This window comes from Schistocerca serialis, chromosome 3 (assembly GCF_023864345.2).
Source record: "Schistocerca serialis cubense isolate TAMUIC-IGC-003099 chromosome 3, iqSchSeri2.2, whole genome shotgun sequence".
Classification (NCBI taxonomy): Eukaryota; Metazoa; Arthropoda; class Insecta; order Orthoptera; family Acrididae; genus Schistocerca; species Schistocerca serialis.
The window spans coordinates 761487164-761974750 of NC_064640.1; the positions used below are offsets into that span (position 1 = coordinate 761487164).

At 42.6% G+C, this 487587-nt stretch overlaps 1 protein-coding gene across 1 annotated transcript; it reads right to left on the reverse strand.

Annotated features, from left to right (window-relative positions):
* Positions 1–144745: 144745 nt before the first annotated feature.
* LOC126471203 (organic cation transporter protein-like) lies at positions 144746–486875 on the reverse strand. Its single transcript, XM_050099316.1, has 9 exons — positions 486834–486875; positions 454181–454342; positions 369455–369701; positions 320166–320280; positions 319973–320120; positions 259498–259607; positions 246853–246982; positions 237241–237423; positions 144746–145045 (listed from the first exon to the last, which is right to left on the reverse strand). Exons 2-9 carry the CDS (start codon positions 454340–454342, stop codon positions 144746–144748), a joined length of 1395 nt encoding a protein of 464 aa, XP_049955273.1. The 5' UTR covers positions 486834–486875.
* Positions 486876–487587: the final 712 nt, after the last annotated feature.

The window sequence follows — 487587 nt, forward strand, 5'->3', positions numbered from 1 at the left end:
CTAAGCGTCTTAGGATAAATGGGGTCGGCCACATATGACAAATGAATTGCTATATGACGGCTATGGTTTGAGTTGCACATTACTCCACCGGTACTGTTCAATATGCATGACTGCACAAGTTCAGCAGTCAGCAGTTGAGGCACTGTTAGTTAGGTAAGTCCATCCACCACGGAAAAGTCGTACCAACGTTGGATTGGGAAAAATCGGTTTCTAATTGTCCTGAGGCCAAACACCGCATAAAAAGCAAGATGACATCTTTTTTCATTTCCCTAGACCAAAAACAGAACAAAAATCAAAATGACATCGATATCTAACTGTCGTGAGACTGAAGCAAGACATGTTCCAAATCTTTTATGCCACAAGTTGAAATCGAGGAACAATATGTTCCGCTACGGATAGGAGTGTCTCGAGAGCCATGCTCAGAATGCGTTGGGCAATGTGTTCTTTCGAGTCAGCTGCGTTCGTAATTGGGGAACTGAACACGACATCTTTCAGATAACCCCACAGCCAGAAGTCACACGAATTAAGATCAGGTGATCAGAACGACCAGGCTGTAGGGAAATGACGACTGATAATTCTAACATTTCCGAAATGCCCCTGAAGCAGCCGCTTCTCTAGCAGTGCAATGTGCGGGAAAGGTCCATCTCGTATAAAAATGATACCACCCACACATCCACGCTGTTGAAGGACTGGAATGAAATTGGTGGCCAAAAGACGCTCATAGCGTTTACAGGTGACGGTACAGGTAACCTGGGTCACAAGACTCATCTCTTCAAAAAAATGTTGCTCTGCTATAAACGATGCCGTCAAACAGCACCACACAGTCACTTTTCCAGACTGAAGTGGTAGCGGTTGACGTGGCAATTCTGCGTGTTGACATGTCCTTGGAGATGGAAATAGGCTTCATATGTCCACAGAATGCTCCATGGCCATCGATTGTCCTCGTCTGTGCGAGCATGAATTGCCAGAGCGAACGTTTGTCTAGCTGGCAGGTCAGCAGAAAGCAACTCCTGAACATGGTTGATGTTATATGTATAGCAATGCAGAATGTTTCGTAGGATTTTACGCACTGTGCTCGCAGGCATGTCAACGTTCGGGTAATACCCTGTGCACTGCATGTTTGCACACCACCGCTCGACCCCTCTTACAATGCAGTGGCCACATCTTCGACAGACGTCTGATCAACTACTTACCTCCCTCTGCCACATTGCACTTCAAAAGAACGTGTCTTTTCCAATTTTGTAATCATTTTCTTCAGACCCTTAGCAGTCACCATATCAGTGCCTTTTTAAACATCCTTGAGGCTCGGGAACTTCTGCAGGGCTACTGTCGCACAGGCATCATTCTTGTCACAAGACCTTTACTAGCAGCGCTCGATCATTCATGGAGACAGTCATGTTGACCGTATCGGAAGTAAAGTGAAGAACAGCCGTGTACCGTGCGTCTGTTGATGTGCTTACAACACCATCTATTGCACAAAGTTTCGTTAATTTTTTTTGTTCCATGACGTTTCCCCCTGCATCAGTAATATGCTGTTCAAATCAGACATCATTCTGAGCAGTGGTTCTCCTTCTATAGCTTTTTGAGATTGGAACTTCAATTATGGACATCCTACATATACAGGGTGCTTCAAAAATACTTTTTAAAACTTTGAGGAAAGGTTTCTTAGTCCAAAACCAGCAAAAAAAGTCCGAAAATCATTCGTTTTCCAGTTAGTAATGAAAGTTTAAAAAATGGTTCAAATGGCTCTGAGCACTATGGGACTTAACATCTGTGGTCATCAGTCCCCTAGAACTTAGAACTACTTAAACCTAACTAACCTAAGGACATCACACACATCCATGCCCGAGGCAGGATTCGAACCTACGACCGTAGCAGTCCCGCGGTTCCGGACTGAGCGCCTGAACCGCTAGACCACCGCGGCCGGCAATGAAAGTTTATATACAATGGCTTTCCAGGTACACCCCAAGAGCTTCACTTACCTGTGGATCTGTTTGAGTCATTGTATCCTAGATCGCATTGTGCTGCCAGGGAGACTTGCTTACATTCTTCAATCGTCCGTCTTCAAAGTGTCCATTGTGTACACGTAATACAGATAGTGAGTTGACTGGAAGTGCTCCGTTTAAACAAGGGAGGATATTTATTTAGTGAGCAGACAGGTACGATTTTTACGTACGGCCGCGCAGATGATAATGGACACGAGGCTGCACGGCTGTATCAGACGGCGTTTCCAGACCGAAGACAACCGAGTCATCCAACATTTGGTGCTGTGTATCGTCGCGTTGCCGAGACAAGATCCCTAGCACCACACACTGTTGACCAAGGCAGACCACGTGTTGCTCGTACGCCTGACAGGCACATTCTACGGGTTGTTGAAGAAGAGCCACGAATCAGCGCAAGACAAGTGGCCTTGACACGTAGTACATCTCCAAGATCAGCATGGAGGCTACTTCACGAGCAACTCATGTATCCGTATCATCCTCAACGTGTGCAGGACCTCACGCATGCCGATCACCCGCAACGGGAGAACTTTTGCCGATGGTTTATTGCACAGACTGTCAATCCGCTGTTTGTCTCTTCAGTTACAAACGAGGCAACGTTTGGAAGGAATGGAATAAGAAATTTCATATGGACCGTTCGCAGTCCTCATGCTACAATACAGGCTACACGTCAGCATCAATGTAAAATTAATGTGTATGCTGAAATTGCAGGTGACTATCTGGTAGGCCCATACACTATTCCAGCACGTCTTACAGATGCTGTATACAGGGACTTTATTCGGAACTCCCTCTAAGAGTTACTAGAAGATGTGCTCTGAAAATAAGAAGAAATATGTGGTCTACGCACGATGGAGCTCCAGTACATTTCAGTCTCATTGTTCGAGATGCACTGGCTGATATCTACCATAAAAGATAGAGAAGTAGAGGGGGACCAGTTCCACGGCTTGCAGGCTCCGTCGACCTCAGTTCTTTGGATTATTATCTCTGCGTCATTTTAAACAAGCGGTCTATGCAGCAAACCACATACATGCAGGTCACGGAAGCCTGCGAAACCAACTGGAACCATCAGGGAGTATTTGAAAGGGAGGGACAGTCCACGATTCGGCGAGTGAATAGAAGCAAGTGTTAACAAATTGGAAACGAAGGATTTTCGGACATACGTTTATATTTTGGTGCAAGGAACCTGTCTCCATAGTTCGTAAAAGTATTTTTCAAAGCTCCGTGAATCATATTTGGGATATAATTGTAATTTTTCAACCATTACTAATTTTTTATTACCATTATGATGATGTGGTCCCATACTCCTTGAGAGAACGTAGGGGAACGATGCGGGAGACTCGCACCGCCGTACTAGGCAAGGTCCTAGTGGAGGTGGTTTGCCATTGCCTTCCTCCAACCGTAATGAGGATGAATGATGATGATGAAGACGACACAACAACACCCAGTCGTCTCGAAGCAGTTGAAAATCCCTGACCCCGCCGGGAATAGAACCCGGAACCCCGTGATCGAGATGCGAGAACGCTACCGCGAGACCACATACAAAGCTTAATATATAATAAATTGTAACATATCAGTTCTCGGACACGACTGTCGCTTACTGCTGGTTGCTACTTCGAGTGACAACAGAAGGGTCGTTTTTCCCATAAACGACTACAAGAGAGGTGATCTGAGACGACTACACTATTTCCGAGTGCGAGTAAATTCCGCAGGATGGTCGGTGTTTCCTAACATCCTTTGGGAATAAACTTTTGAAAGTGTCCTGAGAGAGCAACACTTCACAGCAGTACTATGGGCGCTAACAGGAAATGGCCTGCCGAAATGCTACATTCTGCTGTTGGAGGCTGATTAGCCGAAAGTTATACATCGCGTAGCTGCCGAGATCGAATAGTCGGCCGGCAGCCCTCGTGGGCTTCACCAGCAACGTTGTAGCCCTCTGGGGCGGAAGTGGCGTTGTGATGTGTGTTTCGGAAATCAGTGGTTTGCGCTGAATAATGCGGAAAGTTTAGAAAGTGTTCAGAAGTGTGTTCCCATGCGCGGGCGTGGGAACCAGCTTTGTCGTTTGCCCGTTTGCAAGGCGGGTGTTGCTGTTTAGTGAGCATATATCGACTCCGTAGGAAGATTCAGCCTAGCAGAGCGTGAAGCTACGTCCTAGCTGTAGGTATCAACTAAGGAAAAAAGCGGTCTTCACAAGGATTAATAGAAGATAATAAATACGATTTTGCTCCAATGGAAATTTGAAGTGTGGAGTGCCTGTGAGTGTTCACCTTTTTAACTTTTAATTGTTATTGCGTATTGTTTTTAGAGGTTACGGCAGATACATAGCGGTGCGCAGAAGTAATCAGGATTCTCCAACAAACGTATCGAAGAAAGACTGCAGAGCAATACGTCGCGTGATATGCCACGCGCACAGTACGGCAGAGAATGGGATTCGCCAGACGCTACGAAAACTCCGTGGACAAGACCAGAAGGAACGCTTCTGAATTTCTAATCATAACACCATAAATACTCATATAATAGCATTATAATATGCGTTTATAAGACCTGTTACAGGCAACCAATGAAAGGGGGATCTGAGCTGATGGCCTCAATAAATGAATAAAAAATATCAGTCGTAGTTGTGCATCCATCATGATTATGGCGAATATCCAAAGATGATTCGGCGCAGGCATTCATATTTATTACCATTGCTTATGATGGTATGGTTCATAGTTTCATGGCAGGTATTCCATATATGTTTGAGCGTGTAATGTTACACATATTCAGGCGAGCTATTCGGCCTTCTAGGATTGGTACTGAGGAGAGGTGAATTCGCTTGCTTGGCTGTGTGCGCGTCGGAGGGGCGAGAAGGCTGCTCGACCGCTCCAGGCCAGCTCAGTTACAAAGACAGTCAGTACATGGCCGCATATGCGTAGTCTCAGAACGGGAAGAATTTGAACGGTGGTTGCGTGCTTGGCCGGAGTGCAGATGTACAGTAAAAGCAGCATTTAAGGCAGTCTGAAATATGGCTGCTTTCAGTTCTTAGAAATTCAAAAATAAATCACAGTTCTATACTAAAGCGACTCCGAATACATGAGTGATCGCAGAAAATTGAGGTGCATCCAATGAAACAATATCTTAAAAACTACAAGAGTTAATAATTCATGGTGACTGAATATCGTTACAACAAACGTTGAAATTAACAACTTTTAAAGGCTTTGTGCAATTCAACGAACAATGTAGCAAATGGTAGCATAACACTATAGCATCATCCCTGATGGTTACGCATCTGTATTTATTTTATTTATAGATTTATTACATTTTGTATCGTTTTCATTTACAAAAGTCTGTCAGAACAGCATGTCCTCCACAATATCACAGCAACTGAATGCAGCGTGAATGCCTCATATCTTGTCATACTTGTGTAGCTGTTTAAGAATATTTTACTGTTCAAATTTGTGTGAAATCTTATGGGACTTAACTGCTAAGGTCATCAGTCCCTAAGCTTACACACTACTTAACCTAAATTATCCTATGGACACACACACACCCATGCCCAAGGGAGGACTCGAACCTCCGCCGGAACTAGCCGCACAGTCCATGACAGCAGCGCCCTAGACCGCTCGGCTAAATATTTTACTATTTTTGCCAGCACCTTTATTTAAAAGTTTATTAAAGTTGATGTTATAAACCATCGTAATTCAGACGTTATCAATAGTAGCAAGGAGACGGTGCTTTGAGCTCATTTTTGATGTCAAATTGATATGCAAATTAATTAAATTGATCAATGAATTACACTCCCTCCCCCACCGTCCCAAGCACCAACCCCCACCCAATCCTTCCCCCTCCAGATGACGTCATGTGTTTCCCTCAGCCTGCATGTGGTTCCCCACCCCCTCACTCCCCTATCCCCCGACTATCCTATTGGTGGCAATTTAGAAATTTGGCGGGAAGTTTGAACTTCGGCAGGAATTTAGGATTTTGTCAGGAATTTCTTTGCCAGGGTCTGTGCTGACGTTGCACTCCACTCCCCCCCCCCCCCCCCCCACACACACACACACCTGGGAAATAGTGGGAAATTAAAAATCGCAGTGCCTTTCCGTGACTCGAACCCTGGTCCTTCTGAATGGAAAGTCCAAGTGCACCCTACAGTATATGGAAACTGCCCAGCTGCAGGAGTGGAAGGTTAGATTAGCGTATTTTATTTATTTTGGCTGGGAAACTGAAGAAAAGATCGGTTCCAATTACGTAATTAATCACAAAGATCGGCCCGAATTACAAAGCTGTGTGCATAAAGCTACACAACGACTGTCTATAATCGCAATACAGTTCAAAAATTGAAGACCCATACAACTGGTGTTGTCCTGATGGGAAAAAGTTCCACAATACCACTCGAAACTAGTAGCAGACATACTGAAATGCTCCCCTTCACCTACAAGCTGGTGGCAAAAAAGGCTGGAGTGGCAAGTGCTATCTTTATTTTTCGGTGGGAAATATATTCAACTGATGAGATGTTGGTGTTGGACAGAGAGGAGTTTCATAAGAATATTACCTGTAAGCACACAGCTGAGGAATCTATCTATCGCTGTTTGACATCAGAGTTTGCTACAGACACCTCACCCTGCAGCTCAGATAATCGTTTGGGATTACTTATAGTTTGTCTCGTTATCTTTGTCACCATAGGCATGAAAGAGGCCCAAAAGCAAGGCCCATATTATTTTAGGGAACGGCACTCACAAGTTACGTCACTGAGCAGAAGTTTACGATTTTCGTATTCGCACTGTATGCTTTGGTGCCGGTTGATTTTCAACTGTTTTCCTGCTCGTAAGTTTAACTTGTTTCTTACTTTTTCTCTCTCTCTGTCTCTCTCTCTCTCTCTCTCTCTCTCTCTCTCTCACTCTCTCTCTCTCTCACACACACACACACACACACACACACACACACATTCATGCTATGTACATGTGTACGCACGTGTGTGTGTGTGTGTTTGAGTGCATGTGTTTTCTAAAGCTGTTTGTGTAGCCTTTTTTTTTTTTGTATGTGCCTTCAGTGTGTTAAACAGTGTGCCACTGATAGTGTTCTTTGATCTCGTATATTCTATTTTCCTTCTGCTAATTGCTAATGCCCTATGTATATTGAAGTTGCTGTCTGTTCACATAATCTATTCTGTAAACACTGCTACTACTAGAGCATGAACTACCTAAGAATGATATACATCTACGACTTAGAAATTGTAGTTTGCAAATTTTAGTAGGTGAAGGCGTGAATACGAGCAATATCCATTTAGTCTGTATAAAAAATTAAAAAAATCAGTCTCTTGCAATCACTGGCGCTTTTTCTCAACTTAGATAGTGATGCATGATCTTTGTCGAACTTCAGCACTCATTTAATTTATTTTTGAGCCGCATAGAATTTCCGTATTTTTTTTTTAATTTGCTTTCATCTCTCGGACGAGGAGTATAAAACGAACTTAGTTCTTTGCGACGATTATCTTGACAAGGCGAAAGCCATCTTCAAGGCCATAGAGAGTATCGAGAAACAATTGTCTACTTCTACCGCACACCGTGTGCGACCGATTCAGTGTCGTCTGTGGTTCAGACCCCTACGTCAATTCAGCTACCGCCTATTAAGCTCAGACCATTCTCTGGAGACAATGCGACCTGGTCCACATTTTGGGAATAGTTTGAAAGCTGTATCGGCAGAAATGATTCCGTCTCTACTATTAATAAACACATGTTCCTAAGAGGAAATCTCGTAGGTGAACTTAAACAATTAGACGATACCATAGCAGTGATTGCTTCTACTTAGGAAGATACTAAGCGAATTGTTCAGATATGAAGACCTTATCTGCACAGTGCAGGCCCACTTAGACCATTTAGAAGAAATCCGACCCATTCAAGTTGAATGTCCTGGAGCTCTTAATACAAAATTCATAGAATGCAATAAACGCATCCAGGCTTTGCAATCCTTGGGTGAGGATGTAAATTCCTATGACAATTTTCTCACTCCAAAAATTTTACGGGCTATCTCCGCAGACATTTGCCGGCCATGGATAATCCACGTCAAGAGGGAGAAACTATCCGAAGGAGACGTACTGCGTTTAATGGAATTTTTGTGGGAGAAGTCGATGGTGTACTCACTGCGCAAAAGATACGTAAGCACACGCCATTCATGCGCACCTTTGGTCCTTCGGACACATTAACTCCTGCCGCAGTCACTCTCAACGTTAACTCCAAGCAAGGTCGTTCGAAACACAAAGACCACATGCACCGTGAAGCCTTACTACATTTTTTTGCGCGAACGTAGCGAGCACTGGACACAAGACTGCAAGACGGTAAAATACATTCCAGAGCGCCTGAAGATACTAAGATCAAGAAATCGGTGTTTTCTTTGTCTTAGTCAAGGCCCCACTCTCGGCGAAAAGAAAAGCTGCTTGCTCTTACTGCAAAGGGAGTCAACACCGATAAATTTTGTTGATTCGAACCAATCTATGCCATCCCACAGACAATCTGATTCTCTCAACGTCCCCGTCAATAGTTCAGTGGCCAATGTCGTCACGGAACACTCAAGCTTCACACAAATTCAGATGACATACAGGTCTGTAATAGGTTCCACAGGCGAAAGCCGACTCACATGTTGTATTTTGGATGCAGGCAGCTAATCCATGTTCATTTGCTGAAATCTGTTCGATATCTAAACCTACAGATTATCGATACTTGGCCTCTGTCTAAGAACGTTCATGTTCGGCTCTGTGATTTCGAGAGTTTACATAGCTTCACGAAACATCCTACTGTGCCCAAAGATGTCAAAATAAATCAAAATACTGAATATTTACAGTTGATGGACCCCACTGAAGAGAAAGGTGACATTCCTGTACAATTACATTTTTGTAGTGGATCACTACTGGGGGGTAGTGGCCGACGCAACGCCAGAACGTACACTCCTGGAAATGGAAAAAAGAACACATTGACACCGGTGTGTCAGACCCACCATACTTGCTCCGGACACTTCGAGAGGGCTGTACAAGCAATGATCACACGCACGGCACAGCGGACACACCAGGAACCGCGGTGTTGGCCGTCGAATGGCGCTAGCTGCGCAGCATTTGTGCACCGCCGCCGTCAGTGTCAGCCAGTTTGCCGTGGCATACGGAGCTCCATCGCAGTCTTTAACACTGGTAGCATGCCGCGACAGCGTGGACGTGAACCGTATGTGCAGTTGACGGACTTTGAGCGAGGGCGTATAGTGGGCATGCGGGAGGCCGGGTGGACGTACCGCCGAATTGCTCAACACGTGGGGCGTGAGGTCTCCACAGTACATCGACGTTGTCGCCAGTGGTCGGCGGAAGGTGCACATGCCCGTCGACCTGGGACCGGACCGCAGCGACGCACGGATGCACGCCAAGACCGTAGGATCCTACGCAGTGCCGTAGGGGACCGCACCGCCACTTCCCAGCAAATTAGGGACACTGTTGCTCCTGGGGTATCGGCGAGGACCATTCGCAACCGTCTCCATGAAGCTGGGCTACGGTCCCGCACACCGTTAGGCCATCTTCCGCTCACGCCCCAACATCGTGCAGCCCGCCTCCAGTGGTGTCGCGACAGGCGTGAATGGAGGGACGAATGGAGACGTGTCGTCTTCAGCGATGAGAGTCGCTTCTGCCTTGGTGCCAATGATGGTCGTATGCGTGTTTGGCGCCGTGCAGGTGAGCGCCACAATCAGGACTGCATACGACCGAGGCACACAGGGCCAACACCCGGCATCGTGGTGTGGGGAGCGATCTCCTACACTGGCCGTACACCACTGGTGATCGTCGAGGGGACACTGAATAGTGCACAGTACATCCAAACCGTCATCGAACCCATCGTTCTACCATTCCTAGACCGGCAAGGGAACTTGCTGTTCCAACAGGACAATGCACGTCCGCATGTATCCCGTGCCACCCAACGTGCTCTAGAAGGTGTAAGTCAACTACCCTGGCCAGCAAGATCTCCGGATCTGTCCCCCATTGAGCATGTTTGGTACTGGATGAAGCGTCGTCTCACGCGGTCTGCACGTCCAGCACGAACGCTGGTCCAACTGAGGCGCCAGGTGGAAATGGCATGGCAAGCCGTTCCACAGGACTACATCCAGCATCTCTACGATCGTCTCCATGGGAGAATAGCAGCCTGCATTGCTGCGAAAGGTGGATATACACTGTACTAGTACCGATATTGTGCATGCTCTGTTGCCTGTGTCTATGTGCCTGTGGTTCTGTCAGTGTGATCATGTGATGTATCTGACCCCAGGAATGTGTCAATAAAGTTTCCCCTTCCTGGGACAATGAATTCACGGTGTTCTTATTTCAATTTCCAGGAGTGTATTTCTCCGTCTCTAGCACCATTATCCTCGAAAGTCGGGAAGATCCTTGGTGGATGTCGCCCGGGTATTTTAGCTAAACACAGCGTTAATTTAATAATTTATCTGTTGAAGAACCGGATGATAACACTATAAGTAGCTTTTGGGACTTAGAATCAATCGAAATCAGTACCGATCAAAAACGACTAACGAGAAAGAAACTGTGAGAGTACTGAAAGAATATCGGACAACGTACATGCTTGCGTACCGTTGGGGACTAGTTCGCTTTCCTCTAAAATCCGCTGTCGTTCTACCCAATAACTTTCACAATGCCGAGAGGCGTTTTGTTGCTTTTCAGAAAAGACTATGCCGAAATGATGATCTAAGACGCATTTGCGTCAACATGATTCTACAATACATTAAAAACGACCCCGTAGAGCTGGCTACTACAAACGAATCTGCAAATTTATTTTATTTGCCTCATCAGTTGGTTAAGCGAGAAAGACAAGAGAGCACAAAATGGTGAATAGTCTTTGATGGTTAATCACAAGAACAAGATACACCCTTTCTTAATGACACCTAAGAAACCGGGCCTGACTTGATGCCTGAAGTGATTGAGGTCCTTTTGAGAATCCGTCTGTGACGTCTTACAGTCGTTGCTGACATTGTCCAAGTTTATCTCCAGATCTCTCTACACGCTTACGATAGGGATCTTACTAGATTCTTATAGTACATGACCAACAATAACAATACTGAAGAACTCATTAATGCAAGACAAAGGACAATTGGTTGATTCTCAGTTCAAGAAAATAAAATAGACACTGTTGAAGTGGGCGACTAATTCGCATCAGCTACCCGCAATTTGGAACGCGGAAGGAATATACATCCAAACGAAAGTCACGATACTAGGGATGACATGGAATTCGGAAAAAGACACGTTCTCAATGGCTCATCGACAAGTCACCGAAAAATGTTCAGACACATTTACAAAAAAAAAAAAAAAAAAAGAAATTTACTAAGGGCAATAGCAGGTCTTTAGGACCTTGTGGAATTAATAACCCAGATATCCATTGTAGGAAAAGTTCTGTCTCAAGACACTTGATTGCCCGGACTAGTTTGGGATGAACCTCTGCCTTAAAAACTATCGGTTAGACGACGCACCTGGGTGTCAGACTTTCCTGAGCTATCTAATATTACTATTCCAACGTGGATCCATTTGTCAGCGAACGATAGCTCCCATATTCACTTTTTCTGTGATGCATCTGAGAGAGTTTATGGCGCCCCTTTATATATAACATCTAGTGTTAACATTTCCAAACTAATGTGTAATAAAAGTAGATTAGCACCAGCGAATAAAGTAACATGTCCTCGGCTTGAACTTCTAGCAGCACTGATAGGTACCAGACTACTCTGCACCATTACTGCACAACCTGTGACCTTGGCAGAGTGACACTTTGGACTGATTCGGTTGTAACCTTTGGATCGATAAAGGGTGATTGCGCCACATGGCAAATGTCTATAAGCAATAGGTGTCAGAAATACACTCACCACAGCAACACGTGGGGACACTGTCCAGCCAAAGACAGATTTAGTTTTAAGAGAATCCACACCTTAGACGTTGCTAATACTGGACACCTGGTGAAGTGGACCACCATCCTAATTTAAGGTCGATCAATCATCACGCATCTATTGCAACTAAAATCTTGTTGGAAGCTAGAAAGTTAGATAAATATCCTCAGACTTTACTCATTTAGCTCCACAATCACTCATAGACGTAAAGAGATTAAACTCTTCCCGGAACTGTTACGTACCACCGCTTACGTCCTCCGCTTCCAAAGAAAACTCCTTTAGATAACGGACACTGCAGAAGAGACAGCGGAAGCTTGTCTTTATTGGATTAAAACTCTACAGCAACAATATTTCTCCTCAGAAATCATCGCTCTAACCAAAGGTCTTCCACTTCCTAACACATCCAAGATAAAATATGATGTGGATTTGCGAAGGATGTTCAATAAGTAATGCAACATATTTCTGCCTGAAAGCAGGTTGCTTTTTTTTTCAGGATTGCAGTACACCGTATTATTCCCCACTCTTTTAAGTACAAAACCCTACTTTTCAACATAATTTCCGTTCAAAGTGACGCTTTACGCCATCTTAATGGGAGGGCAAACCACTGATGGTAGCACTCTACTTGTCGACGTCGGTGCCTACGTCTTGCTCCATCAGTAACCTCCCCATCATCCACGTACTGATTCCCGCGGAATCTTTCATTGGGCCAAACAGACGGAGGGTGCGATATCCATGCTGTAAGATAGATGAGGAAGAAGAGTCCAGTGAAGTTTTGTGAGCTCCTCTCGGGTGCGCAGACTTGTGTGAGGCCTTGGGTTGTCATGGAGAAGGAAGTTGGAAGTAACAACCAAGTTCGTTTGCATTATTGTGGCAATGAACTACGTCGTTTTCTCAATCTCCTGAGGGTAGCGCAATACATTTCAGGGTTGACCGTTGCGCATGAGGAAAGAAATCTAAGATAATAACTCCTTCAGAGTTCCAGAAGACCGTCGCCATAGCTTTACCGGTTGAAGGTGCGGCTTTGAACTTTTTCTTCGGAGGAGAGGTGGTGTGGCGCCAATCCATTGATTGCCGTTTTGTTTCCGTTTCGAAGTAATGAATCCATTTTTCATAGCCTGAGGCGATGTACAGCAAAAAATTGTTAAGATCAGCTTCGTAACGCGCAAGCAATTCCACACTGTTGGTCCTTCGTTGCTCATTATGGTCTTTATGTTAGGCGGCGAGGAGCACAGGTAGCATACATCTTTGAGTACCCCATGGTGTGGACGAGTGTCAGCACTATCAACAGAGATATCCAGTTGAGCAGCAAGGTGTTTCATTCTGATTCGTCGATTGCCTCGAAGGAGAGTGCCTGCACGTTCAAACACTGCAGGAGTCACAGCTATGTACAGCCGGCCGGCACACGAGAGATCCGACAGGTTTGCGTGACCTTGTTGCGATGATGATAGACGCCTAGCCCAACGACTCGCCGTGCTTTTCTTCTCTGCCAGGTCTCCATAGACATTCTGGAAGTGCCTATCAATATCTGCGATGCTCAAGTTTTCCGCCAAAAGTACTCAACGACAGCTCTCTGCTTGAAACGCACCTCCATTATAGACGCCATTTTCAAGGCTACGTATAGCGCCGGCACCTATAGGAATTTCATGAAACTATAGGGGCCGAAGCAGGAATATTCCACGATGTCACACAACAAAGCCCGCATTTATTTTTTTTCAAATTGCCCAAGAAAAAATGTGTTGTATTGCTTATTGAACTTCCCTCCTATAATGTTTAGAGTCGCCTGAAACACGCCGAGGTATCTATCAAAAAAGAACATCCCATTTTTCAAGAAAGATACCAACACTTCACCAAACTTCTGATCGTCTACACGCATATCATTCTACACATTCCTTGAGTGCGAGTGCCGGACGGTGTGGCCGAACGGTTCTAGGCGCTTCAGTCTGGAACCGAGCGCCCGCTACGGTCGCAGGTTCGAATCCTGCCTCGGGCATGGATGTGTGAGATGTCCTTAGGTTAATTAGGTTTAAGTAGTTCTAAGATCTAGGGGACTGATGACCTCAGATGTTAAGTCCCATAGTGCTCAGAGCCATTTGAACCATTCGAACCTTGAGTACGAGAGTTTCTTTTAGAACTAAGAGAATGCTTTTGGATAGTACGTGACCATCATGTGATCTAAACGGTCCTACCTAGTTGTTTTCCCTGTAAAATTGCACACAACATCGCTGGCCAACAGTTAGAAGCGCCACTACCAGCTGATAGAATGAAACCTCACAAGCGGCTTGTAGTTTCTGGGACTAGTTTCGCTGGGCCCCTATATTCACAATCAGGCATCACTATAATTAAGTGTTGCGTCCTATTAATCACCTGTGCTGTATGTAATTAGAGCGGTACATTTGGGAGTAACAACCAACTTGACAATGGACTGCCTCTTATTAACCTTCGAAAGGTTAATACGTCAGTGTGGTATTCCACATACAGTGCATAGTGATAACGCCCAAACTTAGCGTGCAGCTAACCGAGACATAACAGAAATATGGACCGCTATCTCTGCTGACAAGACACCCCGATTCATCGCACAACAGGGCATAACCTGGAAGTTCATAGCGCCACGAACGGCTTGGTTGGGAGGATGGTGGGAGTCGATCATTGTCTCAATTAAACGATACCTGCACTAGGTACTGGGATGCTGCAGCATAGATGAGGAGGCCCTATGAACTATACTTGTGAACATTGAAGCGACCCATCACACACACTGAGGACGAAGCGCTTACCCCAGCTAATTTTCTTGCGGGAGGAAGACTTACCATCTTACCCACTGACTCTATGGCACCAAAACCAACATATTCGGTAAGGCAATCTAAGCTACTGCGGAAGATATCCGATGCATTTTGAAAACGATGGAGCAAAGAGTATTTATTGCTCTTTCGGACCTTCCATCAAGTTAAGAACGCTGGCAAACCACTGATGGTCCGGAACTGAGATTTTGTGCTTTTTCAAGGGGATGTACTTCCCCGCCACGTGCGGAAGAGAGTAAGAGAGGAAGAAGCATGAACTGGTCGAGACGGCTACCTCGAACTGTTGTCCTCGTTACCCCGGGAGGAAGAAATGTTACCAGGCCACTGCAGCTGGCCGTCCCTCTGGAAGTCGACCAGGATAGAGAGGATGTGGAAGATCAGTGACGTTGTATTTCATTGTACTTATGTTCTTAGAATAACGTTGTCTGTCTCGTAGTTAAAGTTACATAAAGAAACACTCTATTAAAGTTATCGGCTTGTACTTGCTTACTTTCTCGACTCAACTGCGACAAGCCCAATAAGTGATGTACAAACACTATAGGAACGCGTCATCCTGACAACGATTCCGTGACCGACCTACGGTTTTTTCAGAGTGCGCGATTCCCTAAGACGTCGGGCAGAAGTACGCCTTGTCATACTGAGCACTTTCTTTAGCGGTGTGTAGGTCGTATGCAACAGCAAACACACTGCATTAGAAGTTATGCTGATTCACAGTAACAGAATAATGTGTTCTCATTTCTTTACTACATTTTGTAGATCGTTCGAAACCATGAGCTTGCCGTAGAAGAGATGTGTTTCGCAGTAACGAAGATGAAAATTGCGCATAGCTTTTAAAAATGTTCGTATGGCTCTAAGCAGTATGGGACTTACCATCTGAGGTCATCAGTCCCCTAGACTTAGAACTACTTAAACCTAACTAACCTAAGGACATCACACACATCCATGTCCGAGGCAGGATTCGAACCTGCGACCGCAGCAGCAGCGCGGTTCTGGACTGAAGCGCCTAGAACCGCTCGGCCACAGTGGCCAGCATAGCTTTTAAGATATGCATTTTAGAGCCCATGTTTACTGGAAATTTTTGTCATGATTTGTTCTATACTACAACCATTCTAAATATGGAATACTTTTTCTTAACATCCTGTGTACTATCGACCCATTCCGTCTTTGTACAGGTAGTACTAACAATAAGTACGACTTTTCTGGCGTAGTGGTAATAAAATTATATGAACAAACCTTCCTCCGAATCAGTCTGTCTATTGGTAGAAACCGTATCAAAATCCCTACCGAAGTTAATGAGATAAGCTTTCACATACAGGCATAGAAATGCGACGGGAAGCTGTAATTTATAATACGTATAAACAAATCAATCAAAGGAAGGAATTTCAGTGACAACGCAAGTTTAGGTCAAGCCTAGTTAGCCTAGTGGTTAAACCAACTCCTCGTGAGAAGCAGTAAATTCTGCTTCAAGTTCCAATCCGGCATAAACTTTTATTTGTCCCCACATATTCATTACATTGCAGGGACAGCATACCTTAATGGTTTGTACTGGCACGATCCCATGTCCACTGGCGTACTAATATGTGACGTCCGCACCGGGTACCAGCTCCGTGGGCGTGACAAAAATTTTTGTGGCACTAGTTGCAAAACAAATTGTTCTGTCGTTTGGTTCCTGACGCTCATGGAAGCGGGCGGGCTACTAGAGACCTTATGGACTGGGCCTGACCCTTTTGTATCTATAGGCGCATTTTAAGCTAAAATAGTTTGTAAACAATACTTAATCTCACTCTGTACTCCAGACAGTGATATCAACTATCTTACAGACGCTGACTTTGCACCAGGAAGTGAGAGGGTCGGTGCCAGACTGCTGCGACTAGTTTCTACAAGAAATCGGTGCGCACTGCAAAACTTTGGAACGTGTATCGTCCGTTTATGTGTTCTAGAGCAGAGCACTCTGGTCAAAACTTCATAAATGGAACTTCCTACGATCGAAAAAACTTTACGATGAGATTTCTGAATGTGGTATTCTTCCAGAAATTCACGCCTGAGTAGATTTCTTTAAGATGCCAGAGTTTGTCATCTTTAAGAATCATACACTTCGTATTCGCATATGTGTTTCACGAATCTGTTCTCAACCTTATTTTGGCGTTTAGATTTTCCTTAGCATTGTGTTTTTCGGATGCATCATATGAGGAGTTTTTCAAAACTCAAGCTAATTAGGAATCATCTTACGTTCACTGTGAGTCAATCACGATTCTCTACTTCGACAATTTCGTCAATCCAAAAAAGTGTAGCTAAAGATATCGATTCTGATGACGCAATTTCAAAATTTTCAGCAGAAAAAGTTTGAAGGAAGAGAGCCTTAGCTACATGTTAAAGTCACCTATCGCTAAGAAAACCTTGGTTATTTGTACTGCTTAATTAATAATCGATTAACGTTGTGTTATTTACAAAACGCTTTACTGATTTGTTTTCATTCATAAAAACTGTTAAAATATTTAACATTATAATTTGGTTACTTTACCATTGTTATAAACAATTATTTGACTCTAGGAGTATGGGGCAGGGGGGTGGGGTGGGGTGGGGGGGGGGGGGGCACAAGTTGAAACTCCGCACTGGGTGCCAAACTACAAACTACCTAGCAACGCCACTGCCTATGTCATTTTATCTTCACTGATTTCATCTGCATCCACCCATTAATTTCATATCCGTGCGTTTAATGCGCTTAATGTAGCCCAAAACGGCATGAGTAGTTGAAACACTAGAACTAGAACGCACTATGAATGCTTGTGTACGTTCATACCAGTGCCTCATCCGAAGTTTTGAATGACAAGTTACGTGACTTCCATACGCTATAAGCAGTAAAGCGACTCCTCGGTACACGTTCCCTTGTACCTTGTAACACGAGGTTTCACTTGTATTCTTTCAAACTCCTCCTCTGCTAATGACCGCCTCAGTAACAAGCTACCGTGCACTGTACGCACAGTTCAGTACCTTGTTACATTTCACAAAATGCTAAAACACTTTCTTTTGTTAGCTTTTTCGTCAACAGTTAACATGTCTCCGATGTTTTACTACAATAGGTATAAACGAAAGGGACGAGTATAGCCAGTAATCCTAATAAATATACAATATGTGATCAAAAGTATACAGACACCCTCAAAAACATACGTTTTTCATATTAGGTGCATTGTGCTGCCACCTACTGCCAGTTACTCCATATCAGCGACCTCGGTAGACATTAGACATCGTGAGAGAGCAGAATGGAGCGCTCCGCGGAACTCACGGACTTCGAACGTTGTCAGGTGTTTGGGTGTCACTTGTGTCATACATCAGCACGTGTGATTTCCACACTCCTAAACATCCCTAGTTCCACTGTTTCCGATGTGATAGTGATGAAGAAACGTGAAGGGACACGTACAGCACAAAAGCGTACAGGCCGACCTCGTCTGTTGATTGACGGAGACCGCCGACAGTTGAACAGGGTCGTAATGTGTAATAGGCAGACATCTATCCAGACCGTCAGACAGGAATTCCAGACTGCATGAGAATCCACTGCAAGTACTATGACAGTTAGGTGGGAGGTGCAAAAACCTGGATTTCACAGTCGAGCGGCTGCTCATAAACCACACATCAAGCCTGTAAATGCCAAACGACGCCTTGCTTGATGTAAGGAGCGTAAACATTGGACTACTGAACAGTGGGAAAACGTTGTGTGGAGTGACGAATCACAATACAGAATGTGGCGATCCGATGGCAGGATGTGGGTATGGCGATTTCCCGGTGAACGACATCTGCCAGCGTGTGTAGTGCCAACAGTAAAATTCGGAGGCAGTGGTGTTATGGTGTGGTCGTGTTTTTCATGGAGGGGCTTTTACCCCTTGTTGTTTTGCGTGGCACTATCACAGCACAGGCCTACATTAACGTTTTAAGCACCTTCTTGCTCCCCACTGTTGAAGAGCAGTTCGGGGATGGCGATTGCATCTTTCAACACGATCGAGCACCTGTTCACAATGCACAGCCTGTGCCGGAGTGGTTACACGACAATAACATCCCTGTAATGGACTGGCCTGCACAGAGTCCTGACCTGAACACTGTAGAACAATTTTGGGATGTTTTGGAACGCCAACTTCGTTCCAGGCCTCACCGACCGACATCGATACCTCTCCTCAGTGCAGCACACCGTGAAGAGTTGGCTGCCATTCCCCAAGAAACCTTCCAGCACCTGATTGAACGTAAGACTGTGAGAGTGGAAGCTGTCATCAAGGCTAAGGGTGGACCAACACCATACTGAATTCCAGCATTACCGATGGAGGGCGCCACGAACTTGTAGGTCATTTTGAGCCAGGTGTCCGGATACTTTTGATCACATAATGTAGGTCACAGATGCGACGTATTACGATTGAGTACATCAGTAGGTCCCAGCCTGGAGGTGAATACTCCCCATAGGAGCGAAATGAAATATTCTTAGAGTTAATAATAAAAGGATTCAATAACGTTTCGGCCACAAAACTAAATTAATTATAAAAGATTATTACCTACACACTGAGAAAAATAGCGACGTGCCAGAAAGAATTATCCGAATGGGGCGGAGATCAGTAGATAATATGTACATGTAGTGAGAAACAAATGAATTACAATTTCAGAAAAATTGGATGATTTATTCAGGAGAAAGAGTTTCACAAATTGAGCAAGTCAATATCGTGGCCGGCCAGGGTGGCCGAGCTGTTCTACGCGCTTCAGTCTGGAACTGCGCGACCGCTAGGTCGCAGGTTCGAATCCTGCCTCTGGCATGGATGTGCGTGATGCCCTTAGGTTAGATAGGTTTAAGTAGTTCTAAGTTCTAGGGGACTGATGACCTCAGATGTTGAGTCCCATAGTGCTCAGAGCCATTTGAACCATTTTTTTTTTTCAATAACATGTTGGGCCACCTGTGGTCCTTATACAAGCAGTTATTCGCTTTGGTATTGATAAAGTTTTTAGATGGGGTTCTGAGGGATAACATGCCACATTCTGTCCAATTGACGCGTTATACCGTCAAAATCCAGAGGTGATTGGAGGGCCCTGCCTGTAATGCGCCAATCGTTCTCAACTGGAGAGAGTTACGGCGACCTTGCTGGCCAAGGTAGGGGTTTGGAAAGCACGAAGACAAGCAGTAGAAACTATCGTCGTGTGCAGACGGACATCATCTCACTGAAATGTAAGCCCAGGATGGCTTGCCGTGATAGTCAGTAAAACGGGGTTTAGGATATCGTCGACGTACCGTTGTGCTGTAAGGGTGCCACGGAGACAACCAAACGGATCCTACTATGAAAATGGCACCCCAGACCACCACTCCTGGTTGTCGGGCCGTTAGGCAGGCGACGGTCAAGTGTCCTATTACTCTAAAGGGGCGTCTCCAGACACCTTACCGGAGCTTAGTTCGAAGCGGGGCTCATCACTGAAGACAATTCCGTCTCACTTAACGAAATTACAGGCCGAAAACGTACCTGAAGACGCCCAAGACAGCTGTTGGATGCCAACTTGATTGTTGCCCACCATGCGGCCCGACAACCAGGAATGATGGTCTGGAGTGCCATTTCGTTTCATAGCAGGACTTCTTTCATTGTCATCCGAGGCACAGCGGTACGTCGACGATACTCTACACCCCGTTTCGTTGCCCTTCTTGGCAAGCCATCTTCGGCTTACATTTCAGCAAGGCAATGCCTGGGCCGGCCGTGGTGGCCGTGCGGTTCTAGGCGCTTCAGTCGGGAACCGCGCGACTCTTACGGTCGCAGGTTCGAATCCTGCCTCGGGCATGGATGTGTCTGATGTCCTTAGGTTAGTTACGTTTAAGTAGTTCTAAGTTCTAGGGGACTGATGAGCTCAGGTGTTAAGTCCCATAGTGCTCAGAGCCATTTGAACCACTTTGAAGAATGCCCGGCCGCACACGGCGGGAGTTTCTACAGCTTGCTTTCGTGCTTCCTAAACCCTACCTTGGCCAGCCAGATAGCCAGATTTCTCCAAGTTGAGAACGTTTGGAGCATTATGGGCAGGGCCCTCCAACCAGCTTGGGATTTTGCCCATATAAAGCCTCAACTGGACAGTATTTGGGACGGTATCCCTCAAGAGGACATCCAGCAACTCTATCAACCAGTGCCAAGCCGAATAACTGTTTGCATAAGGACCAGAGGTGGACCAAAGCGCTATTCACTTGCTCAATTTGCGAAGTTCTTTCTCCTGAATAAGTCATCCAATTTTTCTGAAATTGTAATGATTTGTTTGTCTGCATATGCACATGGCATCTATCGATTTCCGTCCCATTTGGATACTTCCTTCGTGGTGCGTCGTCTTTTTTTTCTTTTGTCTTAGAGAGCATTATCACTATTTCGTTAGACAGTAATACTGATTACATAAGTTACCAATAATTACATTTTTTACTTAAAATACTGGCGTTAACACGTGGCGCAATATGATGGAGTTTGCAGCCTCTGAAATGCATGTGAATTCTCACATAGTCGACGTTGTACACACATACTTTGTACCATGCATCTAAGACAGTATAATTGAGAGATATGGGAGAGTGCTTTACCTGGAGGCTAGTGTACCCAGAATGAGGTTGTGTTTTGTGCAGCGTTTGTAAATATTAGGAGCTCTACATATTTAACTACCGTATGTAAGTGCTACGCTTTACCGTATATTTAAAAGCAATTTACGTAATGTGAGGAGAATTAAGCCACACTTCTTCAGCAGTTCTCATCTTGTCCCTTGAAATGGAACGTCTCTTTACCCATGGCAGACGAGCTATTTGCAAATGAAGTCCGTTTCTTTAACGGCTTAGCAGTTTTCCCTGTCTTGAAAACGGAAATTTGTGTTAGTTGCCAATAGTTTTGTTTCCAAATGTTCTTCAACTTGTAAATTTTTTTGAAAATACTTCTTTTAAATTAGATGTTACTAAATATTGGCATTTACTAGAGTAACGATGTGAGACACACACTGTTAAACACACTATTGACAAGATTTTCTTGATGGTTACACTTTTAAATTTGAATATAATATTTGTTCCAAGATACATGATCTAAATAGACGAACAATTTTTCACATTTGAGAAAACCCTGCGTTTCCAGAGTAATTTTTGTAACTTTAGAAAAGGCTGCTGCACACATAAACTGAATGCTATCAAAATAAGAAAATATATTAAACTTCTTTTACAGGGCTGACTGGAGGCGAAAGTTTGAAAAGTGTTGCAATATGTAATACTCTCTCCTGTATATTATACAGGGTGTTACAAAAAGGTACGGCCAAACTTTCAGGAAACATTCCTCACACACAAATAAAGAAAAGATGTTATGTGGACATGAGTCCGGAAACGCTTAATTTCCATGTTAGAGCTCATTTTAGTTTCTTACACCTACGCTCAATGGAGCACGTTATCATGATTTCATACGGGATACTCTACCTGTGCTGCTAGAACATGTGCCTTTACAAGTACGACACAAGATGTGGTTCATGCATGATGGAGCTCCTGCACATTACAGTCGAAGTGTTCGTACGCTTCTCCAACAACAGATTCGGTGACCGATGGATTGGTAGAGGCGGACCAGTTCCATGGCCTCCACGCTCTCCTGACCTCAACCCTCTTGACTTTCATTTATGGGGGCATTTGAAAGCTTTTGTCTACGCAACCCCGGTACCAAATGTAGAGACTCTTCGTGCTCGTATTGTGGACGGCTGTGATACAATACGCCATACTCCAGGGCTGTATCAGCGCATCAGGGATTCCATGCGACGGAGGGTGGATGCATATATCCTCACTAACGGAGGACATTTTGAACATTTCCTGTAACAAAGTGTTTCAAGTCACACTGGTACGTTCTGTTGCTGTGTGTTTCCATTCCATGATTAATGTGATTTGAAGAGAAGTAATAAAATGAGCTCTAACATGGAAAGTAAGCGTTTCCGGACACATGTCCACATAACATATTTTCTTTCTTTGTGTGTGAGGAATGTTTCCTGAAAGTTTGGCCGTACCTTTTTGTAACACGCTGTATATGATTAAATATCACGAGGAAATACTTTCTCTGCATTGTAGATAGTTCACAACAATAAATAAACTAGTAGGCAGCACAACGCAACAGTAACTATGCCTTGGCTAGTGCACCGACGTAAGGCCTACACAATACGTGGTGAGAGACAAAGCATTAGCTGGTTAGCACCCTGATGTCTGTCCATTTCTGCCATTTCAGAAGTAAGAAATCCAGCAGTCAAGTGACTTATAAACTACAAGTATAGCACACATATTCTAGCTTGGTTGATTTTAAATGCGGGTGCAGGCTATGTGTAGGTAGCGCTCACAATGCACTGACAATTCTTTCATCATTCTGTAATAAAAGGTTGTTCGAAATTTTCTGATTGACTCATTAGTTCGGCTTTAATAAAACATCTACGGATAGATGGGAAGGGTGAGGGGGGGAGGCTGCTACCTATGAGGGCGTGCGCTTGCTGAAAAGTAATGACTCCGAGTTTTTTATGTGAAAACTATGAAAGCTATTAACTTTCCACATCTTTATTCTTCATGTCTACATATTTATTTCTGAAAATAGTCACCCTGTTGACGCACACATTTCGCGCAATGAGAGACCACGTTTGTTGATACTGTCACTATAGAATATTGGCTTTGTTGACGTCTTCGAAGGTGTTCTTTAAGTTTTGGAAACATATGAAAATCAGATGGAACCAAGTCGGGACTGTATTGAGGATGATCGATGACAGTTAACCCAGGATGTCGGATTGTTCCAGACGTGGTCTGGCATTGTCTTGCTGCTCCACGTATGGACGAACTCTCCGAATTCGAAATTCGATAACTGCGCGCTGTTTCTCACGCACCGACGTAGTTACATTAGACACCACCAAGTTACACCATACAATTCGGAGCCTTCTAGCGGAAGAGGGCAGCAAATATGTAGATATGAAGAATAAAGATGTAGAATGTTAAGAACGTTAGTTTTATTTAAAAGGCCATTAGAGTTTTCACATACAAATTCGAAGGTATTACTTCTCAGCACGCCTTCGTAATATCTGATTACACTCAGTTACAATAATCTTAGAAATGTTGTGAAACACTGAAGCACACGAACAAGATCTGACAGAGTCTCCGAGAATCCAAACTACAGATATACAGTTCAATACAAGCACATTACTGTTGTCCCACATGTTTACAGTTAGAGATGGCAGGCTTTAGAACGTCTCCTCATCGATGTTCGTACACGTTCAAAAATCCCAGGTGTGAACTGGACGCATTCACAACCATCCACAGAGCGTTACCATAGTTCATCGACGCTATCAACATGGCTCGAATACACCAAAACTTTTAAATATCACCACACAAAAACATCCAATGATACTAAGTTTGGGGACCATGGAGGTTATGGTATTGGTGAGCCACGATCGTTACACTTGTTGCCGAAACGCTCTTTATCAGTACTTAGGTATCCGGAATGATGATAAAATCAAAGGAGGACAGTTTATCACTTCATAATTTACGCTTTACTTGCGTTGTTTCGAAGTAATCGTAGCCTTAGGCATTAATAGTGTCGTCTTTCCGGGAAAACCATTTGTTTCCGGACCTATGCTTATTAGGATTATTTGCTTGTTTCATTGTCCTCTGTTCGCCTAATGTCGTCCCAAAGTTAAGCTTCTTTCCCTTTTCTTTTCCCAATTAGACACTTGTAACATCATTTCTTGTGTTCAGGACGTTCTTCCCATCTACTCTCCCACTTCCGTTGCTGGCACAGCCCACAGCCTAAACCTCCTTTATCTTTCTTGTTCCATTTTTTACATACAAATATAAACAGTGGACATTTTTCTATTATAGCTGCTGTTGTTATTTGTATCACCGTCGTAACTAATTTGTAGATGAAGATGAAACGGGAGATATGATACTGCGTGAAGAGTTTGACAGAGCACTGAAACATCCTGAGTCGAAACAAGGCCCCGGGAGTAGACAATATTCCATTGGAACTACTGACGGCCGTGGGAGAGCCAGTCCTGACAAAACTCTACCATCTGATGAGCAAGATGTATGAAACAGGCGAAATACCCTCAGACTTCAAGAAGAATATAATAATTCCAATCCCAAAGAAAGCAGGCGTTGACAGATGTGAAAATTACCGAACTATCAGCTTAATAAGTTACAGCTGCAAAATACTAACACGGATTCTTTACAGACGAATGGAAAAACTAGTAGAAGCCAACCTCGGGGAAGATCAGTTTGGATTCCGTAGAAACACTGGAACACGTGAGGCAATACTGACCTTACGACTTATCTTAGAAGAAAGATTAAGGAAAGGCAAACCTACGTTTCTAGCATTTGTAGACTTAGAGAAAGCTTTTGACAATGTTGACTGGAATACTCTCTTTCAAATTCTAAAGGTGGCAGGGGTAAAATACAGGGAGCGAAAGGCTATTTACAATTTGTACAGAAACCAGATGGCAGTTATAAGAGTCGAGGGACATGAAAGGGAAGCAGTGGTTGGGAAGGGAGTAAGACAGGGTTGTAGCCTCTCCCCGATGTTGTTCAATCTGTATATTGAGCAAGCAGTAAAGGAAACAAAAGAAAAATTCGGAGTAGGTATTAAAATTCATGGAGAAGAAATAAAAACTTTGAGGTTCGCCGATGACATTGTAATTCTGTCAGAGACAGCAAAGGACTTGGAAGAGCAGTTGAACGGAATGGACAGTGTCTTGAAAGGAGGATATAAGATGAACATCAACAAAAGCAAAACAAGGATAATGGAATGTAGTCTAATTAAGTCGGGTGATGCTGAGGGAATTAGATTAGGAAATGAGGCACTTAAAGTAGTAAAGGAGTTTTGCTATTTGGGGAGCAAAATAACTGATGATGGTCGAAGTAGAGAGGATATAAAATGTAGGCTGGCAATGGCAAGGAAAGCGTTTCTGAAGAAGAGCAATTTGTTAACATCCAGTATTGATTTAAGTGTCAGGAAGTCATTTCTGAAAGTATTCGTATGGAGTGTAGCCATGTATGGAAGTGAAACATGGACGATAAATAGTTTGGACAAGAAGAGAATAGAAGCTTTCGAAATGTGGTGCTACAGAAGAATGCTGAAGATTAGATGGGTAGATCACATAACTAATGAGGAAGTATTGAATAGGATTGGGGAGAAGAGAAGTTTGTGGCACAACTTGACCAGAAGAAGGGATCGGTTGGTAGGACATGTTCTGAGGCATCAAGGGATCACCAATTTAGTATTGGAGGGCAGCGTGGAGGGTAAAAATCGTAGAGGGAGACCAAGAGATGAATACACTAAGCAGATTCAGGAGGATGTAGGTTGCAGTAGGTACTGGGAGATGAAAAAGCTTGCACAGGATAGAGTAGCATGGAGAGCTGCATCAAACCAGTCTCAGGACTGAAGACAACAACAACAACAACAACTAATTTTAAGTAATAGATCCACACTAGATGTGAGACCTTTTATAAAATGCCATAATAAAGTGTAATATTGGGATGGCTCCTCTGAAAAGGACATGGCTGATACTCGTTCCTATAGTTTTCCCAACAGAACTCGTGTTTCGGCCCTAATGAGTCATCGTCTACAGACCATTACGCCCTCATTTTCCCTTCTTCTGGCATTCGAACGTGTTCAACGAGTGACAGCGCGAATGATTACAGGACTGTTTGCCTCGTGGGACACTTTTACGGAAATTTCAGCTGGAAGGCCCTGGAATAAAGACACATGGAACTCTGAGAACACTGCTTCAGGACGGAACTTTCAAATATCTTTCCGTCGCAAACGCATCGCTCCCATAGATACATTAAAACATCCCACATAAGGACGTATAGGCAATAATTATTTCAACAACATATTCGTGAATGGAATGGAAATAAACGCTAGCACGTCGTACAACAAAAAGTAAAGTTTTCCTTCCTTGTGATTCAGAGTACAGTTGCAGAACGCGTCCAATGGTACTTCCCTGTTTACTTTTGACAGCCAAAATTTATTTGTTTCCACAAAGTGTTTCGGAGGTTTAAATCTCCATCATAGTGTGGATTTATGTTAATTAAAACGACATGTATGTGTTGCGGTATCCTGTGGCACCGTCTTGTAGAAAAGGGCAAAAGCAAAACAGTATTTCACTTTTACGTTTCCGAAACACGTCGTGGAAATAAGTAAATTGTGAATGTGCTGAAATAGTGTCTTGTTTTTGTGCTCTTCGACGGGACGGTACACAGATTACTCCAGAGTCATAACACAACATATACATGCCATGTTAATCAACATAAACCCACCTGCTAATGGAGGTTTAAACATCCGAAGCGCTTGATGGAAAGAAGGAAATAAATTGTGACTGGTAATAGTAACCTTGTTGTTTAATTCAATGTCAATAATATTCATGGCAAAGACTAATTAAAAAAGAGAAAAGTTTGTATTTAAAGTTGTAGATTGCATTAAATAGCCTACCGTAAGTCTCTTTGGCATGAGTCAACCTGCCTAAACATTTACCTCATTCTGAATGTAAAACAAGCACATTGATCATTGCGAGATTAATATACATATTCTCCAAGTATGATATTCGAGATTCGTTGTAACCACATGCACGTGGAGGGAAGGGAGGAAGAATTAAGTTTAACGTCGAGGTCATTAGCGATCGGAGCAAGCTCGGTTTGAGGAAGTATACAGAAGGAAATCGGTCATGTCCTTTTGCAATAAAACACCCTGAATTGACCTTAAGAGATTTAGGGACGTAAAACCTGGATGGCTGAAAGGAGGGTCTAAACCGCGTCTGGGCATAAGCGAGCAACGTCTGTCCCTACTGCGTCACGTCGCTCGGTTTCACCACGTGGCGTTGCTGTTTGGTAACAATGGTATTACTCTGATAAATGACAGCGTCGACAGATAAGGGCAACTTTGGCACCAGTTTGTTCAGGGAAGTGAGTTTCACTGTAGGGCATCATATATTCTGCCACCGATCCACTACTTTGTTTTTGTGGTTTCTGCGTTCTCGGTATAACTCTTTAATAAGTGTATATCTTCCTGTAACTTTCCTGATTTTAAAACCAAACAAATGTGCCAATTATGGAATTTACACAATGCAATGATGTTTTACGTGAATTGAATCCTGAGAGCTTTAGCGCCTGTTTCGATGAAAGGCGTCCTTTGTGGGCCGATGCAGCGGTTTCTAAATTACCGTTACTTAACCTCCAGCGTAACCACGCCGTCGGCACTCGTGCGTAGTGCACATCCGCGCCATCTGTTAGCAGCGATCAGATACTAACTTCACGTAGCGCTGCTTTCTACGTCACTGTCAGCTTCACACAAAAGACACAGCTAGAGTTCTGCATAGCCGTGAAAATATAATAGTATACGGCCGTTTCTACTTTTTAAAATTCTTCCTGCTTACCTTTATCTATGTAAATCATATTTGGCACTTATGATTACGCGACTGTGACAAAGTTTCTTTGTTCAACCGCAAGTTATTACGTTATGGCGTCCTAAAATAGACAACAAATTTCTCCGCTATGTACTGGCCGTCGGGTTTCACTGGTGTATATTTGGATAATTACTTAATAATTGTGGAAGTATACCACATAGACGTTAAAAATGAGACGTCCCATGTTATAACTGTAACCATTACTTATCGTTTCTGAGTAAAATATGTCTCATTAATGTAGTGGTGGTGCTTCAAACAAGCGGTAACTAACGGTGAAATACCGATATCATCTAGCAACGACGCCTTCGGTTAAATAGGATGGGTGCTAGCAAATTTTATCAGACCATTCTCTTACATATAACCAGCACTAATGAGTTACTAGTCTGTGGGATATTACTATCTGTATGAGGCTACTTCCTATTCTCCATATCCTTGATTCTCACTTCTACACCCGCTTTTAATGGCCTATCCATCACTTATCCCTTAAGACATGCAACTTGATTGCATGCATGCGGTTTTGTGGTGTCACTTCACAGACATATTCACACCTTAGGTTTACGACATTAACTGATTTCTGTGATGTGTTCTTATTTTCTTTATTTCTTACGTCATTTGTATCCTGTCTAAAGTGCGCCCAAGACAAAGAAGCAGCGATCAAGACAATCAAATCGCCGTACGGTAATCCACATTTAAATTTTCAGAGTTTTCGCAGCTCACAGTTGGTGAATGCCGAGACATATTTTCCATAACGCCACGGCGGCCTTTGTTTCTCCATTGCGAAAATGCTCAACAACCTCCAGTGGCTGACGCTAAAAGAGAGGCGTTGTGCATCACGAAGTGTCCTCTTGGAGACCGTACGTCCCAAGAAGAGTCGGGAAACATATTACGTCCTCCCAGACACGTTTCACGAAATGACCACGACGAGAAGATGAGAGAGAATAGATTACATATATATTTTGAACCGAGAAAATTACTGAGTAAAATATGTCTCATTAATGTAGTGGTGGTGCATCAAACAAGCGGTAACTAACGGTGAAATACCGATATCATCTAGCAATGACACCTTCGGTTAAATAGGATGGGTGCTAGCAAATTTTATCATACAGACTTTTATGAAAGAGGGAATAGAGATGGCAAAATGTTCTGAAATATCGATATACCGATTTTCTGAAAAATCGTGCTAGTGCTATCGATTCTGCCGGAATATCAGAGGAAAGATATCGATATTTCCGATATATCACAAACAGTAATCCAAATTTGAAGAAAATTGTTGTGTTTGAAACAGGAATCTGTTATTAGTTAAAGTTGTTGTGCAAGAGGGTTCATTTAGCTTTGTTGAAAAATATTTTAATATTGTCATTGCTTTTCTGATAAAGAAAGTTTATGGAAATGGATAATACCACTAAACTTCTTTTGTTGCTTACATCGGTGAAAAAATTGTTTTATGAATTGGAAACAGTATTTTATAATCAGCAACATTAAAATTATATCAGTTTAAAGAAGGTTCACTCTTAAAAACATTGACGATATACCAAAAGCTGTGCAAGACTTATTTTATTGCCATACAGTCTGTTTCCTGTTTCATGATGGTGTTGTCAGACTTTGAAAATAGCCTCTCATCTGGGATAGAAATCGCAGTACAGTCTTACTAAAACTTGGTGTCTGATACACAGGCTTCAAGTTTTCCCTGTCACTAGAGTGTTCGCTCTGTGACAGAGAACTACAGGTGACAGGTGATGACAAGCAGAGGGATATTTCTGTTCAGTCAGTGTTGTCAATACAGAACAAGGGGGCTCCAATTTTCTTGGTTGAATTCAGTACGAGCTACTTACGAGGGGACCATGGATCTATTATTGTATCAATGTCAGTCTCGAATTCCAATGACGACACTTTTTCTGACAATGCTGTAACAAGTTTTATTACACGTTTTGAATCTTCACGACTGTAACTGTAATTGACACTGCACTATTTAAAACATCCACCTACAGTCAAAAAAAAATTTACTACTGCACGCTACACGCAGGGTGACAATTATTGAACTATATGAAAAATACGTAAATTAGTTACAAACTACGGCGCGTGCACACTTTATTCAACATGTAAACATCACTACAGATGAAACTTCCTGGCAGATTAAAACTGTGTGTCCGACCGAGACTCGAACTCGGGACCTTTGCCTTTTCCGGGCAAGTGCTCTACCATCTTTTTTTTTAACTCATTTTGTTCGTTGCATCTGCTCGTGACGGACGTCGTAAGACATCCGTTTAAGTTCGTTGTTGATCGGTTAACTCAGTTCTTTTTATTACAGAGGGCAGCTAACCCACTGACCGAACACGCTGAGCAACCGTGCCGGCACCATCTGAGCTACCGAAGCACGACTTACGCCCGGTCCTCACAGCTGTACTTCTGCCAGTATCTCGTCTCCTACCGTCCACTTGCCCGCGAACGGCTAAGGTCCCGAGTTCGACTCTCGTTCGGGCACACAGTTTTAATTTGCCAGGAAGTTTCATATCAGCCCACACTCCGCTGCAGAGTGAAAATCTCATTCTGATCACTACAGATGTTCGGATTTAGGTTATAACATGTTCGATACTCCTGCCATCATTGGCAATGATGTGGCGCAGACGAATAACGATATCCTGCATGACCCGCTGAAGTGTCGGAAAATCAATGCTGTCGATGACCTCCTGAATGGCTGTTTTCAGCTCAGCAATGTTTTTGGGTTTATTGCTCTACATCTTGTCTTTAAAATAGCCCCACAAAAATGGTGTCGTACGTGTTCAGATCCGGAGAATATGGCGGCCAATCGACGGCCATGCCAGTGGCCTCTAGGAACCCCAGAGTCAGAATGTGGTCTTCAAAGTGCTCCTCCAAGACATCAAACACTCTCCTGCTTCGACGGGGTCGAGCTCCGTCTTGCATGAACCACATCTTGTCGAAAGCAGGGTCACTTTGGATAATGGGGATGACATCATCTTCCAAAACCTTCACGTACCGTTCGGTAGTCACCGTGACATCAAGGAATATCGCACCGATTATTCCGTGACTGGACATTGCACGTCACACTGTCATCCGTTGAGGGTGAAGAGACTTCTCGATCGCGAAATGCGAATTCTCAGTCCCCCAAATGCGCGAATTTTGTTTATTGACGAACCTGTCCAAATGAAAGTGGGCTAAACCAGGCCATACGCATACTTATTCCCATCATGCCCCGTGACCAACCGTGCAGTTTCAAAGTCCTAACGCAAATAGTTCGGAAGTTGTGACGATTTTATTTCATATAGTTCAATAACTGTCGCCCTGTATGAAAGCCTATGGGATTATCCTTAGAAACTTTTCACAGTTCTTACTTCAGTTTTGCATCGTTTCTATGCCTCTTAAAAATAGTCGCAAATTATTACATTTTTCTTCTACCTTTTTACATCAGCTGAAACTGGAGCCACAAAGATATTTTAATGTAGATTTGAAAATACGTTTACTGCGATTATTTACGGGGTCAGTTTTGTTGTATTTTCGCCAGTACTATTCTTGCAGTTAAAATATACAGAGATCTCCTTTTGCGTTAATGACAGTTCTTTAACATGCCACAGTAGACATCAACAATCACGCGACAAAGGAGAAAACGTCTTTATGTTTTAATTGTAAGTGTTGATGAGTAACATAAAAAATTGGTCGCTTTAAATAATCGTAGTAAGTGTACATTCAACTCTACCTTAAAATATCCTTGAGGTCGTTTAAAACGGATTTAAGGAAGTACGAGTGGACTTTCAAAAGTAAGTTACACATCTCCCACACTAAAACCATTGGGCAACAAGACTGCTGCATTGCTAGAAGAGAGTTCATGTCCTGGCTTTCCTGCATGTACAGTTCTGCTGCGGTACAGATAACAAGGGCATCACATTGTGTGAAAGTGTGGAAGTGAAATGGAACGACAAGTGGAAACGTTTTCAAAAGCTGATGTTCGCGGGATAGTATGAGTCTTGGGAACGAAACGTCTACATTGAACATAGATTCCTTTCGAATTTGTGGTGGGATATGGACCAAATGCAATGTCGCTTCCAGTCGTAGTGAAATGGTACCAATAATTTGAGCAAAGCCGCACAGATGTATGTGATGCTGATCGGGAAGTCCAGATATTGCTCCAAGCGATTTCCATCTTTTCGATTATTTCCGGAACAGCTATAGCAATGACAAAAAACTGAAGCAAGAATTGAAAGAGGCACCTGAAGACGGACCTGCAGGAATTTAAATGTATTGTACAGTGACGAACGTTTTGTGACTTAAGGAAGATTTTATTCAACCACGTAGTTGTTGTTGTGGTCTTCAGTCCTGAGACTGGTTTGATGCAGCTCTCCATGCTACTCTATCCTGTGCAAGCTTCTTCATCTCCCAATACGTACTGCAGCCTACATCCTTCTGAATCTGTTTAGTGTATTGATCTCTTGGTCTCCGTCTACGATTTTTACCCTCCACGCTGCCCTCCAATACTAAATTGGTGATCCCTTGATGCCTCAGAACATGTCCTACCAACCGATCCCTTCTTCTGGTCAAGTTGTGCCACAAACTCCTCTTCTCCCCAATCCTATTCAGTACTTCCTCATTAGTTACGTGATCTACCCATCTAATCTTCAGCATTCTTCTGTAGCACCACATTTCGAAAGGCTTCTATTCTCTTCTTGTCCAAACTATTTATCGTCCATGTTTCACTTCCATACATGGCTACACTCCATACAAATACTTTCAGAAACGACCTCCTGACATTTAAATCTATACTCGATGTTAACAAACTTCTCTTCCTCAGAAACGCTTTCCTTGCCATTGCCAGTCTACATTTTATATCCTCTCTACTTCGACCATCATCAGTTACTTTGCTCCCCAAATAGCAAAACTCATTTACTACTTTAAGTGTCTCATTTCCTAATCTAATTCCCTCAGTATCACCCGACTTAATTCGACTACATTCCATTATCCTCGTTTTGCTTTTGTTGATGTTCATCTTATAGCCTCCCTTCAAGACACCATCCATTCCGTTCAACTGCTTTTCCAAGTTCTTTGCTATCTCTGACAGAATTACAATGTCATCGGCAAACCTTAAAGTTTTTATTTCTTCTCCATGGATTTTAATACCTACTCCGAATTTTTCTTTTGTTTCCTTTATTGCTTGCTCAATATACAGATTGAATAACATCGGGGATAGACTACAACCCTGTCTCACTCCCTTCCCAACCACTGCTTCTCTTTCATGTCCCTCGACTCTTATAACTGCCATCTGGTTTCTGTACAAATTGTAAATAGCCTTTCGCTCCATGTATTTTATCCCTGCCACCTTCAGAATTTGAAAGAGAGTATTCCAGTCAACATTGTCTAAAGCTTTCTCTAAGTCTACAAATGCTAGAAACGTAGATTTGCCTTTTCTTAATCTATCTTCTAAGATTAGTCGTAGGGTCAGTATTGCCTCACGTGTTCCCATATTTCTACGGAATCCAAACTGATCTTCCCCGAGGTCGGCTTCTACCAGTTTTTCCATTCGTCTGTACAGAATTCACTTTAGTATTTTACAGCCGTGACTTATTAAACCGACAGTTCGGTAATTTTCCTATCTTTCAACGCCTGCTTTCTTTGGGATTGGAATTATTATATTCTTCTTGAAGCCTGAGGGTATTTCGCCTGTCTCACACATTTTGCTCACCAGATGGTAGAGTTTTGTCTGGAGTGGCTCTCCCAAGGCTGTCAGTAGTTCTAATGGAATGTTGTCTACTCCCGGGGCCTTGTTTCGACTTAGATCTTTCAGTGCTCTATCAAATTCTTCACGCAGTATCATATCTCCCATTTCGTCTTCATCTACATCCTCTTCCATTTCCATAATATTGTCCTCAAGAACATCGCCCTTGTATAGTCCCTCTATATACTCCTTCAACGTTTCTGCTTTCCCTTCTGGGTTTCCATCTGAGCCCTTGATATTCATACAAGTGGCTCTCTTTTCTACAAAGGTCTCTTTAATTTGCGCTCTCTGAATTACACACAATGTCCTTTATTAAGTATCACGTCAATAAGACATCAGAAATACGTAATACTTTGTTAAACTGATACAGATTTGTCAAAAACAGCAACCACTCATATCTAGTACCAAACAAAAGTATGCACTCTATTTGCGAGAGGAACAGGAAGGAAATGATTAGTAGTAGTGCAGACTACCAACATCCATGCATTCAGTGGCCTGCGGACTATCTATGTAGATGTAGATGTAGAACTACGAAATCCCGATGTACGAAGGCTGGAACTTTAATCGTGGCATCTATTTATTTACAGCTCGTACAAAATAGATACGCGTTTCAAAGTTTCACTGACCACTCGTGGACGTAAGTTGTGTTCCAAAAATGAACAGCATAGAGACAGAAGTGATGACACTTTCTGCAGGACCTGACCATCATTTTGCAGGACAATGCTCAAGCCCGTACTGTTACTGATTTGTTTGAATGATGGGGCTGCTAAGTGCTATACCACCTACTGCACTCCCCTGACTTAAGCCCTCGTGAGTTCAACTGGATTTCTAAACTGAAGGAAACACTTCACGGCATTCGCTTCAGAACTGCTACAAATTCGTCGGGCAACAGACCGCGTCGCTCGACCTGTCAACTCAACTGGTACTGCTAAGAGTATCCTGCGACTTCCACATCGCTGGCAACGGGTTATACACAATGCTGGTGACTACTTTGAAGGTCAGTAAAACTTTTGAAACTCGAATCTATTTTGTACGAGCTGTTAATAAATAGTTGCCACTATTAAAGTTCCAACCCTCGTATAAGGGAAATTTACCGTTGGTTTCGATATGTCGACGGTATAATACCTATGTAAAAATTTTGATACTGTGTAAGTACCAGAAGTACCGTCGAAATCATAACGTAAGTTTGCTTGCGAAGAATAGAAGCTTATCTGGGCTGGGGCGCTATCTCTAATAACTTCATCATGTCTGACGCAAGTTGTGCAAAGATCAGCACAATATTTTTGCAGTGTGTTCTTTCAGTTTCTTGAAAGAGACTCCGGTTTTTGGGAGTATCTGAAAATATTCACTCAAAGTGGCAGTATTTTCACTGAATATCATTTGAAATATTCACCACACTGCGAGAGAGGACCTGCATTAGCTAATCGAAATTAGTTCGTGCTAGTGAGCCTGAAATCCTCATCGCAAGTCAAGCGTCCTCTAAATATGTTCGTTCCTATAGCACATCGTCGTCTAATAACCTAGATACGTTCGTACGGAGTATCTACACAGATATCAGATTGACTCCATCAATTTTTGACTAACAGAATACAGTACGTCACATTCTACGGCGAGTGCTAAACAGAATCGAAAATGAGATCGAGTAGCTTAACAGGACTTCTAATGTTTTCAGTTACAGAGAGGTTTTACCAGACAGAGCCAGCGGCAGCGGCAGATTTTTCATTAAGGATGCAGTCGTCTGCGGGGAAAGTATCGGTCGCTAGACGTCCGTAAGGAAATCCCCACTTCGTACAATGAACGACAGCTCTCTTTAAATGCGGATTAATGCAAGACACTCTCCATAAACAGAGAGAATGGGATGGTATGCGGATATGAGATAAGTGCCGAACATCTACATCTATGTCTACTTACGTATGCAGCAAGCCACCGTATGGTGCATGGCGGAGGGTACCTTCTACCACTGCTGGTCACTGTCTCTCGTATGTCACTCGTGAATAGAGCGAGCGAAAAACGACTGTCTATATGCTTCCGTATGAGCCCCGATGTCTCTTAACTGTCTTCGAGCTCCTTGCATGAGACGTACGTCGGTAGTAGTAGAACTGTCCTGCAGTCTGTCGCAAATTCTGGTTCCCTAAGTTTTCTCGGTATTGTTTCACGAAAGTAACGTCTTCTACCCTCCAAGGATTCCCACTTGGTTTTACATAGCATTTACGCAATATTCGTGTGCTTATCGGTAACCGATAACAAAAAAATGAGTAAGTCTCGGAACTGCTTCGACGTCTTCCTTTAATTCGACTAGGTGGTGATTCCGATCACTCGAGCAGTACTCAAGAATGGGTCATGTAAGAGTTTCTGTAAGCAGTCTCCTTTATAGATGAGCTACACTTCCTAGTATTTTCACAATAAGCACAAGCCAACCATTCACGTTCCCTACAAGACACCTTACGTACTCGGTCCATTTCATGTCAATTTGCAACATCACTCATAGATATTTAAAAGACGTGACTGTATCGATTAGCACATCCCTTCGAGGGGCGTAGTAATGCAACACATTTCTGAAAGTAGGTTGGTTGTATTCAGGATTCCAATACACAACATTATTCCCCACTCATTTGGCTACAAAACCGTATTTTTGAACATAATTTCCGTTCAATGCGACGGCCTTCCACCACCTTATTGGGGCCACCTTCATGCTCGCATGGTACCACTCCACTGGTCGACGTCAAAACCAACTTCTTACTGCATCAATAATCTCTTTCGTAACACGTAAGCAATTCCGCACAGATGGTCTTTCGTTGCTCTTTATGGTCTTTAGTTAAGCAGCGAGGAATCCAGCGGGCACACACCTCTGAGTACCCCAACTGGTGGACGAGTGTGTCAGCACTACCAACACGGACGTCCAGTTGAGCAATGAGGTGTTTGATTGTAATCCATCGATCCCCTCGAGTGAGGGTGACCGCACGTTCCAACACTGCCTAAGTCACAACCACGTGCTGCCGACCGCCACGCGGGAGGTCGGAGAGGTTTGCGCGACCTTGTAATGATGATGGATTTCTCGCTGTGGTTTTGTTTACTTCCAGTCTCCGTAGAGATTCTGCGAGCATCTAAAAATATCTGCTATGCTCTGGTTTTCCGCCAAAAGAAACTCAATGACAGCGGCTAACTTCCTACCTCATTCGAGCTTTTCGGCGTCGCTAATGATCTTGTCGTCGACGGGACTTGAAGTCGTAAGTTTCCTTTCTTTATGTGTTCAAGGAATTAAAATGAGAATACTTATGCCGGCAGCTGTGGCCGAGCGATTCTAGGCGCTTCAGTCCGAAGCCGCGCTGCTTCTACGGTCGCAGGTTCGAATCTTGCCTTAGGCAAGCATGTGTGTGATATCCATAGGCTAGTTAGGTTTAGGTAGTTCTAAGTCTAGGGGACTGATGACCTCAGATGTTAAATCCCATAGTGTTTAGAGCCATCTGAACCATTTCTGAGAATACTTGTAGGAAATGCAACATTGTTCCTGCAAAATCATGTTTCACAAATGTAGAGAACTGATTTCGAGGAAAGGTGAAATATAATACTGCTGACACCGCCACGCCACGTGTAGGAATCACGAGAGATATGAGAGATTATATGGTGCATGTAGAGCCTATTGGCAGTCATTTTCGTCTCGCTCATTACGCGAATGGAGTAGAGCAGAAATTTGCCATTATTGGTACAACGTACTTTCCACCCCGTGCTGTACAGTAACTTATAGCGTACAGGGGTGGTCAGAAATATGTAAACACCAAAAACGTTACACATTACCATGCCTAATACGGCATAGGAAAACCGTTGACATTCAAATACCTTTCTGTCGTCTCGGAATGGACAAATATAGGTCCCGCATGGTTTTCAATGGATCTTATACTATTACTAGTGAACCTAGCAATGCTTCGCTATTGCTAAATATGTGTGGGAATTGTATGTTCGTCCTAATCTCCTTCTCCCCTCCCCCCCTCACTCTGTCCATCTCCTCTTCCCCCTCTCTTTGTCCATCTCCTACTCCGCCCCCCTCACTGTCCATGTCGTCGTCCCCTCAGTGTGTCTCCATTTCCTCATTTCCTCTTCATTCCTGTCTCTATCCATCTCCTCCTTCCCCCTCTCTCTTTCCATTTTGTCCCCCTCCACCTCTCTGTCCATCTCCTCTTCCTTCTCTCTCTGACCTCGAGCCTTGTTTATTGTGATTACAAACGAAACCTCTATTGGAAAGTGAACTCACTTAAAATGAATGGGAAATCGGTTGGCATCATTGATATACGGGGTACAGGAGAGACCTCACCAGCTGCTGGATCTGTGAGGATAGTAGCTTCGATGATAGTATTTCTCACAGTTTTAATCTGTGAACAGGTAGGATACAAAACAGCACGCCGTTGGCATACAGTTTTTGTTTAAAAGGGCAAGAATATATATAAGTGCTAGAAACAATTTATCTCATGTTTTAAATACCCTGATATCTAAGTTAAAACTGACTGGGAGAAAGAAAACGAAACCACGCATTTTCACAGCCCAGCACTCTCTTTCTTGCTGTCGCTTTTAACAGAAGATTTGTACCTTGTTGTTCAAAAAATATATAGCCAATGTCCATCTGAATGTAAGTGGAGTATTATGTAACAATTTGAAGTAAAATGATCAAGAACTTTTCGAGATTTTTGTTAACCCACGTTTCCTTTATATGTATTACAGATGTATTTAAAAAATATACAGCCTATGTGTGCTCAAATTTTTAGTAGAGGATCGCTTGAAAATTTCAGAGAAATAAGTCGAGAGCTTTTCGAGATTTTGCTGCCAACGTTTTCCCTTTGTGTTTTATATATATATATATATATATATATATATATATATATATATATATATATATATATCATAGGTATTAAAAATATGTAGCCTATGTCCGTTTGAATGTTGATTGAATAATTGTGTAAAAATTTGAAGTAAATCCATCAAGAACGTTTCGAGATTCTTGCTATCAACATTTCCCCTTAATGTATTAGGTACATATTTATGTACCATATATATTTAAAACTATGAAGGCTATGACCATGTGAACGTTTATTTAGACTATTATGAGAAAATGTTAAGCAAATTGGTCAAGAAATTTTCGAGATTTTTGGAAGCAATGTTAAACGACGACTTATTTTTGTATAGTATATAGATTTAGATTTTTATACATCATATATGTTTAAAAATACATGGTCTTTGACCGTCGAAACATTTATTAGAGCAACGTGTAAATATTTGAAGTAAATCGGCAAAGAACTTTTCGAGTTATTATGGTAACAACGTCTCCCCTTTATATAGTACTAATATATTCGTATACCATGTATATTTTTTTGTAAAACTGTGTAGCCTATGCCTATCCGAAAGTTTATTAGAGTTTCGTGTAAAAAATTGAGGTAAATGGTCAAGAGCTTTCGGAGAATGTTGCTAACACAGTTTCTCTTTTATATATTATGTATATACATTTTTAAAAAGTGGCATATGTCCATCTGTACGTTTTTGAATTTGTCGTGTAAAAATCTGAAATAATTTCGTCAAAAGCTTTTCGAGATTGCTATTAACAACATTTCCCATTTATATAGTGTACGTATAGTTATATACCGTATATATTTCTAAATGTTTAGCCTTGTATCCGCCCGAACGAGTCTAGCGTAAAAATCTGAAGTAAATCAGTCAAGAATTTTTAGTGATTTCTGGTAACTACCTAAAACTACGACTTGTCTTCTTATAGAAGTATAGATTTTATATATACATTTTTATACCGTATGTATTAGAAATGTTGCCTATGTCTATCCGAACATTTATTAGAGTGTCGTGTGAATATCTGAAGTTAGTCGGTCAAGAACTTCCGTCCGAACGCTTATTAGAATATTGTGCAAAAATTTGAAGTAAATCCATCAACAACTTTTCTAGATTTTTGGTAACAACGTTAAAGTATAATTTGTTTTTGTGTAGTACTATAGATTCCTTCAAAGTTCAGATACCGATGACGGAGCAGAGATGAGGGTTACTGCATAAATAACTGGTTTTCGGTTATATCGGTTTTTTCCACGGCAGTTTAACCTAACCGTGAAAACCACTCAGAATTACTGGCTTCTGAAATAACCGATTTTCGGTTCTTTAGTCCTTTTATTTCCTGTAATAAACGTACAAATCGAACAAAGATTTCAAAATTCTCTCTCTCAATTTTAAGATACATAGAATCAAAATATAAAATTAGACAAATAAAAGGAAATTAAGTCTGTCCACCATTCGCTGCTTTTCTCGAAAAGTGATAAGTGGTTGGATACTACAAAAAAATCACCTATCTCCTCTTGATTCTAATTTTTTGAAACACTGCTCAAAAATCATGTAATCAGGGATCATACCACTATTTGGGCATTACGAATAGTCAGTGCTAAAGAGTGAAAGCTGAGTTTGAAGAACTCTGTTTTTCGTGTTAACTTGCCGATTTTCAAGGGTTACAAGCAGATGGCATATGAAGTACACACAGGTAGCAGATCAGCCACTTTCCATTTTTATTGTATAGTATGAATGAATTGTTGCTAAGTTTTAATTTATTACTGTTACCATGATTTCCTTCCCCTTTTTTATGTCATACAAATGGTAGACAAATCTCTAATCTCTTAACACAAATGAAGCGTTGTACATCATTGCTACGTCACTTCGTAGAAATATTTCCAGGCTAAGGATGGTGCCATTCTGCATTACAACTGATGTTCGGCAACGACAGCTAGAAACTACCGTATAGACAGCGAAAAACTGCAGTATAGACTAAGCGGGGGTAAGTCTTTCACACTGCAGAACACACGTGCCGGTACCTTAAAAAGCACCGAATACTCCGTCGGCCCGAACAGGTTTCATCCGGTTTCTATGAGGTACGAACCCGATCCAGGGAACGGAAAGCAATCAAGGCGTTCACACACGCACTCCTCAGTTCCTGCTTTGTCCTGGTAGAGAGTGTATCTCTTTAAAAATTATCTCTTATTATTGTTTTTTGAAAGCCGTGGTCGCAGTTGTTCTGATAAAATGAGTGGTTCACTAGAGGTTGATGTGGATCGGCTGGTTTCCGCAGTGCACTCCAAACCACTGCTGTGGGAAAAAACTTGTGAAAAAAAATGGATCAAATGGCTCTGAGCATTATGCGACTTAACTTCTGAGGTCATCAGTCTCCTCGAACTTAGAACTACTTAAACCTAACTAACCTAAGGACATCACACACATCTATGCCCGAGACAGATTCGAACCTGCGCGGTTCCAGACTGTAGCGCCTAGAACCGCTCGGCAACCCCGGCCGGCTACTTGTGAAAAACATACGGATAAATTTAAGACTAAGGAAGGCAGCATGGAAAGACGTTTGTGTCGAAATTTTCAACGACTTTGATGAATTTGAAAATGCAACTGGGTAAGTGTGGAAAAATTAATTTTTGTCGGATAATACACGTAGTGCATTAGGATAATTGGTAAACTCACTGCGATTTTGATGAAATGTAAAACAAAATGATTTAAAAATTATTAATGTAACCAGTGGCATTTATTTAAAATACATATCAAATTATAATACAGTACACCATTTTTGTGATAAGTAGTCAAGTAAACCGGATTTTATAAACTTGCCCACTCACCGAACCTACTTCAGTTATGAAGTGATCATTCAGTACATGTCTGATATTTTTGCCTTACATAGTTGCCTGGTTTCTCCGTATTTCACCCGAGGGGACATCTTCAGAACCCAAGATGGACAACGTACTTTCCATTTCAGAACCATCTCAGTCTCGTACGAAATTTTGAAAAACTACACAAGCTTTCACTAAATCCGTAGCTTAGTCAGGATCCAAGTTAATTTCGCGATGTTAGATCTTCCGTTTGTTGCTAGGTATTCCAAAAGTACTTTCCAGGTACGTGCGATCTCTGCACACGCGATAGTTGTAGATCCTCTTCTCCACTGTCAAACTATCTCCACTGTATGATGTATGTATGTATGTATGTTTATGTAAGCCAAAAGCACCATCTCCTTTGAGGTAGAAAGACAAAATGGTTCAAATGGCTCTGAGCACTATGGGACTTAACACTGAGGCCATCAGTCCCCTAGTCGCTCGGTCACAACGGCCGGGGTAGAAAGACATTTTGGGGCTGTGTACCTGGAAGGCACTTGTCCTCAGGTAGGTCTATGGTACCATTAATGACACATCTCCACAGGTGACAATTTTTGAAAACGTTAGAATATCAGTCCTCGTACGCTCAAACATTGGCATAAACAAATCGGTACTCTGCATCAGCTATAGCCATCAGAACTATAGACGAGCATCCTTTACAGTTGATATGCATTGAGAGGGTAGTCGATCCTTATGTGTTTCCCATCAACGGCTCCTGAGCAATTCGAGAAATTAGCGATAGCTTCAAATTTCTGGGCGGTTGATTCGCATTTGTTCTTATCTGGAGCAGGAATATATTCCAATCTTATTACCGTCCAGATTACAAAACATACATCTGTGATGATCTTATTTATAGTCGAAATCCCGTGAAGATAATGTAATGCAAATATGAGAAAGTACAGCCACCTACCAATTATCGAAAACAGAAAAGCAAGTTGTCACAAAAAACAACAAATGAGAGGTGGATAGTTCTTGTGATCAATGCAATAAATATTTTATTTCAGGTAAATACATTCTGAAGAAGTGGATGCAAGTGAGAGACTCGTACTGAAAATCAACTGCCAAAACTAAGGCCAAATCGGGAGCAGAAGCGTCAGAAGCAAAAGCCTGCATTTATGCACCTCAGTTGCAGTACCCACACAAAACATTTGAAGAAAGAGAAACAGAGGACACTCTCTCACAAAATATTGATGATAATGATGATGGTGCTACGGATGTAAATGTTGGAAATGATGAGATTCCTATACAGTCAGTTCCAAGCGTACCACGTGATGCTGCAGCAACTGAAAAACCTTCATAAAAACCGGAAAATGGATTCTGTTGAATTAGAAACGATTGCAGCTCTGAAGGAAACGCCAAATCGTCAGCTTTCATTTTTCAAAATATTGCTCTCTTATCTTGAAGATTTCGATGAATTTGACACACTTCGTTTTCAAATGGAGGATCTGGAAGTTGTAAAGAAAATCAGACAGCGGAAACATCCTCTTCCTTCTGCATCCGATACACCATGTGCCTTTCCATCTAGTAGCCTCCGATTGCCCGTCCACCTGGTACTCCACCGATGGTCCTTAATCAACAGATATAGCGCCAGCCAAATGCACAACATTGCTTCAGCCTATCAGAAGCCAATTCAGTCAAGTGACCGCCGTTCAGTTCCACGAACATGCACATGACCCTGGCTTGAACTCTCTTCACAGTTCTTCCTCCGATGAGAGCTCGGAATGTATGTTTCACAATTTGTAAAACATCATTTAACTTCACTTTTCCTTGCATTTATTCTGTCATATTATTTGTACACTCGTATTATTTCAATTTTTTATACTAAAATCTAGATAAAAAAGTGAAACCTTAAAAAATTGTGGTGGTGATATATCTTACCTCAAAGTTACGGCCAACATCTGAATCGGTTGAATTCACTCACTCATAAATGTGTCTTGGCTTTGAAGATGGTCTTTTAGCTTCACGTGTAATTCATAAATGACTTCGTTGGCATCCTGAAGTAATTAAAAAATTTGTCTTCGTGCTCGCGTAGCCTCGGGAAAATGTGTAGAATGCTCCAAATTCCTACCGTAAAGTGATGAGACGGTGCTCCCAATGCATTCTGGTATTCCTTCGTCGTTTTTTCCCCCTTATGTAGAAAAATAATATGACAACAACTTGACTTCTCTCCATAATCATTATTGAGCCCGTGTACGAAAGGAAACAATAAACCTAGTGTAAACCGTGTATGCGTGAAAGGATTTCATTCGTTTTCGGTTACAGACGAAAACGAGCCGAACCGAATGGAATCGCTTATGTGTGAAACAAGTCTAAGCCTGTATCACACGTACGCGGTTTCATTCCGTTCGGTTAGTTTTCGGTTCCTTTTCGGTCGCTATCGACAAGTGTGAAACTGTGCTTCGGTTTCTATTTGGTATCTAAAAGAAACAGTATAGTACCGGATACTCCCTGGACCGAATAGGTTTCCTCAGGTTTTATAAGGTAAGAACTCATGTCCAAGGAACAGAAAGCAATCGAGGCGTTCATACACGTACGGTTCAGTTTGTGTTTTAACCTGATAGCGAGTGGATGTCTTTAAAAATTATCTCTTATTATCACTTTTTTATAGTTGTTGTTTCAGTTTTTCTGATAAAATGAATGATTTACCAGATGTTTATGTGGATCGGCTGATTTCTGCAGTGCAATCTAAACCAGTGCTGTGGGACAAAACTTGTGAAAAATATAAGAATAAATTTAAGATCAGATAGCATGGAAAGGCGTTTGTGTTGAAATTTTTAACGACTTTGATGAATCCGACGTCACTAAAAAATGGAATTGGGTAAGTAATGAAGAATTCATTTTTGTCGAATAAGAGACGTGGCACATTAGGGCAATTGGTAAACTCACGGCGAGTTTGAGGACATTTAAAAAGAAATGATTTGAAAATTAAGAAAATAACCAATACCATTTATTTAAAATACATAGCAAATTATAATACAGTACATAATTTTTGTCGTAAGTATTAAGGTAAAACAGATTTTAGAAAATTGCCAACTCACTGAATCCACTTCAGTCATCAAGTAATCTTTCAACACATCTCTTACATTTTTTGCTAACATTGTTGCCTGAATTCTTCTCATTTCACCCGAGGGGACATCTTCAAAACCCGAGATGGACAACGAGTTTTTCATTTCAAAACCCTCTCTGTCTCGTACGAAAATCTGCAGAAGTACACAAGCTTTCGCTATATCCGTAGCATAGTCATGATCCAAGTTAATTGCGCGATGGAGTATCCTCCATTGGTTGCTGACTATTCCAAAAAAGCATTCGATGTACCCGCGAGCTCTGCACACACGACAGTTGGTTGTGGATTGGCAAGACAGCCAACCCACTATGAGAGGAAGCCGAAAGGCACGCATTTTAGCTCACGCAGGCTGGCGTGAGGACTGGAACAGCTCAAGGAAATGAGACTAACAAAAAACGTACGTAGCTGCTGGAATACTTAACTTTAATCCATAATTGGAGAACATCGCTCTTGACGGTACATGTTTAACAGCATCAATAGTAACTGGTAATGGCGCCTTGCTAGGTCGTAGCAAATGACGTAGCTGAAGGCTATGCTAACTATCGTCTCGGCAAATGAGAGCGTAATTTGTCAGTGAACCATCGCTAGCAAAGTCGGCTGTACAACTGGGGCGAATGCTAGGAAGACTCTCTAGACCTGCCGTGTGGAGGCGCTCGGTCTGCAATCACTGATAGTGGCGACACGCGGGTCCGACGTATACTAACGGACCGCGGCCGATTTAAAGGCTACCACCTAGCAGGTGTGGTGTCTGGCGGTGACACCACAAGTTGTAGATCCTTTTCGCCACCGTCAAACTATTTCCACTATACGTTGTGAGGAGATGCTTATGTAAGCCAAAAGCATCATCTCCAATGGGGTAGTGAGGCATTTTGGGGTTCTGTGTGCCTGGAAGACACTTGGCCTCAGGTAGGTCTATGGTGCCGTTAATAATAGATCGCCACAGCTGACAATTTTGGAAAATGTTAGCGTCACAGGCCTTCCCATACGCTCGAACATCAGCGTAAACAAACCGTTATTCTGCATCAGCTATAGCCATCAGAACTATTGACGAGTATCCTTTATAGTTTATATGCATCGAGTTGAGAGGGTGGACGATCTTTATATGTTCCCCATAAACGGCGCCGAAGTAGTTCCGGAAATTAGCGATAGTTTCAAATTTCTGGGCAACTGATTCCCATTTCTTCTTATCTGGAGCAGGAATACATTTCAGTCGTAATACCGTCCAGATTGCACAACAAACTTCTCTGTCGCTCTTGATTATAATTGAAATGCCGAGGAGATAAGTGTAACGCAAATCTGAGAATGTGCAACCACTTGACAAATACCTAAAACAGAAAGCAAATCCACTAGATTAAAATTAATTAAAATATTGTAACGCAAGTTGTTACAAAAAAGCAAGAACTAGAGATTGACAGTTATTGTGATTAATAATTTTTTTTTCAGGTAAACACTTTCTGAAAAAGTGGACGCAAGCGGGATACTCGTACTGAAAGTCAGTTTCCAAACCATGGAGAAATCGGGAGTAGTGGCGTCAAAAGCAAAAGCCTACAATTATTTATCTCAGTTGCAGTTCCTGTACAAAATAATTAAAGAGAGAGAAACAGAGGACACTCTCTCACAAAATATTGATGATAATGATGGTGATGTTGCGGATGTAACTGTTGAAAATGACGAGAATCCTTTACAGTCCTTTCCAAACGTAGCACGTTATGCTGCAGCAGCTGAAAAATCTGAATCGTCTTTCAAACAACCTGCACAAAAAGAGGGAGAGAGGGAGAGAGAGAGAGAGAGAGAGCGAGAGAAGAAAAGAAAAAAAGGAAAATGGATTCTGTTGAATTATAAATGATTGCAGCCCTGAAGGAAACACCAAATCAGCACCTTTCGTTTTTTAAAGGATCACTCCCGTCTTTTGATGATTTCCATGCATTTGACACACTTGATTTTCGAATGGAGGTGTTGAAAGTAGTACAGAAAATCAGGCAGCGAAAGCATCCCCTTGCTTCTACAGCCGATACACTATATGCCTCTCCATCTAGTACTCCACCAATGGTTTCTTCATGTGCAACACCAGCGATAGTCCCTGATCAATATGTACAGAACTGGCCAAATACGCAGCACATTGCGTCTGCCTACCCAAAGCCAATTCATTCACAAGTGTCAGCTGTTCAGTTATACGAGGACTCACACAACCTTGGTCTGAACTGTCGTCACAGTTCTTCTTCGGACGACAGCTCAGAATATGCGCTTCACAATTTGTAAAACGTCACGTAACTTCGCTTTTCCTTGTATTTACTTTGACCTATTATTTGCAAACGTATGTTATTTCAGTTTTATATTAAAATCTAAATAGAAAAGAGATGTTTTCAAAAAATTTTGTCAATTGTACTGCCTTATCTCAAAGTTACGGCCAACATCTGAATCGATTGAATACATTCCTTCAGTTCCACATGTAATTCATCAAATGATTTCATTGACATCCTGAAGTAAATAAAAAAATTGTCTTCATACTCTCGCAGCTTCAGGAAAATGGTGTAAAATGCTCCAAACTCCTGCCGTTAAGTGATGAGAGGGTGCTCCCAATGAATTCTAGCATTCTTCCTTTGTTTTTTATTCTTCTATAGAGAAACAACACGGCAATAACTTTACTTCTCTCCATAAGCACTACTTAGACTGTGTACGGAAGAAAACACAAAATCTAAAATGAACCGTGTTCGGTGCAACTGAAAACGAATCGAACCGAACCGAACCGACCCGAATGGAACTGCATACGTGTGAAACAGTGTTTCTATTAGGTACCGAACAGACTCCGAAGCACCGTCTAACATTTGTCGGCAGTGACCGATAAAGAACCGAAAACGAACCTATCCAAATGGAACTGCATACATTGAAACAGGTCTTAAGCCATGTCACACGGCAACTGGGACGTTATTGTCTCACCAATGCTGTACCAATTCTTATGTTATGTGTTTGTTGTGCGTTTCTGTTAGAACTGTTATTAAAATCGCACTGATCGTTTTTCCCTTTTTCCATAATGACGCAATATTCCAAAGCGATGCAAATTTTACGAATAAAAATTACTCCTTTTTTTAAAAAAAAGAAAGGTTATTATAAAAATGAAAACATTAGCACTGCTCCTCTGTAAAACTGATAATTTCAGTTTTTTAATCGGTTATTAGTAAAAAATAAGCAACATCTCTTATAACGGAGACCAGGAAAATACCAAAAATACCGGTTATTCACAACTAAAATATTGGTATCGCTTTCAACCGGTTGGGTTATCACATTGCTATGAAGGAGGTGGACAGTGACTACGCCCCTCTTCTCCAAAGTGGACCACAAAGGCTAAATAATATTGAGATCTGCTGATTGTGGTGGTCAGGTGAGATGTGAAAATCTATCCTCGCGCTCAGAAAACCAGTTCTGGACCGTGTGAGCTGTTTGAACAGGAGCGCTGTCCTCTTGGAACCCAGCATCACCATTTGGGGAAAAAACATAGTAGCATGGAATAGATCTGATCAGCAAACATGGTCCCATAATCCTTTGCAGTAATGTGACATTACAGAGCAGCCATGGACCCGTGAAATACCGTGATACGGCATCACCGAACCCCTGCCATGTTTCACTCTTGAGACATAAAGTTGGCCAGAAGTTGGCAACAGTGTGCAACAAGACACCTTCGACCAAATGCCTTTCTCCCACTGCTCCAAAGTCTGCATCTACATCTGTACTCCACAAGCCACCTTTCGGTGCGTGGCTCAGCGTACCTTGCTTACCTGTGTCACTTCCCCACTTCCTGTTCCAGTCGCGAATAGTTCCCGGGAAGAACAATTGTCGGTAAGGGGCCGTCTGGGCTCCAATTGCTCTAATTTAGTCCTCAAAGTCTTTTCGCGAGATATACTTAGGAGGAAACAATATATTTGTTGAGTGTTCTAGCAACTTACACTCTCGGAACCTCACCTGGCCACCACAATCAGCAGATCTCAATATTATTGAGCCTTTGTTGTCCACTTTTGAGAACAGGGGCGTAGTCACTGTCCACCTCCATCACAGGAATGTGATAAATCAACCGGTTAAAAGCGATACCAATATTTTAGTTGACAATAACTGGTATTTTTCGGTATTTGCCTGGTCTTCGTTATAAGAGAGGTTTTTTATTTTTTACTAATAACCGATTAAAAAACTGAAGTTATCATTTTACCATAGGAGCAGTGCTAAATTTTTTCGTTTCTAGATAAAAAAAAAGAGTAATTTCTATTCGTGAAATTTTCCATAGATTTGAAATATTGCGTTATTATAGAAAATGGGAAAAGCGATCAGTGCGATTTTAATAACAGTACTAACAGAAACGAACAACAAGCATATTATGCAGAACGCCTCTCTTGCAGCGTCTGCTGTTGGAGTTAGTTGGTCATCTGTGCTATACTTTCGTGCTTACTAAACGAATCTGTAACGAAACGTTGTGCTCTTCTTTGGATCTTCTCGATTGCCCCTATCAATTCTACATGGAACAGATACCAAATTGACGAGCAGTATTCAGGTATTGGTCGAAGAAGCGTTTTGTTAGCTACCTCCTCTACTGATGGACTGCATTTCCTGGAGACCCTCATGCTGGCATCTGCCATTCCTGCGACTAGTTTTACGTGATTTTTCCACTTTAAATCGCTCCGTACGCATACTCTCAGATATGTTATGGAAATAATTGCTTCCATTTATTGTTCTGCAATTGTCTAACAGTGTAATAATGGAAAAAAATTGGAAATTTGTGATAAGGACTATGGGACAAAACTGCTGAGGTCAAAGGCCCCTAGTCTTACACACTACTCAATCTAACCCAAACTAACTTACGCTAAGGACAATACACACACCCATGCCCGAGGGAGGACTCGAACCTCCGACCGGGGAAGCCGCGCGAACCGTGACAAGGCGCCTAAGGCGGCACGGCTACCTCGCGCGGCTGTAATAATGGCCTTTTCTGTCTGTGTCTACGAAATGCGCCACGTTTATTTAATTTGAGGGTTAAATGCCGCTCTCTGCTCCAAACGTCGATCCTTGCAGGTCTTCCTGCATTTCACTACAATTTCTGGCGTTGCGCCTTCTCTGTGTTCAACAGCATCATCCACGAAAAGCCTCATAAACTTCTGGTGTTGTCTACTGTGTCATATATATACACTGTGAAACATAATGAACATCTAGCACTTCCCTGGGGTATTCCCGAAGTCATTTTTACGACTGAAGCCTTCTTTCCATTGAGAATGACATTCTGTGTTCTGTTTGCTAGAAACTCTACAATCCAATCACATAGTTGGCCTGATATTCTGTACGCTCGTATTTTGTTAATTAGGCGGCAGTGCGGAACAGTATCTGATGCTTTATGAAAGCCAAAGAACACGGCATCTATCTATCTATCATTATTTTTAAAATCATGATTTTCATAACAGCTATATTTCACTTTATTGCACACGTCCAGTTTCAGTCGCACAGCAGACTATCTTCAGATATGAAAGACACGAAATTATCGTGATGCGCGGGACCTCTGAACTACGTGGACTGAGTATAACTTGAGTTTATTATACGCTGACGGAAACAGTCGCAGCACCAACAAATAATTAATGTAGAGTAATGAAATTTCTGGGATACATTTGTCTGGATAACATATTTAAGTGATTAACATAGAAGATCACACGTTAATGTAAGCTCCAGATAAGCCTTTGCAAGTGTGTACTGTCAGTATATTAATAACCTGCGTAACCGTCGCCGCACGGGATTAGCCGGGCGGTCTCAGGCGCTGCAGTCATGGACTGTGCGGCTGGTCCCGGCGGAGGTTCGAGTCCTCCCTTGGGCATGGGTGTGTGTGTTTGTCTTTAGGATAATTTAGGTTAAGTTGTGTGTAAACTTAGGGACTGATAACCTTAGTAGTTAAGTCCCATAAGATTTCACACACATTTGTGTAACCGTCAGAATGTCTAATATAAGCATACAAACGTACATTCATTGTGTTATACGGGTGTCGGATGTAAATTTGTGGGATGGAGTTCCATGCCTCTTGCACTTTGTCCGTCAATGCAGGGACTGTTAATGCTGTTTCGGGATATTTGAGTTGTCGTCCGATGATTTCCAATATGTGCTCGATTGGAGACGTATCTGGTGATTGAGCAGGCCAGCGCAACATGTCGTAACTCTGTAAAGTATATTAGGTTACAACAGCGGTATGTGGGTGAGCTTTATCCCGTCGGAAAACACCCCCTGGAATGCTGTTCGCGAATGACAGCACAATAGGCCGAATCACAAGACTGACGTACAAATTTGCAGTCAGGGTGCGTGGGATAACCAATACAGAGCTCCTGCTGTCATACGAAATCGCACCGCAGACCATAATTCCAGGTGCAGATCCACTGTGTCTAGCTCGCAGATCAGTTGGTTGCAGAACTTCAACTGGCCTCTTTCTAACCAATACGTGGTCAGCACTGGCACCCAGACGGAACCAGCTTTCATCAGAAAACACAACAGACCTCCACACTGTCCTCCAATGAGCTCTCGCTTGTCACCACTGCAGTCGCAAATGTTGGCGGTTTTGGATTAGTGGAATGCACACTACAAGGCGTCTGGCTTGAAGCTAGCCTTGAAGTAACCGATTTGTAACAGTTCGTCATGTCAGACAAGTGCCAACTGCTACTCAAATTGCTACTGCAGGTGCAGTACCATGCACCAGACAATACACCAAACACACGATGGTCTTCCCTCTCGGTAGTGCCACGTGGTCATCCGGAGCCCAGTCTTCTTGAGTTAGAGAGCGTGAAAGTTTCACATGAACACCTACCAACCTGCTGAGATGGCAGAAAAGCAGCAAACCGAAGCCTTGAAAGCCATTCTTGTGAAATAGAGAACGGTGAAGACCGCTGGTGAACCCACAGAACTAGGCCACATTCGGTCATCGTCAGCAGATATAACGTTACTATCTCAAACGTGTACTAATAAATTCTCTCGCTCCAGAGCCTTTGTGTTCATTCTTTATATTGCAGTACACTAGCTACGAAGCCGAGCCTGTGATGCACTGCAACCACTCACCAAGATAAATTCCGCCTGCGAGATTGCTCCCTGTCTGGTCCACCAGACTCTGATGCTGTGAGTTGCCAACCAGGCAACCACTGATGAGAAGACTTTCAAGACTTCTACCTACGCTTTGGTGAGCTGAACTGACGCTGTACAACTAGTAGTTTATATTCTACTCTAGGAATACGTGCCGGCTGTTGTGGCCGAGCGGTTCTAGGCGCTACAGTCTGGAACCGCGCGACCGCTACGGTCACAGGTTCGAATCCTGCCTCGGGCATGGATGTGTGTGATGTCCTTAGGTTAGTTAGGTTTAAGTAGTTCTAAGTTCTAGGGGACTGATGACCTCAGAAGTTAAGTCCCATAGTGCTCAGAGCCACTTGAACCATTTTAGGAATAAATATAAAGCCATGTGGGAAGTTATAGTGGTAAAACACAGTATATCAGCAGTCTATAATTTACCAGAGATTGACATTCTCTAAACTTAATAATAAAGCACCACAGATTAAGAAATAATATGAAGCGTAGATATAGGTGTCGAAATATGACTTGTTACTGAAAAACATTGTGTTTCTTGTAAGTGAGATTTGTAAAACAAGGCATTTATTCTGATAGAGCTGTCACTATATTTGAAATAATATATTTTATTCCATGCTACTGACAAAATTCGCCTGTTTAGTTATCTTCAAGTGAACATTTACGAATGTTTGTAGGTATAGCATTATGATATCTTCCATTACGTCATAAAGTAAACAAGACATCACAGAATACTCCAAGAGCACATGAATTTCGTAAATCTCATTAAAAAGCATAATTCTGCAAGGCGATTAACCCTTAAATGCCATGATCCCCATTTGGGGATTTTTCTTTGTAACGGAAATTTAGACCTTTGTAATGTTTTTGCGTTGTTTGTTAGGCAGTTATTGTTAAACGAGTTCGCTGTGCAGGATTATTTGTGTGGAGAAGTGAAGTTTTTCAGAGTTACAAGAGGTGACGATTTTCAAAACAGCGTAAGCTATATTTTATGCAAATGTCTTCCAGCTTCTGTATACTGGCGTGTAGTGTAACAGTTATAGAAGATGTTTATCGATTATTTGTTTCCAAGACTTATTTTATTTTCTCATGAGGGCTCTGTGAATTTCGATCACGATTTGTGGCTCATTTTGTTTTATTTTCTCTCCATACACAGTGAGTCGCTGTAAAGCAATTACTATAAGAGAAATTGAAGGAATTGTAAAGTACGACAATTCCATAGCTTCTTCCGATGAGGAGGGTGAAGTGAATGAGATAATCGACATTGTCGGTCTCCCACCAGATCGCATAGATGAGATGTCGGAGTGTGGTGATATCGACGAAAATGTTTTGGAAAATAGTCTTCTAGCTGATGTGTCATTTACCTTTTACGTTCATGCTAATGAAGACAGCGAGGGCAAGGAAGAGGCAGACCATCGCTAGAAGAATATGAAAGCTAATATCACTTTTAACTGGGTAACAGAAGATGCAACTTACCCTAATACCTATCCCGATCTAGCAGAAATATTACAGCGCAAATGCAGTTTGGTAGCAGCACTAAAAGGGAAGTCTGCCACTGAGTCTTTTGAAGAATTTTTTGATGAACAAAGACTGATCTTGTTTGCCTGTGAAAGTGTCAGATATGCTACACATATGTACAACCACAGCTTTAATTTATCCAATGAATGCATAAAAAAATTCTCAGCTATACAACAGTATATTAGCCGCAACAGGTATTTGGAAATCAAGCGCCACCTTCATTTCAATGATAACACATCTGGACCGAACCCCAACTCACGAAAGGAATAAACATTTGAAAGGTCATCCCTTGATCTACTTGCTGAATAAGATTTTAATGAAATTTAAAGTTTTTTCTGAGAGCCTCAGCACTAATGAGCAAATAGTTCGATTTGACGGACACCAGTAACTGAAGCAATTCATACGCGCGAAACCAGTGAGATTCGGATTCTAACAATGGGCCATGTGCTGTTCCCGTAAATGTTCCCCACTCAGGTTGTCTCTGTATTTATATACTGTAAATTAAATTAGAACAAAGAAACTGATTGTTCATGTCTGTAGGTAGTAAACAACACAAATAACAAACCTCAAGCAAGGGCTTTGCTTTTGGATTTATTTTTTTTTTTTTTTTTTTTTAAGAAACTTGAAACTGTTGTGCTTCGGGTCGGTACGTCTCTTCAGCTTTGTGGGAGGCTCTGGAACTTCTGCATCTACGTCGTAATGGGGCTCGACTATATAGTGTGCTATCTGCCTACCACTCTTTCGTCATCAAAGCCAAATAAATGAGACTTGAATTAAAGTGTGCCGGGGCTCAGCAGTATAGAATGATGTCTGCCTACCACTCTTACGACATCGACATCAAATAAATGATACTTGATCAAGTCGTTCTGGGGCTCGGCTGTATAGTGTGCTGTCTGCCTACCGTTCTGACGACATCAACATTGAATAACATGATACGTGAGCGAATGCAATGCTCATCACACAATAAATGAACAATTCATTTACAAACTTCAATGGATAGGCACTTGTACTGCAACGGCGACCCCGCCACAGTCAGACTACAACATAGATGTATCTGTATTGACTGTATTTAATACTTAATGGTAGCCTAGTCTGCATCTGTTGTAGGACTATGAAACTGAAAAACTACAGAACAAATGTCCATTTTAAAAATATCATTTTCATTCTAACAATGTTCTAGATGAATTCATCACAAGAAAAGATGACCGTTTTCAGCTATCGCCTTCTAATCTAGCGGGAAGACTGTTTAAGTTACGTGATAGACTTCCTATTCTGTGCAACCCAGAATTAGGCAAGGGGAAATGGATATTAGATCCTTCAACTATAACCCAGTTTACCAAGGCAACACCAGTTGTTTATCAAAGATCCAAAAACGGAACGGATAATAGACTCTGTGACTATAATCCAGTTCACTAAGACAACACCAGCGCCTCAGAAATTGCAACTCTCTCGTCATGTGTGGACGGGCAGCCGGCCGCTGTGGTCTAGCGGTTCTAGGCGCGTCTGTCCGGAACCACCCGACTGCTACGGTCGCAGGTTCGAATCCTGCCTCGGGCATGGATGTGTGTGATGTCCTTAGGTTAGTTAGGTTCAAGTAGCTCTAAGTACAGGGGACTGACGACTTCAGATGTTAAGTCCCATAGTGCTCAGAGCCATTTGAACTATTCGACCTCAGATGATAAGTCCCATAATGCTTAGAGCCATTTTTGTGGACGGGCATTATCTTGCTGAAATATAAGCCTAGATTGGCTTGCCATGAAAGGTAATATAACGGGGCGTAGAATATCGTCGACGTACCGCTGTGCTGCAATGATGCCGCAGTAGACAACCAAAGGGGTCCTGCTATGAAAAAAAAGGCAACTCACTGCATCATTCCTGGTTATTGTGCCATATGGAGGGCGACAGTTAGGTTGGTATCCTACCGCTGCCCGGGGCGCCTCCAGACACGTCTTCAGCCTGGACCTCATAGACTGGAGTAGAACTGCCCTCAGTGATGAGTCCCGCTTCGAACTGAGCCCCGATGCCCGCCGCACATGGCGACAGTTTCTGTTGCTTGTCTTCTTGCTTGTCAAACCCTACCTTAGCCACCAAGGTCGATGGATCTCCCTTCAACTGACAACATTTGGAGCATTATGGGAGAAGCCCTCGAACCATCTCGGGATCTTGACGATCTAAAACAGTAGTGACCGGCCGGAGTCGCCGAGCGGTTCTGGGCGCTACAGTCTGGAACCACGCGACCGGTACGGTCGCAGGTTCGAATCCTGCCTCGGGCATGGATGTGTGTGATGTCCTTAGGTTAGTTACGTTTAAGTAGTTCTAAGTTCTAGGGGACTGATGACCTCAGAAGTTAAGTCCCATAGTGCTCAGAGTCATTTGAACCATTTAGCGCAACAGTTGGTCAGAAAATGGCACAATATCCCTCAGAAGGACATTGAACAACTCTAAAAATCAGTGCCAAGCCGAATAACTGCTTGGATAAGGGTCGGATGTGGACCATCGCGTTACTGACGTGCTCAATTTGTGAAACTATTTCTCTTGAATAAATCATCCATTTTTTCTCTAACTGTAATAATTTGTTTGTCTGCACATGTACATCATATCTACCGATTTCTGTGCCATTCGGATAATTCCTTTAGATTCAAGACTTACAGTGTGTGCCTTTGGCCCTCATGGTCTATCAATTTGGAGACCCTTGTTTAAGCAGCAACATGTTACGAACACAAAATCAGTGTTTCACCGCTGTGTCGTCACAGATCAAAGAAACAGTGTTTCTGGTTTGCTACAGCTAAATGCCCCTTGCAGCGTAAGTGTTTGATTACACTCTGTCCCACTTCACAAGCTACGGGAACTGTATGAGATATGTCTTGAAACAAATATGAATCTGCCGTGATAGGAATCTCCTGTTACCAAAATCCAAAGGGTAACAGCAAATCTTTGTTTCGCAGGAATTGCTTTTCTGAAAATCAACCCCTTCTTTGAAACATCTGGCTCTATAGCATTCATCAGAATTTTAAAATCGGATGTTGAGATCCTAGTGAAGTTTCGAACACCAGAACCGTGACGTAATGTAAGATCTCGTAATATACGACAAAAATTCATAAATGTTCACCTGAAGATGATTAACCAGCGAATTTGATCATGATTATGGAAAGAAACGGTTTGTTTCAAACATATAGACAGCTCCAGCAGAATAAATGCTGTCTTTAACAAATCTGCAGCCGGCCGGTGTGGCCGAGTGGTTCTAGGCGCTTCAGTCTGGAACCGCGCGACCGCTACAGTCGCAGGTTTGAATCCTGCCTCGGGCATGGATGTGTGTGATGTCTCTAGGTTAGTTAGGTTTAAGTAGTTCTAAGTTCTAGGGGACTGATGACATCAGATGTTAAGTCCCATAGTGCTCAGAGCCATTTGAACCATTTGAACAAATCTGCCTTCTGGGAAACAATGTTTTTCAGTCAAGTCACAAGTCATGTTTCGACGCCTGTCTGATACCTTCTCTAGGCTTCACATTATTTCTTAATTTGTTTTGCTTACCGTCGGCCGGGGTGGCCGAGCGGTTCTAGGCGCTACAGTCTGGAACCGCGCGACTGCTACGGTCGCAGGTTCGAATCCTGCCTCGGGCATGGGTGTGTATGATGTCCTTAGGTTAGTTACGTTTAAGTATTTCTAATTTCTAGGGGACTGATGACCTCAGAAGTTAAGTCCCATAGTGCTCAGAGCCATTTGAACCATTTGTATTGCTTACGTATTATATTATAGAATGTCATTCTCTGGTAAATTATAGACTGGCAGTGTACTGTGTTTCACCACTGTAGCTTCACACATGGCTTTATATTTATTCCTAGAGAAGAGTATAAACTGCTGTACTGTGTAGGTGTAAACCTGATTTGAAATACTACATCGTACCTATTACAAGAGTACCCACCAGTTTATCTGCCTTACTGTCATCATCACAGGCATTGCTCAACTTTATGAAGCAAATGCGATGAAAGTTACTATATTGTTCTTGTTGTCCACTGATGCTCATTTTTATATGTGTTGGTATGTTTCTGTCTGTTTATTATCTGTGTTTGGCACAGCTATATTCGATATCAAACAGTAATGATCCGATATACCATCAAAATTTTCGTTAATGTGCGTAATGATTGGTTGGTATTTACAACCAAGATGTCAATAGCAGAGAAACTAGTAGCAGTTATTCTTATTGCTATTTGGCTCATATTTTCCATGTTATAGCATTTTAACACATTCACTAGTTTTTAGCCATCTGAAGATTCAAAAATAAAATGTATGTTAAAGAAGTCACACAGCAAAATATTACGGCACTTTCAGGTGTAGAGTCGTAGCACTATATCTAGTTTTGGAGTGAACATTGGTACGCTGCCACCAGGTGACCAGTAGAAAAATATAACAAAAGGTTTCATGACCTTATTTTCCACTGTTACATGTTCAAAATGTGTTTCGTACTATAGTCATTTGGTTTTAGGTATGATATTACACTCTATAGTCTACACTCTGTATGGCAGCAGTTAGACAGCCATCACCTTGTTGTTAGTTCTGCAGAAATGATTACAACAGTGGCAGCCTGGAAGGGAAAAATAGACAACTTCATCATCTTCGAACCATTGCTCAGCTACGCAAAGCAAATCTACAGTTTCTGAGTATTTTTTCTTTAAGAATATCTGAAGATGTGTACTTTTGTCTGTTATGCTTTACATATGTCAAAAGAAAGCACAAAATTCTGATTTTTGTATGGAACAGGGATTGTTTTGTGCATTTGAGTGTTTAAATCGATCCTCATACGAGGAAAATAATTAGAACGGTAGAAAAAATAAGTGTTACCGCTCTATTACAGTGTGAAACTTTAGAGTGTGTTAGATCAAGATAGCATTACGGAGCAACTTTTAAGGCTACTGTGCTCCATGTAAATACAACTAGTAGGCAGAACTCAATCAAAATAGTGTAGCGTGATGAATTTATTCCAGTGACTGTATTTGAAAAATGAGAATATTTACGGGAACTATTATTTCTACTTGTAGTTCTATTATTGTTGAATCTCCAATTTGGCCTTTTTGGACATTTTAGTGCAATAACAGAGTAAAGTGATGTTTCTGAAAGCAATAAATCGTCTCCTTGGAAAATTTTCATGAAATTTATAAAACATTGACACAAATTCGCATCCTTAGGAAACTGCCAGCAATTAATTAAATTCAGAATAAAGGAGTATTACAGCAGGGCAAGAGTAACATAAAATTCATACATCATATATGATGGAACTAGAGGTAAGTTTTCTGCTTTAACGTGTATGCAACATCTCTTCAGCTATAACTGTCTCATGTTTCACTTTCTTGCAGTGTCCTGAAGTGGTTGTACAAGTACCAGCACAAAGCTGCCAAAACACCTAATTAAAAGAACACTGCCTTTAATAAAATAATTGAACATTTAGTCCTTACAAAATAAATCCAAACACAGCGCAATATGTGAATTGTCTCTAAGGGCTCTGTTTTCAAACTACCTAAAGTATTATATGCCAAGACCTGCTTCCTTATTTTGTATTCTTTATCTGGACAGGATATAATAACTGCCCTGAGTACAATAACTCCATATATACACTCTGAACAACATGCCACAGTGCTGTATATTGTCACACGGCGCCCCAATAAACACGACATTCCAAACAATAATGCGACTACCATCACTTGAGCAGAGCAAACGCCGAAGAACGGGGATCATGCGTCATCGTAGCTGCGCATGCGCAATCTGTTTTATGGTGCTTGGAAGTAGCTCTCTGGCGGTTGCTTAAAAGTGCCTGGTATTCGGTGATGTCTATACCAAGCGGTTCTAGAACTCTGGGCTTTGAGTATAGAACTGCAACATGCATGCAGACTCCAGTGTCTGTATCGTCTTCCGTGATGTTACCGTATTAGACAAAAAGTAGTCACCTCCAATGCTGAGTATCGCCGCCTCTAACCTTCGTAATGACCTCAATTCCAAGACGAGAAATCTACGAGTTTCTTCAGGTATGTCATACCCAAAAAAAAAAAAAAAAAAAAAAATGGTTCAAATGGCTCTGAGCACTATGGAACTTAATATCTGAGGTCATCAGTCCCCTAGAATTTAGAACTACTTAAATCTAACTAACCTAAGGACATCACACACATCCATGCCCGAGGCAGGATTCGAACCTGCGACCGTAGCAGTCGCGCGGTTCCGGACTGCAGCACCTAGAACCGCGTGGCCATATGTCATATCCAGCTAAAGACACTCGTTGACCATTAAATCCCCTAGAGCTACCAAATTTCGGGGATGTTGACTGCTACAGTTCATCCGCTGTTCCACATCGTCCATGATATTTTCCATGGGATTAAGTTCGGGTGATTTAGCGAACCAATTGAGGTGCGATAGAGTGCCTGAACGTTCATCAAACCAGGAACGTATGCGTGCATCCCTGTCAATACGGCTGTTGTCTTGACAGACCGCGGTGATCACAAAGGGCAACACTTGGTCATCGAGAATATTGAACTAAACAGCCTGCTTCGTGTTCAAGATAACCTCAGTGAAGCCGGCCGTGGTGGCCGAGCGGTTCTAGGCGCTTCAGACTGGACCGCGCGACCGCTACGGTCGGAGGTTCGAATCTTGCCTCGGGCATGGATGTGTGTCTTGTCCTTAGGTGAGTTAAGTTTGAGTAATTCTAAGTTCTAGGGAAGTAATGGCCTCAGCTGTTAAGTCCCATAGTGCTCAGAGCCATTTTTTTTAAAATCTCAGTGGGTCGACACATGCCATGGTACAGAAAATGCCTCTAAATATCATAGAAACAACTCTTGTCACACAGCAGTCCTCAGCGAATGGCAGTTAAGGAGTTTGCAAGACAAATGTTCCGCATCGTGAAGACCCTTACAAAGTTCTAAGAGCCCACATTTCAAAATGAGTGTATGTGCCTAGAGACGTTAATTCCTCAAAATTCCGGTAATAGCCACAAGGCTGAAATTAGATACATTCAGTCATATAGAGGGTTCGTGACGATCTTTCTTCCTGCGTACCATCAGCGAATCAAACAGAATTGTGCACCCTCAGCCACAAATTTGCGGAGTACATATGTTTTATTTATTTGTTTTCCTGGCGAGGTTAGCGCCACCAAGTCAGGTATTCTAACTATTTTACATTATGTTCATGATGACACACGTCTTACGAGAAGTCTTACATTTATTGTAAGATACAATACTTAGAAATAACTAGAACTGGACGTGAAGAGGAAGAGAAAATGGGAAGTGATAGAGCACTAAGAAAGCGCGAAAAAAAGTGCTGAAGCTAACTTAGAAGCGAATAAACGAAGCGTAGCTGAGGAAAGGTGGAAGCATTTGCTTTACTGTTCGACTGAGAGAGACTGGCCACATGTGTTACCTTTTCAGCTAAAAGTTATGAGGCTGACTAAAGGAAGTGCCTCAGACTTTACTTGAACGAAAAATGGCACTGAATTACACTGAGGTGGCAAAAGTCATGGGGTACCTCCTAATATCGCGTCAGACCTCCTTTTGCTCGGTGTAGTGCAGCAACTCGACGTGGCACGGAGCCAACAAGTCGTTTGATGTCAACTGCAGAAGTATTGGATTCGTTAACACGAGTTTCTTAAATTTATTTAGCCGAACCACAGCCAATAGATCAAAACTGAAATATGCAAAAATGTATCTCTGCACGCAATTTGTTTTTCCTCTTTCTCGCGTTAATATCTACAACTACATATATGCACTGCAAGCCACTTTACGTGGCAGAGGGTACCCTGTACCACTACTTGTCATTTCCTTTCCTGTTTCACTCGCTAATAGAGCTAAGGAAAAACAACTATTTACTCGTAGATAGCCCAGTATGAGCCCCAATTTCTCGTATCGTATCTTTGTGGTCCTTACCCGAAATGTATGTTGGTGGCAGTTGAGTCGTTCTGCAGTCAACTTCAAAAGCCGATTCTCTAAATTATCTCAATACTGTTTCTCGAAAAGAACACCGCCTTCCCTCACGGGATTCCCATTTGAGTTCCCGAAGCGTCTCCATAATAGTTACCTGCTGTTCGAACCTACCGGTAAGAAATCTAGCTGAATTGCTTCGATGTCTGCCTTCAAGAAGAAATCAGCTAAATTTCGATTACGCGATAAGTCATACAAATCTGAGGGCTGTAAATTCAACTAAATACTTAGGGATTACAATTACAAATAACCTATACTGGAACGATCACATAGGTAATATTGTGGGTAGAGCAAACCAGAGACTGCGATTCATCGGCAGAACACTTAGAAGGTGGAACAGGTCTACCAAAGAGACTGCTTACACCACGCTTGTCCGCCCTATTCTGGAGTACTGCTGTGCGGTGTGGGATCCGCACCAGGTGGGACTGACAGATGACATCGAAAAAGTACAAAGAAGGGCAGCTCGTTTTGTATTATCGCGAAATAGGGAAGATAGTGTCACAGATATGATACGTGAATTGGAGTGGGAATCATTAAAACAAAGGCGTTTTTCGTTGCGACGGGATCTTCTAGTGAAATTTCAATCACCTGTTTTCTACTCCGATTGCGAAAACATTCTGTTGGCACCCACCTACATAGGGAGAAATGATCATCACGATAAAATAAGAGAAATCAGGGCTCGTACAGAAAAATTTAAGTGCTCGTTTTTCCCGCGTGCCGTTCGAGAGTGGAACGGTAGAGACACACCATGAAGGTGGTTCACTGAACCCTCTGCCAGGCACTTTATTGTGAATAGCAGAGTAATGTCGTAGATGTAGATGTAGATGTAATCCGACCTGGTGCGGATCCCAAAAACTCGAGTAGCACTCGAGAATGAGTCGCACTAGCGTCCTAAATGCTGATCATTTAGATATACACTCCTGGAAATGGAAAAAAGAACACATTGACACCGGTGTGTCAGACCCACCATACTTGCACTGCGAGAGGGCTGTACAAGCAATGATCACACGCACGGCACAGCGGACACACCAGGAACCGCGGTGTTGGCCGTCGAATGGCGCTAGCTGCGCAGCATTTGTGCACCGCCGCCGTCAGTGTCAGCCAGTTTGCCGTGGCATACGGAGCTCCATCGCCGTCTTTAACACTGGTAGCATGCCGCGACAGCGTGGACGTGAACTGTATGTGCAGTTGACGGACTTTGAGCGAGGGCGTATAGTGGGCATGCGGGAGGCCGGGTGGACGTACCGCCGAATTGCTCAACACGTGGGGCGTGAGGTCTCCACAGTACATCGATGTTGTCGCCAGTGGTCGGCGGAAGGTGCACGTGCCCGTCGACCTGGGACCGGACCGCAGTGACGCACGGATGCACGCCAAGACCGTAGGATCCTACGCAGTGCCGTAGGGGACCGCACCACCACTTTCCAGCAAATTAGGGACACTGTTGCTCCTGGGGTATCGGCGAGGACCATTCGCAACCGTCTCCATGAAGCTGGGCTACGGTCCCGCACATCGTTAGGCCGTCTTCCGCTCACGCCCCAACATCGTGCAGCCCGCCTCCAGTGGTGTCGCGACAGGCGTGAATGGAGGGACGAATGGAGACGTGTCGTCTTCAGCGATGAGATCGCTTCTGCCTTGGTGCCAATGATGGTCGTATGCGTGTTTGGCGCCGTGCAGGTGAGCGCCACAATCAGGACTGCATACGACCGAGGCACACAGGGCCAACACCCGGCATCATGGTGTGGGGAGCGATCTCCTACACTGGCCGTACACCACTGGTGATCGTCGAGGGGACACTGAATAGTGCACGGTACATCCAAACCGTCATCGAACCCATCGTTCTACCATTCCTAGACCGGCAAGGGAACTTGCTGTTCCAACAGGACAATGCACGTCCGCATGTATCCCGTGCCATCCAACGTGCTCTAGAAGGTGTAAGTCAACTACCCTGGCCAGCAAGATCTCCGGATCTGGGACTGGATCAAGCGTCGTCTCACGCGGTCTGCACGTCCAGCACGAACGCTGGTCCAACTGAGGCGCCAGGTGGAAATGGCATGGCAAGCCGTTCCACAGGGCTACATCCAGCATCTCTACGATCGTCTCCATGGGAGAATAGCAGCCTGCATTGCTGCGAAAGGTGGATATACACTGTACTAGTGCCGACATTGTGCATGCTCTGTTGCCTGTGTCTATGTGCCTGTTGTTCTGTCAGTGTGATCATGTGATGTATCTGACCCCAGGAATGTGTCAATAAAGTTTCCCCTTCCTGGGACAATGAATTCACGGTGTTCTTATTTCAATTTCCAGGAGTGTAGAGAAAATAATAGCAGTCCTATCGCACTTCCCTGGGGCGCTCCTGACGGAACCCCGGTCTCTGTTGAACGCTCGCGTTCCTCGTACACTCGTTAACAGTCTGCAATTGAACACCGTTTAAACACTTTTCGTAAATCTAGAAATATGGAATCTGTCTCTTAATCTTCATCCACAACTGGCAGTATCATTTAAGAAAATGACAAGCTGAATTTCACGTGAGCGATGCTTTCTAAAGGTGTGCTGATTCGTGGACATCAGCTTTCGGCCTCAAGGAAATTTATGACATTCGAAAATTCTGCAGCAAATAAATGTTAAGGATACTGGCCAGTAATTTTGCGGATCCGTTCCTTTACCATTCTTGTACACATGAGTCATCTCCGCTTTTTTCCAGACGCTTTGGACTTCACTCTGGGCGAGTGACTCGCGATAAATGCAGGCTATGTAAGGGACCAATGTCATAGAGTACTCATTGTAAAACCGAACTGAGATGCCGGACCTGGCGACTTAGGCCGGGCCAGACAGAAAGCGGTATGGCGGCGCGGTTCACGCTGCAGCAGTTGGCAGCGCCTTTTAGAGGCGAGGCACAGTCTAATATACACAGTCGCGACACTCACTGCTGTGAAAGTTGTTAGCATTTGACAGTTCAAGTAACACTAGCGCCCCTAGCGGCCAGAAAGCTCGCCTTCCCCTAATGGTAGATGCGACGTAAAAATAATGTTTGTTTTTAATTCCTTTTGTACGTAATTTACAAAATAGTTAGTGTATTTTTGCGTCACAAGTGTTAGGAGAACAGCGAGAGACATAAATGATCGTGAAATATAAGTAAACAGAGCACGAACTATTGAATGAAGTGACATAAGATGCAACATATTCTTGAAGAAATAATTATGAAGTAGCATACAATCACACTTATTCCACTAGAAGTAAGAGAATACACATTGTATATCCCACATATGAAGTATATAAATGCTCTTCCTTGTGTAAAAACGAAGCGACACACCACGTTTCATTACGTTCTGCTTTGCAGGAAGCCTGTTTCCAAAAATACAGTTTCCATCTTATTCTTTGTGGTATCAGGTTATCTCAATAAAAAGCATGACTGTTTTAAAACTTTATTATATCCCATTGATGCATTTAACGGAAATAAAATTAAATGAATGAGTCAGTCCTAACACTTTAGCAACCCAAATGAGCCAGCTTTCTCACTTTTTTATTTATTCTCTTGATACTATAGAGTAAGTCTTGATTCCTGAATTTAGTAATGTAAAAGAGCCTCACTTTCACAAACAGTCTTATTAACAGCAGCTTGGTTTAAGCACAGCACCCAGGTGGAAAATTGGGGATGTCCATCAACATGTTCACAAAGAAAGCACCGCAATTACTTATGTGAGCATATTCATTAAAAGTAGGAGTCATCTTAGTCTCACAATGAGTTAAAAATACTTTGACGTCTTCTGTACAAATAAATAGGCTTCCAAAATTGCCTTCATAACTTTTGAAATGACAATAAACTTTGTCATTTGCATGTAAGTCTTGGCTGCCATCTACAAGTATTGTCCTACATTTATAACAGTCATAAATTGTAAGCAGTTTCTTTAATAAATAACCAAACACGTATCTCATGCTGTTTGCCTCTCTGAGGTCTGTTTGGACTTCCACATTTGGTAGTCTGATTACTGAACTAGTGTCACTGATGTCCAACAGTGGTGAAACAAGTAATTTGGGCGCTGCTTTCATATCCACTATTGTCTGACCCCAGTTAATCCCCTCACAATTGGAGGTAGCTACACTGTGTGTGTTCACTAATTTGTTTAAAGCACAATTACTGAATGCGGCACAAAACCGTCGTGGTGATGGGTTGCTACAAAAACCACCTTTATGCTTTATCACTGAGAAAACGTTTTCCAATTGATCTTGATTAATTTTGCTTGTTAATAAATATAACTTGGTTCCATCCAAAACATCATCAACAAACATGTTCAAAGCACTTATGTTACCCAGAAGTCCTTTAATACACTTAATCCTAGACGAAAAATCTTTCCCATCAACATCTACTAATTTCCGTGACTTTATCCATGGCCTCAGTGTCTTCAATATTTCAAATGTCTTTATGCACTTGTAATGCAGTTCCTTAAGGGTACAGGCCCTTTAACACTATATGCATTAAATATGTCAAAAATATCGTTTACTTTTTGGCAAAAATCTGCAGTAGCAGCAGCAGATGATGATACGATGCCGCAAGTAACAAGTGTCTCAATGCCTGCTGCTACTGTATAACTCAACACACGAACTGCAGTGCTTACCTACATTTTTGAAAATGCTGGCAGTTAGACAGCTCTTTTAGTGAGCTTGGGGGCCAACTTGTACTTCCTTTCACAATCACTCGAGTACAACTGACAAATGTCCTTCCATGAAGCAGTGCCAATCCATCCTTCATCTGTTTCAGAGCGGCTGATAGCGGTACACGAGAAAAATCGGTTTTCCGAATTTTTTGCTGTAAAAAATACTGTATGTAAATAAAGCAAGACTACGACAACTCCTGTAGTCAGTTATTCGGTAGGTATTCTCTTCTTCTTTTAAAAAAAGTTGAGAACCACTTCTTTCGGTTTTATGTGTTTTCTTCACCAAAAAATACTTCTCATTCGAGTTTGAAGAAACTAATTGGTACAAAAAGTTGATATTTGCATATCTTATAGTTTCACATTATAGCTTGATGATAGAGTGTCCATTTTGACGATGTTGCTCATAGTTACTGCCATACCTACTTTCCAAGTACTCTGTAGCATAAATTTTGAAGGGCTTGCAGTGAAAAATGTAGTCGCTGGTTACTTTACGTGTCGTTCGCTTTATATGTTACTGCGAACTAAATGTAGCTGATATACCGATATTGCTTTTAACGTTGGAACGAAAGCCATATTTCGGTACAGTATGGAGAAAATAGAAATACTTTATTTGCGCGCTGGCGCCGAGCGCTCTGCCGTGGCATGCATCTCAGTCGTGGAAATACACATTTTTCAAATTAGTGATCGCCAATTATTATTGTTCTGGTTACTGGAAGAAAATTAAGGGGAAGAAGACATTCTACTGCAACAGTTGTGTAATGGCAAAGTTGAAATATAATCTTTAAGTCAAGGCTTGACAAAACTTTCGTTTACGACACTTACCAGTCGTTATTTATTAAACGGAGACACAGCCCCGTGAGTTTTTCAGGTTAAATATTTCCAGTTTAGCTATTTCGTAGATATGGTCATAGAAGCTTTCGGGAAGAATTCATCAAATAGACATTTGTATCCAACAGCATCTGACGCGAAGTTAGCCGTAAAGCTAAAGCAAGAAAAGTCAAAATACTTTGAAAAGTACAGTAGTTTATTTATCATTTATTTTGTTGTAAATGGAGTTTTTCCATCTGCATGGCAAATACGAACAAAAGCAGAACAGTCGCATTTTCACTTCAGGTAGCACATTCCACCGTTTTCAAGAAAGTAAAGCAAGACTGCATTAACATACGGCGCGTTTTGCACAACTACATAACAAACTATCTTAGCTGAGTCTACACTTGTCAAACTGAGCCTGTCGTAGCCACAAACCTCCTCTCTAATATCTCATAACGCAGTTAACTATAGAGCTAGCAATGTTGCATTTTCAGTAATGAGAGTTTCGTAGACTACTGCAGTAACACATTTGAATAAATGAATGCCTTTAAAGGAAAGAGAACCAAGCAACACCTCTCCGAAACTGTATCCAAGATCTGATTTCTTGTTTTGTTCATCCAGACATAATTCTACATCTACATGTATACTCCGCGAACCGCTGTGAAGTGCGTGGCAATGGACATATTCAGTTCTGCCAGTTGTAAGGGCTCCTTCCCGTTACATTTACGTGTGGAGCGCGGGAAAAATGACTGTTTAAATACCTCTGTGCGTTCTGTAACTAATGTAACCTTGTCCACACGCTCCACATGGGAGCAGTACGACGGGGTTGTAGTACGTACCTAGAGTCATCATTTAATGCCGGTTCTTGAGACTTTTTAAGTAGGTTTTCTCGGGCTAGTTTACGTGCATCCTCAAGTATCTGCCAGCTCAGTTGTGTCAACATCTCAGTGACACTCTTCCGAAGGTCAAAAAAACCTGTGACCATTCGTGCTGCCCGTCTCTGTTTATGTTCAATATCCCCTGTTAGTCTGATATGTGTCCCACTCATTTGAGCAATTTTCTATCATGGATCAGATGAGTGATTTGTAAGCAAACACCTTTGTAGACTAATTGCATTTCCCCAGTATTCTACCAATAAACCGAAGTCTGATACCTGCCCTGCCCTACCCATCACTGGGCCTATGTGATCGTTCCATTTCATATCTGCAAGCAGGTATTTGTATGACATGGCTGACTTCAACTGTGACTCGTATGTTGCAGTCATATGATACTTCGTTTTTTCTTTTTGTCAAGGGCACAGTTTTACATTTATGAACATTTAAAGCAAGTTACCAATGTGTGCACCACACTGAAGTTTTAGCAATATCTCAGTGAATATTTACGCACTTCACGACCGATAATTATATGATCTACAAAAATCTGAGACTACTATTAATATTGTTCGTAGGTCACAAATACAAAACATGAATAGCAAGGGTCTCAACACACTTCCTACCGTACCTCGAATTTACCTCAACATCTCTTGATGACTCTGCATCCAAGATAGCTCGCTGCTTCAAAAACTCCTCAATCCAGCCACAAATTTCACTTGGTACCCTATACTATCGTACTTTTGATAATAAGCATAGGTGTGGTACTAAGTCAAATGCTTTTCGGAAATCGAGAAATACTGCATCTACCTGACTGCTTTTATTTATGGCTCTCAGTATGTCATGGTTTCACATGATCGATGTTTTTGAAATCCGTGCTGTTTGGAATGGAAGTCACTCTCTTCGAGATACCTGGTTATTTTTGAGCTCAGAATGTGTTCCAAGATGCAACAAATTTACATGAAGTATATTGCACGGTAGTTTTGTGGATCAATTCTGCTACCCTTCTTGTAGATGGATATGACCTATGCTTCCTTCCAATTACTGGCACAGTTTTTTGCTAAAGGAATCTGCAACAGATTATAGTTAAAAAGTTAACTCAACCGCAATATAAAATTTTATAGGGATTCCGTCAGGCCATATGTCTTTGTTCAATTTTAACGAGTAAGTAAGCTATTCACTGATTGCAGATGTTAAGCATAAATGTTTTGTAAGAGAGGAGGTGTTGCTTTAAATTGTATTATAGAAAAAGTGTATGGAATAACATCTTCGATTGTTGGTGTTAGAAACAAGCATGGAAATAATTGGTTTTGACATCAGAAATATTATGTGAGGCTAGATAATTAATTTTCGTTTGAACGCGACATGTAATTGCCTTATATGAAGTTCGATTTTCTACGTGTTGCTTTCCGTTTTGATCACATGGTTGCTTACATACTTAATGTAATATCTTTAAGAGGCTTTAATATGTAATGTACACTAACTGATTTCCAATAGTTAACTTTGTACTCTTTTTCATTTTATGTAACTTATTGCATGTGTGAAGTAAAACTTTTTGCAGGTATATTTATCAGTATGAACCTGTTTAGCAGCTATATCCTTCCATGTTTCGGCCTTCGTTAAAGTGTCCTTATAATCTGCATTGCCTGTATCGTACAAGAAGTTGTTCTTCGTCACCTTTTCGATAAGTTTTTCTGTTTGCATGATTTCCACAGAGTGCATTGCACACTCACCGATACGACAGATCTGCCTGCCGCCGCTGCTGGTTCAGCCGGCTGGCTCACCACCGCGGTTGACCGGTCGCTGTGCCGGTCGGGGCGACAAAACCTCCCTGTCGGTGACCGACGCACGCATTTCAACGACGCGGCCTGCCCGCCGCCGTTCAAGATCGCAGAGCGCGTTCTGTGTGGCCAGGCCTTATTAGTTGTTCCCAACTCTTTCACTTGTTTCTCAACACCAGGAATGTTTTTTAATAATTCTACTATTTCAGTGGGCCTGTCATACTAAGTACTGGCGCCTGGAAGTGTGGAGGCCGGGGCTGCGGCATCGGCAGGGAAAACTTGTGACCCCGGGGGCCCGCTGGGGACAGCACGGGAATGTCGCCGCTGCTGGCAGATTTGAGTGAAGGGATTTACAACCGGCAGTCGCCAGTCGTGCCGCCACCCGCGGTGAAGGACGCTTCCAGGTATACGCTACCTGAAACGGCTTCTTACCCGTGGGAAACCGAATGGCTGGCCGAAAGGCCTAAACCTACGGGACATCGCTTCGCCGCTAATGCTTGTCATATACACACTGTTCGATAAGATGCGGCGTGGCGCACTGCACTTTAAATTGCCTTTGGACTTGTCGCAATACGTAATCTAACTACTAAAGAACATTATAGATGAAAGACCTATGAGAGTATACGTCAATGATAAGGCACTAGATATCTCTCATCTAGAAGCAGGCGTGCCACAAAGTGCGTTATTATCACAACTTCTGTATTCGCTCTATACAAATGAAATGAAATGATCGTATGGCATTGTTGGCCGGGAGGCCCCATGCGGGGGAGTGCGGCCGCCGTATTGCAAGTCCTTTTTACCGTCGATATACAGGGTGTTACAAAAAGGTACGGCCAAACTTTCAGGAAACATTCCTCACACACAAAGAAAGAAAATATGTTATGTGGACATGTGTCCGGAAACGCTTACTTTCCATGTTAGAGCTCATTTTATTACTTCTCTTCAAATCACATTAATCATGGAATGGAAACACACAGAAACAGAATGTACCAGCGTGACTTCAAACACTTTGTTACAGGAAATGTTCAAAATGTCCTCCGTTACGGAGGATACATGCATCCACCCTCCGTCGCATGGAATCCCTGATGCGCTGATGCAGCCCTCGAGAATGGCGTATTGTATCACAGCTGTCCACAATACGAGCACGAAGAGTCTCTACATTTGGTACCGGGGTGTCGTAGACAAGAGCTTTCAAATGCCCCCATAAATGAAAGTCAAGAGGGTTGAGGTCAGGAGAGTGGAGGCCATGGAATTGGTCCGCCTGTACCAATCCATCGGTCACCGAATCTGTTATTGAGAAGTGTACGAACACTTCGACTGAAATGTGCAGGAGCTCCATCGTGCATGAACCACATGTTGTGTCGTACTTGTAAAGGCACATGTTCTAGCAGCACAGGTAGAGTATCCCGTATGAAATCATGATAACGTGCTCCATTGAGCGTACATATTGAAGAAACTAAAATGAGCTCTAACATGGAAATTAAGCGTTTCCGGACACATGTCCACATAACATCTTTTCTTTATTTGTGTGTGAGGAATGTTTCCTGAAAGTTTGGCCGTACCTTTTTGTAACACCCTGTATAGTGCCACCATTCGTTCCATATAGTCTGCTGTGGAATGTCGCTCTATACAGTACACATTCCACAGCAGACTATATGAAGCGAAGGGCTGGCACTTATATCGACGGTACGGTATGTAGATACCAAGACCAAACGCCTAATAGTCTGCTGGGGATGAATTTCCAGTTCCTCAACCAATTAGAACCGTGGCTACAGTTGTGATAAATCCAACTAAACGCCATAAAAACCCAGCTAATAGTCTTCCAACACAGAAATAGAACACAGAACCCGAACAACATCGAGCAAGCCTATGAAGTCACCGAAAGAAGCTACGAAATATCTCGTCGTAACGTATGATAAAACCCTATCATGGAGGCATTTCAAAAACGTAACAGTGTAATAAGTGAGATGTGGAATGGGACTGATTAAACTCATAATTGGCAGGACAAATGGCATGAACCCAGCAGCAGTGCTGCACACACTTATAAGCCTCCAACATGCCGGTGCTACAGTAAGTGCACCCAGTCTGAATGGGTCACAACACTCAAACTTAAAGACTGTTCACAGATTGAGAATTGCGGCTGAAAACAGCACTCAACCGGAACACTGAGTCCGCAGCTCGTGGTCGTGCGGTAGCGTTCTCGCTTCCCGCGCCCGGGTTCCCGGATTCGATTCCCGGCGGGGTCAGGGATTTTCTCTGCCTCGTGATGACTAGGTGTTGTGTGCTGTCATTAGGTTAGTTAGGTTTAAGTAGTTCTAAGTTTTAGGGGCTGATGACCATAGATGTTAAGTCCCATAGTGCTCAGAGCCATTTGAACCATTTGAACCGAACACTGAGACAGTATACGAACAGGCATACATAAAAGCAGTAGGCCCAAGGATGCAGTAAAACTAACTTTAAGGACAGGAATGAACAGACTGAACAGCCCAACATTCACCAAAGAAGAAATCGCCAAGCGCTTTCATATCAGCATCTTTCTGGAATACAGACATCTTCAGTAATAAAAACAGGAACAGAAGCCATCCACGCATACTACCAGAATACGAAGGCATCACAAAAACGCACAAATCCCACAGCATTTTTTCAATAAAGAGACAGAAAAAGAAGATACAGAGAAGTAATAAAAGCAGAAAATCTGAAAATAAAGACTACTGTTAAATCAGTAAAGCAATGCAGAACCAGCCAACCTATGCTGTGGTTTAAGTGAGGACTCCCCCAGCAGGAAGGCGAATGTGGGGGTTCGGTGGTCTCTTCCAGTATAAAGAAAAATTCAAAACTACCAAATAAAATTGAGGTTAGGTAATGGAATACAACGCCACCTCAATGAAAAATAGAAAGGGTCCCGACAGAAAAACATAAGCATAAACTAAGGCATCAAAATAATGTTAAGTCATCTGTGTATTCACAGTAGATTAAATAATCTTCATTTCAGCCAAATAAACCAAGGGTAATGCAGAGTAGAAAAATTACGTGAGATGATGTTGAGGGAAGTAGGTTCAAATGGTTCAGATGGCTCTGAGTACTATGGGACTTAACTGCTGAGGTCATCAGTCCCCTAGAACTTAGAACAACTTAAACCTAACTAACCTAAGGACATCACACACATCCATGCCCTAGGCAGGATTCGAACCTGCGACCGCAGCGGTCGCGCGGTTCCAGACTGTAGCGCCTATAACCGCTCGGCCACTCCGGCCGGCTAGGGAAGTAGATTAGGAAATGCGACACTAACAGTAATACCCAAGTTCAGTTACTTGTGAAGCACACTAACTATCGACTGTAAAACATCAGTTACAGAATATATAATGGGAATTGTGACCATACATCTGACAACAATTACGAAAAATAATAAGACCAGGCAACCGAAGCAATGGTGGCATAACCAAGTCACTACAAGTTATGCCCAGGCTTTCCCAACCTTTCATTCCATATCCTACTGTAGAACATATAAAAACTACACCAGGGTAAGAAATTGTCAAGGCTTCTTGCAATGTGTCCTTCTGTGACACAACGATCGTATGGCTGATATAAATTCACAAAACGTAAGTGTATAAAATACAGCAAGCAAGCTTCCATATGGAATGCAGCACATAATTTTACTATGTTCCGAAAAAAAAATCTCAAAACACGCTGTACTCTCATGTATGACTGACACACTACTAACTTGCTAACATAAAATTGCTCCATTTGCCTCGTAACCCATTTGGAATGGGTTACATGAGAGACAGCGTGTTTTGAGATTTTTTTCGGAACATAGTAAAATTATGTGCGGCATTCCATATGGAAACTTGCTATGCTTTATGAATTTACGACTTGTGAATTTATATCAGTCATAAGATCATTGTGTCACAGCAGGACACATTGCAAGAATCCTTGACAATTCTCACCCTGGTGTAGCTTACATCTATTCTACATTAGAACATGGAATGAACGATTGGGAAAGGATGGACAAAACTTGTAGTGGCTTGGTTGTGACACCATTGCCTCAGTTGCCTGGTCTCATTATTTTTCGTAATTGTTGTTAGATGTATGCCCACAGTTCCCATTATATATTCTCCAGCTGATGTTATACATTTGAAAATGATGAAGTAGTTTGTTGAAACCGGTAATGAACCGTTTTTTTTTTTTTTAGGAAAAATTTTATGTACGTACTGTGACTATGGCTTCACTGTTGTAGTGTCAAATAAACATTTAAATTTCTACTAAGTCTTGTTTTCTTACGTATTTGATCCTCTGCTACTATAAGGAAACTAAAGAGACCTTGGGAGTTAAGCGGCAACCCAGTACAAAGCAAAGAAAGGAAAGCTAAAAGATCGAAGGAATATATAGTCTAGATATACTAGGGAAATGGACTTGAAAACAACTTCGTAGAAGGGAAATAGGAAGTAGATGAAGATGACATGGAAGATATGATATTGCGAGGAGAATTTGACAGAGCACTGAAAGGCGTAAGTAGAAACAAGGCCACTGGAATAGGCGACATTCCCTCAGAATGACCAAGGCCCTTGGGAGACCCAGCGATGACAATACTATTCAACCTGTTATATAACATATACGGTGCAGACGAAGCCTCCGTAGCCGAGGTAACTAACGAAGTCAAACCTCTCCGCAGGGTCTCACGAAGTCTCTCCGTCGGATGAGGACTTTAAGTGCATTCGAGAGGAACAGGCCTTGTGCCGCCCTAGGTTCGCCCTCTCTCTTCCTTTCATCCACAACACAAACTCAAGCTACACTGTGCAAGCACTCATCACCATCTTCCACACAACACAATAACACACTTGATAACAGAATGAGATTTTCACTCTGCAGCGGAGTGTGCGCTGATATGAAACTTCCTGGAAGATTAAAACTGTGTGCCCGACCGAGACTCGAACTCGGGACCTTTGCCTTTCGGATACTGGCAGAAGTAACGCTGTGAGGACCTGCCGTGAGTCGTGCTTCGGTAGCTCAGATGGTAGAGCACTTACCCGCGAAAGGCAAAGGTCCCGAGTTCGAGTCTCGGTCGGGCACACAGTTTTAATCCGCCCGGAAGTTTCAACACACTTGATACTTCATAAGAGATCGCACGAAGGTAATGACAATTCATTCCAGCTATTATATTGCCTGGAATGGGGGACACAGGAGGATTCCTGCATCTGCTCTCCTACGCTTATTTCCAAAGTATGGGCCTGCTTTGACTTTAAGTATTCTCAGACTTCGAGATGAATTTCTTGAAAGAAATAAGTTTATCATGGCTGCTGACCCTGCTGCAACTAAAATTACCCAAGACGAATGTAATTATTGAAATTTCAAAGAAGGCGGTGCTGTCGGGTGTGACTATGAGCGAACTATCAGTTTAGTAAGTCGTGCTTGTAAAATAGTAACACAGATTAGAAAGGAACAACAGAAAAATTCATAGAAACTGACCGCAAGGAACATCTGTTTAGGTTGCTCAAAAATGTAGCAAACACACGAAGCAATATTGACCTATCGACTTAAGTTGACTGAAGAAAAGCAAGTCTATGTTTTCTCGTATTTATAAATTTAGAGGAAGCTTTTTGACAATGTAGACTGGAATACGTTGTTTGAGAGCAGATACGTATAAGAATATAGAGAGAGCGAGACGTTATTAAAACTTTTATATAAATGAAAGTGCAGCTGTTTATAAGAGCCGAAGGACATGAATGGGAGGTCATAGCTGAGAAGGAAATGGGACAGGGTTGTAGCCTATCCTCGATGTTATTCAGTCTGTGCATTGAGGAAGCAGTAAAGGGAACCAATAAGAAATGTGGAGAGGGAATTGAAGTTCACGGGGAAGAATTATAAGGTTTACTGATAATATTGTAATTCTGTCCGAGCCAATAAAGGATTTGGAAGAGCAGTTGAATTGAATGGATATTGTTTTGAAAGGGTTTATTAGATGAATATCAACAAAAGAAAACCAAGGCTAATGGAAAGCATTCGAATTAAATTAGGCGACGCCAAAAGACTAAGATTAGGAAATGGGACAATGAAGATACTAGTGGTTTTGGACAGCAGAATAACCGACGATGACCGAAGTAGAGAAGATATAAAATTCAGAATGGTCATAGAGCGAAAATCATTCCTGAACAGTTTGTTAACATTTAATAAACACTGCATTTGGATGTCTTTTCAGGAGGATTTTGTCCATTGTGTAGCCTTGTACTGATCTGAAACGTTCACGATAAGCAGATCAGACAAGAAGAGAAGCTTTTGAAATTTGGAGCTACAGAAGAATTCTGAAGATTTGATGGGTAGATCATGTAACTAATGATGAGGTACTGAATCGCATTGGGGAAAAAAGTAAATTTATTCCACATGTTGACAAAAAAAGGAATTGCTTGATAGGACTCATCCTGAGACATCAAAAAATAGCGAAGTTGGTAATAGAGCGAAGTGTGTGAGGTACAGATGGATGTAGGTTGTGTAGTTATTCGAGGCTGAAGAGGTTTGCACAGAATAGGATAACGTCGAGAGCCGCATCAAACCAGTCGTTGGACTGAAGACCTTAACAACAATAATGTGCAATTTTGGCCATTGCTTACAGGCCTTGACGGGATTCCGGTTCATTTTTACATCGAATGCGCCTCGGAATTAGTTTCTTTCCTAGGTCAAATTTAGCGTAATTTTCATGGCTGTCGAATAGTCCTGCCTGATTGGAAAATAGTGCAACTCACTGTTGTTTGGAAATAACATAAAAGATTGGATGCACAGAATTGCAGGTTATTATCGCCGACGTCCGACTGTTGCAGGATCCTAGAGTTTATTCTAAGCTCAAACATTATGATGTGCATCGAGGAAATGAATTTTCTCAACGAGGATGAGGAAAAATTGCTCTTATGAAACACTTTGCTTTATTCATACGCGACAATTTGCAATCAATAAATGCAGTTGAACAGGTGGCTTCCGTCTTCTAGATCTCCTAACCAAGCTACAATCACACGGAATATCTTCACAAAGATGTGATTGGTGCAAGGAATATTTCATTAACAGAATCCAGTACGTCACTTTCACTGCGCGATATCAATGGAAATGTTAACGGTGACTGTGCCACTAAAGCAGAGTTACTAAACACGGATTTCCGAAATTCCTTCACCAAAGAAAACGACGTAAATATTCCAGAACTGAAATCAAGAACAGTTGCCAACGTTAGTAATTTAGATGTAGATACCTCGGTGAAGCGAAGCAGCTTAAATCAGTTATTAAAGGCAAGCCCTCTGGTCCAGACCGTAAATCAATTAGATTCCTTCGGAGTGAGCTGATACAATAGCTCCGCACTTAGCAATCAAATACAACCGCTCGCTCGACGAAAGATCTGTACCTAAAGACTGGAAAGTGGCACTGGTAAAGCAACACTCCAGACAGGAAATATGAGTAATTCGTTGAATTACAGACCCATATCACTGCCCTCGATTCTCAGTGGGATTTTAGACAATCTATTGTGTTCGAATACTACGAATTACCTGGAAGAAAACGATCTATTGACAAATAGACACCACGGATTTAGAAAATATCTTTCTTGTGAAACACGCGTAGCTCTTCATTCACACGAAGTGAGGAGTCCAATCTACAGAGAACCTCAAATTGATTCCATATTTTTCTGTATTTTCGGATGGCTTTGACACCATTTCTCACGAGAGACTACTGATGATGTCGCGTATCTATGGAGTGTAATCTGGATTCGTGATTTGCTATCAGAAAACTCACACTGAAGGAAAGTCATCGAGTTAAACAGAAGTGATATCTGGCCATCCCCAAGGAAGAGTATTAGGTCCTCTACTGTTCCTAATCTATATAAACGATTTAGGAGATATTCTGAGAAGCCGTCTTAGGTTATTCTCAGATGATATTGTCATTTATCGTTTAGTAAAGTCATCAGAAGATGGAAACCAACTGCAAAATGATTTAGACAAGATACCTCTATGACGCAAAAAGTGGCAGCTGACTCTAAATAATGAAAACTGTGAAGTCATCCACGTGAGTACGAAAGGGAATCAGTCAAATTTCGGTTACGCCATAAATCACACAAATAAAAGGCTGTCAGTTCAACTCTAGGCCTACACCCAGGTGTTACAATTTCGAACGACTTAAATTGGAACGATCACTAAAAAAATGTTGCGGGGAAGGCGAATCAAACTCTACGTTTTATTGGCGGAACCCTTGGAAGATGTCACTGGTCCACTAAAGAGACTGCCTACATTGCGCTTGTCGGTCATCTTCTGGAATACTGCTGCGCGATACGGGATCCGTATCACATAGGACTCACGGAGGAAATCGAAAAAGTTGTCCGTCTTCTTCTGTGTTATTGCTGCGCGATATGCGATCCTTATCAGATATGACTGACGGGAGAAATCGAAAAAGTTCAAAGAAAGGGAGTTCGTTTTATATGATCGCAAATAGGGGAGAGAGTGTCACGAATATGATATTCGAGCTGGGATGGCAGTCACTGAAGCAAAGAGGTTTCTAGTTGCTGCGATATATTTTCACGAGATTTCGATTAATTTTCTCCTCCGAACCAGAAAATCTAAGAAATTGGAGCCGATATACATAGAAAGAAATGATCATCGTAATAAAATAAGAGACGTCAGAGCCCGCACGGAAAGATTTAAGTGTTCCTTCCTCCGGCGCACTGTTCGAGAGTGAAACGGTAGAGAAATAGTTTGAAAGTGGTTCTACGAATCTTCTGCCAGGCACTTAATTGCGAATTACAGGGTAAGCATGTATATTTAGAGACATAGGTGACCTTGAGTGTGCCCCTCTGAAGCGTAGTAAGAACTCTATTGTTGTGATATACTTAAATGATTTATCGAATAGGATCCGCAGCATTATAATATTGGCCGCTGGCAATGCTGTTCTCTACTAGAAAGTACCATCGTTGGATGATCGTAAAGAACTGCAGAAAGGCTCTATGTAGTGAATGGTAGCTTTGCTTTAATATCGATAAATGCAAGACAATGTCTATTACAAAAGACGATAGTGCAACCAACACTTGGGTTTTGTTCCAGCGTTTGGAGTCTTTATCCAAGAAAGCATATCAACAAACACGAATACAGAAATGCGGTGCTACGCTTGTGACATGCCAGTGCAGCCCATACGAAAGTGTTACAGAAATGTTCGGGGGACTTATGTGGGAATCCTTGGAATACAGACGACGTAGTTTTCGTGACATCCTGTTGCATAAATTTAAAGAATCTCTATTCGAAGATGACGGTGCGACCATTGTGCTACCGTCATTTTATATGTCGTACACGGATCGTGAAAATAAAATAAGAGTGATTAGGCCACATAGGAGGCATACTAGTAGTCACTTTTACTTGCTCGGTACACGAAAGAAATTTGATAATGTTGGTTGTATGTAAATTTGTACCTGCGTCACGCATTGCACAGTGGCAAGCAGAATACGTACAGGAATGTACACTACTGGTCATTAAAATTGCTACACCAAGAAGAAATGCAGATGATAAACGGGTATTCATTGAACAGATATATTATACTAGAACAGAAATGTGATTACACTTTCACGCGATTTGGGTGCATAGATCCTGAGAAATCAGTACCCAGAACAACCACCTCTGGCCGTAATAACGGCCTTTATACGCCTGGGCATCGAGTCAAACAGAGCTTGGATGGCGTGTACAGGCACAGCTGCCCATGCAGCTTCAACACGATACCACAGTTCATCAAGAGTAGTGACTGGCGTATTGGGACGAGCCAGTTGCTCGGCCACCATTGACCAGACGTTTTAAGTTGGTGAGAGATCTGGAGAATGTGCTGGGCAGGGCAGCAGTCGAACATTTTATGTATCGAGAAAGGCCCGCACAGGACCTACAACATGCGGTCGTGCATTATCCTGCTGAAATGTAGGGTTTCGCAGGGATCGAATGAAGGGGAGAGCCACGGGTCGTAACGCATCTGAAATGTAACGTCCACTATTCAAAGTGCCGTCAATGCGAACAAGAGGTGACCGAGACGTGTAACCAATGGCCGGGTGATACGCCAGTATGACGATGACGAATACACGCTTCCAATGTGTGTTCACCGCGATGTCGCCAAACATGGATGTGACCATCATGATGCTGTAAACAGAACCTGGATTCATCCGAAAAAATGACGTTTTGCCATTCGTGCACCCAGGTTCGTCGTTGAGTACACCATCGCAGGCGCTCCTGTCTGTGATACAGCGTCAAGGGTAACAGCAGCCATGGTCTCCAAGCTGATAGTCCATGCTGCTGCAAACGTCGTCGAACTGTTCGTGCAGATGGTTGTTGTCTTGCAAATGTCGTCATCTGTTGACTCAGGGATCGAGACGTGGCTGCACGATCCGTTGCAGCCATGCGGATAAGATGCCTGTCATCTCGACTGCTAGTGATACGAGGCCGTTGGGATCCAGCACGGCATTCCGTATTACCCTCCTCAACCCACCGATTCCATATTCTGCTAACAGTCATTGGATCTCGACCAAGGCGAGCAGCAATGTCGCGATACGATAAACCGCAATCGCGATAGGCTAGAGCCCGACCTTTATCAAAGTCGGAAACGTGATGGTACGCACTTCTCCTCCTTACACGGGGCATCACAACAACGTTTCACCAGGCAACTCCGGTCAACTGCTGTTGGTGTATGAGAAATCGGTTGGAAACTTTCCTCATATCAGCACGTTGTAGTTGTCGCCACCGGCGCCAGCCTTGTGTGAATGCTCTGAAAAGCTAATCATTTGCATATCACAGCATCTTCTTCCCGTCGGTTAAATTTCGCGTCTGTGGCACGTCATCTTCGTGGTATAGCAATTTTAATGGCCAGTAGTGTAGATGTTGTTGTTGTTGTTGTTGCTGCTGCTGCTGCTGCGGTCTTCAGTCCGAAGACAAGTTTGATGCAGCTCTCCATGCTGTGCAAGCTTCTTCATCTCCGAATAATTACTGCAACCTTCATCTTTCTGTATCTGCTTACTGTACTGATCTCTTGGTCTCCCTCTATTATTTTTACCCCCCACATTTCCCTCAAATACTAAATTGGTGATCCCTCGATGTCTCTGAATGTGTCCTATCGACCGATCCCTTCTTTTAGTCAAGTTGTGCCACAAATTTCTTGTCTCCCCAGTTGTATTCAGTATTTCCTCATTAGTTACGTGACCTACCCAGCCAGACGTAGATCTACCCTTGTATATGTAGATCCAAAATACTCAAATCAATTGTATTGCCATTATGAACACCACGTACAGATATATGAAGAATTGAAGATTTCGTACATCAGAATCCTCTGCCAGCGCAACTCTGAACATAGTTTTTCCAACGGTCCCTCCGCGCTATCGTGCAGAGCTTTTTCACGGCGGCGTTCCAGGAAGTGCCCCAAGTCCGGCGCCAGTGTCCCCTTGGGACAGGCTGCAGTGTCGGCACTAGAGAGCCGCTTTGAATAGAGAAGCCGCACTGCCCACGCCTGCTTTACCGCCGCTTCCGGCTTAGCAGCCGAACTCTGGGAAGCACACAGGGTGTTTCAAAGTCCTGGCCACAAAAGTGTGTGATACATAACGCCATGGGAACAATTTATGTTAGAGACAAAGTGTGAAGCTTCCCCGCGAATTCGCTGGTCCTGGCACGACGAGGTTCACCGATCCAGCAGGGTCTATTAAACTGGTATGCTTCATCTGCACACTGCCTAGACCAGTAAAGTAATACAGCGATTTTCAAGGAGAAAACCTTTAAGAACGAGTGTCTCTAAGGGGAGGAAGGTATTTTAGAAGTGCGGCCTACTACCTTTCACGCGGAGCAGACGACAGGCATATAGGAACACACAGTGATTACGAAACCCCCAGAATACCTACGCCCTGACGCCTCTCAAGGGCATAATCAGTTAGTAAAGACGCCTAACGTCGCCGGGAAGCGTTTGCGAACGTTTTGTCTCTAACAAAAGTTGTTCCCCAGGACGTGATCTATCACCTCTGGAAGTCTGTCGCAAGGAATTTGAAACACTCTGTACACACACACACACACACACACGCACACACACACGCACTCTGACTTGTCCACTACGTTTGCATGGGGTCCCAAATGCAATTTTCGTAAATATATTTCCCGTTACCGAGTCTTGTTGGTCATGTGAACACCCCAGTGTTTTACACCTACATCTGTACTTCACAGGCCACATTTTGATGTGTTGCAGGTTCTTTTTTTTTTTTTTTAACCATTGTAACTTATCCACATTCCTGTTCCAGTCACGAATGGTCCACGGCAAGAACGATTGTTGATAAGCCGCCATGCGAGCTCGAATATCGCTTAATTTACCTTAATGTTCTTCTCGCAAAATATACATAACCACAAGCAACATAGTAGTTAGCACATTTACGAACGTACGCTCTCGGAACGGTAACAGTAAAGCACACTACGATGCATAACGCCTCTCTTGTAGTGTCTACTACTTCAGTTAGATGACCGTCACAGTGACGATTGCGCGTTTGGCAAAAAACAAAAAACAAAAAAATCTGTGACGAAATGCGCTGCTGTTTGTGTTCTTTGTTTTCTGTATCAATCCTATCTGGTACGGGAGCCAGACTGAGGAGCAATATTCAAGTATCGTTCGAACGATGGTTTTATAAGTTGCTTCCTTCGTGGGGTTACCATATTCCCCTCTTTTTACTTGGGGGCCACCAGTTTCTGAGTCCCTCCCTCGAACCTCCACTCAGATTTTACAAGATGACTCGTTTTTTAGTATATAATAAAAATGTTTATTTATCACTTCAGTTTATTTTGAATCCTGTTCTTGGCAGTAGTCATCCAGGAAATGTATCCCATTTTAGCAGTTGTTTTATAAATGTATTTTACTATGATTTGCTTGCTCTCCAGCGGGTCTTTGCTGAACTCTGATGGAATTTTACAACAATGTGTCTCTTTAAACTTCGTTTGATTTTTATTTTTGTGAAGACCCGATAAACAAGGAGATCTTCACATTAACAAACTGTTCAAATGTGTGTGAAAACTTATGGGACTTAACTGCTTAGGTCATCAGTCCCTAAGCTTACACGCTAAAAGGACAAACACACACACCCACGCCCGAGGGAGGACTCGAACCTCCGCCGGGACCAGCCGCACAGTCCATGACTGCAGCGCCTTAGACCGAGCGAGCGCTATGGGACTTAACATCTGAGGTCTTCAGCCCCTAGAACTTAGAACTACTTAAACCTAACTAACCTAAGGACATCACACACATCCATGCCCGAGGCAGGATTCGAACCTGCGAGCGTAGCAGTCGCGCGATTCCGGGCGGAAGCGCCTAGAACCGCTCGGCCACCGTGGCCGGCGTTAATATTGTTATTGATCATTCTGTCCTTTTCGATTAACATACTACATGATGGACTCCGCAATTTTGGTAGGGAAAAGTGTTGTTGAGGAATGGTACCAGTACATGAGTAGCAGTGTTGATTGCATGGAATTGTTGAAAGTGGCACTGTACTCAGTTTGCTACACTTGCACAAAATGCAGTTGCAGAGAAAATGTTATCTCCGCTAAATGTTCGTTGGACGGATGAGCTGAATAGGCTCTCGGTTGAAGATGTAAAGCTGTTTTTGACTGTACTGTAAAGATGAAAAAACGTAACATCTTTTAAGTATTATGACAGAAGTAACTGTAAAAAATATTTCCTAAAAAAGGTCAAAGGAAATGAAAAATATATGAAATAAATCACATTATCTGAATTAACACAGTCTTTGAACCTTGAAATATGGTAATCCTATTCTCTCGTGTGTGGATATAGTTCCTCATGGTCCTTCCAATGAGGCTCACTCAGTCTGTCTTCTGTCGTTGCTACGATTAGTTTTGTCTAGTCAATCTGCTTCCAGTGTTTCTTCTGCAATCGTGTAATCTAACAATAACGCAACTGTCGGTCGGAGTGGCCGTGCGGTTGTAGGCGCTACAGTCTGGAGCCGAGCGACCGCTACGGTCGCAGGTTCGAATCCTGCCTCGGGCATGGATGTGTGTAATGTCCTTAGGTTAGTTAGGTTTAATTAGTTCTAAGTTCTAGGCGACTGATGACCTCAGAAGTTAAGTCGCGTAGTGCTCAGAGCCATTTGAACCAATAACGCAACTTTCCGCCTATTAATGCGCAGATGCTACATTTGTTTATGTTGAGGATCAATTGCCAAACCTACACTGAGCATCGATCGTATATACATATAATTATTATTATTGACATTTAGGCTCCAACTGTTCTGCTACCTGCAGGTCTCCTTTTTTTTACTGCATAGATACATTTTGTTGTTTCAATTTTAGCTTTACTGGGAGATTCGTGTAATTCGTCAACTCGTCTAATTAATCTGGATGGTTTTATTCTTTTAATAAACATATAGAATTTTAGCCTGCGCTTTTTCATATCCGAATAAATGACGGTATATTTTTTATTTTCTCTTAGTCCATATGTTTCTTGTTCGTTATAATTTCGGTCTGATTTTGTAAGCTGCCTCCTCTGTGGGCTGACTACATTTACGGAGGATTCTCCCAATGAATCTCAGTATGGCGTCTCCGTGACATGCGATTATTTTTATGTGGTCGATCAACTTTCAATCGCTCCATACGTATACTCCCACATATTTTATGAATGGGATGGCTTTCAGTGATTGCTTTGCAATCGTGTAATCTTACAGTAATTGGTTATTTCTGCTTCTTTATGCACAGTACATTATATTTGTTTATGCTGAGGGGCAATTGCTGATCCCTACACCAAACATCGATCTCCTGCAGCTCTTCCCGAATTTAATTTCGCTACAGTTTTCTAGCGTTACGACTTTTCTGTATACAAAAGCACCATACGTGAAAAGCCTAACGGAACCTGCACCATTATCAGCTAGGTCATTTACGTAATTGTGAAAAGTAATGGTCCTATAACATCCCCTGGAATACGCCGTAAGTTTCTTTTAGGTCCGAAGGTTTCTCTCCGTTGAGAACGACATGCTGTGTTCTGTGTGCTAGAAGCTCTTTAGTCCAGTCACACAGCTGGTAACATATTCTGTATTCTCTTTTTTTTTCTCCTTAGACAGTAGTGTGGAAATTTACCGAATACCTTCAAAAAGTCAAGGAACAAGACATCAGCCTGAGGGCCCTTGTCTACTGCTTGTTGGGTGTAGCGGACGAACAGAGTGAGCTGGGAACCACACAACAGTTGTTAGTGGATTACGTGTTAATTCCTACAGAGGAGATTTTCGATCTCTAATAGGTCATAATACGAGAACATGTAACGTGCTTTCCAGTTGTACAACCGACTTGGGAAAGCGGTACAGGCCTATAGTTTTGTGCTTCTGTTCGACGACCCTACTGACAATGGTAATAACCTGTGCATTTTTCCAATCACTAGGAATAACTCTTTACTCCTACAGTAACACACGGTTCTCTGATGCTAGAAGAGGAGCATCTTATTTCGCATACTTTATGTAGAATAGTATATCTATCACAACAGGTCGAGTCGCCATTCTTCTGTCAAACGATTCCAGTTGATTTCCTATCCCGCAGCTCGTGATATAGAGGCGTCGAAGCTGCTCCCACTAGATCCTGGGGTTAGATTCCCGGTCAAATAAGAGATTTCATCCACTCGAGGATTGGATGTTTGTATTGTCCTAATCATCTGAGACGCCGAAGTGGCGTCAAATAGAAAAAATTGCAGTAAACAGGCGAACTGCGACAGACGGCGTCTCACGGCCAACTTTTTTTTTTTTTTCCTGTCCCACGGTCACTTACTTCGATTTGTCATTTTTATGTTCGTGAGACGATTTCAAGGTGAAACTGCTGTACGATATTCGTCAGTGAAGTAGTTCTGAGAAAAGGCATTTCGTATTCGGTGTTTTGTTTGTCATCCTCCGTTTCGCTGCTATAGTGGAGGATTCTGGAAATGTGGCTTTGGCACTTGGATCTTGACCACCACAGCTGACATTCGCTCCGATGTAAACGCACTATTGTGGTTGAAACGTGTGTAAAGTTCCTACTAAGTTTCAAAAATGTTAATTAATGTGGACGAAGCTATTTTATGTGCAGTGAAAGAGAAAAGGAGTCTTAGACTGAGCAGGAAGGTATTTATTTCCTTAATTTTTACTTTTATTAGATGGGAAGAAATACACAAATTATGATATATAAGATGAACTCCACCTCCACCTGCAAAATTTCAGAGGTTGTTCTGAGATATTTTCTGAGAATTTTGATGTAAGGGTCCCTTGGGCTCCTGTGGCTCGTTACAAATTAATTATATTTCGTTTGATCTCTTATCCTCATACATCTTTGTACCTGTATTGTTCTGAAAATGACTGCAGGACAGTGCAAATGTTGATGGTCTGCCCTGTGTGCCTGGTTTGGCAACAAACATGTTCCATTCAGTAACAGTAGCTGCTGTTGAAAACTGTAATGCCTGCTTCACTCTTCGCTTTCATCTTGTATTCGGCACTTACGGCTCTGTCGGGTTTGTTTTTCCGGCAGTATTACTTGTGTGATGACAGCGATACACAACAGTATGGACGGTATTACTGCTTAAGAGTTTGCCGACGAGCACATCGTGTTTACTGAATGCAGTATAAGAGGGACAAAACAACGCTATGCTGAGTTTTTCCCTTCTACCAAAATACCTAGGAAATATCCCTAAATAACTTCGAAATTTTGTTGGTGGTGTCTCGGTTCACTCCACATTTACTGCATTAAAGGAACTGAACTGGTGGTAAAAAACCTACATTGTGTACAGCTGGATAATTTTTTAACCGCTATACCCACTCTCTCTTTTAGTGGCAATACCTCTAGTATTCAACAAATTGTTAGTAACAAAACGTTCGCTAATTCTTTTCGCAGGAATGGGAATGTGCCCTTATTCATTTGTTTGTCTTCTAGCCAACCCAAGTCTCCACTACGCTGTAGCACAATAACGTTCCAACTGCGATCGCTTTGCAGTTTTTCCCACCGTGCATTCTATCTGGGTGAGTGCAATAAAGCAGTTTCGAAATCATTAATTTGTGTGGATAAAGTTGTTAAACATCTTTTCCATTCAAATTTTAGAGGCTTTCGTGAGGACTTGTTGACGTAGTGTATGTTGGCTCTCGTCTCGGGATCTTCGATCGACGGTTCTTTAACGATTTTTCTGCCATTTTGCCCATACGAGTGGCTGGTGGCGGACTGGAGTCGGCCGGAGACTATATACTGAGGTGACAAAGATCGTGGGACAGCGATATGCACATATAAAGATGGAAGTAATATCGCGTACACAAGGTATAAAAGAGCAGTGCATTGGCGGAGCTGTCATTTGTACACAGGTGATTCACTTGAAAAGGTTTGGGACGTGATTTTGGCTGCATGACAGGAATTACAGCTTCTGAACGTGGGATGGTGGTTGGAGCCTGACCCATGGAACATTCCATTTCGGAAATCGTTTGGAAATTCGATATTCCGAGCTCCATAGTGACTAGTGTGTTCTTAGAGTTGTCAGTGCTAACAGACAAGCACCACTGTGTGAAATAACCGCATAAATCAATGTGGGACGTACGACGAACGTGTCCGTTAGCACAGTATGGCGTTGATGGGCTATGGCAGCAGACGACCGACGCGAGTGGCTGTGCTAACAACACGGCATCGCCTGCAGTGGCTCTTATGGGCTCGTGACTATATCGATTGGACCCCAGACGACTGGAAAACCGTGGCCTCGTCAGATGAGTCCCGACCGCAGTTGGTAAGAGCTACTGGTAGGGTTCGAGTGTTTTGCAGACCCGACGAAGACATGTACTCAAGTTGTCGACAAGGCACTGTGCAAGCTGTTGGTGGCTCCATAATGTTGTGGGTTGTGTTTACACGGAATGGACTTGGTCGTCTGGTCCAACTGAACCGATCATTGACTACTGGGAGACCATTTGCAGCCATTTATGGACTTCATGTTGCCAAACAGAGTTGGAACTTTTATAGATGACAATGCGCTATGTCACTGGGCTCCAGTTGTTCGCAATTGGTTTGAAGAACATTCTGGACAATTCGAGCGAACGATCTGGCCACCCGGATCACCCGACATCAAACATTTATGGGACATAATCAAGAGGTCAGTTCGTGCACAAAATCCTGCACTGGCAACACTTCCGCTGTTATGGACGGCTAGAGAGGCAGCATGTCTCAATATCTGTAGGGGACTTCCAGCGTCTTGTTGAATCAATGCCACGTCGAGTTGCTGCACTGCGTTGGGGAAAAGGAGGTCCGACATGATGTTAGGAGGCATCGTACGACTTTGATCACCTCAGTGTAGTCCTTGTTATGTTCCAGTCGCACCAACGTCTGAGGGGTTAGTCCTGGTCATTACCGCTGTAGTTCTTTGTTCGTTACCTGCATTGATAGTTCACTGTAGCAAGGCAATCCAGGATCCGGTTACCTTGAGGCTTTCTTCTTTCCTGTACAGCGTGTTTATTCTCTTCCATACCAGTTCACTGACATCCATAATGAAATATCGCACCCACTTTATTACAAAAGTACAGATAAAATCACTTCATTGCGCTGAATAAATTGTAACAGATGATTGACAGACACTATTAGTGTAAAATAACTGACGCTCGGAAAAACGAAATCTGAACGGGCAAGTAAAATCTTTTCTGGCTGATGGGACAGCGGCGAAAAACAGTTTCTGAAATTTTCATCTTCCAGAAGTTGTGTGGCATATAAGTGGAGTAAATGTAACTGACAAATGATGTCTTCCAAGTATTCGTATTTTATTAAGACGCGTGCGTCATAGTATCTATGTTTATACCCTGTAAATCTGTAGAAGTACAAACCAGAGGGTACTTTCTGTACCCTTTACTAGAAAAGGAAACTGAGGGTCTGTTATATGTCGGTCAATTTCGCTTTAGCAACGATACAGACACCAGAGAGGCAGGACTGGCGTAATATCTGAAACCCGAAGCACGACCTAATAATAAACACTTTCATGAGATTTGCTAACCTATAAAAAACCGTTCGACGACGTAAAAATGGCGCAAAAAGTTTGAAATCCACAGATATAAACAATATCTTGGTCTCGATTCTAAAGCGAAGAATTTTTTCTGTATATCTACAATCCGGTCCATTTCTACATGTCCCACTTACCTGCATTTCATTTTAACTACAGTCATAACCACGTCTTCCACTCCAGTTAGTACCCCTATCCATTTGATTATTTACTTGCCTTACCTAGTAATTCCCTCGATGACCAGCCATCAGCTTATGATTTTGTTTTTATATTAACGGAGTCCATATCCTACTGCAATAAATAAAACCACACACTGATTGTAAACTTTATCTACGTTTTAAAAAATACACTGACGGAAAATAATTGCAACACAAAGAAGAAGCTTTGCGACATAAATGAAAGTTGTTAAGCGTGTTTATACAGCCGAAAATGGTCCAAGTGGCTCTAAGCACTATGCGACTTAAGATCTGAGGTCATCAGTCCCCTAGACTTAGAACTACTTAAACCCAACTAACCTAAGGACATCACACACATCCATGCCCGAGGCAGGATTCGAACCTGCGACCGTAGCAGCAGCGCGGTTCCGGACTGAAGCGCCTAGAACCGCTCGGCCACAGCGGTCGGCATACATCCGAAAGATGATGTCTATTCTAATTTCGCGTCAGTCGCATAAGAGTGGCGTTAGTAGCGCTACTAATAGGACGCAAATCAGGTTTGCTTCAAATACGCGCTGTAACGGTAGTTACGTAATGACCATGAGGAGAAAATTCGAGAAATTAGAGCCAATACACAGGCTTACCGATAATTATTCTTCCCACACGCTATTCACAAGTGAACAAAGTTAGAGGGCTCATTTAGTGGTACAAAAATAACCCTCCGCCACACACTATTGTATGACTTGCGGAGTATGATGTAGATGTAAATGATAGGATCATAAGGCTGCTTTCAGTGTATGAAAGAATATTTTCTGTTAGTGAAAGTCGAGCCAAAGAACAGTTTCATAGATTAGACGCATACAGAGGTTACTAACACAGAAATGGCAACAACCCTTGAGCGGAAAGGTTGGCAACGAATTTCCATTCTTACCTGAAAAAGCCTAGATATTAATGGTTCAATTCACTAGAACTTACATCTCTGAAAGTGCTTTTCGAATATAGTACCAATTGTAGAGTCGCAAGTTGTTGCGAGCGACCGTTTGCTTTAGGATAGCTTACTGTTTGTAACTTCGCGTTCTGACATCTAACGGCCTACCCGGGAGACACTCGTGCATCCGTCACTGCCTGCCGTGGGAAAGCTATTCAGTGTCTCTTACTGAACGCGTACATTCACCACCTATAAGAATCTAACTAAAGGAGAGTAGTTTTTGTGTAATCGCTTTCATAATTTGTATACTGCACTTTGTTTTAATAGAAAAGTGGTATGAAAATCTCAGCTTTCTAGCGGGCATATTTACTCCAAAGTTAGAAAAACCGCACATAAGAAAGGAAATTCACCTGGGAACATTTATAACTTGTTTTTGTTGGTCAATTGAAATACTCACCTGAAGTATCAGGGTATATCGTGAGTGCCGTCATGTTTAGTGTTCAGTGTTCCCGTCATACTCCATCGTTCACCTGTGCCATCGCCATCTTCAGTGTTAGTGCGTCGTGACAACAGTTTGTAGTGAATTATCGTCGAGTGTGAACGGCTCCGTGTTTGTCTTTATGTGTCTACTGTTTTATTACCCACCGTTATGTCACATTTGTGTATTCTTTCTGTTCTTTCTTTATCTCCTCTACGGCTGAAGAGCGGCGTACCATGCTGCTGACAGCCTGCCTGTTTGTACGGGTTTGAAAATAACAATAAAGAAAAAAAAATCAGGGTATATAATTATTTAATTGAAATTTAATTTAAAAATTTCAAATACCTTACAATTTTCGTAGTATGGAATCTAGAATAACTTCAGAAAGAACTATTAAAATCAATATTTATTTTATTACGTGTCATGTGAGCCTGTGAGTAAATGAGAGTGTGTATGTGGGACACTCGTAAAATTTCAATATTGCATTATATACCATCTTAAGTAACGTGCAAGAGTTACACAAGCCTGTCGTGGGAAAATGATCCTAGGGGATTTATCCACTTTGCTGATGACGTATGTCCTGGTGTGATTGCTATTGTAACAGAGCAGCCAGAAAGTCAGCTGGAGTAAAAGATGTATCTAAAGAATATTTCCAGAATTACTGTCTTTTCGTTTTCGTTTATTAAACATTACTATAATATTTGATGTCAGATTTACACAAATGCGTCTGTGTGTACGGATTGGTGCAGACCAATTTTAGCACGAGTATGATCACGAGCGAGTATTCTGATTGGCAGTCAGTATGGTCAACCAATCAGAATTGAGATGGTTCCTACTCGTTACCTGATAGTTATACTGGGAGTGAGGCTGGAAGAAGGGAGTCGCTCACTAGCTCTGAACCCAGACAGTCATGTTACTAGTGCCAGTAAAAATAATATGTAACAGGAAAAATTACTTAGTGTTTGAGTTATTGGTGAGCTAAGTCGATAGCAGTTGTTGTCGAGGACTTGGCTCAAATGGCTCTGAGCACTATGGGACTCAACTTCTGAGGTCATCAGTCCCCTACAACTTAGAACCACTTAAACCTAACTAACCTAAGGACATCACACACATCCATACCCGAGGCAGGATTCGAACCTGCGACCGTAGCGGTCTCGCGGTTGCAGACTGTAGCGCCTAGAACCGCACGACCACTCCCGCCGGCTGTTGAGGACTGCTTGTCGAAATTTCAGAGGTTTTGACCAAATCTATTGGACAGATATTCGCGTGTAAAATATTGGCCTTCATAGAATCTCTGTGGCATGTTTCAGTATTCAACTACTGAGCATTTTTGGCGAGCAGTTTCCTTTTTAGAAATCCACAAGAAGGATCGAGTGTAACAAGTCATATTAGTGGTGAAATTAACGACTGTGGAAACGTTGCTTAATTTGGCTCGGGTTTGGACAGATTTCTGGCTGCTGTGCGTTTAAAATGTGTGTATAACTCGTGAACTGGAAGGAAATAGCCAATAGTTTAAATGTGGAGTGAATAGCACCTTTTCTTTGGTTATCAAGGACAAAATAAACGTTATTGTGTGGAAATTTCGGACATTATTTTCCAGAAGCCAATCCATTTTCTTACTGCCCGATAAAATTGGATGACAGTATTTCTACAGAACTTTATTTCACAACCAGAGTTGCGTAGCCTCATTAATTGTAGATATTAGGTGGTGTTTTTCATCAACGCTGCTTTTACATCATCTTGTAAGTATCTACGTTGCCGAGTGAAGGAGCATTGAGCAGATGCCGTTCTGAGGTAGGTTAATTTTAATTTGCAACCTGCACAGTGACAACGACGAATAGACACGAGAATTTAAACCCCGACCCGCCGCACAATGACGACATAACCGAGGGAACGAATAAAACTGGAACATGGATTAAAATGTATACTGGTTGACGCCATACCGAATATAAAAATATTAGTATGAATAAGGAGTACTAAACGTCTCATTGACTCATTATTTGATAGTGTAATGAAGCATCTGCAAATCAGGTGAGTTTCATTTGTTAGAATGTTCACTGTTATTTATCTTTCGTCGTTTTAAAAGTAAGAGTATTTTTAACTATAGTTTTAGTTAGGTGCTAAACTCTGTACGGCGTATTGGCTGATACGAAATCTCGTTCAGGGGTAATGGAGTCAAAATGGATGCGAGCCACTGCGCTATAGGAAAAGATGGCTAACATACAATATATACAAGAACCAATGGGAAACAATAAGAAAGGAAGGCCAAGAGACAAATACTCGGGTTAAAAATGGCGTACAGCAAGGCACGAAGGCAGACTCTCTTCTCTAATGTTGAAAGTGTATATCGGAGAAATAATGAAGAAAATTAAAAAAAGTTTCAGAAGTGGAATTAAGATTCAGGATGAAAAGATATCAGTGATAAGATTCTCTGAAGGTATTACTTTCCTCAGTGAAATCGAGTAAGAATTACAGCACCTGTTGAATGGAATGAACAGTCTACCGATCACAGAATATCTATTGAGATCATGAAAGAAAAACGAAAATACTGAGAACCAAGGGAAATGAGATTATCGATCAACTTTAAGCAATGAGGGATTTCTGCTACTTTGGATGGTAAACAATTCGTAGTGGACGAAGCAAGGACACAAGAAGCGGAATAGCAAAAGCAAAGAGAGCATTCCTCTCAAAGGAAGTGTACTAATAGAGTGGTTCTTGTATGGCACTTCTTTAAAGAAAATGATAATGTTTCTTGAGCTGCCGTCTCCCCACGGTTTGCTTCCATTCTATGTAAAAATGAGCTATGTGGAAATTTGGGCTGAGTAGAGTAACAGGAATGGGTGCCTCTGGGCTTTCAAAATATGGAAGGCCAGAAATTACAAAAATGTACTTCGGAAAAAGTATTGCTTCTCTATCACTCATTCACGTATTACCTACTGTAGGCAACCTATTTCCTTAACTGAATGCTTTCTTATTTCATATATCACTTTGGTCAGGTGATCACTAAGACAGATAGAGAAAGGGCAGAGGGAACCGAGCTCTTCCTTTTTACGACGCAAACTGGAGTGCTGTCCAGGGAAGGCATCAGTCAAAGCAAATACAGTGTCTTATTCTTCAGTTCAGCCACTGGAGATAATATATTTGCTCACGAATTACTCGTATGAATTATATGGCAGTCAATTGTCATCTGTTAAACAAGTATTAATGGTTCCCTTTCACAATTTGAGGGATTGCAAATTAATTGCGCATCAAAGCGCAGCAAATGACAGTTTATTGGATAAAAGCACGAAATCCAACCTAGAAGGAGAGAAACTACGCACCAAAATTAGAGGCTTGTATCAGCAGCTCAGGCAATTACAAGAGTAAGGTGTAATATGCTCCCAGAATCGTAAGCGATAGGATTTTTTTTTTTTTTCAAAAACGTCTGGACATAGCTCGTGTTAATGGTTTGAAGTTCATTACTATCCGGGAAAATATCAAGTTCATGATCAGTCAATGATTAGTGGAGAACCAAATTTTCTGCATGAATTGATCAGTAATTATCTGAGAAAAAGGCTGCCATGAGGATCTGAGAGTGCAGAGAATATCTACATCTGCATCTACATGGCTACTCTGCAAATCACACTTAAGTGCCTGGCAGAGGGTTCATTGAATACTTCTCTGGTATTCCACTCTCGAATAGCGCACGGAAAAAACGAACACGTATATTTTTCCGTGTGAGCTCTGACTTCCGTTATTTTATTATGACGAGCGTTTCTCCTTGCGTACGTCGGCATCAACAAAATATTTTCACATTCGGAGGAGAAAGTTTGTGATTGAAATTACGTGAGAAGACACTGCCGCAACGAGAAACACCTTTGGTTCAATGATGCTCACCGAAATCGCTTTCTTGAGGAATACTTCGGAATTCGAGTCATTGCTTTGGAATATCCCAAATTTACTGGTGCAGGCATGGATTGGCCTCCATATTCGCCGGGATTTGACTCCCTGTGCCTTTTTTTGTGGGGCACAGTGAAAGACATGGTCTACCCGAAGCATCCCGCCACGCTGGACGAGCGTGAATCGGCGATCTTTGTGGCATGTGAATCCATTTCGGTTGAGACACTACGAAATGTGATGGCGAATTTCATTCTTCGTTTGCGCCACCTCTGTAGTGCCAATGGTGAACATTTTGAAAACATTGTGATGTGATTGTTTGCAAAGATTGTTTTCATACGATTATTTCACTTATGTATGCTGATATGAGCTGTACAGCGTACAGCGCCATCTGTTAGCAGCTTTCGTAACTATTATTTCAAACTGCTGTATAAACTTCTTACAGCTTTCACAATAAACATACCGTTTACTTCATTCCTCTATCGATCTTTGTTTTCGAGATATTTAATTTTGAAATCAGGGAGTCCTTTTCTGGACACCCTGTATCTGGTAAGGATCCACACCGCGCAGCAGTACTCCCGAAGATGACGGACAGGCGTAGTGTAGGCAGTCTCTTTAGTAGATCTGTTGCATCTTCTAAGTGTTCCGCCAATAAAACGCAGTCTTTGGTTCGTCTTCCCACATTTTGTATGTGTTCTTTCCAATTTACCTTGTTTGCAATTGTAATTCCTAGATATTTAGTTGAATTTACGGCCTTTAGATTTGATTGATTTATCTTGTAACCGAAGTTTAACGGATCCCTTTTAGTACTCATGTGGATGAACTCACACTTTTACTATTTAGGGACAACTTTGAATTTTCGCACCATACAGATATCTTATCTAAAGCGTTCTGCAATTGGTTTTTATCTTCTGATGAATTTACTAGACGATAAACGTCAGCATCATCTGTAAACAACCTAAGACGGTTGCTCAGTTTGTCTCCCAAATCGTTTATATAAATAAGGAACAACAGAGAGTCTAGAACACTAGTTTGTAGAACAACAGAAATCATTTCTGTTTTACTCGACGACTTTCCTTCTGTTACTACGAACTGTGACCTCTCTGACAGGAAATCACGAATCCACTCACATAACTGAGACAGTATTCCGTAAGCACGTAATTTGATTACAAGCCGCTTGTGAAGTATGGTGTCAAAAGCCTTCTGGAAATCTAGAAAAACGGAATCAGTTTGAAATACGTTGTCGATAATACACAACACTACGTGTGAGCGAAGAGCTGGTTGTGTTTCACAAGAACGATGTATTCTAAATTCATGTTGACTATGTGTCAATATACTGCTCTCTTCGAGGTAATTCATAATGTTCGAACATTATGTATGTTGCAAAATCCTACTGCATATCGACATTAATGATATGGGTCTGTAATTTAGTGCATTACTCTTATTGCTTTTCTTGAATATTGATGTGAACTGTCCCTCAACGATGGAAAGCTGTCCCTTCGTCACAGATTCATTCGAGAACCGCTGGTTGAACGTCGTTGTATGTGGAAAAGTCCCTTTTCCCCTCAGATGTTTTTTCAGCTTTTCACAAAGATGGAATTCGCATGGTGCAAGATAAAGATTTCCCGATCATCGTATCATCCACGTGTGTGCGGTCTGGGTCAAGTTACTGAAAACAATTCGGTACGGCTGGACGCGACTTTGCATTTGAACCACATGCCGCCAGAATTTTAGGGTGAATCCGCGCGTTTTAGACGGTTTACACATAAGAAAAGTACTGACCCACGTAAAATTAGTTCACATCGTAGTTAATTTTAACTATTAGTTAGATTTTTCTTAATTTTTTGGAGAATGTAACTTTTAATGGAAATGGAACGTGGACGAGAGACAGTATGGATAGGAAGAGAATAGAGGCTTTTCAAAGAAGAGGGATCGAGCAATAGCTAATTTGATAAGGCAGGGAAGTATGGAGTAGAAATTGTAGAGGGGGACCTAGACTTGAATGCCTTAAGCTGGTTCTAACGGATGTAGATTGCAGCTGTTATGCAGAGATGAAAGGGCTTTCACAGGATAGAGTAGCGTGGAAAGCTGCAAGTTACTAAATACCGCGACAACAAGAAGCCGCAACAAAAGCCACTAATGGGAAATTTCATTATCCATCTAATGCAGTTGCATAAAATGTAAATTACTCGATCAATTTCAGAATGCCCCTGACAACGTGACCCCTTGTACCACGAAAATAAAAATATACCGATAATACAGGGTGTGAAGCAGGCAGGAGTGGTCAGCAGTGGCGGAGTTCGATGCAAAAGCTGCTCACCAGTCAGGGAGCACTGGGACCACAGCGAGCAACACGCAAATGACAAAGAAAATGGAGAGCCTTCATTCAAGAAATGACTCTGTTCCAAGTTGTTCTGATTGTAGCATAAGCGACGGGAAACATTCTGTTGGACGGAGAATTCACCTGTGCCACTTTTCCCGTCCATTTTTACAATTTTACTCGCCACTGGCCGTACAAGTGTCTACTTAGCAAAAATTTTATTGTGGGGCCGGTCACGCTTTCGTCTGAGGCCGACGACCAGAGCTCAGGTATACCTGCACATTTCCTTCCAAGAAGAAAGTCCCCTTGGGACGTGCCCCTGGGGCGGTGCGGTGGCAGAGGACAAGCGCCCATCATAAACCTATCAGCTGCTGGTGGGCTATAGCACAGAGTAACATATCTTTGTCTGTGGCTATAGGCACAGTATGAACGAAAGAAATTAATTCAGCTCGCGTTCAGAGGACTATGTTTTATGCAATAGCTTAGGAATATTGCTGTTGAACATCAACATGCTATGGACACTTAACGACCATTCGTTGACCGTAATCAAATTTTTTCAAATTTTCTTTTCCGTACTGACCAACTAGAATCAGGTGACAACTTCAATCCTTCTTTTTTGCTGTTTCCTTGGTTTATCCGTACATCTTTCATCTTCTCCCCATGTTTTCATCTCCTTTTTTTTGGCTCTGTTGTTCCAAATTTATTATTTATTCTGGTTTGCAAACATTCTCAGACTTGTATTTTATTCTTAAAAAGTTTATTTATATGGAAGGATAGAAAAACAGCAATCAGTCGCAATCCCATTGGTTTTTTATTATTCTAGCATGTCCAGATTTCAGCTATAAATAGCTAACTTCAGTGCATTTGAGGGAGTTATACAATCCAATAAACTCGCAGCAGTACAGATCACCATATTACTTTCCTGGTGTACAGGCAGAAGGAAACTGAGGTTGTTGAAAAGTATTTTAAAAAACTAAAAACCCGCCTCGATTGCGAAAAAAGCACCTAGTGTTAAGTGTTAACCCAGGTTTCGGCGTAGATAACTACTCCTTCTTCAGAACAACAATAAAACCCACAAGTGCCTAAGAAGAACTTTGTCAATGATTAAAAGAACACCATAGCTATACATTTACAAACGAAAAAGAAAAGGAAAACACAAACAGTACATATGCACAAAGTCAAAACCACTACTTAACTTAATGGTGTACGCTCCACCTCACACCGGCCTATGTTCGATGTGTTTTCAGTATGAATGAAAAAATTTAAAAATATCGTGAAGATTGGAAACAACACCTCATAAGAATGCCACGTCACAGAAGTCCTCAGAAGATCCTGAACTACAAGCCGAATGGGAAAAGAGATATTGGAAGACCACGAAAAAGATGGGAATGATTTGTTTGTAAGTACGGAACAGACAACAGCCTAATCCTTGAAAGTGACATGATGATGATGGATCCGGACCTTTTTTTAGTTATTCCATTTAATCTTCAGCATTCCTGTACAACATCACATTTCAAAAGCTTTCTTGACTGAAGGGTTATCATCCACGATTCACTTCCATACAAGTTTACACTACATACAACGACCTTTGGAAATGTTTTTATAACACTTAAATTGGTAACGATTAAATGTTAAGAAATTCATATTTTTCAAATATGAGTTTCTTGCTATTGTCAATCTGCATTTTATATCTTCCCTACTTCTACCATCATCAGCTGTTTTTCTGCCCAAATAGTAAAAGTCATCTACTGCTTCTAGTGTCTCATTTTCTGATCTTATTTCCTCAGGATATCCTCATCTAATTCGACTGCATTCCATTACCCTTGACTTACTTTTGTTGATGTTCATCTTATAACTTAATTTCGAGGCACTATCCAGTCCGCTCAACTGCACTTCCGAGCCCTTAATTGTCTTTGGCAGAATGACAGAATCATAGGAAAACCTTAAAGTTTTTATTTTTTATACCTGAACTTTAAATTTCTTTCCAAATTTCTCCTTGGTTTCCATTACTGCTTGGTGAATGCACAGACTGGATAATGTCGGCAATGGGCCATAACGCTGTCTCACACCCATCTCATTCTCTGTTGCCCTTTCTTGTCCTTCGACTCTTGTATACAACTGCACTCTGATTTCTATACACATTGCAAATAACTTCTCACTTTCTTTATTTTAAACTGACCTTTACAGCTTATCGTTCTCATTACATACAGTTTTCAAGTATGAAAAGAACATACCAAAGACGTGCGATGAAACCTGGAGGAAAGACAAAAGAAGGCGCAGGGCCACGGAAAATTCCTGTGGACTGAATCAGTCTACAGAAAAGGAAGAGTCATTTTACTTCCATAGTTGGTGCTTATTTTTAAAGTTGTGCTGCTGAAAATACGTATTGGGAAAACATTATATAGAGAAGAAAGTAATGACTTACTGATTTAACAGAATTTATAGACGTTATTTTCATTTCGCACACATTCGTGGCTTATGGTAATTCGATGTAAACGTGATCACAGTCTTGATTCCCTAATGATAATCCTTCATTAAAATGTACTATGACTGATGCATTTCGTAACGTGTGCGACATAATGGACATGGGCTCTGAGCAGTGTTGCCACTGTTTTCATGTAATATTATAATCTTGACTGGAAACTGTTCGTTTTGGGTTTAAAACTGACGAGTAATCTTGTGAGAATTACTAAAATTAAAATTTCTGTTTTTAGTTCTGGTCAGAGCGCAAAGTTGGCAAACCCGACTCAACAGCCGTTGTTTTCGAGCAGCGAGTCAGAGGTCGATCATAACGGTGTGTAAGTCATTCTCTGCAAGAACAACTAAGTAGTATTGTGCAGTTTGCTTCGTGAAACATTTTTAGAAAATATATGGAGTCGTCTTCAGACAGCGAAACTAATTGTCAGATGCCGAAAAAGAAACAAAAGTTCAAAACTAAGTTCTATAGTGAATGGTGTAAAGTTTGCTCGAGGCTTCGAGAACGTAAAGATGATTATAATGCTCACTGTATCGAGTGCCCCTCATATTTCATTGTTTCTAATGCAGCCGAAATTAAGTTAAAAAACACGCAAACACTACAACACACAGAACTTCCATTCTGTAGTCGACCCGAGAACGCAGATGAAAGTAAGTTCCTTTTTTTTTACCTCTCATAGAAGTGTAGAGCAGAAAAAATAATAGCTGCTGAAGTATCCTCGGTGTTTCACTCGGTTAAACACAGCCATAGTTATGTTTTTGTGTACTACTACGACAATTGTTGTTTCCAGATTGAAAAAATCTGAGAAATTTTCGTATGGAGGCACAAAAGAACGAAAATAATTTCGTCAGTACTGGATCCGCATTCAATACAGCGAAAAATTTGGCAGGTGGACAGCTCTGTTTAATATTCTGTTTCTTGGGATGCATACAACAAAGAACACATTAATACCTTTCCAATGGTAGTACGTTACCTTTCCCGTGAAGAAGAAGTATGTACAAACTTCTCTCACTTTTTAACAGTGATAGTGATACGTCTGACTCACTTGCAGCAGGAATCAAAAGTGAGCTTACCAATGCATCTTTACCACTGAAGAAGATCAGCAGTTTTTCTGCTGACATCGCCTCTGTTGATATTGGAAAGAATAAAAGCGTATACGTCGGGCTACGCAAAGAAATTGAAACTTGATTGCAGTGGCTTGTAACTGTCATGTATTATGAATAAAAAAACACACACACAGCACTGATGTAATATTCTATAATACTGGACTATATATTGCAGAATATTACACCAGCATTGTGTGTGATTTCATTCATTATGTATAAAATAACCTTCCAAGAACTTACAGAACAGTAAATCAACATAACTGTCATCTCTTGAACAACGCCGCAAAGCAAGCAGCAAGTGCACATCGGATTGATGTAGAAGCCAGTGTTTTTAAGATATAGAATGAATTACATCGTTCTACTAAAACGAGTCAGTAAACTAAAGGAATTTTCTGCTTGGATGGATATTGAATGGCAGGAGATTTTAAAGCACATACTAACTACGCTGACTATCTCTCACTCCAGCCATGGAGCAAATAGTGAAAAACTGTGAATGAATCAAATCGTATTCCGTCTCTCAGGAGTACACACCAATGATACGCAGACTTTTTCGAAGACTGAATCATCTTTGGCATATCTGGGCTTTATAATGTATATTGGTCATTATTTTGCATCAATAAATGCAAAATGTCACTCTGACGTTGCGCTTATAACAGACTTGTTTGATCTTATGAACCACTTTAGAACCTCTCTGAAGCATAGAAAGGAATATCACTTACATGACTCTGTGGCCTCCTGGGTTGTTCTGAAGTCAGTAAATGATTACCGTTTCAGTACATTCAAAAGAGAAGTAGTCGATTACTTGCAACGTGTTATATTCTGTCTTGAAAAACGATTTGACTTTGAAGACAGCGTGTACAAAGCTTTCAAACCATTTTCATTAATAGGGAAACAGCCTCAATTTCAGAATTTTTATAAGTGGCTGCTCGATATCAACTTCGTGTGGACGACGACTTGATGTTCGGAGACTGTGTGCAACTGAGCACTTTCTCAAAGAAGAAGAAGAGAACGTTTATAAGTTGAAGTCTGATGATAAGTAGATGAAATTTTTTCGTCGTCATGAAAGCTATTAAAACCTGTTCAAAGTTTTTTGTTTCGTTTTTCTATACCCCTTCCAGTGCTGTTCCAGAAACAAATTTCAGCTTCATGAACACATGGCGAGCTGAGAGAATCCGCGTGTCAACGGTTACATTACAAGCTGAATTAATGGTGAAATACACGTTTAAGAGCCTGACGTATCGTCGTTTTCTCGACGTAGAATAAGGAAAGTTTCTACTAAGGAGGTTGAAAAGCGAGCATAAATATTAATAAGGTAAAATGCAATGCTTTTGTTATAATGCATTTTGAATTTTATGCTCTTGTGTGTTTTGTTCGTGGTTTTGTAAAAAATCCCGCGTTTGTTCAGAAAAAACCTGGCAACCTTCGCTCTGAGTACCATAGTAAATGCTAGGTCGTTCACTCGATTCTCGCACTAGGGCTTGTACTTACAATCACTGCATAGTACTGGAAACATATCAGAATTTCGCCACCAATAATCAATCTAAGAAATGGGAATTAATTAAGAAATATGTTAGAAAATAATGCACTTCACTATCATCACCAGTCAAAATCAGATTTTTATTAAAATGTGACACATTGAAACTCTTGGCGGTATTCCAGGGTCCAAATTTCATTGTCTTCACCGCAAAATAATATTCTAATTACGATACGCGTTTTCATTGCTGAACGGCCATCCTCAGATGTAAAGACGTCAGAAAATGAAAGGCGTGTCGTCATAAATACACAAAATGCACAGAATATAAAATGATTAAAAACGAAAACACCTCTAAAAAACTTAGTTCTTTTATATTGTGTGTGTGTTGTGTGTTTATGACAGATTACATATAGGGCTTATTGGTCTATTTTATGCTTGAAGATGACAGCAGTTGAAACCCGTAGTCAGAACAGTATTTTACGATCAAAATAAATGCAATGGTCGGTATATAGAACAATGAGATCGCGTCAGGTAGATTCTACGATTAGTTTGTCTGTCCTTTTTTCCTTGTTGCAAGTGCTCCAATTGAAATGTCGGTATTGCACGATCACTAGATATTTTGACATTTATATTCTTCAGTTTAGACTGAGGGATGTTAAATCCCTTAGTCTAAACTCGATGTTTATATAATGCATTAAAAAACAATCAATTCGTTATGGTTTTGCTAATTCTTTGTTTTACCTCGATTTCTTCGCCCTGACGTGTTCCAACTTACCTGTACAGTTTGAAATATTTTTCAGTTTACAATTGTGATTTTTTTACATTAACTGTTAGTTAATATGGTTTGTAATATGGGAGATTGTTGTACCTGGAGGATAGTGTATCTGGTTGGTGTTGCACTCTATTGAGCGATTTTAGAATCACATGAAGGACATCACAGTACAGACAGCCGTAAGCAGTTTCCGGCATTTTTTACAGTTTTTGTTATTATGAAACTTAAGGTTATGTTTTGTGCAGCGTTTGTAAATGTTACAAGTTCTACATATTTAAGTGCTGTATCCCCATGAATCATGGACCTTGCCGTTGGTGGGGAGGCTTGCGTGCCTCAGCGATACAGATGGCCGTACCGTAGGTGCAGCCACAACGGAGGAGTATCTGTTAAGAGGTCAGACAAACGTGTGGTTTCTGAAGAGGGGCAGCAGCCTTTTCAGTAGTTGCAGGGGCAACAGTCTGGATGATTGACTGATCTGGCCTAGTAACACTAACCAAAACAGCCTTGCTGTGCTGGTACTGCGAAGTCTATGAACTTCTTTAACTTTGGGTTTTGCTTTTTTAGGTTGACATTTGGCTTTAATTTCTTTTAAAAAGTGGTCCGAATCTATGCCTAATCCTCTTCTGACACGTACGGTCATGATTTCTCTATGGCTTGGGGTTATTACGACATGATCTAGTTGATATGAGCCTAAGTGTGTATTAGGAGAAGACCAGGTTTCTTTCTTCTTTATAATTTTCTGAAAAAGTTTGCATTAGTTTTAAGTCAAATTGTGTGCAGAAGTTGATGAGTCTTTCTCTATTCATACTGGTGCGCTTGGGTGCGGGAACGTCTCCTACTACTGCCTTGTATTTCTCTTTTCTGCTGATCTGTGCACTGAAGTCTCCCTTGAGTAGTTTTATGTGGTGCTTTGGTACAGAATATCATGATAAGTAAAATTCAGCTTATTTTTAAAACTAGTTACTCACCATGTGGACGGTTATGCCATGATTTGTCAGTTGTGCACCGTCTTGTACCTTGAAATAGAAGATTTTTCTTTTTTTTCTTTTTTTACTCCGGAACACTTGTATTTGCAAATGAAAGGAGTGTCTTAAATGTCCCATCAATTTTCCCTGCCTCGAAAATTGAGGTTTGCGTTAGTCCCCAGTAGGTCCTATTTTTGTCTTGAAATTGGTTTTTCATACTACTTCTTAATTTGATTTCACTTACAGGTTATTGGAGTGTAGTAGAGTAATAAGCTAACATATAGACTATTAAATAAATGTTGGCGAGATTTTCTCGCTTGCAACACTTTTAAATATCAATAGCACATTTATTTAGTATTTTATCCATTTCAGCAACTGTATTTCTATTTGTTGAAATAATCAACAGTCAGTCGCACAAAATAAATTTTATTCCTTTACCGGTGTCAGGCACATAGCGCCTTTCTTCAGAAGGTTATAATTATCCCATTATTTGTGAGTGTCGAAAGTAAGACGAAGACAGCATATTTCTGTGGCCAGGTGGTTCACAGTGCTTGTACAAAAATGGTGTAAGGAAACCAAAGAACAATTGCAGACATCATGCTAGAATTGGAGCTAACCACTGCCGCCGCCCCCGATGCCCCTGACACTCCCAAAGGCGACACATCTGGCGTCGGTAGAGGGAGGGAGTGGGGACCACTGCTGGAAGCCAACACATGATAAAGTATAACTGTGCTATGTGTGTTTACAACAGAATAACATCGACACTCTCTCCGCACAGAAATTCATGTGCATGCATATGTGCGTTTTAGCAATGGTTTTAGCAATTAGGTTTGACTTTTTGAGGCATACGTAGGTACCCTGGCTGGGTTGGCTGGTATAAAAAAATTGAAAATCACACCTGGTTATGTAAGCAATAAGAGCGTATATATACTTGTACATTTGGATATGGAAAAATGAGGAGAATATCAAAAACTCATTAAAATGTAGATAACGAGAAGATGCGAGAGAGGCAGTGACAACACACTTGCTTTTAATATTGGAACCATGGTTCATTCTAAAGAGACATGTTGACAAGATGGGCATAGTCATATTCTCACCAGTACTGTGTGTGTGTGTGTGTGTGTGTGTGTGTGTGTGTGTGTGTGTGTGTGTGTGTGTGTGAGGAACTGGTTCAAATGGTTCAAATGGCTCTGAGCACTATGGGACTTAACTTCTGAGGTCATCAGTCCCCTAGAACTTAGAACTACTTCAACCCAACTAACCTAAGGACATGACACACATCCATGCCCGAGGCAGGTTTCGAACCTGAATGCTGTGGTATACTCCAGCCGCAATACATGTAAGTTGCATGTCATATGTATCTGAAAGTGTAAAAATATTTGCATGATGTATAAAGTTGTATGGTTCGTGAATCGAAATAAACGAAACACATTGACTGCATATTGACGTTTCTGTGGATGAAAACATGAAAAGTTTTTGACAGTGGACAAAAAGGAGATCAGTGGGCAACGTAGATAGCGGAATGCTTATCTACGAGACTTAGATTATCTTCTAATACTATAATTTGACGTCTGTCTAATTTTTAAACCCATTTATCGTTCATTTAACCATTTTTTCGGTTGTTCTCTCTGGCGGTGTCAGTTGTGGGAAATTTATTGCTTTTGGCACATATAACATTGACTATTTTGGAGGAGAGTGAATGCAGGTTTGTGATGGATAGTCGAATTTACAGTCAGCGCAATTACTGCTTCACGTCTCATCACAAGGCCCGTTGCAGTAGGTTAATCTGAGCTGAATCGCCAACATCGCCTGATAGTTCTATTGTCATTTTGCGACCTCTTTTCTCTCCATCCTCTAGTGGCCCTGAGCGCTATGGGACTTATTTATAAATGGATAAAGAAGCTCAGAGAGTGTCTCAGACCGGCAAAGGAAAAAAGGGACTCACTTGCAATGTCCGAAATATACAGGATACCGTGCACATGCGGGAAAGTCTATGTTGGAATGACTGGCCTAAAAATTAACACCAAAATAATCAAAGATAAGCATTATTGCAGGGTGGGGCAGGTGGAGATATCGGCCGTGGCAGAGCACGCACTGTGTGAGGCAGACCGCATAGTAAAATTCACCGACACGGAAGTTCTGGCTGTAGAGAAGAGCTACGTACCCGCTTGTTCAGAAAAGCTACAGAAATACACAAATAAGAGAAGAGCTTCACCAAGAAGGGAGAAAGCCTCAAGGTGGACGGATCCTGGATTCCCGTGCTGCAGCAAACGACCGTTGCAGGTAGCAGGAGGAGAACCGCACCGGAAATGACCTCGGAAAAGCCCTCGCACGTTGGTCCGCCATGTACTTATAGTCTGCGGCCGTCTAACACCAGAAATGGAGGGTGAAGCTCTGACAATGCCAGCCACTCGTGCTGGCAAAACGTCAGAAAAATCATCAAACGAACGTAGGCCGAAGATCCCGAACAGAAGCCAACAGGCAGATTGTGAGTGCTACTCCTGTAAACAAAATCCAATTAATGACTAGATTTATTGTAATTGAGGTTCTTTGAGTTCTAACAACAGTACCGTGACCTCACTAGAGAAAGGTCACATGGCGGTCAGGCCTTTGATTTTCAACAATAACCTTCTTCTTTCCTTGTGGCAAATGTAGAAAGTTATCAGTTGTGTATCAGAATCGTTTCCGCGCATATTAAAATGTGTAACTGTAGCTGGAAAGTGGAAGTCTGAAAGGGAAACAGGGTTTAACAAAACCGCAAGTCGGTTATACGTCAACAGGTCATTCAGCGTCTAGTATTGTGTTTCAACATGACAAAAGGTCAGCCGTGTGTAAAGAAAAGAAAGTACAATGATAATTACATTAGACTTGGGTTTTCATATGTAGGTGGCAAGGACTGTCCAAGAGCACAGTGTGTTGTCTGTGGCGAGATTTTTGTTAACAGTAGTCTGAAACGTTGTCTACTTAAACACCATTTAGAAACTAAACACCCCACCCATGTAAACAAATCTGTTGATTTTTTTTACACAAAAACCTAACGAGTGGGAAAATGTTTCATTACTTTTCTATCCGCTGCAAACAGTGACTATGAGAACGCTCTTGAAGCGTCGTATTACGTTGGCTACAGAATTTCTAAAACTGCAGAATCTCATTCAATAGCTGAAGATGTAGGAACGCCACGCATAAACGCTGTAATACAGTGCATGCTTTTACAATCTTTTACAAAAAAAAAGTCAATATGTTACCATTGTCCGACGATCGACCAACCATGGGATTAAAGGTATGTCAAATTATGTCGAAAGTGAAAGTATGGAATGAGTTCGTAACAGTCCTCGTTTTGCGATTCAAGTTTGCGAATCAACTGATGTTGCCAATTTAGTCATTTTGTTACTTTTCGTCCATTATATTAACGGGCATTCTGTAGAAGAGGAGCTAATATTCTGCAGACCCTTAAGAGAGATAGTTACAGGTGGAGATAATTTAAGTTAAGTGATGTATACTTTCAAGAAAATTCAGTATACTGGACTCACTCTGTAGGCATCTGTTCAGATGGTGGAAAATCTATAATAGGGTGTCGTGTTGGGTTTGTTGCCAAGGTGAACAAACTGTTGCAGCCATAGATAGCCTTTTGTTTCTAAACGCATGGTCATTGAATTGAATTCTGTGCTGGGCGATGCAGCGGAAAAAAAAATTAATTTTATTAAGGCACGCTCTGTAAATTCCTGCATCTTTGCAGTGTTTTGTAAGGGAATGGGAAGCATTTATTGTCGTTTATTTTCTCACACTGAAGTTAGGTTACTACCTCGAGGTAGAACTATTTCCAGACTGTATGAGCTTGAAGACGAAGCTCGTTTTTTCTCACCAGCCATGCCTTTCACAAAGCGAAGTGTATACAAGATGAAATCTAGCTTCAGACTGTACCTCATTTGGCAGATATTTTTTAAAAAACTATCAGTTTAAACTTATCTCTCTAGGGCTCAAATATAAACGTTTGTGTTGTGAAAGACCATATCGAATCATTCATTAAAAAGCTTAAATTTTGGGAAACGTGTTTCAATAGGAATAAAACCAAGTGATTTTATACCCTTCTCAACTTCTTGCTAAAAAAATCATTTTCTTTGGGCGAAAATGTCAAGAACATGGCCAAAGGACATTTGAAGGGACTTGGAAAAACCTTCAGAGAATATTTCCCTGCTTTGTCCAATAGTAACAAATGGATTCGCAATCCTTCGAAGAGTGAAGAATTTTAGAATCCACATTAAGCATATATGAAAAGGAGCAGCTTCTAGAAATTTCCAATGATTTTCAATTACAGAAATGTTATAAATCTTTGTCATTAATTGGGTTTTGTTTAAAGGAGTTCCCAATGCCAGCGAATAAAACCATAACGTCTTTATTACCCTTTTCATCCACACATTTGTGCGAAAAGCGCGTTCTTCATATTCCTACTTAAAAAGTAAATACAGAAGAGTACTTACTGCTGAAAATGATTTCAGACTGTATTTCAGACTGTATTTCAGACTGTATTTAAGCTTTGTGCCATAGAAAGCAAAGGTAACTTTCTCACTGAATTCCAAGGAAGAGGTGAGTAATGACAACGAAAACTAGTATTTATTGTTACAACTAGTCCTACACGCAGTGTAGTTCTTAAGTCGTATTTAGGGTAACTTAGGGGTTTCAACAGTTAAGGGTTAAGTCAACTTAAGGTTAATAAGCCTTTGGCTTGGAATTAAATTTCATGCATGTCTACCGTATGTATATTTAAAAGTCAGTGGTTCGCTAGTCGAAAAAGGTTGGGAACCAATGGTATAGAGAATAATATGAGTTGTATCCAAAGATAAAATGAAAATCTAGTACCACGAAGATGACGTGCTACAGACGCGAAATTTAACCGACAGGAAGAAGATGCTGTGATATGCAAATGATTAGCTTTTCAGAGCATTCACACAAGGTTGGCGCCGGTGGCGACACCTACAACGTGCTGACATGAGGAAAGTTTCCAACAGATTTATCATACACAAACAGCAGTTGACCGGCGTTGCCTGGTGAAACGTTGTTGTGATGCCTCATGTAAGGAGGAGAAATGCGTACTATCACGTTCCCGACTTTCATAAAGGTCGGATTGTAGCCTATCGCGATTGCGGTTTATCGTATCGCGACATTGCTGCTCGCGTTGGTCGAGATCCAATGACTGTTAGCAGAATATGGAATCGGTGGGTTCAGGAGGGCAATACGGAACACCGTGCTGGATCCCAACGGCCTCGTATCACTAGCAGTCGACATGACAGGCATCTTATCCGCATGCCTGTAACGGATCGTGCAGCCACGTCGCGAACCCTGAGTCAACAGATGGGGACGTTTGCAAGGCAACATCCATCTGCACGAACAATTCGACGACGTTTGTAGCAGCATGGACTATCAGGTCGGAGACCATGGCTGCAGTTACCCTTGACACTGCATCACAGACAGGAGCGCCTGCGGTGGTGTACTCAGCGACGAACCTGGGAGCACGAATGGCAAAACGTCATTTTTCGGATGAATCCAGGTTCTGTTTACAGCATCATGATGGTCGCATCCGTGTTTGGCGACATCATGGTGAATGCACATTGGAAGCGTGTATTCGTCATCGCCATACTGGCGTATCACCCGGTGTGATGGTATGGGGTGCCATTGGTTATACGTCTCGGTCACCTCTTGTTCACATTAACGGCACTTTGAACAGTGGACGTTACATTTGAGATGTGTTACGACCCGTGACTCTACCCTTCATTCGATCCCTGCAAAACCGTACATTTCAGCAGGATAATGCACGACCGCATGTTGCAGGTCCTGTACGGGCCTTTTTGGATACAGAAAATGTTCGACTGCTGCCCTGGCCAGCACATTCTCCAGATGTCTCACCAATTGAAAACGTCTGGTCAATGGTGGCCGAGCAACTGGCTCGCCACAATACGCCAGTCACTAGCTTGATGAACTGTGGTATCGTGTTGAAGCTGCATGGGCAGCTGTACCTGTACACGCCATCCAAGCTCTGTTTGACTCAATGCCCAGGCGTATAAAGGCCGTTATTACGGCCAGAGGTGGTTGTTCTGGGTACTGATTTCTCAGGATCTATGCACCCAAATTGCGTGAAAATGTAATCACATGTCAGTTGTAGTATAATATATTTGTCCAATGAATACCCGTTTATCATCTGCATTTCTTCTTGGTGTAGCAATTTTAATGGCCATTAGTGTAATTTCAAACAAAATACAACAATCCAAAGTTAATTTCGTGTCCTGAAAACCTCACGAATAACAGGTAACTTGTTGCTAGTCCGAAACACAGTCTTATTTGAATTTAAAATTGCGTGATTGGTCTCGTTCCTCCATAGTTCACACTGCAGTGGCATTTTAGATGCTACCACTAACGCTGGAGATTAGAAACAGTTCTTGTCAGATACCGTCCGCTGTCCGATGCTACCCGACCTTCCGCTACTCTCATTATAAAACTTTATTTCGTTTTCTTTGGGGAAAAGACTTACACTGTATAGCGAACTAATATGACCAGACATTACTGATTATTGATATTCGTGTCAAAGCATCTCCTTCACTCTGTAACGTTCTACAGAAACTGATGACATCACAGAGGAAGATTTAGCTGTTTTGAATAAGGGTGTGGAAAGGAAGAGCCGTGGCCTTGTATTAGATTTGTGCATAAGTTCGAAGCGTTTTTGTTTTGCATGTTGGTATTCCTGTTGGTATGGGTTTGTTTATCGGTTGTCATTTTATATTTGTAGTTCACTGTTGCTATTTCAGTTTATTATCATTTTGTCATTTGGAGATAATGAGTTGAGCTGTGGACGCTATAATGTGAAGTGCCAAGTGTAAAAATCCGAACATCTCCGTCATATTCTTCTGTTTTTGTTTAATAAAGGGCTGACCGCAGCGGAGGCAACAACATTAATTTGCACTGAGTGTGGGGAAAATGCAATAGGACAGACCACGGTAAGAAAACAATTTTCTCGTTTTAAGGAGGATCGTTTTGACATTAGAGACTCTCCACGTTCAGGAAAACCTTCGAGATTTGATGAAGATCCTTTAAACACGTTAATCCACAATGATCCACGTCACTGTGGTCGAGAACTGGCAGATGCCATGAACTGTGATCATTCCACCATCGTGTGACATTTGCATGCAATGCGGAAGGTTCAAAAATAGGGTGTGTGGGTACCGTATACTCTAAGCCAAAACGACAAAAATCAGCGGGTGCCCACATGCGTATCTCTGCTTGGTCGTCATCAATTGGCTCGTGAACAACAGGGACTATTCCTGTCCTGTACCGTTACTGATGATGAGAAATGGTGCCTTCATTCTAACATAATAAAAAGGAAGAAATGGCTGAACCCAAACAAAGCAACAACTACCTGTACAAGGAGCGGCGCGCATGTACAAATGACAATGTTGTGCATCTGGTGGAACAGCGACCGTGTGGTGAACTACGAATTGCTTCCCCGAGGTGTAACCATCAGTGCTGACATTTATTGTCAATAACTGAGAAGTCTTGCAGACTCAATCCAAGTACAACGACGACGAAGCCTGCGTGAAGTGATGTTAATCTAAGATAACACCATCCCGCATTCTGACAGACTGACAAAAAACAGTATACAAGATTTGGGTTGGGAAGTAATTCCGCACCCACCTTATTTACCTGATTTTGCAACTTCAGATTTTTGCCTTTCCACTCTCTATCGAATAACCTTCAAGGAACTTGCTTTCCGGATGAAAATGCGCTTTGAACATGGCTCGACGAGTTCTTCGCTCCAAAGCCTTAACAGTCGCGGAATCGAAAAGCTACCAAAGGGGGTGGCAGACTGTTTTAAATACGTTGTAAGGAGAATACGTTATTGACGAATAAAGTCTCTGTTATGCATATCTGTTTTTTTTTTACTAAATAAAGTTTTGGAAGAACGCTACGAACTTAGGCAGCAACGCAATATATGGGGCTAAAGACACCACACACATATAAAACTGTCCCAGAAAGGATTCATAAGACTGATGCGTAAATGACGCTCGTTAATGAACAGGAGAACTGCTCATCACAGAAAACGCTGGAGCCCGAGCCGGCCGTTCCGACCGAGCGGTTCTAGGCGCTTCAGTCCGAATCCGCGCTGGTGCTACGGTCGCAGGTTCAAATACTCGGGCATGGATGTGTGTGATGTCCTTAGGTTAGTTAGTTTTAAGTAGTTCTATGTCTAGGGGACTTATGACCTCAGATGTTAAGGCCCATAGTGCTTAGAGCCATTTGAACCATTTTTGAGCTGGAATCCGTGATTTCGATGCACCATTCGGCTGCTGTCACACATCTGCGCATGTACATTTACCACGTGCTCTGTCCCGAGTACTTCGCTGTATCATCATGTTCGAGTGAGTGGGAGGAGCAGACGTGTTTAGTGAGCAGTTGAATGCAACACAAAGTGCAGCTCACGATAAAACAGGGCGTGTTCATTATCGGATATTAGGAGAAACACAATTTGCCTATAACTTGCGCAGAACTGTTTGCACAAGACTTCAAGCGAATAAAAACTGCAACCATCTGAAAATAGTTCGAACAGAACTAAATGCTCGAGTGAAGCAAACCTCGGAACAAATCCGGAGGAAATCTCAACGGCGGTTGTCTATTCAAGTAGGAATTAAGAGATCATCGTGTTGAACCATTATCAAGAAGGACCTGCCCTGTCTCCTTAGAAATTTACTGTGAGTTAAAGGGTCCACACGAACTTCCGCCCTGTTGAGTTTCATCAGTGGTTTCTGAGTGAAGTGGAACGCGGACATTTGGATTCTCAGTTTTTCATTTCTTCAGACGAGGCCTGATTCATCCTGTCAGAGTACGTGAACTGACAGAATATGCGCAATTATGCGTCAGAAAATACTCATCAGTACTTTCTAGGGCCATTGCATGATCTCAAGCTTGATGGTTGGTGCGCGATGTCTGGTGTCCGCATCGTAACTCGATTCTTTAACCAAAATGTTAATACGAACCAGTACGTCAAGAAACTGTTGAATACGTGTGTGGATCGCCTTACAGGCGATGAACGACTGTATGGATATTTTTAGCTAGTCCGAGCAACAGCACACACTGCCTTGACACTCTTGTTAAGACTGTATGCGGTTCTCGGTGAGGAGAGAACAATCAGCAGAGGCAGTGCAATCTCCTGACCACCTCGATGGCCGGCCGATGTGGCATAGCGGTTCTAGACGCATCAGTCTGGAACCGCGCGACAGCTACGGTCGCAGGTTCGAATCCTGCCTCGGGCATGGATGTGTGTGATGTCCTTAGCTTAGTTAAGTTTAAGTAGTTCTAAGTTCTAGGGCACTGATGACCTCAGACGTTAAGTCCCTTAGAGCCATTTGAACCATTTGAACCAACTCGATCTCCTGATCTCTCAATTTGCGATTTGTACCTTTGGGCCAATTGAGGGGTCAGGTGTACTCAAATAATTCTCACACAATGGAAGAGCTATAGCCGAACACTGAAAACATTATTGCTGCTCTCCCTCAGGCAGAGCTGCTACGCGTATCACACAGTTTGATAGATCGAGCACAGCATTGCATCGATATCGACGGTGGCCATTGCCAGCATCTTGTGTGATGTTTCTTACTAAAGGTCAGTCCCGCGTCAGTTTTACTGAAATATTTCCCAGCCTAGTTTTCTTTTGCCTACCATGTATATACTGCAGTCTATATATAGGTATCTGTACAAGTCAATTTGATTTGAAATTTAGTTTCGTAGTATTTTAATCTCTGATGATTATTTTGTCGAAACTGGTAATGATACCTATTGAGTGACCTGAGACTGAAGTACTAAATGAGAACATATCCAGTAAGACCGAATTTTTTCTGATGCCATAAATTCAACATAAAACTGTGTGGAGCTGCCGCATGTAGATCTCGGTAATGCAACACCTCCAGAGTGGATCTGTGTACACTGGTCTTATGATTTTTAAGTGGCCTGCACGCGTTCAGTATTTATCATCAATATTAATCTATCAGACTTTCAACACATTGTAGTGACCCTCACACTATCCAATAATACTGTCAGTTGGCGAAGCGACTTCACAAGACAAAGATGTCATACACTCAAACGACAGCGTGTGTCACTATTATATTAACTATAGCTGGCAAGAAACAACAATAAACAACTAAAAAGGGAAAAGAGCTCCTAGAATGAATGTAATAATGGAACGATCCGAAATATTTCATGAACTGTTTTCGGAGGAGTCGTGAATCGAGTGACAAATTATTGATGGTGATACGAAGTAAAACAGAGAATCAAAATACGTTAATGAGAGATGCAATCGTAATCGATGAGCGATTAGAATTAACGTTGAAATTCTTGGTGACAGGCAGGTAACTCGAGTTTTGAAGTTTTTGCTGTAATATCATCAAACACAATTAGCGAAATTGTTGTAGAAACCTGGGAAGCAATTATATCTGTCCAGTAAGGATGTATTCAGGTAATTAACGTAAAACTTTTTTTACGGTTTTTGATTATCTGCTGAGACTCACATTTCGCAAGCCTCTTCCTAGTCACTGCACATGACTTTCTTTACGAAGCAGAAATGTTTTTCGATTGGCCTATAAAACTATTTTGTGTGCACGTTCAGTAATTCCTCATACGCTTCTTTTCCATTTTAGTCCTCATATTTCTTTGAAGACTGTTTGCACAGGGACTGTTTTCTTCCTGTAACACTCCATAAATTCAACCATCATTTCTCCGTTAGTTTTAGAAAGCGGGACGGGGAACCGAGAACATCTAGTAAAATGAAGAGAGACCTGAAAACAAGCCGTGTGATTGGATAGGTTCATGAAAGTCTGCCAACAACCCAAGGGCGAATATTGTCAGACTGTCAGTTATCGACCTTACATGCTCAATACGTATTGACAGTACTGAGAATATTTTGGCGGCCATCGACACAACTCGACACTATTTCTCGTATTGACAATACGTCAATACGCACCTCCAGACGGACAGTGCATTGAAGGTGTGACGTGATTATTGATTGCATGATGGCCCCTTTACTGAATTTTCTAACTTCTGCAGAGCTCGGCTGAAAATGTACAGTAAACCGGAAATGGGTAGAACACAGGACAGGCTTTGTGCCGTGTGCGGCCGTTGCGCGGCGTACCTGCGTGGCCCTGTGGGACACAGGACAGGAATCCCCCGCAGTCGGCCAACGCAAAATTTCCCACCGTCTGTCTCAAAAGTCACCTGCTCTGGCGTAGCTGAAGCACAGCTGCGTCTACGTTGAGCAGCTTGCTTCCCCCTTTCAAAAAGAAATATTGAGTATGATGATCCGCCTTCTACATAAAACAAGCCTTACTTTGAAAAAAGTCTGTTTTATTTCGTGCCACCCCGGCCGGCACCTAGGTCGAAATAAGACCCCTGGAGTAGACATAATTCCCTGAGATTTACTGAGATCCTAAGAAGAATTTGAAGAGATAAACAGTCTTGGCTGCAAAATAGGCTTTATTATTTTATTTTTGCCAATAACACGTTTCGCCTTGTCTGGGGCATCTTCAGATTCGCTGGCACAACAGGTGATAAACACATTTGCTGCCGTCCCTGCCAATGTCTTAAGAACATTGGGTGATGCTCTGATAGAAAGTAGTACTGAATACTCGGAAAGTGACGTTTAAAATACATGAAAGGCATCAGTAGGTAGTTGACCTTGTTGAGTGTCCTTAGCAGAGCCAGCAATAACAGAACTGTTACACCTGATGTGCAAGATATTCGACACAGGCGAAATATCCCTAAACTTCAAGAAGAAAACAATCATTCCGTTCTAGAAGGCATGTGCAGGCAGGTATGAATATTACCGAACTATCGCTTTAATAAGTCACTGTTGCAAGATACTGACATGAAATATTTAAGGAAGACGGAAAAAACTAGTAAAAGCCGACAACGGGAAAGATCAGTTTGGGTTCTGGAGAAATATACGAATACGTGACGCAATACTGGCCCTACTACTTATACTAGAAAACTGGTTGAAGAAAGGAGAACCTACGTTTATAGCATTTGTACATTTAAAGAAAGCTGTTGACAATGTTGACTGGACTACACTCTTTGAAATTCCGCTAGCATGAGGAATAAAATACAGGAGCCGAAACGCTTTCTATAACATGTACAGGAACGACATTGCAGATATAAAGGGGTGGAGGACATGAAAGGGAAGCAATAGTTGAGTGAGACAGGATTTTAGTCTATCCCTGATGTTATTCAACACAAACATTGACCAAACAGTAAATGAAACCAAGAATATATCATTTGAATTCAATTTCTAGGGGAATAAAATAAAACTTTGGGGATTGCCGATGACATAGCATTTCTGTCATAGACTGCAAAGGATTTGGAAGAGCAGTTTAAGGGGACGGACAGTTTCTTGAAAAGGGGTTATCAGATGAAAATCGACAAAACCAAAATAAGGTTAGTAGAATGTAGTTGATGCTGATAGATTTAGATTAAGAAAAGAGGCAGTAGAAGTGGACAGGAATTTTGTTACTTGGGTGGCAAAGTAATTGATACGTGTAGAAGTAGAGACGATACAAAATGCCGACTGGTAATAGTAAGAAAACGGTTCTGAAAAATAGGGATCTGGCAACATCGACTATAAAATTAAGTGTTAGGGAGGAGTGTTTTCTGAATGTAGCAGTTTTTAGTGTAGCTTTTTACGGAAGGGAAGCGAGGTCAATAAACATCTGAGACGAGAAAAGTATGGAAGGTTTTGAAATGTAATGCTAAAGTAGAATTCTGAAGATTAGATGGGTAGATCGAATACTAAGTAAAATTGGACAACGAAGAAATTTATTGTATAATTTTACCAAAAAAGAGAGATCTGTTGATATGCCACACCCTGAGGTATCGAAGGATCGTCAATCTGGTGACGAAGGAAGCGTGGGAAGTAAAATCTGGACAGGAAGACAAAGGCTCGAGTGTAGTAAGTACGTTCAAATGGAATGGATGTAGGTTGCAGTAGTTATTCGGAGATGAAGAGTGTTGCAAAGAATAGACTAGCGTGGAGAGCTGCACCAAGCAGTACTCAAGTTTGGTTGTGCCAGTGTTTTTTATGCAAACTCTTCCCTAGACGTACTATAGTTTCCTAGTATCCTACCAACGAATCATAGTCCGCCCTTTCCTTTACCTACAACTAAAGTTACATCAAAGTTTCGCTTCATATATCTATTATATGCACTGTGATTCTCAAATAATTTTATGACTCGACTCATTCTAGTTGTGACACATGAATTCCGTAGCGATCTGATATCATGCTTTATGCGTTTTGTGAAGTTTACGGCTTTTGATTTCTTTCCATCAAGAGCCATTTGTCAGTCTCTGCTGAGTTAGTTCTAGTTCTAACTGCAAACCACTGCAATTTTTCCGGGGATCATTTCCTCGTAGATAACTTCATTATTTGCGAATGCCCGAGTATGTTTCAAATCTCCGAAACTCGTTAGTATATAATATAAGCAGGAACGTGTCCTATTTAATCGACCAAAGCACATCAGATAATAATTTGGTATCTGTAGATGACTCTCGGTCTAGGATAACGGGCTGTGTGTAGCCTGTCAGGCACTTTTCGATCCAGTCGCAGACCTGATTAGATGTCCCACGGGAATGTAATGTCTTTAAACAATGTCGAAGTGCTGCTCGATCAATAGATTCTCGGAAGTCTACAAACACTGAATCGACTTAGTTTCTTGAAACGATGTATCAGTATCACTGCTTAGAACATGTATTGATTATTACGACAGCTGTTTTGCAAGATTTCCATTCTCAAGTGCCTGCTTATACAAAGTTTGAGAATTACAATATGCTATAGTTCTACAGGAAATTAAGACTTCATTTTTATAAGTGAAGAATTTCGTTAGTTATTGAGGTAATTGCAGTCATAATTTTCATTATCACAAATTACACAAACAACTATGCTGTAATTAATTTTTATATTTCTAAATTCTGTAAGTAAGAGGGAGACTTACGTCTACGTTGTCCTGACCTAAATATAAAATCTAGTGTGACTGTTGAATGTGTGTGAAATCTTATGGGACTTAACTGCTAAGGTCATCAGTCCCTAAGCTTACGCACTACATAACCTAAATTACCCTAAGGACAGACACACAGACCCATGTCTGAGGGTGGACTCGAACCTCCGCCGGGACCAGCCGCACAGTCCATGACTGCAGCGCCTGAGACCGCTCGGCTAATCCCGCGCGGCGGTGTGACTGTATCTGATGACTTTTCACGTTATATTTCACGTGAAATTCTAAAATATCGATTTCATGTACTGTTTTATACCGTGTGGAGTAATATTTTAATATAATATTATAGACGTTTCCCTGCAATTTTTGACAGTTCACACCATAGATGTTTTATATTTACGTAGTAACAGATGTTTTACATTTACATGAGAACAGATTTTGGTCAGAGAGTAGGTACGATGTCTTTAGGCATCTCTGGCACGTGTATCCACTCTTTCGCTCTCAACCTTTATCGAATATGTCAATAAAGTGATCTAAATAATTTTTGTGTTAGAAATCGGCGTGTTCATTAAGAATTTCCTTCGGTTATTTTTTGTGTCAATATATATCTCAAGTTTTTCTAAAATATTCATTTCAAATTCTTTTAGTGTTTTATGTAATATTGCTAGAGCGCTTTCGATATATTGTGGTGAGTGGTTTTTGGTTTTTAGATGTAGACAGAAACTTGATTAGTTGTTTTCGCTGAATCTTACGCCTTCACGGAATCGAGTGATGAAATTACGCCCTGTCTCGCCGATGTAGAAGTTATTGCATGTGATTTTGTAAATTCCTGGCTCTGAAAATGGTTCAAATGGCTCCGAGCACTATGGGACTTAACTTCTGAGGTCACCAGTCCCCTAGAACGTAGAACTACTTAAACCTAACTAACCTAAGGACATCACACATATCCATGCCCGAGGCAGGATTCGAACCTGCGACCGTAGCGGTCGCGCGGTTCCAGACTGTAGCATTTACACAAGTTACGTGGGAAAGGACATTATCTGCTTTAAAGTGTATAGTCTAGGCTTCGTGCACTGTTGTGACAAGAACTCTTAGAAGCATTCATATCCTTGAACATTGAAACATATATTATTAATAACATGGATGATTTAAAACATTGGGGCAAAATTTAAGAAATTGAGGACATTCGTTATCCTCAATCAGTTTTAAAGGACTGAGGACAAAGCGTGAAAACTGAGGACTGTCCCCAGAAAATGAGGACATCTGGTCACCTTACTTTAATTATTAAAAGTATAATAGGAACTTTGAATTGTTGTGCCGTTGGATGCTAGTAGTGTTCGAAGAGGGGGGATAGCGGTGAGACCAACGGTAGTAAAAAAGAGGGAGCTTTATTTTTCAGTTCTCCCCTAGGACGGCGAAACACCTAGCAACGGCTCTGTCCATGTGCCTATTCTGACGCGGTCTATAGAATCGGGCCTGTCTTAGCTACACGATCTAAAATATTTCCATTGTGTGTGAGTTGTCGAACTAGCAGATTTCGGAAAACGCGTCCAAACCTTCTTCACGAGACTGTCCGTACCACTTGCAACGAATACATAGGCGTTCCAGTCTATGCTCGGTAGGTTAACGTCGCCTACAACTAGTATTGCATCATCTGGGTAATTCTAAAACTGTCACGGCGGCATCGGGTGGCCTGTAAATTCGGTAATTAACTTGAGTTCTCCTAGGCCTGTTAGTCGCGTCCAGATAACTTCATAGTTAGACTCGGTTACGACATCGATAGTCACGATATATTTGTCGACTGCAATGAACACTTCCCCTCATGTGGCGTCTAATCTGTGTTTTGGACACACGTTCCATGCCTCGGTAAATATTTCAGAGCTTTCTACTTCGAGTTTCAGGCAGATCTCGCTTCGAAGAATAGTTTGACACTCTTGTTAACAGCATTGGTAGCGTATTAATATTTAAGTGATACGCATGTCTTCATGCATGATGATGAACTGTAGTTTCTCGAAATGCCTCGCTAATAAATGAGTGATATTATTTTAATGGATCTTAATTATTGTGACCGATTGAATTACATTCATATTTGTTTTAATTTTAGATAAAGTCCAGCTTGGAACAGGTTATGATTCATAAAGGATAATATCAGTGATTACCCAATTAAAAGTTATAAATTATTGTCGTTACCTCAGCCTTCGGGAAGCTTCGCTCTGTCGGACGGCAGTGACGCGCACTGTGTATCACGGGCCTTGTGAAGATGGAGGTGCAGGGAGGGGCAGTTTGGGATTTCGCGAGGGTACCTGTCGCCAGCTTTTGGACATCCCGCTGTGCGGACATGAGCCACCAACCCACTTCCCCCTCCCCCCAACCCTCATCGCGTTTGTTACCTGGTGCTGGGAGTCACCCCGCCTCTACCACCTGTTTACCTGGGGGCTGTTGCCCCTCCTCCTTCATCTTACTGCCTGACCATTGGACGACGCGGATTGTTAGTAGCGAAGCGTTAACTGTTGTGATTGGATAGTTGCTTACTGCGTCTGAACGCCGGCAGAGGTGGGCACTAGCACGGTCAGTCTTCCGCGGATGTTCAGCAAGTCGTGTTCTGAACCTTTGACGGGGGTGTTTTCGCTTCGCACACATGTCCCAGCCTGTTGTCCATATAGGTGAGTACAAGCTTTTGTTTTCGTTTTACATGACTCTCATTTTATCTGCGAACTATAGGGTTCTTATAATTGAGCTGCTTTTTAAGTCACATACTAGATGTCGAACTTAAAAGTAATATAATGTGATTACTTTAGTATTTCTTTTGTAAAAAAAAAACCGCCTTTTCTTGCTGCACTGTATTTTATTTCTCCAAGACACGTTTCGCCTTTTTTAAGGCATCTTCAGTGGAAATCAATTGAAGATGCCTTAAAGTAAAAAAGACGAAACACGACTGGGACAAATAAAATACAGTGCAGCAAGAAAAGGTGTTTTTTATTTACAAAACAAATATTTCTATGCTTGCTGCGAAGAATGGCCACGTAAAAAAACTTGATTACTTTTGTTTGCTACTTCACCCAACAGGAGTGGGCAGCGGAAGCCTACGCCTGTAAAAACAATGGTTCTGTTTGCTATGAAATAGTATTGTTGCTGGGAGTCACCTTTTTCGTTTCTTTATTTTCTGCATGTCGCGTTTCGGAACATAATTCCCATTAATCGCTTATTATGTGCTGTTTAGTCGTGATGTTTTCTATGTATGAGGTGCTGCAATGTTCTGGTGCTTTTCTAATAACATAAATTTACGTGATTTTGTAATTACTGATGCAGCTTTCTGTACTATTCATAATGATGTAGTGAGAGATAAATAAGTAATTACAAAACATTAAATAAAAAGCACCAGAATAATGGAACCGTTTACACATCGAAAACGTCAACCTAAAAATTACAAAATACGCAACAACCGCACTTGATCGTGAATATAATTTACGATAACGCGTAGTGCAGAAGATAAAGACAAATCTTGCCTGGCAGCAACAAAAACTTTGTAACAAACAAAATCATTGTGCTTATGACTGCAAATATTTCAATGAAACTATGCAGTCTAGAGTTACCATTAATTTATTTCTTCGTTGAAATCCAACGCGTTTGGTAGCTGCAACAATATTATCGAGAACTGAAATCATGTTTTCGAGATCTGTACCTGTGTTAGGTTTTCACCTACCAGCAAAGGAAATCCGTAGTTATTAATTTTATAAAGCTTAGTGAATTACTGAAACGGATGTAACTCTGTAACACATCAGTATGGTCCTTGAAAATGGAGTTATAACTCGAACTGCAGTGGACTTAAATAATTGAATCTGAAAACACAATATTGTTTTTTGAATTCCTATGAGCCTGCAGCGTTATAGATGTCTTGTAAAGACTTCATGTATATAGCAAGTTAAAATGCTGATATATTCAAAGACATTTTTATAGAAATGTCATATTATGGTGCCATAACCTTATTTCGGTCCCATGACCACTCTCAAGTTATTTCCATAACACATTGTTAACACTGTCGCTGTCTAATACCTTGTATTAATGTGTATCGTAGGTGTAATGCAGACGAATTTGTTATTGTGTAGATATGTAATGTCTCAGCAGTGGAATTTGTTGCTGAGCAATATTTGCTAAGACCTATTTAATATTTTTCGTAAGCCTGACAGCTCTAATACACAGCTATCAAACTTACGGAAAATATTAAATAGGTCTTAGCAAATATTGCTCAGCAACAAATTCCACTGCTGAGACATTACATATCTACAGAATAACAATTTTGTTTGCATTATACCTACGATACGCATTAATACAAGATATTAGACAGCGACAGGGTTAACGATGTGTTTTGGAAATAGCTTGATAATGTTCATGGAGCCGAAATGATAATTACTGCACCAGAAAACAGCGTCCGTATAAAGAATACAGCGGTGCTTTAGCTTACTATACATATAATGCCCTTGCACAATACTGTTACTGAAGAACTTAATTTAACAGCAATAGCCACGGACAGCTAACAAATAAATATTTCATAATAAATCGTTATGAAGTATTTTGGAATTGCAATAATTAAGGTTTCTACTTCGTGTGGTTGCCTTCCTACTGTTGTCATGTTCCTTCATTGCAGTTACGCAATTTTTACTCACTTTGAAAACCAATTCTAGACAATCTCACAGTTGCAATAACTAGAGATATTCGTTCAAATGGAGTGTTTTTTCCTTATTCTAGGTTCCTTAATTTTACTTTTGCTATTAATTTATTTGTAGAAGAGATATTTCTGAACAAAAGTGTTCGATTTTTAAATTAATTTTGTCATTTTACCGTATTAATTATTCGATACTTGTGTCTTGTTTCGAGGTGAATTTTCTTCGTCAACACAAGTTGTTTATTTGCTTCTTTCTTCGCAGTACGTCATGTTTCCCGAATGAATTTTAGGCGTTGAAAGTTCAACGCGTTGCCGCCGTTGCTGATCTTATTTTATTGACGAACATAAGGGCAACCAAATACGTACTTCCAAGGCTGACATGCAAGCATGATCAAACACTATGTGCAAGCACGCTTGCCCATCCGCAGGGTAATTGTACTCAAACTAAGACTGTCCAGTCTGCTTCACGCTTCATCGATATTCAGTCATACACACTTGTGAAAGCATACCAAAGCCCACGTGCTTGAGCATGTGTACCGTCAATGTGCAGGCTTGCATAAGTAAACGTTGTTAGTGAGGCAACGTTCGTAGTGTCACTATGTCGAGCGATACGAAGTAAATCAATCGTAAATTGCTGCAGAAGATTTTCGCGTATTTGAGGGATTGCTTTGATTCAACAGCAATAAATCGAGAGTCTATCACGGTAAGGCAAAAAGGGATGTTGCATTTGCTGTACTCTAAAAAAAAATACAAATCAATTGACCTATCATAGACAAATATGTCATTGAAAGCTAAATTCTCCCACAAGTAGCTACAGTAGCGAAAAAAGTTTAAGATGGTAATTAATTCGGGGCAGAAAAATAGGAAGTACATAAGCAAAGATTAACGTATTACAGATGTTTATCTGGAGTCTTCATATTACTTTTAGCACACAAGAAATCGCCGTATTGCTGTCAGTCTTTCGTGTGGAATGATAGCTCCTTTCATAGTTGTGTTCTACTTTTTAATCGAAGATATGATTAATAGGGATTCACATGTGTTTCCCTGATTATCCTGAAATTATTAAACCTATCCTGTGGATCTTCAGTATAATTTAAACTAAGAACGTTCTTGGTTTCATTAACAGCTCTTTACCCCACATAATACATCTCCTGCTCCACATTTTTATTTTTCATATGACAAATACAAAGCATACCAATATAAGCAAACCATCTTCGCTCGAGTTCCACATATTCGAAACACAAACTGATGCTTGGACTCCGTGAATCTCTGCACAAAAGTTTGATGCTGTAGTTACACATTTAGCTACTTTAGCGGAAGCAGCTGTTTGCTATATTTGACTTCTTGTTGTACCCGTGGCAGTTGCTCAAAGGAAGCTATCAGTGCAAGTGGTAGTTAGCTCCATCTGCAGAAGTACGCAAAAGCTAAATCGGAACACGACCCTCCAGAGCACATGTTAATTGCAACCTCAAAAGTACGAATATGCATTAAATAATACAATTGATAGAAAGATGTGAGAGACCTTAATGATGAAACCTAGATTGAAAGTTAGTGCATACTGCTTCGGATCGTAATTTCCGTTAAGGAATGTCACTCAGTTGCGATACACAAAATATGATTTACATAGCCTCATACGACGTCACAACAGAGCAATTAAATTAAGTTTCATGTTAACTACAGAAGAAGTAAATCCATTATTTTAGTTTTTGTCACTCAGGTCTTATTTAATCGATTTCTTTATAAATTGCTGAAATTTACTGTACAGTAATTTGCTTGATTACTTGTCACGGGGCATTTGATATTGGAAAACATACTAGAGCATTATTAATAATGGCGGTTACAGAAAATTTTTATGTTGCATTTTGTTGCACTAAGCAGTCGTAAATGTGCCAGAAACATATTTTGCAAGCTGTTTTAAGTGACTACAACTGCAAGTGAAACCAGTCACATCTGTGTCATTCTGTTATTTTCCAATTTCCTTCGCAAGCGTTTGTTCATCGGAAACGTCACTGACTGTAAGCAAGTAATTCTTTACGTTCCCATACTACATAAGATGGAAATGTTAATTGCATTCTGAGCGTACTACAATAAAATGTTTTTGGTACGCAAATAATATCAATGCTCTAATAGTAAATATCACTATAATGGTTACTTGGCACCCTCCATATACTTGGAGGTAATATATTTAGCCGCCGACGTTTGGTGATTTTCGTATTCGTACCTGTGTTACCACGAAAATGTCTAGCTTAATTGATGAACTTTATTGAGATCTCGCCAAAGCAAGTCATTTTTACAACGATTTGCTGCATCTTAAATATCAGGTGATGTAATATCGGCATTTAAGCATGTAATATTATTGTAATAGCAGATTTAAATACTCATTTTTATCACTTCCTGAGATCAACATACCCTGTGCGGCGCCTAAGCATTTCCTCGACCACATACCTGATTTGCAAAACATGACAATTACGAAATTTTGTATGTTTTTCAGAAACGTTGAAATTTTTATCAAACATATCAGAGAAATGCGTTAAAATTGAACGGGTAGTTAGCCGGACCTGGCTATTGCTGTGTAGATGCCACCAGGTAGGGTTTTGTTGCCAGGCTTGGGCGTTATCTGTATCAAGAAGATACGCCTATGTTACTGTAAGTTTTTGAAAAACTACTGTTGCAAATGGAATTGTAGTCTGACTTCCAGCATATCAGAAGGGGCTCAGGACAACTACCGGTATTTCAAATGTATGTATGCACTCATCTTTAAGTGAACAGCTTTCGTAGAAACAAGCCTTGCCTTTACTTCAATACACGTCTCCGATATTTTTGCGAAGAGTTTCAACGCTAACATTAATCAGTGCTGTATCGCTCTAGTCGTTTCGAGAGTTTTCACATCCCATTAAGAAAGATACATCGTTCGAGTGAATGAAATTCTTGCTTCAGGATCTTAAAGCGAGAACGATATTACTTGCCCTTCTGCATATACGAGGCAAAAATAGCATTTTTTTAAATATTGAATGGTAACTAAAAGTGAATGGTGGGTGATACGACCATCTTCTTATCATAATAGGATTAGGCAAACGAAAACCACTAGAGTAAAACACTTTTAACAGTAGTTTATTCATCGATAGTCTGTTACGATTGACTGTCTCAGACGACCAAGGACTTAGGATTTTTTTTTTCTTTTTTTTATTGCGCCAACGGCTGTGCAGTTTTATTTATTTTCTACCGATTTCGACACTGACTACTATCTTCACAGAAGATAATAATGTACATCAATTTGTCAAAAATACATCTCTGCCAAATATGGCAACATCAGGTATAGAATGTGACTAATTTTCACAATAATTGTTTCAGTGAATTTCCACTGTAGTAGGTTTACGCAATGAAAGTGTCGTTACATGCAAAAACTTATTTAACATTATTGACATATCTTGTTCTGACCAAGCCTAGGCCGGCCGGAGTGACCGAGCAGTTCTAGGCGCTACAGTCTGGAGCCGCGCGACCGCTACGGTCGCAGGTTCGAATCCTGCCTCGGGCATGGATGTGTGTGATGTCTGTAGGTTAGTTAGGTTTAAGTAGTTCTAAGTTCTAGGGGACTGATGACCTCAAAGTCCCATAGTGCTCAGAGCCATTTGAACCATTTTTCAACTAAGCCTGTATTAGTTATGTGATGTTAAGGCTGTGTGCCTATTACATTTCGTTCGTGATATGCTTTATGCTTCCGTATTTGAGAGAGATGTATTTTTGATCATTTGACGTACATTATTATCTCCTGTGAAGACGGTAGCCAGTACCGAAACTGGCAGAGAATAAATAAAACTGTACAGCTGTTGGCATAAATAATTATTTTTTTTCCAAATATTTATCGTCTGTATGCAACCACTTGGTGAAAGTTTTATGAACAAGTCCTATAGCTGCTTCCTGAAGCGGCGGTATGACTCCCTTCGCTATTGGTATAAGTTTCAAATACGCCGTTACACTGTGTTCGTTAGATCATACTTCATAATATACATCAACTTCGACGTCCATGTAAGATACAGATTGCGTAAAGAAATAAATTATTCCGAGTAAATGTGAGCATACGTGACATTTTTGGCAGCGTGGTTCCAAGCCCATGGTAGCGAGTCAATGCGTGTAGTCTCATAAAGCACACACTCAACTATTTGGACGTGGAGAAACATGGAATAAGCAAACTGAATACGTTACTGTACAGTTTTTACTGTGCTGTGCAGGCAAGTTCGTGCATGCTGAATCCACACATTTTACCACACTTATAAATAGGTCTCGATTGTTGGTTTTAATATCCAAGAAATGTAGTTAGAATTAGGTTTCTCAACTTCCGTTTCAGTTTTAGTAACAACGAGTCGTCAAACATCTTTGCGAGTGTGAGCTGGAAATTTTATCCAATTTCGTGGGTTCATAGTCAGGTTTATCGTATAAAATCAAAACGAAAGAGATCGCTACAAAAAGACCGAGACAAGAGAAGCATAGATACCAAAATGTTGATGCAGTAATCTTCTGATTTGCCCGTGTCGAGTCTCCTGACATTTTTGCACCACAACAAGTACGAAAAATAACTCGCATTTGAGAAATTTCTGATGCAGTTTTGCATCGATACAGCATATTTTCAAAGATCACAAATTTAAATATGAAAAGCACCTTAGCTCCATAGAGATATAATACAGTACAACGTCTTCCCGATTTGCCTCTCTCAGCCAATGACAGATTTCTCAAACACGTCTCGTTTTTGCTACAGTGTGGTACAAAACGCAATGTCAGTATATCCCATCATTACTATTAAAGCATTAACGCCTAGTCAGTCTCCAGCTCCCCTTCGAATTTATTATCATCTGTAACCAAACCGAACTCTCTTATTATGAAAATTGTAACGAAGTAACTGATAACTTCAGTTCAGCGTGCTGACGAAATCGGAGTAGTTTTTTTAGACATCTTCAAGTAAAATAACTGGCACACAGAAAGCGGATAATTGATCAGGCCTAGAACGTAAACACGGCAGCGGATATCGTTTTCCGAAATATGGTTTTCGTTTTTCCTATATTGTGTCCTAGCTAAACGTAGTGATTGTAAGTATTGATGACTTCCAGTTGGTGTCTTAATACTGCGCCAAAACTTGTTAATGATGGTTTTTATTCTTAAGAGAAATTTTAGTTGTTACACTCATCTGGAATTATTTTAGTGGGTGTGGTATACTAAAACTCTCGTGATCCAGGTAGCCTTGCAATGTCCATGGGAATCTCCAGAATTTATAAATATATCTAAATTACTTTGTTCAACACGCAAAACTGTTACAGGGGCAATATTAGCCACCGAAATCGAAAAAGACGTTAAAATGATTATCTCTACTTTTGGAACTGCAGCCAGTACCAGTAATTACGTTTTTTGTGTATAATCAGTTGACAGCAGTGCCTAAACTTGACCTAATTGCTACACCACGGTACCATCACGTTATCGCTTAATGCTCCGTACGTGTTCATCATGTAATCAGCAGCTTTGTGCCCTGATAAGGAGGCTTCAATACTTGTTATTGCAAAGTGGTAATGTTTTAATGGGTATCGAAGTGCTTTCCTGGAATTGTTGTATTCTTCCAGTTGGCAATTTACTTTTAACATACATGTACAAGAATGTGCCGTAAACGTGTTAATGATGCAGATAACTTCCGCTATATTTGCTTGAAGTAGCATCTGCTTTCAATAAAACGATATATATTTTCTCGTATTTTGGCTGTAAGATAAAGAATCAGGACAACAAATTTTTAAGTTCTTGGAAATGTGATCAGTCTGTCCTTCTAAATAAAAGGCCGTTTATTTTTATGCCATACGCATTTCGCTTCGTTTTTATTTACGAAGCATCATAATGTATGGTTTCTGGGATAAAAGGAAGCAACACATATGACAGCCAATAATCATTTATTTGTGTACGTGGAGCACATCCACAATTATAAGATAATGATAATAATAATAATAATAATGCCAATAATAACGATATCATGTTTTAATTCACCATATTATTCAGCTTTTCGAAACTTATGGGACAGTTCTAGATGAGGAAGTGACCTAGTAGTCCAGAAGTCTGCAGTTAGATATTATGTAGATAAATCTGAAGGAGTGGTTTTGAGACTGTTTGGAGCAACTAGAAAACTGGCGCAGTCGTACTAGTGGTGTAGACGGGTTGGAAACCAGTGTCACATTACACACAACCATGCCAAGGTGTAGTCTTCTTGGATGTCAAGACGACTGTCCACTAGCAAGTAACTTCTGGAAGCATCTGTGTGATGTTCACATTAGAAGAAAAATTTGCACAAAATTACTTCTGTAAGTCTCTTGGGCAAGCTAATTTTAAGAAATTGCTGCAATTGTGGAGCTTGAGATAGAGAAGTGAAAGTTAACAATGTCGTTATTTCTTTTTAAAGATCTGCTACGTCTTTGTTGCATTATTATTAACAGGAAAATGGCAACGAAAAACAATAAATTTAGAAAAACTAGGTCTTTGGATAAAGGAATGGATACATAGGCGTACATATTTAGGTTTTCAAAAAACATTTTATTAATTTCTTTTCCATACTGAGCTTACAGTTTGTGAATGTTTTAGCGTATTTCAGCATTTGTTATCAACAAATGCGCCGAAATATCTTCTAGTACATCCTGTTTTATAATCCAATTTTTAAAATAAATGTGTTCATGTCCCACGATTGCGGAAAGCACTTCGCTCGCTCTCTGAATCAGCACTAGTGCTCGTTCACTGATCCACAGGTATTTCTCACTTTTCAACATTCACTTGCCGGTTTTGCAGACACAAAACATACGTAAGTTTAGAAAAAACTTACAGCTCCTGGCAAGTTCGATAAGTAATCGTTGCAAGCTGCAGGGAACTTTTTCCACTAAATTGCGGAAGCTGCTTCCGGAAGTTGACGAAACTGACATAACTCGACTTGCTGTGGGTGTTTCCACATCAAAGGACTTGCAGAAATAGCTTCTATAAGTGACTTGCGGAAGTTTACCTGCTAGTGGGCCACACGCCATTAGGATCAAAGGGGCGGCATCCGGTGGATTTGGGCTTTGTTCAGCCTGGAGCTGACGCTTTGGTCTTTTCCAAATCCGCCAACTAGGCTGCGTTGAACGCTAACGACTCTTCTATAGCGCGAGTCATTTCGAGCGCTTTGCGAGAGGTTCTGGCAGGAAGTGGTACTTTCCAGAGGAAATGATCCGTAAGAATGCTTGCGCTCTACGCCAAAGGCTGATTGATAGAAAGGCTGGTTTATTTAAACATTTTCCGGAAGTCGTTGGTAGCTCGCGGGATTGCGGAGTCTGCCCGCTGCTCTAGGAACCTAGACGGGACTACATGGGACGAAGAAGTTTTTTAAAGATGTGTAATATTTCTGAACTCGAAAGGTACTTACCTTCAGTGATCTATAAAATTATTTTACCGATACGGGAAGCTTGGAAGAAATCATAGGCATGTTTCTGAGTGCGGGTGTGGAATTCTGTTCGGTTATTTTCTGGTTTTCTAGGTGAGCGTTGCGGTTTACTGTAAACGCGCTCGGTATGCATATCATGTAGTCATTAGATAGCTGGAGATGGTATGTAATGAAAGAGACGGATATTGCTGGGTCCTCTTGAAGAAAACAAATTACATAAATTACATTTGTTTCCGCTTCAGTTCGAGGTCTGTTTTTTGTGAACCTTGAACTTTTCTAGTTTGAACAATTATCCTGTTTTGTTTGCGTAGAGATTATCGGCATAAGCTGCTAGGGACTAGCTGAAGGCGGATTATCGACTCCTAACCGTGTACGTTTTATATTCAACCGATGCCTTTTTCTATTCAGGTTCTCTTCTGCACAGTTCTATTCAGTACCTCATTAATTACGTGATGTACCCATCTAATCTTCGGCATTCTGCTGTAGCACCACATTTCAAATGCTTCTATTCTCTTCTTGTCTGAACTATTTATCATCCATGTTTCACTTCCATACATGGCTACAATCCATACAAATACTTTCAGAAAGGAATTCGTTACACTTAAATCTAGATTCGATATTAACAAATTTCTCTTCTTCAGAAACGCTTTTCTTGCCATTTCCAGTTGCCTCCCTACTTCGACCATAATCATCAATTATTTTGCTTCCCAAATAGCAAAACTCATCTACTACTTTAAGTGTCTCAGTTCCTAATATAATTCCCTCCGCGTCCCCTGATTTAATTAGACAACATTCCATTATACTTGTTTTGCTTTCATTGATGTTCATCTTATATCCTCCTTTCAAGACACTGTCCATTCCGTGTAGCTGCTCTTCTAAGACCTTTACTGTCTGACAGAATTATAATTGGCAAACGTAGTTCTTCTCCCTGGATTTTTATTCCTGCTCCAAATTTTTCTTTTGTTTCCTTTACTGCTTGCCCAATATACGAATTGAATAACATCGGGGATAGGCAACAACCCTGTCTCACTCCCTTCTCAACCACAGCTTCCCTTTCGTGACCCTCGACTCTTATGACTGCCATCTGGTTTCTGTACAAATTGTAAGTAGCCTTTCGCTCCCTGTATTTTACCCCTGCCACCTTTAGAATTTGAAAGAGAGTGTTCCAGTTAACATTGCGAAAGGCTTTCTGTAAGTCGACAAATGCTATAAATGTAAGTTCGCCTTTCCTTAACCTATCTTCTATGAGAAGTCGTCGGGTCACTACTGCCTCGCGTGTTCCTCCATTTCTCCGGAATCCAAACTGATCTTCCCCGAGGTCGGCTTCTACAAGTTTTTCCATTTTTCTCTAAAAAATTCCTCTTAGTATTTTGCAGCTGTGACTTAAACTGATAGTTCACCTGTCAGTAGCTGCTTTCTTTGAAACTGGAATTATTATATTCTTCTTGATGTCTGAGGGTATTTCGCCTTGTTTCATACGTCTTGCTCAATAGATGGGTAAGACATGCGAATTGTTAATATAGGTTTTGTTAACTGCAGGGTGTCTGTGGAAAGGTCCAAGAATTTATCTCGCTTATAGATGGTAACAGTGCCCATACTGTACTAGGGACAGATGTTAACAGAAATCCTAAATTATGATTGGAATGTATATCGTAAAGATAAGTTGAAAGCCGGTGGTGGGGGAGCGCTTACAGGAAAAATTTACGATAGTACAGATTCCAATAATTTGGGTGAAGGTAAGTGTTAAAAAGAGGAACCAACATTATCATCGGATGCTTCTACTAAACACATCCCTCTGGAGCAGTAGTGACTGAACATTTGAAGAAAGCTAGGGGAAGATTTCGCGTAAATGTCCTGGTAATATTATAGTATTAAGTGGAGATTTCAACTTACCAGCTGTAGACAGGGAGAGTCAAATGATTTAAGTGAGTGGCAGGGACAAGGTACTGTGTGAAATTGTTCTAAATATCTTATCCAAAAATTACCGTGAGCAGCTAATAAACCGACTCGTAAAGACAACATTTTAGATCACCTGTCATCCAACAGGTCCGAACTTTCCGACTCGGCGTAAAACAGGGGATCAGTAATCATAAGGCTGTTCGATGCGAGCAATAGCGGACTAAGACCACTGCTGTTTTGCTTCCCTGCGCAAATCAAATCAACAAACCAAGCTATGCACCATGTCACAGGGGTAATGATCAATATTCATTGATATGATATGAGAAGAACGATAATTCTAAGCAAAAAGTTTAGCAAACGTGGGCTCCAAGTAAAATCCATGCCTTAAGGGCTGTGAGCACTTCATCGTCAGTACTATGAAACAAATCTGTTCCTCTGGAAAATCTTTGCTTTCCATACTTTGTAAGGAGGTATTATGGACCGAAACAAGAAGAAATTGCCTAGTAAACGTGGGCTCTAAATTGCATACCTTAAGAGATAGGAACACGTCTTCAGTAGAAAAGGTGTGTTTTACAGTAGTGGAGATGAAAAAGTGGTCTTAGCTCTTAAGCTACGCATTTTGGAGCCCACATTTCCTTACCTTTGTGCTTCGAATGATCGTTCATGTCATATTTCTGAGGAGACAATACTAACCCCCCTCCCCCTGTCTTGCCAAAGAACCTAGCCCTGGATCCGCACCTGCAAGTTGTACCACATGCTCACTTGGTGGTATTAGAGGAACGGCGGTGGGAGCTCGTAGTGCCTTGGTGCCTTCTAGACGCGGCGAAGACCGCAGAGGCGTGGCCAACCACGTAGCCGGCGTCTGGCGCTTGGCGCCTATCGATCCCACCCGAAGGCGCATCGCTGTGCACCTATAGTGGCTATGAGATTATCATCGTCACAGGTCGGTCGTACATCCATGTACGTGTACTAGCCTCTTTCGGCAACGGTATCAGCGAGTTGCAAGAATGAGTGAAATTGTCTCTCTGGGCGGTTTTTGTATACAGCAGATTATTTCATATGAATATCTCAAAAACACGTCCATTAGACTGACGATAATTCGAAGTTAGGGTTGAACTCAGAATAGTTCGAGTAATGGAGAGGTCTAACTAATGAGAATTTGACCACGGTGGAACCAAGAAAAAGTCGAAGTACAAAAGTAAAGTTATAAAATTCTATGTGTGCCGTTCGGTTCCGCGCTGTAAATTTTTCGTGAAAAAATCGGGATAAAATCATAGTAAGTGTTTCGTATTAGCGATTCAAATTTGACTATTTTGTCACACGAAAGTTCGACCGACGAGCAAACAAATGTTCTCATCTCAAAGACTGCACTATAGTTTAAACAATATTCGTACATCTTTACAAAGGAAAGCAGAAAGTAGGAATCAAAACTCAGATTAAAAGCGAATTGACCTTTATTGCGAATTTCAATACTTTTTATTTATTTTAACATTTAAAACGAGAGACACAAGCAAATTTTCGAAAATACGCAAGAGTACCTCAGTTTTGTTTGCAATGGAATAAGTGATCTTTTTCCACTCCAGTGACCCCCAGCGTGTTTGTGATCAACTCCGAACGTACATCATCGCTTACTTCCGTTATAGGGATGTACATGCGCAACATTTCCAATGACGACTTCGCTTCGGTTAGAGTCAGAGATGTAATCGGCTCTGATTCTTCTGTATCGTCATGGTCTTCATTATCGTCACTTTGAAAAGCCAAAATTTCAACGGTTGTCGGGGTAACACCATGTGTATATAGGGTGTTAGCCGTATAAGGGCATAAAATTTTAGTGGTGACTGAAGAAAGGGTGCTGAACAACACTACATTAGTATTTACTTCATTTGCGGACTAATAATTATAGCTATTACGAGTATACGTTTACAGGTTGATTACTACCTCCAAATACGCGTGACACAAGTAAGCCATTAATGTTTATTTTCCCTTGGGCAGCAGGTCCGGTATTAAATTGTCGACACATGAACGCAAAATGGGTTATTTATACTGACAGGCGTAGTCTAATCCGTGACGTAGTTATGACTGTGCGGAAAATATCAGGTAGTAAATTTTGTGATGTGTTTGCGAAAAGTTTGTAGGTGCAGGGAAGAAGCAACTAACACAATGAAGTGACCACACATTAAGGTACCGGTGACCAAATATTTGTACATATACTCCTAAAACTCTGTACAAGGAATGATTATCAGCGGATTTCTCGTTCAGAAATCGAATTTGACTGTTAGCTGTCTGTGAGAAAATCGTGTTACGCTTCGTGTACGCAGGAGAAACGTCTACAGACACGTTTCAGAATTTGACAGCAGCAGGATCGTCGTGTATCGAGACTGCCGCTTATAGTTCCCCAATGCTGCTTTTGCCATTGGTCAGTATCGCACGACTGTCATGCGAAAATGAAAACGGAGGATTTCAGAACGGCCATACTCAGCACAACGCAGGATATCAACGACCTCACCTGTGCGCCCCAACACATGTTGTGTTAATCGGTACACAACATGCTCATTTTGATTCACATACCGGTAATCTGGATGGTAGCCGTGACATCTGTGACATGTTACGGCCTCTGGCTGTGCCCTGTCTTTGAGGTCTCCGTGACATTTTTCAACAAAATAATGCAAGACCACATGGTGCCAGTGATGTCCTGGTCGTCCTCGATATAGAGAGCGTTCCACTGTAACGCTATCACAGTCTCCAAATTTCTAATGCACTGAAAACATCTGGTCTGAGGTTGCTGCGAGACTTGCACGTCACCACACGTCAGTCACTGTGGGGCAAAGTTAAAACTGCTTGGAATAACGTACCACTATTGCCTGTCCAAGCTGAATTCGATACGATCCCCAGCCGAATGAGCCCCATTGTTGTTGCCGGATTTGGCACCTCTGTGTACCACGTTTTTCTCCCTCTACATCCCTAAATCACCTACAAATCTGATCACGCGTTCTTTCTAGTGTGCTGTATAAGCAAAGTAAGTAAAATATCGCTATTTTCTATCGTCCCTGGTGTTGCAGTTTTGTTTATAAAAGATAGGTCAGCAACATACAGTCGATTGCAGTGACTAATAACAATTAGACGCAATGATAGATAGATACATGCAGTGTCCTACAAAAAATGTATAGCACGTAGAAAGCAAGTCACGCGGCAATGTAACTTTGTACACAGACATCAGCGGCAGGTATGCAAACGATGGGAGTTGCAATTTTCCGTGACACATAGAACGCCAACCGGAATGCGTCATTGTTGTTCTGCGTTAGTGTTGTTCCGTGTTTAGTATTGTTACCAAGCCTGGTAGGGTATGTAAGGGTCGTGAGCAGCGTCATGTGCTAAGTGATCACTCTTAAGAACGTGGAGATGCCACGTACTGGTGGGAAAGAGCATTATCAGCTCCTGCCGAAATCTGAAAGATCTCATTCTGGTGTTCGCGATGAGGGCTCCCACTTCCGCGTCGCTTAGAATTGTGTCTTTCAGTACTCAGTGAGACTTTGTAGTAGGAGATTCGTGCATCATTACGTTCCGTGTACTTCACGATGTACAATGAAAGTATTCGGAAGAAGGGTATAAGGGAGACACTATAGAGATCTACACCATACATGAATCCCAGTATTTTCATTTGACATTAGTAACCGATAGACCCTTTCAACTTCATGCTTTTTACGAGATACATATTGCCAAAATAATAAAAAAAAGCTATCTTCCGAAACGTATATATGAGGGCGTGCTGAAAAGTAATGCCACCGAATTGTTTATTCTATTCTCAATGTTGTTTGAGGTATCACATGTCGTGCATATCAGTCAGTCGACTTTCCCCGCTTCGTTTACTCAAGTTTTAACCTTCTGCCGCTAGAGGGCTCATTGTAGCGCGTAACAAGCCGATGTGTAAAGTAACTAGGTCGGTGTGTGCTGCAATTGAGTTTCTATTGGCAGAATACATGCCTCCAACTGAAACCTGTAGAAGAATGAAAGCTGTGAACGGTGATGATTGTATCGACTTCAGTAATTGGCGACATCTGCAACAGTCCGACGCCGTAGGTTCACTGTCATCGATCATCCTCCATACAGCCCCGAGTTGGCACCATCCTTTTCACATATGTTTCCAAAACTTGAGGAACCCCCTCGAGGACTTCACTTTGATAGCGATAAAGCTGTGCAACCAGAGGTGAGGTTAGGGCTGTGTCAACAAAGTCAGGCATTCTACAGTGACGGTCAGCAAAAAAAATGGTTCAAATGGCTCTGAGCACAATGGGACTTAACTTCTGAGGTCATGAGTCCCCTAGAATTTAGAACTACTTAAACCTAACTAACCTAAGGACATCACACACCTCCATGCCCGAGGCAGGATTCGAACCTGCGACCGTAGCGGTCACGCGGTTCCAGACTGAAGCGCCTAGAACCGCTCGGCCAACCCGGCCGGCCAGTGTCAACAAACTGGTCCCTCATTGGGAGAAATGTTTTCGTCGCCAGGTTGATTATGTTCAGAAATAAATATGTAGACATGAAGAATAAAGATACAGAAGCTTAATAACGTTTGTTTTATGTAAAAAAGCCAGAAGAATTTTCACATCAAAAATTCTGAGGCATTACTTTTCAGCATGTCATTGTACACCAAACGCAATGCCATAAGCAAATTTAGTAAGATCCTTACCTTGCTGTGTTCTTCAGGTGATTCCTGAAGAATGAGCGTCTTTGCTACATCGCGCGTGGTTTATACTCTTATCGTTTCCATCCCCTTGCCCCACTTGCGGAGCACTGCCTAGTTACAGGGGACTCAATGGGAAATGAACAAACGGAAATGCTAGGTCAGACCTCGTCGTTTTGGGATTGTATTCCAAAGGAGCCTGTTGAAACACGAGTGGCCGACGGCCTGGTCAGTAGAGACGGTGGCTTGGTTCTCAGGAAAGCGTGGGACTTATCGAGCCGACAATTACAGTCACAAAGACAGCCGAGGGCGACTTCCGCGCAGCCGAGGGCGACTTCCGCGCTCGACCGTGTTAACAGAAGCAGTAAGGGATTGGACTTCATGTCCAGCATTCGGTGATCGCGGGCCCCACCGCTCCACACGATGCGGCCTGCGACCGGATGATTAGGAAAGGAGTAGGGACCGATAAGAGTGAACAGGAGCCGCGATGTGGCAAGGGCACGCGAGAGCAGTACAAACAGTTGACTCCGCGGGATACCTTACGTTTGATATCTGCATTACGAAACTCTATCGCGAGATCAGAACGGCTTGCAGGGGCAACAGACATATTATTCTCAATATTTCACATAATTATTGAGCAAATTTAAGAATTGAAAATGCTGTGGTGATCTCATTACAGTAAGAGGTATAATCTCATGTAAAAAGTGTCTAACATAACGAGACAAGTATTACAGTTACAGTTAAGAGGTTTTGCGTTTGTCTGGAGGCAGCGTAAGTGACGTCGTTCAAATACCTGGACTACATTCATCCAGTATTCGCGTACGAGAGCACAGAGCGACTTCCTACGAACTTAACGTTATAGAACGTTTTTCTCACTGACAGCCCGAAAAACTGATGAAAGAAAAACAGCTTGTCGAATACATTTTCGCTATTCGTGCAAACTTTAGGATCGGGCATGAGCTTTCAATTTATTACTACATTACTACCGACTCTATTCGCAGCACAGTTTTCGGACAATCCACATATATCACTGAATGTATTTGCAAAATTGTATCGTTTTACGGCAGATAGTTCCGGCGATATCGCGACGTAAACATTCAGATGAAAACTAACTTCTGCTTAAAACGGAACGCATTAAAACTTCATCATCATGCATTATGTTTCAGTGTATTTACTTCGTTTGCACGAACTATTCGCAACAGACGAAGGGCGTTCAGTAAGTAATGCAACACATTTGTTTCTCGCAAGAAGGTCGCGCAGACCCGTCCATTCTCTTGCGTGTTGGCCGGCTGCACTCAGTTGCCACTCGCGCAGTGTTGGAAAGTGCGGACATTCTCATTTGAGGTGCCATACAAATGCAAACTAACTTCCCCTTCTCCATGATAACGCGAGCCCTCACACAAGTCTGTGCACCTGAGAGGTGCTCACAAAATTTCGTTGGACTGTTTTTTCGCCAAGCGGAGTGGCCGCACGGTTTAAGGTGCCATGTCACGGACTGCGCGGCCGCTACCGCCGGAGGTTTGAGTCCTCCCTCGGGCATGGGTGTGTGTGTTATTCTTAGCACAAGTTAGTTTAAGTAGGGTGTAAGTCTAGGGACCGATGACTCAGCAGTTTGGCCCCTTAGGAATTCACACACATTTGACTTGTGACTGTTCTTCCTTATACACCCTATAGCCCGGCTCTCGCACCTTCTGGCTTCCATCTGTTTGGCCAAATGAAGGACACACTCCTCGAGAAGCAGTACGTGAATGATAGGGAGGTTATTGATGCAGTGAGACGTTGGCTCCGGCGTCGACCAATAGAGTGGTACCATGCGAGCATAAAAGCCCTCCTAGTCAGGTGATGCACGACCGTAACATTGAACAGAGATTATGTTGAACCGTAGCCAAAAGAGTGGGGAATAATATGGTGTATTGGAATCCTGAATAAAACCAACCTGCTTTCAGAAAAAAGCGTTGCATTACTTATTGTGTGCCCCTCGTACATATATCAGTGAATGTAGTACCTACAACATCACATCATTGTACAACTCATAATACAGGAGATAAACATTTAGAGGCGTGGGAAGCTAGCTTGTACTTATAATTGAGTGAACATTATCCACACTACATACATGAAGGGTAGCACTTAGCAACTTCCAGCTAACTTGAAGCCCAATTTCAAACCTTTCCTAAACTTTCTCTGGCTTACATGCGTAAAGTAAAGCATTTAACATGTAACTCATTTGTAAATTAATAAGACGTCTGAAGCTGTCTTACATATTGGCGTTCGATCCTTTAAAGAGTCAGGGATTTGCTGTTCTTTTCCTAGACTAGACAACTTCACCCGTTGTCAAAAAATTAACATAACTGTGTCTCTGATTGTTATTAAAAAGACACTATTGAGATCTACACTAATGAGCCATCTTCTAAATGGCTTAGTTGTCCGTCTTTAGGACGAAATACATCACTGATTCTGCGTATCAAGGATCCGACAGTTTATTGGGAGGTTGGTTGAGGTGTGTGGCATTAGACGTCTACGCGTAGATAACGATCCGCTGATGTGCACAATGTGATAGCGTCCGATTGCGACCCAGATGGGATCCGTAGGATTGACATAAGGCGAATTTGGTTGCCGAGACATCAGCGTGGGTTTACTATAATGCTACTCAAACCACTGTCGCACGGTTCTGGCTCCGAGACACGGACAATTATACTACTGAAAGATGAAATCGCCGTTGGCAAAGAAACGAAGATGAAGGGGTCCACGTGGTTCGCAGCTGTATGCGTGTCTTCGATTACTACCACAGATTCCATGCAAGCGCAGAAGAATGTCTCCCATAGCATGTAATACTGCTCCCACCAGCCTGCGTCCGTGGCGCGCTGCACGTTTCGAGCTGCCGTTCATCTCGATGACTGCGTTTGTGGAGACGACCATCGACCTACGTGTAACAAAAACGTGATTCACCCGAAGAGGCGAGACACTTCCACTGATTGCCGATCGAATCGTGATGGTCCCGTGCCCACTGCATTTGTAATTAACGATGTCGTTGGTGTGGTGTCCAAAGCTACGATGCCACAACGTAGGTGCGCTCTGCTAGGTTGGCACTACGACACAGACACCGACGACAGCGCCCTCCAGCCTGCGCTGTGCAGCTCTACGAGCGCCGCTCCAGATTCTATTCATTTGATTCCGAGTAGACGAGCAAGCAGCATTGTTTCTATTTCATAGTGGGCAAGCTACTACAGATTTTGCCTTTATAACTTCCAGCCGATGTTAGATTTGATGTACAGCTTCGCACGTACGTGCTCGTCCCAGCCAAAATTAAGTTAGTTTATTAATTCAAGTTATTGTGTAGTGAGATAGTAAAGCCATTTCTAAGAGCAGTACCGAGAGACTTTTTTACCTCACCTGCTCCTACTCCCTTCCTACATTCGGCCTGCCCTTCAGTTTACAGGAGCAGACCCACGCGCCGCCTACCAGGCGGGATATAAAAGTTGGGTCAACATGCTATTAGGGTCATTGCAAATTTTTGCGATATAGATCTGAGTAAATTAGCTTACCACGCCAATTTTCATTCTCTACTTTCGTATGGCATTATATTCTGGGGTAACTCATCATTGAGTAAAAGTGTTCATTGCACAAAAGCGTGAAGTCAGAATAATTGCTGGAGCTCATCCAAGTCACCCTGCAGACACTTATTTAAAGAGATAGAGATCTTCACTCTAGCTTCACTATATATATATATATATATATATATATATATATATATATATATATATATATATATATATGTGTGTGTGTGTGTGTGTGTATACGGGGTGTTACAAAAAGGTACGGCCAAACTTTCAGGAAACATTCCTCACACACAAAGAAAGAAAATATGTTATGAGGACATGTGTCCGGAAACGCTTACTTTCCATGTTAGAGCTCATTTTATTACTTCTCTTCAAATCACATTAATCATGGAATGGAAACACACAGCAACAGAACGTACCAGCGTGACTTGAAACACTTTGTTACAGGAAATGTTCAAAATGTCCTCCGTTAGCGAGGATACATGCATCCACCCTCCGTCGCATGGAATCCCTGATGCGTTGATGCAGCCCTGGAGAATGGCGTATTGTATCACAGCCGTCCACAATCCGAGCACGAAGAGTCTCTACATTTGGTAGAGGTTGCGTAGACAAATGAAAGTCAAGAGGGTTGAGGTCAGGAGAGCGTGGAGGATATGGAATTGGTCCGCCTCTACCAATCCATCGGTCACGGAATCTGTTGTTGAGAAGCGTACGAACACTTCGTCTGAAATGTGCAGGACCTCCATCGGGCATGAACCACATGTTGTGTCGTACTTGTAAAGGCACATGTTCTAGCAGCACAGGTAGAGTATCCCGTATGAAATCATGATAACGTGCTCCATTGAGCGTAGGTGGACGAAACTAAAATGAGCTCTAACATGGAAATTAAGCGTTTCCGGACACATGTCCACATAACATATTTTCTATATTTGTGTGTAAGGAATGTTTCCTGAAAGTTTGGCCGTACCTTTTTGTAACATCCTGTGTATATATATATATATATATATATATATATATATATATATATATATATACTCCTGGAAATTGAAATAAGAACACCGTGAATTCATTGTCCCAGGAAGGGGAAACTTTATTGACACATTCCTGGGATCAGATACATCACATGATCACACTGACAGAACCACAGGTACATAGACACAGGCAACAGAGCATGCACAATGTCGGCACTAGTACAGTGTATATCCACCTTTCGCAGCAATGCAGGCTGCTATTCTCCCATGGAGACGATTGTAGAGATGCTGGATGTAGTCCTGTGGAACGGCTTGCCATGCCATTTCCACCTGGCGCCTCAGTTGGACCAGCGTTCGTGCTGGACGTGCAGACCGCGTGAGACGACGCTTCATCCAGTCCCAAACATGCTCAATGGGGGACAGATCCGGAGATCTTGCTGGCCAGGGTAGTTGACTTACACCTTCTAGAGCACGTTGGGTGGCACGGGATACATGCGGATGTGCGTTGTCCTATTGGAACAGCAAGTTCCCTTGCCGGTCTAGGAATGGTAGAACGATGGGTTCGATGACGGTTTGGATGTACCGTGCACTATTCAGTGTCCCCTCGACGATCACCAGTGGTGTACGGCCAGTGTAGGAGATCGCTCCCCACACCATGATGCCGGGTGTTGGCTCTGGGTGCCTCGGTCGTATGCAGTCCTGATTGTGGCGCTCACCTGCACGACGCCAAACACGCATACGACCATCATTGGCACCAAGGCAGAAGCGACTCTCATCGCTGAAGACGACACGTCTCCATTCGTCCCTCCATTCACGCCTGTCGCGACACCACTGGAGGCGGGCTGCACGATGTTGGGGCGTGAGCGGAAGACGGCCTAACGGTGTGCGGGACCGTAGCCCAGCTTCATGGAGACGGTTGCGAATGGTCCTCGCCGATACCCCAGGAGCAACAGTGTCCGTAATTTGCTGGGAAGTGGCGGTGCGGTCCCCTACGGCACTGCGTAGGATCCTACGGTCTTGGCGTGCATCCGTGCGTCGCTGCGGTCCGGTCCCAGGTCGACGGGCACGTGCACCTTCCGCCGACCACTGGCGACAACATCGATGTACTGTGGAGACCTCACGCCCCACGTGTTGAGCAATTCGGCGGTACGTCCACCCGGCCTCCCGCATGCCCACTATACGCCCTCGCTCAAAGTCCGTCAACTGCACATACGGTTCACGTCCCCGCTGTCGCGGCATGCTACCAGTGTTAAAGACTGCGATGGAGCTCCGTATGCCACGGCAAACTGGCTGACACTGACGGCGGCGGTGCACAAATGCTGCGCAGCTAGCGCCATTCGACGGCCAACACCGCGGTTCCTGGTGTGTCCGCTGTGCCGTGCGTGTGATCATTGCTTGTACAGCCCTCTCGCAGTGTCCGGAGCAAGTATGGTGGGTCTGACACACCGGTGTCAATGTGTTCTTTTTTCCATTTCCAGGAGTATATATATATATATATATATATATATATATATTCACTTATGAAATTTGTTATTAAAAATCCAATCGAATTCAAAAGTAATATCAGTGTACATGGCTACAACACTAGGAGAAAGGTTGATCTTCACTACTCAAGGTTAAATCTAACTTTGGCTCAGAAGGGAATAAATTATGCTGCCACAAAAGTCTTTGGTCACTTACCTAATAGCATCAAAACTCTGACAGATAGCCAGATAGCATTTAAAAGGAAATTAAAAGAATTTCTTAATGGCAACTCCTATTCATTAGATGAATTTTTGGATATAGTAAGTGGGTAAGTTCCCCAACCCCACAAAAAAGGAAAAAAAAATAAAAAAGTATTAAGTGTCATGTAATATTTTGTGTAATGTAATATCTTGTATATACACCTTTTATTAATCTGACACGTTCCACATCAATACGTAGTGTCGTATTCATGATCTATGGAACAAGTACTAATCTAATCTAATCTAACGTGAACACGTAGGGCTCGTCTGCTGTGGATCTCAACAATGTACGATGAACGACGTGCTTCGAAACACTTGTGCGTGCACCAACATTGTGCTCTGTCGGCAGAGACGCCACAGATCACCAGTTCTAAGTGATGACCATTGGTATCAATGGAGTGCTGCAATCTTCTTATCATGGATTGAGTGGTATTCCGTATCACATCGTGAGCCGTGCACGTTTATCCCATTTATTGTTTGTCATCTTCTATTACGGTACTTCTTTACAGATCAGACAAGCTTCCGAAACCCACGTTGCGTGAAGAGTCGCGGACGTCCAGCCATTTAGCGTCTAGTGATAGTTTCACTGTCTTCTACTTCTTTCCGTAGCTGCTCACGACAGCAGCACGTGAACATTCTACCAGCTTCACCGTATTCGAGATACTCGTTCACACTCTCTGCTTAATAATGATATGCCCGTTGTAAAAGTCGCTTATCTCATTGGATTTCCCCATTTGCAACCCATATCTTCGCTAGGGTGATCGCCCGTTCGTTTCTGTTTCACTTTCGTTACTGCGTCACGTGCCTGCAACTCCACAAGACGGCATCCAACGTCGCGCTGGGTAGTGGTCGTAATGTTTTGCCTGATCAGTATACAGGGTGTTACAAAAAGGTACGGCCAAACTTTCAGGAATCATTACTCACACACAAAGAAAGAAAATATGTTATGTGGACATGTGTACGGAAACGCTTACTTTCCATGTTAGAGCTCATTTTATTACTTCTCTTCAAATCACATTAATCATGGAATGGAAACACACAGCAACAGAACGTACCAGCGTGACTTCAAACACTTTGTTACAGGAAATGTTCAAAATGTTCTCCGTTAGCGAGGATACATGCATCCACCCTCCGTCGCATGGAATCCCTGATGCACTGATGCAGCCCTGGAGAATGGCGTATTGTATCAGAGCCGTCCACAATACGAGCACTAAGAGTCTCTACATTTGGTACCGGGGTTGCGTAGACAAGACCTTTCAAATGCCCCCATAAATGAAAGTCGAGAGGGTTGAGGCCAGGAGAGCGTGGAGGCCATGGAATTGGTCCGCCTCTACCAATCCATCGGTCACCGAATCTGTTGTTGAGAAGCGTACGAACACTTCGACTGAAATGTGCAGGAACTCCATCGTGCATGAACCACATGTTGTGTCGTACTTGTAAAGGCACATGTTGTAGCAGCACAGGTAGAGTATCCCGTATGAAATCATGATAACGTGCTCCATTGAGCGTAGGTGGAAGAACATGGGGCCCAATCAAGACATCACCAACAATGCCTGCCCAAACGTTCACAGAAAATCTGGTTGATGACTTGATTCCACAATTGCATGCGGATTCTCGTCAGCCCACACATGCTGATTGTAAAAATTTACAATTTGATCATTTTGGAATGAAGCCTCATCCGTAAAGAGAACATTTGCACTGAAATGAGGATTGACACATTGTTGGATGAACCATTCGCAGTAGTGTACCCGTGGAGGCCAATCAGCTGCTGATAGTGCCTGCACACGCTGTACATGGTACGGAAACAACTGGTTCTCCCGTAGCACTCTCCATACAGTGACGTGGTCAACGTTACCTTGTACAGCAGCAACTTCTCTGACGCTGACATTAGGGTTATCGTCAACTGCACGAAGAATTGTCTCGTCCATTGCAGGTGTCCTCGTCGTTCTAGGTCTTCCCCAGTCGCGAGTCATAGGCTGGAATGTTCCGTGCTCCCTAAGACGCCGATCAAATGCTTCGAACGTCTTCCTGTCGGGACACCTTCGTTCTGGAAATCTGTCTCGATACAAACGTACCGCGCCACGGGTATTGACCCGTACTAATCCATACATCAAATAGGCATCTGCCAACTCCGCATTTGTAAACATTGCACTGACTGCAAAACCACGTTCGTGATGAACACTAACCTGTTGATGCTACGTACTGATGTGCTTGATGCTAGTACTGTAGAGCAATGAGTCGCATGTCAGCACAAGCACCCAAGTCAACATTACCTTCCTTCAATTGGGCCAACTGGCGGTGAATCGAGGAAGTACAGTACATACTGACGAAACTAAAATGAGCTCTAACATGGAAATTAAGCGTTTCCGGACGCATGTCCACATAACATGTTTTATTTATTTGTTTGTGACGAATGTTTCCTGAAAGTTTGGCCGTACCTTTTTGTAACAGCCTGTATATCATACGTGAATTTCACATTTCGTGACCGAGCGAGGTGACGCAGTGGTTAGCACAATGGACTCGCATTCCGGAGGACGACGGTTCAATCCCGTCTCCAGCCATCCTGATTCAGGTTTTCCGGTGGTTTCCCTAAATCGTTTCAGGCAAATGCCGGGATGGTTCCTTTGAAAGGGCGCGGCCGATTTCCTTCCCAATCCTTCCCTAACCCGAGCTTGCGCTCCGTCTCTAATGACCTCGTTGTCGACGGGACGTTAAACACTAACCACCACCACCACATTTCGTGCACAATTTTTGTAAAAGATAGAGACTTGAAAGTGATTTTCTGTCGTCGCACGAATGTCGCATTGTTTTCCTTAAAGGTTAGATGCCAACTAATTTAAATCAAACAATATTATACATTTCGATTTTGTTTTATTGATACATCGAAATCACACAAAATAACAGGGTCGGATGCGAGAAAGGGCGGGTAAGAATTAAACGAGAAATGTGTCTTATTTTTGTGGTGTCCCGAAGAAGAGTACTCGCTGCCGTGCGCGGTTCTGTACGTGGAGAAAAGCGCGTGTCACAAGTGGGAGATGTAGTCTTGCGGCTGTGGCTGCGGCGGCGACTGCTGGCGGCGGCGGATGGTCCAGGCGAAGAGGCAGCACGTCTCGTCGGCGCCGAAGGCCTCCGCGTCGCGCAGCGTGCGCGGCAGCTGGCGGTGCAGCGTCTCGGGCAGCAGCAGGCAGAGGGCGGCCCCGGCGGCGCACAGCAGGCTGAGCAGCGCGCCGCGCCACGGCGGGCCCAGCGCCACCACGTGCGCGCTCGCCGCGCCCGCCGCGTAGCCGCACACGTGCACCGCCGACACGCCCTGGCCGCGCACCTGCAACACTCTCCATTAGTTTACTCATCCAGAGTGGTAAGGGCCATCTGTAATACACTACTGGCCACTAAAACTGCTACACCACGAAGATGACGTGCTACAGACGCGAAATTTAACTGACAGGAAGACGATGCTGTGATACGCAAATGATTAGCTTTTCAGAGCATTCACACAAGGCTGGCGCCGGTGGCAACACCTACAACGTGCTGACATGAGGAAAGTTTCCAACCGATTTCTCATACACGAACAGCAGCTGACTTGCGTTGCCTGGTGAAACGTTGTTGTAATGCCTCGTGTAAGGAGGAGAAATGCGTACCCTCACGTTTCCGACTTTGATAAAGGTCGGATTGTAGCCTATCGCGATTGCGGTTTATCGAATCGCGACATTGCTGCTCGCGTTGGTCGAGATCCAATGACTGTTAGCAGAATATGGAATCGGTGGGTTCAGGAGGGTAATACGGAACTCCGTGCTGGATCCCAACGGCTCTCACTAGCAGCCGAGATGACGGGCATCTTATCCGCATGGCTGTAACGGATCGTGCAGCCACGTCTCGATCCCTGAGTCAACAGATGGGGACGTTTGCAAGACAACATCCATCTGCACGAACAATTCGACGACGTTTGTAGCAGCATGGACTATCAGTTCGGAGACCATGGCTGCAGTTACCCTTGACACTGCATCACAGACAGGAGCGCCTGCGATGGTGTACTCAACGACGAACCTGGGAGCACGAATGGCAAAACGTCATTTTTCGGATGAATCCAGGTTCTGTTTACAGAATCATGATGGTCGCATCCGTGTTTGGCGACATCATGGAGAACGCATATTGGAAGCGTGTATTCGTCATCGCCATACTGGCGTATCACCCAGTGTGATGGTATGGGGTGCCATTGGTTACACGTCTCAGTCACGCCTTGTTCGCATTGACGGCACTTTGAACAGTGGACGTTACATTTCAGATGTGTTACGACCCGTGGCTCTACCGTGCATGCTATCCCTGCGAAAACCTACATTTCAGCACGATAATAAACGACCGCATGTTGCAGGCCCTGTACGGGCCTTTCTGGATACAGAAAATGTTCGACTGCTGCCCTGGCCAGCACATCCTCCAGATCTCTCACCAATTGAAAACGTGTGGTCAATAGTGCCCGAGCAACTGGCTCGTCACAATACGCCAGTCACTACTCTTGATGGACTGTGGTATCGTGTTGAAGCTGTATTGGCAACTGTACCTGTACACGCTATCCAAGCTGTTTGACTCAATGCCCAGGCGTATCAAGGCCGTTATTACGGCCAGAGGTGGTTGTTCTGGGTACTGATTTCTCAGGATCTATGCACCCAAATTGCGTGAAAATGTAATCACATGACGTTTCTAGCATAATATATTTGTCCAATGAATACCGGTTTAGCATCTGAATCCTTGGTGTAGCAATTTTAATAGCCAGTAGTGTAGTTCCTCGAGAGAAGGTGAACTTCCATTTGTAAGCAAACTTTATTGCCGATTACCGATTTCTGTAAGCACGGTTGCCATAGCGTAATTTTCATTCTGCAGCGGCAGATTAAAACTGTGCCGGACCGAGATTCGAACTCGTGACCTTTGCCTTATACAATAGTAGGTGCATTTTGAATGCAAAACCGTCTTACGACATACCTTGATAAAATGCCATTGCGTGTCTCCTATGCCAGCTGCGTAAATACTCTTTCTAAAACGTTGTCAGGTGTGTGAGAGACGAGATGTACGATGCATCGGAAACTCGAGGTTAAAACTATAGTATACACAGCAATTCGCTAAATGCTCGTGTCCCATACCACACACTACTGTCCACTTCGTTGCAGCCAGGGCACCGCTAGACTGGTACTGGCCGGAAAACTAACAGTCAGATGTACTCATGTACTTCTGACTTAGAATAACTATTTTACAGTAATTGAAAAAGGGAGTTTAGGAGTCTTTTATCATCACGTAAAAGAAATGATTTAAGTAAGAACACGAATGCTCTAGCAACACCTGTAGGGACCAACTGTCAATTTTCTGGCCACCAGCTGCCAGTCTAGCGGTGCCGCAGCTGCAATGAAGTACAAAATAGTGTGTGGTACGGTTCACGAGCATTTGGCGAATTATTCTCTATATTGCGGTTTTAACCTTATGTTTCCGATGCATAGTTCATCTCGTCCTTCATAGGCCTGGCAATGTTTTAGAGAAAGAGTACTTGTGCAGCTGGCATAGGTTACAAGCAATAAGCTTTTATCCAGGCACGTTGTAACACGGTTTTGCTATCAAACTATAGGTGCATAAATTCACATTCCCTCACCCTCACCTACCTTGGCCTCACCACTCACCGTCACCTCACCTGGATCCCTTATCTCCGCTCTATCCAATCAAAAGCCCACAACCACCTCCGACTCCTCAACCTCCTCTCTGGCTGGACATGGGGGTTGAACCCCTCTACCATTCTCCACACCTATAAATCCTTTATCCGTCCCATCCAGCCTCTGTTATTCGAGACCCGTCTGGATATCTGCCCCCCCCCCCCTTCAAATTCTATAAGTCCCTCCAGATCCTCGAGTGCCATGCACTCCACCTCACCTTCTGTATACGCCTCCTGTCCCCCATGCAAATCCTCTACGACCTGATCCCTTTCCCACCTCTGATCCTTTTCCTCGAAGATATCTGCATAGTCTACACCTCCCACCTCCTTGATTCCCCTCCTCTCCTCCAATCCCCACCCTCTGCTGCGCCTTCACTGTTGTGTACCCCCTACCCTCCATCTCTACACCCTACGTCTTCTTTCCCAAGGTGGCTTCAGTCAACTCCCCCTCGCAGATGATGCCCTCTCTCCCTCCATTTATCCCTTCTATCAACTCTGATCCTCACCCCGCCCTCCTTTCCTCTATCCTTTCCCCGGGCTCCCTCTTCCCCCCCTTCCATCCTGTTTTTTCCCCGCCTACCCTCTCTCTGCCTCCCTTCACTCCCCTGTGTCCTTCCTGCTCTCCCTCCACTGCTTTTCCCACTCCTTCTAGCGTCCGCCCAGTCCCTCCCCTTTTTCTATGTCCCCTCCGTCTGTCGGCTCCACCTTTTTTCTTTTCCTCTCCTCCCCCCTTTTCCCCCACATAGGTCCAGGTCCTCCCCCCCCCCATCTGCTGCCGTGTCACCTGTATAGTGCTGTTACAAGTGAGTGTCCAGTGTTGTGAACAGCTTCCATACTGTCGCTAGTTGTGTTTTTTAACTCGTGCGAACAGAAACCAGACTACCACCGTGTTTTTTAATTGTGCCTGTCTACATCTTGTGTGTCTTCATCCGCATCATCACCGCAGTGTTTTTATATATTAAATTTCAGAACTTACCGCCATTTTAGAGTTTTTTACAATGTCACCATTTTATCGCCTGTTTTTCTTGTTTCTTTCTATTCTCGTTATGTTTTTTAACTTTTCTGTAGGCTGTACAGCAGCATATTACACTGCTGCCAGCCCGCCAACCCTCTGGGGAGGGGGGAATTGAAATCCAATAAAGAAAAATATATTCTCATTGTATGAATGCATTCACAGATCCGAAGATGATAACTGTGCTTATCGAAACCGGTATTCGACGATAAAGGTCGTTTACAGGCGATCTTCGATAAGAACTTCGCCTTCTCTCAATCAAAAAGCTTCTGTCTGACGGCGTTGCTGCAGCGCATGTACAACGTAGTGCGACTCCGATGCGGGTATATAAGCACCGACATGTAGGCAAGGGATTAGCGTCGCATTCGTGTTTCTCCGACGTGCGTGCGGTAAACGCGCAAATGTGAACTTACAGCGACGTAATTACTAAATGCGTTCAAACAGGATCAACGTGCAGTTGTTGGCTGCCAACAACACTGGTAGACATCCAGCGGAGAATGGAAAATGTGTATAGTGCAGCAAGTCTGTGGAAAACCTCGGTTGTGAACTGGTGCACCAAGTTTCGTGCTGATCTCGTTTCGACACTCATATCACAAATGTTGTTACGCAGAAGTAAAACCAACTCAAGTGGGAGACTCTCGAGCACCCGCCCTATTTTCCTGATGTCTCCCCGTGCGATTTCACGCATTCGGTCCCTTAAAAAAGGACTTGAAGGGTCTAGGATTCCTGTCAGACAAGGATGTGTCTTCAACCTGGTGAATCGGTGGTATGATTGCCTCAATGCTCGCGGCGATCTTGCCCGCCTGACATCGATTCTCGACTGTACGACCCCACGAACAGAAACTTTTTGATCGCTCTTTGTAGTTTAACATTATTGGTGAGGTGGGGGATGCACAATCCCAAATTAACTTTTTATTTGCAAATAAAAGAAAAAAGTCTTGTTCCGAATATTCGTGAAAACATTATCGATTATACTGAATAACATGCATCGATTACGGAAAGATTTAATTTTTCCGTAAAAGCATTATTTTCTTAATGTTATGAAATGTTTCCTAATTTTCAACCACTATTCTCACATTGTTAAATAAGAGAAATAATAAGTAAACTTATATTAGCTTAATCTTCGTTGTGATGTATAATTTGCTCATATATTTGGAGCAGATGATATTCATTCAATGTCTTGTTCATTACTGAAACACTTGTCACGCGTTGGAACTATGTGTTGTAAGCACAAAACATTTACCGTACTGATGTTTAGCTTTTCTATCTTTAAATCCAAGACACATCACGTACTAGATTGTTCTTTTTAAGAGTCTGATGCCGGCCGGTGTGGCCGAGCGGTCCTAGGCGCTTCAGTCTGGAACCACGCGACCGCTACGGTCGCAGGTTCGAATCCTGCCTCGGGCATAGATGTGTCTGATGTCCTTAGGTTAGTTAGGTTCAAGTAGTTCTACGTTCTAGGGGACTGATGACCTCAGATGTTAAGTCCCATAGTGCTCAGAGCCTAGCCGGCCGGAGTGGCCGAGCGGTTCTAGGAGCTTCAGTCTAGAACCGCGCGACCGCAACGGTCGCAGGTTCGAATCCTGCCTCGCGCATGGATGTGTCTGATGTCCTTAGGTTAGTTAGGTTTAAGTAGTTCTAAGTTCTAGGGGACTGATGACCTCAGATGTTAAGTCCCATAGTGCTCAGAGCCATTTTAACCATTTGCTCGGAGCCATTTGAGCCATTTTTTAAGAATCTGATGGGTATAAACACAGAAAGTTAATACATGAGTTTGAAAAATTGGTGAAAATCCTAGATGAAAGTTTCTTCCAGCGCAAAAAATTCCCACGCCACAACTTTTCTGAGCTGTAATGGTTGAAAATTACTTACTTACCAATTGAGTTATACGTAACCAAGAACTAGAGTACATATAAAACAATTTATTTTGTAATTTCATCTTAACATATTTGTGCAAGCCGAGACACTCTAGTACTGTGACGGGGTTTCATAAACCCCAGCAACGGAAACCGCTCCTATCTTCCTCCAAAACCGAAGCTAAACTGACGTTGACTACAATAACGCCAACCACAAATTGCAGAAGTAATGTATAGAAGTGTTAGCTCCATGTGATGACAACGTTGAGACCTACAATCGACTAGGGTGTTTGAAACCCGAGCACAGTGAAGAAGGGTTAAATTGTTTCACCTTTTCCGCGTACTGATACTTTCCGGACAATATCGGTCAAATTCTTCATTTCTGTCTCCGTGGTACCATAGCTGCTGTATTGTGTGATTCAAACGTTGTCCACATACTGAAGGACCTGATAACGGAATCGAAATACGTCAACTCTGGAATAGGAAACTGCAGTCTTGGAAGTAATCCTGAGCGAGTGAAAGCATTAAAATGCCACGAACAGAAAGGAAAACCGCGAAAGGTGGCATTAAACTGCACGTGCACATCTTCTGGGCATACTGTTTTGCGATCTCCACCTGAGAAGTTCCAGTAAGGTTCAAATCGCGTAATAACCACGATATACTCACACTATTCTTCATCTTTAAAAACGACCTTTTTTGGTCAAGTGTTCGCTTGTAGTGAACACAATACCCACTATAAATTACATAATATGTTTTGTCCGAAGCTTCATAGTCAAACGAAGAGTGGGAAATGGGCAAGTGGGGTATCAAATTCACCAGTTCGGGGTGTGATTTTACAAAGAAGAGTTTATTTATTGGAGAGTAATTAGGGTGATTAGTAAAAAAATTAATTGGTGATTCGAGGAAAATATCCGTCTGCATTTTTATAGCCAAACGAAGTTATTTAATTGCTTGAAAGTAATCAGAGTAATTAAGAGAAGCTCAACTGGTGTGATTCCTTAGAATCAAGTACTATATACAGGACATTTCAAAAGCAGAAGTTAATCTCAAATGGCAATAAGAGATTAACCAAACTCAGCAAAGGGAAGAATATTTACCCATTTCTTAAAGTTCTTGCATTTTGATCTTAATTTAGTTCCTGATTTGTTACACAATACCGGATATTTAGGCTACCAAAATATTCATATGAGAATTATTCAAGTGTAACTGCTAGAACTGTACTGATCTAAGCAATTTGCACTGAGTATGACTCGGATAGAAACGTTAATTTCACTTTCAGTACATTTCCTGATGACTTACGGAATGACAGTGTGTCCCTGCTACCTAAATTTTACAAAGTTTTGTGGGAGTTGGCAATCAGTGCTGAATCAAGGCATGCACAAAGATCCTCACTGTTCTAGGTGCACGTTCCGCGTACTGTAATTATTAAAATAACATACAACTCATTCGACTGAAAAAGTCCTTAAGCGTACTGTCTGGAAGGAATCACTGTGGTGGTAAGAAGCGCCTACTTCTGAAACGGGTGGGGAGTGGGGTGAAAAAGACCCGTACCTCAGGCCCTCAAAAATGTGTATGTAACACAAACACTACGAAGCAATTATTGTGGCCATTCACGGTGTTGTTCTATAACCCTGAAAGAATTTGGATACTATGAAAAGAAACAGAGTTGTGCAGCACCAAAAGAATTTTGCGAAGCCATCTGTTAGCAAACTGATAATGATTTTTTAAATTTATTCTTTTTCAATAATGACACAAAAACTAAATTTTGGTTGGAGGAGTTTGATTTTCTGTGAGATCTAACCCGTCTTCACGCCAGATAGCTGCAGGAGACACCATATTTAAATGAGATTCCGAATAACGGTCGAACCCGGTGTTCTTCACTTGATTTTGCTAGAGGCAAAGTACGTCTTTTGATGCTTGTTAAAATTTGTGGCTCAGGCGAGAATCGATCACGAAACATTCAAATAATGGGCACGAACTAGTCCACTACACCCCCAAATCCACAAAAACGATGTTGAGAGACACAGACTTGTCGGAGATCGACTTTTATTGAAATTAGTCGCGAGTTTGAGCCTGCTATTTCGTTTGTGTTTTAAACCACATTTGATCTGCTAAAAGTATCACACTGATGGAAACACAAAAATAATTTACTTGTTTTCTAACCGACCCTTAATAGCTAAACAATCCAGAAACAATTACGCATTAGAGCTGCTTCTGTTTGTCCTGATCGAAACAATTGCTGATCGAGAGTTTTCTCTCGATGTAGCAGAAGACGGCCTTAAGCCACCGGTCTCCTGAAGCCAGGCAGCGTCCTCCCAGGTGATCCCGACGAGTGAAGTAACAATAGAGGTACGATCGTTGCTAATGCAGCATATGATGAGAGGAATATTGAACTACGAAATCTATCACTGTCGACAAATTTTACCTAAAAAAATTAAGTTGGTGCACAAGTCCGGTGCATATTGTCGCGGTGGTTGCTATGAGTGTGTTTATTGTCATTTTTTATTTGTCGTCCTAGTATTTTACTGGTTGTGATATATTGTATGTTTCACCTTTGTTGGTTATGAAGAGTATTTTTTAAGCATTAGAAAACTGCGGCAAATGGAGAAAGTATACCATTTGTCATATTATGCTCGCATTGGATATTGATTAGAGCGGTGGATATAACATTCGTACTGTTTCTAGGAACATTGTTTTGATGTGAATTATTCGTCACAGTCAATGGACAAGTTCCAGAAGTCAAGGAAAAGAGGGAGGTAAGGTGCGTAGGGTTTAATGTCCCGTCGACAATGAGGTCATTGGAGATGGGGCACGAAGGATGAGGGAAGTAAGCTGTCCGTGTCTTTCCAAAGGCACCATCCCAGAATTTACCTTAAGCAAATTCCGAAAATCCTGGTAAATCTAAAGCCAAGTGACCATACGTGACTTCAAACACCGGGGTCCACGAACCATACTGTAGGCGTACTGTGTGCTCTCATTCAAATCAGTGGGTTGCAATTCATGCATTTTTGGTTGAATTTTATCAGTTGCCTCTTCGAGCATACCTATCGAACATCTTCACTGGTGAGAAGACGTGGTGCCCTTATGTTAACTACAATGAAAGATACTATTGGTTGAGCCGTAACTGAAATATCTTGACAACCTGCTTGAATCCATGACGATAATGTTATGCATCTCGTGGTAAAAATAAAGTGCTGTGTACTACGAACTGCTTCCTGAGCAAATGTTTACCTATCGCAATTGGCGTTTGTTGTCAATAACTGAGACACCTTGCTATTACTTTTTTGTTTGCTGATCAAGAAGACTGCAAGAAGTGTTGCTACTGAACGTCAAAGCCCGCCAGCACTCTCATTCTTCTGACCTTGCACGCTCAAATGTTTACCTATTACGTTTCTTTTCAATCATCAAGAAACGTGACCGGACGACATCTTTAACTCCAAATTAATGGGTTTCTACAGGTGAGAAATTGAAAACCTATTCGAGCGTAGTCATAGTGATATAAATGATATGGGAGACTATATTTCTGATGATTAATTTATGTCTTACGTTTATTTGTTGTGTTCAGTAAACTGTCGGAAAAATGTTGCAAAGTGTTCACTCTACCAATACAAATGAATCGTGATAACCTTAAGAAAAAAGATTTTTTGAATAAAACAAAGTAATCCTAACACGAGCATACTCAAATTCTCACACTTTTTATCTCGAAACGATCTGTTTCTATGTGCTGTCCACATCCGTACTGAAGTAGAGTTACAGACCTACCAAACCAAATGTGTGTGAGTTGCCAAAGGACCAAACTGCTGAGGCAATGGGTCCCTAGACCTACACACTACTTAAACTAACTTTAACTTATGATAAGAACACCACACACACCCATGCCCGAGGGGGGACTCGAACCTCCGGCGGGAGGGGCCGCGCAGTCCGTGACATGGCGCCTTAAACCGTACGGTCACTCCGCGCGGCAGAGAACTACCACAAGTCTGAAAACGTAGCAGCAAGAGTAGACATATAACGTAGTCCAGTTAACAAATTACTCAGTGCCACAATTAAGTCAATACATTTATGTATTTACAATAAGTTAAAACTTCACAGCAGAGACAGAAAAAGCAGGCTTTAAAAAGTATGCAATTGTGCAAAATTTTCACCTTTACATCTACAGGGTACTGACTCAAGTTGGAGAGAAAATGTGCGAAGGAGAAGTTTTCTTAAGATTTAATTACTGATTATTCATCTACCTGATTGCAGCTCTCTCCCAAAAGAGGCAGACATCTTCGTCAGCGAGACCTGAACTGACAGCTAACGCATTTTTCTTTTCGAAAGGCGAACACGTTCCTGCTGAGCTAGAGGTCAGCTGTAACAAACATCACTCCCTCTTTAGTCCAGTGGTGACTAAAACGGATAAGTTAAAATGTAGAAGTCGGAATTAGTCATAGTGTCTGCTTGGATTCGCTAACTTCATCATTTCTTGAGTGAAAATCATTCAGAATATCTAATTGAACTGACAAGAATGTATCTACTCAATATAGTAGGATAATTTTCAGCCACTCCAGGAAGTAAATTGCCGCTTCCAGTGTTGTCAAACATATTCTGGAATGTGGCTTAATTCCTCCTTAGTACCATGAGGCACAGTGTTTGCACAGCAGAGCTGTTTACTTGAGTGTGTCCTACTTGGCGTCTTGAAGCAGGCAGCGGAATAAAGACTTTTATCATAAATTTATTATGCTAAGCTGTGTAATTCATTTGTATTAGTACTGTGCATACTTTGTAATGTTTTTCTGTCATTTTATTGAAGGAAAACATTTGAACATGTCAGATAAATTAACCATCAGCGATATAGTCTCCCATATTATTTCAATCAATCTGGCAACGCTCAGGTAGGTTTCCCACTTCACGGCAGTAAAAACCTATTAATTTTGTGTTGAATATGCCGTCAAGACAAGTTTGAAGCGCATTTTCTCAATGGTCGTTCGAAAAGGGCTCTAATAGGTAATTATCTGAGCGTGCAAGACAGAAGAATAAGAGAGCGCTGGCGGCTGTCGTCGTGCAGTAGCAACGTTTTATGCAGACGTCTTGATTTTTTTTAAAATATTGTAACAGCAAGGTGTCTCAGATGTTGACATCAAAAGCCAGTTGCAGTAGACTTAACCTAAGGGAGTGGTTCGTAGTACACAACAATTTCTTTGTGCCATGAGATGCATAACATTATCGTTGTGGATTCACGCAGGCTGTTAGGGTGTTTTTGTTAGGGCTCAACCAACAGCTTCTTTTAGTGCAGTTAAGGGCACCATGTCTTTCACCAATAAAGATATCTGATACAATTTCCATCCTTTAATTACAAACACATTCTTCTTAGAGGCGTCTGTTACAATTTGAAAATGACCTCTAATACAGAACAGGACACTTAAATCATTCTGAGAGATTCCTGTTTTATTTGAACGTTCGTGAAAGTGTTGTAGATGCTTAATATACACTTATTCGTCACGTGTTTCTACAGAATTCAGCATGAAATAGATTTGTCTGAAGTTTCCAAACAACGCCGATTCCAATTTTAAAAATAATAATTCTCAGTTTCTTTATGGAAACTTGTCAGAAAGTCACATGGTAACCTGCGCCACACAACTATTTATACCGACCAAATCTATTCTATAGAGGATGCAATCAGAAATATCTGAAGCCCATTAGAGTGCTTAAAACGTATTTAGTTAGGTAAATAAGTGATTTTTGCTGTCGTTTTTTTTCTTATGCCAATGTGACTCGATATAATAATCATTGAAATAACGTCACGTACCCTCTCAACCTGTGAAGTTTCGTTTCGTCTCCTTCCGTTCCGGGTGATCCACTTTTTTGTGATGCAGTAATTCTCCATGGTGAAAAATTCATTTTACGAGTCCGACCGTTCTGCAGATAAGCTGTGCTGCGTACAGATACAAGTTTTGGAAACACAGAAACTGTGACAAATGGGTTGGTGGTTCGCAGTGGATGGAGGTTTGTAGTTCTACGTTAAAATTAATTCGTTGAACACACGCCTCTATCTGTCCGCTGTCCAATCTCTAATCCATCAAGCTCCCTCGCTGCAAATGTCGGCAACACTATTAAGGTTGGTATTAAAGACAGAAGAAAAATCTCTAAATGTCTTAACATCACATATTCTTTAGATGGCTGAACTGATCAGCAAAACTGACAATTAAGAACCAAATTTAATTAATTAGACTGTCTTCCTGCACATTTACTCTACAACTACAGGCCGGTGTGAAACATTTAGCATGCTATTGTTCATTCATTCAATATTTTACTCTGTTCTCTACATCATAGCATAACGTTTCTCATATCAGAAATTAGACATAAAACATTACTCCGTCTCGTGGTATAGAATCCAATAGGCAGGGAGAAGGCAGGGTCGTGAAAATGTCCTAAGTGGATGCTCTGTTGTAGTATAACATGATTTAAAGGACATTAGATTCCTTGCTTATATCCGGTAACGCCTATCGGCTGAGGATGACACGGCGACCATTGGGCCTTTCTTGCTTATTAGCCTATTTTTTTTGTTATTGGACTGTTCAATGAAGGAAAACAATTCAGATCAGTAACATGAAAAGAAACTGACTTTCAACAATTGACAAATGCACTATGTGATCAGAAGTATCCGGACACCTGGCTGAAAATAACTTACAAGTTCGTGGCGACCTCCATCGGTAATGCTGGAATTCAGCATGGTGTTGGACCATCCTTACGCTTGATAACAGCTTCCGCTCTCGCAGGCATACGTTCAATCAGGCGCTGGAACGTTTCTTGGGGAATGGCAGCCCATTCTTCACGGAGTGCTGCACTGAGGAGAAGTATCGATGTCGATCGGTGAGGCCTGCAACGAAGTCGGCGTTCCAAAACATCCCAAAGGTGTTCTATAGGATTCAGGTCAGGACTCTATGCCAGCCAGTCCATTACAGGGATGTTACTGCCGTGTAACCACTCCGCCACAGGCTGTGCATTATGAACAGGTGTTCGATGGTGTTGAAAGATGCAATAGCCATCTCCGAATTGCTCTTCAACAGTGGGAAGCAAGAAGGTGCTTAAAACATCAATGTAGGCCTATGCTGTGATAGTGTCACGCAAAACAACAAGGGGTGCAAGCCTCCTCCATGAAACACACGACCACACCATAACACCAGCGCTTCCAAATTTTACTGTTGGTACTACACACGCTGGCATTCGCCATATCTACACACTGCCATCGGATCGCAATATTGTGTACTGTGATTCGTCACTCCACACAGCGCTTTTCCACTGTTCAATCGTCCAATGTTTACGTTCCTTACACCAAGCGAGGCATCGTTTGGTATTTACCGGCGTGATGTGTGGCTTATCAGTAGCCGTTCGACCATGAAATCCTAGTTTTCTCACCTCCCGCCTAACTGTCATAGTACTTGCAGTCGTTCCTGATGCAGTTTGGAATTCTTTATGTGATGGTCTGGATAGATGTCTGCCTATTACACATTACGACCCTCTTCCAACTGTCGGCGGTCTCTGTCAGTCAACAGACGAGGTCGGCCTATGAGCTTTTTTGCTGTACGTATCCGTTCACTCTTCCACTTCACTGTCACATCGGAAACAGTGGACCTAGGGATGTTTAGGAGTGTGGTGGACATCTCGCGTACAGACGTATGACACAAGTGACACCCAATAACCTGACCACGTTCGAAGTCCGTGAGTTGCGCGGGGACGATGCCTAATGACTGCTGAGGCCGCTGATATAGAGTACCTGGCAGTTGGTGGCAGCACAATGCACCTAATATGAAAAACGTATTTTTTGGGGGGTTGTCCGGATACTTTTGATCACATAGTGTATTTAACTGTAAGGAGGAAACAGTGGGGTATATGCGCAATAGCTCAAAGATGTTTTAGGACTAAAGGTGCCGCGTGACATGACGGTCCTGTCACACTATGTTCCCACTGCGTATGTCTGATATCAACGTGCAAAAACCGCTCACAAACTGCAGGTGGCAGCACTAACAGTGGAGGGTATATAAAATGTGTCGAGGGACGCGCAAAGCAATGCAGTCATTATAGTAATGAGGAGACGGAGCGATTTGTCTTACGTCCAAAATGGCATGATCACAGGCTTTCGGGTCCAGAGTGGGAGCATTTCCGAAGTGGTTAACTTCGTACATTTGTTTACATGCAATCGTGGAAGTATACCATGCATGGCAAAATGATGCTATCCAAAACCGGCGCCGAGGCAACTGTGGTGCAGTGTCTCTTCAACGACTGTTTTTCGAACGTGACTGTCTATGGGTCTCCGCAGCGCTCGCATGGTTCACGCACCAACGCTGACTGTTGTGACGAAAGATGGAATTTGCACGATAATTCTGTAACCGGACATCCACTGAAATGCGACAGGTGGCCTTTACAGATGAATCAACTTTTATGCCTCATCGGACAGACGGCCGTTGGCGCGTACGGTGTGAAACGTCTGAAAGGAAACACTTTGCAACAAGGGTCCAGCCCGAAGGAGGGAGCGTTATGGTCTAGGGAGTATTCTCGCGGCATTACCTGAGGGATCTCGCCATTCTGGAAGGCATAGTGGATCATCACAAGTATGCATCTATCCTTAGGGACCATATTCAGGCTTCTGACAGGTGGTCACATTAATGTGACTGAACAGTGTAGGATGAGATAGGAAAATTTATCTTGGTTCAGTAGTAACACTGTACGGAAGTGAGACGAGCTACAAAACGAGAGTCAAATGAAGCTGAAGCCATGATGAGAAACACGCTAAAGTTTGCGAAAGGCAGCTAAACAACTAATACAGCAGAACAGATAATTAATTTCATCTATAGACATTGTCATCTAAAACGTAGCTATTCTCAAAATCAAATAAGCTGAACAGATGAATACATATTTCTTACGAGACCAAATGACATTATGTATGTCGTTTTGAATGTGGAGTCATCAGAGGCAAAATTAGTGCCTTCCTTCCGGCAAAGAAGTACAGAACGACTGTTTCAATTTATTGTACTATCTCATTGAAAGTATCCCAACATCCTTACGTAAAGTGGAATTGACTACTACATGTCAAGGAGTCAGTAGAGAGGCAATAACAAACGAATGGTTCCGTCAGGAGAGCTCAGTGAATTAGACATTGCCTGTCAAATGAGCAACAAATCCATGAGAGACATTTCGATACCTCTACTAAAGTTTTCGAAATCGAATGTTGGTGATGTGGCTATGACGTGGGGACACAACTAAACCATTGACCATTGCGGAGAATGGTCCAGTTAACACAATAAGTGTCTAAGGAATTACAATGAATGGGATGCAATAATCGAGCAGCTCCTTATACGCTACATCTTTCTCTCGTCCGTGCTAAGCGACACTTGAGGTGGTGTAAAGAGCGATTCCACTGGACCGACTGCAAACGAATGATTTCGAATGCACCGTGAAAAACCGGTGTAGGGGTTTGGTGAATTTTTCCAGAACCTTACCTGCTATCATATGTAGTGCCAATAGTGTAATGGTTCATGGTAAATAACGTTCTTGAAATGGACTGGTCTGCTCACAGACCTGACCTAAACCCAACACAGTATCTGCGGAAGGAGCCTGAAAGTAGAATTTACTCGAAACCGCAGCGTTCATCATCTGGTACCTGCTTTTGAGGAAGAATGGACTGCAATTCCTCCACAGACATTCGGGCATCTCATTGAATGTATCTCCAACAGGATTCAAGGCGTCATAAAGGCAAAGGGTTGACAACCCCCTGTTACTAATGTCCACTAACAAGTGTACGGAAACTTTTGATCAGCTAGTGTATGTCGTGCGGCTCTTCTCAAAGCCGTCAAGTACATTTTTGTGGCCCATATTTTCCGTTTTAGTTTCACAAGGTGTAGATTGAGCTATCTCACACAAATACTGTTCATAACGAGTTACGAGGGCGTGCTGAAATGTAATACCTCCAAATTTTTTATGTGAAGACTCCTAAAGCTTTTTTTTTTTTTTTAAAAAAAACAAATGTCATTACATTAGATATCTTTGTTCTTCATGTCTATATATTTCTAGCTCTATGCCGCTAGAGGATTCCGAATGGTAGAGCGTAACATGACAACGTGTAATTTAACTATGACGGTGCGTGAGAAAAGTGTACTGTAATCGAGATTAGAATTCGAAAAGTTTGTCCTCACATGTAGCACGCTCTCCTTCAGTACGACAATGGCAGACCACCCACGAGCGCTGAGACATCTGTAACAATCCGGCTCGTTGGGGTCACTGCCATCGATCACCCTCCATACAGTTCTGACTTGTCCCCATCCGATTTTCATCTGTTTCGAAAACTTAACACCTTCGACCACTTCACTTGGATAGTGGTCAAGCGATGCAATTAGAGGTGACGTTGTGACTCTGTCAAGAAGTCAAGCATTCTACAGTGAAGTTAACGACAAACTGATCTCTAGGTGGTGGAAACGTCTTCGTCGCCCGGATAACCATTTTGAGAAACAAATATGTAGTCATGAAGAACAAAGATGTAGAAATGATAATTAAATCAAGACCCTTCACTGCCGACAGGCGTTGATATACATCAACGGGGACAGTTGTAAATGTGTGCCCCGACCGGGACTCGAACCCTGGATCTGCTGCTTACGTGGCAGATGCTCTATCCGCCACCGAGGGCACAGAGGATAGTGCGACCCACATTCCCAACTTAATGTCCACACAGTACATTCGTAGTGGCCCTGCCCATTACACTCATTACTCGCGGCAGACAATCTCACCGAGTCCCGTAAGAGTTCGGGCAGTACGTGTGCATCCGCACAGAAGAAGAATGTCAATGGACGGTTGGCCTTATCTATATGAAGATGGTATCTGTTCTATCGGACATGTGTGGTGTCACCGCCAGACACCGCACTTGCTAGGTGGTAGCCTTTAAATCGGCCGCGGTACGTTAGTATACGTCGGACCCGCGTGTCGCCACTATCAGTGATTGCAGACCGAGCGCCGCCACACGGCAGGTCTAGAGAGACTTCCTAGCACTCGCCCCAGTTGTACAACCGACTTTGCTAGCGATGGTTCACTGACAAAATACGCTCTCATTTGCCGAGACGATAGTTTAGCATAGCCTTCAGCTACGTCATTTGCTACGACCTAGCAAGGTGCCATTATCAGTTACTATTGATATTGGATCATGTACCGTCAAGACCGACGTTCACCATTAACGGATTAAAGTTAAGTATGCCACCAGCTACGTCCGTTTTTCTAAATTCTAATTTCCTTGTCCTGTTCCAGACCTCACGCCAGTCTGCGTGAGCTAAAACGCGTGCCTTTCGGCCTCCTCTAGTAACACGGTGCTGGCTCTCCTGACAACCAAAACACATGTCCGAAAGAACAGATACCATCTTTATAAAGATGTAGAATGTTAATAACGTTTATTTTCAAGTTAAACCTTCGGAGGCACTACATTTTATCACGCCCTCGTATATGGGGGCCCAAATGTAAATGACCATGTGATGGGACAGCAACAGAACTTGTTCTCTCGTTACAAGACTCACCTACAGCAAGAACTTTCAGCTTCGATAAACATAGATCCTATACATTTTTATATTAGAGCAATGTTAAGCTGTAATAGATTTATGGATTGTTTGCAACGAATGATACGTTTCTAAGGATGTGAATCTCTTTCAGGTATGCTACTTTCCAAACAGAGAAACGACGATACGTCGCGTGGAGGATCGCGGTCGGTGGAGGTGTGTTTATCAATGGGGAAATGAAGTTTGTTGATAACATCCGTCCATCTAATCGCTGTCCACTCCGCAATCACTCGACTTACATAGCCACACGGGTCGTCCGCACCAACACCGTGTGACAACAGCAGAAATTAAAGATTTATTCAGGATGCTAAAGTACACGAAAGCAGCGGTGTTCAAGGAAATAAATTTACAAACCTGTCAACCGTCCATACACGATAGTTGAGTGCTGGGACTGAGTGACGTGTGATCCAAATCGCTGTAATAAAAACATAGCGCGCTGTCCATTCTGCAACTATCGATTTTGATGTGACAAGTGTCGCTGTTGTGATAATTTGTATGTATACTCTGAATATTTTCACATAAATATTTTCTTTATAATCACATCATTGTTTCGGAGAAAGTTCGAGATTTTCGTTACAAATTCAGCTTTGCCGCCTTAGAAGAGTGTGTATTGTCTATGTGAAAAGTTTGTATCCGGCATACCTGCTCCAGACGCAGTCCATTCTAGTATCCATCGAGTTACTTTGGCACATGTGCCACCGACATCAATAATGAATCGTATATACAAATATCTGAAGTACTTTACACTAGACCTACAGTTATGTTTCGTATGCCTTAGCCAATACAAAAAACTGACGGCCATGGTTTATATGAAATTGCTTGATTTGTCACATCTGACTGTCTTCTTTTGTGCTTTTTCTTATTTATTTCACTGAAACACAGGAAAGTATTTTAGATTAGTACTGCTAAGATGATTGTGATTTCTAATTAATTAAAAAAAGTCCCTACAAGAGAAACGTAGTTCTAAGAAGCATATGAGCAGTACCTGTGGCACTAGCTCAAAGTATGTTATTGATTGCGGTGCAGTGTAACGTAGTACGAGATGGAGGACTTTAGCTTGCAGCAAATTTGTACGGAAACCAGACGCGCTGTATACAAGATGTCAGCCAAGCCAGGAGCAATAGTCAGTAGCACACTGTCGTGTTGGTAAAAGAAGTGTACTAACAAGTGCCTTAGAACCAATTCTTGTGCTGAAAGCAAACAGTTTACAATGGTGCTGTAAGAAAATGGTAAATATGTGTAGTTTTAGCTTGTCTTACAGTCAATGAATTATTAGTTGATTGAAAAGTTCACACGAAAGAAGACGGCATCGTATCAAACAGCTTTAATTGTGTTGATTTATCGCTGAGACACAATGAGATGCGAAAGTAGTGTGTTTTGTATTAAAAGGAGTCCTGAGACGTATGTTACCATTTTGTATATGCAGTGTGGCTCCCCTAAGAGACGTAAGATGCATCCTAGTGGTTAGGCCGATATCTGCAATCTGTTTCGCATTGTATAGATAGAATCGCCCCAAACAACGTTCATCACGCGTTACACGGGAGTACGAATGTCAACTTTCAGACAAATGTTTGCTTTTTTATTACATGCAATGCGTGTTTTAGCTACGGTGTTTCTTTAGTGCGTGTACAATAGCGCATGTCATCGTATGGAGGTGGGTGGCTCTATATGTTTGACTGTTGTGAGGGTTTCGTAGTCCTAGTTGTAGCAAGGGAATTCAGCACATTCGGTAGCAGTAGGGTAAGAAGTCAGCCAGTGGTAGACTTCAGGAAAGCCCCGGATGCATACACTCCTACACAGAAGATACACATACACAAACAACAGAAGACTCAGAATAGCAGGAGATATAATAGAGAAAATTAAGAACATCAAAATCCCCCCAATAGCAAAACTGGCATCTTTTGACATTACATCCACATACACACACAGACCCACAGAAGAAACTACAAACATTATGGAACAATAGCTAAAACGCAAGAAATTCCCAGACATACAAATAAATGAAATCTCATCCATTCTTAGACTAATCACAGAATAATACTATTTCACTTTCAACAACTACTTCTATTTGCAACAAGAGGGAATATCCATGGAGTCCCCCCATCAATAAAACATTGCCTAACATATTCTGGAACATGTAGAGAACACAGTATTCAACAAAAAGAAGGGTACAAAATAATTTACTGGTAGCAATATGGGGATGACATATTCTGTCCTGTAGATGAAACATAAAATAGGATAGAAGAACACAGTAACATCAACACAGTATACACACAAATCCACTTCAAGGCGGAAATTGGAAAAAAACAAGAAAATAAATTTCTTGGATCTTACAATTACAAGAAACAACCACCAATATGAACTTTCCGTCTACAGAACATCCACATCCACAAGCAATGTTATCCATAGCTCGTCCAACCACCCGACAGTGCATAAGTATGCCAGTTTCACACACAAGCTCCACAGGATAAACAGAACACCTCGTAAACCAGAAAATTACACACGTGAACTAAATATAATCAAACAAACTGCTGCTGAAAACGACTACAAAACAGACATCATAAACAAACTCAACAGCAAGGTAAAAATGAAAAACAAAAATACTGGCCACCCACTCAAGAACACAACCAAAGGATCTGAAAACCCAGAGGCGGAACACACACACAACACAGCAGAGCACACCACATCAGGAAAAAGAAATCGATGGTACACACGAACTTACGATAAGACCAGATAAAAGAACCTCAGCGAAATTCAGCAATGCTGGAATATGCCAGTTCACATGTAACTCCTGTCAGGCCGACTATATAGGACGAATAAGCAGAAATTTCCGAACAAGGTACACAGCGAGTAAAAGAGCTCTAAAGAGTGACAGCACACATTCCACTTTCGCAAACACCTAATCAACGGAAACCATAACCCCAGTAATATTGAAAGTGATCCACACATCCTGTAACACAGCAACAGTTTATACCGAGAACTAACAACAGAAGAAAATTTTTACATACAAAAGGCTATAATAGTAGGGAAAAATTTAATAAACGAAAACACAACAGTTTACAACAACACACGCTTTTCTGCTCTAAGAGAATGAAGCAGGACACAGAACAGAAAGCACATACACGCAAAAGAACCACTCACCCATCACACACAGAGACATAAATGAGGAACAGAAGTCGTCAGAATTCCCTCTACAATTTTCACAATCCGCAAAGTTGACACTCCGCGCGGTGGCTGCTGGGAACGACCGTAAAGACATTTGCCATACTGTCGCTCCCATCAGGCACCGCGCCGAGTGTCAACGTTTGTTATTTCTCGCGACACACGCGAACAGCAAGATAGCCTATTGTTTAGGAATTTGAAGGAAGCGCGAAAGACATGTTTTTCCTATGTATAAAAGTAGCTGCAAACCGTCCAACTAACGTGAGTGCCATACGTTAAGTTCAGGTTTTTGTATTTGTTTACTAACAGCCGCTCACACAGCTGCAGGTGATATGCACGCCGAGAAAAACATAGAAAATGTGCCGCAAACAGCGACAACAACCTTAAAACCATGCAGTAGTCTATAATAAGGTATGATGATGAAAGTAGGTCTATTCACAGAAAACAATCTTTAAAAAACAAACAGTACACATGTAATAATGTTTTAAGTTTTTATAACTATGCTATTTTCTACATGTTTTAGAGTTAAAGAACCTACTAATGATGGCGATATTTGTCACTGAAACTAGTTTGGGGAATAAATAAATAACAAAAGTGTTTTGAATCAAGTAGGACTCACAATTGCCATACTGTTGTTAATTTCGGACCTCCTCACACAATGTCGCTGATTGAACACTACCGACGATGTACCATTGAGATTTTCAATCAGTGAGACTGTTCAGTAGTCATTTTAGCTGCACCAAGGACCTGGTAATGGTTAGCGTATTCCATTCCAACATAGACATGGGCAGGCTCTCAACCAGAGGACTTAGCCTACTTTTTATAGAAAGGCACTGGTGGGAATGTGATCTTATAGACATTTGTCATTAGTACCTTTCTGTAAAAGGCATGGCTCCATCAGCAAGAGCAGTCGCTGAGGAATGTTTTGTGATGAATAGACAAATCGTCCACGAAGAGTTTGTTTGCAGACGTATTTATCTTAATCATACAAATACGTAGATAGTTGAAATGAAAATAAAAGGTAAGATATTTGTTTACATTCTGACGTTAAGGACTTAGCATACTTTTTATAGAAAGGCACTGGTGGGAATGTGATCTTATAGACATTTGTCATTAGTACCTTTCTGTAAAAGGCATGGCTCCATCAGCAAGAGCAGTCGCTGAGGAATGTTTTGTGATGAATAGACAAATCGTCCACGAAGAGTTTGTTTGCAGAAATATTTATCTTAATCATACAAATACGTAGATAGTTGAAATGAAAATTAAAGGTAAGATATTTGTTTACATTCTGACGTTATTCGATAGTAGCATATAATTCTATTCACGTATTCCTTTACTCTTTTCCCGGTTGATAAAATTATAGAATTTTTGCTGATCCTTCGTTTTTCCGTTTTCTCCTACTTCTTTTAATTGGAAGGTTCCGTCAGCTCGAAGGGCTAAACAATATGTTTAGAATAATGTGTACATCATTGTTGTTGACTATATACCATTCCTGAAGCTCTGACCATCGTTTTAACTGTTACTAATTATTCCCATTTAAACCTTGTCCCTCGTCCGACACGAGACAGTACGATTGTTTTGTGTCCCATTCATGCCAGTTATACAGTAGGAGGAAACATAGAAATATTTCTTAATAAATCCTACCAAGTTGTCGCTATCTTATCTCCGACCGAAAAGATCATTATAAATACTGAGCTAGAAAATTCACTGGTGTGAAGTAGTGTTATTAATCAGACATCGTTAGGAGGACGAACTAATCTGCTCCATAGGAGCGTAGGTCCTAAGACTAACACTGGGTAGGTGGACTCGTGGATAAACACTTAGCACGTCATCTCATAGACGCTATGTCACAAGCTTGATATTTACGAAAGATCGGTACTCAAAGACTGGAAAGTTGCACAGATCAGACAGATATTCCAGAAAGATCGTTGAAGTAATCCGCTAAATTACAGGCCCATATCATTACTGTCGATATGCAACAGGATTATGGAACATATTGTGGTCGAACATAATGAATTACCTTGAAGAGAATGGTCTGTTGACACACAGTCAACACGGATTTAGAAAACATCGTTCTTGTGAAACACAATCTCTTTACACACACGAAGTGTTGATTGCTATTGACAAGGGATTTCCAATTGATTCCTTGTTTCTGGATTTCCGAAAGGCTTTTGACACTGTACCACACAAGCGGCTTGTAGTACTTATGGAATATCGTCTCAGTTATGGGACTGGATTCGTGATTTTCTGCCTGAGATGTCAAAGATTGTAGTAACTGACGGGAAGTCATCGAGTAAAGCAGAAGTGATTTCTGGCGTCCCCCAAAGTAGTGTTATAGGTCCTCAGCTGTTGCTTACTTGTATAAACGATTTAGGAGACAATCTGAGCAGCCGTCTTAGGTTGTTTGCAGATGCTGTCTTTTATCGACTAGTAAAGTCATCAGAAGATCAAAAACAGTTGCAAAACGGTTCACGAAAGATACCTAAATAGTGCGAAAATTGGCAACTGACCATAAATAATGAAAAGTATGAGCTCATCCACATTATTGTTGTAAAGAATCCGTTACACGATAAATCAGTCTAATCTAGAGGCCGTAAATTCAACTACATACTTAGGAATTATGATTTTGAACAATTGGAAAGAACACACAGAATATGTTGTGGGGAAGGAAAACCAAAGAATGCGTTTTATTGGTAGAACACTTAGAAAATGTAACAGATCTATGAAGAGACTGCCTACTCTACGCTTGTCTGTTTCTTTTGGAGTACTGCTGCGTGGTCTGGGATCCTTACCAGACAGAAGTAACGGTGTACATCGAGAAAGTTCAAAGAAGAACAGCACGTTTCGTATTATCGCGATATAGGGGAGATAATGTCACGGACATGATACAGGATTTGGGAGGGACACCATTGCGACGGTATTTTCTCACGAAATTTCAATCAACAACTTTCTCCTCCGAATGCGAAAATATTTGTTGAAGCCGACCTACATAGGGAGAGACGATCATCACAATAAAATAAGGGAAATCAGAGCTCGCACAGGAAGACATAGGTGTTCGTTTTTTCCGCGCGTTGTTCGAGAGTGGAATAACGGAGACTTATTGTGAAAGTGGTGCGATGAACCCTCTGCCAGGCACTTAAGTGTGATTTGCAAAGTATTAATTTAGACGTAGATGTAGATTTTCATTTACTGAGAGTGTCGTTGTGCTGGGTGACAAAATATATATTTGATGTTGAAAAAACAAGATTTATGTGTGCATCTATGTGATGGAGCTGCTAAATGCTAATAACTGAATATTGCACTAAATACAGAGTGAGGATTTACAAGCTGATAAAAAGATAGAAGAACGTTCTACTGTTTTTGGAAATACACGGAACGTGCTACTTGGAACATGATTTGCTAGAGTCGTCCTAAAAACGGGATGGGTCAGTCAGCAAAGACAGGTGATAATACGGTAATACCGTTGTTCACACAAATCCATCTTTCTACAGCTTCTAGTCTGTGTCAAAAGTACCAACATTTCTGGATGTGAGCCATCACGATATGCTCATTGATGCGAGTGTACCAGAGGCAAATATTTCATGAAATTCGTTGGGGACTGGTGAGAAATGGGCGTCAGCTAGCTGCGTTCCGTTATGGAATGTTCTGTAATGAACATTCAGTTGTCTAAGAAGCTTTCGCTTCCAAAAAAATCCATTAATCTGACAAGTGCATGGGATAGTTGGAGAGAAAACAAGGGGGAAGATGTTTGTTTACGTGATGACATTGCTAATTTTGGAATATAAGTCCATTTACTAACGCTTATGTTCTTTTCAAAGTTTTTAAAGTTATAGGATCAGTCCACGTTCCCAAGTTCTCAACTGGAAGTAGGGCATCTTATCATAGAAGTACACTTGTGAATAGTATGATGTTTCGAAACATACTGCACAGATGTACATCTGTAATAGGAATGCCTCCATCAGCAAAGGAGATGCAGCCCGTTTATTACATGGTCCTTCCCAGCGGAAAATTATAGAGCTGATTTTTCCGGTGCGTTGTGAGTTAATTCGCCTCCTTCTCTACTGCGGCGGAAGAACAGCCGTGAAGGAAAAACCAGCCGCTCCATTTGGGTGCGGCGGGGCTTTATTCCCAACGTACTGGTTGTGTGTTCGTGCTCTTAGGTGTGTCATGTGCACATGCAGTGTGTCTTGAAATTTCCTCCGATCACCTGTCTGTTTGCACCTACTCATTTTTGTTAGCGTTTTCTGTCAACTTGGCTGCCGTTATTTCAGTACAATATGATCTGCCTCATGCGTACATCAGCATGGGTAAGTGTATACTGCTCTTGAAACTCTCAAGTTTCCGGTAACCGTTACTTTATTAACTGTGAGGATGGGTGGATGATTTGGGGGAGGGGCCAAACAGCGAGGCCATCGGTCCCATCGAATTAGGGAAGGATGGGAAACCACCCGGGCATTTACCTGAAGTGATTTTAGGGAAATCACAGAAAGCCTACTAAATCAGGATGGCTGGACCGTTGTCCTTCCGAATGCGAGTCTAGTAAGCTAACCACTGTGCCACCTCACTCGGTGATCGTGCCAGGACCAACCAGCAGGAACCAGTGTGCTTACTGAGTCCTACATTCGTATCGGTTGTACAGTAGGGGAAACGCAGAAACATTTACGAAGAAACTTTTTGACGGTGCCTGAACGGAAATATGAAAGCGGAACCAAGAAACTACTGTCGTCAAGTAGTGTTACTGATAAGTACTCCAGTGCCCATACCGTCACTAATCACAATGGGCAACATAGTGATTAAGTTAGCAGGGGCCACACGCGGTTAGTTGCTTCAGTGATTCTGTTTCAAAGGGACACAGCTCACAAGGTTGGCACTGTTTGAAGGATGACGTGGATGACGTGGGTCAAGTCTTAGACGTAATCTCATTCTCTCAATGTTAAAAGCTGACAAATTTTCGAACTGTGCCGTCCAGTACAGTACAAAATCGAGGAGTGAAATATTGTTTACGAAGTTCTCATCTCGTCACCGAAGCTATCATCATTTGTGGTGAATATTGTTTCTTTGCTGAAAGTATCTGCGTTTGATGAAGAGAAATTAAGCTAATAAAACTACTAACAAGATAAGATGCTAACTGTTAGCTATAATTGAGTATTGAACTCCGTGATCAATAGAGATCTGCAAGTTGTTAAGAAGAGAGATGGCCGGCCGCTGTGGACGAGCAGTTCTAGGCGTTTCAGTCCGGAGCTGCGGTGCTGCAGGTTCGAATCATGCCCCGGGCATAGATGTGTGTGATGTCCTTAAGTTAGGTTAGGTTTAAGTAGTTCTGCGGTGCTGCAGGTTCGAATCATGCCCCGGGCATGGATGTGTGTGATGTCCTTAAGTTAGGTTAGGTTTAAGTAGTTCTAAGTCTAGGGGACTGATGACCTCAAATGTTAAGTCCCATAATGCTCAGAGCCATTTGAACCATTTGAAGAGAGGTGGCGATACTTCTTTTTTTGGATTTACGCTCGTGGGATTGCAGTTATTAGAATGAGGTTCACCAGTATGTACTGCATCTACATAGATACTCTGCAAGCCACCATACGGTTCGTGGCGGAGTGAACCTTGTATCACTACTAGTCATTTCCTTTCCTGTTCCACTCGCAAATAGAGCGAGGTTAAACGTCTGTCAATATGCCTCCATATAAGCCTTCATTCCTCGTCCCTTATCTTTGTTGTCCCTACGCGAAATGTATGTTGCCGGCAATAGAATCGTTCTGCAGTCAGCTTCAAATACAGGTTCTCTAAACTTTCTCATTAGTGTTCTTTGAAATGAACATCTTCTTCACTCCAGGGATTCCCACTTGTGCTCTCGAAGCATGTCCGTAACACTTGCACGCTGATCGAACCTACCGGTAACAAATCTATCAGCACGCTTCTGAATTGGTTCGATGTCTTCTTCCAATCCGCCACTGAAATCAGATTTCTGTAAACTATATAGACTATTCATGATTCTTATGCACAATGTATGTCGGCGACAGGAGAATCATTTGGTAGTCAGCTTCAAATGCAGTTTTCTCAACAGCGTTCTTTGAAAAGAACACCACCTTCCCTCCAGGGATTTCCATTTGAGTTCGAGAAGCATCTCCGTAACACTTACGTGTTGTTCGAACCTACTGGTAACAAATCTAGCAGCCCGCCTCTGAACTGCTTCGATGGTCTCCCCCATCCGACCTGTTACGGATCCCAAACACTAGAGCAGTATTCAAGAATACGGCGCACCAGCGTCCTGTATGCGGTCTCCTTTACAGATGAATCACACTTTCCTAAAATTCTCCCAATAAACTGAAGTCGACCTTTCGCCCAGATATTTAAACTACGTGACTGCGTCAGGCAGTACACTACTAATGCTGCATCCGTACATTACAGGTTTGTTTTTCCTACTCACCCACATTAACTTACATTTCACCACATTTAGAGCTAGCTGCCATTCGTCACACCAACTAAAAATTGTATCTAAGTCATCTTGTACCTTCCTACAGTCACCAATTTCGACACCTTACCGTATACCACAGCATCATCATCAAACAACCGCAGATTTCTGCCCATCGCGTCCTCCAGATCATTTATGTCTGTAGAGAACAACAGTGGCTCTATCTCACTTCCCTGGGGCACTCCTGACGATACCCTTGTCTTTGAAAACGGAATGCCTCGATCAGCGGAGACCGTGGCTAAAACAAGATTATGTTCTTAATGCGACGATACCAATGCTTGCAAGGCCCATCTTCCCGAGTTTCTTAACGCTGTCAAACTAACAACAGTTTCTGGATGTGAACCATTATGATGCGTACAGAAATGATTAAGGTATATCAGCTCTAGATATTCGGTATGATCTGTTAGGGACAGGCGATAAGGGAGATATGTCAGATATTGCCGTTCTGTATCCTGTCGAAATAATCCCTAACTTTCCTTCCTTTACGAAGGCTACTGCAACTAACAGGCTGATATTTGTCGATTAGCTGCCGTGGTCCCCGTTAGGGGTTCACACACTTTTACCTGCCTTGTAATGCCATCCTCGCGTTTAGTAGAAAACTAGGACGTTCACTTCTTCCACAGGGTGTTGTATGTGGTAGCCAAGCTAATGTAATCACGTGCGTGCTTTGTACTCAGCACGCTTCTCAATAATATGGATGCAAATTGAAAGATGGGGAGATCCATGGTCCAACATGACATTCATTTCCTGACGTACCTGAAGGAGAATCCTTCATGACATCACAGTCTGTGAAAATAATACGATAAACGTATGCAGCAAAAAATTATAGATTTACTACAATTTTCAGATCATTGTGTAATCTGAATCGTCATCAAATATTTCGTTTTCACCGCCTGTAGACTCATGAAGGTCTATGAAAATCATTTTCTGCCGACGTTTCTTCCCTTCATTGCACATTTTGAACATAAAAACAACAGAAAAGCGCTCGAAACAGTGAGAATTCGAGCATCACCTAATGCCTACGAAACAAGATACAATAACAGACGTTTCTAAGTTGTTCAAGTGATACCGCTATTGTTATCTACAACGCCTGCAGTCCTTACAGATGATTCTGAGAGCCAAAAAAAAAAAATACCTTCGTAGCTCGTGCGACGTAACGTTACTTCCGCCGCACTTTTTCATTTCCCGCAAGTGTCGTAATATTACACCAGGTGCAGGCTAAGTGTTAAGAAGCCCTTATTGGTAGGATGAAGTAATGTCGTCCCAAGGGGCGTAGCTTCTGAGGCCGACACTGGTTAGATTACCACGTGTATGAGCACTTAGCACGCCTTCTCATACTCGCCCTGTGACTAGCTTGTCATTTGCAGTGAGGGTTTCAATGGAAACAATACAGCTGATTGTTTTCATTTACAGAGAATGTTGTTCGGTTGGGTGACGTCATATACAAAGTGTCCGTCCTAAGAGTCGTCAGGCGCTTTTTCACTGACGTTTCGGTATATATTTCCAAATGGTTTTTGCAGTGTGTAGCAGGAGTCAACCCGAACAAATACCGCACACCGCGTCTTTCATGCGACACCCATTGGCGACAGAAGGTGTCGGTTTGCTTCCCATTGAAAATAAAATTATTTTTAAAGCTGAATTTCACGTGCCATTTCGATAGAGCTGTCCCAAAGACAATGTGATATTAGTTTAACCGATTTGTATTAACAGGAAGAATAACGGCTACTCCAGCAGGGACTGAGGAGGGTAATGATCAGTGCGGGCGGCTAGGACGGTGCTGTTGCTGCTGGAGTTCTCATTATTTTCATGTTTTCTCTCCCTGTCACTACATATCGATAAAACAAATATCGCGCTAGGCTAATTTGTCTCATCTCTATGGACTGGACACGTAAAATTCCGCTTTAACAATCGTTTTGTTTGTATGGAAAACAGATCGACGCTTACCGTCGACATTGAGCATCGTATGATTGACATGGTGAGCAGAATTGATTTGAGCTGACTTCATTAATTACAAATATCTGCAGAAGCAGCGGAAAAAATGGGCGTGAAGAATATTGGGTGGGACACACTGTATATTTGATGTCAAAAAAATATAGGTTATAAATTCGATTAGATACTGGAGTTGCTAAATGTAGACTATAATTGAGTACTGCACTCAACAGTGAGTAACGATCTACAATCTGAGAAGAGGGAAGAGCATACTTCTTTTTTTGGAAATACACTGGTGGGAGCGTGATAATTGGAACATGACTCACTAGTGTCTTTCTGAAAACGGAATGGTTCTATCATCGAAGACAGAGGCCAATAACACGATACCAGTGCTCACAACGGCCCAGCTTCGACACCTTAGTACCCCGCGTCAAAGTATCAACGTTTCTGGGTGCGAGCCGCCATAATACGCATATTGATACGTGTACCAGAGACAGACATTTCACGACATTCACCAGGGAGTGGTGAGTAACAGACGTTACTATGCTGTGTCCTGTTATGTATTATGCTGTGTAATGACAGTTCAGTTGTCTGACAAACCTTCGTTTCCAGAAATATTTCTGTTGTTCAGACAAATGCATAGACAGTTGAAGTTAAATAAAAGGTAAGATGTTTGTCTACATTCTTATTTTGCTCGTTTCGAAATATAATTACACAGTAGAAAATAGATTTTTGTTCTGTTTTTGATAGTCAAAAGAAGAGCGGGATATGGAAAAATGGGGTTTCAAATTGACCAGTGAGTGGTCTTACATATAACGTGAAAGTATTTAGAGTAATGAAGGATCTCAATTAGTTATTCGAGGGAAAACTAAAATATTTCATAACAGCTGCTGCTAGCACGGTACATGAAGAGTCAATAAATACCATATGACAGCATAAATTGAAATTTCCTTGCTTTCTCTTGATCTATACAGGATGATTCAACTGTCTTTAGCCACGGGTTCTTTACAACCGGCAATACTTTCAAAAACCACATGTGACATTTTCATATTCTCTCGCTCACTTCGTGCACACAGATAGTCCCACAGAAAAAATGAACAGGACCTGTCTGTAGGAAATATAATGTAGTTAAATCCTATTCTGGGACGCGTTTTCTGTGGAGAATATTCAAGGAAAACTTGTTTCAAGGTCACTTTCGTACATTTTTCCTCAAGAAATCGAAAACTGCGGCCTCTAGCGAAAATGGATCCCAATGCAAAATGTATCTACATTAAATTTCCTACAAATGTTTCCCTTTCATTCTTCTGTAGGAGTAATAGTTACCACGCAGTGAGCGAGATAATATGAAAATCTTGCACGTGATATTTGAAGGTGTTGCGGCTTGCATAAAAACCTATAGGAAGGGCCAACTAAATCACTGTATATATTCTCAAAATAACAGAATACAGATCGATATTTAAATATGTTATATTTCATATTTTCTGCACAAAACATAAGAATAAAAGAATTGAAAAAGATTGTCAAGTGTTTTGTGCAATGATTTATCTGCAACTTAGAAATAAAATTTATTAAAGAAACATTAGATGAGCCTTTCTGTGATGCTCGACATCAATTACAGCAAATAGTGTACCGATATTTAACTGTAGTTGGTGTAGACTGTTCCTGATGTTGTGGATGTTGTGTTACTCTTGCTTTATTCCTCGCATGTAAAGACTCGGGTCAGGTCTAGAGGACGCAAATCTGTTTGTGTTCCACATTCATGACGGCTGTATAGCAGGGGCAACGCAGAAACATTTCTGAAGACACATTTTGCCCGCATGTTATCAGACCCTTCTGAAAACCGAACTAGAAAAAGATCTGTTTTGAAGTAGCGTCATTGCTCATTACCCAAGTGCCCACATCGTCAGTTACTGCAGTGGCGGCCATTCTCAGCAAATTTGTAGGAGCCCACACGCTTTTAGTTGGCTGAATTAAATTTCCAAAGGGACACAGTTCGTAAGGCCGGCACTGGTTTGAGGATGACATGGATCAGCTCGGGGCACCGTATCTCATCATTGCGATGTTACGGGCCGGATATTTTGGAGTTTTGGTTCAAATGGCTCTGAGCACTATGGGACTTAACATCTGAGGTCATCAGTCCCCTAGAACTACTTAAACCTAACTAACCTAAGGACATCACACACATCCATGCCCGAGACAGGATTCGAACCTGCTACCGTAGCGGTCGCACGGTTCCAGACTGAAGCGCCTAGAACCGCTCGGTCACACCGGCCGGCTGGAGTTTTGGGATCCAGTACCGGACAATGTTGCTGAGTGAAATGTTATATGAAGTCTCCCATCTGCACACAGATATTAGTTTCATATACTGAGAATTTTGTTTCATTGGATGAAAACTTTACACTGATATCTTAAAAATAAAAGTGGATAAATCCATTTATATGATGAGCTACTTATTTTAGATTATTATTGCGAATCGCACTACATATTGTGTACACGTCCCCAAGCCCTTAAAAACGGGCAGTTGCATATTATTTTTATTTTTTGTTTTAAATCGTTAGTTGGAATGTGATTTTTAAACCTGGTTCGTTAGTGTGCACCTGTAAACGGAACCTCTCAATCAGCAAAGACAATGGGTAATGCAAGTTGTGTCATTTTGATGCCACGATACCACTACTCGTCTAGACCCATCCTTCAAGAATTTAATGTGTATCAGAGTAACTCGCAAGAACAAACTGCTGACATACGGTATCATCTGACTGACGATATCCAAGATATGTCAGACGTTACGTTGCTATACCCTGTAGATAGTGCCGCTTACTGTACTTCCTCTTCGCGGCCTGTTGCTACTAACATGTCGAAATTTAAACCATTAGCTGACGTGATACCCATTAGAGGATCACATATATTAAGTTTTTGTATGTCCTTCCTTTTGACTGGAGGACCACAACCGATCACCATTGTAAGAAAATGAAACGCCTACGGCCTTCCTTATCATATTATTTATTGTGTAGCTACCACTTTCGGCGCTTCAATGCGCCTTCTTCAGCCCTGTATACATAAACAGCAATGAAAGAATTATCAGTTTATCAACCATGCAATACAAAGACGGATTAAAAACAGAATGAGAATCAAGGACAAGACTCTACAAGTGAATTTACAGTAATCATTTGATAGAACGAGCAGATACATCCATTGTTACATATCTAAAAATATACCATGACAAATTTCCACTCTATAATTGTATGGTCATACTTTTTATTGATAACTTCATTAAATAACTAGGTATGTGAGAATGGAAGTATCTGTTCTTTCTATCGAATGATTACTGTAAATTCACTTGTAAAGTCATCTCCTTGATTCTCATTCTGTTCCTTATCGGTCTTTGTATTGAATGTTTGATAAATTGTTAATGCTATCATTACTGTTTATGGATACCGGCCTGATAATGTTGCACTGAAGCACCGAAACGGGCAGCTACGCAATAAATAAGATCATATAGACGGCTGTAGGTGTTTCGTTTTCTTACACATATTTTTAACACCCCTAGTAACACCATCTGCGTGTCTAGGACAAAACCAGGACGTTCCCCTCTTCCACAGTTTGTCGTAAGTCGCTGCGAACCTAAAGTGATCACATGCGTGCTTTGTGATGCGCACACTTGCTCACTTTCTTACACCACTGACCTCTTCTTATCACAAATGCGATACATGAATTTTGAAGGTAGATCAGATGTTGCAGGCGAAGGGGTATTTGGACCGTCATGGTTTTTGTACTGATTGTTGGTGAGTTTTGGTTACGATAATATTAATTTTTTCATGTCAGTATAAATTTTATGTGCACAACGTTCACAAATAGATAATGCTTCATTTAGGATCACGACGCTTACTAGGATTTCACCAAATATTTTGTAAATTACATTTTATAAGAATTGGCTCGACAAAAGATTCTTCCTTTGAAAAAACTTGAAGTTTTTGCAAATTACCGAATTTCTGGTGTTGTGAAAGTGAAGACGACTGCAACAACGATTCAATAGACTTTGTAGAGCTTGCTCCACAATGGACCGATGCAGTTTCTGACAAAGAAGACATATTCGTAGATGATGACATTATCGATGACGGAAGAACCATCCGATGTTCCTTGACATACTGAAATTCATTGTGTGCAGGGATTGATGAATCCGTTGTGGTAGACATCGCTGTATCATCAACAAGTAGAGAGGAGGCGTCCCCACGACTTGTAACAAAGAGATGACGTGTTTGCGTGAGAAGTGGAAGAAAAAACAGTCCGATCACTCGAAAGTGTACGTAAGTCCGGATGCTGTAGAGACAAGAAAGCCCAGCAGAGTGTTTTTCGAAGCTGTTCGGTGATGATGTTGTCTCACATATTGTCTGGCAGACTGACATATCCCACACAGGACACCCAGACACCCACCACTTCCAGGTTATAGATGATTTCATCAAGAAATTTAATGTAATTCTTCCTTTCGGTGATTACCATTCTCTTCTTCTTGAACAAAAATCTCCAAATTCGTAACATAAAAAATATTTTTCAGGTGACTGAGCTAATCCGAACAACTGACAGTCAATAAATGGATTTAATGAATTAGACTGTCCTCCAACACATTTACTCTACAAGTACAGGACGGTGTGTAACATTTTGCATGCTGCCGTGTTGATATTTTACACTGCTCTCTTGCATGGTGCTGTAAGTATCTTAACGTGTGGTCGGCTACAAATGACAGATGAATCGCAATGCGATGGCTATGATTTAAACTGCACATTAAACCACCCGTACTGTTCAACGTGCATGACTGCACAAGCTTGGTAATCAGCAGTTGTGGCACTGTCTGTCAGGAAAGCCCATCAACCATGGCAAGGTCGTACCACACTGAGGCCATAATCGCATAAAAAGCAACTGACGTCGGTTTTTGATTGCTTTGGGGCGGTTTTTAATTGGGGCCAAAAACAGCATAAAAATCAGACTGACATTGGTTTTTAACTGTCGTGAGGCTGGTGCAAGACATGTTCAGTATGCTGTTAGTCGTATTCTGCCACATGCTGAAATCGAGAAACAGGATGTTCCACAATAGATCGGAGTATCTCGGGGCTCTCGTTCAAAATGCGTTGTGCAATGCGCACCTTCAGTTAAGCTATATTCGTAATTGGAGCACTGAACACAACGTCTTTCAGATAACCCCACAGGCGAAAGTCACACTGATTACGCTCAGAGATATGGACAGCCAGGATGTAAGGAAATGGCTGCTGGTAATTCTAGCATTTTCGAAATGGCTCTGTAACAGCTGCTTAGTTGGCTGTGCAGTTTGAGGAGAAGCGCCATCATAATGATCCTAACCACACATCCACGTTGTTCGAAGTGTTAAGTGATGGAAAATCCGTTGGTGCGCAAAAGACTCTAATAGAGTTTACCAGTGAGGGTACAGGTAACAGCAGTGGCTCGGATCAACACCTCGAATAAATACTGGCCTACGATAAACGATGTCGTAACCTGCACCACACATTCACTTTTTCAGAATGATGCGCGTGCCGATTTTCGTTACCCATGTTCCGCAATTCTGTGTATTGACGTGCCCTTGGAGATGGAAATAGGCTTCGCCTGTAGACAGAATGCTCCATGGCCTTTCATTGTCCACTTTCATGCGAGCAAGAAATTCCAGAGCAAACGTTTGTCTTACAAGCAGGTCAGCAGGAAGGAACTCCTGAACGTGGGCGATGTATGGATAGCAGTGCAGGATTTTCCGCAGGATTTTATACACGGCGCTGGCAGGCATGTCAACGTCGGGCATTTCCCCGTGCACTGCATATTTGCACACCACCGCCCGACCCCTTCTGCAGTGCTGTGACCACATCTTCGACAAACGTTGGATCAACCGCTTTCAGCAGTCTCCTGCGCGTCTGTTGGTGTGCATACGCTGTCGCCTACAGCTCCGTCTATTGGTCAAATTTTCATTTTTTTCCGTGTTTCCCCCTGCGTCAGTTATTTGCTGTTCAAATTTGACGTCATTCTGGGCACTGGTTCTCTTTCTATAGTATTTTGAAACTGGAACTTTATAATTAAAGACTCCCTGTACCTGACATGATCTTCTCAGCTGTGGCCTTTTCTTCGCATGTGTTGATGTATTGGGATTTGAATCGTCGCCGAACTGGAGGGAGACGTCGCAGAGCGTCACGCCATTGCACCATTAAAGAGGAGGGTTGTAGGCATCTTTGAACCGTATTTCAAACTTCTGCATCGCAATGGGGGAAAATGACTGGGTTTCAAAAAAGAGACCGTTCAGTTCTTTTGCACAGTTTACATGTTCTCTGAATAACTTCACTATGTACTCGTTCAACTTCACTATGTACTCGTTCATTACAAAATTATTATTGTGAATGAAGTTCGATATATTACAAAACAGAACGCGCTGGATAAATGTAGTTGTGTCCTTACAGGGCAGGTCCGGCCACCTTGGTGCAGGTCTTATTACATTCGACACCACATTGGGCGACCTGTGCGCCGGATGGGGATGAAATGATGATGATGGCAACACAATACCCAGACCCTGAGCGGAGAAAATCCCCGATCCAGCCGCGAATCGAACCCGGGCCCGTAGGACGGAAATCCGTCACGCTGACCACTCAGCTGTCGGGGCGGACATATATGACTATAAAAATTTGCGACTGGCTGAGGTAATACGAAAAACTGACGATCGCAGATATATGTTATGAAATCGCATGATTTCAGTCACATCTGAATGTCTGCCTACTGTCCTCCGTTTTCTTATTCTTCTGGTATTAACAGACGATAGTATTGTAGATTAATAATACTGTGAAGATACTGATTTCTTATGTATTAACGTCCATACAGAAGAAATGTAATTCTTAGGAACATAATGAGTCGTAACACTTTGGAACAATCACATACGCTCATTCGAGTGTAAAGCAGGTAGCAGACTTGGGCGTATTGATTCGTAAAATACTAGGGAAATGACATTAGTCTACGAAGGAGACTTCCACAAATCATTCCTGCGGACCGTCCTCGAATATTGCTCAAGTTTGTAGGACACGTACGAAATAGGACTAGCATCGGACATTTACAATGTACAGATAAGGGCAGCATGTTTGTCTGACCCATGGTAGTATGTGTCACAGAGATGCTGAAGAAACTGAACTGGCAGTCTCTGGAAGAAGGATGTAAAGTATTCCGAGAAATATTAATAACAAAAATGATGGCTAGTAATATACTACAACTCCCTACACACCCCTACTATAGGAATCGTGAGAACAAGTTTAGATTAATTACAGCACATACAGTGGCATTTAAACGCTCATTGTTATCACGCTCCGTACGTCAATGGAACGAAAAAAGCCGTTGTATGTGATACAATGGGACGTACTGTCTACCATTCACTTCACACTGGATTGCAGAGTAAATTTGCACATATTCTGCCCCAGTAATACGCAGTACAAATTCATCGTCATTATGAGCAGTGGTTCTCTTCCTACAGCGTTTTGAAACTGGAACTTTAATCATGGACAAATTTTACTCATAATTATCATTTCAAAGACGTAGTTACATCATTTCATAATTAATGCAATATATGTTATTCCTTTAGCAAGTTTCGATTTGTAATTAGGATAATCATTATGGTTTGTTTTTTTTTACACTGCATTATTTTCGTGTCGACGCGATGCTATTAGAATTTCAGGCTTCGTCACACAATGTCGTTGAGTGAACGCTCACCGACGATGCATCCTTCTTCACAAAGTTGATAGTTTCATTTACTGAGACTGTTGTTCAGTAGTCTGATAAAATGTGTTGTAAATTTACCTGCATCAACGACTTGATAATGGTGGACTATAATGAGTATTCCATTCCAACATAGGCATAGGCAGGCTTAATTCTTTGCTCTTTTCCCGGGAGCTATAGAATGAGTGCAGATGCCAAAGTTGTCAACTGCATGTAGGGGCATCTTGTTATAGAGGTACACTTGTGAATAATATGAAATTTTGAAACATGTTGCACAAGTGTACGTCTGTAATAGGAACGCCTCCATCGACTATGGAGGTGCAGCGAGTTTATTTGCAAGTTCCTCCCAGCGGGTAATTATACATCTATTTTATCGGATGAGTCGTGCGTTAATTCACCTCCTTCTATACCGCGGCGGAATAATAGCGGTGAAGGAGCAACCAGCCGCTGCATTTAGGTGCGATGAGACTTTATCACAATGTATTGATTGTGTGTTCGTGATCTTAGGTGTCGTGTGCCCTTGCACGTGTACCTCGAAATTTCCGCCGATCACCGGCCTGTTCTCTTCCGTTCATTTTGATCAGCAACTTTATTACCTTATTTCAGTACAGTATGTCCTGCGTCATCTGTTCATCAAATTTGGGTGTGTGTATAATGTTCAAACTCTGAACTTTCTGGTAACCGTTACTTTATTATTTGCTTTTAAAGGATCTTGCCAGTAATAGCAGGAACTAGCCTGCTTATTGTGTCCTACATTCATGCCGGTTCTGCAGTAGGCGAAATGCAGAAACATTCGTGAACAAACTTCTTGCCTGTGCCTGAACAGTCCCATATTAAAGCTGACCTAATAAGTAGTGCCGCTGATCATTATTCTAGTAATTCTTAAGAACATTTCTCCTAGAGAGGAGCGATTTTTTTATTACTTAAAAATGAACGTGAACAGTCACAGCCGGAAAAAGACTTGTTTTTTATGAGGTTACCGGTTTCTGGCTGTTCTGGACCATCTTCAGACCTCACATCATGATGGTGGCTGCGAACGGAGCAGGCGCAACAACTTCACGAGCGCCTGTGTTGTAGAGCCAGCTCCGATGCTGTGTTCGTCGAGACGTAGCGCCTGCTGTGTTCACAGCAACCATCATGCTGTGAGGTCTGAAGATGGTCCAAAACAGACCGAAACCGGTAACCTCATAACAGAGAAGTTTCTTGCGGTTGTGACTGTTCATGTTCATGTTCAGTACCCGTATCGTCACTTATCTCAAGGGACGACATAATCATTAACATCGTAGAGTCCACTCGGGGTTAGCTGGTTGAATGAATCTATTTCAAAGGGACGCAGCTCATACGCTCGTGCTTTTTAGAGGATAAAATGGATCAACTCTCAGCATGTAATTTCATCCTTGCAATGTTACACTCAGGTAGTTTCGAACTGTAAAGCCGAGTACAGAACAAATCTACGAGTGAAATATTATTTACGTAGTTCTCACAGCCATACAAATGCAATTTTCATTTTGTTGAGAATGTTCTTCCATTGCCGAAGGTGTATGCTTTTGATGTCGAAAAAAAAAATGCCGAGGAAAGGAAATACTTCTTTTGAAAATTCACTAGTGGGAGTGTACTTTTTGGAACCAAAAACATTCTGAAAGTGCCTCGATCAGAGAAGACAGTGGGTATAACGAAATCATTGTCCTTTAAGCGACATTACTATCACTTGCAGAGGCCCGTCTACACGAGTTTCTAAGCAGTGTCGAAGTAACAGCAGTTTCTGGATGTGAAACACCACGATAGATGCAGAGACAATTAAAGTCTGTGTGCAGGTCAGCCCTTCGACTCTCATAACATACCACGTGCCCACAAGCAGCAGTGTAACACCACTCAGATAGAGGTGTCGACAAGGTTGCCTCCCGCAGTCATCTAGGGATCTGTCACGGTTTGTTTCTGTACATGTTTATTTTGTTAATTTATTTCATTTTGTAAATTTATTTTATTAAATAGTCGTGCGCCCATGGAATGTGTCTTGAAATTTCCGCGGATCACCTGCCTATTTTCTCCTACTTATTTATATTAGCGTGTTCTGCCACTTTGCTACCTTTACTTCATACAGTATATTTTGCCTCATTTGTACATCAATGTGGGTGAGTGTACTCTATTGAAACTCTGAGCGTTGTGGTATACGTTACTTTCTAATTTCCTTTTAAAGGATCATACCAGTGCAAACAGGAACTAGTATGGTTATTGTGCCCTTCATTCATGTGGGTTGTACAGCTGGAGAAACGCAGAAAAAATTGTGACCAATCTTGTTGCCTCTGCCAGAACGGGCCCATATCAAAACTAATCTAAAAGGATACTATCAATGAGTAGCTGATCATTACTACAATGCCCACATCGTCACTTACTCAAGTGGGCGATATAATCATTAATTTTTAGGTGGGTGCATGAGCTTAGGTATTCGAATTAATGTGTTCCAAAGGAACGCAGCTCATAAGGCTGGTGCTGGTTGGATGATGAAGTGTATCAACACTTAGCACGTTAACTCATCCTCGCAATATTATAAGCTCAGTATTTCACATTACCTTATACTAATGTCGATGTAATGCTATAGAATTTCAGACTTCCTCACAAAATTTCGCTGACTGAACACTCGCTAATATTATATCCTTCCTCTCAAAGTTGATATTTTCATTTACTGGGACTGTTTTTTCAGTAGTCTCAAATGAGGAATGTTTTGTGATGAATATACAAATCGTCCGCGAAGTATTTGTTTCCAGACAAGTTGTTGTTGTTATGGTTAGTGTTTAACGTCCCTTCGATAACGAGGTCATTAGAGACGGAACGCAAGCTCGGGTTAGGGAAGGATTGGGAAGGAAATCGGCCGTGCCCTTTCGAAGGAACCATCCCGGCATTTGCCTGAAACGATTTAGGGAAAACACGGAAAACCTAAATCAGGATGGCTGGAGACGGGATTGAACCGTCGTCCTTTCCAGACAAGTCTACCCCAGTCAAAGATATGCATAGATAGTTGATGTGAAACTGCAAGTTAAAGTACTTATGTAGAGCCTGTCGTTTCTCTTTTTAGAACGTAATTCTATTTACTTATTCTTCTGCTCTTTTACCTGTTACTACAATTATAGAATGAGTGCAGATGCCAAGGTTGTCAACTGGAAGTATGATCGTGATATTTTAGAAATACGCTTTAAAAATATTGGAGTATGAAATTTTAGTCATTTGTGGTTTTCTATGACAGGGAGAGCTCAGTTAGCAAGAATTAGAGAAAGTTGTTTATCAGGTGGATGTTACCCAGCCAAGGGCGCCTATACTCGCTGGGCAATGTGGGGTGGAGTGTGAGGGGCGTATTAGCTCTCAGGGAAAGGAAAAGATATAGATGCTTGTCTTTGAAGAAAACGATTTAAATTCGGTATTATGCAGGTTTTTATCAGGGTCGGAACTTCTTTACGGCTACTTACAAGTCGCAATTAGTCTTCCAAAATACTAACATTATTGCATACCTCCACCATTCCTCCACATGTAAGGCCACACCCAACAGATTTATCATATGTGTGCCCTTGTACACAGCGAATGATTCTACATGTGAATTTTCCGGCGAGTAGTGCGTTATTTAGCCTCCTTTGGCCCTTTCGTGGCAGAGGAGGAGAGGGGGATGATGCTTTGGTTTAAAAACCACCAGCTTCACTGACACTTGTAGGTGTATCGGCCACGTGTTCGGGAAACGATCTTCAGGTTTGTTGTGTGGTCTGGCAGTGTGCCTTGGCAAAAAAAAAAAAAAAATGCTGATCATTCGTCATGTTTGCTTCTACATGTTTTAATGGAGACGTTCTGTCAGCGTAGGGCTATAATGTGAATAATGTGTAGATCACTGCTGGTGACCGTATATCTTTTTTGAAGCTCTGAACTTTCTTTTAAGAGTTACTGATTATTCCTATTTAAAATCTTGTACCTTGACCAACAGGAAACAATTTGATTATTTTGTGTTCCATTCATATCTATTGAACAGAAGATAAGTTGAAAAATTTCTGAATAAATTCTATGACACTGTCAGCGACTTACCTGCTGCTGAAAGGATCTTTATAGGTTCTGAGCTAGACAATTCATTGCTGAGAAGTAGTATCATTAATCAGAAATGGTTAACAGGATAAGGTAATCCGCTCCAAAGGGGAGTAGCTCCCAAGACTGAAACTGGGTAGCTGTATGCGTGTATAACACTTAACACGACACCTGATACTCGATGTCACATGCATGATATTTGGGGTTGAAGGTTCGAGTGCAAAAATACTGCCAACTAAAATTTTATGTGCGAAGTATACCGTCTCCACATAGATATTCTTTCCGTTTACAGGGAATGTTATTCCTATGGGTAAAAGCATGTACATTTGATGGTGAAGAAATAAAATGTATATATGCCCCTACAAAATGGAGGTGCTAACCCTTGATAATAGGATGTTGCACTAAAGAACGATTGACGATCTACAGACCGTTAAGAAGAGGGTAGCACATCCTTCTTTTTTTGGAAATACGCTTGTGGAAACTTGATTATTCAGAACGTTAACCACTAGTGTACTCCTGAAAACGGAATGGCTCGATCAGCGAAGTCAAATGGCAAAACGGCGATACCACTGTTCACACAGTTCCATCTTTCGCCAGCATCTAGTCTGTGTCAAAGTACCAACCTTTCTGGACGTGATCCTTCATGAATTGTGCTTTGGTGAAACTACCAGAGGAATATGGTCCATTTCATTCGTGTAGGTTTGGTGAGAAACGGACGTTACCTAGCTGTGTCCCCTTATGTAATGTTCTATAATGAATATTCAGTTGTCTCAGAAGCGCCCTTTTCCAAAGAGAAGTCCCTTAATCAGACAAATGTATACTTAGTTCAAGAGAATATAAAAGGATAGATGTTTGTTTACATACTGATCTTGATCAGTTTGTATTACAATTCCATTTACTAATCCTTCTGCTTCTTTACCGGTTGTTAAAATTATGGAATGAGTGCTCAAGTTCTCAACTGGAAGTAGAGGCATCTTATTACAGAAGTACACCTGTGAACAATATGATGTTTTGAAACATATTGCACAAGTGTACATCTGTAATAGGTATACCTCCATCAGCAATGGTAGTGCAGGGCGTTTATTTGGAGACGCTCCCAGTAGGTAATTACACATCTACTTTTTCGTGTAAGTCGTGGGTGAACTCGCCTGAAGACGTGCAGTGAGTGAGGAACCAGCCTCTGCATTTTGGTGCCGCGAAATTTTAATACCAATTATTGGTTGCGTGTTCGTGATCTTAGGTGTGTTGTGTGCCGTTGCAGTATATGCCGCAACGAGTATGGTTATTGTGTCCTACATTCATGGTGGTTGTACATCAGTGGAAACGCTGAACATTTGTGTAGAAACTTTATGCCTCTGCCTGAGCGAACCCATATGATAACTGAACTGAGACTGTTGTGCAATAGTCTGAAAAATGAGTTATAAATCTGCTGCATCAAGGAATGATAATGGTAGACTATAGTTACAAGTTTCATTCCAAGATACACATGTACAGGTTATTAACCAGAGGACAGAGCATCCTTATTATAGAAAGGCACTGATGGGCATGTGATCTATAAACATTTACCATTAATGTCTTTCTGCAAAAGTTGCGGCTCCATCAGCAAGAGCCGTCGATGAGCAATGTTTTGTGGTGAATACAAAAATCGCCCACGAAGAGTTTCTTTTGAGAAAATTTTGTTGTAATCATAGAGGTAATTGAAGTGAAAACAGAAAAAAATATTTGTTTACATTCTGACGTTGCTCATTTTCGGAATATAATTCTTTTTATTCTTCTGCTCTTTTCCCACTTGTGACAGTTATAGAATAAGTAAAGATGCCCAAGTTGTGTACTGGAAATATCGTCATCTTTGTAATACGCTTTAGAAAAGTGTTGCATTTTGAAATTTTAGTCATGTGTCTTTTCTGTGACAGGAATAGCTCGATCAGCAAAGAAGGAGAAGGTTGTTTATCAAGAAAATACTACCTATTGAATGATTCTACATCTGATTCTTCCGTGGAGCAGTGCGTTAATTCACTTCATTTGTTACTCTGGAGGCACAAAAGGGAGGGAATTGTCGGTTTTGTTGAAATGACAGAAGCTTCACTCGCATTTATAGCTGCGTCGGATATATGTTCTGATGTATCAGCCTCGTGTTCAGTAAACGATCGTAAGACTTGTTGTGTGGTCGGGCAATGTGTCTTAAAAATTTGCTGATACCTTTTCTTTACATTTACTCCTACTTGTTGTAATTGAAGTGTTCTGTCAACTTGAAGGACTATCTTTGAGCACAATATATTGTCAATAATGTGTACATCGTTGTGTCTTATTGTATACTATTTTTTAGCCCTGAACTTTCTTTTAACCATTACTGTGTTCTTCCCACTTAAAAGATTTTGCCACGACCTACAGGAGACAGTCCCCTTACTGCGTATCCCATCCATCCCTCTCACACAGCAGGGGAAACGTTGAAACATTTCTGAATAAATCCTATTACATTGTCAGTCTGATGACAAATTCTGAACTAGAGAATTCACTGTTGTGCAATTGTGTCATTAATAAGACACCGTTAGGAGGACGAACTAATCTGCTACGAAGGAGTGCAGATCCTAAGACTAACACTAGTTAGATGGACACGTGGAACAACACTTAGCACATCATCACACAGATGCTATGCCACAAGCTTGATATTTATGGTGAGGGGTCTAGTGCAAATGATACTGCCAACTAAAATATTAGATACGGTGTCTTCTGTCTCCGTATAGATATTATTTTCATTTACTGAGAATGTCGTTCTGTAGGGTGAAAGCATAAACATGTGATGTTGAAAAAATAAAATTTGTGTGCACCTACACGATGGATGTGGTAAATGTAAGAAAAGGGAAGGTTATACCACTTTTATTGGAAATACACTGGTAAGAACATGATATTTAGAACATAACTTCCTTTCTTCGCCAGTTTCTAGTCGGTGTCAAAGTACCAACGTTTCTGGATATGAGCCTTCATGTTACATACTTTGGTACAAGTTCCTGAGGGAAATAGTCAATGTCATTCGTCAGGACTGGAGAGAAACGGACGTTACCTGGCTGTGTACCGCTATGGAATGTTCTGTAATGAATATTCGCTTGTTCATTTCTAGAAAGACTTCCCTTGATCAAACAAATTAATACATAGTTCAAGTGAAAATAAAAGCTAAGATTGATTGTTTACATCCTGACATTCCTCACTTTGGACTCTAATTCCATTTAGTAACTCTTCTGCTCTTTTTCTGGTTGTTAAAATTGTAGAGTTAAAACTATAGAGCTTTTCTGACCAGTACCGGACAAAGTCGTCAAGTGAAATATTATTTACGAAGTTCCTGTCTTCACATAGATGCTACTATCATACTTATGATAATGTGTTTCTGTTACTGAAAGTATATGTGTTTGATGTCACAAAATAAAACTATCAACTCGTAACAAGCTTGTAATTGTAGGCTATAACTGAGTACTGCACTCCATAGTCTGTAGAGATCAACTAGTTGTTACGAAGAGTTGACAAGGCGGTGTCAAGGTATCAGCAACAGTTTCTGGATGTGAGGCACCAGCTTGACGAAACGAAGTGTGTTTTCCTGTAGAGGCTGTAGACATTCCATATTATTTTTTAGGGCCAGGCAACAGGCAAGCCATGGCAGACATTGCCTTTCTGTATCCTGTCGGAATAGTCGCTTTGTTCCTTCCTTGTCGCAGGCTGCTGCAATTAACTCCTCGACATTACGGTATCACATGCTATAACCTGCCTTGTAACGCCACCCTCGTGTCTAGGAGAAAACTAGGACATGTGTAGCAGCGAAGCTAAAGTGATCACGTGCCTGCTTTGTATTGAGAAACATGAGATTTGAAGGCAGATCAGACGTTGCAGATCGATATTATTTCGGTGGTTGTCATTTTTCGCTTGATCGTTGGTGAGTGTTGCTTGCGAAATTATTTTTTTTTTTTCATGTGAGTGTATGACGTAAGATGAACGTCCATCATTTTCAGCTTTCAAATGATTGCATCAGGGAATGTAGTGGAATACTTCTATTTACTGTTTATTATTGTCTTCCTCAAGAACTCTTGTACTGGTGTGAAGATGGAACACGGATATGCAACGCATGGGGATGTACACAAGTTGACACAGGTCTCTAGAAATCAAGCAGTTTCTTCACCTCAGAGGCAACTCTGAACTCTCAGGCATTTCCAAGCAGAAAAATACTATATGCTTTACAAGATTCATCCATTTATCAATAAACTAAATGAAAATGTTAAGAAATTTTGCATGTTCTCTAAAAGTTTGAGCACTGATGAACAAATGGTTAGGATATATGGACATCACTGTCGGAAGCAGTTTATACGAGGGCAGTTCAATAAGTAATGCAACACATTTTTTTTCTCGGCCAATTTTGGTTGAAAAAACCGGAAATTTCTTGTGGAATATTTTCAAACATTTCCGCTTCGTCTCGTATAGTTTCATTGACTTCCGACAGGTGGCAGCGCTGTACGGAGCTGTTAAATTGGCATCTAACGGATGTGCGTTGCAAACAACGGGCAGTGATCGAGTTTCTTTTGGCGGAAAACCAGGGCATCTCAGATATTCATAGGCGCTTGCAGAATGTCTACGGTGATCTGGCAGTGGACAAAAGCACGGTGAGTCGTTGGGCAAAGCGTGTGTCAAAAAAATGGTTCAAATGGCTCTGAGCACTATGGGACTTAACATCTATGGTTATCAGTCCCCTAGAACTAAGAACTACTTAAACCTAACTAACCTAACGACATCACGCAACACCCAGTCATCACGAGGCAGAGAAAATCATGACCCCGCCGGGAATCGAACCCGGGAACCCGGGCGCGGGAAGCGAGAACGCTACCGCACGACCACGAGCTGCGGACCAAAGCGTGTGTCATCATCGCCGCAAGGTCAAGCAAGACTGTCTGATCTCCCGCGTGCGGGCCGGCCGTGCACAGCTGTGACTCCTGCAATGGCGGAGCGTGCGAACACACTCGTTCGAGATGATCGACGGATCACCATCAAACAACTCAGTGCTCAACTTGACATCTGTTGGTAGTGCTGTCACAATTGTTCACCAGTTGGGATATTCAAAGGTTTGTTCCCGCTGGGTCCCTCGTTGTCTAACCGAACACCATAAAGAGCAAAGGAGAACCATCTGTGCGGAATTGCTTGCTCGTCATGTGGCTGAGGGTGACAATTTCTTGTCAAAGATTGTTACAGGCGATGAAACATGGGTTCATCACCTCGAACCTGAAACAACGGCAATCAATGGAGTGGCGCCACACCCATTCCCCTACCAATAAAAAGTTTAAAGCCATACCCTCAGCCGGTCAAGTCATGGTTACAGTCTTCTGGGACGCTGAAGGGGTCCTTCCCCATGGTCAAACGATCAACTCTGAAGTGTATTGTGCTACTCTTCAGAAATTGAAGAAACGACTTCAGCGTGTTCGTAGGCACAAAAATCTGAACGAACTTCTCCTTCTTCATGACAACACAAGACCTCACACAAGTCTTCGCACCCGAGAGGAGCTCACAAAACTTCAGTGGACTGTTCTTCCTCATGCACCCTACAGCCCCGATCTCGCACCGCCGGATTTCCATATGTTTGGCCCAATGAAGGACGCAATCCGTGGGAGGCACTACGCGGATGATGAAGAACTTATTGATGCAGTACGACGTTGGCTCCGACATCGACCAGTGGAATGGTACCGTGCAGGCATACAGGCCCTCATTTCAAGGTGGCGTAAGGCCGTAGCATTGAATGGAGATTACGTTGAAAAATAGTGTTGTGTAGCTAAAAGATTGGGGAATAACCTGGTGTATTTCAATGCTGAATAAAACAACCCCTGTTTCAGAAAAAAAATGTGTTGCATTACTTATTGAACTGCCCTCGTACATAGTAAGCCCATCAGGTTTCAGTTCAAACAATGGGCGAACTGCTGTTCAGGAAGAACTTATTGTTAGGAGGATGCAGGTGTATGAAGACAAATCAAAGGATCCTAAAAATGATGAAGGAAGTCCGCCCGGACTTGGGTCCTCTGTTGTCCTTTAGAAAAGTCAAAGCCTCATTTACCACAAAAGCGTTCGTAGGGTTGGTTTTACGTGTGTGCCGCGATCATTTGTTAGAGTCCGTGTACAAGTGCGGTGGTGGTATTTTTCGGAATAAAACGTGTAATTACATCGCAAATTATTTAAATATTTTTGTGTCATCTCTAATGAAACATTTGCTAGATGCTTATGTCACAGCAACAAGAACTGTTCAATTCAACAAAACGAACAAGAGCTCCGTTTCGACAGACAGTATGATAAAGATACATTCTATCACACTGTCACCCTCTTTTCTCCCATTGAAAAGATAGTTATAAAAACTGAACTGGAAAGGGAATGTCATTAATCACTCGTGATTAATCTAGTCTAATCTAGCTCCTAAGACTGACACTGGTTAGAATGACACGTGGATCAACACTTAGCACGTCATCTTACACTCGCATTGTCACTAGCTTCATGCTAAGTATGAACGTCCCAATGTAAACAATATGGCTGACTAAAATATAATTTACGATATCCACTGTCTCCACACATTTACTTACAATGTTCTTCTTCGGTTGGGTGAAGTCATATACAGACGTCCCTCCTAACATTCGTCGGGGACATTTTCTTCCACGTTTCAGCAAAAACTTCGTAATTTGCTTTTGCAGTGTGTAACACGAGTCAGCCAGAAGAGATATTACTCATCACGTCTTTCATGCGGCGTCCAGTGACGACGGGAAGGGTCTGTGATAGTGCTTCTCCACAGCCAGAACTTCCGTGTCGGCGAATTTTATTACACGCGCTTGTTCATAGAAGCTGTAGAAATACAAAAACACGCGAACAGTTCGAACAAGAAAGAGGAAAGCCTTAAGGTAAACGGATCCTGGCTTCCCGTACTGCAGCGAACGACCGTCGCAGGTAACAAGAGGAGAACCGCACCGGAAATGACCGCAGAGAAGCCCTCGGACGTTGGCGCGCCAGATACATATAGTCTGCGCCCGCGAGCTCGGCTCCAGTTCACCACCGTCAATGGAGGGTGAAGCTTTGACAATGCCAGTCACTCGTGCTGGCGAAACGTCAGAAAAATCATTAGATGAACGTCGGCCGAAGAATCCGAGACAGAAGCCAATAGGCAGTTTGTCAAGAAGTGGCCACGAAAGCCTTAACAATTTTGTACGGAAAAAAACCATCAATCTAGTGGAAAGCTATAACACATTCGTGGAGAAACACTTATGACATTGGATAGAACTGCAGCTTACCACGTTGATAACAACGGCATATAAGCACATAAATTCACAAATAAGATGCACCTCTAGTTGCAAAAGGGATCGATCCCCATTTGTCGTTCCGTAGGCCTACTGCGTTTTAGTCACTGTCTCCCGTTGTCCCTTCATCTTTTTATTATTCTAAGTGGGACAAGCAACTGCCAAATATTGGGAGAGATGTACTGTGAGTGTAAACCCCAAGTCCTCAAAGCCAATAACACTCAGAAGTGCTGTCATGTGTTAAATTTGTCAGAGACTTTTCATCTAATGATATATGCAGTGCACTAGTATATCAATATCGGAGAAATGCTTTACCTTCTGCTTTAAAAAGTGGAGCATATTGTCACTTATCCCACATTTTATTTGTATGTCTTCCACATACCTCTTTAATGTACGCACTGATGGAAACATAAAACACGAGCAAACAGCTTTTTTCGTCTTTCCATCTTGCAAATGGTATGCTAATCTGGATTAACAACAAGTCAAGAGCATCCTTTTTTAAATATCGGGATCCTATAGTCTTCAAAATATGTTTGTCCTCCTTCACTTGATCCTTCTGATACCGTTTCTGTTGCTGTCTGTACTTAAAATGGTAGACACTTGCCTTGTCCCGTAACAGTTTTGCACAAAGTCTAGCGATCTGCACGTTCTGGAAATTCACACGCTTTTTCTTAACACGAATAACAGCACTTAATTTACCGCTTCATCGTCAAAGCAGACCGGTGTTGACGATTCAGATGTACCTGGCACTGATATGTGGAGAGTTGAACTGGGTGCTCCTGCGCCATAGGAGTGTTTTACAGCTTTAGACGGATTGTCGAACCTTTGTGGCAGTTTTCCCTTCATCGTCAGCTGAGGTGGCTAATTTGGAATATCAGACATTGTGGTTAACTGCATTCCACACGTTTTATTACTGTCTGCATTCATGAACTGGTTTTCTTAGACTTGTAGCGGACAAAACATTATAAAGGTAAACAGGGTCTTTTCATAAGATCTTCTCGTCTGCTATCCACTAGCCATTTTCTGTTCATAAAACGAAACATTAATCATCAATATACATGTAGTTCGCAAGTGAACCCTGACGATACTGTGTAGTAACATGATGTTATACAGGGTGTTACAAAAAGGTACGGCCAAACTTTCAGGAAACATTCCTCACACACAAAGAAAGAAAATATGTTATGTGGACATGTGTCCGGAAACGCTTACTTTCCATGTTAGAGCTCATTTTATTACTTCTCTTCAAATCACATTAATCATCCGTAAAGAGAACATTTGCACTGAAATGAGGATTGACACATTGTTGGATGAACCATTCGCAGAAGTGTACCCGTGGAGGCCGATCAGCTGCTGATAGTGCCTGCACACGCTGTACATGGTACAGAAACAACTGGTTCTCTCGTAGCACTCTCCATACAGTGACGTGGTCAACGTTACCTTGTACAGCAGCAACTTCTCTGACGCTGACATTAGGGTTATCGTCAACTGCACGAAGAATTGCCTCGTCCATTGCAGGTGTACTCATCGTTCTAGGTCTTCCCTAGTCGCGAGTCATAGGCTGGAAAGTTCCGTGCTCCCTAAGACGCCGATCAATTGCTTCGAACGTCTTCCTGTCGGGACACCTTCGTTCTGGAAATCTGTCTCGATACAAACGTACCGCGCCCCGGCTATTGCCCCGTGCTAATCCATACATCAAATAGGCATCAGCCAACTCCGCTTTTGTAAACATTGCACTGACTGCAAAACCACGTTCGTGATGAACACTAACCTGTTGATGCTACGTACTGATGTGCTTGATGCTAGTACTGTAGAGCAATGATTCGCATGTCGACACAAGCACCGAAGTCAACATTACCTTCCTGTGTCGTTACTGTTATGTGAGACTGTGGTAATACCACGACACCACTGCTCGCATTAGCCCATCGTTCGACACCTTGCTAGCCTGTGTCAAAGTAGCAACGTTTTTGGATGACAGCCGTTATGGTACATACGTTGATACGAGTGTCAGAGGCAGACTTCCATGTCATTCGCCAAGAAGAAGCGAGTAACAGACTTTACTTTACTGTGTCCTGTAACGTATTATGGACTGTTATCAAAGTTCAGTCGACTGAGAAGTATTTCCGTTCACCAGACAGAAGCATAAATAGTCGAAATCAAATAAAAGGTAAGATATTTGTGTTCATTATGAATTCCATTTAATTATTCTTCTGCTCTTTTCCCTGTTGTTAAAATTATAGAATGTGTGGAGACGCCCAAGGTTACTAGGAGAAGTACGGGCACCCTATTTTAGAAGTACACTTGTGAATGATATGTTATTTTAAATCATATTGCTCTGGTGTGCTTCTGGAATAGGAATGCCACTATCAGTGAAGAAGATGGCTATTTATCAGTTGGGTCCTTGCCAGCGGATAATTATATATCTGATTTTTCCGGTTCGTAGGGCACTAGGTCAGTTCCTTAGGTGTTCCGAGCTGGTAGGGCACTAAACCACGTCTTAACGTGCCGTGCCGGCAGAGAGAGGAGTAAATGATTTAGCTAACACGCCTCCATCTCCGCTGTCGGTTCCGCAATCCGTTGAGATACATTGGCACACAAGTCTTCCACACCAACACCCTGTGGTAATGTTTGACTTTAATGCTGATGATCGCGGTCATCACTGGTACACGTCTATTCGTGATGTGACGAGAGTGATATGTGTGCAAATTAGTTGAACGGTCACTTTTGTAAAATCTCGTCACAGAAGTGTGAAACTTGGCTACCACTGTAATGTGCAAAAGCGTGGTAACCTGCAACGTAACCCTCCGGTACGTTGACGATTCAAGTAGCAAGGTGTCGACACATGCAAAAAAGCCAGAGCTCAGGAGTTCCTCTGAGCTTTAAAATAGATTAATGATGTCACAATTGCACCATATTTCACTGTAATCCTGCGCGAAGTCCCGGTGGACAAGTTACACGATGGGAAGGGCGTCACCCACAGCCTTGCCCATAACTCGCCCTTTCTCCTGACGCCTCTGCGCTGGAGGTCAGAACCGTGACGCTCAGCATTGAATTCACGCGTTTTTCTTATGGGTGGCTTGGGAAAATATTCCAAACACACTACACCCACAGTCGACACGAAGAGGCCTCTAGATGTGGCATAAATGGCGTCAACGTAACAACTGCTTTTCTTGGAGCGTTCGCTAACACACTTTTCGCGGTCGATGTGCAACAAGATGACTGACTTGGCAACATTTATCCCTACTGACACCCACTCTGATGACACAAACATTCTCTAAGGATAACGTGGGGCTACAACAACATTGCCCGTGATCTGCCATCTTGTAGGTTTACACGATCGCAGTTTTTGCTCTGGTATACAGTGTGGGCCCAATAGAGACCATTCAGAACCCTTTGACGATATCTAAACGTGATCCAGCGCATCAAAGAATTTTTATATTTTTTCAGCCTTCATCTTTTGTACCCTCCTGTGGCGTCATCGTAGAGACGTGCAACATTGACACATAGCGTTTTCTCACTTCCCACGTAAATGTCATAATCCTCACAGTGGATCCTGATGCAGTTGATGGTCTGGATAGATGTCTGCCCATTACATATTACGACCCTCTTCAACTTTCGACGGTATCTGATAGTCAACAGACGACATCGGCCTGTACGCTTTTGTGCTATACGTGTCCCTTCGCATTTACACTTCACTGTAACATCGGAAATAGTGGACCTAGGGATGTTTAGGAATGTGGAAATCTCGCCTACAGACGTATGACACAAGTGACACCCAATCGCCTGACCACGTTCGAAGTCCGTGAGTTCCGCGGAGCGTCACATTCTGCTCTCTCACGATGTCTAATGTCTACTGAAGTCGCTGATATGGAGTACCTCGCAATAGGTAGCAGCACAATGCCTCTAATACGTAAAACGTATGTTTTTGGGGGTGTCCGGATACTTTTGATCACATAGTGTACATTTCATGATAGAAAAAGTAAAAATACATATATATACATGATGGAGCTTCTAAATGTTAATAGTAGCACTAAATAACGAGTAAGAATCTACAAAATGTTAAGAAGAGGGAAGGGCATTTCTTTTTTTGGAAATACACTGGTGGGTTCATGATATTTGGAACATTACTTACTAGTGTTTTTCTAAAAACGGTTTGTCTCGGTCAACGAAGACGCATGGCAATATGGCGACAGCATTGTTTACACAGCTTCTAGTCTGCATCAAAGTATGAATGTATCTGGATGTGAGCTGTCATGATAAGTTTTTTGGTGTAAATACCAAAGGCAGATGGTCCATGTCATTCGTCAAGGACTGGGGAGAAACAGACGTTACCTAGCTGTGTCTCGTTATGGAATGTTCTGTAATGAATATTCAGTTGTTCATTTATCAAAATATGTCCCTTAATCACACATGTGCATAGGTATTTGAAGAGAAAATAAAACGGTAGATATTTGCTTGTATTGTGATGTTGCTCCCTATAGAATGTAATTCCATTTAGTAAGTCTTCTGCCATTTTGCTGGTTATTAAAATTATAGAATGAGTGCAGATGGGCCAAGTTCTCATCTGGAAATAAAGACATCTTATTACAGAAGTACATATGTGTATAATATGATGTTTTGAAACATATTGCACAAGTGTACTTCTGTAACAGGAATGCCTCCATCAGCGATGATGGTGTGCGCTGTTTATTAGGAGGTTCCTCCCGGTTGATAATTATAAATGGGATTTCTCGGTTGAGTCGTCCGTTAATTCGCCTCGTTCTATGAAGCGGCTGAAGAACAGCGGTGAGAGAGGAACCACGCGCTGTATTTGGGTGCGGTGAGACTTTATTCCAGTTTATTGGTTGTGTGTCTGTGATCTTAGATGTGTCGTGTGCCCATGCATTGTGTTTTGAAATTTCTGCTGATCAACTGCCTGTTTTCCCCTACTCATTTTTATTACCGTGGTCTGGTAACTTGGCTGCCTTATTTCAGTAGAGTGCCTCGTTTGTAGATCCATATGGGTGACTGTAACTGTTCAAACTCTGAATTTTCTGATAACCGTTATTTTATAATTTGCTTTTAAAGGATCGTGTCAGGAGAAGTAAAAACTAGTCTGCATATTGTGTCCTGAATCCATCTCTGTTGTACACTAGAGGAAGAGCAAAAACATAGGTAAAGAATTTTTATGCCTCTCACTGAACGTGTCGCTGATCATTACTCCAGTGCCCATATCGTTATTTATTACAATGGGTGGCATAATCATTATGTTCGTAGGAGGCCACAAGCGGTTAGTTACTTGAATTAATCTATTCCAAAGGAACGTAGGTGATAAGGCTGGTGCTGGATGTATGAAGAATGTCGTTCTTGACATGTCACAAGCTTAGGTAGTTTACGTTGTCTTATATTGATGTCGACGCAATGCTGTTATAAATTCAGACTCCCTCACACAACCTCACTGAATAAACACTCACCGACGTTGTATCCTTCTACACAAAGCTGATATTTCCATTTACTGAGACTGTTGCTCAGTAGTCTGAAAGGAGTTATAAATTTAGCTCCATCAAGGAACTAATAATGGCAGACTATAAATGAGTAGTCCATTCCAACATAGACACAGACAGGATCTCAACCAGACATAACACATTTTTTATAGAAAAGCTCTGATGTGGATGTGATCTTTAGACATTTTCCATTAGGTGTCGCTTCATCAGCAAGAGCTGTCAGTGAGAAATTTTTTAAAAAGTCAATCTTCTTATTTTTTCTGCTCTTTTCCCAATAGTTTCAATTAAGGACTGAGTGCAGGTGACCAAGTTTTGAACTGGAAGTATGAGCATACTATTTTGGAACTTCACCCCGGAAAAATACTCCATTCTGAAATTTTAGTCTTGCGTTTATCCGTTACAGGAATCAGAAAAAAGGGAAGATGGGTCTTATCATGCAAGGGCGCCCATTCTCGGAGGTGGCGCCCCACTCCATCTCGTTCACTCCCCCCCCCCCCCCCCCGCCCCAACCGCGCAACCCCCTTCCTAGACATCCACCTGCCCCACACCAGCTCAGTCAGTTGCTTCACTATCATTTGTGAGTGTGTCGAATCTTTGTTCCGATGCATCGGCGGCTTTTTAGAGAGACGATCTTAAGGCTTCTTGTGTCTTGTGTGATCGGGCAGTGGGCCTTGAAAAAATTTGCTGGTCCTTTCTTTTCGTTGTCTCCTACTTGTTTTAACGGGAGTGTTATGTTAACTTGGAGGGCTATCTTCGAGCACAATGTACTGTGAATAATGTGTACATCACTGTTTGTGATTACTCAAAGTATATGCAGTTGATGTTGCAAAATTAAAGTTACTAGCAAGATAATCTGCTGGTTGTTGGCTATAATTGAGTACTGCACTCCATAATCAGTAGAGATCTGGAATTTTATAAGAAGAGGGAAGGAGATCTGGAAGTTGATAAGAAGGGAAGGAGATACTTCTTGTCCAGGATACACATTGGTGCGAATGCGATTTTAGGAATTCACCGGTATTTTTTGAAAACGGCATGCCTCGGACAGCGAAGTCTGGGTAAAAAAATATATATGTTCTTAATGCGGCGACACCATTACTCGTATAAGCACCTCTTAACGAATGTACTAGGTGGTATCGAAGTAACAACAAATCCTCGATGTGAACCAGCACGATAGTTACAGAGACGGTTAATGCTGACGAATCTCAGTACGTTCTTTTGTACAGGTTGTAGACGTTCCATATGAATGGTTAAGGTTAGGCGATAAGGAAGATATAACAGATATTACCTTTCTGTATCCTGACTAATATCTCGCTTAGTTTCTTTCCCTATCACAGGCAGCTACAACTAATATGTTGACATTAGCCCATTAACTGTTACGTTCCCAATTAGGGAATCGCATACTTTAACCCACTTTGTAACGCCACCCTGGTGTTTAGGAGAAAACTACGACGCTCCCTTCTTCCACGGTATGTCGGATGTAGCAGTAAAGCTAAGCGATTACGTGTGCGGTTTGTTTGGAGCACACTTGCTCATTTTCTTGCGTCCACTCACACATGCACACGATACAGGAGGGCAGATTATTTTGATCATCGTGAATTTTCGTTTGACAGTTGGTGTGTGGTGATTACCAAAATAGCACTTTTGTGTCAGTGGAATTTGCATGGGCATATTGACACATCAGTCTCTATTTGAAGGTCACGTCTGATACTGTCCAGAATTTAAGCAATTTTTTTGTAAATTACATATTACAAGAAATGTATCGAACAACGATGACAATCAAGATATTAATGAAGATATTACCGGCACCGAAGAACCGGCAGAGTTTCCTGGACGTACTGAAATTCATTGTATAATCTGGAGGGATGAATCTTCAGTACTGGACGTCCGGCAGAGTTTCCTGGACGTACTGAAATTCATTGTATAATCTGGAGGGATGAATCTTCAGTACTGGACGTCCGGCAGAGTTTCCTGGACGTACTGAAATTCATTATATAATCTGGAGGGATGAATCTTCAGTACTGGACGTGCGGCAGAGTTTCCTGGACGTACTGAAATTCATTGTATAATCTGGAGGGATGAATCTTCAGTACTGGACGTCCGGCAGAGTTTCCTGGACGTACTGAAATTCATTGTATAATCTGGAGGGATGAATCTTCAGTACTGGTCGTGGCTGTACCTTCGGCAAATACAAGCAGTGATGATGTGGCCCCACAAACTGCTTAAAGGAGATATTTGTCTTGGGAGAAAAAATAACGCAATCCATCTGTACACAAATTCGAATGCTGTGGACACAAGGTGGAACGATTCTCGTTAGCAAATTTCAGCAGAGTCTTTTGAGAAACTGTATGCAGATGCAGTTCTCTCACATATTGTCCTGCAGACTATGACATGCCAACAAAACTACGCCCATCATTCTCAGCTGTCAAATGACTGCATCAGGATATGTATTGTAATTCTTCTTTTTACTGATATCATTCTTTCTGAATAACGTTTGTATTGATATGAAGATAGATTGGGAACGTGCACGAAACGACGAAGGTGTCTCGAAATCAAGCAGTTTCCTCTCTCAACGACACAACTCGGAGCTCTCTGGTATTTTCCAGCAGAAAAACATGACATCCTTCTCAAGACTCGCTAACTGATCGACGGACTGAACGAAAATATTCTGTAATTTTGGATGTTCTCTAAAAATGTGAGCACTGAGGAACAAATTTTTAGCTAATATTGACATGAAGATGTTGACATTAGAACCTCCATAAAGTAGAACATCAAACACATAAGGATAGGTAAACAGAGCTCACGTACAATGTGTAAGACGAGTGCAGGAAAATAATGCTGCAAATGTTATGAACACTGGCATCAAAAATAGATCAGTCGTCAGGCGCTTTATCTCTGATGTTTCGGAAGATATTTACAATTCGCTCTTGCAGTCTGGAGCAGTAGTGAGTCCGAAGAGATACTGCTCTCAGAGAAAATACGCCTTATGAATCTTAGATGCAACATGCTCTACATATGACGTTGAATAGCTAAAATTTATAAATTCGATTACACACTGAAGCTGCTAAATGTAGATTATGATTGAATATTGCTTTCCATAAGGAGTAATGTTCTACAAGCTGTTAAGAAGAGGGAAAGACATAGATCTTTTCTTGGAAATACACTGGTGGGAAGTGATATTTGAAACATCACTCATTAGTGTCTTTCTGAAAACGGATTGGTTCGATCATCGAAGACTTGAGGCCAATACCACGGTACCATTGTCCACAACGGCCCACCTTTTGGCACCTTACTAGTATGTGTCAAAGCAGCATCGTTTCTGGGTGTAAGCCACCACGTTACACATGTTGATATGAGTGCCAGAAGCGGACATTCCGTGATATTCGTCAGGCAGTGGTGAGTAATGGAAGTTACTTTGCTGTGTGCTGTTGTGTATTATGTTTTGTAATTACAATGCAGTTGTCTAAGAAATGTTTCATTTTATGATGTATAGGTAGCTGAAGTGAAAATAAAAGGCAAGATGAAGGATTACAATCTGGATGTTAAAATTGTAAAATGTGTGCACATACAAGTATGGGCACCCTATTTTTGAAGCACACTTGTCAGTAATATGTTATTTTGAAACATACTACTCAAGTGTGGTTCTGGAATAGGAATGCCACTATCAGAGAAGAATTTTGTTCTCTTGGGTGATAGAATATACGCTTGATGTTAAAAAAAATATAAATGCAAATATGTATGATGGAGCTGCTTAATGTTAATAATTGCACTAAATAACGAGTAAAGATCTACGAGTATAAAATGTTAAGAAGATGGCAGGGCATCTCTTTTTTCGAAATACACTTGTGGGAACATGATATTTGGAACATGACTTACTAGTGTTTTTCTAAAAACGGGTTGTCTCGGTCAACGAAGACGCATGGCAATATGGCGACAGCATTGTTTACACAGCTTCTAGTCTGCATCAAAGTATGAATGTATCTGGATGTGAGCTGTCATGATAAGTTTTTTGGTGTAAATACCAAAGGCAGATGGTCCATGTCATTTGTCAAGGACTGGGGAGAAACAGACGTTACCTAGCTGTGTCTCGTTATGGAATGTTCTGTAACGAATATTCAATTGTTCATTTATCAAAATATGTCCCTTAATCACACATGTGCATAGGTATTTGAAGAGAAAATAAAACGGTAGATATTTGCTTGTATTGTGATGTTGCTCCCTATAGAATGTAATTCCATTTAGTAAGTCTTCTGCCATTTTGCTGGTTATTAAAATTATAGAATGAGTGCAGATGGGCCAAGTTCTCATCTGGAAATAAAGACATCTTATTACAGAAGTACATACGTGTAAAATATGATGTTTTCAAACATATTGCACAAGTGTACTTCTGTAACAGGAATGCCTCCATCAGCGATGATGGTGTGCGCTGTTTATTAGGAAGTTCCTCCCGGTTGATAATTATAAATGGGATTTCTCTGTTGAGTCGTCCGTTAATTCGCCTCGTTCTATGAAGCGGCTGAAGAACAGCGGTGAGAGAGGAACCACGCGCTGTATTTGGGTGCGGTGAGACTTTATTCCAGTTTATTGGTTGTGTGTCTGTGATCTTAGATGTGTCGTGTGCCCATGCATTGTGTTTTGAAATTTCTGCTGATCAACTGCCTGTTTTCCCCTACTCATTTTTATTACCGTGGTCTGGTAACTTGGCTGCCTTATTTCAGTAGAGTGCCTCGTTTGTAGATCCATATGGGTGACTGTAACTGATCAAACTCTGAACTTTCTGATAACCGTTATTTTATAATTTGCTTTTAAAGGATCGTGTCAGGAGAAGTAAAAAATAGTCTGCATATTATGTCCTGAATCCATCTCTGTTGTACACTAGAGGAAGAGCAAAAACATAGGTAAAGAATTTTTATGCCTCTCACTGAACGTGTCGCTGATCATTACTCCAGTGCCCATATCGTTATTTATTACAATGGGTGGCATAATCATTATGTTCGTAGGAGGCCACAAGCGGTTAGTTACTTGAATTAATCTATTCCAAAGGAACGTAGGTGATAAGGCTGGTGCTGGATGTCGTTCTTGAAATGTCACAAGCTTAGGTAGTTTACGTTGTCTTATATTGATGTCGACGCAATGCTGTTATAAATTCAGACTGCCTCACACAACCTCACTGAATAAACACTCACCGACGTTGTATCCTTCTACACAAAGCTGATATTTCCATTTACTGAGACTGTTGCTCAGTAGTCTGAAAGGAGTTATAAATTTAGCTCCATCAAGGAACTAATAATGGCAGACTATAAATGAGTAGTCCATTCCAACATAGACACAGACAGGGTCTCAACCAGACATAACACATTTTTTATAGAAAAGCACTGATGTGGATGTGATCTTTAGACATTTTCCATTAGGTGTCGCTTCATCAGCAAGAGCTGTCAGTGAGAAATTTTTTAAAAAGTCAATTTTCTTATTTTTTCTGCTCTTTTCCCAATAGTTTCAATTAAGGACTGAGTGCAGGTGACCAAGTTTTGAACTGGAAGTATGAGCATACTATTTTGGAACTTCACCCCGGAAAAATACTCCATTCTGAAATTTTAGTCTTGTGTTTATCCGTTACAGGAATCAGAAAAAAGGGAAGATGGGTCTTATCATGCAAGGGCGCCCATTCTCGGAGTTGGCGCCCCATTCCATCTCGTTCACTCCCCCCCCCCCCCCCCCCAACCGCGCATCCCCCTTCCCAGACATCCACCTGCCCCACACCAGCTCAGTCAGTTGCTTCACTATCATATGTATGTGTGTCGAATCTTTGTTCCGACGCATCGGCGGCTTTTTAGAGAGACGATCTTAAGGCTTCTTGTGTCTTGTGTGATCGGGCAGTGGGCCTTGAAAAAATTTGCTGGTCCTTTGTCTTTTCGTTGTCTCCTACTTGTTTTAACGGGAGTGTTATGTTAACTTGGAGGGCTATCTTCGAGCACAATGTACTGTGAATAATGTGTACATCACTGTTTGTGATTACTCAAAGTATATGCGGTTGATGTTGCAAAATTAAAGTTACTAGCAAGATAATCTGCTGGTTGTTGGCTATAATTGAGTACTGCACTCCATAATCAGTAGAGATCTGGAATTTTATAAGAAGAGGGAAGGAGATCTGGAAGTTGATAAGAAGGGAAGGAGATACTTCTTGTCTAGGATACACATTGGTGCGAATGCGATTTTAGGAATTCACCGGTATTTTTTGAAAACGGCATGCCTCGGACAGCGAAGTCTGGGTTAAAATATATATATGTTCTTAATGCGGCGACACCATTACTCGTATAAGCACCTCTTAACGAATTTACTAGGTGGTATCGAAGTAACAACAAATCCTCGATGTGAACCAGCACGATAGTTACAGAGACGGTTAATGCTGACGAATCTCAGTACGTTCTTCTGTACAGGTTGTAGACGTTCCATATGAATGGTTAAGATTAGGCGATAAGGAAGATATAACAGATATTACCTTTCTGTATCCTGACTAATATCTCGCTTAGTTTCTTTCCCTATCACAGGCTGCTACAACTAATATGTTGACATTAGCCCATTAACTGTTACGTTCCCAACTAGGGAATTGCATACTTTAACCCACTTTGTAACGCCACCCTGGTGTTTAGGAGAAAACTAGGCCGCTCCCTTCTTCCATGGTATGTCGGGTGTAGCAGTAAAGCTAAGCGATTACGTGTGCGGTTTGTTTGGAGCACACTTGCTCATTTTCTTGCGTCCACTCACACATGCACACGATACAGGAGGGCAGATTATTTTGATCATCGTGAATTTTCGTTTGACAGTTGGTGTGTGGTGATTACCAAAATAGCACTTTTGTGTCAGTGGAATTTGCATGGGCATATTGACACATCAGTCTCTATTTGAAGGTCACGTCTGATACTGTCCAGAATTTAAGCAATTTTTTTGTAAATTACATATTACAAGAAATGTATCGAACAAAGATGACAATCAAGATATTAATGAAGATATTACCGGCACCGAAGAACCGGCAGAGTTTCCTGGACGTACTGAAATTCATTGTATAATCTGGAGGGATGAATCTTCAGTACTGGACGTCCGGCAGAGTTTCCTGGACGTACTGAAATTCATTGTATAATCTGGAGGGATGAATCTTCAGTACTGGTCGTAGCTGTACCTTCGGCAAATACAAGCAGTGATGATGTGGCCCCACAAACTGCTTAAAGGAGATATTTGTCTTGGGAGAAAAAATAACGCAACCCATCTGTACACAAATTCGAATGCTGTGGACACAAGGTGGAACGATTCTCGTTAGCAAATTTCAGCAGAGTCTTTTGAGAAACTGTATGCAGATGCAGTTCTCTCACATATTGTCCTGCAGACTATGACATGCCAACAAAACTACGCCCATCATTCTCAGCTGTCACTTGACTGCATCAGGATATGTATTGTAATTCTTCTTTTTACTGATATCATTCTTTCTGAATAACGTTTGTATTGATATGAAGATAGAGTGGGAACGTGCACGAAACGACGAAGGTGTCTCGAAATCAAGCAGTTTCCTCTCTCAACGACACAACTCGGAGCTCTCTGGTATTTTCCAGCAGAAAAACATGACATCCTTCTCAAGACTCGCTAACTGATCGACGGACTGAACGAAAATATTCTGTAATTTTGGATGTTCTCTAAAAATGTGAGCACTGAGGTACAAATTTTTAGATAATATTGACTGAAGATGTTGACATTAGAACCTCCATAAAGTAGAACATCAAACACATAAGGATAGGTAAACAGAGGACATGTGCAATGTGTAAGACGAGTGCAGGAAAATAATGCTGCAAATGTTATGAACACTGGCATCAAAAGTAGATCAGTCGTCAGGCGCTTTATCTCTGATGTTTCGGAAGATATTTACAATTCGCTTTTGCAGTCTGGAGCAGTAGTGAGTCTGAAGAGATACTGCTCTCAGAGAAAATACGCCTTCTGAATCTTAGATGCAACACGCTCTACATATGACGTTGAATAGCTAAAATTTATAAATTCGATTACACACTGAAGCTGCTAAATGTAGATTAAGATTGAATATTGCTTTCCATAAGGAGTAATGTTCTACAAGCTATTAAGAAGAGGGAAAGACATAGATCTTTTCTTGGAAATACACTGGTGGGAAGTGATATTTGAAACATCACTCATTAGTGTCTTTCTGAAAACGGATTGGTTCGATCATCGAAGACTTGAGGCCAATACCACGGTACCATTGTCCACAACGGCCCACCTTTCGGCACTTTACTAGTATGTGTCAAAGCAGCAACGTTACTGGGTGTAAGCCGCCACGTTACACATGTTGATATGAGTGCCAGAAGCGGACATTCCGTGATATTCGTCAGGCAGTGGTGAGTAATGGAAGTTACTTTGCTGTGTGCTGTTGTGTATTATGTTTTGTAATTACAATGCAGTTGTCTGAGAAATGTTTCATTTTATGATGTATAGGTAGCTGAAGTGAAAATAAAAGGTAAGATGAAGGATTACAATCTGGATGTTAAAATTGTAAAATGTGTGCACATACAAGTATGGGCACCCTATTTTTGAAGCACACTTGACAATAATATGTTATTTTGAAACATAATACTCAAGTGTGGCTCTGGAATAGGAATGCCACTATCAGAGAAGAATTTTGTTCTCTTGGGTATAGTATATACGCTTGATGTTAAAAAAAATATAAATGCAAATATGTATGATGGAGCTGCTTAATGTTAATAATTGCACTAATTAACAAGTAAAGATCTACGAGTATAAAATGTTAAGAAGATGGCAGGGCATCTCTTTTTTCGAAATACACTGGTGGGTTCATGATATTTGGAACATTACTTACTAGTGTTTTTCTAAAAACGGTTTGTCTCGGTCAACGAAGACGCATGGCAATATGGCGACAGCATTGTTTACACAGCTTCTAGTCTGCATCAAAGTATGAATGTATCTGGATGTGAGCTGTCATGATAAGTTTTTTGGTGTAAATACCAAAGGCAGATGGTCCATGTCATTCGTCAAGGACTGGGGAGAAACAGACGTTACCTAGCTGTGTCTCGTTATGGAATGTTCTGTAATGAATATTCAGTTGTTCATTTATCAAAATATGTCCCTTAATCACACATGTGCATAGGTATTTGAAGAGAAAATAAAACGGTAGATATTTGCTTGTATTGTGATGTTGCTCCCTATAGAATGTAATTCCATTTAGTAAGTCTTCTGCCATTTTGCTGGTTATTAAAATTATAGAATGAGTGCAGATGGGCCAAGTTCTCATCTGGAAATAAAGACATCTTATTACAGAAGTACATATGTGTATAATATGATGTTTTGAAACATATTGCACAAGTGTACTTCTGTAACAGGAATGCCTCCATCAGCGATGATGGTGTGCGCTGTTTATTAGGAGGTTCCTCCCGGTTGACAATTATAAATGGGATTTCTCTGTTGAGTCGTCCGTTAATTCGCCTCGTTCTATGAAGCGGCTGAAGAACAGCGGTGAGAGAGGAACCACGCGCTGTATTTGGGTGCGGTGAGACTTTATTCCAGTTTATTGGTTGTGTGTCTGTGATCTTAGATGTGTCGTGTGCCCATGCATTGTGTTTTGAAATTTCTGCTGATCAACTGCCTGTTTTCCCCTACTGATTTTTATTACCGTGGTCTGGTAACTTGGCTGCCTTATTTCAGTAGAGTGCCTCGTTTGTAGATCCATATGGGTGACTGTAACTGTTCAAACTCTGAATTTTCTGATAACCGTTATTTTATAATTTGCTTTTAAAGGATCGTGTCAGGAGAAGTAAAAACTAGTCTGCATATTGTGTCCTGAATCCATCTCTGTTGTACACTAGAGGAAGAGCAAAAACATAGGTAAAGAATTTTTATGCCTCTCACTGAACGTGTCGCTGATCATTACTCCAGTGCCCATATCGTTATTTATTACAATGGGTGGCATAATCATTATGTTCGTAGGAGGCCACAAGCGGTTAGTTACTTGAATTAATCTATTCCAAAGGAACGTAGGTGATAAGGCTGGTGCTGGATGTCGTTCTTGAAATGTCACAAGCTTAGGTAGTTTACGTTGTCTTATATTGATGTCGACGCAATGCTGTTATAAATTCAGACTGCCTCACACAACCTCACTGAATAAACACTCTCCGACGTTGTATCCTTCTACACAAAGCTGATATTTCCATTTACTGAGACTGTTGCTCAGTAGTCTGAAAGGAGTTATAAATTTAGCTCCATCAAGGAACTAATAATGGCAGACTATAAATGAGTAGTCCATTCCAACATAGACACAGACAGGGTCTCAACCAGACATAACACATTTTTTATAGAAAAGCTCTGATGTGGATGTGATCTTTAGACATTTTCCATTAGGTGTCGCTTCATCAGCAAGAGCTGTCAGTGAGAAATTTTTTAAAAAGTCAATTTTCTTATTTTTTCTGCTCTTTTCCCAATAGTTTCAATTAAGGACTGAGTGCAGGTGACCAAGTTTTGAACTGGAAGTATGAGCATACTATTTTGGAACTTCACCCCAGAGAAATACTCCATTCTGAAATTTTAGTCTTGCGTTTATGCGTTACAGGAATCAGAAAAAAGGGAAGATGGGTCTTATCATGCAAGGGCGCCCATTCTCGGAGGTGGCGCCCCGCTCCATCTCGTTCACTCTCCCCCCCCACCTCCCCCCCAACCCAACCGCGCAACCCCCTTCCCAGACATCCACCTGCCCCACACCAGCTCAGTCAGTTGCTTCACTATCATTTGTATGTGTGTCGAATCTTTGTTCCGACGCATCGGCGGCTTTTTAGAGAGACGATCTTAAGGCTTCTTGTGTCTTGTGTGATCGGGCAGTGGGCCTTGAAAAAATTTGCTGGTCCTTTGTCTTTTCGTTGTCTCCTACTTGTTTTAACGGGAGTGTTATGTTAACTTGGAGGGCTATCTTCGAGCACAATGTACTGTGAATAATGTGTACATCACTGTTTGTGATTACTCAAAGTATATGCAGTTGATGTTGCAAAATTAAAGTTACTAGCAAGATAATCTGCTGGTTGTTGGCTATAATTGAGTACTGCACTCCATAATCAGTAGAGATCTGGAATTTTATAAGAAGAGGGAAGGAGATCTGGAAGTTGATAAGAAGGGAAGGAGATACTTCTTGTCTAGGATACACATTGGTGCGAATGCGATTTTAGGAATTCACCGGTATTTTTTGAAAACGGCATGCCTCGGACAGCGAAGTCTGGGTAAAAAAATATATATGTTCTTAATGCGGCGACACCATTACTCGTATAAGCACCTCTTAACGAATTTACTAGGTGGTATCGAAGTAACAACAAATCCTCGATGTGAACCAGCACGATAGTTACAGAGACGGTTAATGCTGACGAATCTCAGTACGTTCTTCTGTACAGGTTGTAGACGTTCCATATGAATGGTTAAGGTTAGGCGATAAGGAAGATATAACAGATATTACCTTTCTGTATCCAGACTAATATCTCGCTTAGTTTCTTTCCCTATCACAGGCTGCTACAACTAATATGTTGACATTAGCCCTTTAACTGTTACGTTCCCAATTAGGGAATCGCATACTTTAACCCACTTTGTAACGCCACCCTGGTGTTTAGGAGAAAACTAGGCCGCTCCCTTCTTCCATGGTATGTCGGGTGTAGCAGTAAAGCTAAGCGATTACGTGTGCGGTTTGTTTGGAGCACACTTGCTCATTTTCTTGCGTCCACTCACACATGCACACGATACAGGAGGGCAGATTATTTTGATCATCGTGAATTTTCGTTTGACAGTTGGTGTGTGGTGATTACCAAAATAGCACTTTTGTGTCAGTGGAATTTGCATGGGCATATTGACACATCAGTCTCTATTTGAAGGTCACGTCTGATACTGTCCAGAATTTAAGCAATTTTTTTGTAAATTACATATTACAAGAAATGTATCGAACAAAGATGACAATCAAGATATTAATGAAGATATTACCGGCACCGAAGAACCGGCAGAGTTTCCTGGACGTACTGAAATTCATTGTATAATCTGGAGGGATGAATCTTCAGTACTGGACGTCCGGCAGAGTTTCCTGGACGTACTGAAATTCATTGTATAATCTGGAGGGATGAATCTTCAGTACTGGTCGTAGCTGTACCTTCGGCAAATACAAGCAGTGATGATGTGGCCCCACAAACTGCTTAAAGGAGATATTTGTCTTGGGAGAAAAAATAACGCAACCCATCTGTACACAAATTCGAATGCTGTGGACACAAGGTGGAACGATTCTCGTTAGCAAATTTCAGCAGAGTCTTTTGAGAAACTGTATGCAGATGCAGTTCTCTCACATATTGTCCTGCAGACTATGACATGCCAACAAAACTACGCCCATCATTCTCAGCTGTCACTTGACTGCATCAGGATATGTATTGTAATTCTTCTTTTTACTGATATCATTCTTTCTGAATAACGTTTGTATTGATATGAAGATAGAGTGGGAACGTGCACGAAACGACGAAGGTGTCTCGAAATCAAGCAGTTTCCTCTCTCAACGACACAACTCGGAGCTCTCTGGTATTTTCCAGCAGAAAAACATGACATCCTTCTCAAGACTCGCTAACTGATCGACGGACTGAACGAAAATATTCTGTAATTTTGGATATTCTCTAAAAATTTGAGCACTGAGGAACAAATTTTTAGATAATATTGACATGAAGATGTTGACATTAGAACCTCCATAAAGTAGAACATCAAACACATAAGGTTAGGTAAACAGAGGACATGTACAATGTGTAAGACGAGTGCAGGAAAATAATGCTGCAAATGTTATGAACACTGGCATCAAAAGTAGATCATTCGTCAGGCGCTTTATCTCTGATGTTTCGGAAGACATTTACAATTCGCTTTTGCAGTCTGGAGCAGTAGTGAGTCCGAAGAGATACTGCTCTCAGAGAAAATACGCCTAATGAATCTTAGATGCAACACGCTCTACATATGACGTTGAATAGCTAAAATTTATAAATTCGATTACACACTGAAGCTGCTAAATGTAGATTATGATTGAATATTGCTTTCCATAAGGAGTAATGTTCTACAAGCTGTTAAGAAGAGGGAAAGACATAGATCTTTTCTTGGAAATACACTGGTGGGAAGTGATATTTGAAACATCACTCATTAGTGTCTTTCTGAAAACGGATTGGTTCGATCATCGAAGACTTGAGGCCAATACCACGGTACCATTGTCCACAACGGCCCACCTTTCGGCACCTTACTAGTATGTGTCAAAGCAGCAACGTTTCTGGGTGTAAGCCGCCACGTTACACATGTTGATATGAGTGCCAGAAGCGGACATTCCGTGATATTCGTCAGGCAGTGGTGAGTAATGGAAGTTACTTTGCTGTGTGCTGTTGTGTATTATGTTTTGTAATTACAATGCAGTTGTCTGAGAAATGTTTCATTTTATGATGTATAGGTAGCTGAAGTGAAAATAAAAGGTAAGATGAAGGATTACAATCTGGATGTTAAAATTGTAAAATGTGTGCACATACAAGTATGGGCACCCTATTTTTGAAGCACACTTGTCAGTAATATGTTATTTTGAAACATACTACTCAAGTGTGGTTCTGGAATAGGAATGCCACTATCAGAGAAGAATTTTGTTCTCTTGGGTGATAGAATATACGCTTGATGTTAAAAAAAAATATAAATGCAAACATGTATGATGGAGCTGCTTAATGTTAATAATTGCACTAAATAACGAGTAAAGATCTACGAGTATAAAATGTTAAGAAGATGGCAGGGCATCTCTTTTTTCGAAATACACTGGTGGGAACATGATATTTGGAACATGACTTATCAGTGTTTTTCTAAAAACGGTTTGTCTCGGTCAACGAAGACGCATGGCAATATGGCGACAGCATTGTTTACACAGCTTCTAGTCTGCATCAAAGTATGAATGTATCTGGATGTGAGCTGTCATGATAAGTTTTTTGGTGTAAATACCAAAGGCAGATGGTCCATGTCATTCATCAAGGACTGGGGAGAAACAGACGTTACCTAGCTGTGTCTCGTTATGGAATGTTCTATAATGAATATTCAATTGTTCATTTACTAAAATATGTCCCTTAATCATACATGTGCATAGGTATTTGAAGAGAAAATAAAAGGGTAGATATTTGCTTGTATTGTGATGTTGCTCCCTATAGAATGTAATTCCATTTAGTAAGTCTTCTGCCATTTTGCTGGTTATTAAAATTATAGAATGAGTGCAGATATGCCAAGTTCTCATCTGGAAATAAAGACATCTTATTACAGAAGTACATATGTGTATAATATGATGTTTTGAAACATATTGCACAAGTGTACTTCTGTAACAGGAATGCCTCCATCAGCGATGATGGTGTGCGCTGTTTATTAGGAAGTTCCTCCCGGTTGATAATTGTAAATGGGATTTCTCTGTTGAGTCGTCCGTTAATTCGCCTCGTGCTATGAAGCGGCTGAAGAACAGCGGTGAGAGAGGAACCACGCGCTGTATTTGGGTGCGGTGAGACTTTATTCCAGTTTATTGGTTGTGTGTCTGTGATCTTAGATGTGTCGTGTGCCCATGCATTGTGTTTTGAAATTTCTGCTGATCAACTGCCTGTTTTCTGCTACTCATTTTCGTTAGTGTTCTGCTGGTAACTTGACTGCCATTATTTCAGTACAGTGCCTCATGTGTAGATCAATGTGGGTCACTATAAGTGTTCAAACTCTGAACATTCTGATAACCGTTATTTTATAATTTGCTTTTAAAGAATCGTGTCAGGAGAAGTAAAAACTAGCCGGCATATTGTTTCTTGAATTCATGTCTATTGTACACTAGAAGATCAGCAAAAACATTGTGGAGTACTTTTATCCCTCTCACTGAACGGCCCCATATGAAAACTGAACTAAAAATAGTGTCATTAAGCAGCGTCGCTGATGATTACTCCTGTGCCCATATCGTCATTTATTGCAATAGGCGGCATAACCATTATGTTCTTAGGAGACCAGAAGCGGTTAGTTACTTGAATTAGTATATTATAAAGGAACGCAGGTGATAAGACTGATGCTGGATGGATGATGAAATGCGCCAGCTGTTTGCACGTAATCTCATCCTTACAACGTTAAAAGCTTAGGTAGCTTACATTGCCTTATATTGATGTCGACGTAACGCTGTTATAAGTTCAGACTTCCTGACACAACCTCACTAAGTGAACTCTCACCCACGTTTTATCCTTCTCCACAAAGCTGATATTTCCATTTACTGAGACTGTTGCTCAGTAGTCTAAAAAGGAGTTGTAAATTTAGCTCCATGAAGGAACTAATAACGGTAGACTATAAATGAGTATTCCATTCCGACATAGACACAGGCAGGGTCTCAACCAGAGGACATAGCACACTTTTTCTAGAAAGGCACTGATGGGCATGTGATCTATAGACATTTTCCATTAGGTGACGCTTTATCAGCAAATGACTGCATCAGGATATGTATTGAAATTCTTATTTTTACTGGTGAACATTCTCTTTCTCAGTAACATTTGTACAGGTGTTGAGATGGAGCGGGGACATGCATTGAGCATTTATGAACAAATTATTAGACAATATTGACATGAAGATGAAGATGTTGACATTAGAAACTCCAGAAAGCAGACCATCTAACGCAAAGGAATAGGTTAACAGAGGACATGTGCAGTGTGTAAGACAAGTGCAAGAAAATGGTGCTGTAAATGTTATGAACACTGGCATCAAAAGTAGATCAGTCATCAGGCGCATTTTCTCTCATCTGTCGGAAGATTTTTGAAATTCACTTTTACAGTGTGGAGCAGGAGTGAGTCCGCCGAGATACTGCTCTCAGAGGAAATACACTTCACGAATCTTAGGTGCAACACGATCTATATATGATGTTGAATAACTAAAATTTAAAAATTAGATTAGACGCTGAAGCTGCTAAATGTAGATTATGATTGAATATTGCACTCCATAATGAGTAATGTTCGACAAGCTGTTAAGAAGAGGGAAAGGCATAGTTCTTTTTTTGGAAATACACTGGTGGGAACGTGATATATGCAACGTGACTCGCTAGTGTGTTTCTGAAAACGGAATGGTTCGATCATCGAAGACAGTGGGTAATAACAAGACACCACTGATTACATTGGCCAATGTCATGATACACACGTTGATACGAGTGTCAGAGGCAGACTTCCATGTCATTCGCCAAGAAGTGAGTAACAGACGTTACTTTCCCGTGTCCTGTTATGTATTATGTATTGTAATCATAGTTCAATCGTCTGAGTAATATTTCTGTTCATCAGAGAGATGCATGAATTGTTGAAGTGAAAATAAAGGCAAGATATTTGTGTTCATTATGAATTCCATTTAATTATCCTTCTGCTCTTTTGCCGGTTGTTAAAATTATAGAATGTGTGGAGATGCCCAAAGTTACAAGTAGAAGTATGGGCACCCTATTTTAGAAGTACACTTGTGAATAATATGTTATTTTAAATCATGTTGCTCTGGTGTACTTCTGGAATAGGAATGCCACATACAGTGAAGAAGATGAGGGCTATTTATCAGATGAGTCCTTACCAGCGGATAATTATACATCTGATTTTTCGGGTTGGTAGGGCACTAGGTCACCTCCTTAGGTGCCGTGGCGGCAGAGAGAGGAGTGGGTAGAGGAGTAAAAGGTTTAGTTGACACCCCTCCATCTCCGCTGTCCGTTCCGCAGTCCGTCGAGATACATCGACACTTTCGTCGTCCACACCAACACCGATAATACTTGACTTTAAATACTTGTTACTGATGAGCCCTGCCCTTACTGGTATGCATCTATTAGTGATTTAGCGAGAGTGAACATCTAACGCAAAGGGGCAGGTAAACAGAGAACATGTGCAGTATGTAACACAAGTGCAAAAAAATAGTGCTGTAAGTGTTATGAACACTGGCATCAAAAGTAGATCAGTCGTCAGACGCATTTCCTCTCATGCTTCGGAAGATACCTACAATTCGCTTTTGCAGTGTGGAGGAGGAGTGAGTCCGATGAGATACTGCTCTCAGAGAAAATACGCCTCTCGAATCTTATTTGCAACACGTTCTAATTATAATGTTGAATAACTAAACTTTGTAAATTCGATTAGACACTGGAGCTGCTAAATGTAGACTGTGATTGAATATTGCACTCCATAATAAGTAATGCTCTAGAAGCTTTTAAGAAGAGGGAAAGGCACAGTTCTTATCTTGGAAATACACTGGTGGGAACGTGATATTTGGAACGTGACTGCTTAGTGCCTTTCTTAAAACGGAATGGTTAGATCGTCGAAGATGAGATGTGTTTTGGTAGAGGAATGCCACTTGCAAAGAAAAGGACCAGAGCTCGAAAGTTACCGCAAGATGTAAAATGAGTTAGTAATGTCTCGTTGACACCAAAATTCACTATAACTTTGCGCAACGCCAGCGTGGACACATCATGCGTTGGGAAGCTCGTCGTGTGACACACCACCTTACATACATCTTGCCCCTACTCTTGATGTGGATGCAGTGGATGTGGCAACCGTGACGCCCAGCGTTGATGTCACGCGGTTTTCTTATGGCTAGCTGAAGAAAATTTTCCAGACACACTGCCTCTCACAAACGATACCAAAGGTCTCTGGATGTGGCGTAAATGGCGTCACTGGAACCACCCCATCCACTAGGGCGTCCTTTTACACGCATTTCGTTGTAGAAAACGATAGTTTCCGGTGCGCTGTGCTACAGGATAACGGTCTTGACAACATGTTACACGGCTGACACACACCCGACGAGACAATCATTCCATGGAGATATCGTGGTGCTATAACCCTATTGAACGTGAAATGACCACTTTTAGGTTTGCGCGACCGTAATTTTTGTTCCTGTAACTACGTCATATGGCTCCATTCAAAACGATATGACGTAGTTTGAACCTGATCCGAATCATGAAAGAATTTTAATGCTTTTTCAGACCTCGTGTTTTGTGCCCTCCTGTGATCGTAGGATCAAAACAGGGGGCTGAAAAAACATGAACACTCTTTGCTGCTTCGTATCATGTTCAGACTTCGTCACGTAACTTGCAAAGGTCTGTAGTGGTGCCACCCTGTTTAAAGGTAAAGGTAAAGTTTCACGTTCTGAATGTGCTAAACACACCGCTCTTCCCGTCGTAGTCGGGATCTTCGTACCGCTCTATACGTATTGGTCGAGCCGCTCCTACAAGGCCGACAAGGGGAGGCCACGACGTTTGGAACGCGGATTTACTGCAAACTTCGTACACTCGTAGTACTCCATCAGCACAACAAACTGTGTAAGCAGTAGCGCGTACTTCTCAAGCGTTACTGAGAAAATCGCAAGACAATTTCGGTCGTCATATATATATATATATATATATATATATATATATATATATATATATATATATATACCACTTCACGGTAAAAACGGCCACGCATATATATATATATAACCGTGAAGTGACAGCAGCCGCGTAGCGCCTGCACGGTGGCTCAGCGTGTTCGGTCAGAAGGTTAGCTGCATTCTGGAATAAAAAAACTGAGTTAATCGATCAACAACGAACAGATGTCTTACGACGTCCGCACCGAGCAGATGCGACGAACAAAGAGAGAATTTAAAAAAAAGTGGTTAGCGTTCAAGCCCCGTAATCGCTGGATCGATGAATCGAGTACCGTTCGTCAGGTTTTTTTTTTATTTCTAACACAGTAATTTTCTTTACTATTTATATTTAAATTGATATAATGGGAAAAATACGTGTAATAGGATGAACTTTTATTAAATTTACAGTGTTATTTGGGAGTCTACAAATTTTTATTATCACAAGTAATATAATATTCATAACTATCGACTAGTAAACGACCAAACGCATAAAGTGATACTGAAAATGTATGCTTGTCCGTGTCTTCAAAATTGTTCAGCGCCGATATTTAAGGAAATGCTGCGTTGTGCATGGTTTGCTTCCAAATTATCGTCTGAAAGAGGGGTTTTTGAAAATGTTAATGACGTTTGTTTTTCCGCGGAAAACCTCAAAAGTCCTTCCGTATGCGGAAACATAGCATTTATTCAGCTGGTGCCGTTTAACTTTATGTTTTCCATGTTTTTACGAAAAATACCATCCTGCAACTTGTACTCGTAATGTCGAAAGCGACGATTAATTGTACATCTTTCGAAAGCAGTCTCTGCCGGTCAAAACTTGGAGGTAACAAGTCGTTTAGGGCTCCTTCCAGGTATAAGGGATTTCTCAAATCACGGACGAGCATACATTTCCAGTATCACTTTATGCGTTTGGTCGTTTACTAGTCGATAGTTATGAATATTATATTATTTGTGATAATAAAAATTTGTATTCTGCCAAATAAAATTGTAAATTGAATAAAAGTTCATCCGATTACACGTATTTTTCTCATTATATCAACTGTAATATAAATAGTACAGAAAATTACCGTGTTAGAAAGCACTTCATGGTAAACATGACCACGCACATGTATCTATTTGACGACTGAAATTATCTTGCAATTTTCTCAATAATGCTTGAGCAGTACGCTCTACTTCTTACACATTTTGTTGTGCTCATGGAGTACTACGAGTGTGCGAAGTTTGCAATAAATTCGCGTTCCAAACTTCGTGGCTTCCCCTTGTGAGTGCACCCCGTACCACATCTCTCACCAAAATCCCTAGTAGTAGCGCGAATCGATCTTGCGTCCCTCACAGGCGGTCAGCCACACTGACTACTCAGCTACGGGGGCGACCTTCCACCCGATATATCAAAGCAAAAATTGCAATAGTGCTACGCTCAAGAGGGGTCAGATCACGTTCCATGGGGCTACATCCCACGATGTCCTTCGGGAACGGCTGACTCGTTGGGGAGATACCAGCAGAGCCAAAGGCTGTTAAGAACGTCGTTCTATAGCACATCACATTTCGAACTGTCGGTTTCGACTGCGAGCTGTGTGAAAGTGAACAAACTCAAGGGCAGGTGTGGTTTCATCGACGCTCTTTATGCCACGTCCTGAGGACTTTTGATGTCGATTCTGAGCGGCTGTTTTCCTCAGCCGCCCATGAGAAATCCGAGTTATTTCAATTCTTTGCGTCGCGAATCTGTCCTCTGGCGTCAAGAGAAGGGGCGAAATGTCGGAAGAGGGGGGAGATAACTTTCCCATCGTGACATTGATGTCGACGTGATGCTATTAGAATTTCAGACTTAATGTCGCTGAGTGAATAGCTACGATGTATCCTTCTCCACAAAGATGATATTTTCACTTACCGAGACTGAAAAAATTACAGTCAGAGAGCTGGTAATTGTAGACTATAAATGAGTATTCCAGTCGAAGACAGACGTGGACACAGCTATTAACCAGAAGACAGGCCATACTTTTCATATTAAGACAGTGGTGGCAATGTGATCTTTAGACATTGGCCATCAGTGTCTTTTTGTAAAAGGTGTGACTCCTTCATCAAGGGTAGCAGTGAGGAATGTTTTGTGATGAATATACAAATCGTCCACGAAAAGTTTATTTGCAGACATTTATCTTAATTGCACAAATACATAGGTAGTTGAATTGGAAATTCTATTTACTTATTCTTCTCCTCTTTTACTGTTTGTTAAAGTTATAGAATGAGTGTAGATGGCCGAGTTCCCTGCTGGAAGTATGGCATCTTATTGTAGAGGTACACTTGTAGATAATATGATATTTTGAAACATATTGTACAGGTGTATGTCTGTAATAGGAGTGCCTTCATCAACGAAAGAGGTAAACGGTGTTTAATCTGGCGGCTTCTTCTCAGCAGAGTTTATACATCTAATTTTCGGGTCCTGCGGTCCCGTAGTGGTAGATGATAAGCGAGTAAGAGGTGGGGGAGTTAACGATTTCAGTTAAATTCGAGCAGCTGTACTCCGGTGCTGCGAATTTTCATTTGGATGCACCAGTCGTTGGGATGTCACAATAAATTTGTTCAGGAATGTTGTGAGCAAGTTATACCAGTTACCAACATCTGTACCAACATCAGTGGCAAACACAGACTCTGCAGTTATAAAGAACTATACTCCTTTCTAACGGAAGCGAAAAGGGAAATATGAACTAATTCACGCAAACCAGATAACTTTGTGTGATTTCATTATGTTATTTCAACCTTTTTTTATCTTTGTTTTATGTCATTATCAGTGAATTTTTATGAATCCCCCTCTGTTTTTAGGAATAATTACGTATTCACCTTTTTTATGAAGGCTAATGTATGTTTTACTTTGGGGGCTGGATGAATTCTCGCTACTATTATTGTGCATCAAGCAGGTAAGTACTACGGAATACATAAACTACCGATGAGAGTTTGATGATACACTACATCATCAGACTTTAACTACATTATCCAAATGTGCACGAAAGAATAATTGGGTACTCGGTTCCAACAGAATGGAATCTCTCTATTCGGAATTGATCCGGATGATAGCCAAAGGACAGGGCATACTTTTTATTTAAAGGCAGTGGTGGGAAAGTGATGGATTATATATTTGTTTACATTCCGACGGTGCCCATCTTAGAAAATAATTCTAGTTTCTAATTTTTCTGTTCCAATCCCAATTGTTAAAATTATAGAATGGCTCGATCAGCAAAGAGAAGAGTTGTTTATTAGGCGTATCTTACCCAGCGGACAATACTACATCTGATTCTTCCGGTGAGAAGTATGTTAATCTACGTCAAATTCCCCATGTCACAAACTAGATGTTTTGGGAGGTGGGACCAGTGCAAATAGTATTGAGAACATAAAATATTATGTACGAAGTTTTCCTCCTCCGCAAAGATATTATTTCCATTTACTAAGAATATTGTTCTGATGCAAAAAGGAAATTTCTAATTGCGCCTCGGTGATGGAGCTGCTAAATTCTAATATTGTACTAAATCGTGATTGAAGATCTGCAAACTGTTAAGAAGAGGGAAAGTGGAGACAGCTAGCAATACTGCGAATCCACTAATCACACAGGCCCATTTTTCGCCCGCTGCCAGTCTGTTTCAACGTAACGTGTGTGGATGTGAGGTGTCATGATATGTATGTTAATATGACTACTAGAGGCAGATGGTACATGTAATTCCTCAGGGACTGGCGCGAAACAGACGTTATGGAATGTTCTCTCATGAGTATAAAGCCTTCATTTCCAGAAACATGTTCCATAGTCATTTAACAGCGTCGTAAGTCGAAGAGAAAATAAAAGGTAATATGTTTCTTTACGTTTTGAGAGAGCTTATGTTAGTGTGTAATTCTATTTACTTATTCTTCTGCTCTACTTACTGTTGTTAAAATCATGCAGTGAGCGGAGATATAGAAGCTTTTGCATAGATGTATACGAACCCCATTTTAGAAGTATAGTTGTTGATAATATGCTATATTATAGTATATTGTACGCATGAACTTCTGTAATAGAAATAACTTCATCGGTGAAAACAGTTACAGTGCGGGCAAAATGCCGTGGCCGCTAGATGCGCAGTCGGCAAGGGAAATGAGGAGAGAGCGGAAGTTGTGGGGAAAATGCCTAGTGTCATAGGGCAAGTGCCATTGCAAAATGAAAGTGGGGCCCCTCCATGAACACTATCACCTCTGCTTTCGTTAGCATCTACCAAAATAATTCAAGACGAAAATGCAGCGATTTATTTTCGCCTGTATTTTTAACATTTTGTGGCGAATTTTGAGTAAAACCTATACATTTCTCTGGTTGCCATGTCAACATTGCTTCTTTTGCCAAAACACAGCGGAGTTCACACTGTCTCACCTGATAAAAAAGTTGCGAAACATTTCTGAAGTAGTGGTTTTTTTAAGTCTGTTAAGTGACGAATTGAGGAAAAATAAATTGAATAGCGTATGAAAAAGCACATTCTAAGTACAAGTAAAAAAAAAGTGTAATATCTTCACATATGTTGTTCCAAAACCCTTAGCTTTCCTCATTTTATCAGCTAGCGATGCTCCTTAAAAATTGCAGCCTTTCACCAAAAAATTCTGTAGTTATTGGAATAACACTGTAGATAGAGAAGTTTTACGAAATAACGATATGGTAAAATACACTTCTCTTTGCGTGCCATCATTTGCCAAAAACTGACTTTGATATTTGAATCGGTTTATAAAATATGAGAAATGTTGTGGATGTTTCAGTCTTGCTTTATCGCTGGCGCGGCGCAATCGCAAATGAATGTGCTACATCACATCAATTTTCTATAGACTGATGACAGATAGACATCTCTACCCAAGTCTAAGGAAAACTTCAGTGTGTTAGCTAAATGTCATATGCAACAGCATATAATGTAGTATACACCGAGGAAAATCATAGCGACCTCTATTCTTCATTGCACACTTTTCCAAATTTCCGTAGTGTCTTACTTTCAAAAAAATGGTTCAAATGGCTCTGAGCACTATGGGACTTAACTTCTAAGGTCATCAGTCCCCTAGAACTTAGAACTACACTTAAACCTAACTAACCTAAGGACATCACACACATCCATGCCCGAGGCAGGATTCGAACCTGCGACCGTAGCGGTCACGCGGTTCCAGACTGTAGCGCCTTTAACCGCTTGGCCACACCGGCCGGCTCTTACTTTCACTTAAATATCACAATAACTGTGACCATTATCATCATGAACGTGACATGTAAAGCTATAAGTAAAGCAAAAACGTAATTTTTTTACCGAGTAGTGTCTGTAAAAGTGTTTGAGAAAAATTGCAGGGGGCGCACCTCGATTCTATCATCGCTGACCGGCCGAAAGGCGGAAAACGATTATAGGCCTCCTCTCCCGAACAAACGAATGAACTCGTACACCACTTTGGACGAAAACGGGTCACTACACATCGCACACCGCATCCTGCGCGCGCTATAATAAGGGAGCAAATAAATTTTTGTGATTATCCTGTAATCCGTTTTTTCTTCATGAGACTGGTTTTCTATACTGTACATTCCACTTAATAAAGTAAAAAGTTGTTTCATACAGTTACTTAATCTCTATATATATAACCGCGTAACAATTTCGCAGGTAATATGTATTTTACATTTAATGATAGCCTGATATTTTCCTGACGAATGTATGTCAGGTTATTTCTAGTCCCTCAGGAGTAATTTATGATAAGCAGCGTATTCCTTACAAGAAGTACTGTAAAAAACATTGGCTTGATGGATAGATGAAGAGAAAAGGACTGAAGATATCAATATTCGTGATGGCTTGAAGCTTCATTGCACTGTTACTCATGAGAGCTGCAGTTTCGTAGTGATATAATGAGTAAATCGCATCCTGTTATTGCTTTCATATCGTTTTATATGTTGGTTAACGATACACTACATTAACACTTTACCATTTCCATAATTTCAAGTTTTTAACAAATCCTAATAAATTAATTATTCAAGTTTTCAGTGTGAAGTGACGATATTCGGCAAAATGGAAAATCACATGTACTTTTGACCCAGGTGGGTTGCTTTATTGAAACTACTGCTGAAGGCTTGCATTCTCTCACAACTGCCATAACTTGTTTTCAAGAATTATTGTACAGTGAGCACTACAGTGCTATATACCAACTAGTACTGCTTTTGTGCTGCTTCATTTGTTCTTGAGCTAACGGAAAATTAAAAAGAGTAGACAACCATGCGTGCTAGTATGAAAGTTGTTGGTCGTATGGACATAACTATCAAGTAAAGACTGAGCTGGACAACCATTTCAGTGTTACGTGTAGCCATATATAGCTACAAAATTCACCTATAATCGTGTGTAGAGATTTAATGATGGTTGTCTGAGAAACGATTCCATGCTAAATCAGCTATTTGTAACGGTGTTAAAAAGCATTGTTAATGTTATAGCCATTGTGGAATCAGCCACACCATATGCCATAAACACTATAATGCTTGAACGCCATATCTGTTGAGTACACTTGACAGCAGAATTGAGCATTGGCAAGCACGACAGTTGAGCTAATGGGCATGGTCTCACAAGAATTCAACAACTCCCTTCGATATTTGAATCGGTTAATAAAATATGAGAAATGTTGTGGATGTTTCAGTCTTGCTTTATCGCTGGCGCGGCGCAATCGCAGCTGAATGTGCTACAGCAGATCAATTTTCTCGAAACTGATGACAGATAGAGTATAGACAAAGGTTGTCACATTACCAAATGCAATCACTTCCACAGTATCTGATGTAATTTGACAACATTCCTATATCCCATCCAATCCGTTCAACACTTCGTCCAAGTCCTTTTCCATTGCTGGCAGAATTACCCCGTCCTCAGCAGACTTTACAGATTTTATTCGTCTCCCTAAACTGTGATTTCCTTTCTCACCTTTCGGACAAGTGCTTCATTCCTCCTAAAACACGGGTTTGTTTACTTGTGCTAAAAGCATTTATATTTCACACTGTAAGGTTGACGATTCATCTGCTTCATGAGGTTGCTAATTTTAGACTAAATTGTTTGCAATTTTTATTCTTTTTCTATCCGATGTTATCAGATCAAGAATGGATGGATATTTTGCAGCTCGTAACCAGGATAATGGGTATCCTGTTTTAGAAGTTCACTGACGATGAATGTGTTTAATTTGTCATTGGTCATCAGTGGGTTTCTAGAAAAGAAATTGCTCGATCAGCAACGTCAATGTATATTTTCTGATTATGTTCTGAGTGTTGTAACATCAAATAATGTATTTGATTGAATACTTATTCTGTGTTGTCTAATACACAGGCGTTTCACGTAAAAAGCACAAAATACAGCTGCTGCTTTTAGACTATAATGCTGGAGACTTTTTTTCATAGCTGTCATAAAATCTATATTGAACGAGAATTCCAAGTTTTAATGTGACTCATGTGCTTCTTTCTTAACACCATACTAGAGGGAAAATGTAATGCTAGAACAGTTCTCTCTAGTATGGTTTTGCAGAAGGAAGATTATGGTAAGCAAACATGTATAAATGGCGTCATCGTAATGAACTTGTCGTACAGGTATAAGCTCTCTTTGCATCTCTGTTTCTTCACTGTTTCATTCTTAGGCTGCTAGTATATGACGCTGGGTAGATGGAAAATGCTTCAAATGGCTCTGAGCACTATGGGACTCAACTGCTGTGGTTATCAGTCCCCTAGAACTTAGAACTACTTAAACTTAACTAACCTAAGGACATCACACACATCCATGCCCGAGGCAGGATTCGAACCTGCGACCGTAGCAGTCGCACGGTTCCGGACTGCGCGCCTAGAACCGCGAGAACACCGCGGCCGGCTGGGTAGATGGACACGTGTATCAACATTTAGCATTTCATCTCTCATTCCCCATTTCACAAACTTGGTATTTTGGGAGGTGGGACCAGTGCAAATAGTACTGGCAACTAATATATTATCTATGAACTTTTCCGCCTCCTCAAAGATATTATTTTCATTTATTAAGAATATTGTTCTGATGGGTGAAGGCTATATATATTTCATATTGCAAAAATAAAATTTCTAATTGTGCCTAGCTGATGAAACTGCTGAATTTTACAAATTGATTGTTGTACTGAAACATGATTGAAGATCTGCAAACAGTTAAGAAGAGGGAAAGCGCATTCTTTTTTTAGAAATACACCAGTGAGAATGTGATGTTTGGAACATGACTTACTAGTGTCTTTCTAAAAACGGAATGGCTCTATCAGCGAGATCACAACTGGTAATACTGCGAAACCACTGATAACATAGGCCATTTTTCGCCAGCTTCCAGTCTGTGTCAAAGTAGCTACGTGTGTAGATGTAATTTGTCATGATACTAGACTACTAGAGCCATATGTTCCATGTAATTCCTCAGGAAGTGGCGAGAAATAGATTTCATGGAATGATCTGTAACATGCCTCTTCCTCACTCAACAGCATCGATAGTCGATGAGAAAATAAAAGGTAATATGTTTCTTTACTTTTTCAGAGAGCTTATTTTAGCATGTAATTTTATTTTCTAATTCTTCTAGTCAATTTACTGTTGTTAAAATAATACAGTGAGTGCAGATATCGAAGTTTCTGCAGAGATGTATAGGCACCCTATTTTAGAAGTATACTTGTGGAAAATATGATATTTAGTAGCGTATTGTAAGTGTGAACATATGTAATAGAAATGACTTCATCAGTGAAGTGAGTTACAGTGAGTGAAAAATGCCGTCGCCGCTAGATGCGCAGTCGGCAGGGGAAGCGTGGCGAGAGCAGCAGTGGTGTTGGGTCGCTCGGAGCACAGAAGGGGAAATGCCTAGTGCCGGAGGGTAAGTGCCGTTCTAAAATGAAAGTGGGGTCCCTCCACACCCACACTTTCATGGCGACCATTCAGAAAGATCTACTGCTTTCGTTAGTATCTATCAAAATAATTCTGCCGAAAATGCAGTGATTTTTCTTTGCCTGCTTTGTTCACATTTTGTAACTTTCAGAAAAGTATCATAAGAGGCGAATTTTGAGTAAAACCTGTACATTTCTGTGGTTGCCATGTCAAGATTTGCTTCTTTTGCCAAAACACAGCGGAATTCACACTGTCTCAACTGATAAAAAGGTTGCAAGACAATTCTGAAGCAGTGGTTTTTTAGGTTTATTAAGTGGCGAATTGCGGAAATGTAAAGTGATAAGCTTATGAAAAGGCACATTCTATGTACAAGAAATAAAAAGTGTAACATCTTCACATATGTGGTTCCAAAACCCATAGCTTTTCCCATTCCATCAGCTAGTGATGACACTTAAAAATTGCATTCTTTCGCCAAAAAATTCTGTAGTTATTGGAATAACACTGTAGATAATGACGTTTTAAGTAATAACGATATGATAAAATACTCTCCTCTTTGGGTGCTATCATTTGCCAAAATCTCAACTTGATATTTGAAACCGTTTATAAAATATGTGGAATGTTGTGGATATTTCAGTCTTGCTTTATTGCTGGCGCGGCGCAATCGCAAATGAGTGTGCTCCATCAGATCAATTTTCTCCAGACCTGTGACAGATAGACACCGCTACCCAAGTGTAAAGAAAAATTCAGTGTGTAAGCTAAATTCCATATGCAACAGCACATAATGTGGTATGCACCGAGAAAAATCATAGTGACCTCTATTTTTCATTGCACACTTTTCTGAATTTCGCGTAGTGTCTTACTTTCAAGTAAAAATCACAATAACTGAGACCATCATCATCATGAACCTGACATATAAAGCTATAAGTAAAGCAAAAACGTAATTTTTTTACCGAGTAGTGTACAATTAGTGATAGCCTCATATTTTCCAGAAGAATGTATGTCAGGGTTTTTTCTAGTCCCTCAGGAGTATTATGTGATAGGGAACGTATTTATTCCAAGACGTTCTGTAAAGAAATATTGGCTTGATGGATAGACGCAGAGAAAAGGGCCGAAGGTATCATTATTCGTGATGGCTTGAAGCTTCATTACACTGTTACTCTTCAGAACTGTAGTTTAACATAACGGAATTCTGAATTTACTGGTCAGTAACAGTAACAGTGATGTAATGAGTGAACCGCATGCTATTATTACTTTTTTATCGTTTTATATGTTGTTAACGATACACTGCATTAACACGTTACCATTTCCATAGTTTTAAGTTTTTAACAAGGCCTAATAAATTAATTATTCAAGTTTGCCGTGAGAAGAGACGACATTCGTCAGAGTGGGAAATCACATATTCTTTTGGCCCTGGTGGAATGCATTATTGAAACTACTGCTGAAGACGTGCAACATTTAGCATTCTCTTACAATCGCCATAACTTGTTTTCAAAGATTATTGTATAGTGAGTACTACAGCGCTATATACCAACTATTACTGCTTTTGTGCTGATCCTTTTCTCTTCAGCTACAGGAAAATTAAATAGAATAAACCACCCGCCGTGCTAGTATGAACGTTGTTGAGCGTTTGGACATAACTGTCGAGTAAAGACTGACTTGGACAACCATTTCAGTGTCACGAGTAGCAGTATATAGCTACAATATTCTCCTGCAATCATGTGTAGAGATTTAATGATAGTGGTGGCGATACACGTCTGAGAAACGATTCCGTGCTACATCAGCTATTTGTAACGTTGATAAAAGGACATTGCTTGTGTTATAGCCAGTGTTATAGCCCGTGTTGAACCATAGACACATACATTATCATACTTGAAGGCTAGATCTGTTGATTACACTTGACACCAGAATTGAGCGTTAACAAGCATGACAGTCGTGCTAATGGTATTGTCCCACTAGAATTCAAGAACTCTCCAATTGAGCGTTAACAAGCATGACAGTCGTGCTAATGGTATTGTCCCACTAGAATTCAAGAACTCTCCGAAACTGTGTACAGTAAAACAGAGAAAGATTATCACATTACCAAAAGTAATTCCTTCCGTCCTATCTGATGTCATTTGACAAGATTCCTGTATCTCATCCAATCCAATCAACACTGCTGGCAGAACTACCCTGTCCTCAGCAAACTTTACAGATTGTATTTCGTCTCCCTAAACTGTGACTTCATTTCCCAGCTTTCGGACAAGTACCTCATTCCTCCTAAAACACGGGTTTGTTTACTTTTGCTAAAAGCATTTATATTTCATGCTGAAAGGTTGGAGATTCATCTGCTTCGTGAGGTTGCTAATTTTAGACTAAATTGTTTGCAATTTTTATTCTTTTTCTATCAGGTGTTTTCAGATCAACAATGGATGCATATTTTGCAGCTCTTAACCAGGATAACGGGCATCCTGTTTTAGAAGTGCACTGACGATGAATGTGTTACTTTTATCATTCGTTATCAGTGGGTTTCTAGAAAAGGAATTGCTCGATCAACAACGTCAATGAATATTGCAAATAAAATGTATTTATGTTTATGTTGTGAGTGTTGTAACATAAAAAAACGTATTTGATTGAACACTTATTCTGTGATGTCTAATACACAGGCGTTTCACGTAAAAAGCACAAAATAAAGCTGCTGCTTTTAGACTATAATGCTGGAGACTTTTTTTCATAGCTGTTATAAAATCTATATTGAACGAGGATTCCAAGTTTTAATGTGACTCATGTGCTTCTTTCTTAACACCATGCTAGAGGGAAACTGTAATATTGGAACAGTTCTCTCTAGTATGGTTTTGCAGAAGGAAGATAATGGTAAGCGACCACTAGAGGGAAAATGCAATATTGGAACAGTTCTCTCTAGTATGGGTTTGCTGAAGGAAGATTATGGTAAGCAAACATGACTAACTGGCGTTATCGTAATGAACTTGACGTACAGGCATAAGCTTTCTTTGCATCTCTGTTTCTTCACTGCTGCATTCTTAGGCTGCTAGTATATGTAAGAATTCGTGCAATAAGTTTATTGTGTTACTAGTTTGTATTGTATCTTCAATAAGAGACTGTCTATTCATGTCCGAATATTGATAATTTGGCTTATAGCAAAAGAAGGTGGACAATTGCTACAGTTTTACACTCTTTATAGTTGACGATACACTGAAAAATTCTTGTTCACTTTCAGTGTCGAGTTACAGCTGGAGTGTGAGCTGAGGTAAGAAGCCACACACCACTTAGATCATCTAACTTCTGACTGACACACAATTTGAGAAGTTTTCGGTGCTACCAGGTTTTTTCTATACACAGTTTACATTTTACATAGACATTGTGGTTTTAAAATTGTCCTTCCGCTAGGACTTTTTTTTCCCCCTTGGTATTGTACAGAGGCAGTATGCTGGACCACCTCACACTGAGTCAGCAAGGTATAGTGCATTGCGTAGGTGATGAGTTGCGTCATGCTGCAGTTAGACCGCATGGTTTCGCTTTTTATTTCAGACATCTTATTAACTACTAGAGAATGTGATGACACCTGTGAATTATTGTGGGTGATTCGCTAATTTAGAGAAGATACGAATACGACTACAGTGGATTACAGTTGAAATTGTGTGACCGTTCTGGCACAGTGCCTGCAGTAGCCAACATATTGAGCTATTATAATTTTGTAGAGTGGAAACCGGATGCTATTTCTCTTTGCCATTTAAATCAGTTTTCGGAGGGTATATCGATTAATTATTCACAGTTTCAAACTCAGTGTGTTAACGTAAAGCACATGGGACTCTGTAGAAATCTGCCGCACACTTCATAGTAGAAATAGACGAATTTATCAAGAATTTTTCAACAAAAGGCTTCCCATCTGCGAGAATAACCACAGGTGAGAACGAAGAATCGAGCTTGGCAATGATGCCTGATGTTTCTCACGGTCCAAAACCTATCTTAAGCAGCGCTTGATGTTAAAATCGCCTCAGCAGTCAAGGGAAGGAGATTACGGCTCAGCTTTCCTCTAAATATTACCCTTTCATGCCACTATTCTGTTCAGTTCGTTTTCTACACACTTAAAAAAATGACTGCCTTTATGTCTTGGTGTGGACCTAATCTCTCACCATCATCTATCCACAATTTATTTCGTGAAAGCTAATGTCTGTTTTATTCGGAGTGTGGTTGAATTGTAGTGCTAATATTGTGCGTCAGGCAGATACTTACTACCGAGTACATAAGCTACTGAAGAAGTTTGATGATAAATTACATTATCAATATTTTACTACATTTTCCAAGTGTGCATGAGGGAATAATTGAGTACTCGATTCTAACAGAATGGTATCTTTCTATTCAGAGAAGAGCAGGCTGTTAGCCGGAGGACAGGCGAGATATTTGTTTACATTCTCATATTGCTCATCTCAAAAAAGAATTGTGTTTGCTTATTCTTCTGCTCTTGTCACAAGTGTTAAAATTATAGAATGCCTCGATGAGTGAAAAGAAAGATAGTTTGTTAGATGAATCTTCTCTGGCGGTGAGTAGTGGGTTAATGTAAGTCGTTTGGCACATCGGCAGCAGATTACAGGAGGGGGTCCTCGGTTTTGTTGAAGAGCCAGCGGCTACACCAACATTTGTAAGTGTGGCGAGTTCTTGTTCCATTGTATTTGCCGCGTGTCGTGAGACGACGTAAGGTTTGTTGTGTGTCGGGTAGTTAACCTTAAAATATTTGATGATACTCTGACTTTCCATTTTCTCCTACTTGTTTTTACTGAAATGTTTCGTCAACTTCCAGGGATATCTTGGTGTACAATATATTATGAATAATATGTAAACTACTGTGGTTGGGTGTATATCTTGTTGAAGTCCAAACATTCTTTTGGCCGTTAATGTATTATTCTCATATAAGGCTCGTATCTGGTCCAATATAAGACAATCAACTTATTGTGTCTCTCATTAATGCCAGTTACACAATAGGGGCAATGTAGAAACATATCTGAATGAATCGTATCACAGTGTGCCCTCTTATCACCAACTGAAATTTCCTTGTTAAACACTGAGACAGAAAATACATTGTTGTGAAGCAGTTAGTAGTAGTGGTTAGTCAGCTCGTATAGTCTGTGTTAAAGTAGCAACGTTTCTGGATGTGAGCTGGCTTTTACGTACGTTTTAGGACTACGGAAGGAAGATGTCCCAGGTCATTCATCAAAAACTAGTGAGAAACAGACGTTGCCTGACTGTGTCCAGTGTAATGAATATTTAATTGTCGAAGTAGCCTTCGTTTCCAGAAAGATTTCTGTTTATCAGTTAACTGCATAGATAGCTGAAGAGGAAAGAAAAGGTATGGTGTTTATTTACGTTATGATATTATTTTAGCCTATTATTCTATTTACTTATTCTTCTTTTCTTTCTACTGCTGTTGAAATCATATAATGGGTGCAGATGCCAAAGCTTAGAAAGTATGGGCACACTATTTTTAGTAGTACATTTGTGGATAATATGCTTGTTTGAAAGATATTGCTCAAGTGAATATCTGTAATAGGAACGGCTCCGTCACTGAAGGATGTGAATAAGAAAGGACACATATTTTTGCGACTATCCTTTAATCCATGTTTTCTTTATGAAACAGTATTTCTGTGCGGCACATTTCACGTAAATAAAGGACAAATTTTTCATGCACTTACTTAATTTCTATATATGGCTTCGTAACTTCTTCGCAAGTAATAAGTAATCTTCACTGAATGATATCTACATATTTTCCTGGAGAATGTACGTCAGGTTTTTGCGAGTCACTCAGGAGTAACATGTGGTACGGAGACTTGTTAAACAATGACGCTCTACAGAAAGAAAGGCTTGGTGTGTGCAGGCCGTGAGAGCGGCCAAAGATATTCTTTTTCGTTTGGTTTGAACCTCCTTTTCAGTGTTGCTTATAGGAGCTGTATTTTCGTATTACTAGTATCGGAATGTAAGGGTGATGTATTGAATAAACAGCATTCTGTTACTACCTTTTTATCGCTTTATATATTGTTCACGATACACAGCAGTAAAATGTTAGTTTCCATAATTTTAAGCTTTAACAAAGTATGATATTGTGAAGTACTGATATTCAACAAAGCAGGATATCACATGTTTGAGTGTGGTAGCTTGTACTATTGAATAACTCGACATACATGCCATCTTCCATATGTTCGGAAGTTATTGTTGTGTTTTTTGTTCTCCACAATTTGCTGCAAGTATCCATATCGTACTGATCTGTTAATTTGATCACATTCTGTTATAGCCCTCCAGCATTTAATATTCTCTTTCACCTGTCATAGTTTGTTTTCAGTTATTGATGTCTATAATGTGCACTACAGTGCAATATCCTAAGAAGTATTTCATTACTATCAGCTTTTCTGCTTCTTCATTTATTCTTCAACTACACGGAAATTTTTAAAAAAAGAAAAGAAAAGCACGACTGCTGTCATTAACATATTTCTATTAAAGTACCGGTAATATAAAGATACTGTGCTGTTGATTATATGGACATTAATTCCAAGGCCAGGCTGACTTTGAAAACCATTTCAGTGTACGAGTAGTCATCTATAGCTACAACACACGCCTGCAGTTTTGTGTAGAGACTTATCATAATTGTGCCAATTGACATATCGAATCAAATGATAATGCTAGAATGATTGCTAGAAGAGAACCAGCTTCACAATATCTCACACACATCATAACGCTTGGAGGATAGATTTGTTAATTATACTTGCCACCAGAACTGAATGTCGTGCAGTAAGTTAACAACATTATTGATTTTAACTGTATCTCCAGTTGTAATATTAGTAATTTTTATTTCATCTTAACATTACTAATTTTTACTGTATCTTCGAGTACCATGTCAATAAGACATTGCTTTTTAATGTCACAATGTTAATAATTTGACTTAATTTATAGCAAAAGAAGGTGTGAATTTGCTACAGTTTTGCACTCTGTTCGGCTCATCATGCAAAGAGAAATCTGTTCCAACAGGGTGTAACCCCGAGACTGGATCAACACACCCATAATGCCATATGCTTGATATTTAGGGCGAGGCTTTCAGTGCAAACAATTCTGCGAATGAAAATATTATGTATGAAGTCTTCCGTCCCCACATAGATACTGAAAGAATCTACATCTAATGTTGAAAAAATAACATTAAAATATGTTCCTAGATGATGGAGCTCCTAAATGCTAATAATTGAATATTGGATTAAATTAGATGGGAAGATATTCAAAGCTGTTAGTAAGAGAGAAGGTTATACTTCGTTATTTGTAAATACATTGGTGGGGACATGATATTTGGAACGTGACTGTCTTTCTAAAAACGGGATGGCTCGAGCAGAGAAGACAGCTGGTAATACCACAGATCATATAGGCCCATATTTCGCCAGCTTCTGCTCCGGGTCAAAGTAGCGACGTTTCTCGATGTGATCCGTCATTTTAGGTTCGTTGTACGACTACTAGAATCGTCAGGGACTGGTAAGAAATAGACGTTACCTAGCTGTGTCTCGTTATGGAATGTTGTGTAATCAATATTGTAGTATATTATAGTTTCAGAGGCCTTCGGTTCCAGAAAGATTTCCCTTAATCAGACAATGCATAGACAGTTGAAGAGAAAATAAAAGGTAAGATGTTTACATTCTGACACTGCTCATTTTAGAATTTTAATTCTGTTCACTTATTATCCTGTTCTTTTAATCGTTGTTAAAATCATACAATGAGTGCAGATGCCCAAGCTTTCACGTAGAAGTATGGGTACCCTATATTAAAAGGATAATTCGGAATAATATGCTATTGTGAAAGATATTGCTCTAGTGTATTTCTGGAATAGGAATGCCTCCATGATCTAAGAAGTGGAAGGCTGTTTATCAGGTGAATCCTTCCTAGCTGATAATTATACAGCTCCTTTTCTGGCAGATTGTGCGTTAATTCGCCTGTTTACATATCGCGGTGAAAGACTCACCAGTAATTGCACAATAGATTCCTGTCCGATTTTTCATAGGCAAACAAGGAGTGGTAAATGGAAAATTGGGGTACCAAATTGATCAGCGAGAGATCTAGTTTTGCAAAGAAATATTTAGGCTCTTGAAAATAATCAGGGTATCCTTAATTTGTAATTTTAGGGAAAACACAATTTTCTTAACAATACAAACAGTGTGGACGGGAGAAATGAGGTATCAGATTGATCAGCTTGAGGTCTAGTTTAGCAGAAAAGGGTTTAATTGCTTGACATTGATCAGGATAAATAAGTAAGTCCTAATTAGTTATTTGGAGGGTCAATTTTTGTCTAATGTTGCAAAAAAGCTTTCAATAGCACTAAAATAATTAGGATAGCTAAGATAAACTCTTTTAGTTATATGAGGTTAAACCGAAATATTTCCCGAACAGCTGCTGCTAGTTATGTAAATGGAGTGTCAAAAAATATTAAATCACAGCATAAATTGAAAGTTTCCAGCTTTCTCTTGATCTGTATGCTCGGAACTATAGTTGAATAGCTATCGGTATGCAAATAAATTATATTTCATGCTTGTGAACATAGCTTGAAAATAAAAATAATTTAAAGAAGATGGTCAAGTGTTTCGTGGGGTGGTCTGTCTTAAGGAAGTAAACAGACTACATTAGAGAATCATTTGATGCAAGTTAGATGGTTAACTTAGAATCTTGGAGTTTTAAAGAGTAACGAAAACGTAAACTCAGTTCACAGACCTTTTCAGACCAATTGCTACCGACCGACCGGCGTGTCGTCATCTACCAATGGCGCAACTGGATGCAGTCTGGAGGTGCATAGGTTCAGTACACGGCTCTCCCAGCCGTTGTCAATTTTCGTGATGTGTACTCAGTGAAGTAGCTCCTCAGTTGGTGTTTGTGATGATGATGATGTTTGGTTTGTTGGGCGCTCAACTGCGTGGTTATCAGCGCCCGTACAATTATCCAATCTTTGCTCAGTCCAATTTCGCCACTTTCCTGGATGATGATGAAATGATGAGGACAACACAAACACCCAGTCATCTCGAGGCAGGTGAAAATCCCTGACCCCGCCGGGAATCGAACCCGGGACCCCGTGCTCGGGAAGCGAGAACGCTACCGCGAGACCACGAGCGGCGGACTCTCAGTTGGTGTCGTGAGGCTGAGTGCACCCTGTACCAATCTCCCCACCAAGGAAAAATCCCTGGCGATACTATAAACCAAACCCGATTCCTCTGCATGTCAGTCAGCCACGCTCACCACTCAGCCACGGAGGTAGACACTTTAAAAGAGTTCTAGGTGATATTTGTCTGGTGGAATTTCTCTCAGTGGTTTCCCTACATCACTAGCTTATGAGCATCTCAGCTGTTACGTATGATATGATAATTATTCAGCTGCGCATCAAATGTTTCTCTGTTTTATTTCTTATGTTTCAAACAGTATGATGACACATACGAAAAACAGGTCAGACCTCAGAAGTCCGTGTGGCGTGCAAAGTGAGCGTGCTAATGAGCTGGCACCAATTTCATCGCAGTTCTCCACAACGCCACCGTGCACGTGTCACGCATTAGGAAGGTCGTCATAGCCCTCTTGTCCACATTCATTCCTTCTTTAGACTCCTCTACGATGGCTGTCAGAACCGCGACTATCAGCGTTGATATCACACGATTGTCTTATGGGTGGCTGAGGAAAACGCTTCTGACATACCGCCACTCAGTATCGGTACGAAAAGGCCTCAGCAAGTGACATAAAGTGCGTCAGTGAAAGCACCCCTTCCCTAGGGGAGTTCGCTCACACCAATTTCGGAGTCAAAAACGACAGTACGCAGTGTGATGAACAACAGGACAACATTCGCAACAATATTCAACACTGCTGACATTTCTCGGACGATTCAAACCTTCTGCATGACATCGAGGTTGTACAAATCCATAAACGTAATCTGGCGCCTTTGGAGCATCGCACGACGGCAATTTTTGTTTTGGAATAGGGGGTGGAACCACACGCGACCGTTTTAAACCATTCGACAAACTTTGATGTGATCCTAAGCAGCAAAGGGTGTTTATTCTTTTTGAGTCCTCCTGTGTTATGATCAAGAAGGCCTGCAACGTTGACACATACATGAATGAAAGAGCAAAGGATAAAAGATCCCTCTGTGACCACTCCCCCCCCCCCCCCCACCTCCCAGTTTGGCAACGATTTCAGAGTTACCCACACACATTTGTTAAGCACTTTGAAAATGATCTGTACAGAGACAATCACACCCACTGATCTGTGTGGCGCTTTATTGCTGCTCTAGCGCCTAATGGCAGGCAACCCTATCGATAGCTCTTAGATTCCTCGTGCCTGCAAGCAAATGACCCAAATTTCAACTTCCTGTATCACAATGGGAGACTACTACAGGCTTAAAAAAAGTAACCCTTTAATAATTGTGTTGTGCAGTGTAATTTGAGTACATTTAACTCAGTAGTTGAATGACTTTGTGATGTAAATTTTTTTTAATACTTTGATACTTTTGTAATCATCTTTTTTTTTCGAATGGTTCAGTTACTTAATTTTACCGTTGTTCAGATACGTTACTATTTTGCTGCCAAGTGTCGAACTGTTACGTAGAAAAATCTTCAAGTAAGATATTTAATACATTGCATTAAATGGGTGTCGATTTAAAGCTAATATAAATGCAGACATTCTCACACTTTGTCACTGAATGAACAATTTCCTATGATGTGTCTTCCACAAACAAGATATTTTCATTTACCAAGACTGTTGTTTAGTAGGCTGAAAAATGAGTTCTAAATTTACCTACACCTGAGAGCTGCTAGTTGTAGAGTATAACAGAGTCTTTCATTGAGTATGAAGAGTGATGTGCAGGCTTTTAACCATGGGACAGGGGTAAATTTCATAGACAGACACTGGTGGGAATGCGTGTTGAGAAAAATTGACATCTGCGTGTTTCTCCAAAAGGACTGGTTCCATGAGCGAGGGCAAACGCTAAGGATAGTTTTCTGACAAATATCCAGTATTCTATGGCGTTTTCATTTCCAGAAAAATGTATCTTCATCTAATACATAGAGGGCTGAAGTAAAAATACATCTCAAGATATTTGTTTAGATGATGGCGCTAATTTACTTGTTCTTGTCTTCTTTACTCTGTTTTTGAAAATTATGTATTTTCCTAAGCTATCAATTGGAAGTATGAAAATCGTATTTTAGAAGAACATCCGTAAAAAATATGATACTTCTAAATATTGGTTCAAATGGCTGCCGCCCCGTGTGGCCGAGCGGTTCTAGGCGCTTCAGTCTGGAACCACGCGACCGCTACGGTCGCAGGTTCGAATCCTGATTTTTTGTACATCTTACAGTCTTGGCTCCATTTTGTTTCTGTAGTACGCCATATTTACTGCGCTGTATCAGATGAAGTAAAATATTGCACGAAATTTTAAAGCTTTGCAGAAGTTAAAACGGACTGCGGAAACTTTTCGTTTGGTTGAGCTTATCTCACTCATTGCTGTATATGAAATATACGTAAAATATCGAAATTTTAATTAAAAATTGATATCAGAACGATATCTCATTTCTTTCTCGAGTTCTTGATTTTTATATCGAATGGACGGTCCTACAGAACGAGCACCTTCCATCTCTGCGAATCGGGAATTATATGGTCACAACAATCGTCATATTTCACAAACGGTTCAAGATATCGACACAAAGTGTTCTCTCTCTCTCTCTCTTTCTTTCTTTTTTTGCACGCAAAGAGGCACATTTGTTCTGTAATGAATATAACACTGTAGGAAAACCCAAGCGACGCGCGTAAACATGTCTACAGCACCTGAGGAATGGCGGTGCAGGACGTGTATACACGCCCACATCAGCGATAGGGTTAACGAGGAAACGCTGCATCTAGCAGCCGCAGTAGTGTTGACCAGTGGATACGCTCCATATTGGAGTTTTGGCCTACCTGTGTAGGCAGCAGCTCGGCAGCGTACTGCGTGGCGGCATTGTAGGCGACGTTGATGGCAAGGCGCGACAGTAGCGCCAGCGTGAGCGCAGCGGCGGGTCCCGGCTTCACGTCAGGCAGCGCCACGGCAGCGGCGCACAGCGATAGTGCGCACGCCGACAGCGCCTTGCGGCCCACACGGTCCTGTCAGCAGTTCCAAATGCACGGTCGCCTTTATCTTTCCATTTGCTAACAAATGAATGGCCTGTGCAAAATGTTTGTTTAGCCAAACAACTGCAAGGGGATCTATGCTGACCCTACAGTTCTCAAATTTTCACTTTCACTACTGTATGGTTTCAGTCATCCAAGATTATTCGATTTTCATTTCGTTTTACAAACGTAAGTCCACGTTTAATACACTCATATACTTTCTCTCTCTTCATATTGTGCCTGTGACGTCGGTATTTGTACCTAAACCATTTCCGCCCCGAGCAGATGCAACGAACAAAAGCAAACAAAATGAGATAAAAAAATAAAAATAAAAAAAGCGGTCTAAGGCGCTGCAGTTAGGGGCTGTGCGGCTCGTCCCGGCGGAGGTTCGAGTCCTCCCTCGGGCATGGGTGTGTGTGTGTTTGTCCTTTGGATACCGGTAATTTAGGTTAAGTAGTGTGTAAGCCTAGGGACTGATGACCTTAGCAGTTAAGTCCCATAAGATTTCACACACATTTGATCATTTTTTGGTCTGTGGTTTCTACACAACGCCTATATTGGGAAATTCACCTGTAATGTCATATAACAGCAGCAGAGTAGAAGGATGCCGAGTGACCAATGGGAGCTCGCTTGTTTTTGCGCTTATGAGACAATTAATGAAAAGAGTCAAAAACTAGGATGTAGGGGAGCACGTAAAGGAGCACTGACATTCGAATTCAGGGTAGAGTTGTCGTCGTGAGAGTGTATAACGAGACAGGACTGCGGCAATCAATCGGAGGGGCAGTAAGTGAACAGCAAAAGGGAAGAGGTCAGCAGTTCTGCCTGGAGCAGCGGAAATGCTAGCAAGGGAACCTCCCCATCGCACCCCCCTCAGATTTAGTTATAAGTTGGCACAGTGGATAGGCCTTGAAAAACTGAACACAGATCAATCGAAAAAAAAGGAAGAAGTTGTGTGGAACTATGAAAAAAATAAGCAAAATATACAAACTGAGTAGTCCATGCGCAAGATAGGCAACATCAAGGATGGTGTGAGCACAGGAGCGCCATGGTCCCTGGGTTAGTGTGAGCAGCTGTAGAACGAGAGGTCCTTGGTTCAAGTCTTCCCTCGAGTGAAAAGTTTACTTTCTTTGTTTTCGCAAAGTTATGATCTGTCCGTTCGTTCATTGACGTCTCTGTTCACTGTAATAAGTTTAGTGTCTGTGTTTTGCGACCGCACCGCAAAACCGTGCGATTAGTAGACAAAAGGACGTGCCTCTTCAATGGGAACCGAAAACATTTGATCGCAAGGTCATAGGTCAACCGACTCCTCCACAGGAAAGCACGTCTGATATATTCTATACGACACTGGTGATGGCATGTGCGTCACATGACAGGAATATGTTGTCGACCCACCTAACTTGTACACTTGGCGAATGGGTATAAAGATTCTTCTACCTTGCCCGATTTAGGTTTTCTTGTGTATGTGATAATCACTCCCAAAAAAGTGATGAAAACATAAGAGTTTGTCACATAAAATGCAACAAATGAATGCAACAGTTTCACAGTCGCACAATTTTACCTGTGCTCTGTCAAAACATATATTTTGTTTCGATGTTGGTTTAGGTGTAACGTTCCCATACTACGGTGCAGTTACCTCGCATCGGACGAATGGACGGACAGATAATAATTGTCTGAAAAGAAAAAAAATTAAACTTTTCACTCGAGGGAAAACTTGAACCAAGCACCTCTCGTTCCGCAGCTGCTCACGCTAACCACGGGACCACGGCGCTCCTGAGCTCACGTAATACTTGATGTTGCTTGTCTTGAGCATGGACTACTCAGTTTGTATATTTTGCTTATTTTTTCATAGTTCCACACAACTTCTTCCTGTTCTCTCGATTGATCTGTGTTCAGTTTTTCAAGGCCTATCCACTGTGCCAACTTATAACTAAATCTGAGGGGGGTGCGATGGGGAGGTTCCCTTGTAAGGGACGCAGCCTTCGCAGAAGGGAACTTGTTACAGTTAATTTACGAACGGGGAGAAAGCGTCAGCTTTCGTTTGCTGTGTTTCGTTTCATTGAGTGACTCAAAACGTTCAGGTGTGTTGGAAGGGGACCGCTCCTGCTCATCATCACCGATTTCGTCCAAATCTATTGTAAATGCAAGGCTTGACCAGAAATGAAACTGACAGAAGTGGGAGCCCCAGGCGGCCAAGTGTTTAGAAAAATTATTTATTTTCGGCTCGGATTGGGCGCGGCATGAGCGATTTGTGTTAGCGTAGATTCCAGCCAGTGATTGGCATACCGGAAACAATACAGAAAGCTCAGGGTCGTGGAGTCGAGTCCCTATGCGAGTACTATTTTTTATTTTCAGTTTCTACGAGGACTCTCCAAAGAACTTTCCTAAAGCGAATTGTAATTTAAGCGGACAGGATTTCGTATTCCGTTTGTTTCATCTTGTCCTTCGAGCAGCTGCCGGCAACTGCACGCGAACGATAGGATCCCGGTGCTCTTACAGACCAGTGGATGAGCAGCAGCTGGCGGCCGAGACAGAAGTGGCAACAGGGAAGTAACCGATTGTGTGACTTTTACGGGTCCCTAACCAGGAACGAATTCTATAATTTCATCTGTGTTCTTTGATAGTTTAGTTTCTTGGGTTTCTGCGTGTTAATTTAATATCCAATAGCCACTGTTCTCGCGTTTTCATTTGCGTCGGAAAATAAACCGATTTTGTGACATATCACAAGTTCCTATTCAGGGGCGAATTATTTAGTCTCACCTGAGTACTTCAGTAGTTCGGTTTTTGAATCCCTGCGTATTAGTCTAATTTATCAGGCACAGTCCTGGCGTTTTCACCAGAGTCTACAGTAGAGTTGCGCAGGACGTGTCTATAGTCCGCTTACCTGAGTAGTGTAGTTTTCCACGGTCTTTAGTATGGGTAGGAACTGTGATTGTTGTGTGTGGTTGGGAGCCGAGTTGGTGATACTTTGCTCTCAGCTCTAGGCTGTGACGGCTTCGGTTACGCATCTTGAAGTTGCAGTGGATGGGTACCACTGATGTGGGCCGGCTGTAGGGATCCAACGGACGTACAACACGTCAGAGTCCTCCAATCGGTCCTCACCAGTGTTACTGTTTGTATTGAGGTTGACCCCTCACACGTGGTCGAGTGGGAGGTCGCCTCGGTGCGTGGCAGGCTGCGAACGATTCCCCAGGGGGCTGCACGTATGGTCTCCCCAGTTAGTCTGACAAACAGGTTCTGACAGACAGGGTCCACGTATGTCTGTGGCTGACACTGTCGCTCATCGAGATGCAGTCGCGTGTCCTGTTTCAGAGGAAACCTCTCAGTCTGCAAGATCCGGACAATCACAGAGGGGGGGGGGGGGGGGGGGGGATTAATGGCAGTTGGGTGCTACAATGTTAGGCGCGTTTTAGGGACGTGGCTGTCAGGAATGGGATGAAAGCCAATTTGCACTCAGTGTGAATACTGGGTGAAGTCATTCCCTGCCTCGGGCATGTATGTTTGTAATGTCCTTAGGTTAGTTAGGTTTAACTAGTTCTAAGTTATAGGGGACTAATGACCTTCGCTCGATGAAAGAGTCGTACCCAAAGACTGGAAAGTTGCACAGGTCACACCAACATTTCAGAAAGGTAATAGGAGTAAACCACTAAATTACAGGCGGATATCATTAACGTCGATGTGCAGCAGGATTTTGGAACACATATTGTGTTCGAGCATTATGAATTACCTCGAAGAGAACGGTCTATTGAGATTCCCTCTTTCTAGATTTCTGGAAAGCTTTTGACACTGTACCACATAAGCGGCTCGTAGCGAAATTGCGTGCTTATGGAATATCGTCTCAGTTATGTGACTGGATTCGTGATTTCCTGTCAGAGAGTTCACTGTTCGTAGTTCAGTGACGGAAAGTCATCGAATAAAACGGAAGTGATTTCTGGCGTTCCCCAAGGTACTGTTGTAGGCCCTTTGCTGTTAGGTTGTTTGTAGTAAAGTAATCAGAAGATCAAAACAAATTGCAAAACGATTTCGAAAAGATATCTCTATGGTGGAAAAATTGGCTTTTTACCCTAAACAACGAAAAGTGTGAGGTCATCCACATGAATACTAAAAGAAATCCATTAAACTTCGGTTTTACGACAAATCAGTCAAATGTAAAGGCTGTAAATTCAACTAAATACCCAGGACTTACAATTACGAATAATTTAAAGTGGAAGGAACACTTAGAAAATTGTAGGGAAGGCTAACCAAAGACCGCGTTTTATTGGTAGGACACTTAGTAAATGTAACAGATCTACTAAAGACACTGTCTACACCACACTTGTCCGTCCTCTTTTAAAATACTGCTACGCGGTGTGGGATCCTTACCAGACAGAATTGACGCAGTATAGCGAAAAAGTTCAAAGAAGAGCAGCACGTTTTGTATTATCGCGAAATAGGGGAGAAAGTGTCACTGGAAGCATTTGGCGTGGACATCATTAAAACAAAGACGTTTTTCATTGCGGCAGAATCAACATTCTCCTCCGAATGCGAAAATATTTTGCTGACGCCGGCGCACATAGGGAGAAACGACCACCACGATAAAATAAGGGAAATCAGAGTTCGTACGGAAAGATATAGGTGTTCGTTCTTTCCGCACGCTGTACGAGATTGGAATAATAGACAATTGAGAGGGTGGTTCGATGAACCCTCTGCCAGGCACTTAAATGTGATTTGTAGAGTATCCACGTAGATGTAGATGTAGAGTACGCGGAAAAACACAGTAACATTGTCATTACTTTATCAAAATGTGGAAAACTTACAACAACCTGCTGCTGACTGATTCTTGGGGAGGACAAACAAATTCAGAAATATACGACGAAATTTTTCAAGACGAAGAAGGATTGTCATCGTGCAGTATTAACCTGATTTCCGCAAGCTAACTGTGCTAATGCAGCCCTGCGAATTCTATTTTTATAGTCAGGTGGGGAATTTGATCAAAAAACTTCAAAACTGCGCTTATCTCATCGAGAGAGAAAAAGAAATACATCCCGAGAAGACAGCATCAAAATACATTCCATTATACATCACCAGCTGTCTTCGCAAACATAGTCGCATGTGGAGAACCCCCTAAAAACCAAACCCAAGCTATCTGGACAGGTCAAAGGCGACTGATGATATTTCGGAAATTACTCTTGTCTCACGAGGTGAGCGTTTTATAGGGGGCTGGCCAACCTGTTAATTTATGGAGTTGTACTGGTGGGTGGTGTTGGAGCCAGCTGAACTCGAATACCTTTTTTCAAGGACTGAGGTGGGGGGTTGTTAGTAAAGGGACTTTTTTCATACGTCCCATCACGACTTCCTTTAACTGTGCCAAACTCTTCATCGCAGAATAACACTTACTCCCAAGGTACTTAATTATTTGTGGGATGTAGTCCAATCTGTGACTCCTCCTACAATTTTTACCCTTTACAGTTTCTTCTAGAACTATCTGTTGCAGATAGGTGTAGGCCAAACCTGCCGTCTGTTTAGCATGTAATTTGTAACTACTCAGAAGCGGAAATAGCGTTGAAATACTTACCTAGTTTACAACCATGTTTTAGGCACCATGTTGACAGATACGTGTGTGTGTGTGTGTGTGTGTGTGTGTGTGTGTGTGTGTGTGTGTGTGTGTGTGTGGAAAACAACACTTCGATACGCTAAAAATATGGCAATATTTACATTGTCAAAGTATATTTACATATATTTGAAATTTTGAATTAACATTGTGACAACTGACAAGCACCACAGATCAATTTAGACGTGGACAGTAATTAATTTTAGGCTCGATTGTGCCTTACACTAAGTGCGGTAGGCAGATCGAAGTATGAACACTGCCGTCTGTTGCAGAAAACACGCGACAGGACCGTAAAGCAGCAGTTGGTTTTCTTTCACACTTTGAAATTTTGTCGAATAGCATTTAAAGAAAAACACATCTTCTGCAAATACATATATCATTTAAAGTTTACCTGGCTGATGTGGAAAATAATTAATTTGAGGCTGTACTGTGCCTTACACCAAGTATTGTTGTTAGATTTGCTATATCAAATTATGAACGCTGCCATCTGTCAGCAATGACAACCAACAGGAGCACAAAGCAGGTGCTGGTTTTATTTCGCAATTTTGAAGTTTTGCAAAATATTACTTAAAGTAAAACTAATATTCAGCAACTGTTTATTTCTAATTTGTTAATTACATTCATAAGCAAATCTTGTTTTTAACTATTTATGGGGAGTATGTTCTATACTCGTTCTCATAACCCATAGCGAATGCTGTATACTTTCCAACGAAATTTACATATGCGACTGATTAGACAATCTATAAACAGTTTTGCATTGTAAAATAAAAACATAGTTATCAATATTCTTTTACGTGCCACCATTTTACGTAATTAAGGTGGAGGTTAGTGTGTGTGTTCTGCTAACATATTTTAGATGTGGAAATACTGCAAGTTACTCTCCCTACGTATGTGGAAAGGGGAAGGGGTTACAAAGCACAAGTGAGCTATGACCACCATGCTGGATATTTTGTAAATTTTCCATTGCCGCAACTGGATAAGTTCCACCAATTATAAATTTGATTGGTTTGCGAGAGAAGGAGGAGGAAGGAGATGAGGCTTGACTTTTTATATGATGATGTCAGTGGTAAAGATGATGATCACTGATAAGAGTGATGATGTCACTTATAAGGGTGGGGCTTGTGAAGCTATCTGTGTGGGGCACACGATCTGCATGTGATCATCTTCATGACCTCCAGCAGATGTATGAAGATCAACGTTTTCTAGGTAGTATATTGATATGTCACTCAATGGCTACGAAAGCACGGCCAAAAAAAGGAATTACGCAGAAAAGTATAGTGCTCATTCGGCTATCACGTAAGAAACGCATGTTTTGATACTGGGATCCTTGCGTGGTGTTCACGTGATCAGACTGTAGCAGGTAGATGGAGACACTGTGCTTAAGGATCGCCAGTGCCTGAGGATGTTGACGGTCACGGAGGAGCGGGAGAGAGAGGAATAGGCCGATGAAACAATAAGAAGAGGTGCGTGATCACAGTCGTGAGTGTGTGCATAGAACTGACAAATATTAACAACTGTTGAAATCATGTCAAAGTTGCAAGATATCACGACTATGACGAGCAAATAACAGGCGAAACAATGTGCTAATTTCAGCGTTCGCCAGTGTCTTAACGTGATTGTAAAAGATTGTGCTGTCTGTACTAGCTCTGTACATAACTGTTAGTACTGATAGCAATTCATGGCTAAAACTCTTATACAATTGTGGTCTTCTTGCTTAACATAATCATCTTACCACGAATATGACGTGAAAAATTTACAGTGTCATTACCATGATGAGAATGATGCACTCAACCAGAGTTTGCCACTGTGATACAGGTGAAACAGAGCACATTTCTGGCATGTTAGAGAAGCCATCCGTTCGGGCGTAAATTACAGAACAACACACACTTTCAAAATGAGAACAAAGGGATTCAGTATTCATGCCGCAGATTCTTTTAGCAATATCAGGGAATCGTATTTCGACAATATAAAGCCATTGTCCAACAAAGAATTAAATGTCTATAGTATGGATATAAACAGTAAAAAACCACAGACTTAAAATTCGGTATTAGTTATTAGACAAGTTAATCTATGTCTGTCTTTTAACGGCAGGATAAAATCAGCAGTTTTATTTCATTAGTATTGTAGAGGGTCGGCAGAATGAAATAGGCCCAGAAAATACACTACTGGCCATTAAAATTGATACACCACGAAGATGACGTGCTACAGACGCGAAATTTAACCGACAGGAAGAAGATACTGTGATATATAAATGATTAGCTTTTCAGAGCATTCACACAAGGTTGGCGCCGGTGGCGACACCTACAACGTGCTGGCCTGAGGAAAGTTTCCAAACGATTTCTCATACACAAACAGCAGTTGACCGGCGATGCTTGGTGAAACGTTGTGATGCCTCGTGTAAGGAGGAGAAATGCGTACCATCACGTTTCCGACTTTGATAAAGGTCGCATTGTAGCCTATCGCGATTGCGGTTTATCATATCGTGATATTGCTGCTCGCGTTGGTCGAGATCCAATGACTGTTAGCAGAATATGGAATCGGTGGGTTCAGGAGGGTAATACGGAACGCCGTGCTGGATCCCAGCGGCCTCGTATCACTAGCAGTCGAGATGACAGGCATCTTATCCGCGTGGCTGTAAGGGATCGTGCAGCCACGTCTCGATCCCTGAGTCAACAGATTGGGGCGTTTGCAAGACAACAGCCAGCTGCACAAACAGTTCGACGACGTTTGCAGCAGCATGGACTATCAGCTCGGAGACCGTGACTGCGGTTACCCTTGACGCTGCATCACAGACACGAGCGCCTGCGATGGTGTACTCAACGACGAACCTGGGAGCACGAATGGCAAAACGTTATTTTTTCGGATGAATCCAGGTTCTGTTTACACCCTCATGATGGTCGCATCCGTGTTTGGCGACATCACGGTGAACACACGTTGGAAGCGTGTATTCGTCATCGCCATGCTGGCGTATCACCCGGCGTGATGGTATGGTGTGCCATTGGTTACACGTCTCGTCACCTCTTGTTCGCATTGACGGCACTTTGAACAGTGGACGTTACATTTCAGATGTGTTACGACCCGTGCCTCTACCCTTCATTCGATACCTGCGAAACCCTACATTTCAGCAGGAAAATGCATGACCACATCTTGCAGGTCCTGTACGGGACTTTCTGGATACAGAAAATGTTCGACTGTTGCTCTGGCCAGCACATTCTGAGAACTCTCACCAATTGAAAACGTCTGGTCAATGGTGGCCGAGCAACTGGCTCGTCACAATACGCCAGTCATTGCTCTTGATGAACTGTGGTATCGTGTTGAAGCTGCTGGGCAGCTGTACCTGTACACGCCATCCAAGCTCTGTTTGACTCAATGCCCAGGCGTATCAAGGCCGTTATTACTGCCAGAGGTGGTTGTTCTGCGTACTGATTTCTCAGGATGTATGCACCCAAATTGCGTGAAAATGTAATCACATGTCAGTTCTAGTATAATATATTTGTCCAATGAATACCCGTTTGTCATCTGCATTTCTTCTTGGTGTAGCAATTTTAATGGCCAGTAATGTATTTCATACATCCTGCGACAGGGAATCCAACTTACAACATCTGCGCCGGAAGTGGATAATGTAAGTTAGGTTGCCTAAATTAAGGTGCATGAAAAATTTTCTGGGATAGTTTCAGTTTGCCCGCCCGTAGATCGTTTTCTGTGCCACCTTTATACTCAGTAGCTGCAATCAAACTATGAACACGAACACACTTCAGAAAATTTCTACACTCGAACTGAACAACTACAGCATCTAGGTGAGGCAGTATAGAATATGTCGGAGTACTGTGGCTGACCTGAAGCCAGAGGATGATGAGGCAGGCCGGCAGAATGGTGGCGGCGCTGGCTGAGAAGACGACCTGCGCGGGGAAGCCGAGGTCATTCACGTCGCGCCACGTCGCGTCGTAGCAGAGCGTCAGCACCATCCTGGACACAGGTCACCAGTAATCACTGCACACCGCGTCGTTGTCGTTTCCACTACCTATTATAAGCTCATCTGACAAAATATAAGTAACGTCCTGCGCAAGAGAGGGCACTGATCGCTTTGAAGCGATGTAGATGGTGTAGAAATGTTTAGGGGGTGAAGTGGTGAATATCTGCCACTAGACTGTGTGGAATCAGCGCCACAAAAGAGGTCGACGTGAAAATGTGACATTCTCGCTTCCCACGCCCGGGTTCCCGGGCTCGATTCCCGGTGGGGTCAGGGATTTTCTCTGCCTCGTGATGACTGGGTGTTGTGTGATGTCCTTAGGTTAGTTAGGTTTAAGTAGTTCTAAGTTCTAGGGGACTGATAACCATAGATGTTAAGTCGTATAGTGCTCAGAGCCATTTGAACCAAAATGTGACAAAATAGCATAATAGAGCTACCGTACAGTCCAATCCAGGATTTTGGCCTGGAAGATCCTGAGCTCATAGACATTTGGTAGGACCGTTCCCTCTCCAAGTTCTCTAGAGTAAACGAAGGTAATTCCTTAATCTACTACACATCGTGGTAACAAAAGTCATGGGATAGCGATATGCACAGATGCAGCTGACAACAGTATCGCTTACACAAGGCATAAGCGGAGCAGTCAATTATACTCTGGTGATTCATGTGAAAAGGCTTCCGACGTGGTTACGGCCGCACGACGGGAATTAAGTCTTTGAACACGGAATGGTAGTTGGAGCTAGGTGCATGGGACATTCCATTTCGGAAACCATTAGGGAATTCAATAATCGGAAATCAGTAGTGTGAAGAGTGTGCTGATAATGCCAAATTTTAGGCATTACTTTTCATTACAGACAAAGCAGGTCCCAACGGCCTTCACTTAACGACCGAGAGCAGCGGCGTTTGTGTAGAGTTTTCACTGCTGGCACTGCGTGAAATAACCACAAAAATCAATGTGGGACGTATGACAAACGTATACGTTAGGGCAGTGAGGCGACATTTGGCGTTAATGGGCTGTGGCGGCAGACTACCGACGCGAGTGCCTTTGCTAACAACACATGGCCTGCAGCAACTTTCCTGGATTCGTGACCATATCGGTTGGACCGTAGGCGACTGGAAAACCATGGCTTGCTCAGATGAGTCCAGATTTCAGTTGGTAAGAGCTGATGGTAGGGTTCGAGAGTGGCATAGATCCCTCAAAGACCCAATTTGTCAACAAGGCACTGTGCTAGCTGGTGGTGGCTCCATAATGGAGTCGGCTTCGGTTTGCATGGAGTGGACTGGGTCCTCTGGTCCAACTGAACTGATCGTTGACTGTAAATGGTTATGTTCGGCTACTTGGAAACTATTTACTGCCGGTTATGGACTTCATATTCCCAAACGATGTCATGACACCGGACTACAGTTGTTTGCGATTGGTTTGAAGAACAATCTGGATAATTTGAGCGAGTGACCACCCGACTTGAATCCCATCGAATTTGTACAGGTCATAATCGAGCGATCAGTTCGTACACAACACTCTGCACCGGTAACATCTTTGAAGTTGTGGATGGCTATAGAGGCAGCTTGGCTGGGGCTTCGAACGACTTGTTGAGTCCATGCCACATCGAGTTTCTGCACTATGTAGGGAAAAAGGAGGTCCGACTCAATATTAGGAGGTATTCCATTAAGTTTCTCACGTCAGTGTGAGACCAACCACAATAGTGAGAAAATTTTAGAGACTCGTAAGTGTGAATGGTATGTTGCAAAAAATCTCTCTCTCTCTCTCCCTCTTGTCTGTTTAGGTTAAGAAGGAACATGTGCAATTTTTTTTTGGGGGGGGGGGAGGGGAGGGCTGCAGTGCGAAAGCCCTTCCTCCCCCGTCTCCACCCCTGGATTCACCTCTGAGCTGTCGTCTTTGTAGTTGACCATGACCACATCGTGAGTGAAGTTGCCAAATTTTTCGATGAACCAACGCTGACTCTACAACGGGTCTACAAGCAACGGTGTACCACTCGCAGCCATGAAACATGGCGTAAGAACAGTGGCTGTAAAAGTTTCATAAACGACAGGGAGTGGAGATGGATGTCGCGCCTTGTCAGTAACAGTCAGTTTCAAAGCCGACAGGAATTACTGCTGCCACTCAGTGTCCATCACAACCAGTTTCTGAGTGAACTTTATGCAGGGAACTGAGTGCACCGAACTTTATACTGAGACATGTGACCTGCAGTGCGCGGAGGGTCTACTTCAGGCCGTAGGGGGTTCTTTGATCTTTTGGGGCTGTTTTTCGTACCAAGACTTGCTCCCAACGATTCAGGTTAAGTTGTACATGAAAGAGGATATTTATTTCAGTATTCTTGGTGACAGAGTGTTGTCGGTTCATCTTCATATTGAATATGCTATGAATACTCCAGTCTTTCAAAATGATAACGCCCGTATTCTCACTACTGCAAGCGAATGTTCTTGGTTCGACGAACTCTCTGGCACCCTATCACACATCGAGAGATCCCCTAAATTCTAGTCCCATTGAAAATGTCTGGGACTACTTGCGACAGCGGGCGAAAAGTTGCAGTCAACGTCACCGCTCTTTGGTAACTCTGAGGGATATAACCATCATCGAGTAGCTTCAGTTGGATATGGCATACCTGAAGAAACTTTTGGACTCTCATCATCGTCGAATGTAGGCACTTATCAAGGCTAAAGGTGATGTTATACAGCATTAACGAGTGTTGCCTGTGGGTGACTAAGTTTTCGCCTCGTAACCTTAATGTTACAACTTATTAGGGTTGCCTCCGGAAATTGTTTAAATTAATGAAAGAGCAGACCCAATATTGAGTCACAGCCCATTGTGATGGTGGTATCCTTAACAGACACGCTAAAACTTTGACATGTAGAGATTTTCTGGAGCTCTTAACTATAATCGTGCAGCTACTATACTACATGAAATTCGCAGAGGATTCAGGTTATATCCAAAAAAGAGTCGCTGTAACAGTAACTGCAAACTAAAACAATTTCGTGTAAGCGTTTACAGACTTCGGTTAATCCGTCAGTGGTGTAATGGAGCCAGGGAAGACTACTGAAGATGAAGACTATACTTACAACTGTGGTCAAGCCACTGGTCTGTCTGAGAATTTTCCGATTGGTACACAACAGATACCACGGGACACAATATTCATGTATCATCATACTTTTGACGTTCCGTACCTACAAAAAATGTATGAACTACAGGTGATGCTAGTTGTGTTCTTCAAAACCTTGCATTAGTTGAAGTACACCACGGTATGGTAAATGTATAGCATTCTATGGGAAGCTGACGGACGTCTGAAGTCATTCAATATAACTGAAGTGTTTTACGGCAAAGTATGAGCAAGCGTGGCTTTCCAAGATGCAACAGATGGTACGATTCAATGAAACGTCTTAATTCGAACTCAGATATGTCCATGCAGTTGAAAAGAGTGTTTTTATTTGCGGCGTTTCATAGTAGACAATGAGTTTCAGTACATGAAAGAGTTTTTAATATCTTATGGCACTTCTGCTGAATCTGGATGTAATGAGAGGCGACAGAATCATAAGAGGCAGTCAAACGAAAACGAGACATATGGAAAAAGTAGGTAAGCTGTTTATTATTTGAAAAGTAATATCCATAATAGTTAATTCATTTGTCCCACTGTGAGACAAGACGGACAATGCCTTCATGGAAAAATCTTTGCGGTTGCTTACAGAATAATAACTGTACCGAGTCGTGGGTCTCTTCGCCTGAAGTAAATCGACGGCCGTAAATGTCTTCCTTCAGTGCTCCAGAAACATGGAATTCGCACGGGAAGAGATCGAGACTATATGGAGTATGTGTAAGGGCTTCCCAGTGAAATTTCTGCAGCGTAGTCGAAACAACCTTGGCAACATTATCCTCCAACAGAATGATGCTGTCTGTCAGCATTCCTCGGCTTTTAGACTTTATGGCGCGCTTCAGTTACTGCAAAGTATCCATGTACCGCTGTTCGTTAATTGTAGAGCCCTATTCCAGAATATCAATGACCTTGCAACCAAAGAAAAAGTTCATTATGATTTTCGCGGGGCTGGCGTGCCAGTTGTTTTGACCACGCTCCAGATGTTCGGCTGGGAAGCCCGTACACATCCATCATACAGTCACAATCTCTCCCCATGCGATTTACATGTTTTTAACTCTGAAGGAAGACATTAGTGGCCGTTGATTTGCTTGGGAGCGAAGAGATGCACTCATGGGTACATCATGGTTTCATAATCAATCGCAAAAATTATTCTTTGAAGACACTGACCATCGCCGGCCGGTGTGGCCGAGCGGTTCTAGACGCTTCAGTCTGGAACCGCGCGACCGCTACTGTCGCAGGTTCGAATCCTGCCTCGGGCACGGATGATGTCCTTAGGTTAGTTAGGTTTAAGTAGTTCTTAGTTCTAGGGGACTGATGACCTCAGATGTTAAGTCCCATAGTGCTCAGAGCCATTTTAACCAACGTTGACCATCTTGTTTCACAGTGGGATAAATTTAATAACAGTTTGGCAATTACTTTTGACATAATAAGCGGTTTACTGAATTTTTTTCCACCTGCCTCATTTTCATTTGTTACCCCTTTCATATTATGGACTTTTAATATCATGTTTGCTGGCGCTATGTATAAGATTGCGAAGACTGGAGAACAGTCCCCTTAAATATTGCAACATAGCAGCTACCTATCGAGGGCTGTCGAGGAACGATTTTAACACCTTTTCACTTTTTGCACATTAGGGACGACATGTAATTACTGCAGCATTGTATACAATGTAGCCAAGGAAATCGAAGGAATTGAGTGACGAGTCTGAAAGTGAGATTTTGAAAGAAAATAATTATATTTAGATTTTGTATTGGATTCCAGAAACTAAAATACCTTATAACCACAACAACAGAATTTTCCAAAAGCAAGGGCAGAAATAGTGATTTCTCGATTTCTGTGTTGGAGAGGATAACGATTTTAGAGTTACCCCTGAAAAAAGCAATTTTCAGAGGATTGTGACCTGCTACCCTCTTTGGCGCTGTTGACGCGTGTTTTCATTTGCTACAATGACAAAACTCCCAATATATATATACACTGATGAGCCAAAGCATTTTCACCACTGACCATCCCGAGACTGAATGGCACCAGCTGGCGTTGCGGGTACCGGGCGCCGTAGGAATATACGGGCCACAAATGAGGAAATTCGCTAACATAAACGACTTTGAAAAAGCGCAGTTTGTTATGACCCAGCGCCTGCGTATGTTTCTCAAATAAATGTTGCGCTGCTCCAACGTGTGTATTCACTGATCGCAGGAGACGAATTGAAAACTACTTGATGCAATGCATCCCACTAACCAACACAGCATCGTCAAGGCAGCTGTTGGAGCTAATCGAGCATATGCACACCTACAGGCTGACAATTATTGAACTACACTCCTGGAAATTGAAATAAGAACACCGTGAATTCATTGTCCCAGGAAGGGGAAACTTTATTGACACATTCCTGGGGTCAGATACATCACATGATCACACTGACAGAACCACAGGCACATAGACACAGGCAACAGAGCATGCACAATGTCGGCACTAGTACAGTGTATATCCACCTTTCGCAGCAATGCAGGCTGCTATTCTCCCATAGAGACGATCGTAGAGATGCTAGATTTAGTCCTGTGGAACGGCTTGCCATGCTATTTCCACCTGGCGCCTCAGTTGGACGAGCGTTCGTGCTGGACGTGCAGACCGCGTGAGACGACGCTTCATCCAGTCCCAAACATGCTCAATGGGGGACAGATCCGGAGATCTTGCTGGCCAGGGTAGTTGACTTACACCTTCTAGAGCACGTTGGGTGGCACGGGATACATGCGGACGTGCATTGTCCTGTTGGAACAGCAAGTTCCCTTGCCGGTCTAGGAATGATAGAACGATGGGTTCGATGACGGTTTGGATGTACCGTGCACTATTCAGTGTCCCTTCGACGATCACCAGTGGTGTACGGCCAGTGTAGGAGATCGCTCCCCACACCATGATGCCGGGTGTTGGCCCTGTGTGCCTCGGTCGTATGCAGTCCTGATTGTGGCGCTCACCTGCACGGCGCCAAACACGCATACGACCATCATTGGCACCAAGGCAGAAGCGACTCTCATCGCTGAAGACGACACGTCTCCATTCGTCCCTCCATTCAAGCCTGTCGCGACACCACTGGAGGCGGGCTGCACGATGTTGGGGCGTGAGCGGAAGACGACCTAACGGTGTGCGGGACCGTAGCCCAGCTTCATGAAGACGGTTGCGAATGGTCCTCGCCGATACCCCAGGAGCAACAGTGTCCCTAATTTGCTGTGAAGTGGCGGTGCGGTCCCCTACGGCACTGCGTAGGATCCTACGGTCTTGGCGTGCATCCGTGCGTCGCTGCGGTCCGGTCCCAGGTCGACGGGCACGTGCACCTTCCGCCGACCACTGGCGACAACATCGATGTACTGTGGAGACCTCACGCCCCACGTGTTGAGCAATTCGGCGGTACGTCCACCCGGCCTCCCGCATGCCCACTATACACCCTCGCTCAAAGTCCGTCAACTGCACATACGGTTCACGTCCACGCTGTCGCGGCATGCTACCAGTGTTAAAGACTGCGATGGAGCTCCGTATGCCACGGCAAACTGGCTGACACTGAAGGCGGCGGTGCACAAATGCTGCGCAGCTGGCGCCATTCGACGGCCAACACCGCGGTTCCTGGTGTGTCCGCTGTGCCGTGCGTGTGATCATTGCTTGTACAGCCCTCTCGCAGTGTCCGGAGCAAGTATGGTGGGTCTGACACACCGGTGTCAATGTGTTCTTTTTTCCATTTCCAGGAGTGTACATGAAAAAAAACATAAATTAGTTACAAACTACTGCGTGTACACACTTTATTCAACATGGAAACGTCACTACAGATATTCGGATTTAGGTTATGACGTGTTAGATGTGCCTGCCATTCTTGGTGATGATGTGGCGAAGACGCATAGCGAAATTTTGTATCACCCGCTGAAGTGTCGGAATGTCAACGCTGTCGATGATCTAAAGCGCCTAAACAAGTCTGTGTTCACAATGCGAATGATGTCAGACATGTGAGACATAAATATAAAAAACTGGCATATTTTGCTTATCTTCAGTCCATTATGCCATATGGTATCATATTTCGCGGTAACTCCACAAACCAAGAAAAACATTTTAGAGTACAGAAGCGTATAATAGGAGTAATGTGTAGTGTAAATCCAAGACATCATGCCGAAACCTATTCAAAGAATTGGGCATACTAACCACAGCTTCTCAGTATATTTATTCCTTAATGAAGTTTCCAACTAACTGCTTAGTACACAGTATCAGTACTAGAAATAAGAAGAATATACATAAAGATTTGAAATCACTTACTCTTGCCCAGAAAGGATTCCAGTATTCAGCAAAGCACATTTTCAATGAGTTACCAGCAACCATTAAGAGTTTAGTTTCAGACAAGGCACAATTTAAACATAATTCCACCAGGCAACCTGACATCAACTGAGCACGTCTGAAACGCCGTCGACAATGAGCCTCCGTGCGCATTAGGGGCCGGTTCCGCGGGCGTGGGTCAGAATGGCTGTCGAATGTCTTCGATGTCTCACACTGTCGAAGTGATGAGGCATCTGTAATGTTATCAGGAGAAAGAGGCTGATACACGTTACATCGTAGTAAAACAGGATTGCACTTCTCTCGGTATCAGTCAGGTTAAAAATTTTCAAATACGTTCATTTTGTTTTTTCGAACAGTATACTTTCGCTTAGTTCGTTTATATTTTCAAGAAGCAGGTTTTATAGGAATTGCAAATGTCTGTGATTCTTTCGCGTCCAAGACTTTGTCAGTCTGTAATATCTATATTTTCCTAATACTGTAAATTTTCTACAAAAAAAAGTTTTTTTAAAAAAATTTCTAATGTAAAATATAGAATGGGAACTACTTTTCTCTTTCTTGGTTTGTATCCCGTATCTTCATGGGGTCAGCACCATAATTTATGGATTTGTCAACGTTAGTGGTAGAGGGTGGTCAGACGCCCTTCCTGTCGCCACTCCTCTTCCTCATCCCCCCCCCACCCCCACCCTGCGATGAATTTGTGTACACCATACACCATCTGTCTTATGAAAATATAGCTAATGTTTTCCAGTTGTTTGTGAAATATATAACTCAGGCGGGACGTGGGTACCAGCGCAGTATTCACTTAAACAGATGCGGAAAACCACCTAAAAAGCAACATCCACACTGGCCAGCACACCGGTCATCGTAGTTAATCCATAAGGCGGAAACAATCAGACACCAGCACTCCTCTCCGAATCCCGGAAGCGGCGTGCTAACGCGGCAGGTAAAATACAGGGCGCGGCGCTTAGATCTGGACAGACGAAACTTTTTTTAAAGCAAATTTATTAAAATAAAATACAAAATGAAAATCCTTTTACATACACTATGTGATCAAAAGTATCCTGACACCTACAAAAACATAACTTTTCACATCAGGAGCATTGTGCCGCCACCTGCTGCCAGGTACTCCATATCTGCGACCTTAGTAGTCATCAGACATCGCGGGAGACCAGAATGGGGCGTTGCGCGATACTCACGGACTTCAAACGTGGTCAGGTGTTTGGATGTCACTTGTCTCATACGTCTGTAATCAAGATTTCCACACTCCTACACACCCCTAGGTCCACTGTTTCCGATGTGATAGAGAAGTGGAAACGTGAAGGGACACGTACAGCACAAAAGCGTACAGGCCGACCTCGTCTGTTGACTGACAGAGACCGCCGACAGTTGAAGAGGGTCGTAATGTGTAATAGGCAGACATCTATCCAGACCATCACACAGGAATTCCAAACTGCATCAATATCCACTGCAAGTACTATGGCAGTTAGGCGGGAGATGGGAAAACTTGGATTTCATGGCTGAGCGGCTGCTCATAAGCCTCACATCACGCCAGTAAATGCCGAACGACGCCTCGCTTGGTGTAAGGAGCATAAACACTGGATCATTGAACAGAGGAATAGCGTTGTGTGGGGTGACGAATCACGGTACACGATGTGGTTATCCGATGGCAGTGTGTGGGTATGGCGAATGCCTGGTGAACATCATCTGCCAGCTTGTGTAGTGCCAACAGTAAAATTCGGAGACGGTGGTGTTATGGTGTGGTCGTGTGTTTCATGGAGGAAGGTTGCACCCCTTGTTATTTTGCGTGGCACTATCACAGCACAGGCCTACACTGATGTTTTAAGCACCTTCTTGCCTCCCAGTGTTAAAGAGTAATTCGGGGATGGCGATTGCATCTTTCAACACGATCGAGCACCTGTTCATAATGCATGGCCTGTGGCGGAGTGGTTACACGGCAAAAACATCCCTGTAATATACTGGCTTGCATAGAGTCCAGATCTGAATCCTATACAACACCTTTGGGATGTTTTAGAACGCCGACTTTGTTCCACGCCTCACCGATCGACATCGATACTTCTCCTCAGTGCAGCACTCAGTGAAGAATGAGCTGCCATTCCCCAAGAAACGTTCCAGCGCCTGATTGAACGTTTGCTCGCGAGAGTGGAAGCTGTCATCAAGGCTAAGGGTGGGCCAAAATCATACTGAATTCCAGCATTACCGATGGAGGGCGCCACGAACTTGTAAGTCATTTTCAGTCAGGTCTCCGGATACTTTTGATCACATAGTATATAAGTAGTGGTATCTTTCAAGAATAACATTACTAGATGTAACCTCCGCAATGACGGCTTCCAATCTTGTACTGCAGCTATCGTACGCACTCTTCAAAACAGCGCTGTCCATATTCGCGAATTCTGGTTCGACAGCGGTGCGTAGAGATGCGACATTAGCGTGCCTCGTCCTATTGGTATCTCTTTCTACTACTTGCCAAATCCAGGCTATTCGGGGGCCAGAATTCCTTTGACCTGAACATGTCAACGTTATCCGAGAGCCAACTTTGGACTAAATGGCTCGTATGAGGTCCTCCTCTGCCATCCGACTCATTGTTCGCCAACTGACATTCAATAGCCTTATTGTTCGCCAGCTGACATTCAATACTGACGCCAATATCCTCAGCAATTGCCCGGGTCCTCCGAAATCAGCGCCTGAGCCTTTTCGATGACTGCCGCAGTTCGTGACAAGCATTTCTTCGAATGAGGTTTCCTCGCCGATTTAGCGGAACGTTCCCCATACTTCTCCGAAGCATTAAACTTGGCCACAATATCGTAAACAGTTGTTCTCGGGAACCCGAAGAATCCAACTATTTCATTCGCGGCCATTTGAGGTTCTGACTGTTTACTAGATGCCTATGGCTTTCTAGAACGCCAATCGCGACCTCCGGCTGTACTACGATATGGCGGGAAATCCAAATTGAAATTTGCCCGGATTGAAACGCCGCACTAGGTACTGAATGGGAACATTTACATCAATTATATCAAAAGTCAAAATGCTTTCGTAAATAAACTGTTCTAAATATGTGTGTTGCATTTTATATCTATGACGTTGCAACATTTTTGGTGGTAACTACACCCATGCTCATAAATTAAGGATAGCTGCAGAATGTGGTGCCACACAACGTGGCACTATACAAAACTTGTGCTAATACCATAGGCACATAGGGAACACACACGACACAGATCTGGAAGTCCACGGGATTGGTGATAAGTTGAGAAAACCGTCCCGAAACACATGTGCTACAAAACGCCACTGTTTACTGCGCATGTACCCCGACATCGATACAGGATATGATGATGATGCACACGTACACAGGCCGCACAATTGGTTGGCATACTCTGGATCAGGTAGTCGAGCAGCTGCTGGGGTATAGCCTCCCATTCTTGCACCAGTGCCTGTCGGAGCTCCTGAAGTGTCCTAAGGGTTTGAAGACATGCAGCGATACGTCGACGTGCTCGATACGTCGACCGAGAGCATCCCAGACGTGCTCGATGGGGTTTAGGTCTGGAGAACAGACAGGTCACTCCATATCTTCTGTTTCAAGGTACTCCTCCACGATGGTAGCTCGGTGGAGCCGTGCGTTATCATCCATCAGGAGGAAGGTGGGACCCACTGCACCCCTGAAAAGGTGGACATACTGGTGCAAAATGACGTTCCGATACACCTGACCTGTTAAGAGTTCCTCTGTCAAAGACATGCTGGGGTGTACGTGCACCAATCATAATTTCACTCCACATCATCAGACCACGGCCTCCATACTGGTCCCTTTCAAGGACATTAAGGGGTTGGTATCTGGTTCCTGGTTCACGACAGATGAAAACCTGGCGAGAATCATTGTTCAGACTGTACCTGGACTCGTCGTGAACATAACCTTGGACCACTGTTCCAATAACTATCAACTGTGTTCTTGACACCAGGCTTTATGGCCTCTCCTGTGACCAGGGGTCAGTGGAATGCACCTTGCAGGTCTCCGAGGGAATAAACCATGTCTGTTCAGTCGTCTGTAGACTGTATGTCTGGAGACAACTGTTCCAGTGGCTGCGGTAAGGTCCCGAGCAAGGCTACCTGCAGTACTCCGTGGCCGTCTGCTGGCTCTGATGGCGAGATATCAGCCTTCTTGTAGTGTTGTACACTGTGGACGTCCCGTACTGTAGCGCCTGGACACGTTTCCTGGCCTCTGGAATCGTTACCATAATCTTGAGATCACACTTTGTGGCACACGGAGGGCCGGAGCTACAACCTGCTGTGTTTGACCAGCTTCCAGTGGCCATAGTATTCTACCCCTCATAACGTCGTCAATATGTGTCCTTTGAGCCATTTTAAACACACAGTTACCATTAGCACGTCTGAAAACGTCAGCACACTTACTCGCTGCACCGTACTCTGACATGCACCAACACACCTCTGCGTATGTGGACTGCTGCCAGCGCCACCGTGCGACGACCGCAGGTCAAATGCACCGCATGGTCATACCCCGAGGTGATTTAAACCTGCAAAATGAGCATGTGTGTAGCTTTTCTACAAGTAGTATAGTAGACTGCCATATTCTTTCTCTATCTTTTCATCTTCGTCTTGCGACGTCGGATGTATACCCGAACCATCGTTATCGGTGCTAGTTTGCTATCGATTCTGACGAGAACTACCCTATTACTGAACTGTTATAGTAACTCGCTCCCTGCTCTTCTTAGATTTGTGGCTGGAAGAATTGTGTAGTAAAGAGCAGGCATATGGTGAATTTGCTCGGAATGTATTCAGCAATTGTGCTTATTTTTTAAATCTAAAATAATTACTCAACGTAATGTGTGTGAATTAAGCAAATAACTAGAGATACCTGAGGGAGGCTTCCAACAACTGGGTACAGTGAACTATCATCAAACTCGAAAATGAATGTGCATAATGTTCGTCGTTTTGGAATTAAATAGAGGTAGAATTGATGAATTCTACATGTATTTGGGCGTGAACAAGTAAGACCACAGTAGGAATCTCTGATTTAACTGCTCTTTACTGCAGTCATGAGAAATATATAAGTTATCTACCGGGAAATTACTTACGATTTGAAGACGAGGATTAAGGTTCTTCGGCGCAGGACAGGCGTCTTGAGCAGGCCAAACACGCTGGCTGAGGTCTCAGCGGCTTCTGCTGTGATTTTGTACGACATTTCCTGAAATCAACACAGTGTATGTTACTTCCATGTGTCCATTACGATTAATTTGTAAAAGGCGTCAATATTGTAGTAGTTGGAAAGCTGGCGTCGAAGCTGGTGTGGATATCACCCGCCAGACTAGCAGCTAAGTTCACCTTACGAATTTTAATCAACCATTAAAGACTCACATTCGTCGCACTGGAACGCTGGGGGTGCTGTAGTACTGATACCAGGCCATCACGTGACCCTTCAACGCTGATGTAAGTCGTGGCAGTGAAGTGTGTACATTATTGCCAATCGGTTGTGTGGGATCAGTGGATTAAGATGGGTCGGCGTGCAGACGTAATAGAATAGCAGGAGGAGGACGTCGTCTCTGACCACATCACGAATAAAGTTTCCCAGTTTGTTGATGTGTCAATGGAGACTGCCCATCGTGTCTACAAGGAATAGTGTACCACTCAGAGTGTTACATCTCGGCCATGGAACTATGGTCGTAAAAGGTTCCTAACCGACAGCAGCCGGAGACGAATGTCACGCTTTTACCAATAATCTTTCAAACCCGACAGGATACCTCGCATAAGGCCACTGCTCATAGCAGCACCTCAAGCTGCTCGTCACCAAGGGGCTAAACTACGCAGGAACTGGACGGTAACCGGAGGCGTGTACTTTGGTCCTACGTATCACCATTTGACCTCTTTAAAAATGATGCAATACTTATAATGTGTATTTTCTGGAAGATAGCGAGATGCAAATCGTCAAGTACACCGACAACCTTATGAGGCGCTTAATCCGTAGTGTGTGAAGGGTGTAGTTGATGTCTTAGGTGGGTCTGTGATATTTCAGAGTATTTTTATATATTATGACCTGGGCAGACGCATGCAGGTTACCGGGAAAAAAGAATTAGGACCTTTATTTCAATATTCTCGGTGACAAGTGCTGGCCTTTTTTCCCTAGCTTCATTTTGAGTATGCTATCGACCCTCCCGCCTTCCAGTGTCCCTGCCACACCTCACCTATCCCTTTAAATCACTCGAAATTAATCTCCTGTCGCCTACTACACTGAAGGGCCAAAGAAACTAGTACACCTCCTTAATATCGTGTAGTTATCAAGGGTACACGAGTGGGCCTTCGGCTCTGAAAGCCCATATCGATGATGTTTCGTTGATAGTTCGCACGCTGACACTTGTTGACGGCCCAGCATTGAAGTCTGCAACAGTTTGTGGAAGGGTTGCGCTTCTGTGACACTGAACGATTCTCTTTTTCTGGCCGCAGCGACGTCGGAGATTTGATGTTTTACCGGATTCCTGATATTCACGGTACACTCGTGAAGTGGTCGTACGGGAAGATCCTCACTTCATCGCTATCTCGGAGATTCTGTGTCCCATCGCTCGTGAGCCGACTATAACACCACGTTCAAACTCACCTAAATCTTGATAACCTGCCATTGTAACAGCAGCAACCGATCTAACAACTACGCCAGACACTTGTATTGTATAGGCGTTGCCGACCTCAGCGCCGTATTCTGCCTGTTTACGTATCTCTGTATTTGAATACGCATGCCTATACCAATTTCTTTGGCGATTCAGTGTATTTGGAACAGTGGGTAAAACGCAATAATCAACAGACCCTCACTTTTGTAGCTTTACGGGATGTGATAATTAATGGGTGGCTTCAGCTGGATACGGCATACCCGAGAAAATTTGTGGCGCCTCTGGTTCGCCAAATTGAGGACATTATTAAGGTCGGAGGCAGTGTCACACGGTATTTGCAGGAGACCTCCTGGGTGTGACTAATTTCTCCCAGCTGAGTTTATTTACACAGTGAAACACTCTGTGGTGTCACCGCCAGACACCACACTTGCTAGGTGGTTGCCTTTAAATCGGCCGCGGTCCGTTAGTATACGTCGGACCCGCTTGTCGCCACTATCAGTGATTGCAGACCGAGCGCCGCCACACAGCAGTTCTAGAGAGACTTCCTAGCACTTGCCCCCAGTTGTACAACCGACTTTGCTAGCGATGGTTCACTGACAAAATACGCTCTCATTTGCCGAGACGATAGTTTAGCATAGCCTTCAGCTACGTCATTTGCTACGACCTAGCAAGGCGCCATATTCAGTTACTATTGATATTGTGAATCACGTACCGTCAAGAGCGACGTTCATCATTAATGGATTAAAGTTAAGTATTCCACCAGCTACGTCCGTATTTCTAAATTCTAATTTCCTTGTCCTGTTCCAAACCTCACACCAGCCTGTGTGAGCTAGAACGAGTACCTTTCGGCCTCCTCTAGTAACACGGTTTTGGCTCTCCTGCCAACCACAACATTGGCGACGAGGCAAAACCGCGTTCTTAACTATACTGCCCTGATTTACTTGTGTAATGGCTTCGCCACAATCTCCAGGTGTACTGCCCGAATTTATCGCTCACAGAATCAGCAGATGCAGGCATTACTGTTTGCCCTTGGACAGCTCGTCGAAGGTCAAGCTGCAATGCAAAACGATGCGGCAGCCGCCGCTCCACCGCTAACGCAGCCACAACACGCTGTTGCACCAACTTTTCGACCTTTTGATGCTGCACTGGAAAGCTGGACAGAGTGGTCACGCCAATTCGGATTCCATTTCGCCGCCTACAGAATTCAAGGTAACGAGCGGCAGCCTTTTTATCATCAGTCTAGGTGAACACGTACCGTGTGATAGTCAAATTATTTCCCCGACGCGACGTAGCAACTCTGTCCTACGAAGAAATTTTGTCTGCATTAGATACATATTTCAAAGAATCAGTCAATGTAGTTGCGAAAAGGTATACCTTCTTTCGTACAAAATGTACGGCAGGTCAGACTAATCGGGAGTGGGTTGCAACCTTGCAAGGCCTTACTAGGGATTGTGCTTTTGAGTGTCAATGTGGACTCCTTTATTCAGATACTATGGTACGTGATGCAATTGCACAGAACGTTTCTGATGATCGTATAAGGGAACAGATTTTGAAGCTAGTCAATCCCTCCCTCGCGCCCGGCCGCGCCGCTGCCGCCAGGCTCTCAGCCACGTGTGCCGCGCCGGCAAGCAAATGCAGTGCTCAAATCCTGCCCGCGGTGCGCTACTAGACATTCGCGTGAGAATTGCCCGTCATGCCAAGCTATTTGCTTTTATTGTAATAAAAAAGGACATGTTCAGAGTGTTTGCCGGAAAAAGCTCAGATCGGAAGCCAGGCCCTTTGCTTCGCGCCGGAATCGGAATCGAACCAAGGATACTTAGGCTCGCGAAACTTCCCCCATGGAAATTCATGTAGTTCATTCCACTCCGCCCAGTGCCACTCTCTCTAACAGTGACTGTGTTCGTCCCACAAATAGTGTGCGTCGACATTGCCGGAACTCCCGTCAAGTCGCAAGTGATTTTGTACCAGTGTCAGTTCACGTTGCACGAGACAGTCGCTCTTGTCGTCAGCAGGACAACAAACTTTTTGTGGACTTGGACATTAACGGCAAAGTGATACCATTCCAGCTCGATACCGGGGCTGCAGTTTCACTGATTAATCAAGACACTTACAAACTGCTGGGCACACCTCCGTTGCATGCCGCAAATGTTAAGTTAACTAGCTATTAAGGTCAAGATATCCCTGTGTTAGGACAGTGCAGCCTTCTTGCAACAGACAAAGGACAAACAAAATATGTGTCATTTTATGTCCTTCATTCTTCTTCTACAGTGAACTTGTTTGGTTTCGATTTATTTCAGTTGTTTAACTTGTCTATAGTAAATCAGGTCCTATCAGTGAACCAGACTGTGCCTTCTGACAGTGTTTCTCGTCTATGTGAAGTATTTGCAGACATTTTTGCCTCAGTTGCGCCAAGAACTATAAAGCGCATTTGGAACTGAAAGTAAATGCGCAACAGAAATTTTTCAGAGCGCTCAATGTTCCCCACGCATTGCGTGATGAGGTCACAAAGACATTACACGATTTGGAATCACAAGGTGTAATTGAACGTGTGCAGGCTTCTCTCTGGGCATCACCCTTAGTAATTTTGCCAAAACCTCCCGGGAAATTGAGACTTTGTGTGGACTTCAAGGCAACAGTGAATCCACAACTAGTGATTGCAACTTTTCCTTTACCCTGCCCGGAAGATCTTTGTGACAAACTGTGCCCAGGTAAATATTTTTCGAAGTTGGACCTCGCAGATGCGTACTTGCAAATACCGGTGGACAAAGAATCCCAGCACATTTTGGTGGTTAACACGCATCTTGGGTTGTATCAATTCAAACGACTGCCATTGTTTCAGCAATATCTACAAACTGTTTGTGCATCGGTCTCTACTGCAGCAAATTATCTGGACGATATTGTGATGTCCGGAAAGATGGAAGAAGGAACATTTGGCCAATCTCAGAACATTATTTCAGGTCTTGCGACAAAATGGTCTTCGCTTGCGGATGGACAAATGTGTGTTTTTGCTCGTGATTTGCCATACCTGGGACATGTACTCAATGCCCAAGGCATACATCCCAGTCCCACGCACCTTAGTGCCATACAAGACTTGCCTTCGCCGCAGAATTTGAAGCAGCTACAGAGTGTGCTGGGAAAAATAAATTACTATAACAGATAGGTGCCACATGCCTCTTCCATTTCAGCTCCGATTCATCGCTTACGCCGTAAAGGTATTCCGTTCGTCTGGACGACGGAATGCGAACGCGCCTTTCGCCAGTTGAAATCGGCGTTGCTTTCCAATACTTGCCTTACGCCATTCGATCCCCAGAAGCCCCTTTTGTTGATGGTGGAGGTATCGGATTTCGGGATCGGTGCTGTGCTTGCGTACAAAGATGGATCGCACGATCGCCCTATTGCCTTTGTGTCCAAATTGCTCTCATCTGCGAAAAGAAATTATTCACAGATCGAGAAAGAAGCATTGGCTCTCGTATTTGGTGTTACAAAGTTTCATGATTTCTTGTATGGTCGTCACTTTACCATAATCACGGACCACAAACCTTTGACATCGCTTTTTTATCTGACCAAGCCTGCACCTCCACGTACAGTGCAGAAATTCATTCGCTGGTCTATTTTCCTCTCGCAATACCGCTACAATATCTTGTATCGGTCCACTGCTAAGCACGGAAACGCCGATGCGTTGTCCAGCTTGCCTGTTACTGAGGATAGGGCATTCGATTCCTCTGAACTTGCTTGCATGTTCATTGATGCGGAAACCGATGACGTGGTCGAATCGTTTCCGATTGATTTTCGTCGTGTAGCTACAGCCACTGCTGCCGACCCCGTCCTTGCTACCGTTCTGCGTTTTGTTGCTACGCTATGGCCCTTGTCAAAGTCACGGATCCGTTGGTTCGCCGATTTTTTGCTCACCAGGAGAGACTTTTTGTACGACGTGGTGTTTTGTTGTTGCGTTCTGATAATGATCAGTCCAGGGTCGTGGTACCACGTTCGTTACAGTCCTCTGTCTTACAGCTTCTCCACCAAGGACACTGGGGTATAGTGAGAACGAAACAACTTGCTCGTCAGCACTGTACTTGGTTCGGAATCGATACCGCGATTACGAATATGTGCTCTTCTTGCATGGTGTGTGCCGCACAACAATCAGCACCACCACGGAAATTCTTTGCATGGCCAAAAGCCACTTCCCCTTGGCAACGCTTACACATCGATTTTGCTGGTCCATTCTGGAATGCTCGACGGTTGGTTGTGGTAGATTCATTCAGTAATTTTCCTTTTGTTGTCCAGATGTCTTCCACGACGTCATCTGCCACCATCCAAGCGTTATCTGCTATCTTTTGCATTGAAGGTCTTCCACAGACTATTGTTTCCGACAACGGCGCACAATTCATGTCTGCAGAATTTCAGTCATCCTGCAAGGCCAATGGTATTCAACATCTGACGTCCGCGCCGTTTTGGCCGCAGTCAAACGGTGCCGCTGAACGATTGGTCAGGACTTTCAAGTCACAGATGTTGAGGTTAAAAGAGTTGCATTCTCGGGAGGACGCGTTATTGCTCTTTTTGTCCTCGTATCGCTCTCAGCCCCGAGATGGTCGCTCGCCGGCTGAGTTACTCCACAGTCGCCCTCATCGAACCTTGATGTCTTTGCTACATCCGCCGCATCAAGTTCCTGTGCAGCAGCAGACACCTGCTTTTGCCCCAGGTGACGTTGTCTACTACCGCCACTACCGAGGTTCACGGCGTTGGCTTGAAGGGCGCATTCTTTGCTGCTTCGGACGCGCTATGTATCTGGTTTTGCGGGCCTCTGGTGAGGTGCGTCGGCATCTCAATCAGCTACGCCTCTGTCGTCGCACGGGATCTGCCGCTCCCCATCTGCTTTCAGCGACGGTGCCGTCCGGTCAGCGCCCTGGGGACCCATCTACTGGCTCGCCTCAGCCCCAGGTGTTACCGACGCTGCCTTTCATTTTGCCCCATGGCGGCGCGCCGACGCCGCCGCCGCCGCCGCCTGTTCTCCCGCCGGCGACGCCCGCAGAGGACGTTTCGCTGCAACCGCCGGGCGCTTCCCTGGGTCACGCGCCGCAGATCGCTTCCCGTGACCAGTTGTCCTCCGACATGGAACTCTTGCCCGCTCCGGACCATATGTCGTCTTCGCCCATCGGGTGCCCCGGCCCGATGGGCCCGATGGAGGTCGACCCTTCGGCCCCTCCTGTCTCTTTACGGGCGCATACACCGCATGTTGACGTGCACCCTGGAGCAGGTTTTCAGGCGTTTCCTAGCTCCCCGCGGTCCGAATGGCAGGGTGCGGGTGGCACAGCCTCGTCTGTTGTTAGGCTCACCACCTCGTAGCATACGTGCCACAACCGTACGCCGACTTGCGGGGGAAGAATGTGGTGTTACCGCCAGACACCACACTTGCTAGGTGGTAGCCTTTAAATCGGCCGCGGTCCGTTAGTATACGTCGGACCCGCGTGTCGCCACCTCTAGAGAGACTTCCTAGCACTCACCCCCAGTTGTACAACCGACTTTGCTAGCGATGGTTCACTGACAAAATACGCTCTCATTTGCCGAGACGATAGTTTAGCATAGCCTTCAGCTACGTCATTTGCTACGACCTAGCAAGGCACCATTACCAGTTACCATTGATATTGTGAATCATGTACCGTCAAGAGCGACCTTCATCATCAATGGATTAAAGTTCAGTATTCCACCAGCTACGTCCGTTTCTCTAAATTCTAATTTCCTTGTCCTGTTCCAGACCTCACGCCAGCCTGCGTGAGCTAGAACGCGTGCCTTTCCGCCTCCTCTAGTAACACGGTGTTGGCTCTCCTGCCAACCACAACACACTCCATGTACAAAATTGTTGAGTGGCATTGCCCTGCACATCTAACTTAAAACCTTGTTGGAGAATGACGCAACCAGCCACAAATACTTTTTAAATGTTTTATTTTAGTACCACAACCGGTTCCGGCTACCATGCCGATCTTCAGATGGTTAATTTTTTCGTTACACAGGTATTTTGACCAATAGCATGTCGTCTGTTCCACACTGCACAAGAGAATCTAGCGCCACGTTATAAGTTGTTTCATTAATAAAGATACTCTAATGTGCTTGCATTTTTTACATGTGATGCTAAGTAGCTGTGTTCGCTTACGTAAGTTCCAGTGGATGGTGATTTGTTGAGTTGTGGTCCATCTAGTTTTCTAGATTGATATACAGGGTGCACATAAGTTCGTTGTGCCCGAATTTCGGGCAGTAAATGTACGTTAAAGATTGTCAGTCTGGCAACGCTGTGATCATATGCACGGTAACAACCTCTGTCAGCAAATACACAAGTGCTGTGCAGTTGGTGCAGTGGACAGTATTTTCGGTTGGCATGCAGGAGGTCGAGGGTTCGTTTCTGGGTCGAGAATATTTGTTTTGATATGCTAAAAGTAGTCTGCGTGGTACGGTATCTGGCCTCTTAATCGTCATACAGTGATTGCACTGGTCTTCTACAAAACATTTGCAGTTACATATTACTACCACAGAAATGGAAGAACAATCGTTTTCGTTGTGCAGCTTTTGAAGAATACTTTTGCACGTCGTGGACGCAAATTGTTCCGCACCACCGCAACTGCTAGATTCCAAATCTGTTTTCTGCGTGCCCTCCCCCAATGGTCCCATCGAAATTATTTGCAAAGCTGCTAGCCCTACTGGTGAGGTAAGACCCTGACGGACTGTAAATTACCTGAGCGTGGCAAGAATAATAGTTGGTATTAATCGATGGGGCCATTGGGGCAGGGTACACAGCAAACAAATTTGGGCTCTAGTAGATGCAGTGCTGCGAAACAATTCGCGTCCACGACATGCAAAAGGTTTCTTTAAAAGCTGACCAATGAAAAAATCGTATTTCCATTTCAGTGTTCGTAATACGTTACTGCAAATCTTTTGTCGTAGACCCACTGTAATCGCTGTATGGCGATTAAGACGCCAGATGCCGTACCACACAGACTGCTTTCAGCAAATATTAGCAAATACCTCATGACCCAGAATGGAACCCTCGACCTCTTGCATGCTAACCCAAAACACTGTCCACTATCCACTGCACCACCTGCACACCACTATGCTATATCTTGACAGGGGTACTTACCGTAAACGTGAGTACGGTGTTGCCAGATTACCAATCTTTAACGTCCATATACTGCCCGAAATATGCGCAGGACGAAATTTTGTGAGATACGTTTTTATATTGCCAGTATGTAAGGAACCGCGCCGCGATGTCCGAGTGCTCGAATTTTTCTTCACCCTGTAAATGTTGTTGATTCCACTCTGGGCACATATTGTAAATATATTATTGTGGCTTACTTCATACTATTCTTAGCACACATGTGCTATGCATTTGGTATTTTTGTTTACGACGCAAAGATTATCATTAAGCAAAGATGGAAAGATATCATTCCTTAAAAATTGATCAAGGAGATAAACACAGCAAAGACGATGTGTGGGATGTGCAAAATGTAACATGTTAATAAACATGTTATTAACAGTAAGGTGCTTGCACTCTAAGAGTAAACTTATCATTAAAAGACAATACGACAAGTTGTGTTGAGTATTTTTTTATTACTGTTAATGAAAATTATTGATGAAATAATTTTGAAGTCTTCTAAATGAACAGATACCAGGGACTAACAAAATAAAACACTGACATTTAAAATGATGCAGCGCTTATAATGTTTACTTTCGACAAGATGGCGAGGTGCAAATCTTCAAGTACACCGACGGTCCAGTGAGGCGTTTAATGCTCAATGTGTGAAGGGTGTAGTTGAGGTCTGATTCTGATGTGCATAGTGAACAGATATAAATTATGACATTTATCTATCGTCATTGTGTGATGCATGTATTGTGAATTTTAGATGGTTGTCACTAAGATCAGGCACTTTCGGTCCATTCTGAATGGTTCAGGCTCGAGAACGAACCAGTTGGTTCGATAATAATCACCAAAACATATGTACTGCTACTGTGACAGGTTTTGAAATTATCTCTACGTGATACACTAACACGTTTCGGTAACTTTATTAATCAGTCCGACTTCAGTATCAATCACGATTTAAATGGAACTATGTTATTTTTTGCGTCATAAATGCATGTTGTTGTTGTGGTCTTCAGTCCTGAGACTGGTTTGATGCAGCTCTCCATGCTACTCTATCCTGTGCAAGCTTCTTCATCTCCCAGTACCTACTGCAACCTACATCCTTCTGAATCTGCTTAGTGTATTCATCTCTTGGTCTCCCTCTACGATTTTTACCCTCCACGCTGCCCTCCAATACTAAATTGGTGATCTCTTGATGCCTCAGAACATGTGCTACCAACCGATCCCTTCTTCTGGTCAAGGTGTGCCACAAACTTCTCTTCTCCCCAATCCTATTCAATACTTCCTCATTAGTTATGTGATCTACCCATCTAATCTTTAGCATTCTTCTGTAGCACCACATTTCGAAAGCTTCTATTCTCTTCTTTTCCAAACTATTTATCGTCCATGTTTCACTTCCATACATGGCTACACTCCATACAAATACTTTCAGAAATGACTTCCTGACACTTAAATCTATACTCGATGTTAACAAATTTCTCTTCTTCAGAAACGCTTCCCTTGCCATTGCCAGTCTACATTTTATATCCACTCTACTTCGACCATCATCAGTTATTTTGCTCCCCAAATAGCAAAACTCCTTTACTACTTTAAGTGTCTCATTTCCCAATCTAATTCCCTCAGCATCACCCAACTTAATTCGACTACATTCCATTATCCTCGTTTTGCTTTTGTTGATGTTCATCTTATATCCTCCTTTCAAGACACTTTCCATTCCATTCAACTGCTCTTCCAAGTCCTTTGCTGTCTCTGACAGAATTACAATGTCATCGGCGAACCTCAAAGTTTTTATTTCTTCTCCATGAATTTTAATACCTACTCCGAATTTTTCTTTTGTTTCCTTTACTGCTTGCTCAATATGCAGATTGAACAACATCGGGGAGAGGCTACAACCCTGTCTTACTCCCTTCCCAACCACTGCTTCCCTTTCATGTCCCTCGACTCTTATAACTGCCATCTGGTTTCTGTACAAATTGTAAATAGCCATAAATGCATATCTCAGTGGAACTACGAGGCGGTTTCTTTGAAGTAAGTGTCGTTTTGAAATAAAATAAGTGGACTTTTCTTAGCAATTTTATTTTTGCATAAAAGCCTGCACTTTAGTCTACTTTTCTACGTAATTCCCGCGAATATTCGAAGTGTTTACATTTGTTTTCCGAGTATCTGAAATCACTCCTCCGACTGAGAATCCCCCTGACTGTGAAATACGCGATGTGATCCGTTTTCTTAGCGCTAAAGGCATGAAAGGGGCTGAAACTCATTTCCGTATGAGTGCAGTATATGGAGAAAACATTATGATTGTTGCGATGGTACGAAAATGGGTGAGAGTTTTTAATGATGGCGGGAGGGATGACACGGGTGATCTTCAGTCATTACTGACGATTTGGCGCAGAAAGTGGGAGAGAACAGACGCTTTACTATTTCGACGTTATGTGATGAGTTTCCTCAAGTGTCAAGAAGTGTGCGTTATGCTATTGTTGCCTAATCAGGCGGAAGATTTTTACGAGGATGATATTTCAAAGCTGACCGTACGATATGATAAGTATCTTAATATTGATGGGAATTATGTAGAAAAGTAGATTAAAGAACAGGGTTAAAGTACAGGCTTGCATGTAAAAATAAAATTGTTAAAATTGTTTACTTGTTTCATTTTTATTTCAAACTGTACTTACTAAAAGAAACACACCTAGTAGTTCAGTGATGTAACTCTTCTGTAGGCAATAAATTAAGGAATAAAAATTACATTGGAAATGGAAGTTGTCGCGCTGTGTATCAACTGTCGCTATGGATACCAGATGATTTTTTAAAACATAATTGGAGTTAGACGTTAATTGCCGTACGCTTTATGCCAACTGAACATTTTCTTTGACAAATTTTTTGAAAACAGCTCTTCAAATGAGCAGGAACTCAATCAGAAATATACTGTAAAAGCCACGAATAGATAGAAAAAGGAAAACTTACACTAACATTACGTAAAGTACATATTCTGTTTCCAGTATGGTGACTTACGTTTAAAATTGGCTGACAACAATTAAGATTGCGGTTAAAGTTGGCTAACAGCGCTGAAGATTAAACTGGCTGTACTATAGTACTTAAACTTACGTTTAAAGAACAGTAGTAAATGCTGACATTAACAACGCCAAAGATTAAATTAACTATACAACAGTACTTGTAACGTCCCTGGTACAGTGTATGCAAAGAGAAATTACAACTACAGGAAACGAGATTTACATTTTAGGCGCCTCTTTTATCGGCGTATGTACAGACATATCTGTACGTATCTGTGGTGTGTGTATAGACATAATTGTACGTATCTGCTTATCTTTCAAAAAAGACATCTTTAAAAATTAAAATATCTTTCAAAACACATTATAAAACTACATGTTTGAAATATCTTTACAGATATGCATTCCAGTCATCGTTTTTTCAAAATATGTCTTAAGATAATACGGCAGGTAAGTGTTCCATATTATCTGAATTTGTATCTTTTACAACGTGTATTCTGTTGATACTCTTGTTCATTTGAAGGGCGAAGCCGGAAAATAAAAACTACTAACTACAATCTGTGGCTGTTTTCAAAAACTTAATTTTAACAGTCGCTCCCCCTGCAGGCATTGCCTGGTCTCGCTAAATATTCTTTGACGTTTTTAAAATTTCGTAATGGCTAAAGATCGAATATGACTCTGCATATTTATTTACCCGATGGCGCAGGTTTCCGTGGTGAGAAGCGTCAACACTTGGCTGGTACGTCATTCAAACGGCTACAATTACAACACACAAAGCCCCTTTTCCTATAAATTTTTATTCTGCAATTTTTGTCGTCTGATAATTTTTTGAAAATGAACGCCTGTATCTCTTTCATTGATGAAGTTAGGAAAACACGGCGGTCTTCAGCTAATGACTCCCGGCTACGTTTCGTTTAAATCAAAATAGTTTAGAAATATATTTAATTAGTAAAAAGTTATTTATTGTGGAACTGTTGGGTGCGATATCGTGTATTTAGTCAAAGTAGGGTACAGCCTCATCGCATTGGTGTATTTCTTACCATACTTACTCAATCATGTGTATGACCTGCTCGTATAGTGCAGTGCACTGGCTTGCGAGACAGGGGTGGCCAGACAAGGATAGAATCCACGCGGTGGATTAAGGTGAGTGGGTTGGTGTCCCATGCTTGTTTATGCAAATGCTAGGCTTCTCTCCAATTTCCGCTTCCGAGAGTATGGTAAGCAAATAGTAAAAATGAGACTCAACACAAAGTGTTGACTATTCACGAACAGGTGGTGCACATGGCTTCCCTTCCTTATATTTCCTTGGGGACTGTAGCGTCAGTAAGGGCACATAGCTACAAAGTTTAATAATAAAACAAAATTTTGCGTATCGTTAAAAAGAGTCCCACAATAGACGGGGTAAACGCTAGGGAAAAGAAGACGATGAACGAGTCATATACAGTTAATTTGTAACCAGTAGATATTCTGCGCCGGTTCTGGTGCAAAGCACCGAAGACGTCATCGATGAGTCATGGGATTTCCCCAACCCTTCCTCCCTCTGACAAAGCCCTATTGCCCTATGAATAAAATGGTGAGAAATTCATATTGGCGGGAAATTCAAAGAATAGTCCAGTTGTGGGAGTTTCCTATGGAAGTAGGACTGTTTTCATAAGTATAAACTACCGAGCGAGGTGGCGCAGTTGCTACCACACTGGACTCACATTTGGGAGGATGGCGGTTTAAACCCACGTCAGGCCATCCTGATTTAGGTTTCCCATGATTTCCCTAAATCGCTTCAGGAAAATTCCGGCATGTTTCCTTTGAAAGGGCACGGCCAATTTCCTTCCCCATCTTTCCAGTAGCCAATTATTTGCTCCGTCTCTAATTAACTCGTTCTCGATGGCTTGTTGAACACTTACATCCTCCTCCACCTCCTCTTCCTGTTGCTCTCTTAAGTATAAATTGGAAGGAAATTCAAGATGACGCATCGTCACGCAGGTTGACTTGAAACGCTGGCCCTGGTTGTATGACATCACAATCCGAGACTTGTAATACAAGTACAAGCCTAACTATGACGTCAGAATCCAAGATGGCTGACCTGGAATACCAGATGGCCATTGAACACCAGGGCCTACTGACAACTATCTATGACATCACAATCCAGCTCAGGCATGTCAGGCAATTTATAACAGTGTAGAAGTCCGTAAGCTGGCCCAGATTTGAGGTACTGGATGAGTCCTTCTATAAGGTAATATTCACTCTGTGGTATATGATCATTGCTTCTCCTAATTCTTAGTCTCACCACTTGAGAATTAGTCTCACCACTTGTTTCTTTATTTAAACAAACAATGGGGTGGACAGACCTTCTGGAAACACTGACCCGACTTATTCCATAAGTTAAAGTTCAAACTGTATTCTGTGTAGCAGAAACACTAGCACCTTTATTTAAACACATACCTTTTCATGGAAAACTTTGTTTCCATAGACAAGAAGTCCGCCACTGCGTACCACTGGCGTCCCCAGAAGGTTCGACATAGCTGTCACCTCTTAGGGTCACTGTGTCGCCTGAGACGTAAGAGTCCAGCAGCCAGTAGTCAGCCCACCATTCGTCAGTGACAGCTCCAGGCAGAGACACCACATACATACTACCAATTCGATAACCTAACGCTACAGTTGACACTTGTACAGTAGCTCAGTCACTGCTGCATAAAGGCTTGCAGAGTATACGTGGTCACTTTTCTAAGGCTGGTATCGACACAGACGAAACGTTACACTATCCAGGATCATGAAGATAGTGAACCCCCTCTCGCCCAACCATTAAGAACAACGTGGCATATGCAAGGAGAAATTCAATTCATTCTTAATTCCCACTTAAAAATTCCGGATTTCCATAAATATTCTGTATTTTGCTCGTGCTTGAAAGTCACTGAACTTTCATGTCAATTTTATCAAGAAGTAACCTATCGAAATCGATGAAATTTCCATTAAATAAGTGTTAAGCTCCATTTCCAGGTGTAATCTTATGCTTTTAAAACGAATATTGTACCGACAACACTGAATTCAACTGTGTTGGTCCAGATCTTTCCTGTGTCGCAATTCTGTGTTGCAAGAATTGAACGAGCTCTTAACAGGCTGAAAGGGAAGAAATACATATTGTTGTTAGTCTGTCTCCAGAAAGGGCACAAGGCGCTTACCAAAACTGAAGAGTCCTCTAGCGCTAACGATATAGACCTTCGGTTTTATGCATCAACTCAATGATACTTCGCACAGTAGATTTTACATTTCTGCTGTAATTTCGAATTCGCAGGAAAGGTGTAGCTATGATATGTGGTAGTACCGTCCTTTAAATTATCACTGTAAAGTACTCCCATTTCTGCTACAGATCCAAAACCACAACAACTAGGAAACCGACAGTTCCACACACAGTTTGGCGAATAGTGATGCTAGTGATATAACGGCTTGATAATGTTTCGAAGAAATCTTAAGTTTCCTATCAGCTTCTCCTGTACTTTACGAAGCCAAATGGTTTGGTATGTTTGGTATAGTCAATAACTGCAGGGGCAACAGTCTGGGTGATTGATTCCTCTGGTTTTCTAACACTTGCCAACACAGCATTGATACGTCGGTAATGCGAAAGTCTGACTCTACGGGATAACTATAGCCATAACACTTTCTGAGAGCATATAGCTCAACTGTATCACTGAATGACGGTGGTCTCTTGCGTAAAGTATTCTGGAAGTAATATAGTTCCCTGTTCAGATCTCCTGAAGGGGACGGTTCTGGACGAAGTAGTCATCACGAAAAAAAAATCGAGATGGCAAAAGGCGTGAACAGCAGTGAATCATCGTAAGATGAACATCAAGGGAAAAAAAGGTAATGGGATTAAATCAGGCGATACTGAGTGGTTTAGATCAGGGAATGAGACAATGAAAGTAGTAGATGAGTATTGCTATTTGAGCAGCAAAATAATTGACAATGGTCGAAACAGAGGGAACACAACATGCAGTTGGTGATAGCAAGACAAGCATTTCTGACAAGGAAAAATTTGTTAACATCGAACATAAATATGTTAGGAAGAATTTTCTGGTGGTCTTGGCCTGGAAAAAAAGCCTCATACGAAGCTTAAATTTGGAGTATGAACAGTTCAGACAAGGAGAGAACAGAAGCTTCAGAAATACGATGCTTAAGGACAATGATGAAAATTAATCGGTTGATCGAATAACTCAGGAGGAATTAGTTAGTCTAATCGGGGAAAAAGAAAATTACGACATAATTTGACTAAGAGAAGGGTTCGGTTAGGAATCGTTAATTAGGTAATAGGGATGTGTGAGGATAAAAACTGCAGAGAGAGACCAAGTTTTGAATACGTACAATAAGCAGGTTCAAATGGATGTAAGTTGTAGCAGTTATGAAGAGGTGAATAGGCTTGCATATAATAGACTAGCTGGAGAGGAAATGACGTGGCCTTTCAATATAAAGTGTTCATACTGTTTCTGTCTGTTAAAATTCTGGCACGGGAAGTCAAGTAAAGCATTCCTGCTACTGGATTTTTGCGGTTTTCGAACTTTTAAGTGTTAGTTCTTCAAGTATTTACTGGCGCAACGGGTTTTTATGTCTTTTCACGCTATGTAATCTGACTGCTATGCAATGTTCGGAAGAGGATCTGCTACATGCAGTCTTTAATCTGGAGCATTGAAATTCCCACGTCTTTGTCTTGAAACAGTGTTCTGCTACAGAAGCTTATAAATTGCTCTGTATTACCTTCAAGATGATCGTGAGCTCAACTTGAGTACGTCGACTTTTTCCCGATGTTGAGTTTTAGGTAAATTGTTAAATGAAATAATAGAACCACTGTTATTCCGCCTAAGTCATCACTTATTATTTCCAGCTTGGTTTTGGCATCATCAACTTTACCATCGATTCTAACAGATTTTGTCACTTTTTCATCACTTTATTAAATTAAAACTTGTTCGATAATTTTCTTGTTCTAGAGTCACGCCTATCTCGTGGATTCAGATTTCTGTCGAAACTGTTCAAATGGTTCAAATGGCTCTGAGCACTATGGGACTCAACTGCTGAGGTCATTAGTCCCCTAGAACTTAGAACTAGTTAAACCTAACTAACCTAAGGACATCACAAACATCCATGCCCGAGGCAGGATTCGAACCTGCGACCGTAGCAGTCTTGCGGTTCCAGACTGCAGCGCCTTTAACCGCACGGCCACTTTGGCCGGCGTCGAAACTGTTAATTATCGTATTGTATTGTTGACTCCCATGCCTTTCACCGTCGTCACTCTCTCGCCCAACACTCTCGACGTCGCAAGCCTCTTTGTTCTGCGGTGAAGCTGCTGACGTTGCCTATCGTCTCCTCTCCAGCGGTTTTGCGCTACGCTTTTAACCGACTGCACCGCATGGCTTCGTGTGATTTGCTGATCAGTATAGTATCCTCCCAAACGATTTCCTTTACTTTGGATGCCTTTTTTTTTATCAAACTTCGGCATAAAATTGAGTTGAGTTCAGGATGGATTTATTTATCTACTCAACAATTTTAGTTATTTGTCAATTATTAGAAATGTGAGGTGACATCGAAGGTCTCCGAAAATATGGTCATCTTGCAAGCTTTATGAAACCAGTCTTCGAAGTGAAGCCCACAATAACAATTCTGAAAAGTTCCTTGCTGTTGAATTTTTCTGTAGAAATGAAACTTTCACTATGTGTTTTAGATTAAGGAACCAATTATTGACTTAGCCATACTGAGATGCAAAAGTGTGCGTCCAATGAAAATTTTTTTATTCCTAATGAGATAGAGAAACACAAACACAAAAACAAAAACAAGTAAAATACAATTTTTATCGATAGAACTTGATTATCTGTGATTATGAAACACGTAAAAATCCCACAAGAAATAAAAAAATCGGGAAACTGAAAATAAATTGCATCCTTTTTCCTATTTACATGGGTGCCGCGAACATTCATTGTCTAAAACTAGAGTATTGTGGTTCGAGGTATGTGGCAGTCACTACATTCTTTTGCGAAATCCAGAGGGTTTTCGAGTGTTGTCTTGGCCAGCACCTTCTCGGATATCCCATCCATTGAAAACATCTGGTCATGAACAGCACATCACCACTCGCCAGCCACTAGCACAGATGACTCTGGCACAGAGTTAAAGCAGCATGAAGTGACTTACCTGCGTCCGTCATCCAAGTTCAGTTTGATTCGATGCCCAGCCCTTATTCCATTGTTGCCGTGTGTACTGAATTTCGCACCATATTTACCCTCAATTCACCTACAAATTTAATAATGTACTCTTCCTACTACACTGCATACGCGTAATAAATAAAATTTCTTTATTTGCTATTCCTCCTGGTGTTACAGTTTTAATAGCCAGCAGTGTATTCTAGACCCCTCCCCGCTCCTCCCCATACATCCACTACACACATACAAATACTTCACAGTATGCTGCGCGGTGGACGGTACCCCGTACCACTTCTAGCCATTTCTTTTCCTGTTCTGCTCTCAAATAAAGAGAGGGAAAAACGATTGTCTATATGCCTCTGTACGAGTCCTAATCTCTCTTATCTTCGCCGTCCCTACGCGAAATGTACGTCGTCTTCTCTCCAGGGATACCCACTTGAGTGCATCAAGTATCTCCTACTAATCGTGTGTTGATCGAACCTACCGATAACAAGTATATCAGCCAGCCTCTGAATTGCTTAGCTGTCTTCCTTAATCCCACACACTCGAACAGTACCCAAGAACAGTTCGCTCTAGTGTTTTATTCGCGGTCTCCCTTATAGATGAACCACACTTTCCTATGCTCCCAATAAAACGAAGTCAACCATTCACTTTCTTTACTACCGTCATTACGTGCTCGTTTCGTTTCATATCGCTTTGCAACGTTACTCCTAGATATTTAACAGACCTGACTGTGTCAAGCAGTACCCTACTAATGCCGTGTTCGAACATTACGGGATAATTTTTCCTACCCATCTACATTGACTTAGATATTTCTACATTTTTCTTTGATGCTGATATTTAGCGAGACGGTCTGTATTGAGCGTTTCACCTGTGACAAGCGGGAAAGAGATCATACTGCGTCCTAGTGATACAGTTTAATTTTCTGTAAAAGCCTAAAAAACAGCTGTTATAATATTTTTAGATCTTAGTTATTCTGCAAACTAAAGAAGTATTTCATCAGATGCGTTTTGCTTCAGATACTTCACTCATTGTCGAATGTCACCAGATTGGTACTGTGATTGTGGCCGGAATGAATGGACATTTTGGGTTAAGGCGCAAGCCGCCACCGAGTCTCCTGAACGGTTCAGGCTCTCTGGGCGGGTGAATAGCGAACTAATATTCAGTATATGTGGGGCGCCTTCGCAGTCGTGTGTGTTGCGAGTATTCTGCGACATTTGTGTGAAAATTTGAGAAGATTCAATACGGTGAGTGTTTGCACTGGATGATTATTCTCCCGATGTAAATTGATCGATTGACTGCTTGATGGTCACGGCGCCACCTCCCCAGCCTCTACGCATCTTGTATGGCCTGATGTTGATGCCAGGGGATTGCGGGCGCCAACACAACTGGCGGTTGTGGCCCACGGAAGTTTTCGCGATCTCCTACATTTAACCATGACAACTACTACGAAATGGATCATGGTTTGTGTGTATGTGTTTACAAAGTGCCCTGCCAATGTGGTGACAGCTGCTGTGTGTGTCACTGAGTGCTTCTCTATACATCCCAGTGGGCTCTGTCTTGCACCAGAAAGGTAGACTTGTATTTTCTTCTTCCTGGTAGAGCAGAGACAACGAAGTTGGGAATTTTACAGTGGTTTAAAAAATACGCTTAGCAGACCCGTAGGTGGCCGGGAATTACACAACAGTAAGGAATAAATTTCCGCCCAAATTTGAAATTACATCTGTCGTTTCATTCAACATCACTTCCAATCACGACGTCATATTCCCGATTGATCCATTTATTGTTTCTGATGGTGGTACTGCGAGCACACTCCAGTCAAACCACCATCCCATGACCTGCAAATTGTTTAAGGGCATAGCGCAATTGAACTGAAAATTGAAATTCTCACTACCCTTTTCACCTACCTGCAACGCAACGGATTTCCCACGAAACAAACTAACTGTGCCAGTATCGAGCAACAGGAGGCAAGGAAAATCCTGGAGGGGGAAGGGTTGTGTTTGGAAATCAGTTTCCCACCAAATATAACAGTCCTAATACCTACCAATATAAGCAAGAAAAAATGTCCCACAAAGAGGATACTGATTTAATTAATTAGTCAATCAATATGGGTGAGTAGGGGTAGTGAAAATGGACTATTTAGAAGATATCCAGAGCCCAGCACTCTGCGGGCCTGAGCACAAGGTCTCCAGAGACTGTGGAAAGCAGATGTGTTGTCACAATCGTCTCAGTGAAGTGCTATAAGGGAGCTACACTATTGGTCATTAAAAGTGCTATACCACGAAGATCATGTACTACAGACGCGAAATTTAACCGACAGGAAGAAGATGCTGTGATACGCAAATGATTAGCTTTTCAGTGCATTTACACAATGGTGGCGCCGGTGGTGACACCTACAACGTGCTGACATGAGTAAAGTTTCCAACCGATTTCTCATACATAAACAGCAGTTGACCGGCGTTGCCTGGTGAAACGTTATTGTGATGCCTCGTGTAAGGAGGAGAAATGCGTACCATCACGTTTCCGACTTTGATAAAGGTCGGATTGTAACCTATCGCAATTGCGGTTTATCGTATCGCGACGTTGCTGCTCGCGTTGGTCGAGATCGAATGACTGTTAGCAGAATATGGAATCGATGGGTTCAAGTGGGTAATACGGAACGCAGTGCCAGATCCCAACTGCATCGTATCACTAGCAGTCGACATGACAGGCATCTTATCCGCATGGCTGTAACGGATCGTGCAGCCACGTCTCGATCCCTGAGTCAATAGATGGGGACGTTTGCAAGACAACAACCATCTGCTCGAACAGTTCGACGACGTTTGCAGCAGCATGGACTATCAGCTCGGAGACCACGGCTGCGGTTACCCTTGACGCTGCATCACAGACAGGAGCGCCTGCGATGGTGTACTCAACGACGAACCTGGGTGCACTAATGGCAAAAAGTCATTTTTTCGGATGAATCCAGGTTCTGTTTACAGCATCACGATGGTCGCATCCGTGTTTGGCGACATCACGGTGAACGCACATTGGAAGCATGTATTCGTCATCGCCATACTGGCGTATCACCGGGCGTGATGGTATGGGGTGCCATTGGTTACACGTCTCGGTCACCTCTTGTTCGCATTGACGGTGCTTTGAACAGTGGACGTTACATTTCAGATGTATTACGACCCGTGACTCTACCCTTCATACGATCCCTGCGAAACCCTACATTTCAGCGGGATAATGCACGACCGCATGTTGCAGGTCCTGTACGGGCCTTTCTGGATACAGAAAATGTTCGACTGCTGCCCTGGCCAGCACATTCTCCAGATCTCTCACCAATTGAAAACGTCTGGTCAATGGTGGCCGAGCAACTGCCTCGTCACAATACGCCAGTCACTACTCTTGATGAACTGTGGTATCGTGTTGAAGCTGTATGGGCAGCTGTACCTGTACACGCCATCCAAGCTCTGCTTGACTCAATGCCCAGGCGTATCAAGGCCGTTATTACGGTCAAAGGTGGTTGTTCTGGGTACTGATTTCTCAGGATCTATGCACCCAAATTGCGTGAAAATGTAATGACATGTCAGTTCTAGAATAATATATTTGTCCAATAAATACCCGCGTATCATCTGCATTTCTTCTTGGTGTAGCAATTTTAATGGCCAGTAGTTTATTTTTCTGCCACCGAGCGTCTGGACAGAGCTATTAGCGGGAGCGTGTTTTATAGTCTGTTCGCAGTATACATGTTAGGCAGAGTTTTCCGCGAACTTCGTGGAATGTTTAGATTTCTAATAGCAATGTTTTTTGTGATATGTTATTCCTACCGCCATCCGTAGTACTGTAATCAGAGCACCACATCACATTCGATGTTTGTAGCAGCAGAAAGGTAGTGCTTCCCACTACCTCTTATCTGTCAGCACAGCCACGCACAGGGTTGCTGTCACCTGACATCTTGTTGAGGGATTAGCGGGACACACGAGCTAGCCCTGTGTGCGGTCCTCTCTCCCGACCTGCGCGCATAGGAACATGCGAGGCAGCCGGCGCGGCTGCAGTTCGCAATACTCATGTAGTCCGCTTATAACACCTATTTTCGAATTGTTTTGTTTCTGTATCGATATTTATGTGTCAATTTGTAGTATTGCTTATGTATAATGTTGTATTTGTCATGGAAATTCTTTGACTATGTATACATGTTTCAGTTATGTGAAACTTTTCAACGATGTTGTTTAAATTATGCTTGTGAATAGCTACTGAAATGATTGTTATATAATGTACTGTAAATGACGTGGTCCATAGTTAGGAAACGTAGTGTTGAAGGTAAAAGATGTGGGGAAGCCCCGCAGCTACGGAAATAGCCTGGCGGAGTGGAAAAGGTGTGGTTGGCGCGCAAGTGGAAACTCGTCCTTCGTGACTGGTAAGGAGTCTGGACTGAGCAGTAATGTGGTTAACATATCGTTAGCAGTAGCGGGTAATTGCGGCTCATATTCCTGGAGTTTTGGGGCCAGAAGATCTTAAGGGCAGAATGTATGGGCCTCGGATGCTGCATTTGGTGATACCATTATCATGGCATCGTTTTTGGCCTTATAAAAATATAATTTCGACTCCAAAAAGACATGTAACAGGCGCGGCCAACAGTATTGCTATGAGTGTATCGCCGCCAGGTTAATAGCCACTGCAAATTGCGCCACCAGTGCCATCAGCCTTCCCCTAAATTCTTTATAATTGGCACTCTGTAAGTGGAGCAGTATTTATGAAATTTGGTTGATTTTATAATAATAATAATAATTGTGGTGTTGCTAAACACTCTATCTTACACCCGTGATTATCCCAAGTCATAAACCTCGGTAGGTATCCTGTCCTAGTGAATTCAATTCCGAGTGTCCCTATTTATTATTAGAAAGTGGTTGAACTCGAATTTAATGTTGTGTTCTCATTTGCACAGCCAATTATACTTTTGAGTAGACCAAAGGGCTGCTTACGAAATCACATTTGTTGTTTAATGAGTTATAGTTTGTTGCGCTTTACTTAATTAATAAATAATCATAACAATACTTACCATTTCTCATGCGTAGGTTTGTTAATGAGCATGGTTCTTCAAACCATGAAAGTTTAAGGGTCCTCATGTACTAGGCTTTTTAATTAATAAAGCAATGCAAAGGCTCCTTCAGAGCCAGTGTAATTAGGTTTGCATTCTGTTTGGTTGCGTCAAACCGAGTTTAAGAAAGAACTATCTACTGTCTTATCTATTCTAACGCAAGTTGGTTAATGCGCAGGAATAGAGACCCTGTACTAAGCAATGAAGTTATAGATTATGGTCATTAGCAGATCTCCTGATTTAAATTCAGAACCATTATAAGCTTTTCCCTGTTCAATATTGCTACTGGTTTCAAGTGTGCCGGTAATTGGTTTTATAAACTGCTACATCTAGTTCATTTAAGGTAAGTGTTGTTGAGAGGCATATGTTACTGTTTACTGTGTTACACGGAACGATACATTCACAATACGGAACTTGTGCTACAAAAGTTGCTTTCAATCTAAAAAGCAAGAGAAAAACACGACAAAATGTAATATAGCAGCATATTATATCCACCACATAATAAGTTTATTGTAAGTATAAAAGGAAACATGTATTTCAGGCCACTGATGATGCTTTCCAAATAAAAGAAGCGAAACGCGTATGGCGCTAAACTAACTGTCTTCATTTAGTTGCATAGACGGTACATACTTCCACGAATTTAGAAGAACTAAGGAAAGCACGGAAAACAGAAAAAGTGACGAACATACTTATAATTACCTATTTCAGATGAGTGATTCTCAGATATAATTAGTGGTGAGTGGAAGTGTCATTATACTATTCCTCCATGTGTGACTGGAATACCGTTTTAATTCCTTTGTGGTCATCAATCAATATACTCCTAGTGCAAGCACAAATAGACATGTCCACCACCGTTAGTAGTGTGACATCCTTTCAAAAATTGTTTGAATAAACACAATACCACACTGCCTTGGCTCCTGTAAATAAACTTTACCCTACTACTCACGCGGTTACATCGCGCTCGAAACCGAATAAAATTGTAGAAGGAGGCTGCTTCATATTGAAGCGACGAGTGTGGTTTTGACCTCATTCTAAACCTTTCTATTTGCTGCCGTTTTAGCTAAAGCAGTTTCGCTTTCACGCATTGAACGTCTGTTATCGGCGGGAGCTTGCCGGGCGGCACCGTAAATAGTCATAGTAAAACGTCATAGTAAAATTTGTGGGTCTTCTGGATTTCCCTCGTCCTTGCAGAACTGACTACTTCATGACCAGACTCGACGTCTACGCAAATTGTTCATCTATAGGTTCTGATGAGCGAATTTGCGAGTATCAAAATATGTGGTTGCATTGACTTAGAAGCTATGCTACAAATTTGTGTACTTACAAATATGTCGGTTTAGTGTTCACCATCTTCAAAGTAGAACCCATTGAATTATTTACACCGCCAAATGATCGCAGACCTTAACATTTGACACAAATTTCAACTTGATACCTACACCCGTGTAGAGAGCGCAGGAATTGCCATTAGGGGAAACCGCGACTGTTGAAATCGAGTTTTTCAAGACAGCCACAAGTCGCACGCAGTAGGTTTTATCGACAGGTTTCGTTCTACTATATTACAAGACAATAATCAGAATCACTTGAATTTACAGTTTAAATTACAGTTTCTGGTGATGCTCTTGTAATATTATAGAGCGAAATTCGCCAATAAAACCGACTGAGTGTGACTTGCGGTTGTTCTGAAAAACTTGACCTCTACCCATTCCTGAGAAAATGGGGTCTTTACAGACGGCCGTAGCTTTTGATCGCACTGACTTAGATTTCCACCGCCAAGTGACCGTAGGCCTTATTATTTGATATAAGATACAACTTGATACCTCTATCCATTCCTGAGCAAAAGGGGTCACAGGTGGACGGTCAGACGGACAGATAGACGGCCAACAAATGGCAAATATTAATTTTTACGTAATATAATTACAAATTATTAATTTTCTGAAATTTTACCTTTACTTGTAGTGCAAAGTCTCGCTTCTTGTCAAATTTCATGGCTCAAAATATGTGACACCTTTTGATTGCACTGACTTAGAATCTTAAAGCCTCCACACCACCAAGAAACCTCAGACCTTAGTATGTAGCATAAATTTCAACATGATGCCTATACTTGTTCTGAGAAAAAGATTGTCCCAACGGTAGAACAGACAGATAAACAGACGGACAGGCAACAAAGTGATCCTATAAGGATTTCTTTTTCACCGATTGACTTACGCAACATTAAAAACAGCATAACGCCTACAATGCTGGGCACTCTGCCTCAGCAGTCACAATTGTTCGCTCCACAATGGACTGGCAGCACGACGTGCTAACATCGATGCCCTGTCCAGACTGCCTGTGGGATCGAAACCCAAATTTAATTCTGCCCTTCGAGCCAGACGACACTTCACGAAGCCACTAACCGCATCCATAATCACCAAGGATATAGCTGACGACCCTATACTCAAATAAGTTAGAAAATCTGTTCGCTAAGGGTGACCAGAACGCTTGCCATCTCACTCCGCACATATTTCTCCTAAGAAACATGATCCAAGGGGTACAGGAAATTCTGGTGGTGAAATGGAGCGGCTATGGATGCGGGAAATCATCCCGCCGCCACAGCGTTAGTTTATTGTAAATCTTCTGCATAATGGTCACTGGCAGATGACACACATGAAGTCGCTGGTGTCACACACTCTTAATTTGTTAAGAAAGCTAAACACACTCTACACTAATCAAAGATAAGTTTCCCACTTCCTTTGTAATGATCCCCCGCAATAGCCTACGTCTGGACAACGGTTAAGCGCACATGGGCGTCCATGAACCCAGGTTCAGCGCTGTCGGCACTGATCCCCTTCCTCAGACAGATGTCGCTCATTGTTATTGACTCATTATTCAAGTTTCCTAATGTAGTTCGAATGTCAAATAACGTAGCAAGTGAGACAATAAGCACCATGCAGAAAATATTCGCCAGTGAATCAGGTGTCATCTGAGCCACCTAGTGACGACAAATGTCCACAGTAGATGCCACTGGCGCCATGCTGGCATGACACACCATACAGCTGCGCCCACGCTTAGTCGCTTCCAACTCGAAACAACTATCACCATTTACCAGAGCTGACTCGCTACAACTTCAGACGCCTGGTAGAGCCACGTACGCAGTTTCAGCCCTCTCAGAGCTAGTCTCCCGTGGAATGGCATCCTCTTCCACCTCCAGAAACACTGACTTCCAAAATGTACGTGGAGTGAAGAACGTCAGCTTCAGCCGACTTCAGTATCAGCTTCACGAGCCGTAATCAGAAGGAACAGCGGCACCATATGTCGAGATAGACAGCGAACCTGTAGCTGGCTTTCCCAACTACATCTCCTCCCTGCCAGTACAGTGGTCGCTATATCTCTGGCATCTGGCTGTATGGTCGATACCCTGCGATGTCGGCTATCAACGACTCCTCCAGCGACAGGCAACAGGTACAACCGGGCTGTCGCTTGGGACTGGCTGCTGACATCAAGCTGGAGACATAATCCGGCCACTGGCTCGCTGCAAGACATTGCGAATCATACTGTGACAAAGTCTCTACCTCACCTACACTGTACTTTCGTGACCTGGCTGTTCAACTGGACAACGTTTTGGATTCCTGTGCTAGGAATTATTGACGGGTATGCTTAACACTGGACGATCAGCTTCATTCGCTTGGTAATAGTGTGTTGCACTGTAGAAGGTGTTCTTTAGAGGCCAATAGTTAACATTAATGGAATGTTACTTTTTGCTCCAGTTGTTCGAAATCTGGCTGACAACTGGTGATCGCAGTTCGTACAAGTTCACTTAGATGTTCATAAGTTATCTTGATTTCATTAACTTGAGTGATGAGTACAGTGACCCACCTAAAAGTGGTCCCAACAGTTGAGGTCTCTTGGCACAGTCCTTTGCTAGTGGAGTATTTTTCTTCTGGAACCTTCTTTCAAAACTCAGTACTTTAAAAATCACGCTGTTTCAGTCCTTGGCCCTCTTGCAGTCCAAGAAGTTCTAACCCTACATCTGCTGAGTCCTTTACAATTGGTGGTGAATCTGGGCAGCTACATTCCACAACATCAATAGCAAATTATCTTTCCAGGAATGTGTACGAAGGTTCAAGTGTCTTTAAATCAATAAATCTGCCGTTTAGTTATTTAGCGACGACAGACACTTTACATAAATAATCTTCCATGTCCACCTCAATTTCAGAATGGTTTCAGCAATGTTCATCTCACATTTAAAATTGAGCGAAAGCTTTAATCTCAACCATCTTACAAAACAGTCTTAATTTGTTACGAAAGCTAAGCAAACTCTACAGTAAATAAAAAATTAGTTTCCCAATTTCTTTGTAAATGCTGAGCAGCATCTGTAATGAAAGTAATATGTAACAATCAATGCCTGTCATCAAGCAGGGTGAAAGATTTTCCTTTTTCTTGCTGAAATTGCTTGACTGGATCCAGTAAATGGAAAACTCTATCTAGAAGACTGCCTACTGAAAACCATCTCACTAAGCAATATGAAGATACTCGTACATCAGGAAGCGCATTATTGCACTTTTTTCTATGAAGAATATAGACTGTATGTCTGTTTCGTGTTTGTGCGGAAGTAGTTGATAATCTGTAAGTATCAGCGTCACCTGGGGATAATCAAAACGTCTACCGTGTACAGCGTATAAACACGACAAATATCATTCGTCATCATTATAGACATATCACGTTTGACCGCCGCATGGACACCCGTTCCAAGGACATAGAGATAGGCATCCCAAAAAATAAAAAAAAAACAAAAAAAAAAAAGAAAAGAAAAGAAAAAGGGGCAGCTAAAAGAATTGAAAACAAATTAGTCGCCAGGTCCAAACGAAATCACAATTCTGTTTTTAAAGAGATTACTCTTCGGCGTTGGCCCCTTTCTCAGTATGTATCTGCCGTGAATCTCTCCCCCCAGCGGAAAGCCCCAAGCGACTGAAAAAAAGCGGAGGCGCTGCAGACGTGGACTGTGCGGCTGGTCCCGGCGGAGGTTCGAGTCCTCCCTCGGGCATGAGTGTGTGTGTTTGTCCCTAGGATAATTTAGGTTAAGTAGTGTGTAAGCTTAGGGACTGATGACCTTAGCAGTTAAGTCCCATAGGATTTCACACACAACTGAACAAAAAGCGGAGGTAACTCCCATATAAAAGCAAGGCAATAGAACGGACCAGCAGAAATAGAGACCATTATCTTTAACGCGGTTTGCTACAGAAATCAAGAGTATTTTATAAGTCGGTGCATAACTGAACTCCTTGAGAGAGAAAGGATTCTATCTATTAATCAATGCGGCTTTGTAAACTATAGCTCGTGTGAAAATCAACTTGTCCTTTTCTCGCACGGTTTTCTGCGAAGCCTTTTAAAGTAACCGAACCGAGTGCGTCGTCCTGGAGTGTTCACTGGAAACAAAATATCGTCAGGAGTGCCCCAGTGATGTGTCATAGGACCGCTCTTGTTCCCCATATACGTAAACGATCCGACGGATACGGTGTGCAACAATCTGGAACTGTTGGTTGATGACGCTGTAGTGATGACAAAATGTCATCGCTGACTGGCTGTAGGACGAGAAAGTCTGACTCGGACGGAACTTCTATTTGGCGTAATGAATGGCAACTTGCTCTAGCCATGAAAAAAAAAAAGTAAGTTAATGCAGATGAGTTGGACAAACAATCCTGTAAAGTTCGATTACGATGTTAGTGGTGCGCTGCTTACTCCATACACATCGATTAAATATCTGGCCATAATGTTGGAAAGACACATGCAATAGAACGAACACGTAAGGTTAGTAGTAGCGAAAGTGAATGGTCGACTTCGGTTTATTGAGTAAGTAATAGGGAAGTGTAGCTCATCAATAAGAGAAACCGTGAACAGAATCCTTGCGTCATCCATTCTTGAGTATCGTTCGAGTGTTTGGGACTCCACCAGGTAGGATTAAAGAAAGATATCGAATGCGTTAAGAGGCGTGCTGGTAGAATCGTTAGCAGTAGGTTCCATCAACATCCGAGAATTACGGAAATACTCCGTGAACTCAAATGGTAATCCATCGAGGTAAGACGAGGTTTTTTTACGAAACACAATTGAGAAAGTTTAGAGAACCATCATCTGCGACAGGCTGCAAACGATCCTACTGACACCTCACACATCTTGTGTAAATTGGAAATATCGCATAGGTAATGTTGTGGGGAAGGCGAACCAAAGACTGCGTTTTACTGGCAGAACGCATAGAAGATGTAACAAATTCATTAAATAGACCGGGTCTCACTACGAAAAAAATGGTTCAAATGGCTCTGAGCACTATGGGACTTAACTGCTGTGGTCATCAGTCCCCTAGAACTTAGAACTACTTAAACCTAACTAACCTAAGGACATCACACACATCCATGCCCGAGGCAGGATTCGAACCTGCGACCGTAGCAGTCCCACGGTTCCGGACTGAGCGCCTAGAACCGCTAGACCACCGCGGCCGGCGGTCTCACTACGCTTTTCCGTCCGCTCTTAGAAGTTTGCTGTGCAATATGGGATCCTTACCATACAGGATTGACGGAGGACATCAAAAAAGTCCAAAAAGGACAGCTCGTTTGTGTTTTCTCGTTGGGGCAAGATTTTTTCACGAAATTTCAATCTCCAACGTTTTCCTCCGAATGTGTAAATATTCTGTTGACACTCACTCACACAGTGAGAAATGATCATGAAAGAAATGTGGAGCTCGCGCGGGAAGATTTAACTGTTCGTTTTTCCCACACGCTGTTCGAGAGAGAGTGGAACGGTAGATAAGTAGTGAGAAAGTGGTTCGATGAACCCTCTGGAAGGCACATAAATGTGAACTGCAAAGTAGGCATGTAGAGCTAAATGTAAATGTAAGGACAGCGAAGACAAGATTTGTGTGGAAGCATTTAGACAGTCGTTTTTCTCTCGCTCCTATTACGAGCGTAACAGGAAAGTGAATGAGCAGCAGTGCTACGAGGTACCCTCCGCCATGCACCGTATGGTGCCTTGCTCAATATGGACACAGATGTAAATGAAAAGGGTGATAGTGTACAACACTGACAAATCGATTAGTGCCGCACTAGACAGTCACAAGCGGGTTTTGAGCAGCTTTGTGGCCAGCCCTGCTCTGAAGGAATAATAGGTGTCGCTTATTTGGTGAAAGGAAGGAACAAAAAGATTTAGCTTCCTATCGACAATGTGAAGTACAAGCTGCGCTAAAGGAAGGATGGGGAAGAAAGTTGGACGTGCCCATACAGAGGAACCATTCCGGCATTCATCTTAAGTGAAATCATAGAGAACCTCTCTTTGGATAACCGGATTGCGGCAAGTTCAGTGTTTTTCCACTCTTCAGCGTCACCCTGTCTGACTGCTAGAAGCTTCGTCGTCACCTAAGATGCAGTATCATTAACAAATTCATTCTAAGCGTTGTATTAAAAAAAATTTCGTTAGGCTAAGTTACCTTTAATTCCAATTTACTCTAACAGTTTTAACTGTAAGAATCTGTATTTAAATTTGAAATATTGTTACGTTGATGAGCTGGAATGAAACTGCCGCCAGTTCTCCCCAGGCATGCGTCATCAGTAACAACAAATCTCACAGCCTGATGGCAGTGCTGGGGAAGAGTACCAGTCAAAATATGAGGGTCGTCACAAAGTAAGGCCCTGAGCACTATGGGACTTAACATCTGAGGTCATCAGTCCACTAGAACTTAGAACTACTTAAACATAACTAACCTAAGAACATCACACACATCCACGCCCGAGGCAGGATTCGAACCTGCGACCGTAGCGGTCGCGCGGTTCCAGACTGAAGTGCCTAGAACCGCTCGGGCACACCGGCCGGCCACAAAGTAAGTTCCGTTTCTATTTCTATCCGGGGCAGCACTACGATCGCAGTTCCGAGCATGCGCGGCAGTTAAGCTGACTCAAGGAGAAGACATGTACGCCACTTTCAGATCGCTGCTGCCGGCGTGTGATTTGTAGTGCTTCTTTATATCAGCCGTAATTGAAAATGCCGCCGCGTGTGAAATCAGATCTGTGATTCGTTTTCTAAATGCGAAGAAAGTTAAAACAAAGGAAATTCATCGGCAAATGTGCGAGGTTTACGGACAAAATGCTATGAGTGATTCAATGGTGCCGGCCGGGGTGGCCGAGCGGCTCTAGGCGCTACAGTCTGGAACCGCGCGACCTCTACGGTCGCAGGTTCGAATCCTGCCTTGGGCATGGATGTGTGTGATGTCCTTAGGTTAGTTAGGTTTAAGTAGTTCTAAGTTCCAGGGGACTGATGACCTCAGATGTTAAGTCCCATAGTGCTCAGAGCCATTTGAACCAATACAGAAAAGCACCGAGGATTACTGTCGAAAGGTGTTGTCTTTTCCCACAATAATGCCCGACCTCACACGGCGAATGTGACCAAACAGATCTTACGGGAATTTCACTGGGACGCGTTTGATCATCCTCCGTACAGCCCGGACCTCGCTCCTAGCGACCTTTATCTCTTCTTACGCCTAAAAGCTGTCCTTGGTGGTCAACACTTCAACGATGATGACGAGCTGAAAGAACATGTTACCACATGGTTGAATACACAGGCGGCAACCTTCTATGAAGAAGGCATACAAAAACTTGTGCCACGCTATGACAAGTGCCTGCAAAATTTCGAAGCTATGTAGAAAAGTAGTTTAAAAGTTGTAGATTTTTGTACAACAAATATTTTTTCTGTATCTGTACACGTTTGTTTTATAAAACCAAATGGAACTACTTTTGTGGACATACCTCGTATTACACAGAAAAATGCAATGACTTAACTGAAAATGTCATTTCACCACACCTCTTAAAAGAGCGCAATGGCTGCTTTGGAGCGGTACATGTGGTGTTGAACTGGTGCCAGGCCGTCACGTGACCGTCCTCTACAGATCTAAGTCATCGCAATTAAGTGCAATGCATACTCGTATGTGAGCTTCATGAATAGCAGAAAGGAACTATACTGATTGGATTTAACTACGGCCACACCGTGAATAAAACTGCACGATTTGTTGGTATATCAACATCGACTGGTCGACTTGTCTACAAGGAATGGTGGACCACTCGTAATCATGGAACAAGGCGTAAGAAGGATAATCGAAAAGAAAGATCCTAACCAACAAGCACCACAGACAAGCTTCGCGCCCTGTCTATAACAGTCGGCTTCAGATCCGACAGCAGATGCTACCGTCAATAAACGCAAGTCTATCTCACCCACAAGGAGCAATGAAGAAGCTTCTGTTGGAAGGCCGTACAGTCCAGAATCGCTATTGCAATCAGGCAAAATCGCCGTGAGCACTGAGGCAATCATCCCACCGACGCACCAGGTATGAAGATACGTCATATAAAACACCGATCCTGCTACGTAACTGCCTGCTACACATCGTCCGACAGGAATCGTCGACCCTATAAGGCCTTCATTTTTACGGGATCGAAGGCGTGATAATCGCATGGGGAGAGATGAAGACTACAGGGCGGGTCCTCGTGTGTCTGCCACTTGAACTAGCGTAACTTCTGCGTTACGACATTTGCGAAATTTGGGACGTGCGCTATCGTGAAGCAACAGCATTCCTTGTCACTGTTTTCACACACGTTTCGCCTTAATTCTCCGATTATGTGTACTGATGTTTTCGCTTTGGCAGCCAAGAGAAAAATAACAGCACGTTGGTCCTCTTGGACGCATTTTGTAATAATGCTGCCGTAGTTCACGTTTCTGCATTTACAGCACGCACGTCGGAAAGACACAAATGCTACACTAGTCCTGCATACATATCGGTTCTTACGTACCCGCAGCGGAGTCGTGCTACGTTGCATGTACGCTGTAGCAACGTATTCAAACGGAAACTTTCCGATCGCCCCTTATAGTTTCAGAGCGAACACGGTGAAAGGAAATGCATACTATGGACATTTGAAGTGAGATACCTTGTATAAGGCCGTTATCTCTAGCGCACGTAGTGGCTAAAAAACACAGAAAATGGTCAGTGGCTAACTGGAAGCGTACAGTGAGATCCTATGAGTCATGATTTTGCCTCTTTTTCAAATGATGCAAGGCGTCGAGTGCACCGACAGGCCAATAAGGAATTTTAGCCACAGTGTGTGAACGGCTTAGTTCCGGCCAGTGATGGTTCCGTGAGATTTTAGAGGTATTCGTCGTCTTATCACTTGAGCTCACTCGTTTAGATTACCGTGAACATGAACCACGATGTTTATTCCAACATTATCTGTAAGAAAATGTTGCCCTTTCTTCTATTTCTTCACGATTTATACGTTGTAGACAATTCCGTCCCTCAACATGACAACAGCTGCTTTAACGTGGCTGTCCGAATACGCTCCTGGTTTTAGAAACTCTCAGGAACCCTAGTGCATCTCGACTGGCCTGCTCAGTCATCCGATCTTATCCCATAGAAAATGTCTAAGTGGAACAACGGATGAGACGTAGCGGTCAACTTCGGCACAGTTTGGTAGCTTTAGGGGATACGGGCCTTCAGCTGCATATGGCATACATGAAGAAAATTGTGAACCTTCTTCCTCGTCGAATTAAGATCATCAAAGTTAGAGGCCCTGTTACACGGTATTAGGGTGAAGTCTTCTGGGGGTGTCTAATTTTTTGTCCAGTGCGCTAATCTGTTAATGTCAAGATACTCGTACTATAGGGAGTAATCTTTTCGCACCAGGAAAACGCAAATCATACCTCGCAACGAAATCTTACGGCAAGGGCTGTTCACAGAGTGCCAGTTGAAAGAGACCACGTGGTCTTGACAGAACAGCTGTTGACTGGCCGTGATCTTGACCGCGGGGTGTTGCGCAATTGATGGAATGCTTTATATAAGGAGAGTGCCGTGGGAACGCCGCCGTGTGACAAGGCTACACCACTGACACGTAACCTGCGCCCTTGCGTAATCTCTGTATGCGTGCTTCCATTCATACCACCGCGTCACCAACACCCAAATGTTGTATTTCTGAGCGTGAAATACCTCACCACTTCAACTGATAAGTGCGCTAGCTCACTTACGAAGACTGATAGTGCATATTACTTCTCAATAAACGCCAGAAACCTACATAAACTATAGTTGAATATCTGATTTAGAGTTCGAGGATAATGTCTTTTCTTTATGGTCGCTTAGTAAGCTGACCGGACCAAAAGTTAGTCAGCCCTAGAGACCTCATTAAAAGTATCATTTAATAGCGTGTAATTTCGTCCCTGACTTGATAACCACCTGGACTCAGGAAGTGAGTCTATAAGATTGTGTCGGTACGTCGCATTCAGGTCAAGCCACTCGCTTAGAAATTGATCGCGCAGTTCCATCAAATTGCAGGGATGCTCATGTGGGGATTTTACCCGCCGTTTTAACACGCTCCACAGATTTTCTATAGGGCTCAAGTCGGGTGATTTTGCATGCCAATCGAGATGTAATAGAATAGGGAAGTGTTTACAAACCGGGTCACATATTCTTCCAGCCCGATGAACTCTGCTGTTGTCCTCTGGAAAACTAGGGGCATCAGTAGCATACTCATCACGGAGATGTTGGCTGAAAGGCAACACTTAATCATTCAGAATGTTTAAACATGCATGTTCATGTCAGTGGTCACCTCAGTGAGCGGGTCCAACGTATGATAAGAAAAACACTCCCAATTTATTACAGAACCACCTCCAGCTTCAACTTGACCTTGCACGCATTAGGGATGAAATGCTTCATTTGCTCTTCTGTGCACTCGACGACGTGAGTCATTTGAAATAGACGACTTCACGTTACGCCAGTCAGCTACTGTCCACGTTAGATGATTTCTAGCACATTGAAGACGCGCATCTTTATGTACCTGTGCTATCAATGGCCTCTTGCGAGGCGACCGACGCCAAATGTTAATTGCATGCGGTCCCGTCGCAATGTTGTCTAGCTAACAGATGCAGGTGGACCTTCATTCACTGCCCGCAGCAGTTCCTGACGGGTTTGGAAGCGATTTTCATCCACAAGCCGTGAAACACGTCTCTGGTCCCTCTCAGTAAGGATCTGTTTCCGACCACAATTCTGACGTTTTTTTTTTTGTGGCCACTGCTTGTAGATATGTTGAACAATCCACCGAAAAACACAAATAAATCTAGCAACTTTTTTGTTGGAGGTATGGCGACGGGCACGGCCAAATGGGATTGCCCCTTTTTGCCACTCTGTTACCTCCTTACAGTTATCCATGGCCGGCCGAAGTGGCCGTGCGGTTAAAGGCGCTGCAGTCTGGAACCGCAAGACCGCTACGGTAGCAGGTTCGAATCCTGCCTCGGGCATGGGTGTTTGTGATGTCCTTAGGTTAGTTAGGTTTAACTAGTTCTAAGTTCTAGGGGACTAATGACCTCAGCAGTTGAGTCCCATAGTGCTCAGAGCCATTTGAACCATTTTGAACCAGTTATCCATGTTTACGTACAATGTCGGCTTGAAACATAAATGTCTCACTAATCGCTACTTCCTTATGCTCACATAACAAAAGGCTCTCGTACTTCAACACGTGACTCGATCATCGCGTCATCTGTAAAGGCTTAATGATTCACCTGTACGTGCGCACTAGAATAACTAATATTTTGTCCGGTGAGCTCAGTATATCTTTGTTAGTTTGTATTATTATTTGATGGATTACTTTTTGCTACGCAAACACAAAGTAGGAAGTAGAAAGTTGTCCTCTAGTGTCAAGAAACAGGGAAAATGTTTCAATCTGACTGAAGTAATGCAAAAGAGCGGGAAGGGTACCACACAATTACGTTCTGGATCCGTTGCTTTCGTTGATACATATCAATGATATGATACATATCAGTGATATGCCACTATACATAACAGAAGACTCAAAAATTTTTCTCTTTGCAGATGACAGGTTTTATAATGAAAGACGTGGAACGTCATATAAATGATGTGGCTACGGAATAGTCAATAATATTAGCGCGTGGCATTCAGCGGACAAATGAGCAGATGAACTGTAACAAAAAAAAAGTAATGCATACAGTTTCTGACCTGAAACTAACGTAAAAGCAGGGTGATCAGTCAGTCATATTTCGTATGTCATACCTCTTTCTTCTACTTCTCATTTCTATTTTAGCTTATCTTTTCGCATAGAGGGCGGGTTTGCTTTGCAGCGCCCCCTTACGGTTTCTCGTTGTCAGTCAATTCTCGATGTATCACTTTATGTTTGACCTCTGCTTAAGACAGTATTACTACTCAGGGCACATATTGGTTGAAAGTTAAATTTGAATGATCATTTTAAATGATTTAATGCGTCTATATACATTTAATAGGTTTACGTTGCTTTATGTTCATTTATTCATTTGGTCACTGTTATTATTTATTTTTATTCTTGTATTTGTAGCACCGATGATGGCTGTTAATCAGTTGAAATCAATTTGCAAAAGTGAATAAATAAAACGTGATTTTGCGAGTGGTTGCTGCATATTTGGTAATTTTAACACTGAGTTTTGTTCTGGCGTAAATTCAGTGCCTAATGACTGGCAGTCTCGGAAAATTAAGCACAAAGGTTTTTAAGGGCCAGCCTAATGCTGGTGGAAGCACTTAGTTTCTGTCCACACCAGAAGCAGGAGCTACTTTTCTCTGCACGGTGAATCGGCTGCGTATTTCAGTTGGAACTTAAGATTTTTCGCGTGTATACCCTTAGCACAAGTGAAAAGATCGCTGTCGAGTCGCCGTTCGGACTCTATTCAGTAGTTTTTCAGACTTTGCTGATTTATATCGTGTGTATTTCTCAGAACTTTAAATATTTCAAATTGTGGATACTAGTCGACTGTGAAAATTAGCGAATTAGCTAAAGTCGCTTGACAAACTGTTGGTACTTTTACTTACGTTCACCCGGTGGTTCAGTTGGGGTTGTCTTGCTTGTCAAATTTCATTAATGTTTAATGTATGAGTACATACCGAGTGATCAAAAAGACAGTATAAGTTTGAAAACTGAATAAATCACGGAATAGTCTAGATAGAGAGGTACAAATTGACACACATGCTTGGAATGACATGGGGTTTTATTAGAACCAAAAAAATGCAAAAGTTGAATAAATGTGCGACAGATGGCCCTTCATCTGATCAGAATAGCAATAATTAGCATAACAAAGTAAGACAAAGCAAAGATGATGTTGATAATATTCTTCTCGGGTATGCAGCCGGATCATAACGTCTTCATGACACAATATTTCCGCGGTCCATCTGGCCGCCATCTTCAGGTGAGAGTGCTGGTGCACGAACTCGCCGGAACTGACTTCCTAGCGCTAGGAAGTCAGTTCCGGCGAGTTCGTGCACCAGCACTCTCACCTGAAGATGGCGGCCAGATGGACCGCGGAAATATTGTGTCATGAAGACGTTATGATCCGGCTGCATACCCGAGAAGAATATTATCAATTATTACGCCGGGAAAGCCTTCGTAGCCACAAAGATGATGTTCTTTACAGGAAATGCTCAATATGTCCACCATCATTCCTCAACAATAGCTGTATTCGAGGAATAATGTTGTGAACAGCACTGTAAAGCATGTCCGGAGTTATGGTGAGGCATTGGCGTCGGATGTTGTCTTTCAGTATCCCTAGAGATGTCAGTCGATCACGATACACTTGCGACTTCAGGTAACCCCAAACCCAATAATCGCACGGACTGAGGTCTGCGGACCCGGGAGGCCAAGCATGATGAAATTGGCGGCTGAGCACACGATCATCACCAAAAATCGCACGTTCCAGCAGGTGTTTATCAGCCAGGCTGGGGATGATGCGATTCTGTAACATATCGACGTACCTCTCACCCGACAGGGTAGCAGTTACAAAACCAGAATCACGCATTTCACTAAATCGCCAGGTAACAGTTCATGAGGCCGATGGATTTTGTACGGGTAGCATCGGAGAGTACGCCTAAGTGCCAACCAAACAGTAGTGTATGGAATGCCGGTGCGACGTGCGACTGCACGAGCGCTGACTTCCCCGTGCATAGACGAACCCGCTACAGTCTCCATTTCTTCCTAAACTGTCTCAGTCCGCAGCTCGTGGTCGCGCGGTAGCGTTCTCGCTTTCCACGCCCGGGTTCCCGGGTCCGATTCCCAGCGGGGTCAGGGATTTTCTCTGCCTCGTGATGACTGGGTGTTGTGTGATGTCCTTAGGTTAGTTAGGTTTAAGTAGTTCTAAGTTCTAGGGGACTGATGACCACAGTAGTTAAGTCCCATAGTGCTCAGAGCCATTTGAACCATTTTTTGATCGTAACGCTGAACTAGCACATTCCCCATTCTGATAATACAGCTTCACTAAAAGCGCCTTTTCAGGTAACGTCAACATGCTACGATTGCTGGCGCATCTGATTCTCTCTCTCATTATAGCTCCTTTTATACACGATAGTCATGCGCAGTCACTGACGTTTTGCTGTCCAGCGCCATCTGTCGGCTTTGTTTTGGTTCTAATAAAACCCCATGTCATTCCCAGTATGTGTGTCACTTTTTACCTCTCTATCTACATTATTCCGTGGTTTATGAAGTTTTCAAATTTATACTACCTTTTTAATCACCCGGTACATTACTGACTTGGGGAAGGTCCCCCATCAATACGCATTGCACAGGATCGGCAGAAGATAGTTCAAACGAGCAAACGGAGAGGTGTTAACACGAAAAGGAGAGGTGTACCTCTGCGGTCTCAGCAAGAATGTCATTGCTCTGTGATGACATGTCTCTTTGTAACAATAGGCTGGAATTTACAATAATCAGAGAAGCACTAAAGGAAAGTAGAAACTACATGAAAATGCACTGTCAATACAAAACTCTTGCTGGCCGCTGTGGCCGAGTGGTTCTAGGTGCTTCAGTCCGAAACCACGTGGCTGCTACGGTCGCAGGTTCGAATCCTGCCTCGGGCATGGATGTATGTGATGTCCTTAGGTTAGTTATGTTTAAGTAGTTCTAAGTCTAGGGGACTGATGACCTCAGATGTTAAGTCCCATAGTGCTTAGAGCCATCTGAACCAAACATCAACAAAACGCGTGGCCGTTGATGAAGGTTTCTCGGGTCTCCAGCCGGGTGGTAGCGTTTATATCTCGCGACGTTTCGGGAAGTGTCATACTACCCATCTTCTGGTGAAGTGTCGAGCAAACGCACACACCATCAAATTCGAAAACACGAAGGTACTGTGCCGAGCATCTGGCTTCTCGGAAAGCTTTATCAAAGAATCCATAGAAATAAGGATTTACGACAATCTGGTCAACAGAGATGAGGGACACCAACTCAGCACAGCATGGAACCTTGCGATAGTAGCAATCCGTCTGGAGCGCGCCCGTCAATGTCCTCCGCCGTGGACGCAGATAGAATGCTTACACCGTACAGTAACAGGTGAAACAATGGAGTAATGTTTGTTCTACATCACTTTTAATTTATTCAAGATGGCGGACCTTCCCTCCACCCTTTGGTGTATGTGTGGCAATGTGATACTGATGATGTCATGGGGATTCTAGTTATTTTCTCCATGACACTACTGAAACATCTTGTGTGTATGCCAACAGCTCTTCTCCTGCACACCCATGCGGAATTTCTGTATAGAACTTAAAGTTTACAACTTTTGCAAAGGAGGGTCCACTCAATGTAGATATTCCATCTGTTTTAAACTCTGAAAATGGCTGTTCTCTTGCTAGGTGCACAACATCCAGTTCGCCACATTTAGATAAAATATAATCATTTTTTTAAAGCAAGTCCAAATGGAATGGAGGTTTACAAAAAAAGATCGTGTATCCTTTAATGTAGTAAATATTCTCGATTGCAATGATTGGCCAGCACTTGTATATGAGACCAATTTACAGTGCTGTTTGCTGTAAATACAGATTTTTATATCCCCCAGGTCACAGCCAGATGGCTTCATACACTGCGTTTAAAGCCATATGTATACCTTGCTTGCACATCTGCAATCGCTTCTTTTTTTCCAATTGCAGTTTATATTTTTCTTTTAAGACGGTTGTCTTCGCCATATCGTCCAGTTTTCGTTTGTTGATTTCCATGTCCTCTAGTTACAGTTTTCCTTTTTGTGCACATAACATATTAACTATGTTTAGGGGAGTGATTTCCATAATAGAGAATAGTTTAATACTGTTCAACAATTTGGTTTTTTTCTTTAATACTTGTGGAATAACATTGTTTGTGGTAACCAGGCCCAATTCTGCAATATCTATATTTGATTATTTTGTGGAGAACAATGTCCTAGAATGTAAAAAATACGTTTCACCTGCTTTAAAATAACACTTCTGTATCACAGTTAAATCATCTTTGTTGGAAACATTGTCAAGAAGCTACACACAGCTTCCAGTAGACGGTTAAAACTTTATGCAGGCAGAACATAACTTACAAGCTTTTCCCCATCTTGAGAGTCTGGCAGACTTACTTGTACACAGTTTATGGGCGTTCTTATTGCCTCAGCAGACAAACTACAGACTGTTGTTAAAAACCAAACAGCAGCTGTTCTGCAAGTTGTTAGTTAGCTGACACCACATGGATGTGATTGGCACGGAATACAGTGAAGCACAGTGTAAATACTGTTTTCTAGAGTCTAATACACTTCAACTATCTTGCACAGGGTCGAACACACGATCCATTCTGTAGTTATATATTATGGACAACAGCCTAGTAATGCCATGCTCTGTAGCCAAGGAAGACGTAAAAGTTATTCCTAGTTGCGTATCTGGACACTTTATAAAAGCTATAAGGTGGTTACCGATCCCTTTGTTTACTCCTGGACTTGTGATTTGATGCATAAATTTATTACATATCTTTAATCTGCAGTTAGAGATTACCCACATTAAGCAGTCTATTCCAAATGTCTTATCACTGGCGACAATCACATTGCTGTTTCCCTTGTGGTCTCCTTCCATGCAGAAACTGTGGTTTGATATTAAGTATTCGCACATATCCATTTCATTAAAAATTCCTGAAAATATTGCGTTATGTCCAAATCCAAAAGGTAATAGTCGTCTACACGTAGCTGCTGCAATATCACCGGCAGCTCTTCCGTTAGAACATCCACTTTTAATGTCGGCTAATACCACTTTATATGGTATAGCCACATGATATTTATACACTCCTAGAAATGGAAAAAAGAACACATTGACACCGGTGTGTCAGACCCCCCATACTTGCTCCGGACACTGCGAGAGGGCTGTACAAGCAATGATCACACGCACAGCACAGCGGACACACCAGGAACCGCGGTGTTGGCCGTCGAATGGCGCTAGCTGCGCAGCATTTGTGCACCGCCGCCGTCAGTGTCAGCCAGTTTGCCGTGGCATACGGAGCTCCAGCGCAGTCTTTAACACTGGTAGCATGCCGCGACAGCGTGGACGTGAACCGTATGTGCAGTTGACGGACTTTGAGCGAGGGCGTATAGTGGGCATGCGGGATGCCAGGTGGACGTACCGCCGAATTGCTCAACACGTGGGGCGTGAGGTCTCCACAGTACATCGATGTTGTCGCCAGTGGTCGGCGGAAGGTGCACGTGCCTGTCGACCTGGGACCGGACCGCAGCGACGCACGGATGCACGCCAAGACCGTAGGATCCTACGCAGTACCGTAGGGGACCGCACCGTCACTTCCCAGCAAATTTGGGACACTGTTGCTCCTGGGGTATCGGCGAGGACCATTCGCAACCGTCTCCATGAAGGTGGGCTACGGTCCCGCACACCGTTAGGCCGTCTTCCGCTCACGCCCCAACATCGTGCAGCCCGCCTCCAGTGGTGTCGCGACAGGCGTGAATGGAGGGACGAATGGAGACGTGTCGTCTTCAGCGATGAGAGTCGCTTCTGCCTTGGTGCCAATGATGGTCGTATGCGTGTTTGGCGCCGTGCAGGTGAGCGCCACAATCAGGACTGCATACGACCGAGGCACACAGGGCCAACACCCTGCATCATGGTGTGGGGAGCGATCTCCTACACTGGCCGTACACCACTGGTGATCGTCGAGGGGACACTGAATAGTGCACGGTACATCCAAACCGTCATCGAACCCATCGTTCTACCATTCCTAGACCGGCAAGGGAACTTGCTGTTCCAACAGGACAATGCACGTCCGCATGTATCCCGTGCCACCCAACGTGCTCTAGAAGGTGTAAGTCAACTACCCTGGCCAGCAAGATCTCCGGATCTGTCCCCCATTGAGCATGTTTGGGACTGGATGAAGCGTCGTCTCACGCGGTCTGCACGTCCAGCACGAACGCTGGTCCAACTGAGGCGCCAGGTGGAAATGGCATGGCAAGCCGTTCCACAGGACTACATCCAGCATCTCTACGATCGTCTCCATGGGAGAATAGCAGCCTGCATTGCTGCGAAAGGTGGATATACACTGTACTAGTGCCGACATTGTGCATGCTCTGTTGCCTGTGTCTATGTGCCTGTGGTTCTGTCAGTGTGATCATGTGATGTATCTGACCCCAGGAATGTGTCAATAAAGTTTCCCCTTCCTGGGACAATGAGTTCACGGTGTTCTTATTTCAATTTCCAGGAGTGTATTTGCTCTAAATGGTTTTCAGTGCTTCCTCGCCGATTTTCTTCAATATTCCTCTTGCTGTCACACTGTCGTTCCCATGCAGGAGGAAAGGCAGGTTCGCTTTGGCACCAAGTCAAATATTGACAAACTTGGAGAATTTACTATGTAGATAATACTTAAATGATCCTCACATCTCCTTCCTTAACATTACAGACCGTTTCTTCTGTAATTGCTGTAATTGCTCCTGACATTTCAGTTGATAGCAGATTTTAACAACCATCATGTTATTGAAAAACGATTCTGTAGTGGGTGTAGGCACACTTAAACTCTTCTTGCTAAGGATTGTACCATTTTCGGTTCCAACCACTTAGGCGAAGCATGCTATTTCTAACCAACATTCACCCCTATACCGCTACCTTTGGAAGGTCTAAGAGTTATATTTTCTGGTATGGCTTCTCACAGTTTCTTCCAACATATGACCATTATCAATTATCATCCATCACACTCCTACAGGAGTGGGAAGAATCCGTGATGCAATCACTACCAGCAAGTTAGATTTCTGATGAAATGGTGAACAGATATTTGAAATTCTAAGAAAATAATCATAAGCTATAAGAAAAAGAATTTCAAGAACTGGCAGCTATTGTGATATCCCACACAGCTGCTCCATCAGAACATCAGTTTTTAACATCAGCCATTTTCTACTTATATGGTTTGACTGTGGGTCTTTAGATGCTTTCTTGCTGTTTTTATGTAGTTTTCTTACTGACATCACATTGGCATGCCCATGTAGGCTAGTGTGCCATACCAGTATCACTCCATGCAAAACCACATTCAGGTACAGCACTATGGTCTACCATTTGGCTAGTGTGCTGTACCACTGTCCAAACCCACGTTCAGGTACAGCGTTATACTCTACTGTCCACTTAATGTGCTGTACCAGCCATACATAAGGGTGGGGCTGATGACGGGGAGGAGGGAAAAACCCCAGATATCACAGTGCGACATTGCCCTGCAGACAGAGGGGTGGGAGGAAGATCTGCCATTTTAAATGGCATATCCATGTAGACTAGTGTGCTGTACTACTCCATGCATAACCACATTCAAATACAGCACTATGGTCTACCAGTCAGCTAGTGCGCTGTACCACTGTCCAAAACCACGTTCAGGCACAGCATTATACTCTACTGTCCACTTAATGTGCTGTACCAGCTATACATAAGGGTGGGGCTTATGACGGGGAGGAGAGAAAAACCCAAAACGTCATTAGTGCGACGTTGCCACAGGGTACAGACAGAGGGGTGGGAGGAAGATCTGCCATTTTAAATAAATTAAAAGTGGCATAGAACAAACGTTTCTTCACTGCTAACAGAGAGAGGAATGGATACCTACACACCTCAGAGTTCACCAGCTAAGCCTCAACATCACAGCACTGACAAGGGGACCATCAGACATGTTGAAGTTTCATGCGTACCTTCTACATCCATTACATTAATCCTGTTTCGAGTGAGCATAATGCAGTTTCATGCCTACCACGATTGTGATATGGGTTCAAACCCTGCCTGTGTCCCTTTTCTAATTTATCGTCCAGAATATCATTTAATAGTATACATCATGCAAAGGTATTCAGAAAAAGTCATTTTCACAGAAGTAGTTTCATACATAAATTAGTCATTACAACAAACTTTCTTCAGTTGTGTGTTCCGTTTGTTACAGAATAAATCACAGAACCACCTTAGTCGCTTATTGTGCTGCGATAAAATACTGGATAGTATTTGTTGCTCAACCAAACCGAAACACAAATTCATAGAGAACCATGAACATTTAATTAAAGCTACTGGCTTACAGGCACACGGATTCATGAAAACATTTAATTAAAGCTACTGCCTTACAGGCACACGGATTTATCAAAAGCGATACCGGAAATTATAGTTCGTTTCAATTCAAAAAGATTACTCGCTCATCAGTCAATTTCTATATGAGCAACTTGTGTTTCATCATTCCTGTGACAACAGGTATACCAAATTGATGCGTAATTAAAGAATTTATTTTTATGGAATCTTCTGTCGAAGCGATTTTTCTATTAGTCTTTAGCAAGTCGGGAGCATTTTGAACTTTTTTCGTGAAAAATTAACCAGTTTGTAAAAATAAACATCACAGTGTTGGCAAAGTGGAATCCATTTCGGTGGGGTAATTTTTACGTTGCAGGTGCATGCTTGTCTCATCTACAAAGATTTTGTTGTCCGAATATGGGATCTATCTGTAGCTACTAATACTTCCTTCATCGCTGAGAACTCTTTGAAGCTGTCCAAATATTTGAAATTTTAACCACGAACCACAAACACAATACACATTTGAAGAACGTGTGCGATAATGACTGGTTTATTAATGAAATTACTACGGTGAAAATGACTGTTTTGGAATAATTGTTTGTGAGATATATTGTTTAATGATATTCTGCATGATTAAATTGAAAAAAATAACATGTACACAGGCAGGGTTCAAAATGGCTCTGAGCACTATGGGACTTAACATCTGAGGCCATCAGTCCCCTAGAACTTAGAACTACTTAAACCTAACTAACCTAAGGACATCACACACATCCATGCCCGAGGCAGGATCGAACCTGCGACCGTAGAGGTCGCGCGGTTCCAGACTGAAGCGTCTAGAACCACTCGGCCACTCCGGACGGCCAGGGCTTCAACCTTTACCAGCATTGTAGCCATGAGCAGTTGCCCCTGAACTAGGCTCGCTCGGCCGAAACGTATTTAACGTTACGGATATAAGAGGTAAGCATAAAACTTAAGCATAGATTTTCTCTGAAAGTAGGGACCGTCGCACGAAAAGCCGCTAGTCAGGTATTCAGGACAGGTCTCTTAACAACATACCTAAGACTCATCAAAATCCGCGATTAACAGGTCTGTTGGTCCCCTTGTGAGCACCATGCAGCAGTAAACAATCTGCGAGGAAAAATGTATTCAATTTCGGAAAGCAACTGAGTTAGATAAGTACAGAGATACAGATGAATTGCATGTGTTTGTTTGTGACCGAGCAACGTGACGCAGTGGACTCGCATTCGGCCATCCTGATTTAGGTTTTCCGTGATTTCCCTTAATTGCTCCAGCAAATGCTGGGAGGTCGAATTCCTTCCCCATCCTCGACACAATCAGAGCTTGTGCTGCGTCTCTAATAACCTCGATGTCGACGAGACGTTAAGCCCAATCTTCCTGCATCTTTGTTTGTGTGCCAGATAACAGAAAACTTCGGCTTCTTGTTGTGATTCTTATTGATAGTTGATTTCCTATTTTTCGGATCACATATTTTCCGTATGCCATGGACTCTTGGAAACTACTATGATTATTATTAATAGCAGGAGAAGCCTTACTACACCCCAGTTCCACCGTGTGCAATGTCATGTGAAGTCCCAATGAAATTTTACTTATATTCGACCCAACGAATTATTTGAAAAAAGCAACAGAAGTTAATTTTGAGACTTCAGCAAGACTGTCTAGGGAATGGATTTTATTAAATACTTGTTATTCATTCCTCAAGAAAGGTTCTTTCCATCCGTGATTTCACTGGGGCACAGGAGAATAGCGGAATGCACATGAGGACAGCACGAAGAATGAATTACACCCCATGGAATGAACATTTATTAGCTAGACATATTTTCTCTGTCGCCTCTCACATCGTCTGCCAGTAACAGTCTTATTAATATACACTGACGAAAAAAATCGCCGCAACACTAAGAAATAATTAATGTAGAGTAATGAAATTTTGGGAATACATTTGTATAGGCCACATATTTAAATGATTAACATCGCAAGATCACGTGTTAATACAAGCGTGAGATAAGCCATTGCAAATGTGAAATGCTGGTGCATTAATAACAGGTGTAACCGACAGAATGTTGAATGAAAGCATGCAAACGTGCATGTATTGTGTTGTACAGGTGCCAGATGTCACTTTGTGGGCTGGAGCTCCATGCCTGTTGCACTTGGTCGGTCAATACTGGGAAGGTTAATGCTGGTTGTGGATGACACAGGAGTTGTCCGATAATTGCCCCATATGTGTTCGGCTGGAGACAGATCTGGTGACGGAGCAGGCCAGGACAACATGTCGATACTCTATAGAGCATGTTGGGTTACAACAGCGATATGTGAAGAGCGTTATTCTGTTGGAAAACGCCCCATTGAATGCTGTTCATGAGTCGCAGCACAACAGGTCGAATCACCAGACTGACGAACAAATTCGCAGTGAGGGTGAGTGGAATAACCACTAGAGTATTCCTGCTGTCGTACGAAATCGCACACCAGACCCTAACTCCAGATGTAGGTCCAGTGTATCTAGCTCGAAGACAGTTTGGTTGCCGGCGTTCTGACTAACACACGGCCATCACTGGCACCGAGGCGAAATCAGTTTTCGTCAAAAAACACAACAGATCTCCACCCTGCCCTTCAATGAGCTCTCGCTTTGCATAACTGAAGTCGCAAATGGCAGTTGTTTTGGAGCCTATAGGACGTCTGGCTCCCGTCTGTCCTTGAAGTGAGCGATTTGTAACAGTTCGTCGTGTCAATGTGGTGCCAACTGAAGCTCAAATTGTGGCTGAAGATGCAGTACGATGGGCCAGAGCCATACGCCGAACTCGGTGGTCTTCCATCACGGTAGTCTACGTGGTCGCCCGGAGCCCCGTCTTCTTGCGACCGTACATTCTCGTGACTTCCGGTACCACCAGTCATGTACAGTGGCTAAATTCCTCGCAAGTCGTTATGCAGTATCGCGGAAGGAACATCCAGCTTCTCGTAGCCCTATTATCCGATCTCGTTCAAACTCAGTGATGTGTTAATAATGGTGTCTTTGTCACCTTAAAGGCATTCTTGACTAACATCAACTCACCAGGCCAATTTCAAAGATAACAAAAAAATGGCTCTGAGCACTATGGGACTTAACATCTATGGTCATCAGTCCCCTAGAACTTAGAACTACTTAAACCTAACTAACCTAAGGACATCACACAACACCCAGTCATCACGAGGCGGAGGAAATCCCTGACCCCGCCGGGAATCGAACCCGGGAAGCGAAGCGAGAACGCGCGACCACGAGCTGCTGACTCAAAGATAACAAACATTTACGACCGTTGCATCTCCTATTTAAATCAAACCTGATGTGGATCCTCATAGTGGCGCTACTAATGCGAGTCGTATGCGACTGGCGCGAAATTTGAACAGACATCATCTTTCAGATGTAGAAACACGCCTACCAACTTTCTCCTATGTCACACAACTCCCTCTTGGTGTTGTGATTTATTCCTGCAGTGCATTTCCTTAAAGGGGGGCGGGGCGGAATTTCTTTAATTATTCTTTATATTTGATATCAGCAAGGGATCTTTGTTCAAAGATGTTAGGACATGGATGCTCTTCGGAGTGCAATAAGATCTGAACATCGCTACAGACAATACTCGTATGAGTCATAAAAAGAAATACTACAGGAGGAAGCTGCACAGTATTTTCGCTCCAGCATCCACTATCATTACAGTTGGGTGTCAAAGGAAAAAAAAAAAGAGGTTCAAATGGTTCAAATGGCTCTGAGCCCTATGGGACTTAACGTCTACGGGCATCAGTCCCCTAGAACTTAGAACTACTTAAACCTAACTAACCTAACGACATCACACACATCCATGGACGAGGCAGGATTCGAACCTGCAACCGTAGCAGTCGCGCGGCTCCGGACTGAGCGCCTAGAACCGCTAGACCACCGCGGCCGGCAAAAAAAGAGGTGAAGTCCACTATGCTGAATAAAAGTCCAATAATTCCAATAAACGCCGACCTGTCAACATTTTCTCTGGCTTGTGAGTATTCATTCTTATCATGAATTTGAGTAGGATTTAATTCTATGGTCCTGTTTTGGGTGGACTATAACATCAAGTCCACCCATCAAAAATAGATTAAGACTGCTAAAATTTGGCAGACACAAATTTAGATATATGTATGTTCAAGTATCCGTTCCACTTAACAAGAAAAGTAATTATTGCTTATTGGGATGACGATCTGGTGTAGAGATCGCCTTGTGGTTTTCAAAATGGAAACAACAAATCTAATGAAAAATTCAGTTCACACGACAGCATTAATACTCCTTTATTGTTAATTTAAAGAAACGTGATGATTGCCTGTATCGAAAGCCGAAATTTTAGCGGATCCTGACCAAAATTCAGATTCATACCAACTGTGCTCCGAAGAGCTCAATATGTTTAAGCACTCCATCACCAGGAGCAGTCTCTTCTCTAAGCCCCCTAGATTACTTCGCTAGCCACTTTTGTCTGGCGTATCTTTACCGAGTGGGAGGTAGGCGAGCAATAACAAAAACTGACAATGAGGCATCAGCCGTTTGTCCCTGGTCACTGCAGGTACACATCCAATTTCACATACTTCCGCACACTCCAGAGTTTACTCATGATGGGAATTACGGAAAAGGATAAAATAAATTGCTGATGTAAAAGCACAAAAACAATTGTCCGAAATAGCAGTGCCTGCGTTATTTAAGCAGCACGATGCAATGTTCCTTCCGAATTGCATGCATGTCTGAAGGAACATTGCGTCGTACTTCTTAATTACACGGCGGAGGTTTGAGTCCTCCCTTGGGCATAGGTGTGTGTGTTTGTCTTTAGGATAATTTAGGTTAAGCAGAGTGTAAGCTTAGGGACTGATGACCTTAGCAGTTAAATCCCATAAGATTTCACACACATTTGAACATTTTTTCTTAATTACACAGCCATTGCTATTTCCTGTTTTGGGTGGACTATAACATCAAGTCCACCCTCTATCCTTGATAAATATGTCGTTCCTGAACGGGAATATACATAACGCACGGGTGTAGGTTGTGACACATGGACGACGAGATTTGGAAGTTTGGATGTGACCGTGACTCATGCTCTGGTAGCCAAAGCGATAAAGGCGACTGCTCGCGTAAAGCTGGAAATTCGGATTCGGGTCCCGGTCCGGCACAAATTTTCATTGTCGTCATTCCAATTTAAAGCCGACGGCGGTTCATATTCGCAACTGAGAATACATTTCCTTAAATAATAATCGATAAAATTTGGTCCGTAAGCATGCCTTCTCCCAACATATAAACTAAATAAAAAAAATACCATAAGACTAATTCAGAGTAAGCTAGATATTCTAGATATTACAAATGAGGATTACATGAAAAGTGACTGAAACAGAATCCTTTTCAAGCTGATATATATATATTGGGTGATCAAGAAGTCAGTATAAATTAGAAAACTGAATAAATCACGGAATAGTCTAGATAGAGAGGTACATATTGACACACATGCTTGGAATGACATCGCATTTTTTTTTTATTAGAACCAAAAAAAATACAAAAGTTCAAAAAATGTCCGACAGATGGCGCTTCATCTGATCTGCATAGCAATAATTAGCATAACAAAGTAAGAAAAAGCAAAGATGATGTTCTTCACAGGAAATGCTCAATATGTCCACCATCATTCCTAAACAATAGCTGTAGTGGAGGAATAATGTTGTGAACAGCACTGTAAAGTATGTCCGGAGTTATGGTGAGGCACTGGCGTCGGATGTTGTCTTTCAGCATCCCTGGAGATGTCGATCGATCACGATACACTAGCAACTTCAGGTAACCCCAACGCCAATAATCTCACGGACTGAGATCTGGGGACCTGGGAGGCCAAGCATGACGAAAATGGCGGCTGAACACACGATCATCACCAAACGACGCGCGCAAGAAATCTTTCACGCGTCTAGCAATATGGGGTGTAGCGGCATCCTGCATAAACATCGCACGTTCCAGCAGGTGTTTATCAGCCAGGCTGGGGATGCGATTATGTAACATATCGGCGTACCTCTCACCCGTCACGGTAGCAGTTACAAAACCGGAATCACGCATTTCCTCGAAGAAAAAAGGCCCGATAACGGTAGATGTGGTAAATCCAACCTATACCGTGACTTACTCGTCGTGCAATGGAGTTTCCACGACAGATGTACGATTTTCGGTAGCCAAAATTCTGCAGTTGTGGGCGTTAACAGACCCTCGGAGCGTGAAATGAGCTTCGTCGGTCCACAACACGTTACTCAACCAATCGCCATCTTCCACCATCTTTTGAAACGCCCACGCCGCAAATGCCCTCCGCTTCACTAAATCGCCAGGTAAAAGTTCATGATGCCGATGGATTTTGTACGGATAGCCTAAGTGCCAACCAAACAGTAGTGTATGGAATGCCGGGGCGACGTGCGAGTGCACGAGCGCTGACTTCCCAATGCATAGACGAACCCGTTACAGTCTCCATTTCTTCCTGAACTGTCTCAGCAGCATTACGCCTTGTGCTCGGTCGGCCACTACGGGGTCTATCGTCTAAACAAGCCGTGGCTTCGAACTTCGAAATCATTCTCGCCACAGCTGCATTTGTCAACGGACCTTTACCCGTTCGAATCCCCTTCCTATGGCGATAGGATCGTAACGCTGAACTAGAACAATCCCCATTCTGATAATACAGCTTCACTAAAAGCGCCTTTCCAGGTAACGTCAACATGCTACGACTGCTGGCGCATCTGATTCCCTCTCTCATCATAGCTCCTTTTATACACGATTGTCATGCGCAGGCACAGACGTTTTGCTGTCCAGCGCTATCTGTCGGACATTTTGTGAACTTTGTCTTTTTTTGTTCTAATAAAACCCCATGTCATTCCAAGCACGTGTGTCTATTTTTACCTCTCTATCTACATTATTCCGTGGTTTATTAAGTTTTCAAATTTATACTGCCTTTTTGATCACCCGGTATATATACACTACTGGCCATTAAATTTGCTACACCAAGAAGAAATGCAGACGATAAACGGGTATTCATTGGATAGATATATTATACTAGAACTGACATGTGATTACATTTTCACGCAATTTGGGTACATACATCCTGAGAAATCAGTACCCAGAACAACCACCTCTGGCCGTAATAACGGCCTTGATACGTCTGGGCATTGAGTCAAACAGAGCTTGGATGGCGTGTACAGGTACAGCTGCCCATGCAGCTTCAACACGATACCACAGTTCATCAAGAGTAGTGACTGGCGTATTGTGACGAGCCAGTTGCTCTGCCACCATTGACCAGACGTTTTCAATTGCTGACAGATCTGGAGAATGTGCTGGCCAGGGCAGCAGTCGAACATTTTCTGTATCCAGAAAGTCCCGTACAGGACTGCAACATGCGGTCGTGCATTATCCTGCTGAAATGTACGGTTTCGCAGGGATCGAATGAAGGGTAGAGCCATGGGTCGTAATACATCTGAAATGTAACGTCCACTGTTCAAAGTGCTGTCAATGCGAACAAGAGGTGACCGAGAAGTGTAACCAATGGCACCCCATACCATAACGCCGGGTGATACGCCAGTATGGCGACGACGAATACACGCTTTCAATGTACGTTCACCGCGATCTCGCCAAACACGGATGCGACCGTCGTGATGCTGTAAACAGAACCTGGATTCATCTGAAAAAATGACGTTTTGTCATTCGTGCACCCAGGTTCGTCGTTGAGTACACCATCGCAGGCGCTCGTGTCTGTGATGCAGCGTCAAGGGTAACCGCAGCTATGGTCTCCGAGCTCATAGGCCATGCTGCTGCAAACGTCGTAGAGCTGTTCGTGCAGATGGTTGTTATCTTGCAAACTTCCCCATCTGTTGGCTCAGGGATCGAGACGTGGCTGCACGATCCGTTACAGCCATGCGGCTAAGATGCCTGTCATCTCGACTGCTAGTTATACGAGACCGTTGGGATCCAGCACAGCGTTCCGTACTACCCTCCTGAACCCACCGATTCCATATTCTGCAAACAGTCATTGGATCTCGACCAACGCGAGCAGCAATGTCGTGATACAATAAACCGCAATCGCGATAGGCTACAATCCGACCTTTATCAAAGTCGGAAACGTGATGGTACGCATTTCTCCTCCTTACACGAGGAATCACAACAACGTTTCACCGGGCAACGCCGGTCAACTGCTGTTTGTATATGAGAAATCGGTTGGAAACTTTCCTCATGTCAGCACGTTGTAGGTGTCCCCACCGGCGCAACCTTGTGTGAATGCTCTGAAAAGCTAATCATTTGCATATCACAGCATCGTCTTCCTGTCGGTTAAATTTCGCGCCTGTAGCACGTCATCTTCGTGGTGTAGCAATTTTAATGGCAAGTAGTATATATATATATATATATATATATATATATATATATATATATATATATATATATATGAGTTATAAGTACTCGTCTCAACTCAATATTGTTAGAGTAATTGGAACAGCTTGCTATAATGAAACCGTTTTTTGAAGTAGGTGTAGGAGCAAGCGAGTAAAGCCAATGTAGGACACCTCTCCCAGTAAGTTGTGTATGTGAAAGAAATTGTTGAACTGTTCAAACAATACCTATCTGAAATCCAAAATACTTCCTGGTATGATGATAGTAATCCCCATTCAACTCAGCTGTCCTATGTAGGAGACGAACGCTTCTACTCGCTCTCACTTCTTACGAAATTACAAAGGAGCCAGCCCAGAATACTTTGTCACCTCCCGTCCTCAACAAACGGGGATGAAACGGGTCTTGTAATAACTTGTGTTAGGAACAGTTCGGTCATATATTACTCTACGACTGTCGAACAACGAGTTGCTTGGAGCATCAGCGCTCAGCATTTTTACAAGAGACTGGGTGTGTAAAGAGGAATCGACCACTATATGATGTTAATAGGGAAGCAGTAACAGTAGAATGGGTCGATCAGGACTTAGAACGTGGATTAGTTATTGTGTCACCCGAGTAACAAATCCGTCGGCAATATTTCAACCCCTCTATGGCTGTCCCATTCTACTATTGGTGGTATGGCTGTGAAGTGGAGACTAGAATGAACAACCACAGCAAAAGCAATACCAGGCAGACATCATGTTCTGACGGACAGGGACTGTCGAGCATTGCGGAGGCTGACTAATAATTCGGAAGAAATCAGTCAAAGGCATCACTGGTGAGTTCCAAAGTGCTGCCAGCAGTCCGGCTAGCACGGTGATTATGCGAAGGGAGTTAAAAAGGATGAGGTACAATGGTGGAGTTGCTGCTCATAAGCATCACATTTCTATAGTCAATGCTAACCCGGGCTTGAGGTGAGGTAAAGAAACGGCTCTGAGCACTACGGGACTTAACATCTGACGTCATCAGTCCCATAGAACTTAGAACTACCTAAACCTAACTAACCCGAGAACATCACACATATCCATGCCCGAGGCAGGATTCGAACCTGCGACCGTAGCGGTCGCGCGGTTCCAGACTGAAGCGCCTAGAACCGTTCGGCCACACCGGATGGCGGTGATGTAAAGAGCGACGCCACTGGAGAGTGGATGATTTGGACTGATGATTCGCGCTGTATCCTGTGGCAATCGGATGGAACGGTTTGATTTGGCGAATGCCTGGAGAATGTTACCTACCATCATGTGTAGTGCCAACAGTGATGTATGGAGGAAATGGTTTTACGATATGGAGGTGGGTTTTGTGGTTAGGGTGTGAGCCTATTATTGTGCTTGAGAAAACGCTAAATAAGGTGTAATATGAAAACATTTTAACAGCACTAGGTATACCACACAGCGGAGGAACAGTTCGGGGGCGATGACTGTTTGTATCAGCACGACAATGCAACCTGTCTACATCTACATTTATAATCCGCAAGCCACCCAACGGTGTGTGGCGGAGGACACTTTAACGTGCCACTGTCATTACCTCCCTTTCCTGTTCCAGTCGCGTATGGTTCGCGGGAAGAACGACTGCCGGAAAGCCTCTGTGCGCGCTCGAATCTCTCTGATTTTACATTCGTGATCTCCTCGGGAGGTATAAGTAGGGGGAAGCAATATATTCGATACCTCATCCGGAAACGCACCCTCTCGAAACCTGGACACCAAGCTACGCCGCGATGCAGAGCTCCTCTCTTGCAGAGTCTGCCACTTGAGTTTGCTAAACATCTCCGTAACGCTATCACGCTTACCAACTAACACTGGGACGAAACGCGCCGCTCTTCTTTGGATCTTCTCTATCTCCTCCGTCAACCCGATCTGGTACGGATCCCACACTGATGAGCAATACTCAAGTATAGGTCGAACGAATTTTTTGTAAGCCACCTCCTTTGTTGATGGACTACTTTTTCTAAGGACTCTCCCAATGAATCTCAACCTGGTACCCGCCTTACCAACAATTAATTTTATATTATCATTCCACTTCAAATCGTTCCGCACGCATACTCCCAGATATTTTACAGAAGTAACTGGTACCAGTGTTTGTTCCGCTATCATGTAACCATACAATAAACGATACTTCTTTCTACGTATTCGCAACACATTCCATTTGTCTATGTTAAGGGTCAGTTGCCACTCCCTGCACCAAGTGCCTATCCACTGCTGCAGATCTTCCTGCATTTCGCTGCAATTTTCTAACGCTGCAACTTCTCTGTATACTACAGCATCATCTGCGAAAAGCCGCATGGAACTTCCGACACTATCTAATAGGTCATGAAGCAACGTCTGTGAGGCAATGGTTTGCTGACAGTAACATTGCAGAAATGGGCTGGGCTGCCCAAGTTCTCAACTTGAACCCAGTGGAACACCTTTGGGATGAGACAGAACGTCGACTCCGCTCCACAACCCAGCGTCCAACATCATTACTTTCTCTGGTTTCGGCTGTCAAGGATGAACTGTCTGCCGTTCTTCCACAAGCATTCAGACACCTTATGGTAATTGTCCCCAGCAGAGTTCAAGAGTTGTAATGGCGAAGAAGGGTGGACACTTCAAATTTTTATGTCCAAAATAAGTGTCCCGATACTTATAGAGTGGTATACATCCATCGTCACTAGTTTGACTGTGTGCTACACTACTGGCCATTAAAATTGCTATACCACCAAGGCGACGTGCTACAGACGCGACGCCGGCCACGGTGGTCTCGCGGTTCTAGGCGCGCAGTCCGGAACCGCGCGACTGCTATGGTCGCAGGTTCGAATCCTGCCTCGGGCATGGATGTGTGTGATGTCCTTAGGTTAGTTAGGTTTAAGTAGTTCTAAGTTCTAGGGGACTGATGACCACAGCTGTTAAGTCCCATAGTGCTCAGACCATTTGAACCATTTTTTTACAGACGCGAAATTTAACCGACAGGAAGACGATGCTGTGATATGCAGTAAATGATTAGCTTTTCAGAGGATTCACACATGGTTGGCGCCGGTGGCGACACCTACAACGTGTTGACAGGAGGAAAGTTTCCAACCGATTTCTCATACACAAGCAGCAGTTGACCGGCGTTACCTGGTGAAACGTTGTTGTGATGCCTCATGTAAGGAGGAGAAATGCGTACCATCCCATTTCCGACTTTGATAAAGGTCGGATTGTAGCCTATCGCGATTGCGGTTTATCGTATCGTGACATTGCTGCTCGCGTTGGTCGAGATCCAATGACTGTTAGCAGAATATGGAAACGGTGGGTTCGTGAGGGTAATACGGAACGCCGTGCTGGATCCCAACGGCCTCGTATTACTAGCAGTCGAGATGACAGGCATCTTATCCGCATGGCTGTAACGGATCGTGCAGCCACGTCTCGATCCCTGAGCCAACAGATGGGGAAGTTTGCAAGACAACAACCATCTGCACGAACAGTTCGACGACGTTTGCAGCAGCATGGACTATGAGCTTGGAGACCATGACTGCGGTTACCCTTGACGCTGCATTACAGACAGGAACGTCTGCGATGGTGTACTCAACGACGAACCTGGGTGCACGAATGACAAAACGTCATTTTTTCAGATGAATCCAGGTTCTGTTTACAGCATCATGAGGGTCGCATCCGTGTTTGGCGATATCACGGTGAACGCACATTGGAAGCGTGTATTCGTCGTCGCCATACTGGCGTATCACCCGGCGTGATGGTATGGGGTGCCATTGGTTACACGTCTCGGTCACCTCTTGTTCGCATTGACGGCGCTTTGAACAGTGGACGTTACATTTCAGATGTGTTACGACCCGTGGCTCTACCCTTCATTCGATCCCTGTGAAACCCTACATTTCAGCAGGATAATGCACGACCGCATGTTGCTGGTCCTGTACCGGCCTTTCTGGATACAGTGAATGTTCGACTGCTGTCCTGGCCAGCACATTCTCCAGATCTCTCACCAATTGAAAACGTCTGGTCAATGGTGGCCGAGCGACTGGCTCGTCACAATACGACAGTCACTACTCTTGACGAACTGTGGTATCGTGTTGAAGCTGCATGGGCAGCTGTACCTGTACACGCCATCCAAGCTCTGTTTGACTCAATACCCAGGCGTATCGAGGCCGTTATTACGGCCAGAGGTGGTTGTTCTGGGTACTGATTTCTCAGGATGTATGCACCCAAATTGCGTGAAAATGTAATCACATGTCAGTTCTAGTATAATATATTTGTCCAATGAATACCCGTTTATCATCTGCATTTCTTCTTGGTGTAGCATTTTTAATGGCCAGTAGTGTAGGTGTCCCGTTACTTATAGGGAGGTGTAGATCTGTCGTCACTAGTTTGACTGTGGATTCTGCAGGAGAGAGTATAAATTTTTACTGCCAATGTGGGTGGACCACTGCATCTGTGTGTCGTTCCCTATGTCTCAGTATCCACGCCGTTCGGTCTACTTGTTTTCAGTGAGCGAGTCGTCGCCGAGTGCGACCTCCTGGCGCCTAAGGAAACGTGGCGGTCAGCTACGTTACAACGCAGCACGAGGCTTACGGAGGACCGTCAAGCCTGAGCACACTGCAACTTCGCTGTGTCATTAAGTGAGGAAAAGTGAAGTTTATTCCCTCTCTCACGCACACCGCATCCCAATGAGCACCACGCGGGTGGAGCACGCGCTCGCAACGCTCTACTGGGTGGTAGCGCTGGTACCATGGAGGTAAAAATAAGAGGAGTTGTCATGACGCCACAAACTTGAAGCCGAACCAAGTGAAGATTCGCCATGTTAGGTACCCCAAAACATTCGCATCTGGTATTTTTATTCCATGTAGTCGTGAAGTGTTTTGATTTTAAAAAATGCCGGCTTGCGTCACTCCCGGGTGTACTAATCGTTCTGATCGTAGTGTAAAGTTTAAGCAATTCACCTTTTATTCGTAAGTGTACTTATGTAAGCGCTATTTTCTTATATATACTTGATATTCTGATGCACTGTATGGTTTTTTTTTCTGATTTGACATTAGGTTTCCCATCAATCCAACGCGAAGAGCTCTCTGGAGGTGAGCACTGCACTTGGCTTTCATTGTTTGGTTATTCCCAAGTAACTGAAAAGTCCTGGCAAGAATATCCTGGAAATGGGTACTAATGTTTTAAAATGCGATAATTTAATATAAAAGTAATGTAACTACATGTAGTTAATGTAATTTCCAGTAAAATGTGTGGAACACCTGTTACAGTGGTTAAATTGTAAGTACTTAAAGGGATACACATTTGTTAAAGCAAAGTTGCCTATGTAAGTCCAGGCTATTTAGTCATTACATTAATTACTGTGTTCTCGTGTTACCCTTAAAATTGCTGTTATTTTCCACACTGAATGTCACTTGGTAGGTACAATTTAAAATCAAAGCAGATGTGTAAACTACAATGGGTCTGACGATCTTAAATACAGTTCTTTCCCTTCGTAATTTAACAAATCTTACACTTTGTTGACATGACAGCTGACTTGTTTATATTATCGCTGCATACATCTATGGGACACCAAAGGAAATAAGGTAAGTTTCTTGCAAACACGAACATTAAAATTTGCATTTCACTTGAAAATGCAACGAATACAAATCGGTGCCTCTAAACTATCACTCATTGCTTTTGGAGTTCTGGCTTTATCAATTATCGACACAAACACAATGAAAATGAATAGAAATGGATTACGAAAGCACGCTTTTCATAGCACATACTTCTCTTCTCGGTTAATCGAAGTGTATAAACAAAATGGAATTACAGTACTGAGGCCAGAAGCGTCATATTTTCGTGTCGTATTACTGTATCAAATACGCATTTCAGGCCTGAAAAACGTTTGAAGTTGCATTCCTTATTCTGTGTTGTTCACTAAAACAGTTCAACATTTACTATACAGGGTGTTACAAAAAGGTACGCCCAAACTTTCAGAAAACATTCCTCACACACAAAGAAAGAACGTATGTTATGTGGACATGTGTCCGGAAACGCTTACTTTTCATGTTGGAGCTCATTTTATTACTTCTCTTCAAATCACATTAATCATGGAATGGAAACACACAATAACAGAACGTACCAGCGTGACTTCAAACACATTGTTACAGGAAATGTTCAAAATTTCCTCCATTAGCGAGGATACATGCATCCACCCTCCGTCGCATTGAATCCCTGATGCAGCCCTGGAGAATGGCGTATTGTATCACAGCCGTCCACAATACGAGCACGAAGAGTCTATATTTGGTACCGGGGTTGCGTAGACAAGAGCTTTCAAATGCCCCCATAAATGAAAGTCAAGAGGGTTGAGGTCAGGAGAACTTGGAGGCCATGGAATTGGTCCGCCTCTACCAATCCATCGGTCACCGAATCTGTTGTTGAGAAGCGTACGAACACTTCGACTGAAATGTGCAGGAGCTCCATCGTGCATGAACCACATGTCGTGTCGTACCTGTAAAGGCACACGTTCTAACAGCACAGGTAGAGTATCCCGTACGAAATCATGATAACGTGCTCCATTGAGCGTAGGTGGAAGAACATGGGGTCCAATCAAGACATCACCAACAATGCCAGCCCAAACGTTCACAGAAAATCTGTGTAGATGACGTGATTGACCAATTGCGTGCAGATTCTCGTCAGCCCACACACATGTTGATTGTGAAAATTTACAATTTGATCTCGCTGGAATGAAGCCTCATCCGTAAAGAGAACATTTGCACTGGAATGAGGATTGACACATTGTTGGATGAACCATTAGCAGAAGTGTACCCGTGGAGGCCAATCAGCTGCTGATTGTGCCTTCACACGCTGTAAAAGGTACGGAAACAACTGGTTCTCCCGTAGCACTCTCCATACAGTGACGTGGTCAACGTTACCTTGTACAGCAGCAACTTCTCTGACGCTGACATTAGGGTTACCGTCAACTGCACGGAGAATTGCCTCGTCCATTGCAGGTGTCCTCGTCGTTCTAGGTCTTCCCCAGTCGGGAGTCAAATGGTTCAAATGGCTCTGAGCACTATGGGACTTAACTTCTTAGGTCATCAGTCCCCTAGAACTTAGAACTACTTAAACCTAACTAACCTAAGGACATCACACACATCCATGCCCGAGGCAGGATTCGAACCTGCGACCGTAGCTGCAGCGCGGTTCCGGACTGAAGCGCCTAGAACCGCTCGACCGCGAGTCATAGGCTGGAATGTTCCGTACTCCCTAAGATGCCGATCAATTGCTTCGAACGTCTTCCTGTAGGGACACCTTCGTTCTGGAAATCTGTCTCGATATGCGCCACGGCTATTGCCCCGTGATAATCCATACATCAAATGGGCATCTGCCAACTCCGCATTTGTAAACATTGCACTGACTGCAAAACCACGTTCGTGATGAACACTAACCTGTTGATGCTACGTACTGATGTGCTTGATGCTAGTACTGTAGAGCAATGAGTCGCATGTCAACACAAGCACCGAAGTCAACATTACCTTCCTTCAATTGGGCGAACTGGCGGTGAATGGAGGAAGTACAGTACATACTGAAGAAACTAAAATGAGCTCTAACATGGAAATTAAGCGTTTCCGGACACATGTCCATATAACATCTTTTCTTTATTTGTGTGTGAGGAATGTTTCCCGAAAGTTTGGTCGTACCTTTTTGTAACACCGTGTATAAAATAAATATCGCGTGCACACGACAGAAATAACGAACAAGAAGCAATTGTTAACACTCGTCTGCTAACGTTTTGGGGGGATCCGAGATGGCGACAGGCCCCGCCCACTGGCTTCAAAACAACGTACAGCGTAAGTCTGTAGCGCCATCTGCCCTTATTCTACCTCCACGTCGGGCACGTACCTGCAGGCGCTCGACGAGGTCGTGCGGCAGGTGGCGCAGCCTGCCGTTGGCGGCGGCGACGGAGCGGTAGCAGGCGGCGGCGCGCTGTGGGCGGCCCGCCTGCAGCAGCCAGCGGGCGCTCTCGGGCAGCAGCAGAAAGAGCAGCGGCGCCAGCAGCGCGCAGCAGCCGGCCAGCGCCGCCACCAGCCGCCGCCAGCCGCCGCAGCCCAGCGCAAGCCAAGGGGCGGCCGCGCACCCCACCCCGTAGAACGCGCCCACCGTCGCGTTCAGGCCCGCCGTGCGCCACCGCTCTCCCATGTACTCCATCACTGCCGGCATCACACAGAGACATTACAGATTAATCGCAGTGTTCTGCTCCCCAGCTTACATACACGCCAGATGGGGACAAACTGCAGGAAGCGATCCCTGAGAGGATAAGGAGCAAAATACGTCATATGACCGGAAATGCGTTCATCTACATCCATACTCCGCAAGCCACTGACGGTGTGTGGCGGAGGGTACTTTGACTACATCTATCGGTTCTCCCTTCTATTCCAGTCTCGTATTGTTCGTGGAAAGAAAGATTTTCGGTATGCCTCTGTGTGGGCTCTAATCTCTTTGATTTTATCCTCATGGTCTCATCTACATCTACATCTACATCTACATGTTTACACTGCAATACACATTTAAGTGCTTGGCATAGGGTTCATCGAACCACAATCATACTATCTCTCTACCATTCCACTCCCGAACAGCGCGCGGGAAAAACGAACACCTAAACCTTTCTGTTCGAGCTCTGATTTCTCTTATTTTATTTTCATGATCATTCCTACCTATGTAGGTTGGGCTCAACAAAATATTTTCGCGTTCGGAAGAGAAAGTTGGTGACTGAAATTTCGTAAATAGATCTCGCCGCGACGAAAAACGTCTTTGCTTTAATGACTTCCATCCCAACTCGCGTATCATATCTGCCACACTCTCTCCCCTATTACGTGGTAATACAAAACGAGCTGCCCTTTTTTGCACCCTTTCGATGTCCTCCGTCAATCCCACCTGGTAAGGATCCCACACCGCGCAGTAATATTCTAACAGAGGACGAACGATTGTAGTGTAAGCTGTCTCTTTAGTGCACTTGTTGCATCTTCTAAGTGTCCTGCCAATGAAACGCAACCTTTGGCTCGCCTTCCCCACAATATTATCTATGTGGTCTTTCCAACTGAAGTTGTTCGTAATTGTAACACCCAGGTGCTTAGTTGAATTGACAGCCTTGAGAATTGTACTATTTATCGAGTAATCGAATTCCAACGGATTTCTTTTGGAACTCGTGTGGATCACCTCACACTTTTCGTTATTTAGCGTCAACTGCCACCTGCCACACCATACAGCAATCTTTTCTAAATCGCTTTGCAACTGATACTGGTCTTCGGATGACCTTACTAGACGGTAAATTACAGCATCATCTGCGAACAACCTAAGAGAACTGCTCAGATTGTCAACCAGGTCATTTATATAGATCAGGAACAGCATAGGTCCCAGGACGCTTCCCTGGGGATCACCTGATATCACTTCAGTTTTACTCGACGATTTGCCGTCTATTACTACGAACTGCGCCCTTCCTGACAAGAAATCATGAATCCAATCGCACAACTGAGACGATACCCCATAGGCCCGCAGCTTGATGAGAAGTCGCTTCTGAGGAACGGTGCCAAAAGCTTTCCGGAAATCTAGAAATACGGAATCAACTTGAGATCCCCTGTCGATAGCGGCCATTACTTCGTGCGAATAAAGAGCTAGCTGCGTTGCATAAGAACGATGTTTTCTGAAACCATGCTGATTACGTATCAATAGATCGTTCCCTTCGAGGTGATTCATAATGTTTGAATACAGTATATGCTCCAAAACCCTACTGCAAACCGACGTCAATGATATAGGTCTGTAGTTTGATGGATTACTCCTACTACCCTTCTTATACACTGGTGCGACCTGCGCAATTTTCCAATCTGTAGGTACAGATCTACCGGTGAGCGAGCGGTTGTATATGATTGCTAAGTAGGGAGCTATTGTATCAGCGTAATCTGAAAGGAACCTAATCGGTATACAATCTGGACCTGAAGACTTGCCCGTATCAAGCGATTTGAGTTGCTTCGCAACCCCTAAGGCATCCACTTCTAAGAAACTCATGCTAGCAGCTGTTCGTGTTTCAATTTCTGGAATATTCCATTCGTCTTTCCTGGTGAAGGAATTTCGGAAAACTGCGTTCAATAACTCCGCTTTAGCCGCACAGTCTCTTCGCGAGATATACGCAGGAGGAAGCAATATACTGCTTGACTCCTCGGTGAAGGTCTGTTCTCGAAACTTCAACATAAGCCCGTACCGAGCTACTGAGCGTCTCTCCTGCAGAGTCTTCCACTGGAGTTTATCTATCATCTTCGTAACGCTTTCGCGATTACTAAATGATCCTGTAACGAAGCGCGCTGCTCTACGTTGTATCTTCTCTATCTCTTCTATCAACCCTATCTGGTACGGATCCCACACTGCTGAGCAATATTCAAGCAGTGGGCGAACAAGTGTACTGTAACCTATTTCCTTTGTTTTCGGATTGCATTTCCTTAGGATTCTTCCAATGAATCTCAGTCTGGCATCTGCTTTACCGACGATCAACTTTATTTGATCATTCCATTTTGAATCACTCCTAATGCCTACTTCCAGATAATTTATGGAATTAACTGTTTCCAGTTGCTGACCTGCTATATTGTAGCTAAATGATAAAGGATCTTTCTTTCTATGTATTCGCAGCACATTACACTTTTCTAGATTGAGATTCAATTGTCATTCCCTGCACCATGCGTCAATTCGTTGCAGATCCTCCTGCATTTCACTACAATTTTCCATTGTTACAACGTCTCGACATACTACAGCATCATCCGCAAAAAGCCTCTGTGAACTTCCTATGTTATCCACAAGGTCATTTACGAATAGTGTGAATAGCGAGATTAGCCATCGGATGTATGCCTCCCGTCGGGTAGACCGTTCGTCGGGTGCAAGTCTTTCGATATAACGTCACTGCGGCGACTTGTGCGTCGATGGGGATGGTACGATGATGATTAAGACAACACAATACCCAGTCCCTGAGCGGAGAAAATCTCCGACCCAGCCGGGAATCGAACTCGGACCCTTAGAATTGACATTCCGTCGCGCTGACCACTCAGCTACCGGAGCGTGAGGGAGGTACACCCACCTGAAGACAGAGATAAGAGATCCCTGACAATGAGCCAGGTATCAGCACCAAGAAAGTGGCCCGCCAGCGTGGCATAAGTCAAACTACTGTGTGGAACTTTCTCCGTGACAACAGCCACTACCCAAATCACTGTCGACATTACCTCCGCGGCGACGGTTTTGTTGCTGGTTCCTCGCACAGGCCCGTGCTGCTGAGATTTCTAACATCCGTCCTATTCTTAGACTAGGGGCGGTATCATCAGAGATCACAACGCCCACGTGTGGGCTACAGCGAATCCACACAGTATCGTGGCCGCATACTATCAACGTCTATTCAGCCAAAATGTGTGGGTGGGAATTACTGGCGTCCTCCTTGTGGGTCCAGTCATCCTTCCAAAATGCCTCACAATGGAGGCATATGAGCACTTCCTCCAGGTCAACCTGCCTCTCTTGCTGGAAGACGTGCCTTTAGTGGTAAAAAGGGCAATGTCGCAGTTACATGACGGTGCTCCAGCTCACTGCCCTCCTGAGTGTGGAGCCAAAATACTACTACAGTGAGAACATACCTAAATGCCCAATGTATCCTCATGTGTGCTTGCCATCATTGAAACCTAAAGCGTCAAAGATCTTTTAGCTCTACTTTCCTCCTTTTCTTCCTTGGAAAGTATTTGCAGCCATATGTCCACATGACCCTTTTCTCCTTATCCTCTCAGCAGTCGTTTCGTGCAATTTGCTTCACTTAGTAAAATCATCCTGTATACAGGGTGACTGAAACAATGAACTTGTGAAAAGAGACTTGTCGAGAAGGTTATAAGTATCTCTTAACATATCTTTTTGTAACGCAAATAATAGTTTAACTGATGCAGTTGAGAGTCCGTACGGGGAGATGACAATATTGCAAAAAGCAAAACTGTTTGTTGGGTACAGGGCCCTTCAGTTACCACGGGGAATAGAGTAGATCGGTCTGTAACTAAACTCTAAAACTAAGCTCCTCCTGCACAGGTCATGAAGGCCCAAAGGGACCGACTGGCCGCCGTGTCATCCTCAACCCACAGGCGTCACTGGATGCGGATATGGAGGGGCATGTGGTCAGCACACCGCTATCCCGGACGTATGTCACATTCCGAGACCGGAGCCGCTATTTCTCAATCAAGTAGCTCCTCAGTTTGCCTCACAAGGGCTGAGTGCATACCGCTTGCCAACAGCGCTCGGCAAACCGGATGATCACCCATCCAAGTGCTAGCCCAGCCCGACAGCGCTTAACGGCGGTGATCTGACAGGAACCGGTGTTAGAGCGGTCTGTAACACTGTGACATATTATTTTCCGATCTTTAGAGACACCTGTAGGAGGCATACTTACACGATATGGATTGTAATTAAGGCAAGAGCCACTAGACGTAACGTCTTTGGACTAATAGCGAAGATACGGCAATCGAAGATATGAAATACCGTTTGATACGGACCTGTGCAACGTTAGGTCCAGGTAAAATGCAGCGAGCAATAATGTGTACCCAGAATCGCTATATGGCATTTATCATGATTACTCAGGATCAACATTATGACCGCTTCATTTGACAATGATAGTAATAAATGCACGAACGGTACCAGAACTACGTGTTCACTTACGCTGTGTACAGTACGGGTGATATTTGTGAGCCGTGTCTTCTGAAGGACGGTCATTGATTTTCGGTGCTGTGTCTTGTTACTGTTTGATCAAGTTCCACACTTGTTACTACGATGAAGTTCCTTTCAAAAATGATATCTAGTTCCGTTTAAATGTCATTGAAAAAAATCGACAACTATAAACCCTAAAAACTGCCTGCGTACATCAGAAAAGTCACAACACCGTCCGCTATAACTTAGCGAAAACAGCATGTCGATATATTTATTCGTTCTGGATATATTTCGGATGTCCTGTCATAGTTGCCTCGTATCATCGAGGTTGTTTATGTACGGGAAGGTTATAACTAAACTTTCGGTACCTGAGCCAGTGTAGATGGAGAACAGTTTAGCGTATTGATACCTGCCTTAACAAGAATGATGTTCAGACTGTGCGCCGTAGGACTGGCGTTGTTATTAGTCTATGTAGTCGCCGGTACTGGTACTGGATGCAATATGTGATCTTCAAATAGTGTATGAACAGTGTCAACACAGCTGAACATTGCATGGTACAACGTTCGAAAAGTGCCGCAAACAATTGTGAAGTGGAATCCCCAGCGCGTTTGCAGGCTGTCGTGGTCGTCACACTGAGAAACGTTAGTAACCTGGAACGTGAACATGGTACGCAGTTAACAAATGTCAGCGTCACATGTGGGCATTGAAATGTGTTTATTTCAGTGGTTTATTCGTTATTTCTTTCTCGATTGTTCTTACTAATATTTCCACAATGTTTCATTGTCCTGCGGTCACTCGTTTTTCATGAAGACACCCTCAAATGTATGTACTTCATACATACATTTATATTTTGTATAATCCACAAACTTTGTAACAACTCTTACCGGATAGACTAGATATGAACAAGCCTATTCCTTTCCCTCATTCTCTGTGGCTACTGTGCATTCAACATCAAGTTTCCTCTATGTTTTACATGCTCTGAATTTGTTCATTGTTACCATAGATGCCTTGGTGTTCTTCTATGGATGGCACACCTCCGTTTCGCCACGTAGAAACAATCAGGAAGCATCCGTGGCAGAGCTGGCTTATGTAACCTGGCAGTGACATCGCTCGCGTACTGCTCCAGGTGTTCGAGGTGATCATCGATTTCGACCCCTTCATTCAACAATGCAGTGTCTGCACCCTGAGGCGTTTTGGGTAGCTGTATCATTAATTGCTGGCCTCCCGCGTGTTGTAAGCTCACCGAACGAAGTATTAGTCGCCTCTTTAAAAGAGATCACTGGTCGCTTTGAAGAATTGGAACTGGTACCAGGTGGTCATGTCCCCTTCCACCGCCGACATAAGTCGTGGCAGTGAAGTGGTGTGTATGCGTCAGTCGCTAGTATGGAATCAGCGGAGTAAGTTGGGTCGACGTGCAGAGGTGGCCCGTGTTTGGATGTGCCCAGCACCACACTGTGGTCGATGTTCTGCAGACTGTAAAAAGTGTCTACAAAGAACGGTGAGCCACTCGCAGTCTTACGATACGGCGTAAGAACAGTGCTCGTAAAAAGATACTAACCGACAGGGAACGGGAACGAGTGTACGCAATGTGAATGACCATCAGTTTCAAACTCGATCGAAATATCTGCTGTGAATGCAGGTCCACCCCAGCTAGTCTCCGGCTGAAAATTGTGTGAGGAAGTGCACGCAACTGAAAATTGACTTTGGGAGTCGAGTTCCTTGCAAAAGCCCATTGCTGACAGTGGCATATAAAGTTGCACCTAGTAAATAGGTTAAACAACACAAAAACTAGACAGTAGACTGGAGATGTGTAAAGGCGAGTCGCCATTTCGTCTTTCCTTAAGTGATGCAAGACGTCGAGTGCACCGACGGTTCAATGACGTATTTACCCTAAAAGTGTGTAGAGGATGTAGTTATGGTAGGGGGCTGTTTCGAGCTAGTTTTCGCACCGCTCTCGATCCTACTGTTTCAGGATACCTTTAAAATGTACCAGGATATATATTTCTACATTCTTGTTGGCAATGTGTTGCTCTCTGTTATCAATCTTCATGATGACAAATCTGTGGACACTCCCAGGTTCTAATATGGCAGCAGCCGTGTCCACAGAGCTGCATATGTTCCTGATTTGACTAACACCCAGGCACCCTATCGCATCTCGACTCGCCCACTGAATCGTCCAATCTTAATCCCACAGAAAATGTCTGGGACTGTTTGGAACAGTGTGTGTAAGGTAGCAACCAACATGCTTCTACTTTGGTACGTATGAAAGATCCAAACATCAATGATTGCCTTCAGCTAGATATAGCATACCCCAAGAATCTCTTGGAATCTTGGACTGAGGCCGTTATAATGACGGTGTGGCACGATGGCGTGATATCTAGTGCGGTGAATAACGCTTTTGTCCAATGTGGTTAATACTGATCAATATAAAACTTCTGTGATGCTCCTCGTACTATCATTTGCCGATATTCCAACGCGTTCAGTAACTAAAAGCGATATTACGTCTTATATGGCTCACCCTATATGGACGTAGACGGGGCATGAAACCTCGGTCTTACTCTTTTAGCGGTAGTTGGGATTAGGATTTTTACCGCAGTCGCTGGACTAGGGATGTGACGGAGTTGGTTTTATCGAACAGAAGTTGAAGACATATGTTGTACATTTGTGTCGTTGGTGTCAAAATCAGAGTTCGAGGCGGTCGTATAGATGGTATTTACGTAAGCAGCGTTTCTGAGTAACACAGCAACGTATCAAATCATCAGTATACTTGTACAAAAAAATGAATTATATCCTAGGTTAATTGTGTGATTAATGGTACAAAATATAACGCAAATATTTGTACTGAACAAAAAAAGTTGTAGCATCTCTTAACCGATAGTTTCGCGTAACAAATTGAACCAAATTTTGAAACCTGAGGATAGGAAACTAAATGAGAGGGCATGCATTTCGTAAATCAGCTTGTCATGTTTGTTTTGATTTAGGTTTCGACGTATCGCATGTTTTATTATTATTACTGTTATTATTACTTTTTCCTACGCTTTGGTTGAAGTGGAGTGTGGTGAAATAACTCGTCTTTAATGTCTGAGAATGCTGCAGTCTTCATATTCAACAGTATGTTGAAGTATAGCTCTTCTCGTAAATTTTTACTGTGTAATAGCCTGTTTGTGTCGACGTAAATGAAGTAACACGAAATCACACTTCGATTGGGGGTTCTTCTGATCACTTTTCATGCTTAGAAATAGTTTTAAAATGAAAACTGACTCACACATGAACAAACTGAGCAATACATGAAATACTGCACTTTGAGACTGACTATAAACGCTCTTCGGAACTCCGAACGTCCCCTGAAAGCTGTTTCAAAGCCGTTTCCAGTTATCATATCCCGAATTCTGTTTCTGTTACAGAAGGTTTTTAGGAAATTTCGTTAATACTCCTCACACTGTATATATTGAAAGACTCCAGCGTCTCGTCCTCGACGCTTTCTTAGTGTAGTGATTAAAGTACTATTCCAAATTGGTGACAGAGGCCATTACAAGTGTGCGACCTCAGACGCGAGATTAGAGTCGCACGGTGCAAGTCGCCTGTTCAAATCCAAATTCCGTAACTTTCAGTCCTTGCTTGTACGTGATGGCGGGGCGCCACCCCAAAAGCAACAAATAGGCACACTTTGAGACTCGCGAAAGTGAATGTGGGTAGACCGGTCAAAGAAATGACAGTGAAATGTAGTGTCACTTATCGTTAAGGGTGCAATTTCATTGCAGCGGTTGTGGCGACAGAAAACTATTCATGTATCTGTCCAGTGACACTCCTTTAATGTAACTGAATGCTACCATAACCTAAGGTAAGTCGTTACGTGAGCTACAGCGGAGAAATAAAAGCGGCAGACGACTTGACTTGTTGGCAGAGAAGTGGAAATCCAACATCCATTGGTAGTATCACCGTCATTCAACTGCTTTCCATAGATGCTCAAGGCAGTAACAGGCGAACAGACGGCCAGCTTCGCCGTTTAAAAGATGCTTGTTCCCAGGCGCCGGGCCATAGCACTTATCAGGGTCGCTTATGTCAGTGGATATCCCCGCCTGCGTCCCGTATTGTCACTAGAATGAATCATCACTCATTTGAGCTCTGCTTATGCACTTTCCTTACGACGTCACGTCAGTTACGGCGGACAGTGTTGTGAATTTTCTGAGGTACGCAAGCATTTTTTAACGTTTATAGTTGCTGATTTTTTACAATGACATTTTTAAGTAGAACTATATATACCTTTTTTGAAAGGAACTTCATCGTGGTAACAAGTGTGGAACTTGATCAAACAGTAACAAGACAACAGTACCGAAAATCAATGGCCATCCATCAGAAGATGCGGCTCACAAATATCACTCGTACTGCACAAAGTGTAAGTGAACACGTAACTCTGGTACCGTTCGTGTATTTCTTACTATGACTGTCAAATAAAGTGGTCATAATGTTGATCCTGAGTACTAATTAATGCTATATAGCGATATCAGGCACACATTATTGCTCGCTGCATTTTACCTGGACTTATCGTTGCACAGGCCCGTATCAAACGGTATTTCATATCTTCCATTCCCGTATCTCCGCTATTAGTCCAAGGACGTTACGTCTAGTGGCTCTTGCCTCAATTACAATCTGTATCGTGTAAGTATGCCTCCTACAGATGCCTCTAAAGATTCGGCAAATAATACGTCACAGTGTTACAGACCGATCTACTCTTCTCCCCATGGTAACTGGAGGGCCCTGCATCCAACAAACAGTTTTGCTTTTCGCAATATTGTCATCTCCCCGTATGGACTCTCAACTACTTCAGTTAAACTATTATTTGCGTTACAAAAAGATATGTTAAGAGATACTTATAAAGTCCCCGGCAAGTCTCTTTTCATAAGTTCATTGTTTCATTGCCGTCATCATCATCATCTACGTCACTGAGGTCTGGAAATTCCAGAATACAAAGTATATCTTCCGCAAATTGCTACAAAGCTGGAAAGATTTTTCTTAACTTGTACTTTTAACATGAGACTCACTGTTTCAAAAAATGGTTCAAATGGCTCTGAGCACTATGGGACTCAACTGCTGAGGTCATTAGTCCCCTAGAACTTAGAACTACTTAAACCTAACTAACCTAAGGACATCACAAACATCCATGCCCGAGGCAGGATTCGAACCTGCGACCGTAGCGGTCTTGCGGTTCCAGACTGCAGCGTCTTTAACCGCACTCACTGTTTCGTGAAAAAAAAATATGGTATACACTGCATTACCCACTGCCAAACGGACATATTCATACACACGTTTTGACCACTATTACAACACAGTAAACGAAAGTTATTGATATCATAAGCTATCATTTATTGGTACTGTTATATCAACGTAAGGAATCTATGAAATTATTTTAATGAACACTAGTAATACTAAGACGATGAATGCAACAATGCTAAATGGTGTCACATGGAATTCGCACCAGGGGTCAGACAACAAAACCACTTTAGCACAAATATCCAGACCATTAAGTCATGAAAATTCCTCTAGAGATCGCCGTGGAGACATTAACCAAAAACGAAACACATTATAGTCCCTGCAGCGGTTTAAGGCCAGTGTGTCACGTATGTCACGCAGGGTACTGGAGGGGTAATTCGTTAAATATTCATCCTTTATGACTTCAGGCAAATCACATATAACGGGGAGAGTGTGAGAATTGTTATAGTGTGTCTCTCGTAGATTCTGGAGCTAACGAAGGGAGACAGGTGCTTTTGTATAATTACCAGGTTGGGTAAAATATTGGATTGCTGTTGGAAGTCACATCTGAGAATTTTAAGTTAGAATGGTACATTTTGCGCAGTTTAACACGTCAGTTTGGAAATGGCTAGGGCTACAGAACTGTAGATGAGCTCTGACTTTGAGAACTCAGTATGGTGTGAAGCTTCATGTGTCGCAATTAAAGCCTCTAAATTCCGTGTCATGGAATCAACGAGTGACAAGATAAGTTCACCGTACAAAATGTTAGTCATCGAGACCACACACTGTTCTCTTTAGAGCGCTGCACATGGTGTAGAACTGGTAATAAGCTGTCATATGATCCTCTATGTTGACGTGAGGCATGGCAGTGAGGTGGTTTAGACATGCCAGTCGGTTAAATGGAATCAACGCAGTGGAATTGGCTGACAGAGAGACATGACAGAATGATAAAATGAAGCTATCATTTTTAGACTTGCCCATGACCACACTGTGAACGATGTTGCCGGATTTTTATCAGCGCGGACTTTCCAACATCTATACAAGGAATGGTTTACCACTCATAGAATAGAGTAAGAACAGCCATCATAGAAAGATACTAGGTGACACAGGCCGGAGACGAGTGTCACACATTTTCAATGATAGTTTCAAACCCGACACGAATTTCTGCTGTCAGTTACTACAGATCCAATTCAACCAGTCTCTGACCTTGCGAAGGGAACTCCGTACAGTGGACATTTGGAGTCAGATATCTCCAAAAGGCTTTTGATCATAGCGACACATAAGAATGCACGTCTTAAATGGGGAAAATGGCGCAGTAAATGGGCATCAGCTCTCTGGAGGCGTGTGCTGTGGTCCGATTAGTTACGATTTTTCCTCTTTTCAAATGATGCAAGGTGCCGAGCGATCGGCGATCCACTGAGACTCCACAGAGCGTGGAACGTATATTTCAGACGCAGTCGGTTCTATGGTTCTTTGTGTTGTGTCGGTAGCTGGGCCGACACCGTGACGTTGAGATGGCTGAAAAGGCAAGCTAGACTAACGCAGACGGGCGTGAAGTACTGGAACAGGATACGTAATTAATGTTAGGAAGAAAAGTACGGAGCAGGTTTAATACTTAACTTTACTCAATTTGTGGTACATCGATCTTGACGATACACAGGAGACTTTAAGTACAATCACTGTATGGCTAATGGCGCCTTGCTAGTTCGTAGCCATTAACTTAGCTGATGGCTATTCTGTCTCTCGGCTAATGAGAGAGAAAGGCTTCGTACATCTGGTCGGTAGCTAGGTTCTCGTACAACTGGGGCCGAGTGCTCTCTCGTATCACGAGACCTGCCTTGGTAGTGGCGCTAGGTCTGCGATTACACAGTGGCGACACGCGGGTCCGACATGTACTAAATGGACCGCGGCCGATTTAAGCTACCACCTAGCAAGTGTGGTGTCTGGCGGTGACACCACACTTTGGGGTGTACCATTACTTGGTCCACTCATTCACGACACCGGAACGTGAAAAACAATGTTTATTTTAATATTTACAATGACCAACTGTTTCCCTTTCTTCTATATCTTGGTGATGAGCATGCTGTGGATCCCCACGTCCTCCAAGATGACAACAGCCGTTTTCACAGAGCTGCACGCATACGTTCTCGCTTTGATACAACACTTGGGCAACCTATGCCGCCTCGATTAACCGATTAAATCACCAGATCTTAATTCCACAGGAAATGTTTGGAACTATTTGCAACAGTGGGTGAAACATACCAAACGAGATCACTTCAAGAAACGAAAAATGTAGTATCCTGTGACTATAATATCAGTAAGTCAGAGTTGGAATCAGTCAATGTATAAAAATACCTAGGTGTAACACTTTGTAGAGATATGAAATGGCCGGCGGCTGTGGCCTAGCGATTCTAGGCGCTTCAGTCCGGAACCGCGCTGGTGCTACGGTAGCAGGTTCGAATCCTGCCTCGGGCATGGATGTATGTGATGTCCTTAGGGTAGGTAGGTTTAAGTAGTTCTATGTCTAGGGGACTGATGACCTCACATATTAAGTCCCATAGTGCCTAGCGCCATTTGAACCATTTAGATATGAAATGGAATGATCGAACAGACTCAGTCGTGGGTAAAGCAGGTGGCAGACTCCGGTTTATTGGTAGAATACTGGGAAATGCAATCAGTCTACAAAGGAGATTGCTTACAAAGCAATCGTGTGGCCCACCCTAGACTATTTCTCAAGTGTGTAGGACCTGTACCAGAAGGGACCAACAGGGGATATTGAACGTATACAGAAAAGGGCAGCACGAATTGTCACATGTTTGCTTGCCCTATGGGAAAATGTCACAGAGATGCTGAAGAAACTGAACTGTCAGACTTGACAATAGACACAACCTATCCCTAGAAAGCCCATTTACAAATTTTACGACTCTATGAATATACTACAACCTCCAACCCCTTAAATATCGTTCCCACAGGGCTCGTGAGGACAAGATTAGGTAAATTACAGCGTGCGCGAACGTATTTGAACACTCGTTCTTCCCATGTTCCGTATCTGAATGGAACGGGAAAAACCTAGTAACTGGTACAAAGGGACCTACCCCCAGTTATGCACTTCACAGCGGTTTGCAGAGTATATATGTAGATGTAGAATTTGGTAGCTGTGCGGGTTCTTATTGTCAAAGAGAGGCTGCAGCTGCGAATCATTCACCTGAGAAAACTTACGAACACTCTTCCCTGCCCAGTTGAAGCCGTTATCGAAGCTAATGGTAGTGTTGCCAGCTACTACCGTAATGTGTTGTGAGATGCCAGCATTGTAGCTGCATCTGATTTGAGTAAGATGAAATTTTCTCAAGTTCAGAATCTGAGTGTTGGAAAATGTAGCGATCTTCCCTCGAAAAGTTCGACCTGTGAGGGGATTTATCAAATGAACTAGCGTTAGATTTGAGCCTATTGTCAAATTCCAGCGATGGAAGAGACGTTATCTTAGAGTCATTTAGCGGTGTGAGCCCAGTCCAGCTAGAAAGCGCATAGCGCGATGAGCAAAGTGCAGGAAAGGCGAGGGAAAGTCCCCTGCGTTTGTATGAATCAAAAAAGGAAAGTCCAGCCCCGGACGGTTAAGCGCAGCCTGTTGTCTTGAGCTGTGGGAGGAAGGATTAGCGGCGAGCGGTGTAGGAATATTGTCGCGGCCAACGTGCGGAGGAAAAACCCATGCGAGCACCTGTTGGAGACTTACAGAGACAGCTAGGATTAAGATTTCATGTTACAAACAGCAAGTTTATTTTCAGTACAGATACAATGAATAATCCCTTAATCGTACAGGTACGTTAGAAAATTTAAAAAATGGGAATCGATAGGTTAAAGTTAGATATAGTGAGAGTTAGTGAAGTTCCGTGGCAGGAGAAACAGGATTTCTGGTCAGGTGAATACAGGATTCTAAACATAAAATCAAACAGGGGCAATGCAGGAGTAGGTTAGATAATGAATAAAAAAAAGTGGAACGTGGGTAAGTTACTATGGACAGCATTGTGAACGCATTATTATAGCCAAGATAGATACGAAGCCCAAATACAGCAGAGTAGAACAGGTTCATGTGCCAGCTAGCTCCGCAGATGGTTAAGAGATTGAAGAAATGTGTTTTGAGATAAAAGGCCTTATTCAGATAGTTAATGGAGACGAAAATTTTATAGTCATCGGGGACTGGAATTCGATAGTAGGAAAAGGAAGATAAGGAAAAATAGGCAAATATGGACAGGGGGAAGGAAATGAAAGAGGAAGCCACCTGGTAGAATTTTGGACAGAGCATAATTTAATCATACCTAATATTTGTTTTAAGAATTATGAAAGCAAATGGTTCAAATGGCTCTGAGCACTATGGGACTCAACTGCTGAGGTCATTAGTCCCCTAGAACTTAGAACTAGTTAAACCTAACTAACCTAAGGACATCACAAACATCCATGCCCGAGGCAGGATTCGAACCTGCGACCGTAGCGGTCTTGCGGTTCCAGACTGCAGCGCCTTTAACCGCACGGCCACTTCGGCCGGCAATTATGAAAGTAGATTGTATACTTGGAACACCCCTGGAGACATCGGAAGGTTTCTGATTGGTAATATTTTAAATTATAAGACAGTTCCGGGGGTAGATGTGGCCTCTGACCACAATTTATTGGTTATGAATTGTAGATTAAAACTGAAGGAACTGCAAAAAGGTAGGAATTTAAGGAGGTAGGACCTGGAAAACTGAAAGAACCAGAGGTTCTAGAGAGTTTCAGAGGAAGCGTTAGGGAAGGATTGACAAGACCAAGAGAAAGGAATACAGTAGAAGAAGAATGGGTGGCTTTGAGAAATGAAATAGTGAAGGCAGCAGAGGATGCAGTTGGTAAAAAGACAAGGGCTAGTAGAAATACTTAGGTAACACAAGAGATATTGAATTTAATTGATGAAAGGAGGAAATATAAAAATTCAGTAAATGAAGCAGGCGAAAGGGAATAGCAACGTCTAAATAATGAGAATGACAGGAAGTACAAAATGGCCAAGCAGGAGTAGCTAGAGGTCAAATGTAAGGATTTACAAGCATATATCACCAGGAAAAGGATAGATGCCGCCTCCAGGAAAATTAAAGAGACCTTTGGCGAAAAGAGAACCACCTGTATGAACATCAAGAGCTCAGGTGTAAAACCAGTCCTAAGCAAAGAAGGGTTCAAATGTTTCAAACGGCTCTAAGCACTATGGGACTTAATTTCTGTGGTCATCAGTCCCCTAGAACTTAGAACTACTTAAACCTAACTAACCTAAGGACATCACACACATCCATGCCCGAGGCAGGATTCGGACCTGCGACCGTAGCAGTCGCGCGGTTCCGGACTGAGCGCCTTAACCGCGAGACCACCGCGGCCGGCGCAAAGAAGGGAAAGAAAGAAGATGGAAGAAATATGTAGAGGGTCTGCACAAAGGCAGTATTTGGAAATGGAAGAGGACGTAGATGAAGATGAGATGGGAGATACAATACTGACGACTTTAACAGTGCACTGTAAGACCTAAGTCTAAACAAGGATCGACGAGTAGACAACATTCCGTAAGAACTAGTGATAGCCCCGGGAGAGCCAGCCATGACAAAACTCTTCCATCTGGTGCGCAAAATGTATGAGACAGGTTAAATACCCTCAGACTTCAAGAAGAATGTAATAACTTCAATTCGAAAGAAAGCATGTGCTAACAGGTGTGAATATTACCGAACTAGCAGTTTAATAAGTCACGGTTGCAAAATACTAACACGAATTCCTTACAGACGAATGGAAAAACTGGCAGAAATTGACCTCGGGGAAGATCAGTTTGGATTCTGGAGAAATGTAGGAACACGCGAGGCAATACTGGCCCTACGACTTCTCATAGAAGATAAGTTAAGGAAACGCAAACCTGCATTTATAGCATTTGCAGACTTAGAGAAAGCTTTTGACAATATTGTTTGGGGTAGTCTTCTTTCAAATTCTATAGATGGCAGGGGTAAAATACAGCGAACGAAAGGCTGTTTTCAGTTTGTCCAGAAACTGGATGGCAGTTGTAAGAGTCGAGGGACGTGAAAGGAAAGCACTGGGTTAGAAGGGAGTGAGACAGGGCTGTAGTCTATCCCCGATGTTATTCAATTTGTATACTGAGCAAGCAGTAAGGGAAACAAAAGAAAAATTTGGAGTAGGAATTAAAACCCAGAGAGAAGAAATAAAAACTTTCAGGTTTGCCGATGGTATTGTAATTCTGTCAGAGACAGCAAAGGACTTGAAAGAGCAGTTGAGCGGGATCGACAGTTTCTTGAAAGGTGGATATCAGATGAAAATCGATATGTAAAACATTCTCGGTATTCTTACCGCGTCAGTTCTGGATAAAATCTCGAGCTTTCGACGATTACCTCCATCGTCATCGTCAGGAGCTGACTGTCTTCACTGCTGCTGTGGTAGCTTTTTTTATAGCCCGTGGACGGCTTCTGATTGGTCAGCTTATGATTGGTCGACGATTACGTACTGCTGTCGCAGACGGTGTCACTGTGCGCGTCGGTGGCGCCACCGCTTCCTTTGGAACGTAAACAATGGAAGGAACGTCTCTGCTGTTTCCAGAACTGACGCAGCAAGAATACCGAGAATGTTTTACATATAAGTGCCGTCGCGAAAAACATCGTTCCTAGATGAACATCAATAATGGAAAAACGAGTATAATGGAATGTAGTCTAATTAAATAGAGTGATGCTGAGAGAATTAGATTAGGAAATGAGACACTTAACACAGTAGATGAGTTTTGCTATTTGGGCTCACGGACTGCGCAGCCCGTCCCGCTGGAGGTTCGAGTCCTCCCTCGGGCATGGGTGGGTGTGTTGTACTTAGTATAAGTTAGTTTAAGTAGTGTTTAAGCCTAGGAACCGATGACCTCAGCAGTTCGGTCCCTTAGAATTCACACACATTTTAACATTTTTGAGCTATTTGGGCAGCAATATAACTGATGATGGTCGAAGTAGACAGCATATAAAATGCAGACTGGCAATGGCAAGAAAAGCGTTTCTGAAGAAGAGAAATTTGTTAACTTCGAGTATAGATTTAAGTGACAGGAAGTATTTTCTGAAAGTATTTGTATGGAGTGTAGCCATGTATGGAAGTGAAACATGGACGATAAACAGTTTAGACAAGAGGAGAATAGAAGCTTTCGAAATGTGGTGCTACAGAAGAATGCTGAAGATTAGGTGGGTTGATCACGTAACTAATAAGGAGGTACTGCACAGAATAGGGGAGAAAATAAATTTGTCGCAAAACCTGACTAGAAGAATGGATAGGTTAGTAGGACACATTTTTAGACTTCAAGGGAACATCAATTTAGTACTGGAGGGAGGCATGGGTGGAAATTGTAGAGAGAGACCAAGAGATGAATACAGTAAGCAGATTCAGGACTATGTAGATTGCAATAGTTGCACAGAATAGAGTAGCATGGAGAGCTGCACCAAACCAGTCTTTGGACTGATGATCACAACAACAACATCAATGAATAGTATATGAAAACTCACCACGGCGTGACAAATTAGATAAATCATTACATTTATCAAAAGTGAGAACTATGCAGAATCATTGCACAAACGTCTAGCTACATTTATAAGTTAAGAAAATGATACAGCCGAAATAAATTTTCGATAATACCATACAATTCACCTCATCAGTAAGTTATATCCATAATTTCTTGCAGTTTGATTTACTATTTACGAAAAGACTAGATTAGCGATGTTGCAAACCATTTATTTAACGTTACAAAGGGCGGCCAGAAATAGTTCGAATGTGTATGAATTCCTAAGGGACCAAACTGCTGAGGTCATCGGCATCGGTCCCTAGACTTACACACTACTTAAACTAACTTATGCTGAGAACAACACACACACCCATGCCCGAGGGAGGACTCGAACCTCAGGCGGGAGTTGCCGCTCAATCTGTGACATGGCGCCCGTAACCGTGTGGCCACTCCGCGCGGAAAGGAAATAGTCTGAAAGGCTTGTAAGGGCGTTCTAAGGTAGATTCTACTGAGAAATAATTGTTAAGAAAAATATTCGATACGTTGTGCCGATTCCGAGTTAATTAGCATTGAAGTTAGCCGATCAGGCCACTGCGCGTGCAAATTCAACTGGCCAGCCAGAGACGGCGTCGCCAAACATGTTTTTCGTTTGGTTTCCTAAAAGCGAACAAGAGAGCGATACAAAAATTGGACATGGGACGGAACTAAGGATCGAATCCGAGCCGATAAGCTGAGTACAGTAGTCTCGTTCGCTATGATCTACACTATGAGAACAACTGACAGTAATTGTTTCTGGCGTTCCACTTGAATTTGCAGGCGTAACGACCTGACTGGCTAACTTCAATGCCATTTAACTCGGAAACGGCACAACGTATCAAATTTTTTTCTTAACAATTATTTCACAGCACGTCCTATCCTGCGACACACTTACAAGCCTTTCAGACTGTTTCTGACCACCTTGTATAAGAAGTAATTGAATATTAAGCGAGATCCACAGAAGAAGAAATTTATGTAACTTGGCCAGTGCGCTCGAAAATTGTAAATTATTATATCTAAGTAAGATACGTCACTAGTGATGGCGCTGCTCGAAGGGAGGGAGTAAAAGTGACAGGCAGTGACAGGCTACACACTCGTATCTGTGGTAAGAGGGAACAGGAGAGGAGGATCGGTTGGACGAGAGTTGGTGTTTGGGGATGAAAAAGAACACGTCGTAGTGGTGTGAACAGTTCGTGCTGGAAGCTGATTAAGTGAATACTTGGGTGTGGACAGTACATACAAGTTGTTCATGTTATTTTCTGGGCGGTGTACAACCGCATGATCGAAAAAAAAGTTGCTAGAGACGTCAGTATGGGACTAAGATGTTTCCGCGAAGTATTTTTTTTTTTTTTTTTTTTGTGAAATCTAAGGCTTTCGTCTAGTGTGGTAAATGAACTTTTGTAGATAATAGATTTTAGCTATCAGTCGTCCTTTGTAATATTTATTGGCAGATCTAGATTTCGGCTAGCAACTAGCCATTCTCAATGCACCATCCTTTTTTGGTCAATGCATGGAATACTATTCCATGAACTGTGTACAAAGCCAGACCAACAGGCATTACATGCATTGACCAAAAAGAATAGTGCATTGAGAATGACTAGTTGCTAGCCGAAATCTAGATCGCTGCGTGCAACAGCGTCTAAATGGAGGGTAACCTGATGAACTTTTTCTTCATTTAGTGGGATATTAGTGAAGCACTATGTGAACTGGTTGCAACTTGCATTGCTGTCTCAATAGCTTGTAGCCGAAAAATAACCTGTGCTTTTTCAATAAATATTTTGAACTGAAATTGTAAACTGCAGTGTCGTCTAGTTCAGTCTCTCATGTTGATTCCAGCTACTTACAAGCTCTACAAATAAACTTTATAAACTTTAATATAAAGAATGAACTGTTCTGCACCGGTCCGCAATTGGCCCCTAAGCAACTGTTTTTGCGCCAATGTATTTCAAATCCTATCGTATGCTCGAGTTCCGCACCCTGAGTGTCAAGACACAAATGAATGTATAAATTATTTGTTCAATGGAGGGTGATTTATAAGTCGCAGTGTGTTGGGGTGACAAATCTGTTGTCCAGTGTTCGTATTGTATTTCTGACACTCGTCCGTTCTCAGCAAGCTGTTCCTTATCCTTTTGCTGTTGTATTGTGTACCTTCGTGGCCTCGTCTTTAGCCTACGTTAGTGTCGCGCATCTTGTCCCAACGTTTAGAGGACAACGGAGAAACAAAGTGGTACCGTATAGTCCTTGATGAACACAATGTGTTTCAATGTCTTCTGTTAATTATTACTGATAAAAGCTTTTCATCATCTCTCATGCAGTCAAACGATGGGAGACTTTTCATGGGCGTCCGTGTCTAGGATGACGATGTAATCTATTGGATACTGTTCTCGCTCTATTCAAGGGTAATTCATGTTAGAACAAAATAAATTTGCACCCACAGTTTAACTGTTTACCATGTCTAGGTAGTACAAAACACTCCGTCAGTGAAAAGAAGGGGGAAGTTAGGGAAATGTATTTCGCTGCGGATACTTTACAGATGATTACAGAGATATGAAATCGCGTTCAGAAATAGCCTTAGCTATGTCATTTCAGGTTCGTTGGATACTGTCTTTCTAATACAGTTACTCGGAGGATGGAGAGCAGGAACCGTGAAAGAACATGATTTGCAAGAACGCTACATGTCCTTGACGATAATTTTGCTCTTTACATTTTAAATGTCCACACTCTCAGGACCCATGAATTGCAGGAAACCGTTGATAAAGAAATTACAGCAGTTGAAAATGTCTTGATAATGCTCTTCTACAGCGCCACTCAGCCGAAACCGACACAATGCAGTCATTAAATTTACGTAACCGCCAAACTTAACTTCCGCGTGACGCACACTGGCGACCGCTCTCTGCTGACAAGGAAGCCTTCGTGAGGAGTCTACACCGATTGTCTTGCTGTGTGGAACGTATCTAATGATTTACAAAGATAACTTTTGTTAGTAAATCCATCTGTAATGCGAATACTACGTCTAGATCTACATCCATACCCTGCAAACAACTATCTAGTGCATGGCAGAGGGTACTCCCATTGTTACAGTTATTAGGGTTTCTTCACGTTCCATTCACGTATGGAACGCGGAAGAATGACTGTCAAATGGCTCCGTGCCAGCCGTAATTAATCCAATCTTGTCCACACGATCCCTACGGGATCGATATGTAGGGGGTTTTACAATATTCCTAGAGTCATCATTTAAAAGCGGTGCTTGAAACTTTGTTTGCAGGCCTTCTCGGGATAATTTGCACTTATCTTCAAGTGCCTGCCAGTGCTTTCAGAATTTCTGTGACACACTCCCACGAGTAACATAAACCTGTGACCATTCGTGCTGCCCTTCCCTGTATACGTTCGGTATCACCTAGTAGTCTTATTTGGTAAGGATCCCACATACATGGACAATATCCTAGTATGGGTTGCATGAGGGTGATTGCATTTCCCTAGTATTCTCCAATAAATCGAGGTTTGCCACCTGCTTCACCTGCGACTGAGACTATGTAATCGCTCCATGTCATATGCCCATAATATGTAACTCCCAGCTATATGTATGACTTTACCGATGTCATCTGTATCCTATCCCTACGGGATCGATATGTAGGGGGTTTTACTAAATTCCTAGAGTCATCATTTATAGGCGGTGCTTGAAACTTTGTATGTACGCCTTCTCAGGATAATTTGCATTTATCATCAGTGCGGTAGTCCTCAGTCACAGGATACAACGTGTTTTCGTTTTGTGAAGTGCACAGTATTACAATTTTGCACATCTTAAGTAAATTGCCAGTCTTTGGAAGCTTTAAATGCACTCGTCCTTATAGAAAGGGTGTGTGTAATGCAAATGTCTCAACCTATTGCAAAAAAATTGTACACTTCTTGCAGATATGTGCGTCTGCCTGCATTAAAACAACTGAAGTGTAAATACACCCATTCTTACAGAAAAGTCGCATGTGATGCACATGTCAGCAATTATATATAAAAGTGAGACATAGAATAGTAGAAAATGAATCACTAGAGCTTAACAAATGAGATTTATTTGTTCATCAAAATAGATTACTGCTAATCTGTATTTCTTTTTACAAAAAATATATGTATGTGTGTTCCACATGATGGACTAGTTCATTTACACATTTCGTTTTTTGCGTATATGCCAACAACAAAATATGCTTCACATGTTGGATTTTACATAATATGTTTTGTTTTCAACATAGAGAAAACAAGGTACAAAGCTATATAGATGTAATTTAACTTCATTCTGATCAGTGGTTCACTTTCTACAACGTTTTGAAACTGTAATTTTAACTATGGGCACCCTGAACATACACACATACACACACACACACACACACACACACACAATTCTATATTTACATCTTCTATAGATACTCCGCAAGCCACCGTACGCTGCTTAGCGGAGGGTACCCTGTATCATTACTAGTCATATCCTTTCCTGTTATACTCACAAATAAAGCAAGAGAAAAATGACTATCTATGTGCTTCCGCATGAGCCCTAATTTCTTACCTTCGTGGTCCTTACGCGCGATGTATGTTGGCGGCAGTAGAATCGTTCGGCATTCAGCTTCAAATGTCGGTTCTCGAAATTTTCTCAATAGTGTTTCTCGAAAAGAAAGTCGCCTTCCCTCCAAGGATTCCCATTTGAGTTCCCGAAGCATCTCCGTAACACTTACGTGTTGTTCGAACCTATCGGTAACAAATCTCGCAGGCCGCCTCTGAATTGCTTCGATGTATTCCTTCAGTACAACCAGGTACAGATCCCAAACACTCGAGCAGTACTCAAGAATAGGACACACGAGTGTCCTATATGAGGTCTCCTTTAAAGCTGAATTTTAGGAAAATTCTCCCAATAAACCGAAGTCTACCATTAGCCTTCCCTACCACAGTTCTCACGTGCTCCTTCCATCCCATATCGCTTTGCAACGCTACGCCCGCGTATTTAAACAACTTGATTGTGTCAAGCAGGACACTAGTAATATTGTATCTGAACATTATAGCTTTAATCTTCCTACTCATCCGCATTAACTTACATTTTTCTACATTTAGAGCTAGGGCTTGGTTTCACCTACACCTGTAACACTCAACTTCGACCTCACTAAAGACTATATTTTTGTCAACTGCAATGAACACGCCCTCTCCTGTGGCCTCTAATCTGTCTTTCCGATATACATTCCACGACTCGCTAAATATCTCAGAGCTTTACACTTCGGGTTACAGCCAGCTCTCGTTTCCAAGAGTAATTCAAGCGCAAGTACTTTCCTGGGGGGCAGTAATTTCGGAAACTTTATTACGAGTACTTCGAAAGTTTACTGATAAAATTATGACAGTCGAACTCCGTTTGACTTCCCTTGCTGCATACCGACTGACGAGTGTTTATCAGAGCACCACAAACTACTGCCTAGCCTAAAAAACCCATCAGTACTCTGCTACCCGAGTAGCTGCTTCCTTTGTCTAGTGCACCCCTGACATATGAAGGGGAATCCTGAAAATCCCCTTACGATAACTCAGGTCGAAATCTGCAGCCAAGACCGTCGCACAGTCGACGAAGCCTTTGGTTGGGACTCTAGACTCTGCTCCATACCAAAGGACCCCGATCAACTCTGGGAACCATGCTGCAAATTTCGAGTTCTGCTTGCACCCCGCGCGAGTGGCCAGCAGTCTTAACAACCTCCAGCAGCTTCAGTCTGTTGTACGATCTTATATATATACATACATATATATATATATATATATATATATATATATATATATGTGTGTGTGTGTGTGTGTGTGTGTGTGTGTGTGTGCGTGTCTTCAGGGTGCTCATAATTAAAGTTCCAGTTTCAAAACGCTGATGCAACAAAAACAAACAAAAAAAAAACCAAGATTTTACCAGTATATAGCGCTGTAAGCGTCTTAAGGTAAATAGGGTCTGCTACAAACAACAGATGAATCGCAATGCTATGGCTATGACCTGATTTACAAATTAAACCATCCGTACTGTTCAATCTGCATGACAGCAGAAGTTCGGCAGTCAACGATTCTGGCACTGTTTCTTAGCTGAGTCCATCCACCACGGCAAGGTCTACCACATTAGATGGGAAAAATCGCTTTTTAATTGTCCTGAGGCCTGAGGCCAAAAACTGCGTAAAAAGTAAAACGACATTTTTTCCTAATTGTTGTGAGACTGGCGCAAGACACTTTCAGTATCTTGACCACCGTTTTCCGTCACAAGTTGATATTGGGGAACAGCATGTTCCACCACATATCGGAGCATCTCGGAAGTCATGTTCAGAATGCGTTGCGCAACGCATGCCTTCGATTCATTCGTAATGGGAGTACTGAACACAACATCTTTCAAATAACCCCATAGCCAGAAGTCACACAGATTAAGATCTCTGGACGGCCAGGCTGCAGCGAAATGACGGCTGATAATTCTAGCATTTCCAAAATGCCTCGGCAGCAGCCGCGTCACTGGTTGGGCAATGTGTGGAGGAGCGCCATCTTGCATGAAAGTGATCCTAACTACACATCCACGCTGCTGAAGGGGCTGGAATGACGTTGACGTTCAAAAGACTCTCATAGCGTTTACCAGTGACAGCGCACGTAACAGGACCCACAGTACTCATCTTCTAGAAAAAATTCGGCCCTGCGATAATCGATACTGTTAACCTGCACAACACATTCACCTTTGCAGAATAAAGTACCAGTTGATGTGCGTGTGGATTTTCCATTACTCATGACCTGCAGTTCTGCAATTGATATGTCCTTGGAGCTGGATATGAGCTTCATCTGTCCACAGAATATTCCATGCTCATTCATTATCCACTTCCACGTGAGCTAGAAATTCCAGAGTGAATGTTTGTCTTGCTGGCATGTCAGCAGGAAGCAACTCATGGGCATGGGTGATTTTGTATGGATAGCAATGCAGGATGTTTTGTACGCTTTTATGCACTATGCTCGCAGTCGCGTCCAATGTTCAGGCCATTCCCCGTGCACTGCATGGTTGCACAACTGCTCAACCCTTCTTGTGGTGTGGTGGCCACACATCTTTGACAGACGATGGATCAACTGGTTTTCTTCCTCTGTCACATTGCACTTCAAAAGAACTTCTGTTTTCAAAATCCGCAATCATTTTCTCTAGACTCTTATCAGACATCAGACCAATAATATTTTTTATACCCTTGAGTGTCCAAAACTGCTGCAGGGGCCCTGGTTGACAGTCACCGTTCTTGTAAAAGAGTTTTACCAGCAAACAAAGAAACAGCCATGTGCCACACACATATTCTGATGCTTATATTGCCCTCTATTGTCCAATTTTCGTTAATTTTTTTTGTTCCACGACGTTTATCCCTGTGTCAATAATATGTTGTTCAAATTTTAAGTCATTCTGAGCAGTGGTTCTCTTTCTATAGCGTTTGGAACCTTGATCTTTAATTATCGACAAGCAATATTTACAAAAAATAAATTAACTATTTACAGAAATATATATGCAAAATTTATCTTACAGGTTATGTTTTTCTCTACAGTCGATGCACTTCTATTATTTTTCCAGCAGCTTGAAATACTCATAGGACATTTTACAAGCAGCTTATGCAGTTATACATGCTTCTTCCAACAGCATGGAACAGTCATAGTACAGTTAACAAACAGTTGACAGAAGTACACATTTTGTGAGCTTAACTAGACTTGATAAGATATGAAGGGCTTATTTAAATAGTGGTACAAGTCGATTTTTGTTCATCTTGAGATACAGAGTCCTAAAGTTAAATGAGCGCTGAAAAATCTGCAGTTGAGATACCGGAAATATTCAAGCATATGGCTTCTTGCTAGAGATGAACCTTTCTTTCTCTTTGTTTAGATCATTAATTTCAGAAGCATTATAGGCAGAAAAGTGGAGGTAATGGACTTGTACCACTAGCTAAATAAGCCCTTCATATATTTATCTACATTATCCATGTGAGATGTAAAACTAAACTAAATTCAATCTTTTTTGGTATACCCAGTAGCAGTGAAACCTAACCTACTGTGCAGACAATACACACATGGTGTACAAAACAACATGACTCACTCCTTTAATGAGCAAAAACAACATAACTCATATACATGATGTGCAAAAACAAACTTACTTGCATACAATCATGCACATTCACTCACAGATAGTATGTATCATCATCTTTCCTTGCAAGGTTTTCAAGCTCGGAGAACATCCATTCCATAGGGCTATTCCCAAAGTATGAAACAAAATGATTAAGACTTGAATCATGTGCATATAGACCTTGATGTGCCACTGCAATAAGTACATGCCATTCTGTGAGGGCAGTAGAATCGCCCTCACAGCCCACCACAGGAGTGAGAAGACATTCAAACTGAGCATATATTGAAAAGGGTACTCATTTATTGTTGAGAAAATTTTTAAAATTTAAGATTTTATTCTCCTCAGTAGGCATTCTGCATATAATGGGGTCCTTGGCAGAGAGATGCAGCAGATGCTTTGTTAGTAGCTCACTCATAGTAAACGACTTCAGGCACTTAGAGCAAAAACGCCATTTATGAGTGGGTTTACATATTTGGGAGGAGAGAAAGCGGGACATACTTTTCATCTTGCAGGTATGTTGTTTCTCGACTTTGGAGATCAACCACAAATCTCCATGTGTCACTTGCCGATCAGCAACTTTACAAAAGTAAAGGGATCCAACAACTGTGTGTGTAACACCACCATCATTTCACTTTCAGTCCCCCAGGCCAACATGAATAGATATACACTGAGAGGACAAAAGTCATGGAATAGCGATATGCACATATACAGATGACAGTAACACCACGTACACAAGGTATAAAAGGGCAGCGCATTGCCGAAGCTGTCATTTGTACTCAGATGATTCATGTGACAAAGGTTCTGCACGTGATTATGGCCACACAATGGAGATTAACAGTCTTTGAACACGGAATTGTAGTTGGAGCTAGATGTATGGGACATCCCATTTTGGAAATCGTCAGGGAATTCAATATTCCGACATCCACAGTGTCAGGAGTGTGCCAAGAATACCAGATTTCAAGTATTACCTCTCACCACCGACAATACAGTGGCAGACGGCCTCCGCTTGATGACTGAGAGCAGCGGCGTTTGCATAGAGTGGTCAGTGCTAACAGACACTGCGAGAAATAACCATAAAAATCAATGTGGGTGCATCCATTAGGACAGTGCAGCGAAATCTGGCGTTAATGGGCTGTGGTAGCAGATGAGTGACGCAAGTGCCTTCGCTAACAACACGACATCGCCTGCAGCGCCCCTCTTCGGCCTGTGACTATATCGGTTGGACCCCAGACGATTAGAAAAATGTGGCCTGGTCAGATGAGTCCCGATTTCAGTTGGTAAGACCTGATGGTAGGGTTCGAATGAGGCACAGTTCCCATGAGGCCATGGGCCCAAGTTGTCAAAAAGGCACTGTGCAAGCTAGTGGTGTCTCCATAATAGTGTGGACTGTGTATAAATGGATAATTGACTGGAAGTGGTTATGTTCGGCTGCTTGGAGACCATTTGGAGCCTTTCGTGGACTTCATGTTCCTAACCAACGATGGAATTATTATGGGCGACGGTGCACCATGTCATTGGGCCACAATTGTTCGTGATAGGTTTGAAAAACATTCTAGATAATTCCAGTGAATGATTTGGCCGCACAGATCACTTGACATGAATCCCATCGAACATGTATGGGACGTAATCTGGAGGTCAGTTCATGCACAAAATCCTGCACTTTCGCAGTTATGGACGGCTGTAGAGGCAGGATGGCTGAATATTTTTGCAGCGGACTTCCAACAACTTTTTGAGTCCATGCCACATCAAGCTGCTACACTACGCTGAGCAAAAAGAGTTCCGACGTGATATTAGGAGATATCCCATGACTTTCGTCACCTTAATGTATTGAGATTCTGCATGCCGGATTTAGTGAAGACCTAAAGGCTTTTGGAATCTTCAATACCATTTTGGTTATAACACCCACCAATATCCATGGGCTGTTTCTCTGATCACTGTGTCTCTTTCTCATAATTTCTTTTGTAAGTCAGAAATGACCACACAAAGCAGAGCTGATCTTAATTTTTGACGTTAATAACGCCCTGTTTTTTATCTATATTCTACAGAAGGCAGATATGCAAGGTCCCCACGTATTGTATCATAAGCATGTACATTATCATCATCATCATACAGAGCTCTACAGAGAGCTTTACCTAAACCTCTTTGTTGGAATTCAGGATAAAATCATCGAACAACTTAGCAATTGAGGTGCCCCACAATCTCTAGCCTCTCTCACCTCACTTGTGTATTAAGACTTTTTTGAGACATCTTCCTTAGGTGGGAGAGTGAACTCACAGCATAAGGATACTGTGAACTGTTTAAGATATTGGTGCGGGCTTTCAAATAACTACGCACCCTCCGACTCAGAGTTGAAATATTAAAAGTTTTGGCTGGTTTCGTTGTCTAGGGGCTGGGATACGTAGTTGCCGCATTACAGGCCAAATACTGCTGAGTCTACAGTATACGATAAGAATACACACATGAATCGAATGCTCGAAGGTTTCTATCACTCGGCAATTGCAAATTATGAAAGTAACATATAAATTTATAAATGAAAGACTACAATTAAATGAAATCTGCAGGTACTATCTTAACGACTTTAAATGACGAGTACGATAGTATAAATACTTTTGAGAATGCGGTATATTTCTGCGAAACACTTATTGGTGTCGATGGTGCAGCAATTATATAAAATATAAGTTGAATAACAGGGAAACAATAGATTCCTACTTTACGTAATTAGTTATGAACAACAACACAGCTCGCGAGATATTCACTTCCAAACGCGTACTACGTCTTCACTGTAGAAACCACGAAAATCTCACAAGTTCACACGTCGGCACTCTAAGTATTTCTATCTCTCGCGACCACGCGCAAACCGCTCCACTCTCCAAGTCCTTCCGCCGACTCCGCGTCCGTCGCGCCGTTGCGTCCAGCACTTCCCGTGTCGGGTACCGTACTCCTCGTGTCCTGTGCGACTCTCCCTCGAGCCGCACTCTCCCAAACTTCCTCGTGTCCTCTCCGGAAACCATGCTCTCCTCCCACTTCCATCCTGTCTCGCCATTCACAAGCGCTGTGATTGGCTAGAGCGCTCCCGCCATATCTTCAAGCGAACGCACATTCACAAACATAAGGGAACACTTTCTAAATACTGGATTTACGATTAAATACTTGAAATTAAATAAATATTCCTACGGCTGGACCATAAACACGCTCTAACACACGTTATTAAATACATAAACAATGAAATAAACATATATCAAAATAAATAGGACAACAGGTAGGCCAGTAGCCTAATGTCTCTGTGCTTTCTAAAACACAGTAAATATTTAACCAATTTCTTCATGAATAGTATAATCGGATGTAAAAAAAGACATAGATGAATAAATATATTTATAAGCATGCTGCTACCGTTTTTTCGTGTAACTGTGGAGTACTTATGGCCTGACGCGATCGATAGTAATCGGCCACTTTGACATCCAATAACTAATGTACTATTCAAGTTACATGGCCGTAATGTATACGAATTTAGGTTTACACTAATAGCTTTCCAAAGACACGGCGATCGACAAAATCGGATGAAGCGTTTATATTTTGGAAATTCGTTGCTGGGTGTTACTTGTATAATTTACTGTCAGATACTAATCTTTAAACTAATAAAGACATTGAAAATCTGATTACACCATCAGAATCGTCGTGCAAATAATAGTAATGTACATGTTTATTTTTGAGGTATCATGATTCAGCTGGCTACTATTAATTTCTATACGAACTGTGAAATGTCTGCCATTAAGATTTCATAAAGTCGGCCATCTTTGGCACTCCTGGCATAGACATCTCCTTCATTGACACAAAGCACCGTCCTCGTCACGGCGGAATTCCCAGCCACGCGACTGGACCATGCACTGGGGCTACCCCTCTCGTCCGGCTAACGTTTGGCGCCACGTGCTTGCTGCCGGGCCCCAGCTTTGACGAGTGTCCTGTGCGGCAGCTCCAATTCCGAACATAGAATATTTCCAGGGCGCCACAGCTCGCCCGTTCCATTTCCAGAAAGGGTAGGCACATGTTAATGTAAAGAATCAGATCTTGATACCCGACTGTGTTACAGATGCAGTACTTTCTCCAAGTACACTTGGAATAACTCGGAAAATGGTATTGCTGTGTGGAATACCCGAACATTCTCATCTTAACAGGCAGAATGGGCAGACGGGCTGCTGCTGACTGGTAACTGATCGCCACTAATACTACGAAGACCCCATCCAGGTGGCCCTGATGTTTGCAATGGTGATGGTACTGATCACATCGGTGGTGATGCTGATGCTGATGGCACTGCTGTTCCTCATGATAGGTTGGCCAAGTGCTGTGTTGTTGCTGACATCGGCACAGACGTGTGTGGTACTGGCTGAGGAGTCTGGACACAGCTGCTGGCGCTGCTACTACTTGCAACTACTGTGTGCTGTGTAGTGACCGCAGTTGGCACATCAGCTATCAGTGCTTGTGATGGTCATGGTGTTGGTGGCTGGGGTGGCAGTTCCAGTTCATCGAGCATTTCTGAAATAGCATAGCACAACAGCCCAGAGGTATCAGACAATTACATGCTTACACACACACACACACACACACACACACACACACACACACACACACACACGGAGAAAGAAAGAGATATATTAATATTACTTACCATCAGTAGAAGTCTGAGATGATATGGTCAATATCCGAATACACTGCTTTATGTTTAACTGCCAACACTCTAATGTTGATGATGATGAAAAGGTGTGGGTGCAGGAACAATATGTGATTCTACATCTACATCTTCATCGATACTCCGCAAGCCACCGTGAGGTGCGTGGCAAAGGGTACCCTGTACCTGTTCTGGAACAGCAAGAAAGATACAGTCTCATTAAAATGAAAGAAATATACAGACACTAATACATACATGTATACAGGGTGTTACAAAAAGGTACGCCCAAACTTTCAGGAAACATTCCTCACACACAAAGAAAGAAAATATGTTATGTGGACATGTGTCCGGAAACACTTACTTTCCTTGTTAGAGCTCATTTTACTACTTCTCTTCAAATCACATTTATCATGGAATGGAAACACACAATAGCAGAACGTACCAGCGTGACTTTAAACACTTTGTTACAGGAAATGTTCAAAATTTCCTCCGTTAGCGAGGATATATGCATCCATCCTCCGTCGCATGGAATCCCTGATGCAGCCCTGGAGAGTGGCGTATTGTATCACAGCCGTCCACGATACGAGCACGAAGAGTCTCTACATTTGGTACTGGGGTTGCGTAGACAAGAGCTTTCAAATGCCCCCATAAATGAAAGTCAAGAGGGTTGAGGTCAGGAGAGCGTGGAGGCCATGGAATTGGTCCGCCTCTGCCAATCCATCGGTCACCGAATCTGTTGTTGAGAAGCGTACGAACACTTCTACCGAAATGTGCAGGAGCTCCATCGTGAATGAACGACATGTTGTGTCGTACTTGTAAAGGCACATGTTCTAGCAGCACAGGTAGAGTATCCCGTATGAAATCTTTATAACGTGCTCCATTGAGCGTAGGTGGAAGAACATGGGGCCCAATCAAGACATCACCAACAATGCCTGCCCAAACGTTCACAGAAAATCTGTGTTGATGACGTGATTGCACAATTGCGTGCGGATTCTCGTCAGCCCACACATGTTGATTGCGAAAATTTACAATCTGATCACGTTGGAATGAAGCCTCATCCGAAAAAGAGAACATCTGCACTGAAATGAGGATTGACACATTGTCGGATGAACCATTCGCAGAAGTGTACCCGTGGACGCCAATCAGCTGCTGATTGTGCCTGCACACGCTGCACATGGTACGGAAACAACTGATTCTCCCGTAGCGCTCTCCATACAGTGACGTGGTCAACGTTACCTTGTACAGCAGCAACTTCTCTGACGCTGACATTAGGGTTATTGTCAACTGCACGAAGAATTGCCTCGTCCATTGCAGGTGTCCTCGTCGTTCTAGGTCTTCCCCTGTCGCGAGTCATAGGCTGGAATGTTCCGTGTTCCCTAAGACGCCGATCAATTGCTTCGAACGTCTTCCTGTCGGGACACCTTCGTTCTGGAAATCTGTTTCGATACAAACGTACCGTGCCACGGCTATTGTCCCGTGCTAATCCATACATCAAATGGGCATCTGGCAACTCCGCATTTGTAAACATTGCTCTGACTGCAAAACCACATTCGAGATGAACACTAACCTGTTGATGCTACGTACTGATGTGCTTGATGCTAGTACTGTAGAGCAATGAGTCGCATGTCAACACAAGCACCGAAGTCAACATTACCTTCCTTCAATTGGGCCAACTGGCGGTGAATCGAGGAAGTGCAGTACATACTGACGAAACTAAAATGAGCTCTAACATGGAAATTAAGCGTTTCCGGACACATGTCCACATAACATCTTTTCTTTATTTGTGTGTGAGGAATGTTTCCTGAAAGTGTGGCCGTACCTTTTTGTAACACCCTGTATATGATAGACATGCTGATATGGTGTAGCCAGTGCCTCAATGCATGGACTAAAATTTAGCTACTACACCTCCAGTACCATCAAAACTGTGAACTGTGTTGGAGATGCAAGATGATAACTGATCGATTCTGAAACAGCATGAACGATTCTGAGTAAGTCAAACGTAAGAAAAAATATGGACACTCGTACTTGTATAGAGAGAGACATACCATCATCATCAAGATCCTGGGACGGTATTGCTAGAGGGGTTACTCTTCATACATGATCACGCATCAAATCTAAAACAACAACATAACAATCAATAAGTATCGAAAATAGAGGTGGACACATACGCATCTATAGAAAATATATGGTACTTACAGTCAAGATTCTCATCCTCTGCAAACACGTGCCTTAAATCCACAAACATCTCATCACTGAAGCAGTGCAATGGAACACTGGTCATCATCGACCACATCTTTGAAAGGAGGACACTTTTTGCTGCTGGTGGTGGTAACACTGTCACCGCCTGACCACTGCATTATGACATCACCTGCAAATACTAGGAGTATACTGATGTGAAACTGAGCCTGCTGGGCCATCTTAAAAAGGTGGAGTGGTGGTGGGTGTAGATTTTACCCAGTACCATTCCAGCATCTGCCAGGAGTGGATGCATGCCGTGGTGGCTCTTAGGTTAGAGTGCTAGAGGCATGCTTGTGACATAAGACAGTTCCCAAATCATTTATTTATAATCCTATTCAATAGTACCGTTGTACTATCTAAACCACATACAAAACAACTATTCTCATTCAGTCTAAGGCGATGCAGTGGAGGGTATCTGTACCTTTACAGATCTCTAAAAGAGGTGTTTTTGTAAATGTCATGTATCCATAAAGATCTCTCTGTACCTTCCACATAAACATTTGTGCTGTATGATTGAAATTTCGAAATAATGTCATGGTATCTTCAAAAATCATTCTGTCTTCTTCCCAGTTGATGCCATGATAATGTCGGTTTAGCCACAACACACTTTTTTGCGTTTTGAGGCAGCTGATGTCTCTGAAAGACTTAAGTGTTGTGGTAACTTGCCCCTCGTTTGCGAAAATGATAAATGCGACGTTTGTATACGTGAAATGTCAGTGTTCATAAAAAAAATCTTAAAACATCTACACTAATAATAGAACTATAAAACTGTCATGTCTGTCTATTTGAACACGCCAGTCTCCAAAAGTACTGGACGAATATTCTTGGAGTTTTCAGAGATAACATGAGTGTAAATTCGGGAAACATATAGGCTCTATTTCATCAAAATCAGTCGATGGAAAAAAAGGCAGCGTGATTTAAAGTTTTATGCAAAACCGAGATGTCTGTCTGTCTGTTTGAATTCGTTAATCTCTAAAACTAATGCATAAATTTTCATGAAGTTTTTACAAATAAAATCATATTTACTTGCATAAGGTGTACGGATTTATTGATTTTCCTTTGTGTATCAAAAATTGAACGATACTGCTTTGCTTCTTTCGATAGGTTTTATTTATATTTGATTTCATTCCTAGGAAAGTCTTTTACCTCAGTGACAGAAATATTTTCAGAAGTTTACATTGCTCACAGAATTAAGTGCCACAATCTGTCTTTACTTGGCTACTCCTTACATTTACATTTCGTTTTTGTTTACAAATAAAAATGCCTAGAAAACAGTAGTGTTTTTCTGAATACACGAATACTCCAGAATGGCAGAAACACTATGCAGTCTCAAGAATCCAGTGAAAATCATTAGGTGAGACTTGCGTCGGCTCAAGACCATCAAACTGTAACTCACGTTTTGGAATCTCCTCCCGGATGTGAGGTCTGATGTAACTCTGATCAAGAGCATCATGCATTATCTCACTCCTCCCCCACAGAGGCTTATTAAAGTTACTTCCCTCCAACATAGCATCACAGAAGCGGAAATTCTGACTAGAAGTGGTGCATGTGAGAAAATTTTTATACCCTGAAACCCACTTATTCTTAACTATTTACCATTTCGCTTTAAACATGTGCAGTGCATGGTGATTTTATGTTATACCATGACCATTAACAAAGCACAAGTCTAGACATTATGTGTTGCATGTGTGGACCTTCGTGTCAGTTGCTTTTTGCATGTCCAGCCCTACGTGGCTCTCTCAAATGTTAGTGAAGCAAACAAGCTATTCATTCGAGTTCCCAAACATTCTAGTTCAAATGCAATATACAAAGAAGCTTTATAAATCAAAAATAGATTCCCTATGCACGAAGTCTGGGATACAGCTATAAATAAATACCCAGGCATCACTCGGTTTATCAGGTAGTTGATTATAATGTTAGCAGTTAGCAGTTTGAGGCGCCATTATGAAACAGTTTAATTGTTTTGCTAATCCTATTAATTTATAGAAGTCTTCACACAATTCTGTTAAGTGGGCTGTAGTTGCTGATGCAGTATTGATGTGAATGCTGCTTATTTTTCTATGAAGTTTTTAGGGGCTTCAGATTCGATATAAACATCCATTGACCACTCTTCACTGACACATTCTGTTTGGAAAAAATCTATAACGACATGTAGAGCTCGTTCCTTAAATTTTCTCAGACTGAGCAGACATCCCTTATTCATTTCACTCTCGTAATATGGAGGATAAAACATAGAATGCATGTCAAAAAACAGACCGTATACCTTATTGGCCAATCTTGTTGTAAGTTATCTTATGAGTAAAATTAGAATTTAAGTATACTCAGACATCTGTTAAGTTACAATTTTCGAATTCGCTTGAGTCACATATGAGGTCTGCTGTCCTATTGGTTTGAAATGTGAGGATGATAAATCGAAATGTTTCTAACTGAACTGACGTCTTAACGATCCATGGCTGTCTAAATGAGCTTTGAAGTAGGGGATATTCAAACGGCTCCCATGATCTGAAATTTAAAGGCAATTGAATTCCAGAGCCAAGTATTTGCATTTCTAAGAGTACAAACATTCTTCATTGGGTGCACTGACATGAGGACATAAGGTACCTTCTAAATTAATTTCCTGAGCACAGTCTTCTTCTCTTCTCCATTAACACCTTGGTTATATGAATTACCATCTGCTCCACTTCATACTAATATAAGTTTCTACTTCCTATTCACTAGAATCCTCCTCTTATCTTCAAACTACCCCATAAGTATCTTGAAATGTATGCATGTACTAAATTGCTTGTGCATGTCTGCCAATGGTGGTTTGTCCATAAAACATCCTGCATTTTCTAAACTGTTCGAGTGTGATCTTGATGCTGAAATGTATGTTTTTAAGGTTGATATGATACCTGCATTCCAATGTCATTCAATCCATATCTTATTTCCTGAAAAGGAAAGTGAGTGTCTTATGTGTAATATGGGATATTCCTATGTGACTCACCTCCTTTTTCATGAACTTAACCTCCAAGCGCAGGAAACTCCAGCTTGGAATACTCAAAGCATCCCAGTGTTGAATCACAGTGTGAACCCATCATTTGCGGTATTAGGAATGGTGTTGTACGTTTCTAAACATGTCAGCGCAATACTCCAACCCGCTTTGCCTAGTAAGCGGAAAGTAATACGCTCTTATTACAGTTGATGTATCATTTAAAGTCAAAGAGTATGACCTTGAAGCTCAGATGACGAACTGATGTGATGATTACTGTTTTTGTACCTTTTTTGTAGCTGTGAGGATCAACATTAGACATAGATGTCCACAGAGGTATGTATTGAACTTTTAGTAGAGTTTAAAAATATAAAATGTACAGTTACCGGCAAAGCAGCGGCGTAATTCTTCAGGAGGCTGTAAGTCGTTGAATGATTCGAAGTAACAGACACTATTTTGGGTTCTGCTTCTAACATAGGCACTCAGCGAGTTCCAGGTATTCCCGCAATGTCTAAATTTACAACTACACATTTATTAGATTTCCACATAGGCTTGGATAGGGTATTTCTCACGAAAACTCCGCAAAATCTTTCGATAGAGGACTTTTTAACGAATTTATGCAGGTCGATATTTGTAAGTGGTCCGTCGGGCACTATAGTTACTCTTTTTTTTTTTTTTTTTTTAATGAACGATCCAAGTCCTTCCCTGTGTGCTTTTACACGTAGTCCTTTCACATTAGCCACAGATTCCATGAATGTAACGTTCCTTTTATCCTCGTTAAGCTGTTGTGCGTTTTCCTCACTTTTTTTAACTATTCTATTGATAGATGCCACACTACTGCTAGGGAACCAACTGCTGAAAGCCCCGCCAAGGCTGGAATAAGGAATGGAAGGATATTACCTGAAGTGCCTGGCAATGGTAGGACTCTACACGTTTTAAACATTTTTCCTTTTGAGAATCCTTTAGCTGCAGCCAATGATAGCTGAATGCATTTTCTTAAACATACTAATGTGCCTTTCTTCTTCTTTTTCTTCTTCTTTGAGTGATGAGCAGCATCTATAAATTGATTGAAATTTAGCCCCATACCCATTTAAGTTTTGCATGCATTGCTTTATCTACTAAAAGTGCGGCGATGCTGACAAACACCGATATACCTTCTTGAACATATTTCCTTAGCTCAATCAGCTGGTATAATGTCTGTGGCGTGTCGTCCTGAGAGGTCCTTATTCGCTGCGTATGCAATATCAGGACGTATGCAGACCAATCTAAAACACTGATAACCGTGTCACTACGTGTGTGTCATTTCTCAAACTTGATTCCAGGTCCACAGTAGTTGTATGTAGGGGTATGAAGTTCTATTGGCAATTTATTGAGAATACCACTACCTATGCTGATGTGCTTCCCACCATGCCTGCTATGCTATTGCACTGTTTGAAGCTTATGTGTCTTCTTATATAGCAAAACGGCGCCCTTCACCCATCGGTTATGTGATGAAGGGAATCCAAGCAATTTAACAAGAACCTTTTCCCATTATCGCCTTATAACACTTTCTGTGAGAAAGACGTCTGTTTCACTGCTTCTTTGTAATTCTTCTCTACAAAAACTACTTTTAGTTTCATTACCATTGCTATTATTCAAAACATAAGTTCTAGGGTTTGTTCATTGTACATTGGAAATTGGAAATATCTCCGTTGACTGGTTTGGGAGATACAATTTCTCAAATGCTGTCTTGTGTTTTGAAATACAAACAAAGTTAACTACATTAAATTGCCGTTTGCGTTTCTAGTATTTTAATACGACTGTGAATTGTATTTGGAAGCTCACTATCAAGTATTTCAATTGGCCTAATTTTTATTGTCCTGTAGACAGAGAGGTTACACATGTGAATGATTTGTGGAAGATATTAGTCCAGTTATAAGAACCACGAAGATTGAAACGCAGCCGTATTTGCATTTTCATTTTCCGGTTCAAACGCTCCAAAATACGCCGAGTAGTGGCATATTTCATATCACTTCATTACCACCTTGATATATCTATTATAGAACTCTCCATCATTATCTCTTTGTAAATTGTGTGGAATGCGGTTGGTTCATATCTGCAGCAGTTGTTCCAAAACCTATGCAATTGCCTTCCCCGTCTTTATTTTCATATGTAGAGCCCATGAAAATTTCGAGTACATGTGAATGAGCTTTAAAATGTATTTTAAATCTTAATTTTCCCTTGAATATTGCTTCATATCTATAAGATCCCCCTGCCATAAGTCATGCAAACCTTGAATTACAATCACCCTACTTATAATTTTCTTGTGTACTGGTTTAAGGAACTCTTAAATAGCTATCTCCATTGTTATTGAATGATACGTCTTTCTCTAACCTCTGAAATTTATTGAAATGGTTTCATTCACATGTGCTATATCCCCAGCTGCAGATGATTCTGTGAGCAACAATAATCGTTCATCTCTTTTTTGGGGGGGAATGTGCTGTTAATTTTCTTATTCTAACTGTCGATAATGCCTCTGCCAGGTACATCTGCTACTTGCATGTTTAATAATGGATTTATTTCGAACTGTTGGTGATTTTATTCTTACTTCAGTAGCTTTCTTACATACTTATATCACATGTAGTATATGACCATATATACTGGTAAATAGTAGTCTAATTTTGTGGTTTTTAAGAATATTACATTCAGATGTTCTTTTGAACTGTCGATCTGTATTGCATTCTTGGTTAAACATATAGGTTGAAAAGCCAGCATATTTGGGTTTTCCTTGCTTACTTTGTAAGTTCTATATATCTGCCGATCGCTGTAATGTCTAATGAAATAACCAACAATATTATCTTCCTCCTCTTCTTTAACCTTCGAGAATAGTTTGAGAGATCCTGTGACCGGCCTAAACGTGTCTCTGAGTGACTGGTCCTTTACCAAAGGCCCTAATTTCAGCAGTCGCAGTTTCTCTCGGATAGCCTTACGTGTTTCAACGATTTTCTGTTTTATTAACGTGTTATTATATACTAAACCGACTTTGGAACAGAATACAACTTACGTACACTCGTGTTTGCCTTCTTTTCAATTACATTTGCAGTTAACTCGCTTGTCTCCTTTCCATTTACATCAACCCTAGCAGTTAACTTGTTGATTAAACTCAGAATGGTTTGAGAATAAATATTCAATTCGCTGGTACTTTTGTTGAGTGCTTCCGACCTAGTATAACATTTAATGCTATCGTTGAGCATTCATGTCAATGTACAGACGAATGTTCTGCCTTTCCATCTCAGACTGATAGTGAGTGGATGATCGGCGAAACTTGACTATACTGTAAACTATAATGATGCAATTACCCACACTCCATCATCTATTAAAACATCGTCATTCAACTGCCTTGTTTTATCGATAACTAAAAATACATACTGTGAATGATTGCAGGGATCTCTAAGTAAAGTTGTAAATTCGTCACATGTCATGTCAGTTCCTGCAAGTGCCTGGTAAATGTGCTTTACATTCATGTTATCCTGTTTGAAGGCGATAATAAGTTTCGCAGTACCTCTTGTCAGTTCGTCTGAACCCCTGGATTATGTTTGTCTTAGGTAGATGACATCAGCATCTCAATGATGGCCAAAACAAATGTATTTGCAGATTTGATTCTGATTTTCCACTATGACATCGTCAAATATGAATATTGTATTAGGTTCTACTCATTTAGGCAGCAGGACATAATCTCTGGGTGTGAAAATTTTACATATAATACCGTCAATGCCTGAATTCATTTCCCCATGTTACTGGTACTTGGGATGTAATAGCGTTTTTGAAAATATGTATACATTCTCAAAGCAAATACCATCTGGATGCATTAGTATGGACATGAGAATGTCCTGCAGTCAGATGGGCGGATGACAAATGATTTGATACTGCTTGGCAGTTATTCTGTTTTTCCAAAGTATTCCCAGACCAATCTGTTACAACAAAGTCTTTGTGAAGGGAATGTTTCATCCATCCACTCATGTTGAATGCTAAATGACTGCATTACCAGACAGGTTTTTTTGAGGGAAAAAGGAGAACATTGGTGTCATACACATGCTTCATTTACTTCTGCAGGTAGCTGGGTATATATATTATTCAAATAACATCGCAGTTCTATCCCTAGATCATGTGCTGTACACTCATACACAGTTCCATGTATTAACATGCAACACACATGTTCTTCCGTAGGATTCAGAACTTGCCGCGAAAGTTACTGTAAATTGATTCACCACGTTTTGTAGATTCTAAACATGTAAGGCCACCAGCTCGATCTCTGTTCGAGTGTGCGCTGTGTGGCAAAATGGCTTTATATTAAATTCGTGAAGGTCTGTTCCTGCACGTGAGTCGATTTTGTTTAGTTAAAAGTTTTGATTCCTCATGGAAATTCGCACTGATCTCGTGATCATCCAGTGTCACTGCAGGTTTTGTTTGAGTATTTCAAGTAAAGATTCTTGCAACCGCTTTTGAGTTTTACGCAGCCTAAACCACTCTGTAGGGGATAATATACAAGAGCGTGGCTTTTCAAAAATCACAGCTGGGTTGAATTCATGATTACCGCATTTTCCGATGCTGACACATTTACTTCCACTTGAATTTAGGGTTAAAGTCGTATTGGAAATGGCATCATCTGGAAATAAGAAAATAAAACGAGTTAAGCCTCCCTGAACAGTACAATACAGCCATACGCATACACAAGAACATTCATGCAGCTTACATGATGTTGATTGTTTAGTTGGAGCCTGATGTTTTATGATGGTCATATTACCTCACCATTCGCACATTGCTAACTGCAGTCATTACTTATTGGTGATACACACACACACACACACACACACACACACACACACACACACACACACACACCAACTTTCACGGCAAGTTCTGAATCCTATGGAAGAAAATGTAACTCAATTTTTTATGCGTGTTGCATGTCAATACATGGGACTGTGTGTGTGTGTGTGTGTGTGTGTGTGTGTGTGTGTATTACACATTTTAAAAATGCAGAGTGGATAACATAATGAGAAAAGGGTGTGATCACTGTGCTACAGTTGCATGGGAGGAGGAACCTAATGTTAGAGTCATTGCCAAGATAGAAGAATATGTTCAGTCTATGGAATGGACCTGCTACCACAACTGTATTTGGAGCCTAGTTCTAGACCTGGGACTAAATCAACTGCACTACACTGCCTTTATTCACTTTTTAGGCTGATGATGTACTAACAGAAAGGCTATTTATGCATGATCGTGATCTTCAAGTTTCTTTATTGGCTGATTGAGTTCTCCCAGCTTTCAATCAATATATTCCCTGATTATCACATCAGAATGTTCATTTATTATTATTTGCCTTATTGTCTTGCTCTGATGTCGCCAAAATTCGTTCATTATTTGGAGTAACTTGAAAGTAATTTTTTCAGATTCCTGATGACTGAATTTTCGTGGGTCTGCTATAAATAGACCTTCTGGTCGTTACAGGATTGAGTGCTTTTCTTTGTGAATAAATAATATGCAGTAGAAAATCACGTTAAGTAGTTATTTATGTTCACTGATATATATATATAGAGTGAAAAATATGTGGCAATAACCAGAACATCCATTGTTGCAGCTATAAACAGCAACCATACTTTCGTGTTGGAATGTGGTACAGGTGTGAGGATAATGCAAACTTCGACTGGTAGGAGAAGAACACCTTTGTTTAACGGGCAGGTTTCTACATGTATGGGGAATCAACATCTTTTGTTCCAGTTATGAATAACTACCCATTCAGATATGAACAGAATATGGCTGAACTGGCAATCATATCTCTCACACAGTCCTGCTGCAGCTGAATGCGGTGTGGTGCCCTCTGTATTTGGTGGAGTGTGGAGTGGGATGTGGCAGACATTTCCTGGTGGCAGGGTGGGTGTTGGTGGGCAAGTAGAGTGGACAACCCGCAGTCAGAGCAGGTGGATGAGCTGGTGGTGGCTGTGTCTACAGAGCACATGGCATAGTGGCCGTGACTTGCAGCCTGACTCCATGGCATGGTACACACAGCTGCCATAAATTTTCCCAGTGTAGCACAGGTGGACAGATTGAAACTTAGGGGGGATTGGGACTAGGTTTCACACACAGTTGGTTTGAATCATACTTAACAAAAAGAATGCAAAAGGTTGTGCTGAATGATTCAGACAATGTTGGAAATGCATAAAATATTAGTTACTGCTGTAAAATCACAAAGGGCATCCCATAGAGTTCAGCTGTGAGTCCACTCCTATTCCTTATATGTATATATGAACGACCTTCCAGTTAACATTCAGCAAGTACATTTGGTACTTTTTATGGATCATACTAGTCTTATAATAAATCCCATTAGAGAGAAAGTAACAGAATAATTGGGTAAATGTTATTTTCCCAAGAATTATTATGTGGTTCTCTGAAAATGGACTCTTCCTAAATTTTGAAAAAACGCACTACATTCAGTTCTGTACAATAAATAGAGTCCTAACAAAACTGATGTAGCACGTTGGCAGGAGTCAGTAAGGAGAGTCGAATGCTACAAATTTTTGGGTGTACATCGCTGAGTGTCTCAAACATTTACGTCCAGCTACTTTTGCTCTTTGTATAATTGCTAATTTTGGATACAAATGTTCAGCCTCCTGACATATATTGCATATTTCCACTCAATAATGTCTTATAGAATTATTTTGTGAGGTAACTCGTCAATTAGAAAGAAAGTATTGAAACGAGTGGTAAAAATAATATGTGGTGTTCACCCACAGAAGTCATGTAGGTACCTCTTCAAGGAGCTGGACGTTTTAACTGTGTCATCACAATACATATTTTCGATAATGAAATTTTTTCATAAACAATCCATCACAATTTGAGAAGTTCGTATCTAATGGTCTAGCGGCTAGTGTTTATGTCTCTGGATCACGGAGACCCGGGTTAAATTCCCAGTCAGGTTGCAGAATTTCCTTGCCCAGGGACTGGGTGTTTGTGTTGTTCTCATCATTTCATCATTATTCGGGAAAATGGTGAGACTGGACTGTAGAAAAGATTGGTAATTCGTATGGGCACTGATAACCACGCCGTTAAGCACCCCACAAATCAAAATCATCATCATCACAATTTGAGAAGGACAGTGATGTACATACCTTCAATGCTAGAGAGGGATTTTTGATCATTTGCCGAATAATATAAAATGTCTGACAGATAACGAAGGAAGTTTTAAATGTAATTTAAAACCATTTCTCCTGGACAACTTTTTCTATTCCATTGACAAATCTCTGCTTAAAAGCTAGTAATGAACTTCGTTTTTAAGTGTAGTTGCATGACTAGGAATAAAATGACAATGTGTTCATTAATGTTAACAGTCATCATGTATACATATCCTGTAAACTGATTCGTTCCACAACATTTCGATAAAAGAAACACTCAGAAAATCTGTGTAACATACAACTAACTAACTAGCTACTGCAGACAGCATGGGAGCCGTACAGAATGTACCATATGGTAGCAGCAGAGCATGGCCACAGGGGTGGTGCACAGGACTCTTCCTCTGATGTCGCTTAAATGCCTAAACTTTCCTAGCACAGCACAGTCGAGCATATCAAAACTTAGGTTGGAATGGATTTCAACTTAGGAGAAGCAATATGTGTGTGACAACTTCAAGGGGTAAAAAACCCAGGAATTCTGCAATCATGTAGATCAGAGTATATAATATCTTGGGGGAAAAACATGTCACTGAAAGTCGGTCAGCAGGCAAGTCCAGACTGAGACAGGGCTGGACTTGCATAGGGGAAAAACGTTCTTTGTTTCAGGTGAGACAATAGCCTTTGGCCTAGAACTGATATAGGGGGGGAGGGGTGTGACCTTGAAAGAAAATGCCCTTAATTCCAGAATCACAGGCAGGACAAGAATCTCTTTCACCTATCAGGCAAACTTGGACCTGCAGGGGAAACAAACATCTTTTGTCCCAGGTGAGTGACATCAGAGGAAAACCCAGAAAATCTTGCAACAATGCACTTTGCATTTCTATTCCAGGGCAGCCGTCTTGGATTCTGACATTATAAAGTTGTGCCACTTGACCAGGCCAGCTATCTTAGATCGCCATCTTGGATACTGACATCATGCCAAAATGCAAATGTCACTCTATCTTGGATCACCATCTTGAATTTTTTAATTTCACATCATAATAGTGCACTAGCTTGGATTTTTTAATTTTCCACCAGTTTATACTTAGAACAATAGCACTACTTCCACAGTGTCATCATAGGATTCTGAAAACCATGTAGCACAATTGGGTTATCTTTGAATTTCCCTCCAAATTTTGAGAGTGTGGACATTTTTGTGTTCTTTGTCTTTTGTACATAGTGTAGTTGGCTTCTGTCAGAGGGGGTGGGAGGGAGGGAGGGGGATGTGTGATCTGGCAGACACAAATGATGTCACAGGGGGAGGTGTGAGGGCAGGGGGAAATCTGGCAACAATGCACTTTGTGCTTGAACTGGCACAGCATATCCACTCTCATGATCACTGACAGAATTACTATGTAGACATTCCCAAAGAGGTCAGGCCTATTTGTTGTTATTAGATCCAATGTATTTCCGTCATAAGTGGGCTTCAGAACAATCTGTTCTGAATAGTTCCCAGAGAATGCATTATGTAATATTTCTCAGAATGTCCACCACACACAAACTGTAATTATTCCATTCGATGGTTGGATGATTAAAGTCTCCTACAATGATGACAGTATGACTGCAGAAATTATGTACTAGTGAACTTAGGTTTTTGGTTACATCTGGAGATGAGTGAGGTGGTCGACAGAAGAATCCTAGTGTATGTTTACACCCACCCTTGATACTAAGTCTTGCCCAGCCAATCTCCACATGCAGTTTCAATTCCTACATTGGTGGTCTTGAGTTGCTTGCCTACTGCGACAAATACTCCACCTCCATTTCCTATTAGTGTATCCTTTCGATACATGCTCGAATTTTTCCCAAATATTTCACTGCCTACTTATAAGTGGACTCATACTGTCATGGCCGGCTGGAGTAGCCGTGCTGTTCTAGGCGCTACAGTCTGGAGCCGCGAGACCGCTACGGTCGCAGGTTCGAATCCTGCCTCGGGCATGGATGTGTGTGATGTCCCTAGGTTAGTTAGGTTTAAGTAGTTCTAAGTCCTAGGGGACTGATGACCTCAGAAGTTGAGTCCCATAGTGTTCACAGCCATTTGAACCATTTGAACCATACTGTCATGTTTTTTGTGCTTCTGCTTTGAGGTGAGTATGTGGACACGGAACCTGTATTCTGGTTTTCTAACGGAAACGCCGCTGCTGCTTCTGTAGAATACGGAAGACAAGATTCGAGAGTGTTTACTAAGCAGCGTGAGACTGCTGGGGTGTCCAGCAGTCATATTTCGTCTCAACGTGCAAATGAACAGGGCATAGGCGGAGTGAAAGAAGTTCTTCAGTTCACAGAACGTAGTCTTTCAGCAAGCACATGCAGTATTTCTACACATACCAGTGTTCCACATACAAGAATATGGTGGACATTTCGTATACACACTCTCTGCACTTATCATGTGCAGTGTTTTCTACAGCTCAGAGAAAGGGATGAAAGTGAAAGATTGAAATTTTGTCGATGGTTAATGCCGTATCACCGACTAATCCATTAACACTGTTTAATGATAAAGTCACATTCACCCGTGGCGTTGTCAAAAACACTCGTAACTCAAGTCGGTGATCCGATGAAAACCAACAAAACTTCGTGAACAAACTTCTTCAAGAACGATTACCTTTAAATGCGGGGTGTGATATGCTTGACGATTAGTAGATTGGCCCTGTTGTGTTAGCGCATCATCTTGGACCCGTTAGCTACACCTTTTTGAAGACGAGCTTCCAGCATTGATGGAAGAGGTTCCTTTGGCTATAAGCATTAGTATGACAGGGCCCCTGCACATTCTAGTCGACAGGTGATGTAGCGTCTAAACCTAATATTCCACGGAAGATGGGTCGGCATAAATTGTTACTTTTCATGTTCAGTGAAGTTTCCAGACGTTACTCGTTTAGAGTTTAACTTGTGGGAATGGTTGGAAGGCGAAATATACAAAGAAAAAGTAAATAAGAGACGAACTGATCGTCTGGATGATGAATAGTGCTGCCCTCATACAATAATGTGAAAGATTTTGTCAAGAGAATTCGAAAGTGCATTGAAGTTGGAAGCGGAATTTATGAAAATCAACTTTGAACTTAATCATTTGCGTCCGCGTAACATCTTGTTTGAGTATTTTTTTGTCTTATAGTCTAACAGCAGTGCCTGTGTAACAATTAAAAATGTTTTATTGGAATACGTCCTCCTAAAATACACTGACTGAAAAATTCGCGACACCAAAAAATAATTAATGTAGAGTAATGACATTTCGGGGGTACATTTGTCTAGATAACGTGTTTAAGTGATTAACATTGCAAGATCAAGGGTAAACGTAAGCGCGAGATAAGCCATTTCAAACGAGAAATGCTGGTACATTAATAACCGCTGTATACGCCAGAATGTTGAATGCAAGAATGCAAACGTGCATGCATTGTGTTGTACAGGTGCCGGATGTCAGTTTATGGGATGCAGTTCCATACCTGTTGCACTTGGTTGGTCGATACAGGTACAGTTAAAGCTGTTTATGGATGACGCTGGAGTTGTCCTCCAATGATGTCCCATATGTGCTCGACTGGAGACAGATCTGGGGGTCTAGCAGGCCAAGGCAACATGATGACACCCTGTAGAAGATGTGGGCGAGAGTAATGCTGTTGGAAAACACCTACTGGAATGCAGCTCACGAATGGCAGCACAATAGGTCGAATCACCAGACTGACGTACAAATTTCCAGTCAGGTTGCATGAGATAACCACGAGAGTCATAGAAAATCGCTCCTAGACCATAACTCCAGGTTTAGGTCCAGCGTCTAACACCGAGGTAGTCTGGCTGGCCGCAGTGGCCGAGCGGATCTAGGCACTTCAGTCTGGAACTACGCAACCGCTACGGTCGCAGGTTCGAATCCTGGCTCGGGCATGGATGTATGTGATGTCCTTAGGTTAGTTAGGTTTAACTAGTTCTACGTTCTAGGGGACTGATGACCTCAGATGTTAAGTCCCATAGTGCTCAGAGCCATTTGAACCATTTGAGGCAGTCTGGTTGCGAGCCCTCAACTGGCCTCGTTATAAGGAACACATGGCAATCACTGGCACCGAGGCAGAACCAGCTTTCACCAGAAAACACAACAGACCTCCATCCACTCCTCCAATGACTATTCGCTTGGTGTCGCTAAAGTCGCAAATGACGGTGGTTTGTAATAGTTCGTTGTGTCACTGTGGTGCCAAAGACTGCTCATGCTGCAGATGCAGTACGCTGAACTAGAGACATACGGCGAACACGGTCTTCCCTTTTGATAATGCCACATGGCCGCCCGCATTTCGATCTGCTTGCGACCGAACATTCCCGTGATCACCGTTGCCAGCAATCATGTACAGTGGCTACATTCCTGGCAAGTCTTTCTGCAGTATCGCAGAAGGAACATCCAGCTTGTCGTAGCCCTATTACACGACCTCGTTCAAACTCAACGAGGTGTTGGTAATGGCCTCTTTGTCACCTTAAAGACATTCTTGACTAACATCAACTCATCACGTCCAGTCTCAAAGGCAACTGATGTTCACGACCGTTACTGCGTGTATTTAAAACAAACTTGATTTGCATGTTCAGAGTGACGCTATTAGCGCCACACTTACCCGACTGGCATAAAATTCGAAAGGACGTCATGTTTCTGATGTTGAAACACGCCTACTAACTCTCGTTTATATCGCACAACTCTTTCTTCTTGTTGTTTGTTGTTGTTGTGGTCTTCAGACCTGAGACTTGTTTGATGCAGCTCTCCATGCTACTCTATCGTGTGCAAGCTTCTTCACCTCCCAGTACCTACTGCAACCTACATCCTTCTGAATCTGCTTAGTGTATTCATCTCTTGGTCTGCCTCTACGATTTTTACCCTTCACGCTGCCCTCCAATACTAAATTGGTGATCCCTTGATGCCTCAGAACATGTCCTACCAACCGATCCCTTCTTCTAGTCAAGTTGTGCCACAAATTTCTTTTCTCCCCGATTCTAGTCAGTACCTCCTCATTAGTTATATGATCTACCCATCTAATCTTCAGCATTCTTCTGTAGCACCACATTTCTAAAGCTTCTATTGTCTTCTTGTCCAAACTATTTATCGTTCATGTTTCACTTCCAGACATGGCTACACTCCATACAAATACTTTCAGAAATGACTTCCTAACACTTAAATCTACACACGATGTTAACAAATTTCTCTTCTTCAGAAATGCTTTCCTTGCCATTGCCAGTCTACATTTTATATCCTCTCTACTTCGACCATCATCAGTTATTTTGCTCCCCAAATAGCAAAAATCCTTTACTACTTTAAGTGTCTCATTTCCTAATCTAATTCCCTCAGCATCACCCGACTTAATTCGACTACATTCCATTATCCTCGTTTTGCTTTTGCTGATGTTCATCTTATATCCTCATTTCAAGACACTGTCCATTCCGTTCAACTGCTCTTCCAGGTCTCTGACAGAAATACAATGTCATCGGCGAACCTCAAAGTTTTTATTTCTTCTCAATGGATTTTAATACCTACTCCGAATTTTTCTTTTGTTTCTTTTACTGCTTGCTCAATATACAGATTGAATGACATCGGGGAGAGGCTACAACCCTGTCTCACTCCCTTCCCAACCACTGCTTCCCTCTCATGTTCCTCGACTCTTATAACTGCGCCGGCCACGGTGGCCGAGTGGTTCTAGGCGCTTCAGTCCGGAACCGCGTGACTGCTACGGTCGCAGGTTCGAATCCTGCCTCGGGAATGGATGTGTGTTATGTCCTTGGGTTAGTTAGGTTTAAGTAGTTCTAAGTTCTAGGGGACTTATGACCTCAGCTGTTGAGTCCCATAGTGTTCAAAGCCATTTGAACCATTTCTTATAACTGCCTTCAGGTTCCTGCATTAATTGTAAATAGCCTTTCGCTCCCTGTATTTTACTCCTTCCACCTTCTTAATTCGAAAGAGAGAATTTCAGTCAACATTGTCAAAAGCTTTCTCTAAGTCTACAAATGCTAGAAACGTAGGTTTGCCTTTACTTAATCTATTTTCTAAGATAAGTCGTAGGGTCAGTATTACCTCACGTGTTCCAATATTTTTACGGAATGTAAACTGATCTTCCCTGAGGTCGGCTTCCAGCAGTTTTCCCATTCGTCTGTAAAGAATTCGCGTTAGTATTTTCCAGCCGTGATTTATTAAACTGATAGTTCGGTAATTTTCACATCTGTCAACACCTACTTTCTTTCGGATTGGTATTATTATATTCTTCTTGAAGTCTGAGGGTATTTCGCCTGTCTCGTACATCTTGCTCACCAGATGGTAGAGTTTTGTCAGGACTGGCTCTCCCAATGCTACCGAGCGAGGTGGCGCAGTGGTAGCATACTGGACTGGCATTCGGGAGGACGACGGTTCAATCCCGCGTCCGGCTATCCTGATTTAGGTTTTCCGTGATTTCCCTAAATCGTTTCAAGCAAATGCTGGGATGGTTCCTTTCACAGGGCACGGCCGACTTCCTTCCCTAATCCGATGAGACCTATGACCTCGCTGTTTGGTCTCTTCCCCCCCCCCCCCCCCCCCCCCAAACAACCCAACCGTCTCCCAATGCTGCCAGTAGTTCTAACTCTTTCTTGTTGATATGTATTTTTTTTTTTTGTTAGTGTACTTATTATTCCTCCTGAAATACCCTGTAATATGCGGCAGAAGTAACTGTGGTGAGAGCAGTAGCTTACCGAGGATGTACATCATGAAGAAGTTGGTGTCGGTGGCGAGCCCGGCGACGGCGCGGCCCAGCACGAAGAGCGGCGGCGCGTGGGCGGCGGCGGCGAGCCCGTTGCCCGCGGCGGCCAGCACCCACGCCACCAGCAGCGCCAGCCGGCGGCCCGCGCGGTCCGCCACCGCGCCCAGCGACAGCGTGCCCAGCACGCAGCCCGCGAAGAACGCGCTCTGCCCCCACGCAGCCAAGCCGGACCAGCCCTCCTGCGCATGCGCACCAGTTCGGTCATACATACTACTTGGAAAAGTGAACCCGAGAACTGACCAGGGTTGCAGCACCGTCCGGTTTACGGACAAGACAAAGGCAGCAGAGAGACACTACTGGCCATTACAATTGCTACACCAAGAACAAATGCAGATAATAAACTGATATTCATTGGAGAAATATATTATACTAGAACTGACATGAGATTACATTTTCACGCAATTTGGGTACATAGATCCTGAGAAACCAGTACCCAGAACAACCACCTCTGGCCGTAATAACGGCCTTGATACGCCTGGGCATTGAGTCAAACAGAGCTTGGATGGCGTGCACAGGTACAGCTGCCCATGCAGCTTCAACACGATACCACAGTTCATCAAGAGTAGTGACTGGCGTATTGTGATGAGCCAGTTGCTTAGCCACCATTGATCAGGTATTTTCAATTGGTGAGAGATCTGGAGAATGTGCTGGCCAGGGCAGCAATCGAACATTTTCTGTATCCAGAAAGGCCCGTACAGGATCTGCAACATGCGGTCGTGCATCATCCTACTGAAATGTAGGGTTTCGCAGCGATCGAATGAAGGATAGAGCCACGGGTCTCAACACATCTGATATCTAACGTCCACTGTTCAAAGTGCCGTCAATGCGAACAACAGGTGACCGAGACGTGTAACCATTGGCACCCCATACCATCACCACAGGTGATACACCAGTATGGCGATGACGAATACATGCTTCCAATGTGCGTTCAGCGCGATGTCGCCAAACACGGATGCGACCATCATGATGCTGCAAACAGAACCTGGATTCACCCAAAAAAATGACGTTTTACCATTCGTGCACCCAGGTTCGTCGTTGAGTACACCATCGCAGGCGCTCCTGTCTGTGATGCAACATCAAGGGTAACCGCAGCTATGGTCTCCGAGTTTATAGTCTATACTGCTGCAAACGTCGTCGAACTGTTCGTGCAGATGGTTGTTGTCTTGCAAACGTCCCCAACTGTTGAATCAGGGATCGAGACGTGGCTGCACGATCCGTTACAGCCATGCGGATAAGATGCCTGTCATCTCAACTGCTAATGATACGAGGCCGTTGGGATCCAGCACGGCGTTCCGTATTACCCTCCTGAACCCACCGATTCCATATTCTGCAGTCATTGGATCTCGACCAACGCGAGCAGCATTGTCGCGATACGATAAACCGCAATCGCGATAGGCTATAATCCGACCTTTATCAAAGTCGGAAACATGATGGTACGCATTTCTCCTCCTTACACGAGGCATCACAACACCGTTTCACCAGGCAACACCGGTCAACTGCTGTTTGTGTATGAGAAATCATTGGAAACTTTCCTTATGTCAGCACGTTGTAGGTGTCGTCACCGGCGCCAACTTTGTTGAAAAGCTAATCATTTGCATATCACAGCATCTTATTTCTGTCGGTTAAATTTCGCGTCTGTAGCGCGTCATCTTCGTGGTGTAGCACTTTTAATGGCCAGTAGTGTATTAACAGTGTACTCTACACCTACGGTATTCTCACAAGTAGAGTGCCATCGCACGCTACACATCGGTACCCAAATGGCCTCCATGGCACAACTATTAAACATCGGCCCTCTAATCTACACTGATGAGCCAAAGCAACTGGTACAAGCATGCGTATTCAAATACAGAGATATATGAACCATGACCTTGCCGTTGGTGGGGAGGCTTGCGTGCCTCAGCGATACAGATAGCCGTACCGTAGGTGAAACCACAACGGAGGGGTATCTGTTGAGAGGCCAGACAAACGTGTGGTTCCTGAAGAGGGGCAGCAGCCTTTTCAGTAGTTGCAAGGGCAACAGTCTGGATGATTGACTGATCTGGCCTTGTAACAATAACCAAAACGGCCTTGCTGTGCTGGTACTGCGAACGGCTGAAAGCAAGGGGAAACTACAGCCGTAATTTTTCCCGAGGGCATGCAGCTTTACTGTATGATTACATGATGATGGCGTCCTCTTGGGTAAAATATTCCGGAGGTAAACTAGTCCCCCATTCGGATCTCCGGGCGGGGACTACTCAAGAGGATGTTATCAGGAGAAAGAAAACTGGCGTTCTACGGATCGGAGCGTGGAATGTCAGATCCCTTAATCGGGCAGGTAGGTTAGAAAATTTAAAAAGGGAAATGGATAGGTTGAAGTTAGACATAGTGGGAATTAGTGAAGTTCGGTGGCAGGAGGAACAAGACTTCTGGTCAGGTGACTACAGGATTATAAACACAAAATCAAATAGGGGTAATGCAGGAGTAGGTTTAATAATGAATAGGAAAATAGGAATGCGAGTAAGCTACTACAAACAGCATAGTGAACGCATTATTGTGGCCAAGATAGATACGAAGCCCACACCTACTACAGTAGTACAAGTTTATATGCCAACTAGCTCTGCAGATGACGAAGAAATTGAAGAAATGTATGATGAAATAAAAGAAATTATTCAGATTGTGAAGGGAGACGAAAATTTAATAGTCATGGGTGACTGGAATTCGAGTGTAGGAAAAGGGAGAGAAGGAAACATAGTAGGTGAATACGGATTGGGGGACAGAAATGAAAGAGGAAGCCGCCTGGTAGAATTTTGCACAGAGCACAACATAATCATAACTAACACTTGGTTTAAGAATCATGAAAGAAGGTTGTATACATGGAAGAACCCTGGAGATACTAAAAGGTATCAGATAGATTATATAATGGTAAGACAGAGATTTAGGAACCAGGTTTTAAATTGTAAGACATTTCCAGGGGCAGATGTAGACTCTGACCACAATCTATTGGTTATGACCTGTAGATTAAAACTGAAGAAACTGCAAAAAGGTGGGAATTTAAGGAGATGGGACCTGCATAAACTAAAAGAACCAGAGGTTGTACAGAGATTCAGGGAGAGCATAAGGGAGCAATTGACAGGAATGGGGGAAATAAATACAGTAGAAGAAGAATGGGTAGCTTTGAGGGATGAAGTAGTGAAGGCAGCAGAGGACCAAGTAGGTAAAAAGACGAGGGCTAGTAGAAATCCTTGGGTAACAGAAGAAATATTGAATTTAATTGATGAAAGGAGAAAATATAAAAATGCAGTAAGTGAAACAGGCAAAAAGGAATACAAACGTCTCAAAAATGATATCGACAGGAAGTGCAAAATGGCTAAGCAGGGATGGCTAGAGGACAAATGTAAGGATGTAGAGGCCTATCTCACTAGAGGTAAGATAGATACCGCCTACAGGAAAATTAAAGAGACCTTTGGAGATAAGAGAACGACTTGTATGAATATCAAGAGCTCAGATGGAAACCCAGTTCTAAGCAAAGAAGGGAAAGCAGAAAGGTGGAAGGAGTATATAGAGGGTCTATACAAGGGCGATGTACTTGAGGACAATATTATGGAAATGGAAGAGGATGTAGATGAAGATGAAATGGGAGATATGATACTGCGTGAAGAGTTTGACAGAGCACTGAAAGACCTGAGTCGAAACAAGGCCCCCGGAGTAGACAATATTCCATTGGAACTACTGACGGCCGTGGGAGAGCCAGTCCTGACAAAACTCTACCATCTGGTGAGCAAGATGTATGAGACAGGTGAAATACCCTCAGACTTCAAGAAGAATATAATAATTCCAATCCCAAAGAAAGCAGGTGTTGACAGATGTGAAAATTACCGAACTATCAGTTTAATAAGTCACAGCTGCAAAATACTAACACGAATTCTTTACAGACGAATGGAAAAACTAGTAGAAGCCAACCTCGGGGAAGATCAGTTTGGATTCCGTAGAAACACTGGAACACGTGAGGAAATACTGACCTTACGACTTATCTTAGAAGAAAGATTAAGGAAAGGCAAACCTACGTTTCTAGCATTTGTAGACTTAGAGAAAGCTTTTGACAATGTTGACTGGAATACTCTCTTTCAAATTCTAAAGGTGGCAGGGGTAAAATACAGGGAGCGAAAGGCTATTTACAATTTGTACAGAAACCAAATGGCAGTTATAAGAGTCGAGGGACATGAAAGGGAAGCAGTGGTTGGGAAGGGAGTAAGACAGGGTTGTAGCCTCTCCCCGATGTTGTTCAATCTGTATATTGAGCAAGCAGTAAAGGAAACAAAAGAAAAATTCGGAGTAGGTATTAAAATTCATGGAGAAGAAATAAAAACTTTGAGGTTCGCCGATGACATTGTAATTCTGTCAGAGACAGCAAAGGACTTGGAAGAGCAGTTGAATGGAATGGACAGTGTCTTGAAAGAAGGATATAAGATGAACATCAACAAAAGCAAAACAAGGATAATGGAATGTAGTCTAATTAAGTCGGGTGACGCTGAAGGAATTAGATTAGGAAATGAGGCACTTAAAGTAGTAAAGGAGTTTTGCTATTTGGGGAGCAAAATAACTGATGATGGTCGAAGTAGAGAGGATATAAAATATAGGCTGGCAATGGCAAGGAAAGCGTTTCTGAAGAAGAGAAATTTGTTAACATCCAGTATTGATTTAAGTGTCAGGAAGTCGTTTCTGAAAGTATTTGTATGGAGTGTAGCCATGTATGGAAGTGAGACATGGACGATAAATAGTTTAGACAAGAAGAGAATAGAAGCTTTCGAAATGTGGTGCTACAGAAGAATGCTGAAGATTAGATGGGTAGATCACATAACTAATGAGGAAGTATTGAATAGGATTGGGGAGAAGAGAAGTTTGTGGCACAATTTGACCAGAAGAAGGGATCGGTTGGTAGGACATGTTCTAAGGCATCAAGGGATCACCAATTTAGTATTGGAGTGCAGCGTGGAGGGTAAAAATCGTAGAGGGAGACCAAGAGATGAATACACTAAGCAGATTCAGAAGGATGTAGGTTGCAGTAGGTACTGGGAGATGAAAAAGCTTGCACAGGATAGAGTAGCATGGAGAGCTGCATCAAACCAGTCTCAGGACTGAAGACCACAACAAACAATGAACAAGCAGAATAGGTGCGGCGGTCGGCAACGCCTATATGAGATAACAAGTGTCTGGCGCAGTTGTTAGATCGGTTACTGCTGCTACACTGGCAGGTCATCAAGATTTAAGTGAGTTTTAACGTGGTATTATAGTCGGTGCACGAGCAATGGGACACAGCATCTCCGAGGTAGCGATGAAGAGGGGATTTTTCGTACGACTATTTCGCAAGTGTACCGTGAATATCAGTAATCCGGTAAAACATCAAATCTCTGACATCACTGCGGCCGAAAAAAGATCCTGCAAGAACGGGACCAACGACAACTAAGGAGAATCGTTCAGCGTGAGCGAAGTGCAACCATTCCGCAGATTGCTGCAGATTTCAATGCTGGACCATCAACAAGTGTCAGCGTGCGAACCATTCAACGAAGCATCATCGATATGGGCTTTCGGAGCCGAAGGTCCACTCGTGTACCCTTGATGACTGCGTGACACTAAGCTTTATGCCTCGCCTGGGCTCGTCAACATCAACATGGACGTGTACGGGTATAGAGATAACCTAATGAATTGATGGACCCTGCATGTCAACAGGGGAGAGTTGAAGCTGGAGGGGGCTCTGTAATGGTGTGGGGTGTGTGCAGTTGGAGTAATATAGGATCCCATCAGATACTACTCTGACAGGTGACACGTACGTAAGCATCCTGCCTGGCCACCTGTATCCATTCATGTCCATCGTGCTTTCCAATGGACGTGGGCAATTCCAGCAGAACAATGCGACACCTCACGTGTCCAGAATTGCTACAGAGTGGTTCCAGGAACACTCTTTTGAGTTTATAAACACTTCCGCTGGATACCGTACACCCAGACATGAACATTATTGGCTATATCTGGAATGCCTTGCAACGTGCTGTTCAGAAGAGATCTCCAACCGCTCGTACTCTTACGGATTTATGGACAGCTCTACAGGACTCATGGTGTCAGTTCCTTCCAACAATAAATTACGGATGTATGGACAGACCTACAGGATTCGTGGTGTCAGTTCCTTCCAGCACTACTTCAGACATTAGTCGAGTCCATTCCACGTCGTGTTGCAGCACTTCCGCGCTCTCGTGGGGGCCCTACATGATATGAGGCAAGTGTACTAGTTTCTTTGGCTCTTCAGTGCATATCTTAATTTCGCTGCTCAGAAATACACTACCTTACTAAAACACTAAAGCACCCATGAGATTTACTTACATGTGAATATAATTTTTTTTTTTTTTTTTTTTGTTAGACAATGTTTATGTCCCATTTAGAACTCAAGATGTGAGTGACTGGCGACGTACTAGAACGTGACTATTTCTCTACCGAGACCTGTGACCTTGCCCTCTGACAAGTTTCATCAAATTCGATGAACTCAGGGTTAGTGAACGAGCAATCTCCTACAGTTATATTCTTGCATTTCTCCAGAAGATGCAAATGGAGAACTATATTCTGAAATATTTTGAGCAATGGATAGAACAGCTGTAGATATTTATGGTGTCAAACAAATCCTATGAGGGTCTATCGAATGGAAACTGACTTAAAGAAACTGTTATAGAAAGTGAAGAGGAAGTAAATGAAATAAAATGGTAGATATGATACTGCAAGAAGAATATGACAGAGCACTGAAAGAGCTAAGTCGAAAGTAGTTTACTGGAGTGTACTACGTCCCATCATAATAATGGAGATACTTGGGAGAGCCAGCCAATACAAAGCTATTTCATCTTATTTGTAAGCTATTGGAGGTGGGAAATACCCTAAAGCTTGAAGCAGATTCCAAAGAAGGCAGGTGCTAACTGTTGTGAATATTACCGAACCATCAATTTAATAAGTGATGTTGGAAGAATACTGATACGAATTATTTACAGGAGAATGGAAAAACTGGTAGAAGCTTATCTTGGTGACATCAGTTTTGGTATAGGAGAAATGTAAGAACACGGGAAGTCATACTGACCGTAAGACTTATGTTATAAGATAGGGTGAAGAAAGGCAAACCTAAATTCAAAGCATTTCTTTATTTACAGAGAGCTTCTGACAATCATGAATGGAACACGCTCTTTGAAATTTCGATAGTACAGGGGTAAAATACAGGGAACAGAAAGTTATCTACCTCTTTTACAGAAATCAGACTGCGATTATGAGAGACGAGAGCATGAAAGGGAGGCATTGTTGAGAAGGGAGTGAGACAGGAGTGGAGAATCTCTCCAATGTTATTCAGTCTGCACTTTGAGCTAACAGTAAAGGAAAACAAGAGGAAATATGGAAAGGGATTTCATGTCCAGGGAGAAGGAATAAAAACTTCGAGGTTTAAACATATAACACGTCAGCCTCAGTTGCAAATAGAAACCAATCTTTACCTAGGTCTCAGCCAAAATAATTTGGCCTTCTCCAGAAGCTATTGACACTAAACTATTGCATGCCAAAGTTTGTCCATGTCAAGTATAAAACTATAGCACCGTAGTACCCAGTCATAAATCTACATTACTTAGCTGAAGGGAAACATCAAGCCCCACTGCGCGGACGAGGTCGGTTGGCCTCGAGAGCTGCGCCGGAACTAATCGCAGCGAGCAGCTATGTACCGGGCACAGCTGATGGTCATGCGCATGCGAGCGTGGAAATATAGATGCTTAACAGTAGCTACCCATACGTTAGGAATTGGATTAATATAAGCATTAAAAATGTTAATGGTGTAATATGTAACCGAACTTACTTCTGAGGAGAAAGAGAACCCTATAAACGGATTCGGAACCCGTAAGAAAGACTAGCTATTACTCGGCAAAATTATTCCTCAATTTTCAATACATTAGACTAAAGAAACTGGAGTCAGGCGTCGGCGACTGCAAAGGCAACGCAGCATCAGGGCCGGTGAATCAAAGATTGAAACCTACGAAAAAGTTCTTATTTCTCAATCGTAGCTGGTCATTAAGTAGCTTTTCTTTATAAAGCAACAGGTGTTTAAAGATTTGCAACTCCTCAAGGATGTCAAGTCTAGTACCTTTCACAGGACTCACATTCGGGAGGACGACGGTTCAATCCCGCGTCCGGCCATCCTGATTTAGGTTTACCGTGATTTCCCTAAATCGCTCCGGGCAAATGCCGGGATGGTACCTTTGAAAAGGCACGGCCGACTTCCTTCCCCGTCCTTCCCTAATCCGATGAGACCAATGACCTCGCTGTCTGATCTCCTCCTCCACAACAATCTCAACCTCTAGTGCCTTTAACCTCGCAATTTAATAGCTCTGTGTTATTTGGTGGATTAGGAGCATGGGCCAATTGAACAAGGTGCTCGGCAAAAGTCGAGCCACGCGTGCCATCACCACTTTTCGTGGGTATATGTTCGTTATATCTACCTGAGAGGGCTCTCCATGTCTGGCCGGTGTAATAACTCGAGCAATCATTACAAGTGATTTTGTACACCCCAGAACGAGATCTACATCTACATCTACATGATTACTCTGCAATTCACATTTAAGTGCTTGGCAGAGAGTTCATCGAAGCACAATCATACTATCTCTCTACCATTCCACTCCCGAACAGCGCGCGGGAGAAACGAACACCTAAACCTTTCTGTTCGAGCTCTGATTTCTCTTATTTTATTTTCATGATCATTCCTACCTATGAAGGTTGGGCTCAACAAAATATTTTCGCATTCGGAAGAGAAAGTTGGTGACTGAAATTTCGTAAATAGATCTCGCCGCGACGAAAAACGTCTTTGCTTTAATGACTTCCATCCCAACTCGCGTGTCATATCTGCCACACTCTCTCCCCTATTATGTGATAATACAAAACGAGCTGCCCTTTTTTGCAGCCTTTCGGTCTCCTCCGTCAATCCCACCTGGTAAGGATCCCACACCGCGCAGTAATATTCTAACAGAGGACGAACGAGTGTAGTGTAAGCTGTCTCTTTAGTGGACTTGTTGCATCTTCTAAGTGTCCTGCCAATGAAACGCAACCTTTGTCATTAGTATTCTTTAACGAAAGGATCAGGTTCTTTCGGAGGCTGTTATTCGTAGAATATGCAATCTTAAAGCCGTGGCTCTTTAAGAGTCGTCCTATTTTATAAGATGCTTTGCCTATGAAGGGAATAGAAACGAAGCTAGTGGAGTTATCCTCTGGTGTGACACCTAGTGTAGATGAGGTCGCAGTTTTTTTTACCTGTTTTCTTGTTACAAATGTGTCTCACAATCCCTGGTTTATATCCATTATTATAGGCGATAACTTCTAGGGTTTGTAACTCGTTCTCCATTGCGTCTGCTAAAAGAGGAATGGCGAGCGCTCGGTGTATGCAAGAATGGAAGAAGGCCATTTCGTGGGCTGGGATGATGTTATCGGAAAAGGTATTTTTCCGAAACATGTTAAATCTAATACGGTTGTCCTCTATTGCCAAATTTAGGTCTAAATCAAAGATCCATGGGGAGATTCATTTTCCAGCGTAAAGCTTATGTTCTCGTGGAGTTTATTAAAAGTTGTGAAAATTTGATCTATATCATCTTGAGAGCCGTTAGTTATGAAGAGTAAGTCGTCTAGATATATTGCATAAAAGATAATTTTGCTCGCTAAATCTGCATTATTTTGAAAGAAAAGGCGTCCCATAGAATTTACAAATATTTCAGATAAACTACCTGCCAGAGGGCTTCCCATTGCTAGACCAGATGGTTGAGAATACATTCTTCCATTAAAAGAGAAATAGTTATCCTTCAAGATAATGCGCAAGAGAGTCATTATTTCATCTATTTCAGTGTCGGATAATTTTTTGTTGGACCGCAAGTTAACTTCTAAAATGTCTAAAGATTGGTTTACTGGCACGTTAATGTACAGACTTGTGATGTCAAAGGAAACGAATTTAGAAACATCAGAGCAGATTAAAGTTTTCAATCTGCTGGCTAGATCAACCGTGTTTTTAACTGAGTAATTATCCACAAATACCAAGTTTTCTTTTATTTTATAATGCAGACGTCTGGCTAATTTATGATAAGTGCTTTGGTGCTATCCACTATCGGACGGAACGGACCATTAATCTTATGGACCTTAAATTGGCTCCTTAAGATTGGCGGTTTCGGATTCATATTTATGAGCCATTTTTTACGAGCTTCCCCTACAAGTCTTTTAGTATTGTGAGGACCTACACTTATCTCTTTTTGCAAAGTGGCGGTGGGACCTTTTTCGAGAGGTACAATATCATTTTCTTTAAAAATTTTTTTGTCTTCTCTACATACTCATCTTTACTGGAAATAATCAAGGAGTTGCCTTTGTCGGCTTTAGTGACCACGGTGTCATTATTTTTCAACTTACGATTAATGCTTTTTACGGTATTTAGTACGTTAGCGTCCGTTTGCATGGTGGTCAATTCATTTTCTAAAATGTTGCAAGACTCGTAAACTTTCGCGTTTGCACATTTTTAGCTGTTTTAGAGCACCCGAGGCCTATTTTAAGATCCACTATTAGACTTTCTAATACGCCAGCTTCGCTAACTGTGGGTTCTACGTTGTATTTGAATCCTTTAGACGACAGCTTGTTTTCAGAAGACGTGAAACTAATGTTTGTTTTATTAACTATTCTCTCATAAAAGCTGGGTCCGTTTATTGAATTAATATAATTGCTCTGCTTGTTACAGCAATCAGCCCGATTTGACATATCTGCACGTTTTCTAGCATACCTTTTAGCAATTTCGTCTTTCCATTGCTCCACTCACACTGACACAGACCGCACTACGCTCTGAACTGGTGCGAATCAAGTGGCGATTGTACACGTGACGTGCGCATCACAGGGTGTGGTTATATGCATACATTCACGTCCAATCGTATCCACTCATCCGGGCCACTTTTATTTGCCCCACTCTGTATAAGGAAATGGAAATGAGCGTTTGGCGTCAATGGATGGGAGTGCGGGGCAGGTCCGGCCGCCTTGGTGCAGGTCTTATTACATTCGACGCCATATTGGGCGACCTGTGCGCCGGATGGGGATGAGATGATGATGAAGACAACACAACGCCCAGCCCTGAGCGGTTGAAAATCTCCGATCTAGTCGGGAATCGAACCCGGGCCCGTAGAAGGGCAATCCGTCACGCTGACCACTCAGCTACCGGGGCGGACATAAGGAAATGAGACACTAAAATTAGTAGATGAATTTTGCTGTCTGGGCAATAAAATAAATGGCAAAGGAAGGAGTAGTGAGGATATAAAATGCAGACTGTCAATAGCAAGAAAAGCGTTCCTGAAAAATAGGAAGTTTTGAACGTCTAATATAAATGTTTTAGGTAGTATTTTCTGAATGTGTTTGCGTGGATTGTAGGTTTTTACGGTAGTGAAACGTAGATAATAAGCAGTTCAGACAAGAAGAGAATAGAACCTCTTGAAATGTGATGGTACAAAAAAGGTTGAAAATTAGACGAGTAGATCGAATAACAAATGAGAAGGCACTGAATAGAATTGATGAAAGAAGAAATTTGTGACAGTTTCACTAAAACAGAGGGTCAGTTGACGGGACACATTGTGAGGCATTAAGGAATCATCAGCTTGGTGTTGGAAGGAAGTGGGGAGGGGGGAGGAGGGGGTGAAAATTATACAGGGAACACAGTAAGGCGTTTCAAATGCCTATAACCTGCGGTAGCTACGTAAATGTCGTGTGACTAGGGCGTCCCGTCGGGTAGACGGTTCACCGGGCGAAAGTCTTTCGATTTGACGCTACTTCGGCGACTTGCGCGTCGATGGGGATGAAATGATGGTGATTAGGACAACACAACACCCAGTCCCCGAGCGGAAAAAATCTCCGACCAAGCCGGGAATCGAACCCGGGCTCTTAGGATTGACAGTCTGTCGAGCTACCCACTTTTTTTTTATCTCATTTTGTTCGCCGCATCCGCTCGGGGCGGACGTCGTAATACACCCTTTTTTTAAGTTCGTTGTTGATCGATTAACTCAGATTTTTTTTATTACAGAGGGCAGCTACCCCTCTGACCGAACACGCTGAGCTACCGTGCCGGCACCCACTCAGCTACCGGGGGCGGACGGTAGGTACGTAGAGATGCAGAGGCTTGTGCAGGATGAACTAACGTGAAGAGCTGCATCAAACCAGTCCTCGGAGAGAAGGTCGCAACAACAACATTTAGGGCGAGCACAAAGAACTGCACGCATTCGATGAGTACATTTTTTTTCATTACCCTAGACGACATTTTCCGGTGGAGTACAAGCTCACGCTTCATCGATCTGGCGAAGGCTGCAACAGATAAGGACCCAGTTCAAGATCGTTTAACCTTCGTGCACTAATAAGACACGACGAAAAAATTAGTCAGCCCCACAGATATCAAGCCAATACCGTGTAAATCCACTTCTAACCATGATAATAGCATCAGTTCGATAACGAACAAAGTCCACAAGTTTCCTCGCGTACGCCACAAGCAGCTGAAAGCACTCATTGATGATTAGATCCTGTAGAATTACCAAATTGCGGGGATGTTCATTGCTACGTTTCTACCATTCTTCTATGGAGTTCGAGACATTTTCTATGTGATTGAAATAGGGTGTCACTTTTTAGTCTTTCCCGTCGGATGTTTCGCAAATACACCACTCGTGTTTGCGCCGGATCATATTGAGCAAATCTTATATAGCAATATTTCTTCGGTAGAACTGTTACACATCTTCAGGTGATGGTAGTTGCTACTAGTGTCTCAGCTGCGAGGCGCGACTGATGAGGATCGCGCGGCGGCGTCGAAATTTGTCAGGGCAGGAGCTCGATATACGCATGCAGGGAAGGCTCTCGCAGTTGGATGAAGGGTAACACTAATTTGACTTGACTTTCTGCAGACATGACGTCATTATGACCTCACACGCAATATCGGCAACCGGAGGAACTACTATCGACTTTCATTAGCTATCGATGTGTGCCTTTCTCGCACGGGTAACAACTCACAAGACTACATGCACACGTGACGTCATTTTGACACCATACACAGTTCCGAAGATTTATAAAAACACGCCGTTCTTGGCACTATTTATTATAATTATTGTTTTAATTGAACGTTACATAATGACTTATCGGCGGTTAAACCTTTTGTGAGATATAACTAAGTGCACGGGGTGCAAACCTTCGTAATCTCAATGTGGTGTAGTGGTTATGAGTACGCAATTGTGTAGTGGGAGATTGTTGGTTGTTGGTTCGCGCCTTGCATTCTGCGATAAATGTTGTGTCTGGTGGCACACTGGTTAACACAACTGCCTACTAAGCAGTTTCGCCCTGCACCTCGAGCGAGCAGGTTATTCTTACTTCCGCCTGTACAGCAGCACCGCGTGTGTCGAACTTGGGTGTACTCAATCTTGTGTGTGTATCGGCCGCTGCCGCACCGTTCGTTGTTGGTTTGTTCTCTGCCGGCGGCGTATTCTGCCGTGCCATGATGTGTGTGGAGTCTCTCAAGAATAGTCCTCGTCGGGGTGCCGTTCGTTACAGTTTTGGCAAGAGTACTCGACATGTTCAACCGAGCTCTCTAGAATTTCACGATTGGGTGGTTAATGCGATTCCAGTTACATCTGATCAGATAGATACTGCTTATGTTGATTCTGGTTTGTATGCATTTTTCTGTGAAGTTTCAAGATGCCTCGCAAGTAGACCGGATTTCCCTCGGGTTGTTTCTCAGGTGATGTTTACACGTCGTAATGGTTCCGTAAGTCCAGTCCTTCTTGCAAATGCGGCGATCGAGTATATTCCGGTTAGAGTTTAGAAACTTCCATCCGAAGTGGACGATTCATTTCTTAAGGAGGTGTTGCTGCCTTATGGTGTCGTCTGGCATATCCAGCGGGAACGCTGGTCGGCTCAACATCGCTTGCAATGTTGCAATGGTATCCGAACCGTAGGGAAGTGTGTTCAAAAGAATATTCTTTCACACCTGAATGTTTGTGGTTACCGGATTAATATTACGTATGCGGGGGAAGGAGGAACCTGCTTGCTCTGTAGTGAAAGTGCCCACCTCAGATCCAACTGTCCTTGCCGTATTAAGGTTTTAAAGTCGTCCTATGAAAAACGTTAACATTAGTTGAATTAGTGTCTTCGCAATCTGCTGTCTGTGCTTCTCAAGCTTTAGAGGACATTGGGCAGGCATTGCCCCCACCCACTCTCTGAGCGACTTTGCACCGTTACCGGCACGCTCAGTTGCGGCTTCTGAGTGGTGGAGGGTGCTTCTTCCAGTGGTGATCCTTTGAAAACTGACGTTAACTGCGGTTCTCGTTTCACGACGCTGGTCCTGTTGATGTTGAAATGAATATTGCATCTGCATCCTCTCCTCTACCCCTAAGAACCACTGTTCCGGTGGTCCCGATGATTTAACAGGGACATCGTCTGCCGTTCTACTTTTGCAGTTCAAAATGGTTCGCCGGCCGAAGTGGCCGTGCGGTTAAAGGCGCTGCAGTCTCGAACCGCAAGACCACTACGGTCGCAGGTTCGAATCCTGCCTCGGGCATGGATGTTTGTGATGTCCTTAGGTTAGTTAGGTTTAACTAGTTCTAAGTTCTAGGGGACTAATGACCTCAGCAGTTGAGTCCCATAGTGCTCAGAGCCACTCAAAATGGTTCAAATGGCTCTGAGCACTATGGGACTTAACATCTGTGGTCATCAGTCCCCTAGAACTTAGAACTACTTAAACCTAACTAACCTAAGGACATCACACACATCCATGCCCGAGGCAGGATTCGAACCTGCAACCGTAGCAGCCGCGCGGTTCCGGACTGAGCGCCTTGAACCGCTAGACCACCGCGGCCGGCTACTTTTGCAGTGTTCTAGTGTAGTGCCTTCCCTTCCTCGATCTGATACGATGGAGCAACAGGTTACTGCGGATTCTCTTCCAGGTAGTCAGATGATGCAGACAGCGTCAGACGCTGCATTGCCTGTCTCTTCTTTATCTGATGATGATGTTCTTCGATCCCAGTTGGGTCTCTCGCATTCCACTGAGTGTAGTGGGGACGCCTCTACCCCTGGAGCGGACCCTGATCAGCCCTCTATCCTTCCGAGTCAATAAGTTATCTTGCCACGGAGGGGTGTGAAGCAACTGTTTCATCCCGAGCGTGCAGCGTCGTGGTGAAAAAAAAAAAAAAAAAAGCATGGAATCTGCACCTTTCGGTGGACAGGATTCAAATTCTGTATAATCGTCTTCGCTGTCTGTCGATGTTGCGGAGAGCGGGACCCGATCCGCAAATTCTTTCCTAGTTCTGCTTTCATGTCTTACGTGTGTTAACTAATGCAGGCGTATACGTTTCTTATTCTAAATGTTAATAGAATAAGCTGTCCATTTGCCATTTGAACCATTTGAACAGTTTATTTATGCTTCCCAAGCCGATGTTGTGAGTTTGCAAGAACTGTTATTTGACGTGTTTTGTCACCCTGGGTATTCTGTGTTTTTTAACTTTGCGCCGGAAAGCTGTACAGCCATGGCCGTGTTTTATAGGGATGGTATTCCGTTAACGGACTTTGACACGCTGAACGATGGTCGGGGTATAGAATGTCGGTTTTACGATCCCCCTTAATTTTTCTTTATGGTCCATCTGGACCTGGTCGTACATATGACTGCTCGCGCTTTTATATGAAAGATGCCTTTTTTACTTCGCCAAAAGCAGCGAAAAATTTTGATTTGGGGGGGGGGGGGAGGAGGAATTTCAACCGCGTATTACGTCCTGTGGATCAGAGTTCTATTTAACGATGCAGTGGCGTCGTTGACTCTACAGGATGCTTGGATATGCAGATATCCCACATTTGAGCGTTTTACGTATTTTACAGCTATTTCTAGTAGTCGAATAGACAGTTTTTATTTGTCTACTTCCCTATGTAGTCAACTTTTGTTACCTGATGTAATTCCCGCCAGCTTCGGTGATAACTGTGTTGTTTCAATGACTCTTAACGACGTCCCTCAGCGGGTACATCTTTCTCGTCCCACTTGGAAGCTAAATATTTTACATCTGGTGCACCCCTTTCTGGGTGATATCATCGTTGCCGTGTGGGGGTGGACAAGCCGTTTCCAAGTGCGTTAGCCCTCAAATATTGAATGGTGGGTTGCCATTTGCGATCCTCGACTTCGCACTGCATTCATGCGTTTTAGCCCTAGTGAAGCGGCTGAAATGAGGAGGACTCGAGAATTTTATTACGCTGCCCTTCGCGATCTTTATGAGAGTGCTCGAGACGTCCTTTTAAGAATTATGGAGGTTCACCACGTGAAGACGAAACTCCTTCAACTCAAAAGACTGGAATTAGAAGGTCTTCGTTTGCGTTCCCAGCCTCGTTTGATTCTCCAGGATGAGTTGGCGTCTCTTTGTCATCTAAGTCGGCTTCGAAAGCGATGTCAGAGTACGTGTCTCACTACCATTCGTTCTATAGATGGACGTGAGTGGTCACCCCAACCACATACAATGCTTGAACTTTCCCGGTATTTTTCCGATCTTTATATTGGAGTGATATCAGACAGTATACGGTCTGCTGTTTTTACTTCCCTCATTGATAGTGTTGTTGGCTGGGCTCTGAGCACTATGGGACTTAACAGCTATGGTCATCAGTCCCCTAGAACTTAGAACTACTTAAACCTAACTAACCTAAGGACATCACACAACATCCAGTCATCACGAAGCAGAGAAAATCCCTGACCCCGCCGGGCATCGAACCCGGGAACCCGGGCGCGGGAAGCGAGAACGCTACCGCACGACCACGACCTGCGGACGATAGTGTTGTTACGCTAGCTCTCCATGAGAAGTTTTTGGCAGATTTTCACCGTGATGAGGTGTCTGACATTGTAGTTCACTCTACTTTCTGCAAATCATCAGCTTTGGATGGGTTTCGCAAATAATTTTACGTGCGGCTTTGGCTTCTGATAGGAGATACGATAACATCTACAGTGAATTAAGTTGTGCAAGGGGTACACAACCCGCCCTACTTTAAGGTTGGAAAAACTGTTTTAATTCCCTAAAACACGTGACGTCTGTCCGTGAATCAGATCTAACCGATAACGCTATCCAATTTTGCTTATAAAATCGTAGCGCGGGCGATAAATAGCCGTTTGTCGATTTTGCTTGTTGACGTTGTCGAGCGTTATCAAAGTTGTCTCCCGGGTGTTCTCTCCTGACTTCTGTTGCTGAATGTCGTGATCTCATCTCGATTACTTCCACTGTTCCTGGGTCAGGAGCTTTACTCTTTATTGTTTTTAATCACACGTTTGACCCACTTAGTCATGAGTTTATGTTGCGAGTGTTGACAGCTGTTGGTTTCAATGATGCTGCGCGACGGATATTGACCTATCTAATTATTGGTGTTCATCGGTCCACTGTCGTGAATAGAAGTGTGTCGAGGTGTCCTGCGAGGGAGTGCCCAATCTATGTCGTTATTCGCGCTATTTATGGAACCTTTATTGCGGTCCGTAGCTGCTCGGTTGGATATCTGATCGTTATTGGGCGAAAGGTTCAGCATTCGCGCGTATGCCGATGCCGTTATGGTAGTCCTGCGTACTCATATGACATAAAGGTGCTCAAGGACGTTTTGGATGCATTTTATCGTGTTGCGGGAGCACAGACTAACGATCGGAAGTTTCTGATACTCAGCTTGGGGGAATTTGACGCGGTCAGATTCCATGGGCTGTGGCTGTCGCCTTTCATCGATCGTTGTGTGTTACTATTTATTGATCGTTGTCCGATGAACATGGCTGCGTTAAACTGAAAGTCCGTCACGGATAGGATTCCAGGAGCGATCCTTGAATACGAGCGTCACACCCTTTCGTTACTTCGTAAGGTTCGGACCTTCGAAACTTAGGTGTTGAGTAAAGCCCATTTTTGGCCGGCCGGAGTGGCCGTGCGGTTCTAGGCGCTACAGTCTGGAACCGAGCGACCGCTACGGTCGCAGGTTCGAATCCTGCCTCGGGCATGGATGTGTGTGATGTCCTTAGGTTAGTTAGGTTTAATTAGTTCTAAGTTCTAGGCGACTGATGACCTCAGAAGTTAAGTCGCATAGTACTCAGAGCCATTTGAACCATTTTTTAGAGCCTATTTTGTTACCCAAATTTTACCCCCACCTGCGATGATGTCCCGAAAGTTACGATTATCGGGCAAGTTTATCTGGTAAAACTCTATTTATCGGGTGCGATATGAGGTTATGCCGAGACCTGGGCTGATGAGAGATCTGAGCCTCCATGATGTATGGCCCAAGTTTTCTGTTTTAATATGTCTTCGCATCTCCCAGTCACTTACAGCTCGCCTTTTTACCTGTCTCCGACCTGCGAGCTTAACCTCTCCAATAGATGTTTTTACGATAAATAATAAATTAAGGCATATTCTGGATTTTTTTTTTATTGGTGTCAGTATTTGGGGGTTGATACTCTTTCCAAGTCGCAAATCTATAAAAATGCTGTTATGGCGCTGAAAGTTTCCAAATCACGCTTCCCCTATGAAGTTCCTATGGCCAGTGACAGATTGGAAGGTTGTTGGGTCCAATGTCAGCCTACATCTTTTTCCGATGGAAATGGAGTCTTCATGGTCCCAAGTAGTTCATAATCTTCTCGCCACCAACGTTAGCCTTTCTTTGCATTGGCGTTAGTGAAACAGACCGGTGCTGTCATTGCCATGGAATGTAAACATTGTCACTGCTTGGTCGCCAGTGGACACAGTCATTGGAGTTCGCTCCGCTGACAATTGGCCTTTCCTGCCAGGATGACGGAAGCGGCAATCTCCAGTCAGATTCCCCTGCGTCCCGATTCAACATTCTTTCCTAGAACGATGAACAGTACAGCTATGTAGCTTGTCGGGCATTATGTTCATTATGTGGTGGAGAGCGGGTATGACTGGGACCCTTGTGCCTCTTACCAGTGTATGGTAACGGCCCATTGGACATGGCAAAGGACGCAACGCTATCGTAAGCTTTTTACTAATATTTAATCGTTAAGGAGTTGGATGAAGTATAGAATCCCTTTTCTATTCGAATGATTCATTCCTGTTACCTCGCTTCTGGCAAGATTAAGAAAAAAAAGGTGCTGAGTTAACCGATCCTCTTGGTGTTTTCGTCATGGTCCGTTTTCTGGTGTATTGATAGACTGTTTATTTTATTTTTGTGGCCCTGTTTTTTTAGTAAAAAAATAAGCAAAATTTGATGCAGGCCACGAATGGAAATGAATTTTTTTTCTTTTTTGAGTGTCGGAAACCATGTAGGATTAAGTCCGATTTTTTTTTAGTAAGAAGTTAAGAGGTTTCAATAAAAATAAATAAATAAAGATAAAAAATAAAAAAATGCCTGTACCATGTGTGGGACCAGCATAGCGATAGGCTGGCGGGGTTGGGGGATGGGGGGAAGGGAGAGGCGGCGGCATGGTGGCCAGGCCACGGGATTCAACCCCTGCCCACTTTGTCTCCACCCAGCCTGAAGCTGATTGTGTCCGTTTTTCCCTGCCGCTATAAGCAGAAAAGAAACGATGTCGTAATGTATAATGTCGTCGTTTACGGAGTCGAAAGATGCATCCCGCTACATGTAACTTTTTTTCGATCTTAGCGGCGTTAACACATTTGGTTAAAAGAATGGATCGAATATCCCTGACTCCAATTCTTTTTTTATCTTCCCGAGTAATTATTATGATTGTCCAAACTCTCATTATTGAATGATTCATTTATTATTTTCATAATCTTTATCCTGAAAAATGGAGAAAAATTTTCGTTATGAGATTAAGAAAATGGGGACACAAGAATTTCCAATCAAATTAGTATAGTCATTTTATTTATATTATTTTGTCTACATGTATGGCAAGCATGATATGTATCTTATGGAGCATTGTACTAAAAAAGAACAAAAAGGAAAAGCGGTTAGGAGTGTGGTATTGTGTAGTAAGAGACTGCTATTTACTAATTCGATTCTTGCTACCTCCAAATCTTTTTCCTCTTTCTAAAAGATTCTCTGACTTTCTTATTAATTCAATTGATTTATGTTCAAGAGTGCTCTCTCAGGAGTGAGTTGTCATTGTCAATAATTTACAAATTAAGCTTGAGACACGCAAATGCGAGTAAATATTAAAAACAAATTGGTCATCTGGTAAAGCAAACAACCATTCAGAATAACAAGGCTAGATAGCACTGATACATTTTCAAAAGAATTAAATGGCTCTGAGCACTATGGGACTTAACATCTGAGGTCATCAGTCCCGTAGAACTTAGAACTACTTAAACCTAACTAACCGAAGGACATCACACACATCCATACCCGAGGCAGGATTCGAACTTGCGACCGTAGCGGTCGCGCAGTTCCAGACTGAAGCGTCTAGAATCGCTCGGCCACACCGGCCGGCTCAAAAGAATTGAAAGGTAACTTAGTCTGAACCATCTACAAAGTTTATAAGAAAGTTTGCGAGTTAGTTCTTTTAGGACACTTCTTCGCCAAACAATGTTTGAATTGAAGTAAATCTTTAACTCCCAATATGATGTTTTCCGTTATTTTATTACAGAAAATTGTACCAATACAGACGCATTTTCGAAAGATCCTGAGTGTGCTGATGTTTTGAAATAGTATTTATTCGTAAAACGTAAGTTAAATGAGTTGCTGCGTTAATTTGTCTCCTATGAGTGGACTGGCTATCCATCCTTTTTAATTAAAGACCAATTCCTGAAACTAGTTTTCAGAATCAGCAAGTCCGCGCACGTTGATGATTGATAAAGACGTATTAGGAAAAGTAGTACAACTTTTTTAGTAAGTTTCGGGATTTATTCTTACAAATACATTAATCTCTCCTTTATCTACAGTCCAGTCCACATGAATGCAGAGCTTTATGCATTCATAAACAATGTTTCTTCGAGGTTAATGTACTTTGCAGTAAAGGGCGAATGTTACTGTTTTGAACGTCATGTTCGCCTCGCGTGTTGCTACAAGTACGATAAGGGAAGTCGATAGACAGCTTTTTCCATCTTTGATATTGCGTGTGACGTGAGAGCGGAGTGACGTATGCAGGAAGTCTTGTGAGATGAATGTCTGCATTGGAAGAAAGTGGCACTCATAGTGTCCGCTGTTGATAACACTGTGAATAGCTTGCGTATGCTTGCCAGACTATGGTGGGGAGCGGAAACGATTACGCCCTTGACTCCGTGGAAGGTCTTGATCCGTTCTGTCTGCGATTATGGTAATATTGTCTACGGCACTGCAACACAATCAACTTTGCGCAAGCTCGATGTCATCCGTTATACAGTGATTCGTCTTGTCCTTGGAGCCATCAAATCAACGTCCACCAACACCGTGCTAGTGGAAGCATCCGTCATGACGGCAGATGTTGTCTGATATCTTTCTCTCAGTCGGTCTTCGATATCTGATTCTCCCTCTCTTAAGGCACTGGTTCGATTCTCGAAACTCACACAGGCTCCTCATGGACGACGAATGAACAGAACTTATTTATTAGTTCGCAGCTACGAGAAGTGGCGCCATCTGTTTCCACTCGTTCTACAGGACAAAAAACTCCTCTGTTTTCGTTTTTCGTTTAGCCTATTCTTCACTCCAGCCCCAGTGGCATACCTGCCGTTCGATTTCCGAACGGAGACCAACATCATTCGCGACCTGGAGCATTTTGTCAGCATACCAAGAACCCAGCACGCTCATACCTATACGGACGGATCTAAATCTGAGGCGGGTGTGGGATACGCCTTCTTTAGCCCTTCTAGTGTCGCTTAGCAAATGTTTGCGCTTCCTCTTGAAAGTTCTGTCTACACGGCACGGCGGACTTACTGGCCATCAAGTAGCTATTCATTATAGTACTCGGTCATTCAAGTTCGTCCAGATACTTACGTACTCTCGAATTGTGCTGCAGAAATTACAACATCTCGTGTTTGATAAACAGAGTAACAGATATATTCTGAACGTCTTGGCAACCATTAGCGACGAGCAGGCCTCGGACATTGCCGTCCAATTACTCTGCATTAAAGGACATTACGGCATTCTTCCTAATGAAGGTGTTGACCGTCTTGCCAAGAGGAGTATTACGGAAGGCCAGATATGCCCAACGGCAATCCCTTATACGGATCGGCCGGCCGGAGTGGCCGTGCGGTTCTGGGCGCTACAGTGTGGAACCGAGCGACCGCTACGGTCGCAGAATCGAATCCTGCCTCGGGCATGGATGTGTGTGATGTCCTTAGGTTAGTTAGGTTTAATTAGTTCTAAGTTCTAGGCGACTGATGACCTCAGAAGTTAAGTTGCATAGTGCTCAGAGCCATTTGAACCATTTTGAACCTTATACTTATCTCATATCGACAATAGGAAAGGTTTAATCTGCTCTGAGCACTGTGGGACTTAACATCTGAGCTCATCAGTCCCCTAGAACTTAGAGCTACTTAAACCTAACTAACCTAAGGACATCACACACATCCATGCCCGAGGCAGGATTCGAACCTGCGACCGTACCAGTCGCACGGTTCCGGAGTGAAGCGCCTAGAACCGGTCGGCCACCGCGGCCGGCGATACGGAAGGCTGCCTACGAGTGGCATGTCCCTCAGCACCCTTAAGGGCGGCCACTTGGTGGCCAGACAACCGAACATCTCTTCTCGACCATTGTTCGCCTCGGTGCAGCTTCGTTGACGTCATACGACTTCTATCATTGCATGAGGCCAGGATACGGATGTTACCCTGCGCACTGTATCGGTTGAAGATTATCACGTCAGGACACTGCGATAAGGGCACAACAGCAGTAGCGGAACTTAACCACATCATATTGGCACGTACAAATACACGACTGCACAATGAAACTTGTATAAGATATTGCTTCTTCCCCACCAGTGTTCCTGTTTTACTCCACCGTTTTGTAAATATAACTTGCTCACAGGCTATTTGAAAGCCACCGGCATTCAATTTAATTAAAGAGTTGTCGAGGTCTGCATTTTCAGGTGGCATCAGCCCGGTTCGTAATAAGGTGCGTAATTTTGTGTTTTAATTTGCGTAAAGACCATTTGTACATTAAATTTTCATTACTGCTCTCTTGGACATTTTATGTCACTATTCTACATACCGTTCATTGTATTGTGTTTGTCATTTTGAGTTTTTTTATTATTTTAAGTAATCACTGCGTCACATCATGAATCGTAAGTTCTTGTTTTTCTTGTTTTAATGTAATGGCACCCAGTGCTGGATTCCAGGCAGCGCTTAGTTGAAAACCTGTATCCCAGTTAAGACAGTGTGTCGTACTTTGGTGTCTATGGGCGACCGCAGCGAGCGCTTGGTTCAGGCAGCCACGCTCACTGCTGCCAAAGACTCGAATTTGCACGCCAGTACCGCAATTGGACGTCCACAGTGTGGTGACAAGTGGCCTTTTTAGGTGAGTCACTTTTAGCTCCATCGGGCAGATAACGGCTGAAAACAAACGTCCTGCAATAATCGTCAGAAGGGTCCATGCCGAAGGAGGGAGCGTTGCGGTCTGCGGACTGTTTTCGTGACATTCCCTGGATGATTTCGTCTTGTAGAAGCTACCGGTAGCTACGCTATCGCTGTCACAGCCCTTGACTTCGGCGGAGAGCGCAAGCCGCGCGGGATCAGCCGCGCGGTCTCAGGAACTGCAGTCATGGACTGTGCGGCCGGTCCCGGCCGAGGTTCGAGTCCTCCCTCGGGCATGTGTGTGTGTGTGTTTGTCCTTAGGATAATTTAGGTTAAGTAGTGTGTAAGCTTAGGGACTGATGGCCTCAGCAGTTAAGTCCCATAAGATTTCACACACATTTGAATATTTGGAGAGCGCAAGCGCTCCCGCGCGGCGCTGAAGGTGTCTTTGACATGGCGGCGACCCTGGAAGGGCTTTGACTACTTTGCAGTTCACAGTGAAGTAGCTGACAGAGTGTTCCCCTCTCAAACAGAATGCGGGAAAAATGAAGTTAAATCTTTCCGTGCGAGCTCTGCTTTCTCTTATTTTATTACGATAACATTTCTGCCTGTGTAGGTGGGCGACAGCAAAATATTTTCGCATTCGGAGGAGAAAGATGGTGTTTGAAATTTCTAGAAAGGTCTCGCCGCAATGAAAAACGTCCTTGTTTTAATGATTACCACTCCAGCTCGCGTATCGTATCCGTTATATACTCTCTTCTGTTGTGCCATAATATAAGACAGGTGCCCTTCTTTGAATGTTTTCGATATTCTCCGTCAGTCTTATCTTATGCGAATCCCACACTGCAAAGCAACACTCCAGAAGAGGGCGCAGAAGCGTGGTGTAGGCAGTCCCTTTACCAGACACGTTGTAACTTCTAAGTGTTCTGCCAATAAAACGCATCTGCTTATTTTCCCCCGCTACATGATCTATGTGATCGTTCAAATTTAAGTTTTTCGTAATTGTTATCCCTAAGTATTTGGTTGAATTCACAGCGTTTACATTTATGTGATTCATCGCGTAAATGAAATTTAGGAGATTCCTTCTAGTACTCACGTGGAGCCGGAAGAAGTGGGCGAGCGGTTCCAGGCGCTTCAGTCTGGAACCGCGCGACCGCTACGGTCGCAGGTTCGAATCCTGCCTCGGGCATGGATGTGTGTGATGTCCTTGGGTTAGTTAGGTTTAAGTAGTTGTAAGTTCTAGGGGACTGATGACCTCAGATGTTAAGTCCCATAGTGCCCAGAGCCATTTGAATCATTTGAACTCATGTGGAAGACGACACATCATTATTTACAGCCAATTTCCACTTTTCTCACGGTACAGATATCTTGTCTAAATCATTTTGCAATTGATTTCAGTCATGTGATGGCTTAACAAGACGATAAATGACAGCATCGTCTGAAAAGAATCCTAAATCGTTTATGTAGATCAGTAACAGCAGAGGCCTATAACATTTCCATGAGGAACGCCAAATATCACTTCTGTTTTTCTCCACGACTTTCCTTCAATTGCTACGAACTGTGACCTTTGTGACGGAAATCACGAAGCCAGTCGCACAACTGAGACTATCGTCTGATACCACATCGGCATGCAATTTTGTTAGAAGTCGCCTGTGAGGAACGGCGTCAAAAGCTACCTGGAAATCTAGAAATATGGAATCACTTTGAGATCTCGTGTCGATAGCACTAATTACTTCGTGTAAATAAAGAGAACGATATTTTCTGAATTCGTGCTAATAATTTGTCAATAGGTAATTCACAATGTTAAAATACAAAATACGTTCCAATATCTTACTGCAAATCGACGTTGGTGAATGCGTCTGTAATTCAGCGGATTACTCATATTTTCTTTCTTGAGCACTGTTGTGTCCTGGGCAACTTTCTAGTCGCTCAGTAACCGGAGAGCTATTCACACAAAAAGAACTCAAATGGCATTTTAGTGGTATTCTATAGAGAATATACACGTAGCTTAAGTGTAGAAGATTTTCCCATTCCGTAAAGGCAAAACTCTAATTGTCCTATATAGTTTTTACATTCTTTGGCATTGTGTTTCTGAGGAACATTAAATCCTAAGGCCAAATCCTATCTGATGATGCTCCATGCAAATAGTGAGTCGATGCCTCTTTAAGCTGCCCCATTTAGTTCGGCGTGCTGTGCCCCATATTCTACATCTACATGGGTACTCTGCAAATCACATTTAAGTGCATGGCAGAGGTTCTGTCACTTTATAACATACACATGGGCAAACAATTAAGCTTCTCTCGCCCGTCATTAGCAGGTTTATTGGAAGAATGAATATTTAATAAGGACGATTCACTCGTGCAAGGAGGCGTGCGGACCTAGCTGCGGTGAGGAATATAACTTGACTTTTCCCGCGGGTGAAGGCGTTAGATGTGGTCAGTGACCGGTATTTGGGCAGGCGCGTCTGGCGGCAGATAAGAAGGGGAGTATTGTCACAGAAGAACAAACAGTGACGGAGGCTGACTCAGAGCCGCGTACACCTCTGAAGTAGTCTTCGACTTTCGTATTGCTCTATCCATAGCGCAAGAAACTGGGGACATCAGCTGTGAATTATTTTGTGGTAGAGAATAAAGGCTATTCCCTTGAACATTTTCTTCCGCTCAGCTGTTTTTACTGTTTTAAATTTTTCCGTCTAATTCAAAGCAACTTCGGCCTATCATCAGGCATTTTAGTTCTGCGAGCGATGCGATATAGCACTGCAAGTATATTCCTTTAATACTTACGGCGGTATATCACTTCCATCACAGTGCTAAAAAGCCTGAAGATAAGTCGTAATTGCTTCAAAATCGATAGCATATAAATTGAAACGATAAACACTGCTGAGTGATATAGTATTAAAAGAATAGCTTTTATCCTCCATTAGAAAATACGCGTATCGTATCTTAAGGAAAAGAAATGACTGTTTCGTTATTGCCTGCAAGATATGCAGCTTTATTGAAAATCAAATCGCTTTGTATGTAAGAAGAGTGGTAGGCTAGAGCTCCTGTCATCAAAGTTATTTCCATAAAGAAAAAATATCAAATTCTGTGGAAAATAAAAAATGATGCCGGTATCTAGGGTAGTTGAATTCTGGGCGTCTGTGTGGCATAATAGAGTGGGTGGGTACTCAAGTACTGGAGATAACGAGCACTTAGGGCTACATAATGAGCCTGTCGGAGATTAAATCCTTTTCAATTAGAAGAACATTGCTGAGGGCTATAGGGTGCAAGAAGATAGGAGAAAGGAAAAAATCTTAGACCTTGCTGCATTTCAAGATACGATGGGTATTCGGAAAGTAAGTTCCGATCGGTCGCGAAATAGAAACCACTGTGAAAAATCAAAAACGTCTTACTTGCAATAGTTAGCTACACCTCACCATAACTTCTCTTCATAGTCGCCGCCCCGACTTAGACATCTGTCGTAGCGTTGTACCAATTTTCCAATACCCTCATCATAGAAGGTAGCCGTCTATGCTTTCCGTTTATTCACTACTCTCGTCTACAGCTCGTTGTCTGTGCCAAAATGTTGTCTTCATAGCTAGCGGTTTATGTGGGCAGAGATGACACTCAGGACAAGCCAATTCCGGGCTGTATTGTGGCTGATCAAACACTTCCCATCGAAAACACCGCAGGAGCATCTTCATTGCCCTGCAGACTGCGGCCGAGAATTGTCATGAAGAACGAAGCGTATGACAGTTGTGTGGCACTGTGTGATCAAAATTATCCGGACACCTGGCTGAAAATGACTTACAAGTTCGTGGCGCCCTCCATCGGTAATGCTGGAATTCAGTATGGTGCTGGCCCACCCTTACCCTTGATGACAGCTTCCACACTCTCAGGCATACGTTCAATCAGGTGCTGGAAGGTTTCTTGGGGAATGGCAGCCCATTCTTCACGGAGTGTTGCGCTGAGGAGAGGTATCGATGTCGGTCGGTGAGGTCTGGCACGAAGTCGGCGTTCCAAAACATCCCAGAAGTGTTCTTTAGGATTCAGGTCAGGACTCTGTGCAGCCCAGTCCATTACAGGGATGTTCTTGTCGTGTAACCACTCCGTCATAGGCCGTGCATTATGAACAGGTGCTCGATCGTGTTGAAAGATGCAACCACCATCCCCGAATTACTCTTCAGCACAGTGGGAAGCAAGAAAGTGCTTAAAACATCAATGTAGGCCTGTGCTGTGATAGTGCCACGCAAAACAACAAGGGGTGCAAGCCCCCTCCATGAAACAGACTACCACACCATAACACCATCGCCTCCGAATTTTACTGTTGGTACTACACACGCTGGCAGATGATGTTCACCAGGCATTCGGCATACCCACACCCTGCCATCAGATTGCCACATTGTGTACCGTGATTCGTCACTCCACACAACGTTTTTCCAATGTTCAGTAGTCCAATGTTTCCGCTCCTTACACCAGGCAAGGCGTCGTTTGGTATTTACCGGTGAGATGTGTGGCTTATGAGCAGCTACTCGACCATGAAATCCAAGTTTTTCTCACCTTCCACCTAACTGTCATAGTACTTGCAGTGGATCCTGAAGCAGTATGGAATTCCTGTGTGATGGCCTGGATAGATGTCTGCCCGTTACACATTACGACCCTCTTCAACTGTTGGCGGTCTCTATCAGTCGACAGACGACGTCGGCCTGTACGCTTTTGTGCTGTACGTGTGCCTTCACGTTTCCACTTCACTATCACGTCGGAAACAGTGGACCTAGGGATGATAACGAGTGTGAAAATCTCGCGTACAGACGTATGACACAAGTGAACAACTAAAGAAAATCTAGGACACGACATGACCGACCCAACCAAAACTGCGGATGCTTCAAGAAACGTAGCTAAACTGTTTGGCGTTATCCGTAGCGAGGTCGAGAGTATGCCGGTGTCAGCTTCAAAGCTACGAGGTTACTACAGATGGCGGTCGATCGATATGAGGAAACAAAAGAAAAATTCGGAGTAGGTATTAAAGTCCATGGAGAAGAAATAAAAACATTGAGGTTCGCCGATGACATTGTAATTCTGTCAGAGACAGTTGAACGGAATGGACAGTGCCTTGAAAGGAGGGTATAAGATGAACATCAACAAAAGCAAAACGAGGATAATGAAATGTAGTCGAATTAAGTCGGGTGATGCTGAGGGAATTAGATCAGGAAATGAGACACTTAAAGTAGTAAAGGAGTTTTGTTATTTGGGGAGCAAAATAACTGATGATGGTCGAAGTAGAGAGGATATAAAATGTAGACTGGCAATGGCAAGTAAAGCGTTTCTAAAGAAGAGAAATTTGTTAACATCGAGTATAGATTTAAGTGTCAGGAAGTCATTTCTGAAAGTATTTGTATGGAGTGTAGCCATGTATGGAAGTGGAACATGGACGATAAATAGTTTGGACTAGAAGAGAATAGAAGCTTTCGAAATGTGGTGCTACAGAAGAATGCTGAAGATTAGATGGGTAGATCACATAACTAATGAAGAGGTATTGAATAGAATTGGGGAGAAGAGGAGTGTGTGGCACAACTTGACAAGAAGAAGGGACCGGTTGGTAGGACATGTTCTGAGGCATCAAGGAATCACAAATTTAGCATTGGAGGGCAGCGTGAAGGGTAAAAATCGTAGAGGGAGACCAAGAGATGAATACACTAAGCAGATTCAGAAGGATGTAGGTTGCAGTAAGTACTGGGAGATTAAGAAGCTTGCACAGGATAGAGCATGGAGAGCTGCATCAAACCAGTCTCAGGACTGAAGACAACAACAACAACAACAACAAATGTATAGCAAACACTGACATAACAGTCTTTTACAGTCTTCAAAGTACGGCATTGAACAGGATGAAGAGCATTAGTGCTATGCTGTAGAGAATTATGTATGACCAGTGGCACTCAATCAGTAAATAAATGAAGAAAGGTATCGGCGGCGGAAAATCTGCCGCATGTGATAAGATAGTCATCTGTAAAGACAAAAGACCTGAAGACATAGCTGTAAATAATTGACCATTTCTCAGAAACGATCGTTTGGCTATTAACTTTAGTACTTCTGTGTACTTACGCCACTGGTGGGATTTGAAAATTTCATTGTCTGAGTATCAATTTGTTCAACATGTATCAGCTGTACTATGTTGCCTCCCCACTCTATCTCATCAAGACTCCCTCTAGTTCACCATGAATGTGGCTTGGAATTTGGTATTCTCGATGAGTAACATTACCGACGTCTGAAAATGTGTTCTCTATGCACACGATAGTTTATTATTTGAGCTTTTGCTTTTATAAACACTATAAATTTCTCAAAGGAAAAAGAGTAGTTTGATTATTACAGCCAGCCGATGTGGCCGACCGGTTCTAGGCGCTTCACTCTGGACCCGCGCGAACGCTACGGTCCCAGGTTCGAATGCTGCCTCGGTCATGGATGTGTGTAATGTCCATAGGTTAGTTAGGTTTAAGTAGTTCTAAGTCGAGGGGACTGATGACCTCAGATGTTAAATCCCATAGTGCTCAGAGCCATTTGAACCATTTGATTATTACATTACACAGATACAGCGTGACAAATATTCAGAGAATATTCTTTGCTTTCTCGAACTCGGGAAAGATCAATTTGGGTTCCAGAGAACTGAAGGAACATGCGAGGTCGTAGTAACCTAATGACTTGTCTTATAAGATAGACTAAGGAAAGGCAAACTTACGTTTATAGCATATTTAGATTTAGAGAAAGTCTTGACAATGTTGACTGGAATACACTCTTTGAGGTTCTGAAGACTGCGGGGGGTAAAATACAGAGAGTGAAATGATATGTACAACTTGTCCAGAAACCAGGCTCGAAAGGTATAAAAGAGAAGCAGTAGTTGAGTAGAAAATGAGACAGATCAGTAGCCTCTCCGCGATGTCATTCAACATGCACATTGAGCAGACAGGAAAGGAAATGTAGCAAAAATTTGATAAGGGAATTAAAGTTCTGGTAGATGAAATACAGACTTTGCGATACGCCGATGACATTATAATTCTGTCAGAGACGGAAATGGATTTGCAGGAGCATTTGAGAGGAATTGTATAGTGCCTCGAAAAAAGGTTAAAAGTGGAATCAACGAAAGTAAAACAAGAGGGGTGAAATGTTGTCGAAATAAATGAAGCGATTCTGACGGAATCAGATTAGGATAAGACACTAAAAGTAGTCAAGGAGTTTTACTGTCTGGACAGTAAACTATCTGCTGAAGACGGAATTAGAGAGGATGTAAAATCTAAACTGGCAGTGGCAAGATAACCATTGCTGAAAAAGAGAATTTTGAAACCGTTACGTTGGTTCGTAGGGAAAAAAGTAAATTATGTCTCGGTTTATTCCCGGAGAGGCGCGCGGAATTATTTATGAAATTAGTAGACGGCACAGCATGGTAATTGTTGGTGGGTAACTTCCGTTTTGCAGAACATAGTCTATTCGAACACAAATGAAAAGGTTTCCGTCAACAGTGAAACGTAAGAAATTAATGCAGAGACACAATACAGCACTGGCGTTTTCTGCATGAAAATACACTGAAGAGCCAAAGAAATTGGTACACCTGCCTAATATCGTATAGGGCCCCCGCGAGCACGCAGAAGTGCCGCAACATGTCTGAAGTAGAGCTGGAGGGAACTGACACTATGAATCCTGCTGGGCTGTCCATAAATCCGTAAGAGTACGACGGGGTGGAGATCTCTTCCAAACAGTACGTTGCAAGGCCACCCTAGATATGCTCAATAACGTTCATGTCCGGGAAGTTTGGTGGGCAGCGGAAGTGTCTAAACTCAGAAGAGTGTTCCTGGAGCGACTCTGAAGCAAATCTTGACGTGTGGATGTCGCATTGTCCTGCTGGAATTGCTCAAGTCCGTCGGAAAGCACAATGGACATGAATGGCTGCAGGTGATCAGGCAGGATGCTTATGTACGTGTCACCTGTCAGAGTCGTATATTGACGTATCAGTGGTCCCATATCACTCCAGCTGCACACGCCCCATACAATTACAGAGCCTCCACCAGCTTGGAAAATCCCCTGCTCCGACATGCAGGGTCCATGGATTCATGAGGTTGTCTCCATACCCGTACACGTCCATCCGTTCGATACAATTTGAAACGAGACTCGTCCGACCAGGCAACAGGTTCCAGTCATCAACAGTCCAATGTCGGTGTTGGCGGGCTCAGGCTGGATGTAAAACTATGTGTCGTGCAGTCATTGAGGGTACACGTGTGGACCTTCGGCTCCGAAAGCTCATATCGATGATATTTCGTTGAATGGTTCGCACGCTGACACTTGTTGATGGTCCAGCATTGAAATCTGCAGCAATTTACGGAATGGTTGCACTTCTGTCACATTGAACGATTCTCTTCAGTCGTTGATGGGCCCGTTCTTGAAGGATCTTTTCCGACCGCAGTGATGTCGGAAATTTGATGTTTTACCAGATTCCTGATATTCACGGAACACTCGCGTAATGGTCGTATGGGAAAATCCCCACTTCCTTGCTATCTCGGAGATGCTGTGTCCCATCGCTCGTGCGTCGACTATAACACCACGTTCAGACTCACTTAAATCTTGATAACCTGCCATTGTAGCAGCAGTAACCGATCTAACAACTGTGTCAGACACTTGTTTTCTTATACAGGCGTGGCAGACCGCAGCGCCATATTGTGTCTGTTTACATATCTCTATATTTGAATACGCATGCCTATACCAATTTCTTTGGCGCCTCAGTGTCCTTACTTAAGGAAGTCCCATTTACAAATCTTAGTTGTCAATGGTCTTGATTTTTGTTTCCTTACATCAATGTGGGAAGAACTGTATACAAATATATTTGAATTTGTTACCGTTGTGCCATAATTTCGTATAATGTATTCGTTCAATGAGAACTTGTGAATTATGCAGAAAACATGTTTTTTTCAATCCGTTAATGAACAGATGGTTATTAGTTTTAAATCACAACCTGAGATATTAAGAGAAATCTGGTGTAAGTAAGGTCATTACAAAAAATAGACTAAGATACTGAATATTAAGATCGCAATGAACACGACTACATATTTTGTATATTTTTTGTTTGTACAGGGTGGTCAGAAACAGTCTAGAAAGCTTGAGAGAATGTTGCGGGTTAAGTTGTGCGAGGAAATAATTATTTAGAAAAACATTCGACACGTTGCACCGTTTCCGAGTTATTTAGCACTGAAGATAAGGTCGTCGCGCAAGCAAATTCAAGCAGCCTGCTAGAGGCAGTGTCGCCAAAACTTGTTCTTCGTTTGGTTTTCTCAAACCGAACAAGCGTAGCTTTTGCTCAACTACCTTAAATTAGTTTACCACTTCCATAAAAGGCACATCTTAAACTGTAATGAGCATTTTAACAAATAGTAAGCCACCTACCTACAGATGTCTATGTATTACCACATTTTAGCATGTGCAAGTGCTTGACCTGATTGGCTAACTGCAATGTTAAATAACTCGGAAAAGACGCAACGTATCGAATGTTTTTCCTTGGCAATCATTTCTCAGTACAGTCTCCCCTGCAACGCCCTTACAAGCTTTTCAGACTTTTTCTGACCACCCTAAATAATCAGCAGATGAGAAACTGGTCTTGGGGAAGAGATTTTAGGTAGGCGTAGAAGACAGTGTGCCAGATATCCAGTTTATAAACTTATGTTCTACCAAAAATATCTTTGCATATTCAACTGGTCGGGTGGACTAAATCGTAATATAATATTTACCCGAGAATCACAAGTTCCATTCACTTGTTTCATACTAAAATGAATGTTAATCACCTGATACTTCTGATTTCTATAAAAGTATATTGTTTCTTAAATATTTTTCTCTGAACTCTGCAACCTTTACTGGAAATTATGGATTACACATATCTCCCACACAATTGAGTTAACAACAAAAACATCTCTTGTAAGAATAATTGATGACTCGAGGACAAACGTTTTTAAGAATGGTTTACAAGAGGTGACCTGGGATGAAGTTTATATTGAGCTGAATGCTGACATAAAATTTAATCCATTCCATGATAAATTCATATCATTATTTGAAAATAGCTCTCCCCGTAAGCTAATCGGAAAGGACATTAAACAGCCACGTAATAAACGATGGTTCACTAGAGCGATTAGAATATGTTATGAAAGGAAAAGGAAAATGTATCTGATGCCAAAAACAAGTACAGATCCTGCCGTAGTTGCACACTACAAAAAAAACTCAGAATTACTGACAAAGGTTATTAAAAATCAAGAAACATGTACATAATATGAGAAATCAGTAATTCCGGCCGGCCGCGGTGGTCTAGCGGTTCTAGGCGCGCAGTCCGGAACCGCGCGACTGCTACGGTCGCGGATTCGAATCCTGCCTCGGGCATGGATGTGTGTGATGTCCTTAGGTTAGTTCGGTTTAAGTAGTTCTAAGTTCTAGGGTACTGATGACCACAGTAGTTAAGTCCCATAGTGCTCAGAGCCATTTGAAGCATTTGAAGTAATTCCGACAACAGACTTAGGCTAAATGGAACACAGTGAAACGAGGGACAGGACAACCAGCCAAAGAACAGGATAACATCACCATTGAACTGAATGGAAAGGCTATAAATGATGAGTTACATATAGCAAATATACTTAATAACCATTTCGTATATATAGTAGAAAGTATAGGGACAAATGGTTCAAGAGAAAAACCGCAGCAGTATGTTGAAAAAGTAACTCTCATTAAAAGCAATCGTATGAATATATCACCAACTTTTCCTTCTGAAATTAAGAAAATTACATATTCTCTCAAAAATTAAACTTATTTTGGTTTTGATGATGTTTCCAATAGAGTACTAAAGATTTGTTCCCATATGATAAGCCCCGTCTTATGTGAAATATGTACTGCATGATTAACTCAAAGCATTTTTCCAGAGAAATTGAAATATGCCGTTGTTAGACCCTTCTTTTAAGAAAGGTGACAAGAGAAATATTAATAACTACCGACCTGTTTCACTGCTGACATCATTTTCCAAAATCTTTGGGAAAGTGATGTATTCGAGAATAGTATCTCACCTTAGCAACAATAATAACCTCAACGAATCACAGTTTGGATTTCTGAAGAGTTGATATACTGGGAAAGCCATTTTCATGTTAGCTCACCAAATTTTACAAACATTAGATAATGAAATAGCACTGGTTGGTATTTTTTGCCACCTATCTAAGGCTGTGTTAATCGTAGTATTCTCCTAAATAAATTTAAGTTCTATGGAATTGATAGTATAGTCAATCAATGGATAATGTCATATCTAACCAAAACAATGCAGTATTTCCTACTTAGTAATTCAATAGCTACAGTCGGGGGTGTAATTCTGACTTGTGAGAAATCGCGTATGGGGCTCTCCAAGGCTCAATCTAGGCCCACTCTTGTTCCTAATACATGTAAACCATCTTACATCTAACATGCAACAAGCAGAATTATTTCTTTTTGCAGATGACACTAGTATTGCAATCAACCCAAATAAACGTTCAGACACAAAAAGAATTATAAACAATATTGTTAAATGTCTCATTAAGTGATTTTCTGCGAATGGTCTCACCCTCAATAGTAAAAAGACACAACATACCCAGTTCCGCACATCTAGGGGAACTACAGCAACAATAAGTATAACACATGATGAGGAAACGATAAATATGGAGGAGACTTCAAAATTCTTAGATGTCCTTGCTGATGGCAATGTAAAGTGTAAAACGCCTGTGTTGGAACTCCTAAAACAACTTAGTTGAGTCACATTCGCATTCGGAGTCATTACAAATCTAGGGAAGAGACAAATCAGTGAGCTGACACGTTTTGTTCATTTTCATTCAATAGTGTCATATGGAATAATACTCTAGGGTAACTCATTTTTAAGAAAGAAAGTCTTCATTGCTCAAAAACGTGCTTTAAGAGTAATATGCGGTGCACACCCACGATCATCTTGTAGGTATCTGTTTAAAGACTTGAGCATTCTGATTACTGCTTAACAGTATTTTATTCCCTCATGAAGTTTGTTGTAAACAATCGACTGCTGTGTACATAATTAAAATACCAGAAGGAAAAATGACATTCATTACTCCACGTTAATGTTGTCTGTAGCACAAAAAAGGGTGCACAATGCTGCAACTAAAATTTTTGATCGCTTACCTAGTGATACAAAATGTCTGACAGACAGCAAAGTAAAATCTGAAAACGAACTGAAAAAATTTCTCCTTGACATCTTCTTTTATACAGCCTGCCGAAGCGGCCGAGCGGTTCTAGGCGCTACAGTCTGGAACCGCGCGACAGCTACGGTCGCAGGTTCGAATCCTGCCTCGGGCATGGATGTGTGTAATGTCCTTAGGTTAGTTAGGTTTAAGTAGTTCTAAGTTCTAGGGGACTGATGACCTCAGCAGTTGAGTCCCATAGTGCTCAGAGCCATTTTCATCTTCTTCTATTCCAGAGAGTAATTTATATTATTTTAATGTGTAAAAGATGGTGGGAAGGAATTAATAACTCATCTCTGCATGTTAAAAAAAAGTTCGCATTGTAGCTTCGTTTACAATTTAATTTGCAATGGGCAAGTTAAATGACTCATTCTACATCATTAGGATTTATTGCGCAAAATGATGTATGCAACATGAAACTAACTAACTCCGTATGGTATGCTGTCCTTGACAGCACGCTGTCTAGTGATCAATTTAACGTCATGAGTTCTCTGCCCTTTAATGGTCAAATACTATTAATCAAAAGGTCCCCCCCCCCCCCCCCCCCCCCCGCACAAGAACTCTAAACGGCTGTCTTTGGATCGAGTACCATTGCTGACATTGGCTGCTGAGGCGGGAGTTAAGTAAAATGTGTTCAAAACTCAAATAAAATGTTCATCTTAATGCTCTACTGGACGGGCTTCGTGCGATCCATTGTAGTAGCATTTCTGCATCTATTAAACGATAATAGTACATATCAGCCCACAAAAGTTCTGGTTTAGATGCGACAGAGCTGCAAGCGAGCGCTTTGGGTGTGACTTGTTTCCTGCTTGTCCAGTTTTTGCATTACGGACACCACTTAGTTGCAGCAGCTAACAATCTCTAGCAGTGTGGGAAATACTAGCTTACACGCTTTTTTTGCGTGTCTTGCCATGTGATGAGCAGACATATGTTTCAATTACAAAAGGAAATACGCCAAGGTCATTTTTTTCAGCACTACGCGAAACTTGCGCTATAAACAAGCGTAAAGAAAACATTATATACTACCATATGGAAATATCCACAAGATTTTTCGACCTGAGTGCATGTTATCCAAAAAGGGGAAGGGGCGGCGTCGGGATTGGCGATCAGAGGACGAGTGGGTGGTGACGTAGTTTAAGATGCCAACTGTCTCACCCTAGGCAGCTCATTCTGGTGGGCCTTCGTTCAGGGATGTCATCCTCGGAAAGCAAACGAAATGAATTTTGTCATCCATTAAAATGGCATCGAGTTTTTTAGTTGTGAGATGGCCGAGTGTGTATGGTGTACGACTGGTCCACTTGGAGTCTAGGGTCCGATGCAAATTGCGTATAATTTTCATTTTTATTGGAGTCGAATTACGTTGGTGTCTACGACCAATAATAATGCCCATGAATTTCGTTTTGACGCTTGTTTACGACGTAAACGTTCAGCTGATTCGAAACGACTTTCCTTGACTTTATTATATTATATTTCTCTCTTTTCACTCAAAATGATAAGAAAAGGGCGTAGTTATAAATTTTGGAGTGACATATTACCTGTGTCCGTTCGTCTCTCCATTCTTCGCGTCCACACAATAAATCGCTGCCTTGTGTGGGAGCAGCGGTATACAGTAAAGATAAACTGAAACGATATAATATTAGTAATGCCCTTAGGAAAGCGTACTGGTCACTTTGGAGCGCTGCAGATGGGGCAGAACTCGTACCAGGCCGTCATAGGCCAATATTCTGCGTGCTTCCTTCAGATCCAGTTTCTTAGTTTTGATTTAACCATCACCTTAGCGATACGACAGGTTCCGGTCCAATAAATGGAGTCGTCGTACCTGCCCTGGCTAGCCTATCAGCTTGTTCATTGCCATCGGTTCCTGAATGACCAGGCACCCACAGAAGGTTTACCCTGTTGCTTTCTCCTAGACTCACAAGGGCTTTGTGGCGTTCTGAAACGATCTTCGATCTCGTTACAGAGCCGACTGGCTGTCTGAATAAATCTAGATGCTACGATATCTATCAAATTGATGTGCAAGTTAATTAAATTGATCAGTTAATCACCCCCGCCCCCGCCCACCCACGCTCCTGGATGACGTCATGTGTTTTTCTCAGCCTGCACGTGGAACCCTCCCCCCTCTCCTGCCCACACTTCCCCTCCCTGTGCCTACAAGCTGGCGGGAAAAATGTAGTGGTGTAAGGTGCTATCTTTATTCTTTTTGGTTCAACTGATGAGATGCTGGTGTTGGACAGAGATGAGTTTAAAAAGTCTATTACCTGTAAGCACACAGTATCTGTCGTTGTTTGACGTCAGAGTTCGCTACAGCCGCCTACTCAAAAGCCACCCTACAGCCCATGTAATCGAAGACAATACACACTATCACAACTGATGGAAAAATGCGTCACAGTTCTAACTACACTTCGAAAATGTCGCGAAAAAAAAAAACAGCACTCGTAATGAACAGGTCATAGTGCAGTACATGTACAGAGGAAAATCGTTGTCCTAAAAGACTGCAGTTGGGGTGGTAGTTGGACGTGCGTTCTCCTCGATGTACAAACGGCCTTCTAATCTCCCCTCACGCCTCTCCCTGACCCCGCCACCCTCCATCCGCCTGCGAGTAGGACACACCCTTCTTCAAACAGCCAGATGCTCCACAGAGCATCTCGCTCCTCTGCAGACCGCCCTTTGCAGTTTTCTGCGGCTCAACTGCCGAACACTGAACTGCCCATTCGCGGTCACTCGCGATACGCGGCATGCCTTGAGGCGACGGTCCTAGACAACAGAAAAAGGAAATTTATTGGCATAACTCTGGCCATCCAGAGAACGGTCCAGATGGTCCACAGCACTCGGCTTGCTACCATCTGGTCACCGCCTTGAGGTTACGCTCCTACGCCAACACAATAGCGTGTATAGTCAACTAAACAACAGGAGATGAAAGGATGGCCGCCTCAAGTGCAACTTGTTTGTCTGAAGTATTGTGACACAGCCGCCCTTATTGGTTAGGGAGCGCACCTGTTGCGGCAACAGACTAGGCAGGCCCCCAAAGCCTCCAATAGGCCTCTGGTTCTGTGTGATGGGATACACTTTTATTTGACGTCAACGCATCTATAATCAAGCATGTTTTTTTTAAAAAAAGGAAAACACAACTGCAACGATAGTAAACCCCTCTTTCCACGAAAATAGGCAAAGTCCATTTTCTTCTAGTTTTATGAGCAAAATCGGCATAGCTTTTACGTTCGACTACAGGATACAATTCGCATGTGATTATTTTGTGACGTCCAATGAAGACATGTCCAACATGTGTAAAATCAGGAAAAAACTTCGACTATTTTGCTGTGAAACTTACCAATCACTGCAGAATGTTTTCATTATCTCGAACTTGTCATTGGAGTATAGGAAAGCGAGAATACACACTCAAAAAAAAATAAAATAAAATAAAAATAAAAAAAATCTATGTTAAGCAATTTCTTTCTGCTTGCTGAACATGAGCATCTCTCACTTTCAGTGTCTGTAAATAAACTGCCATGCACGTGTGTATTACAAACGTTTCAGACAACCTTTCACGCCATTGACTCACATATCAGAAAAAAAACCACATTCATTTCAGGAAATATGTCAGAAAGAACAGATGCCATTGGTGACCGTGAAGCTTTCTAGAATGAAATTATAATTAACTCAATACCATTAGCTGCTGACGGACGTTGATATAGATCGACGGGGACAGTTGAAAATGTGTGCCCCGACCGATACTCCGGCTTACATGGCAGACATGTCCGAAAGAACAGATGACATCTTCATATCGTTTGAGGCTAGCCGGCTGATGACCTTCTTCAGTGTGGATGCACACGATCTGCCTGAACTCCTAAGGGACTCGGTGGATTGTATGCCACGAGTAATGGGTATAATGGCAAGGGCACTACGAATGTAGTGTGTGGACTATAAGTTGAGATTGTAGGTCTCACGGGGAGCGTGCCACCGATAAATCCCTGCAGTCGTAGTATCCTCTGTGCCCTCGGTGGCTCAGACGGATAGAGCGTCTGCCATGTAAGCAGGAGATCCCGGGCTCGAGTCCCAGTCGAGGCACAGATTTTCAACTGTCCCCGTTGATCTATATCAACGCCCGTCAGCAGCTAATAGTATTGAGTTAATTATAACTACATTCATTTTAGGTTTGACTACAAGAAGCTATAATTCAAGAGAACATAGCTGTTTTGTTCACTATGAGAGGCCCATTTTTACCAGAGCGATGCTATATCATACTAGCGTTTACGAAACAAATCGCCCTGTGTTGGTAGGAGATTGAAATTTCGTTAAAAGATATTGCCACAACGAAAAAAACAAACAAACAAACAAACACCTATCAAGAATCATTCTGTGGTGCCTTAGCCATCTCATCTACACACCAGGAGGTACGTCATTGATATCATTTGATAGGGTAGGTAATTAAATTGTACATGAGAGACAGTTTGCATGGCGAGTAATTATTTCTTTTTTGCAGTAGTAGGATTACACTCCAGGTAGGTAAAATGGGAATCCTTGGAGGGAAGACAATGTTTCTTTCTGCACCTACATCTAAATGGATGCAAATCACATTTAAGCACCTGACAGAAGGTTCATCGAACCACCTTCACAATTCTCTATTAATCCAGTCTCATATATTGCGCGGAAAGAATGAACACCTATATCTTTCAGTACGAGCTCTGATTTCCCTTATTTTATAGTGGAGATCGTTTCTCCCTATGTAGGTCGGTGTCAGCAAAATATTTTCGCATTCGGAGGAGAAAGTAGGTGATTGAAATTTCGTGAGAAGATTCCGTCGCAACGAAAAATGTATTTTTTTTAATGATGCCTATCCCGAATTCTGTATCGTTTCAGTGACACACTCTCTCATATTTCGCGATAATACAAAACGTGCTGCCTTTCTTTGAACTTTTTCGATGTACTTCGTCAGTCTCATCTGGTAAGGATCCCAAACCTCACAGCAATACTATAAACAAGGAAGAACAAGCGTAGTGTAGGCAATCTCCTTAGTAGATCTGTTACATTATGTAAGTGTCCTGCCAATAAAATGCAGTCTTTGATTATCCTTCCCCACAACATTTTCTGTGTGTTCCTTCCAATTTAAGTTGTTCGTAATTGTTATTCCTAGGTGTTCAGTTGCTATGCGGCGTAGCCGAGCGGACTGAGGCGTCTTGTCACAGTCCGCGCGGCTTCCCCGTCCGAGGTTTGAGTCCTCCCTCAGCATGGGTATGTGTGTCGTCCTTAGTGTAACTTAGTTTAAGTTAGATTAAGTAGTATGTAAGCTTAGGGACCGATGAACTCTGCAGTTTGGTCCCATAAGACCTTACTACAAATTTTTCTAGGCGTTTAGTCGAATTTACAGCCTTCAGATTTGACTGATTTATCACATACCCAAAGTTTAACGAATTCCTTTTAACACTCATGTCGATGAATCATAATTCTCGTTTTTTAGGGTCAACTGCAAATTATCACACCATTCAGATATCTTTCCTAAATCGTTTTGCAATTTGTTTTGATCTTCTGATAACTTTACTAGTCGATAAACGACAGCATCATCTAGAAACAACCTAACACAGCTGCTCAGATTATCTCCCAAATCGTTTATATAGATAAGGAACAGCAAAGGGTAGAAGAGAACGAGCGCACTTTGTTAGTGCGGGTTGCCTACATCAGGGCAGGTATGCACTCAGTGTCACCCTTATTGTTCTTCTTTGATTGACAGGTACTTAACATATTGTTTTCCTTTGACTGACAGGTCCTTAACCTATTATTCTCCTTTGATTGACAGGTCCTTAACCTATGGTTCTGTTAAGTGGTTTACCATGTCATTGCACTTAATCTCTTACCCCCCCTCTCACTCCCTCCCCCATCAGGAAACCCCCCATCCCTCGCTGCTACAGGTACACTTTCAGGTCTGAGGTAACCTATTGTTGTGTTAAGTGTTTTTCCATGTCATCCCCATTTCCTTTTGATTGAAAGGCACTTAACCTAATGTATCCCCTCACCACCTCCCACTCCCCCAGCCTCTTTCCCCCTCGCTGCTACAGGTACACTTTCAGGTCTGAGTTATTGAGTTATTGGAATAGGTCCCCCTCCCATTCTTGTCAATTTGATTGACTACTTAATTAAATTGATCAATTAATTAACCTCTCTGGTGGGAAAGTGCCATGCCCCCCAGGTGGGAAGTTCAAATTCCATCAGCACAATGCAACCTCTACTAACCTAAGAAAATAGTGGGAAGATAGGTCACTTGGGCTACCTCCACTAACCTAAGTCGTCCGACCGCAACCTCTTCCTAGGGATTGGCACAAAGTTTGAATTTTGGGAGGAAGATAGGTCAATTCGACTATCTCTACTAACCTAAGAAAAATGGCGGGAAAGAAAGGGCACTTGGGGTAACTCCACTAACATAACTCACCTGACTGTCACCTCTTCCTAGGGATTGACAGGGAAGGACTCAACCTGTGCTGGACATAAGTCTTTATTTTGCATGTTCCAGCCTTTATTTAAACAATTAGAGGCAGTACCACCATCCAGTGTTTTCACCGCAAGGTTCGGACTCCAAACTGACCTATTAGACAGTACTGCCGCCAGAGGGTGCTGTCGTCCATTCTCTGATGTAATCCAAGATGGAGGGGAAAATGGTGGGAAACAGTGTGGTCGCCATGGGCTCTGGAGTCCAATTAACTTAGTACACAGTAGCGCCACCAGCGGATGTGTCGTCCCTTCCATGACGTAATTCAAGATGGCGGTCTGGTGGTGGAGAGGAAGGGTCTCATAACAGGAAATTCCAGGGTATATTGTTTATTTATAAAAAAATCAGTTTGTCGGGGCTGGATTTCTCTTGCTCATCGTTCACTGCTGTTTGGAAACATGTAGGTCTCGTAAGAAGTAATTACATGGAGCAAACATGTTGCATAACCTAATGTTTGGCACTGTATTCTGGGTCTCTTCACCTAATGTTTGGCCTTTTGTAGGTGCTTAACCTATTATTCTGTGAAGTGGTTTTCCATGTCACCACCATTTCCTTGAACTATTCTAGCGTCTTTTATACCAAATTAAGTAATTATTCATTGTCACCCACTCTCTTAAACTATTGTACTGCGTTTTACATAAAAACTATGCAAATGAATCTAGTGTTCTGCACTTAATCTGTTGTTCTGCTCCATGTCACCCAATCACGCACCCCCCCCCCCCCCCCCCAACTATTGTACCCCTAAAACCACGTTGGTATACAAAATTTATGCAATTTAAATAAATCGATGTTTTTCACATGTATGGGGTAATTTCTTTTAATTAGCAGCATCCTACTGGTCGATGGAATACAGTTTAAACAAAAGATCGCTAGTAAAAAACACATCCCGCCACTCGACACCCGCCGCCGCCGCCGCAGCCACCGCCACTGCCGCTGCCCCCGGCCCTGACCTCACCCCAGCCGCAGCCACCACAGCATCATTCTGGCGTCCATGGATCGCCCTCCCTCAGGCAAGCAGGTTAGGGCTGCAGCAACCGGGCTGCTCGCAGCAACCCAATTCTGCAGTGTCTCCTCTTCTGCCGTCACGTCCTTGCCGATCACGTGAGGTACAGCACACACTCTGTCCACCTCACCACAGAACTCCAAGGCACGCTCACACCGATCCCATATGCAAAATGCCTCCGGGCAGTACGCTTGTTTACCGTTGCTGACACTATACCTATGGATACTGACGTCACAGACCGTGCTATTGAAATCTGTTCCAGAATAGCACAGGCTGCTTTCTCCCTAATGATCCTAATGGAACATACGAGATGCAGCCAGCCGTGGGTACGTACCCCAGTGTGACTCACACCTTGCCGCGGAACGTCTGTGTGGTGACTCATCATTTAAAAGATTCTCGATGTTATTCTGACTTCACATGGCTATGTAAAATAAGATCTGAGTCGACCTCTCGGAAATTGTGTAGTGTCCCAGAAATAGTTAATAATCTCTTATTGATGTCTCACCTTGTATGCACGGAAATTCTTGCCCTAACAGAACCAGCTTACGAAAATAGCGCGGAATAACGCCGAATGCATTTTTTCTCGCGGTCCTAACGTGGCACCCTGTCCATCACGTGTTACCGTTCCTGCTTTTAACATACGAAAACGTTCTCACCGTTAAAAGCATGTGTACACTCGCAAAAACAACGTTAATGATAAAAGCATTCTTGTTGTTTCGAAAGAGAGCACTCTCTAAGCACAGACGGGGGCGAATCAGAACAATTACGCAAACAGAATTCGAAGCACTGTCATACAGAAGAGAAAAAAATGGCTGGAATTTTCGGTATCCTACAGCTTCAGGTCTGGAGATGTCCAGATGAGTGACAGCATCCCCGCAAGAGATGGATGGTCTTCTCCAACCTGTCTTTGAACACTTGCTTTCTCATAACTTTCCGTATATACCTTGCCCCCTCCCCCAATCTTGTTCAAATCAGTATGTACATGCTCCTATGTCCTGGCACAAACGATGTCTTGTGAATGAATAGAGCATTATGATTGTATTTTGTATAGATCACCATATTGCATTGGCAATTAAACCCTGCAACGTGCCCTACATATAGTCAAATACGAAAAGACTCTTACTCAATTACATTGCTCTCCCACTTAGGACAGGAGCTTGAATATTAGAGCATGAAAACAATCTCCAACCCAGCAATATATCACCACGTGCGTTATATCCAGAGCGACCCTTGCCTTTCGCGGACAAGTGCGCTATCAACTGAGCTACCCGAGCACGACTCACGCCCTGTCCTCACAGTTTTACTTCTGCCACTACCTCATCTCCTACCTTCCAAACTTTCAGAACTAGCACTCCTGTAAGAAAGGATATTGCAGAGACACGGCTTAGCCACAGCCTGGGGGATGTTTCCAGAATGAGATTGCCAGTTTTAATCTGCCAGGAAGTTTCATGGTTTTGTCACTTTGACGAACGCCAACGTTGTGAATAAAATAACCAGTATCAGTTGTGAAATGTGGACTACATCACTGAATAGTTTGCCTAAGCCTGATTGTCTGAGCTGCATATAGTACCAATCCATTGCCAATGGTGCCTGACCAAGATAAGAAACCTCGCCTTTCACTGTGCAGGGATAACTACTTGGAGTTAAGACGCCAGGTCAGTATAGTTTATAGAACTTTGTGGAATTTTCCGATGTGTTAAGGTCCATTGTGACCACCACACGGACCACAGTCTCAGTAAAAATGAGACCAGTACTGAGTCCACAGTGGTATCAACTGAAGGAGGAAGTTTATTATAAACTAAAAATAAATACCCAATTTTGAAACCATGATTCGACATTTCTGTATGCCAATAGAAGTCACCCTGTTCATCAGAGCAGTTAAAATCAAAATATTGTTCCTGTCGTTCCATGGATTTGCGATGTTATATTACCTCGAGGTGATGTATATATTCATGTTCCAAGACATCTTCAGTGTTTTATATTCCTCGTAATTTTGTTATTCTACCATTAAGTTTTGACTCTTGTATAGCAACTAATACATTTCTTGATAATCTGTCTCAGCCTGCCTCTGCGGTCTCAGCGTACCAAAGCTGCCCCATAAAGCAGAGTTCGCAGGTTCCAGACCCACGTGCTGTATGCTTTAGACCCTCAAGAGTGTCGCTACTGTGTATGAAATACATTGAAACGTAAGTAGTAGTATGCACTAGTTTCGAACAAAAGTTGTTAAATACTGGCAGAATGGATGATTTTTTCTGTTAATTTAAGAGAAATGAAGAACTGACTTTACACACTGATGAACCAAAACGTTATGACCACTTGCTTAATAGCTTGTTTGTCCATCTTTGGAACGAAATACATCACTAATACTGCGTATAAGTGATCCGACAATTTGTTGGCAGATTTATGGAGATATGTGGCATTAGATGTCTACACATAGGTCATGTAATTCGAGTAAATAACGGGCCACTGATTCGGATACGAGGCGATGGCGCCCGATAGCGACACTGATTGGTTCCATAGGATTTACATCAGGTGAATTAGGTCGCCGAGACATCAACATGAGTTCACTGTAATGCTCCTCAAACCACTGTAGCACGGTTCTCGCTGCGAGACACGGAAAATTATACTGCTACAAGATGACATCGCCGTCAAGGAAGACATCAGGCATGAAGGGTTGCAGGTAGTTCGCAGCTGTCAGCGTGTCTTCGATTACTACCACAGGTCCCATGCCAGCGCAGAAGAATGTCTCCCACAGCACAATATTGCTCCCACCAGCCTGCGTCCGTGGCACGCTACGTGTTTCGAGCCGCCGTTCACCTCGATGGCGGCGTTTGTGGAGACGACCATTTACATAGTGTGGCAAAAATGTGATTCACCCGTAGAGCAGACAGGTTTCCATTGATCGACGGTCAAATTCCAATGGTTCCGTGCTCACTGCAGTTGTAGCTGACGATGCCGTTGGGTCAACATGAGAACACGTAGGGGTGACCTGCTGCGGAGTTGTATGTTCAACAATGTACGATGAACAATGTTCTCCGCAGAGATGCCACAGATCACCATTTATCCTACTTTCCAGAGCAGACAAGTCTCCGAATCCCACGCTGCATGAAGAGTCGTGGACGTTCAAGCATTTAGCGTCTACTGGTAGTTTCACTATCCTTCTATCTCTTTCCGTAGCACGTGAAAATTTGACCAGCTTCGCTATTTTCGAGACACCGATTAACAGACTCTGTGAATAATAATCTGCACTTTGTCAAAGTTGCTTATCACAGTGGATTTCCCCATTTGCAGCCCATATCTTATCTAGGGTTATCCCCCGTCCGTGTCTGCTCCTCTTATATATTTTTGATAGAGCGTCACGTACCCACAACGCCTCCAGGCGGCATCCAACGTCGCGGTGGGCAGCGGTCATAATTTTTTGGCTTATCAGTGTATTTTGTGGACTACAATAGAAGACGTCATCAAAGCAAACTCCAGACACCCTTTAAAGCCTGCTTGATTCTATGGCACAACGCACCGAGGCTCTATTAACAGCGATTGACTGTGTCAGCCGGCCGGGGTGGCTGAGTGGTTCTAGACGCTAGAGTCTAGAACAGCGCGACCGCTACGGTCGCAGGTTCGAATCCTGCCTCGGGCATGGGTGTGTGTGATGTCCTTAGGTTAGTTAAGTTTAAGTAGTTCTAGGTTCTAGAGGACTGATGACCTCAGAAGTTAAGTCCCATAGTGCTCAGAGCCATTTGAACCATTTTTTGACTTTGTCACCAACTTTGGGATTGTAATTCACTGCTTTGTACAGTGAATCATTTCTTTCCTTGACTATAGTTAATACGTGTACCAAATTTCATGAAGTAGTCATTATTCCTTCATTGTACTGCTATTTACACAGATAGTAGTTTGTATTAGTACAAAGTTCGAAGACATCCTTCAGAAAATACGAGTAGTGTTCTTTAATGCTGAGGTTTTTGGTAAACTGTGAAAGACAACAAAGTGGAAACCGACCACACTGTAAGTCTCAAATAACATATAACTTTTTTATTATACTCCTGCACTGATAAAGGAATTAAATAAACATAAAAGAAAATGAATTCTGTGCTACCGACTACGCAACTACACACTTAGCCCAGAAAAGTTTAGAATGTCAATGACCGTAAAATGTTGCGTTTATTGTCCGCTACTGCGATTACTTTCAGTCTGGAGGGCCTTCATTTACTTCCTTAAAAGACACAGTTGTAATCAAAGGCCGTCCGGGGTGGCCGAGCGACTCTAGGCGCTACAGTGTGGAACTGCGCGACTGCTACGATCGCAGGTTCGAATCCTGCTTCGGGCATGGATGTGTGTGATGTCCTTAGTTTAGTTATGTTTAAGTAGTTCTAGGTTCTAGGGGACTGATGACCTCAGAAGTTAAGTCCCATAGTGCTCAGAGACATTTTAACCTTTTTTTTTTGTAATCAAAGCTAACGCAATATTTGTTGAGACATCACTGTGTTTTGTATCTGTATATCCATTGTTTGATCAATATTTAGTGCTTTTATTTATTAAGGTTTCCTCGTGTCTCCATATGTGTTGCAGAAATTAGAAAACTGGTGAGATTTATTTATGCGGAAAATACCTGAGCGATAACGGAAAGCTGTCAGTGAGAAATTCTATATTCTAATGTACTCTCCACCTAACTACCCTCGTAAACAGCCAGAGTGGTAGGGCGCGAGCTGAAGATAACCTGTTCGAAACCTACCAGTGGAAGAAATGCCCCTTGACAAATAGGAAAGTCTTGATATGTATTTCACTAATTATCATCTTCTGAGTCTGTCAGAATCATAGATCAGAATTCAGCAAAATACATAATTTAGTGCAGAATCAAGCTATATATGAGTATATAAAATGACAAAGTACTTACGTCCCTATTTTCACAAACTGAAGAAAAGCACAACACTTGTCGAACCAGTAATCTTTTATTGATTACGTCCGGTTTGGGAATAATATAATTCCGTCATTTGCCATAAACCATAGTATAAAGGAACTAAGGTTGCTGTCTTCCACCCTATGTTGTCTGTGGAACAAAAGTTCCGTGTCATGCTATATAAAACAGGGAACATAGGATCCCGACAGCCACCACCGTCTTGCTAACAGGTACACTATTGGCCATCAAAATTGCTACACCAAGAACAAATGCAGATAATAAACTGATATTCATTGGAGAAATACTAGAACTGACATGAGATTACATTTTCCCGCAATTTGGGTACATAGATCCTGAGAAACCAGTACCCAGAACAACCACCTCTGGCCGTAATAACGGCCTTGATACGCCTGTGCATTGAGTCAAACAGAGCTTGGATGGCGTGCACAGGTACAGCTGCCCATGCAGCTTCAACACGATACCACTGTTCATCAAGAGTAGTGACTGGCGTATTGTGATGAGCCAGTTGCTCAGCCGCCATTGATCAGGTATTTTCAATTGGTGAGAGATCTGGAGAATGTGCTGGCCAGGGCACCAGTCGACATTTTCTGTATCCAGAAAGGCCCGTACAGGACCTGCAACATGCGTCCGTGCATTATCCTGCTCAAATGTAGGGTTTCGCAGGGATCGAATGAAGGGTAGAGCCACGGGTCGTAACACATCTGAAATGTAACGTCCACTCTTCAAAGTGCCGTAAATGTGAACAAGAGGTGACCGAGACGTGTAACCAATGGCACCCCCTACCATCACGTCGGGTTATACGCCAGTATGGCGATGACGAATACACGCTTCCAATGTGCGTTCACCGCGATGTCGCCAGAACCTGGATTCATCCGAAAAAATGACGTTTTGCCATTCGTGCACCCAGGTTCGTCGTTGAGTACACCATCACAGGCGCTCCTGTCTGTGATGCAGCGTCAAGGGTCACTGCAGCCATGGTCTCCGAGCTGACAGTCCATGCTGCTGCAAACGTCGTCGAGCTGTTCGTTCAAATGGTTGTTGTTCGTGCAGATGGTTGTTGTCTTGCAAACGTCCCCATCTGTTGACTCAGGGATCGAGACGTGGCTGCACGATCCGTTACAGCCATGCGGATAAGATGCCTGTCATCTCGACTGCTAGTGATACGAAGCCGTTGGGATCCAGCACGGCGTTCCCTATTACCCTCCTGAACACACCGATTGCATATTCTGCTAACAGTCATTGGATCTCGACCAACGCGAGCAGCAATGTCGCGATACGATAAACCGCAATCGCGATAGGCTACAATCCGATCTTTATCAAAGTCGGAAACGTGATGGTACGCATTTCTCCTCCTTACACAAGGCATCACAACAACGTTTCACCAGGCAACGGCGGTCAACTGCTATTGTGTATGAGAAATCGGTTGGAAACTTTCCTCATGTCAGCACGTTGTAGGTGTCGCCACCGGTGCCAACATTTTGTGAATTCTCTGAAAAGCTAATCATTTGCATATCACAGCATCTTCTTCCTGTCGGTTAAATTTCGCCTCCGTAGCACGTCATCTTCGTGGTGTAGCAATTTTAATGGCCAGTAGTGCATCCAGACGATCAAGATAGTGGTTGCTGTCAGGATCCTATGTCCCCTATTTTATAAAATGAGACACGGAGCTTTGGTTCCACAGATCGACAACATAGGGTGGAAGAGACCTATAATTCTATAACGCTTCATTACATGGCAGAAGATGGAATTATATTATTACGAAACCGGTCGTAAACAATAAAATATTATTGGTTCAAGAATTATTGTTGTTTTCGTCATATTGAGAAAACTGACATGTATAGATGCGATTGCCCAACGAGAAAAAAAACCTTACATTCCTATAATCGAATAATTGCAGAATGTCCAGCAGCTCAAAGCAGTCCCTTGATGAAAATTTTTTAATACGTGAACTGCACCGACACCGAGTGACACTGGACATGAAGAATCAATGGAAGCACAAGGAAAATATAACTTGCAGCTAGTTGGCGAAAGCATAATACCAAAAGCAATATGATGATGGCTTGTACTTAAGTTTATTTATTTAACCTCAAGTCATAAATACACAAATACATAGACTGACAATTATACATATGTAATATGACTACATAAAAAGTATAGTGTATAATATAAATATATACTCATCAACAGTACTTATCCAACGAGGAAAAAAGAGCTAGTGCCCTACTAATCCTGGTCACCAAACTTCTCTCCATGATTCTGACTAAAAACAAGAAATATCTGCAGTGTTCCAAGCAGTGACTTTATGTGACTTCACGGAGGAGATCAATCTGTAAGTTGAGGACTTCAAGCTCAGTGCCCTTCATAGAAGTGGAGACACCTGTGTACAGTTTCCACTCTCTTAACTCCATTCATCGACACCTACGTCTGTAAGTGTGGAGCGAAGCGTACTGCTGGTAGCATTATCGTTTTCCTCCAACCCTGTTCGATTCAGTTAAAGTACGATTGTCAGTAAATCTCCACATAGGATCTAACATTTCTCATTGTGAACATCTCGTGAGACTTCTGTGGGAGGAAGTAATATGTTGGCCGGCTCTTCTTGAAACGTGTGCTATTCAAATCTGAACAATTAACCTGTCTGTGATGTACAACGCCTCTCTTGTATCGTCTGTCACTGCAGTTTCTTGAGCATCTATGAAATGATCATGCGCCTACCAGACTATCTCGGGACGAAACGCTCCATTCATCGTTGGACCTTCTCTATATCCTTTATTAACCCAACTGGCTAAGGGTCCCACACTCGGTCTTACGAATGTTTTGAACCCCATTTCTTTCGTGGACGAATTAAGATTCTTCCCAAGAAGCTCAGCCTCACATCTGCTTTATGTGATCGTTCCATTTTAGATCACCCCGGATGGCGGCTCCTAGGTATTTTACAGTAATTAATGATTCCAATTATTTGTCGCCAATAGGATAATCGAACAGTAGTGTATCTCTCCTCCAACTATGCGCAATATTTATTTACGTTCAGGGTCAACTTCCAGTCTGTACATCAAGCATCGATCCTGTGTAGGTCTTCCTACATTTCACTGTAGTCTTCCAGCATTGCAGCCCTCCTATGGACAACAGCATCGTCAGCAAATAGCCTCGCGGAGACTACAACGTCATTCGCTAATCAATATCATACGCTGCCGGAAAAAAATTAGTACACCCTTTTTGAGATTCTCAATTCACTCAAGATTTATTGTTGCAACAGTGCATATGGAGTACATGAAATGATTACATTTATAGATCAGTAGCACAAGCGGTTCTAAGGTACCAGGTATCGATCCATGCTGAAACACCCATTTTAGTACGTGGTGCAGCCACCACAGGAGGCAAAACAGACAATGACTGTGGCATCCAGTCAATCGTACAGATGGCGAATACTATCCTGGAATATGTAATGCCCCGCCTGCTCGACCTGTTCACATAATTCTGTAAGAGTTGTTGATTGAAGAGTCGTAAGACTCACTTCTCGTCCCTTCGTATCCCACATGTGCTCGATTGGAAACAAGTCCGGAAATCATGCTGGCCAGGGAAGTTGCCACATATCTTTCAGAGCACACTGAGTTTCACGGGTAGTTTCTGGGCGAGCATTATCCTGTCAGAACAATATATTACCGTTCTGTTGTACGAAAGGCAAAAGATCGGGTCTAAAATCATTCTGCACGTACCGAGCGCTGGTTAGAGTCCCCTCCAGAATCACCAACGGTGAATAAGTGTTGTAGCTTATCGTACCCCAGACCATAAGGCCTGGGGCAGAGCAGCGTGTCTTGGACGAAAGCACTCTACGAAACAGCGCTCACCAGGTCTGCGTCGAATGCGCAAACGACCACTACTTGTGTGCATCCAGAATTTACTTTTATCGCTGAAGACCACGACACGCCATTCCATCCTCCAAGTGATCCTCTGACGGCAAATCGATGCTGCGGCGTGAGTGGAAGACGGGCTAGAGGTGTGCGTGCCCATAATCCCACTGCTAATAATCGGCTCGCAACAGTTCGTGTTGACACGTCTGGGCTCACAAGCCCTCTTAACTGTGCTGTAGTAGCTATACGCTCTAGCATTGGTGCCCTTACAATACGACGATACTGGCAGGTGTTTGTGCTGTGACGACGTTCAGAACTTCGTCTATGGGTGTGAGAATGTTCTCGTGACCACCTATCCCAGTATCGTTGCACGTCCAACTTGTATGGCAATTCTCTGAAAGGACCATCCCGACACTCGCGGGGCCACAGTGTGGCCCCTTGCAAACTCTCTCAGTTGGCTGTAGGAAGCACGAGTGCGTCTCCGTAGCATGGTTGCCTACCTCTTTCACACGTCTGCGCCACACTGAGCCTTCCGGCTGTGAGGATTCTAGTAAAGTATAGAGATAGATGGCGCTGTGGTAGCTATGCCACTGCGCTACCTATTGGCGAATGATACTGAAACAATTATCACTACATCTACTATCCCTCGGGTGGCATATGCCGTCATCGGATCAAAATCGACGTCGTCTTTCCAGGGGTAATAATTTTGTTTTTCCGGTTGTGTATACTGTATGCAGTAATGACCCTATACAACTTCTTTGGGGTGCTCTCAAAATTACCACCTTTATATTTGTCGATTTTGTTCCATTAACAACTACGTTTTGTGATCTGTCTACAAGGGTGTCCCAGACCCAATCAGAAATCTTATCCAGTACTATATAAGCTTTTATCTGGTTCACTAAAGGATAGTTCGGATCTGTATCGAATGCCTCCGGGAGCCAACGAACACAGAATCAACCTGGGTGCCACTGTCTACAGGGCTTTGGGCCTTGTGGAATAACAGAACAGACACCATATCCATATAATTATATACTTCTGGCAATATCGGCCATGACATTCTTCTGTGCGGATGCACACATATTTCTCGAACTCTTACGGGACTTGGTAAGTTGTCTTTCACGAATAATGAGTGTGTTGGGGTGGGGCACTACGAATGTAGTGTGTGGACATACAAGGCGACAATGTGGGTCTCGTGGGAGACGTGCGCGAGATAATCCCTACAGTCACTCTATCCTCTTTGCCCTCGGTGGCTCAGATGGATAGATCGTCTCCCATGTAAGCAGGAGATTCCACGGTCGAGTCCCGGTCGGGACATGTCCGAAAGAACAGACACCATATCCATATAAGTATATTATCTCAACAAATCATTCTCTAAATGAATAACCGCGGATGTGTGTACACTGACTGCCCCAATCATGCCAGACAGACATATGAAATCTACACGCATATGGCAAAGCATGCTCGGTATGGATGAGCCCTTGGATACTTGACCAAGTTCTAAATCATGGGACCTATCTAAGTTTAAAAGTAATACACTGAAAAACCCCTAAATGCACTTTCTGCTGTGTAGCCTGAGCTGCCAAATATTCTCCCACAGTTGACGAGTTGGAGAGTCGAATCCTGCATATGGCCAGGCCTGCTGCTAACCGTTACTCATCAGCCGCTGTGTGACTGGTCGGCCCCCAGAAATACAAGTCTGCTTTCTGCTGCTTCTCCAAAGTCAGAGTGTCCTCAAAACGTCTGCTTCTCCATGTCTCCAAAACTCGAGTGTCGGCTTCCACATCCCCATCAAGACTGCATTAAAAGTTCTGTCTTTTCTCTCTGTTCTGCACATCACCACTCAGAAGGCTCTGCTAGACACTGCTATTTTGTCTTAAAATAGCGGTACAGAACACTATGAAGCAAACATTTTATAAGGTATCCAATGAGCTGCAGTCTCACACACCCAATTCTGAAAGAATAAAATTCCAAACTTCCCCTTCGCAGACATCTATTTACGCTGCCCAGTGGGCTGTTCTTTGGCTTCGGAAATTTCTAGAAACAAGGTCCTCGGCTGTGGTATCGCGCGCTATCAATACCACGCCATGCATCCCACGCCTAGGTGTTTGCAGTAACCCATGTGACTGCACTGCCAATCTGCAGCCGGATCCAAAACAACACCCTCGCCATCACGAAATCGACTTAACGGACGCTGCACTTCTCTAGGCTAGTCACTGTCTATTAGTTAAGTTCTCCGTGCGTACCCGAAGCGTTATCAGTGAGCCCCTATTGTTATTGTTTATGTCGAACCAGCCTGTCTTAAGAACACGCAACGTATGTTATTGTGGAGTTGTTGTTACTTAAGTAAAAGAAGTTAATTAAATACTATGCATGCTTCTCATTATTTTGCTCTCTGTCTTAGAACCAATCACATCCTTGGCATACACCACTGGAATGACCAGACATCTGGTGATGAGGCTGTTCCCACAGGTGCTCAACTGCGTCTTTCCGTTCGCCATACAAATGTTTGGTAGTGACTCGTTAATCTTTGGGAACTAGTTCACTGGTGATCGTTCCTTTTTGGGAACCATTCATTTTTAATCGTTCACCGTTCCTTTTTTATTTACTTTTGCATTCTACATGGACTTAAATAAATTTCAAGAAAAAATATCAAAGACACAAAATTATTATTTCTAGACAGGTTGTTTACTTCTATTTCCTTGGCTTAATGCCTCATTACAAAGTATCACATTAGTAGACTGACGTGATGGGCCAGTGACTGCAAGCCAGTAAGACAGGCCAGAGCATGATGAACGGAAGTGCGGATTACGGAACGTGATTACGATCCTGCTGGACCACCATAGCAGTCATTCACCTTCTAGGCAAGGTCGTAATCGTAGTATGTGTGTTCCTTTTCCGTTCGTTTACAGAAAATAATATATACTCATGTCTACTTGACTAACATGAAATCACGGAAAATAAACTCTTTATCTGCCAATCTACAATTTTCTTTTACAATGTGTGGGTGTGTAAATTAACTACACATCAAAGTGCCATACTAACTGTATGGGAAGTGAAGATTAATGTGGAAAAATCACAGCTTCCGACCCAGGAGCAGAGAAATTGCGTACTAAAATTAGCAGTTGGTATCAGCAACGAGGCAACTACAACACGGAAATTGTCGAAACTTCCTTAGTGAAAAGAAACAAGGCTTTTCTTTTTTTTTTCAAAAACTTCACGACCTAGCACACATCATTTCTTTCAAGATCGTTAACGTTGAGAAGCTAACCACTAAAATTAAAAAAAAATTGTTGGAAGTTATCTTAATAACTAGTCACTAAATCAAGCACATGAAATTAAAAAAAAAAAACTTACAAACGAAAAAACAATAGCTGCTAATTTTACTTCGTCAAAAAAAAAAAAAAAAACCTTGCCTCGTGATTAATATGTGTTGTACAGTTCATCAAACCGGCGATGAGATAAACAGATTTCTCTTTTTGTTGCCTGAAAAATATGTATGTATTATGCTGAACTTAATTTTCACTAATTGCAGGAAAGACGAACGGAGGAAATAGACCAAGCGAAGCGAATTGTGGGCGACTGTTCTCGGAACGAAACCGACTACAACCACAGTGAACTGTGAACTACCGTTACCGGGAACGAACGCGGCCACAACCACAGTGAGGGTGAACGACCGTTCCCGGGAATGAGACTGATCGCGACCGAACTGGACGGTGAACGACCATTCCCAAAAAGTCGTTCAAATGGCTCTGAGCACAATGGGACTTAACTTCTGAGGTCATCAGTCCCCTAGAACTTAGAACTACTTAAACCTAACTAACCTAAGGACATCACACACATTCATGCCCGAGGCAGGATTCGAACCTGCGACTGTAGTGGTCGCGCGGTTCCAGACTGTAGCGCTCGGTCACCCAGACCGGCCTAAAAAGTCGTTCCTGGATCTTTTCGTTCACTTTATTGAACCATTCACTTGGTTCAAATGGTTCAAATGGCTCTGAGCACTATGGGACTCAACTGCTGTGGTCATTAGTCCCCTAGAACTTAGAACTACTTAAACCTAACTAACCTAAGGACAGCACACAACACCCAGCCATCACGAGGCAGAGAAAATCCCTGACCCCGCCGGGAATCGAACCCGGGAACCCGGGCGTGGGAAGCGAGAACGCTACCGCACGACCACGAGATGCGGGCCCATTCACTTGGACCCGTTCGTTTGCGAAAGACGCACTTCTGTCCTGTATCGCCATTCCATGCATTTGGTTCAAAAGAAGAGGAATGGTTCGAGGGCTACGCACAGCTCGATGCAAACTTCACGGTGCAACACGTTGAAGTAAGGATGTCAGTTTACCAGCTGGCTGGCCAACTTAATGTAGCAGCTGCACGCTACAAATTCTTTCGTTTGCGTAGGCAATCTAATCAGACTCATAAAGCCGTGGTATCACACTTACAAGGACTTACACCCGCCATTGCAAATTCAAGTGTGAATGTGGACGCTATTATTGTGATGCCATGATTAGGGATTCATTACCCAAAATGTGTCAGACGCTCACATACGCGAAGATATTCTTAAGTACCCCGATCCTAGTTTGCAACAGGTTTTGGAATAAGTGGAGCATCAGGACTCGTATGATAGCGGAGCCATAGACTTTGTGCAATGCAGAGCGGTGGTAAACAGGTTGTGCCCGTAGTTTGCGCGCCAGGGCAGCGTCGCACATAAAACCCGAGTACTACGCGGCAGTCTAGTGGAGTCCAATCCTGCCCCCGGTGTTTCACGGCTCACAGGTGACAGGCGTGCCCATGTCGTGACGACAAATCCGTCCGCACATGGGACGAGGCAGCTGATGTTGACGTGCACGCAGACAGGATATCCCATGTCACAACACACAGCACTGTCCGCACACTCTACGAGGTTACCGCGATTTTGCGCTCTCAGCGCTCTCCAGCGACACTTGCTGGTTTGTCTCGCTCGCAAACCTATACAGTTCGTTCACGAAAATAGACGTCCGTAGAATTCCTTAGTTAGCTCTATTAAAACGCACATTTCCTTCCTTGAGCATATGCTAGTCATGTTGTTCTGTCCGTGGCATCTCTAAATAAAAACATCAATATAAGTGAGGGTGTAATAAGACAAAAATAAAATGAAACTGCTACGCAAAAACAAAAATTATTAATTAATTAACTTGCTCTTTGACTTTTGTCTTTGACATACATAAGACAGGTACTCCATTAAAAAAAACTCTCTTTTGAATTTTTTGCCTAGATGCATACATTATAAAATTTTTATCTGTCTAATACAAACAATCTGTGAAAAATTTTGACTATAGATGAATGTGTTTTCTTCGTGGCTGCTGTGAGGAGAGAACAGGTTAGGTACAGGATGAGCTGGCGGTCGGAGGTTTCTGTTTCTCCGGTTCTCAGAGGACGCCAAGCAAAGTCGGAGAAAACTGCTACAACTCGTGATGAAGACGCCGTCTCCCTTAGCAGCTACAATGTTCAAAGTCGCCGTAAGATTTTCTTCTCTGGAAACACTTTCAGAATGATAACGTTGAACAACAGTGGCAGTATGATACCTTCTGACTAACAAACTGGTCACTTAGGGAACGTCTTGAACATACAAGCTGACGGCGAAATATTGCGCGTCGGTCGGAACGTGATAGTAGCAGATTCGACCAGTATTTTTAATTCGCGAAGAAATCACTATGCACTGTATTGCTAAACACACTAATACTTTTTATGGAGGTCCGAAGATCAACATCGAATATTTACCTTCTTTTTCCTCAAATCCAACTTTTATTCTTGATAACCGCGATTACATCTGCATCCGCATCTACGTGATTACTCTGCCATTCACAATAAAGTGCCTGGCAGAGGGTTCAAAGAAACACCTTCAAGCTGTCTCTCTACCGTTCCACTCTCGAACCGCATGCGGGAAAAACGAGCACTAAAATTTTTCTGTGTGAGCCCTGATTTCTCTTATTTTATCGTGATGATAATTTCTCCCTATGTAGGTGGGCGCCAACATAATGTTTCCGCAATCGGAGGAGAAAACTGGTGATTGAAATTTCATGAGAAGATCCCGTTGCATCGAAAAACGCCTTTGTTTTAATGTCTGTGAGCCGGCCTGTGTGGCCGAGCGGTTCTAGGCGCTTCAGTCTGGTACCGCGCGACCGCTCCGGTCGCAGGTTCGAATCCTGCCTCGAGCATGGATGTGTGTGAGTTAGGTTTAAGTAATTCTAAGTTCCAGGGGACTGATGACCTCAGATGTTAAGTCCCATAGTGCTCAGAGCCATTTTTTTAATGTCTGTGACACTATCTCCCCTATTTCGGGATAATACAAAATGAGCTGCCCCTCTTTGTACTTTTTCGATGTCATCCGTCATTCCCACCTTATGCGGATCCCACACCGCACAGCAATACTCCAGAATAGGGCGGACAAGAGTGGTGTAAGCAGTCTCTTTCCTAAGTGTTCTGCCAATGAATCGCAGTCTTTGATTTGCTCTACCCACAATATTATCTATGTGATCGTTCCAATTTAGGTTATTTGTAACTGTAATCCCTAAGTATTTAGTTGAATTTACAGCCTTCAGATTTGTGTGACTTATCGCGTAATCGAAATTTAGCTGATTTCTTTTAGTTCTCATGTGAATAACGTCACACTTTTCCTTATTCAGGGTCAATTGCCACTTTTCGCACCATACAGACATCTTATCTAAATCATTTTGCAAGTCGTTTTGATCATCTGATGACTTTACAAGACGGTAAATGACAGCATCATCTGCAAATAATCTAAGACGGCTATTCAGATTGTCCCCCATGTCGTTAATATAGATCAGGAACAATAGAGGACCTATAACACTTCCCTGGGGAACGCCGGATATTACTTCTGTTATACTCGATGACTTTCCGTCTATTACTACGAACTGTGACCTTTCTGACAGGAAATCAGGAATCCAGTCGCACAGCTGAGGCGATACTCCGTAGGCACGCAGTTTGGTTGGAAGACGCTTGTGAGGAACGGTGTCGAAAGCCCTCTGGAAATCTAAAAAAAAATGGAATCAATTTGACATCCCCTGTCCATAGCACTTATTACTTCATGAGTATAAAGAGCTAGTTGTGTTTCACAAGAACGATATTTTCTGAAACCGTGCTGACTATGTGTCAATAAATCGTTTTCTTCGAGGTACTTCATAATGTTCGAGTACAGTATATGTTCCAAAACCCTACTGCAAATCGACGTTAGTGATATAGGACTGTAATTTAGCGGATTACTCCCACTTCCCTTTTTCGGTATTGGTGTGACATGAGCTATTTTCCAGTCTTTAGGTACGGATCTTTCTGTGAGCGAGTGGTTGTATATAACTGCTAAATATGGAGCTATTTTATCAGCGTACTCTGATAGGAACCTGACTGGTATACAATCTGGACGGGAGGCCTTGCCTTTATTAAGTGATTTAAACTGCTTCGTTACTCCGAGGATATCTACTTCTATGTTTATCATCTTGGCAGTTGTTCTGGATTGGAATTCAGGAATATTTACTTCGTCTTATTTGGTAAAGGAGTTTCGGAAAAATGTGTTTAATAACTCTGCTTTAGTGGCACTGTCAGTGACTTCAGCGTTGTTATCGCGTAGTGAAGGTTACATGCTGACCTCTGCACTCCAAATTACTTTTATATGCAAACTTATCTCCTACAATTACAAGATAACATAGATGCTCCTCTTTTTTTTTTCAGCAAAGAGCGTTGTCGTCAGAGCAAAGAGCGCTGTCGTATTAAATAACGGTAGAGCAACATCGCTGGTACCCGCAGCCGGAATGTTACAGTCATATTACATTACGTAGGGACATTACAAAAATGAAACACATGTGCGCTTAGGAAGGATATCAATTTATAAAAGTTCACCGAATCGAGTCATCTCTCTCGTGACAGAGAGCGCACTTACATTTAGATAACATCAAATATTACAGAGATTATTTCTGTTAATTTAGTGGGAAACGCTAACAGTCCTTTAGAAAACGCTAAGGTGGAAAAGAAATTGGGTACAGCTGGACACGAACCTCCTTCCCAACTACACTCAATTCTACTTCGTAGCGTCTTAACCAACTACGCTGGAATTGGGCTCTGTTGGCCTCGTATTTTAAGTTACAATCTTCTAAATGTTTTAGTCACTGAAATGTTATTGACATTTAATTATAACAAATCTTAATAAGAACGACACGTTTTCATGAATATTCAATAGATCGTTGCCTTAAAACGGCTTATTCTCGTAACACCCGAATTACAAAGCGAAAAAAACTGGATGCGAAAATTCTTTAACCACCAATATGACGTTTTCTATCATTTTATTACAGCAGATCGTACCAATAACGACTCATTCGTGGGACATTCAATGTTCTATTGGTTAGAAACAGCATATATTCATAGGGGACATATGTAACATAAAACCCCTCGAATACGTGCTTCTACTGTACACGACAAATACAGTAAGGCGTCTAGCTTTCTGCTTTTGACGTAGGGAGCGTTCTTGCTTCCTCCTGGTTCTACTTTACGTGTTACGCTACCGAAACATCGCAGAACTTATTTTGTGTTTCACGTGACAACATAGCTCATCAACGAGAAATAACAGGAAATGACGACACAAAACTTGTAGAGCACCACCTCAACTTTAACTAACTCGTCCCGTGTGCCGACGGTCTTAGAGTTATCATTGCGGCAAGCATGGTGACGTTCAATCAGTCTGTTTGCAAAACACAAGTCCAATCTGCACTCTGTACGCTACCCAGGGTCTCAGTCAATGGATGCTAATGCAATTTTTTCCAAGCCCAGTCGTGATTGTAGGGTTACACAGAGCAAGCCAAATGTAACAGCGTAAAAGTCACGTAATTCTTCCATTCAGCGTCAGGCTAATAAATTGTTTGTCGCCCTGTAGATTGCCAACCACAAAATACTCATGCAGTTAGACACTGGTGTGACAGTTAATTTTGTTGAACACAGGCTCCTACAAACTGTTACGCAAGCCCAACCTACCCAAGTCACAGGCATCTCTATCTGGTTACAGTGAGACATTCTTGTGCTAAATATCTGCACCCTCCTGCCACTTTCGTAACATTACAAAGAAAATTTTGGTCACAGTTTTGTGTTCAAGTATAAGTGAAAATATTTTTGGTATGGACTCATTTGATCTGTTTAGTTTGCACATTCAAGATGATGACCCTTCTGTCAACTCTTCTGTGTCTACGTACGGGGTAACTGAACTTTGTCATGAATTTAGTGACATTTCTCAAGATGACCTAGGCAAAGTCAATGATTTTGAGGCTGACATTACCATGAAAGACAATGTGCAACCACGGCTTTGACGATGACGGCCCCAACATCAAGCTATTACAGATCAAGTGGCGCAAGAGCTCTTATTTTCTCAGGACAATGACGTGATCTCCGTTGTAGCAGCCAGTCACTGGGCATCCCCTTTATTGATCATAAGGAAACCTTCAGGTAAATTACGCTTATCTGCAGATTTCAAGGCAACAATAAATCCAGACTGTGATTGAATCATTTCCTTTGCACGGCCTGAGGAACTCATGGAAGAGCTTGATGCAGATCGCTTCTTTTCCCTTGGATGAATCATCCCAACAAATTTTTGTGATCAACACCCACAAGGGACTATTTAAGGTTTTGCGCTTGCCCTTCGGCAGTCGTCCGATCCTGAAACTTTTCAATACTACTTATCACGGTTGACTGATACAGTGCCGGCCTCTGTGGATGAGCGGCTATAGGCGCTTCAGTCTAGAACCGCGCGACCGCTACGGTCGCAGTTTCGAATCCTGCCTCGGGCATGGATGTGTGTGATGTCCTTAGGTTAGTTAGGTTTAAGTAGTTCTAAGTTCTAGGAGACTGGTGACCTCAGATGTTAAGTTCCATAGTGCTCAGAGCCATTTGAACCATTTTTGACTGCTACAGTTCCTTCTTATTTGAACTATTTGGATGACATAGTCGTTTCGCGTCGTACACCCGACGGATGTTTCGCCAATCGCAGGAAATTGTTTCCCGGGTTAAAGTGCACTCCTTGTTACAGACTGAGATTGAATATTTGGGACACGTTATGAACAGGCAGGGTATTCACCCTTTGCTGTCACACTTAACCGCCATTCGAGACCTCGCAGCTCCTCGGAGCGTCAGTGAACTCCAAGCTGTGTTGGGTAAACTAGGTTATTATATTCAATTCATTCCAGATTGTAGCTCAATTGCGTCGTCTTCGACGAAAGAATGCTCCATTTCATTGGACAGGGGAGAGTAAACTCATAAGTCAGAAACTGAAAGATGCTTTATTGAGTGATTGCTGTTTCGTACATTTTGATGCCACTAAGCCGGTCATGATGCTGGTTGACACATTATCTTACAAGATTGGCGCTGTTCTCTTGGAGAGAGTTGTATCGTTGGAACAGGCCAATTGCCTTTGCATCAAAACTCCTCAATTCAGAGGGAAGCTCTTGCTATCGTATATGGGGTGACCTCATTCCACTAATAATTGAATGGAAGAAAATTTTTCTTAGAACCGGATCACAAGTCCCTCACCTCTCTGTTCAGCCTTTCAAAGACAGTCCCTCTGTGCACAGTGCAAAAGTTGCAGTACTGGTCTCTGCTCCTTTCATATTATCGGTATAAAATTGTATACAGGTCAACTGCTAAGCATTTGAATGAGGACACTGTTTCTCGCTTACCAATCAGCACTGATTCGAAGTTCGATACCTCAGAAGTTTCTTGCTACCACATTGATGTCCAGGACAATTAAACAGTGGATGGTTTTCCCATTGACCATTGACGGATTGCTCAGGCAATGGCTGCGGACCCCTTTTTCAAGATTATGTTCCAGTACCTCTGTACTGGTTGGCCATATTCAGTCAAGCAGATTAATGATCCGGTTGTACGCTGTTATTTTGTGCTTCGACACAGCTTATCAATCCAGCAGGGTGTCGTCCTCTACATAAAGACAATGATCAGTCTCGTGTGGCTGTGCTATGTTCGTTTCAGAACGAAATTTTTCCGCCTTCTCCTCTAAGACCATTGGAAATGGCTCTGAGCACTATGGGACTTAACTGCTGAGGTTATCAGTCCCCTAGAGCTTAGAACTACTTAAACCTAACTAACCTAAGGACATCACACACATCCATGCCCGAGGCACGATTCGAACCTGCGACCGTAGCGGTCGCGCGGTTCCAGACTGTAGCGCCTAGAACCGCTCGGCCGCTCTGGCCGGCATAAGACCATTGGAGCATTATAAGCACTAAGCAGTTAACCCGATGGCACTGCACATAGGTCGGCATCATGCATGTAGCCAGAGGGGGTGTTTTGGGGTTCAAACTCTACCCATAATGTTGGCAAAGGTAAAAACATGAAGGAGAAGTGGTCTTAAAATCGATTGCAGTCTAATCTTTGTTTCCAATTACCTCGCTTTCAAACCGTGGCTATTGCCAGAGTAACGTACTGTGCGAGAGGAATATAGCAGCTATGAGCTAGTGTTAGCGACAATATTAGCAGCAATGTGTGGACTGAGCTACAAAGGAATATAGTTTGTCATGGAATCTACAGGCAGCACTGTCCCTGCATGGAGGCTACCCTAACTGTCATTGTTGCTGAGGCTCGAGGCAGTGTGAAAACATTTGTTCACATGGTAGAAGCCTGGAACTACCATCGTAGTCGCTCTTGCTGGAAACTGTGGAAATTGTTGTTTTCACAGTGATAAATATTTTTTAAATGTTTGTTTTAAGTAAACGTTATGTAGGGGAGAGGTATGGCTAGTGTGCACAATATCATAATATCTCTGTTTCATTTTCTACGTTTACTTTTTTTACATCTATATGATATGCAGTATCAGAGAGTTGACAAGTTTGAAGCAAAAAAGCGTAAGAGAAAAGTTGTATAGCATCAAAGTCAGTTTTCAAAAAGCCAAAGAAAGTGACAAACAACAAAGCTGGTAAATAAATATTGCCGTTTACCAACTTAATAGAAATCGCATACCTCAGTAAAATTGTATTGGAAAAAATAAAATTAATAGAATAACATTGAACAAAAGACATAAATTTGTGTACAAGTGTACCAGTTATGCTTATTATTAGTTTTGTCAATATGGATGTCCACATTGTTGAGCACAAAAAGGATAAAAGAATGTCTTGAGAGTTACTACTACTTTTTGCATACTGGGAACTTCAAACTGACAGATATCATTATAGGGTTAATTCAAAAGCTAAAGCAAATCTACAAGATATCTTGAGTCGTACGTTTATGTACCTTTTTCTCAAGATCTAGTTGTGTAATACAAACAAAGGATCTCGGTCTTGCAGCTAAAGTAACAAAATATGAAAGACAGTTGATTGTCGTCTTTAGCTTTGAAAAGCCTTTCTTTTTTGGAGAAATAGTCATTCTAACAAGTAATTTCAGTGACTCTGGACGTAACTTCCAACTTTATCCAACAAAGTGTCTGAAGGAAGATACGTCTTCACTCCACAAACTCGTGTTCTAATGCTCTCTAGAATTACAGCAGCAGTTTCAACCATTCAGTTGCGTTCCTGTTGTGGTCCTTGATTCTGGCCACATTCTACATGTAAAATAAGAGGTATAGCCCGTGTTCTGAAAGCATATCAAGGTTTTCTTGTATTGATTTATTTTTCCAACGAATAACAAATCTTAACAGAACTTTACGAACAGAAATTTTTGTTTCGTCTCGATATATGGGAAGTATCTGCTACAGTTCTGCAGAGTGTCTAACGCGTGTAATTGTCATTCATTTTTATTTGCTTACAAATGCTCACAAACGAACTTCACTCAGGCAGATATGTCACCATCTTTTGGTCGTCCAACGCTACTGTGAACTGCAATATCGGATTTGAAAACCTTTTCACATAATTACCACGATATCTATCTTCAACGACAAAAATATCTTGAATATGTCCTACTCGAAATTTTAATTGAGTTCTCCACTCATTATTCCGTTTTGTCATCATCTTCATTATCGATCTTGCAAATATCTTTGTAATGTCACGAAAAACATTTTAAAAAGAAATTGGTTTCTTCTTTTAGCTTTCACTTGATCCTATGATGCGTCTTCCGCAAAAAGTAAACAGTTTGTTTTAACGTAAAATTTTTAAACTGACAATCTACAAATGTGGCATTCATTTTTTATTTTGTTTCATTTTACACGTCTCGCTCCTTAGGATCAAATTGAGGAGCAAATCGTCATGGATGTGTCAGTACATGAAATTCCAACATTAAACGTAATAAAAGATAAAATAAAATGTTCATGAACCCAAACAAAGACAAGCCATAAGTTTATGCAAACGCAATCAACAATATAACACAAGAATAAGCTTAATTTTTCAAGGAACTTCTCGACAGAATAGAAGGAGTGACCCATGAGGAAGCTCTTCAGTTTCGATTTGAAAGTGCGTGGATTACTGCTAAGATTTTTTTATTTCAAGTGGTAGCTTATTGAAAATGGATGCAGCAGTACACTGCACGCCTTTCTGCACAAGATTCAAGGAAGTTCGATCCAAATGCAGGTTGAATTTCTGCCTGGTATTAACTGAATGAAAGCTGCTAATTCATGGGAATAAGCTGACATTTTTAACAAGAAAAGACAGTAAAGAATATATATATTGAGAGGCCAACGTCAGAAAACCCAGACTAATGAACAGAGGTTGGCAAGAGGTTCTCGGTCGTACATCACCCATTGCCCGAACCACCCGTTTCTGAGCCAAAAATATCCTTTTAGAATGGGAAGAGTTAACCCAAAATATAATAGCATACGACATAAGCGAATGAAAGTAAGCAAAGTAGACTAATTTCCGTGTCGAATACAGTTCGAATAGTAAAAATGGCATCATTAAGTCTTCGAACAAAATCTTGAACGTGGTCTTTCCATGACAGTTTACTATCTATCTGTACACCTAGAAATTTGAACTTTCCAGTTTCACTAAGCATATGCCCATTCTGTTAATTAAAACGCAGTGTTCTGTTGAATTGTGTGTTAAGAACTGTAAAAACTGAGTCTTACTGTGGTTTAGAGTTAGTTTACTTTCTATAAGCCATGAACTTGTGTCTTGCATTTCACTATTTTAAACAGTGGCAACGTTGCACACAACATCCTTTACAACGAAACTAGTGTCATCAGGAAACACAAATATTTTAGAATCACCTGTAATACTAGAGGGCATATCATTTATATAAATAAGGAACAGGGGTGGCCCCAGCACTGGTCCCTGGAGCACACTCCATTTAACCGTACCGCACTCGGACCCCTGATCATAGTCACTATCAGCACCTTTTGCTGTCTGTCATTAAAGTAAGAGGTGAACCAATTGTGGGCTACTCCCCGTATTCCATAATGGTCCAGCTTCTGGAGCAATATTTTGTGATTAACACTAGCAAACGCTTTAGTTAAATAAAAAAGATGCGTAGCGTTCGAAACTTTTTGATTAATTCATCCAGTACCTTACAGAGAAAAGAGAATATAGTATTTCCAGTTGTTAAACCACTTCTAAAACCGAACTGTACATTTGATAACAAATTATGTGAAATAAAATTATCAGTTATCCTTAAATACACAGCCTCTTCAGTAACTTTTAATTGATCAATTAATTACCGGCACCCCCACCGCCAGATGACTTCATGGGTTTTCCCTAGCCAACATATGGGTCCCTGATGCTCTTCCTCCCTCCCCTCCCCACCTACCCTATTGGTGGGAATTTCGAATTTTGGCGGGAAATTAAAACAAATGGTGGGAACTTTAAAATGGACGGAATTTCTTTGTCCCAAGGCTGTGCTGATGACACACCCCCACCTCCCACCTGGGAATTGGTGGGAAATTCTAGAAGGCTGGTGCCCTTTCCAGGGCTCAAAGGCTGGTCCTTCTGCGAAGATAGCCCAAGCGCACCCTCCTACACAGGGAAACGGTCAGTCTCTGTTCAGTTGCAGGAGAGAGAGGTTAGGTTATTGTAATTTATTAATTTTGGGTGCAAAGATCGGTCCTAATTACGTAATTAATCATAAATATCAGGCCTAATTACACTCCTATATGCATAGCGCTGCACAAAGAACGCCAAAAAGCACAGTACAGCTCAAAAATTGACGATGTCATACAACAAGAAAATCACAATAACACTCGAAACTATTTGCAGATATAATCAAAATAAATAGTAAGTCTGCATAGGATAATCCCTTTACCTACAAGTCGAAATAAATCTCTCTGTTCTACTTGTGAATTGGCGGGAGAGAGGCTTTATTTTTGGTGGGAAATGTGCTCAACTGACAAGATGTTGGTGTTGGAGAGAGAGGAGTTTAATAAGTGAAAGCATACAGCTGAGGACTGTGTCTATAGTCTCCTACATGAGGAATGGACGGAGAGACTATTGCCTATGATGGAGCTGTACATTTTTCTGAAATGGCCGGTCAATTCACAGTGCAGGAGAAGAATTTGCGCGCCGACAGCCATCCATTTTTAAGGACCACATATGTGTGTCACTGTCTGATGTCGAAGATCACTACAGACGCTTCCCACTGCATTGCTCAACAAACGTCCTGGCGCTCGAAATTCAAGTAAACGGTGCTCTCTTTATTTCTCGACCACTTCGTCCTATTCCACTGCCCCGAAGAGGTCACCTTGGCATAGATGCTCTGTAACTTGTTCATCGATACATAATAAGATGGGATAGTGCAGAAAACCATCATTGAAGTGTAGGAAGGTCAATACACGTTATCACAACTGATGGAGAATGCTTCACTGTTCTAATTACATATCGAAATTGTTGTGAAAAAAACAGCACTTGTAAACAATTCGCCATAGTACAACACATGCATCATTGTAATAACTCAACTATCGAAAAAACCGACCCCAAAAGATCACACAAGAAGAGGAGGGCGACAGCTGCACGTGTTTTCACCTCGATGTGCGGTCACAGACTAACCAGCTTAGAACCAGATCACAGTTGGACAAAAGACTCAAAAACAGGACGCTTCCTGCAAGCCGTTACATTTATGTCTCGGAAAGACTGCCTCCCCCTCCCCCCCCCCCTTTCCTCTTCTGGAACCACAAAGAAATTTCAGTGAAATCTCCAGTTCTCCAGAATGTTTTTTCTAACATCTGCTGCTGCTCATGCTCTCCACTGCCATCATTAGCCAGTATTACCATAACTGAGAGCGCAGTCCTCGACCAGCCGTGGTTGGAGAAAGCGTCTCTGGAGCTATCCCGACCATGTGATGTTCGTCTAAAAGTGCAGCCGCGGCTATCGATGATGCATGCCGCCAGTAGCAGCCCACAACAAGCGCACGCCATTCTCAGCGAGAAGGCATTTCAGTGTAACAGTTGTATTTAACATCAACGCAGATCTTCTAAGCGAGCATCTATTAAAACAAGCACAATCGCAACTATAATAAGAGTACTATTTCAACGAAAATACTTGCAGTCCATTTTCTTTTAGTTTTGTGAGCAGAATCGGTATTGTTTTCTACGTTCGGCTGCAGGATGCAGCTCACATCTCACTCTCTCTTTCGCCACATGCCGTTATTCTGTGACATCCAACAGCACTGCTGCTGATTACAAATGAGCAAACTGCAGAGGTCGGAGCTATATAGCGATACGTCTGACAGATGTACTAATTTATCTCACATCTCCTATCCATGTCCACACCAAATAAAATCGAAAAAAACTTCCACTATTTTGCGGTGAATACTATTTATCACTGCAGAATGTCCTCGTTATTTCCAAACTCTCATCAGAGTACAGAAAAAGCGAAAATTTAAATCCGAAGAAAAAAAAACGTACAGTCTAACGAAACATGTATGTTAAGCGGATTTCTTTCAGTGTGGACAAAATTACATGGTTTGAGAGCATCCCTGGCGTTCAAATCAGTGTATGTAAATAAATTGACATGCATGACATTTTAGACAGGTGAAATTACATTACAGACTACAATCTTTCACGCCATCTGTTCACATATCGAAAATTGACATGCATGACATTTCAGACAGGTGAAATTACATTACAGACTACAACCTTTCACGCCATCTGTTCACATATCAGAGCCGGCCGGAGTGGCCGAGCGGTTCTAGGCGCTTCGGTATGGCACCGCGCGACCGCTACGGTCGCAGTTTCGAACCCTTCCTCGCGCATGGATGTGTGTGATGTCCTTAGGTTAGTTCGGTTTAAGCAATTCTAAGTTATAGGGGACTAATGACCTCAGACGTTAGGTCCCATAGTGCTCAGAGCCATTTGAACCATTCACATATCGGAAGAAACACAGCCATTTTACGTTCAGCAACAACAAGCTATAATTCAAGAGGATTTTGTTGTTTTGTACGCTATGGCAGTTCCTATTTTATCAGTGCAATGGTATATAATTCTGGCGTTTACTAAACGTAAAAATTGTGAGGATCTCCTAACATCACCTAGTAGAGAACCCTATAATATTCCACCGACACATCGGCTCCATACTTCGCCCCTACCGACCTGTGTGTAAAATATCTGTCACTCGTACTTGAAGAAGAAGACCACACCCAGCAAATCATAGCAGCAGATGCTTGTGTTGTAGTTTCATAAGCAATATTGTCATCGCAGAACAGTCTGTTTCATCCAATCTACTCAAATGTCGAGATAAATACTATTATCTCTAGGTTTCACAATGAGCTACAATTCAAGTGGTAGCTACTTTGTAATTAGAGGTCATGAAGTATGAAATAACACAGGACTTGGTGTAATACACCTGTTTAAATACACAATCGTAATGGTAATAATAAAAACAGTGACGACTCAATAAGAATAGATACAGTCGATTCCTATTAGTTTTATAAGCAAAATCTGTATAGTTTGAGAGCATTCAGTGTGTTCTAATTACGATTTGTCATGCACGGGGGCAATACATTCATTTCAGACGTATGAGATTCCAATACATATCAGCATCAATACAGTAATTTATAATTTCCGAGAGCATTCCTTTTCGTTATTTTTTAACATTCAGAGTAGGTATAAAAAAACTGTGCACTATCTTCACCCAGACTTTAACACGCCATACCTCTCCTTGTAATAGAATCTCCTAACGTCACCCTATAACATTTTACGGTGTCTCTCTTCCGATGTATCGAAAAACACGACTGCTACGGTCGCAGGTTCGAATCCTGCCTTGGGCATTGATGGGTGTGCTGTCCTTAGGTTAGTTAGGTTTAAGTAGTTCTAAGTTCTAGGGGACTGATGACCACAGATGTTAAGTCCCATAGTGCTCAGAGCCATTTGTATCGAAAAACAAATACCGTCAGTGTGCTGACATCAACCACAATTGCTCCATAACTCGCTTTCACGGGCCTACTTGTGTGTGTATAAAGTTTTATCACCTGTGGGGGAATGAAGACCGTATCCAGCAGGCTATTACTCGCAATAGATTATTCTTGTATTACAGCGTCATGTAACAGCTATCCAGGTGTTCCGTCTCGAATAGGCCAAGAGCACTACACCTTCACATTAGACATGTGCTCGATCACTGTTCCAGTGTTGACCGTCCCCGGAAGGTGTTGTTCACAACACACGCGGGGTGATAGAATTAAAGAGAGGTATTGTTATCTTATTGGTGAAAAAAAATGTGAATGGCATTGCAGCATATGGAAATAGGACGAATTTGAAGCATTGAGGAACATCTCCAAGCGGTTGTCTGAAGGTAATAACCTCTACATGTAACCCCATGTTCCACAGTAACAAGTAGCAGCTCTCCAGTGTTCTGCCAAGCCTCTCTCCATCTCAAACAAGTGGCATCAGTAAATCACTATGTGGTAATCAACAGCGTATTAGTGGATGGATGGGATGGAAGAGACACCGGCGATTTGGGACAATGTACTGTAATATGCTCCGCAGTTGATAGCGCAATAAATTTTAGGAATTTTACCAGTTTTTCAATAATTTCAACACCAGCCAATGAGTCATCAGAATACTACCCAATTTCTATATCATCGCCGGCCGCTGTGGCCCAGCGGCTCTAGGCGCTTCAGTCCGGAGCAGCGCTGCTGCTGCGGTCGCAGGTTCGAATCCTGCCTCGGGCATGGATGTGTGTGATGTCCTTAGGCTAGTTAGGTTTAAGTAGTTCTAAGTCTAGGGGACTGATGACCTCAGATGTTAAGTTCCATAATGCTTAGAGCCATTTGAACCATTTCTGTATCATCGCTAAACCACCCCTCCTCTACTTTGAGAGTACCATATACTAGACTGTGAATACAGATAGATGACTGCCCAGTACGTTCATTTGATCATATACACCAAAGTATACAGCACAGCGTCCTACACCGATGCAGTTAGGTTATCTACATATTTCTAGCAAACCGATCGTAGTACGAAATTTACGATTACGTCTGGCCATCTTTCCCTGTGTGGATGGGAGTCACAGTATTCCCGAATTAATAGTATAAAGTCGGAGATTGAAAGATCTCCCCGCATTATGCTTCACCAACCCTCCCGACAACAAGGTATCCCATTTAATCTGCAACTGACCAGAAGTAGGAGGGTACTATACCCGCTACATTCCATATCTCATGAAGGAACAGAGTGAGCTGAGTCGGTAATTGCTGCTCAGCGGAGACTGTTCCGCACGAATCTTACTCATGGCACCCATCGACGTGCACAAGAGATGCGTGCTTGTCGAGGAAGCTAACAGCCCTTATTGGTGTATAGTAGACATGAGAGTGTTGTAACAGATGGTTAAGAAGAAATGTCTGGTTTATGCAGGATGGAGCACCAAAAGGATGGAGTTTGAAGCATTTTATGTAAATAAACTGTGCTATCAATTGTGGAGTATTATTCCAGTGTCTGGAGTCAGTACCAAGAAGGTAATGGCAAGAGAGAAATGATCGTAGAGCATAAACACATGCACTCTCAAGGCTACACAGTTCTGCACATAAAAACACTAACCTAATTCGGTGATATCTGTGTTCTACTGCGTGTGTGAGAGCAAAGTCCTGGATTGGAATACATATGTTTCTCCTATTTTAATATAGCGCTTCTGTGTAATACTTATATCGCCTTTATTAAAATATGTGTTACAGAAACCCACATAGTTTACTGGGGTAGGGGAGGATTAAAACTGAATACAGAAAGAGCATAATTTTTAAGCTTTTCTCGGTCTTGAGTGTCTGGGTACCCCAACGCACCTCTATTCCCTGCATTTCATGATATTTTTTCTCTAATTTTATGTATTCTCAGTCAATTTACATAATTTTGCTAGGTTTTCGCGATTTTCGATATTTCGTCGTATTTCCTCAATTTTTAGTATTTTCGATCAAACTGTCATAATTATATCAGGTTATCTTCGATTTTTACGGATTTTATATCATTTTTCATATTCTTCGGTAGTTTTCCACATGTATATGATCATATTGCTGACATACCCATGTGCTGTTTGACTTTGTGCAAGGATATTTGCGTGTCTTATTCACCAACCTACTACAAAATCTTAAGAATTTCCCTCTTCCCGATGATCAACATGTAAGTATTTTGGATAGCACGATCATGGAAAGCATAGTAATACTCGCTTAGTATCTAAATGAGGCTCACCGAGTGGTGCAGATGATGTATACATTGGAGACTCAAAGTCTGGAAGCAAATCCATTTACTGCTACAACACATCAGAGAGCTTGTCTGCAGACTCGTGCAGTGATGCACTTGATGGAAACTCAAAGTCTGGAATCAGTTCGACAAGTTCATTTGACTTCCACTTTGTCGTGAGAGGATCTGCAACAGGGAGATAATCTGTGTACGGAGTTGATGTCTGTTACCGCTCGTATATTTTTCCCATAAGAATATGCTCTTATTGCTTACCAGATTAGTTTCGCTACTTCTGTTTATACCTTCCAACTCTGATACGTTCCCACAATCCTCTTACGACATCTACAAATGTAGATTTAGGGTATTTTTTTTCTACGTTAGTAATACGTTATTCGTTAGTTGACAGTGTGTCGACTTCACTTAGCATCCTGGACGCTAAGAGTTACCTTTCTCCCTCCCTACAGAGTGCATCTCCCTGGCAGCGACTGATTTCTGCAGAACAGTGACAGTATATCACTACCACCAGATGTATCTCTTCGTGTGGGATCAGCGACATGATCCAACAGGTGTGTATCCCTACCTACGGTGAGAAGAGGGAGGGATAGTGCATGGTAGGAAGGGACGTGAGACTGGCTCTAAGCTGATTAATCTGTGACCGCACATCGAGGTGAACACACGTGCAGCTGCCACCCCTCTCTTCTGGTGTGATCTTTTGGGGTCGGTTTTTTAGGCAGTTGTGTTATTACAATAATTTTTCTCAATTCCCAATACATGTGTTGCATTATGATCCGTTGTTTACGAGTGCTGGGTTTGCTTTTCACAACGGTTTCAGTATGTGATTAAAACAGTGACGCATATTCCATCAGTTGTGATTCTGTGCATTGGCCTTTCTATACTTCAGTGATGGTTTGCTGCCCTATCCCTTCTTACTATATATCAGTGTACAAGTTACAGGGCAGCTATACCAAGGGACCTCTTGGGGGAAGTGGTATAGGACGAAATTGTCTAAAAATAAAGTGAGCACCACTTATTAGAATTAAGAGCACCAGGGTGTTTGTCAAGCAATGTAGTGGAATGCATTTGTAGTGAACTCCGACATGAAACAGCGAGACACAGACGCATCGGTAAAAAGGGATAGCTGTGCGTGTGGGAGGGGGGGTGGGGCGAAATCGTCTCTTGCACTGTGGATTGACTGGCCATTTCAGAAAGTTGAATAGTTTCAGCACAGGCAATAGTCTCTATGAGTTGTGAAATACATCTTCAGTCCATCCCACTGCATCTCCATTATTTGCTGAAAAGTATTCCCCTACACTCGTTCATTATCATCTACTTCCATTCCTCATGTAGGAGGCTATAGACACAGACCTCAGGTAATACACTTATTAAGCGCCTCTTTGTCCGACAACAACATCGCAGTTGAGCACATTTCCCTTCAAAAATAAAGATAGTACCTTCCAACTTGTAGATAAAGGAATCATCCTATGTAGGGTTACTATTTATTTTGAGTATGTCTGCCACTAGTTTCCAATGTTATCGTGAATCTTTTTCGAGCAGAATAACACCAGTTGTACGACATCATCAATTTTTGGGCTGTATTGCGCTTTTAGGGGCTCCTTGTGTAGCGCTAAGCGTATAGATGTGTAATTAGGCCTGATCTTTATGATTAATTATGCAATTAGTACCAATCTTTACTTCGGTTGCCCACCCAAAATAAATGAAGGACACTAACCTAACTCTCGTCTCCTGCAGCTGACGCGCGCGGTAGCCGCGCAATCTCAGGCGCCTTGCCACGATTCGCGCGGCTCCTGCTGTCGGAGGTTCGAGTCCTCCCTCGGGCATGGATGTGTGCGTTGTCTTTAGATTAAGTTGTGTGTAAGCCTAGGGACCGATGACGTCAGCAGTTTGGTCCCATAGGAACTAACCACCACCACCTCCTGCAGCTGGAGAGAGACTGGCCGTTTCCGTGTGTAGGGGGCGTGCATTTGGGTTTTCCGTCCAGAATGACCAGGGTTTTAGTCCTGGAAAGGGCACCCGCCATTTCGAATTTCCCACACCAATTCCTGGGTGGGGGGTGTGACGTCAGCAGAGCCTTAGGGCAAATAAATTCTCAACATTTTGAAATTCCCACGATTTGTTTTTGAAATTCCCGCCAAATTTCGAGATTCCCTCCAAAATTCGGAATTCCTGCCAATAGGGCAGGGGGGGATGTGGGAGGGGGAAGGGAGGTGAGGTGGAGGTGGAGACCCACATGGTGGCTGTAGAAAACCCGTGACGCCATCCAGGGGTGGGGGTAATTAATTGATCAATTAATTAATTTGACATCAATTTGATATCAAAACTGTGCTGGAAATTTCTTTGCCCTCCTACAGATAGCATGTGAGAATAGGGCAAGCTGAGTTTTGCACAAATGACGCTTTCTAAACCCGTGCTGATTTCTGGACTGAAGTTATTCTGTCTCAAGGAAATTTATTATGTGCGAAATCAGAATGTTTTCAAGAATTCTGCAGCAATGCCATGTTAGAGATATTGGTCTGTAATTATTGGGGTCTTTTTTTATCTTTCTTATATACAGGATGTAAGGTACGTACACATGTGTGCTGTGGGGCGATCGGTATGATTGGAAAAGAACATACTTCATACGGCACGATCGCAGTGTAGACACTTGACTGCAACCGCTGCGTACGAAGTGTGTATATTTTATACACAGGCGTCACCTGCGCTTTTTCCCATTCGCTTGGGACATGGGGCTGGGCGAGAGATTCGCGATAAATGCTACCAAGGGAGGGGCCAATACTGCAGAGTACTCTCTGTAAAATGGAATTGGGATTTGATCTGGACATGGTTGGTTGTTTTCCACTCTTTCAGTTGCTTCTCTACGCCATGGATGCCAATGTCCTCCATGCAGAAGTCTGTACGACAAGTCAAACGATGTTACGTTTGTACGATACTCCTGCGTGAATGATTTCTTAAATGTGAAATTTAAAACTTTATCTTTCCTTTTGCAGTCTTTTTTTGCCACCCCAGATTGGTCGACGAGTGACTGGATGGAAGTCTTCAACCCGCTTAGTGATTTTCGTATTCACCACAAACAAAACATTCAGACGTCGCCCTGACTTCCACTTACTAGCGTAACTAATTAGTGGTTAGTTGGCAACTGATACCTCCTCTACAGCCAAATTTAACAGTAATTAATAAAAGATCCGGCAGAAAGCACACTTTTTAAACGGTGGAGCAACAAAATCCAGAGAATGATACGCACTGTGAAAGACATTAAACCAGAGCGAATTCTAAAAAAAAACTTTGAACAGGAAGTAGGAAATTGACGGTCATTAACTATGCGATTTTCATAAAATTGATAGTTGTGGTATTTACTAACCAACTAGGTTTCTCGACATTGCGTTCGAGTTAATGAAAACACATTTTAATGCTCTACAATTTTCTTTCTAGAAATTTTTCGTCAAATTGGTGAATTCTTAGATCTGCACCTTTTATGGTAACGAAACAAGTGTTTATCTAAAGGCGAAAAAATAACATTTTCTTAAGTAGCGTGAAAGGCGTACAAGTATGTTATGTGAAATCGCGCTGTAGATACATTCACATTTGAATGTGGTGCTTATTTGAGCCGAAACAAGGCCCCGGGAGAAGACAACATTCCATTAGAACTACTGACAGCCTTGGGAGAGCCAGTCCTGACAAAACTCTACCATCTGGTGAGCAAGATGTATGAGACAGGCGAAATACCCTCAGACTTCAAGAAGAATATAATAATTCCAATCCCAAAGAAAGCAGGTGTTGACAGATGTGAAAATTACCGAACTATCAGTTTAATAAGTCACAGCTGCAAAATACTAACACGAATTCTATACAGACGAATGGAAAAACTGGTAAAAGCCGACCTCGGGGAAGATCAGTTTGGATTCCGTAGAAATACTGGAACACGTGAGACAATACTGACCTTAGGACTTATCTTAGAAGAATGATTATGGAAAGGCAAACCTACGTTTCTAGCATTTGTAGACTTAGAGAAAGCTTCTGACAATATTGAGTGGAATACTCTCTTTCAAATTCTGAAGGTGGCAGGGTAAAATACAGGGAGCGAAAGAATATTTACAATTTGTGCAGAAAGCAGATGGCAGTTATAAGAGTCGAGGGACATGAAAGGGAAGCAGTGGTTGGGAAGGGAGTGAGACAGGGTTGTAGCCTATCCCCGATGTTATTCAATCTGTATATTGAGCAAGCAGTAAAAGAAACAAAAGAAAAATTCGGAGTAGGTATTAAAATCCATGGAGAAGAAATAAAACTTTGAGGTTCGCCGCCGGCCGAAGTGGCCGTGCGGTTAAAGGCGCTGCAGTCTGGAACCGCAGGACCGCTACGGTCGCAGGACCGAATCCTGCCTCGGGCATGGATGTTTGTGATGTCCTTAGGTTAGTTAGGTTTAACTAGTTCTAAGTTCTAGGGGACTAATGACCTCAGCAGTTGAGTCCCATAGTGCTCAGAGCCATTTTTTTGAGGTTCGCCGATGACATTGTAATTCTGTCAGAGACAGCAAAGGACTTGGAAGAGCAGTTGAACGGAATGGATAGTGTCTTGAAAGGAGGATATAAGATGAACATCAACAAAAGCAAAACGAGGATAATGGAATGCAGTCGAATTACGTCAGGTGATGCTGAGGGAATTAGATTAGGAAATGAGACACTTAAAGTAGTAAAGGAGTTTTGCTATTTGGGGAGCAAAATAACTGATGATGGTTGAAGTAGAGAGGATATAAAATGTAGACTGGCAATGGCAAGGAAAGCGTTTCTGAGGAAGAGAAATTTGTTAACATCAAGTATAGATTTAAGTGTCAGGAAGTCGTTCCTGAAAGTATTTGTATGGAGTGTAGCCATGTATGGAAGTGAAACATGGATGATAAATAGTTTGGATAAGAAGAGAATAGAAGCTTTCGAAATGTGGTGCTACAGAAGAATGCTGATGATTAGATGGGTAGACCACATAACTAATGAGGAAGTATTAAACAGAATTAGGGAGAAGAGAAATTTGTGGCACACCTTGACTAGAAGAGGGGATCGGTTGGTAGGACATGTTCTGAGGCATCAAGGGCTCAGCAATTTAGTATTGGAGGGCAGCGTGGAGGGTAAAAGTCGTAGAGGGAGACCAAGAGATGAATACACTAAGCAGATTCAAAAGGATGTAGGTTGCAGTAGGTACTGGGAGATGAAGGAGCTTGCACAGGATAGAGTAGCTTGGAGAGCTGCATCAAACCAGTCTCAGGACTGTAGACCACAACAACAACATAAGTAGTGATGAGGATGACAGTAAATTAATCCTGTTGTAACATAATTATTCAATAGATTGCTAAGGTTGGCGTGTACCTCAAACAGAATACAAACGGCACGACGACTTCCGACTTTTATCGACAACTACCGATCAGATAAAGGGGGCGAAACTGCCAAGAAAACTTTTACAATCTGTAGTTGAAATCAGTCGGCATATGTGTCGACAGAAGTCGGTAAACTTCGTGTAGTAGCTAGCCATTACCAAACACAGTAGTCTAACATCATTAAAAAACGCTTTATTTAATTTCATATCCATTACAATTAATAAGTACCGCATTTGAAAATAAACGTTTCTATTCTGTGCTTTCGCGAAACTTTACAAGTTTCGTCTATCGTTTCTACCAGAGCACTCAGAGAGATAGCGAAGTGCCTAATGCGCTAGACTCGCCTTCGGGAGACCCGAGTTCAACCCAAGAGCAAGCCATCCAGATCTGGGTTTTCTACGGTTTCCCAGTTGCCGCTTCCGTCGCCTACGGTAATAAAAAATCCGAAAAAAGCTCCGTCTCCAATGACGTTAGCGGTCGAAGATACATAAAACACTACTAAACTCACTTCCCTAGCGTATAATCGATGGTCCTACAACGTGGAAACAGTGCTTTTGTTGTCAGAATTGAGCAAGGCGTAAATTCTTTTCCGTGTACTTGTCCTCACTTCGTGACGGTCATTGTGCTCCATTTCCCGCTCACTAGCGCATTGCACTGGCCAACAAAAACAATTTTTACTGTTTTCTGCACTTCATGAATCAATTCTTACTAAGGACCGAGGAAAACGGTTATGACAACAAAAATTTTCCTTAGCTCTAGTTTCTGTGATACACACTAAGTGGAAGTATTTCATATTATCAGACTAAGAGAAAAACATTCATTTCAATTACATATGCTAACAACATTGCTCATATTTGAATTTTTTAAAATGGTAGTAACATTTTAATGGTTCTAAATTGCTGGAAGAATACCTCGCAGATGGTTGGGTCTGAAGAGAATCATGTGGTGGCTGCATGAGACCGTTGTCTTTTAGCTTGCCTCTTGTAACGGAGTTCCGGAGCATCCCTACACGAAGACCAACAGTAATCCGCAAGCATTGCTTCATTCCACTGGCCCTGATACCTTTGTTCTATAACAGAAATGTCCTGATGGAATCTTTAACCATGTTCGTCACTGACAGCTCCACAACTAGGAGGGAAAAAATCTAGGTGGGAGTGGAGAAAAGGGATTTTAAGGGACATGTTGCACCCAAGGTTATAGTATATTTGCAGGAGCACTGTCACCCACTCAGTGTAGTTATCATCTCTTTTGTTGCCTAAAAATCTACAAACAACTCTCTTGAAAGCTTTCCAAGCTTCCTTTTCTTTCCCATTCAAAACTTGGTCAAATGCAGGATCCTTTACAAGTTCTCGAATATGTGGCCCGATAAAAATACCTTCCTCAACTTTTGCATCACTTAATTTCGGAAATTTCTGTCTTATTTACTTAAAGGCCCGTGCTTCTTGGTTCATACCTGTAACAAAATTTTTCATCAAACCCAGCTTGATATGCAGGGGTGGAAGAAGAACATCTTTTGGGTCCAAGAGAGGCTCGGCAACGACATATCTCTCGCTAAGGTTAAGATTTCTTGCAGGCCAGTCTGCTTTATAATGCGATTTCCTATCCCTACTGTTTCACATACATAAGAAGCAGCAATATTTTGTGCACCACAGTTGAATTCCTAAGAGTATGCCAATGACTTTTAGAACGCCACACATTTTCCATTTGTGTTCATCATATTTGACTGAGTCCAAGAGGGTTGTCATATTTGTATATGTCTCCTTCATGTGAATTGCATGACCAACAGGAATAAAAGGAAGATGGTTACCTTTGTGAAGTAACACAGCTTTCAGACTAAGCTAGGAGGAGTCTATGAATAGCCTCCATTTAGCCAAATCCTGGTTCAAATTCAAAGATTCCACCAAGCCATTAATGTCGCAGCAAACAAGATTGTTTTCTTCTCCAAAAAGGGAAACAGTTCGATGTGACATTTTCTGTACTGTGAGACTGTGACATCACTTTCGAGAAGATTCCATTGCTCTATCGAGACTCAAGAATTTCTGCCTTTTCCTTTGACAGGTGAAGGTCTCTAATTAGATCACTCAATTCCGCTTGACTCAATCTGTGCGGTTTATCATCTTTTCCCTCAAAATCAGGATCATGGGATGTGGAAGGCTTGTTTGGTTGTTGTTGTTGTTGTTAATGTTCTTCTTCTTCTTCTTGTTCCACACTGTCTTCATTTTCTGCTTTAAACACACAATTTTCGGGTGGAGTAGGAACTGGTACACTATGTGAATACGGAATGGGTCGATTAGCAGATCGAAGATTCGGGTACTGAACTGTTCTTCTTATCTTCATAGACAATTCTGCCTTAAAGGTGGAGTCAACCAGAAACAGCAGTCATCTGTATGGTTTGTAGGCTCCCGCCAAACCATAGGCACAACAAAAGCCATAAAGCGTTTCTTATTTTTCAGTTATTCCCGCAGTGTAACTGAACATGCGTTGCAGCATATATGTAGAGCCCAAGACTTATCCTGGCCCCCTACTTTCATACCGAAATAATGCTGATAGGCAGTCTTCACAAGAGGCTTCAGATCGTGTTTCTGTGAGGAAAATGTTACCTCACTACAAATGTAACAAAAATTTACACATTTTGGTGGCATTTTTACGAATTTTGCATTACAGAAACACTCTCAAACCAGAAATTCTGCTTTAATTAGAGAAAGTGTATGAAACTCACAGTCACAGCAGCAGTATCTATGTTTATGACTTACAAACAGCTTGAAGCATTTGTGTTTTGTTATTGGACTGGTGTGCCAACTCTGAAAACAAAATTTCCCCTAAACTGAAAATGTTGAATATAAAAATGAAATGTCGCTTTACCTCCAAAGCAAGAACTAATCCGTCATTTTTATGGTGATTTTTTAATGCAGAAGATAGAAATACATAATAATTAACTGCTTTTGAGCCTAAAACATTTTCGGGCATGAGTGTGTGTGATGTCCTTAGGTTAGTTAGGTTTAAGTAGTTCTAAGTTCTAGGGGTCTTATGACCTAAGATGTTGAGTCCCATAGTGCTCAGAGCCATTTGAACCATTTGAACCAAAACATTTTCATTGTTGGCCAGTGTTATTTGTTAAAATTTAAAAGTTTTTCTTATACAATTTTTAATGACTTGATTGAATTTACGCAAGGAAACTAAAATAGCTAGTTTAGATAGTAAGAAACAACCATCTTCAGATCATGATCATATTAAATGCAGATTGATCATAAACTGGATGCACCAGTAATAATCATCATGCAGTGATATGCATTTGAACAGAAGATGACGTGAATAAGAAATTTGGTATTGACTGTAGCAACATAACTGAGACTGGAGTGTACACCCAGGCTGAACAAACTGGTTGTATTAATATAAACCACACTGTATGCATTGCCAGTTCAGCGAAAAAACTGCAAGTTAATGACTGATGTGATTCCACTGTTGCAAACCAGTTTGTGCAACCCGAATCTCATACAAGTATGCCAGGGACGGTTTTATTATTACTATTAGCACCAAATTTTTTATTCGCGTTGCTTTCTGCAGAAATGCATGTCACTGGCATGATGATTATTATTGGTACATCAAGTTTGTGCTCAACCTGCATTTAATGTGATCATGCTCTGAAGATTGTTTTTACTTGCAATCGTAAACAGCTAGTCATCGTATTTTAATTTCCTTACGTAAATGTGATCTAGTCCCAATACAAGTCCACTTTATTACGGTGTCTATTTATTAAAACCCCCATGGAATCAAATCCTGATTACGGCTTGGTCAGCATGGACGCACAAATAGTAACTTCACAGTTTCCAGCATGTGCGGAACATCAGACCGCTCCATCACAAAAACTTTTGATTGGCCCAAGCCCAGCATCCCTTGGCAACATTTACATATTGACCTTGCAGGTCCGTACTGGAATTCCCATTGGCATATTGTGGTAGATGCCTACATTAAGTTTCCATTCGTGGTGCCCATAAAATCCACCACAACAGCCAGCACTGTCAAGACACTGACGACTAAGTTTTGCATCAAAGGTTTATCAGAAGTTTTGGTTTCGGGCAATGGACCTGTTCACATTAGCAGAATTTCAGCAGTTTTGTGATGCCAACAGGATTAAACATGTGACGACAGCACCGTTCCACCCTCAATCCAATGGTGATGCAGAACTCATTATAAGGACTTTCAAGCAATAGATTAACAAGTAATATTCGTATGTTTCCCGTGCGGGGAGCAAGCTTTAGTGTTCTTCCTCTCGACCTATCTTTCGTAGCCACGCAACGGCAAATCGCCAGCGGAGCTCTTGGACGGACTCTGACATTGGACACTGCTTCATCTGCTGCATCCTCCACAGCGGTTGGCCCGTCCTCCACAGCGCTGTAAGTTTAATGTGAATGATTTGGTCTTTTCCAGAGATTTATCAGACACAAGCGCTGGGATAGGGGCATTGTCACTAAAGCCTTGGGCCCCTCTTTGTATGTTTTACTGTGTCTCTCCGGGTTGCAGATGTGCCATCAGAATCAGCTTCGTTTGTGTGGACTGGGTGAACCTGCTGCTGGTTTTTCATTTGTAGATTCGGTGCCCAGGAAGACCCCGCAGCCTCAGCGGCCATTGGACGTTGACACAGTACCGTTGCGGCCACCGCATCGCCAGCAGCCGCGGCCACGATAAAAAGTTATTCCCCTTTGCCAAACCGCATTCCGGTGGGTCGTCGTGGCCCCTCCAGTCACTGTTGCACCTCCGCCATTAGAAGAAGGTGTTCCGTCCCTGCGCGTGGGTGCGCATCCTATGGCTGGTTTTTCGACCAATGTTTCTAACTACTCGCAACGGAGAGTAGCGCGCTTCGTTACAGTATCATTTAGTAATCGCGAAAGCGTTACGGAGATTATAGATAAACTCCAGTGGAAGACTCTGCAGGAAAACGGGCTTTTGTTGAAGTTTCGAGAACATACCTTCACCGAGGAGTCAAGCAGTATATTGCTCCCTCCTACATATATCTCGCGAAGAGACCATTTGGATAAAATCAGGGAGATTAGAGCCCACATAGAGGCATACCGACAATCTTTCTTTCCACGAACAATACGAGACTGGAATAGAAGGGAGAACCGACAGAGGTACTCGAGGTACCCTCCGCCACACACCGTCAGGTGGCTTTCGGAGTATGGATGTAGATGTAGACGAATGTCGGGGTGTGAGCAGGAGCATGTCAGCGGCTGAAGTTTCGGCTGCACGCAGACCTCCCTCCTCACCCCCCCCCCCCCCCCCCTTATAGTCGTTTCTTGCAGCATCAGTACACGCTGCACCCCTCTAGACTAGTCTCTGTCTGTTAGCTGAGTTCTGCCTGAGAACTCGAAGCATTATCAGTTAGCCTCTGTTATTGTGTGTGCCGAACTGGCCTATCTCAAGAACACGCAACGGATTGTATTCTGGATTTGCTGCTACTCAAGTTAAGTAAAATGTGTTACTTAAATACTATGTGTTAGAATCCACCAACCTCTTAATATCCACAACTGGGGGGGGGGGGGGGGGCGACCAAACATAAAATCCCTCTTACAGATATTTTTTTAGATACCCAATGAGCTACTTTCCCACCTTGTGAGAGAGACAGGTTCTTACTCTACATGGAGTGGCGCCTAGCTGTCATCCTTCTCCACGAGAGGAGATCAAAGCATTTAACAATAAACAGCCGCTGAACTTCCCACGAGATATCAGAGGCCAATATCTCTCTGCTATTCTTGCATTCTCCAGTTTTCCAGGAAAAGTGTTACAGGCAAAAACAATATCACACAAGCTGCTTTTTGAACAGAGAGATAGACTTGTAAAAATACGAGGGCTGTTCGGAAAGTAAGGTCCGATCGGACGCGATTTGGAAACCACAGTGATAATCACATGAAGCTTTGCACAGACGTGTTGGGCAGTGTCTCTAGTATGCACGTCGATTGCGTCATACCACCCGTTTCAGTTCTGAACACTCAGTGAGAGCGTAAAGATGTATAGAAAATAATGACTCCGGTCAAGTATGAGGGCCTGGTGAGAGATTTCGCCTGGTTTCACGCAGCCCACGTAACACAACTGTCATGTCTTTCCTCCTTCATGACAATCCTCGGCCGCGCTCTGCAGGGGCGATGAAGATGCTCCTGCAGCTGTTCGGTGGGAAGTGTTTGATCACCTGTGATACAATCCGTAATTGGCTTCACATGAGTTTCGTCTCTGCTCATATGAACCGCCGTCTTTGAAGACAGCATTTTGGCACAGACAACTAGCTGCAGAGCAGCATAGATAACTGCCGGAAAGCACAGGCGACTGGCTTCAATGACGAAGATATTGGGCCGGCCAGTGTGGCCGTGCGGTTCTAGGCGCTTCAGTCTGGAACCGCGTGACCGCTACGGTCGCAGGTTCGAATCCTCCCTCGGGCATGGGTATGTGTGATGTCCTTAGGTTAGTTACGTTTAAGGAGTTCTAAGTTCTAGGGGACTGATGACCACAGCTGTTAAGTCCCATAGTGCTCAGAGCCATTTGAACCATTTTTTTGAAGATATTGGAAAGTTGGTACACCGCTACGACAAATGTCTGACTCGGAGTGGGGACTATATAGAGAAATAGCTGGAAGGTGTAACTAACTGCAATTGTAGACTGAACAAGGAACTGGCAGGGAATCGCTTGTGTCCACTTGAAAGGAGCCAGACTGGTACTTGCTTCAAATGGTTTAAGGACATTCCTAAAATCTAAGACTGGATGAATGCTCCGTACTGCCTTAAGCACTGCGCACCTCCCTTCATGCCAAATTTGAAAGCATTTTCGTCGGTACTGACCTCTTGTGAGACGCTCTCAAAACCAGCCTCTTGCATGTCTAGGAACGTTGGTCCAAAGTAGTGAAAAGCCGACAATATGTTCACAACAGCGAACATGGCTATTATCCGAAACTGGAAGCAGCCACATTCTCCTGCCTTTTCCAGTAGCTCGTCTTCATTCATCTGAAACATGATATTTCGAATTTATTCATATGAATGGACTAAGACATAACAGAAATAACATCTAACATGAAATTTTCTGATCTCTACACAACTGTAAGAGGTGTACTATTAGGTCTACAACTTTGCTTCCGCCGTTTTGCAATAGATGGCAGTAGTGGAAAGTAGTGGTGCAAGTCGTTCGTCGTGTCAGACAGTAAGCTTAGGCATTTGATAACATAACGCCATCAGAATATCAGTCGATTTTTGATTGCATCATAATGTTATTCTCGACTGAATACGTCAACTTATGAGCCCAATTCTCGTCATCTGTGGGAGGTTTTAATTTTCTGCTTTGATATGAAGAAATCTGCGGCTGAGACTCATAAAAAGCTGGATAAGACCTATAATGAGACACCTGTTAGTGACAGAACTTCGCAGAAAATGGTTTCCATGCTTCAAGAGTGGTGATTTGAAGTTGAAGACCGTCATGGTTGTGAAAGAGAGAAAGCTTTCGATGCCACTGCAACCGACGGGAACAATCACAGGAGATCGTTATCGAAAGCAATTGATGTGTTTGAGTCGAGCACTAAAAGACAAACGCCCACACTACATCGGCAGACATGAAAAAACTATTTTGCTGCCTGACAGCGCACGAGCCCATCTCGAAAATCCCGTCAAAACATACTTGGAAACGTGGAAATGAGACGTTCTACCTCACCCGCTGTATTCTCCAGATATTCCCCCCTCTGACTGCCACCTTTTTCGATCTATGACACACGATCTAGCTGACTAGCACCTGCGGTCATATGAACAAGTGCAAAATTGGATAGATTCATGGCTCCCCTCAAAGGATGCCCAGTTTATACACTGAGGGGATTCGTATGCTGCCCTAAAGCTAGGAGAAAGCAGTGGCTAACGATGGCCAATACTTTCAATCGTAAATTTTTTGCAAGTTTTCACAATAAAGTCGCTACCTCGAGAAATAACGGCGGAAGCAAAGTTTTAGACCTAGTAAAAAATAAACTTCTTTTTTTTTTTTTTTGGAAATACACTACTCGCCATTAAAATTGCTACAACAAGAAGTAATCCAGATGATTAACGGGTATTCACTGGACAAATATATTATACTAGAACTGACATGTGATTACATTTTCACGCAATTTGGGTGCATAGATCCTGAGAAATCAGTACCCAGGACAACCACCTCCGGCCGTAATAACGGCCTTGATACGCCTGGGCATTGAGTCAAACAGAGCTTGGATGGCGTGTACAGGCACCGCTGCCCAAGCAGCTTCAACACGATACCACAGTTCACCAAGAGTAGTGACTCGCGTATTGTGACGAGCCAGCTGCTCGGCCACCATTGACCAGACGTTTTCAGTTGGTGAGAGATCTGGAGAATGTGCTGGCTAGGGCACCAGTCGAACATCTGTATCCAGAAAGGGCCGTACAGGACCTGCAACATGCGGTCGTGCATTATCCTGCAGAAATGTAGGGTTTCGCAGGGATCGAATGAAGGGTAGAGCCACGGGTCGTAACACACCTGAAATGTAACGTCCACTGTTCAAAGTGTCGTCATTGCGAACAAAAGGTGACCGAGATGTGTAACCAATGGCACCCCCCCGCCAGTATGGCGATGACGAATACACGCTTCCAATGTGCGTTCACCGCGATGTCGCCAAACACGGATGCGACGATCATGATGCTGTAAACAGAACCTGGATTTATCCGAAAAAATGACGTTTTGCCATTCGTGCACCCAGGTTCGTCGTTGAGTACACCATCGCAGGCGCTTCTGTCTGTGATGCAACATGAAGGGTAACCGCAGCCATGGTCTCCGAGCTCATAGTCCATACTGCTGCAAACGTCGTCGAACTGTTCGTGCAGATGGTTGTTGTCTTGCAAACGTCCCCATCTGTTGACTCAGGGATCGAGACGTGGGTCCACAATCCGCTACAGCCATGCGGATAAGATGCCTGTTATCTCGACTGCTAGTGATACGAGCCCCTTGGGATCCAGCACGGCATTCCTTATTACCCTTCTGAAACCACCGATTCCATATCCTGCTAACAGTCATTGGATCTCGACCAACGCGAGCAGCAATGTCGTGATACGATAAACCACAATCGCGATAGGCTACAATCCGACCTTTATCAAAGTCGTAAACGTGATAGTACGCATTTCTCCTCCTTACGCGAGGCATCACAACAACGTTTCACCAGGCAACGCCGGTCAACTGCCGTTTGTGTATGAGAAATCGGTTGGAAACTTTCCTCATGTGAGCACGTTGTAGGTGTCACCACCAGCGCCAATCTCGCGTGAATGCTCTGAAAAGCTAATCATTTGCATACCACAGCATCTTCTTCCTGTTGGTTAAATTTCGCGTCTGCAGCTCGTCATCTTCGCGGTGTAGCAATTTTAATGGCCAGTAGTGTAATTGTATTTATTCACCTACTCCAGTGACATCCCCTTTAAAATACACTGCCTAGCAAAAGAGTGAAGCATCCAGAAGATATTTTCGAATGTGAATGTACGTTCATACATTGGCAGATACGTAAATGATTGGAATTGCAACTTGCTGGTGGGTAGAACGGCCATTATACTGCATTAGTGTTGTTTGTGTTTAGTATTGTTACCAGGCCTGATGGGGTATACAAGGGGAATGAATAGCGTCAGATATTGACTGATCCTTGCGAAGGACAGAGAGACACAGTGTAGCTCGTGTGAGTCAACGTTATCAGCACGTGAGAAGGTTTGGAAGGGCTTCATTGTGGGTCTCCTTTTAGCAGGCTGGTCGAATCATGCAATATCCAGATTCGTGAAGCATTCGGATGTGACGCTCGATGCTAGAGCGCACAGGAACAGGAGGGCACGCGTACTCGTCATCGAGGCGGCAGGGCCACATCTGACCACTGCAGGTCCAAATAGACATGTTGTGCACCAAGGACAGTCTAACAGCCTCACATCTGCACCTGGCATCCAGGAACAAGTAATGGACTCCTTGCAACTTCTGTGTAATCCCTCACCATTGGTCGGAGTATTGTAGCAGCTGGACTGGGGAATTACCGTCCCAAGCGCTGACACCAAATCTCAAATCTTAAATATTACTTCTTTTAAAAATAACAAAGTATATGCATGTTTAAATTTGAAACAACGTGACTCAAAATGATGTGTTGGATACGGATTCGAACTCAGCACCTTACTTGGTTGTTTATTACGTAAAATCAGATGTTATATATCGAATATTTTTCGACGGTAGTGAGATCTTTGAAACTGAAATGAAGAGACGAAAAATTTTAGTCTTACTGGAAATTACAACCTGACACCTATTTCTGATGTCAACTAGCCACGAATAGAGATTAAATATCGGTTTACTTTTCTTGTAGCGAGCTGTGCACCTGTTTGAAGTACGAATAACGTGCTCAAAAGTTTTGTGCTGACTGGATGTCGAAACCTGCACATTTCGTGGTTGTTGACTATCAAACTCTTTTTCACCAATAGCTAGAAGTGACATGTTTCAACCTCATGTGTTGTGTTCACAAGTTCCGTTTCTGGCATTTACCATAATTGTAGTATTGTTGAGAATTGTGACAGAACTGTCACATATCGCTTTCAAGCAATAAGTAAAATCGGCAAATACTGCGCTGGAGGCAAATACATTGCTAGCGGCTTCTGGAGTAAGATTCGTGAATATTTCTTCCCTGGGGTCGTGTCTGAGAAGACGTGGCGAGGGACCTGGGTGGTCTCAGCGCTTTGAATACAGGACGGCCAAGGATCTCTCGGTGGGCTGCTGGTTTGCCGATTTCCGTTATTCACAAGGTGGCATGGGCAGAGCAAGTGCAGGTCCCCCTCTGTATTGCTGGCGTGACGAATCTGCACATCCTGTCGACTGATACAAACTTGTGACACCAACATTTTGCCGTTTTCAGGGTAGAAAATTCTAGACTCTAACTGTCCACACGACAGATGGGTCATCACCATAGGCGCCATGGCGCGAATGTCTGAACAAGTTACCGGTGACACGCCACATACAGTATACCAACCTCTGGCCAGTTAATGTACATACAGTAAGTGATAATGGAGAAGTTTTGGCAGGCTTTCTTTGCGTTTTAGCGTGTTGAGAATAATTCTAGGACATAGCTGTGCGGAAGTTGTGAATCCTCCCCACCAAGCCATGGGTTTCTGGGAGCAGAGAAGGAAGTCAGGAAGACGGAGAGACAGTGTGCAGCCGTGTGACCGTGAGGCAGATGAGCCTGGTCACAGCCTGGCGCAGTTTTTGCTGAGTCCTTCGAGTAAGTATTGCTTCTTAGCGCTAGCGCTCTCTTTGCTCTGAGCAGCTCATAGTTTTCGATGTCTATTCTACAATCTCTGTTGCTTCTTCAGATGTTTTACTTAATAGGATCTAAGGTCTAGTTTTAACTTGCATTTGGAGCTGCACAGATTTGAAAAGCCAGTCGCAATTCCACAGCAGTCTTCCATATGAGGTAATCACCCCTTGTGAGCAGAACAATCTGCCCTAAGTGAGCTCCAATCAAGCAATCATTTAATTATAATTTTGTGCACATTCACCTACATTCCATTGTGGAACTGAATTTGTTAGATTTGTCCTGATATAATTTTGCCTTGCTTTCAGCATCAAATAGCCAATTGTCATTCACTTTTGGTGCAGACAACTAATTGTTATTCATCTAATTGTGATGCAACTGGAAGAAAATAAAATGATAAATTAAAAATATTGAATTCTATTCACTTTTTTGTGCTATAACAGCCTAGATCAGTCAACTCTAATAAATTACAAATTTGACAGATTTCTTGTGCATAACTGAATTGTGCTCTTACTATGATGACATTTCGTTGTAAAGTCGTTGCATCTACACGGAACAATACGTATTTGTGGTAGCAAATTTAATTAATTTACATGAGAAATTATTAATGAGAATTGCTGTCATTTGCATTCAACATAATCTTGAGATCACAGAGCATTTTCAAATACTCTGATTAGCAATTTGCTGGGTTAAGACGATATTAGGTTTACACCAGTTTGCATTTCATTTGTGTCTTGAGCACATAAGTGTGGTAGGCAGATCGTACTCTCCACTGCTGAGATCCAGCACGTCATTTTCGCGGCAACGATCAGTTCTTGAGAAACAAACATGTACATGAAGAGATGCTAAAAACCAAAATATTTCTCACACAGCATTAGGAGTTTGAAGGGCATGAAAAAAATTCTTGTGCAGGATTCAAACCCAGAGATGGACCTTTCTTGGACACCTTCATCAGTTTGGAATCTTGTAAAGCAACGACATGATGGAACGGTACCGTCCTGAAGTGGTCTTATCTCGCAAAAAGGGAGATCGGAGTTTGGATCCGGGTCCATATCTAATATTTTAGAAATCTCATGTTCAAATACAATGAGACGTAAGACTCCTGCGACCTCACATAATTATTGGTTTATTAAGTGAAATAAAATTCCTTTTGAAAGAAATCTTCCTGCTGACAGAACTTCTGCTAGCCACGACTTCAGCTTCTCTTTCAGTCAGTAGCAAAGGCACGTCATAGTTAATGTGGATTCTGATCCATCGTGTAAGCCTACATTCTTCACTTGGCGTTACTAAAGGTGAAGAGGGGCAATTCGTGGTCGTCAGAGATTGGAATCGAACGCAGCGTATGGGCAGACAATGCTACCATCAGTCCAGCAGACAACTTTTCTTTAAAAAGAATTTCACATAATTTTCTACATCGTTGTCTTAGTATATACAAGATAAAATAGATAAGTGTGCCATTTCTCCCTGTTCTAATAACACTAAAATTTAACGAATAAAACTTTATATTCGGTCCTAAGATGTTTTCCACTTTGCGCCACATGATGCCTGTAAGCAAAGTGTTACGTCTTGAATCGTGTGAAACAAAATTCGACTCCTGAATATTTTCTTCTTTTTAGAGTGGTTTACATTGCATTATCAACTTAATAGTCTTTCTTGAGAAATAATGGAAGAGAAAATAATAAGTATCCCACCTCTTAAAATCATCGCTTGTGTTATTTATGTTAACCCGATGAGGCAACAAATAAGAATGTTTGGGACCAAAGCAAATATTTATAATTGTTCTGCAACTTAAAATGTGCTTCTGCAATATAAGGCATTTACCCTTGTAAGTTTGCCGTTATGTTTCTTATCACGTAAAATACAAAATGTCCCATTAGCCACGAATAACTTTTATTCTTTGTGGATGGCTAAAAGTTAGTCACGCTGTACTTCTTCAGCTGTTTTGTGGTTCAATTTACGAGTGCTACTTTCTTCCCAGTTCAGATCCAAATTTTGGTTTTATTTTCACATGTAATCATGGGGATTACGACTGCTACAAGTTGACATTTGTCGCAATAAGGGGATAGTCTCAATTTAATTTTGTTAAATGGACATCTACACACCGTGAGCTGCACTAGAAATGTTTATTTGCCAAAACCGGTTTTCTGGTTTCTAATCCATCATCTACATCTAAATCTACAGCTATTTTTCTACTGCGCAAGCCACCCAACTGTGTGTGGCGGAGGGCACTTCACGTGCCACTCATTACCTCCCTCGCGGTTCTAGGCGCGGAGTCCGGGACCGTGCGACCGCTACGGTCGCAGGTTCGAATCCTGCCTCGGGCATGGATGTGTGTGATGTCCTTAGGTTAGTTAGATTTAAGTAGTTCTGAGTTCTAGGGGACTGATAACCACAGCAGTTGAGTCCCATAGTGCTCAGAGTCATTTGAACCATTACCTCCCTTTCCTGTTCCAGTCGCGTATGGTTCGCGGGAAGAACGACTGCCGGAAAGCCTCCGTGCGCGCTCGAATCTCTCTAATTTTACATTCGTGATCTCCTCGGGAGGTATAAGTAGGGGGAAGCAATATATTCGATACCTCATCCGGAAACGCACCCTCTCGAAACCTGGACAGCAAGCTACACCGCGATGCAGAGCGCCTCTCTTGCAGAGTCTGCCACTTGAGTTTGCTAATTGTCAACCCGACCTGGTACGGATCCCACACTGATGAGCAATACTCAAGTACAGGTCGAACGAGTGTCTTGTAAGCCACCTCCTTTGTTGATGGACTACATTTTCTAAGGACTCTCCCAATGAATCTCAAACTGGCACCTGCCTTACCAACAACTAATTTTATATGATCATTCCACTTCAAATCGTTCCGTACGCATACTCCCAGATATTTTACAGAAGTAACTGCTACCAGTGTTTGTTCTGCTATCATATAATCATACAATAAAGGATCCTTCTTTCTATGTATTCGCAATACATTACATTTGACTATGTTAAGGGTCAGTTGCCACTCCCTGCACCAAGTGCCTATCCGCTGCAGATCTTCCTGCATTTCGCAGCAATTTGCTAATGCTGCACCTTCTCTGTATACTACAGTATCATCCGCGAAAAACCGCATGGAACTTCCGAAACTATCTATTCTGGGTTTCCAGAAATGACATGATACGCGAGCAAAAAACATGTTCTAAAATTCTACAACAGATTGATGTCAGAGATATAGGCCTATAGTTTTGCGCATCTGCTCGACGACCCTTCTTGAAAATTGGCACTACCTGTGCTCTTTTCTAATCATTTGGAACCTTATGTTCCTCTACAGACTTGCGGTACACGGCTGTTAGAAGGGGGGCAAGTTCTTTCGCGTACTCTGTGTAGAATCGAATTGGTATCCCGTCAGGTCCAGTGGACTTTGCTCTGTTGAGTGATTTCAGTTGCTTTTCTATTCCTTGGACACTTATTTCGATGTCAGCCATTTTTTCGTTCGTGCGAGGATTTAAAGAAGGAACTGCAGTGCGGTCCGTGGCATATACAGTGACATGCGTGTCAGTTAATACGAAATGTTCTGAAATCTCTCCTATCACGTATGTTACTACTGTCTGATCTTAGGACGTATTTCAGATCCTATCGCTTTAACTGACACGCATGTCACTGATATAACGGAACATAATTTTCCTCTTATGACGGGTTACGAAGCCGAAAACCGGATTTGGCAAATAAACATTTATAGTGCAGCTCATAGTGTATTGGAGACGTCCTTTACTAAATATATGAAAGCTGTGGAACACAAAACACTCAAGATTTTTATTTAATTTTGTATAAATTTTCCGCTGTGGGTATGATTTGATTTACATCGTACCACGCGGCGCTGAATCTAGTTGGTAGTGAGACAGTGTTTATGAGTTTCCAATTATTCGTCCAGTTTTTCGCAGAATATTACATCTCTGTCGGGTTTTTCTGATGATTTCTGATAACACAATCACAGATAGCTGGTGTTTTTTGTGCTGGAGCAACTTTTATATAGGGTTGTTCCGTATTCCGTGATGATGTGACAAACTTTCAGGGATGATAAAGAAGGCAAAATGTATCAATTTGAGGTAAAGAACTCTGGTTGGAAACGACAGGGCCGAAAGTTATAAGGCGAAAATCGTTCTGATACCTCTGACAGTGGAATACATGTACCGGTATTGTTGTTGCTAAGAAAGTAGGGTAAGCAAATTTCGGTGGGGCTAGTATGGACTAAAAAAAGAAAAAAATACGTAGTAAACGTGGGCACTAAAATGCATACCTTAAGAGCTATGAGCACTTGTTCAATAGAGGAGATGTGTTTCACAGTATCGAAAATGAACAAATGCTCAAAGCTCTTAAGGCATTCAATTTAGAGTGCATGTTTACTAGACACTTTTTTCTCGTTTTGGTCCATACTACCTCCTCCAAAAATATGGGAACCTAAGAGGTTGCAGTAAACGAGATGTGATCCACAGTATAGAATATTTAACGGTTCAAAGCCGCCTCCAGCCATCCACTTTTAGGTTTTCCGTTACTTCCCTGTATCGCTCCAGGCAAATGCCGCTACGGTTCCTTTCAAAGGGCACGGCCGATTTCCTTCCTGATCTTTGACACAATCCGAGCTTCGGCTCCGTCTCTAATGACTTCGATGTCGACGGGACGTTAAACCCAATCTTCCTTCCTTCGAACCTCTACATTTACATCTACACGATTGCTCTGCAGTTCACACTTAAGTTCCTGGCAAAGGGCTCTTCGAACCACATCAGACTATTTCTCTACCGTTGAACACACTAACAGTAAGTGGGAAAAATGAACACTAAAACGTTTCTGTACGAGCTCTAATTTCTCTTAACTATTACGATGATAACTTCTCCCTATGAAGGTTGGACACAATAAAATATATTCACATTCAGAGGAGAAAGATAGTGATTGAAATTTCGTGAAAAAACTCTCCACGACGGAAAACGCCTTGGTTCAATGATTGCCGCCACAACTCGCTTATCAATCCGTAACACTCTCTCCCCTGTTTTGCTATAATGCAAAAAGAGCTGCCCGTCTTTCGACTTTTTCAATGACGCCCTTCTATCCTGTCTGGTGTGGACCCATACCGCGCAGCAGTACTTCAGCAGAGGACAAGTCCAGTATAGGCAGTTCCTTTAGTAGACCTGCTGCATCTTCTAAATATCAATAAAATGCAGTCTTTGGTTTGCCTTATCCACAATATTATGTAAGTGATCTTCCCAGTTTTAGCCGTTCGTAATTTTAGTTCCGAGTATTTAGCTGAATCGACAGCCCTTATACACTATGTGATCAAAAGCATCCGGACACCTGGTTGAAAATGACTTGCAAGTTCGTGGCGCCCTCCATCGGCAATGCTGGAATTCGAAATGGTGTTGGCCCACCCTTGGCGTTGATGACAGCTTCCACTCTCGCAGGCATACCTTCAATCAGGTGCTGGAAGTTTCTTGGGGAATGGCAGCCCGTTCTTCACGGAGTGCTGCACTGAGGAGAGATATCGATGTCGGTCGGTGAGGCCTGGCACGAAGTCGGCGTTCCAAAACATCCCAAAGGTGTTCTATAGGATTCAGATCAGGAATCTGTGCAGGCTAGTCCATTACAGGGATGTTATTGTCGTGTAACCACTCCGCCACCGGCCGTGCATTATGAACAGGTGCTCGATCGTGTTGAAAGATGCAATCGCCATCTCCGAATTACTCTTCAACAGTGGGAAGCAAGAAGGTGCTTAAAACATTAATGTAGGCCTGTACTTTGATAGTGCCACTCAAAACAGCAAGGGGTGCAAGCCCCTCCATGAAAAACACGACCACACCATAACACCACTGCCTCCGAATTTTACTGTTGGCACTACATATGCTGGCAGATGATGTTCACCGGTCATTCGCCATACCCACACCGTGCCATCGGATCGCCACATTGTGTACCGTCATTCGTCACTATACGCAACGTTTTTCCACTGTTCAATTGTCCAATGTTGGGCATTTACCGGCGTGACGTATGGTTTATGAGTAGCCGCTCGTCCATGAAATCAAAGTTTTCTCACCTCCCGCCTAACTGTGATAGTGCTTGCAGTGGATCCTGATGTAGTTTGGAATTTCTGTTTAATGGTCTGGATAGATGTCTGCCTATTACACATTACGGCCCTCTTCAACTGTCGGCGGTCTCTGTCAGTCAACAGACGAGGTCGGCCTGTACACTTCTGTGCTATACGTATCCGTTCACTTTTCCACTTCACTATCACACTGGAAACACGGGATCTAGGGATGTTTAGGAGTGTGGAAATCTCGCGTACAGACGTATTACACAAGTGACACCTAATCACCTGGCCACGTTGGAAATCCGTGAGTTCCGCGGAGCGCCCCATTCTGCTCTCTCACGATGTCTAGTGACTACTGAGGTCGCTGATATGGAGTACCTGGCGTTAGGTGGCAGCACAGTGCACCTAATATGAAAAACATATATTTTTGGGGGTGACCGGATACTTTTGATCACATAGTGTATTTTTGAAATTTATCGTGTAATCAAAATTTAGCAGATTTCTTTTTGTGCTCATGTGGGTGACCTTATGCTTATTTTTATGGAAAGACAATTGCCACTTTTAGCACCAGCAGAACAAGTGCTCACAGCTATAAAGGTTTGCAATTTAGAGCCCATGTTTACTAGTCTCTGAAAGTTGCCTACCGTACAGTCTTAACAACAACAGTACCAGTGTATTTTTTCCACTGTCAGAGGTATCAGAATGGTTTTCGCTGGTCGTTTTCCGATGAGTGTTCCTTACCTCCAACTGATACGTTCACCCTTCTTATCATCTCTAAAAGTAACATCATCAAGGAATCACCCCGTATAGGTCCAGACTACGAAGTGTGTCCAAATGAAAAGGAGACTACGGGTATATGTAAAGAAATTTTAGTAACAGTATTATAATTACAGCTTATGAGAAACAGTACAGCTATACATGATTGTTATTGACATTGAAATGTCGATCCAAACGCGCAGGAAATAAGTGGATGTCTTCGGTGTAGAAGCTCCTGGGTTACTGACGGATCCATTTGTTCACTGTGCCCTGCAATTCCTTGTCTCACGTGAATCTCAGGCGTTTCAGAGATTGTTTTAAGGGGGCCGAAGATATGCGAGTCACCTGGGAAAATATCGGGGCTGTAAGAAACACCTTCCAGGACCTCCCATCGAAATTTCTGGTGGAGCTCGGGGGTCCTCTTGGCCACAGATAACGCCTCATAACGCTGACACCACTGAACCATTGGGCATCGTATGAGACACTGTTCTCCATACGCCTCTACCATCTTGCGATAAATTTGTGAAGCATGCTACGCTTCCGCGAGAAGAAACCGCTCTTTGTGCTGATTGGGAGGGATCCACCATCCAACGAACTGCCGAAACAACTCTTCAGAAATGAAAAAAATTTCTGCGAAGCCGTCAACTCCGCTTGTGCAACTGGAAATACCACCACACCATCTCTCTGTAAACATAGCCACCCACTTTGATTACAAATTATGCCTCTAAAGCAAAGGTCTCCTTTTCGATTGGGCACACCTCATATATAGCACTTTCGGACTTAGTTTAGGCTGGCATCAATGTGTGCTACATTAATGGAAGCGTTGCTGTCTTCAGGGACTAACAAGACGATTGATAGTTTTGTAGTGCCCAACATATTATTTTGAAAGCTCGAGTTAGGAGCAGAGCGTCGCATCTGGATTTAACATCTTTAGTTGCTAGTCCTCCCTTATCTCTCTGCAAAGTCACCATATGGGATGGTACTTTCAAAATATTTTCTTTCTGTACAGGCCAACACTCTGCAGCTAGTATTTTTTGCACCGTCATGTGCGTTATCGACAAGTCTGCTGCGACATGATATATTGTGCAAAACATGTTGTTGTTTGTTGTTGTGGTCTTCAGTCCTGATACTGGTTTGATGCAGCTCTCCATGCTACTCTATCCAGTGCAAGCTTCTTCATCTCCCAGTACCTACTGCAACCTACATCCTTCTGAATCTGCTTAGTGTATTCATCTCTTGGTCTCCCTCTACGATTTTTACCCTCCACGCTGCCCTCCAATACTAAACTGGTGATCCCTTGATGCCTCAGAACATGTCCTACCAACCGATCCCTTCTTCTAGTCAAGTTGTGCCACAAACTTCTCATCTCACCAATCCTATTCAATACTTCCTCATTAGTTATGTGATCTACCCATCTTATCTTCAGCATTCTTCTGTAGCACCACATTTCGAAAGCTTCTATTCTTTTCTTGTCCAAACTATTTATCGTCCATGTTTCACTTCCATACATGGCTACACTCCATACAAATACTTTCAGAAACGACTTCCTGACACTTAAACCTATACTCGATGTTAACAAATTTCTCTCCTTCAGAAATGCTTTCCTCGCCATTGCCAGTCTACATTTTATATCCTCTCTACTTCGACCATCATCAGTTATTTTGCTCCCCAAATAGCAAAACTACTTTACTACTTTAAGTGTCTCATTTCCTAATCTAATACCCTCAACATCACCTGACTTAATTCGACTACATTCCATTATCCTCGTTTTGCTTTTGTTGGTTTTCATCTTATATCCTCCTTTCAAGACACTATCCATTCCGTTCAACTGCTCTTCCAAGTCCTATGCTGTCTCTGACAGAATTACAATGTCATCGGCGAACCTCAAAGTTTTTATTTCTTCTCCATGGATTGTAATACCTACTCCGAATTTTTCTTTTGTTTCCTTCACTGCTTGCTCAATATAGAGATTGAATAACATCGGGGAGAGGCTACAACCCTGTCTCACTCCCTTCCCAACCACTGCTTCCCTTTCATGTCCCTCAACTCTTACAACTGCCGTCTGGTTTCTGTACAAATTGTAAATAGCTTTTCGCTCCCTGTATTTTACCCCTGCCACCTTCAGAATTTGGAAGAGAGTATTCCAGTCAACATTGCCAAAAGCTTTCTCTAAGTCTACAAATGCGAGGAACGTAGGTTTGCCTTTCCTTAATCTAGCTTCTAAGATAAGTCGTAGGGTCAGTATTGCCTCACATGTTCCGATATTTCTACGGAATCCAAACTGATCTTCCCCGAGGTCGGCTTCTACCAGTTTTTCCATTCGTCTGTATAGAATTCGTGTTAGTATTTTGCAGCCGTGACTTATTAAACTGATAGTTCGGTAATTTTCACATCTGTCAACACCTGCTTTCTTTGAGATTGGAATTATTATATTCTTCTTGAAGTCGGAGGGTATTTCGCCTGTCTCATACATCTTGCTCACCAGATGGTAGAGTTTTGTCAGGACTGGCTCTCCCAAGGCTGTCAGTAGTTCTAATGGAATGTTGTCTACTCCCGGAGCTTTGTTGCGACTCAGGTCTTTCAGTGCTCTGTCAAACTCTTCACGCAGTATCATATCTCCCATTTCATCTTGATCTACATCCTCTTCCATTTCCATAATATTGTCCTCAAGTACATCGCCCTTGTATAGTCCCTCTATATACTCCTTCCACCTTTCTGCTTTCCCTTCTTTGCTTAGAACTGGGTTTCCATCTGAGCTCTTGATATTCATACAAGTGGTTCTCTTTTCTCCAAAGGTCTCTTTAACTTTCCTGTAGGCAGTATCTATATTACCCCTAGTGAGATAAGCCTCTACATCCTTACATTTGTCCTCTAGCCATCCCTGCTTAGCCATTTTGCACTTCCTGTCGATCTCATTTTTGAGACGTTTATATTCCTTTTTGCCTGCTTCGTTTACTGCATTTTTATATTTTCTCCTTTCATCAATTAAATTCAATATTTCTTCTGTTACCCAAGGATTTCTACTAGCCCTCGTCTTTTTACCCACTTGATCCTCTGCTGCTTTCACCACTTCATCCCTCAAAGCTACCCATTCTTCTTCTACTGTATTTCTTTCGCCCATTCTTGCCAATTGTTCCCTTATGCTCTCCCCTGAAACTCTGTACAACCTCTGGTTTAGTCAGTTTATCCAGGTCCCATCTCCTTAAATTCCCACCTTTTTGCAGTTTCTTCAGTTTTAATCTACAGTTCATAACCAATAGATTGTGGTCAGAGTCCTTCTCTCCCTTTTCCTACTGACGAATTCCAGTCACCCATGACTATTAAATTTTCATCTCCCTTCACTATCTGAATAATTTCTTTTATTTCATCACACATTTCTTCAATTTCTTCGTCATCTGCAGAGCTAGTAGGCATATAAACTTGTACTACTGTGGTAGACGTGGGCTTCGTATCTATCTCGGCCACAATAATGCGTTCACTATGCTGTTTGTAGTAGCTTACCCGCATTCCTATTTTCCTATTCATTATTAAACCTACTCCTGCATTACCCCTATTTGATTTTGTGTTTATAACCCTGTAGTCACCTGACCAGAAGTCTTGTTCCTCTTGCCACCGAACTTCATTAATTCCCACTATATCTAACTTCAACCTATCCATTTCCCTTTTTAAATTTTCTAACCTACCTGCCCGATTAAGGGATCTGACATTCCACGCTCCGATCCGTAGAACGCCATTTTTCTTTCACCTGATAACGACATCCTCTTCAGTAGTCCCCGCCCGGAGATCCAAATGGGGACTATTTTACCTCCGGAATGTTTTACCCAAGAGGACGCCATCATCATTTAACCATACAGTAAAGCTGCATGTCCTCGGGAGAAATTACGGCCGTAGTTTCCCCTTGCTTTCAGCCGTTCACAGTACCAGCACAGCAAGGCTGTTTTGGTTAGTGTTACAAGGCCAGATCAGTCAATCATCCAGACTGTTGCCCCTACAACTAACAACTACTGAAAAGGCTGCTGCCCGTCTTCAGGAACCACACGCTTGTTGTCTGGCCTCTCAACAGATACCCCTCCGTTGTGGTTGCACCTACGGTACGGCTATCTGTATCGCTGAGGCACGCAAGCCTCCCTACCAACGGCAAGGTCCATGGTTATTGGGGGGGGGGGGGGGGGTGCAAATGATCAATGCATCAATGCCTTTACAAATTGAACTAACGATCATATATTGTATTCCTTCAGCAAGGCCCTGATGTTATTAAGTTTTTGCTCCCATTTCGGTGTGTTCAATTACCTGTGTTGCGCTCTCAAACATAATCCGAACTAGAGTCTGTCTTGAGTTATGTCTAGCCAGTGAGCAACTATTGCACTGTTGTGAGGTCCGACATGCATAATTTTGGATTTCGGTAGTTTGAGTTTTGCATACAAGTACATGAATATTTGCGAACCACACGTTGCACTATTAGAAATTAATGGTTATGTCGTCAACATAACCGTAACACACTGAATACTGAAAATCTGAAGGCATTACAGTTTCTATACCAGTGCCGAAGGCAATGGCTCAGCTGTCATTGCATACAATGCCATCCTTGGCGTTTGGACTGTTAAACTGGAAATGCCTCAGTTAGTTGCCCATTGATCTTAATTCTTGAAAAAATACCACCTCGGTATTTGCGTATAGCTTTTAAGAAGTATTCGTTGAAACCTATTTACTGCGTGATTCTTATTAAAAAATCGTGATTGATTTTATGGAAGGCTTTACCAAAGTCTATAAACGCTAATGAAAGATAGCTTTCATTGATCCATGCTATTTAGAACTTGACTTAGGATTTTAATATAAGCTTTAAGTAAATTGAGTGGTCTTAAATCATGAATCTTCTTGCTGCTCGTTTGTTTGGGAATGAGCACAAACATCCCCTCCATGAATTTAGCAGGTAATGACTGGATAGTTAGTAGGTCACTATACATTTAATTTAGTTCATTCCTCGTTATGTTCCACATAAGTAAAACTCTACCAGGAGTCCGTCGGGACCAGCTGACTATTTCTTTGGAGCGTCGTTAATTATCATTTTTCTTAAATCATTAGTATTTTTTTCGAACAGGTCGGCACTGTCTTCCTCACTTATTCCTGTCTTAATGTGTTGTGACTTGGCAAGACAGCCAAGCCACTAGGAGGTAGCCGAAAGGCACGCGTTTAAGCTCACGCAGGCTGGCGCGAGGTCTGGAACAGTTAAAGGAATAGAGACTAGCAAAAAAGGTACGTAACTTCTGGAATACTTAACTTTAATCCATAATTAGTGAACATCGGTCTGACGGTACATGCATCACAAGATAAATAGCAAATGATAATGGCGCCTTGCTAGGTCGTAGCAAATGACGTAGCTGAAGGCTATGATAACTATCGTCTCGGCAAATGAGAGCGTAATTTGTCAGTGAACCATCGCTAGCAAAGTCGGCTGTACAACTGGGGCGAGTGCTAGGACGTCTCTCTAGACCTGCCGTGTGGCGGCACTCGGTCTGCAATCACTGATAGTGGCGACACGCGGGTCCGACGTATACTAGCGGACCGCGGCCGATTTAAAGGCTACTACCTAGCAAGTGTGGTGTCTGGCGGTGACACCACATAATGTGTGTTAAAAGTTCCTCAACTGCCACTCTATATGGTCCCTATAATACACTACTGGCCATTAAAACTGCTACACCTTGAAGTTGACGTGCTACAGACGCGAAACTTAAACGATAGGAAGAAGATGCTGTGATATGCAAGTGATTAACTTTTCAGAGCATTCACACAAGGTTGGCGCCGGTGACGACACCTACAACGTGCTGACATGAGGAAATTTTCCAACCGATTGCTCATACACAAACAGCAGTTGACCGGCGTTGCCTGGTGAAACATTGTTGTGATGCCTCGTGTAAGGAGGAGAAATGCGTACCATCACGTTTCCGACTTTGATAAAGGTCGTATTGTAGCCTATCGCGCAGGCCGGGGTGGCCGAGCGGTTCTAGGCGCTACAGTCTGGAACCGCGCGATCGTACGGTCGCAGGTTCGAAACCTGCCTCGGGCATGGATGTGTGTGATGTACTTAGGTTAGTTAGGTTTAATTAGCTCTAAGTTCTAGGCGACTGATGACCTCAGAAGTTAAGTCCCATAGTGCTCAGAGCCCCCCCCCCCTTTTTTTTTCCTATCGCGATTGCGGTTTATCATATGGCGACATTGCTGCTCGCGTTGGTCGAGATCCAATGACTTTTAGCAGAATATGGAATCGTTGTGTTCAGGAGGGTAATACGGAACGCCATGCTGGGTCCCAACGGCCTCGTATCACTAGCAGTCGAGATTACAGGCATCTTATCCGTATGGCTGTAACGGATCGTGCAGCCACGTCTCGTTCCCTGAGCCAATAGATTGGGACGTTTGCAAGACAACAACCATCTGCACGAACAGTTCGACGACGTTTGCAGCAGCATGGACTATCAGCTCGTAGACCATGCCTGCGGTTACCCTTGTCGCTGCAGCACAGACAGGAGCGCCTGCGATGGTGTACTCAACGACGAACCTGGGTGCACGAATAGCAAAACGTCATTTTTTCGGATGAATCCAGGTTCTGCTTACAGCATCGTGATGGTCGCATCCGTGTTTGGCAACATCGCGGTGAACGCACATTGGAAGCGTGTATTCGTCATCGCCGTACTGGCGTATCACCCTGTGCGATGGTATGGGATGCCATTGGTTACACGTCTCGGTCACCTCTTGTTAGCATTGACGGCACTTTGAGCAGTGGACGTTACATTTCAGATGTGTTATGACCCGTGGCTCTACCCTTCATTCGATCCCTGCGAAACCCTACATTTCTGCAGGATAATGCACGACCGCATGTTGCAGGTCCTGTACGGCCCTTTCTGGATACAGAAAATTTTCGACTGCTGCCCTGGCCAGCATATTCTCCAGATCTCTCATCAATTGAAAACGTCTGGTCAATGGTGGCCGAGCAACTGGTTCGTCACAGTACGCCAGTCACTATTCTTCATGAACTGTGGTAGCGTGTTGAAGCTGCATGGGCAGCTGTACCTGTACACGCCATCCAAGCTCTATTTGACTCAATGCCCAGGTGTATCAAGGCCGTTATTACGGCCAGAGGTGGTTGTTCTGGGTACTGATTTCTCAGGATCTATCCACCCAAATTGCGTGAAAATGTAATCACATGTCAGTTCTAGTATAATATATTTGTCCAACGAATACCCGTTTAACATCTGCATTTCTTCTTGGTGTAGCAATTTTAATGGCCAGTAGTGTAGTTTGCCACGAATTGTCTTATTACGGTCTGGGTAGCGTGTTCGTCTCCTTAGCCGTCTCCCAGCGTGGTTATTATTCTGTTTCCCCCTGCGTGTCTCTATTATTACATGACATAATGACGTACGTTCCTCCGTAATTTCGTCCTTGTCTCAGTCTCGCGTACACAGCAAGTCCAGGCGTTCCCGGACTACTGCGGTTATTGACGATTTAAAGAGTTTCAATTTGATTATGTTACCGAAAGGACTTCTGATTGTTTTTAAAGACTTTGCAGGCGGGAGAAATAATATGCAACCATTTGTTTTTGTCAATATGCCTGGCCTTTCGCATATTGTACACTGTCCTGTCACATTAATGTGACCACCTGTCAAAAGCCTGAATAACCACCTTTTGCAACAGGGACCCGCTGCGGGACGTGCAGGAAGAGAGTCAGTGAGGTTCTGGAAGGTGTGGAGCCGTGCCGGCTCCAGTGCCGTGGCCACCAGCGCTAGGTTTCTCGGTTGAGGATCCATGGTCCACCTACAGATTCTCGATTGGGTTAGTTAGAGTTGGAGTTACATGACTAGGGAAGAATGGTAAACTCATCCTGGTGCTCTTCAAACAACGTACGTTCACTGGCAGCTGTGCGACACGTTGCATTGTCCTGTTGGTAGATATCATAATGCAGAGGATATAAAAACCTATATGTAGGTCTGGACATGGTCGCCAAGGATAGATGTATACTTCTGTTGATCTATTGTGAAATGATCATTAAATCGAAACCCTTAGCTGCCGACAGGTGTTGTTGATACACATCAATGGGGACAGCTGAGAATGTGTGCACCGACCGGGACTCGACCCGGGATCTCCTGCTAACATGGCAGACGCTCTATCCATCTGAGCCACCGAGGGCACAGAGGATAGTGCGACTGCAGGGACTTATCCCTTGCACGCTTCACGTGAGACCCACATTCCTAGCTGTCCACAACCTACATTCGTTGTGTTTCTAATAGATATTTTCCCATTCACTCATTACTCGCGCCAGACTAAGCTGACGAGTCCCGTATGAGTTCGGGCAAAACTTGCGCATTTGCACAGAAGGAGGTCAATGGCCGGGTAGCCTTCGGTGGCTCAGATGGATAGAGCGTCTGCACGTAAGCACGGGTTCGAGTCCCGGTCGGGGCACACATTTTCAGCTGTCCCCATTGATGTATATCAGCAGCACCTATCGGCAGCTAAGGGTTTCGATTTAATTATCATTTCATTTTAGAGAAGCTATATGATCATCAATGGTATCTGTTGTTTCGGGAACAGATACCATCTTCATGTAGTTAAAGGCTACCCGGCCATTGACCTTCTTCTGTGCGAATGCGCACGCTTTGTCCGAACTCTTACGGGACTCGTCAGCTTAGTCTGGCGCGAGTAATGAGTGAATGGGCAAATATCTATTAGGAACACTACGAATGTAGGTTGTGGACAGTTGGGAATGTGGGTCTCACTGGAAGCGTGCAAGGGATAAGTCCCTGCAGTCGCACTATCGTCTGTGCCCTCGGTGGCTCAGATGGGGCTGGCACGGTAGCTCAGCGTGTTCGGTCAGAGTGTTATCTGCCCTCTGTAAAAAAACTAAGTGAATCGATCAACGATGAACTAGAACAAGCGTCATGGGACGTCCGCCCCGAACAAATACAACGACCAACAACGAACAAAACGAGATTTAAAAAAAAAAAAAAGAAAGATGGATTGAGCGTCTGCCATGTAAGCAGGAGATCCCGGGTTCGGGTCCCGGTCGGGGGACACAATTTCAACTGTCCCCATTGATGTATATCAACAACACCTGTCGGCAGCTAAGGGTTTAGATTTAATTATCATTTCATTCTAGAGAAGCTGCATGGTCATCAATGGTATCTGTTATTTAGGGAACAGATACCACCTTCATGATCTATTGTGCCTTGTTGAATGACGAGATCATCCAGAGAACTCGACGAAAACATTCCCCAGACCATAACACATCCTCCATTGTTGCAGGGTGTTTGCTTTCAGAAATTTCAAACTGTACACGTCAACGGTCATCTGTCCGATGGGGCATAAAATGTAATCCGTCTGAAAAGGCCACCTGTCGCCACTCAGTGGACGTCCAGTTGTGGTACTGGAGTCCAAATTCCAGCCTTCGTCGCCCATGAACGGCAGTCATGATGGATGCATGAAGACAGTGCCTGCTGCGGTGGCGCATACGCAGCAACGGTCGATGAATGCTGTCGGTAGCCCCTTGGTTCATTTGAGCGCTCAGTTGCTCAACACTTGCACATATATTCACCCGTATACATCTCCGTAGCCGTCGTTTCAATTCGGCTTCCAGCAATAACGACACGGTAAAAAAAACTTCCTGCAGATTAAACCTGTGTGCCGGACCGAGACTCGAACTCGGGACCTTTGCCTTTCACGGGCAAGGAGCACTTGACCGCGAAAGGCAAATGTCCCGAGTTCGAGTCTCGGTCCGGTACAAAGTTTTAATCCGCCAGGAAGTTTCATATCAGCGCACACTCCGCTGCAGAGTGAAAATTTCATTCTGGAAACATCCCCCAGGATGTGGCAAAGCCATGTCTCCGCAATATCCTTTCTTCCAGGACTGCTAGTTCTGCAAGGTTCACAGGAGAGCTTCTCTGAAGTTCGGAAGGTAGGAGACGAAGTACCGGCGGAATTAAAGCTGTGAGGACGGGTACTGAGTGAAGCTTGGGTAGCTCAGATGGTAGAGCACTTGCCCACGTCCCGGGTTCGATTCCCGGCGGGGTCAGGGATTTTCTCTGCCTCGTGATGACTGGGTGTTGTGTGATGTCCTTAGGTTAGTTAGGTTTAAGTAGTTCTGAGTTCTAGGGGACTGATGACCATAGATGTTAAGTCCCATAGTGCTCAGAGCCATTTGAACCATTTGAACTTGCCCACGAAAGGCAAAGGTCCCGAGTTCGAGTCTCAGTCCGGCACACAGTTTTAATCTGCCAGGAAGTTTCATATCAGCGCACACTCCGCTGCAGAGTGAAAATCTCATTCTGAACGACACATTAATTTACCATAGCCCACGGCCACGAGAAGGTTTTTGTAGGTTATATGTGAATGACACATGGAACGTGCAATGATCGGAGAAGTTTATAGGCCATATCCCACAGTCAAAGAAACTGCATAGGAATTCTTTATTAACATAGGCTCTATCTAATCTATCTGCTGATGTACTGCTAACATAATTATGTACAGCCGGTAAGTTATGGTTTCAAGTAGGTCCACGCGTCTTTTAATTCTAATTCACTAAAGTTTGTAGCCCTTGATACAAATCAAAATTAGTTGTCTGGTCTTTGTAGCGTAACACACAATTAAAATCTCCTGCTAGGTTGGTGGCAGCCCTAACGTTCGTTAATGGTTCAACTGTCCCATTTCGATAGAAGTCATTTCTGTTCCGCGTTTCATTAGCCCCTGGCGACACATATACGTTAATTTAAATTATGTCATGTAGTTGGACTGTTATGCCCCAACAGTTTCTGAAATGGCTTGCGCCCTGCACTGACTACCTTCTCTGAATAAAGCTGCAGTTCCTCCTTCATTCCCGATATTTATAATGTCATCATATCTGTGATATCCGCTACTTTAGTTGTTACAGCCTCTTGTAATATGAGAATTTCTATTAGCTGCATAAAGATAGTCTTTCGAACATTGTAATTTTATCACCGAGCTTATCCGAGAGATATTTACCACAGCCAACTTTTAAGTATTACATTCACTGTTGTTCGGTATCCTCCGACCAAGATATGATCGAATTGGGAGTATACGGGTAAGATGCTACCGTGATTTCCTTAGTCTGATTGTCCAGTTGCATACTGACTTTCCATCCTGAATGGCAACCGTTACCGAAATTACCTCATCTGGTGCCTTTTAGCCTGTCTGAAATTTCTTAAAGATTTCTCTCGTGCGTGCCCGTTTTCGTTCTAACTCCAGTACCCTCTTCTTGCTTTGTGTTCTAGTTAGCCATTTCGTTTGTTTAGTCTACTTGTTTGGGTAGGCTCCACCGGAAGCTTGGTTTTGGAATTTTTCTATTAATTTAAGGTTTTTGTCCTCGTCAGTTAGCATCTCACTATGTGCTGATAACACTTGAATACCACCGGAATTGTGGGCTTTTGGAACCTCGGAATGTTTGACAAACATTTAGTTTCCTTTGCAGGTGCCTTGCTACCGTCTAAGGTCTGGGTGCGAGACCTGATGCGGACATGGTGAATTGACCGCTGGACTCTGTATATTTGTCAACATTCTACGTCGAGCTGAATCCTGATTCTCTGCAGTTTCTCCCCAACTTCGTGAGTCCGATCCCTCCGATTCCAGTTTTCCTTTAAGGGGCCGGTAACGTTTGCCTATACATCGGGCTTTCCTGATTTCGTCTATCTTCAGCGGATAGTAGCACCTGATTATCCTTCCTTAAAGATTTTACACGGGGCAGTTAGCCTTGAGATGACCCGTGGAGCTGCACCCTATACATGTAAGAAACTAAGGCTTTGAAGCTTCGAACGGTCATATAAGACGGGATATGCTTAGTAAGATCAACTCCAACATTTCGCACACTATTGTCTACATTGAAAGGTTTATTGCCTGTCCATCTGTCACCAGTAATCTCCAGACCCGCGCCATAAGGAGTTAACGATTGTCTGATTAGATCGAACATCAGTTCAAAAGGAGGTTGAACGCGCGCACATATCGAAACCCAAACGCAACACAGCTGATCGCAATTGGCCCAGATTCGCCATTCGAATAAAGAAAGTTCGTAGAAACGCCTGTCTTGTTCATAATCCTGGTACATGTCCAACGTTTGGACTTTCACGTATACTGAATTACCAAGGAAATCATATGTAAAACCGTAAATGTCATCATCTTGCAAACCTATCTTTCGAATAACCAGTCGATGATTTCGAACACGTTCGGTCTTTCATATCCGAACAGGAACAAAAACTTTAACGTAGAGTTTCTAATCTGAGCTTCCATGGCTGAATGGTTCTGTTGTACTCACAAGTTACAGCGACACACGACCGACTGCTTGTCCCACTCGCAGATTCGCAGCGAGCTCCGCACACAACCGTACTCAATAGTGGCTAAATGGGCGCTCACCCCTCAACTCCACACATGGCTTGCTCACAGTTTTCTCGCCACATAGGATGTGCCACACTGGAGACAATTTCACCTCCCTGGAAGTGCATTAGGGTAGTCTGTTCAGTATATTCATTTCCTTGGTCGACCGCGTCACCATTCATTAACTGCCATGGCTACCGAATGCATACTTTCGACATGATTTTGTTATCACTAAAGTAAACTCACATAATGTCGAACTCCACGAAATTGCAACATTATAGGGTTCAGAAGTTCGTACAGGAGGTGTTGCTTTCCACTTGATCTCTTGTTGAAGTGCTCGTGGTGTAGTGTGGTGCACTTCACACAGAATAAACTCAATGCTGAGATACTGAGTGGAGTCCACCATTTATTTTTCTGAAAACTGCGTTTCGTTCGATATAATTGCGTATAAAACAGCATTGTGACTGCTGCTTATGTAGCACGTGACGTAAAGTATGTAACCTAACATTTTGAGTAAAATTAACCTGAAGAACTAGGTTGGTACATCAGTTCGTGGAGGTTTTGTTGGGCATGTTGTCACGTAGGTTGCTATAAGTACATTCATCAATCGTCATTTTTTGTTTGAGGTTATATAATTAATCTTCTGATGATTTGTTGAATGTTGCATGGTTAAAGGTTAGGTGAAATGTTGTTTAAGCTTTAGAAAACAGGGTGTGAAACAAAAACAGGGTACAATATATGTGAAATTTTGTTCTCTTTGCATTAATAAAGGGGTACAGGCAACGAAGGCAGCTGAAAATGGTTCAAATGTGTCTAAGCACTATGGGGCTTAACATCTGAGGTCATCAGCCCCCTAGACTTAGAATTACCTAAACCTATCTAACATAAGGACAACACACACATCAATGCCCGAGGCAGGATTCGAACCTGCGACCGTAGTAGCAGCGCGGTTCCGGACTGAAGCTCCTAGAACCGCTCGGCCACAGGGGCAGCTGAAGGCAGGTGAAAACATTTGTGCTGTGTATGGGATAAGTGAATCGTACAAGTCACGCCAGAAAATATTTTCTCGTCTTTACAAGGAGAACAACGTACTTTGATGAAGGACGTTTTTACGTGTTATCACGACGATCCACATCAGTACACCGGATTATCCGCAAATTTAATCAACTGCAACCATTTATCTCTGTGAGGCACTTGCATTCAATGGGCAATGTCGGGAAATAAAGGAATGAATACAATATAAGGTTTAAACGTCCCGTCGACGACAAAGTTCAAAAATGGTTCAAATGCCGAGATGTGGGAAGAAATAATGCACTCAGGGACATTGTCGAACATGATCGTTTTGGTGGCCCAGGAATTATAGCGAGGAGAGCCATAATGTTGCATTGGTGTTCTGACCTCCAAATCATTGAAGAGTGTAAACTCACTGGTCAATGTTATTGTGACACTCCACTCCTTCCCCATGTGCGCCTTTTCAAGAGTGTGCTTTTGGCCCAGACTTAATTTTTACGGATGGCAATGCGCGACCTGCGCAGGTGAAGGAGCTCTTGGAACGAGAAGATTCTCGGCGAATGAAACGATCTGCCCGTTCCTTCGACTTAAATCCCATCGAGCAAACATGGGATGCTTTGGGGAGACGTAGTGCGGCACGTCTGCATGCGCCAGCGACCATACAGCTATTGTCAGTCGAGTTCTGGTGAGAAGTCATTACGAACCTTGTGGCCGGCATGGGACCACGTTTCAGAGCATGCGTTGCCGTCCGTCGTGATCACACACCCTATTAAGAACCGCGCCACCCGTTTTTAATGTCCAGGGGACCATCATATATGGCAGTGACTCGAGTGTGATTATTGTCTTTGGATGAAAGTGTCATTTCTGTTAGTCTCATTGCGTATTTCTTTCAGTTATCAGCTGTACTGTACTGTAGCAATCTGTCCGCTTGGCTAGCCGCGCGGTCTAATCCGCTGCTTCTCTAGCGGGAAGGCGTGCCGGTCCCCGGCACGAGTCCGCCCGGCGGATTAGTGTCGAGGTCTGGTGCGCCGGCCAGCCTGTGGATGGTTTTTAAGGCGGTTTTCCATCTGCCTCGGCGAATGCCGGCTGGTTCCCCTTATTCTGCCTCAGTTACACTATATCGGCGACTGCTGCGCAAACACCGTCTCCAAATACGCGTATTATTCTACCACGCAAACATTTGGGGCTACACTCGTCTGGTATGAGACGTTCCCGGGGGTGGGGGTGGGGGTGGGGGGGGGCGGGGCACAATAACCCTCGGTTCAGTGTGGGGCGGCGGTGGGGTGGGTGGACTGCCGTAGCCTGTTATCGGGTTGTGATCCACTGAGGGCTACGGCTGGACGAAGCCTCTCTGTCGTTTTTCTAGGTCCCCAGTTTAATACACAATACAATACACTGTAGCAATTCTTTCTATGTATGGTTCAAGTTTCATCGAGCTGTTTTTCTAGGCGGTGACAAATCATGCGAAAGTTACTTTCGTCCGTGCGTTTTGCCCACCAGTGTCATTTCCCTTTAATTTTTATCTCCTATGTTCAACCAACTAATCACAATATCATAAAGAGGAAAATGACGTCATTTAAGCATATCTGTACTGAGGCTCTGGTGATGGTTTCAAGTGTTGTGTGTATCGTGACACGACATACGTCACCAGATACCTCTTCTATCCCATTAAAAGCCTGTCGCGCGCTACAATCACTGCTAAAATACATATAATTTCAAATAGTAACTAAATGTGATATTCAACACGACGTATCACACTGATAAAACAAGTTTCGTTCCAAAGCTAATCTCAGTTCAACAAAGAGGGAGTACCCGTTCAGGGACCTCTCCATTTTGCTCCTTATCCTGCGTCCGTGCATCGATAAGCACCAAAATAAGTAATAACGCTAACTGCTCCTGAAAGTCGACATTTAAAGCAGACATTTTGCCAGCAAACAGTTTGCCGCAGTCCTTAAACCGCGAGGCCATTCTGCAAACTGGCAAATTTTCTGCGTGTGACTCAGACCTAGCGAAAGTTATGTAAGGCAGAAGGAAAACTTTGATTCATATGAAGAACTCTAATGAAGAACTTTAATTAAAATGACCCATGAAATTGGTTAATTTCATGGCTCATTTTCAGTTCGTTAGGGTTCTTCATGTGAATCGAAGTTTGCCATCTGTCCCTGCAACTGGTTTTACGTGATAGCACCACTTTAAATTGGTCAAAACGTGTATTTCTAGATCAGCTAACGGGACAAGAAATTAGACAGCCCCAGGAGGCAACACGTTAATACCTCGTGAAATCGCATCTAGCGCTGAGGAAGAGAACCCAGAACTTTCTTCAGGTGTGCCACATTCGGTTGAATCTGTAGGGCCACCAAATTTCTGGGAAATAGAGTCGAACGTTTCACCCACTGTTGCAAATAAAATTCTATTGGAATATGATCGGTTGATTTCACGGGTCAGTCGAGATGCAATAAGGTGCTTGAATGTTCGTCAATACAGGAACGTATGAGTGCAGCCCTGAGAACACAGATGCTGTTTTTTTCGCAAGTCAGGACTATCCACAGCACATTCAACACGTAGGTGTCGGAGAAAGGTGCACACTTGAAATAACCATGATAGTTCATGTTCACGCTAACCTCATTAGGCCGTTCATCGACTCGATGCCTTCTGTCACTTACAAAGAGCAAAATCGTGTATGGTCGGACCTACTACACCCCTCCAATCAACTACTGTCCAGTTTATGTGTTATTTCGCGTACCGAAGACGTGCAGCTTTATGTGCCGCTGTCTTCAGTGGCGTTTTGCTAGGTACTCGACTCCAAATGTCCATCGAATGCAGTTCCCCGCGCGAAACTGGTTGAGGTGGAATTACATTCACTGTAAACAGTAATTCCTGTCGGGACTGAGAGTGATTTTCATAGACAAGGCAAAACACTCGTCTTCGGCCCCGAACAGTTAGGATCTTTGTACGACCCCTGTTGTTACGCCATGCTGCGTATCTGCGAGTGGTACACCTTTCCTTGTAGTCACGTTGGAGAGTCCACGTTGAAACGAACGCGATAGGCCCTTTCTGTCTCACGTCGTCTCATCTTAGTACTGTGGTGCCATTCATTCTACGGATATGTACCCACCACTTCATTTCTACGACTTATTTCACTGTTGGAGGATCACTTGCCCGCCTGGTTTCAGTTTTACACTATGAACAGCGCTCCGAGGCTAACTGAGTGCATTTTCAAGGGGTTTACTCGTATATCCTGTAACCTTTGGGAAAGGGTTGAGCAGTCACTGAAGTTTTGGGCTTTGAGTTAACTCGATCCATATGAAGTAGGGACTTGGAGAGAGTACTGAATCTGATAAACCAATGGAAGACGCGAGTGAGAGGGTGATGGTGGGTATAGAAAATGGCTCTGAGCACTATGAGACTTAACATCTCAGGTCATCAGACCCCTAGAACTTAGAACTCCTTAAACCTAACTAACCTAAGGACATCACACACATCCATGCCCGAAGCAGGATTCGAAACTGAGACCGTAGCGGTCACGCGGGTCGAGACTGAAGCGCCTAGAGCTGCTCGGCCACACCGGCCGGCTGTGGATATAGAAAGCGACACTGAGTACACGTTGTTCAAGTACGTCTATAGAGTGTGAAACCGACGGGCTTCAGCCATTCACACTACATCGCTGAAGGTAAGGATAGGTGAAATACATCTTTTAGAGATGTGGAGGATATTAGAGAAACTAATCCCCATTGTAGTCCTTTTCGCACCTGGTTGTGTCGTGGTTTATCCAAATCTCTTAAGGCGGATGCCGAAATGGTTCCTTTGAAAAGGACATGGCAGATTTGTAGACATAGTGAATGAAAGAAATCGTGGGGAATATAAAGCGGATGGCGAGAGGAGGTATAAGACACTCCACTGACAAGAGACCCGCCTCCGTTGCCGAAATTGCTGACGCAGCCCTGTGCGGTGGAACACAACTCGGAGCGAGCCGTTTCGAATGTTGCTGGTGGACCAAGTTGTCACCAGCAGTATTTGACCCTGACCAAAACTTCTTGACGATGCACTCGTGTAGTAGATTGAATACAAAAAATCTCCGCGGTGTCAATAGTTACACCTAAGACACTGTCTCACACGCCATGAGCTGAAGGACCATTGTGTGAGGAGGAAGTAAACCTATTCCGGTGAGATTTTTGAGCCTACCTTTCGTGGTTCTCCAGACCACAGTAACACATGACTGCGTAGACAAACAACAAGGAAACATAACATATTTACAACTTCATCCACATCTATACTCCGCAAGTCACTTTATGGCTTGTGGCGACGGGTGCTTTGTGTACGACTATCACTTACTCCTTTCCTGTTCCAACTGTCATTTATACCGTTCCTATTTCAGCTGTCACTTACCCCTTTCCTATTCGAGTCGCGAATGATCAAGGGAAGAACGCTTGTTGGTAAGCCTCTCTGTGAGCTCGAATCGCTCTAACTTTACCTTTGTGATCTTTTCGAGAAATATACGTAGGAGGAGAGAACATATCGTTTGAATCTTCTACGAACGTACACTCTTGGAATTTTGATAGTAAACCACACCACTTGATCTGGCTGAGCATCTCAGTTACGCTTTCACGATTGCTAAATGGCCCTGTCACGAAACGCACTGCTCTTCATTGTATGTTCTGTATTTCCTCTATCAATCTTATCTGGTACGGATCCTGGGCTGACGAGCAGCATTCAAGTATTGGTCGAACGAGGATTTTGTGAGCTACCACTCTCGTGGGTGGAGTACTCTTTCTGAGGAGTTTTCCATTGAGTCTTAGTCTGGCATCTGCCTTACCTGGGATCAGTTTTATGTGGTCGTTCCGCTTTAAACAGCTACCTACGCGTTCTCCTGGATATTTCATGGATGTGATTGCTTCCAGTGATTGTTCTGCAATCGTGTACTCACTCAATAATGAGTCTTTCTACCTTATTGTAAGATACACGTTACATTTGTTTATACAGGTCTACCTGCACTTCGATACAATTTACTTGTGCACCGACTTCTCAGGATACAGCGGCAACATAGTCCGCGAAAGGCCTCATAGAACTTCTGACGTTATACAGGGTGGTCCATTGATAGTGACCGGGCCAAATATCTCACGAAATAAGCATCAAACGAAAAAACTACAAAGAACGAAACTCGTCTAGCTTGAAGGGGGGACCAGATGGCGCTATGGTTGGCCCGCTAGCTGTCGCTGCCGTAGGTCAAACGGATATCAACTGCGTTTTTTTAAAAATAGGAACCCCCATTTTTTATTATATATTCGCGTGGTACGTAGAGAAATATGAATGTTTTAGTTGGATCACTTTTTTCGCTTTGTGATAGATGGCGCTGTAATAACCACAAACGTCTACGTACGTGGCATCACGTAATATTCCACCAGTGCGGACGATATTTGCTTCGTCACACATTACCCGTGTTAAAATGGACCGTTTACCAATTTCGGAAAAGGTCGATATCGTGTTGATGTATGGCTATTGTGATCAAAATGCCCAACGGGCGTGTGCTATGTATGCTGCTCGGTATCCTGGACGACATCATCCAAATGTCCGGACAGTTCGCTGGATAGTTACGTTATTTAAGAGAACAGGAAGTGTTGAGCCACATGTGAAACGTCAACCACGACCTGCAACAAATGATGATGCCCAAGTAGGTGTTTTAGCTGCTGTCGCGGCTAATCAGCACATCAGTAGCAGACAAGTTGCGCGAGAACGGGAATCTCAAAAACGTCTGTGTTGAGAATGCTACATCAACATCGATTGCACCCGTACCATATTTCTATGCACCAGGAATTGGATGGGGACGACTCTGAACGTCGTGTACAGTTCTGCCACTGGGCACAAGAGAAATTACGGGACGCTGGCAAATTTTTTGCACGCGTTCTATTTAGCGACGAAGAGTCATTCACCAACAGCGGTAACGTAAACCGGCATAATATGCACTATTGGTGAACGGAAAATCCACGATGGCTGCGACAAGTGGAACATCAGCGACGTTGGCGGGTTAATGTATGATGCGGCATTATGGGAGGAAGGATAATTGGCACCCATTTTATCGATGGCAATCTAAATAGTACAATGTATGCTGATTTCCTACGTAATGTTCTACCGTTGTTACTACAAAATGTTTCACTGCGTGACAGAATGGCGATGTCCTTCCAACATGATGGATGTCCGGCACATAGCTCGCGTGCGGTTGGGGGTTGGGTTGTTTGGGGAAGGAGACCAGACAGCGAGGTCATCGGTCTCATCGGATTAGGGAAGGACGGGGAAGGAAGTCGGCCGTGACCTTTGAAAGGCATTTGCCTGGAGCGATTTAGGGAAACCACGGAAAAACGGAAAACCTAAATCAGGATGGCCGGACGCGGGATTGAACCGTCGTCCTACCGAAAGCGAGTCCATTGTCTAACCACTGCGCCACCTCGCTCGGTCGCGTGCGGTTGAAGCGGTATTAAATAGCATATTTTATGACAGATGGATTGGTCGTCGAAGCACCATACCATGGCCCGCACGTTCACCGGATCTGACGTCCCCCGATTTCTTTCTGTGGGGAAAGTTGAAGGATATTTGCTATCGTGATCCATCGACAGCGCCTAACAACATGCGTCAGCGCATTCTCAATGCATGTGCGAACATTACGGAAGGCGAACTTCTCGCTGTTGAGAGGAATCTCGTTACACGTATTGCCAAATGCATTGAGGTTGACGGACATCATTTTGAGCATTTATTGCATTAATGTGCTATTTACAGGAAATCACGCTGTAACAGCATGCGTTCTCAGAAATGATAAGTTCACAAAGGTACATGTATCACACTGGAACAACCGAAACAAAATGTTCAAACGTACCTACGTTCTGTATTTTAATTTACAAAACATACCTGTTACCAACTGTTTGTCTAAAATTGTGAGCCATATGTTTGTGACTATTGCAGCGCCATCTATCACAAAGCGAAAAAAGTGCTCCAACTAAAACATTCATATTTCTTTACGTACTACACGAATATGTAATAAGAAATGGGGGTTCCTATTTTTAAAAAACCCAGTTGATATCGGTTTGACCTATGGCAGCGTTATCTAGCGGGCCAACCATAGCGCCAACTGGTTTCCCCCTTCAAGCTAGACAAGTTCCGTTCTTTGTAGTTTTTTCGTTTGACGCTTATTTCGTGAGATATTTGGCCCGTTCACGATCAATGGACCACCCAGTATATACTGTGAACACTAATGGTTGTGTATCACTCCCGAAACTACTTTTACTTCTTAAAATTTCTCTCTGTTAAGAATGATGGGGTGTGTTTTGTTTACTAAGAACTCTTCAATCTAACAGAAGAAAAGATCCAACGAGGAGCGGGGCGGTCGTCATGGGATCGTTTTGTCGGCGCAGGAGTGTTACAGAGAAGCTCAACAAATTCCAATGGTAGACGCTACAAGACAGACGCTGTGCATCACGGAGAGGTTTACTATTGAAATTTTGAGAGAGTACTTTCCGAGAAGAGCAGACAAACATATTACTTCCTCCCAGTTATATCTCGCGAAATGGCCAAGATGACAAAATACGATTAATTAGAGCTAATACAAAGGCTTACCGACAGTCATTCTTCCCACTTGCCATTAGAGAGTGAAACATGAAAGGCGAGATCAGTTGGTGATACCAGAAGTAACCTCTGCCACACATTGTCAGGTGATTTGCGGAGTATTGATGTGGAAGTAGATGTAATCACACAGTTGGTCTGATATTCTGTACGCTCGTATTTTGTTCATTATGCGGCACTGTGGAACTGCATCGAATGCCTTTCGGGAGTCAAGGAACACTTCAAACTGGACGCCGGTATCTATTACTTACTGGGTCTCGCGTAGAAATGTGCAGTTTACACGGTTCCAGAATTATACATCCCAAAACTTTCAGGCATTTAGAAAGTACGCATTATAGAGCGATGTTCCGACAAAAAAGAAGCTGAAAGTAACATTTAGCGTGGAGAGGGGCGACTCACTGTTGCGGCCGCTGCGTGCAGTGGAATCCGCCGCCGCTCGGCTCCCACCAAACACTGACCACTGCCACTGCACTCCCGCTCACATAATCGCCCTCTGCTGCCTCCTATCTTGTTACGCCACGGCAGACGTCACGCTGCCGTCTTCGGGGCTGCCACGACACGACTGTTGCTTTCAAAAAAGATGCACTCACGTTTTTCCATTTTTCAGGAAGGTCGCTGTGATTCGGAAATTCGTCAAAGCTGTACAAATAATCTTCATGGTACATTACAATTGTGTGTCGGACCGGAAGTCGAACCTCAGACGTCCTTCGCGGGCAGGTGCTCTAACGGCAGAACTATCCAAACACGTCTCATTGCCCGCCCTTTCAGCTTTACTTCCACCAGCGTCTCTTCTTCTATCTTCCAAGCTTGAAAGGTAATAGAACAGGGGCTGGGGCAAGCACGGTTGTGAGGAGTGGAGGTCGTGATTAAAGCTCGAATAGTTCAATCGGTAGAGCACTTGCCCGCAAAAGGCAACGGTCCCAGGTTCGAGTGCTGGTTCGGCGTCCGGTTTTTACTTACCAGAAAGTTTCTAAACTGTACACTCTCCGTTGTAAAAGTAAAAATACATTGGGAAAACAGTTCCCTGGACTGTAAATAAGCAATTTCTCGGGTATACTCTTTCTCCCAGAAGTGCTTGTCCCGCAACGAATGCAAGAGATCTTGTGATGTTTGGTAGGTAAGAGCAGAGGGAATGGTGGAACTAAAGCTGTGA

What these genes read in the sequence shown, in the direction of transcription:
- LOC126471203 (XM_050099316.1), bottom strand. Translation starts at nt 454,342, where the DNA reads ATGAATGAAGACGAGCTACTGGAAAAGGCAGGAGAATGTGGCTGCTTC. An exon ending in ACCTCGTCGAGCGCCTGCAG is followed by an intron (nt 259,608 to 319,972) that starts GTACGTGCCCGA and finishes TGTTGATTTCAG; the next exon opens with GAAATGTCGTACAAAATCAC. An exon ending in CCGAGCTGCTGCCTACACAG is followed by an intron (nt 145,046 to 237,240) that starts GTAGGCCAAAAC and finishes AGAGTGTTGCAG; the next exon opens with GTGCGCGGCCAGGGCGTGTC.